We start from the raw sequence: 547,144 nt of genomic DNA, 5'->3' as shown, positions 1-547,144 counted from the left end.
TTTTCAAAACTAGATACCAGTAAGTGCAATAATAATTTAATTGTGCCATTCTTGTTTCCAGCCTCTGCAGCTGTCCCCAGTTGCTCCTCAAGAGAATCTAAGTCCTAGTCTGTTCCTCATTACAGTTGTATTCAGCTCATCAGGGGACATACAGAAGAGCATCTGACAGAAGAGTGGAATTGTTTTGGTATTTACAGGAAGCACATGAATACCATTTTGCATAATTTTTTTGTTCTCTAGTAGGCTAAAATGTGGTTGAAATAGTTTTACTGATTGCACCTTGTTGTTACAGGTAAGATTATTATTTGAACAGGCAAAAAATTATAAGTCCAAAAATCTTTTTGACAACTACTTAAGAATATGAGTTTCCTAGAAGGGAACAGGTTTATATCCAACAAAATTATTCAAAAGCTGAAAAATTCCCGTGTGCCATCCTGATAGTGCTGGTACTGTTTCTGCCTGCCAGGAAAATGCAGTTTGTTCTTTTACAAGGCCCTGATCGCAGTTCGGGCCAGTTCCATCTGTCTCTGAATTCTGAGCTTGCAAAATGAAGTGAACTGGCTGGAAGCCACATGAAAACAGCCATATGAAGTAACAATAGGCAGCCTAGCGTTTGGTCGCTCCCTCTAGACAGGGAACCCAAGAGTTAAATTGTTTGATCTGAGTTACGAAGTCTTTCTCTGACGTGTGATATAAACCACTACCGTGGTGTCAGTTCCACTTTGGAAGTTCGCAAATGTTTTGATGGGTGCCAGTGTGCCGGTTTAACATTCCCCCTATGCTGGAGCCAAGCAGTCCGGTCCTAATTGTAACAACATGTGTGCTGGTCAGAAACGCCGGGAGATGATTTTGGTGCAACAAAAGGGTTGGTTTTTTTCCTTGTTTTTCCTTTAAGAAAAAAGAACTGTTGGAATGGAGGCTCTTCAAGCAAAAGCCATTTCTGCCTTGTTGTAGTTGATGCATTTTATACTGTTTGGCTCTGCTGTCACTGGAGTGCATAGAAGGCAGGTGCACTGTTCACTCAGCTGGTGTGTTGTATCTTCAGAAAAATGGAAAAACAAATAGTTCAGCTTCAGCATAAGTCAGGAATGGGCTGAGAGGGTAGATATTTAAGTGAAGGCCTCTTGCAGGCAGAGGTAGAAGTCTGAATGTGAAACGTGCTGGGGTTGAACACCCATGGCAGGGAAAGCAGCAGTGTGTGATATCTGACAGTAACTGCAGGGCTCATCACGGGGGACTGGTGTTCTCCTATGGCAATTTACCCGTTTCTGTGTTGGGCCACCGCATTACTGTTATGAGAAGAAGTGGAAAACACCGATAAATACCACTGTGAGAATGTTACAAAGCACAATGTAATTGCCCATGTTGCAGCTTGGCCAGGATGTTGGGATTAACACTCCCCCCTCTGTCAAGAAATGTTTAAATGAGCCCAGATGGTTATGGCTCAGCCTGGGGTTCCCATGGATGTCTAGTGCGTAGTGTAAAACACTTGGACAATCCCCAATCTGATTGTATATCCAGCCAGCTGAAGTTGGGCTCTCTAGAAGTTTCAGCTCAGGGTAGTTGTCTGGGGAGAGACTCAAGTTCTCTATCAGACGTTCTTCTTCCTAAATACCTTCTGTGATTCAGTGGAGTCTTCCCTTGGAGCCTCTATCCCATCTAAACCGAATTAGGAAAAACTAGCAGGAGTAAAAAGTCATGACTGGCCTAGGGGCTGGGGGTATTGTGTTTCCTGACCAGCTGTATTAAGAACGTGCTAGAAAGGATTGCTTATGGGAAAGTTAGCCTGTTCTAGGGAAGTTCTGGAGCCAAAGAAAGGAGCAGAGCACTATCAGATTGTCTCCCATGCTAAGATTCCCTCCATTATGCATTTTCTGCTTAGGACAGCAGGATCTATGGACTTTCTGTTCCTAAACACCCTTTTGCCAAAGTTCAAACTTGGATCAAAATCCCTGTGATACAGTTTGTCCCAACCTGATGTCTGGTACCAGATGCCCCTTGTGTGGGATCTTTGACCATCTGTGGGTCCTGGACTGAGTTTGGTACTTGCCTGTGATTCTGTGTAGACACTGTGTCTTGGGTCTCTGTGCTCCACTCTTGTGTGTGCTATAGCTGTGTATAAGGGTTCATGCAGTTGCTGAGAGCTAGATAGTATTGTTCTGCAGGCCTCATCCAACCCAGAAATTGTATTTTCAACACTTTGGTATTATATCATGATCCCTTTGTGTAATTCTGTGGATATAAGCAGATGTGGCATGCAAACGACAAAGGGTTTGGCCAGTGGCAATGCGAACAGGGTGTAGGGGATGTGGGCTGGTATAATAGAAACCACATGCTTGTTAAGTGCCCTATTTAGGCTTGTCTGCATGGTCCTATTAAAGGGAGTGTTGGCTTCTTTGATGGGGCACGAGACTGGTTTCCTTCATCATTCCTCCTGATTTATGTCCTAGCAGCAAACTTGTACGTCAGTGGGGAAAGACAAGTAACAAGAGAAGTGAGCCAAGCCTCACCCCCTTAGCATGATAGGACATCAGATCGTTCAAATCCTTCCCTTTGGCAGCCTGTTAGTTACAGGGTTTAAATCATGCCTTTTAAGATGCAGGTATAGACACTAAAAAGCTTGGGCCTTTCTGAATTAGGGCCTGGATTGTGTAGTTAGAGTCATTTTCTCAATTAGCTAAACATAAATCAGTATAACGAGGCGCTTGGGAGCACTGGGCAGGTTTAGTACCTTGTCTGTCCTGCCTCTGTCCATACCACTCCCACCTGCTTGTTTGGCTGATTGGGCAGTGATTTTATTTTTCCACGCTGCTGGAGCTGAGCAGTGGGTTTTACTGTCTGAACTGGTTTTCACACCTTGCACGTGTGTGTGAGAGGTGAGAATTGGGAGAAACTGCTCTTATGCAGTAAGTAAAGCAGCCCTCAGGTGTGGCAGGGGTCTGACAGTCTTAGCACTCCATGTCACACCCTCCTTCAGAGGATGGGGACAGTGTCCGAGTGAATAGGCGATGATGGGTGGTGGCATGAGTGCAGAAAGTCTAGTAGCAGCAGGGATGCCATTCAATGTGATATCTGTGACTGGTAAGCATGTGTGGGGGCTGCGTGCTGTGGTTGTGCTCTAGAGCTGGGGAGCCAACCCATGACTCCTTTTTTCTGGGCTACACCATGTCCGGGCTGTGCTGTTTTCTGGAGACCGCTGGATAATTGATTTGGGACAGGTTGCCCTGCAAGCCCAGTTCAGCCCATTCCTCTGGTGGAGCGCTGGGAGCCATTTGAGCAGGCTGTAAGAGAAAAGTTTGGACATTCCTCACAGCAAAGAATTAAACCCTAAGAGCTGGAATAATGCATTTTGTGCATTTTGATCCCATTGGAGTGGATATAAGTCATCCAGTATGAAAGCTGCAGTGCCAGGGACACCTCTTCAATCTCCTACCTCTTGTAGAATGGGGGAGGTGTGGAAAGATGGCTAAATGAAGGAACAGAACCACTGTTCACCAAGACCATGCATGGACTGAAGCTGTGGCCTTCCCTGAGTCTGCTCTCAAGGGCTGGAGCTGAGTAAGGCAAAAACACCCAGACCAACCTTAATTGCTCTGTGGGTAATAAAAGTGAAACATGGGTCATAAATAAATCCCTGAATGATGAGCCTCTTTAACTTTCCCTATGCAGTGTTTCTTGCTTTTCTCTGAAGCAGCTGGCAGTGCTGGTGATGTATCTGAACCTATGACAATCTGGTGTGATCCTCTCATGTTCTTGTTATCAGTGCTGAATCTGACCCTTCAGACGTCTCTCTGACGTTTCTTTGCGGTGTGCGGTAATCAGTCTTTGTTGTGGACTGCAGGCAGTCTCTGATGCTGCAAGGCCACATGAGCCCAGGATCTTAGCCTGCTGGCTCCTTGGGAAGGCATTTCTCTGACCTTACTGTGGCTTGGGAACTCTCAGACAAATACTGCAATGAGTTTATAGGGAACAGCAGCATCCAGGGTCTCCCTGACACACATCAGGAGCAGCTCCAAATGCCGATCTAATGTTGCTTCTGCATTAGTAGGAGAGCCCTGGGAGTTGTTCCTCAGCAGCAGATAACAGCAACCCACTGTTGGTGTGACTCCTTCTCCGAAGGATGGAGGTGCTGTCTCAGCAAGCCATGTTATCTTGCCCCCTTCCTTTCTCTGTGTGGAAGGGTAACCCTTTCCACTACCGCAGCCTTATGAGATCATGAGCTGTCAGCCCAGCAAGGGTACCCCACTAGAAGTGTTTGCTGGCTGTGTACAGTATGGCTGAAAAGTCACGCATTAGCTATCTCTCAGATTGTTAGTTTGGGCAACAAACTCCATAAAGGCACAGGACACCCATGCTGTGAGCTTATGCTGAAATCTGAGCTGAGTATCCTCCCTGTCTTTGCAGCATGAGCTAGGTAGATTAAAGCAGCTGTGTCTTTGCAGGCTCGAGTCACTTTTCTCATTCCATGTAGACAGATCCTCCGTCCCAAGGAAGGGTTAATCCAGTTCAGACATCATCTTCTTCAAAGTTTCCCAATTTGATTCTGTATTAGGTTTCTGAATATCACCTGAAACCCTGCATCATGTTTGGAGTAGTTCTGTAACTGTTTAGGTGATGACTGTTGTTGCTGACTGTGCATATTTCAGTGTCTGTAATGCTGATGATGTCCTAGAGGTTGTGTCTCTGGCTTTGCTATCTGTGAGCTGCAGCTGCTCCCACGTTTTGGGGGTTAGCTTCATGGCAGGGAAGATGATGCTATTTGGCGCAAGGATGTGCTCATAAAGAACCAGGTCCATTCCAGCATTTTTCTAACATGTTTCTCTGATCCTCCAAGAAGAACATCTTGCAGCTGTTTTCAAAAGTCATGCCTGGTTCTCTGCTGGATTTTCTGCTTGCTTCCAGATCTTTTTTTTTTTTTTTTCTTTTTCCCCTGTCTGCTAAAATACTAATTGTTTTCTTTTCTGTGTTGGTCATATCAAAATATTTAGCGATGGACTTTTCTCCATGACATCCCACTGCATCCCCTAACTACTGTAAAGTGTCCATCAGTGACATTAACCAGTTCTGCAGGAAACCAGCAGGCAGGCTCCCACTCCTGGGCTTGCTCAGCATATGTGGTATTGTCAGTGACAGTCCCTCTGATGCTCTCACTGGCAGAACCTGAGAAGCCACTTTGCTTGTCCTGGCAGTTGCACCAGGTCATGCTTGGACACTCATGATGCTCTCTTCTGGCCTTGACATCACAAAGCTAAATCTGTGTTTCACAGGGAGGAATCACGATTCGATTTCCATCTCTGTTTCAGCTGCCCACACTGGAGTACTTCATTACTCAAACCCTCCCAAGCCACTGATACATTTTCTCCTTCTGTCCTTCAACCAGTTTTTCTTCCTCCTTCCAGCAGCTGCCAAAAAACTTCCTGGACCCATCTGTCCTGCAAGCTAACCAAATAACCAGGGCTCCTCAGAGCTGTCAGGCTGAGCACAGGGTGGGTGAGCACAGGGTGGTACTGTAAGTGCTTTGATTCACAGAATTTAAACTCAGTAGGATTAAACTTAAACGCCAGTTTCAGAAGCTCAGGTCCCTGCTGTTCTTCCCACTTCTCACAGGCTTTGGGGTTATCCATGTTCACCATTACATCCTAAATGCTTGCACTCAGAAACCTTTGTTTTCACCTACCATGTCTGTGACCCCAGAGGTGGCTGTTCTGAGTTGGTCACCACTGGAGAGGTGACAGATGGTAACCCACCTGGGCATTCCTGAAGAAAGCCAGGGGGAGACTTCCTGATGGGGGCGAGGCCTGGGGAAGGCATTTGGGATGGCTGCCATCCACAAACGCATCAAAGGTGCGAATGGCTTTTATCAAGAGGCAGTAAAACTTTAATCCAAAGCCCACTTTAATCTATTTGCCACATATTTTAAAGGGAACTGATTTCAGAAATGCTTTTGAGAGTTTTAAAAATTCTCCTGGACCTGTGTCTTACAATTCTCTCCACTCTGGAAACCTGATGCTTTTGTTTCTGGGATCCCAGATGTTTGGGACTCACGACTGAGGGGAGAATGAGAACTAAAACAATTTCTAAACCTCTTCTGAAACATGGGCACAAATAGCTTGTTTTCTACCTCTAACCTGTTAAACTGATTTTTTTTAACAGAACATGCTCACAGCACATACCACCTCCTCAGTCAGAAAGTGAGACATCTTCCCATTTAGTTGCCAAAAATCCCTCATTTCCAGCTCAGTAAGGCTGCAAGACACTGGTCTTTCGACCTGGTGGGGTGCTTGCCTCTAGTCTGGAGCTTCAGGCCAGTCCTGTTTTGCTGGAAGAAATCTACCTTTACTGTGGAAAACAGGAGCAGTTGCCTGGCAAGAGCAGAGGAACTGTAGCCTTTCTCATTTTCTTTCTTTTTTTCTTTTTCTGCGGGAGATTTTAAACATCGCTGCTTTCATTTGGAAAGGGCAAGTGACTTTCCCATGCTGTAATACCCAGCAAGTGTTGAGAGAATGTGGTTACATAAAACCATATTTTTAATACAACCGACAGACTGTCTTGAGAGCTAAGTGTTTTTTGACAGTTTTTATGCACCTGTTAATTCAAAGCTCTTAACATGTGCCAGTTAAAAAGAGCCAGGCACTAAAACATCCAGTCTGTGGACGGCAGGGGCTCAGCTGCACACCAGAGCACAGGGAATCCATGCAAGGTAGAAACTTGGCTTCTCTACCAGGACTCACTGGTACACAACTAATTCAACTCAGAGCTTTTGTTTCCCAGTCCTGCTTGGCCTTGAAGATTCCTGCCTCTGCTTTGGACCTGAAGAACAGCTGACGTTTCTCTGAGTTTCTTCTGTCTGCTTCTCCCAGGTATTGTAGTTATCAGAAAGAAAAGATGCTAAACGTCTTGTCAGGGCTATGTCCTTAAAGAGATGCACAGACAATATCTCCACAGGCTCCCCTGCTACATTTGTACCTCCTTATTTTATCGATAATGGGGTTGCTTCTCACTATGAGTACTGAGGCAAGCATTGGCAATGCCCAGATGGAAACCCACCCTCAATCCGCTGGCATGTCTGCTGAGGGATCACCTTGGCAGTCACTCCATGCTCTGGGGGGTAGATGGTCTGTTTAGGCACATCCTTGCTGTAACATAAAGTAAGGTTGGGAAGTCCTCCTCTTCTCTAAAATTTTCCTTTCTCTCCACTCCTTCAGTATTACCCAAGTTCCAATTCAGAAATTATCTCAGGGTCATTTTAAACCTCGTGCATGTAGGCATTCCTTCTTCCTTCTAGGGCTTTCTCCCCATGCCCTGTCTGCTCACATCCCACCTCCACAGAGTTTTGGCTGGCTGTTCACACTGTGGCTCACCTGGTGGCCTCATCCTGGTGGAGAAAAACTCGAAAACTCAGCACCATCTAACATAAAGGATCAAAAAACCAGAAGGCAGATACAACAAATACAATAAAGCCTGAGAATTTTAAATACTTGCAGGTGCTGACACAGGAATTTCTGTGGTAGAAATGACCAGCTACCCCTGAAACGAGAGGCCACTCATTTTTTGTGCAAGCCTTAGACATCTACCACTGTGCATTTGTTTCTGTCTCAGGTGGGGTTAACGTGCCACTGCCACTTTCCTGCTCTATAAACTTAGTCAAGCTTAGTCAAGCCCTCACTTGATAATTGCACTGCCTTCAGGAGATGTGGCGTCTGTAGACCTTTCCTTGATCTCGGGGCAAAGAGGCATGATGGCAGTCTCTAGTGTTCCATGCTACATGCCTTAGGTTAGTGTGGACCTGCCTCAAATTACAGCTCCGCCTGAAGGGTTGGCTGTGATGGGCTTTATTGCCATGAGCTGATCAAGGACGGCTTGTCTCATACACTGCTCAGAGCTGATGGCTGGGACTCTTCTGCTGGTTGGTTTTCTGTAACGGTGCTGAACATCAGTGTTCTTTCATGCATCTCTACCAAGAGGCATAAATCCCTTTCCTTACAGGCTCTGTTTGTAGGTCTGATTGCTTGAGTGTGGGAAAATTCATCATTAATAACTTGTCAGGACGGTATTAGTATCTCTGAATACTGCACGCGAGCTTGAACTGACATGAGGGTTTTTTACAGCAGGGAACACTGGATGAGGGCTTGTCAGCCAAGTGTCAAAGGGAGCAATAGATGGGTAGGATTCCATGTCATTAACACTCAGTATTGCAAAGTCACGCGGCAGGACCAATACGATCCGGATCAGGTGAGTCCACACTGTTGCTTTGTGTTGAATTGGCTAGAACACGCTATATAGTGTTTACATTGGCTTCATGTTCTACATTGGCTGCAGGAAGACATATGATACATCATCTGGCATGATTTCTCTTGGACTGAAGTTACCCCGTAACAATTCAGAGGGTAAATTCGACTAGGCAGACAGGTATACACTGCATCGGTGTTTTGCTGCATGGGGTCACAGCAGTTTTAATCCGGTTCTGGGTACCTTCAAACAAAACTTTGTCTCAGTACTGCTTAACTGCAGCTATGTGCGGTGCTCATGGGTGTCAAGAAATGTGAGCTCTGCTGTTGGTCAAAGGTTATATTAGTGTTATTTCTTAGATTGCTACTTCAGTAGCTGCTGTGTGTGGATTCGACTTGTAGACTTTCTATTTCTAGGGTGCATCTTCCAAGCAAGATTAAGGTGCAGGTAGGGTGGCCTCCTGTTCTGGAATTACAGAATTGGAAAGGATCTCAAGATGTCTTCTGACTCACAGCCACAACCAAGTCCACTCTGTCTGTCCTAACAGATAATTGTCCTATAGTTCCTGTACCCTGCAGTGATGGAGAGTCTGTCTCTTAGCAGTAGAAGTTTACCCCAAGGTCTAACTCGAAACTCCATTGCTGCAGTTTAAACCTGGATCTTCTTGCCCCATTAACTGTGTGAGGAGAACGGTTCTTCCTGAGGCACAGCCCTTTCTCTGTTACCCTTTAAAGCATTTGCGCAGCAGGCTCTGCAGTGAGACAAGAAGTGAAGTATGCGTGGTGGGAAGCATCCAAAACTTGCTCAGATCTGCACTGAGTTTCCAACACTAATCGAGCCATCTGTGACTCATCCTCATGCTTGTGCGTCAAATCATGTAGATGTCCTCCGAGCAAGCAAAGCACAGGATCGCTACATGCTCACATGGACAACAGCACCAGGTTTCGTGGTTTTTGTCCTCATGAGGAAACAGAGTTGTGATGCAAGATAAGTACATAAGAAAAGTATGGTGGTTGTTTAGTGCTATATTCAAACTCTGAAATGTGCTCAATTTGCAGTTACAAGAAAATGGTAAGAGTTGTAATCCTTGCTGAGAGCCTAACTGCTTTTGAAAACAAGTTGTCTCTCCTTCCATCTGATTTAAATTTGAGAGAACTGCTCCATGTCCCAAAGCTGAATGATTTTATCACTTCTTCACCAGCCAAAGTATGCGATGACAGATTTTTTGATCAAACTAAAGAATAACTTTGCTCAGAGATCTCCCGGTTTGCACCCATCTGAGAAGCCCTGATGTTTCTTAGCATCTGCTCGCCCTGTTGCTGCAAAGGTGGCTTGCTCTGAGCGCAAACCAGCTCCCTAGGGCTGGAGGGCAAAGGGAGGCTGCAGCACAGTCTCCAGGTCAAGCTTGGAGGTAGGAGCTTCTTTCATTATGCTCAAAAGAAGATGTTTAATTTTTCTTTTTCGACAAGTGTGCTAACTGCATTCAGTTAGAAGCACTGTTCCATGGGGTAAAATGTGTAAACCTAATTTAGGATGCTGAAACAGTTATATTAATTGTATTTCTTTAAAATGTTCAGAGCAAATTAAAATGGACATTTTTTCTGGCTTGCTCTTTGGAGAACCTCCTGAAAAGCCCTTCCCTGGATCAGTGATCGTGAACCGTCTTACAGCCAAAAAGTGCTTGGCAGAAAGGTAATGTGAATGTGACCTTAAACATCAGAAGGCAGTGAAGTACTTGAATGCTGATGGAATTTTCCCAGCTGCTGCTGACAAATTAATTTCCAGAGCAGATGCAATAGCTGATCTGTCTTGGACAAGGGCTTTCCTTTCCACATCCACGTGCAGTAATGAAAAGAGCAATTTGCAGTGATTCTTTCTGCCCAAGAGTAGATCTGTTGTGGATTTCACATCCCTTCACTTAAAATATCTCAAGAGTCCAAACCGGACAGCTTGTTTCCCTCTAAAATCAAGTGGCATGTTCAGAGTATGGCTTGTCCTAAGGATCTTGGGCTGGAATTTCTCCCCGTCGGCTGTAGAGGGAGCCTTGATGAGTAACCCCGGTCTGGAGGGGATTTCAGCACAGGAGGAATTGCCCGGTTTAAATGAAAATTGAGTAGCCAGAGCTGCAGGGAGAGCTGTACTGACCTACTCCTTAGGGTTTCTGGCCAGCCATGTCCTGGGGTGAATGACTGCGACCTGGATGAATAAAGGTTGCTTTGTACTGTGGTCAAATTCAGATACCTGGGGGAGGGGACCAGGCAATGAAGCAATTCTATTTGTTTTGAACCGAGACAGTCTTAAAGAAGAAAAACAAAACAAAACAGAAATTTTGAGTCAACCTAAGACACAGTGTTTGATTTAAACACAATGTTCCATTTTAGAGTTTAATTTAATTTTTTCTAAAGTCAGGTTTTTCAATAAAACCTCCAAAAGGCTCATTTCAGAAACACCTACATGAAGTCAACCTCTTTGCTTTGAAAACACTTTGGAATGAAATGTTTTGAAGTTTAAAAAAGAGCCTCCTGTATTAGGCTTGTTGGTTTTGTTTGTTTTTTTGGCAAAAGGAGCTTGACAAATTCAGCCCAACTTTATGAATGGTTTATGTCCCTCCGAAATTAAACTCTGGTCAAAGTTACTGTTCATTGCACAAATTCACCCGTTGTATCTATGAATCTGCCGAGGGCAAAACGGAGTCTGTGAATCAACCCAGAGCTGTTCCACCTCCTTGGAACCAGGGAGGAGAACCCAGGGCGTTTATATAAAGGAAGCGATTCAGCTCTCAGTAATCAAACCCGAGGTCCTGCCTCTTTCCAAGGGTATCTGGAGTCCTCTTGCTGCAAGTGGCCAAAATTCCCATTGTCTCCATGAGGAGTTAAAGCACAACCTGCCAGCAAATGAAGGAAATAGAAGAGCATGGGAAGAAATGGCCATTTATTTTATTTATATGTTTCCAAGAAAAAAATTATGAGCGTGAGACATAAGGTTTCTTTTCAGGCACTTTCTAATGACTTGGGTGATCCAACGAAACAAATGGGAGCAGCCAGGAGAATGCTCTGCTCTGAAAGGGCAAAGAAATATTTGCCAATGCAGCAGCTCTGCAAATGTGTGAGGCTGTTAAGCTCCTAATCCCATGTCTTATTTTTATGAATTTTCACACTAGTGGGATACAATGAACGTTGAGCCCAAAGACATTAATTACTCGGGTCCTTTTTTTGAGAGGAATTTCGATGGAGTGTAACGTTTTAAATTACAAGGTGTGAAATAAACTCTACAAAACTTACAGCTTTAGTGGAGGAACTCCAAAATCAAATAAAAATGCAAAACCGCTGATGAAGTCCAATTTACTGTAAAATGCCCTGGATCATGGTGTTCCAGTAATTTTTTTTCCCTACATACTTTGGTTAAAATAATTTATATCCGCTGCAGTGTTTATGTACCTTAAGCTTTATTTATTAAAGGATATGTGTATTTCAAGCCCGGTTTTAATGAGACATGCTGAAATCTGTAAGGTACAGTGCGACTTTTGTTCTAATCAGCACTAAATCTCTTCTCTTTACTCTTTCTGTGTTGAAAACATTCATGTTGGACGGAAAGAGCCGTGTGTGTATGTGCGTGTATATAAATTTCAGATATGTATAAATATATATGTAAAGTAATAAGCAAAATTTATTTCTCTTTTTCTGTCATCAGGGCAAATACTCCATCACTGTTCAGCCTGAGCACTTAAAATCATGGATTTTATCCTTATTCTTAAAATGGGACAATTACTTCTTTTTGGGGGCAAATTATTTATTTGCCAAAGATTGTGCTTTAGGCTGGCTGAAAATGTTCGTGAATTCACATCAGCTCGATGAACTGTTCTGGCAAAGGAAGAAAAAGAAAACCAAGCTTTCTGGCTTTGTTTTCTAATGAAATGTTTTGAGATTTCGTTTTGAAACAACACCCTTAAACTAAAGTTAACGTCAACTAAAAAATAATTTGGAAGCTTAGAAACTTCTTAAAATGGGGAATTAAATGAGGCCTTAGGGATGTTCTTTGGGTAGTTGCTTTGAAACTTTCTTCCTGTGTTTTCACTCTTGCAAGGAAATAGAAAATATTTTTGCTCAGATAGATGAATTTGAGAACTATAATGTTTATGGTCATTTCAGTATAGCATCAGGAATGAGTTCGGAGAATTCTAGTAGGTTTTAGGAACTTAATCAAACTTAAACCATATTTTCAGAGAGTGATAGAATCATATAATATTTTAAAGACACTGTAGAAAGCCTGACTGGCATTGACACCTCAGGACAAGATAAATGCTATTTCATTGCTTAACCTTCACTGATACTACTGAAATATGGGTATGAAGCTGGTCATGCAAATGTCCCTTGTAGTGCCTAAACTGCTATGGAAAATGATATATAGGTTCCTAAATCCATTTAAATGTCGTACAGAGCATAGTTATCATGGGCAGGAGAGCGACTCTATTTCCTTACAAAACAGTTCTTGATGAAAATGAAAAAGTCCACTTCTGCCAGTTTTTGCTTTGATTTAGTGAAAGAAGGAAATAGCAAAATCTTTAGTGTAAAGTTGCCTGTCACAAAGAGGGCAAAATAAAATCTCTTCTGTTTTTAGAGAAGCGGAAAATGGAAAATTTCTGGTACAAATGGGCTTTGCTAGGCTTTTGCCCAAATATCTGCGCTTCAGAGGCTATCTGTGAAGTAGAGAAGGTTTCAGGTCTGGTGAACTTAATTTCCTCCCCGTGCTTTCCTCTGCACATAGAGTCACTTATTTCTCTGGTGAAGTTAAAGACACAAGTTCCCAGCAGAGCAAAGTCAAGTCTTGGGGGCAGAGGGGAGAGACTTTTCTCTGTTTCATGGAAAATATTTGCTTTACAAGGGAATGTACTTCTCGAAAGTGAACCCCAAAGCCTAGAAATGGCTGACCAAGGAATTTAAAGGGAGAAACGCTCGGAGTCGGGGAGCAGAGTAATAAAGTACAGGTTTGTTCTGTAACAGATTCCAGCACTTGTGAGACTTTTTTAGACATATGGAAGTCCATTTAGGAGGAAAATTGGTTGCAGCCGCTGATTCAGAACCTATTGGAATCAGTGGAAACATTTCCATTGTCTTCTGTCCTGAAGAAATGCTGTTTCTGTCCTTCCTTCCATCCTTAGCCTGCGCTCGCTCTCGGGGCCATATGGATTTCATCTCCCACAAAGACATGTAAGAGAAGAGGGTTTGGCTGTTTAACGGCATGATGTAGCTATGTGGACAGGAATGGTTGATTTCTACTTGATTTGCTACAAATCAGGTAACCAACGCCTCGATTTCGAGTGGCTGGCTTCGGAGGAGTTATCTGGGTGCATCTGGCTCTCCTATCGCAAAGCCAAACGTGGCTTTAATCACATCAGCACGCTAATTGTGCCCCTCAAGAAGAGCTTGGAGGAATGAGGGTCTGTGTTTTGACAACCATCAGATTTCTTTATTGCTGACCATAATTGCTGGGCTGTCCCTGGGAAAGCGCACTGGGTAATTGCTGATCTGGATAGTAACCCCCTTCAGCTATTTCAGCTCAGAGACATTTCTAGTATTAAACTCAGAGCCGGGCTGCGTGCAGAGGGTGGGCAACCAAACCCACCAAGAACCTGATTTTAAAGGATCGACTCCCTTTTCTGCAAGGCAACCTCCCAAAAATGGGGGTATGGAAGCAGATGGATGCTCACAAGTGCTCCCTGTTCTCATGGGGTGTCGCCTCCAGATGTACTTGTGACCATCACTACGACCTGCCTCCTACCACTGAGGCTGGGGAGAGGTCCCCACAGAAGGGGTGGCAGCCTGCAGAGCAAGAAATATTGAAGCATTTCAGCCTCTAGAAGAAAGCATTGACATTTTCAGACTGGAGCTAGGTTTAAGAGAGCACATGACATCAGACGTGAGATGCAGGACAGAGGTGGTTTTCTGCCTTCAAACAACACCCATTTTACTGGAACTGGTTTGAAAGAGGCCCCTACCAGGCACGCAGAACGTGTCAGCAAGCAGCTGAGCGGGGCTTCTTGAGCAGAGCTGACACACAGACGCGACAGACTCCTTGCTGGCAGTGGAGGCAGAAACCTGGGGCTTGCTTTTTCTGGAGGAAATCGTGACGAATCCGTGAGTGCACACAGCAGGCTGAGAATGCAGGGCTGGAGCTCAGCTCCCCCTGCCAGCTCAGAACACGTCCCTTCCCTTCACTGTCCCTCGTTTCGTTCACGTCTGCTTTGTCCCTCTAATGCTCCACGTCTTTTGGGGTAAGAACTGCCCTATGCAGAGATGCCCATCTCCGCCTCCTGTTCAAAATGACAATCCCAGTGCTGTCGTCATCTCCAGTGTAAGAGGTGGTGCCAACAAGAAAATCTTCCCTGAAACCCATCCTGGGTATCAGCTGGCTCTGTTCCCCTCCTCTCTCTGCCGAACTGCCAGTTTCATGGCAATCTTCTCTGGGTATTCTGGACAATGAATGTGTTTCTTGCCATGTAATTAAATTATCCACTTTAGAAAGAAAAAGATGTGGTTTTGTTCCCATTACAAAAACAAACAAACAAGGACTGATATTTATTATAGGCCAAGGCTACTCAACAAGTGTTTTCTGAGACTCTAATAAATTGCTGAAGAAAGTTTACAGCTGAGCCCTAAAGATGGTTTAGTTTTCCAAGTGGCTGGGATGTATTTATTTCCCATTTTCTTAACCCGCAGCATGGTGAACAGCTTAACGTGCTCTTTCCAGGGTTCAGACGGTGTCAACCCAAACCCATGCTCTTCTCCCCGAAACGGTTAACCGCTTTTTAATTAAAACCATGCCAATTATTCATTTTCAAGTTTTGCATTTATTTTTCCCCATTTGTCAGACTGCTATTTGGTTTTGCTTCCATTTCATTAAAACAGCTTCCAAAAAAATAAAAATAATAATAATAAAAACTAAAAATCCCAGCCACATACCCAAACCAAAAAGCACAAGTATCCGGCAAAGAGTTTTTCAGCCAAACAGTGTTTTGGGTGCTAAGGGCATATCTGTGAAGCGAAGAGCCATGCAGGTTAGTGCTGATCTTGCTGTGTGGCACCTTGAGAAAGCCTTTTCTTTTGAACAGCAGGCAAAAAGAAGAGGTGGACTTGACTGTTAGGAAGAAAACAGTGATGCAGGAAACCCTGAGGACATCAGTCTCAAGGCTGCAGATGGAGAGGGACGACTGGTGACCGCCTGCGAGCGGGTGAGGGCACCCCTGTGCAGCAGCCGTGGGGTCTCCATCGTGTTGTGCTGCCCGTGCAATGAGCAGTTCCGTAGCTCAGCAGCCAGGCCCTGGGACTCTCATCCTGAAACCGTTTAAACATGCTCCTAATTTAAGCACATCTTTTGTGCATGAAGATGAGTGTGGACAGATGTCCCCGTGGGAGCAAAGGCACTTAAATACAAGTTGGTTGTTAAGCACGTGCTTAAGTATTTGACTGGATTAGCAGACTGACATTGAAATGTTTGCTTTTTGAGAGAGCCCCCAAAACATTAGAAAGTTGATTTTTTTTTCAGTTCATTACTGAGCCTGCCAATGACATCATTCGTTTGCAAGATGAGAAAAAGTGTTTAAACGAGATTAAAAAAAAAAAAAAAAATTAAATGACGCAGTTTTAATGACCATTTACAAAGGAGATTTATGGACATGCATAAAGCTGCTTTCCATGGGAGAGGGACTATGCTTTTAAAAAGTTACCTTCCTTTGGATTTTTTCCCCTCTTGCAATATAATACCCACAAATATTTGTGAGTTGTGCCTGTGCTCCGAAGGGTTAGTCCTCTTCCAGAAAGGGGGTGGAAGGAGAAAAGATGAAAACAGTGGTGCCAATTTGTCTGCCCAGACTCTTGATTATGGGAGGATTTTTTTTCTCTTTCCTGCAGGGGAGAGAAGTTGATGGGACGCTTTCTCTCTCAGGGGCTGGAGATATCTGATATCCAGCCCAAGAGCAGCCCAGCAGACTGAACTTTCATCTCCAGCAGTGCGGGCTTTGAAAAAAAATATAAAAGCAACCAAATCTTGTGGATAAACTTCTCAGCTAAATTTGCAGAGGATCTTGGATTTTCTGCTGGAGAAATTTGGGCCATTTGACCATCTGATTGTAAAGAGCAGAGATCTTTATAATGTGCATGGAGAAGGGGAGAGGGGAGAGGAGATAATTTGGAGGAAGGGAGGTGGTTTCAATAGGTCTATTTATTTATTTGTGTGCCCTGGGCCCTGCCCTCCTCCTGTCTCGCCTGCTATCCAGTGACCCTCAGTGCTGATTAAAGTTCCCGGGTGACCTCTGAGAGCTTGTGTTACCCCGCCTGGTAATAAAACCCCGCTTAAACGGCTGGCTTATCCAAACCCGCAGCTCCTTACGCAGCCAGCTCTGGAGCCAGGTCAAGTCTGAACCCTTGGGAACATATGGCTTAGCCCTAATTTAGCTTGGCTAGCTCTGTTTAGCTGGCCTGAGGAGGCTCCTGGTGTCCATCTCAGTGCCACAAGTAGCCGTGGTGGGTGAGTAGGCCACCTGAAAGGGCCACAGCCCAGTTTGTTCTTGGGACAGAGTCCTGGCTGCCAAGCCAGGTAACCCCACTGAAATCCTTGACAGGGATGGAGCAGGTTTAGTGTGATGAAGACAAGCGCCATCCACCTGCTGGATGGTGCCCTGTCACCCTGTGCTCACATGGCTCCTGGCCACTGGAGCAAAGCCATGGTGGGGAGATGATTGTGCTGATGCCGCTGTGGTTTCTGGTGGAATCCATGAACCTTCATCTCCCTGGCAAGAACAAAGCTGGGGAAGTGAAGAACTGAACTCTACCTCAGATCCACAGACCATCCAGGCTGCAATGAGGACATTCCCTTCCTCATAGCCCTTCTTCCACTTGATGGAAAACTTAGAGAAGAAAATAGGAAAGTAGTTCTTGCCTTCGCCAGCTGGTGAATGTGCTTGTCATCTCTGTTGAAAGTTAGGTGGCAACTGTTGAAACTCTGCCTTGAAATCCAGAAACTGGGACTTGTACAGACAAACCGATGAATAAATTTCCACTCTCCCAGCCCTCTCTTCCACTTGTGTTTTATAAATGACAAGACAAGGTGGGGGGAGGTCTGTGCAAGGCAGATTTGAAAAGGTAAGAGCCCTGTTAGTGAAAACTCCAACCCAGGTGCTGCACAGACAGCCCAGCTGCCCCTACCCTGAAAATCAAACCTCTTAGACTTAGGGGTACTCCCAAGGGCCATCCAGATGGGACTTTGCAGAAATACCATCCAGGAGATTTCCATGACTGCATTTTGCCCAGAACTCATACCTTCCCATCCTTCCTCATCCCCGCCCATGTGTGGCCAGAGGAGAGAACCCCTTAGCTGGTGTCCTGGGGCCACCTCCCTTATTACAACTGGCACCCAGCAAAAAAAATATAAGTCCGTAGCCTTGCCCCACCATCCACATGGGGTTGGAGCCCCATGCATTGTGCATGTGTGCAAGTGCTCTCCTGCCTCAGGTTCTATATCTTGTACAGTGTCAATGCTGCAATATTCCTAAATAAGTTCCCGAAGCCTGGTATTTATCACCTCCATGAACCAGTAACAAGCCACCTCACTCTGACTGGAGATGTGATAGCACTTCAGGAATGATTGTGTGTGATGTGAACTCAGCCCCTGGTTCAAAATATTATGCAAAGGAATAATAAATCTCAGTTTTAAATTGCTGCCCCATTTAAGCTTTGATTAGACTATGATGGTCTGTTCACCCTGGAGCTGCTGGTATTAATCTGCATGCTAAACCCTAATTATAAACTGCTCCTGGCATTTCCAGATGATATCAAGATGTTTGGGATTAAAAGAAACCCTGATGTTGAGTTTACAGCTTGAAATGACTGTAGACTACCTGATCCCCACAGATCTAATAACACACCTCTTTGTGGGGAAAAAATGAAGAAAAGAGGGAGATTTGAGAGAGGTCTGGCTCCAGACTTGAGTGTGTGCATACATGCTCAAACACTCACACATGTGCAAGGCGACACAGCTATATGCACATACATGTTCTTGCAGGTGCTCTCTGTGTCCAGCTCAGCACAGTACTTATCCAGTCCTGAGCAGAGTAAGTGCAAAGGGGCTTGGGACCAGACATTTGAGTGAACCTGCACAACAGGGTGATGGGAGGAAAACTTTGCAGGGCAAACGAGTTCTAGACAAGGGACAGGACAGTATGGACATGGCCTGAGAAGCAGCCAGCAGCAGAGAGATGATCTGATTTGATGTCTCTCATCAGCTTGTCCCTAATGAGCTGTGGCTGATGTTTTGGGGGTGCAAAGGGGTGGAGGTCTATCTCGAAGCTCCCTCTCCAAAGCAGCTGCTGCTATGGGCCAAGGAGAGCAGTGAGCATCATTTGTGTCTTCCTGTCCTCTGAATCACCCATCTGAACCGCTCGCACCCAGCTGAGGTTGTCAGAAGAGCAGTGTTGGAGGGCAACCAGCATGTCTTGCAGTAGCTGAGCACCTTGCATGGTTAAGGCCAAGGAGCACAGAGCGGTAATAAATTGTGTGTGCATTTTGTTCAGGTTTCCTAAAGGCACACACTTGTGTAAACTGGCTGTTATCTCCTCCGTTTCCCTGCTGCCCTCCTGCAGTATTATTTTTGAACTGCTAAGATGAAACAAATTTGGCAGATCGAAAAAGAGCTCTAAGGCATTACATCCTGGCAAGTTTCATGAAAATAAGGTAGGGAAGAGATACCCAAACTACTTTCCATCACTGAGCAAAGTGCTTCACCTGAGTGCCATGATATTAGCTGAGAATCCACACCTGTGTGTCACAGCCTCCACAGGTTCTTCAGTTTCGTTTGTGGTTTGGATTTTGGTGTTTTGTGGGTTTTTTTAACTCAGGTAGAAAATATTTAGGGCATCTGAAACAAGTGGATGCTTTATGCTGGGAAAGGCATGTGGTGCAATGGTCAGTGTAGAAGAGCTAAATGTGGGAGGAGAGCAGGCGGAGGCTTGGCTTACTCAGTGCTTGGTGCCTTCCTGCATCCCACTAATGCCAACTACAAGGAGTGCGAGCTGCCCTGAGAATGTTACTGCTGCTCAGCTGCTCTTTCTTGTTGGCTGCAAGACCCTCAGGAAGGTTGTCAGCTGCTGTTTGTTGTACCTGAAAATCATCACCAAGAATGCAGCTGTAGGTGCTTGGAAGCTGCCTGTTTGGATAGACGAGAAGGTGAGGGGAACATTTCTAAGGGCTTATAGCATACTTTGGTAGCCCATATATTGGAGCTGGGAACCCCAGGAACTTCCAAGTGCAGGATTTCATGGGAAATTGCAGGAACTGGGGCAAATACTCAAGTTGGAGATTTTCTCACTGACACTGTAGATTAAGCTTCTAATTTTCTACGGGAAAAGAAAGAAGAAACAAATGTGCTGGTCATCTGCGCAGGTGCGGACTTCTGGTTTTGAGTGGGGCTCCAACTGGTGAGTCTCACTGATGTCCTTCCAAATGATAACCAGTTTTGGGAGCAGGAAGGGCCAAACTGCAGTCACACTATTGTCTGCAGTATGAGGCTTGGCCTTTCAGCTGCGTGTGCTTCACCTAGCAAATTCCTGGCAATTTCAGGACCTTCGGGCTTTTTCCTCTCCCTACCTAGCAGCAGAGGCTCAGAGGTCCCTGCCTTGCTGGGAGTGGGAGTAGTGGGCAATTACTTACTCCCTGGACAGTGTGGGAATGTGGAGGAATGGGGCTGTGAGCAGCTGCACGTTCGAGAGGAAAGGTGGGAGGGTGGGGAAAGAGGGCTACCAGTTCAGCTTGATAGCAGGCCAGTGGTGAGGTGGGAAACAGAGGTCTAACTGACTACTTGATGGCCTGTGGGATCTTGAAATGGTACATGCATTTGCTGTCATGGGTCATCTGTGGCATGAGAGTTCTTTTTGGCCTCAGGATCATGAGAACTGGAGTATCAAATCACCTCTGCTTTGGGGTTGATGCTGAAGACAAGCTGCCTTTGCATCAGTTTCCTCATCTGAAACAGCGGGAAGTGTGTTGAGATCTTTGAATTACATCAGGCCATGGTTTGGCTCATACCTGCCCTATGGCTATTTATCCTGCAGGAACTCCTGGAAGCCCTCAAGTGAGTGCATAGGCTGGCTGTTGGATGTTCCCACAGGAAGAAACTGATGCATCTGAGAGGGCTGGCAAATGCCCCATCCTCTTCTGTCCTGATGAACACTAGAGGGGAATACACTTGAACATTCAGGTAAGGTGATAATATCTGCCTGTACTCTAACCCCAAGTTTTCTAAAACTTTGAATTAAGTTAAATGGTTAATGAAGGGATGCTTCATGCTTGTCCTGTAAAGATGGTCCTACTTCTATTTTAGTGGCAGGCTGAGATCTGCAGGTATGTAGGGCCCTGGGACCCCTTGGCTTGCTCACCCAGGAGCTCAGAGAGGATGTCCTTCATCCCCTCCCTTTCCTCATCTCTGTGATTCTTCCTGTTCTGTTTGTCTTTGGCTTATGATCTTTGTGGGCCACTTTGGTCTATCACTTCTCATGTGACTTATTCCCTGCATGTGACAAAGTCCCTTCACCCATCCCATCCATTTCCTCAAGCTTGGGCTGATCCCCAGCACAATGGGACACCCTGCTAAAAAGAGCACATTCCACTACTTTCTCCTGGTAGGATTCTTCCCTGGCACTCTTTACCTCTGCCTTCCTTAGGTTTCCCATAGGCAAACCATGCCTCCATGGAGCGGAGTATCATGGATGCTGCAGTAATTCTGCCCTCTGGCACATGCAGAACAGGCAACATTGCTTTGAAAGCCTAGCTTAGTCCTAAAGGCACTGGAGATGATCTAAGGAGAGAGGCAGTCCATTATCCAAGGTGGCACCACAGTCACCATCCCATAGCCCAAAGAGTTCCTACCACACTCATTTCCAGACTGTGGTGTGCCTTGGCCTAGGGCCTGCCTGGTGATAGCAAACTGAAAAAAGAGCCACAGCCCTGTGGTGTTTTGTGCAGTCTTGGAGGCTTCCCACTGTTCCCAACCCTCTGTCTTTCGAGACAGAGCTGGAAGAGTTTCCCTTGGGTTCATCTTTTCTCTCAGCAGAGTTCTCCTGTCTAGTCTCAGAAATCCAGTTGTGTTGCAAGGAGGCATCTGGGAAAGGAGGCATTCAGGCCATTTCCAGAATGCAAATGTGGCATCCCCTGTTGCTATTTAACTTGTGGGTGCTGTGTGTGTGGGGAGCACCCGTGTCTCACTTCAGGGTAAGTCATGAAGCTTTATTGCCTTGCAGCAGAGGCTCTCCCTTTGTAGCGCATGCACGCATGTTGATATGGTCACCCGCAGGACCAACATGCTTTCACCCACCATCTTTTCAGGGCATCTGCTGGTATTGGGCTGCATTCCCAAACCCTGACACTGGGAGGAAGGGTTGTCTGAAGCATGCACTTCGAACTAGGGAGATCTAAGAAGAAATACTGCTTACCAGGGATGTCAGTGAGAATATCAGTGGCACAGAGAGCTCTTGTTCTGGTCTCAATGCCTTCTGCTGTCATCCACATAGCAGAAGCTGCCTGGGGCTAAAAGCAGCACCTCCTGCCTTCCTCAGTGGAAAGGGATGTTTATGGCTGGGACACTGCAGCACTCACTCAGAAGAGCCAGGTCAGCTGCAACATCCATTTGAAGAAGAATAGGAGCAAAGAGGATAAAACCCAGCTCACCAAGGAAGAAGACAGCCAAAGCTTTGTGAAAGGCAGAGAAAAGGGTGTTTCATGTGCTGGGCAGACCACAGGGGTGTGTACAGAGCATGGGAGGTACATACACCCACCTAAGCTGTGTGTAAACCTGGAGACCCTGAGAGCCAGGGCACAAGTTGCCAGTGTATGAGAGCCAGCCAGATGCAGCCTCACATGCCCATGTGAAGACACAGCTCCTTCCCCATCCAGCACGTGGGCATGTACTGCAGGACACCACACTTGAATGCTCCCTCACATGCAGAAAAAGGGCCACGCCAGCACGCAGTGAGGCACACACTGCTGTTTATGTACATGCACATGCAGCATTTTGAGTGTATGTACACCCATGCATTTCTGTCCACAGGCACAACCTTGTCTCAGTGCTTTTCCTGGCCTTTCCAGACTGTACCCACCAGCTTTGCTGGCCCCCAGGCCAGGGACAGCAGAGCCCCCACAGCCCTGACATGCTCATTTGGGTCTTTGAGACTGCAAAGGGTAAACCGGGACCAGAGGGGGGGAGCTGAAAGCAAACTAATGATGAAAATGTCTCCTCCATGCCTGTGCCTTAATTAAATGCATGGAGAGGCTCGGTGAAGCACATCTGTTTTCAATCTGGAGCCCTTTGATGGCATCAAATGTTCTTTCCCCAGATCAGGGGGGATGGAAATTCTGGGCTGGCTGTGGCAGCTTGGAGCCCAGGCTCCAGCCACCGGGACACAGCAGCCTTTCCTGGCTGGCGGGACCCTGGCCCTCGCTGCCAGCCCTGCTGTCCTTGGGGACCTTCTGCAGTGAGTGAGGGCCTGGGGATACCCCCTGCATCTCTACCTGTCCTGGGCCACAGGGGCCAGCAGGGCCAGGCCAAACTACCGGGACCTCTTTGCTTACTGGCCTGCAGAGCTAGCACTGTGTCATCTTCCTCCTGTCTTTCTCTCTTTGCTGTTTCTCTTTTTGGATTTTTTTTTTTCTAGTTTCCTTTTGGTTTGCTTTCTCTTAGTTCTCTGTTGCACTTTTTCTTCCTCTTTTACTATTTTTTTCCTCTTCCTTTTTTTTTAATCCTTGTCCACACTTTCTTTTCCATTTCTCTTTCTCACCTTTTCATCTGCGTTTCTCAGTTTCACTATTTCTTCCCTGCTCCTTTGCCCTGGAATCCTACCGCGGGGCAGTGTCCACCCGCCCCTCCAGGTGCAGCTCTGGGTGACAAGAGGTGGGGTACTCTCCACACTCTCTTTGCGCCCCTCTCACCCTCTAATCGGGGATTCCCCCAGACACCTCCCACGAGGAGCTAACGAGCGCTGCGGGGCCGGCGCTGCCCAACCCCGTCCCGGGGGGACTGCGCTGGTGCCGCGTCCCGGCGGGGCCCCGCGGGCCGCCCTCCCCCGGGTGCCCGGCGCGGCCGGAGCGCCGCGGAGCCGCCTCCGCCGTTTGAAGTGCGGGGCGGAGGGGAGGGGAGGGCAGCGCAGGGGCGGAGGGAGGGGAACCGCCGGCAGCGGAGGCGGAGGGACGGGGCGCACCCGCCCCAGCAGCCCCACAGCCACCCTGCGCCTCCCGGCCGGCGGCAGCTCCCTGCGCCGCCGCCCCGGCGCCCCGAGCCGGCCGCGCCGCCTCTCCCCTCCGGCATGTTTTAAGCCCGGTCCTGCTCGCTCCCCTTAGGGCTTCCCCACTCGCTGTCGTCGGGTCCCGTTCCGTTTCCCCCGTTCGGTCCTTGCGTATCCCTCCGAGAAGGGCCGGCGGCTGAGGGGGAGCGGGGGCGGTGGGCGCCCGGGAGGGGCGAGGGCAGAAAAGCCCCGCTCGGTACCATGGCGTCTGGCTATGCCCACGCCATGGAGAGGCAGGCCCTGCTGCCCGCCCGCCTCGACGGCCCCGCTGGCCTGGACAATTTACAAGCCAAGAAGAACTTCTCCGTGAGTCACCTGCTGGACCTGGAGGAGGCGGGCGACATGGTGGCCGCGCAGGCGGAGGAGGGCAGCGGAGAGCCAGGCCGGAGCTTGTTGGAGTCCCCCGGGCTGACCAGCGGCAGCGACACCCCGCAGCAAGACAGTAAGTGCGGGGACACCCCTTCTGCCATCCCTCCTCGGGTCGAGGGACGCTGCGGCCACTCCACGTGCGCTGCGCTGCCGCTGCGGTGGCCGCCGGTGCCGGTCTCTGGGCCAGCCCACCTTTCTCCCCGAGCCGGTCCGGGGAGCCCGCGTTCCCCCAGCCCTCGGCGGAGCCGGCACCCGGCGGCGTGCGGAAACGTTTGTTTTCCTCCAGTTGCCTCCCGGGAAAAGCGGAGCGGCGGGCTGCCCGTTGCCACCGCGCCGCTCTCATTGGGTCCAGCACCGCGTTGCTCCGTCTTCTTTCGGGGGACTCGGAGGAGAACCGCCTTGGGAGCCTGGGCGGGCAGGATCGAGCCGAAAGGCTGAGCCCACTTTTCTATCCCTTGTTGTGGGGGCTCGGCTGGACGGGGCGAGGCGCGGCGGGCGGCAGAGTCGCTCTCTCTCTATCCGCCTGTCCCTCCGGCCCGTCGGGGACTGGCGCCGTGGTGTGCGGGACACCGGGAAGCTGCTCGAGGCTCTGGATGGTGACCAGACGATTGTCCGACGACCTGCCCGGAGCATCTCGGCTCGCAAAGAGCTCGAGGGTGCGTGCGCGGCTGCAAAGTGCAGCCGTCGATCCCCTCCTCCCCGAGCCTCGCTTCTCCCGGGGCGGGCCTGATCCCTTTGTAGCCCCGGCGGGCCGGGCAGGGCGCAGACCTGCCCCTGAGCATCCCGTCTTATCGGGTCTTCGTTTGGGCGCACAAGTAGTCGTAAAAGAACAACCTCGCGGCTTGAGGGCGGCGAGGACGGGCGCCAGGTTGCGCGGCATTTTCCAAGCACCGCTTGTTATTTTCCAAGGGCAGGGGTGTCGGAAAAGGCGAGCCGCGGCGGAGAGGGGTGAGGTGGGTGTGCAGGGCCCCCCTTACCCTCCTTCTGTTTTGTGTGTATATATATATATTTGTGTGTGTATATATCCCCGGGTGCAGGGACTGGCCGTGATTTTCGTTGTGGCTAAGGGCTGGCTGTGCCCGTCCCCGCCGTGTCTACCGTGGGGCGGGCAGGGACCACGGCTGCGGACACGGTAGCCCCGCATCCCGGGACGGGGGTCTGCCCTGCGGCAGCCGACGAACAGCGAACGAAACTTGCAATTGCCGAAAAGCAATTTTCGTTCGGTTTTCGGTAGTTGCAATTTTCGTTTGCTTTTCGGGATTTTTTTTTTTTTTTCCTGCCGGGAGCGGCCTCCGACCTTCTTTTCCCCGCGGATCCGACATGGCTTTCTCGGTAACCCGAAGGAAACCGGGCTAGGGAAGGGGGTAGTTTTCCGAAAAGCAACCGCTCCTTACACCATCGTCCGTAGGATCCCCGAGTTTTACCCCGGCAAGACATTTTCTCCGGGCGGGGAAGCATCATCCGTTTATTGCGCGTTTATTGCGGGACCGCGGTGGGGAAGCAGCGAGCGGAGAACCGGCCCGGGGCGCGGCTGACGGAACCACCGCCGCTGGGAGATGGCTTTGAAAAATAGCCCTTGCCAGGACCCGGAAAAATGTGGTTTTTTCTGGCCGTGAAGGTGTTTATTTTAGCGGAGAACGCACTGATCGCTGCTCACCCCGATTCAGCTCCCCGTGTCACAACACTGCAGCCAGAGGGTCGCCGAGGTACTAACCAACAAGTTACGTATACAACTATTTTTTTTTTCGTTCGATTCCGACCCCCCCCACACCTCGGTTTTGTTTATCTTATTTGGACCCGATTTACTCCTGGTGCTGCCTCTTGCGGACTGCTGAGCTCTCCAGAGCTGCCTCGGTCAGCCTGGAAAAGTGGGGCTTTGTTTTCCCAATACCCACCCTGCTCTTAGAGCACTAAAAGGACCAAAAATCCCAGTCCGAGGGTGTGATTCCCCACCAGCATTGCCAAGCAGGGACCAAACTGCAGCTTCAAACAATTTAGAAGTTTTCTGAATGCTGTAAAAGTTTCAGTGCTTTTGCAACGAATTCGAAAGTTTAAAAAGTATTCTACAGTAAGCAACAAAATGAACACCAGGGATTAATTCTCATTCTCTCTATTTTTGGGCAGAGCTGTCACCTGGGCTTTCTGGTTTTTCCACTAATGCATTTAGTAGAACCTGTGCATCTCTGTGCCTCAGTTTCCCCACCTATTGCATGTGTTTTGCAAAATGTTTCGCATCCCAGGCAGTAAAAGAACTATGCTGCAGAGGTATGAGCTTTTCTTGGTGGTTCAGTGAAACCGCTGGGGCTTGGTTATTCTCCATGTTACTAAGGGAGAGAAGGTACAAGCGATTGGAGAAATTGCAGAATGTCTGAAGAACAGTAAAAATGTTCTCCCAACCTGGGGGAAATTCAGCTAGTCTGTCATTGGTTTTTCTCCCAAACCAAAGTGAAAAGTCAAATTATTGGGACGATTTGTCGAATCCAAAACTAAGGGAAAAAGTTTGACACATAAATGACAAAAGGTTTTATTTAGACATTTGAGATTGAAGGAACTATTTCACCACTAGTTCATTTGAAAAAGATTCAGGAGGAAACGTTTTGTCTTATTAAAAAACAAAACATCTCTGGGACAACTGTCAGCCTACTAAGGACCTGATTTTCTCAGTCATGCTGCGAGGCTGTCACTCACATTGACTTTAGTTCAAACTGTAGCTCTGAAAACCATACCCTAAAAGCTGATAGAGTTCACAGTAACCTCCCTGTCTCTGCTGCTTAGCCAGGATGACACTGCAACCGGGGTTTCTCTTCATTGTGAAACCACCTGTTAAGATGCAACCAACTCTTGCTTTAGCAGCAGGGCTTTCGCTAACTCTGGCTAAAACCAGGATGAAAATGTAGGTCCCAGCTCAGCAGAGGGGATGCCCTGAGCTTCACAGCAAAGGCAATTGGCTCCTATTGCTCCTGTGCTCTTTGGGAGTGACAGAAACCTGCTGGTGGCCTATGAGTTCCCAAAACTCGTGGGTCTGAGCAGGTTAATTCTCTAATTCCAGAGCTGGTAAGCTACTAGCTCTTGGGGTGTTTTTTGATTTTTGTTTTTTGTGGTTTTTTTAATGTTTAAGATGACATTTTTGACCTCCCCCTTTTTTGGTTTGTTTGTTTCAAGTCTCACTGTTGATGGCGTATAAAATGTTGTGGCAAAAAGCATGAGCAGCAAAAGAAAAATTGTTATACTCTCATTTCTTTTGTGAGGAATGAATAAACCCCATTTCGATCCAGTGTGTGCACAAGTTCTGTGTATTGGAGTTATTACTGTCCGTTAATTTATCTTCAGTATAAAAGCGATGGCAGTTCGGGGGTTGTGCTTCTCTCCCAGGCTGGCAGATTATGTCGGGCTCTCAGGGCTCATTTGCAATTAAAGCTGGGGTGCAGCAGACCCCAAGACTACTTCTGTCTCAGTGGGAATTGTGGCCCCTCGGCACTGCCGCTGTTTCCCAAGGAAGCAGAAACCCGGGCAGGAGGAGGTGAGTTTCTTTGCTCAGGCTGGGTCAAGCAGAGCATCTGCGCTGCCTTCAGCTCCCTCTTCTCGGCCAGCGGGTTGGGAGCACAAGGAAAAGGGGTTTTTCAGCTGGCATGTTGTTGGGTGATGGATCTTCTTAGCACAGGATTTTGCAGAGATCAGAAATAGAAATTATTTCAAGAAAGGACAAGACAAATTCAGGAAGGACTGAGGATGGCTCTTCACGGCAGCAGCGTCTCGCTCAGGGAGCCATGAGTCTGGGAGACGGGAAGGATGAGCTGAGGTTGAGATGGCTCCATTGCTCCCTGGGCAAATACCCACTGACTCTGTCACTGCTGGCAGTCTGAGACAGGATCCTCGGATGAAGAACCTTTGGTGTGCTCCCGCAGGGCTGTTCTTTATGCTTTAATTGCCTCTTTTAAATCAGAACAAGTGGGACTGCTGCAGGAGTAAAAGGATTTGTGTAAATATTGAATTGTTTCTCTTTTTTTTTTGCTGATCTTGAGGTTGTCTGCGGTGCTGTGCTTCCCCACCCTTCGCAAAAAAAACCCATAGACCACCTTAGAAAGAGGTGGAAAACCTCTGCCACTGCATCCAAACGTGAAAAGCAATTCGAAATGTGAAAAGCAATTCAGTGGGCTGCTGAGTCGCATGGAGGGTGAACATGAGAGGAAGCACCAGGGACAACTGCAGGGTTTTCTTTGCAAACCTCTGCTTTATCTTGAGGTACTAAGTGGCTTTTTTGTTACTAAAACACAGCCCGTATTCCCAGAAGGTGCTGAGACTGTAGACCGGGCATGTACAAAGAATAGAAAGACGGGGAAAAAAATGCAGGGTAAATTGATTAAATCTAGCTGCTGTTTTCTTCCTCTCTTGTCCTGCATCACTGATGGACAAAGAGCTGCTGATGTCCACTGGTTACCCTGGGATGAGCGAGGGAAACCAGTGTCTGTAATCCCGCGGGCAGTGGTGAGCATCCTTACAAGGTGCTGCCAAGGAAGGCTTTCCAGAACCAGTCCTCCTCTTCCAGCCGCTGATGTGCAAAAATTGCGGATCAGATTCATATTATTTTTGAGGCACTTGTTGCTTCTGATACCTGCGTGAAAAATACAACAGCTTCATTTGTCTTGTGCGTACCAGTTGTACTGCGTGCATCCTGGAGGCCTCTTGCAGGAAGAGTGGACGGTGTTCACTAGAATAAAGGTTAAATAACAGATAAACAACACAGACCAGTTGTTAGAAGTTTTTTTCTTTCCATCAATGTTCTTTGGGCGTATCCATTTAATTACACTCTCGGGCTGGCTGGTGTGTGGTTATTCCAGCAAGTATCTCAGTGTGCTGGGTATTTTTCTTACATCCCTGAATCCTACAGTTTGACGTTGAAAAACACTTTGGGTTTTTCACATAAATTTCTAGAGCTTTTGGATGCAGACTAAAGATGGAAACGTGACTCTGTCACAAACCTGAAGTCTTAAAAAATTAAATAAAGGCACCAAAAAGCAAATAAAAATGGGCAATGTACAAATTAACAAAGAAAAAAGAGCCACGTGAATTTGAAAGAGGGAGCTAACTCAGTTTGCAGGCGCTGGCCATGCTGCCCACCTTTTGATGGGTGAAACTAGACTTTTATTTGTTTGTGAATTTCATTTTTTTGATCATAATCAGTTTTGCTTCCTGGTTCTCATGGTCTCATAATTTGCTGATGGTATTTGTGTTTTCAATCCATCCACACAAAGCTTCCAACTTTTTAATTCGAAAAAGATTTTGCTGAAGGTTTTTGCTCTTTTTCTTTTTTTCCCCTCTTAATGTAATGAAAACATTTCCATGAAAATTAGATTTTGAAATCTCTCATAAAACTTAAAGGTTTGGTCTGAACTGCAGAACACTTTTAATGAACATCAGCTTTCTGTCATCTGCCCTGAGTTTCCACTACTAGCCAGTCTATTTTCCGTCTTTTTGATGATGTATAAAGCAGTGATCGCATGGGAAAATATTATCTCAGGTTTAATTTGTGCAATCCTTGCGCACACGAGTCCTTGCATGCAATTCAATGGACTGCTTATATGTGTGCCAGTTAATGAATATTAGTGTTTAAAGACTTGACCAGGAGACTCCAGTCATGCAAAAAAAGTATGTTTTGAGGTCGGTGGAATATTTCTTCACAGCCGTGAAACAGTTTTGCTGTCTGCATTTGGGGGCATGATTCTTTTGCCTTTCGGCAGAGGTGCAATGTGCATCAAAATATATGATGTTAAGAAGCCTGGAAAGAGCGAGCAAGAGCATGGGCAGAGTATGAGCAGGAGGGGCTGGGAGGGCTGAGCGTTTAACAAGGCAGACACAGAATTACAGGGTCATAATTCCTTCGAGGATTTTTTTCTTTTTTTTTCTTCCCTTGGCAACTTTGAGTTTGCTCCCATGGTTTTTGACATCACCAGAATGGGTTGATGGGATTTAAGGTGTTTATTCCTGGTTGCAAGTTGTTTATGATATATTTAATTGTTTTTGAAACCCATATTAAGTAGCCCTGAGGGAGCTGTGCTCCTGCTGCGCCTCCATTGCGTAACGAAGTACATCACGAGTATTTATCAAGTGTCACAATATTCCGGACTTGGGCCTGTGTTTCTGGGGAGGATGAATCACTGCACTGCTGGTTCCCCACCCTACTCGCCTTTCCTAAAGGAGGTTTGGATTTCGGGGTGGATTGTGGAGATGCGGAATGAGAATCATCACAGACTGGCTGGAGGAGCTGTTGTCCAAGGCTCTGATCTGACTTGATTTGAACTGTCCCACCACTTTATGCTCAGGACACAGAAAGGTTTCAACCTGTGCTCGGGTGGTGGAGGACAGAGCATAGGTTTATAGTCTGTTTCCCCCAAGAAAAGCTGTTTGTGGGAAACAACTTCTGAGCCCACTGGCTGCTCTGGTGAGAGAGATGACAACGCAAAGGGGTGGGAGATCCCAGCAGGTTTTAGGGCAGTCCCAGGGGGTTTGGAGAAGGACCCAGCAGTGCCTCCCCTCGAGGGGGGAGATGCAGCATAAATTGAGGCTTTTACTATCCACCGGAGAGTCTCTATGAGGACTCTGTGTTACAGACTGTGTCAGTGGAAGCTCACACATGTGTAGACCTGTGTGCCACCAGCCCCTTGACATGGGTCTGTAGGGATTTGTCCTTTGTCACCATGTGTTGTGACTCTAGCTCTCTTACAGTGAGGGTCCAGCAGTTCTCCAGGGCAGTCCCACACTTCTTACTCCTAGGTTTGCTGGCCCTGCTCACGTTCGTCATTCACTCGTTGATCTGTACACGTGCAGTACAGATCTAACCTGCCATTTCTCTTCCTGTGCTCTTTCTGCGGGACTCAGCTGGTCTCTACAATGTAGCCCTGGAAGATGGTGTGAGGTGGGGATGGGAGTTCAGCAGAGGTGTGCTGCCTGTCTGCTGGTGTGATTTTTGAGAGAAGCTTCTTCCAAATACAAACTTCTGGAGGATGCTGGTTGGAAAGGGAGCAGTGGTGCTGAAGCTGAGGGCCTCCTCCTGCAATGGAAAGCTCGGCATCCCCAAGGATGAGTCTGTGAAGGCCAAAGCTTGAAAGAGAGGCCAGTGAGCATCTCTTTCAGCTTCCGTAGCTTTCTGGGTCCCTCTCTTGCCTCCAGAGGCTGAGAAAAGGTTATGCCAGTGTTTAAAGTACTGTCCCAGACAGTCTGGATTTGTTATGCCCGTGTGAAGTGACTGTTTTGCCTTGGAGTGGCAGTCCAGGACCTCCTGGTGCCTTGTGTTCCTGGAAGGGAAGGGTAGAAGAGAAGTAAAGGGAGCCAACTGTGCTGTTAAAAAGTCACTACATCCTATTGCAGCATCCAGTTCATATTCCACCCAGATTTTCCTCCATTTCTGGCTAGAGAAATTTTCCTACAGGAGAAACTCCAGCCAGTCAGCAAGACTGCTGGGCAGGGCAAACATCCAAAGAGCCACTCAGTATCTGGCTAGGACCATCTCCACGTCTTGATGTGCTGCTCAGGCAGCAGAACTGCTTTTGCACCAAGAGCTGGAATTCATCAGGAGCCTGGGGATGTTGCTTCCTGCTCTGAGCCCACCAGGGGATGAACTTCCCATGTGGCCTCCTTAACCAGGGTATAACCAAAATTAACCATGGCCCTGTGCATCTAGGGACCAGATAAAATTGCCAGCAGCAGCCTCTGAGTGGACAGGCCTGGAGAAAGAAGGTGGCATCAGCTCTGAAGGGTACCAGCAGACCCAGGGGCACTGGGAACAAAGTGGAGTGCTGGGGGGTGCTGGAGCAGAGTGGGTGGCTACAGAAGGCAGCACCCAAGTAGCTCCCAGCCCTCTCTTGTAGCCACTGTAGATGCCGGACTGGTCAAGCTTGGGTAGGTTTTGAAGCCATGGGAACCTTTAGTATTCTGCTATTTGCTCTTGGTTTTGTTGTGCTTGTGGCTGCAGAACAAATGGCAGGTGAGTTGGGCTGAGCTGCAGCCAGTGTGCTGGTGAAGCCATGAAGACCTGTTCAGTGCTGTGGAAACTGTCCTTTTTTGTGGAAGCGTCACTAATATGACCCACATTTGGAAAAACAAAAAACCAAAAACAAACAAACAAACCCAACAAAAAAACTACTTGCAGCTTTCAAAGAGCCATCACTTCTCCACATCAGCTCAGTGGAGTCTCGGCTCTGCAGGGATGGATTGGACTTTAATGGGGAAAAGTGCCTGAGCCGTAACAGTGCAAACAGAGTGTTAATGCTCTGGGCCTGGTGCTGCAGAAAGGGCTGCCCTCGCCAGTGGGTCTCCAGGCAGCTCCTCTCCCCGTGAAGTCTGGGCTGGTTTCCCATGAAGCTTTACAGCACTCTCCCCACCCTCTGGCTTGAAACACCATTTACACTTCATGCCCATTATCCTTCTGTGCGCTGCACAGCATTGCATTTCACCCTGGATGGAAGGTACGGAGCAGAGGTTTCTGAATCCAGCGCTGAAGTCTTGCTTGGGATGGATGAGTCCCATGCTGACAGTGCTGGAGACAGCTGGTGACAAGTCAGTGTCTCTTCCCGAGCGTGTTTTAGCACTGGGGAGGGTGTTTCTAGACATGAGATGGTAGTACAGCCTGTCTGGTCTTGAGTGCTTGAGGTTGTCAGAGCAAATGTATTGCTGATTTTGCAGTGAGAGAGAGAAAAAAAGCTTTTGAGACCAGTCCAGGGCCAAGCTCTGCATCCTGCTGCCTTCACTCTGAATGCTGATGGGAGCCTGCGCCTCTCCATGGATCAGGGCTGCGGTGGTGGAAACACAGGTCTGGATTTTACGTACACACACACACACACACACAAGGCAGCCTGCTGGGGAGGGCATTTGTCTGCTCCATGTGCTCCCCAGGCACTGGGGGGCCACTCTGCTTGGGGGTTCTGCAGCACAGGGTTTGTAGGGTGCAGCATTTGCTTGTGCTGGGAGCAGCCTGCCCAGAAAAGTCTCACACCGAAATCAAAATTGAAACACTGAGGCTTTTTTTTTTCTTCCAAGCGTCAGTAGAGATGGCCCAGTAGGATGACCCAGCCTGTCTTTTATTGCTCCAAAATGCCTTAGTGCCTTGACCACATAGTCTTGATGTCTTTTTCCTGTATATTTGCTGCCATAACTTGGCTGAGTTCACCTTGCCGTGCCACACTTTTCCTACTCATATAACTGAGTATGATCCCAGCTCCTAATTAGGGGCTTTGAAATCTGCTGGTTTGGGGTTATATAAGAGCTTGGCTTTAGTAGCAATTTGGGAAGATTCTCTTCCCTCTGCATTGCCCCCCAGCAAGTTGCAATTTCATCCACCTCAGTCTCTGGAATCTACTACTTTCTGTGTTATTTAACTCATTAGCATTGAGGAGATCTCCTTCCATGAACTGGAGCAATTTCCAGCAAGTTTGTTCCTGCAGGGAACCCATCTTCTGCTCAGGCACACCTGAGTGCACCCCATGCTCTCGGGACAAGCTGTGTTTGCTGTGTGAACCCATCCATGGTGTGAAACAGTTTTCGGTGGCAGATTTTTGCATGTGGACTCAGATCTCCTGAGCATCTCGAGATGCTGGGGCTCTCCACAAACCCAAAAGATGCAAAGAGGGGCACATGTCAGTCAGCAGGACGGTCCCTGGAGCATTTGGCAGCAGGCACTGGAATTCCCAGTGGCTGGTTGGGATGGTCACCCTCTTTTTCTTGGCTATAGCCTGGTCTTGAAGGTTTGGCCAAAAAGATCTTTACTTAAAATTTCTTTCATTTGGACAACTGCTGATGAGTCTCATGGAAGCTAGGGGAACTGCGTAGAAGTGAGTGCTTCTGACTCATTGCTTGTTTGTGACTTGTTTTTTGTTGTTTCTCCTTTTAAAAAAATCAGCTAATCAGTTAAAAGAAACAATCACCTGTGATTTAGGAGAGGGATCTCTCATTGTAAATAATAAATTAGCATCAGGAGACCAGGCAGACAGAATGGTTGATGAATATCCTGCAGGCTGAAAGTTGTTTATCAAGCCTGTTTGAAGACTTATGACTAACAAGCTCATTTACAAAGTTTGGAGTCTGTTCATGAACCGTTCTCCAGCTGGGAGGATGTGGGAATCATCAGAAAATGTATTCACAAGTTACTCGAATCGTTTAAAAGAGCAATCAAACAAACAAAGGCTGGTTTTTGGAAGGGAACTGTAAATTCCTTCCCCCCCACCACTGGGTTTTCTGAGGCATTCCCCTTAGGAAAATGAGAGGCCCGGAGAAGAATGAAGAACCCCACATTGTTTGCTAATGACCTGTTTTGGTGCTAACCCTTCCTGTGAATGCCCTGCCACTGGCCAAGCCCTCCAGCTGCGGCAGAGCTGGTCCTCCATGGGACGTGCTCTGCGAGGTCCGGTCACGAGCACCCAATGGGATGGGTCTGTCTCATCTCTACCAGTGATTCCCAGTGGGGAAACTAGGCTTGCAAGGGAAGTGACTGCTCACACTTCTCTGATGCACTTATGGAGCAGATCTCCATCATATCACAGCCCAGTGGGTTTCTGCGTGGTGCCCCGGCATGGGAGCCACTGCTGTCAACCTGCTGTCTATAAAGGGGATGAATTCGTCGTAAGGAGCCTATACTGGAGCTGTGTAGCTCCATGCCCTTTGCAAATCTGTTCGCCTGGCCTTAAACCAACTCTCCTACTCAATGCAGAGTGCCCAGTCTTTATGAGGAGAGGTAGATGTTTTTCACCCCCAGCATCTCCTGTATTTCTGCTTCATTTGTGGAGCATCTTCTCATGGTGCTCAGCCACAGAGGGCGCTCCAGGTGGGCTCTGCTTGAGCATGCTGCGTGTCAAGAAAGATGCAAACCGAGTCAAAAAAAGTCCAGAGGAGTAAAGCAGTAGGGAGAGCTCCAGTTTAGGAGGAAGGAAGATGTGCTTAAGCTCAGGAAGACGAGGGTGTAAACTGATCTCCAAGCCCACTTCTGTTGCAGCAAGATGTATGTGAGGCAGTAGAGAAATCCTCCTGGGTCTAGGGAGGGTAGGAAAGCCCTGGATGAGGTGTTGTGAGGATGGCTTGGAGACCACAAGCACAGATCTGATTGAGACCAACATGTAAAGGAATAAACAACGTAGAGCTGATTCTGCCTTGGAAAGGGAATAAAAGGGGTCTCTTGGACATCCTTTCCCCAAGTTTCAGTGACTGCATGACTTGAGTGGGAATGTGCCTGTGTGCTTAATCCTGTGTTTCATCTGTCCTGGGCAGCACAATGGTGCTGTCTCTAATTTCCCCCCACTTTTCAAGCAGGTTGCTGTGCTGGGTTCAACTGGGGTACCTGGCGGGGCAAGAAGGACCCAGACAGCCAAGGGAAAGCATGTGGATGGGAAAGGGACACGCTCACTGGGGTGACCTACTGCTGGGAAACCAGGCAACAGATTTCCTAGACATGCCTTTTGGCTTGGGCATTGTGGGCTGGAAGTAGGTGGTGTGATTTATGAGACAAACTAGTCTGCAGTTAGGAAGCAAAATGCCCCAAAAAGCTGCCCTTCATCAGTCTGGCCAGGCTCATGTCTGCCTTTGTGAGTGCTGAGTGCTCCTCTGCCCAGGGACAGTCTGTGGCTGGAGGAGGCTACAGTGAGCGAGTGAAGAGGACGCCTTGTTCTCGGAGGGTTGGAGCACTCTGCAGGGCTGGGTGCTGAATCCTGATTTTCCTGCCAGCAGTGGTGCTGGGCTCCCGGTTCTCTCCAGGCGTCCTTGGAAGGGCTTTGCACTCTGCTGTGCTTTCCTAGTCTCCACTTTGAGCGGGAGCCATTTTGCTGGTGTGACATATCACCGTCGTTCTCGGCCTGTGCAATGCCGAGAGTCATTCCAGACACTTGTGGTGATGGATTTGAATCCTCCTTTCTATGACTCTCTAGAAAGAGGTCTTTCTCCCTGCCTCGGTGCTTTAATCCATCAGAGAAAGATAGAACAAGAGCCAGTGGCTGGGAGCAATAGCCAGACGTGCATTCAAAGGAGGTAGAAAACATGCATTTTTTAACCGTGAGATGCTGTGTAATCACTAGAAATAACTCTGAAGGAGAGCGTTGGCTTCTCTGTCCGTGAATGTCTGGAAGCCCTTTTGGAAGAGCCGCTTTTGTCAGCTGTGACTTATTGGTCTCCCTAGCCGGGGTAACTGGGTGAAATGCTGTGACTGGGTCTCGCACAGAAACCAGAAAACCGAGCAGCTCGGCTCTAGCTGTGGGACGGACGGACACGCTGCAGCATTCCTGCGCAATTCCATGTCAGGGCTGTTCCTGCCAGGAAATTGGATCACAGGACCAGATGGAGAATGCACATCCACTCGGTGCGAGGCTATTTACAGGTTTGAACCAAAACATAGCAAGAAACACAAAAGAAAAGCAATGTCCTCATCTCTGGTCATAACTCAGGCCCTTATGTGAACCAGCTGCCACGCTCATTTATAGGACAAGCCCCTCTCCAAAATCCCGCTGTTAGGAATAGCAGAGATGGCTCTGCAGAGGTTTTCCTATGAAGGGTGAACATCAGACATGAAAATAGCCCAACTTGCTCTCGTATTTCAGGACTTCTGAGTTTATTGTAACTCTGAAGAAAACAGGCTGTTGCATGACATTTCTGGTATTTCTGGCCAGGTTGAGAGTCTATGTTAACAGTGTCTCTTGTAATCGCAAGACAGTTGGCTTTGGGTAAAATGAGGAAAACAGGGAGAGCTGCAAATCTAATCAATGGTGGGAAAGGAGGATAAACTTGCTCAGCATTCTCATAGTACGGAGGGACTCGAAATCAATAGGGTGGACCATGATGGCTAGAGCCATCTTGTGTGTCTCTGTGTCTCCACTCCATTTTGCATTCTCTTGTTGCCAGCCGGGAGGGAGCCCACTGAAACCAGGAAGGCCCAACGGACCATGAAAAGATGACTCTTCCGAGAGTGTTCATAGCACAGAGCCCTCATGGCTGGCCCGTGGGGACAGGAGCCTTCCTCCACCCCACCAGGCTGGGCATTTCCCAGGACCAGTGTTCAGTGCTCATGGCCACGTGCTTGTGCACACACACTGTTGGTCAAGGAGAATGGAAGTGCAGAGGTTTCCAAATGTGCTCCATTTCTAGAAGGGCTGTTAAGTAAAATAATGTGGCAAGAAATGGTTTGGCAAATGATTTGGAGCAATTATGCTTTGCTTTGGTATGATTGATAATGGGGATGAGGGGAAAAGATCAAAATAATTTAGCTCCTCTTAAAACTTTGCTGGGCTGAGCCATATTCAAGACTCAGTCCGGGTGTGAGAAGTCAGAAGGTCTCAGAATTTGTGTCTCAGATTGACTCCCAGCAGGATTTAAGCTTCTGAAAAAATCCTGGCACCTCCATGACAATGTTAAACCTCCCACAGCACAGCTCTTGGGCGTTCAGCATCACTGTGTTGTGCTCGGGTACCTCGTCATACTTTGCAGCTGAGCTGGGAACTGGAGAGTCCTGTCTGCACTGCAGCGAGTGTCCCTGGAGACCATCAGCATCATCGTCCAGGTCCTCCTGGAAACATGGCTATTCATTGCTGCAATCAGGAGGGACCGCAAGGCACACGTGTGAGTAGGGTCATCCTGAACTGGCTGTGACGTGGCTGGATTTTGTTGCAGGCTGTTCCCTGTCTGTTAGTCCTGCTTTAGGTCAGCCTCTCTGTTAAGATAAAAATTCTTGCTTATCTGGTGTGCAAGAGAGAGGCTGGTACCTCTGGGAGAAATGCCCACCCTGACCCGAACTGGTCCTGTTGCTTGTTTTGAGAGAGTTGAGAGGATGCTTAACCCACCAGGATCAAGGATGTTTGCTTTAGCTAACAGCAGAAGCAGCTTGGGAAGAAGTACCACATTTTCCTTTAGCAATGTTGACAGTCAAAACAGCCAAAGAGACAGGCACCTTCCTACCTAGAAATGTAGTGAGGCACTTCTTGGGTGAATTGCTTCTACATTGAGAAACAGATTCTGTTCATCTCTACAGGCAGGAAATTTCTGTGAGTTCCAGCTGAAGGGGGGATACCTCCAAATTAAATCATTTATGGAGAAAGCAGATGTTTTGGGTAAACACTTTGATTTTCTTTTGCATTTAAAAGCAGCATCTGTGTTGAGAGAGATAGGGGAAGATTTTATAAGTCTCAAAATCAAAAGAAACAACTTTGGGTTTTTTTTTTCCTTTTTTAAAGTAGAGAGCCCTTGGTTGGCACCAGTGCCTAGTTGTGTTTGAGGGGTGATGCTGCAGGAGGACTTGGGGAGCTGCAGAGGCCAGGAGTGAGGGGCATTTCTGTTCTTCTGGTGCCATCTACTGGTCCCAGCCCACAGAAAGGGCTGTGGCTGCGGAAAGGGGAGGGAAACGTGGGTGGATGAATGGTGTGGTATGGCCAGGGTCCCGCAGGAACATGGGCTGCTTGTCCTCCCTGCACAGGGCACACAGATAGAGTCGGTGCTGCGCTCCCCACCACCTTGCTCTCCACTTTCTTCTGGTTTAATAGTTATCAAGATTGACGCATCTGTACTAAAACCCGGGGCTTGCTTGCCCGTCCTGAGTGCCAGCTTCTTCCCGCTCTGGCTTTGCCGAGGATGGTGTGGGTTGTGATGTGAAGGAGGCAGCTGTTGATGATGATGCTCCTGCTGCTGTGCACCTCCAGGTTGGGATGTCCATGGAGCAATGGGGGCTGAGCTCTGCTGGGGTTTCCCTTTGCTTTGGCAGAACAGTGACCTGGTCTGGATTCTTGAGTGTCTTGTAAGAGCTTGGGCTCACCCAGCTGCTTGATCCCTCACTGCTGGCATTAATAACACCTCTTTTCTTTTACTGAGCCATCGGGTTTTCATTAAAATTCTAGGAGCTGAGTTATCTTCAGAGTTCCCGTTCATATTGTCAAATTGAGGTCGAAACTGGCGAACAACTAAAAAACTGCTAGGGGGATCAGAGGCAAAGAGCATGTCACGTTGTAAGCGATTTCTCCAGAAACCCAGCTGAAACCAGCTGGGGAAGCTGAGCTGCCCTTTTGGAAGGCACCTCCAAGGGGTTCAGTGCCCAAAGCAGCCCAGCTGAGGACACAGCCTCCTCAGCGGGTGCCCGACTCCTGCCGGAGGCTGGAGCAAGCTCTTGTCCTCAGCTTCTCCTCCGTCACTGCCTCTCTCCTGCCACACGTTGCACGGTGGCTTTGCTGTCCCGGTGGCTGGGCCAGCCCCACGTGGCACGTCCCTGGGGAGAGGATGTCCTCTCTGTTGTGGCTGCTTCAAAGGGCTGAAGCCCATCTGTGACTTGCTTCACTCCAACGTGGCAAGGGGCACTCTGAACAAGACACAGCCTGCCTTGAACTCAGCTGGCACAGGGAGCAAGGAAAAGGGAGAGCCAGGAGAGAGGAAGTGAGTTTCAATGTGGTTTTCCAACAACCTTTCCCACTTTATCTTACAGTTTAAAGGCAAGACCCACGGTGGGACACCTGATAGCTTGGGAGCAGTATCTGTGCCACGCAAATGTACTCTCTGCTCTTGCAAACACAGGAGGTATCACCCCTTTGGTTACTATCAGTAGTAACTTTTTGAAATTCTTGGGTTTCAAGCCTTGAAATTTCCCAGGCTCATTTTCTCTAATGACTTGAGAGAAGTCAAAGCCCTTTCTGTGTGAGAACTGGAGTCATGGGCAGTTTTTGGTGACAGGTTGTACCTGAGAGCTGGAAAGGCTGATGCTCAGGTACTGGGGACTGCCAGGTTGGGGAGGATACCTCTGTGCCAGGATGATAGATCCAGTAAAACTGCCAGAGCAACTGCACAGCAAATGCCTGAGCACCAGAAGAGGTTTGTGGGAGAAACCTGCATGTTGTGCGACAGCCCCAGCTCAGCAAGCAAGAGGACTTGAAATCATCTGTGTGTAAATGATAATAATTGGGAGTGCTTTTGCCTTCCCTGTTCATGTAAGGCAAGATCAGAGTGCTGTTAGCCAGAATGAAATGTAATATTTGTTTTAGTAACCCATCCATCCTTCATCAGGGATGAGGGGATGAATTCTCTAGCTTAAAAGCTTTTTGTCTCCAGCTCATGCAATCCTTCTAATGCTGAGAACAGATTCGGTCCAAACATTACTTAGGTTTAATTTATGTGAAGGCTTGGGTTTTTCTTCCTCTTGCTTTTGGTTCAGGAAAGCGTCCCTATTCATCAGGGGCACTTAAACTATCTGCAAAGTAAAAGCAGCGTCTAAGCTGGGACAGATCGCTGTGTCTGCTGTGAGTTGAGCAGGAACGAGGCGGCGGCAGCAGATGACATGCGGTTTGATATGCTTCTTCCCATCAGATGTTGGGAAATAAAACATAATTCTGATACAATCATTTGACAGTGTTGGCTTGGTCTCCCCTTGAGTCTTTGTGTAAAGAGAGTGGGGTTTAAAGGCCTTTTTATTCCCAGACAAAGAGCTAGGAGAGGACTTCAGGGTATGCCCTGTCGAAAATGCTGGCTGACTTCTGGAGCGGGAAATGGCCGAGATTTTCCTATGTGGTTGCCTCAAGTTGGGCATTTCAATCTGTACTTAGTGCCTGATAGCGAGTGGCTTGAGCATCAAAGGGCTCTGCAGATGGGTTTTGCTGTCACACTTCAGCTTTTCAAATTGGGCCAACTGGCTTAACGATAGACCTTTACTACCAGGACACCAGCTTTTGCTTGGCTCGCTAACAAAGTGCCTGAAGCCTTTATAGGAGGAATGTCCCTTGCTGCATGGATGTCACATGCCAGTACAGCGGACTGAAATCTGGTCTCAGCATTTCTGTGACTCCTTGAAGAACTGTGGCTTTTAGGTTTTTTTTTGTTTGTTTGTTTTTAAGCTTCAGATTCTGGGGTTGTGTGAATATCTGGGATAAAAAAAGTACATCTCGATGCTGCTCTCCTACAGAGGGTCCAGCTTGTGGTCCATGAACATCTAAGTTGGTCTTGTTTTAGCTGCTTTTGCTGTGCATGAACAGCACTGGGCGGCACAGCCAGAGCAAAGCCATCCATTCTCCCCCAGCCCAGTAAAGACTCACACACAATTTCAAGCCAAGTGACAATTCCTGGGCTTGCAGGAGCAGGGGTTAACTCAGAGGCTGCAGATGCCAGGCAGGCATCTGGGCTTTACAAGTGCTCAAGTGGAGTGTGCTAACACAGGGCAGGCTGCTGGCTGCAGCAATGTGCAAAAAGTCTCCTTTTCCCCCTTTGCTTTTTGTTGTTGCTGCACTACTCCTGTGAATGGTTCAATATCTTGCCAGGGCAAGGTAAACATTTGGTCTTTGCCCAATAAACCTCTGTCTCTTTAGGTCTGCTTTAGCTGTGCATCTCTGAATTGGGGTGGGGAAGGAAACTGTAAAGTTCTTGCAGAGCGTGTGGGTGGGAGCGTTTTACAGCTCGCTGAATGAGCTCCGGGTTTGTGGTAGGAAAACCCAGCTCTCTGACCTCTCTGGAACCCGCTCTGAGAGCTGAGGCAGTGATTGCTTCTGGACCAAGAATCTCTGTCACGTTTTCCAGGTTATCTCGGATAGCATGGGACCAGGTGACTGTCTTCCCCTTCCCCAAGCATACACGCTCTCTGCAGAGAGGCACTCATCCTGAGCAAACACCAGGAAGATTTCCCGACTCTGAGGTTTACCTCTCTGGAGCGCTCAGCAAGCCAGAGTGGAAAGAGGTTTGAAGGCCTGGGGAGTGTGCTTGCAGACCTCTTTCCTCCTCTCAGAGATTGGGAATAATCCCATGGGACAAGGGCAGCACAACTGTCTCTCATCCTGAGTCTCTCATCCTGGGATGTAGCTGAGCTGTGCAGGATCAGGAGGTGATGGAGCTCCCAAATCTCCACCTTGGGCATGGAGCCAGGTAACCTACCCATTGGGTTCCATGCCCTACCGAGCCATCCATACTGTTGACTTCAGTCCATCCCAGAGGAATGAGACAATTCCCTCTTATTCCTCCTTAGCACTTAGCCGTGGGGCTAACAGACTTGGGGTATTTTGCTCCAAATGGAGCAAGATACAGCAGTGTGGCTTGGAGGTTCTTTGCAGCCTGGCTAGATCCAGCACAAGTCCAGCTTTGTGAGCTGTCTGTCAGCTTTGCAAGGCTCTCGCTTGCCGTATCTCGAGCCTTGTGGCTGAACTTGGCAGGCATGTGAGCTGGAGGGCTGGGGAGGGGGTTTCACCAGTCCTAAGTCAGGCGGCAGCCTCCTGAGAAGGGGCAGAAGCGCCGAGTCCCCCGTCCCCCTGCTGAACTGGCAGCTCATGCCGAGCATTGTAGCCAAGCATGTTTGCAGTGTTTTATGGGGCATAATCTGTTGTCATCGAAGCCGATGGCAAATTCCGTACTTTCTGCAGCTGACACTAAATAGGTCTTTTGAAGGTTGTAATTTCTCGTTTAACCAATGCCAGTTGCAAATACTTTGTGCTGAGGAATAACCCCTTAGTGCCAAATAAAATACAGTGGAAGTCTGTGGCATGTTTTTCGGCGTATTGTTAGTTACAGCCCTCCTGACAGAGCACATTCTATGCTGAAGATAAATGCTTGGGAGCCTCTTGCCAATTTATGTCCGAAAGGGCTTTTCTTGGATGTCCTCTTCTCTGTGGAAAATGCTTTTCTGTTTTTCCAGCAAACATTTAATGAGCTGCGCTTAAAAGAAAAAGAGGACCTATTTCAGGGCTAAACTGTTCTGCTTTAGTTCTCTCTGAGCTGGTTTGTGGCTCTTTGAGTGCTCTGATCTTTGTTACACCATGTTGCATGGCAATGTTCTTTGCATAGCAATATGCAAAGGCTCCAGGACCTGCCTGGGAGATATTTTGGTCCACCCAGCACCACTCTGTAGCTGTACCTTGTGCCTGGGATAGAAGCTGACCCATCTCAGAAAATCCAGGCTCTGTTCAGGCTGCAGGTACAGTTGGCAGATTAGGACACTGGATTCCCGTGCTGAGCTCTCAGTCTTTCCATATAAATTCAGTTGCTGTGACCGAGGGGGAGCTTGGAGAGCTGTTGTGGGCGGGCTGGGGAAGGTTGGAGGGTGTGCCTGCAGGGTGCGGGCTGGTGGTGGCCTATGGCCAAGAGTTTTGTATCTGGCCGCTTGTGACCGCTCACCAGTCCCTGCACAGCATTACTGCCAGCACTTCCAGAGCGTGGTGGGAGCCTGGGGCTGGCAGGAGAGGACCTTCATCCTGAGCCATGGTGTCCCTCCTCAGTACCCTTTTCCAGGAGGTATATGGAGAGCTGCACAAGGAGGAGAAGGGAGGAAGCCACCTCTGACAAGGAGTCACCTGAACACTTGCTCCTGTGACCAGAGAGGTTGGCAGAGATTTCCCAAGTGATGTGGAAGGCTCTTGAGGTTTCTGTGAGCAGCCGGGAGCGGCTGAGCTTTTTCCCCTAAGGGCGAGGTGATTTCAGAAGTCCCCTCAAGGGTTGCAGTAGGTGGAGTGGAGTGGAAAGCCCATCCTGTGGTCACTTCTGCCTAAATCAGCCTAGACACCCAAACCCTGGGCTGATGGTTCGGTAGGTTGAGGCGGCTGAGGGAGCCGCTGCACTGCAGGAGTGGGTGATCCAGGGCATGGTGCCGGCTCAGCCGCTGTCACACGGCCATGGCTGTGGCTGACCCAGAGGGACCAAGCCTGAGCTTCAGGAGCCACGTGCTGGAGAAGCCCTAACACAGGGACATGACAGTGCCCAGCAGGTGTTGGGCTGCTGTTAAACCTTGCTATGAAGCCCTGCTAACCTGAAATAAGTCCATCTGCCTTCACTTATGAATCAGAACCAACAGATTTTCTGCAAAGGGTGAAGAGCAGAGCCAGTATTGATATGAAGTCTCACTGTTAGGACTGATGATGACTAGAAAATGCTGTCAGCCATACTCACAAGTATACCAGCTGGCATTTGCTTATGCAATTGAAATGCAATGGCTGCTGTATACCTTTATACGATATACTGAAAGTGCTTTAATTACTTGCTCTTAATTTATTCTTCGTGCTGTGAAACTCAACAGCATAAATGGCACAATTGTAATGTGAATGCATCCCACTTCTGGTTTATTTTGTAGTGATTTGCGTTTTGTCTGCACCCCTATAAGTATGGGACTACTAGATGTGTTATGAGCAAAGATATTGGCATAACATGTCCTCCAAGAGTGGGATGTCTAAACAGATGGGCAAGGTGAAGCGAAGAAGTAAACGGAGCCACAGAGGAGCAGGCTGGCTTCCCTCACAGTCCTTTGGAAAGCTGGAGCTGAGGACTTTCCCTGGCTGCCAAAACCCACCCTGCTCTTCTGCCTGCTGTCCCCACCTTTGCTTTCCTGCTGGTTTTGTTGCCATCTCCCAAAGCTCTTCCCCCAAATACAGCTTCACCGAGAGCTGGGAGCATGGTGGGGGCGCCAGGGACACGAGTCTGGCAGAGACATGGTGAATTCATGTTGTCAGGCCACCTTTCCCCCTGGGGTAAGATTGAATTTGCACAAGATATTCAACCTGCACCGGTCCTGACACACATTTCTCTAAATGTGGATCCTCTGATGATGAAAAAGTCTGTATAATATACGCCCGTGAGCCTGAATTTGGTGGAAGGTCTTTTATTGATTTCAGGAGGGCTTTGATCTGGGCCAAAAGCCCTCATTCTGCCGTTCATCAGGAGGGATGGTTTTAGACATACGCTGACATACTGTGTTGGATGTTGCCTGAAGCTAGGCATACTTTCTCTAAATATCCTCAAGCATAGCTGTTTTCCGAGTGAAAAACATCACCTGACTCCCACAGGTTTTGTTCAATAGTTTTTTGTTATTTAGAGAATTTTTTTTTCACTAGGTTTTCCACTGAAATTCGTATCAGTGTTTCTTGGCCTAAAAGTACTTATTTTATTTTTACTTTAATTGTTTGTAAAAACTGACATAATGAAATAACCAGAAAATTATTTTGCCAGAGGGTTGATAAAAAAAAAAATTGTAAGATGTTTTCGTAGGAAAACCAAAACAAACTGTTTAAAAATTTCTCATTAAGCATAATTGGCATTTGTGGACATGACTGACACAAGGAAGTTTGAAAAAATGCCCATGCTAACAGGCCAGGGGACAGGAATTTGGTGTATTTGACAGGCTGTATATATGACAGACTTCTTGTATAAAAAGGATGCAGCCCTGCAAACTCGGCAGTGCGGCTTTGCCAATGTGTCTAGACAGCCCATCTCCGCGGGGGAGAGAGCAACTTATTTCTTGGACCCACTCCATCCGTAGCTGCTCCGATGAGATCAGACCACTTATGGTCTCCTTTATCGATGGAGACTTTGCATCCAGGCTTTGGGGTTGTGCTGACCTTGCTCAGCCCTCATTGCGTGATGACGGGTCGTCCCCATGAACTGATTTGGGCTCCTGCAGCTGCTGGGATGCAGCAGTCAGAGGAGGGGGACGGGGTACAGCTTAGTGGTGTTTCTTGACCTCTGCCACCTCGAGATACTCCTCTGCTAGGTGAAGATGTGTTTAGTCTGGCAACGGATGTGATTCGTTAGGTAGAGCCTTTGAAAAGGCATAAATTATCTTAAATTGTGCTAGAACAGCAGCACTTGTCAGCTAGCCCTGTGCCAAACTGAAAGCAGCGCTTTGTGGCGAGATATCCTGCGTCTCGGTATGGGTGTCCTAAATTGCCGGATCCTCCAGGTTACAGTATCTGACATTTCAGCCAGATTAAGGGCAGCAATAAGCAGATATCCTGTAATATATTCATCACCTGGAGGCAAAGATTACTCTGTACTAGGGAGTGTCATTTCCAACATATCCCTTGTTTGCCCCAATTCGCAGGAGCTCTGACAATCATTATTCTGCCTCCTCTGCTGGGAGTTGTGCTTTTCAAACTTCAGTGAACTTTGTGGAAATACCGAGGTTTCCATTTTTCAGCCTTTTGATTTAAAATCTCTAGACGATTGTTTGACTCTGGCAGGGAACCATTCAAAATACATTCCAAAATATTCATCATTCCAGCAGGCAAAGAAACATAAGATGTAGCAATTTATTAGCTAATGTGAAATGCATTTGCTGGCCAGAAGAGACTAAGGTTGGAGGTGGATCTGAGCCTGATTTCCCCTTGCATCCCGCAGCGGAGCATGCTGGAGCCTGTGGTCTGTCCCATCCACCCCCCTGTTTTGCTGAATGTCCCTGTGTCCAGCAAAAAGCCTCCAGAGCCCAGCAGTAGCCTTGTCCCTCCTCCCTGTCCCCTGGCCTTAGAAGAGCAGGTTTTCACTATGGACCTGGGAAAGAGAAAGAGTTGTTTGGAAAAGGCCCTACATGTTCTAATCCCTTCCCTTCCCATAGCGATAGGCGTTGTAAAGGTACTTTATCCCCCACTTGAGGGACATGCTCCTGGTTGGGATGCTCAGCCCTTGGAAGAGGCAGGTGGGCTGGGTGCTGAGAGCTGGGCTCAAATTTTGTTATTTCTGGATCTCAGATGCCATCGTTTTTCCATTTGTGATCAAGAGGGACCCGTAAAATGCATTAACGGTCAAAATCTGGATTTCTAAGCGAGAGTCTGCAGTGGCTTCAGTCCAGTTTGCTTGATAGGGGCAATGGCAGTGATGGTCTGATTTGGTCGAAACACATTTGTTCTTGGATGCTAATGAAACAGGAGCATAGCCTTTGGAGAACTGGTTTCAATGTTCTTGCCGTCGTTTGCACTTCCCCTTCTCCCAGCCCGCGGCGCCCTGTGGTCCCAGCACAGTCGTTCTGTGCCATGCAGTTTGCAGTCCTGGATGTTTCAACAATACACAGATGAAATATCCATTGAGAACAGCATTTCTACCTACCGGTGGGGCCAGCTGGCACGCACATCCCACCGGTCATTGTCTGTCTGTCTGTCTGCTTGCGCAGGTCCCACATATAAAAAAAAAAAAGCCATCCAAGTGAGTTTCCAGATCCAGTCGGGTCGGGGCTGTTTAATGATGGCACTTCTGAGCAGCACGGGGGGCCTCGCGGGGACCTGAACAAGCAGAGACATTCATGGAGCCGGTCAGCTTGAGTCAGTCTTTCCCGGTGCGGGCAGGAGATTGCTGGGTGACGTTTGCAGACTCTTGCGGCTACCGCAACATTTGGAAATGAGCCAATTCAAAGATTTAAGTGGTTCGTCTGCAACGTATATATGGACTGAAAATTAATCCCTGCCGAAGCAGCCCTTTTCTGTCTTGGCAACCCCTTTTTTTTAAAAAAAGGGATTTTTTTCCTTTTTTTTTCTTTATACACTTATCTGATTCTCACAAAAAATCTCCAATTTTCCCTGTTAGAAAGTTTTCTAGCTAAAGTTCATGAGGATTTTTTGGACTTTTTTTTAACTACAAAGACAATTTAAAAGAAGTGGTGTTGCCCAGAGCACAGGTGGGTGTGCAGTGGGAGGGGGCTCCCGGGTCCCCACTTTGTGGCTGCTGATGCATCCTTCTGTGTGAGTACTAGCAGGGACAGTCAACCCTCTGAATCTGTGGCCATCAGAAGAGAGTGGAACTGGTTTCTGTTTTGGTCTCTGGAACTGCTCTGAGAGCTGGAGAGACCTGGAAAAGACTGAAATGTGCCATCCCAAAGGGCTGGAGCAACCATAGTATTGTTTGTGTTGTGCTCCTGACTCCAGTACACCCCATTAACACCTGGCCCAAGCACCAGTACCATATTGTTTTTGCTCTTTCCTAGGAACTCCTTCCTACGGAAGGAATCAAAATCCACCCCGTGCTTGGTCCCTACAGCGGGGGAGTCTCCCTGACTTGTTCTGTATTTTGTTGAACTCTTGTCCCAACAGCTTGGCATCAAAGGGGGTGTATTGATCCCTGAAACCTGGGGCATAGGTGACACCTGTTTAGATCCAGCTATAGGTCTGTGGGTCACCTCTGTACATAAAGAAAAAGGGACACCAGGTAAATCCAGCAAGGAAGCAGGTGAAAATAATACTGTGTGCCTTTTCTGTAACGTGAACCCTATAGAGCTCACTGCAGGGTGGAAAATAGATGAATAGCCAGCCTGTCCTTGTCTGATTGTCATGATGGTTTGTTGCCACTGTCTTTGAGGCAGCTGGTGGTATCCAGGTGGGCATGGATATGGGTGCGCCAGTCTGCTCCTGCATGGGAAATCCTTGTTAGATGGTCAAGCTAAGTGCAGTGGTGACTCTTTAAGAAGAATATTCCCAGCTGTTGCGGTGGTTTAGATATTTACCACATGCACGTTGGGGTCAACAGCATTACACAGTCTGGCTTTTCAAGCCTTTGCAGAAAGGACAAGAAAGGGTGTGGAGAGGAGAAAGAAGTTATCTGGAATGAACTGGGGCAGGGAGGGGGCCAAGAGTGTAGAGAGGCGGCTTTGGAAATGAGAAAATACTGATGGGGCAGGGTGGAGGTTAGGAAGTTTGATCTTGGCTGCGTGAATGCCGTTCCTGAGATGAAACATCAGAACACATGGCATGGGAAGGGGAGCTGATGGGAAGAGGATGTGGGTGTTGGAAATAAAACCCCTGAACTCGCAAAGCTGTGACTTCACGTATGTTTTGCGCTGCCAAGCACACCGATCCTGGGTCTTATGCAAGAAGAAGGAAGGAGCTGTGATGGCCGAGGTGCTCCAGCTCTCCAGGGAAGGTCTGGTGGTCACGCTGGCACCAGCGGCTGGACGTCATTGCAGAGGAGGCACTGCGCTGGGAGGCACAGACCGTTTTAGATACAATACCTTTGGGTATGGTGGTGGGGTTTGGCTGTGCGATTGCATTTCTGCTCCTCTGTCACAGGTCCAAGGCTTTTGCGGCATCGCGCTCCCCTAATGAGGGACTCTGCGGGGACTACAGCCCCCTTGGATCCTGTCCCCTCCCGAGCCTGGTAAATCTACCCCGCTGGATCGCTGCCACGGTCTGGTGGTTTGGTCTCTTTGTCAGTTACAAAGTGCAGTCTCACAGAATGTGATTTGCCGCTGGCAGGCTTTTAAAATATGTGTTTGCTTTTGATTATATTTTTTTTTTTAAATTAATTTTCCAAGGATCAATGTGGTAATGCATATAAAAATTACAATATGTAAAACAAAGTATAAAAGCATACAAGGAATTCCAAACACATAACATACTGTGCCTTGGAGCTTATGAGATCCATACAGTGCTTATTGTATTATGGGAACGCTCTGACCCCGAGACCTGGCGGAAAGGCTTGTTAGAAGAGCAGGACTAAGCCATGTGCCTTATGAGCTGTAGGATGCCCAGAAGGAAAACCCTAGCCAATATAAAAGCAGAGCTGTTACAGCAGAACTTGGGCTGGTCTGTGGGATCTAGGGGGACTTTCAATGGCTTTGTACTAATTTCTGGAAAAGGATGTCTATTTTTTCTCCTGCAAATATTGTTCTCCCAGTAATTAACACTTGCCATCATGTATTTCCAGCAAGACTCTCTGAATTTCCATTCCATCATGATTACTTTTTTTTAACAAGCATAATTTCTTCTGTCAACTCCAGCAAGTGGGGACGTTGACGTGGTTAGGGAGGATGCACATCTTAGCCACTGTAACTGCCCATGTGCTCTGCAGGTTCCCAGCAGATGAGAGGCCGAGCACCAGAGCTGAACCCACCCTGAAAAGAGGGTTTGTCTTACATTTGCCATAGGATAAAGCTCAGAGATGTCTATGGGCGCTCCACCAGGAAGGCAGCAACCCCAAGACCTCATTCGTGGTGGGTGAGAGTCGCCAGCTGGTGCTGTGCCTTGAAACCCACCTTGAAATGTCCCTTTTGGCCAAGGCACAGGCAGGAGGTCCATCCTGGTGCAGGACACTGAAGGCTTCACCGTCGGCCATGCAGGACCTCAGCGAGTTCCCCGGGTCTGGCAGGCAGAGCCGAGCACGACAGGAGACTGTAGGCATGCTATCCATGCAAAAGCTATTCACAGCTTGGTAATGATATGTAATTGTTTGTATGCGGTCAGCTAAAAATTATCCTGATAGGTTCCACATTGCAGACACTTCGGAGAGGAACTGCTGTAGTCCTGTGGGTGATGCTGAAAATACACATTTCCATTTAATATTAAAGCTCAGTATTGCCTTTCTGAATTCCCACTCTCTGTGCACAAAATAACTTTATGTGTGTGGAAAAATTGAACCTGATTAGTTTATGAGATGATGGAAAGTGGAGGCTTTTAGAAGAACTATTGCATCTGTTTCTTTGCCTTTTTTTTGTCCTGTGTTCTTTGTGATCTTAACAAGGCTGGAACTTCAGACACTTGTATTTTCTCTATAATTGAAATAATTTGAGGTCTTGTGCACAGATGGTGCAGAAAAAAACCCAAACAAACAGCAAAGATCAGAAAAAAGCTCAGCCGGTGTTGTGTAATAGGAGAAAAATGATAGTTCGAAATCTCCATAGTCTGACCTGTAATCGCAAACACAAACCTGCTGTTATCGTGGTTGTATGGCCGGGTTTGGTATTGCTGCTCATCAGGGCTGGCTTCAGTACGTGACTTAATAGGCAAATAGGCATCTCCCACCTTAATGTACTTAGTTTTATTTTAAGTGTCGTCTTCATGCCACGTTGCCTACGTTTGTGATGTCTGCTGTAGAGTAATCATAACTTCTCTGCGTAGCATTTGCGTACCCTGAAGTTAAACCTTATTTCCATTTGAAAATACTTTTCATGCATGGAAATACATATAAACCAGAACTCGTTCTCTCCTGGGAGGTTTTAGAAAGATATTTCAGGCAGCTCTGAGCACAAAATCTTACCCATGTGCGTCTCCTTGCCCCTTTTCTGTCCCTGCTCACGTTTGGCAAAGGTGACGGATGCTGCCGGCCGATGGGCTCTGGCTGCCCGGAGGAGCGGGGTCCTTCCACGCGATGCTCGAGAAGCTGCAAATCCAGCGATGGATCTGGCCATCCATGTGGTCGAAGACACAGAAAACAAACAGAGGGAAAATAGAGATATGAGGCTTTTTCCCATTTTATGCCAAAGTGATGTTTTCAGGCTGGAAAGTGGCTTTTCAGGTTGAGATGGTCTCAGTTAGGGAGAACCTCACCCCAGCTGGGCTCAGCACTATTTCTTGATGGGGTGCAGTCTTGTCTTTATGCGAGCAGTGGTGGTGGGACCCTCCAGCTCTGTGGCACGCTGGCTTGTCTCCAGCATCCCACACGAGTGCAAAGTCACTTGAGACCCGTCGCAAATCAGTTGGGATAGGGCTGTGTCATCAGGTGGATTTTGTATGTCCCTGTCCTGCTTCCTACTCCCCTTCCTGGTGCCTTGATTAAACATTTTTGGGGTTTTTGTTTGTTGTTTTTTCTTGTTGGTATTTTTTTGGTGGTTGTTTTGTGTTTTAGTTTTTGTTGTTTGGGGTTTTTTGTCTTTGTTTTGTTTGTTCATTGTTTTTTTATAAGTTGACAGAGCTGCCCCGCACCAAAAGTGTTGCGATATTTTGGAGGGATATAATGAACTGTAAGCAAAGCAGAGTGCGGCTAAAACTGGAACGTGAGCCTGCAAAGGGCTGTAACTATCTGGACGGCTGCTGTTGGGAAGAGGCGTCTGCACGGAGCTGGGGGGGGCCTGCAGAAATATTTCTCAGTCTTCTTTAAATTTAACTTTAAACCAAATGAAAAAAAAATCCTCTCACTTCTAGTCTTCCTTTTCCTTTCTTTCCCCATTACTCCAAATAAAACTTTCTTATTTTTTGGCTGGCAAGATTTTTTATTTTTTTTTTAATTTTGAAAGAGATTTTAGTTGTTGAGGTTTTAGTTTCTGATTTTTTTTTTTCTCTGCGAAAGAATTTGTTTTGTTTTTCTTTAATCTGTGTTCAAACTTTAGTGGTAACTTCTTATTTTGAAGGCTGTGATTATAGTGTGATTCCTTATTTTCTTTCTGGAATCCTTTCTCAGTTTATATAACTGATGTGACAGATCTTTCCTGCCTTACCATGTGTGATACTGAGGTTAAGTGTTTGTTGCTCACTTACTTAAATCCAATTGTTTACCTTCAATTGAGATCCCATTAATATGTTATAATAGCTGGTTTTGGACTTAATAGAACTGATCAAAACTTTTCAAAACTGCCCACACAATGTAATCCCATCTGGAAATTAGTTTTTGTTCTGACCTGGAATGAAAGCAAGTATGCACAAGCATTCTTGCAAACTGGAAATCCAAAATATGTTGTGGTTGCAAGTATTGGTGGAAAAGATACTGATCATGTAACTTATATGTAGGCATTTAGTTCTCTACTCTGTTTTGCTTTGTAACTCATTCCATTTTGAATGCGGCATCTCAACAGGAGCCGTCTGACGGTGCCCCAGTGACAGGCATGGACACTGGGACAGCCACTGTGCAAAAAGGAACCTGGATCAGGGAGTTTTCAAGTTTGGATCTGCCCCATTGCAAGAAGAGACATGATGAACAAGGGAAAAAGGACAGGACGCTTTGTACTGTATCATCCAGGAGCAACTGAAAATGCTATGGTGCATCCTAGAAGTGCTTTTGTGTGTGACACCAGATTTTGCATGTTGTGGGTGAATGTAGAAAAAACACAGGAAAAACATAAATGTGGAAACAGGAAACAAAATTCCCCAGCCCAACATGAGAGGTTGGGGTTTTGAAATGAATTCCCAGATTTTCCAGCATCGGGTTCCTGAGAGGAGAACGTGCGTTTCGATCTCTCTGGGGGATGCATTTGCAAGCAGCTCAGCTTTTGAGAACACTGCTTGTAATAAAATATTTCTGATTAAAAGAATGTTGATGAAAGACTTCTGACCCATCTAAAAAGCTTTAAGGCTATTTTCCTCTTCTCTCTGTTTCTGCTGACTTCAGGCATTAGTGCTGTCAACACTATTTAGGAATACCATTTTACAGTGTTCAGCATTGTTTCCTGATAAAGAAATAATGGCAGAAAAAAACAAAATACCCTGCTGACATGTTGAAGGCAGCTGGTCACTGCTGTGAGCAAGGTGACATTTGCAGATACCTGGGGTTTAGGCGTCTACAATCCCTTGTTAGCAGTTTTTCGTCAACATATGGCATGTCTGCATGGCAAAACACAAGGAGTCATCAACCCAGCAGCACTCTGAGCTAATACAACTGTTATTATTTTTTTTTCCTGCTACCGAAGCCACTCCTGTAGACATTTGGATCTAGCTGTGTTGTGCTTTCCAGAGGGGCTGTGAAAAGAGATCTCAAAATCCCAGCGCTCCTGTCACAGGTTGTGCTTCACCATTGAGCCACCTCCATCCAGCTTCGTCCTGGAAAAAAGGGGGTGACTCACGTCCCCGCTCCGTGCCAGCCCATGCTGGAGGTGCATTAGCCAGCACTGACCGACCATGAGTCACCGCAACACGGCCACTGCCTGTGACTTTCCATTCCTTGGCCCTGCTATTTTTGGGTCCAGTAATTACGAGGTGAGCTGTGAATCACCGGTGTCTCACTTTACGCCAGGAGGAAACCAGGCAAATTGTGCTAACGTGCTTGGCAGGAGGGATTCTTGTTCTCCAGTGTTTCATGGGTTTTGGCCCTTCTTGCTCCCCAGAGTGATGTGCTCACCCTTCCTCATGTGGAACTGTCACGCAGGATCTGAGCGATGGCCAGACGAACTTGGACTTGTGCTGCTTCCAGACGGGTGTCCTCTTCTGGGCAGGAACTGATGCTTCAAAGGCCTGGAGGGGATTTCCAAGGGGTCCCAAAGGCTTCTATTGATTTGTTAATCCAGTCCACATAGGCAGGGTTTAGATTAGAAAATAGCATCAAATGGAGAACTCAGAAGAAGGCCAGACACCCATGTCGACATTGGCCTCTCTGCAGCAGCTGGTCTTGCAATGTTTCTGCCCTTCAGAGGGACGATGGTGCCCTGAGGCTTGTTTTTCGCTGTTTGCTGTGATGTGTGGTACACAACTACATCTACATCAGAGCTCGCCAGTAGAGCCAGGGGGAAAGCGCTGACCCTTTTTGTAATGGCTTTGATGATGAGTCAAGAGAGGAACGTGCAGGACTTTTCTGCTTCTTTATAAGGGATGGACCCTGTGACAGCGATAAACACACCCTCAGCACCTAGAAATATGTGCCTGGTGTTCTGCAGCGGTTAAATCCCATCCCTCTGCTTCACCACTTCGCTTCCCACCACCTGAGTGGGACAGATTCTACCTGTAGCCTTGTTTTAATGCCCTGCAATTCCCATGCGCATTTGTTTCTCTTGCACATTCCTGCCTCTGCCAGTCTCTTCCCAGCTCAGCTTTACAATTCAACATGCCTGTTAAAAACTGGTCTCCAAACACTTCCTCTCAGATACAAGAAAACCAAGGGCATATTTTTTGCACCCAGGAATCCCCAGGCTGGAAAGAAGTCTGCGGGGATTGTCAGGCTGTCGGAGAAGGAGCTGTAAACCTGCAGGAATTTGAAAAACCTACTTTAATTTAAGAGGAATGTCCTTTTGTTCCCAGATGGATGGGCCTCGCTCCAAAGGCGTTCAGGTGCAGTAACTGTTACCAGATGGGCTGTGAAAAGCAACACAAACAGGTGGTGAGGACAACAACCATAGACTTTAATTTCCTTGTCAGCTTCTTCCAGTGCCTTGAGAGCAGGAGGACAAGGGGAGCTGTCATATTTGTCTATGGCAAAAGGAACAACCGTCAAGGGGATATTTGCAACTGTATATAGCAGGTCAAGCCCTGGACTCTCAGTGGTGAGTTTGTCATCTAGGCCAAGGTGCTCAGTGATTAGCTTAAAATTTAATTCACTAGCACATGCATTTTTATAGATACTACAATATGTTTTAATGCATGCTGACATGTGTATTAGCTCAGATCCTCCCAGATGTGACTACTGTCCTTCTACATAAGACAGTGGGACCACGCTGACATTGCCCACCTGGGGCTCTTCCCACTGTGCTTGGGTGCATTAAAAGCTGGGGCTGCAGGAACTTGAGGTGGTTTTGGTGGGACCCCACACACGCTGGAGCACTTGAAGAAGGACGAGTGCGTGGTGATGGTTGCACCAGTCCTGCAGCTTGCCCAGGGCTGTGTTACCCACAAGTGTCTGTGCATTGATAGCTCCATCACTGCTGCTACACTGGCATGTGCAACATCTGCTAAGAAAAGCCATTTCAGTAGTCATCTCAGCACTGATGTTGCTCCAGTGACTGCAGGCACAGGCAGTAGTGATAAGTTTGACTCCAGATGTGTAGATGTACTGATTTATTGCTGGAAGAAATACAAACCAGGCACAAAACAATACATGCTCTTAATGGGTCACACGGTTTGGTGCTCGCCACCTTGCTGGCTTGGCCAAGGCAGGGGATGCTGGAGAGTGCACAACTGTTCTTCAGTCAACAGTATCCAACGTGCTTATGCTCCGGCTTTCTCTGACTGGGTTTTTTGCTTCCCAATTACAATGCTACCTGTGTCTGTCTGACTGTATTTCCATGTCCTTGGTTTGCAAGCATACAAATGAAACTGGCTGTCGTGCTTGTCTCTTGTTCAGGCCCGTAACAGTCACACTTCATTTCCACTGTTTGACACCTCTTTGTTCACAGCTCCCCATCTCTGCCTGAATTGACGCCTCTCGGTCTGGATGCAGGGAGGATAAGAGAACTTAGTCCTCATTTAAGCCAACTGGAGCTACATACAGAGAACAGCATTACCTTGGCTCTGGTCAAGCCCAGAGTAATAGCTGTTTCCTTGCGCTTTCCTTGCTCAAGAATGGACACATCTTCTCCCAGTAAAAGCTAGTGGAGGACTTGCCTTCACCCCAGAGGGCTGTATTATGTCCCAGTGAGGTTGGTCTTTGGAAATTTGAAGCAAAGAAAACAGGAGTTCATGATTCTTCGCAGTCAGAAAAGGCTTCTAGGGTTGCCAGGAATGGGGAGATGTGTTTTGGGCCTTTTTGTTTCTTTTTAGAGATAAGGAAGCTGAGGCATGGGATAGCTTGAGAGACCTGGTACAAGTCTTATTGTAGTTGGGCTGGGAAGCCCTTTGTATCTTGAAACTGTTGAGGATTTTTGCCCCATTGCTGTGGCCTCTTAGCTTTCTAGCCTGTGACATCTCCCAATTGTATTTCCTAGATGATCAGCTGAACTCAGAAGAGAAGAAAAAAAGAAAGCAGAGAAGGAACAGGACTACCTTCAACAGCAGCCAGCTCCAGGCATTAGAGAGGGTCTTTGAGAGGACACACTACCCCGATGCCTTTGTACGGGAAGACCTTGCACGCAGAGTCAACCTCACTGAAGCCAGAGTTCAGGTAATTGCCACAGCTTGTATCCAGACATGCCTCACCTTGGGTGGTCGTGAGGCCATTCCATAACAGCAGTAGAAATTTCTGAGGTCTGTGTGTCACACTAGGGTCACCAAGCTTCTGGGTCATGCTGTATTGCAGTCCCAAGCATGCCATGCCTCGAGGAGCACTGCCAGGCCTGATCTGCCACTGTACTTACCACCTGCCCAGTCAAATGTGTTCACAGAATGGTTTGGGTTGGAAGGGATCTTAAAGATCATCTGGTTCCAACCTCTCTGCCATGGGCAGGGACACCTTCCAGTAGACGAGGTTGCTCCAAGCTCTGTCCAACCTGGCCTTGTTCATATGGTTCATTCAAGGCCAGGATGTCAGATGTTCTGTGCTCAGGCTGCTCACATTATCTTGAGCTGCTCAGCTCTTATCTTGCAAGCCTACACCCTCTGAAGGTCAAAGCAAACCATCTACACCACTCGCAGGCCTGGCCGCCTACAGCACAGGACAGACCTGATCCCTCAGGGACCTCCCTGAGCCAGTTCCTCGCATGAGGGCTTTATCAGGGTGTACTTAAGAATTGTCTTGTCATTAGAGTTTCCATTGATGGGCATGCCAAAGCAGCCTGCTTTTGCAGAGTCCTGTTGTGTCGCAGCAGAGCTGGCTGTGATAGTTGTTGGGTCTGTGCGCTTCCCACCCCAGGTATGGTTCCAGAACCGGAGAGCCAAGTTTCGCCGGAACGAGAGGGCAATGCTGGCCAGCAAGAATGCTTCTCTGCTCAAATCCTACTCAGGGGACGTGACCGCCGTGGAGCAGCCCATAGTACCTCGCCCAGCTCCGAGACCCACTGACTATCTCTCCTGGGGTACCACGTCGCCTTACAGGTGAGTGAGTAACCCCTCTGGCATAATACTGATCAGCCTGAGAGTGGTCATCAGACAGTTCTAATGGGCTGCTTATATTCATGTGGGACAACTGGAGGATACAGCAGTTTGACCACCCCACTGGTTTTCATTACCTGTTCCCATCCCATGCTACCTTGCTGCGAGACTTGCAAGGTGGGCTCTGTTCAGCATCATTCTGGCTTTCTGGCAGCCAGCTCCGTGGGAGGAAGCGACTTCTTTGGTGTTTTCTCTCAGCAGTTCAGGAAGTTTGGAAAGAGAATCAAGTAGAAATACATGGAGAGAGAAGGAGTTGCGCTTTCTTCCCTAATGCATCCAGTTTAAAGAAAGGAAACCTTTCCATGGGACACAGATCAGGAGAGGTGATGGCAGAGCACTTGGGGAGGTTCAGCCACAACACAATGGCCAGAAGAGGGAGTTCTGTGGCTGTCCTATGGCAGTTACTGGTTGGGATGCAAGGAAGGGCTGAGAATTCCCTCCCTTCATGCATGTTGCTCCCAATCCTTCCCTCAATGGTCAGCACTGAACTGGTGATCAATTTCTTTCTAGTTGCTAGAGCACAAGTGTGTGTGTGAACGAGCTGTGCCGTTGTGCTGTGGTTTGCGCCCAGCAAGTGTCCGTCTCCTGTGGCCAGCACTGCTTGAGGGGTGGCAGGAAAGAAGCGCAGATGTGGCAGTCCCAGTCTGCTCGAAGGATCTGGGATGTCCATGGATGTCACAGGCCTCCCTGTCCTCCTCTCTGCCATCCACAGCCCAGCAGGAACTGGGCGTGGACACAAGATCCACAGGATGTGTTGGTTTGTGGCTTGTAGGCAGTTAAAAATGAGGTTGGTGGGTATTTTTTAGCACAGTGGCTACATTGTTTGTCAGGACCGGGAGCCTTTGGCTCTATTTCTTCCTGTTCATCTGACTTGATCACAAGCAGCTGTCTCAGTGGCTTCTGGGAGTCACACCAGACCCAGGACCTCTCTTCCTCAGTCATGTTGACCCCCTTCTTGCACCCCAAACATTGTTTGCACAGTTAGATGTGCAAACACGTGGTTTCCCTGGTAGTTTGCTGCTTCGTTGCCATGGGCTTCTCTTCATCCACCTTGTAGCTCTACAATAAATCACAGGTTCACCTGCTCCAGCTACTGAATAGGATGGTTTTGATGACCACCAGTTTGGTCTTAGAGATGGCCCTTATCCTTTGGATTTTATCTGAGGACTGCTGTGTGGCAAAATCCCTCTTTTGAGGTTTGGGCTTTCTGACTGTGAAGTGCTTCTCGGTGATGCATCCTAGAGAGGAGTTTGGGTGAGTGAGTTTAGGGGAGAGAAGCACAGGTCCTTCTCCACCCCACTGAGTCTGCTCTGGTCACAGTACCAGATGCCTGCTTAAACGCTTGTGCCTTATTTCTGCCTCTAACACTTTTAAAAATAGGTCATCCCTCCCAAGTTGTTGTTTACATGAAAGGCTTCCTAACGGGTTCTCGGAGAAGGCCCTGCAAAGGTAACTTCCAGGGGCACACTGGGAAGGGCTATCTGGGGCAATGAGAAACCCAAGGCATCAGGGACCTGCAAATGAGGAAAGCAAGGGAGATGGTTTTCTCTTCCTGAGGTCCAGACCTGGTGAAGCCTTTCCACGGTGCGGAGATGCATTCTCACTGTGTTGATGTCTTCTCCTTGTCTTAAGCCCAGATGTTTCAGCAAAGACGTGCAGCTTACAGCCGTCACCAGTGGCTGACACACCAAACCAAGATGGACTGTCGCCCTCCCGTGGCCCTGCAGAGGAGTAGGAGGCATTGGCAGAGAAGCAGAATAGCTGGTTGCCACAGTGCGGGGCGATCAAGACCCTCAGATGCTTTATGTTTCCCAGGCTTTCTAATCCTACAGGTCATCTCTTAGCAATTGTGTTCATCTTAATGGGTACCTGGGCCAGGTTGTCACAGCCTCATTAAGGCTTGGAACTGAGTAGGGTTATTAAAGTACTGGACACTTGGTGAAAAACAGCTGTGCAGAGGGTTTGCGTGACCCTCTGCGTCCTCCCCATCCCCCTGGCGCTGCCGTACCAGCCCCTGATGGATGGCTGATCTGGGAGAGGGCTGAGAGCTGCAGGGCCAGTGCTGGTTTTACTCTTAGATGTGGGGAAAGTTTTCAATCAGTATGTTTATTCTCCAAATATATTCAGCCACAGGTCAACCAAAGCTATTTGCAAATCTGTGTCACATAAATAGCCAAGTAGATACTATTATTTTTTTGAAGTTGAAATGTTTTGCTTAGACATTTTTTAGCATAGGTTCCTAAGAAAACAAGACTCACAGTCGCGCTGTCAGCTTGCACTTCCCACTCCAACAACCTTTGACTCCACGGGCCATCGAAAACCAGATTTGAAAGAAGGATTTTAGGTCTCAGAAACATTATGGTCCTCTGTGTTTCATGAAAGCAGGCAGCTGAGCAGAGGAAGGAGGCTGTCTTTGTGCCTGAATGGGGCAGAGCGGGAGGCAGCGAGGTGACTTCAACCCTTATTAGACTCTGGAGAATCTCTGGACCGAACCCTCAAGCCTACCAGTGTTTGGAAGCAGCCTTCTTGGGTGCTGCTCATTTAGATTTTTGGTTTAGTGGAGATTTCACTGGGCAACAGAAATTTTCCCCCACACCTCTGGGCAACTGAGAGCAGGAGGCTCCCTGGAGTTTTAGACTGGACTTGGGCAGCAGTTATACATGGGTTTTGAATGGGAACAGTGTATACCTGAGACTGAAAATTCCTGGTTTATCTAATCTAGAGCATCCTTGAGGCTCTTCTTGTTTCTTCCGGCACAGAAACCTGGGAGAGATGCACGCTGTGGAAGTGGGTGGCAATGGCTGCTTGTGAAACTTTGCAATGCCTCTGCAGGCAGCACTGATCTTCTCACGTTGCTGCTGACTTACGGCAGGGGAGAGGATAATGTCACCAACCCAGGCACAGAGAGGGAACTGAGGGGATGTGTGACCGACTGGGGAAAGCCCCAGGCACACCAGTTCATCCTGTCCTGGACCCCTGTGAAATGCATCCAGTGCACCCTAAGCTGGGCAGAGTCCAACACCCCTGAACCCCAGGGAGCTCCACAGCTCTTCCTCACCAGCTCATCTGCTCGGGGCTGCCATGGCTTTCTTATCTGAAGGGCTTTGGCTTCTTCCAAAAGAATAAATTTTTAAAATGATATGTCTGTGTTTTTAAGGATATATCTGTATTTTGATGTGTATATTTTAAAGTCCATCATCCGTATCCTTCCAGTAGCTGTTAGAGACTCTCAAGGTGTCCTGAATCTTTGCTCTCCTGGGGAGAGTTTTTGGTGTTTTTCCCTGGATGGGTGTAAGCAGCCGTATATCTGTGAGTCTTACCTGTAATTTCTGTGGGTATAAGCTGCCTTATTTCCACTAGTGCTGACATTCCTTTCTGAAGAAGTTAATTTTTTTCCTGATTTTAAAGTGAGGAATAGGAGTTCTTTGGCCTTGGATGGTACCTACTAGTGTTGCCTGATCTGGATCTCGTGGATGCTGAGGATTGAGAGAGCAGTGAATTGCATTTAAATTCCTGGCAGGTCAGCTCTGCCCTGCAATGTCAGAGATGATACCACCAGTGCTTTGGGGCGAGCACGCACATCCACGGCCTGGATCTGGGCATACAGCAAACACCCACATCCCTCAAGGGAGGTTTGCTGTTGCAAAGGCTCTTCCAGTTGTGGACATCAGTGCTGGAAAATAAAAGAAAATAAAAAAGCAGAAAAAGCAAGCTATCTGCTTTCTTGGGCTATGGGTGGGGGAGAGTGTTTCCCAGAGCCTCAGGCAGATGGAAGGGGTCAGCACCAGACCTGACTTGCTTCCAGAAGAACATTCATGTTTTCGTCCTGAACATGCTGGCTGCATTAAATGGACGTCTCTAGTTCACTCCTTGTTTTTCAACTGTGTTTTATCTGTGGACCTATGTATAGGAAATGCAATACGTCAGATAGTTGGCTGGCTTTTGGAGCAGGGGGTGCTTTTCACAGAAACCTGGGATACATGCGTTAAGCAAGTTTTCAGTGGTCTGGAAAGCAGATTTGCAATTTTTTGGTAGGATAAGAAAGGACTTGGAGATCTTTGTTCAGCCTCTGTTGCCAAAAGTAGTGTTTTTCATGAATAAAGACATGATTTGAAGGGAGAAAAAAAGTATTTTTTTTCCCTTCAACCTTTAAGGCATGCTCTATATGATCAGCTGAAGTTCTGAGGTGAAAAAGTGTAGAAATTTTCATTCCAAAAGGCTGAAACCAAAAGCATCACAATTGTTGAAATGGGTTTTTCCCAGAGTCTTTCTTTAATGTAACGTGTTTCAGAAGTGACGTGAGTTCACAAGCAATAAAACCAGCAACTACTCTCATCAAAAAGACATTGCTTCCAGTGGAAATACTGTAACGGACAGTGGTTTAACTGGTAGGCTGGTCATCTGGACCTCATTGTGAACCTTTTCGGTTAGGAAATGGAAATTTTCCTATTGACTTCAACCAGCTTTGGTGTTTGCTATCCCTGGGTAAGTGAACTGCAGCGGAGAGATTTACAGAGATGTAAAATAGAGAGTGGTGATAATTCCCTGCTCACGTAAGAAATACATCCCCTGGGTATGGAAACCCCAGGGTTTAACCTCACTGCGGTGTGCGTCTGCTCTCTGCGTGGTGTGAAGACCACGTCTGACGTGATGTTTCTCTCTTTCCATCCCACAGTGCCATGGCCACCTACTCCGCCACGTGTACCAATGCCAGCCCGGCGCAGGGCATGAATATGGCCAACAGTATTGCCAACCTGAGACTGAAGGCAAAGGAATATAGTTTACAGAGGAATCAAGTGCCCACAGTCAATTAATGACTGGAGGCAGCTGCCTTGCAGAAGGAGAAAATACAACAGCACCCGTCCTGCTTTGCAACTTGTTTGTGCTGAAAGAAAGAAAAAAAAAAAAGAAAAAAAAAGAAGAAAAAAAAAAAAAGAGAGAAAAAAAGAAGAAAAAAGCCAACCCTAACCTGGAACTGAACATGGGAACCAAAGTGGGAGCAAACTGAACCGCTCGTGAGTGACAAGGTTCCTCCTTCCTTTTGGGATAATGCCACCATTTTTTTTTTCTTGTTATTGTCAGGTTTATTGCTTCTGCTCAATATACTACGAGCTTCTTCAGTAAAGGACAGTCTCACCCTTGTTGGTTTCCATTTTTATATGGGACTGCAGAAAGAAACCTCTGCTGATCTCAGCCCATGGACATGTCCCACCTGCCATCCTGCTGAGATGCAAAGCTTGCTCATCTCCCCCCCTGCCCCAGTTCGCCTTAGAAGAAGAAGTTGTTTGGTCACCGCTTTCCCTTGTATCCACCCGACCTTTCTTCCTTCTAGTCCCTCATTCCATAGAGGCAGCGCTGTGACCATTAGTCTGCGAGAAGCCCGTTAGAGTAATGAGATGGGTTCATCCTGCCTGGGTTGCCTGGACCAGTTCAAGATCTGAGGAAGACCTTGGGCTTCGCAGCACTTTAATGCTTTCTTGAGTATTCCTGGTGCTGCTGCCTCAAAAAGCCAAAGAAGAGAGAAAAGCCAGTGTGGGGGCGTGAGCAGGGCAGACACGGTGAGAGGGATCGCTCTGTAGTGTTAAGAATAGGACTGTTAGGACACTTCTTTCTATGCCTTACAGTTTGCGCCACAGGGAAAGGCATTGTCCAGATGCATTTGTTTTATATATACTGTATATATTTATATATATAAGATATACATGCAAGCTTGGTTGGTGTTTTTTATTAAACAAAATAAAATCCTTTGAAAATGTTTGGGATGTTTGTGCTACATCCAGGATCCTGGAGCCGTGCATTGAAATTCCAGCTGCAGCCTCTCTGACCCATGTCTGAAGTCTTCCCGGTGGCCTCAGGGAGCGCTGGAAAGGACCGGCTCATGTCTTCCCATGAGAAACCCCAAAGAAGGGGAGCTGGAGGGAGCCATGCTCCTTTGCAGATTTTCCCCATGGGCATTTGCATGTTCATAGAGGAAGATGAGGATCTGCTCTCCAGTCAGATAGGTTTGTGTGGGTCTTGGGAACATGCAAAGACATCCCTGTGGCAAGCGTCCACCAGCCCCTCTGAGGACAGGTGATGTCTCGTCAGGGAGCATCGCACACGAAAACTTCCCCCAATTCCCATAACATTGCCCAGTGAGATGTGTCCTGTAGCCTTAACCACTGTCCTCTGCTCTCCCTACCTGCTGTCCTCACTCCTCTGGGGTCTGGAGAGCTAATTAGGATCTAATTTCCTTCTCTACATGATGAGTAGAGGAGTTGCAACCCAGGAGAAGTTTCTTCCATGCAAGCATTCTGAAGAAATTAGGATCTTTTTTGTTGCTGGTGATGCCTGTGTCTCTCAAATTTGGGCAGAAGAGGAGGTTTATTTATGGCAAATAGCACTTATACAGGGGACCTGCCTCTAAGCAAGTGTGACTTTGCTGTGGAATAGTCCCATTGAAGGCAGCATAGCATGGTCTAGGCTGGACCATAAGGGAAGGAGAATGAAGCTCAGTCATATGGCTTAGGTTTCCATCTTCATGTCTGCTACAGACAGGCTGGGCATATGTAGGTGTCTGACAGTGGGCTTTGGTAGTCTAAAATAGGATGTTGCAGGAGATGAAAAATAAATCTCTTTAAAGTGAAGATGAAAAATAAACTGACGGAAGATGAATGGAAATCCAGCAAAAGTATTTGAGCTAACACCGGGGAAAAAAGCCCCAAATCCAAACTGGTGTTAAGTTGTGCTGGTGATTCGGTGTGTTGCTGCTGGAACTTTTTTCTCCCTGTATGAATATTTTTGAGAAAAAAATACATCTAACTGTGATCAAGACAAAAAGTTTAAAATCGTATCTTAGGCTTCCAGACAGAACACCAGCAGGAGGAGTGAGGCTGGACAACATTGCATTTTAAAAAAATCCATGATGTTCTGTTTGATCCCTTTTTCAGGCCTTATGTAATCTGGAGAAGCTAACATCTCTAAACCAAAATATTTCCACCATGAGTAGTGTTTTTCCAGATCCTAGAGCAAAGTGATCATGTTGGAAATCTCAGCCCTCACTTAGAAACTCACTCTTGGTTCCTGTGCCTACACAAACAAAGAAGGTATTGAAGAACATGTCCTGCACCATCAGAAAGGAAAAGGACCCCGTGCAATGTAATATTACTCAGAGGTTGAACCGGTTGTTAAGTGTCTGAGCCTGGTGCTCGCCTTTCTCCTTGCCTTGCTGCCTTTCTCTGCCATCCACCACCATCCCAGCAGTGACAGCAGCCTGGACCTCCTCCTCTCTGGTGAGCTGAGGCTGCCCAAGTGTCCACTTTGGAGGTTTCAGCTGTTTCCTTCAGCATCTTGGTGGCCTGTGGCTTTCCCCTACTCTTTGCTCAGCTTTTCTGCAGTAGAGAAGTCACCTTGAACAGCGTTCTTGGACATGTGTGTGCAAGCACCTGTTTCTAAAGTTAGCAAGGAGGCAGTTCAGAGAGCATGAACCTTCTGGTACCCCATTATCCATCTATGGACCATCCCCACCCCCACGCTGTGACATTTACATGAAGGGGCTCACATAGGTGCCTGTGCAAACCCTTGTTCGCCCTCCTCCCTTTATTGATGTGAGGAATTGCATTGACTTGCATAGTGGGGCTGCTCCTGCAGGAAGGTTCTCTAACCTTTTTCACTTCCAGTTTTAGTTGGGTCTTGCCTTGTGTTGGGCGGTTTGGTTGGGGATGCCATCACAGGTGACTGAGCTGTTGTGAGCCCAGGTGAGACCTTTACATCACCTTCAAGCTGGGCAACATTAAGATGTAAACCAGAGCATCCAAGATACTATTGCTTCGTTTACATGGATTCACTAAACAGAGTCCAGCTGGAGGAATGAACAGGTTTTGTTGTTTGTTTCTTGATTGCTGATGACCTCAGCCAACAGGCAGTGTCCAGTTGTCTATCCAGCCAAAGCAAAATATGATCTTGTATGTTTAATCTGTATTTTGTTGAACCATGTAAATATATTTGCAAATTAAGGGCCTTATCCTGAAAGCATGGAGTTCCGCAGGGTTTTAGTAGACTTTCAGTCGCAGCTCTTAGGAAGTTGCCATGGCTACCCCAGTCATCACTGAGTTTGGGTACCATTCAGGGGAGGAAACGATCTGTCTTGAGGCACATTCCTCTCAGCTGTTGTGTACGAACACTGTTTTCTCAGTCCTCCCCTTCCTCCATGCAGAAGTAGGTGGCTGATTCCCTCTGAGTGGGACGTTTGAGCACAACAGGGATGGATGATTGATGAGGCTGGTGGAGCTTGACACGAAGCCACGGGAGGGATTCCCAGATGGAAATGTATCCTGTAAATGGTCTCTTGCTTTGTGATGTAAAATGTACAGTGTTTGCACTAGAATAGAAATGATCATTTTCAATAAAAGGGGGAAAAGACTCCCCAGTCCTTTCTATAAGTTGCTACTTATGTGTCGTGTGTGCTGCCTTGAGGTGTTGGCTGGGGCTGGGAACACATTGGGAACATGCCTTGGGCTGGGGGACAAGGGGGCTGGGGCCAGTGGAGCAGGACTTGGGGCTGCCTGCCCAGCGGGCTTATCCTGGGGACACCATGCAGCCGATCAGGGGACCAAAGAGAGATGACAGCAGCGATGGGGACTCCTCTGCAGTGTGCACAGTGCCAGCCAGCTGGTGAGGCAGGCAAAGATGGGCACCGCGTCCAGACCCTGCCTGAACCACAGGATCCTTCTGGCAAAACAGGCAGCTGTGAATGAGTTCAGCAGGAGCGTAAGGTGGGAAGCATCCACAAAGGCTTCTCCTAAAACAGACAGTTTTCAGGAACACATGAGACACACAGCTCCCTCCACCTCACCGGGCTGGTGAGACACCATCATGGGGACTGAAAGTGGAGCAGAAGTAGTGCAGGAGGAGCTGGGCATCCCTGGGTGGGTGCTGGGGGTGGGTGACCAGGAGGGAAAGCCACAAATTAGGAGAGGAAAGGGGTTGAGTCCCACCACCTGTGCAGGGAGCAGAAAGACATGGACTCAGGAGGGAAAACACTTCCTCTGCAAAGCAAGGGAGATGGTCAGAAGGAGCTCAGAGGCTAATGAGGGCTAATTAGTGCAGTAGGCTATTAAAGGGGTGGGGTGAGTGCTGCAGGAGGGATTTTGCCAAGAGGTAACACCAGGCTGGGCTGGTGAGTTGTGCTTCAGAGAGTAGGTCTCTGCTGGGAGCTGTTGTTGGAGGTGAGGTGGGGGAGGGGGAAGGAGAAGACATGTTGGGCGGCTGGTGTCTTTCTGTGGCTTCCCTTCTTGGTCTCTAAGTGATTCATTGAGATTTGAGTCAAATGTTGGGAATCCTGAGTGTGTCTGGATTGGCCTCCTGTTTCCCCTCCTGACTTGGCTTTTGACTCTCCATGGGCAGTGTGTGTTTGGGTTGTTAACCAGGCTAATTACAAGGGGCAGATAATGTTCAGCATTGTAGCCCACAGAGAGACCCTGTTAAGGGGAGCTGGGTATCTCTGCAAAGCCCTTAGCGGTCAGACAAGCTTGCATTCCTTGCAGACCTGATTGTTCACCTCTCTGAAGCTGAAATAATAACATCAGCCTCTTACTTATTATTTCTTGGTTGCCAAAAGAAGTAGAATTGCAAATAATGTAGCTTCCAAGTTGTTTTTGAGACCAGAGTGGTTTGGACTGAGTTGAAACAAGCCTCAGATATCCATCCAGACCTGCAGCTGGCTCATCTGAGCTCCCTTTGGGCAAGTGTCTGTCTCCCCACCTGACACTGCTGTGCTGTGGCTCCTCACCTGATGGCTGCCAGTCACCAATGAACCAAGAGTTACTACCGCATGGTGCTCTAGCTCCCAGTTTGGCCTGGATTTCCCAGCAAGACCAGTAAAAGCTATGGCAGAAGCCGTGTATGGCAGCCTCTCTGTACACAGCCACCTCAGCAGAGTTCTGCTCAGCAGAATCCCCCTGAGTCAGGGGAACCCCAAGCAGGGTTGTTGCACCATCCAACAACCAGCTGTTGGTTTTTAAATGAAGTTGAAAAGTAAGGGACTGTCCTCTATCAAGGTGAGGCCAGGAGATGGCTGGGCCTTGCCCTGTACTCCCCTGCAACCTCACAGCCCATGTGCCGAGGTCCCATGGGCGATGCTGAGATGGGGCCCTGGGGTCTCCAGCTGTGAAGATGAAGCTCAAATGACTGAGGCAGGAGGGAGACACGTGGTGGGAGTTAACAGCAGGCTGAAGGATGACAAACGGCAACCAGCATCTTATAATGTCTCATCTTTTTTTTTTTTTTTTTTTTTTAATAACTCTTTTTAAGATTGGAGTTACTCTTTCCAGCATCTTGGCCAAATTCTGCTGTCTGCCTAGCTGGAGTCCCTCAGCAGCCTTGGACAGACACTGTTTTCCTTCGCTTCCTGCCTCTGCCTGACCGAACGATGCCAGATGTTGTCTCACAACTGCTGCTTTCCAGTCCAGAGGTGGTTCCAGCATGGGGCTGGGTGGAGCCCTCTCCTTCCAAATGGGAGGTGCTAAAATTAGCCACGCTATAAACACATCTTGGGATACCACAGTGTACCCCATTTTGGTAGTCAGGCTGCCCCTGAGTTGGGTGGCAAGGCTGGTCCCACCTGCCCAAAAAGCAGCTGCATGCAACGGGGATGAGCACTCCTCCATGGCCAACCTCAGTGAGCAGAGGAGGTGGTAAGGCTTCTCCAAGGTGAGTGTGGGACATGTGGGTTTCCCACAGCTCCTTCCTACCACCATAGGGCTGGCATACTGGGTGGTCCCAGTAAAGCCCACCCCTGGACAGGAAAGGTCACAGCATGCTTCTGAGGTGGGTCCTCATAATGCTGCTGAGGTAATGGGGTAGCTCTCCTTCCAGCAGATGTGCAGATTTAGGACTGAGTTGGTAACATGTGTACTATGGTCAAACTAGAGATGAAGGCAGGATTAATTTAATGGCATGTAGCTCTATGAAAAGCCTTGGCTGTTGGAAAAACAAATGCAGCTCCAGGGTATGCTTCATTCCATGTTATGAGGGTTGTTAAGACAGCTGTGTCCTCTTCCACAGGAAAGCGAGCTCAGGTGAAGAGCTATCCTGCCTGGGATGTACAGCTTGGTGTGGACCACAAAGGTGTGTGTTTGACCAGGAGGATGAACCAGGTCCGTGACACAGTGGAAGGAGGTGACTGCCATGGCAGGTGCTTTGCCTGTGTGACTTCACCCCACAAAACTGCCTGGCTGTTGCAGCGGTATAGGTAGAAACAGTTTCTGTTGGAGCTGTGCTGAGGAGTTTTCAGTGGATGTGTGGGTTGACATGGCTGAGCTGAGCCTGGTCCTGCTGTAAATCTGAGAACTGAGCTTCTTCCAAGGCAGTTCCATCATTATCTCCCCTGCTTCAGCAACAAGACTCAAGTCTTGTAGATATGGGACCCTTGGGGAATAGGGCTGTCTTGGAAGAGAGCTGACGAAGCACAAGGAGATAGCCAAGCTCTCCACTCCTCTGGCTTGGGAGGGCTGGATGGGACAAGGAGCCAGGGAGCTCTGCCATGTGCCCTCTCCTGCTATTGCCTCTCATCAGAGAAGCAGCCGCTTGTGGGAAGTTTCAGTCCATCCTCAGAGGGGTGGGACAGCAGCACTTCGCTGGGCTGGCTGAGGGACAAAGACCATATTAGGTCCTTATCTGGAAGGCAAGTGCAGATCTCCAGACTGGCAGAAGATTTATCGCTGTGGCCGAAGGCTGTATCTAAAGCCGGTTGAAAAATTGAGTTTCGTTTCCTGTGGCAGCTTCCAAGATTTTGCATATTTGACTTCATCCCAAATCAGGCTGAGTGGAAATCTCTAAAAATACTGTAAGGAAAATGCAAATATGTACAGGCATGGCAGGAGCACTGACACGATAGATTTTCCAGCCTTATTGAAGTGGAACATGTTGAGCACTTGGAAAACAAGCTCCAGGAATACTGTTGCATTTCTGCAACGTCTGTCTTTGTGACGTGAGTGAAATGTCTAAGCAGGACACTTCACATCCTGAGCTTGGCGGGACATAGGCTGTTTTCTCTAACACCTCTGCCATGGGCTAGCTCTAGATGTCTCCTCCAGCTGTCCAATGAGCCCTGTGGTCAACCTGGGTGGCTGGATCTTGTCCATCATCTCTACAATAACTTCATGCACAAACAAAACTGCATTGCAGGTTTGGAGGACAACCTGGATACCTGCTCCTTCCCTACCAGCGAGCTCATTTAAGGCTGTGAAGGTCCCATGATGCCATCCAGATTGGGACACAGGGCAGAAAGAGCAGAATCCCAGGAGAACAGGCTGCCCAAGATCACAGGGACCAGGGCTGGGAGTTATGGTGATGAACTTCTTGGTTGTTTGAGCAACGCCTGATGGTTGAATTGTTTCCCTTTGGAAGCTATTTGTCCAGGTGGGGTTTCATGGATGGAATGCAAATGTCCAGGCAGGTTTTCAGAGGTAAATAGGCAGAATCCTTCCAATACTATGACTTGCCTGTCATGTGAGACCAGAGATGAAGATCCTAGAGGTGTTGAGCACATGCAGCAGAGACTCATTCCTTGCACCTTGGGTCAGCTTCTCCCTCCTCAATGAACATCTGCAGGGTGGCAGCTGTGGCCACCCTTGCTTTACCAAGGAGAGCTTGCTGGCCAAGCATGGCAGCTTTGAATAATAAATAATAATGATAATCTGTCTCTAATTTCCTGTCCTTCTTTTTGGTGATGAATGGCTCCCATTGCAGTGTGTGGAGGCGAAGCAGCTGTTGATGGGGACCAGGGTGGCTTCTCCAAGGTTTATTGTTTTAATCATGGCCTGAGTGAAAATGACAGCCCAAAGATGAAATATCTGCTGAAAGGAAACCATAACTCTGGGTGACTCCACTTAGCTCCATGGCTATTAAGAACGTATTTTTGTTGGACACAGAGGAATGTGATTTCAGCCGACTATGTGCTTAAATGCCCCTTCTGTCTGTGTTAAAGCTGTTGGGTTTGCAACAACTCTGGTGCTCCAGTTGAGAGCTCTTAGGCTTACCTGGAGCCTCATGTTGGAGCCTTGGGCAGGTCTGATTTTTTTGGTGGAGCTGTGCTGTGCTAAGCAAGAGAAGCCAGGACACTGAATGGAGCTTTATAATCCCAAAGGAGGCAAGATGAGTAAGATGATGGGCATGGGAGAAGCTCCCTGCTCAAGGGGAAGGACCCTCCTGGTAGGGGCTGAAGGGTGCCAATGAAGAAGGGGATGCTTTGGGTGACACCCAGGCAACTTGCATCTATCCTGAACCTACCTTGCATCCTCATCAGCCACCTCTTGCTCTGCCCAGGCTCTTATGTCCCTCTCTGGATGTCTGCAGCACTCAGCACCACCAGACTCGGCTCTCACCCTGCTGCTGGCCCAGAGCCAGCACCAAAAGGTACATTTTGGGGCTGGGTGGCAGCACACAGAGCACAGTGTCATGTCCTGATGGTGATAGTCTTGGTGTTGGGTGCTGTAAAGCTGTAGATGGACAGATGGCGAAGAAACCAGCCTACAGTGAACATGGTCATCCCACTGTCCAGCCACCAGACTGGGACTCCTGCACATCTCTCCCCATGGCGTGGACAGAGTTAAATGGCACATATTGCTGCAAGTTGTTTAAACTGGTGCATCTTTCCTCCAAACACCATAAATATGGGGGAGAACAGTTAAAAATAGCATCTTCCATGTTCCTGAAAAGAATGTTCTCGTGTTCCGCTGGCTGTAGATGCTGTTATGAAACTAAATATTTCCCATCAACAGTCATTAGCCTTCTAGTCTGGGCTATGATGCCGTTTATTACAGTATGAGTAATTACAGAGAATGGAACAGGATTAGAATAGAAAAGTTAGCAAAGTTATTTTTCCTAATTAAAAAAACACATCATAGACCACTAATGGTGCCAGGATATTTGCTCTCCTTCCATTGGATGGAAGCCCTGGCAGCACCCTCACTGCTGTGGTCAACCTTTGGGCTAAGGTGGCAGGGGAAGCGTATAAGCATGAATGTGTCCATGCAATCACATGCACATGTGTGTGTACCCACCATACACACCCCAAGAAAGCTGTGCATGCAAAAGTGGGTCCCATTCAGTACCCCCCCTTTGAGGAGATGGCATTGCTGCCTTTGCGTAACCTCAAGTTAATTGTTGTATGCACTACCTTTATTGAAACCACCGGGGAGAAGCATATGCTAAGCGGCAGTTGGAAGATGCTTGTGCCCAAAAACATGAGTTTAGAGAATGTGTCTCAGAAGCTGCACACATGCAACTAATGGTTGCATGTGCTGTGTTAATGTCTGCAGATATTTACTTGAGTTACAGCTGTAGGTGCAAGAGTAAGGACAGCAGTGGTGAGATTTGATTTGTTTGCTCTGGTTTGCATATCTTCCTTCCTTCAGGCTCTCATCCTACCTGGAGACCTAGTGGGACCCTGACCAAAGACACCAGTTGGTGTGGGCATCCCTCTGCAGTGCATTTGCAGCAGGCACACCATGCTCCTCGCGTTGCTGCATGGGGGACAGTTTGGACACGGACCCGCAGTGGAGCTGTGACATTGCCTCCAACTCAGACCTCACAGTGCTGGTACACCCCTGTTTGCCCTCTGAGGGTCCAGGCTCTGCTTTCCCATCCACCCACCCTATGTGCCCCTTTCTTCATCAAACACCAACAGGTAGCACAGCTCCTCTGGAGCAGCAAAAGAAGGGGAAAGAAAGAGAAAGAGATGGAGAGGAGGTAGGTCCTGAGGAGGGGTGGAGTAACTGTGGGCAGGGCCTGAGGGAAGGGTCTGCTGCGTACCAGGGCTGAGAGCATGCAAGGGCTGGGGAACCCATTGGAGAGACCTGGGATGAGCACTTCTGTCCCTGCACTGGCTGGTACAATGGGGGCTCTTGTCCCTGTTGGTCATTTTCTGGAAGAGAGGAAGAGTGAGTTTGTGTTAATGTGGCTGAAAAGCTGCTTTCTCTCCATGGTTTGTTTTGGTTTTTGGTGGTTTTTTTTGGTCACCTTTTCTAGTATTTAAAAAAAAAAAAAAAAAAAAGAAAGTGAGAGTTGGAGAGACTTGTTTAAAAATGAAAAATAATTGTTTTTCCTGGCAAAAAATACATTGAACAAACAAATCCAAAATCTTTCAAGAGAAGACTGAAAATGTGAAAACCCCCTCCAAAACTCTTATGTACTCAGACGTCACTGTTTTAATGAAATCTAACATTCATGGTTTGTTTGACACTGGGTGACTCTGCCTCAGCTTGTTTTTCCTGGGACACCTTCAAGGTATGGGTCATTAACCAAACACTGCTTGGAGAAGCTGGTGTGTTGGCTGGGATGGCAACGCGGTCGTCCATGTCTCATTATGAATAACGAGGACACGTACACTTGGTGATTAATAGCAATCCCCATGTTAATGATAGAAGTGATGAGCTGGAAGGAGCTGCATTTCAAAGCATGGCGTTGCCGGCTTGCTAATCTGGGGAGTGCTGACTCCTGGTGCCAGAGCCTGCTCAGAGCAGTCAATCAAAACCTGGCCAGTGAGGAAGGAGATTTTTTAACTTTTTGACACTATTTCTTTTTTTCTTTCTTCTTTTTTCGTTTTTCTTTTTTTTTTTTTCAAGTCATTTCCAGGAGGTGTAAGTTGTGATGTCCAACCACAGGTTTCTTTCCTCCCAGTTGAGCTCTGGTAGCTCAGTGGAGAGTCTGGTTGAAGGATATCTGGACAATTCTGCAACTAGTAAATGCTACCCTCAAGCCAAAAGGCTGCTGAATGGAGCAGCTAAAGCATGTCCTGGTCTCCTTGTGATGAGGCTAAACAAATCATGGTGGTGCCAGACACAGCTTCTATTCAGGAAACTTATTGCTGTTGTTTGCAAAAGATCAAACTTGTCCTAATGACTGCCAGGGCTGAAACAACATTTAAAGCTGGTTTAATTCTCATCAAGCTCGACTTGTTGTATTTCTGTCACCATGAGAGCTGGTAAGCAAAGATGTTGCAGCTCCCAGCATTGTGCTCCTTCAGCTCTGCAGCTCTGATGCTCTGCTCTGGAGCCTTGTTTCTCCCTCCAGCACCTGCTGCTTGCAAAATCAATCATTTTTTTTACAGTTATTTTAATCATATGAATCTTGCTGCTGATGTATGTCTAGGCTGAGACCCAAGAGGGAGCAATTTCAACCCAAAGAAATTTGTCTTCAGAAGTACATCAGCTGCTGGGACTCAAGGAAAGGCGATGCTCCAGAGCTCATGTCTGGGAGTGAAACTGAGCCTCTCACAGGGCTATCATGCTTTGAGAAGTTTACACAGACTTTGCCAACTCTCCTAAACAAAGCAAAAAATCATTATTTTTTTTCCTCTTGTACTTTCAAGGATTTATTTGGCTTGATTTCTGGCAGGAAAGCTCTGACAGTGAAATTGCAAAGACACTGGTGAAACTTGTATCGGTCAAAAACCAGTTAAGGAGTTTGTCCCAGCGGAGAGAAGGATCTCCTAAACTTGTTGGAGATGACATTTGGTTTCCTAGCCAGTGACTCCTGTGAAAGCCCAGACACCGGAGCTCTGTGGTACTGGAACTGCTCTGGAAAGCCACCTGCAACATGGAATTTGATTGTTTGTAATGCAGCTTGTCCCTAACTCATACAGTTTATGCTTAAATGGCAGTGTTGTGAAATGCTTGGTTGAAGAGCAACTAGGAGACACAGTCCTCCATCTCTTGGAAACTGGTGTCCTGTAGCCCCATTGCTGCCTCCTGGGCTTTATCCCTGCTCCAGGTATCCTGCCGCTGTCTCAAGGCTCTTGTTGATGGCTGCTTGCGACCCTTTGAGGGACACCTCTGAAGGACAATGTGGCAGCAGTGTGGTCATCCCTGGCCTCTTTCCAGAGAGAACATGAACTCCCTTGTGGGGGCTGGGTTGCGATGGGTTCCCCACTACTCTTCCTTGCCTGTTACAGAGCTGGAAGAAGGGAAGCACATAACAAAATGCTTTCCATCACCAGGCAGCTCCCTCAGCCCTTATGTTTAGTTTTATTAATGACAAACATTAGCAGGGCAATATGTCAGCAGGCTGTACTGCTCCAGGACTTGGTCTCTCTGAGGAATCACCCTCAAGCAGTAAGACACAGGGTTCTCGGTGTCTCTCAGAGGGCGTCTCCTGTAGCCCTACCTCTGACAGCCCCTATAAATCCCTCTCAGATTGTTGATGGGACATAAATCTCCCTGAAACCGCAACGCTTACCAAATGTTATTGTTTTATTGAGACATAAATCCCGCACCAGCTCAGTGAAATATCTGTGGCTATCAAGCTAAACAAGTCAAGACAGCTACTTAACTATTCCCAAACATTACCTTATTAAAATGCAGGCAAGGAGCATATGAGGAACAGCACAGAGATGTTTTCTGAAAAGCCTTTTATCACATTTGTATAACAAGTCATAAGGAGGTCTATGTGTTTTGGCCATTCCTTGCATTTCCAGGAACGGAGATGCGTCTGGGAAGAGCAGATACAGGAGAGTCTGTTTAGATGCAGGGTGAGGAGTTTTGGCATTAGCCTAGTTGCTGCAGAAAAGACCTTTTTTCTGCTGCAGCCAGATGGTGCTATGGCATTTGCAGTTTCCATTTCTCAGGAACAAGAAGGGCAGCTTCCCAGGAGGGGAATAGAAATACAGATACACAGGAACGGCTTATGAGAACTAGGCAGCTCTAAAAACCCACAGTGAGGCACGAAGTTAAATACTATGTACTGTTGTAGCTAAGAAATAATGGAGTTTTTGACATTTTGGGTAAGAAAAACAAAAAACAAAAATCAAACAAAAAAACCACCCCAAAAATAAATAAAAGCAAATCAAAACAAAACAAAAAGGCAAATAAAAAAAGGCTTTCTGTGCTGTATTTTATCATTCCAGGCTGCAAATGAATCCCTGTCTTTAGCTAGAGCATGGTCCATAGCAGCAGTGTCCAGGCTGGACATTGTGAATTTCACCATGGAGCTGCAGTGGGTGTCTGCATAATAGGGAGGATTTACAGCATTTTGTTCCCATTACACTCTCCTTCAGCAGCAACAGCAAGGGTGCCCCTTCTCCCTCATCTTGGGAGTCCCCTTCCTTCTCACACTTTACTTTTTCTTGCAGTGGAGAATATTTTTTCCCCCCAAAGTGCAGATTGCATCAGCCTTTCAACCCACCATCACCTGTGACAGTGTTCCAGAGGCTGGGGATGCCCAGCAGACCCTAGTGGGCTGCAGCAGGGGGTCCCAGGGTCTGTTCCTTTTGCAGACACTGGAAAGTGAGCCAGGACCAAGGAGCATCTTTGTACACCCAGCCAGAGAGATCTCCTGACAGCAAAATGAATCAAACCCTCCGCCAACTGGAACAACCCAATTACGTTGTGTGCTTGATGTCAGGGGCTGGGAAAAGGAAGATTTAAAACTCTTTCTCTCCAGGACATGAAGCCCCATGATTTGGCCGCTCCAGTGACTGTTACGGTTGGTGACAGTGTGAAATGTCAGCACAGTTACTCCTCGAGGCCTGTTTGAACTGGTGACGTGGGAGCATCGCACGGGCGGGTGCCTGAGTCAGCACCCAGCGCTGGGACCGTGCCCAGCATTTATGTAAACTCTGAACTGCATACAGCCATGCAGCCGAGCTATAAATCTACCAAGAAGTAGCTCTTGCAAGGATGCTGGGCTTTCCAGGGTAAGCTGGAGTTGGAAGGAGAGGGAAAATAAATTTTCTTGCCGATTGGCACTGCATGGACCTGAATGGAGCAATCAGCTGGAGGATGCACAAGGAGATGCTGTCTTTGGACAGTCTCCAGGGCTTTCAGGACCAGTCCAAACACCCTTCAGGATGCCTTGGGTAGAAAGCAGTAATAGGAGTCAACCTATCCCATCCCCACAAGGACACAATTTCAGAATGAACACTCACACATGCAAGCCATCAAAACCAACAAATACTTCTCTTTTGTCTCCAGCAATGCTGTGCTTCTCTCAAAAGAAAAATTTGCAACAGTATTGGAAGACCTCAGGAGGTCAACCCACCAGTTAATCCATTCGGTACCATGTTCAAAATACGTAGGACCAGGTAACGGAAACATTTTGCAAGTTCTTTTGGTGCATATAGCCACTTTAAATGCTTGAAAGTGAAGAAGGACTTTTTTTCCATGGGAAAAATAAATACAAGGACTGCTGATAACTTAATTTGTTCATGGGATCCCACCCATTGCCTTACATCCTCCTTTAAAGGCTCTTTAAAAATTGTAATATAAAAGCAAAAACCTTCCAAGTGCCTCAAGAACTTTAGGGAACTGTTTTCAAAAGGAAGTTTCTCTTGGGAGACAAAGTTCCTTTGAGACAAAGTGCTCAAAAATCACTTGCTTTTGAAAGTGGAAGTTTGGCATCTGTGAAAGGCTGTCAAATAGCAGTCAGAAAACCACTCCACAACCCCCAAAAATGTGTTAAAAGGAGATTCACATCATACTGTCACTTGCTTAGACCAGATCTATAGGCCCACACTCCTGGGATGGACCATGTCATTAATGCCCAACTTGTTTGCATCCCGTGGGCAAGCAGCTCTTGTGCTTCACCTAGTAAAATCACCTGGCAGTGCTGCAGCTGGGTGGCCCATGCCCAAAATCTAAGCATCACACCCAGGCATGAGCCACTCCATGGTGTTGGCAGGAGAGGCACCACCAAGTGGGAGTGAACAAGTGGGTCCAGACCTGTAATCCCAAGTCGAGGAAAACCCAGCCAAGGAGATGTCATCAAATTAACAAACCAAGCAGTTCCTCCCTGAAAAAACTCTTCTGGCTTCTTCCCATCCAGCTGGGCTTTACTCTGTGGGCTTGACCCCTTTCCTCAGGGCTGGAGTTCAAGTGACCTAAGTGTAATTTCTCACCACCTTCTGAAGAGTGTTTTCATAAGACTTTTCTCCTCCCCAGCCTTGGAGACCTGCCAGAACTTAGCCAGAGCTGAAATCCTTCTGCTCTTTGACATCTAATTTTGTTCTCCACAGGGTATTTCCTGGAGGGCTCATAGGAGTCTTGAGAGAGTCTGCCCAGCACTATGGTGGAAGGAATCAGCACTGATGGGGATTGCAGTGATGCTTTGTGATCTTAGACGTGGTTGGCAAGTACCAGGAGTGACTCAGACTTATGACAGGGATAGTACCAAGCACATTCATCAGCTGATGGATGCCTGGCAGTGATACAGAGGAGCTGGAGGGGCTATGGGGTGAGATGGGAGGGAGGTGGGCAGGGATGAGAGAGACCAATGCATTTCCTGCCCGGCTGTGTCCTCCCCTCTTCTGCCTGTGGGTGACCCCTGAGATTTGATGCTGGATGATGAGCCAGTGCCTGTGCATGGACCTGAGGTGCTTGAGGCTGGTCCTGACAGCCCCACCTCTGCCTTCATAGAATCATAGAATAGTTTGGTTTGGAAGGGACCTTCAAAGGTCATCTAGTCCCACTCCCACTTCAACTAGATCAGGCTGCTCAGAGCCCTGTCAAGTCTTGCCTCAGAAAAGATGGTGAAAGGCTGGATGGGGGGAGTGGGAGTGGCTGGAGATGCAACAAGAGATTTGGGAGAAGAAAGGTCAAACAACAGCTCTTTGGAGAGGAGCTGAGGAGTAGGTTGAGGATGGAGATGGGGACAGAGATGAGGCCATGACCCTGCGCTCCTGGGAGGGGGCACCAGAAGTGGAAACCAGAGAGCCACCATCCGAAGCTTGGTACTGTGCTGGACACCGGCAGTCAGGAGGCATTAACAGTGCGGGGTGGCACCCAGCAGCACAGGGGGTGCAGGGGGAAAGTGTGTAGGAGGGTGCCAGCTGCCATCCTGATGTGTACCCTTCTCTGGGCTGTACTGCCTGTCAGCATGGGTGCAGGGCTGACCTGAAATCACTGCAAGTGGCATCAGGGGCTCCATGAGAAGATGCTGGATTACCTACAGGAGAACTGATTGCACTAGTCATGAAATGCACTTCGATTTTACAGAGACTGAAATACTGCACGTGGAAAGCAGGCATTTCTTCAGCTATCTACCCATGCTGCGCTTTGCATTTTCTTTCCCCATCTTTGGAGATGTGCACCTTCCTACATCTGCCATTCTCTCCCTGCCGTCTGGCTTCTGGGTGATGTTATTCTGGCAGGACTTTGTGGCTATGTTTTTGCTCTGAACTCACAGCAGAGATGCATCTCCTGGTCCCTGCTTCCCAAGGCTAGTGGCTTCCTCTCAGGTGCTTTTAGTCCAACAGCCACCCAAGACCTGCTAACAGTGAAAAATTTCCATGAGCTTGGTCTTGTTTGACCCAATCTGCTTTGGTGTGCTATTTTCCCCCTGCCACTAGTTCTTGCAGTATGTTTGGAGTCTTTTTGGCTGAGATGGAGCCCTCTGAGCCTTTGAAGCATGCAGGTCTGGAAACAGAAAGCACTTTGGGTTACCCTTTGGGTTATGTAGCTCCATTGACAAATAGGAAGCCCACACCTCTCAGCCTTTTCATTGCCCATCAGTCACTTTGTGGGACAGGGAAGCTGTCACATGTCCCCTGGACCCAGTGGACATGCATTTAGAAGTGCCTCTGGCCTGTGCACATGGAGAGGAGCTGTCTTTTAGTGCCTCTACTCATCAGACATCTCTGCAGCTGCTCTCACATGTAAGAGTCTGAGCTGGTGCCAACAGCCTCGCACTTTGACATGGAAGTGGCCAAACTCCGTTTTTGGTGTCCTTGGCTCTCTTTGATGTGTTGCCTTACTGCCTTAAGCTTACGCACCCCAACCCATGCTATTCCCCAAAGTCGAACCCCTCTTTCTCAACAGCCATGAGAAACATCCTCCTTGTGGTGTTTCCAAAAGGAAAAATATGTCCTTTGTTGCTGTAAATAGCACAGAGAAATGATTTCTCATGATCCTACTAGGACCAGTGTTTCTGTTGCTTGAGCCTCATAAGCTCCCTAGGCAAATGTCAGTAAAAAGCCCTTCTCACCACCCTGTGGCCAGGCCCTTCCCATGCTGTTGACTACACACAGGGCTTTAGGAGCCCCTGGGGAGTCAGGGGCACGACTGTTCCAGGTGCTGTGAGAAATAGCCCTTTTCTCGGAGAAGTCAAGCCCTACAAAGGGAAGATGAACATGCCCACTTTGAGCATGCCAAACAAAGCTTGGAAACTCTCAATGCACTCAAGTTGCCTGATAATTAGGTGTTGAACCTGCAAATATGAGTCTGAGATCCTTTCATATGGATAGTAACCAACTTCTGATTGACGTATGATAGGTATCTCAGAAGCTGTTGAACAAATCCTGGCACTGAAATGTCTGTGGTTGGGTGAAGTGGTCTCCATCCTATCCGGGTACATTACAGTATGCATCTTTTTACTATTGCAGTGACTGCGGCAAAACAGCATCTTCCAGGCCACCTGCATGGCCGCTGGCAGAATAGACCAGCCCAAATTCGCACCCACAGGCTCATGCTACGCAGAGACAGGGCAGCAAATCACAAGGGTCAGAGGTACAGCTGGCCTGGCCAAGGAGAGCGTCTGGATGAAGGGAGCCATCACTCCCTCCGTGGGAGGGTGTTTCTATCTGAAAGCAGCAGCAATGTGTCCCCAGAGCACTTCAGGTGCAGCCTGGTAACCAAGTAAGTCCCATGCAGTGTGTTCCTTGCATCTGAGGCTGCCCTCTGCGTCACTTTCAGGCTGCCACAGAGATAAAACTGGCCAGGGAAAAAAGAAGGCATTTCCCATGTGGAAATAGGACCATACCTAGGGAGCTCTGCTCCCATGCTGCTATGAATCATTCTCTTCCCAGCCCTTGGGGAAAGTGCCGCCAGAGGCAGACTTGGCATATGGAAATTTCAGCCCTTAAGTCAAATATTATTTCAAAGCTAATGACAAACAAAATCTATTTTTGCAGTGGTCTTGTTTGAAATATTTCCCCTTAATCCTCTCGAAATAGCAGTAATTGAAAACGGTTCTTTGAGATGCCAGTGCATACTTCTTTAATTATATGCTGCGCTGCCTGTTTCCAATGAAAGGGCTCTATCTGTTTGCAGTTACCGACCTTATGAAAACCAGGCTTGGGCCCAAGTCGGCGGGAATCTGAAATAAGAAACATTTCCCTTCAGAGGCATAATTTGAGCTAATTAACTTTAATCAGCCCAGAAACATCTCTTTGAGATTCCTTCCCCCGCCTTGGAGCTGGTGCACATCCAAGGAGCCTGCAGGGTAAGGACTGGCGGTGCAGTGCCACCCCTTTGCCCCCCTTCATCCCCAGGTGACAGGCACTGTGACAGCCCTCATTGATGCACCCAAGTGTCCTCAGGCAGAGGCTGCCAATGCAGTCAGTGGCTGACCAAGGCTGCAAAATCACAGCCCAGTGCAAGGCAATGAGAAATCCCCTTCTGGAGCAAAAATTCAGAACTTTACAGGCAGTATGAGCTGATGAGGAGCTGGATTTTTTAACTAGGGTAGGATGGAGTCACCACACAAGGACCTGCAGTTAGAAAGAGTGTTTTTACAAGACTACATCAATGATACTACAAAGAGGGAGCAATGAGCCACTGGCTAGAGTCATCGTCTTTGGAAGGTGAGGACCAGACCTCTAACAGAGGGAGTTTTCTGGGCAGGAAGCGGGTGATGTGCAGCAGAGCAGCTGCCACGGTGCACTCCCAATGCAGGAGCTGGAGCATCACCAGCATGTGTGAGTTGGTGTTTGGAGGCCCAGACTGCGAGAGGGAAGCAGGTAAAAGTGGGTGGCTGATGTGGCATCTTCCTCACCCTGGGGTTGGCACACAAGCCGGCAGTTTTGCACAGGCTGCTTTTAACAGCAGATGCAAAGCAAATCCCTGTCACTGCAACATCAGCAGTTAAAGAGCTTTGCTGTGCTTAACAGAGGCTTAATTATTAGCACTTTCACTCCTCTGTTTCTGTGGAGCTGGTGGGATCAGAGTGATGCTGTCATGCAGGGGTGATGTGGGGTTGTCCTCCCAGTTTACAAGATGATGTGTCCAGGTGCACCACCAGCGTGGGAACAGAGCAGTGCCTCATCCCAGTCCTCACCACGGCACAAGCCCGGGGACAGGAGCTGCGTGCTGGACCATGAGCAGCTTCCTTAAAAAGCCCAGCCCGGCAGTGGCGGTGCTGGAGCGGCCCCTCCGTGGTCCGCAGAGGGACCTGAGTGCCCACAGCTGTCATGATCCCCACAGGGCTCAGCCCTGGGGCGAGAGGAGGCTGAACAGCAAGAGTCGAGTTGGTACCATCAAATGTCCCAGCCTGAGCGGTGGGGGTGCTGATGTACCGGTGTGGGGCTGGTTGTGGGTGCTGCTGAAGGAGCTGGTACCTGGCCCGTGGCACCAGCTGGAGCAGGGAGCTCTGTGTCTGCAGGGGAAGGATGGATTGGAACAGCAAGTGTAGGCTCGGTGCACTTCCCACCCACCTGTGTTTGGTACTTGGGCTGTGCATGGAGTGGAGTTGATGGGTTTCCCCACAGTCTGGCCTCCACAGCTCTGGGCTTGCTCAGCATCATGGCTGTGGGCACTGGGGAGCATGGATGTGCTCTGGATCCCTGCACCTAGCAGAGAGATGGCTGCATCCACACAGAAACCAGTCTGGGGCTGTTAACCCTTCCTGCCATAAGCATCTCTTTCTGCATCTGGGCCATTTTGGACAGGAGCTGGGTTAACTTCAGCAAAATACTTCTCACCTGCTGTTTAACCTACACCATGACTAAGCCTAAGGGAGGAACTAAAGTCATTAGCCTGAGTGTCAAGGCCCTGAGGGCACTAATGGGTTTAATTGCCCCAGGCAGCCTCATCTAGGACCACCCACATACACACATCTGTTGCTGGGACCCCATTTAAGGTCAGGCTCAGACACTCCCCCTTCTGAGAATTTTTCCAAGCCTTTATCTGCATTGAGTTGTGAGTAGGGAAGGTCCAGTTTTGACACCTTTCCTGCTGAGTTGGAGTTTGTTTCTTCTCAGGGGATAGAATGCTTCCCTAAGCCAGGGGAAGTGAGCTGGGAGTTTGATGAAATTCACACTGAAAGGCACCTCAAAGGCCCCTGCTAGGATGGTCTGTGTGCTCCAGCGCTGTCCTGGCCGAGCCTGAATGCCTGCAGACCCAGCGGAGGGCTGCACTAACCTGGGAAGCAACCAGCAGACCTTGCTGATCCATTACACATCCCTGGACTGACCCAGACAGAGGCAGTGTGAGAAGACCAACCTATGAAGGGCAACTTCTGTATCACTTGTGGAGGGCTCCAGGCTCTTTCAGAGTCCAGAGACAGACTTAAAAATTCAACAGGTAAGTTAATTAATATCTTAATGCAAATGAACTTAATGCTAGAGACAACATCTTCTATCAGCTCCTTAAAACCCCTGCAGAGAACAGGGCCTTCACCTTGCAGGAGCAGATAGTGGTGTCAACATAGCCAAGCTGCATGGTTTTATAGATTATAAAAGGTCTGTGGAAATATAAAGAGATTGCTGGGAAGGGAGCAGCCTCAGGAACAGAAGATGCTGTAGCAGCCCAGTGAGTCCCAGCACAAACTGGGTTCCAGGCATGGCGTTACGTGTGCCCAGCAGGCAGGGTTTGGGCCAGGAGCAGCCTGTTTCAAGACTGAGAGCTTTTCTGCCCCAGATACCCAAGTATGTTAGGGCTGCATCTGTCAGGCTCTCAGTCTCTCAGCCTGGTGTACCAGGGAAAGCCAAGGGCCGCAGATATGCGCTAGAAAAACAGGAAAAATGTTCTTTGCAGGCTTGCTGGGACAATTGAAAGTAGTTGCAGGAGCATAAATGAGTGATTATGCGCTTTGCTGTCTGCTCCCTGTGTACTTGAGGATATTTATTGAATGGTAGCAGAAGATCAGAATCGCCCATTCCAGATTGTCTGTGTGACTGAGCACTAATTATGGTTAATGGTTGTACTGAAGTGGATGATTTTCAATTTTTTTTTCCTAGCATGACAGCAAGTATAATAAGATTTAACAATATCCCTACAGCAAAGAGGCCAGAAGCTGTTCTGAGGTTATTTCTGCAAGTTTTGGACAACAGGCAGAGCAATAGCAAGACAATGCAAAAGGGCATTGGCATGGAAGGAAATCAGTTCCACTGATCTGGGGTTTGGGATAGGCTCAGCCAACAGAATTGCTCATCTCTCTGGGTACAATGGAGCTCTTGAGGCAGCAAGCCACAGGGGAAAAGCCCCAGTGATGGTTTTTCATGCAGAGATTTATTTACTCCAGCTTCCTAGGCTGCAAGCAGCTTACTAGTGCATGGAGCAGAGGTCTGTTTGGAGGGAGGCACATAGGGAGAAGTGACAGCCATGAGTCTTTTCCACCCAAAAGCTGCCAGTTCCTACTCAGTACGTGTGCAATAGAGGAAGAAGGCAGAAATGTGTAGCTGTGTTGGAGTGCAGGTCCTGAAGAAAAAGGGGCTGTGTTGCACCCATGGCTGGTCAAAGCTTTTTAGTTTTTAACATGAGGAATTTGATGCTTTTGCTTCAAAACCAATCTGATCACTAGGACTGCCTGGGAGTAGGGCATGGGAAGTATAGATGGGTTGTGGGTGCAAAGGTGAGAAGAATAAATAATACAAGCATAAAGACATCTTAGCAGAAGAGATATTGCTTTTGAATATGTGAATCTGGGAAGTTATACAATATGTAAATACATAAAACAGCTCACAGAAACGTGGGCTACATGACCCAATATAGTGTGGAGAAAATGAAAATAAATATAAATAAAATATAGGCTAGCCAGCCAGGCTGGGCAGCTCCTTCAGGCTGCCTTCCCTGGGGCAGCAGTGATTTAGCATCCCGAAAGGGCAGAGCTAGTTGGAATGCGAGTGTGGGTATGAAAACTGGGACGTGAGGTGGGCTTTTGTGTGATGGATCTGAACGCTGATGGAAAAGGCAGCAGGGTTTCACCTGTTCATTCAGTGTTTCCCCCAGGTTGCCTGGCACAAACATCAGACAAACTGGATCGCGTGTGCAATGCTAATACCTGTTTAAGCATCTGGACGCATTTTGCTTATGTGTGTTAAGTAATTCCAGTATATGGCTGGGAGCTATAAATATTCCCATAGAGAAAGCAGGATACCCGTTAGAAAAGCTTTATCCAAGCCAGGTTTAGAGCAGGCTGTATACGAGAGCCACAGGAGGGAGCTAGAGATTAATTTTAAGGCTCTTCTTTAAGGTGTAAAAGGGAAGTTTTTCCCACATACTGCTTATGAACGTTTTCTCTCAGGGTAGTTGCCGCCTTCCTGCTCCAGGGTGATTAAACTATACACCTTCTGCAAGGTCCCTCTCTCCTGAGGACAAAAAGGAGAGCACGATGAATTAGCAGGAATGACGTGACCATAAAATCCACAAAACCTGTTCTCAGGCAGGTATGATCACAAAGCATCTGGGAGCAGTTTTGTGCTAAGACTTGAGCTGCGGTGTCCTGTTCGCAGAACAAAGGCTGTGTTTGTTCCTTCTGCAGTGGGGGTGTGCAGAAAAACCTTGCAAGCCCAGCCGGGGACCTCCCTGAGACTTGGGGCTCCAAGCAAGGCTTGTATGTTTGTGATGGAGGACAACCTTTTCCTCAGGGAGACCCCTGTCAAAATACTGGCAGCGCAGGGGTAGGAGAAGCAGCCAGGAGGATGGGGTTTTCTTGTGAGAAGAGTAACCATGGGATGATTCCCACACTTGGGAGCAGATCCCATGGGTTGTGTATGTCTGTAGAGCCTCTGGCTCCAGGCAAGCTGTGGCAAACACTCTGCAGGGCAAGGACTGTGCATGACCAGCCAGAATGGTGCTTTGCCAGGGTTGCATGAAGCTGTTTGATACACATGTCATCATGGACTGCCAGGTTGTGCAAGGCTTGGAGCAGAGCAGAAGCTGAGAACACATTTGGGTGACTTCATGCCAGGTGATTGCCCAAGGAAAGGATGATTCTGTATGATATCCTAATAGCCAGGTGCTGGAATGGGGTGTCAGTGGCTTCTGTGAGGCTTTGTCTGTTGCTCTCAGCAGTCTGAGTGCTCCAGGTATCCTGCCTGCATCAAGACAGCGCCTCTAGAAAACAGAACATGGGTAGGATTAAAAATGATGGAGGACAGAGAGAGAGAGAGACTTTGCCTAAGGATGAACCTCAGAGAAGGTGTGGAGATGAGCTGGAGGTCTGCAGGACACCAAGCTCCAAGTCTGGGTGATAGTGTTGGGTGAAAAGGGTTAGAGGAGAGATTTGAGATGGATGCAGTGAGACATGTTGTCCTGTTGCAACTGCTGTACCTAAAAAAGATTTCATGGGAGAAAGGCATGGTGAGTTTTTTGGTTGGTTTTTCCTTGTCTGGGAAGGTGGTGAGCTGTGAAACTGAGGGAGATGCTCTCAGAGCTCCCACCTCCGCTGAAAGACTGTGGATCAGAACGTCTCCCAAGGAAATGACAAAACGAACTTTCAGGGCTACAGAGGGTTAAGGAGAGCAAAGAGATGCTGTTACATTTGCTCCCCCATGGCAAGGCGTTAGCCTCCCCTGGCATGCTCCATTCATCAGCACCCAACCTGATTTGAATGGTCCTGGATTCCTTTCCCGGAAGGATTTTTCTCGCAAACAAAAATGAGGAAGAAGGGTGTGGAAAAGCAAATGAAAAATATTTTTAGCCGTATTCAAGAAAAACAAGAGCTGGCTAAGAAAGTGCTCTGACACAATTAGTGCAGAGCAAATGCGAAGCAAAGGCTCTTGTTTACTGCCTCACTTTGTTTAGCTCCAGCTGTGGATTTATTGTCCCCCATGACCGGCCCTGGCTGCTGCAGCGCTGCTGGCTGCTCTGGAGGCTCTGCCCAGCCTCCTGCATGGGGTGTTTCTCATTTCACACATCAAAGATGGTTGAACAATGTAGCTGCACACCAAAGGGCTGAGCAGGGCTGGAGGAATGCAGGAGGAGAGGATGATCACAGCACCTCTGGCAAGTTTGGTTTGTCCCTGGCTGCCAGCAGAGTCGGGCAGGAGCCCAGCTGCAGCTCTGCAGCCACGCCAGGTGATGTTATCAGAGGAGTCCCCATGTGCTCTCTGTGAGGCCAAAGGCTGCTCCTGGCTGGCACGGTGCCCAGCTGTCCCCGGGCTGATTGCTGCAGTCAAGGTGCTGCACTGGGATTTATTGCCCTTTGGTACGTTGATGGATCTTCCTCTTTTCAGCTGCTCGGACAGAAATGTTCCTTAGGGAAATACCTGGCTCTCGCTGTGGGTATTGTTTCACACACAGTGGCACAGAGCTCAGTTCAGCCGAAGCAGGAGAGGTTCAGCACATGGACAAGCCGCTGCCCAGCCTTGCAGCCAGCGTCTGTGCCAAGCATCCCTCTGGCTGCTCTGTCAGGGAGCCTTCAGGTGCAGCAAACGAGTCAAAATTTGAGGATTTTTCACCCTCTGCTTTGCTACAGCTACCAGCGGGAGGGTTGAAAGCACAGGGACTGGTTTTGGTGGCTAGTGACCCCTACCCACCATACCCAACCACCTGTATCAGCCCTTGGTTAATGAATGCCTGTGTCTCTTGTGGTGCAGCAGCCCTGATAGTAGCCAGGACAAACAGAGCTGCAATCACACAAGCTGTGCACGGGCCTGGGGGTCACAGCATGCACGGAGGCAAGCTGTGGCATCAGCCTCTCATGATCCCTGTCACTGCAGGTTGTCCTCAGTTAGATTCCTGTTGCCGTGCTGTAATCTGCTTCCAGCATCGCAGGAAGCCACTTCCAGCCTTATTCATGCTGCTGGTGTGAGGCAGCTTTGGGCTGGAAGAAGGCAGGTTTTTGTGAGACTGCTTGTTCATGACTGTTCTTGCTCTTTTGGGGTTAGGAGCCATCTTCTGCTCTCACCTTCCTGTGGCATATCATAAAAAGTCAAACAGGAGTTTGCAGATTTGGGGCAGAACTACTTCTGGTGCCATTAGAAGTGTTGAAGCTTTTGATTATTTCCTCCCTACCCCCAGGGAAAACCACTTTAACTTTTCTCCTTCTCTTCCCTTTCTTTGCCTTCTCACACCTGCAGTTCTTCTTCCCTTTGTTTTTCCTTTTTAGAGAGAAGAAATGTCCAAAATCTTTTTTTTTCTTTTGAAGAAAGAATTTTATGAAGAAGAAGAATTTTGTGAAATTGAGCCAAGAGGTCCATGACCTTTTCATTTTTCAGATGCTTGACAGCTGTGTCACTCCAGGTAAATGATTGACTCTTTCTGTACCTTTGTTCCCTTCCTCCTGCCTTGGGTTGACCTTTCCTGTCCCCATACCAGGGCCAGGAGCAGACGTGCTCTCTCTCTGTGCATCACTCCTGGGTGTCATTTTCTAAGAAATGTTTAATTCATAGAAGTTCTCCTCCTTCTGCAGGTCGTGTCCTGCAGGAGAGGATTCACACCTCCGTTAGGCTGGGAATCCATAAAGCCGGCTCGGCAGTTCATTTGTATTAAGTCAACTTAACCATGACTCTGAAGCTGATCCCTTGGAAAGCCCAAGTACGTGCACAACACCAGGCTCCACATCTGCAAGCACGCCAAGCACATCAACCTCCTCCAACACAAATGGTTCAAGGTAAAAAGCCTGGAGTGGAGAGGGGAAGAGATTTCGATGCTCCCCAGGATGTGTTCTGCCTGAGCGAAGCTGAAGGCATCTCGACTTTTCTCCTTCATACAACAATAGCTTATGGCTTTGCAGAATACTCCATGGTTTTATGAGTGGCACCACATAAATGCAAAATAATATCATTACTGTGAAATCCAGCCTTGGAAATGAGACCACAGGACACCTACCATTCCCTTTTCAGTGCCTCTGTTCATGCTCTTCTTCCTGCCAGGAGATGAAGAGGTTTACCTGCTCTTGTTTCTTCTAGTCCAAATGACATGCGTGTACCCATGGTGGGAAGAAATCCCTTCTTATGATTGTTGTCCAACTCAAAAGACCTCAGGTGCACCTCCTACCTCAAACACAATTAAAAATATAGTGGCATTGTCTGATCAGTTTTTAAAATTATTTTGCAATTAACAAGTCATGCATGGTGTATCGCTATAATTTTCTTTCTCACTAATGATGACAGCCTCGTTAACTGGCTAGGATGTGGCCCACAGGGCTGCTTCCCTTGTGCTGGGTATGTGGGGTGCTGGCAAGACCCATGCTGAATGCCATGGGGGCTGGGAGACCTTGCCTTTTGGAAGACATGGTACCAAGTTACATGAAAGAAAGAGCAGCAGGGATAAGAGGCAGCTGTTGGTGCTGGGAGCTGTAGGGTGCACTGGGGAGGTGTCAGGAGAATGAATGAAGTGGGTTTGTGGGGTGCTGGTAGGGCAGCTACCCTACCACAGGTACGGCCAAGAAATGGATGTGTGCAAGGCTGCCACAAGGGATCTCTGGAGCTGGCTTACACCTGCAAAAGAAGTTGAACGACCTCATCACAATTAGATATGAGGTCATGGCACACTGACTGCACTGCTCGTCCCTAGGCACACTACAGGATGTTACTGCTGGCCATAGTATCATGGAGAAGCTATACCCAGCTGCTATTTTTGAATTCCTCTGTTCTGCAGCTGCTCTAATGTGTGGAACTCCACCCAGAGGCCAAACCCCCCAAACCAACATCATTCCTCCAAAGGAGGGTACTGCAGGGTAGTGTTTTGCAGAGCTGAGATGTGTCCTGTGTTTACTTCTATACCAGCTACCACCTTTGACCTTCCTCTGCTATTTGAACAATTAATGATTTTTACATGTGCAGGAGCAGTAACCACCCATGATACTTTCATCCACTACCAGTTTGCTCCAAAAAGCCAGAATTTTCGCCAGCATTTCATGACATTACTACTGCTAGATGTCTTGGGGATGCCAACACCAAGGCCAGCTGCTGGGTGAATATCAAATGAACCTGCATGGTGTCCTGCAGATCAAGCACCACAGCAATTATTTTTGTTTTCCTGGAGAAAGTGCTGCACCCAGCAAGGACCAGTTTGCCCACCTAGCCTGCCTCCTGTGGCCCAAAGTTTGCTGAAATGGTGGGAGGCAACAGTATCAGTGTCAGGGGGTCCCTGCTCCCCATGTCCCATGCCACTGGGGCCAGGATCTCTGCCTCTGTATGGATCAGTAAATACTTGCTTCCTAGAAATTCCTCACTGATTAAGGACAATGAGCCAGGAGAGCCTGAGCTGACCCAGTACTCACAGCTGGCCCAGCTATTTTAGGGCAAATGAGGCTGGGAAGCACAAGTGAGCATCCAGCTCTGCCTGGTTTGCATCAGCATCACAGTGTGCAGGGACCCATAGACTGATGCATTTGCTGTGTTTTCCTTTCAGACTGCAGTCATCAGGATAAAAAAAATAAATACCAGGACTTCTCAACCACCTGCCACTGGGTTGTTCTCACTGAAACTAATGGAAAGGAGGAACTGGCCACTTTTGATGCTGTGATGGTTGGTGTCAGTCACCAGATACATCCATGTGTCCTGCTGGAGTCCATCTGAGGTAAAAGCTGTTTATGGAGTGCTGCTAGAGGCACATGTATAAAGGAAGGGTGAACAAGCTGCATGTGTACCAGATGGGGAAGTCATTTGCAGGATAATACCAGCCAAGCAGCTGTAAGGTGGGAAGCCAGGAGATGCTGGCACCTGGGACTCAGCCTGTACCTACTTCACTGGAGGGGGTGAAAGCAAAGCCTTCAGCCTGTCTTTGGCTGGAAGCAAACAGAAGTTTGTTATGAGGGTTGGAAAGGTACCATCCTGCATGGTTTGGGGAAAAGCAGAGGAACAGCCCAAATGCTCAGCCAGCACCATCCCCTTCCAACACCTGGGTGCTGCATCCATCAGCATGGGGCTACAGCCGGGCTACGGCGGCGTCCTTGGCTGTTGACACAAATGTTGCATGGCACGAGGTGGATGATTCACTGCTATTGGATTATTCCTCCTTAATGCCTCACAAAACAAGGCTTATACCTTTGAAAATATATCACAGCTGTTTTTGCTTGTGTTTCTGGTTTCATGGGTAAAACCCAGAACTGACGCTATTCCTGGAGAGCATGCTGCTGTTCCTGGGAGCCAGTGCAGGAGGCAGGTGATGCAGACTCATGGTCTGCAGGTGGGTTACCAAGCTGCTCACACGCTTCTCCGGAAAACTCCCACTAACTCCTGAAAGGGTGGCTGCAAGAAGAGGCCATGGTAGCTGCTTCCCCACTTTCTTACCAGCTCAGTCCCTACTGCAGTTGGTTGTTGGAGATGCTGGCAAAATCTGACCTGGTGTGCAGAGCAGGGGTTACCATCTAGGTTTACTGCAAAAAAAAAAGCTGTTTGTAATCCCAGCCTTTTTTCCATCTGCATCCCTGACATTTTGCAGCAACAGTGTTGCATGACTCCTATGTGTGGCATTGGGAAATAGGGTGCTGGGAGATGGTTTCTGAGCTTGGGGGTTTGAGCTGGTCCCATCACTGTGTGACACTATATTTTACAGGGAGGAGCACACGTTCCTGGCTCCACTCCTCTAGCCAGTCTTTAAATGTCTGCCAAAAAATAACATGGCTGTTTTGCAATACTTAGCACACAGCAGCTCCCATTTCTGCTGTCTCAGCAGCAAGACAATGGTCAATAGTTCTTACAGGCCGTTTACATGCTTTCCTGAAAACTTACGTTTACTGCATTCGTTCACTTCTCACAGCTGGTTTTTTTCAAGCATGGATGTGTTTCTCATGAGTCGCCTGAGCTCAGGTAATGGCAGCTCTGTAATGCGGTGGTCCTGAAGAAAGCAATGAAATGAAGCCCTCAGCTCAGCCCTGGCTTCTCCCAATACATATAATCTGCCATGTCCCCATGACCAAAGTCTGGGTCCCAGCACCCTGGGATTTTAGGTTGTACCAAAAGTTGTGCTGAATATTGCAGTTCAAGGCTCCTGCAGCCCTGGACACTCCTTCCATCTCTTCTCCTTCCAGATATTGAGAAGTTCAGGGGCCAATATTTCCATAAGACCCCTGAGGGGTGTGAAGACAATTTTGGCATTTGGTCTGGGGAATCTGTGGTTTGACATGGTGATAGGGCTCTCCCTATAGGCCAAGGAGGTGGTGGACCCTTCCAGAACCGAGGGTACGGTCCCTGCCGGATGGCCAGTCCATGCCTTTCCATATGTCCTGAGGCCACCTCCTGGAGCTAACGCCCTGTTTGGCAACACTGCGATCTTTCAAAACATCTTCAAGGAAAAAAGGCACAGCAGCCATTATCAGAATTATTGTGAAACAGAGCTTGAAAATTCTGTTTTATGTGTCCTGCAGAACAACACCACTTTGGGCCACACTTTCTCTTTAAATAAGAGGAAAATATATTTTTATTGTGTGTTTGCTATAATGAAATTTTTTGTGTTTTGTGATTGATGTGTTACAAGCAGGTCATTTCACCACGAGGGCTATGGCCCAGTCCCACACTGCATGTATTTCTGAACACAGGGGATGGAGGATCTGATGCCTGGGAAGACAGGACAGATGTCTTGTTTCCAGTCCTGACCAAGCCGTTATTACTCTCTGGATACTAATGCTTCCAGACAGAAGATGTTTTGTTGTTGTTGTATTGTGGAATTGATTACATATTTTGCCACATGATCAAAACCATGGGAGGCTTTCAGCTAAGGAGAGGACTGGGCTGTCAGGCAGAAGCACTGGAGAGCCTGTATTGCTTTAGAAAAGGCAGATACGAGGTGGTTGGTCTTAGGATTTGTCTGTCCCAGGTCTGAGTAAGATCAAGATATTAATTAGGAACAGCTATTGCCAGGTTATTCCACACATCACAGCTCCTGTTCCCAGACCCATGTTGTATGGATTAAATCAGAGGTCCCAGGCTTTTTTCTTTCCATCCCCCCAAGGTCAATGTGTCCCTTCTCCTTTCAGTCAGAGGGGATAGAAGTGGCAGAGCTTGGCTCACAAGCTCCCCAGCAACATTGTGCCTCCTTGCTGCACCTTTCTGTGTACACTGGGTTGTTGTTTCCTCTCACGCCATTAGTCCTTTCAACTATTTGCATGCTGGCTGCCTTGGCCACTGTGGTCCAACCTCCTCAACTGTGATCTTATCAGCTGGGTGAAGTTCTCAGGGAAATAATCCAAAACTAGGTCCCCTGCAGAACAATTTCCTCTTTAAAAATAATTTCCAAAATATAAATTGGAAACACCATCTGGTGGGGCTAATCTTTGGTAGTGCTGAGCAGCCCCAAGACCCCAGGACCACCTGTAAGTGCTCAGACCAAGGCATCGGCCAATCAGAGCTCCTCTTATAAATTTAATCCGGCAAGTTCCCATTTAAACTGATGGAGAGGAGATGTTGCAAATTCTCCTTTATTATCTCCAAATGTTGTCAGCTTGTCTCTGCTGTGGAGATAAAAAAAAACTTGACAGTCACTTCAAAGGCAAGTAGAAGGTTGTGTGGGAGGTGCTGGAGTCTGCATCACCACAAGTTTTTAAAACAGGTGGATGAAACAAGGTGGTAAAGGTCAGTTAGAGATGCTCTGGTGGAGAGGATGGATCAGATGTTCATGAGGTCTCTTTCCATCTTGTCTCCTAGGGTCTGGTGAAGCTGCCAGAGGCGAGAGAAGGCCTGCCAGCTGATGTGACCTAGTGCAGTTCTTCAGTGCCTGTACTGGCTCCTTGGCAAAGTACTTCTGAGTCATTTGAGAGTAACATCTTGCTTAGTGTTGGGGGGGTTTGTCCACTTAAAAAAATTCCTGCCAGGGGACAGGAATGTCAGCCATGAGCATGCCTCTGCTCAGGATGCTATTGGAGAGTTTGCAGGAATCAAAAGTATTCAAACTACCTGGTCTGGGAGCGTGGTCAATATTTACAGGAAGGAATCAATGGCGCTGACTGAATTTTTGAAAACACTTGAATGCTGATGGGTGACTTCATGTGGCAGGAAGGGGCCTTCTGGACAGGATTTGCGTGTTTTAAACATGTGCTCTCCAGGCTGCTTTTCCTTATGGTTATTTGCTTACAAGTTACCTTAACTGTCCTCCTGTTTGCTCTGACAGTCTCTTCTGTGGTTACGTTTTATTACCTGTGAAATGACAGAGACAGACCCCAAACTCCTGAGGTTTGGCTCAGAAGTGATGGGGAGGGTCTCGAGCCCTTCTTAGTGCTGCATATTATTCAGGGTGCATCTCCCATGGTGCTTGGAGTGTATATGCTGATCTGCTTTGAGTCCCAGTACAAAGACATAGTGAGCAAGGGAGGGTGTATGTGTCCATCAGGGTTGTTCTTGTGAAGATTTTTGAGTAGTTGTTTAGGAAAACTCTTAATTGTACATTTTTAAACCCTCAAACCCAAGAATTTTAAAACTGCAGCTCTGTTGGCTTAATTAATGCAATAGGAGGCAACAGATTTAACAGGCAATTATTCCTTGACAAAGTCTTCAGGTTACACGCCTGGAAAACACATTGACTTATTATTAAATCAGGTTAAACTTTGCCAAATATGTTGGAGTAAGACACTTGTGCCCTCCATGCAGAGACCTCCTTGCCTAGCAAGCAAATCCCATTTCCTATAGCACCTGCTGCAGCCCATGTCTGCTCCACCACATCCTTTGGGTCTCCTTAACAGCAATGTCTCTTCAAAGGTTTCATGAGAAGTTTAAGCTATTGAACACACCTAGCTCTGATTGAAAAAAAAAAGACAGCTCTGCCAGTGTTCATCACTGTTTGCTGCAGTGTTTCAGTCTCCTTTATGGGCTGGAGATAGTAAAATAAGTAGCAAAATAGTCCCTGGTGCTTAGGGGAGGAGTTTTGGGTTTGTTTTTTGGGGGGTGGGTTTTTTGGTGGTTGCTTTTGTTGGATTTTTTTTTAAGGAGGAAATTGACTTTTGGCCTTGGGGCCAAAGCACAAGTAATTTTTTCAGGGCCAAAAATCCAGGCTCTAAGAAATGGGGAGGAAAATACATTTTTCCCACCAGCAGCTGCTTGCAGCCTCCGTTCACCTCATGCGTTGACGTATCCTGCAGCCCCATGGGAGGCAACAGCCATCTTAGGGCTGACTCGCATCCATGTGCAGTGAAGAAACGGTGATTAAAGCCTTCTGGTCAGTAAGGGGAGGCAGTGATAATATTGGAGAGGGCAAAATCAATTGTTTCACTGACGAGCCCAGACCCCACGTTCCATCAGTTTCTGAGCACATGTGGCAGCAGCGGCTGATTGGCGGTGGTTACCCTGCTTTGCTCAGAGACTGACTTAACAAGAAAATCCACTTCTTTTATTCTTATCCCACTTCACCATGACACACACCAAAAGCTGCTGGCACAAGCCTAGAAAGAAGCAAAGTGGGCTGTGCTCAGACTTGTCTGTATGTAGTTCTGCGCCTCCTTGACTTAAAGTCTTATTTTAAACACTGATGATAAAACTGGTGCCAGAGTTTTGCAGAGAAGGTGTATTTCTCATCTGATTAAGACTGAATGGATATATTAAGTTTCTCTTTCCCTCTGCTTTAAGGATAAAGAGCCTGTTGCAGACCCCAGGCTTGCACCATGGAGTTTTGCTTCTCAAGGGAAGAAGGGACCGGCCAGTGGGCAGACACATGAACATTCTGTTCCCAGTACTTGTCCTGAGCCACCACTGGCTATTTGCTTCTTCTGACTCTTCCCATGCTCCGCTATGACTGATACACCCCCAGCATGTAATGGGGCTTGTGTCCCAGCATGTCAGGATGTGGACAAAACCACTGTTCGGTGTCCCAGGCTAGGCAGAGGGAAGGTGGTAAAACAGTCCTCCAAATTACATGCCCTCACTTGGCCTCATGCCATCCCTCAGTGAAAGCCCATATTCCCCAGCAGTTTGTCTGTGATACTGGTAGCAGGACCTCCCTTCCCCCGCAACAGGGGTGGCAGCAGATCCCACTTGCCCAGAACTAGGGACAGTGACCTCCGCAGCAGTGTCTGCTCCTGTCTTCACAATGACAGAAATTCAGGAAGACTGGCCCCAGGGTACAAAGGGATGCTCTAAAGGAATGCCAGGCCATGAAGGCTTTTTCTAGCCCTGAGAACATATGAAAACCCACGGATGTGTTGTCTGTTCTGTCTCTGCTATGCACAGACTGTCCCCGGAGAGAAACTGCAGAGGTGATTCCCTGGTGTCCTGGGATGCCATCTCCTGCAGTACCAGCAGTAGAGGTGAGTAAAGCAACCAGAATTTCCCTGTGTGTTTCCGAAGGCTTTTCAGTGCCCAGGGCATGAACACACATGTGCGTAATTACAGTAATTACCTCCTTGCTATCACAATGTCCATCTACATTAATACTTTTTTCTGCATACTTGGTTCAGACCACCTCAGGGGGTGTTTGCAGAGAGGAACAACACAGATCTGAGGCAGATCCCAGGAGAGTTTTAATCCCAGGGCACTGGGGCTTTGGAGGTGTTTCTACCCTAGACTCATGTGGTACCACTCACTGCATCTCATCCTGCACTTCCAGACTTGACTCCTCATCAGGGACGGTCAGAGCCACCACTGGTGTAAGCATCTGCAGTAAAAGTATCTGGCCTTATTTCTGTGCCAGTAGCTCATCTACACCAAAATACAACTTGTTCTTTTGGAAAACTTCCCTGAACTGCTGTCCCAAAAGCATTTCACACCACTTCTGGGAAGCTGCCAGTGTCCCTTTCACTGTGAGTCACTCGGATGCCTGCTGGGAAACTCAGAAAAGCAGGAGCGGATAAAGAACAAAATATTTGCCTTTGTGGATTTCCTAGTCTGTTGTACTGAGTGTTGGCAAGTACTTTTGCAGGTGCAAAGTTTTGTGCATCTGGAGAAGAGTCCAGTGGGAGGTAAAGCTGTAGATGTAGCTTGTGCAAACCCCAACAGCATCAAAGATATGCAAGGCTTGTTGCCCAGTAATGACATCCCACTGGCCTGGGAGAGCAAAATCCGAATGTTTCTTCACGCTGCTGATAGTGGTTTGAAACCTGAACTCGAATGAGTTTGATCTCCCAGACTCCAGCCCCTGCAAGCACATCGCTTTAGGCTGCTGCTCGTGAGCTTTGCTGGAGCATGGCTGGCACAGCCAGCTCCAGACCGGGCATGTGCTCTGGATCCAATGAGGTCAAACCAAGGAGCATCAGGCAGAAGCAGTGGGAAGTCCTGCAGTAGGGGGAACCCAAAAAGGCTGATGAATCCTCCTGGGTGATGTAGATGGGTGGCAGCCCAGGCTGCTGCACTCCCAACAGTGCCTCAGCACAGGAGTGGTGAGTTCTGCCCCTCCACAAGCAAAACACAGTTTGCCTGGGTTGCTACAAAGCTCAGCAGACTTTTCCTATGGCTGATTACATTCCTTGTTACCAATGTGCATCCTATTTCCACTTCTAGTTTCAACTCCCATCTACAGCCTCCTGTACATGTGGTTAATGGCAAAATGCAGCCTCCACATCCTGTGAGCAGTGACCAGAAAACCATCTCTCTCTTTTGGAAGGGGTCCTGGGTGCAAAGTTCTGCCAAAACCGCACTGTCCATTGGCTGATTTGTCTCCCTTTTGGAAGGCAGCCATGAGGCAAGTGAGAACATTTCCTAACTGGCGCTCCCCTCACACACACTGGTCCTCCTTGCACAACCACTGGACACATCTGGACCACTCTGGTCTCTCCCACCCCCTCGATTCACTTTAGGAATCACCAGCCAGGCTGTCCGGCTCACCTTGCGTTATAGTGTGAGAGTCCAGCAGCTCCTCCCAGTGCAAACCCAGGTTGTGCAACCACCGTGGGAGTGGGGTGGCCGTGCTAGAGCGGGGGGAGCCGCCCGCCCGCCCCTGACTGCCAAAGCCCCACGTCTCGCCTATAAATCAGGAGCAGGAGAGGTTCTCCGTGAAGCTGCAGGACAGAGCACAGACGGCCAGGGCTGGGAGGTAAGTGTCCATGGGGGTGTGAATCTTTTCCATCCCTCCTTGCTCACACGAGCACCTTGCAGCACAAGACTGTTGAGCTCAGCTGCTATGAATACTTGCAGGGATGATATGGAAAGTGTGGCAGCACCAGACTTGGGGTGGCCAAGGCAGTGCTTTTGGTATGTTATTTCTAGCTTCTCTGCAAAAGGGTAGGGGATTAAACAGCATACATAGCTGGGAGGTGTTTGTGTTAACTTCCACCCAATTGGGGAAAAAAGGAAGCAAACCAGTGAACCAATAAGCAGCTTATATTATCACATTTTTCATTTAAAAAGGAAAAAGTCCAGTTTTCATTCCAAACTTGGGAAGCAAAGTATTCTTTAGGTGTTGCCTTTTTATTGAAAGTTGAAGTTGTTCATGGGGAATTTGTTGTTTTGTAGGGAAAAAAAAAATGCATGCAACCCCATTTTCCTACAGAAAGCTTTTTTCTGGTGAATGCACCATGCCTTTTGTCTGGTAGATTCTGAAAGTGCTTCTCAGAGTGGAGCAGCTGGTGCCACCCGGCTGTTGTGCTGTCCTGTTACGTAGAGTTAATAATTCAGTGGAACAGAGGACTCCCCAGTAGTGCTGGGGTTAAACCAGGGGTTGCAACAGCCCCCCGTGGGCACCTGTGTGATGGCCCATGCATGGTCAATGTCCAGTCCGAGCTATTGCACATGGGCAACATTCCTTGTTTCATTGCCCTGCAGTAGCAAGAAGGGTCTGGGTCTGTCATTCCCCCTGCAGCTCTGGGGGCCTCAGAGGGCTGGATGTTGACCTGGGGGCTGCTGTCTTTTGAGCCCTGGGCTCAAGTTGTCTGTAGCCCTGCAAGTCTGTCTGTTTAGCCCAGACCTCCTCAGCGGGATGGCTTCGGGAGACAGACACAGAAACATCCCTAAAACCAAGGTGTGCTACATTTGCAGCCCCTGCGCTGGCCTTGGTGGCCATGTCAAAGTCACCAGTGTCATCCCTGGGGATGGGGGACTGGACTACAGTCAATGATGCAGAGGCTGAGTAGTCCTGATGCACATTTCATTTTCTTTCTTAGAAAAGGCAGAGGCAGCTCTCCAAAAATAACATACAAATGTTAGCTGTACTGATAAGGGGCCATAGTTTAAACACAACTTGTAAATAAAAACTGGCAGTGATTCATGGCTTAACTACATACTTTCAAAGCGCATTTCCACAGCAACCGCATGGTTTCGAAAGCAGCCTGGCAAGCACACTGTAAAAGTGGATGCATTTATTTTAAAAATTTAAAAAGAAAAATGGAAAATAAAAAGATTTAAAGATATTTAATCTAACTTGTAATAGCCCAGAATACTGGTAAAGGGAATGAAGGCTTGGGGGTGGCATACAGAGAAATCGCCTATAGAGGTCATGCTGGCAGCTGCTCCCTCAGAGTGTGGTGACCATCTGCAGGTTTTCCACCAGGTTCAGCTCTGTTCACAGCTCAGGATCCCAGCAGAGGCAGTGAGGATGAGAGTGGCAGTGGTGGGTGCGGGTGTCAGCGGGCTGACAGCCACCAAGTGCTGCATGGATGAGGGGCTGGAGCCCACCTGCTTCGAGCAGAGCCAGGACATTGGGGGGCTCTGGCGCTACACGGTGAGCTGGTGGCACCCATACCCCTTCCCAAGGGACCTGTAGCTTTGTGGGCTGGGAACCGGGTTGAGCTGGGCTCCAGCGGGAGGGGCAGGGGAGGTGGGGATTTGCTGGGTGTTGCCCTCTCCCAGGTGCACCCCCCGAGACCAGGGGAAGGGGAGTGGGAGGGACGGTCCCCGCCCCAGGGTGCTGGACTAATGCACCCTGGGGTGCCATGCCAGGAGCACATCGAGCCTGGCCGGCCAAGCCTCTATGCATCAGTCATCAGCAACAGCTCCAAGGAGCTGTCCGCATTCTCTGACTTCCCATACCCTGAGGACTTCCCGGTGTTCCTGCCCCATGCCAAGCTTCTGGACTACCTCCGGCGCTATGCTAGCCACTTTGGCATCATGGAGCACATCAAATTGGGGGTGAGTGATGGATGCCCCCATGCTCCACTGCTCCCTGCACATGCTGGGTGCCAGTGGTGACTCCACTTCACTTCTATGTTCCAGACCACCGTTGTAAGCATCCGGAAACGCCCCGACTTTGCCACTACGGGCCAGTGGGATGTGGTCACGGAGGCTGACGGGAAGCACACATCATACGTCTTTGATGCTGTTATGGTTTGCACTGGCAATTTCTCTAAACCAACCATCCCCCTGCACAGTTTTCCTGGTAGGCTACATGGCTGCCTGTGGTTATCTGCTTCCAGAGGCTGCGGGAAGAAAGATTAGTGGTTCCTCAGGGAACCTTTCCTTGTCTTGCTTCTGCTTTTCAAACCTCCTGGTATGGACAGCAGCTTTGCTTCAGTAGCTTTGTTTTTGCAGGCACAGGTCACTTCAGAGCAAATTTCCAAGGTAGGATGGTTTAGCCCTAGCTAAACTGTCCACACAATATGCAAGATGAGACAAGGTCCTCTCAGTAATGCTCTATCATCTTTGGCAGGGCTGTATTCATCACTGCTGTGATGAATCTCCACGGTTGTCTGTGCTGAGAAGGTTGCATTGTCATCAGTGTTATCGAGTGCTTTTGAAGGTGCTTATAGGACACCGGGTCTGCAGGCTTTTCTGAACCTCTGTGTCCCCATCTTGTAGAGGCTGAATCCCAAAATTGCACCAGCACCATTCTTGTGTAATATGTAACTGTCTTCCAAGACACACCCAGCACATTTGTCCCTGCTCGCTGCCATGCAGGGATGCACGAGACCACATTTTGGAGAGGAAGCACCTATTTTAGGGGGGGGGGGGATGGAGGGCTGGACCTCCCCTAGTAGCCGGTGGCCAGCTATTGCACCTGCACCACTTGCCATGTGGATTGCTTCTATGCCAGAGCTCGCAAAAAAACCTGCAAATGCTCAAGTAATTCAAAGCTTTACTTCTTTTTCCCCTAAGGCATCAAGAGGTTTAAAGGCCAGTACTTCCACAGCCGGCAGTACAAGCGTCCTGATGTGTTTAAGGGGAAGCGCGTCCTTGTGGTTGGCATGGGCAATTCGGGAGTAGACATCGCGGTGGAGGCCAGCCATGTAGCCACAAAGGTACCACCGCCCAGGCACCGCAGGGATGTGGGGAGGGTGATGCTGGGGGCAACACCTCAGCCTGCCGTTGCTGCAGGGAGAGCAAGCTGGGTTTATCCTGCATGGTGTCCAAACAGTATTTCTGAACCTGCATTTCTTACTCAAAAACCTACCCTGAAAGAAAGGTGGTTGTTCCCTCCTGTTTCACCTCCATCTCCAGCTGCTGGGAGGTCTTAAGGATGCTGCTGCTTTTTCATTCCGTGGCTGTCCGCACTGTGCCCTCCTGGGGTTACTTTATAAAGGCAAAGCAGCAAACTCATCCCCCAAATTGTTGATTCTCGGATCTCTCCCAGGTGATTGTTAGCACCAGACGAGGTGCCTGGGTGCTCGGCCGTGTGTTTGAACATGGCTACCCATGGGACGTGGTTTTCAACACCCGCCTTATGAGCCTGATCAGAAATAACCTCCCTGGACCTCTTGCACGGGCATTGATTGACTACAGCGTGAACAAGAGGTTCAATCACGAGAACTATGGCCTTCAACCAGAAAAGAGGTACTTCTTGGTGGCTCCCATCCCACACGGTGTCACAGGGCTAGTGCTGCACACAGGGAGATTTCCAACAGCCAACATCAAGCAATGCCCAGACTGGGGTGATATCCAGTGGGGAATTTGTAACCCAGGGGTGGAAGATAAGGGTGAAACATGTTGGTGTTTGGAGGGTGGGGAGGTAGGGCTGTTTGCTCAGACCAAGTGAGACCAAGAGGTTGTAAGGCTGGAAGGCCCAGGGGAAGGAGTGGGGGCACCACAGGGCTTGTTCATGGTCTTCAACACTCAGATCCCTTGGCTTTCTGCAGCTGCCTGGTGCATGAGCCCGTGTTGAATGACGACCTTCCAAGCTACATCCTGACAGGGAGGATCACCATCAAGCCGGGTGTCAAGGAGTTCAAGGACAACTCAGTTGTTTTTCATGATTGCCCTGAGGAGGAGCCCATCGATATTGTTGTCTTCTGCACGGGCTACGATGCTTCCTTCCCATTCCTAGAAGAAAAAATTGTCAAGGTGGAAAACAAGCATGCATGCCTCTACAAATACGTGTTTCCAACCCATCTGCAGAAGCCCACCCTGGCCGTCCTTGGGCTGATCAGGCCATTGGGAGGCATCATGCCTGTGATAGAGATGCAAGCACGCTGGGCAACCCGTGTCTTCAAAGGTAGGAGAGCAAATGTGAGCTCTCCTGTGTACCAAAATGCAGTTCAGACTGGACACGTCTTGTCTCCTTCATGCACCAAGAGGAATTACAGTCCTTGGGGACCCTGAATCTCACTTCAAAGTGGGTGATGGAGCATTCCTGGGGCTCAGACTGCCCAAGTTATTTCATTTCCGCTGAGATACAGCAACATGAGTGCATGCTTGGTCCAAGCAATGTGCAAGTTCACAACCTTTACCTGAAATCACTCTTTTTTTTTTTTTTTTTTTTTTTTTTTTTTGCCTATTAAGCTGATGCTTTTAAGCTAACGCTTTACCTGTGGCAAGCCAAGAGTGGGTGCTCCATTCCTTACTGTGACTTGGCTGATGTGCAGTCCTGCACCCAAGCCTGCAAACTATGGTTAAACTAGGTTATTCAAGACAGTATTGTCTTTCTAAAATATGTTAGAAGTCAGAGCACAGAGGTTAATACGTAAACCTGGACGCACAAGTAAGGATTGTCTTTAAGGTACTGTGGGGGATCCATCCTGGCAGAATTCACTGCTCTTTAAGGGATAGAGTGGTTTGTCTACAATGACTGGCAGAAGAGAAAAGTCCTATTGCCCCACAAGAGGATTATTTATAAATATTGGGGTGAGGAAAAACTACTTGGTGGTTGTTGTTGGGTTTTTTTGTTTGTTTTGGTGCTGTTTTGTATTGTTTGGGTTTTTTTATAAAAATAATAATAGGATCCTCTGGCTGGGCTAGCATGGAAGGCTGTATCAAGGCTCCTCCACAGAGCCAGGGGAAGCTCTGGTGTTTCTCTTTGGGATTATCCTCTCTGGGGCTTTCGTGGCCCATCTCACCTCACATCATCTGCCTGTGCCCTGACAGCACAAATCTGTGAAAGCAGGAAAAAGTGTGGGTGAACAAGAAAAAAAAGTGTGGAGGGCTGTTCTCTGGCAGAATTACCACTGTCAAGCTAAATCTGAACAATGAGGCTTTCCTGCCCTCCTGGGGAAGGGCTTCCCATGTTTTGCATCACTAAACAAATTCACAAACCCCTCCAGGAGTTAACTGCTGCGGGACACTCTTCTCTCTCTTCTAGGCTTGTGTCAGTTGCCACCTCAGTCTGTGATGGAGAAGGAAGTAAATGAGAAGAAGAAAAACCAAGTGAAATGGTAAGCCATCCTCCCAGAGCCCCAAAGGCTTTTTTGTGGATTGAAGAGCCCCTCAAGTTTGGGGGGGAACAACACACAGGCTCACACTCTGCAGCTGCTCCCTGCACATGTAGCGGAGGTGAGGGGGGGATACTGAGATCCAGCCACTCCTTCATTTACTTGCACTGAGCCAATGTATTCTTTGATTTGATGCTGATATTTTGCCTCTTCACGATGGGAATAAATTAATTCAGAGTAGTTGAGGCTAACCCTTGATTAGGAGTTGGGGAAGTGTGCCAGGGTCCCCAGGGACTGAGAGATAAAATGGCAGAGAAATTAATGGTAATAAATGCAAAGTAATTCAGCAGGGGAAAAAAAAAAAAAAAAGGCAAGCCAACCCAAGGCATACTCACAAATAGTCTCACATTTCAGCACAGAAATCTGAATTACTGTGAATAGGTGCCTCGGCACATGGCTCATGGGCAGGCAAAAGGTGGAATCAAATGCTAAGAAATATTAGGAGATGAATGAGACAAAACCAGGAAAGTGGGCAATATCTTAATCCATGATTCACCCAGATTGCTATAGTAGAAAAGGTATAGAAGACTGAAATATAGAATTGCATAGAACAATTGCAGTATAATACAAGGCTAAACAGGTGAATATGGGGCATGAAATGGTAAATTCTGCAAAGGTGAAATGGAAGCAATTCTTCAATTCACCACGCATTTATTTTTTACATACTCAATGGAAATGATTGCAAGGGAAACTAAAGGATCCTGCCTTTCTCATGCTGCACGTGAGAGTAAAGAGAAAAGTAAAAAAAAAAAAAAAGAGAGAGAGAAAGGAAAAAAAACTGATTTCACAAAGTCTTTTAGAAAAGGTCCACCAAGGTGAAGATGTGGCCCGATGCAACTTGTCAGTGATGAAGTGAAAGACCAATGTTTTCTTCTCCGATTCATTAAGGTTTGGTCTGACCTTTGATGAAGTCCTCAAAACCGAGTGGCTGGCCTACCTGGACATGCTCGCCTCCTTCATCGGTGCCAAGCCCAGCGTGCCGCGGCTGCTGTTCCGAGATCCTCGGCTGGCATTCACCATTTTCTTTGGCCCCTGCACCCCTTACCAGTACCGGCTGGGGGGCCCTGGGCGCTGGGAGGGTGCACGGCAGGCTATTCTCACCCAGTGGGACCGGATCCTGAAGCCCACCAAAACACGAGTCCCTGCCAGCACTTCCAGCCCTTACCCTCCTCTCCTGATTGTGATGGGGTTTCTCCTGCTTCTGGCTGCACTGTATTTTGGCTTGCCATAGATTTTGGAGCTTGTTTAGGTTGTTTTCTTGATGTTATCTCAGGTTAGGCAGCTCCACAGGGTTCCATGGGACATGGTGAAAGGGATTTCAGCAGCTCACAAGTTTAATACTTTAACCAGCAGCACAAACATCTCTCTGCCCCAGCTCACCACCAAGAACAGCTCTGCAGATCTGACAAGCTGGGAATGGCAGCCTCTCCCCAGCATTTATGGCCCCTCTGCTGCTCTCCTGCCATGAGCAGAGCATGGCTGTGTGGCAGGACTATGCCTGGACCAGACTGGCCAGGAAACAGCAGGACACCACCAGCAAAACTGTCTTCGGGTGTCACAACCAGAAAGAAGGATGAGTGTCCAACCCTGCCCCCAATTCAGCTGGTATTTGAGGTCTGTAGTTCAGCAAGCAGTTATCTGGGCTGGGTAATGCAGATCAGGCTGTCCCTTCTTCCAACCTTAAGCCCTATGAACCAAAAATCCCAGTTTGGGTTTAATGGGTGCATCTTTCCAGCAAAGGGGCCCTGGCTGGTACCCTGTGAGGCTGAGTGGTCCCAGCTCTGCTTCCCTGTTCTCCCCACCACCAGGCAATTATGGGGCTTTGTTTTGTGCACAGAGAGACTTTTAATCAATAAAATTTCAGAAGCATGTTGCAAACTGCTGCCTTGCTGTCTCCCTGTGTGCATGGGAAGGACTGGTGGGTCCCGTGCCTGGGCTGGGACCGTGCCAGCAGGTGCCATGGGCAACCCACAAGCCTGGGGCTGCAAGGGCTTTCATTGACCACCAAAAATCAGGCTGCACTGTGCACCATGTCCCCCCATCCATGCTATCTGCTGCAGCGTGGGCAAAGGGAGTGTGCTTTGCTGACTTCCCAGGGATGCAAAGTGAGCGCCTGCCCAGCACAGGCAGTATGTCGGGATCAGGTCAGGACAAGCCTGAACTGCTGCCAGGGCTGGGGCAGCGGCGAGCTGCAGCGTGGAAGTGCTTGTAAGCGTCGCCCCCTTGTGATTGCAGTCTGGATTTCCACTCGGCACCGCTGCGGGGAGGTTGAGAACTTTCCGCCGGCACATTTGAGCAGCGCAGGGGAGCACGAGTGTAAAGGTCAGTGGTGTAAAAGCCACGGTGAGCTGCCTGGACTTCAGTCTTTCCTTTAAATCTGCAGCTAGAGAAACTCAAAGCGAAGTTTGGCTGAAGCCTGAGCAGCGAAGACGCATCACTGCCCCAACAAGGTTTGCTCCTTGCTTCTCTCCGTCTGGGTTTTGCAGGCTTTGAAAGTGGGCAGGCAGCTCCCTGGGGTTGTGGTGTTTGCCACTAGCTTTGCTTTGCTGCTGGCAGGGAGAAAATGGGTGTCGTGGGGACAATCTGAGCAAAGCTATCTGTAGGCAGCACTGGGTAAGAGACGTGACTTTATTTCTGCAGGCACATGTCTGCTCTTTCCTAAAGCCAAGGGAGGCTTTGGAAAAAGGGGTTGGGTGAGTGTTGGTTTGTCCTGCCCTGTTCCTGCACATCGAGGAGCGGCTCAGGCTGCGAGCAACTGGCTTTTTGGATTCAGGAGGGCTGGGGTGTTGTATCCCTCCTGTATTTCACTGCATTTCTGCAGTTTCCTCCAGCTCCTCTTCAAGTTAACTTGCTCTTTTGACACAAAACCAGGTTTAAAAAAGTTACAAATGACTCTTCTTTCAGGCTTTGCCACAGGAGTGTTTGTTATCTAATCAAAGTTCATGTGGGTTCATTTTTTTCCTAGTTTCTTTGCTTTCCAGTTGGGCTCAGTGCAGCTCGGTTTACACACCCTGAGCTTTGAGTTCCGCCCATTTATAACCTGTGTTTCCTGGCTTTCCTAACTTTTGTATATGCTATAATCCCAGCTGCACTTTCACAGTGTCTGACTTCTGAATCGTTGCGCTGTGCTCCTGCTCAATCAGGCATCAGGCACACAACACAAGAACTGTTCGTTTTGAAAAAAAAAAAAAAAAAAAAAAGCCATTTAATGGGAAATTAAAAATGAAAGGGTGAAAACAAGCCAGTTTAGCTGAAAGCATTTCTTGAAAAGGTTTCAGGAGGTTCACTTTGTGCAGGCAGAAGTGGATAGCTGCAAGCCCCTTCCCCTTTTTTGCATGCCCTTGTTTGGGCCAGGAAAGGGAATAAATAGAAGCAGCAGGGTGAAGAGGTTTAAAAGTGCCTTGTTTTCCCCTGCCTGCAGGAGGGGAATTGTTGAGCCCTTGATTTAGCACAGCAGGAAGGGTAATGAGCAGCATCTGTCTGTAATGCTTGAGTCAGGAGCAGGTGATGGCTTTTTCCAAGGACAGTTCTCCTCCATGGACACCTGCAACCAGAGAAGACAAAGGATGTTTTCGCAGGGATGGGGTGAAGAGACTGGTGTTTTGCTAATCCCTGGGCTATTCTATTTCCAGGTGCTCACACACCAGCCTGTTGCCTGCTGCGGGACAGCATGGTGCGGCGCGTGGCCATCATTGGGGCTGGAGTCGGTGGGTTGGCCTCTATCAAGTGCTGCCTGGATGAGGGGCTGGAGCCCACCTGCTTCGAGAGGAGCGAGGACATTGGGGGGCTCTGGCGCTACACGGTCAGTGAGCTTTGTCTGCATGGGGAGGATTGGCCTGGGGTTTGTCCCTTCCCACAGATGCCCTGTGCCTGAAGCAAAGAAGTGGCCATGCCCCTGGGGAGCAGCCCTGTCCCAAGGCACAGGGCTCCCACCAGGTCCATGGTGCAGAAGGAGATGGAGGGAGCAGAAGCCATGGTCACGAGGAGCTAGTCCTGGTTTATTGCTTGTACTTGAAGATTAGGAAAAAAATACCTGAGGGGAGAAAGTCCTTCCCTGCACGTCTGCAAACACCACCACTGGCTTCACACAGGACTCCACAGATGGTGGCAGGGTCACTGTGTACCGTTCAGTCATCACCAACACCTCCAAGGAGATGTCCTGCTTCAGCGACTTCCCCTTCCCAGAGGATTTTCCCAATTACCTACACCACAGCCTCCTCCTGGAGTACTTTCGGATGTATGCCCAGCACTTCGACCTCTTGCGGTACATACACTTCAAGGTGAGGGGGGGCTCCAAGTGCCACAGTGAGAAAGGTTGTCAGTGGCTGCAGACACCAGGGCATTGCCCAGGTGAAATGGGAAGATGCTGGGTGTGATCCCACAAGGATGATGTGCCTTTTGCATCCCGAATGCAGCCTTTTCAACTCCATGTTTTAAACTGGGCTGCTCAAATGCAAGCTGCCTGATCCATCCCCCCTGCCAGTGCCATCACCAGGGTGGGATTTAACAGCTTCAGAGGTGATATGCAGCTCCCGAGGAACTCAGCTTGCCCCTGGCAGCCCCAGCCCTTTGCAGGTAGGTTGGCTCTGAAACATGGCACAGTCCCTGACTGCTGTTTTGTTGGGCTTTGGTGCAAGACAACAGCTGTCAGCGTGAGGAAGCACCCGGATTTCGCTGCCTCCGGCCAGTGGGAGGTGATCACCGAGACCGATGGTGTCCAGGAGTCACACGTCTTCGATGCCGTCATGGTTTGCACTGGCCATTACCAGGAGCCCTACTTACCCTTGGCTTCTTTCCCAGGTAAGCCCTGCTTCAGCAGTCAGGTGGGCTGGGGCTTCCCCCCAGGGTTTCACTCAGCACCCATGGATCCCTTGGCTGCATTTACCTTTGCGAGCCGGCCTGCTCCACAAAGCCACCATGCCGGGGCAGGTGTGACCCTCACCCTATGGGAATGGCTGTGGGCATTTTCAGAAATGGGAAAAACTCCTTGTAAAGATGCAGACAGGCTCTTGCATGAGAATTTGCAAAGCAGAACCAAGATAAGGTGGTGCAGGGAGGTGACATCATCCAGGGAGACGAGACCATGGGCTTTTCAGCTGCATGGAGGGGCAGAGGGTCTGGGTACCAGATTGGGGCAAGCAAACGTATCTGGTTGTAGGAGATGCTCCCTGTCCCCTGCCTAGGTATTGAGACCCGCTTCAAAGGCCGGTACCTTCACAGCCAGGAATACAAAGATGCGGAGGCCTTCCGGGGGAAGCGGGTGCTCGTGGTTGGCATTGGCAACACTGGTGGGGACCTCTCTGTGGAGCTGAGCCGCGTGGCTGTGAAGGTACAGTTCTGCAGTGGTGCTGAGCATGGCCAGGGTCCATGAGAGCTAGTGGCTCACAGTTATGTGGAGGAAGCTTTTCCCACTGGGTTTCTCAATATATAGATCTTCAAATTAGGGGCAGTTGAAGAAGCTCTGCAGCTCCTAGAGGGTTTCAGCCACCTCAGGAGCAGAGTGGCTCTTCAGCAGCTGTGGGAATTTTGCAGAAGCCACCGCGAGCTGTTTGGTTCATCCGTACACTGGCTTCTTCCCCCTGAGTAAACCTCAGGGCTCCTAAGTGCAGGAGATGGGATTTGCCATTTGGGGTAAAAATTGGCAATGAGATGTCTGGGCAGGGGGCTGAGACCTGCCTTCTCCCCCAGGTGTTCCTGAGTGCCAGGAGCAACACATGGCTGTTTAGTCGGGTCTCAGACCGTGGCTTCCCCTTGGACATGGTTAACAACACCCGCTTCAAACACTTTCTTGACTGGCTTCTCCCATCAACCCTCATGAAGTGGATCAAGTTTCGGAAGTTCAATTCATGGTTTAATCATGCAAACTATGGCTTGGCTTCCACCAAAAGGTGTTTTTTCTGAGTTTTATTGGTTGGCCAGGGGCTTTTAATGGCATGAAATGCTCATTTTTTTAGTTTCATGGGGTATTTGTGGAAAAGCAAAACATTGCAGGGGAACTGTGGCCACAAAAGATGTTTCAGGTTGCTCCTAGATGCTAATATTGCTGTCCTCTTTTTCTACCTGCAAGCTCCTACTTTAAGGTAATTGTCAATGAAGAGCTGCCATTTTGCCTCCTCTCTGGGGCCGTTGTATTGAAGCCAAGTGTGAAGGAGTTCACCGAGAGCTCTGCTGTTTTTGAAGACGGAACAATTGAAGAAAACATCGATGTGGTGCTCTTTGCCACAGGCTATATCTCCCCATTTCCATTCCTTGAAGAGTCAGTTCGCAGCCTCTTCAACAATAACCGTTGCCTCTATAAATGCATCTTCCCTCCCCAGCTGGAAAAGCCGACGCTGGCCATCATCGGCTTAGTCCAGCTGACCGGCTCTGTGATGGTGGGATCAGAAATGCAGGCTCGCTGGGTGACAGGGATCTTTGCAGGTGGGAGGCAAGGTGCAGGGATGGGGGCAGACCTGCTGGGGTGGGAGGTTTGGGGTAGCCTGACATGCTGTCTACAGAGCCTAGGGTGTATTACAGCTCCTGCCACAGTGTCTGTGGTGGCCAAGGACATTAGTAGCACCATAGCAACTGCCCTCCAACTGCATCCCCATATCCCTGCTGCTCAGCGCATGCTGCTGTAACCAGCAAACACAAATGCCCTTGATAAGGGGGCTGGGAGCATGGGAAGGGGGTGAGCTCTTCAGCTTAAGGTGCTGCTGGAGGTCTTTGGTTTCTCTGCTCTTCGCAGGCTGGAACAAGCTCCCTCCTGCCAGCAGGATGATGGCTGATGTTTCGAAGAAGAAGCCACCGGTCAAAAGGTGCGTGATGCTCTGGAGTTCAGGGTATGACAGACACTGTGTGTCTAGGTAACCCCAGGAAAAGGGAACCCCTACAGCAGCCATGAGACAGACCCTCTCAGGACACCCAGAACTTCTTGGATGTATTTATTCCCTCACCACCCGTAGCAAGGTGGGGAAGTGTTGTTGTGGCTCCTTCACGAATGATGGACCAAGACAGTGGCCTGGCAGTGCTCTGCAGCAGCTCATGGCAAGGCCCAGGACCTGCAGGTCCCCTCTGCTAGGCCTCCAAGTCATGTCCTCATCCCCAGCATGTCAAGATGGAGGTTTGGTTTCCTCCAGACTAAGGGTGCCATCTCGTGGCTTCTCCCTCTCAAATCCAGACAGCACAGAGGGCTGGGATCAGGGCCACACCCCATCCAGAAACCCCACTGGAGCCAAGCGATGCGGGTGGGAGACAGTTTGGTGGCAATTTTTGGCAGGTCAAACTGAGTGTTAGGCGAAGCTGGCACTCATCCTTATGTATGTGAGAACTAAAGTCCTGCCTTGTTGGCACTGGGATTACACAGGAGGTTGGGATGTGTCCTCCAGGCTGTGGGACAGGTGATGGTAGACATGCTTCCTTGCAGCAGCTTTCGGGAGCAAGGGGGGACCTCAGGCCTGGCAGGTGCAGGCTGGGTTAGGTCTGGCAGCAAGGCAGAGCTGCATCACAGAACACAGATGAAAACCTGGGACAAAACAGAGCCACGGGGATTGTCACCAGGAGCCTCAGCAGCTGCAGACGTCATGTGTTACACAGAAATATGGGAGTCCAAGGTGAAACAGAACTAACCACAAAGCTGTCCCAAATTTGCAGAAGCAGACTGAGCATACGTCCTCCCTCCTGCAAGAGAGATGAGGCCTCAAGCAGAAAAACACTGGAGGTCTTTCCCAGCATGGGAAGCTTTCTGCATCTCCCAGTTCTTCCCAGTCCCCTTGGCAGTCTTCTCTGGGAATGTCTACTCCTCTGCCTCTCATAACTGGCCAAAGCCACACCTGTGAACCTTGGTGAGGGATGTAGCATGGGTATTTCTGGCATTACAACAAATACAGTATTATGCTAGAATAATTTTTGGGGCCACAACTAGGCTGCAGAGGCAAAACAAGACTGTGCCTATTCCCTGTCCCAGGTAACTGCTGGGTAACAACCTCACAGATGCTCTATTGGTGCCTTTAGGTTAATTGTTGCCTTTAGGTTTATTGGGATTGGGGGCTGAGGGAGCTCAGCTGCAGAGACTGGGGCTCAGCTGAGTCCCCTGCAACACGGGGGCTTGTCCGAGTCCAGAGCTTTTGTGTTTTGTGGATCTGGGAACCGAGGTAGGAAGACACAATTTAATTTTGTCTATTTTGTGTCCCACTGAAGGAATCCATCCGAGAGGGAGAACTTGAAAATAAATTTTATCAGCTACACCGATGAAATTGCTTCATGTGCTGGTGTAAAGCCCAGTGTACTAAGGCTGCTCCTGACGGACCCCCGCCTGGCCCTGGCCATCTTCTTTGGCCCCTGCACACCCTACCAGTACCGACTGGTGGGACGGGGGAAGTGGAACGGGGCCAGAGAGGCCATCCTGACCCAGTGGCAGCGGACACTGAAGCCCTTGAGAACTCGAGTGGTGGATGACTCCTCCGACAGCTCCTCCGGCTGGTGCTGGAGGTGCCTCCTGGCCCTGCCAGTAGCTCTCACGGTGGGCTTTCTCTTTTCTAAATACACCCGGATGAGTTGGAGCTCCCAGGCAGGTTCCCGGTTGTAGAAGAAACAGGGTGAGACCCAGTCACAGGCTGTCTGCCTGGCCTCCTCTTGCCCATGTTTCACACCCACCAGGGGCCATATGGGTGATTTACCCCAAACTTGCCGCAATCCATGCCTGTGTTGCACCAGCACAAGGTTGGATCTCCAAAGGACTTTTGGAAAGAGCTGTTTTGGGATGGGCTGGTGTGCACGGGACAAGCCTTCCTCCCCCCCTGCTCACCCCGAGCTTCCTCCATGAAATTTCAGCAAGACCTGCAAAACTTGGTGATTTTCTGAAGTGCTAACTGTAGAGATCTTTGTATTGTTTGTATTGTTCACTTCTGGAACATCAGTAAGGTGCTAGAAATAAACCTCACAGATTTTGTCTTCTCTGATGGTTTTATAAATGGTTTCTTATCAGTGGGGGGTGTCAAGTAGACCCCGTGCTCCATGTAGTGGCAGAGGGGAGAGCTCCTTCCTAAGAAATAATATATCCAGTGACAAATCCAGGTGGATGAGCGTTCCCACCACTGCTCGAGCAGCCTGGGGCTTGCAGGGAACCCCGAAGACCACGAGCAGAAGGCAGGCCCTCCCCACGCACCGGCGGGTGCTCTCATCTGGGGATTTTCCTGCAAACCCAGCGGGTGGGCGCTGCCCGTTTGTGCTCGGGCTGCAACGCCCGCCCTCCGACAGAGCGTGTTCCCAGCCCTCTCCCGACGGCGGCAGCGGGTGCTCGGAGCTGCCGGTCCCCACGCGTGGGGCAGCACCACCCGCCACCCCGCGCCGCCAGGGGGCGCAGAGCGCGCCGCCGCGCGCCCGCCCGACTGCGGCACGGCGTGGCCACGTGAGCGGCGGCGCCGGGGCGGGGCCGGCAGGCGGGTGCGCGCGCGCGGCGCGGTGAGGTCAGACGTCGTTGGCGCCGGCTTGGCCGCCCGCCATCTTGGCCCCTGTGTGGAAGCGGCTGAGGCGGCGGCGGCGTCGCGGCGCCGGGAGCAGAGCGGCCTCGCCGAGTCCGGTGAGCCCCGGGGAGGCCGGAGCGCCGGCCCGCCGCTCTGCGCGCTAGGTAAACGGCGGCGCCTCCGCTTACCCGTGGCGCCCCGCCGGCCTGCAGCGCGGACCGGCACCGGTAGGAGCGGACGAGCGGCCTGCGCCGCATGGCCCCGGGCGGGGGCGGCTTCCGGCCGGCCTGGCGGCGGCGGGCCTGCGGCCAGCAGGGAAGGGGGTGCCCCCGGGGGCAGGCGCCCCGCTGCTCGCCGCGGCCCGGCGGAGGGAAGCGGCGCGGCGCTGGGCCTGCGGCGGGCGGGCAGGCCGGGCCTCAGCCTTACCGCGCCTCTGGGCCGCGCCGCAACGCATCCCCGCCTGGGGCCGGCCGCACCCCGCGCCGGGCACAGCGCCGGGCCTCCCACGGGGGTGGCGGGAGGGGGCTGCCGCGATGGAGGCGGCTGAGGGCCGCTCTTGCGGCTGTGCTTTCTTCCTCGGCGCTCTTTCCTGTCGTGTGTCCCCCCCATTTTTTTTAACGGTTCCAGGTCTCGGGGGAGATTACTCGGAAGACGCGCCATCCCCTTCGTGCGGTTGTGCTCGCTCTGTGGCTGTGATTCTTTCCCCAGAAACGTGGGGGGGAAGGGAGCCTTTTCTTACGGGATGCTGGAGGCACATGCAGGGCGCGGTGCTTTGGTTTTCTGATTCTGAAATGTTCATCTACAGTTCTTGAGGTGTACAGTAAAAGGCTCTTTCTGGGTTATTTGACATAGGACTGAGTGAAGCTCTGATTAAGAGGTATTGTTGTTTCTGCTCCTAGGGAAGAGATCTGTAGGGGTGGGGTGAGCAGAGTCAGAGGTGTTCTTGATAGCGCTTAGAGGATGGTGAGAGCATGGGTAGATGACATGGCTAAAATTCAGGTAGCTTGTCTGCAGTGGGCATAATGCAGTGGGTGTAATGGGAGCCATCATGGAGCAATGCAGGGACTGAAAATCTTGAGGCTGAAGATGGCCCAGAGAGCTTCTGGTTCAGGCCCTCTTTATGGGGAAGGGGACCATCCATGAGAGTGTGGCACTGAGCATTGAATGGTTTTTCTTTTTTGTGTCTTTTATATATGTTTTGTAAGCTTGTGTTCTTTGTGAAAGGTCTTGAACTCCGTATCATTGAGGAAGGACCGTTTTTCATTGAGATCAGATGGGCATGTTGGTAGAAACTAATATTATTTCCAAATGAAGGAACAGAACTCTAATTTTTAATAGCTTTATTTCTTCTGCAGTGAGGTATTGGGCCTACCCATTGTCTAGTCTTAAGAGCTCTGCTCAGAGAAGAAACTGCTTTTCAGAGTGTGGAGGAAACAGGACATGATCTCATTTGTCCATCAGTGAGAAACAAAAGGATCACCGTTTAGTACTGACTGCCAGGAGCTGAATGGCTGTCAATTTTCTTTGTATTCTATAGTCTAGAGAATTTCTCTTCAATGTTAATTTTGGGGTGATTTAGTACAACTCAGCCATAGTTGCCTTGGGACTAAGGAAGCTTGAAGTTTTGGGAGTTCTTTGAACTTGGTGAATATTCAGTGAAAAGGTAATTTGTCCTTCACAATATTGTGCTCAGTGTGTGAGGAGTATGACTGCTTTGGTGGACATGTGTGCTTAAGAGGTCACTGTTTAAAATGAGAACTTAGCTCTCTCATAGGCCAGTGCTTATATGTGGAGACTGGGATTATGGTCTCTGTGTGTCTCTGTCACCCAGAACTCTGCCTTAGTGTGTATGTTTCCTGCATAATGCATGTTGCTTTGGTAAAAAATAGCTTGCAAAATGTGTATAAATCAATACACAGTCACTTCTATGAGTCTTGCTAATATAAATTTTATATCTCTTTGCAGTTTAGTAGCAATTTAAAATTTCTTTACTCTCATTTAGACGTCGTAACAAGAACCCTAGTTTTTTGTACAGCAAAACGGTTTTAATTTGGTTGCTGGAGTCCTTGTTTGATGGTACAGATTTATGGTATGCATCTTCTGTAGGTCGTTTCCCCACATCCTGGAGTCTATTAGGGAAAGTGAAATGAGCAAGGAAAAGATGATGCAATTCAGAAGGGAGCTCTCCTGTAGGGTTTTGTTCTGTCTGAATGAATGCTGTATGTCAAGAGAAAGAATGTAAGTCAAAGCAGTGGGTATGTTGTATGGGGTTGACTTCAGCCAGGTGTCCTCTGTTACTGAAAGCACAAGTCACTTTGTTGCAGAATATTTTCCAGGCTACTGAACAGGAGTGATGTGAAAGTGGAGAGAGGATGGAAAATGTATTCTAAATACCATATAAGGGTGGTGTGGATAAGAGGCTTAGATGTGCAGATAAAAAGAAAAAGGTAGCTCTTGCAAAAGGATTAAACCCTTTCATAGTGTGCTCCATCAGAGGAATAAACCCTTTTACAGCGTATTGGAGATGTAAGCTAAAAAAAAAGGATTGAAGAAAGAGTGGGATATCTTCAGAGGCCATATACAGTAATGGAGGGTTTGAGGGGAAAAAAACCCCTCCACCCTGGAAATACACCACCTTTCCACTAGTTGGGGATGGATGTTTGGCTTGTAGTGATGGGACTGCCAGTGGTGTTTTTACTGGTAGAACCAGTTGTTCACCTTCTGTAAGAATTCTTTTTCTTCACTCAGCTTCATTCATGCCCTCATTTTTTTTGGGGGAGGGAGGGGGGGAACTTCTCATGGGTGAAAGCAGGTGTGAAAATAAAAGCTGAGATTTGTTTGAGGAAATAATACTCTGTGTGTGTTGGTGAAACAAAAATGGAGTGCACAGGAGTCTTAAAAAATGCATGAAGAGCAAAGGAAGATGAAGTCCTAATAAAAATCAGATGAAGACAGCTTTTATGTCTATGAAGAACAGTCTAGCAGAAATAGGCTGTTTTTATTACAAATACCTCAACCATTACATAACATTCTAACTAAATGCTAATGAACTGGTCTGTTACAGATTGTAAACACGTATTAAAGGGAGAAGCTGTGTATTGTTCACATTGATCATGTTTTTATGTGTCTGACACTGTCTTGATTAACGGTAAAGTTATAGTGCCGAATCAACATTATATATCTTCAATCCGAAGTATGAGGTGATAAATTTTAACTGATATGTGTTTGAAAATAAAGTGGGCTACATTTTCAGGGGATTACAGTATCAGAGACAGGAATTACTGCCATTTATTTTAATGTACATCAAATATACAAGTAGTGCCTGAAGAACTGTGGCATCACCCAGTGCCAGGTGACTGAGAAGAATCTATTAAAATATCTCTTTAAATCAATGTACAGCTGATTCTTAAGTGACTTGGCAGCTTTACTCAAATTTAGGTAGTTGGAATAGAAGATGTAGCTCATCATGCTCAGAGGTATCAAATGGTTTTTCATAGTAAACGCAGCAATGGCTGGGTTGCCCATTTTTTGCTGTACTGCTTGCTTAAGCTATCAAATCAAACTTTTTCAGTTTAGAGAAGCAAACTTTTTCAGGCTGTCCTCATTAAATCATGTAAACAGCCACAGCTTGTTTGATAATGAATATTTTGTAAGAATGTGACCGTAATATTCCTAGATTTCAGTGTTTGTAAATTTTAACTTGTACATCGAAATTGTGATGGTAGACTTAAATTGTGTTTGCAGGAGTAATAGTTCATTACTCTTGTTAAAAGAAACGTTATTTAACTGATTTGAATCTTCAACTAAGGTGAAAGTGCAGGAATATCTTCATTTTCTTTGAGAAGCCAATGATTTTCTCCCAATTTAAGACTTGATATGCTTTAGGAATGAATTATTTCTTCTATTTCAAACTAACCATATATTCCACTGAAGGACCTCACTGTCTTTAGATCAATGCATTGATGATTTCATATTGAAAAAGAAAATTATTGTATTTACAGAGCTTGCTTTTATTATAGTGTTTAGGACAGTCTGTGCTTCCTGTATCTAGGTATACATAGGTGCACAGCAGAAGTGTTCTAGTGAGGAGAAACAATAACATTTTCTTTTGCCAATGTGTATAATTAGTCTGGAGTAAAGGTGCATTCTAGTAAGAAAAATTTGCCTTTGGTTTGTGATACAGCTATTTGGTTAATTTGCTGGAGTCACCATGGTTAGGAGATATTTTTCATGCTACAAACCAAGCTACCCACATGGACAGAGTTTTGTAGTATGCACTTAGATTTGGGCAAATAAAAGTTTCTTGATACTTATTTTGATAATATATTGAGCCTTAATTATTTACCTACTGCATCTTAAAAGCAGAGTATCAGGGGACACATGGCATTGTGTTTTTCCAAGCAGAAAAAACAGAGAACCAAGAGCAGCTGAGGATGTTAAGCTTCATCTGTAGCCATTTGGCAGATGCAAGTTAACTTCCATGGAAAATGGGTTCTGTAATGCTGAAAGGCAGATGCAGAAAGCTGAGTATGCTGATAAGGCTTTCCTAATTTAGCTCTTTTTTTTTTTTTTTTTTTTTCTAACAAAACATAAATGAATCCTGTCTAAAGCAGAAGGCTGAAGTTGACCTGTACTGTAATCAGCCACTGTTGTCCAGAACTGTTGTCAGTGTGGTTTTTGCAGCTGCATCTCTTACATGCTAAGCATTCTTTCAGTGAAGAAGATGATCTCTGTTCTAAGAAAATAGTGAGTCACAGGGAAAAATATATAACCAGAGATCCAGAGGATAACAGGTAGCAGATAGAAAAGACTGTGAGCAGCCATGAGCTCTTTTCAAGCTGGACCAGACCAAGGTGCAAATTCTACCATCTTTGTATGCACAGGATTGAAGTTTTTTATTGATGCTGTCAATGGTGTGTTACGAGCTGGTACATTTGGCAACCCTGGCTCTTGCTATCACAGTGGTAGTATCTTTGATAGCCTTAAGACCAAATATGCTGTAACATCTTTTAATACAGAGAAGAAATTATTCTTTTTGATATACATGAGTGAGAATGGGAGTATGGTTGGAGTTACAGGCAACACAGAATTTGAGTACTGAGCAAGGCTGGAAGTTTTGAAGGTGGTGACGAGTAGCTCGAGTCATTAGATAACTGATTAGAGTAACTGGTTTTGAACAGTTTTTTTCATTGTGCTAAGATTGTACAGAACTCTGTTTAGTGTTCTGTAGATTCCTACTGTTGATGACTATATTGAGAAGGTGAACAGAAAAAAGTTGGAAAAAATATCTAGAGAAGAGGGAATTCATTTTGTCATAGCTGTTCTGAAGAGGAATGAAAATCTTTGAGAATGTAGCCCTGTAGCCCTGGTTCTTGCGCACTTCCAAAATACACTGAAAGAGCTCATGAACATAAGAGCTTACCTTGAACATTATTTCAGAGCAACATCTAACTGATTTCTGAAGTCAGAACCCTTAGAAATAACTATTTATGTTACTTAAGGACTGATCTATGAATAGGAGCTTTGGAAAACCAAGTTTTGCATAAAAGCCTTTGCTTACTTGCAGCTGAGGTCAGGGATACTTGAAAGGTGCAGAAGGGCATGATGTGGAGAAAAATCAACTGCTCAGAGTGAGTTGTGGTTCAATGGGAAGAATGCTGCAAGTGTCAATTCCTCTGTCAAGAAATGTTAATTACTGCAGTTGGCTTGGAAATTGTGGTGAAGAAGCAGGAAATGGAAGTTTCTAAAAAGGTTCTTTGAGTTATTCACAGTAAGGAATAGCTTTGCATTTGTCTCTTAATCTGTCCTTTCCTCTTCCACTGTCCAGTTCAACATGGGGTGAGTTGGGGAAGGCTGGAAATATGCCACTGGTTTAAACGACTTTGTTTCAGACTTTGTACTAAAGTGCAAGGGCTTTTGGAGCAAGAGTATTAAAATGAAAGGGAATAATGAAACAGTGGAGAAATGGGTGTTTTTAAATGGCTGCAACTTCTGTTCATCTGTCAGTAGTCTAGTCTATATTCATGTACCTATTGATTATCTCTCCTCAGCTTCCTAAAAATATTCTTTAACTCTAAAAAGAAGTGTTTTGCAGCAAACACTGTGACTGACTTAAGGAGTCAGCTCTTGTTCAGCTCAGCTGTTGTTTCTGGTAGCTCATCCCAGACAGTCACCTGCAGAAGAACAGACTACTCAGTCTGCAGCTGAAGTCAGATCCACTCAAGTGCAGCTGAAACTGGCTATTGCTCTGGATGTTTAGAAATAAGAGAAAATCTGGTAATATGTGAAAACTTCTTGCTCATAACTATTTTGCTGTGGGGTGCGAGGAATTCTGCTTCTTTTCTATATTCTTGCAAATAGATCCTGAAACCCACCATCACCAGTTCTGATTATTCTTTCATGCAATTAATTCTATATGTAGCAAGTGCAGAGAAGTGCCAACTGTGAATATTTTCAGCACTCCCGTTTGAACAGACATGGGAACATCTGTATGTCATCAGTTGTGTAGCTGCTTTTGCAGCCCCGCTGTGGACTTCTCTTCTGCTCCCCTGTTCTCAGATGGACAGAGTGACAGCTGCTCAGGATGTCACTAAGGAAGCTCTCTGTGTCACTTTCTGTGTGCCTGGGGACAATGGCTATGCCAGTAATTTTGCCTTTCCAGGCTTCTGCTGAATGAGGTGATGCAGTGGAGCAAGAAACAGTGTGATACTTGTGACAGCATACTAAGTGTGTTTGTAATTTTTTTTTTTTAAGGGACTGTTTGTGATCTTAAACATTAACAGATGCCATTAGAGAGAGCAGCTGTGGTCAGGATAAACTGACCTAAATTAGCTTGTAAGAGACCTAGTGAATAGCTGTAACTTTTTCAGTTAAAAAATACTTCTGATAGGTAGACGGGTCACATTAGTTTTCTGTATTCAGAGAAAAGTGCTGCCTACCAGCCTACTGTTTAAATACTATATTTTGATAGCAGGTACATGGCTTATTTCTGTCTTAATTTATTCTGTTATCATCTTAAATAGACAGCAATTCAGTTTTGAAAGCTTTGAAGTTTTCTCATTCTTCTAAATAATGGAAATTTCTTTAATAAATGCTTTTGCAAATCTTGAAAATAAAAATCTCATTTGGCATCTGCAAGTTGAAAAGCTAATTGGGTGAAAGCACTTACATTGTTCTGTTCTCAGAAGTAACGAGAACGCATCTCATTATGATGCTTATTTAATTGTATAGAAATTGTTCTTATTTTTTTTTTCTAGTTCTGGATTCCTTCCAGCACTTCAAAACTCCTGCCACACTTAAAAATCTACAGTTTTAAAAAGTTTCTTAACCAACTGCATGAAGCTGGAAAATCAAAAATCTGTCTTGCAAAAAAATAAATGCTTAGTGACAAAGACTTGCAAAGAAATTGTCAGGCTAAGAAGGAATAAAATAGCCTGCCTTTTAAAAGTGAGCTGCAAAGAAGTTTTGGATCTTGCATTTTCAGAAAAAAAAATATATTTTTAATTGAAATGTATTTCATAATCTTGCAAAACATTTAAATTTTTGTAAGTGATGTTTCAGGATTTTCAGAACATGGCAAGATAGCTGTATTGTGTTAGCACATTAGCTTTATGGTGTGCTAGTTCTGACTTATGTGTGGCACGCACTGTCAGTTTTTACTGGAGTATCTTGAAAAATCCTTTCTGGCAAAGAAGCTGCTTAAATGTACTTCGATAACTTGAAAATGGACTCGTACTGAAAGAATTACTCTAATCCAGTACACTTATTAGTAGTTGTTAGTCTGTCATTTTTACTTTAGATGTGGTGGTAGTGTTAAGTTTCTTTGTACTAGTCTGGTTTGTGTAGAACAAGTGAGTGAAGCGCTAGATGCTTGTAGTACCAATGAAGGTCGTACTGGTTTATGTGGTTACTATACCCCACTGGTAAAATTCTAGTCTAATAAGTGTGTTCTTCTCATATAATATAGATTGTAGTCTTTTCAGTCTTGCGAAGGTTTTCATTCATGTATCAGTGAGATTAGTTTTGTATTAGTGCTTTGTTGTGACTCAACCCAAACTGGGAATTGCACTAAAAAGAATTGTAAGCTCATTCCACTGTCAGTCATTACTGATTGAGCTTGCTGGCAGATGTACAGGGAGCTATTTCTTTAAGCATGAGTCCACATTTACTTTGGTCATCAGTGGAAAGCTGTCTGGGACAAATGCAACCTTCCCAAACAATGACTGTAAGGACAGAAGCAAGGTAGCCTGGATCAGTGTTACTGTTGGTGTGCCTACACCCGGATCATTCTGGTCCGTTCCAGTAGGGGTGAATGCTGAACCCAACATGCCTTTGGTCTAGTGGCACATACAAGGTTTCTGATTCCCATAATATTATGGTGCCTGTGACATGTGCAACTGTGCTGTATGAATTCAGCCTTTAAGTCCAGTGTCTTTATTATTTGACTTTATGCAAATTCCATCAGTATGTTAATCTAAAGAAGTATCCCTCATGTTGCAAAGAAGTTTGAAATGACTCAAGTAAATTTTCTAAGCTCAGAAGCCAAATTGAAATTATTTCTATCTATTTTAAACCAGTCATCAATTCTTTTGACTCTGTAGAAGAGACTTAAAGCTGAGTCTAGACATTGCGTATTTCACTTCTTGAAGGTACTTGAATGCTAGAGTAAGTATGGGAGAGGATTTCTGTAGGAGCATTGTGTGCCTAAAGGTCCTGCTGTTTGACATAGCAAATGTTAGATTTTCTGTTCAGAATTGTGATATAAATATTCTAAGCAGGATGATTTTTAGAGAGCAGCTTGTCTATGTAATTTAGTATAAGCTGTATAGTTACTCCTGAATTTATTCAACTGTACTTTAGTTGTTCAGGGGAAGAGTATGTGTGGCTTTGTGTGAGTGGTGGAACAAAGAGTTACAGTGATGAGTAAATATGTTCAAGACTTGGAAGTTGTAGGCAACAGTAGAGGCTTTTTTTTGTTAAAACTGTCTGGTGATCCCTGTACCCTCTTTCATTATCTATCTTCTGATAATTCCAAGAATTACATTCAACTACTGCTTTCTTCTGTAAATCTGAAAATAGTGTTTAATGTGACAAGCAAGAAGGGAGAGCTTTGGAGTCTTTATCATCTGTAGGTTGAAGATACAAAACACATTGAAGAGAGTTTCTTAATTTGACCTTGCTTGACACTTGACTTTGATACTTAGAATTAAAATAGATTTATTTTTTTTTTAACTTATGTTTACAAAGTTATTGTCTTTCCTTTACAGAGGATGTAAATTTACTGGAAAGCTGACTAGAAAGAGCTAAAACCTTCATGTAAAGACATAAGAGCCAGTAGTCTGATGAAATGTTTCTCCCTGCTGGAAAGAAAAGCAGGGCTGGGTTGTTAGTTGGTCCTGAGCTTCCTTTGTTCATGTGCTGCTAGCTAGCAGGTGTCTGGACTCCAGAACCCATTCACTGCTGGTTACCTGGGAGTAGCTGTTCCTTTCTTGGGTCCTCTCTTCTGTGGTTATGTTGTGCCTCCTTACAAATTTTGTTTGTTTCAGTGGGAAACCCCAATGCTACTTCTTGAGCTTGTTTGTATTTTGGTAGCTACAAAGTGAAAGTTAAATATGTTGCTGGTTCCTGGTGAGTTTCTGAATGGTAACAGTGAAACTATCTGTAGAAAGTTACCAGCCACTCTGCTAGTTTGAGTTGCAGGGTGGGAGCTTTAGCTGGTATGGTTCTGTGAAGGAGCTTAATTCCCATTGACTTTAGCAGGAGATATATACCTAAATAGATTGAGGAGATATGGCTTTGGTCAGCCTTTTCCAGTGAGAGGGGTGGTGCCAGTGCATTGTCCTTCCAGCTTTTTTCCTTAGATTTTTTTTTTTTTTTTTTTTTTTTACTTAAAACCATTTCTTAACTATTTATTCTACCTGAAATGATAAGGATTTAAAGACCTGCATTGAGTGTTATCACAGCCAAAAGAAATCTGTACAGAGGTTGGAGAGAACCTTTTATTTTCAAGAGAACTTGCTTTGCATCTCTTTATGATGACAACAAAAAAGTGTTTTAAAAAAAGGTAGTCAATTGTTTTGTCATCTTTAGGTGCCTTAACTTTTAAAACCTGCTACCTTCATTCATCGCAAAAACATGGATTTTTGTTCTTTGTTGATTTATCACATGCCTTCTGTAGACAGTCTTATACTATTTAAATGTTTCATTGATAGCACTTCGTACATTTTAGATTTGAATCACTTCTTGTGATAGAACTCAGTTTATATATCAAATTGGAAAGAATCTTCAGCTGGGAGAGTACTTTAAAAGCGTAATTATAGAGCTAAAATAGACAGAGGTATTATGTCTTCTGCATATACAATAGTTGAGAACTGAATAAAATTTTTAGGGAGGTGCATGCTAATTCCAGGATATTGTTCATAAGAATACTTGCATTTATGTTTGAGTGTCTCTTTACATTATCTCCTTCTGTCCTTCTAAAAAGCAAAAGGAAGTATAAAAAGCTGTGTTCATGAACAGCTGCTCTTCTGCACTAGAAAGTGGGACACCGATGGGGCTGCTGGTGTAAAATGTGGAAGAAAGAGACATATATAAACATTGAAAGCATTGAATCTCTGGGTAACAGTATTGCCTTAGGTAATGTTTAGATAGTATTTGTCAAAATACTAAACAGCTTCATATATTTCTCTGAATATAAACATGCAGTAAAAATAATCCTCAAACTAAGTAAGATAAACACTGTCCTTTCTTTTCCAAGAGTTCTTAACTAGCTGTACTGGCATCATTCTGTCTGTGAGGGGAGGGGACCGTAACTTCTCTGTTACCTGAGGTTACTTCAGAAGATTTCAGAAACAGTACAAGTATCAGAAATTATCTTAGCTAAAGAAAGAAGCTGTGTGATGCATGAAAATACTTAGTGCATTTTTGACAGTTTTATTGCCAGTATAAGTTTCTCCTGTCTATGGCTTTTGATTCCTTGTTATATGGGCACATTTAAAAAGACATGTCGATCATGATTGATCCTATGGATCAGGCTTCCTTTGTCAGGGCTGTTCCACAGGAATATGATTTCTGCGCACGTTAAGTGAAATATTCTTGCACATATAGTTAAATATATATTCAAACTGGTGGATAGAGACAAATTTGAGGTTTGCATGGTTGCTCTCCTTTTACCTGTGAGGTTTTTTCTTTACTCCAGCCAGCTGCTCTTAACTCGTTTTTCCTTTTGTTCTCGAGAATGCGCTGGGGAAAAAATGAATAGAACTGACAGATTACTTTAGTCTCTGCTAATATTTTTCTGCTGCAGGTTGTGTCCTAAAAGTTTGTTTTTAAAGTGTTAGTCAGTGCTATTAGTACCATGTTGGGCTTGAGGCCATATGCTTGGTGACTATTATTTCTCACAGAAAACTATTCAACAAGATGCCTTCTAGTCTTTTGAAGGCAGCAAAAGATTTGCTTGCCCTGTAGATAACATATGCTTTGTGGTAAAGTTGGTTTCTTTGTAGACTTTTTTTGTGGGTGGCTGATTTTGGTTGTTTTTCATTGCTTAGATTAGTAGCTATATTTAGGCTGTTGTGAGGTGTCTCTTAAAACTGATACAGACATGTTTGTGGATGCTCATTTCTGGCATCCGCAGACTGCATTTTTATAAGATGTGTTTGTGGGACAATGTCCTAAATTGCCTTTCTTCTGTCATGATCTGTTTTCCACCTGACATGTCTAGTTTTGGTAATGTTTTGGAAAGACTTGCTTAGGCATTAAAGGGGAGTAATTTGAAGAATAATAGAACTAGCAAAGCCTGCTTTGCTACAGCCTTTTCTCATGACAGTGTTTGGGTTGTAAGGAGCAAAGCTCATTTTGATTTTTTTTTTTTTTTTTTCTTTCCCCTTCTCCTGTTTGGTGGCCATTAATAATACTCCTCTATAGGTTGTTTAGTGCCTTGGGGATTATACTGTGCTACAGTTTTTCCTCTGAGGTGATGGGTATGAAAGAGAAGGTGATTAAAAGGGTTTTCTTTTTCTGTTCAACCACCTGCCTCCACAGAATTTATAGAAACAATGTGATCTTTGCATTGTGTACATTCTTTCAGGCTTTGCTAAAAACTGGTGAGCCCAAAATCTAGAGACAGTGAAGAAAAACAGGGAGGGAAATGCATACTAGCTTGGCTTTATAAGAAAATAAAACTTAGAAAAGATCTTGTTCAAGAATGAGTTGTAGTGGGATCTACCCAGAACTCTTTGAAGATCTGGAGAGCTTCTATTCTTGTAGGTCATAGAACCATGTCTGAGCTACATGAAATAGAAGCTCAAATGTCCCTGAAGTCTTTACTGCCATTTTCAGCCTGCTTAGCAACAACCTACTTGACAACGAACACTGCTGCAAATTGCTCTTGAGGGGAGAGGAAAATCCTGACCTTAGAAGCTTTTCTTAGGAGATACTTTGATTTGACAGAGCCTTTTTCTACTTAAGTATTAGTGGAGGTCTTTGAGGCTTGTTTTCACGTCGTATTAAGCTGACTAATGCTGAAGCTATTAAGAATTCTTAATAGTGGGACAAATACCCAAAATGGTGCTTTGTTTTGTTTGGTTTTATAAAAATTGAACCCGAAAACCTCAGTCCCAGAATGATGCTTTGGGCACTAGAAAGGTGTAAGTGTAAGATCATCATGGCAGACTTACAGTTGAAATGAAGCCTTTCCTTTTAATGCCATGTCATTTATATGGGGTTTTGCACACAAGGCTTGCTTGAGAGATCAAGAGTGCTCTTTTGAAATTAATAACACTAAACTTGGGAACATCTGCCTCTAACATGGATTTTGAGCATGAGGCAAAAAAACTTCATTTTTTTTGGTTGTATTGTTTAGTTCCAAAACTTAACAGAACCACATTATTCAGTGTGCCAGAAACAAAGCTATTCCAAGAAAAGCAGAGTTATGGCTGGATACAAATGACATTCATATATGATGTTTTTTGCGCCTTAACCACTTTCTTTACTGTGCTCAAAATAGGGTATGAAAAGTCTCTCTAGTTTTGTTTCTTGTTTTCTGTTTTGAGAGAGGTGCTAATGTGTCTCATTATGAATAAACTTTTATGTAGTGTTTTTTATGATGTTTCCCACTTCACAGATGAGCATTTGAGGTACCAAAAGCTGAAGGCCCTAGGAAATCCTCAGCAGGTTTGAGTCTGGAATGATATGCGTTGCCTTAAATAATTCCAGCTCATCCTGCAAATTTAGCCAAAATATAGCCCTTGGAGTGAAGGTGGCGGGGACTAGATATCCCAGCTGTATTGAATAGAGAATGTGAGAATTATTATAATATTTACTTAATGTTTTTAAGAGTTCAGAATCCTGTGAAGCTAATGTACAGTTTACCGGTCTTGACTTTGTGCTTTTAGGCTAAATAGGCATGGGATATGGGATTTATTGAGATGGGACTGCATAAAAGATAACTGTAATATTGCTGAAGTCTCTTGACACTTGTGCAAAAATATGGACTTCTTATGCTTAGAGGTTTAATAATACAACATATAAAATATGGATCTAGAGAGTTTGTCATGTGGTCATCTGTGCTTACATCAGCTAGGATGGTATGTCTGAAAAATACAAGGAATAGTAATATTTCTCCCAAAGGTGAGGAATGGTGTATGCTGTGCCTCAAACACGTACGCAAACATATTAATTGGAAGACAGTAACACAGAGAATACAGTTATTTCCCATTGTAATAAGAAGAGTTGATCTTTCCCTATCAAAAACTGGATAAAGAAGCTAGCTTTCTACCTAAACTTCACACAGCTCTCTTCCACTTTCTGTGTCTGTCTGTGCTTCTTCACCAAGACAACAAAATACTGTAGCTTACAGAGAATGCTGTTCTGTTTTCACATGTGTGTAAAACTGTTTTTTTTCATATGTAAAATAAAACTACAAAATACTGAAATGGACATGGTGGGAGAGAAGGAAGGAAACCAGACAAGAGTTGCTGAGTTGTTAGATGTTTTAAACTTCTCTACCACTCCAGTCCTCAAAAGCAACCTCAAAGTATGTAATACTTTCTTCCTTATTGAATCACATAAGAACTTTTTTCCAAAGTGGAGGCAAGATCTCTTCTAGTATGCAGCTGGTCCTAATGGAACACTATGCAAAGTTTACAGACATATGAACTAGTGTCATTAAATGCTAAACAAGTCTTTTTGGGAAATTCTGAAATGATCAGGAGAGCTAGGAATTTAGTGGAAAAGTTCTATGTGGTATGTATGGGGTTTTTGTTTGCTGCGTTTTTATTATTAAAATATGGTTCTGCAGTCTGGAATATACTGTGTTCTGTTTGTTTTTCTACCAACTGTAAGTATCTAAGAGGGTACAAGTAAATATTCCTTAAGAGAGACCAGGATATCTAGAATTTATGGCAGCTACTTACTGTACTAATTTCTATACACTTGCTTCTGTGTTCATTGCAGGATCTAAATAGGCCAACCATTTGCAGTCTGAAAAAAGTCTGGTTCAGAAATTACAGTAATAATTTTAACCTTAAAACATTAAGGCCACAGTGAAGGTCAGTGAATTTATGGTCATTCAAAATGAAATACTGACTTCCTTAAACTTAATAGTGCAGTGAACCCAGCCAGCTGCTGTTATTGCTTGTGCTGCTGCCTGTCCTTCTGTTCGCTATCGTGGTAGTTACTGAATTCTGGTAAGCAGTTCTCACATCTTTTACAGGTTGCTACTGTTCAGGGATGTGCAGCTGTCTCATGTTCTTACTCACGTGACAGTGAGTCTAAACCTAGTGCACAGCAGCACTTCGCATTTAGGGATTTGACTAATAGCATACAGACTAACAGCTACCTTACTGATAATAACAGAAAATATAAACAGCAGAGCAAATTGGGAATTGCTTGTGAGTCTAGTACTTGCCAACCTATTGTATGCACAAATTAAACATGTCCTAGGTTAAAATACCTTGTAGGTGGTTCTACAGAGGGAATGATTCCAATGTTTATGTGTGGGAATGTAGCATATACCACTGAAGTTTGAATGAAAAAGAAGAGGTCTTGGAGCTGGATACATTTCATGTGGCTTGAAAACATACAGTTATCTCTGTATAACTGTTGTTAGATGGCACTGGGTGCTCATTTAATGTGTGACCTGGCAGGTATGTTTACAAGGGCCAGATGGGCTCTTCAGAGGGAGGATTTGTCATCCCTGGCTTGAGTACCTGGTTTAAAAGCTAATTTTGCAAGTGTATCTTCCTTGGCAAGCAGTATCAGTTCTAAAAGAAGCTCAACATGAGCCAGCAATGTTCAGTTGCAGCCCAGAAAGCCAACTGTATCCTGAGCTGTGTCAAAAGAAGTTTGACTAGTAGGTCGAGGGCAGTGATTCTCTCCCTCTACTCCACTCCTGTGAGTTGGAACACTGTGTTCACCTCTGGGACCCATAACATAACAGGAACATGGACCTCTTGGAGCAAGTCCAGAAAAGGACCACAAAGATCATCAGAAGGCTGGAGCACCTCTCCTGTGAAGACAGCTTGAGAGAGTTGGGCTTGTTCAGCCTGGAAAAGAGAAGGCTTTGGGGAGACCTTCTAGCAGCCTTTCTGTACCTAAGGTGTACCTACAAGAAAGCTGGAGAGAGACTTTTACCAGGGGCATGTAGTGGTAGGAAAACGGGTAATGGCTTTAAATTGAAAGAAGATAGATGAGATAAAAGGAAGAAATTCTTCACAATGAGGGTTGTGAGGCACTGAGACAGGCTGCCCAGAGAAGCTGTGGGTGCTCCATCCCTGGAAGCATTCAAGGGCAGGTTGGACAGGGCTTTAAGCAACCTGGTCTGGTGAAAGGTGTCCCTGCCATTGCAGGGGAGTTGGAACAAGGTGATATTTAAGGTGCATTCCAACCCAAACTGTTCTGTGATTCTGAACTTAGTTAAATATGAATGTAATGACTGGCTTGTTTGCAGTGCTTGATTTATTTTCTGCAGGTCAGATTACTGAGAATTGTGCATTTCTAATTAATTTAAAATATTCTGTTTCTTTTCATTTGTAGAGTAACTTTGGAACAACTTGTTAAACAGTATGAATTTTAGTACTGTAAAAGGCATAGAGCTCAGCTGTAACAAACAGACCATCTTTGTAAATTTGATGTAAAAAGTCATTATTGGGGAACATAATCGCTACCTCCTATTTTTAAGCTATCAAATGTTCTAGAGAGAATAATTGTTACAATTACGATTTGTCCAAGTATTAATTATGCCTTACTCTGTAAAGAAGAGTGTTATGATTAAGTTTTTCCATGTTTGATCTCTACCAGAGGTATAGGCTTTGGAAAGTATGACTAAAACTCAACATTGTCTTAAGCCATCCTCAAACTACATTCTTTGCCTGTATCCGTTAGGGCTTCACTGCTTTGGTGAACTGGGGTACAAGAAATGACCTGAGTCATCCTTTTATTTTGTTGGGTTTTTTACCAACTAGATTACTCACCATTGCAAAGCTACTTCTTGTTTACAAAATCTGGGCCTGGGATGAGGCTTGGGCTGAAAATTAAAACTGTATGTGAGTTCTCACTTGAAAGAGCGTGTGAGCATACCCAAGCATTGTCATTATAGAGTATTACTAGATACAGCTATATGCACACCTGACACCTTGTTTGCCACCCATGCGTTCCTGGTGATCATCTGCCCAGTACCTTCTCCTCTGTTTGATGCTCCAGGATGATTGTGGTAGACTCTCTTACTATAAGTAGAAGTCTGGGACCAGCAAGTAACAGGAGAATTGAAGGAAAGGAATCTGCCAGGTTCTGTCATGGACATTTTACAGAAGAACTCATGATAAACTGCCTTTTCTCACAGAAGAAGAGGCCTAATGTCTGATTTAGACTCCAGCTTGATAAACTAGTCTGCCTGGATTCAGGTCTCCAGACAAGCTGAAAGCAGCTGTGTGGCCATGAATAATAATAATGGACAAAGCTTGACATGTTGTTGAATTGCAAATAAGTACTGGAGCAGCCTGAAGAGTGAATGGTTGCTTGAAATCTGCTTGATTGATAGCTCCATAGATAAGCTGATCTAAATTCCCATATCAGGCTATCTTTTTCTCCCTTCCTTCCCTGTGCCTATAGGGTGTTTGAGTAGTCAGCTGTGGCTTCCAGTGAAAGCTTGCAACCTCAATATGTAGTATTTTTGATAGATAAGGGATGGCCTAACAGCTTTATCTGAGGTCTGTGTTCTGGTTACATGTTCTGCTTGGTGGGCTGGGTTCACCCTGCTTCTTTCCTGTATTTCATTTTTTTGGATAGCATGAGGAATGGCTGTTGGCATAACACATACTGTTGAAATAGCCAAATGCTGACCAATCTGGCAAAAAAACCCAAAAAATCTCGGAGTTGCTTTCTCCTTGTGAGAGGGAGGATGTATTTCTTAGCCATGTGTGTGGCCCAGTATGAAGTTGAAGACTGTCTGTGTGAATTGTAATAGAATAGCGTCTGACCCAACTCTTGCTGAAGCTAGACCATCCCAAGGTTGTTTGCCACCTTCATTTATTAATCTTTTCAAGCACAGCTTGTAAATTGAGGTAGTAAACAGAGGAGGGAATGTTATCGTCCTCTATAAATGAAACTTCCCTGATCCTTTGACATTGGTTAATGTCTGCAATGACCAAATAAGTGTTTTATTCTTTGGACTGCTTGTCTGTGCAGACTCGTCTTAATACATTAGTGCCTTGCATGTGAATCAAGTTCCCTTTGAAGATCTTCTGAGGCTCTGAGTTTGACCAGGGAGTTTGTCGATCATCAAAGGGTTTGAGTAGGGTGAATTGCTTCTTGCGATTTACTTTTAGAATGAAACACAAGAGGATTTGAGCATACATAACTATTTTGGAATTCATATGGAAATGTATTTTTAAAATGTTATTGTAAAGAGGGTAGCAGGGCTTTTGAATGTTGTTAAGATAAATCAACTTTGTATTAATATTTTGTTCAAGTGGATGTTCATTTGTATTCCTGTCTGATGAGCAGCAACTCTAGCAAGTTCCTTCTAAGAAGTTCTAGTGAGGTATCACTGATAATTACTGAGTTCTTTTTCTGAAGGCCTGCTATTCTGGGGGTAGGAGGAAGGAGAGAGATGACCTGCCATTACAGCCCTGTCATTTACTGCTGCAAGAAGAATAGTCAAACGCTCAGTTTAAGAATTCTCACTCTCCCTGTCTAAGCATACTGTGTTGCCAGTTTTGATAAAGAAAACTTGGTGTATCTAATTTCTATAGTTGCTGAGTTCATGATGATTTTAATAGAAAAAAAAAAAAAATCCAGAAATATTGTACCACAGTTAATAGTATCTCAGCACTTTGCTTTGGGAGCAGGTGAAGTCATTGTTCTCCCCCAGTGGGGTGCGAGCTGCTAATGTAAACTTTGCTTGTGGGGTTCTTCTGTGAAATTGTGGACAATATTTACCACTTTTATAGGGTTTGATATTAATTAAATGCTGACCTTACTGATTTAGTGACATTCAAATTGTGGAGGTGGAAATACTTGAAAGTTACGTAGTGTTAGATAAGGCTAGGTATTTGTGGGGCTAAAGTACTCTATGGCGTCTCTAGTATGCTTAAATGAAACACTGCTAATGGTGTTAAATATGCTGTCCACATTTGTCCTGTGAACTCTGTGTTAGTATCGACTTATAGTCAAATTGGTTTACTTTTCTGTTGTTTTTCTTTTCAGGCAAATTTTGAAGGGTGAGCAGGAGGTACCAGACTCGATGATTTTCCATCGAAATGTCGGAAAAGTCAGGCCAGAGTACAAAAGCAAAGGATGGAAAAACGAAGTATGCAACACTCAGTCTGTTTAATACTTACAAGGGAAAGTCACTGGAAACTCAGAAAACCACAGGTGAGTAAGCCCAATTTAATTTTGCATTCTGTTTCATCATTACTGTAGTACTAATTAAGAGTGCAAAGTATATGAGCACTTAACCACAGCAAGTTTTTTTTTAATTCTGGAAAGCGATGTTGATTACTGTTTCTGGTTAGCTGTAAACAAGAGTATCAGTTCAGGGAGGCAGCATTTGCAGTCTTGTAGGGAGTACAGGTAAATAAAAACTGGTTTATAGCTGCAGACTCCATTTGTTATCAGTGTATGACATGCCATTCCCCAGCTGTGCCCTTTATTTCAGAAAATGTTTGCAGCACTGGAGGTGTTGGATTAACAAGAACAAAATGCTCAATTTCAGATCAGGTGCTGTGTCTGTTTTGCAGTCAAAGACTGCGTGAAACTTATACTGATGTTTCACGTAAAGCCGCTGTGGGCCTGCTTTTCCATGACTGATTGATATGAAAACTAAGGGGGGATGACACTCTGGAGGCTTTGAATTTGATCTGACATACCTGCATAAATTGAGGGGCTGAAAGAGTGCAAGTCTGTTCAAACTGTGTTAAAGTTTGCCACAATATTATTTCTAAAGGTTGAGACAGATGTTTGTAATGATAGGACATGCCTACAGTAGTGTTTTGTATTTGTTCACCTGAATTGATCAGTTGGTAGGTTGAATGTTTCCTGTAGTGTGTTAGCTTCATATTGCTTTTCCTACTTGTGATCTGGAGTAAATGCAATTTGTAGCAATGTTTTTGCAAAAGCAGCATCTGCCAGCTGAAACTGGCAGAAGAAAAAAAATGGGCTGGACCCATGTGGGTATTCTTGGACTCATTAAGGTACATTAAACTCCACAAGGAGCAAGATAATGATGCTTGAAAATGTATAAAAGAATATTAAGACATCTGCATCGTATTTTTAAATGGTTCCTCTAGCTTTCTGTTACTGATCATTGTGTATAAAGGTGGGGCTGTACATTCTTTTTAATCTCTGGAATAGGCTAACCATAGTGACTCACTGTTCAAAAAGTACTCAAGTTCTCCCAGAGCAAGTATTTCTAATTCTGTTGGGGTTTTTTTTGTTTTGATTTGGTTTTTTGATTAAACTATGAAGAATTTTGAATTTCTAATTCTTATACTTTTATTTTTTTTCTGAGTTTCTTGCAAACCATTTTATTGATTTTTGTAGCTTTGCATGAACACTACCTGCTAAACAGCATTGTTACCTTACACTTTCTATTTTGGCATGCAGTTGCCGCACGCCATGGATTACAGAGTCTTGGAAAAGTTGCTATTTCAAGGAGGATGCCTCCCCCAGCCAACCTCCCCAGTCTCAAAGCAGAGAACAAAGGCAATGACCCTAATGTGAACATTGTGCCTAAAGATGGCACAGGATGGGCTTCAAAACAGGAACAGCACGAAGAAGAAAAGTAAGTGGCTGATGAGATCTGGGTCGTTTTGCTGTGCCATTGCTCTCAAGTTTCCCCAAAAGTAGAGAGAAAAAACACCCCCCAAAAAACACCCCACCCCTAGAACTTCACACTTAAGTTGGAAGCAATATTATGAATTCCATCTGAGGTTCGCCACCTGAGGTGGCTGCCTTTGTGTAAGTTTTGAAGGCTACTTACAGGAAATGCTATAGCATGTATTTGTAAAATCAGTGTAATCACCTTAAAATGCTCTTGAAACTCTAGGTACACTTAGGTACATAGCAGATAAATTAAATCATAACTTGAAAGTTTGTGAGAGTGTGAGTTTGAGAGTTTGTGAGAGTGTGCATAAATCTGTTTAATTTAGTGTGGTTGTGCTGATGCATGGCAGAGAAAGGTAAAAAATTCTTGGTTTGTATACATTTGTTTGAATCTCTGTTTTATTTTTCCTAATGATACTTAATATTTGCACTTTGGTTAGTATGCTGTATATGCCATAAATCCTACAGACTTATAAAAAATTTGTATCTTAAACTTTACACAATTGTTTCACACTCCCTCAATATGTAATATAAACAAACTAGAAGTGATGGTGGTATTGATGCACTGCTGTATACTGTGTATAATTTTCCACGCTTAGTACAGTTTCATCTGATAAGTTTGTTTCATGCTTGTACAGAAGGTCAGCTAAATAAAATAGAAAAACTTTTCAATAAGCTAATTGGGAAGTATTTTAAAGGAAATTTTTGCCATGTAAGCTGAAAATAGAATATGATTCTCACTGCAAAAGTAGAAGTGGGCTTTAAGTGTTTGTTCTTTGACATAAATTGTTCTGAAAAACACTTGAAGATAGAGGCACTGATTGTATGTCTCTAGCACTTGTGGAAACAAAAGGTTATTAAAGATTTTCTTCCCTTCTTGCTGTCCCCTTATTTCTCCCCGTATACTTTCCTATATTTAAATGTCAATTTTTGACATCTCTCTGAAAAGCTGTTAGACTTAAGGAGTATACTGTTGTGTTTAACTTTTTATTTTAAGCTTATGAAACTACAAGTTTACAATTTTAATTCTTTTTCTCTTGTATCCCTGCGTTGGAGTTCACATGACTGAGTTACTGCTGTGGTTATGGACATTTTTTCTGCTCCTTTCCCAACGTGCCACACTTTCTGTGGGTATTGCCTTCAGTCTGTTTTTCCTGGATGGTGCAGCTTGTTGTGTATTGATTTGATGAATTCAGCTAGCACCAAGCTGAGTTATTTCCCTTATCAAATGGCACACCTATAGGATAGTGTTTGCATAACTCAAATTCTGAATGGATTTGGCTTTGAAACAGTAGAAGTGAACGTAGTAAACTTTTAACAGTCTTGTTCCTTGTTTCACTTCTGTGTGATGGAGTACAGCCATGTAAGTTCCGGCTTCCCAAGTCTGTTCAGAAAATGTGTAGCTGTAAGAAAATACAACTAAGTGGAAGCAGAAAAGATGAGGATTATTTTTCTGGTAATGTATGGAAGCAAAGTTGCATTCAGTTATCCGTATGAGAAGCCACTGTGTTTCTCTGCGGCAGTGATTCTTTTGTTGTTGTTTTTTTTGTGTGTGTGGTTTGGTTTTTGTTTGTTTGGTCTTTTTTTTTTTTTTTTTTTTTTGGTTGTGTTTCCTTCTATGTCCCTTCTGAGGCTACCAGATAGTGCTTTGGACTGATTGCTACAGGACCCAGATGGAACTGACTTCTCATTAAGTCATTCTGGGCTGCTGGATTTGCCCCGTAGTTCTTGTTATATCAAAAATGAGTACTACTGAGCTGGAGGTCTTGAATTGTAGATACTAATGCTTTGGAGTCTTAAGTTGTCTGAATATGCAGATTTCAGAAACAGCTATTCTTGAAAGAAGTTAAACATCATCACTGAAGCTGTAGACTTCAAGAATATGCCTGTTCTTATATTGAACAAAATGAGTGCTTGTGTCTGCCTCCTCATTGTTAAGATGATGAAATTGAGACTTCATTCTTAATAGACTTAAACTTCTGGGATCTGGTTCATGATAGCAATAAATTGGTTTCACAAAGTGTTTAGCTTTCCTTATCAGTTCCTTTTACTTTATAATTTCAGACATATGTTTGTCTTCTCTCAGTTTATGGTGGTCTTTAAGTGCTTTTCTCTATTAGCTTCTGAGGCAAGAGAACATTATTCCAAATTATTTGATTCCATAGTTGTAGATTGATTGTTTTTTGGTTGTCCAGTACACTGCTTCAAAAGTTATAATTCCATTCATGCCTGACTGTGTTTTCTGCCCAGCCATTTTCATTCATTCTTCTGCACTTTGGGAAGTCTACTCTTGAAAGAATTAGCTAATTTATTCCAATTTTTAACTGTTACTATAATGACTCCTTTTATATAAGAAAATATTTTTTCAGCAGAAAACTATTTATTGGTCCTTCAGCTGCATAGCTACCTCGTTTGTTTCACTTGCTTGCAGTGGTAACCCTGATGATCTTATTCTGTGCTCACCCTTTTGTATTCAGAAGTGTTTTTCTTCTCATTCCAGACAGCCAGACGTGCCGCAGACACAGCCAAAACCTGCTGTTCCTGCTCCTCCAGAAGCAGCTCCTGTTGCCAAATCATGGGCCAACACCAAACCAGGTGGACAAGATGGTAAGTGATGTTTAAGGTGGAGGGGTTCTTGACTGGCCTAGCAGGCTGTGAGTGCTGCTGTGAGACCCCAAGATTCAGCAGCTGTTTAAGTCTTGACCTGGGCCAGTTGGAACCAAAAATGTTGTGGAAGCAAATTTTGTGGCCAGAGGGTAAGCTGGTCCCTTATCACTTGGGTGAGCTCCAGCCTGATGTAGCAGCTGGTCTGACTACCTTTTAAAAGGCTGGCACAGTCACCTCTTCTGGATTGACAGGGAATTGGTGGTGACAGATCTTGAACATGGCTGTGGTAACAAAGGAAAATCTCAGTCAGTAGTTATAATGCATACAATTTTGGCATGGGAAGGAGAACCATAAACAGTTATTGGTCATTCTAGTCATAATTTTGAATCATTTTGTGCAAAATGTAGTCTTGCTTCTACTTAAATGTCTGCTACTGCTACAATAATACTTATTCCTTTATTTTAAGATTCCTTGATTATTTTGTTTTCAAAGTGATAGTGTTCAAGTAGAAGTGTTTTTCTAGGAAAAGCATTAAAGGTTTGGGTTTTTTAACATAATTGTATGAAAGGATGGAAAACTATTTCCATTAGCCTGCACCTTAGTTTGAGTGGTTTCATTACAGATGTAAGATCAGAGCTAAATCTTTAGCATTTTTTTTTAATTGCTTGTAGAGTGAGAGCTTACTCGGAATTCCTCTGTCTCCATTATGAGAAATAACCTACAACATGTTTTATTCCTTAAATTTGAGACTTGCAAGCTTTATGAGGCTATCAAATAGAGTTTTGCCTTCCAAGTTGAAGTCAGCTCTCTTCTGGATAGACCTATGAATAGTAAAATCTGAATTGCATAGAGCTAACTTCTAAGACATTATTTGGAATTTGTTAACATTGCATATCTGATTTTGCCTTTTTTTTCAGTAAGTATTAGAAGTGACAATTCCAGATTCCCCACTTCTTGCTCTCCTCTCTAACTTTTAGTGTTTCCTCCTTTGTCAAATATAGGAACTCTCTCCGCCTTTAAGCTTTTGCAGGAGTTTTGTAGAATTAAAAAAAAAGGGAATTATCACTGATGGAAAGTGATCTGCATGCCAGCCTTTCTGCATAAGCTGATAAGATCATCTCTGTGACACAGGAAATAGTGATTTGGCTCAGTAGCTTCAAAATGCATTTAGCTAATTATGTTGTAGTTACTGTGGCAGCTTGTGTGCCAAGCCCAGATGGTGCTCCCTCATTTCTTTTAATTAATGCAGTAGTGGGTTTGCTGTTTCAAGAAGAAATGCAGAATGTGAATTGGTATCAGCTGCTTGTTCTACTCCTCAGTTTGAAACCTGGGTTACACCTGTTGTGCTCGTGCTTTCCTGATCTGCAATTGGCTGGTGGAACTTGTAGTTTTTCTAGATGCCTTGAACGCTTGCCAGCCGTCATTGTGTTCAGCTGGTGCCTCATGCTCTTGTAAGACTTCAGTTGAGTGAGACAAGACTGAATTCTTCTCTGATGCTATTGATGGTCATGCAGAAAGGGAAGACTTTCAAAATGTAATGGCAGCATGCATTGGCTAAGAGTTGGAGTTAATTGCTACCATAAATAACATCTTTGAATTCTTTAACTTCTGAACTTTTGGCTGACCATCTGGTTATTTCGGGTTGATAGCTTAGGCGCTGTCAAGCTGATCACTGAGGATGCTGTTGCTTTACAATTAAAACATTATTGCTCCCTCTGTGTAGACTTAAGCAGAAAACATTTTTCAAGTTTCATAAAACTCATGAATGTTGCATGCCACAGGACCTTCAAAGAGGCTCCCTTCCCTGGCAGGCCACCTAGTTAGAGTGGCTGCGGTTTTCTGTCCCCTTAAGGTACTAGATGTAGCTGCTTGGAATCATCAAGAAACAAGTTAATGTGATCTGTAGTAGGTGAACTTGTAATAAAGATTGAAAGATTCAAAGCAGTTTGTAGGCACAGGGATAGATAGTGGTATTTGCTGTTATGCCTTTACAAAGAAAGTATAAAGATTAAAGAGTTTATTCTGATTGACTCTTAACCTTCATCAACAAAAACAAACAACAACAAAAAAATCAAAACAACAGAATCCCTGTGTTTTATTATTTCACAGATAGGAGAAAACAGAAGCTTTTCTACCTGTTAGCTAGAAAAATGTCTATCATAGAGGTTGGGGGGTTTTGGATGGCATATGCTCAGATCCTTTTTTGTGAGTTTGCCCTATAGTCCATGTAGGCTAGTATGGTGTGTCTTATAGTAGCCAGTAGTAAAGACAGGTGTCGGAACAGGGCATTATTCAGACTATTGGAATACAAGTCTTCCCTCAGTAAGATTATCAGTGATTTGGCACTGGAATGCTGTTGACCTAATAGGTTAATACCCATTATGTGTAGGGGGAGTGTGGGAAATGGATTCAAAGTAAATGCTAAAAAAAGCTGCTAAAAAGGAAGACAATCTATATATTTTACTTCCCTACCATTTGCAACAGAAGTCTTAAATTCCAATCCAGAGTTAGGATGTCAAGGATTTTAGAAATCAAAGAAAGCTACAGTTCTGATACTTTTCTCATAATGTAAATATGTGATCTCTTAAAATCCTGAAGAATTATTTGTTATTAGAACAGTAATTAATCTTAAAGGCTTTTCCAGTAACATAGCTGCCATTTCTTGGATTGACTGTAGTTGTAGAATAAAACAAACAAAATTTCTATCTGGAAGGAGGGGCAAAAAAAATGTGGTAACAGAGCTGACGAACTTCAGGTACTCCTATGTTAAGTCTTGTTCCATTGCCCATTATTGCTCTAAGGTGCTTCTGGATTTTTCTCAGCCGCAACAAGTGTGATAGTTGGCCTAGTAAATTCAACTTTGGTAGCAAATATGAATACTTTACAAGGTTTGCTCTTCACTCATTTGAGTTATGTTACCAACAAATTAATGTGGCTTTAAAGATAATTTTTTTTAAGGATGATCAATCTTTTATCTCCTTCTGAACTGTTTTGACTACAGAAAGTTGTGACTTTGTGTATATCTTACTGTGTAGGTCCAGCTATTCAAGTAAATAGTTATTTCCAGCAAGAGTTTCCCAGTCTGCCGGCAGCTGGGGATCAGGAAAAGTCAGGCAAAGAGAAAGATGCTTCTGAAGAGCTTCATGGATCAGGACCCAACTTGCGACCGCAAAGTAAGTATATGCTACAAATTTTTGTGAAATTGCATGCGTTTGTGTGGGACTCATTTATTACAAGACTACTTGCATCTCATACAAAGTAAATTGATGGATTGGTTTAATTAACACACTTCTACACTGAACAAACAGATTTTTAGGGCTTTCTTTTGCTTTATTGTGTTCCTGGTGTGTGGAAAATAGGGTATTTAATCCTATCCTGCAGTTCACTTTTGCTTTCTACCACTTAGTACTCCATTTGTGCTCTGGGGAACATTTGTTACTTGCACAGCACTGGAATTTTCTTCCAGCTGCTCGATGTCACGAAAGCTAAAATACATTCTAAAATAAATCTCCTAATATTAACTTATCATATAAATCATCATTAAGGTTGTCCACAAATGTTAGTACTCCTGAGAGAGTAGCCTGAAAAATCCTGTAATCTACAGAAAGTGCTAGACAAGATGTGTGTTGCTTTCAGAGGGCTTGGGTTCTCAGGGGATCATAAACTAGATACTGTGTTCCAGGCCTCAGTTTATCTCAGTTTTTTTGTTAGGTCCTGCAGACTGAGGCCACGTGCTTGTTCAGGTCCTCACTTGATTTTGGTGTAAAGAATAAGTTGTCAAGATATTTGAGAGATGTCCAGCATCAAATTGAGAAACTGGCTACACACGCCTGTTCAGCGTGCTTCAGACAGTTACAGTTTTGGTCAGCACTGTACATGCTATATTAAGCCCTTCTTTCAGGTCTGACAGCAGAAAGCAAAATGAGCTTGGCAAGTGCTGCCCCTTTAGCAGCTGTGCTCCCCAGCAAAGATAAGTGGAAGAACTGTAATGGATACATAGGAGCACAGTTTAGCACTGCTTAAAGAGCTTGCACTCCTAAAGGAACATTATTTATAGTGTGCGTTTGAACTTTTTTTGGTCCCCATGGATCTGAGCACTTCTGCTAAGTTTGCTCTTTTTTTTTTTTTTTTTTTTTTTCTCTAACCCATGTTTCGTAGGCAGAAACTCCTAAAGGAATGGGCTGCCTGTCACAAGTGATAGGCCATTAAAATCCTTTACTTTTCCTAGACTTTTTGCTAGATATTCATATCCAGAAGTGCAGCTCTCATTGCTTCTGTTTCATTCTTATCAGACAGAGATAAACTCTGGCTACTTGTCTTTACTTAGAAAGACAAAGGTATGTGTTATTTTAAGCTGCTTGAGGGTTCTGCGGTGGACCTTTGCTGCTTAAAAGCTTCATCTTTCCCTTAACAGCACTCTCAAATTGATTCATCAGTGGCCCTGACTTGCCACAGCTAAAGCTCTCCTCTACTATTATCTGTATCCTTCTTAAATTGCATTATGTTTTGGAAGGTAGAGTAGGACAACTAGAGCAGTCTATAAACTTTAGTCTTCAGGCGCACAGCTGGATGCAGGGCTGAAAAGAATGAGAAAACAGACCCTGTTTTCTCAAGTGGCCCTTGCTTGCTTCAGTACCACATATGAACATGTGTCTGCACAGGTCGCTGTGTCACTGAAAACTGGGTGGGAAGAATGTGTTTTTCATCATGCCTGCCAGTAAATCTGTAATATAAAGTCTGTTCTTGTTTTTTCTTGTACTGATTCTGTCCTTGTAGATGCTACTAGTTGGAGAGAAGGTGGTAATAAGAGCAACTCGCCCAGTTCTCCATCTGATCAAGAAGCTAAGGCTCTTGGACAAGAAGATGGTAACGCGACACCTGCAGAACAAAACGATGGCCAGAAGGCAGCAGAGAAGAGGGATGTGCGGTTACCACAGGTTCCTCAGCCCAAGCTGAATGGCCAGCAGCCACCACCTATCTCATCTCAGTACAGAGCAATGATGCCACCTTATGTGAGTGATGGTCACATGAAAAGTTTTTAAGAAGCAGAGATCGGTTATTTGCTTGTGTGATTTCCTAATGCCCCTTTCTCCTCCCTTCGTAGCACACTTAGTAGTTCTGCTGGAAGGGGCAGCCGATTGCAGCTGACTCCTCAAAGGATGTGGCTGTCTGTTGCTGCTCCTGCTACACTGACTTTGAACTTGCCAGGAGTTCATTTACACTCGTAATCACTCCATCTTGGTGACTTCATGTCACACACTTTGTAATATTAAGCAAACTGTAAGAGTCTTGCTGTATTTCCAGTGTGATTCCTTTGATCTCAGTATGCTTAATGCAATATTTTTAAATGAATGGCTTTTTTTTAAATCTTTCTTAGATGTTCAATCAGTATCCTAGAATGGCATATCCTCCTTCCATGCAAGGTCCAATGAGATTTCCCAATTCTGAGCCTAGCAGGTAAGAAACTTTGTGTTATTTTTGTATGAGTATGAGCTCTCTGAGTCAATGGAAACAAACAAACAAAAATAAAAGAACACTTGCACTGAGTATTTTTGGTTGAGTATGCACTGCATAAGAAATACCACTGGTCAGTCTCGTAAGTTGGGCTTCTGTGGAGCAGTGCCATTGAGTGGTTTGTGTCTGACAACTCCACTACAAAACTTGAAGGAATTCTCCACATTACAGGATTTTTGATTGGGAAGAGCAGGAGTCACCTGAGGACACTGTTCAGCCAGTATTCAGCCAGTAAAAGCATTCTTCCATTGTTATAATGAAAGGAGTTAATTCCCAGTTCTCAACTCTACTGCTCTCCAAGTAAAGTAGAACTGTAATGCATTATAAAATTAATTTTCCTCCTTTCTGTGCATTTCTCCATAGCTGAGGATGGCTATGCACATGCATGAGGAAGCAAGAGATGCTATAGTACAAACTTTAATAAGTGATCTGTGGTTGGGATCAGGAAGAGGACTGAGAGGCTGAGAAGGATGGCTGGGAGAACTTGAGTATAGTCATAGGGAAAATGTACAGAACCTTTGACAGTGGGAAAGCATGGAAAGTATAAAGAAATATCTGAGGTGGATACATTGGTAATTAGAAGGATGTCAGATCTATGCAGTATGTTGTTTGAAAGCGACAAGGCATTCTGCTGTCAGCTAATGTTTCACTTGTTTGTGAAGTGGACAAGCAAAACTATAAGCATCTAATCTTGCATAAAGAACCATCTGGTGGTGTAGCAGTGATTATTTTGACTACATGTGGATTATAATTCACATATATACTGTAGCTGAGAGAACAATATTGTATACTTCAAATAATTGTCATACAAGTTGACCCTTTATCTGGTAATTTTTTGGGTAAATAGTGACAGTGGCCTTTGTTTCTCTCTTTTCAGAGGGCCAAGGGGAAGAGGGCCACCTTCATGGTGTTCAGAACCCATTGAGCGCCCATCCATTCTTAGTGCTAGTGAACTTAAAGAACTTGATAAATTTGATAATCTAGATGCTGAGGCTGATGAAGGCTGGGCAGGTAAGAAATAAAATTAATGATTTCTGTTATTTCTACATTGAATCTTTCTGAAAGATTAATTGAATATTTGCTTATGCATTCAGGTGCTCAGAGTGAAGTGGATTACACTGAGCAGTTGAACTTCAGTGATGATGATGAACAAGGAAGTAGTCAAAAAGAGAAGGAAAGTGGGTGAGTTGGTATTGCCAATTGAGTGTGAATGCCACTTAACTAGCTTAGCTTTTGGAAAGGTTGAATGAAATGAGTGCAAGTACTCACTCCCATAACATTTATTCCAATAATTTAATACCTTATTAAATTGCATTGGCTGCCTGTAGACTCCAGTCAGCTGGGCATGTAGTAGAAATGATCCTTGCTGAAAAATGTTCCTTATACTTGGTAAAAAACATTGAGGATAGAAGATACCTGTGTGGAGTATACCTTCAATTTTTCTTATTTCTTTGCACATAGTGATGAACAAACACCATCAAAAGATTCCCAGAGTCCTGATGGCCAGAAGGAAGCAGAAGAACAGACTAAGTCTGCCACCCAGGTTTCCACAGCAGCAACCAAAGGGTCTTATAGCAAAAGCTCTCAGCCTGATCAGGTTTGTGTGTTCTTCAGCTCTTCTGGCAACAGCCTCATCAGGAGAGGTCTGACTCAGGTGTCAGGTCAATTAAGGTTATGAACATGAGTGAAAGCACTAGCTACTACTTATCTGAGCTGTGATAACTGATCAGGTGCTGCTTAGTCAACTTGGCTACTTCTGGTCGCAAAATAAAAATAGGATGTCTTTATCTAGTGTGTTCTAATCCACAGTTGTGAGGGGATGAGAACTCTTGTGTCAGTTACTGCAACTCAGCTAACAAGCTTTAACTCAATACTTGTCTGTCCATCCCTGTAATAGTGAATGAAGTCATTCTGGTGTCCGTCATGTTTCATAGTGGCACAGAGTAAATAGCACCCTTTTGGCACACTCATCTTTCCTGGGTGTGGGGTTGTTGGGTGTGTTTTGGTTTTTAATTTTTTTTGGTACCGTGACCCACTTTCTTCAGAGCAACTTAGCAGTAATGTGTCAGCTCACTTCTGACATCTCAGTCAGATTTTATACAGACTTTGGAGAATTCATCAGCTCAACTGTTTTGCTTTTGGGTTTATCCTCTAGTAGAGGAAGACTGGCAACCACCTCAGCTTGTGCTTGCTTCAGCCCCTTCTTTTTTTTTTCCCCAGACAAAGCTACTGTTGGCTTTATCTGAAAATTTCCCAGAAGTGTTTTCTCTTGATACTGGTAATAATAAAACTGGAAGATCTTGAATTGGTTTTACTTGCACTTTCTCTATATATAAATGTCCCAGTTTCTTTCAGGGTTTGATGCTACATTGAATCTGAGGAAAAACAGTGCAGTAATATAAACTCTGAAATTTGGATGTGTGAATTGTTAAAGTAATTGTGTAGCTCTCAGTACATAAAGTGGAAATGTTCTTAGCCTTGGTTTGCATGCAAATTTATATTGTATGCAGATAGTTCATTAGGTGTAGTATCTTAATGCAGTATAATGTAGTAAATCTGAAATTTATCAGCTTGACTGTTGTTAAAAGCTTGCTTAACCCTTGTACTTCATCTGATCCAACAGGATCGGGGTCCAGCACAGCCTTCTATACATGAAAGAGGTGGTCCTGCTCTTCATCCAAAATCTATTCTACCACCGGTAAGAAAGATTAGAACTTTCCTCATGTCCTTGAGTTAAATTCTTTAATGCTGTGGTGGAGGGATTTTGACTCAGAAAAGGAAAAATATGCTTTACACAGGGATAAGCCTTTTCTTTAGCAAGTGAAATGGTCATAGTGCCTGGGACCAGTAAGAGTGGGACTCCAACAGAGCTGTGCTGCTAGTTGTGTAAAGCAGCACCATCTTGTAAGTGGCATATGAAATGCATGAGAACTTCAAGAGCTTTCAGTTCTCCAGCCCCATTTGGAAAGTAGAGAGGACAGGGGCATGAGAACAGTGCTGGAGGTCTGGCTGCCAAGGCAGGTGAGGAGATGAAGTCCCAATTGAAATGTGTGTATAGTAACTTCTTACCGATTTTTCAACAGTCCTTATTAAAATCTCTGTTAACCTGAGCTACCTTGCATTTCGTTGGCTCTTTGGGGGACTTTTGTCTGAGATCTGCCCTGAGTATCTGTGATTTAGGGCAGTGTGTAACCAAATCTAAAAGGTGTTTGTCATCTTTACTGTCACTGTGCCTTAGTGATGGGGAGAAGGAGTGACGTGAGCCCAAATAAATCTTTACCTCTCCTTTTTGAGCTCAGGTTGCTTGAGTCTGAACTGGAGCAGGAAGGTGGAGGCTTGCTTTTTTTATCCAAATCTTGATTTTTAAAGGTGCCATGCAAATACATGTGTTGACAGATAGTTAAATATAGTATTTCAACTCGTTATTTATATAATACGTGCTTGACTTGACCTAACCAATGCTAATATTGCAGCACCCACCTCCACCTGATCGCCAGATAGGACCTGGAAGGCAGGGACCCTTTCCCCCTAAACCAGTACCAGATGAAGATGAAATCTGGAAACAGAGGAGACGACAGCAGTCAGAGATATCCGCTGCGGTTGAGCGAGCCCGTAAGCGACGAGAAGAAGAAGAAAGAAGAATGGAAGAACAGCGAAAAGCAGCTTGTGCTGAAAAGCTGAAACGGTTAAATGAGAAATTTGGCTGCATGACAAAACCCTCCCGGGAAGACCCTCTGAAAGAGAGGGAGAGGGAGAGAGAGAGGGAGCGGGAGAGGGAAAGAGAAAGGGAACGGGAGAGGGAAAAGGAAAGGGAGCGGGAGAGAGAACGAGAAAGAGAAAAAGAAAGGGAGAAGGAAAAAGAAAAAGAAAGGGAAAAGGAAAAAGAAGAAAAAGAAAAACTGGAGAAGGCAAAAGAACAAGAACTAGGGAAAGAAAAAGAGATAGAAAAAGAAGAGAAGGAGATTGAAAAAGAGAAAGAAGAGGAGAAGCCAGTACATGAGGTTCCTGAGCCTGTTGAACCTGTGGCAACACCTGCAGTAGAAAAACAAGAAAGTGAAACCAGGAACAACAAGGAAGAAAAAGGTATGCTTGCATGCGAGTAGGAGTTGTCTGTCTTAAAGCTGAGTCACAGAGCATAGTTGTAATCTAGGAGTCTAATTTGCATACCTAATTAACTTGGTGCATCTAGACCATTTATTTTCCTGGTACATTACAGCTGCTAACTGTCCTTTTAGCTAGACCTGTTCGACCAACTCATCAAAATGTTAAAGGAAAAACTGGGCTCTGTCATTTTGGCTGGACTTTGAAGAATACAGAAAGAAAAGCCGTTTTTCTTTTCTTGCTAAAGGAGGGTCAGCAACTCATGCTGCTAAAAAGCAATGTAAATTATTTCAGCTATTCTGTTCTTTCTGCAAGCCTAGAGAAGTAGACACAAAGAGCGCGTATTTAAGCTCGGTGCTTTTTTTTTTTATAGTGGAACTTGAATGCCACAAGATAACTGTTAGACTGTGCTTAAGAAGGTTGTGTTATCCTTTAAATGGATAAAAGTGATTGTAAAACCAAACCTTGGTTTATAAAAGATTCAAGTCAAATGTAATATGGTAGCACTGAGACAGCACTTCTTAAATCACATAGTAGCTACAACGTAAATGCCAGTGGTCAATTAGCCAGTGTATTTGAATTTAAAAGGGGCACTGAGAGATGTATTAACAACATTTGTTCTGAGGGATTGTTTTTTTTAACTATTTTTGCCTATATTGGTTTTGCAAACTAAGGCTGTGAGGTTAGAGAAGGCAGACTGTTTTCATTTTAGAACAAAATACTCTATCTGACATTGTCGTGAAATTGTTGTAGTTTTAAGATTCATTTTTGTCTCCTACATCTCTTTTCTTTTTTTTCAGAAGATCAAGCAGTCTTTACACGACAAGACAGTGGTCGGAATGAGAAAGAGATTTCACAGGTGACTCATGAGAGTGAGCCAGATTCAGGATCTCAGCCTCGTCCTGCTGTTTCCTCAGGCTATTCTAAACAGTTCCAGAAATCATTACCGCCAAGATTTCAGAGGCAGCAGGTAACTAACCAGTTCATTAAAAGAAGGAAGTTCATTAAAGGAATGATTTCTTCTGCCTCTTTCTGAATAAGAATGTGACCACAGGAGTTTCAAAAAGCTTAAGTTGTTGGTTTCCAGCTTCTATAATATGTATGGAATTGGCAGGAATTGCTCTGCATTGAAACTCTTCTTGTCACTTCTAAAGTGTGCAAGTGAGCAGAAGGCAAGAGGCTTTTAGAACTGGCCATTTTTTCATCACTTACCAAAGTGGAGCATTGCCCTGTGGAACCTGGGAGTTATGATCATTGTTTCTGCAGCTTTTCCGTAATGGACATGACACTTACAAATATTATTTGGACTTGGATCCTATGGGCTGATAGAGCACTCTGCATTAATGACATGCCTGAAGTAAAGGTTATTCTGTGTCTCTGCTGAATACCAGCAAATCAGTAGCTATTCTAAATTGTCCAGTCTGGTTTTCCCCCTTTTCTCGTAGTTCATCCTGATGCACGTTTGCGATTAATTTTCAGAATGCTTAGTGTCCTGGACATAACTGTACTTGTTGTTTCCAAAAGTTATTTAAATTCTGCTCAAGTCTTCATCTTGACAAAAGTCTTGTACTATTGTTTTCTGTTACGCAGGAGCAAATGAAACAGCAGCAGTGGCAGCAACAACAGCAAGGTGTCCTTCCACAGTCTGCTCCCTCGCAGCCGTCGAGTGGCCCTGTCCCGCCTCCCCAGCACAGACCCCTTTACCAGCCCATGCAACCACATCCTCAGCATTTAGCTTCAATGGGCTTTGATCCACGGTGGCTTATGATGCAATCTTACATGGACCCACGAATGATGTCCGGAAGACCTGCAATGGATATGCCTCCTATTCATCCAGGTAAAATTCAGCAGCACCTTCTGACCATTGAACTTTTTTGGTTTTGAAATAGAAGTCTTTTGCTGACCACACTATGTATGGTAACAGTGAATGGGTAGGGTTTTTTTAGAAAGAAAACTATATTCTTTTATTGTTTGAGACAAAATAGATTTTAGTAATACTGGAAAAATTATAGTCATGTGTCAATGTGTATCTTTGACTATAAAGTAAAATCACAGCTTTCTCCTGTAATGCAGGTATGGCAGTGTCAGTTAAGGATGTACTCAGAATGTTGGTGTAAGCCTTGCTTTGTTACAGATATTAAGGCTGGCCTGGGTTAAGTTGAACTGAGAAAAATACTGTATTTACTTTTTGTGTTTCATTACATGTTAGCACTTGATACTGCTTTGCTTATTTAAAACAAACCATGAAATTTTGTTTATTAGCACTTCTAGAGTTTTACTAAATTTGTATTTTCAGATTCTTGGCTCTAAAACATCCTTTTTAATTTGTGGAATGGCCATGTGACTTGCAGCTAGGAAAGCTATTGTGCATAAATAATACAAGTCTGGCATGCAGTATAACAGAGATACTTACCCAGCTCATGAGCAAAAGAATAGGTATCCTGAATGAGTACAAGGAATTGAATGGAAGTAATGGCAGGCTAAGCAAAGACAGTGAAAACTCTGGAATTTCTTTTAAATTTTACCCCGAAAAAGGACCCAAAGTGCTTAGTAGAGCACAAAAATCCCACCTGTGTGTACACCCATATTGCCTTTTCCCATTCAGATCTTGCATCAGAAACTTCACCCACAAGTTTACAGGTCTACAAACCTGGTTTGTCCCATTACAGTGGAAGGAGACAGGTTTTCGTTTTCTTGGTACTAGTGGGGAATATGATTTAGTCATTCTGAAGTCAGCTGGCAGTGAGTAGACATTTGATTTCAACAACAGAAGGCACAGAGGAAGGGAGATCAGAGGAGAGAGAATAGTCTTCTTCAGTACCTCCTGATATGCTTTGTTTGTCTTGAGGTGGGGTTGTTTGCTAATGTTAAACTGGTTTAAATTGTTGAACTTAAATCTGTCACAGGAATGATGCCTCCCAAACCACTGATGAGAAGAGACCAGATAGAGGGATCAGCAACTAGTTCAGATTCATTTGAACATATAGCTCGCTCAGCAAGAGAGCACACCGTTCCTCTGTCAGAGCCCCGCATGATGTGGGGGTCAGACCCGTACCCTCACGCAGAATCTCAGCAACCTAGTTCTCCTCCCAAAGTGTTAGAAGAGCCTGATGACTTGAGGTAAGCCCGAGTTACGTGCTCTTGTGTGTCTGTTCTCCAAGCCATCCGTGCTTACATGCTTGGCTGTAATTTGTGTTGTAAAACGCAGTTTAAACTGAGGCACAGCTGCTTTTCCCGCAAAACTTCAAAAGGAGTTGAGACTGGGGGATGCTTGGCGCTGTTGTATAGGACAAGAGACATGCCTGCCTCGTACAGAGTGGGATGTAGAAGGACAATTTACCCCTTGTTTAGCATCTTTAAACTAGTTTGAATGGTGATTGCAGTAATATTTTGAATTTTCGGTTTTCTAGAATACTCTAGAATAGTGCTTTCATGTTCTCCATCTGCTCTCCATACCCACATATCAGAGAACTTCTGTCTGATGTATATTAGTTTCAAAAGTGGCATGTTAAGTACAAGTGGTATAAAGCAAGAAAGTCACTTTGGACCTTGACTGCATGATGAATGGCCAGGAAGGCTTCCTCTACATCTTAAAAGTACCCAAAAATTCTTTTTGCTGTACTAATGTCTGGGTAGTAAGTGTGATATTAGCCTGCTAACTTGGAAGTTCCATTTAAAATTGCGTGTATAGCCAATAATAGATTCCTGAAGCAAATTGTATATTTGACTCAGAACTCTTAATCGGAATAAAAGAAAACTGACCTCCACAACTAGCAGCCACTGTGAAAATTAATACCTGTTATTTCCTTGATCTGATATTAATCCTTCATAGAAACAAAAAACTATTTCATTTAAGTAAACACTGATGAGTAAAATTTTCTCCCTCACCCTAACATTCTTTATTGCTTGCTGTTCAGGTCTGAGGCACACTTGGAGCAAGAACGTACTGCTGTCCCTGCTGCTGCTTATCCTGTAGAACACAACCAGTTGGACCCTCATCCAAAGACAGACTTTTTCAGAGAGTCAGGGGAGTTGGAGGTACAGAAGTTTCCAAGCAGGCCTTTGGAAGACGTGCAGCCTCTCCAAACTGACAAACCTAACACTGCTGTTAATTTTGAAGGAGTGAATGAGAAAGTTACACGTAGCTCTCCAGAAGAATTGGTGCCTGTGGCTGAAAGTCATTCTTCACTGAAGAGAAGCATTTCCCATGGTTCAAGTCACTCTCTAAAATCGGAAGACCAGAGGAATGAGACAGTAACAAATATCCCTAAATTAAGTAACAGGTCTGTTGAGACAAAAGAGACAATTGAGAGACTCGAGATTAAGCCCAAAAAAGAAATTTTGATTAGTAATAGAACATCAGAAGGACCAAAACCTGAAAAAACTTTCAAACCTAAGTCTGAAACAAGATGGGGTCCTAGGCCAGGTTATGGCAGAAGAGATGAAGGTGGTGATAGACCAGTAAGAAGATCGGGTCCTATTAAAAAGCCTGTGCTTAGAGATATGAAGGAAGAGCGTGAACAGAGAGAAGAGCGTGAACAGAGGAAGGAGAAAGAAGGAGAAAAGCCAGCTAGTGAAAAGCCTGGCAAGTCTGAAAAAAGTGACAAAAAGGAAGCACCTCAAGTGCCTCTGCCTCCGGCTGAGCCTGAGACATCCGCCTCCAGCAGCGCTGCTCTGATTAAGAAGATAACCCTGGATGCTGCTCCGACACCAGCAAGCCAGGAGAGCCGTCAAACGGAACCTGCAGCTAAAGCTGTGGTTCAGCCACCTGCGCCTGCAGTCATGCAGCAGCTACCGGCTGCTCAGCCTGCTGCTCCACAGCTTCCCCCTGCGCTACCACAGCAGCCGCCTGCTCAGCCAGCAACACAGCAGCAGCCACATGTTCAGCAGCCTGCTACTGCAGTGAAGGAAGAAAAGCAGACTGAGAAGGTTGTTAGCAAGGAGGTTGTGGAGAAACCACGCTTAGAAACCAGACCTGTGAAAAGAGAGCCTGGCTTACCACCTAGGACATACTGGAAAGAGGCTAGGGATAGAGACTGGTTCCCAGATCAGGGATACAGAGGCAGAGGTCGTGGGGAGTATTATTCTAGAGGTCGTAGCTACAGGGGTTCTTACGGAGGACGTGGTCGGGGTAGTAGAGGCCATAATAGAGAGTACCCACACTACAGAGATCCCAAGCCTAGATCAGAACACGTGCCTTCAGGGCCTGTTAGGCAAAGGGAAGAGAGTGAAACTCGTAGCGAGAGTTCTGACTTTGAAGTAATCCCAAAACGGCGGCGACAGCATGGTTCAGAGACGGATTCTGACAGTGAAGTTCACGAAAGCGCAAGTGACACACTGCTTTCAGACAAAGACAGTCTAATCAAAGGCAAGCACCCAAAAAGAGAAGAGCGAGCTGATGTCAAGAAACCTCCAAAGCCCCTGTCATTCAAACCTGAAAATGCTATCAGAGTAGACAACAGATCCCTAGAAAAAACATACGTCAGAGATGATGAGAACAAACCCAAACCAGGATTTCTTCCTAAAGGAGAGCCTTCTAGACGGGGCAGAGGCGGAATGTACAGGCGTGGTGGCAGGGATCCTGGTGGTCGTCCTCCACGTCCATCCACAATAAGGAGACCAGCCTACAGAGAGAATCAGTGGAACCCTAGGCAAACAGAGATCATTAAACCAGAAGATGGGCAGCCTCCGAGAAGAAACGAACATTATGGTCCTATACCAGTTGACAAAAGACCTCCAAAATTTGAGAGAAAATTTGATCCAAATAGAGAGAGGCCACGAAGACAGAGGCCTGCTCGACCTCCAAGGCAAGATAAGCCACCACGCTTTAGGCGCCTAAAAGAAAGAGAGGCCGCATCAAAGATAAATGAGGTGGTAACCAGCTCATCAACAAGTGCCACAGTTAGTAATGCGGTTAATGAACCCTCCAACACTGCTTTGGATGTGTCAGGAAGTAAGACACCCGACTTGTCCAACCAGAACTCATCAGACCAGGCAAATGAAGAGTGGGAAACGGCTTCAGAAAGCAGCGACTTCAATGAGAGGCGGGAGAGGGATGAGAAGAAAACAGCAGATGCAGCAGCACAGGTGGCTGCAAAAGCAGGTGAAAATGCTGGAGCTCCAAAAAGGGAAATAGCCAAGAGAAGTTTTTCTAGTCAGCGGCCTGGAATAGACCGTCAAAACCGACGTGGCAACAATGGGCCAACTAAACCAGGGAGGAACTTCTCAGGGCCTAGGGGTGAAAGGCGGAGTGGTCCTCCTCCCAGGAATGGAAAAAGAGGGTGAGTACCAGCTTCTGTTAGGAAGCACATATGGTCTTAGTCTTGTCCTCTTGTGGTTCAAAATCATGAGTAGTTAATTTAGATTTGTAATAACTGTTAGAAAAGAGAATAAGACTTAACACATGCACCTGTAGCTGTGTACTTTCTGGTTTTTTTTCTTTTATATACAGACACTTGGAACACAGGGTTAAGAGCAGAGTATTCTTAGTGTGTGCAGTGTTAAAGTCTAATTTTTAAAAAATGCAGTGCTGTTTCTCAGAGTTGAGCTGTGTTTTTCAAGATTTGGATGCAAGCTGAAATGCTAGCGTGAGCAGTTTTGCACTTTAATATACAGGTTGCTGCATCACATTTGGCTTTTTGTATTTTTAGATCAATCACCTAGCGTAGACAAGCAAGTTGAGGAATGTTTGCCCATGGGACTGTTTTGTTTCTCCATGCTAAAATCGATTGAAACATGATCATTATCTAATGTTACTATTTGCCCACTGTTTTGTAGTCACACTGCACAGTAGTCTGACAAGTGGGAGGCAGGACAAGGCATTCCTTCACTGGATGCTTACCCTGTACTCCAGGACTCTTGTGCTTGTAGGCTGTTGTATCCTAAGTTCAGGTTTTACTTGGGCTTAAAAATTTCTGATCAGTGCTCTAACCTCTGAGTGAAAACTATTAAAAGTTTCTTTGGCTAGTCACTTAAAGATGATGTTAAAGCAAAAGCTGGGTATTTCAGGTTCTGCAGCAAAGTTAGAATGCTGCAAATCTGATTTCTTATGGCTTTAGATAGCTTTTGGGAAGTGAGCCTGTGGAGCAAGTATGTTGTACCTTGTTTATATATTTGCTCACATTGCATGCTATAAGCTGCTGTTTGGGTTTTTTTTCCATGGAAGGCTTTACTGAGTTCTGAATTGCATACTTGTTGACTTTTAGTGTCCCTAGCTACATAGACCAAACCAGAGGTGACCTTAAAATTATGCATTTTTTAGTGTGATTCCTTTTGGTAGCAGGACATTTGATATGTCCCCAAAACGGCTTTGCTGTTAAGCTTCTGCTCACTGAGGAGGTGACTAAAAGTCTGTAGCTTACTAAGAAGTGGCATGTTAGACATGTGTAACCCTATAACGTGATCTGCATTCACTTGCTAGCTCCTTCCTGAGCGTTTTCTATGGCTGGTCATTAATTTTGCCTTTTTTTTCTTTTTTTTTTTTTTTTTTTATATAGGCCATTTGAAGAGCAGACAGCCATTGTCCCTAGTGTTGATCCCACCAACAGCAACTCTGTGCATCAGGAGGAAGGAGGTGTTACTGCTGCAGGACAAAAGACCACCAAGGATGCAAGTAGCAAAAAGAGAGAAGAGCCTAAGGCTGGTCCAAAGAAGCCTAAAGAAAAAGCAGATGCCTTGTCTCAATTTGATCTTAATAATTACGCAAGTATGTACCGATAAAATGCTAACAACAATTTGTAATCTTGCTAGCTTTCCTGCATATAGAGCTAGATGTTGGAAAACTTAGAAAAGAGGAAAGGTGATTGTTTTTTAAAAAACACCAGAATAATTGTGTACTTGAGGGGCGCTACCTTTTTTGTATCTAATTAACAATGTGTGCGCCTCTAAAAGGTGGCAAATCTCATTGTGGTTTTATGAATAGATAAGAACAGTCTTGTTCTATCACGTAATCTTAACTCTGTCATTCAGACAGCTTTCCACTACACACTAATAGTTTGCTTAACCTTCATAAGCAAAGGTGGATCACTGATAAGCTTACAGCTGATATTCAGGAATGCTGTTCATTATTATGTTTTAGTTCTTATTTCCTGGAGAGTCTGGTACAAGAACTTCCAGTTTTTCAGTTCTTAAAGATTAATTCCTTGTCTCCAAACTCAACAGGAAAGAACTTGTCAAGCAGAAGCTTACCTTTAATCAGGGCCACCATTTGTGTGGGGGGAGAAATTGCTTTCACTCTAAAGCAGATTTTGGCTTGGTGCACTGCATCTGAAGCTGTTAAAACAGCAGCATTTCATTTTTCTATAGGTGTTGTGATCATTGATGATCACCCTGAAGTGACAGTAGTTGAAGACTCCCAATCTAACTTGAATGATGATGGTTTCACAGAAGTGGTGTCTAAGAAGCAACAAAAACGCTTGCAAGATGAAGAGCGCAGAAAGAAGGAAGAACAAACAGTGCAGGTACAGACCAACATTTATAATAGAAACAAGTTCCTTGCAGTACTGAGAATGTTGTGAAGTGTGTAGTATCTTCATTCCCAAGAAGCCTATATTTTCACCTAATAACTAGATAGCTGTATTAATATTAAGTTGTTCAGACTTAGTAAATGAAATTCATTTTAACTTAGTCATCTTAGAATTCCATACATCCTGATTGGGCATTGTCAGGCAGGTGGAACTGGCAGACTGGAAACACCATTTTTCATACTGTGATATTTGTACTATTGCTTTTATATCAGCTAATTCCAAGAGGGAAATGGATGAGAAATATATCATTGTTCCTGTAGTTAAATACCCCTAATGAAAACTGCTTTAAGACTGGCTTCACCAATTTGGGTTTTGCTGCTACACATTGTACAACTGGTTGTTCATACAATCAGCTGTAATAATTGACTTCTGTTTACAGGTTTGGACCAAAAAAGGATCAAGCGAAAAAAATCGAGGTCAGAATTCCAAGCTCCCACCCAGATTTGCCAAAAAGCAGCAACAGGCAGCAGCTGCAGCTGCACAGCAAGCTCAGGCTCAGGCACAAGCTCAGGCTCAAGCTCAGGCACAGCCTCCGTGTACAGCGCAGACTCCAGGTCAGCCACAAGCAGCCCCTGTTCAGACACAAACCCAAGCTGCAGGAGGGACAACCGGCACGGAATACACGGTGTCAGGCAAAGTTCTGCAGAACACCCAGGCTCACAACGGTCTAGGAACTGAATTATGGGAAAACAAGGTGCCTCCTACAGCAGTTCTAAATGACATCTCCAAAAAATGTAAGTGGTGTCTTCTGGTTTTGGGGTGGGGAGCAAGTATTGTAGTTAGAGAATGCTGATTGCCAGCTCACTGTTGGTGTCTTATTTGAACCTGCAAATGAATTTTGCATAGGGAACAGAGAGTGGCATTCCCGAGTGCAGTGCTGTAACCTACAAATACCTCTGGAAAGAGATTTCTGCAGTATGATATTATTCAGTATTTTACATTGTTGTCATGTTCTTCATTCACTTTGAATGAGCAGCTGTTATTTCCTTCAGGAATCTCTGTTCTGTTGGGCTTGGTCATGTTTCCAAACGTGATGACTGCCCCACTTGAAAGCAGACAAATAGGTAGCATGTTGTTAACTGCTGAATAGGTTGACAGTTTCTTAACCAAACCTCATTTAATCAAGACTTCCATAATTTTAATTCTCAGTGTACTGATAACTTTAGTCAAATGCATTTAGCAACATGAGGTTTTTTAATAAACTCTCGTTTCTTAATTACCAGTGGGACCCATCAGCCCACCTCAGCCACCTTCAGTCAGTGCTTGGAACAAGCCTTTGACATCTTTTGGTTCAGCTACATCTCCAGAGGTAAGAATGGTGGGAAGAAGAGTAGTTGTATGTGAAGCTTACCTAAACTGTATCACATTGGGATTGTGTACAGTTTATCCATTTATTCAGGCATGCACATACTTAAACATGTGTAGAATTCCATGAAGTTAAGAGATAGAACAGGAACACAGGATACAGGCTAGTGCTTTTATGATTGCAGCGTGGAAAAACTACTCTCTTAATAAAATGTTAGCCCTTCACAGATTCTATAGATAGCTGTCACTCAGTACATTTTTTTAAGTAAAAATATTGCCTAGTTAGCATCTGTACGGTTCAGTAATGTAGGCAGAAGCAGGATATCTCCAAGGAACTAAGTGGTTTTTGTGTACCTTCTTAAATCAGAGATAATAAAAGCAGTAGATGCTGTCTGATTGTATTAGCTCAGCTTATCCTATGTAATTTGCATAGCCCTAAATTTTACATTTAAACTCCTGTGGTTTTGTTTTCTTGGGCTTTTCTGATCTTTATTGTTTCAAACTGTAAGAATATGACGTAACTTTCTCAAGAGACCGTTTTAACTGCATAACGAGATCTGGAAATAGTTTTTAATTTCTTATTGGTCTTGATTTGAATATTAATTTTTGAAATTTCAGGAAAATGTTGTGAACTTGAATCTGAATATTTTTATATTACATTTGTCTCTCTCCTCCTTCTCCACCAGTTAATCATCTTGATCTTGTTTACATATTTCTCTAGTGTTTTTTTCCTTAATCTTGAGCTTGTATAAACAATAGGGACTTGAGGAGGAGGAAGTGTACATGCATAGATTGTTTACTCTTGCAAATCTGTTGCAGTTATAAATAATGCTTTTGCTGGCAGAAGGTGAAAGTACCCTTTTAGTGGTTTTCAATCAAGCATTTTTTGTATTCTTTTCTGAACCAGTGACATTGTACTAATTTTGAAATCTGTTAAATGTTTACCTTTTAACTAGGGGACAAAGCCTGGGCAAGAAGGTGGAGTTGATCTTGGTATAGAAACTATTCAGTTTGGAGCCCCAGCTTCCAGTGGCAGTGACAATGAAGTTGGCCCCGTACTTTCTGAGAAGTCCACTGACAAGCTGCCAGAACCAAAAGAGCAAAGACAGAAGCAGCCTCGGGCTGGACCCATCAAAGCACAAAAGGTAAAAGGTCATATCGTCAGTACAGACTTTTAAACTTAAAGTTCAGCCAAAAAGAGATCACAACTGAATTCTCATTCAGTTAGGACTACGCCTATAAAAATTGTGTTCCCCTTGTATAGTTCCTAAAACAATCAACAAGTTGATTCTTGCAGAGAAGATGAGGGGATTCAGTTCAGGAAGCAAGTGTAGGAGAGCAGTGGCCCAGCCCAGCAGGGTTGATCCATTGCTTCTGTGTTTGGAACAGACGGGGCTCGAGCAGGGATGGGATTATAGTTTGCAATAGATTTGGGAGACTATGGATGTGATGGAGTGTTTTATTTTTGTTTTCTAGTTTTGGGGTTTTGGTTTTTCTCTTGAGTTTACTTTGCTCAGGCTTTGAGAGCTGTTTTGAAGCAGACATTCTGTATCTGCCCTGGCTCTATTTCCAGTTCCAGTATTTCTTCCTGCCACCGTGCCTGCCTTGTTCTCATTTAAATGATGGTGCCCTGCTTAGGTTTGTAGCCAGATTACCAAAACAAGTAATACATTAAGTTGCAGGAAAATAAGTGTTTTGAGGAAAAGAAGGAACATTAGAGCCACTGGTCTGAAGTCGCAAATTCAAATGCACAGATGTCTGGATAATTATTTGTAACTAATCTAGGAAGACTGGATAGGTAATCCAAGTTATCTCAATTTTAAAAAGGTGTTTCACTTGTCCTCTGGAGATTTAGGAGCCCCATTCAGTCATCATCCTCTTGTATTTACATTGTTACCACTCATAAAGAGTAATACGTTCTATTGTTATTTAGATTGCACTTAGTGATATTTCACATTAATGAAATCAACTTTCTTGTTATTTCCAGCTCCAATGCATACTTCTCTGTGCATTGCTAGCACTCATCACCAGCTTCTTACTCCCAGAAAGAGATGGTTATAGCAGATAAACTTGGCTGGTTATTATAGAACTAGCTGTTTCAGTCTCTCTTGATGTCTGAGATTTGGCAGCGCTTCTAATGTAATTAAAGCCCTTTTGTCTTTTTAGAAGACTGGGTGTTTTTTTGTGTTCGTTGTGTTTGGTTCTCAAAAAAAAAGCTGGAATCTGAAAGTGTGGTCCTACATAGAATTAATTTAACTTCTGCTATATGAGGCGCTCAGTGAATATGCTGCAGTTCATGTTTTTTATTGTAAAATATAAAAACCATACAGCAGAAAAATACACAGTAGTTAATATTGGTGGTGAATTGTAATAGCCCAGCACATTCAAAACCTGTATCTCAGGAATACTAGCATCATGCCTAAAACTGCCCCCATAAATCACTTAAAGATGCTGAACTTCACAAAGTTAAATATATTGAGAGTCTGCTTTACACTGTGTAGAAAGTTCCTTTTTTCTGCTTGGTTATGGCTATCAAGACTCCTTTATATTTTGTTGAAAGACAAATGTGTGACTAAACAGTAAATTCATTGCAATTGAAGGTTTTTTGTGCCCTCTTCTGAATATGAGGGCTGTAATCCTTTAACTGTCTTGATGACAAAAAAAAAAAATGCCAACAAACCAACAGTTCCTACACACCCACCACCCCCATGGTGATGATGTTTTTTATGAAGCCTAAATAGAAACTTATGGTCAGGATTGGAGGTTGGTATTGTCGTACTAATATGGGCAATGTCAGAGGACCATACTTGGAATAAAGCGATTTACCTTTCCAAGTGTGACCTTAGAGTGGCTGGAGGAATTTCTGCCTCTCTAAATTGTTAGAACAAAAAAATATTGGAGGTGAGGTGGGTTTGATGTTCCTGACTGCTGCATTGCAGAGCTCAGGCATCTGCTTCCACTGTTGTTTTCTTCCTTCCCTCTGAAAGCCAGTCTCTGTGGCCTCTCGAGGGTACCAGATACCTCTGGGAAACGCCATCCTCTCCAAAGCCCACAAGCGCTGTATTGTAGAGAGTCTTCATCTACTCCTGAAACAGCTGGTTTGTATTTATAGAGGCAATACCAGCAGCTTCTGCCTTTCTACTGTGAAAGCCTAAGGAATAGGATTTTAAGGACTCCCTTTAAGGAACTTTTATGCTGCTCTGCAGTGAAAGGAGCTGAGTTGTCTCAGACAGAAAGGATATGTCTGTTTAAACAGCAGAGCATTCGGGTTCCCTGAGGGTCTTCAGTCTGCTTTAATTCAGCTACACAAAAAGGAACTACTGAATTGCAGCAGTTATTCCAGCCATGCTGTCTGCAATATAAGGCAATGAGTGCCCACTGGTGTTTCGGGTTTTTTTTCTGGATATCCCCTTAGTGCTCAGTTCCTAGGGAAAAATGCTGCCAACATCCACACACTGACATATCTTCAAATGAAGGTAGAGTCTTCTGTTCTAGTTTCCTGGGGCCCTGTGAAATCCTGGTTCTCTGAAAATTAACCTGTTTGTGTGCTTTTCTTGTAAGGAGGGTCAAGCTGGCTTTCTTCCATAGGTTTTAACTAGATTTAGTTGAATTCTACCACTTTACTTAGAACATCTATTACTTGAAAACGGTGGTTTAGATTTCTAATGTTTAAAATGAATGCATTTAATGTACATACTGCTAACTTAGTCTCAAATGATTTATCTGTTAGAAAATGCTTACCCTTCAGGATTGGTAGATTTAAACAAAATTATTTTAAGCATGTTAGAGTATTCTTGTGGGATAAGACATGGGGGGAAGACATAACTGACAAGTTAACACTAACTTAGCTTCCAGACTTGAGTCCGGTAGAGAACAAAGAGTATAAACCTGGTCCTATTGGGAAAGAGCGTTCTTTAAAGAACAGGAAGGTGAAGGATGCCCAACAGGGAGAGCCTGAGGCACAAGAGAAGCCATCTCCCACCTCTGTCAGAAGTCCAGAACCTGTCACTACAAAGGAAACCAAAGCAGCAAGTGAACTGAGCACGGAAATAGGAACGATGATATCTGTGTCAGCTCCAGAGTTTGGAACAAACACAAAGGTAAGAAAATATTAACAAATTACTGAGCACTGTGTGTAAAAATACAATCACAATGATGTAATTGGCACTTGGTTGTCTGCTGGTTGTAGTTACCTGGACACTAGAGCCCACTAAATTAACAGATATGAAACATATTGCTACTGCTTGAATTAAACAGTTCTCCAGAAGTGGTATGGAGACATGCTGTTTGTCATAACCCTGTACAGGGATCAGCTTGGAAGGTTTTAAACTTTTTTGCTGCCTTATGAATGTGAAAACTCTGTCCTGAGCCTTACTGTGGAGTGGCACTGGAGCCTGGTGTAGGCAGATTCTGCAAGCTCAAATATATGTGAAATATTCAAGATGAGTGGTTTTCAGCAGAGAACTGGAGTGAAGTAGTGTGCACAATCATTGTTTGAGTGTGTGGATGAGCTGCAGCTGTGAATTAAGTGCTGTTCTGTGAAAAAAATAAATCTCTGTAGTAGGAATATGCTAAAGCATTGGGCACGGAAAGAGTCTGTACGTCAGCTCCTGTTAGCTTGGATATTGTCAAGATAGCCCTGGCAGAACTCCTTCAGGGTGCTGAGGACTCATAGCTGTCTGTGTGGAACTCTGCTGACTTCTCTGTAGCTGCTCAACAGTGAGATGGTGACTTGCTGTCAGGATTCGTTGTTCTACAGCTCAGTTCTTGGCTGTGGTACATTGATAGCACTGGTTGAAAAACATCCACAGAGGTGCTTTCCTTTTGGCCTGGGGACCATATTTTATATTTAATTCTCTGCAAGTTGAACCAACAATGTGCATATTTATTGGGTAAGCTTCATGTAGATTTTGCAGGAATAAACTTGCCTTGCTACTTTTTAAAGTGTCTTTTAAAATGGCTTCAAATACTGCTCCAACCCTGGAGTTCACATACTGTATCACAACTGCTTTCTTCTTGGTTTTGTACTCTTTCCATTGCTCATTAGAGAGGGGAAGAACTGATGACAACCTTCAGTCTATTTGTTTGAATGTCAGATGTTCAAGTTTTAGCAAACCTCAATGATTTCTATTTTGACACTCTAACATCCTTCTCAGAGACTACTACTCAACTTTCAGGAAAGCACACTTTCTTTAGTGTGTTTGGCGATTTAAGTGTTTGTGAAAGTCAAGCCAGCTGTCCTTTAGAAGCAGGTGGTTTGTAAGAGTACCCCATCCATCCAAAACAAACATCTTAGTAAGAGCATGTTTTACCTTAGAAACTGTGCAAATCAACTCATATTGGTGAGAAATTTAAGTTCAGAACATAAGCATGTTGCTCTGAAGCAATTGCAGATGTTTCTCTTGGGTTTTGCAGTATTTTTGGAGTAAAGACTATCTTGTGTTATAAGTCTCTGAATGGTGTAAGACATCTTACAGTTTGCTTTTCCCCACCCTGCCATCTCTAAAGTTTTGAAGCTTTCAGATCACAGGGACGATCAGTACCTGGTTGTGGACATGGCACTGAAACATTTGCACAGATAGTTGATAACAGCTACGTGTTACAGAGATTATGTCTGAAACAACACAGGCTGTACTTGTGAATAGTTTTTCAGTATCTGACAAGCTCCCTCATTTGAGTGATTTACATAAATCAGTAATGAATTGAACAGCTAATTAACACCACATATACCGTGATCCTTCATAGCAAGGTCAGCTCTGAGGTCTGCTGGGTCCTTTTGTTCATAAAGTCACTTTAGGTTTTGTGATCTCTTCTTTTTGGCAAAGTAGGTAGTTATAAAAAGTTCACCTGTTCTTCAGGTATAAATTACTTGTAGGTAACTCCAAAAAGCATGTGCAGGTTTTTGCTCTTGCTATTATTACTCTTACTCTTTTATAATAATCAGTTGCTTTTTTCAATGAAGTAGTTGTACAGGAGGATCACTTTAATTGAATTATAAAAGCTTGCGATGGTAAGCCATATCTAATGGAGATTCCTAGGCTTAATGTACCAGTAAATGAAGGGTTGTGGTTAACCTACCATTTATGGAATGGTTGTCTTATGGCTAAAACATTTTCTTACCTGCATGTTCAGCATGTAACTCATCCTTGTTCAGCATTTCACAAATACTTCTAAGGGTGCCAGACCTGATATGATGGTTTGTTATTAATTCTAGTGAAAAGCATTTTTGTGCTGTTAAGTTTCTGAAGTGAGAAAACTAGCAATTTAAGTGCTGAGACTCTGTAAAATTTGCATCGAAACCTTGAAGGAATTTTAGTAACGTTATTTTAAAAGTTTTCTCTTTCTTATGCAGTAATGCATGTTTAAAAAAAAAAAGAAAAGCCACTTATTACTTTGTTAGAAGGACCTTGTGATTAAACCTGCCTCCTGTGCTTGCTTTGTTCTACCCAAACTAAGGTTACCCGTTACAATCAAATACAAATATGCAACTTGGTAGTTTGGGTTGTGGGAAACATTCTATATCTCATATTTCACCAGTTTAATAGGCAAATGAAATAACTAAATGGAAAAAAACAGATCTCTTTGCTTCATAAATACAAAAATAAGTCTGTGCACATCGTGTTCTCTCTCACCCCATTATGGCTTAGCTTGCTGTGCTAGGCTTGAAAAACTTGATTTTGAAGCAATAAGGTCATCCTTTTAAGGAAGATTCTTTGTTATCTGGCGGTATCTTGATGCTTTAATTGCTCTTTTAGGAGACATTGCCGTAGGCTTCAGGAGTAAATTGAGTGTACACTTTTTAATAGCTTATCGTACTGGCTGGATGCAAGTAGACAAACATGTGGTTTGTGCTTTCAAAATGATTATGTGTTGGCAAGTCCAGCACTCATCGACAATTCTGCTGCTAATTTGTGTTTCAGTTCCTTGGCGTTTGGCTCTGTAAAAATGACAGCATTTTTTTGGCTTCAGACATGTAAAACTGAGGAGTCTGCAGTGCTTGCTAGAGAATTAATCTTGGCTAATCCAGGGTCACACTGTTTACCTAACAGAGTCTCTGGGTCAGGTTCTGATAACACCTGTTTGCCTGTACAGAATATGCTCAGTAGATAGCCAGTGACAAGAACTGAAAAAACTTGTTTAACGTGGCTTCACAGAAATACTTGGTGCCATTTTCATTCGTTGTAGGTCATTCTCTAGAGAGCTAACAGTGTTCACAATGATCCGCTTTAATCAGGCAGTTTGTACCTACAACTGCAGAAGTCCCTGGCTACAGCTGGGTCCATGGGACCTTGTTCATTGAGTGCATTAAGGTCCACTTAACTGTGATAAATAAGCTTCAAGGAAAGCTTCTGGGTAGACTGGAAACTTCAGCTTTTTTCTTCCTCGAAATCACTGCCCAGTGCAGAAATCTGGAGGTAGACTTCACCATCCAAAGAAATGGAGTCCTGTGGCTTTCAGAAACAAGACTTAAAGGAAAGAAAATTGTTTTGCAAATTGCAGCCATCACTGTGTGTTCCTTTTAATCTGGGGCGAGGGGGCTTGCTTGTCATATGTTTACCCAAGAAATTTCTGTATTTATTTAAAGCTACAGAAAGCTTTCAGCTAATAGATTTTACTTTTTAGATAGGGTGAAAGTGCCTACAGGTGGCTAAAGCATCTTGGGTGACAAATGCTAATTGTTCCTGCTCTGGCAGGGGGGTTGGACTAGATGATCTTTTGAGGACCCTTCCAATCCCTAACATTCTGTAGTTCTGTGGTTACACCACCACAGTTCATTATGTCTGGTGCCCAGGCAGTACATTGCTCTATATATTCTTGCTTTACGTACTGTATTTTGACTTGTCTCCAGCTGTACATAGTGAGGTCATGAGACAAGCTGTAATGTCCCAAGAATTCTTCTAACCTCAGTACAATTCAACAATTAGGATTGCTGGACATGTCTTCTAAGAAAAAACTAAAATTGGTGTGACATTCTAATCTTCTGTTGCTTGGTGAGCTCCTCCTGTAGAAAGGCTGACATCTGTCCAAGAAATTTAAATCTAATTTAGGTAAGGGAGATATTTTAATGGAATTATTTTTCTTCACAGGAGTCTGTAACAGACTACACTACACCTTCTTCTCATCCTAATACAGTGGCTACTAGCAGTACAAAAATGGAGGAGACTTTGGTGACGAACGTAAGTCTATTGCAGTGATCGTCTTGGCTTTGAAGACAAGAAAGTATTTTCACACTTCTTTAAAGCACAAAATAGTGCCTTAAGTAAGCAAGTCACTGGAGTTTCTTTCACGTTAACTAGCTCTGCATTATCCAGTAATCATACTCTGAATGACACTTGATCTGTTCTGGAATTCTTCAGGTATTTTCTTGGCTTTTGAACAACCACAATGAGCTAAAGAGCACAGAAAGTGGAGATGTGTGTAAGGACAATTGTCAAGAAGCCAAGATGGGCACAGTGAGGGTGTGCGTGCTCAGCAGCAGTTGAGGCTTGAACCTGGTACCAGCAGCAAAGCTCTGCAGGGGGATTTGCAGAATGGCTTTTACAGACGAAGCAATTTTGAACTGTAGCCTGAAATCACAGCAACTCTACATAAAGAGAGCAGCTGAATGGTTTCTGAAAGCAACCAGCAGGCTTTCTGTTGTTCAGGTGCTACGGAGATAAGATATTTGCAGTCCTTGTAAAGTTGATGATCCTGACTGTGTGAGCATGGTGGAACGATTGAGAGGAGCAGCTGGCTTGTGACTTACAGTGAAATCAAGTTTACCTTGAGTGTGCTGGCATGTCAGGGAACTTGGATCTTGTGGATTTTGTTGTTTGAGTAGCAGACATAGAATTAGCTCAGAGTTGAGTCACTTGTTGTATGGGGGAGGAAAGAATCATACAGATTTTTATGAAGCTGCCTTGTGAATTCCATCTAAGTGCTTTTCAGCTTACTGCAGCATCCTTTAATGCAGTTTTGAAGCAATATTTGTTGAATTTACTCTTCTGATGGATTTTGTGGCGGTGTTGTGGTTTGTGCGTTTGGTGGTTAGTGTTGAAGACTGAATTCTTCAGTGTTAATGGTGTTAATGTATGCTCCCCTGTGGTGTGTTGGAGTTGGATTTCCAACATAGGGGCTCCTAGCTGAAAAGGAACTGTGCTATTACCTGCTTCAAAGCTTCAGTTATCTGTGTCTTTCAGAGAAGCATCATCTCATCCAGTTGAAGTCATTTAGCTCTGCTCTGAATGGAGAAAGGAATAGAAGTAATCGACTGGCCACTGCAGTATTTTTGTTACATTTAATTTAAAACTTCCAGGAAATCCAGCAGTGTTTTCTTAAGCAAAGGTAGCAATAGCATTGTGTCAAGTTTCTTTCCTGAAGTTTCACCTTTTTCATAGTTGAAAGAGAAGGTAACTGATTGGAGGGCAAATCTGTTCTGGTTTGTTTCATGGTCCTGTGACTTTGGAGGTTTACAGCTTCCTCTTTCCAGAAACTGCATCTCAGACCTCAAGGTCATGAAGCCCCCCATGTGTACTCTATTGGTACAAAAGGGGACAAACTTGGCTTGGGAAGAATTTTTGCATATCACTAAACTGAAATGGTACTTTAAAGTAAATCCCAAAACAGAAAATTGGTATTTGTTAATGCAGAAGACATGGACATTTTAGAACCTTAGTCTTCAGCCTCTTAGAAATGAAAAGCATCTCAGCAACTGCTGGATGACCTTTCCCCACCTACCAGATTTTCACCTTATTTTATCAAAATCTCCCTGCCAAACGCTCAAGCCTTGAAGAAATTGTAGCTCACTTAATAAAGCTTGAGCTTTGCTTTTCTGGGGCTTTTGTAGTAGACATAGTTAGAATGTGATGTGTGTTGCCTGCCTTTCAGGTGCCCCTGCCCCACACCCTTCCCCTCCCTAGGAGGGAGACTCTACAACAGAGCTCCAGCCTAACTCCAGTTTCTCCCGCTACCGTCGACCTCACCCTCAAGGTATGTACCACATCCCTCTAAGGGTCGTTTTCTTGCATGCAGGGGAAAAAGTTAATGGAGAACTTGCTGGTGAACCTTTTTTTTAGAGCCTTCCTTTGTTTCCTCTGCTGAACTGCTTTCGCATATAAACGGATGGCTGAAACACAAGACTCTATCAAAGAATGCATTTAAATTATAAATCTCTAACCCCGTTTTGCATTAACACTTGGCATCTCAACCAATCTTGGCTCCCACTGCCCTGAAACAAAAATCTTAGCATTTTAGCATTGTACCATAGTGTTCATGACAAACTATAAGACTCTGAGGGTTTTTTGAGAGTTAAGCTTAAAGTAAGGTGCCTGGGCTGTTATTAAAGGCTGTAAGGAGTCACTTCATTTCTTCTTAGCTATAAGATTTTGGTGCAGTGATAATGTGGTTTTGAGTTGGATGGCTAAAGTTCTAAATAATGAAAAGTAGGTGGTGTGTTGATGTCTATGAGGGGCAGTTTGATCAGCTAGTCAGAGCGCGTTTTGTTGTGTTAAAAATGTTCTGTTGTTTTCTGCTCTTCAGTGTAGAGCAAGTGTGTAGAGTATTTTAGAATGGTGTTTTCCCGTTTTGTTGGATTTTGGACTGTGTGCATTGTATAACTCACTAACATAGAGTTGGACTCTAGCTTTTTCTAGTTTCTTTAGAAGTTTTTGGTCTTTTTTTTTTCGGTGTTGTTTGAGATCTGCTTTGTGATTGTGACTGCAGGAGAGAACCAGTGGAAATATTGTTGCTGCTGCTAGTATACAGGGAGAGTGATGTTTGAACTTTCAGTTTCTCTAAATTTTTAAAAGAGGAAATTAAACTAGGGATCGAATGCAGAAACTAACACTTTGGAGAAACTTGCTTGTCAATCCCAGTGAGGTCTGCATCTCACTGCTGTGGTTTGACAGCTGCTTACTCGTGTTCTCTACAGATGACAATTAATGATCTCTTGTTGAATCTTTGCTTTTCTTTTGTTAATGCTTTATTTTCTGAAAAAAATGTAACATCACTTTGAAACAATAGACCAAAAATGGGGAGAGGGCTGGAGAGGGACAAGTAATTTAACAAAAATCTGGTTTTCTGTGGCATTCTTGTGTAATAAAATACCATAATCTGACTTTCTGGTGCCTAAAAGCATTTTTCGAAAATAGCAGTCTCTTAACTGTTTAGCAGCTGGATATCTGGTTCACATGTAACACAGGTAGGAATGTTACTATAGCATGATGCTGCAAAGAATGTGACACCACTCAGTTCCAAAGCAAATTGCAGTGTTTGTGTCATTCATCCTGCTGTTCCGGTGTCAGTGATTTGAGTGCTTTCTCAGTGGATGATAGGTCTTGGATGTGTGCTAACAAAATATGTCGAAGATCCGTGTTTTGAGGCTGTTTTGAAGAACACTTTGACCAAAATCTGAATTGAAAGGCATTTGGAAACAGCTTTGTCTCTAATTTCTCTATTCTAGCCACTGGAGCTCTACCTCCTTTTTGCAAATGCTGAAGGCAACAAGATTCTCCTGAGGCATGCACTGAGATTATCACTTTCACAACAGGCCTTCTGGTTCAAACAGAGCAGAGCTGCTCTTTGTCATCCTCTTCAATATAATCCTTGCTTCTTTTAAAAGATACTTTTGGAGCAGCAGAGAGGAAAGCATTTCCTTAAAGAACAAAATCTCCAGGCTCTGCCTCCATAAAGAAATAATCCTTGCCCCTCCACTTTCCTTCATCCTCTGTGACAGAAAGCTGTTTGTGAGGAGAGTCAGCAGGGCAGCTGAGCCACAATTGCTCTCGCTACTTGGCATCATTCTGCCAGGGTGTGTAGGTATAAGATGCTCTTATAGGAAGGCTTGTTGAGATCTCCTTGGAGTAACTTGCTAAAGACACTTTTACTAAAGCAGACATCCTCTTAAGGACTTAGCTGGTAGGTAAGGAACTGAGTAAAAGAAAGTCAAAGCAATCTGAAACTGAGCTGATTGGACCTTTTCCATGTTCTGAGGTTCCATCAAAAATGCCTTTGTAGGCATCTGGTCCAGAATCTGACACATTTCCCCTTTTTTTCCTGATCACTTAAACTTTGTCTTACTTAAGGATATGCACACTGGTATTTTGCCTCCTGTGAAGTTTTTGGGTAACATGTACTGGACCATTATTGCGATGCGAAGGTCCAAATGTGTCACCAGTGAAGAGAAGCCTCGAGCAACCATGATCTCCAACTTGTGCTCTTCTTTTCCCATAACTAAACAAGCAGTAAAATTACAGCACTTTCCCCAGCTTCAATTTTGAGCCTCTTACTCCTTCAGGTCCGGTCTGTAGATGGTGCTGTGTAGGCACTCCTGGAGTACCAGTTGCTTTTGCCTCTTTTTTTCTGGCTTCAGAAGTCAGAGGTTGTTAAGGAGCTGTCTAAAAGCAAAGCTGCTAGGATTCTGTTTTATGCCTTTTATTGCAAATTGGAAAATAGAAGACAAAATACAATATGTAAACTCAAGCTTTTGCTATTGGTAGTTTCTCTAGAACATCAAGAATCTCTTTGAACATAGAACTTATACACCTTCTGTATTCAGACATTCACAGGTGGTACTTCACTTTCTCCTAATACCAATGCAGAACAAGACCATTACCCTGTCTTACCAGAGCCTGTGGTGTTCAGAAAGGAGACTGTAGTCTTACCTGTATTCCACCTTAAGCAAAATCCTTTCCAGCAGATTAGTAATAAATTTTATAGTTTGCCCTGTCTGCCAAAATCGGAACAATTTGGAGGAGAATGTTGTGGTGGAGAAACTGAGAATGATTGCTGGAGGAGATGGTCTCAAAAATGAAAATACGTGACTTACCTCCAAACAGCTTAATGTGTAACAAAGGTTTCCTCCTTCCCTTTTGCTCCATTGAGTAATACAGATCTCCACTTTCTGTGTGGATGTGTATTGATCACCTGTTACTCACTTCTTTCAATATTGCTTTGCTTTTTTGATCACTTCTGAAGCATCTAGACAAATAAACTTAAGTCATGTTTAGTCTGTCCGGACTGTGCCTAACTCATGTAAAACAGAGTAGGTTGAAGGTATGACTTTCAGAGACTGCAAGTTGAGTTAGGGGGCAGTGAGGTCAGATTTGTTGGTGAGCATGTATTTGCCCCTTTACATACACTGTTATAGACAGCACCTGGCTTTGAGAAGCTTACAGTCTGCAGGTGAGCGATTTCAGCCTGTGGCATCCAGCTCTCCTAGCAGAATCTTTTGTTTGAGCTGAGGACAGCTGAAGGATGTAGAGAAGTCCACAGGCTGTGTTTGAACCTTTAAATTAGTGAGTGTAGTCTGAATATTATTTCCTTTTCAGTTGTCCCTCAAAAATGTCACAACTCAGATGTGGTATTGCGTGTCTAATGTAGCAATAATTAGGTCATTATTGGCTGCAGTAAAACAATAGTTCTTTCCACTTTAAGTGGAAAATAACTGTGTATACAATATTTAAATTGAAGTTTCATCTTTCTTGCTGTGCAAGACTTAAACTTCTAATTGTTATAGAAATAGAGAGCATGAAGCATTTTTAGTGTTAATGTAAAGCAGTGTGCACAAGCTGTGCCAGCTCGTGATTGTTTCTTGAACAGCAGTTGCTTTGGAAATCTAAACTTGACTACTCTCATGTTTACTGAAGTGCACATTAGGTATTTTTGGTGGTCAAAGTGAATGATTTATCAAGTAAGCAAGGGGCTGTTCCATGTAAATGGCCCAAGTAACTTGTAAGTAAACGACTTAATGAAAATATTTAGAGGGTTTTTTACCTTTCTTTTTGCTCACTGTGTCTTTTGCTCTTCATGTCAAACAAAACCAAGCCAAATTAGTGTGAGTGAATCCTCTTTTGAGCATTGAATGTTAAGATGATGAACTGTGCACGTGTGCAGCTGGAACAGATAAGAAGCCGCAATTTAAGGCTGTATGCTTTTTGCATGAACAGAGTTGCACGATTATGGTGACTTTTAAAAGAGAGGCTCGCATGAAGCCTGAATTGCCTTTTGAACTAAAAAAAACTGTTAAAAGAGGAAGACTCTTTGACTAGTTGAAACTTCCTAATAGATGAGGGAATTTGTTTTCTTTTAAATAGATGGAGTCTGCACGCAAAGCATGGGAGAATTCCCCAAACATGGGGGAGAAGAGTTCACCAGTGACCTCGGCAGCATCTCCCATCACTGGTGGCAGTAGCAGCAGCAGCAACGCTGGGCCAAGCAGTGGTACTTACAGCTCTTTCTCTAGTGCTTCAATGCCTCCTATTCCTGTGGCCTCAGTTACACCAACAACTTCACTATCAGGTACCGGATGTCAAGGTTGTATGATCCTGTTGAATTGTTCCTTGGTTATGTTTTTCAAGAGGCCAAATTCCCTTTGGAATTATGTTTAACACAAAGTTAACAGAAGTTTTATGCTAGTATGAAATGTCAGATCTAGACAGCAGCTTCCCAAATACCTTTTAATTAACAAGGAGTTACTTTGCCTGTTTCACTTCATTCAGCTGAAAATAAGATGACATCTCTGCCTGTGCTACTTACATGGACTCGGAAGAGGAGGTAAACTTCTGTTGGTTGCCTTATTGGTTTCATTTTGTTCAGCTGAATGAAGGGAAGCAAGTAGATTTTGGAGCAAATGATAATTCTGATATCTAATTGCAGTCTTTCTTTGGTTTGTGGCCTTTCTTTTGGAGTCAGAGCATTGTTACCAAAAGCCCTTCGCAGTAAGCAGAGCAAATATCCAGCTGCTCTTCACAAACAGTGCTGGTTTCCCCCTTGATTCTTTGTAGCAAGCAAAAGGTGCTATATCTGGTTATATCTTCGGACCTTGGAATATTAGAATGCATGCCCAAATCTCAGCTGAAGTGTTTGAAAAAAGCCTTTTTTTGACACTCTGCTGTCAACCGTGAGACTCACAACCACTGTACATTGCAATATTTTGTTGCATAACTAACCAAGATGTCTACTTCAGTATTTTTATATGCTCCTATACTTGAGAAGGGAGACGTATTATGGTTGCAGCACTTCCTATAGTGAACTTAACAGAATTGTCCTCTCTGTCCATCTTACAGTGATAGAAACAGCTGCATCAGGTGTCAGTGCTCTTCACCAGTTGTGGCTGTGCTTGCATAGCTGTCCCAAAGCTTTGACCACTGAAAGATGAGGCCTTGCAATATCTTTAGCTGGTTTATGATGTATCAGTTGCTTCTCTCCTTCTAGGAGCTGGAACATACACAACCTCTTCACTGAGTACGAAGACTGCAAGCACCTCAGACCCTCCTAATATATGTAAAGTGAAGCCACAGCAGTTGCAGACCAGCAGCCTGGCTTCTGCGAGTCACTTTTCCCAGCTGAGCTGCATGCCATCCCTCATTGCCCAGCAGCAGCAAAGTCCCCAGGTCTATGTGTCTCAGTCTGCAGCAGGTAATAGTGTTTGTGGCCGAGAAGCCATGCATGTGCTTTTTATGGAGTTCTGAAGCTGAAGAGTGGAATTCAGTTCTGATTTTATCTGCAGTAAAGAGAGAATGATGGAGAACATTCTTTAAGCAAATACTCACAAATTGTGTCTTACTCTAAATATGAATGTTTCTATGAGTGTCAAGATAATACTGTTGTTAGCTTGTTGAAGAAAGTAAATTTGAATCTCTTGATGTACCATTTTTCTGTTGCAGACTTTTAGATCACTGTTTAAGACCTAGAATGACCAAGTCTTGAATTCTTTCTTAAAGTGTTACAATAGTTTAGAATCATGGCATTTTTTTAAAGAAAACCTTACACATAGTTAACTTAAATTACATTACAGTATAGTATGTTCTTCCCCACCCTTCACCAAAACTCCTGTTTTAGCCAGAATCTCTTGGTCATCCCCCAAGAATTGCATGGGACTGAAGATGTGTATGCAAGCCTGATAGATTCTGGGGTGAATTGGAAATAATACCAAAGCTGGTTAGGCACCTGCCTCTTTAGTTCTGTTTCTTTCCCAGTCTCTCTGGTAGCTGTGACACTGACAAGTACTGAGGGTGTCTGCATCTCTAACTCTTGATTAAAACCTTTCTAGCAAGGAGTTTTTTGGAATCAGATACTAATTGTATTGCTCTTCCTGAGGTACTGCAGCTCAAATCCCAGCATTTTATATGGATACAAGTCATCTGTTCAATACCCAACATGCACGTTTGGCACCACCCTCTCTGGCCCAGCAGCAAGGCTTTCAACCAGGGCTTTCTCAGGTATTTGGGGATTTCTTTTTTCTTTGCTTTTTTTTTTTTTTTTTTTTTTTTTTTCCCCCTCCCTGTCCATATTGCCTTTAAAGTTCTACTGCTGAGCTAATGGAGGCAGAGGAGAGTAGGACTCTGCAAAAATGAGCTCATGCCTGCCATTGCCATTTTATTCTGGTGCATGCAGGTGGTGTTTGATCTCTGCTGTTCCTGAGAATGAAAGCATTTGTCATGAAAGCAGAGATAATAAGCTTTCACTCACAAATATACTTTATGTAAAAGTACTTATTCACAGGAATTTTCTATGTGGCCATGTTAGTGCAGGCTTATTCAACTTTTGTAACACAAAATTATATGCCATCTTGTGCAGTTGTTTTGTACACAAATCTAAATGATACATTCAGCTTCTGCTGGCTATTTGCAAGGAAAAGTGTAATATTTAACTAGAAAGATGTTTTCTGAATGGGAGCAAGTGTGCAGCCTTGGGATTTGACATTCTTTGTTTACTTTTTATAATGTTATACAAATCCTGGCACACATTTAACCATAGCTTTTCTCTGTGACCTGTGTCCTTGAATATTTAATGGTTTCTTTTTTTACGCAGCCTGCTTCAGTTCAGCAGATCCCCATCCCCATCTATGCACCTCTGCAAGGACAGCATCAAGCTCAGCTGAGTTTAGGAGCAGCACCAGCTGTTTCACAAGCCCAGGAGTTGTTTAACTCCTCTTTACAACCCTATAGGTAGGTAGTGTATGCAGATTTCTTTGGGTTTTTTTAAGCGGTAGAAATTACAGAACTTGCTTAATTGCTGACTTGTGTTCTGTTCTCTATAGCTGCCTCATCTTTCTGTCTTCCCCAAAATCTCTTTTGTCTGGATTGTCTGGCTGGTCTGCCTGCACAGATGTAGTTGTGAAATCATGGGTTCAAAAATCCTGCATAATACTTATCTCTCTAGGAAATGAGGCTAAAAAACTGAAAACATCAGTCTTTCATATGAAGAGAAAAGCAAAAGAGGAGTCTGTCCCTTTCATTCAGTGATTTGTATTTATTTTCTAATCGGGCCAACATTGGAGCCTTTGAAAAACTTCGAAATCCTAATTTGAACCCCATAGGTGGTAGAAACTTGATTTCAAATGCATAGGGGACAGCAAGGTACATTTTAGAATAAATGTTTTTTGTTTGCTCTAAAACATAATAGGCAGACCGATATCTCTCAAATGGCATTGATAGCCAAATTTCCACTCTAAGCCTTTCCAAAGTTTTCTTGCAGTTCCTCTCAAAACTCATTCAACAATGGTATAATTCTGACCAATTTTGTTAGTTTGAGAAAGATTCTTTGGAAATTTAATTAACAGGTTTTGCGTGTGCTGTAGAAAAACCTGCTCGTTGCATTGTAGAAGGCTGAAGCCAAAGAAGGTTTAATTGACTACATGTGTATCCTGACTTTGTTCATGGCTGACTTTGTTGGACCAAATATTGCTTGTCTTGCTACAGCTGACAAAAATTGTTGTGAACAGTGGGCTAGTTGGAGAAACACAATCAGTCTGGCATGCAGTCCAGATTAAATAAATGCTACTGGCTGATCTGGTTGCGCACAAACCCAGTATTAATGGAGTTTTGGGTTGCACTGTTTATGAGTCCAAATACTTTTCCCACATCTTTAAAGGTGCAGAGGAGGATAAGATTTGAGATGTACAGGTTGCTGGTTAAAACAAAACAAACAAAAACAACAACAAAAAGCTTCTGAAAATGTTTTTGGCTACATTGAAGACAGTCCTCTGCAAACATTCTGGAAGAGTTTCTCTAGTGCTCGAAGTGCAACTATAAGAATGTTTTGTATTTAAGAAAAGGTACAGAACAAAATTAACCCAAGTGTTTTGGCCGGCAAGCACATGGCCACTATGCTAACAGATTAGCAGGACTAGTGCTATGCTGGTACATACCACCTAAGTGATAGAGTGAAAAGTGTTTTACATCAAAAACACTCTCCTCTGAGCTGAGGAGCTTTGAGAAAGGCATTTATTTAAACACTCTTGATTCTTCAGTCCAAAGGTGGCTATTCATTGGGCTCTGAATGGAAACATTTGGATGAATAAGTGTGACGGACTGAAACAACCCGTTGGTGGTGCATCGCTGTACTGTTCTTGTCTGTTAAACAGACTGCAACTTCCCTGTGCTAGTGACAATGGAATTTAATATCTAGTTAAAATTAAAGGTGGTGGTGTGTGTCTGTGTTGCTGTTTTGAAGCCAAAAAATTCATTTGGAAGCTTCGGTTGTCAGCATCTAGTGATTTAACCTGTAAGTATTCAGAATTGGACTATGGAGATCTGTGAACTCAAGGGAACAAAGCAGTTTACTTTAGGACTAGGTGGAACTACTCACATGTGGTACTTTACCACCGTTCTGCCTTATAGCACAGGAACTGAGAACCAATAGCTTTGGTATATTACAGGTAAGTTACGCAAAAACTACTATGGCTTGCACATCTGCATAGCTAAGAGTGCTTAAAGATTTAAATAAAAAGCCTAGTCATTTTTTCTTGTGACCTTAAGTAGCATCTGTTATTTTATAGTGTGCAGAGTCACTATAAACATCTACCTTTCTCATGTGAAAATCTGTTCAATAGAGCTAAGGGTTCTAATTCTGTTTGAGGAATATAACCCATGTTCTTAATTTTTGGTGGCTCGTTGTTGAGTTCTGTCTGCATTTTTATGTATAATGCTTCAATCTCTTGTAGATCCCAGCAAGCTTTTATGCAAAGCGGTTTGTCTCAGCCGTCACCAGTAGTTCTGTCTGGTACAGCCTTACACAACTTCCCAGCGGTGCAACACCAGGAGCTTGCAAAGGCACAGTCAAGCCTGGCTTTTCAACAGACTTCTAATACACAACCTATCCCTATCTTATACGAACATCAGCTTGGTCAAGCTTCAGGACTGGGAGGCTCTCAGCTTATCGATACACACATTCTTCAGGTAGGAAGTGCTCCAAAATGCAAAACTTAATGGTTTGATACAGCCAATGCAGTGATAATTCGAGTACTGCTCAAGCTTGGGATAAGCCCACCTCTGTCATAATTGTGTGATAGTCAAGGTGGCAGGAAACTTAAGACTCTTGGAAGAGAATGCTCTTTTAATTTCATAAAGGTACATTAGCATAATCTCTGAGGAATGTTCCCCAAACTACAGGGCTCCTTGCCCTTCTATTGCTAATTGGAACTTCAGGTTTAATTTCTGTTATGATAGGTGATACACAGCTATTCTGCCACTTGCAAATGAGAGCTTTATCACCACCTGAAACCTTCAGATTGTCAGCTTACTATGCTGTGATTTCTACTGTACAGGTTGAAATACAGAATAAGGTGCCATGCTGTCTCTGAACTGCTCTCTGAAGTGTTCTTAATATAATGGTGTCTTTTGCTCTTCGTAGGCCAGAGCTACACTCACCCAGGCTTCAAATCTGTATTCGGGACAAGTTCAACAGCCTGGCCAGAGCAATTTCTACAACACTGCACAGTCTCCCAGCGCTCTCCAGCAGGTAAACTATGGCATGGTAAATTTCCTAAATTGTATACTACTTAAAAGCATGTTGTCGGTGATGTTTTTTGTGGGGTGGGCATGGAGATGGGGGCTGAAATAATCCTTAATTCTTCTAAAATGCAAGAATTGAAAATTGATAGCAAAAGATAGCTACTGCAGCAGCACTGAAAAACTGAATTGCTGAGAAGTTGAATGGCCTACAAGTTCATGCTGATCACTTGTCTCTGGCATCCTTCTCTTCCTTCTCCAGTGACAGGCAAAGATTTAGTTGGAACAGTGATGCTGTTAATTGATTGCAGCATATGCAGCCTTTGTGGGGGCAGCTATGGGTTAGCGATGGTGGAGAGAGGAACAAACTCCAGGTGGTTAGTGTAGCCATAATTCTTAACACCAAGTCTCATGGAAATGAAACGTCGGAGCTGCTACATGTATCAACAATTTCAAATATGTATAAAACAAATGAGAAGTCAGCAGATAGGTGATCATATAGACAAACAGTACAACCAAGTCAGTAACCTGTGTCTGGTGGTATGTAAAATAACTCCAGCAGTTTTAAGTCTTCTGAATTCTTTTGTGAAAGACCTGTTCATTTGCTATGTGCAAGTATTCCATTGTATTCACAGGATGCTTTTTAGTTCATCTTCTGATTAATTTTTTTTTTTTTGTAAGTGGCTTTAAAAAAAAAAACAGCTTATAATGGGATGGTTTATCATAATAGGCTAATTCATGTGCATGAAAAGTTGTCAAGACCGATATCTGAAAAAGTCTTAAAAAAATTGATCTCATTTATTGAAAATCTAGAATAAAGTTTTAAGGACCTTTTATAGAAGGGTTTATGTTTTTAATGCATTCAAGCTTGGATGCTTCTATACTTTTAATCTGTTATCCTTCAGAGTAGAACCTTAGTGAATCTTTCACATCTGGAGAATATATCATTCTTCTAGTCACATTCAGAATATAATTTTTGCAGGTTGTGGATTGATAGTCAGACTAGGAAATGCAGCAGGTTCTGCCAGTCAGGTCACTCTGGTCTTTTCACGTTTATCACTACCATTCTGTGGTGCTTTCAGCTCACAGCACTCTCTGTTAATCCAAACAAGGAGCAGGGCATGGTTGGTTGATTGGTTGTTTTTAAGCTCAGAAATGCTGGCTGTTGGAACTCCCAGAAAGTAAAATCTACTTTTCATCCCAAGCACTGTCCTTATAATGACTAAAATTATTTGAAGTTCAAAAAAAATTCAAAAAAAAAAAAAAAGAAAATCACACCATAACAACTGGCTGTTTCATTCCAGTTTTGTTTTCTGAGGTTAATTAAATTTACTTCTTCATACCATGAAATCATGTTGAATGATGTTGGAATTAGTACCTTTCCATGTAACTTTGTTTCTGAAAAGCAGAGACCCAAACGCTACTAGAACAGATGATAAAGACAGGCTAAACAATAAATTATTTACTTTCAGCTCTCTGAGTAAATGTATGAACTCATTAAACAATTTACTTTGAACGTAGCTGAAATCATAGAGCAATAAAGAAAGTTAAATAATGGCCCTTGTATATGTTACTGGTGGATTTGTATTTTTTTCCAGGTGACGGTACCTTTGCCAGGATCACAGATTTCTTTGCCCAACTTTGGATCCACAGCACAGCCGCTGATCGCCCTACCCCAGTCTCTACAGCCGCCACTACAGCACACACCACCACAAGCGCAGGCTCAAAATTTAAGCAGACCTGCACAAGTAACCCAGCCTTTCAGAGGATTAATCCCAGCAGGAACTCAGCACAGCATGATTGCTGCAACTGGAAAGGTAACAGTAAATCTGCAGTACAAAAAATAGTACAAAGCACAGATATATGCTGATTTATAGCACCAGCATGGTAACCTGTTTTGATTCTTGCATCTGCATTGACCTTGAAAGGTAGGGAGGGGAAGGTAGAAAAGCCAGTGAAGTTTAATCATGGACTAGTAGGGTATTTAATGTAGAAGCTTTCTTACCAGAGTATATAGTGATTTTTGCAGCATGCAGGTTTTTTGCTGCATAGGATCTGTCCAAACCTTTTTACCTTTATAATTTTTATGAACCCATCTTGCAAGCAGCAGTGTACTTCTTGCTACAGTTAACACTGGAAAATGATTACTCATTTCAACAAGAGGAAGAGCTACAGTGGGATGGTGGCCTTAGGTGACTTTCCTGTCCTGTTTTAAGGGTTCTATCTTGTTCCTACTGAAGAAAGTCAACTTAAAGTAGCCACTGGCTTGAAACTGACCTATCGTTAGCGTTTTGTTTCATGGCTGTGTGTGGACAGATACTGTTCCAGACTAATTTATTCTGTCGAGTGGATCTGCAAAATAACATGAGGATTCATTGCTCCGTTTAGTCTGCAGATTCTTTCATGAATGGCAGCTCTGGTTTTGCTGTGCCTTTGGTTTTTTTTTAATAGAACTGGGTTATTTTACAACACTTTTCTCACTTCAGCATTTTTCAGGATTGTATCGTTATAATTTCATATGGTACCTGGGATGGAGAAGGAAATTTCATCCCCAAAACTTTTTTTTTTTTAGGGCAAAATATGTGAAATGAGTCACAAATTCCCTTTCATTATGCAGGAAAATCAAGTTAGAAATCCAGTACCATTGCTTGAAGTGCCAAATGGTGCAGGAAAATTGTACACAGAGGTTTTTATGCTGCTGGGGTTGTCTTAATTATAAGAAGCTGTTTTGCAATCTGGCTTTCACCTCCATATAACTGATCTGTTTTCATTGGGAAAAAGGTGAGGTGAGCTAACAGTTATTTAGTAAATGTAATTTTTCTTTGAATAAGAACTAACATGTCAATTGCTGTGTTTTTCAGATATCAGAAATGGACCTGAAGGCCTTTGGAGGTGGCATTGATGTTAAACCTGGAACACCACCAGTTACTGGTAGAAGTACTACTCCAACCTCCAGTCCTTTCCGGTAAATCTCTCTTAGACTCAAAATGCCTTGAAATCAGAGCTAGAAAATGTGCCTAGTCATGTGTGAGCAGCTAATTCTGAAAGGTATGAGGTGAGAGGCTACTAATGTAAAATACAGTGCTTAATCTTAGCCTAAAAGCAACATTCCAGTAGGTCATCTGATCTGCTATACTTGACTGGAAGTAAATAGCTTGGAAATACAATGTTTAAAATATTTTTAAGTGAAGCCAAACAAGTCATGTTAAAATGACCTGGGATTGTACCAGGAAAACAAAGAAGTGGCAGGGAAGCTGTACTTGGGTAAAACTCTTAAGACATTTTCTTAGCTGCGGTGCTTAAAGTAAAAACACTTAAAGGCTTGCATCTTAGTTGTGTCAACAATTCTGTTAGAGACCTAAGAATTGGTGCAAGATCTATAAGCTTCTCACAAGTGAAATTATTAGTAAGCTGCTCACAGGTTTGCTTGATTAATTGTCAGAATTAATAGAAAGTTGTTCACATGCACTTCATGGTAAACCTGTTGGGCTGCTAGTGGGTGAAGTTGTTAGTGGGCTGAAGGAACTTGGAACTTTGCTTCAAGATCGTGTTGTTCTCAAAAGCTGTGCTGCCATGCACAGAAGCTGTGTTTGGTGGCTCTCACTGTAGCAGACTGACCATGTTCAGGCTTTTCTGGTGAAGCAGAAAGAGAATTTGGCCTCCTACATGCAGTGCTGAAGTTGTGCCTCCAATACTTTACGTAAGAAAAAAGTGAAGGGATGAGGAAGAAGAAACATTTGGATTTGCAAGCTAGTCAGCATTTAGAGCAAGTGACTGGATGGTGTATCTCAGATTCTACACGAGATGGCTCTTCCAGCAACCAAAGCAGGGCTTATCATAAGCTTTTGCTCTTAAGTGTACAGGTACTGGGAAAACTAATAGGTCTCAAGGGTTCAAAGTGAAAACTGAACACAGACTGCTTTAAGCTTACAAAATGTTGTTATGCATTGAGTTTAGCTCTGGCTTCCTTACCACCAGTGCCCTGCTGCTCATGTTACTTTAAGTGAATCACCCACACAGTCTACATGAGAACTCTCTGCAAGTCAAGGTCCATTTCCCAAAGAACACTGTTCACTCTCTTTGAGGGCTGTTTGGTGCCCTTCCCCCTGATAATCTTTCAGGCTTCATTTAATTCATGGTCATTCAAGACCTCTTAAGATTTTTAATGGAGGGTTGTGTTCTTAACCAAATAAAATAGGGGGAGAGTATTTTCTGTGAATTCTTCAAATCTGTTCAAGTGCATTTTGAAACATTTGACAAGAGGTCAGAGTGGAAGCAGCTGCACATTGCAGCTTCTGCTGTGCGTGCTTAATGCCTGTTGTGACAAGCTCTGAATTTGACACTACGGAGCAAACAGTGTGGGGGAGTATGACTGGATGTAAGAGAGAAGGGAGGGGAAGGGGAACACACTTTTAACGTCAGTATTTGTCTTGTGAATACTTTAGGGAAAGGTCTCTTCCATGCAGACTACCCTGGGGTCTTTCCATAACCTAAATATTCCTGATGATAGTTTCTCTATGTATTCTTAAGTTCTGAGTTGTTTGTATTTGAAACTAACTGTAGGTACAGAAGAATATGAGACCAGGTTCTCTAAGAGATTGCCCTTCACTCCAGTGCTGAATTTCTAGTTTAGTTGTTACTAAAGGCAGAAACATTCTTTTGATGAGAGCAGTGTGATTCTAACTGGTGTTCTCTTCTTTAGGGCCAGTTCTACAAGTCCTAACAACCAGTCCAATAAAATGAACAGCATTGTCTACCAGAAGCAGTTTCAGTCAGCAGCTGCTGCTGTGAGAATGACACAGCCATTTCCTGCACAGTTTGCACCACAGGTACGTGACTGTTGGCTTCCTACAAACCGATCTGTTTGTCTGTGTAACCTGGTGACTTTAACTCGGTTGTGATTCCTCAGGTTTTATCATGGGGAGATATAAGATAGAATCCTTAAAATGAAATGGCACGAGAAAAATTATTTCAAGATGAAGGCAAAAAAAAGCCCTCTCTGATCTTGCTAACGAGTAGTGCAGATTTTGTGGTGTGTTTAATTTTGAGAGTTCTGTGCACGCTAAGGAATTTAACACAAGTTGCGAATGATGTAAAGCAGATGGTTGGTTGCTTCTGCTGACTTGCCCATGCAGCTGTAATGCACCTTGTCCTGCAAAACCTGATTATTATGTCCCGATCACCATATTATTAATTGAATCTAGCCAATTTTAGCACATACTAATACACAGTCCTGGTTTTCTGAATCTCCCTGCAAACACTGCTGAGAAGAATGTGAGTTATTCTGTCACACTTGGTTACATCTGATCAAGTCATCCAACATCCCAGCCTTAACCTCAGGGGACGGCTGAAATCAGTGCAAAAGATTTTGGGTGTCCATCTGGCTCCAGTAACATCAGACTATTGTTGCAGTCCTGCATGCCAGAGTTCATAGGTTTGTTTTTTGTTGCTGGTTGAGTTACTTCGAGCAGCTACACAGTATTAATGCCAACACCTCTTGCTACAATCTTTTGCTGGTTTAGTTTCGGGTTTGGTTTTTTGTTCCCCCTCCCCCATTTTCTGTAAAAAGCATAAATGCTTAAAGAGGTATGTGTAGGCTTAGTATCTCTATTGTGGTTGTGGTTCCTTGTATAAGAGAGACCTTTTTCATTTCAAAAGAGGTGTTTGACTGCATTGGGTTTGATCATGCTGCTTCCAAAAGGTTGAACTCTTAATGCATCTCCTGCTTTGCTTGAGTCTGGGCAGAAAAGCCAAGTGCTTGGTCTGAAGCATCTGGTTTGCACCCTGCTTCACTGCCAAATGGAAGGTCCGGTGTAGAACTGGAACATAGAAGCACAAAGGCTGAACTTAACAGGTGCAAGTCAAGGTTGCCAGTAGGATTCAGAGGAGGAATTTAAAGGAAGCCAAGCAGTAAGTTCTGCTCCCTGGAATGAGCGCCTGCTTTGATTGGGAAGTAGTTAAGGCTTCACCTTACATATAACGCAGCCTTGAACCAGGTTCAGTTGCATCCCCGTTGAGGACTCTTGACGTCTGTGTCCAGAACAACGAGGGGAAAAATGTGGGTGCTCAGATGAGATTCTGCTGCTGTGATACAGCCCTCAAGAGGTCCAGACCATGCGGCAGGAGAGACGGCAGCTGGCATGGACCTCCTGTAGGCAGCATTTATACTTTTTAAGCTTCACAATAATAGTAGCATAAAAAGATGTTAAATAATGCTTCAAACTGTTGTCCTTGATCCTCGTTTCTGGGGTGAGTATTAGGAGGAGCAAGGGAAACCTGGGCATGACATTGAACTACTGCTGAGGAGCCAAGCACCCAGATGTGGTGACAGCTAGGAAGCAACTGGATGGACCCTGCCTTTCTAAGAAAGTCTGGCCACTGTGGTCAGTCCTTCCTCTTTCGTTTAGGGAAATACTTTTGTGAAGTCACTTATTCCAATGTCCTCTCTTCAGTAAACATATTTTCTCCCTTTAAGGCAAAGCAGAGAGCAGAGGTGCTACAGTCCACCCAGAGATTCTTTTCGGAGCAGCAGCAGCAGAGCAAACCCATGGGAGGCAAAGCACAGAAAGTGGAGGAGAATGGAAGCAAACCCGCCGAGGCAATTCCTGACTCTTCAGGAGTCTGCCAGGACAAAGCGGAGGAGAAGCCTCCCCCTGCGCCTGCTGCAGCAACGAAACCTGTCAGAACTGGACCAATCAAACCTCAGGCAATCAAAACTGAAGAAACAAAATCTTAGAGGCTGTGTTTCTGTGGAGGCGGGGGAAGAGGGGAGGGCGGGTGAGGTGACAGCAGCATGAACTCGTAGCCCAAAGGATGAGACGAGTCTTCTCTCCTGCGGGGCTCTGAACAGTGTGAAGGGGCATGGAAGCTGTCAGCAGTTATGGGTGCGAACTGCTGCGTATCCAGCTGAGCTTCTGGGCTCTTCGGGCTTGTATCTTCTCTAACAGCATGAAAGCTGCTTTTGGTGTGTGCACATTCTACACGTGTGCGCGTGTTTTGACTTACACACCTGTATGCTTCCCAGAGTGGAGACAAAAAGAAAAGAGAAATGGCAACAGTGGGGAAGAAGGTGGCTGGGGTGGCATGTTCCAGGCTGACAAGATGAATACTCTCTATTTTCTTCAGGCTCTGATCTTCAGCTGCTATTTATCTTTTTATAAACCCATGAGTATGAGAAATGCAGATCTGAAGATGGTGCTGGGCCAAGTAATGTGTGTTAAGTTTTTAGCAACTTAAGAAGCTTCTGTCTTATTCTAAACAGAGGGATTCATATCGCTGGCAAAACTGCCTTTGCCACACGACATCTAACCGACCGTAACACTCAGAGTAACGCTGATGATGTTGAGTTTCCCTCTGAGGGCAGTGCTTTGCTGGCTGCTGCTTCTTGGATGACAATATACTGTATTTAGATCACCACATGAAAATGCTACTTGGCCACTTGTGTTCTTTACATCCACTTCCCCCCTCAGTCATTCACCTCTGGAGTTGGAAGGTTCATTGCATCAATAGTCGAATTTGTTCTGTTCACCTCTGTCCAGCTGTCTTTATATGATGCGAGTGATCTTTAAACGGTTTCCAGCTTATGTCTGTATACAGCAACGAGCACTGAGCAGTGCGCCACAAGAATAAAAGAAACCTTATCGGATTAAAGAGAGTTTTATCTAAAAAGGTGCATTCTTTATATCAGAGCTGCATCGCACCACCTCCTTGCCCACAGTGTGCTGGAAAGTAGAATCAAGTCAAATAAATGCCTTTTTAATTGTATCCTCTAGTATTCTAGCTGTAGGACAGTACTGTATGATACTTCTGTGAATGTAAGATATCCTGTACCTGCTTATGATATGTAGTAGTGACTGTGCTATTCTGGAGCTGTTTTTAATAATGTTATTCTAGAGGTTTTTTTTCGAGACAATGATTGAAAAAGCTAATAAAAAGCACCAGGTACCACATCAGTAGCAGAATTTGCTGTTTTTTTCTGGGATTGTTTTTTTTACTTTTTTTTTTTGGGAAGGAAGAGTGAGTTGAAAGTCTAATGTGTATAATTTTGTTCAAATGACTGCAGAAGCTGGAAAGGCTGTTGCTGCTATTGATGCCTAGTGAATCGCTATTGGTTATCTTTTTATATAAATATATATATAATTTGAATTTTTGGAAACTTTAGCTGTGATGTCAACTTTGGAAAAAAGTATCCCACTTGTAGTGTGAGTTGGCATTGTACAGAAATTAACAGCCATATTGGTCTAGAAATGTTAAACTTAATTTTTTTTTTCCATTTGTACAGGGGTAACGCACTGTATGAAATATGTACGGTCTTATTTACATGGGTTTGATTACAGAAACTAATAAAGTATTCTCTAAATAAAGTATCCGGGTAATCTCATGATTAGCACAGTGCTGCAAGATGCGAGGAGAGCACCTGAACATCGTGTGCCACGCGAAGAGTGGCTATTACACCGTGAGAAAACAGACTTCTATAGAAAAACAGTTTGAAAGAGCTTGTTTCTCTTTCCCTCAGCACTTTTGCTCTCGTCCTCCAGTGAAGGTCTCGCAGGACACGACTTCCACGTAGCTCTGGAAGGACCCACTGGTTGGGTTTGCAAGACGTTGCATGTCCAGCGTGTCGGTGAGCTGCCTGCTGCTGGAGACTCAAGTTTTCTTTCCTAGAGCAGGAACCGCTCATCAGAGGAGACCTGGATGAGCCCAGTGAGTTTCTCTGACTACGGGCTGCTAAAAGCAAGAGGTTTCCTTCCGACGATGCGGAGGTTCCCTCCTTGAGCTGCTCCTGACCCGCTCCCTTCCCACAACACACACTCGCCACCACACATTCAAATCACACCGTTACTGACTCATGTCAGCTGCCACCAGAGGGACCTCTGGGTTCGCAGCAAACACAAGAAGCCTCCTGAGAAGTCATTCCTGCCCTTGGAGGAGGTGCTGGCTGGCATTGCACCCCCAAGGGGTGCAGAGGACGGACAGCGGGTGTCAGGGTGGCTCTACAAGCGCTGCGGGGAGTCCCGGGGAGTTGCCTGCAGTCAGGGTGCTGCTGCTGGCCCTGCGGTGGTTTGGGGCACCAGAGGAGCTGGAGTTGGTTCGTTCAGGGAGTTTCTAGTCAAGCTGCAGCGAAGTGGAGTAAATAAATGTGCTGTTAATCCACAGCGGGAGTAATAAGCAGAAGTAACTGAGTAGGTAACACCTGGGGTAAATCGCTGTTTTTACAGGAACCGTACAAGCACAACTACAGCAAACACTCGGGGAAAGGAGGATGACAGTAGGAGAACTGAGGGAAGTCAGATGCTGTTTTGATCTATAAATGTGCCATAAAAGAGATGGTTTCCATGGTTATTGAGTTATGCTGATATTTTCCTGGTTTGAGGAAATTGTCCTTATTTTTTGTCTTCTGGTTCATCTTGGAAGGACCCCCTAAAAATGGGAACTGCTTCACCAGGCTATTCTGGTTTTAAGGAAATGCTGCTAGAAGGATTCATCTTAAGTTCTCTAAAAAACCACTAGGAAAGCCAGACAAATTTCTCACAGTTAGCAGTGGGAGTAGACCAAGCTTTTGGCTGTTGAGCTCGGTAGAACAAGGATAATATTTCTGCAGAAACTTAATTAAAAGCGAATGCTTGGGCATTTAATGCATCCAAATAACATGGGTTTGATGTGTGTCTCCTCAAAAGAGCCCTGAACCACCCTGGCTGCCTTGAGGCCAGGTTGAGCTTTCAGTCACTGACACTGGTTAACTGAATATTTTTATGACATTTACCCAAATAACTTGCTCCTGGCCATTTATGCTGGAATAGCTCTTGCTTTTTTTTTTAAATTTGAGTGGGATTTAGTGTGCAATCTCTGGTCATCACAAATAATTGTGCTGAACCTCCCATAAATTAAGGAACTATTTAGTTTGGGGAATTCACCTTTCTTTTTTCCTTAATAATGTTCAGTCTGTACAAAGACCGTAACTTGTCTCAAGGGCAAAAGCAGAAGGGGTTTAATGTGACTGGGACCAGAGCCAGCAGCCCCCCTCGCTGGACTGGCTTCTTGCTGGGATGTGGGAGGGGAGGGACTCACAGGCTTGTTTTGCAAACCTTGTTAAGCAAAGCTGTGTATTCAGCACTGCTCAGCTCCAGCCCAGCTTCTGGAAATCCTGTGTACATTGGCTTGTTATCGTTTATTTTTTTTAGTCAATTAAGCAGTGGATTTCCCATCCTGGAAAGACCCCGGTGCTGGCAGAGAGCAGGGAGGCTGGAATGGCCGGGGCCGTCTGCCCTTGCCCTCTGAACAAACCCTCCTGCTCGTACTGGGGCTCAGCCCATGCCCCTGGGGAGCTGTGGGGCAAAGGGGGCTCCAGCCTGCCCTCCCTTCATCTTTTGGGACAGAAATGCTGCTCTCCCATCCTCAGTACATGTTTACTGTGCATTGCGCAGGTGGCATTTGCCTTATTTCTCTGCACCAGGACCCAAACAAGCGCCCATCCCAAGTGGGTCGTTGCGGCATCACGGAGGGATGTCCCGAGGGGATGAGGCTGCTCCCCAGGACAGGGCTGTGCGCCATGGGGGGTACGGCTTGTGACACCCCGCACCCCAAGGGGGCTGGGGTGCAGCCCATGACCCGCTGCAGCGTGAAGGTGACACAGCTCTGCGTTCATGAGCTCTTGGGCAGAAGATGGCATGGCTGAAGATGCGAGGGGGACATGTCACTGACCCCCATAGCCCCCTGGCTCCACGTGGTGTTGTCCCCTCAGAGAGCAGCCAAACACCCTGGCACGGCAGCAGCAAAGCGGGGGCTGCCTCCGTTCCCCCCATCCCTCCCACCACACGCTGCCCCGCCCGCACTGGCCACCCCAACTGGCCCCCCTGCCACCTGCAGCTCTTCAGTCTTTCCATTTGGCAAATCTCCAAGGTTTAGTGCTGAGGCTTTGACTTTTATTCCCATTCAATGTTGCGGGCGTGTCGCAGCCCCTTCTTCGTGCTAAATAAAGGTGCTCCTGGGGTCAACCCTAGCAGCAGTCGCCTACGAAATATAGCATGTTCCTGGCCAAAGCTTTATAGCTCCCTGCTCAGAGCCTTCAGCCTGTCAGTGCAGCAAGGGGGTCACCAGGGCTTTAGATCCCTCCGGCCTCCAGCTGACCAAACACCCAGCAAAACCTGGGCTCAGAAAGACGAGGTGCAAAGCAGTGGCAGTGGGCAACATTTATTTGGCTGGGATCCTGCGCATCCCCTGGGGGATGCAGCCACTGTTGCCAGCACTGGAGGGGGGGCAGAAAAAGCCTTCTACAAACTTTCTACAATAAATAGTTTAAAAGGTGTGTTTTGGGCTGGCGTGGGGAGCGCTGCTGTGCTGTGACAGTGGCCGGGCATGGCTGTAAAACCAAAGCACATGACCAAGATGGGCTGGGTGCACCAAGGGGCTGCTCAGCTGCGGGATGCTCTGCCAGCACTCCTCATCACTGCTCTCTTAGCTTTTTTTTCCCAACAAAGCAAGGCTTGTGCAGTGAGTGTCCATTTTCCCCACTGCATTTGATCCTGCTGGAGGGTTTCTGGAGGCAGCTGAGCTCTGAGATGCCGCCAGGCACCAGCAGTGGGGGATGCAGTGGGGTTTGTGGGGGCTCAGCTCTGCGGGGCTGCAGTTGGGAGGTGGATGCAGCTCTCCTCCATGAGGCTGGCCCGAGCTGGGGAGACCTTCCCGAAGCTGCTGCTGCCAGGGAGTCTGGGGGGCATCAGTGATGCTTGTGCTCAGCCCAAGCCTGGAAACACAAACCCCAGTCCCACAAAGGGGATCACTGCTTGCAGGTGGGAAAGTATTTATTTTTAGGTGGGACTTTATGGGGCAGCCTCTCCCCACCTCCACCGTTTGCACTGCCTGGCCTTCACTGCACCTGAGCCCTCCCTGCTCCAAATTCGGGGTGGTCAGGCTGGGGTGTGCTCCAGGAGCTCCTGGAGGGTGCTAGAGTGGCTCAGGCCTGGGTACTGCTGTGACCCATCCAAAACCCACTGAGGCCAGGGAGAGGCGTTTTGTTGACTCAACCAAGCTCTAGAAAAGCACTTAGTTTCTCTTTGCTGCATCTGCACATGATGGATCATACTGGAGGTGCCAGCAGGGACGCTGGGGCCCAATCGCAGCACGGCTGGTCAGCATGTGGCCCCCACCATTGCCCAGGGTTGTCTGAGCTGGTGCTCCTGACCATGCCAGGAGGAGCTGGGGAGCAAAGCAGGGTGTCAAGGCATGCACGGGTGTCGCAGGGGCTGAGCCGGCGTGTCCCCGGCCCCAGCTCATGCCCGGGAGAGGCGGATGGGGTAGGTGACCATGTTGAAGCTGTCCCAGGCGAAGAGCTGCCGCTCAGTGGGGTTGTAGTCCACCATGCTGAGGTAGCGGAAGCGGTTCTCGAAGGGGATGCTGAGGGCTCGGCTGGTGCTGGTGGCCGTGTCATAGGCAAAGTTGATGGTGGCGTTTGGCGCTGAGTAGCTGCTAACGGTGTAGAGGGTGCCACAGATGACAAAGGAGTTGGCCACCCCCCGCTTGCGGATCTTGGTCTCCCAGGTCCGCTGGATCTCCAGTGTCTCGGGGTCCAGCTTGGAGAGGACAATGGCCCCCCTGGCCTTCTCGGTGCTGTAGATCACCCAGAGCCCGGTCTCATCCACCGCCAGGTCGATATCAGTGTAGCCCCCCCAGGAGTAGGGGTACTGCCCGTGGTAGCCAGCGCCGGGGATCTCCTTCTCAGCGGTCACGGTCTCTCCCCGCAGGTCGTAGCGAGCCACAGCGCGGGAGCGGCGGGGCTGGAAGAAGAGCCCGCCGCGGTAGACGACGGCCCCGGTGCTCTCCAGGGGCTGTGGCAGGATGTGCACCTTGGTGGGGTAGCCCTGGGCCAGCTGCTCAGCCGCCTCGTACTGGAAGAGCTGACGGACCTCCGTGCCCACTGTGTCCACACGCCAGGTGGTCTCCCGCGTGAAGGGGGGCACGGGCTCGGGGTCCTTCATCCACACGCCGTACTTGCCGGCGATGGAGTCTGCCCGGCCGAAGACAACGGGCTCCCCTACCCACACCAGCTCACCACAGCCTGCTCAGGGACCGGAGGGGAGAGAGAAAGGGGCTATTGCTGGGCGGTAGCCCCCAGCGAGCCCCTCTGGGGCGCCAAGCGGTGTTTGTGAGCAGCGGAGCATGAGGCCGTTCGTACCGGTGGCAGTACCCAAATCCTCGCTCCCCGGGCGGCCGAGCGCAGTCTCCTCCAGCAGCCGGGATGCGGGAATCTCTGTCCTCTCCGACTGCAGCTCCTGGTAGGCGAGGGTCTGTGGGTCCCAGCGAGGGGCTGCGGCAAGGCCAGGCACAGCGTGAGCAGGGGATGAGCCAGTCCCCCTCACCACCATGCCTGCCCTCCGGGGGCTCCGCATTGGTCCATTGTCCCCCAAAACACCAATGAAGCCCTGTTCCGCTGCAGTGGGGCACATCTGTGACCCGCTGACAGGAACCCCACTCTTCAGCTGCTGATGCTCTTGCCTCCCCGAAGTGTGGGGTTTAATGTGCCTTGGGGAAATTCCTAATTCCCTTGGATTAGCATAGTCCCCTGTGTAACCCTTCTGCAGCGGGGCAGATGATGGGATGAAGAGGGCTCTGGCTGCTAGCCCCCATTTTGGGATGGCAAGGGGATTTGGTGCAATGGGCTGTGACCCCCCTGTAGGGCTGAGCCTCGCAGGGGGTGAGGGTCCTGCCAGTGTCCAAAAGTGGGGGGCAGCGGTGGGTGTACTATAGGGGGACAGCAAAGGGATCTGACCAGTGCCCGGAGCTGCACTGGGGGGTCCCGGCCCCAGCACTTACCTTTGCCAGGGGCACGCAGGGTGTCCCGGCCGGGCCCCCCTCCGCCAGGGTGGCAGCGGGAGGCCCGCAGCCGGGCGATCTCCTGGGCGCTGCTCTCCAGCCGCCTCCCCAGCTCCTCGTTCTCCTGCTCCAGCCGCCCCTTCTCCTCCTCCAGCCGGGTTTTGGCCCGCAGCAGTTCGCTGTAGGCGGCCTCCAGGCGACCGGCCGGGACTTCGGGCTGGGGCTCCCGTGCCCCGCCCGCCTGCCCTCCCCGCGGCCCCGAGCCCCCCGCGCCCCGCTCCCGGCTCTCCAGCCGGCTCAGCCGGGCGGCGAGGGCGGCCAGCTCGGCCCGCAGCTCCGGCTCGCCACCGGCATCGGGGCAGGCAGCCTCCGCGGGGCTGGCTACCGTGAAGGTGTAGGTGCAGCGCCCGGTGCTGTCATCGGCACGCCGGAGAAAAGCCGTCTCGGCCCGGCAGCCCAGCGCCAGCCCCGCGCAGAGCAGCAGCCAGGTCCCCAGCATCGCCCCTGCCCCCGGCGCCTCCGCTCCGCCGCACGCCGGGCGCTGTCGCCCGCATTTATAAGGCGGGAGGGCGGCGGGGAGAGGGTCGGGGCGGCGGGGGGAGGACGGACAAGCTGGAACCTTCCAGATGCCTGCGGCGGCGGCGGCGGCTTTCGCCCAGCGGCAGCCGGCACACCCCCCCGCGGGGCTCGGGCAGCCTGCGGCCGCCGCCAACGGCTTTACTGCCGGGGCCGTGTGCCAGGGGCGATGCTTGGGGCCGAGCCGGCCGGGCCCCCCCGCTGCTGGCTGGGAGCGACGCGCGGGGCCGAGCCGGGAACGCCGCCAACCCCCGGGCCCCCGATCCAGCGTGCGCCCGGCCGGGACCGCCCCGAAACCCCGGTGCCCGGTCCGGGCGCGCAAACCCCGGACACGCCCCCGGGACAAGCCACACCCACCCATCGGACCCGCCCCCTGCTACGCCCTCAGCCCCGCCCCGGAATCGATAGCTCGGCGCTCGGCGCGCTGGGCGGAGCGCCGAGGCAGTCGATGGGACAGCTGACTCGCCGCCGGCGCCGCCGCACCGGCCATTTCCCGCCGGCCCGGAGCGGAGACCGGTGAGCGGGGCGGGGGGGCAGAAGTCGTTGGGTGGGTCGCATTTGTCTGGGTATCGGCTCCGCTCCCGGGGCGCCGGAGGGCTGGGCCGGAACGAACGGCGAGGCCGGGCGAAAGTACAGGTGCCGGGCACCGGCTGCTCTTGCATCCCCCTCCCCGGGGCCATTGCATCACCCGGGGCCGCTTCGTCCTCCCGCCTTTCCCCCGCTGCTCCGGGCCCGCGGGGTTGGAGGCTCCTCGGCCCCGCGGAGCTTCGCCGGGCGCTCGTCTCCGTCCGCCCGGGCCCCGGCGGGGTGACCCGGTCGGGGTGACCCGGTCGTTCCCTGCAGCTCCCTCCAGGCACCTCCTCCTGTCCCGCAGCACGGACCATGCCTCCCAAATTCAAGCGGCACCTGAACGACGACGAGGTGACGGGCTCGGTGAAGAGCGAGCGGGTGAGTGCCAGGCCCGGCCTGTCCTGCCGGTGTGGGTAATGGTGCCGCAGGGGGCTGTTACGTGGGGGTGCTGGGGTGTACAGGTGGGTGTTAACACACCTTGGGGAGCTCCAGCTGCCTTTACTTTACCTTCGGGGTCTAGTGCTGCCGCAGCCATTGCCGTGGGGCCCAGGAGCCCCGTATTGCTGCTGGCAGTGACATGTAGTTATCGAGGGGACTGTCTGTGCAGCAAATCCGACCTGTGTGTTTTAAACCAAACCCCGTTAGGAGATGCGGCTGCTTTGAGAACCTGTTTGGTTCCTTTAGGCTGCATCCATGGCCCTGAGATCCCAGTGTGCTCCAGTCTCCTGCCTCTCCATGGCTCTTCTCCCCACGTAGCTGACTGAAGGACTCTTGTGAACTTACCTGGTGCTTTACAGCTCAATTTTTCTCCTGTCACCAAGGTCTCCTGACATTTCAGGCTTTGAAATACAGGCCAAAGTAGCGCAGTTCGCTGTTTTAGATGAAGGGGATTCAACCTGATGTGTTTGTCCTGGGGTCATGCTATGCTAAAACTGAGTTTAGGCTGTAGTCAAAAATGTTACCTCAGCTCACATTAGCTGTCAGTGAGATGAGGATCCTGTGTTGTCAAGAGAGGTTCGCCCATCCCTTGCAGCAGGCGATGGCTGAAACTATTGTGTGGTTCTCATGGGTTGCTTAAGTTGATTGAGCAAATGTGACAAGGATGGAAATGTAGGTAATCTTCAAAATAAGAGCACCATGCTTGCAGGTGGGAGCTCGAATTGATGCACAGAGGAAGTAGGAGCTATTGGTACCATAAGGGCCATGCAGTGTGTTACCTGGCCCACACATTTAGAGTGCCAGTCCCCCCTCTTGATTATTTTTTACTCTAAGTAGATGTTACTGGGAGTCCTCAGCTTGACTGGAAAATTTGTGCTGCCTCGGTACAAGAAATGAACTCTAATAATGTCTTTGCCTGAAACTTTCAGGCTTTTGTAGGACTGTGGTGTTGCTCTTAAAAATCAGCCTTTGGACCATCTGATGGGGTGTAGTGGAACAGCCAGCAAGCCTGACTCAGGAGGAGACTTTGGCATGAAGCAGAGGAGCTGCCAGACCGCTTTGCTCTCCAACCTGGCCGTAGCCTTTGCCAGAATTGGGGGTTTGGAGGGGCTGATCCCTCCAGATGTGCTGTGCACAGAGCCCAGTGTGTTTCCTTGTAGTCATCCTTCTTACACCTGCTGCCATCAGACGGCTGGAGAAACCATGTGTGAAGAGCAGAGCTGTATCCACGTGGGACGTGGATGGGATACCCCAGGGTGGTTGTAGGTGACGCTGGCACTTTTTGAGGAGCTGCTGTTGACTGAGTGTGGCACTGGGGATCGTCTCTTGAGCAGAGAGGACCTTCCTTCCACTGCTGTCCTGCCCCAGGGCTCTGCCTGCTGCTTTCCAAAGCATGGCTGATGTACTGGTTGCTTCTGCATCATCAGGAGTTGTACTGATCCCTAGAGTTGGGATCTGGATGTTTGCAGGCTACTGGCCATTGGTGCAAATCCAGTTTGGCTCCATGGCAGAGGTGAGAGTTGTCCCAGGTCAGAGCTGCAGAGTTGTGCATCAGTCTGTGCTGTACAGAGCTTGCAAACACTGCTGAGGTGATAACAGCGGCACTGAGGCATCCAGCTCAGCCCTTGGTTACAAGCAGAGACAAACAGCACAACTCCAGACACTTAAAAAGTACTGCTGGTGCTCTCCAAAGGAGGGTTCACACATAACCTGCAGCTGGAGGATGCTGGCTGCATCACAAGGTCTGGAAATGTGTGGGTGAAATGGTGGCTGCTTATTGACGGGGAGGTTTGTTTTTTTTCTGTGTTTGCAGAGGAACCTTTTGGAGGAAGATTCAGATGAAGAGGAAGACTTTTTCTTGTGAGTTTGTGAATGGCAGCTGTAGGGAACGTGATGTCTTAACTGCCTCCAGCTCTGAGACAGGAGGTGTCAAACACCAAAACCTGCTCCCTGCCGCATAGGTGGGGACTTGGGAATCAAAACCTTTGATTCCTTTGGGATTGTCTCCTAGAGCCTTGGCACCAAGCGTGAATTAAGACTTAATAGGTGTGACCTTTATAAGAGTGGGGTGTCCCACATGTCCTAAGACATGGGAGGGGTTGATGGGAGGTATGATAACAGTTTTCCAACCACATGGCATTGATTCTGTCTTGCGTATCTTTTCAGTTTGGTTTAAAAACATGTTTTCCTTGTATTAATATCTTCCATCCTGATTACTCTCTTTTCTGCCTGCAGGAGAGGGCCTTCGGGACCAAGATTTGGACCCAGGAATGACAAGATCAGGCAGTAAGTTGTTGTTCCTCTGTGTCACACAGGTAATATTTTATCCTGGCACTACAAGCCCCTGCTGCTCTTTTAACAGGGTATTTCTGTGTAGTTCTGAACATGAACATGGCTTGTGTTTGCTTTCTTCTAACTGATGTTTCTTACCCAACCTGTCCATAGCTAAGGGAAATCTTAAATTTTATTCAGACTATCAAGAAATTGTGCATTGACAGAGGCAAAGGGATAGGATTGTATCGCAGTAGCTTAGCAGAGTTTCTAAAGCCCTCAGTGTATTCTGGTGATGACCTGTTCTGTGCTTTTATGGGGCTCTTTTTTTGAGCATTAAACCTGAATTTTAACCTTCACTAGCACCTTTTTAAATTGTTTTGTTGTTTTTCTTTGTCTTGTGACTTCTTGATGTTTCAAGAAAGCAAGTGGTCAGGAGCACACCAGGACTGTGGTTTTTTGGGCAGTGTCTGGTCCTCTGGCCTCTACATCAGGACTTTATCTGGAGAAGATGACCTGGAGGTCAAAGCAGCTGGTAAACAGGAAACCATTACAGCTGGAGGAGGACTAGTGACTATAACAGGGCAAGAAGGAAGGAGTGAACACTCTGGATCCTTCTCCCATTGAGTCATTTCCTGAATGGTGCTTGTTCTGGCCTCCAGTTTGCCCTGTCCTGTGAGGGGTGTGATGGTGGTACTTAGTGGAAAGTCAGGAGGATATTCCCAGATCCCTGGTTTGCATTGTGCTATTCCTTTGCTGATTGCCATGGAGCCAGAATAGAGATCTGTGTGGGACTGATGGCCAGGCATTAATCAGACTGGGTCTTCTTTTGTACATCCTGAGTATTCTTCTTCATTAGGGATTTTTTCATGCCAGGAAGAAGCCAGTGCAGCTCTGAGATGACTCATTGCCAGTGTCAGTGTTAGGCAGCGCTTGCTGTGTGCTGCTTGCCCCGTTACCTTGAGGGGTGAAGTGCACTTGAGTTACACAAGAGGCAGCAGGTTGGTCACTGCACTCTGAGTTTTCAGGGAGTCTTTGTTCCTGCCAGGGTGTGAGGATGCTGTTGGTAGAGGCACACTGCTCCTTACAGTAAACCAGTGTGGATAAAACCTGGAGTGAATGGGAAGGGTGAGAATTGTTTTATTGAATTAGGTCCCACCCCAATAAAAAGATGGAGAGGGGGCGATGTCTAACCCTTCATCCTGTGCTGGAGAGGAATTACAGAGCATCTTCTGCTGTCTCTGTGTGGTGGTGGAAAACAGGAGCTCTTTTCTTCACACTGTCTTGGCCAGGCAGAAGGGAGCAAGGGCTTAGATAGCGGATAGCACTACAGCTGTGAAGGGGAAGAAAAATGAAAGAGGAATTCACCCAGGAGTTGGTGGGTTCATAGGTGTAACGTGACTAATGCCCAACACATGTGAGGCTTGCTCATGGCCAGAGATTGCTTATCTAGTGGACCTGGTATGGGAAGTGTCCCTTGGGGTGGTGAGTGGCTATGTCTATCTAGTCTCTAGAGCATCTATTATAAAATAGTATCTGTTTTCTACCCTCATCAATGTTGATTGCTTTGCTTAATAAGCACTTACGGTATGCAGTTGTTATTTCTTGACATGGAGGTTATTATTAAGTTTCTGATCAGACCAGCCCTGTTGTTCAACGGATTGATGCCTGGTCTACTAATGATGCAGTTTTCTCTGGTTTCAACAGTAGAGGAAAAGGTGGGTTGGGTTGCTGCTGTAACACTGGAAGGAAAAGACATTTTAAGGAGGAATTTGAGTATTTGGAGAGCTGAGGCAATGAGGCTCAGCACACTGCTCTGGTGCCCCAGGACACAGGTCTCAGTCCCTGTGATTCCCCCATCGCGCTGCTGGATGTGACCAGCATCCCCAGCCGCAGGGGCTCTGTATGGCTGCAAGCCCCAAATTATGTCCTAAGGAGGGGGATGATTTGGGGAATGGTTTGAAGGCAAGAATGGACAGCAGCTTCCCAGGGTCTGGCTGTTCCTTGCAGGTGGCTCACTGTGCAGCAAACCCTCTCTGTTCCCGGCTTTCGTTTGAAGGCAGTACCAAGACTGTATCATCAGGGATTGTTGTTTGGTGTAATCTTTTCAAGGACTGAAAGACTTCAGGGAGGCCTGGGCTGCTGTCTCCCTTGCAGACACGATGAAGCAGCACCTTAAAAGCAGGGATTTGTGGCGGAATTCAGCACTGACACCCTGTTTTGAGTGCAGCAGAGCTGTCTGCTGGGCAGCTCCTCTGCAGAGCCGTGCCTCGGGGAGCGCTGTGCTGGCCTCCTGCCTCTGCACCATCTGTCCAGCTTGGCTCTCCCTCCTGTTCCTTCTTCCCTGGGTTACTGCCACAACGAGGGGTGTTTGGGTGTAATTTTCACCAAAATACACAGTGCTATTAATATCGCTGGGGTGGAAAATACAAGTGTGTCATGCTGGCTGTAAACAGCCAGATTGGAGGCAAGCAGCAGCCTTGAGCAGCACGTCCCATGGTGCGTGCGGGGGCTGTTTACGGTGTCTGAAGAATGCGGTGCTGTTGTGAGCACAACACCGTGACCAGCCCAGGGAGGTTTTCAGTAGCTAACCCAGTGTGGCCAAAATGAACTCTGGATCCAGCAAAGCACAGGAAAAGGAGTCTAAACCAAGCAAAGTGCTGTTGGGTCTCTTGTTGTTGTTTTGATAGTGTGTGCTTGCTGTCCTTGTTAAAAGCATCATATTTGTAGAAATTAGTAAGCAAGGAGGATCATGGGAGACATATTTCATGCTTTTGTCTTGCTGCTTTTCCTGGCAGGTGTTTATTCTACTGTCTCTTGGAAATCTGGCAGGAGTGAAGCACATGAAATGTATGTGTCAAAAGCCAATAGCTCCCTAACAGAAAATGTGCTTCGTATTAGAAGATTCATTCTCTCTTGCCAAATAAAACAAGAAAATATTTTCTTCTTGATGTGACTTGAGTTTCCAAGCTCAGGCGTGCCAAACTAGTGGGAATTGTTGAATTTGTTCTGAAACTGCAGGGCTAAAGCATAGGCTGGGCATCTCACAGCCCCTTCCTGGAGAGGCATCTCTTGCAGCAGTGATGGGTGGGAGAGAGCAAAAGGCAAGGGCTGGCTTAAGGTCTGGTTAAGGCACTGTGTGGAGATCAAAAGTTTCATTCCCTGGTGTGGCTTCTTCCTTCCTGTTTTGTTTTTTTTTCCTAGGGTTCTTTCTTTACATCAGATACCAAAAAGTATGCTCAAATGAGTCTGCGTTCCACGGGAGTTAAACACCTCAACGTTTCGAGAGTTTAAGCCTTGATTTCTCTGTGCCTCCATTCACGGTCCTTGAAATGTTTTGCTCTCTTTGGGGGTAGCTAACAGCGTGCCCAGGCAGTAAAGGCACACAGCGTTTTGCCAGCAGCTCCAGTGAAAAGAGGCGCAAAGCTGAAATGCAGCTTGGGCGCTGAGGGTCTGTACTCCATAGGTCTTCCCCAAATGCTGGTACGCATCAGAGCGGCTTGAATTTATGTACCTGCCTGCTTTGCCTCGAGTACTTTGGGGTGCCCCAGGACTGCAGCAGCATCTCTTCAGGCTCTGAGCTGTACTGGTGGGGTTACAGGTGGTGTTGTGTTGCACATTCCTAGATGTGCTGTAACCTTGCATGCTCCCGCTTGTTAGTTGTACCAAGATGACTGAGTTACAAATCTATTGTGGGAGGAAATATCTTTATTTTGAAGCCAGTAAATGATTTTAGAAACATTTACATTCTGCAAATGTAGTCTTCTGCCTGTGAAACTGCTGTTTAAGGCCTTAGAGTTTTTGCCAAGTTGGCTCATCTGGGATAGCAGATGTTTCTGCTTTTCCTGTCTTGCCCCAAGCTATAGGAGTGTTGCTGGTGGCTCTGAGCTGGGACTTGTCCCTTGTGTAAAGAAGCCTCCTCGCATCCTTACCTGCCACCAATGTGGAAGGCAGGAGCTGCCACCACATGGTGTAGGTGGGTTCGGAAAGATGCTGCTCCCACGGACTCAGCGATGCAGCGCTGGGAAGGCAGGTTCCTTTCTTGTGGTATCCTAAATAAAGCAAGGGTTTTTTTGTGTGTGCTGCTGGAGTCCAGCATGTGCCATACAAGGGCTGTTGAGTCAGAAATTGTGGTTGCCTGGCTGCTCCAGCTCTGGAAGCTGCAGTGCAGTTGTGCTGCAGAGCCTGATCTGAAATGCTAAGATGGGAAGCCCCTTCACATTCAAAGATCTGTAGCTCTTTCCAGAATGTTTGGGTTTTTTGAGGAAAAAAAGCCTTTAAATTCTTTTCTTTTTGGATCAATAAATGTGAGCAAGGCACGGGCTTTGCCATTGCAACCACTATTGCTTGTTGCAGCTGCTCCTCCTGTGTGTCTTGGTGGTGGCCGCTCAGTAAGCGGCACGTAGCTGGTGGGGAAACAGAGAAATAGGTCAATGTGAACCTATGTCTCTAATTAATTAATTAGAGGCATGGTGGTTAGGATGGGGCCCTGTTCCTGGTTCTGCAGTGCCCCATTGACTGGCCTTGGGCAAGCTGCTTGGGGTCTCTCTTGTCCCCAGCCTCCCAGGCCATGGTGGAGGATGGAGATCCTCATCACACCAGGTGCTCTGAGCTGAGGTGCTGGGTGAAGACTCTACAGAGCGGTGGAGCTGGGTCTGGTGCTGCTGTTAAAACTCTTGATCTGGCAAATAATGTCTTTGATAATCTGCATCTGTGAGGTGGCAGTGGGGAAGAGAAGGTTCTCCATGGCTCCAAAGAAGAAGATATTGTGACTGAGTGACTTGGGGAGCAGGAGTGTGTGGGTGCTAAGCAGGCACAAATGATGAGGTGGTGGCACTCCTGCTTCCTTTGGGGACACCAGTGGTACACAGTTAATGGGAGGTGTGTGTTTCTGATAAGGTGGAGAGCTGCTGTAGTGGCCTATTTGTGCTGCCTGTTTGGCACACACTGGATGTGTTTTGTTATGTTTAATGTGCTTAAATGTTTTTAATCAGTGCAATTTAAATCGACAAACCTTAGGCTTAGGCAGAGCAAGTGGCCTGGAGCTATTTCTGTTTTGTTGTCCTGTTTGTAGAGTCACCTCCAAGACACTGCTGTTGCCATTTACTTTCTGGGAACACTATGTCTCAAACAATGTATTGTCTCCCTAGGGCCCCAAGAAATTTCTTATTTCTATCTCCAGGAAAATACAAGTGTATTAGCTTCAAAATACAAACCAGAATGTAGCAGTATTTTTCCACCAGGAGAAGTTTTCTCTCTTACCAATGTGGCTTTTTTATGGAGTGAATAAATGCATTTATAATAACCCTGCGGGAGTGATTTAGGCTACTGTTCACTGAAGCGACTACCCACAGAGTTGCATAACCTATGTGAAGATGGATTTATAATAACTTGGTTTAGTTCATGTCAGCCATTACTTTACTGTCCTCTTGATGCCCCTGGCAGAGTGGGTTTCATTTAGCAGCTCAGTTCCCAGAGGGGGAGCACAGCTTGCTTTGATTTCACCTAAAGTTCTTTAGCAAAGGTGCAGTGCAAGGTTCTATGAAATCTGGAGCAATAAGGTGTGTGGGGGGGGGTTTGTTTTGTTTGTTTGTTTTTTTCCCTTTGTGAGCTCTTCTGCAGCAGAGGTGCCCACCAACAGCAAGTAGTGCCTTTTCTTACTGCATTTGTGTATTAAAGGTGTTGCATAGGGTGCCCCACTTCTGCTGACTTCCCAGTGCTCTCTTTTTGCCCCTTGCCTTCCCTCACCCTTTCTGGAACTGCCAGAGACCCACTCCAGGCCATATTGTGCCTCTGGCTTTTTCAGCATCCCATCAACCTCCCTCCACCATTGTCTACTTTGATTTTTGTCAGTGAGTTCCGATATCCTGCAAGCCGGGGAGACTGAGCGAGGGCTGGCGCTCGCTTCTGCTCCTCATGCTGCCTTTGCTCTGCTCTAGTGTGCAAAACCAGGTGGATGAAGTCATCGATGTTATGCAGGAGAACATCACGAAGGTGATTGAAAGAGGCGAGCGGCTGGATGACCTGCAGGATAAATCAGGTGTGTTGCTAAATGCAGCTCTGCTGGCCTTTCCCCCCACATCTCTTCCCTGTTGCTGGGCCAGGTTACCTGGTTTCAGTTCAGAAAGTGCCTAACGACAGACCTGGGTTTGTAATTCTGTGATGCTTCCCAGCCTTGGGCTGCAGATCTGACTTTCTGCCGATATTTTCCTCTCTCCACCTTTGCATTCTGCTGCTCTGCACAGAGGCGTTAGTTTGGAGGCGTTTGAGTGCTGTGATCTAGCTGTTCATTCAAGTAAAGGTGGATCAGTTTGTCTCCCAGCCACCCTGAGCACGTCAGCTGTCTGCTGGTTTGCGGAGCAAATTCCTGTCCTCAGAGGACAGCCAGCACAAAGGGGGCTCAGTGGGACTCGACAGGTCTGTGTGTGCTCTAGTGAAGGGTGCCACATTGGCATCTGCTGTGGCTTTGGTGAATCATGCTGTGGTTGGGTATTTTCCCCTAATACTGAGTTTATTGGGTAGAACTCAGTGGAGTTAGTGGAATGAGTGGATGCCCTGACTGTGTGTGTGCCGCTGAATCGCCTCTTTCTTTCAACAGAAAGTTTATCAGACAACGCAACAGCTTTTAGCAACAGAGCCAAGCAGCTTCGGAGACAGATGTGGTGGCGAGGCTGCAAGGTGAGCAGGAGCAGGCAGGGGTGGGTTTGTGGAAGGGTGTTAACTGCTCTCTTCTGCAAAGGGATGTGGAGAAGCTCTGCTTTCTAGCTGAAAAGATGCTGGAAGGCAAAGGCTTCCTTTCGGGTAGAAGCAGCCACACATGGCACCCCATGTAACACTCCTCTGTGTTCCCCTTGCAGATGAAGGCGATCATAGCACTGGTGGTGGTCATTCTTCTGCTCGTGATCATCGGTGAGTAGCTTCAGGTCACCCCAGCCATGTCTGCCATTGAAATATTTGTGGCCCTTCTCACTGTCAGTGACACCCTGGTGCTGCTATCCCTGGGGGAGAGCACTGAGCCTCTCCATCGGGTGCTTTGCCCCACTCTGCCTTATGTGGTCATAAATTGTGCCTGTAGAACACTTCGTGCTGCTCTTCTGCCAGGTTTAAATGCAGGGGAGCAGGTTCAAACCAAATCCTACTGACTGTGGCCAAAGAAAGGCAACATGGCCCTGCCTCAACAACATTGTACCGGTCCAGGGTTGGCACCAACTGATCCCAAGGCTGGTGGGAGTAGATACAAGAGTTTCAGACTGGAGCAGTGTCTCCCAAAGGCCTCTCCACATACATGAGCCATCTTGCAATGGGTTTGGTCCCTGCAAATGCTCCTCCCCAAAGCTGCCAGGCTGCTTAGTTTTCAGCAAGTAGTGTGTTTCTTCCAGGCAAAAAAAGTAATTCATCCCTCTGCCTGAAGACTGATGGGATCCAAGCAGCCCAGCATGGCAGTGGAATTCTTCTGTGCCTCTGGGTCCAGAGGGTTTTCCTCCCACCGACCCTGGCTGGGGGCAGCTCTGTAGTGGTTCCCATTAATTCATCAAAACCCTTGCAGCCTGTTGTCCTGCTGACACAGAGCCTGCAGCGGGAGAGGCAGAGCTGGCAGCAGGGTGGGAGCATTGGAGAGAGGGAGAGACTAATGGAAAATCCCATCTGGTTTAATTTTGGGAAGCTGGAAAGAGATGAAGGTGGCAGGAAATGTTGTCTAGCGTGTGTACAGGCAACAGATTGCATTAGCTTGAGCTTGGAAACACACTTTCCCTCACAGCTGCTTGGTGTTTGTCACTGCAGAAATGGGGGGGGGGCAGAGATGGGTGCTGCACGCGAAGGTGCACAGCTGAGAGCTTGTTTCTTTTGTGTTTTCCAGTACCCTTAGTCCTGAAGTACCATACCTGAGGGGCAGCTGGAGGCTTCGGTGGAGCTGGCTCTGGGATAACCAAACTGCTGTGTAATTTAAGTGAGATATCTGTATATAGCTTTGAAGTTTGTTTTTCCTCCAAGGAGTGAGGAGGCGGTGGCGGCAAGTAGCCAGTTCTAACACAGTGTTTTAAGAACTGCCAAATGACCCTTTTTTTTTTGGTCAAGTACCTGTTCCTGCTGTCAGACTTTTTTTATAACAGAAGATTCAGTTCTCAGACCGCCTGTTTTGTGAAATTCTAGGTCTCTGGTTTGGAGCTGACTACTTGCCACTACAGTTTATCTGTATATATGGTTGAGTTGTAATATTAATAATAATATTGTCTGAGCAGTTCCCCACTGCCTGTTGTGGAAGGCAGAGGGGATTCAGTCCTTTCACCAGAGCAAAGGAGGGGAAAAAGAAAATAAAAAATGGGGGGAGGGGAGAAATAATGAAGTTTTACAATCCAGAAGACTTTCTGGTCCTGCCATGGGAATGCACAAGCTCGGTGTTTTCAGTATCGCTGCTTAAAGCTGTGACTAAAGACATTCCAGTAAACCTATTTTTGACCATACATATGGATTTCCTGTAAGTCTTCATAGTGTTCTGGGGGACACTCACAGCTCTCTGCTGCTGGGATTCTTTAGGAAAGGGCTGTTTCAGTGTTTTCTTAGTATAAAGCAAGAAGTGTGTGTGAAGCCCAGCTATTAGCCCAACGACATAAAAGACACAGCAGGAGGATGGCAGCTCTCCTGAAACTGGCCCACCGTGAACAAGCCCATTTCACATTCAGAGCCGTTCACCTCGATGTGGTGGTTGTGGTCTTGAGCACCAGCCTGTTTTGTGTCCCTGTGATCCCATGGGGTGCGTGTTGTTCCCAGACAGGCCTTTTGTTTTTGGGATCCTCGTTCCTTCCAGCCCTGAGCCTGGGACTTTAGCTGAGCTGAGATCAGGCTCTCCTGGTTCTCTTTTTGCTGTTTTGTTTTGTTTGTTTGTTTGTTTTCTGATGAGAAGAGTATTGTCCTGCTTAGTGTGTGTCTGAAGTAATGTTGGAGAGGGGAAATGGTGCTCCAGAGAATTCCCAGCACCAGGTCCCAGCTTCCTCTTCTGAACCTGCCCACAGGACCTTGTATATCATTTCTACCTGAGCAGCGATGCTGCTTCATGCAGAGAAGGGGATTAAAAGTGAGCACAGCAGGCTGGAGGGTCAGATGTGATTACAAGCTGTACTTGCCCAGCTGGAGTATAAATAGGGCTTTTCACCTCTGTGGGCCCTGGTCTCTCCAGGTAGGAACCAGAATGCCAAGCTGGGTTTTTCCTTGTTGAAGCATAGCCTGGTTTTGAGATCATGCACCCAGTGAAAGGGGCAAAAATCATCCTGCCTATGCCTTTGGCTACTCTCCACCTGCCAGGGAACAAGAAGGTGGATGAAGAGGAACTGTGTCCTCTTCAGGGGGCCTGCAGGTCTCACTGAGCTATTGGCTACTTTTCCCTGCCAGCTGTGAAGTGAGTTAATGGTGCTGTGAGCCTGTGTAAGGGCTGTGCTGTGCCTGCTCTGGCCTGCCTGCTAGGCCAGGCTTTACTTCTGCTGCTAGAGAGTCCTGCTGGTACCTCTGGCTTTCTCTCCCAGCCCCATCTTGCCTTTGCTGCTGCCACCCACAGGACCTGGGTGCTGCAGCAGCACATCAGAACTTCTGCTGGCACTAGATCTAAGCAAGACAAGTCTGCAGTTGCTTGCTCCAGGCAAAGCCTGGCTTTAAAGCTGAATGCCAGGGTTGTCCTGAGCACCTCCAGGGACCAGCTCTGGTTGTGAGAGGCACCAGCAATCAACAGTCCTGGGCAGTAGCTTCACAGTAACAGAAGTTATTGAGCAAGTTTTATAGTTTTATGTTTGTTTTTAAAAGGCTGCAAAGACTGTCATGATGCCTGGTCTCAGGTACATTATAGAGCAGTCATCCTTATATTCCTTTGAGATGCCATGGTCTTTATATTGTAGCCTATGCCATCCCACTCTGGGCTGGTGGCAGGGAGAACTGTAGTGAGTGGAAGGGGTTGTTGTTTCCAGCAGTGTCTGCGTGCTTTGGGATTGGTTTTCACTCAGGAGACATTATGAAGGAGATTTCTACAACAAAAACAATTCCTTCACCCAAGCGTGGAGTCTGTTTAATCCATTCACTCCTTGTGCAGAAGACAGACCTCTTCGTTAGCTGCTGTTTTCCACATGATCACTTTTTTTACAAGGAACAGTGTGTTTTGGCCAGAGCTGTGCATTCCTGCTTCAGGGCTGGTTCCTCCCAGGCTGGACCCCAGGGTCTCGATGCCTGAGGACACAGGAGCTGCAGGGATGGATGGCTGCAGCTCTTATGCAGGTGGGGAGAAGCCTCTCCCGGCTCTGTGAGTCAGCGAGACTGGAGGGGAAGTTCTTCCCCCTGGGGACTCCCCTTGCAAAACAGGAGCTTCTGGAGCTGCTGGGTGTGAGGAGGAGGCCTGGGTACTGCAGTGGGCATGCTCCCAGGACCCTGGTGCTCTGCGGGGCACTGCTTCCCCCATCACACTCTGCGTGGGGACCACTGAGCTTCACCAACCCATCCCTCTAGGGCTCCACACTGGGAGCAGGGCCCATCTCTTGCCTGCCGCGTCCAGCTCTCCCCACCAGTGTTTTTGCTGCAGCTGCCAGCTGGTCCTGCATCTACCTACAGTGAGACGAAACTCCGTCTCTCTCACACAGGAAATCTGGTGTCAGAAAGTACGAAGACGTGCCAGGTGGCAGGAGCACAGCTCGCTGCCCGGTTTCCCCAGCTACACGTGGTTCTACTTCAGGGAAAACAGGGACAGGGATCCTCCGGCCGCGGCTGCCAGGCGCTGGGGAAGTAAACAGGGAGGCGACCGGCCCCGCCCGCTGCGGGCCGGGCCTCAGCCAGCAGGGACCAGCGGCCGTGGGGCGGTGCAGAGGGAGCGCGGGGGCGGCCTGTGGCGAGGGACAGGGCCCGGCCCCCCCGGCCGCCATGCCGACCCGCCGCTCCCGAGAGACTGCCCGGGGCGGCTCCGCGACCGGCCAGCGCCCTCCTCCGGGGCACCGGAAGCTTCTCTCTCTCTCTCTCGGGCATCGGCGGAAGCCTTCCCCATTGGCTGGGCGTCGCCGGGCGCGGTGCCGTTGGCAGCGGTGATTGGCTCCTCGGCGCGCAGGCGCCACGCGGGGCGAGGATGGCGGCGCCGGTGCGGCGGAGCGTGGTGTTCGTGACGGGCAATGCCAAGAAGCTGGAGGAGGTGGGGGGGCGGTTGCCTGGCAACGCGCGGCGGCGGCGGCCCGTCCTGGCGGGGCCGGGGCCTGACGGGCCGGTTTCCCTCCCTTTTCCCGTCCTTTTCCCTTCCTTCTCCCTCCGCAGGTCACTCAGATCCTCGGGGACTCCTCTCCCTACACGCTGGTGGCCAAGAAAATTGACCGTAAGTTGCCGGCGGGGCCTGGGGGGACGCGGCGGCTCGGCCTAGCTGTCTCTTCAGCACCGGCGTTGTGTCTCTAGTGCCGGAGTACCAGGGGGAGCCGGACGAGATCTCCGTGCAGAAGTGCCGCGAAGCCGCCCGGCAGGTCACTCGCTTCGTCCTTCCCCTTTCCCGGCGGTGGGAGCGGGGGTGTGGGGGGGACCGCGGCCCCGCGGGGGCGGGAGGCAGCCAGGGGTGCTGGGGCAGCGAACCTGTCCGGAGGGAAGCCAGGTGTGTGTCCGGACCTGTCCTGGCTGCACTCCTGTCACCAGGCTGTGCTGGTGAATTCTCGCTGGTGACTGTTCACGCAGTCCCACTGCTGCTCCTCCAGCCCCATGTGTCCCCTGAGCAGCAGGAGGACGTGACAGCTCCTTCATCCCCGGTAGATGTGGGACATGGAGTTTTTTGTCAGCTGGAGCTTCTGATGGATCCCCTTCCAGAGCTGTCTCTGGGATGGGTATCTTAAAAGAAGGAAGCGAGGACTGGGACTTAAGGAAAATGCAGGCATGCCTGTAGGACACAGGCTTGCCCTCTCCTTGTCCCACCATTCCTGCTCCCGAAGAGGGTAGAGGATGTTCAGCTCTGCTCAGTTTTTTTCATGAAAAATCTTGCCTACCATGCTTCAGCCACCCCAGCCTGGCTTTGGCTGTGTCTGTCTGGTATGCGGATTGCCTCTGAGGTGGCTGGTGGATTTTTGTGATGTTTCAGTAATCATGGAAACATAGCAATAGAATAGAGCAAGAAAATGGGGTTGGAGGCAGTACATTCCTCAAGGTCTGCCGTTTTCATCTCTTGGGCTTCTGCTGTAGGTTCGGGGACCTGTTATAGTAGAGGATACCTGCTTGTGCTTCAATGCCCTGGGGGGGCTTCCAGGACCATACATGTAAGTAAGAGGGCACTTGCTTCACCTTCTGTGTTCTAGAGTTAGTAGGGCAGGCTGGCAGGGTGTGTTTCACAGGGGATTCTCCATGCCTCAGGAACAATAGGGTCAAGGAGGTGATTGCTGGCTTGTGTCCCACACTCTGGGGCTGGACTTGAACTCCTTGAGCTCTGCTGTAAGTCACGGTGCAGGATGAGAGAGACAGACCTGAATTGTTGGCTCTGGCTCCTGATCTATGATGCCTGTTCTTGCAGCCTGGGAACCTGGCCTCACAGCGGGATCTGCACAGTAAAGGCACCATGTGTTTCTGTGGGACTCTGGGATGAATGTCTTATAGGTTCTCATAGAGACTGCCTTAATTCAGCAGATAACAAGATTATTACATTGCAGTGTAATTCCTCTAATAAAATACTGCCTTAACTCTTGGAATTAACTTTTAGTATGATTAATTCTTCCACGCTCTTCTAAGCAGAGACATAAAGGCTTTATGATGAAGTTGGCACTAGAACTGGGTATAAGATGTGAACAAGTTGAGTTGAGAAATGGAGTGAGAACTGGATTATTTACGTAGACCCCAGTGCTGTAGTAAATTAAATACCCCACTGGTGTTTTCACTGTGTCCCATTCAGTTTAAGTCCGTCATTATTTGTAAATAGTCCAGAATGAGGTGATTTAGCAGCACATTTAAAAGAGATTCAGAGGGCTATGAAAACGTAGGCAATAGTGTCTCAAGGATGCCTGTATTTCTGGAGAAATAATAGCAAAAATTAATCTTTTCTCTCTTCTTCCTCTTCAGAAAATGGTTTCTGGAAAAACTCAAACCGGAAGGTACTGCCTCCCATGTTACTGCTCTGCATGTAACTCGGTCCTTTCCAAACAAAATGCATCCCTGCCCGTGCTGGGTTCTGCTGAGCTTGCTTGCCCGCCACACTGCGTGTTTCATAGCTGGTTGCTTTCCTGTCTGTCCAGCTCTGTCCCTCTGCATTCTCTCCTTCAGCCTGTTCTGTGCCCTTCTTCTTGGGATGTTATTTCCCTCAGTAGCTCCAGCATCATCCCTGGATTCCCATACTCCTGTCTCTGCAGACTGATGGCAGGGCTTACAGGAACTTCTTGTCTGTCATCAGTGTGGCCTGGAAGACCTTCTGCTCCCTTTGGCATCTGTGCAAGCCCCTCTGCACTAACGCTTACCTCCCCGGTGTGCCATGACTGCCTTTGATCCCACGGTTAAGTGTGACTGCAAATCTGGCGTTAGCATTGGGAACATGAGTGTTAATTGTGCTAATTTATAGCAGGCTTTAGTCCTCTCTGGCACCATGCACTCGTTTAGTTTTGCTCCCAAATTAATAGTGGGACCCTGCAGTTCACGCTGTGTTAGATGCATCAGTCGTACAAGGGACTGGGCCAAGAGCATCCTTGTGCCTGAGCTTTGTCACCACCTGTAGTTCTTCCTCTGCCCTGTGGATGGGAACACAGAATGCTCCCTCTGTTTGTCTCTAGGTGGATGTGTTGTGCTCTGAGGGAAAGGCACTAATGCTGGGATCCTTTCTGTTTCACTCAGGCCTGTACAAGCTGCTGGCTGGGTTTGAAGACAAATCTGCCTATGCTCTCTGTACCTTCGCATTCAGTACTGGAAACCCAGAGGAACCTGTGAAGCTCTTCAAAGGCCAAACTCATGTAGGTGTTGTGCCTGGGGAAGGGAAGATGCTGAGGGAGAGGGCTGGAACGTGAATTTTGTAAAAGTGCTGGCTCTGTTGAGGACAACTTTAGTGGCCCCTCAGTCACTGAATGCCCTCGGAGATTCTCTGTGCTGGGAACAAGCTGAGGGAGAACACAGGTGGTGGGTTCTGCAGCATTTTCACCCAGCTGTACTCGCCGAACTCTCCATGTTACCTTGGGCTCTTCAGCCTCCTAGTCTCCCTCTGGCAGGGTTGTATTTGTTAACTGGGGTGTGAGGGGAGAGTACAAGGGCTGTCACAGTAGGGCAGCATGATGGAGCACTGACTTTGGGGCTGCTAATTTTGTTTATGTCCTGAAATTGAGGACACCACCAGGTACCAAGACTTTGGTGACCACTGTGTGAGCTGTGGCTGTGTGTAGCTCTTCCGTCTGTATTTGAAATGCAGCTGCGAGGGAATTGTTGCAAAACCACATCTTATGGGCCTCTTCTTTCTCGTGGCAGGGGCTGATAGTGGAGCCCAGAGGCCCCCGAGATTTTGGCTGGGATCCCTGCTTTCAGCCTGACGGCTACAACCAGACGTAAGTGGTGTTTTACCTGCAGCTCTAAGGCAAGCCAGGGTCAGGGTTGTGTGGAGGGGAACCTGCTTACAAGGAAAGGTGACAGGAAGAAAACTCCCTCCTGGATCTGATCATGGTGGGGTACAGGGAACCCCCGGATCAGGATGTGGGTTGTTGTCACTACAGACACCTCGTTCCAATTGAGCAGAGCAGGATCTCTGGGTGACTGGGGGAGCGCATGCTGTCACGTCTCTGCTGCTGACACTTGTGGTTTCTCTCCCCTCCAGCTATGCCGAGCTGCCCAAGGCAGTGAAGAACTCCATCTCGCACCGTTACAGAGCACTGAGCGAGCTCTCCGCCTTCTTTCGTCAGAGCAACTGCACAGAGCCCGGGCCGGGTCCCAGCTGACCCCCCGGCAGCACTCTGCCGTGTCCGTGTCCCGTTCCAGCGCAGGGGAGCTCAGCTCTGCTCAGCTCTGCTGCGGGTTGCCATTAAAGCTGCTCCTTTCAAAGACACTGATATTTTATCGCTCTTTCCGTTGCTGCAGAAGCACTGCACAGCCCGGCAGGGCTGGAGTATTTAGGCTGCGCGTTTGTGCTTTATGGGGGGCTTGCAGGGGCCGCTGTGTCTGGGAGGGCTCCGGCCCTGCCCGGGCATTTCCTGCCGCCTTTGCTGCCTGGGGAAACGGCAGACACCGGGACACCGGCTTCCCGGCAGCTGCGGCGGCACTTCTGCGCGGAGCGGATAGCCAATGGGAAGCGGCTGGAGGAAGAGACAGCCAATCGGCTGCGGGTCCGCTGTGCCCAATGGCCGTGCCGCGCAGCCGGATGCAGTCAGCACGCGGGGCGGCGGGCGTGGGCACACGTGGGGCGGCAGCGGGCCCCGGGGCTGAGCCGGGCCGGCCATGGAGCTGCTGCCCCGGAGCCCCGGGGAGTTCGGCTCAGCACGGTACTGGGAGCGGTTCTTCCGGCAGCGCGGGCAGCGGCCCTTCGAGTGGTACGGGGCCTTCCCGGAGCTCTGCCCCGTCCTGCACAAGTACGTCCGGCCCCGCGACAAGGTGAGTCCCGAGTGGAACCCAGCGCCGTGTTCCCGGGCCGAACCTCCCCCGCGATGGGCTGCGCCGCCGTGGCCCGGCTTAAATTGCCATCGTGCACCAACACAGGTGATGCGAAGCCCTAAGTGTGCAGAGACCCACGAGCTGTGCTGGGACGGGGAGCTCTGGGGGCTAAAACACCCATATTTTCCCCCAAAAGGCGCAACAGATGCATGGTTCCTGTGCCGCTGTGCCTGTCTATATGCAAATGTTATCTCAGGGCTCCGGAGAGTGGGTTTGCAGGTGCTGCGGGTGTGGTTTTCACAGAGGGCTCCTTTCCAGGGTGTTCTCACCATCACACTGTTCTTATGCTGCTCCCCAGGTGCTGGTGGTGGGCTGCGGGAACTCGGAGCTGAGTGAGCAGATGTATGACATGGGGATGTGTGAGGACATCATCAACATCGACATCAGCGATGCCGTGATCCGTCAGATGCAAGAGCGGAGTGGGAGCAAGAGGCCAAAGATGAGCTACCTGCTGATGGACATGCTTCAGATGGACTTCCCTGATGCCCACTTCCAGGTGGTCCTGGACAAAGGCACGCTGGATGCCATCCTCACCGATGAAGAGGAGGCCACTATAGCCAAGGTGGACAGGATGTTTGCTGAGATCAGCCGGGTCCTGCAGGTGGGAGGGCGCTACCTCGCTGTCTCCTTGGCTCAAGCTCATGTGCTGAAGAAAGCGGTGGAGTATTTCTCCCGGGAAGGCTGGGTTGTGCGTGTTCATCAGGTGGCCGGCAGCGGGGACAAGCAGCAGTTTGTCCTACCCGTCTTTGTCTATGTCATGACAAAGTTCAGGAAGATCCCTGGCTCAGCACCGCAGATCCTGGAGATCTGCCCCGAGGAGCAGGACAAGCCGATGCGGGTGGAGAGTGCAGAACAGCTGGTGGCAGCGGTGAAGGACAGGCAGCATTATGCGCTGCTCTGCAGCCAGCTGAGCAAAACGCCCTGTGGGGAGCAGGTTTCCCTGGATCTGTGCAACAAAGAGAGTGGACGACCTCGCTACACGCTGCACGTGGTCGACAGCCCTTCAGTGAAACCTTCCCGGGACAATCACTTCGCCATCTTCATCAGTGAGTACAGCTTCTCCTGCCAGCAATGACAGTGCTTTGGCCAGGAGCTGCAGGATGGCCAGCGGTCCTGGCCCTGCTGAATTCGGGGCTGGAGAGGGAAATAACTAACCCACCTGTGCAGGGTTTGGTTGATGTTTTAGTCTTGGCTTTGTGGTGGGACATTTGTTTGCCTGGTGGTGCAAGCAGAGATCTGGCACAGAGCTTGCTGGCTGAGCGGATGCCCATCTGGCAGCAGAGGGATGCTGCCTGCCCTGCCTCCAAGATGCTGATTCCTGCAGCTCGTGATGCTGGTGACAGCCGCAGTAGAAGTTGCTGCATAAAGCCAGAGCGCAGTGGACATAGCCAGAAAGGTGTCATTGTTCTGTGCAGGCGTCCTTGACTTCCCAGGGCCAGGCTGCTCAGGGCTGTGCTTCGCTTTTGCACCTTGCAGAGATGCAGCGGGCTCTGCCAGCGGCACCATCCCCTCTCTGCATGCCTGCAAAGCTGAGGCTTAGCACAGCCCAGAGATGGGTCATGAGGCTGTTGGATGCTCCGTTCTTATGAGACATGGCTTGTCCACCTTCATGCATGAGCCTGCCCAAAACAGGGAAGGTCCTGGCTCTCTTGATGGTTGCAGAGCATAGCTCTAGGCATCCAATGGTACCTCCTCATGTCTTGCCATTTGCTGTGGCTCTTCTCTTGGAGGCCTGGGTGGTCACTCGAGGACCAGGACTGGCCCAGGCTGATGGCAACCCCTTCTGCAGTCCCACAGGGCAGAGAAACTGAGTGGCTCTTTGGGACAGAGGAAGGGCGGAGGCAGCTGGCTGCCAGTGCGGGCTTCAGGCGCCTGGTCACCGTGGCCCTGCACAGGGAGCAGCACTACGAGGGCATGGCGGCCATCCAGGCGGAGCTGTCGGGGAAGGTGATGGAGCTGGCCCCGCCGGGCCTCCCTGCCCGGCAGCAGGTGAGCCCTGTCGCCCAGCCCCCTTGCTCAGCTTCCCTGAAACCGGGGCCAGGCTGGCTCTGCCAGCAGCGAGTCCCTCTTCTCTGAGGGGACCGAGCTGCAATGCGTTACCTGGCTGCCCTGGCAGTGAGGAGGCTGGCCTCAGGTGTAGCTCCTCTCATTTTTCCCCACTATCTGGCTGCCTTTGCTCAGAGAGAGGATTTTGGGGAATTGCATGGCAGGATTCAGTGTGAAGTCCTTGTGCTCCAAAACACAGCGTCCCAAGAAAACCAGGCATGCCAAAACCCTGAGAGCATCCAGCCCCTTCTTAATTCAGGCCATAACTTTTCCTGCCCTTTCTGCCTCTTTCCTGCCTCATCTCCTCAAACCTCGACCCTTGCAAGAAGTCTTGGGTGTTTGCTCCCTGTACCCTATCATACATGTACCAGGAATGAACTTGCTGTCCTGTGTGCTGGTCCCCAGCTGCCCTCTGTCTGCCTACAGCACATGGTCAGGGCAGCGGGAGCTCCAGGGTCTGTTCCTGTAGCCTTTCCTTCCTCACACCAGTTCCCATCTGCCCTGCAGGTGCCCTTCCTGTCCGTGGGAGGGGACATTGGGGTGCGGACGGTGCAGCACCGTGACACCAGCCCCCTGAGCGGGGAATACGTTGTAGAGGATGTGAAGGGGGACGGCACCTTCTACTTCCGACGCCTCATCTTCCTCCGCAACAGGAACGTGGTGCAGTCGGAAGCTCGGCTTCTGGCCCCTGCACCTCTCCCAGGTATGTGCAGCAGCCGGGAAGGGGCAGGGGCCACGAGTGACGTTTTGGAGTGTCAAAGAGTGAGACTGATATGGAAGGAAGATAAAAGTCCTGCTGAAACCTGCCTGCTTTGTCCTGGAGTGGCTCTGGGCACGCTCCATGCTGCCTGCTCCATGTGTGGGACAGGGGCTGGGGGTGGCAGGTCTCCAGAAAGCATCCATCTTCTGCCTTGCCTTACCAGCCAGTGCCTCCTGTCATTCAGGCCAGAGAAAACGGAGGAAGGGCAAGAAGAAACCCAGCCCTGCTGAGCCACCTGCAGCGATTGACAAGAGCTACCTGTGCTGCGAGCACCACAAGGCCATGGTTGCGGGGCTCTGCCTGCTGGGAGGCCCTGACCCCCTCCCAGGTGACTAAGCTGGTGGTGGGAGGCTGTGCTTGGGGATGGGTGATGTGAGCACAGCCGTCCTGGTGGCTCACTGGCTGCTCTCTGTTGGCAGGAACGCCACTGGCGGTGCTGGTGGTGGGGCTCGGTGGGGGCAGCCTGCCCCTCTTTGTCCACGACTACTTCTCACAGGCCCGAGTAGCCGTGGTGGAGATCGACCCCTCCATGCTGGAGGTGGCCACGTGCTGGTTCGGCTTCTCCCAGGATGACCGGATGCAGGTGCACATCTCCGATGGCCTGGACTATGTGGCCAAGCTGGCAGCTGAAGGTATCATCTCATGGAGCATCGTGGGTGCTCCATCGATCCCAGTGGGTGACATGCTGGGGACCTGAGTCCTGGGCTGCTTTCACCCTCTGCTTCCAGTCCCTGCCCATCTCCTGCCAGGTGTCATGAGCTCCAGCCTCGCCAGGTCTTGGCAGCTCACAAGCCTGTCCTTGCCAGCATGTGCAGGAGATGTTAGATTTGCTGCCTCCCCCATTGCTGAGGGCTGCTGCTGTGGGCTTCATTTGGAAAGAGAAACCCTGGGAGAGACAGTAGCATCCACAACATAGCAGAGGGGGTGTCTTGGCCACGCTGTTTGTTGCCTCACCACCATGTGTGGCTAATCTCTGTCTCCCGGGATAACGAGTCTCTGCGCTCCCTTCTGCAGCGCCAGCCCAGTACGATGCCATCATGTTTGATGTGGACAGCAAGGACCTTACGGTGGGCATGAGCTGCCCACCCCCAGCCTTTGTGGAAAAGGCTTTTCTGCAGAAAGTTAAAACCATCCTCAAGCCAGAAGGTAGGAGAAATCCAGTGTTGTCCCTGTGCCTGGGCTGGTGGGGTTTGAGTCATGGGGCCACTGTTTCCCATGCTGGAGACCTGCAGCTGCAGCCGGGGTTGCTGCATGGGATCTGCTGTTCCTAGTGGGTCCTGGATCCGGGTGTCTCAGTGGGTGTTGTGACAGGAGGGAGCAGAGTGGAGCAGGTGGCCCATGGCACTGCTGTGTCAGGCAGGCTGAGACATCCCAGGGGGCCAAGAAAGGTTGCAGGAAGGCAGAGAGTGTAGGCAGTATCTGGGAACAGATCGTGTGGCAGCAGGGACATGGAGCTGGGCCAAGGGCACCGAGGGGCTGCCAGTACTCCTTGTGCCGCTGCGGAGGAGCCGTTTGCACCAAGGTGGCACCGATTCAGTTGTGTTCCCACAGAGAGATGTGGAGCTGGGTTGCTGTGTGTGGGCTGGTCTGAACTCTCACCCCTCTCACCCTGCTGCAGGAGTCTTCGTGCTCAACTTGGTGTGCCGAGACACCCAGCTGAAGGAGTCCGTCCTGGCCACCCTCAGAGAGGTCTTCCTGCTGCTCTACACACGCCGCATTGAAGGGGAGGTCAATGAGATCCTCTTCTGTCAGCCCAACCCTGTGGGCCGGTGGGACCCCACAGAGCTGGGGGCACGTGCCCGGGCACTGGAGGGGGCCCTGCGACAGCCTGGCCGCCCCTGGGACAGCTCATATGTGCTGGCAGACATGCTGCAGGCCGTCAGGATCCTCTGACAGTGGCCTTGGTGCTGCTTGAAAGACAGGTGTCCCCATATGTGTGCTGTGGCCCCACACTAAGGGGTTCCTGTGGCTGGGATTGCCACCCCTGGGGGGCTGGTGGTAGCCTGGATCTGCCTGAAGGACATTCACTGGTGTGGAGAAGTGCTCCCCACAGCATGGTCCCCCAGGAGCAGGTCTGCAAGTGGGCAGGGCTAGGCAGCCCCAGGGGCAGTGTTGGGGTGGTGAGCGGAGGAAGGTGCTGTGGGTCTGGCAGGGCTGTGGGTTTGGCTCGGTCTCTCTTGCTCTGCTGTTGTGGGAAAAACATTGCTCCAGCCTTCCTCTCCAGCAAAGCTCTTTCCCTCTGTGCTCCCCTACCTGTGTTTCCAGTGTCCCTGGTCAGGGGTGTCTGTGCAAAGCCCTTGCCCTGAGCCTGGTTGCAGATGTGTGTGGGCTGAGCTGTGAAAATAAAGTTCTCAGGGCTGCTCTAAAGCCTACAGTGCTTCGCCAGTGTTATTTCTGGAGCACCTGACACCCCTAGAAAAGGTACAGTCACCTCTACTCCTCAGCGGCACATCCTGGGGGCAGGCAGCTGTCCCTTGTACCCACTGCCACCTTCCCCAAACTGGAGCCCTCTGCATGCCTGTTCCTCTGTGTCTCTCCAACCACTGTGAACTGGGACCTGTGACTCCTGCGGCCCCCAACCCTTTCTCCCCCCTGTACTCTGGGCCAGCCAGGACCAGCCCAGTGCTCAGGCTCTTGGCCATACTGACCTGCTCCGGTTGGCCTTTCTGCAGGATGAAGTGTCAGTATGAAAACACCCATCGAGGTGTTCCCACAGCACCCCATTCCTGCTCAGGTGGCTCGCTATTTCTCTTCTGAGTGTTTCAAAGGCTGGTTCTTCCCTGCAAGGTTTAGCTGAAGAGCTGACCCATGGGCCCTGGCTGGTTTTACAGAGCAGCTGGCCCACCAGTGCTCCCTCAGTCTTCAGAAGTCATTGGGGGGTGGGGGCTTTCCTTTCTTCTCCTGCAACAGCTGATACCAAAATAGGTTTGAGACATAGTACCAAAGTGACTGGCCTGCAGACACTGAGACATGTTGGAGTCCAAGGTGTAACCTGCTCGGGCACCGACCCCTCACTCCATGCTCCTTTTTGTTGCTGGCACCCTGAGCGAGGACATCAGTTTGTCAGCTGCTTCCTAAAGCAAACCCTCCCAGTCACCCTTCCACAGCTCAGGAGTGACAATGACTCACCAGAAGCAGCTCCAGGTGGGATCTGACCTGGCCGTCAGCGTGGAGGCAACAGTAGCCCCATCTCAGAGCTGTGCTGCTGGCTCTGCAGCTCGTGTGCCTCTCACCAGGCAGCCTCACCACCAGCTGTCCTGCTAGGGTGTTGGTGAGCTGCCCCTTGTCATCCTGTCCTTCTTCAGCAGGGTTTCACCAGCGGGTAATCCTGGTTCCTTTGGAAAGCCAAGCAAGAGGGTGTGTGAGCACAGGGATTTGCAGTTCCCCAGCCTTGTGAAGGCCATGGAAAGGGCATTGCAAGGGCTCTCAGCCCCTGAACCAGTAGGGACTGCAGCCACTGCAGAAGATGGGGCTCTTTGTGCCCAGGAGTCACTACAGCACCCCTGTGGACAGCAAGCATGTCCCTCCAATCTTCTGCTGTTGCTGTATTTTAACTTGCCAGCAGGTTCTCCTTTAGAAACTGCTCTGTTCAGATCCCTTTGATGCTCCCTGCTTTATTCCCCTTCACACAGCTGGACAAATCAGTGCCGTTTCTCCCTTGGCTGGCCCACTTTGATACAGAGGGAGCAGATACTGTTTAAAATAAGTGCTTTTGATGGTTCCCAGGCTGTGGAGAGTGTGGCTGGCCTGCTCCCTGCCTCAGATAAAGGATGGCAGTGGGGGCACGTGCTCTCTGTATGTTGCTCGCTACCCATCACTCCTCTGTAGCCTGTTAGGCATAGCATGTGGTTGCCGGTGAACAGGAGAGACAAGGCTGGAGCTCGAACTGGGTAGAAGGCTGTCTGTCCCCATACAGTTAGTTTCTAAAGCTGTTCTGTGATGAGCCATTTTTTGAAAGGTATCTTCCATCTAGCTTAGCAATAGCAAATTTCTTAAGTGGATAAGCAGTACTGCATTTAGTCTATCTGTAGTCTTTAGTTTTCAATTTTCAACATAATTCTAATTACATAGGTTTGTGAGTGTGCTCTTTATTTTATGGAAACCATCTCCTTTCTTCCCCAGGAGCTCATACAAAGGCCGCATTCATCCCTCCCTTGTCCAGTTCTGTCTTTCTGCTGTGTTTTCTAATCGCTATGTGATGCCACATCCTGGTGGAAAAACAAAAGCCATCTATTAGAAACAATGTAAGGGTGAAATCTGAGTTTGTTGCAGCTGTCCTTGCAGCTACTGACAGTCCTACAAGTTTGATCTCAAAATACATTTCAGCTGGAAAATTGGTAAATAAATGAGCACTGCATATCCCTGAAATTCTGTGGTACAGGTAGAATGTTCTGAGGCTGGAATAATTTGTGTTTAGTAAATATTTCTCTCCTGGAAGCCAAAACATGCAGCTAATGTATACGTTTGGCAACTGTGTTTCTGTTGAGTGTTTTGGCAGTCTATTCATGTTTACATCCCTTACTCCTCACTTCCTTCCTTTGCAGTGTAGGCTCACTGTAAGCTGGGGGATAGAAGCAGCACTGCTGTCACTTAGCAACCTCAGCTGGCTTTCAGACATCAACTTTATTCCTTTCTGGATTTCCCAGCACAAAAAGACACAGCCATGTAACTCATTGCATGGCTTAGGTGTGAGGCTGTAGCCAGCCAGGGATGCTTTGATCCCGTCCAGCCCAAATCTGTCTTGGAGCATCAAACTTGTTTCTCACTGCTGTTCCAGCTGACAGGTCAACACTGGGTTTTGTGATCCAGAGTGGCTGGGATGCTTTGGCTCAGGGTGACTCTGTGGCCAGGCAGCTGGCAGGACGGTGACACTATCAGGCTGGCAGCGGTGGGGTGCCATACATACACCCCGTATGGTATAACCTCCTTAGGTGTCACAGGCCACATCCCGCCTCTACAGAAGGACTGGAAGTGGCTGGGCTCTTGGAAAGACGGTGGAGGTGGATGTGGAACATACTGTCACCTGCCGAAAGCATGTCAAGCAGCTGGGAGAGATTTTGCAGTAATAAAAGCTGCAGGGAAGAGCCCTGCTGGGGTGAGCCTGGCCCTGCTGCCACCTGGGCATGGCAGGATCACAGCACAGCAAGGGCTGTGACAGCCGTGTCCTGCAGGGTGGAAGTGCCTGGGAAGTGTTTTGTCCATGAATTCTTCCCTTGGGGAAGCTCTTGGCTTGCCTGCCTTTTGTGACCAAGGCTGCAGCAAGGGAGTATGGCTTTTCCCTGTTGTGCTCAAGGCTGCAAGGAAGCGTCTCTGTGGGCTACAATGCTGCACAGTTATCTTTTGCTACCCTGCAACTGGATGCACCCAACTAAAGGATCCAGCTGGAGGTCACAGGGCAGGAGAGTGGTCACCAGGCTGTATGGGATGGGGATTGCGGTGTTACTGTCCTGCGGTCTGTGAGTCAGTTGTGCCACAGGCTGCAGGGGAAAGGTAGAAAGCACTGCCTCCTCCTTACTGGGAGAAACGTTGCAGCTATTACTTCTAATTGCAGTGCTGCAGCCTCTCTGGCTTTCTTTCACTGGCTTTAATTCTGTCTTTTGCAGTTTCAAGGTCTGGGCGTAATGCTGACCAGCACATTTATGCCAGTGTTGCGCAGCCAGGTGCTGCTGGGAATCTGGAAGCCAGAGAGCCTTGGTGCATGGGGCTCCTTGCCTACACCTCCTCCCATTTTGTGACAATCAGCTCCCCGAAAAGCTCTGCAAGACTCTGGGCTTGCATCTGGACCAAGAAGGAGGTGAGGAAGGTCTCTGGAGAAAAGATGATTGTGTGTGAAGGAGCCTGCCTGCCTCTTCTAAATGCTTCCTGGGGAGGAGGACACAGCCTTATCTGTGCTCTGCTCTCCCCCAGGGTACTGCCTGCTGCAAATCTCTATTGTAGTTTATATATAACCCATTTTTCATGAAGGGAATTGTACCAGCATGTGTTTATAAAGCAGCCTGGGGACCTGATCCAAATGTCCTCTGTTTGAATTTCACACTGCCTGATTGGGAAGAAGTGTCTGTTGGTAAGTTTGTGGGCTGAGATGCTACAGCTGTGCCCTGAAACCAGGCTATTTTTGCCATATATTTTTCTGGGAGTCAGAGCAGGACAAACTTGATCTGAAATGCATTGGAGGCTTTGGCAAGGCTGGAAGCCCCAGGCAGGCTGTGCTGGAGCTGGTGACGTCTGGAAGTGAGCAGACCACACTGATGGAGACAGCAGGGCCAGCGTGCCACCCTGGGGAGCTGGGCATCCTTGTCACTGTGCCGGGGAGATGTGGTGGGTGAAAGTCTTCTCTCCTTGCTGAGCCTGGCACGTGGCAAAAGGAAATGATAAACAGTGTGGGGCACAACTGAGCATTGGGTAAAACCAGAGTGTGTTTAGCTGGCTAACCAGTGAGCAATGCAGCTCTGTGCTCCCACTGCTCTCTCAGGGGTCACACCTGGTGCTCTGCAGGAAAATGGTTTATTGTGTGGCCTTCTGATGCTGCTTTGCGTATCTTTCCTTTTTTATTTTTTTTTCTTTCTTTATTTTTTCTAATTTTTTTTATTTTTTGGTATTATTCATTACAGGAAGCTTTGCAATGGTCTCTGCTAGTACTGTCCCAGTTTCCTTTAATTTAGCCGCTCTGAGGCTTGATAAATTCAGAAAGCTAGGCTGGGCTCAGCAGTACAGTTTGGAACAAGCTGCCTGGAAAAATCAAAAAAAGCAGAGACTTGAAGCTACATTGAGTGCCCTTCCTTTCTTCTTGCCTGCTCTCTTGGAGCTGTTGGAAAAACGAACACCCTTGTGATAACACGGACATGCATAATGAAAATGTTCCTGCTTTTTCCAGGAGGTGGGAAATCTACATTTGGCTACTTGTGGCTTTTTTTTGATGGAGAGTGGATGGATTTTTGTAAGTGATGGAGTCACAGGGTCAGTGTGGTCACTTAGCAGCTTTAACTCAGCTTCAACAAGAAAAAAAGTTTGGTTTGGAAATTTCTCAGACTTGGCGGAATAACTCAAAATTTTCCTAATCGTGTGTGTATATATATATATATATATTTTTTTTTTAATTGTGGAAGTCAGAGGTAATTTAAAGACCTAATGGAAAGAACAGTTCCTTAGGTTATCCATCTGAATGTGTGCACAATGTTGCTCCTGAAGCATTCTGGCTTTTTAATCTTCATTTGTCTCTTGTGGAGATGTGATCCTATCACCAGGCTGCTCTTCTACCACTCCTAATTATTTCACTGGGGCAGCACAAAGTGCTCTGATGCTGAGATGAGATGGATTTGGCCAGAACATGATACTGTTCTTCCTGACTTCCAGCCTCTGTAGAACTCCATGAACTGGAGGAAGGCCAGGCAGTTACTCTAGTGCCTCTTGGCATAGCCTGCTCACTCAGGAGTGGGGAAAAAAATAATCATGCTGCTAATTGGCATAATTATGATATGGTCAATAGCCCCCCCAAGCCCTATCTAGATAGAAGTGATCACAAGGATTCTCCCAGAGGCTATGATGCGGCGCGGGGTGGGGGTGGTGATCTAAACACAGCGGCAAAGCCACTGCTAGAGAAGCCATCTCGATTATAAATGTTTGAGCTTGAGCTAAAGCAATACTGGTTTGTTTCCAGGGTTAGAACTCAGTCTGTTGTAGAGAGTTACTTTTTACACTTATTGAGAGCTCTAGCCAACAAGTTTTGATAATTCTCCAGATCGTTAGTATGTCAGCCTGCGGGATATTCGCAGTTCCCTTTTGTTTTGCTTTTCACGCTGAGCGAGGCTGGTGTCTGGTTTAATGCAGAGGATAACTTCTATTGCTGCAGGACTCCAAAGCCTCTGTTTTGGATATTTTTCTGTTGTGACTGCTGCCAGTAATCACAGATAAAGCTAATCTCTGTTGTTTGCCTATGCTTTTAGCTCAACCTCAGTATGCATTTTTAATTGAACCCACTGCAATGGTGTGACTCAGACCTTGCTGTCGCTTCTCAGACTGTTCCTGAAACAGCCCCCGGCTCCCAGCCCTGCTGGACCCAGTTTCTTGGGTCTGCCCTGACCTGGTTCTGGTGGATGTGTGTCTGACCCTGGCAGTGCTCCTGCCCATGAGTGAGCCTCGGTGCTGTTTGCCAGGGCCCCTTATATGCTGTGGGGATGGATCACGGCTCCTGCTGCTCCTGTTCCCATTGCAGGCAGGAACCGAGAGGAATTTGGCCACCGGGACTGCTCTGAACTACCCTGCTCGGCAGTCTGAGAAGTGCTGAAGCCAGCTGTCTGCCAGGTCCCACAGCAGCAATCAGGTCCAGGTTCCTCCGTGTGCTCCTAGTTTGGCCCCGTTCCCGGTTTGGTGCCACAGTCCTAGAGAAAGGAATGTATGCAAAGGTGCTGGGACATGGCACAGCGCTGTGCTGGGGGCTCTCTGGGGATGCTGCAGCCCTCTCTGCCAGAGGCAGGGCATGGCCAGCTGGGGTTGGGGCTCCAGAGGCAGAGGGTTACAATGGTGGTCCACTGTGTCATGTGTGGATTTGGGTCAACCGTGGTCCTTATGCCCAAGGGTTCCAGCACGAAGGAGGCTTGTCCTCGTGTGGAGATGAGCCCACACAGCCACTCGAGCAGAGCAGGTGGGCAGTGGGAGCTCTGGGCTGCCGGCAGGACCCCACGGATGCTCCCTGCAAGCTGCTGGCCCCTGCCGGTGACCGGCAGGAGGCTCTGCCGGTGCCGGATCGCGGAGGGGCCGCTGCCACCGCAGGGAGGGCAGGGCGGACGGCTGCGCTACCGCCAACCGGGACTCGCACTGGGCGGGGGCGTGGCCGCACCGGGCATGGGCGTGGTCATTCAGCGGAGACCACGCCCCCAGGTTCGGGGGTGGGACGCATGCGCAGTGCGCCGGTCGTTACCTGTCAGCGGCGGCGGCGGGATGGAGGGGCTCATCCCGCTCGTCAACCGGCTGCAGGATGCCTTCGCGGCGCTGGGCCAGAACTGCCTGCTCGACCTGCCGCAGATCGCCGTGGTGGGCGGGCAGAGCGCCGGCAAGAGCTCCGTGCTGGAGAACTGCGTCTCTAGGTGAGGCGGCGGGCACGAGACCCCCTCGGCGCTCCCCCCGCCCCGCAGCGCTGCCTGCGCCTGCCGTGCCCAACGGTCGTTCCCTCCCTTTCCAGCGGTCGGTCCCTCATTCCCAACGGTCGCCGCGCGCGCCCCTGCAGCGCCGTTCCCCGGCTGCCGGCGGGGATGTGCGAGGCGCGGGGGGGTTCCCGGCTCCGCGCCGGCCGGGGGAGCTTGGTGCGGGTCCCGGTGCCGCGGGGGCGGCGCGGTGGGCCCTGGTACGGCAGCGACCTTGATGTGCGTGCTGCGGGGAAGGCGCCGCGACTCCGGTGTGAGCGCGTTCGTGTGCCCGGTGCGGAGGTTGAACTGTTGTCTGGAGGAAAAAAAAGGTGTTTAAAGCTTCAAATCCTAATTACTGTGGGAGTTCTGGGTCTGATCTGTTAATGGTTCTCATACCATTGCATGCAGTTCGTGCTGTCCTAGTGTGCGTATGGGTATTGGCATATTTTTAAAAAATTACTGAAAGAAGAAAGGTGAGGGCTAATGATTCAGGTGATCCTGTGAAGGTCTCTGCGGGTAAACGTGAACTTCACATGCTGTTTCATAAAGTTCCTGCTGCATTTGATGCAAATAGCGTGCAGTGTTCTGGAAGGAAGTGGTGTTTTCAGAGCATAGCTGCAATTGTTAATCTGCAAATAGGATCTAATGAACTATTGTGTGTCAGTGATTGGGGAACGTCAATAAAGGCAATATTAAATATTGTGTCTCTCTACAACCTGGCCAAGTTTCAAACCTCAGTATCTCATGACATACAGTTTGAAAATACTAAACAATTAATCTGTATCTCCACTTCCAAATTTACTCTTAATGTGTTAAATGCTAGTTGTTTCTAGTTAACTACTGATGTAGACAGTACTGCCAGTCTCCCAAGTTTAGAAAGCTCAAGTCCTCAAAAATCAGTATTTGCCATCAAATTATTGGAATTTTCTTTAAACCATTCTCTTAAAAGTATTCTTGTAACCTTTTGACTTTTTGATCTGTGTGTTCACGAAGCTATGCGAAGCACGTGTGGGGAGGAGGAAAGGCATCTTCATTTTTCTTGTCAATAAGGATATTTTGGTCCCTCTGTCAAAGCCTTGTCTGGGGTGGCACCCACCTGGGATTGGCACTGAGTGCGGTGGGCTGATGTCTTTCTCTGGATCGAGCTGTGCTGATGGTAGAGGTTACTGCTCCCACATGCTTGTTATTGCTCCCCTGCTAGAGGGATCTGCTTCATCTGATCTGCAGGTGAGGTGGTTCCTTTAAATGCAGTATACCCCTGTGCCTGCTGCCTGGATGCACCTGGCTAGAGCAAAAGGTGAAAATTAGCAGTTTGTGCTAATCTGATCCATTTGGACAAGGTGCTGGAACTGGCACAACTGAGATGTGGACATCTCTAGGAAGAATTTTGCACAAAAGCTAAGGACAATTATTTTTTTTCACCCACATAATTATGCACCATGCAGCCTGCAGACACTTCAAAGGGGTCTTCAGAGGGGAGGTTACAGACTGTTGTGAAGCAGCAGGGTGTCTCTGTCACATGGGATCTGGAGTTTGGATTCTTTCAACCCCATCTCAGAGTTCCACATAGTTGTTTTATGCAGTAAGTTCTTGAGATACAGTGTCAGCTGATCTGTAGTGCCTCCCTACTTGCAAGCTTGGAGCCTATTGTAAATGTGATGTTAAAATGCATTACTTCAAACCTATTCCACAGGATTTAAGCAACTGTGGTTTATTTGTGCCTTTCCTCCAGGCTGAATGAGTATGTGTGGTCAGCAGATGTGTACTTGCTAAGCTGTGAGAACTTGATTTTGAGCTGTTAGAACCAGATTAATAAATATCCAGGAGATCAGAAGGCATTTTCCTTATGAGATCAGCACACGAAATGGTCTGTGGCTCTTTTTAGTAAGCTATAGGACATTCTGTTTTTTACAGGATAACCAAGCTCCTCTTTGCAAATAAGAAATTTGTTACATCTGCGTCTGCCTTCATATGATTTATAGAGGTAGCACGCCTTGTTGTAGAGACATGCCATACTAACTTCTTGTTGTTACTGGTACATTGTGTGACACAGGGCGAACACTAACAGTAACATGGCTTTGAAATTCACATCAAAATAAAATACTCCCAGCATTTCTCTGAAGTTTGAGCATTAATTCTCATGGGTTTTTGTTTGGATTATTTTGTTGTTGTAGAGGTTTTTTTACCATATGAATTGCTAGTAGATTGTGAACTCTTAGCTGTCAGAGAGACATTCAAGATCTCCTCTTTTCAGGAATAGCTGTAATTGGAAAGAGGAAAGCATGCTATCCTCTATGGGGAGCACAGGCTCTTGCTACAAACATGCTGTTGGTTCATAACCTGAGTATTTGTTAGCGGAGCTCTACTGAGTTAGTGAGATTCTTCTTAATTCTAGGGTCAGATTGTTATTCTCTGCTGCCTGTAGCCACTAGACCAGTGTGCCTGCTTCAGTCCTTCCTGGAGGCTTTGGTTGTACAAGGACAGAGGACATCTATTTTCTAGCTTGCAGACAGTATCAGAGTTGGAGCTTGTTTATAGAGCCTAACCACCCAGGGAGCATGTTGGGCTATACTGCTTTACCCAGCATCTAGTTTATGTATTGCCACGATTATTCAGAAGTGTTGTAGAGGGATCTGGCTCTGGTATAGTTCTGTGGGCTGGCAGATGGTTCTGGAAGTGGGATCCAAGTCCCGTTATTTCTGAAGTTGCTGAGTGACACCCATCCATCTCTGTCCCCAGGGTAGCACCAAGCCTGCTTTAGGTGCACACAGCATCCATAATTACTAAAAGCAGTCAGTGAAAGTGTTTGGATTAGATTGCATATTTGATCTGCGTCAGTGCTGGTGTTGCATGAGGGAGAATTCTGCATGTTTGTCTGCTCTGGGAATTGTGTGACACCCAGAACTGCTTACTGCGTCATGGTAGGTTGGCTTGGAACAAGGCTGGAGTGGGGCAGGGTCAAATCTCCCAGTGCAGCCATTATTGTTACTATTTCTATTGGTATCTGCTGAGGTATTTCGAGAGTACACTCTTCACTTATCGTTTCTCTGTGTATAAGGAGACTCCTTCTTTTGGTAGTCAAGGACTGTGTTTGAAAGGTTTCCTCTCAGGATTCTGGTTAAATTTGCATGGAAACAGAGATTTCAGAGAGCATCTGAGGACAACAGTCATTTCCATTTATGGGTTAGACCTTCATGTGTTCCTAACTGGAGCTCATTGCACTTGTTTGAGGAAATGGTATTATCTGAAGAGCAACTGTTCTTCTTACCTGCTTCTCTTTGTAACAGAAGTAAATGTGCCCTTAAAATACTGAGCCAGTGTTTGAAGCAAGGGATCTAGTGCAATCTTCTGGTAGAAGCTGGCGGGAGAGAGATTCAAAAGCATAAAGGGGAGTCAGACATCTAATACCAAGAGGATGCCAGCAGCTTTGCCTGCTCTTACTCCGTTCCTACAGATGAGTACGGGACCATGACCTTGTATGTTGTTTGTGCTTTTTAAAAGTCTTGCTGTTGATAATAATAGTGTTACTTAAAAGAGAACTAATGGCAGGAAGCAATCTCTGGAACCTGTATTTGGAGAGAAAACATTTTCTACTATTTCCTATATCCAAATGGGTTTTTACCATAATGAAAGGCACAGATGGCAAGCTACCTTGTCAGGGCCTCTTTCTCCAGATTTGAATCAAAACCTTGTTTTATTCTTACAAATAGCGAGAAATTAATAATTAGATTTCAAAGCTGAAAGCTCTTTACTTCCTTCCCTGCTTAATATAATATAAACTGCATGTGGCCAAATAATTGTTTTATAAGAGATGTGAACTCTAGATTGTAAGCCTGTCAGTCACAATCAAACAAGCACTTTCATTTTAAGAGCCTGAGGTCTGGTTTTGTAATACAGCTTTACAGCTTTTTGATCTGAGACGCTTTTGATAATCTTATGACCGCTGCATGTTGTATAGCTATTTATTAGGATGTAGGTTCTTTTTTTTTTTTTTCCCCAAATTACAATTCCTTGTACATTCAGTTCATTCTTTTTGCTTGAGGTGCTGGTTGTGAAAAGACTCTGTTAAGTCATTAGGGGAAGAGAAAGGACTTTAAATCTGGCTGTTGAAACACAGAATTTCTCTATAGGAACAAGGCACATACTTAGATTGTGTGCTTCCTGGGGGAGATACAGTTAAAATTGGTGCAGATATTTTATTATTTTAGTTACTAGTCATTGACAGAAAAACCTTTTTACAGAAAATTCTCCTCTTTTGTGAAACAGGAGTGAAAATTCTAAGCAGTCGCAGATAGAAACTGAAATGTGGTGCTGTGTATTCTTTTTTTAATCTCGAGGATCTTCTGGAAATGGGAATCAGCCACTCCTTTTCCTAACTAATTAAGCCATTGTACAGCTGTATTGAGTGTATCAGTCTAGTTATCAAAATAATTTGGTGCACTGAAAGCAAGAACAACTCTTGTTTTCAGCTATTTCTGACTATTCCATTAAATAGAAACAGCAACAAATGAGACAATGTCTCATTTACATTTCCTCCCCAAATATGTTTTTACACGTAGATGTTGAAGAACAAACTTGGCCATTTATGTGGGATATAGATGGCCTAGTTTTGTCCTTAAATGTAACTCCAATGTGGATTCTAAGTTCATTTTTACATCGTCTTGAGAATCGGTACATACAAAATAAAGCAAATGTGTAGTTTAAAACAGACATGCAAACAAATATGGTGATTTTTTTTTTTTAATTTTTTTTTCTTCCCCTGCATGTCAAGTAAAAAGTTTCCTTCTAAAACTGTTTTGAGGATCTGTGTCTCTTTTGGTATTTGAACTTTACCAGTTAAAGGATTTCTTCTATTTCAAGAAAAGCTGTACTCCATAATGAGACATAGTATAGGGAGCCCTGATCTATATTATGGCATTTAAGTTCAGTATATCCAGCAGTTTACAGAGATGCTAAATCAATAAGTAATACATAACACTTCTGTAAAGAGTGCCTGTGAGAATACATATATGTATATATATATGGTCTTCAGCATTTGGCATATTATATACAGTTAGGTCCTTGTAGGGGTTTAGTGAATACAAGCTTGCTATTTGAAGTCTGAGATGTAGACTTCAGAAGAACCGCAAAACCCCCCTTGAGTGCCTTCTGAGAAATCAGCGCTACAAATTCAGTTGCAGTTGTTACTGGAATTTCAGTCCATCAAGGTACTGAAGGTGACTGCACGCTTCTGATGATTTTTGAAGGTGAATAGTCATGTAGTGAGCAGTTTCTGTGTTGTTTGGTTTTTTTTCAGACCATAGGTATCCACTTAACTCTATCTAAACTTTCCTGATTCTTAATACAGAGACACTTCTGAAAATTCAACAGATTGTGTGACTCTCTGGGCTCTTGTATAAGGTCATAAAACCTGACACTGCCTTCAGGAAGGAGCCCACACTTGGGATTTGTTAGTGTTGAAATCAACTAATAACAAACACCTTTGTCTTGCAGTTTCTTGATGGGCATTGCTTCTGCTAAGGCTTCAAGCTTATGTTATTTGCATTTGTAGATTAAATAGGAAACAAAGCTTTCCAGTTAAGATAAATAGATATTAAGAATATGATTGTTTGGACATTCATCTGTAGTCATAGGGAGTGATGCTGCTATGGAGAAGTAAGGACACTGTTCTCTGCCACTGACTTACTGTATGACGTCAAACTGTTTTTTAAACATTACCTGCATCTGTACCACATGTATATGCCTTAAGTCTTTACTGTCTTAACTGTATGAAGGATTTAGATTTTTATTCCTTTAAGTTGCTTCTGTTTCTAAAGGAAGAGGTTAGCATATAATCTTAACATCAGTGTGGGAGAACGGTGATAATAGTCTAAAACTTGCTGTTACACATTTCTCTGCTTTGTGTGATGTCTGCTTTAGATATCTACTGGATGTTTCAAAAAGATGGACACAATTTGAAATCACTATATCTTTGAAACGGCACCAAAACTGAGTATTGGATTCTGCTTTGAACAGCTGAGACAGAGCAGTGTGTCTTCCTCCTGAAAAGGGACCCTTGCGGGTGATTAGTTTGTGCCTCTAACAGCTTAGTCATTGAGAGATTGTGGTTTGCTGTCCATCAGTTAATGATACTCTTTGCAGTATTAATGAGTTTCTTAAACAATGTCTGCCTAGATTGCAAGCAAAGAGGGGCCAGAAGCCATTTCTGCCTTTTTTTTTTTTAAAAAAACAGTGCATTTAAAAATAAGGGCTTCTAGTAAATAGAAGCCTGTGAACTCCTCTTGCTTGTTGTGCTCATGTGTAATGGGTTTCTGGGATTCCTTTTAATGGTGTGTGTCTGCAGTGCAGAGCCTGTAGTGCGAATATGCTGAGAACAGGAAGCGAGCATTATTTAACTGTGACCTTGCATCTTTTTCTTCAGCAAGTTGCACTGAGATGAACAAGGCAGCATTATTGAACTAGAGAGGAGGAAAATCCCATTTAACTGCATGCTGGGCTTTGATGTACTGCCAAGTACTGTTGTCTGTGATAGCCTCTGGGATGCAAAGGAAACTGTAGCTGTAGATAAGAGAGGTTTTCAACTGAAGTGTCAAGCGACAGTGTCAGCTTTTATAATTTGTATGTAGAAGTTATGATTTTAATTCAATACCTAGCATAGTATTTCTGCATCCTAGTTCCCATGCAAAATCACCAAGATTTCATTCTTCAGATATGCAGGTGATGTACTGTTTGCTGTAATACAGCCAGGTTTCCAGCCTCATAAATGACATAATCAAATCTAGATTAATCTTTACCACTCTGTACTTTGTTTATTACGTATAGTGCAGATGCCTGAAAAGGTCCATGTGTATTCAGTAGTCCTTAACTATAAAGTATATTCTAAAATGGTCTGTGTGTAATTCAAGTGCAGAGAATAGGCAGGGCTTTGCGTGGTGAGTGGGAGAACCACTGTAAGACATCTCTAGCCTCTGCTGCACGACACCAGATGAAATGGGCTGTGTTCCAGATCTATTCAGCAGCCAAGCTGGAGGCTGCTGAAGAAATTTTAGCATAATCCATCAGAGACAGTGTTGTGTCCTTGCATGTTCACCTGTTAGTTTGTTTAGGTGCTAAACAAATGTTGACAGAAGATCCTAAGTGTCTGTCAGATCACAGAAACAGGGTGGAAAGCCTCAGGAGTTTGAGCTGAGACCTTTGGCATTATGACTTTGTTAGTGTTCTGGGAAGTAGCAGCATAAAACACTGTTTTGGTCAGACATTTCATATAACATTTTGTGATAATAATTCAGTTTCTGGTGAGAGGAGAGTTGGAAGATCATGGCAGATATTAAATTTCAGTGTTTATCTAAACAGACTTTACATTGTCATGGACTGTGTGTTCATTTGCATGTATTACCGGCTCAAAGGAGGATAAGTGGGCAGGTAAAAAAGGATAAAATGGCTAGAGAAATTGTTTGAGAAACTTGTATCACTTCTTTTGGAAACATCTCCCTTGCCTTCTTCCTTCTGTAGTTATCTTTCTTTATACTGCAGTTCCCATTGTCTATACATTCTGGAGGGAGTAGAAGAGTTGAATCCAGTTACATTCCAGCTCAGCAACATAATCTGAAATGACTCGTATTGTACCAAGAAAGGTAGTTGTACAGTTTGACAGCTTGTTCACCACAAAAGAGAAAATGATTTTTTTTACAGTGCTTCTGAAGAGGCAAAGTTTTTTGGATGTGACTAGGATGTCACAAAGCTGATTGTATGCTATACCACAGTTAAAAAGTCTGTGTTGATGTATCTGCATTCAGGACAGTGTAATTTGGGAGGAAGGGTTAGAGCTTATTTTGTCTGGGTTTTTGATGACACCACTGAAATTTGTAACATTTAAAGTTTTGTCATGACAGAGTATCCAGAGGGGAATTATTTGCAAATGCAAGTAATTATATAGTAGTTAGCTTCATGTAGCTTATATTCCTGCAGTGCTGGGGACATGTTATTTTCTTTCTGATCCTTGTAATTAGAATTTTTTTAATGTTTATATCTGGGTATGTTATAGAGGAAAACCTTTTACTTAGATATTTTCTAAAGAAACATTATTAATAGTATTTGGCAGCTGTGATTAAAAAAAACCCACACAAACAAAACAAAAACCACTCAAACTTCTATTTAGAGCACTAACAGCAACTTAAAGTGAGTAAAGAATTTTTTTTGTTCATTTTTTTCTGTTGAGATACAAAAATCTTGCTGCATTTCTATTCATCTTGAGAGTGGATGGGCTTTTATGCACCAGTGTTCTATGCAAATTAGTCCTTTCCTAAGAGTAAACATATCTGATTAAGGAGGATACAGTTGGCCTGCAAAGTCTGCTTTATTCTTTTTGACATACAAATTCTGAGAATTGTTGGTTTTGTGGTTTCTTTCCCTCCCATCCCCCACTTGGGATTGATGGAGGGCACTGTCAAGAAGGAAATAGCAGAAGCTTTTGTAAAATCTTAAAGAAGAAAGGAAAGAGGGCATTTTCACAAATAGAATTAGGATGATGCAGCAAAGTTCTGGATGCCTGCCAGGGAGGACAGATGCATGGTGCATACAGTGGCTTCCTGACGAGACTGCACGTTGGCAGCTTCCTGATCTGTTTATACAGCAAGCTTACAGCCCGAGCATAATCACTGCAAACAGAGCACTGTTCATCTTACCACTTTGGTGGTTTTGCTTGGTAAGTTCTCATAGCTATGTATGGCAAGTTTTCAGTCCTATAAACATTATTGAGACTTTAAAACTTCATATCATGTGAAATATATATATATATGTATTTAATATTAGGAAGTGCATTTTCTTTCCTTGCTTCAGTGAACAGGCTTGCCTTTTTCTGTGCAAAAATGCAATGTGAGGTGCTCTTGCTGCTGTCAAAATATTACATTAGATTTGGGGTACTGATAACGGTCTGGGCCGCCTTAGACTTCTGTTCAAATATCCCCTACTTTGGAGAACCTTTTGACTCCAGTCATGTTTGATGGAAGGCTTCACCACTGGGACAAGTGTAATTTTGGCACGGATTTTCTAATAGCCCTGTAATGTTTACTTTAATGGGAGATGTGTAGTAATTTCTTGCTTCTTGTTGAGCAGAAAAGCTGCTGCTACTTAAAGAAAGCACCTTCCAGATACAAGAGAAATACAATGACAGTGATTTCTAAGCCTGCTCTGTCTCCAGTCTTCTGCATGAAAAGCAAATCTCAAGCTTTGCTTTCTCACCTCAGTGGTGCCTAAGCGTTGTCATGGAACGTAGTTGTTCTGGAGGTGTCCAGCTAGTGTGAATGAAATACCTTGCCATCATATTTGAAGTTCCTCAAGGGCTTTTCAAAAATAACTGAGGTCTCACCTTTAGAATCAATGCTCACCATGTTCCAATGGTAAAGGTCTATTTGGGTGGATTTTTTTCTACTGTTCCCTCTGGATTTACGTATAGTTGGTCCTAACTCCATAAAGGAGTGGGGCAGACCCGAACAGACATTTTAGGCTGCTGTGTTGTTGTGCTGTGAAGAATTTCAAGGTTTTTTTTTAAACTATTATGGATTCAGCTTGTGTGCTTATCTGAAAGCGAAGGATAGAATAGATGGGGTGTCCCTGCTTTGGCTGTTCAGTTCCATTAGTTCAACAATGGTGATGAAGGACGCTGCTGGGTTGGAAAACAGCTTCTCAAAGACACCAAGTTTATCCACCCTGCTTGAAATGAAATTATAGTTAATGGCCCTAGGATGTTTGGACACTCAGTTTCTCACCTCTAAAGACATGCCCAAACTGCATGGACTGCAATATGTGTAGTTACCACTCCTGGCTATTGAACTGCATTTTGATTCAGCAGGTTAATTAAATCAGTCTCTTAGCCATTCTATCAAGGTAAATCTTCCTTCAGCTACTGCAAACTGAGATCAAACTTTATTAGAGAATTTTGTCTAATCACTAAAATGTCATGATAAGGATGCCAGCATCTGTGCTGTGAGGTTTACAAAAAACCTTGGAAAGATGGGTATTGAGCTTTACGAGCTAATATATCTGAGATCACTAAAAATCCACAGCCTCTTAATGCATTTAGCTTGTCTATTAGGCCTAATTTAGATAGGTATCATTGGTCTTCAATAAAGAGGATTAATTATTTTCTACATCTTCATGTAGGCTCTGTTTTGTCAGACTGAGATTTTGCAGCTGTTGAACAAAGCTGTGGGTCTCGCTTAATTGATGGACATTGTGCCAATACAAAAAGCATCTACTCTTCTGTAACTAGTGAAAGGAGGTGAGAGATCAAGTGGGGACTGATAATAAGCATTGGTCTCTGTACTTTGAGCTAGTGAGGAAGAGCATATGTAGCCAAATACAATATGATGTAGAAAGCGGTGTATGCAACTGTATTACTGAAAAAAAAAAAAAAAAGAATGTGGTTGAGAACATCCAAGCACCACAGAGGTAGTGCCTTAGAGCTTTTGAGACTTCTTGAAAATGTGTTCCGGGGTTACCTTTATACTGTCATTTGGAGGATAAGAGGAACTGTGATTCCAAAGGTATTAAGGAAGAATAAATACAGCAATGTCTGGCCTCAGTGGTGACAAACTTTACAAATTTAATTCGTAAGAAATCCTCTGCTTAAATGCAAAGCACATTTCCTATCACTTGGATGCTTGGATAACTTACTTCATAATTAACAAAAATGTATGAAGGATCTACTGCTGGGTCCTCTGTGGTGTTGATGAGCAGGTGAGACAGAATTTCTCTAGCCATTTTATCCTTTTTTACCTGCCCACTTATCCTCCTTTGAGCCAGTAATACGTGTAAATGAACACACGGTCCATGACAACGTAAAGTCTGTTTAGATAAATACTGAAATTTAATATCTGCCATGATCTTCCATCTCTCCTCTCACCAGAAACTGAATTATTATCACAAAATGTTATATGAAATGTCTGACCAAAACAGTGTTTTATGCTGCTACTTCCCAGAACACTAACAAAGTCATAATGCCAGAGGTCTCAGCTCAAACTCCTAAGGTTAGAAAGTTAGAAAGATGCTAAAGGCCTTCAAAAGGCCTGATACAATTTTAATACTTAACAATCCAGAGAAGCCTGTGTCTCAGTGAAGTGCCACCTACTGATATTTTCTCATAGGCAGGAGGAGAAAATTTTCATAGAAACATTCATTTTTCTGTATGCACTGAAATGACAGTAGCCCAGATTGTAGAAAACGCCTCTTGAGATGACAGTCTCCTACGTTGATTTTCAAGCATTTCAGATCTTATTTAAAATAAATAGATAAATAAATAAATTTTCCATCTAGAAGCTAAAAGGAATTTCCATTCAGGACAAACTGGTCACACAAAAGCTAAGGTCCTGTACAGCACATGAGGCAGTAAATTACTTCTTCAGGGAGTCAAAGGCTGAAAAGACTTATTGATTTTCTGCTTCAGACTAAGCACCTTCAGAGATAACGAACACTGCATTAATGCAACTCCTAGTTATACAACACTGACCTTCCCTCAATAGCAAAATTAGAAAGAAATGCATGACAACAATTTTCCTTCAGACCGTTCTCTTAGCATGTCCAAAACAGATGGCATTCAATAACCCTCTCTAACAAATAGAACTATTGTCAAAAAGCCCATCGCCTGCTCAAGCAAGCCTCAGCAGAGATTCCTGCTTGCTGAGAGGGCAAGCTGTGCTGATCACATAACCAGCTAAATAGTTTGCAGCAGAAGAACATAAGGCTTCTGCTTTAGATGCACAATTTGAAGGTGAAAAAATGGCAAAGAATGAGGATAAGAAGGGGCTCATGGGGAGAGTTCAGGAAGAAACTTCCCTCCCCAATAATTTCTGAATGTATATTTTACCTCCATGAAAGCAACATTGATCTTTATTAATAAATATGCCCTCACAGGGAATATTTCTTTTAAAACTTTTGAAATTTCAGCTTCAGCCACAAAGCAGTGGCATCAGCAGACTTTCTCTGTGCAGCCCAAATTGGGTATTACAAATAAATACCTAATCTGTACTTCTAGAAAAAGACAGCTCTTTAAACACACACAGAAGCATAAATCAAGTCTGAGACATAACTTGTACTTTTTTACAAAAAGCAACACAGCACCACATTACATTTCTATCAGCAAAGGAATCAGATCAAATACTGTACAACTGCTTTTGCAGAAATGCTTACTTTGACAACAAGACGGGATGCGGGTCTTCTCCCCCTGCCCTTGATATGGAAAGCTTTCTACACAGGGTTTGTCATCAGTGACAAAAGTAAATAATAATAATTAAAAAGGACAGCTTCAGCAGCAAGAAATATGATGGGACTGAACACATCCAAGTTACAAAGGTTCCTTCTAGCCAAAAGGATGATGGCCCTCAGTGTCCCAGTGGCACACTTAGTATTCTTTGAAGGACAGATTTGAGATAGCTGCTTTTCCAAACCTTTTGGTCAGTGTGTACAGGTATGTTTAGTGAGAGCTGGGAGAAAAATCACATCATTGTTGAAGCAGCTACAAATAAAACCATCTTGAAAAAAGGACCTGCCTGAGAATTTGTGCACAAAGACAGGGACAAGGGAGAGAAAAGGCTGTCTTGTGGGGTGGTGTAGTGAGCCTGTGAGTACTTGTGTGCACAGCTGCAAGACCACTTAACAACAACAAGGTGCAGAAAGTAAGAATGAAACACTGTGCAAGAATAAAGCTGGGAATGAAATATATGCTCCTTTAAAAGACATGCATCCTACATTAAGAATCAAACTACTTTTACATCTTTATTCTCAGAACATTTTTAGCAAAAGGTACCCTGCTGACAACAGCTATACTAGCTCAGCACCAATGCTGCTGTGACATGACAGTTTGGAGAATGGCAGCAAAGCCTGGCCAGCACTGAATATATCAAATGCAAATAAGTTGGAAGCAGCCAGGTCTTCCAGAACATCAATAACTCTTCGACCTGAGAATACACTCATCTGTTAGAATACCATTATATATTTTCAAGAGCAAATTTTTTTCACGACCAAATAGTTTTTACCCTAAAAGCTATAAAATCACTCACATCTTACTGCACAACATAAACTATGTTGTCTTTGCTCTCTAACACAGCTCACTTCCAGTGTCAGAGATCTGGACAAATAGATCTACTAAAACATTGGTTTCATGTGTAAAAGTTATAGATATTAGTTTAAATTTGACTTGCTAAAACCCAGGCCTCAAAAAATGATGTCACAGGATAGTGGAAGAAGTTATCAATGGCCACACCATCACTTTAGCAGTTTGTAATAACAAGACAGGCATCTGATCTTTGCTACAGTAGACAATTTTACTGTGAGAAGAAAAAAATAAAGTTCATGTCTCTATATGTTGTCTTTCCTTTATCACAGCACCCTCTCTGACTGACACTCAGAGAGCAAATAAGCTGAAAAAGTAATTAGATTCATTAATGGCAAGAGTCTCATGGAAGAAATGGGAACACCCTTTTGATTTTCAGGAAGGGCAGAAACCACAGTGAAATGCTGAAACACAAGCTAGACAAGGGCTCCTTCAGTGAGTTTGTCTCATAATGCAGGACTATAGCTTACAAATAAAAGAACATATATCAAACAAACAAAATATAAACATAATGTATTCCAAGGGGATTTCCAGATCAAGGAAGAGTTTTTATTTAAGGGCTCTCTAGTACACTAGCAGTACTTATTATGTTAGGAAAAAAAAAAAACCACACAACAAAAAGCAAAACCAAAACAAAACCACAAAACAGAACAATCCCCAGTTTGTATAAAGACTAATGATGCATCACTACTTAAAACTTAATCATGGTTTCAAAAAGGTGACTTATATCTGCCTTTTTTTTTTGCCAGTATAGTACCAAGAAATGTTCTACACTTTGATCAGCTACATGGTTGGTATTATACAGGATAACTGGTGATTTATTTACATTACAATATAATTAATTCATATTAAATATAGGGGGAATCCAGAAAATCAAATAATGGAGGAAAATGTCAATGATTACACAGTAGCTGCATTAATTAAAGAGCTAGGAACAAGTCAAAATGTGATACTAATGAATTGCCAAAAAAAAATCAGAAGTCCCTCCGAAGAAAAAGCTTCCACATTTTTCACAAAGAGCAGAAACAAGACAAGCTCAGGACAAGAGCCATAGTTCTCTTACAGAGGAGCACAAATGACCCATCTAAATCTATTTCATTTTCCAAACCATATTGGCAATGTTACTTATAAAAGCTTTTCCACTAACCTTCCCTCATGCAGAAAGGCCATATTCCATGAGCTGCTCACATGAACAGCACTGCTGTGCTAGCATTCCACACAGGCCTTTATTCCCAGGATTTGCCAAGGACGGCAACGCAGCTTCAATTGCAATAGGAAGCAATTATGCCAGAAGTCAACAGTTTTCCTAGGCTTTTTTCCAACAGAGTGTTTATTGTTTTATACAACTTCACCCTGGCACTCTAGGAGCACTGGTAACACTTCTGGTTTGCCCGGCTGCTGAATGGCTGTATCTTGTACAAAAGAATGCACTGTTTCACAGTGCACACCTACACATGCCTATACAGCCAAGCATCTCCCAGGTCTGTGGCAAATGTACACTGTGCGGAGTACAGATATAGTACAAAAGGCTTTCCTTTTTCTTGCATTTAGCATATTTAACCTCAAAGCAAAATGCTAAAAAAAAAAAAAAAAAAAAAAGGAATAGGCAAAAGCGTGCCCTAGTGTAAGCCTACAAAGAGAGATATTAATAATTTCTAACTTCTTTCCTGAGGTTCACCTTTTAAAATCCATAAACCAAAACCAGTTAATTTATAACTAAAGAATTCTTAATGCTAAAAATATACATCTTAACACCTATTTTAGCAGAGAAATTGTTTGAGAAACTCGTATCACTTCTTTTGGAACCATCTCCCTTGCCTTCTTCCTTCTGTAGTTATCTTTCTTTATACTGCAGTTCCCATTGTCTATACATTCTGGAGGGAGTGGAAGAGTTGAATCCAGTTACATTCCAGCTCAGCAACATGATCTGAAATGACTCGTATTTTCTCCTCCTGCCTATGAGAAAATATCAGTAGATGGCACTTCACTGAGACACAGGCTTCTCTGCATTGCTAAGTGTTGAAATTGTATCAGACCTCTTGAAGGCCTTTAGCATCTTTCTAACTAGTCCTTGTATCCTCCTGCTGTCTCAACTGTTATAAAACATGGTGGCAGATATAAATCAGTATGTGTGATGTTTTTGCGTTATCTTTGTTTTAGAGATTACTTGAATTCCTAATTAATTGCACTTTTGCCTGCAGATCTATGAGTATAGAAGTTAATGAACTAGTTTGTGTTTGAACAGCGTCTCTGTTTTTGGTGTGCTTTAGCTTTAGTTTGAAGAGTAATCATATTGTAAGCACACAAACAGGTACTGAGAAAGTGAGACTTTTATCTAGAAATTAACATTGTTTCATTCAAAATGCTGGGGAGTTCTAAAGTGGTGTGGGGCACAGCTGACAGCCAGTCTTTTTCCTCAGAGCTTTATAACTGCTTGTTTACGTGATTTCATTTATTTATTTACTTAGTTAGTTATGTCTAGATGTTAGGGTGGGAAGGAAGTTTTCAGAGCTTGTATCACAGGTAGAGTTGTCATATTTCTCTTCTGCAGGCTGCCAAATTTTCTTTTCTTGTTGATGCTTGTGGAAAGAGGTTCACTGTCATTGCATTCCTGAGCCTGTCTTGACCAGGGACTCCCCAGACCTAATGCGCTCTGATTTGCACAAATAATATCCTGAAGTCTGAATTATTTGTGTGTTTTATTTTTCATAGATGTACCCCTTTTAAGCTTGGTTTAAAACTTGTAGATTTGTGTGCTGCCTTAAAGGAACTGCTAAAATCAGGCATCCATTAAGTAGTACAAGGTCAGTATGAAGATATGCAATGACCATAGGTAACGTGTTTTTTCAGGTGGCGTGAGCAGACCCCTCTAAGCAGTCTAAAGGGCTGGCAGGGCTCTATCTTACTTCCTTTGACTCTTGTCCTTCTCCCCACCCCTCCCAAACACACAGCTCATTCCTGTCTCACTCTTTATACTGGCAGTAGCTCATGGGACAACACAGTTATCTGAAGATGCTTAGTTGAAGGCAGTACTCTTCAGAGCCCCTCACTGAACCTCATCTCAAGGTTTAGAAAGTTGAATAAGTAATAGAAACTGAGGAAGACCCTGGAAAAAAAGTCCTTCTTATTTTGCTTTGAGTTTCTGGTCATTGTTTTTGCACTAACAGTTGTTTCCAAGTTTTTTATAGGGTTTCAGTTGCATGGGGAGTCTCCCTGTCTTTGGTGGCATGGAAAGGATCATGGGGATGCATAATAATAGGAGAGAATTGCTGTCTTTGCTTCCTTGCTTGCTTTCTGGTCCAAGGACCCTCCCTCTTGCTGTCCCAGAGTACTTCTAGTGTTCAGTTTTCACTCAAAAACTTCTGAGCAGATGTCTTGCCAGAAAAGTTATTTGAGTATTTGAACTGTCAAAATTGAAGCATGGGAAAGAGTAGGTGCAGAATGCTGGTAATTTTGTTTGGCCAGAGCTTTGGTGTGGTAATGCAAGAGTGTGTGTATTCATATGTCCATATCCTCTTCAAATCAAGTATAGGATGAGGACACATTGGTTTTAGAGACCCCGATAATTGCAGGCATGGCTTCAGGTACTCGTACTATGCAAGGTGAATTTTGAGATGTTATATGTGCTGGTCGTGAAGAAAGAGAATTGGTAATGCCCTGAGACAGTAATTTTGTCTTAATACATAATTTGTCTAATGACCTGCTGCTGACTTGAACCAAAATTAACGACGCTACTTTATAGTAGTGTTTGATTTAAATCTGGCCCCACTAACTTTCCATTTTCATTGCAGCTGAAGGTATGGAGGAGGTTTGAAATTAGTCCACTATCTTATGTAACTGGACAGAGCTTTCTGGGTTGTAACTGTTTTTTTTATGTTTCTAGGGATTTCCTTCCACGAGGTTCTGGAATTGTAACGAGACGGCCATTGGTCCTGCAACTCATCACTGCCAAAACAGGTAACATCTTTCTCTTTTGGGTTCAATGCCTGGAAAAGTGCTGATGTACTTAAGCAGGAGGAAGAAACAATTCTAGGAAAACTTAAGCGCTGTGAAGTAAGGTGCAACTAGGCTGTCTGGGACAAAGACCTGATGCTTCAAAACTGTATGCTCAGGACCAACTAATTTCACTGTCCTGTCTGGGAAAACAGTAAAATCTAAATCCTAGAACACATAGTGAATTTAATCCAAGATCAAACTTGAAGCAGTGAAGAAACATTATTACAAACAAGTGTTTTAGAAATTAGCTTTGATTTATTCCTTTCTTGACGAGCTTTACAGCTGTATTAGTTAACACACCAAAATTGCTGTACTTCCACCTTTAACTCTTGCTCCAGTGCGCTCAGATTTGATTCCACACAGCTTGTTTTTGTGACTTGTCTTTTTTGGTTGGGCTCACTGCACTAAATAGAGCAGAAGGTAGACTGGGGGAGAACAAGGCTTCAGTGTATTTGTCTCGTCCAAAATAAAAATACAGTATGTGTATAACACTGAGCTATGTGACGTATTGAGACCTTTCGTCAGAATTCATCACATTATACTTTTCTAAGGGGCCCTTAATCTGCTGGTTTGTAGCTTAGTTCTCTAGCATATGTAAAAGTAACTGTGGTTTTCAGTCATTCAGTCATTTGTTGTTGCTTCTAAACTAATGTAAGCAACAAAATCACTGGTTTAATATTCATTTCCATGCAAAATAGTTAAGAGAAATGAAAAAAGTATTTCTGTATGCTCAGTTTAGAAACTTTAAGATTTTCAGGTGTGTGATATGCTTTATAGTGCTTTATATACATAATAAAAGATCAAGTTAGTTTCAGTTAGAGATATGAACACTTGCCATTTCTACATATCTGGCTTTAGATCTCTGACAGAGCATGCAGAAATCCATGAATAAAACCTAGCTATGGAGAAGCTTCATCTAATTTTCCCAGCACCATGTGAGAACAGAAGAAAGAAAAGAATTGAGTTCTGTGCTGGCATTCCTAACAAAATTACTAAACTGTGGGAACATATGAATTAGTAAGTAAACTCTTACACTCTAACTCTGAGTAGTTAAATACTTATTCCTCGACATCCATTCTAAACTTATCCTGACTGGTCTGTGTTGCCCTATTTTGCAAAAAACATCATTGTCTCATGGTTGAGGGGGCAGTGAAAGGGCTTCTCTTTCTGTTTTTTTTTCCCCATTAATGTGTTCACATAGTATTAGCTTTAGTGGTAAGTGGTATAATATTGTAGTATATTATTAGTAGTATAGTATTAGCATAGTAGCTTTAGGTAGACCTCTAGGTTTTTGTATAGGTACCTTCTCTGCTAAAAAGTAATTATTTTTTATAACTTAAATAACACAACAAAAACTTTATGAATTCTGGAGAACTGGACTTCAGCCTAATTGAGTGTTTCCTGGAAGTCAGGGCATCCCTTTGGGAAACGCTGTTTGGGATTAGATGCCAAGGCCTTTGAAAATGCAGGCTTTAATTATTTTATTACTTTCTTTAAACTTCGTTCTGTTGTTGTTTTTGATGGTGAAATTACAAATAACTTTATCTTTTAAGCCACCTTGATCTTTCTGAACTAATTTTAAAAAGAGAAAATAAAGAAAACTGCTTAAAGAAGCACAGTGTTCTTTTACAGGAAGCAGATGCTGGACTGATATATGTCAAGTCCATAATTATCCAAAACGTTATAGAAAGTAATAGGAGGTCTGTATCAGGTTCTTGCTGCTGTGGCAAACTTAACTGGTCTCTAATCCTAGGATCTTTCTTGACTCTTTTAAAAGTAACTATTCTTAATCTTATAGTATTCCTTGGGAGGGGGCACTTTCCTATATGCTGTAACATAGGCATGCAGAAATGACTGCATGATATTTTAGCAACATTTTGGAAGTGGCTGAGTATCTTTTGGAATGTGAATTTGATTGACAGAAGAGCTTAAAGCTTCATTTGACTTTGAGTTGCTGCACTAAGGGATAAAGACTGGTAGGTAAAGCTTTTGTACATACCCAAGTAAGGAAACTGTGACCACTTACTATTAAGGTTGGACATGTTGTGGAAGTGTGCATCAGGATTTGGTTGTGAGAAGATCTGACACATCTGAGTAAAGAGCTGGTCTCTTTATGTTCTTTAAAAATGCAAATATGCAAGGAGTAACATGAAACAATTAAATACAAATTAATCTCATGAGATGAGGAGAGAGTTGTTTTTTTAATAATTTTGTTTACTTCATATTTAAAAAAAAATTGTGTAATTAGTACAAAGCTATTTTGTAGTGACGTGTTGACCTTCTTTAATCACTAACATTATTTGGTGGGAACAGTATAATTCCTAAATCAATTTATGCCATTTGCACTTCCACATCCATGCAAATACTGCACTCTGCTGAAATCTTGTAGGCAAAGACAAAGGTTTTACTTAAATATGACAACTGACAAGTCAGTCTTTAGTAGTTGTGACTGTTTTCCTCTGAGTTTGATAATGTGAGAAATACCTGGTAGCGAAGAATAAATCAAAATATGGCCTTGGGCAATTCCACAGCACTGGGAATGTCTGGTGTCAAGTGAAACAAGACTCTTGGACCTTCATTGTTACTAGTCTCTGAAGGAGCGCAGAGGAAAGATTAGTTTTGGAAAAAATAGTCTCATCTGGGAAGATGCAATTCAGTGAGTTTTTTAGAAGGCACAGGTGTGGGCAGGGTGCTGTTAGCTGGCAGGCCGGCTGATGGTGAACTTCAGGTTTTACAAGGCAGGCAAGACAGCTGTGATAAATGAACTTAGCCATTCTGAGGATGCACATGGGAGGGATTCCACCTACTCTTTTCATGGGTGGAAAGTTGTATCTGAAGGCAGTTAATTTTGTGAGAGTCAGGTGTCCAAGTCAGACAACAGACATGCTGGTTCTTTCAGTATTTGACTGCTGCTGTGAAGGATACAGGAGTCTCATCCATTCTCACCAGACAGTGTTTGTTTTAAAAGCTAAACCATTGTGATATTTCATCAGATTCCAATGAGTGAAGAGTGCTGGTGTCTCACTTTCTTACTCATTATTCCTTTTCAGGAGAAGTGTGTTATGTATTCCTGTAGTTGTGCTCTTAGAAGGGTATTTCCCTGTGTGTCTTTGGGATGTAAGTGTTGACACACAGCATGTGACAAGAATTTTAAGGCTGCATGAATTTTCAGTATTCTTGGAGCAATATAACTGAATTCTACATAAAGTACATTAGTTCCACTTTAACTCTTAATCTTCTCACTGCAAGTTTTGTCAGTAAACATGCTAACCTGTACTGATTTGTCATGTGTTACCATGATTTCTTAAAAGAGGACTAGCGAGCTGATGGGTTTTTCTTTCTTTGAGTTGGTATGCCTTATTTTATATGTTCAAATTTATTTCTTAAACATTCTAAGTAAGATTAAATACTTTTTGTAGGAGTTAGTTGGTATTTTTAAATGGTGGTGCTGAGTAAGCTTTGGGAAACTGTGACTTGAAATACCTTTGAAGGTCTTGATTGGTGTGTTTTTTGTTGTTTTTATTTATTTAGAGTGTGTGTGTGTGTGTTTGTTGTTGTGTTGTGGGTTTTTTTCTTCCCCTGTTGCCACACATTCTGTATAACTTGAGACAATCTATTGTTCCTCTTACTATGCTTTCTCTTGCCTGTGGAAGTGGAATAATTATCTAGATTTCTTGAGACTAAGTAGTATATTTTTTAAACAGCAGTGACAAAAAATGTACTCAGGTTTTGGGTGAAGTGTTTGTTGTAGGTTTTCTGTTTGTTAAAAGTACATTGTTATATAAATACTGTTATTTGTTATTTACATGTTAAAATACCTTGGCTCTAGGAGGCTTATTTTCCTCATTGTGATAACTATTTTCACAGGAATTTCGGATTTGCTTCATGGTCAGTTCTTTAGTTTCTTTGCTAAAAAAGTGGCAGATTAACAGGTTTTTAAAATAATTATTCAGGTGCACATTTTTAGATGAATGAGCCATATATACAATACCCACGTTTGTTTCAGTTCTATTAATCAGAACACTAAGTGGAAAGTAAATCACCATGAAGTTCAAAAGACATTCTGACTTTCTTGTTTTCTGAAGTCTTGCAGATGCTTTCTTCTATTGAAGCTGCTGAGCTTTAATGCAAGTATCTTTTGTTGTGAGACTGCTCCTCAAGCATACCCATCTTTTGTTGCCATCTGGTGGCAAAAACTATCCTCTAACATAAAACTAAAAAAAATATAAAAATAATTTAGATTGGTTATTTCACCTAACACAAATGATCTTCCAGACTTCATCAGCAGGAAAGCATTTGGAGGCCTCGGAGGACAAAAGCTAGAAAGGCACTACAGTGCCAATAGTGGGGGAAAGACTGGGCACTTTGTAGGGAGGAAAGGAAGACAGTGGATGCCTTCTCTGGATCCCACTCTCTGGCAGCCACTCAGTCAGATGCTGGACAGGGGTGCTGTACACACCAGTAAAGAGGTGTGACATCACCATGGGGAAGAGGCTGTAGTGACTGGTGACCCCTTCCTGAGAGAGGGAAAGACCTACCACCCAAATAGGACTGGTGTGCTGGAAGAGGGATAGTGCGGCCAGTCTGAAACCTGAGTTTAAGCTGTTGGTGTAAGGTTGCAGAGACCACAAATCTTACTTTGCAACTGCAAATCATCCTTGCCACTGCTTGCCTCTGTTTGTGTACTAGTAACAGTAACCCAAGCTGATCAGCCGTGACTGCTGAAATCTGTCAGCATGAGTGTAAGGGCTCAAACAGTTCTCCCATGAGCACCTTCAGATATGGTATGGGCTTCAGCTCATGTTGGGACTAATGGATCATACCCACAAATACTTGGTTTTATTGTTGGTTTTGCTTGGAAGGTTTTATTTCCTTGATCAGGAAACATATTTTGAGCTGATGCTCAGTGACATCAGGAAAGATGGAAATCCTCTTGTTGAAAGACAGGAGAGGCTCTATATTTGGCTATCTTCAAAAAGATCATAAGGAAAAGTGAGATAAAAATCAGTTAAAGTTCACTTTTAGGAAAAAGTAGTTTGTAATTAGTTATTAAAAAGCAATCTGAAAGGTACTTGAGATGAATAGCACCTGACACAGATTCATGAAGGATAAAACCCATGTCATACAGATCTAATTAATTTTTTTATTACAGGGTAGGAGGCATGTAAATAAAGGTGTGGTAGATGTCTCTTATCTTGGGTACAGTAAGGGTTTTTAAATGATCTTGCATGTTTTCCTTTTTTTAATGTCTCAGGAAACATGGTCTAGAAAATACTCCTATAAGATAGATGCGAAGTTGTTTACCTTACAAGGTGGAAGGGACATCCCTCCAGATCCTGTTCAGTATTTTGTGTTGCTCATAGGATGACAGAACAGAGTGTGTTTATAAAGTTTGTATTTGGTAAATACAAATAAGACTGAAATCACGGAGTTATATTTCTTCTACAAGCACAGATTTTCAAGCATGCGAAAGACTTGTAATGAAAGAGTTTTCCTCTTCTTGTACAATTGTCCACCCTTATAATTAACCATTTCACAGGTTCCTAAGAGCATGACCTACTATTTAATGCTAGTTACTTTAATCTGATCTATACCATTTTTAATCTCTTCTGCTACAATGTTCTTGTTATCCTTTGTATTGGCAGGAGTTTTTGGTTTTTTTTTTCTTCAGGAAATTCCAGGGTACTTCTAGTTCTTCAAGGTGTGCTGTTTGAAGGTTAGCAGTGGAATGCTCGAATTTTGAATATTTTATCTTCAGCATGTTAACAAAGCTACAGAAATGGAGACTTAGAAGAGGGATTATAGATTGGATAAGACAATAAGGGCTTTTGATATTGCCTATCTTTTCAATTAAGATCTATTGAATGATTTGCTAAGGTTTAAACAGATTAATTTAACTGCATTTGCTTTGTTCAGAACAAACTGATCCGTCATCAAAGAAAAGGTACTTTAATTTGTGATGTGTATTTGCATGTCTTTAAATCACTTTCTTGAAATAATTCTCTTGGAAAGCATTCCAGGGCTTTGTGGAATGCTTTGTTGAAGCTAACAAGGCTTTTGTTGCTTGTGTGATATCTCCCTAGGGGACTGGAAGATAGAAGGTGCAGTAATAGAAGGTATTTCTCCTTTGCTATGTGTATTTAAGTTGTTTGCTATAGGCCTGTAATTTAATGAGCCACCTTTTTGGAAAACTCGAGGCTGGAGACATAACTTTTGAGTATGCTAGGCTGGATACTACCACATACTTGGAACAACTGCTCGAAATCAGGTGGGGAAGAATTCTGAATCCTGGTGTCTCACCTCAGTAAATTCCTGACCTCTAGTAGCAGGTTATTCTGTATAAGGTAAAGTCTGTGGGCTTTGTCAGACTTTGAAGGGTCTTGGGTTCAGCCTCATGTGGATCAAGGATGTTTTCTGAAACATCTCTCATGTATTTCTAAGGGCTGTTTCAGGTCTCATCATATAGTGTACCTAACTCCACTCTCTTTAGCTTAGAGACAGATTTATGAAAGGTTTCAAGTGTGTATGTAATTTAAATAGTTTGAAAACAGCAATGGCTGTTTATTGTTAATAACAATACAACTTTGTGCTAGATTTATTTTTTCTTTCTCTTAACATAACTTCAGTTTTATACAGACAATACCTGTCTGAAAACTAGATACTAGGCAGGATCACTTTTTCTTGTCTCGCTTCATGTCCATTCACACAAAAATGTAAATAAAATGTTTCCCTGGTATTCTTCTGTGTATGAAAGCTGCAAACTGAAGATTGCATTAAAGCGTGTGCTTATGCAGTCTGGCTGAAGGCATCGTTGCCAAGGGCAGAGTAAGGGCTGAAAGCAGTAAAACAAAGCACTGCTTGTTCATTTGAATTTTTATTCCGTAGGCTGTATGTGGCACCACAGGTTATGAACCATTGTAAAGTCTATTCCTTCAGAACTAGTGGGACCACAGATGTCACTAGGAGGAATGAGCTACTAATAAATATTAACACAGCTGAAAAGTAGCAAACATTTCCATTTGAATTACCTTGAAGCCATTTCAGTTAGGGGCTCTTTCTGTTACTGAGTGTTAAGTGGAACAAAGAGAAAAGCTTCCTTCACTATCATCTGAGTCAGTCAACTGATTACAGCTAGGCAACAAGTATTAATTACTGAATCTGGAAATATTTTTCTGACAAAACCTGATAAACCACTTGGTGGGGGGGAAAGAAAGGTAACTAAGAAGAATATGTTTTATTTTATAGCAGTGCATGAAGAACTGGGACAAAATAAGAGCCACGTGTCAGCTCTCTTTTTCAGTACCTATTTTCCAACTTTGAGTTGACAAATTTTACAAACGTAAATTCTCAAACATGCTAGAACAACTGAGATATTTTATTTTGTGTACCACATTATCTTTCACTTTGAAATATTTGAATATTCCTTGTTTTTTTTAAAATAAACAGTTGACAATGAAACATGCAAATCCCCCAGTCATTGTCATGATGCTGCTAGAGCTAAAAACCAATGTAAGATATTCTGGAATTCTTAAGTTGTCAAAAGTAAGACAGAGATTCTTGTTATGTGCTCCCTTATTTTTAGAATAAGAGATGTGCTATTTTTATGTTAACAAGGGAGGGTTTCCCTATCCCTCAAGCTTAAAATCTGAAGGGATTATGGTATTATAGTGCAGAAAAGTTGGTGTTTGTTGTTTTCCCCTCCTCTCCTTTTTTAGCTTTCCCTTTGCTTTAACTATTGTTACAGTTTCATGTGTGGTCTTGACTATTTTTTTTTTCTAACAGCTCTGTTGACAATAGTAATAAAGTGACTGTTGGGAAACTGATTTCAGTACTGATACATAAGGCCCTCTATTAGTCTGTATTCTTGGATCAGTTCTCCTGAGCTACTGTTCTTTCTTTGAGTACCAAGCAAGCTCTTAGCCCTGATGTTTGACGTCTTTTTTAGGAAAGTAACACCTAAATGAAACTTTGAGATCAGGCCTTGATTGTGGGATGAAATAAACATACACAATTCTGTCTGGCCTTTCTGCAGTCCTACTGGTTAGACCTTGAGGAGATACGATGCGAGCTTAGGTCTGTGATTACCATTTATGTCATTTATCTGATAACAGCCTTGCTATGTGAGATAAACTTTTGTGTTCTGTTTTGCCCTATTTGAAGGAAGAAGCTCCAGTTTTAAAATCTTGAGCTGTGCTTTTGGTTATGCAGCTCTAGGGAAGGAAATTCAGATGGATGTGGTAATTAGCGTCAGTATTTGGACTCAAGGGCCAAAACAGGGACCTAATGTCAGGTTTGAGTGTAACAAATTAGACTGTTATCTATCCCTGATTCCTGGTTGTTGCCATTTTAAGATAAGAGAGCGACTTGTATGATATTGAAGACTTAGGAATTCATTGTGTTCTACTGCAGCAAAATCACAGCTATATCTAGAAAAGCTTTTATAAAATTCTTAAGCATGGCTTGTATTTAGACTACAAGAAGTCATTAGGAAATAAGGAGTTGTGTTTTTAAAATTTTACAGTGTTTTTAAGTGATCTTATTTTCATGACAAACTTGTAAAAATGTACAGAATTCCTTGGTTAAAATCATATGTGACATGGGCTCTTAGATTTTTGAAAACAAGTGCTAGTAATATTTCATGATACAGAACTTGAATTACTTTTCTTACAGGCAAATGAAATCAGATGAACACTCAGAATCTGATTCACAATCTGTTCCTTATTCCATTAATGTAAACGGTACCTATTTGAATATTTCAGGTTGTTCCAGATGACATGCTAGAGATAAAAGCAGTAAATCATATCCAGTCAGCTTGACTTTTTAACTAACCCTTTCTTGTTGCAGGCTGCTTTTCATCTGTGCAATCATACTTATAGCATGTGCTCATGTATAGTGCTTTCTTGATATCCACGATGACATCCTTTTGTGCATACACGTCTGGAGAATACTAGGGGCTCAAAAGTGGGTGTCCAAGTCTGTAAGCCTGTGAAATACAGAGTTTCTATTGGTATTTTTAACAGAATATGCTGAATTTCTGCACTGCAAAGGGAGGAAATTTACTGATTTTGATGAAGTTCGTCAAGAAATTGAAGTAGAAACAGACAGAATAACAGGAGTGAACAAAGGCATTTCTTCAATTCCTATTAATTTAAGAATATATTCTCCACATGGTAGGTAAAATCATTCTGCTTTATATTTCTGTCATGTAATGCATTTTTTATGTCTGTCTGTCTCCTTTTGTACATGTTCTCATTGCTTGAACAGAAGTCTTTTGGGATGAAAAACTTCTGAGTTGAACCAAAAGTGGATATATCTCTGGAAGAATTCTCGGCTTCTCCCGTGTTAGGAAACCACTCTGTGTTGGAGAGCAGTTGCCACTAGAGCTAGGCAGAATGCAGACTCTCTGTCTCATTGAAATATCCTCATGATTTAAAAATATTCTCACTCTGAATCAGGGTGAAAACAATCTCCCCTGTATGACATATATCTTTAGTTAGTAGCTCACTATTTGTAAAGACAAATAATAGGAGGTGAAAGACTTAGTGGCAAAATTTTTTTGCCATCTTTCAGATGGATTCCCTGATCAGGGATCTAGAAAACCATTAAGTCTCCTGGCCCTATTGGATGTTTATTGTTTGCTGTCATTAGAAATGCACATAGGCAACAATGGTGTTTGAAGCTGCTTTCTGTTGTAGACCCCCAGGATAGATCAAAGTTAATTCGTCTGGTTGCCATCTGCCTATTTAATGAAGGCAATCTAGAGAAAATGTTTTGCATTGAATCTGTCCTGGATACAGGAGAAAAGTGGTATGTTTGGCTGAAGCACGTTATTTTTCCAGCCACCTCATCTGATGTTTTCATTGTGAATCAAAGGACAGAAAGATTAAAATAAGAGGAGAGGTAATTAAAGAGATGCTGAACCTCCTTTTGATATTCCAGAGCAGCCTTGGCTCTAAACATATGCCCCAGAGCCCCTCTCTGCTATACAGATGTGACATAACCAACTGAAGAGGAGCTGGACTAAATGCTCTGCCTCAGAGTTTGTTTGTTGAACGTGCTGAGTCCAAGAGAAAGTGCGAATTTCCTACTTAATGCTCTTACTGTGTTTTATTAGGATCAGTCTTCTAGTTCAGCCACTATTGTGTGAATTAGCCAGACCTAAAATATATTTCTGGTGTTTCCTTTCTCGGAATAGCATGTTTCTTATTTGTCTAAGAGATGTCCTGTTAGCCAGTACTGGCTGAGCAAGTTAAAATGCTTCTAGTTGGCATTGTGGCCTGTACTGGGGAAATTACACCAGAGGAAACAGGTTTTCTTAAGGGATAAACTCTTTCACGTTTCTTTCATTTATTAAAAAAACAAAAAAAACCCCAAAACAACGCCCAAATCAAAACAAAAGCATACCCACAAACCCCTTAACAACAATTTTACTATGTAAGTTAGGCTAGCTGTTGAGGTTTTTTGGTAATTTCTTAATTGGAGACAGAGTTGAAAGCATCGTCTGAGAAAGACTGTAGTTAAACAACAACAGCAACAACGACAGCAAGACCCAACAACAGCAACAAACAAACCTAAAACCTGTTTTGGGTTGATTTGAAAGGTGCAATGGGAATGGTGTGTTGTCTGTGCTTCTGTTTGGTGGAAAAAGCTCAGAAAGCCATATTCATTTGTCTAAGAGCCTTCAAGGATATTCAGTATAAGTATAATCCTCCTATGCCAGTTGTAATATTAAAAATATTAAATAGCACCAATAAATCCAGAGATGAAAGACCAAAAAGGAAACAAATGTACTTACCAGATTGTCAGGCATTTTGTTTGAACCATTGACAACCTTTATATACCTATAAAGGCAATTATGTGGGGGTTTATGTGACTAAAATTTGTCTGTAGCTTTAGATGTGTAGACCTCTTTAAACATGTCTGGCACGCTAAACAATTTTATGCTCCTGTGTTTTCCATATAGTATTAAGCCTGACTCTCATTGATTTGCCGGGAATCACTAAAGTGCCAGTAGGTGATCAGCCTCCAGATATCGAGCAACAGATCAGAGACATGATAATGCAGTTCATTGCCCGAGAAAACTGCCTGATACTGGCCGTGACTCCAGCTAACACTGATCTGGCCAACTCAGATGCACTGAAGTTAGCTAAGGAAGTGGACCCTCAAGGTAAGCATGAGTGAACATAACCAGTTTTTGTTTGCAAGTGCAATAACATAACTGGAAGTAATAGGCAAACTCCTGTCTGAAATACAAATTCTAATATATTTATATGTTCAGTCTCACATAGGCTTTAATATCTAAAATAACTGTTAGCTCAGTATGATCCAGGTAATGATGCTGTAAATGTATTTTTAAAATTTGGTCACTAACTCCTATAAGCAAGTGGGGTAATGCCTATCTTGAAATTTTTGTAGTACCTAGCAAAAATGGACCTTGGTGCTGATGGGATTTCGGGATACACATGATAAATTTGGTCCAGTCATATAAGAAGCATGCCGAGCCTTGTTAAAGAGATTTGAGGAATGTCTTTCTGCACTGGCAATGATGACCCCTTCGTTTCCAGATATGCCATAGCAGTTGTGGCTGGTATTGTGTGACACATGATTTGAGAATTTCACATATTTATTATAATTATTATATAATTGTAAGATGTAATTTGTTTTCCTGAATATAAATGATTCTTCACTATCTTTTTCTTCTTGTCTTCACCCTTGTCAGGCCTTAGGACCATAGGTGTGATCACAAAATTGGATCTGATGGATGAAGGAACAGATGCAAGAGAAATTCTAGAAAACAAACTACTTCCTCTTCGTAGAGGTGAGAACGTTGCTTATATTCTTTGCAATCCAGAAGGTGTTTTGGGTAAGGATGGTGACAGGGAGTTCTGAGGGTAAATCAAAAGTTGTGGGGTTATGAGGAAGACTATGAGGAAGACATTTTTTAAAGTGTGGATGATAAAACAGTAGAACAGCTTGCCCAGAGAGGTAGTAGATGCTTCATCCCTGGGAACACTCAAGGCCAGGTTGGAAGAAACTCTGAGCAACTTGTTTTGGTTGAAGGTGCAAGGCTCATTGCAGGGGGTTTGGAAGAAACTCTGAGCAACTTGTTTTGGTTGAAGGTGCAAGGCTCATTGCAGGGGGTTTGGACTCGATGAGCTTTGAAGGGTCCCTTCCAACCCAAACCATTATATGATTGTATGATGTTCAGCGAACAAAAAGGGGCTCTACTAAAAATATACTGTAAGTAATTTTTTTTTTTCCTGGACCTGGGAAATACACTGCATATTTCAGCGGAAACAAGAAATGACAGTTTAAGTTGTTGGCCAATTTTATTTTCTGTGCCAGATTGCTGTCCCTTACAACAAAGGATGTTTTTTTCTTTTTACATATGATAGAAGCAAGCACCAGAGCTTTGGTAGTCTCACTGTAAACCAAATTTTGACCCCTTTCAGAAATTTTCCATGTGATTGTTCTGGCAGCTACGATCACAGTCACTCATACTTTTAACCATATAAAGAATTTTGATTTTAGTTATAATTTACTGATGAGACCGCTATCTTCTTCCATTATATGAATGTGGAAAACAATTTAGGAGCATGTTGGTCCAGCAAATAAGACTAAATTTTCCTGTATTTTATTATATCGTTTGCCTGTGCAGACCTGTGCCTGTGATTTGATTTTGTTCTGGAGCATTTTTGTTTGTTGATTTTTGGAAGTGCTTTCTTTGGGGTACACCAAAGTTTCAGATATTTGTGTATTGGAATTAGTGATTTAAAAGGAAGTGTATATGTTATATATAAAAAGGATGAACAATTTAGACACTGTTAAGGTCATTACAGTGCTTGTAAACAATACCTGAAATGCCTAATTTGGAAAGTTTTGTTTGAACTGAGGCAGTCTATTTGTACGTAATGTGAATTCAGTAGTTCAGGCAGCAGCTCCATTGACCTACCCATTGTATTTTTGTTGTTTTAGGTTATATTGGTGTCATAAACAGAAGCCAGAAAGACATTGAGGGGAAGAAGGACATAAAGGCAGCTCTTCTAGCAGAAAGGAAATTCTTTCTTTCCCACCCTGCATATAGACACATGGCAGATCGAATGGGTACACCATATCTCCAGAAAGTTCTAAACCAGGTAAAACCTGATATCTTTGTGGTGAAAGGCAGCTTTTATAATGATAGGACCAATATAACATCTTTATTGAAATGAATGTTGGTCAGTGAACCTAATTTATTCTTTCCTGCTTTTAACCTTTTTAATATTCACAATGTAATAAACAAAGCTGGATATTACATGTAGCATACAAAAACGTACTGTGAGATATTGTTTCTGATTTTTACTGACAGTTCTGCACTCTCCTGTTCTCTTGAATACTGAATATGAACATAGAAAATAGGATTCAGTGACCTTGTTGGAAGAATACCATCCTATTCTTTAATTATCACATTTCTTCTAGTTTAAGAGGATTTTTAGAATACAAATTTAGAAATTAGAGGGAAGAAAAAGAGACATTTTGAGAAATCCTGTATACTGAGGGATCACTGTATGTCTATAATTTAATCTCAAAATCTACACTTTATTGCAGTTTTTAACAGAAACAGTGTACTGTATGCTGATGATATAAATGACAAATACAGTAATTGGAACACTTTCGTTTACACGACCTTTATTTTTGCCCCAACCTTTGGTTTGCTTCTGAGTCCATGCCAAACTGTATCAGATCACAGCTTCCTTCAGCAGGAAATAGAGGGCTGTTTCCCAGTTACCTGGAGCAGAAACCAATAGCTTGCTGTCCTAATGAAGACACTGCCTACAGGAAACTTGGAGGAGGATATAATTCTCTTTACATTTTGTGTCTTTGGGTATTACTCTTCACAGCAACATCTCTTAGCTTGAATAGCATGTGACCCTAATGATCCGGCATCTCAGCAAGTTTGAAGAGGGAAGGATCATTTCATGTCTGCCTCTCTAAAATTACTGGTGATGCCATGATTTTTTTTTTAAACTTAGTTTGTCAGCTGACCAGTGTTCTTGGCATTCCAACAAGTCAAACTGGATAGTGTTTTTTTCAGTTCACTGTCAAATTGCAGCCTTTGGTCTGGAATGGACAAAGACTAGGTCAGCCTGGCGTTGTCCATTTTGGACAGCAGATGGAAACAGCAGAAAAGTTAGTAAGGAAGGGAACAACATGGCTGGCCTGCTCAGTTTCTTGCTAAGGTGACTTTGCAGCTGTAACTAACTTGAGAGCCAGGTTTATGGCATGCTCTGGACTCGCTCAAGAAGAGCGCTAGTGCCATTTATTTGCACCTCAGAACCAAAGTCTTCAGCAGGATGCAAGAACTCGCTTGTATCCTGCAGTTTCGTCTGTGTTTAGGATGTTTTGTCTCTTTTTATGTCTTGAAAGTCTAATTCATGTGTCTTTGTTTTGAGACTGAGGCATGAGCCACATACACCTTTGTACTATCTTATCTGTTCTGACCTGCATTACTTTATGTACTATTAACTTTTTTTGTGAGCTGCTTCGTAAATTTACCTGTTTCGGTGTGACAAAGGCCTTCTGTTGCTATTACTGTGTGTAGAATATTATATATACGGGAAGATCTATTTAAGTTTCATCCCCAAGATATAAAACACCTATCAGTGTTTGTAGTTTAAGGTAGTATTTCACTTTCTCTGTATCCACACGGTGGTGCTCCAGGGAAACTCCAGCTTTTGCTTTTGTGCCTGTTGGGTCTGCTGAACAACTTTTGTGTTTACATATTTTACTATATGACTTTCTTAACTTATAGCTTGTCTGACTGGGGTTAGGAAGAGGGTTTGTAGCATAGTGCAAGAAGTCTGCTTTAGTTTTAATCAAGGAATGGGTACAATGCATGAGAGTACTTTTAGTTGTATTTTCAGAAATGAAAACTGATAGTCCTGAATCATAAAAGCTTTTTCAGCCAAAAATCAAGTGTTTAAAAAATGTGAAGTTCTATAATCATTAGTATCTCTTCCCTTTATATTATACTTTGTACAAGGGAGCAGAAATCACGTGGAGGTGACTTTTCTCAATGGTGAGGAGTGCCAAGTAGATACTCTGTATGTCTGTACTTCCCTGCATCTCTGTTCTCAATGGGCTGTGGATGCTCAGAAACTCTTCCTTGTCTCATATTGCCTTGTGGCTGTACAGTAAAGGAGTCATTGTGCTGAACAAAGTATATAGGGAATTGGTAAGCTCCCTGAGGAAAACCAGCAAAGTGGGAGTGGTGTCATGAGTGCCGAGTGATGAGAGATTGTTTCAAATCAAATATGTAATGTGTATAAGTTTTTTGTGTGTAACTAAACAAATATGTAGTAATGGGGCTCAGTGAGTCAGAGGACCAAGGAATTTTTCAAGTCTCCTTATAATGTGTATGCAAAAGACATGTTGTATTGTTCTTTAGCAGTCTCCATTGCTTCAAAGATCAAAAGGAGCTGCGCTAGTAAACTAGAACAGGTCATGGCTGATATGCTTGGCAGTCAGAAGCAAATGTTTGTGCTCTTGCTTTCATCTTTCTTAACAGTATAAGAGGACTTTTATTTGCTTTTCAGCAACTTACCAATCATATTCGGGATACCCTGCCAGCCTTCAGAAGCAAACTCCAGAGCCAGCTGCTTTCCATAGAACATGAAGTAGAGGTATACAAAAACTTCAGACCAGAAGATCCAACCAGAAAAACAAAAGCCTTGTTGCAGTGAGTGTCTAGTCTTTTGTCTACTTTTCTACTTTGTATAGGTTTGTTTTGCCCCACCTTTTTTTATTTTTTTTAATTTTTTTTTTTTTTTTTTTTTTTTAATTTCTAATGAGTTTAAATTTAAAGATTAGGATAAGGTTAAGGATTCTGTATGCAAAGTCCAAAGAATTGTGTACTTGATGTTCCAGAACACTTTATTTACTTTACAATCTCAGCAGTTTTCCCTAAATTAATTTTAGTAATCCTAGGAAAGAGAGAAAGCAGAACAGGAAAAGGTGCAAAAATGGGAAACATTGATGATCAAAGGTAAGAAACTGCTTCTGATTGTATAGAAACATTCTTCAGCCTGCCAAAAGTATGACCTCAAGCAAGGAGTATGAAAGGAGAATGCTTCTCTTTCCAATATAAAAACTTGGCTATCCAAAACAGCTCAAAGATGGCAAAATGAGAGTTAATCATAGATGGTAGGTCCTTCATGTGATGTGCACCTAAGCCACAGAGCTCTTTGCTACAGAAGCTGATACTAAAAGTTCATGTGCTTTCAGAAAGCAGCTAGGCAAATCCTTGGGGATGGGGGAAACATTTAAGGTTAGTAAGTACAAGGACAAAATCCTACTTTATAGAATCCATGAAAAGTAATTTATTGAAGGCCCAGAGAGTATTCTGGAGAAATATTACTGTATGCTTGCTCTGTTCTCCTAGGCACGTATTATTGGCCACTGTCACAATATGGCTTTTGTTCTGCTGTAGTGCAGCCATTCTTATGTTCAAGTGATTGGGATGGGTGAAAACCTCTTTCTTGTGGTTTGCCCCTCTGGGCATGAATCTGACCACTAGCAGCAAAATAGTTGATGGGAGCACCTTCATTTCCTCCTGTGCTCTTGTTAAAAGTGACCTGGCAGATGTTGACCCTTTTAGACTCAAGAAGTCATGGATTGAATTGTTGTTTCTTATCAGAGGAACTGCAATAATTTCTGGACCTACATTGTTATCACAAGTTCCAAACTAAAAGCTTTTTTTTGAACTGCTGAACTCACTGTCCAGTTTGGGTCTCATCCACAAAACAGATCTGTCTGACAAGACTTTGATAACACTATTGTAAAGTGATGGAACAGAGGTGACAGCTCATCTGACTTTGAATCAGATGAAAGTAGAATTGGAGCCTTTTCTTTATTGTGGTTTTAGCACTAAGGAAAAAGGAAAATGCTGACATTTTGATTGAAGCCCAGTTAGTACCTGCTGCTTTGCTTTATGCAGCTTCCTTACTTGGTCTGTTTCCAGGGGTGCTTGATACACTCGGTATTGCATACCTTTTCACCTGAAAGGTCTGCCATTTTATCTTGCTTTCTTGCTTTCTAATTGTAGCCCTCTGCAGCCACTTTTATGTTCATATGGGATTAAAATTTACTTCTAAGAAGAGGAAGCATCTAAAGGAAAAAAAAGAGATGTAAAATATAACTAGCTCTTCTTTTTTGTATGACTGTTGTCACATTGCTATTCAGACTGACTTCAAAGGTTTTCAGCCCTCTCTGTTATATGATACAGATAGTAATAGCACTGGATTGTGAAAATGCATATGTTTTGGGCAGGATTCATTCTCAAATTAAAAATCTAGAGTTCAGGATAGAAAATGGTCACCTGAACTAGAGAGGCTTTCTTGAGCCAGCTGAAGGCTCTAATTTATTGCTTGATTTTGTAACAACTCTGTCCAAAAGAGTTTGTCCCTCATGACTTCAGATGTTTTGGTTGCAGAAGCAGAAGGACATCACCTTGACTCTTCCATGACAATACAACATGGGTGTTTTTTTTCAGTCTGTATATTTGGTGACTTAACTGCTAGAAACACATATATGAAGTGTTGTGAATTCTTAGGTGTTGCTGGTATCTCATGCTTGTTGTGGTGTTTTAACATTTTTCTAATTACTTCATTCTAAGTAGGTGCTGTGAGATAAACTGACTACTTTTGTCAATAAAAATTCTCCTCACTTTTCCTTTTGGGATGTGGAAAGTAACATAACTAGAACCCTCTCCTCTGATTCTTGAGAACAAGTTCCATAATGCATATAAAAAAAAATCTGCCTCACCTCATCCCATGAGATAACTTTAAGTTTCTGCCATCCTCTTCAAAAATTAAGTTTGGGGCCCTACTCTTGGACTGTTTCTATAATTCTGTTAAACTGGCCATATATAGGTATCTGAGGTTTAGGTACAGTTAATATGAAATGTTACTTTTTGGCAGAATCTATCATGCAAAATTTTATGACCAAATGTTTGTACTTTCTTTAAAAAAAAAAAAGGCAGCTATCCATGAATTTTCCATAACTGGAGAAATTGTCATGTGTGTTTGTCTAAATGCTCCTGCTGCAGTAGTCTGAGCACAGCCAAGTAAGCTGGAGCTTGTGGTACTGACAGCTGCCACACTGCCATGTTAATACTGCTTTTTGGGCTAGCTTTTTCGTATGGGAAAGTCAGTTCCTTAGCAATCTATTCCCAATTTCCCAGCACTGAGTCAACACAGTGGCTTGGTTCACATATGCTATTGGACTGTATCTTTTTGAAAGATATTAGAAAGAACAAAAGGTCATTGTGGAGAAGGAAGTTCTCCACAAATGATATCTTTTGCTGTAAGATTGGAAATTTTTGCTTGTTTTGATCTGTCTCATTAAGCTCTGCAGTTTCTGTAACACCATCTAATAATGGGTGTGCTTTTCTGTTCAAATACAGTACGTATTATAACTTAAATATTCAGGAATTTTGTTTGCTTATCCTACTAAAAAGGCTGCTATAACTTTTTATTCTCTTAAAAATAGTTAAAAATTTACGTCTACAATTATTGTGATAATAGATAAAAGCATGAATGTAGCCTGGTACCATGCTGTATTTGTAGCTGACTTTAATATACAGTTTAATAAACAGTATTTTTTAAAAATACAACATTTTTTAAGAAATAAAATAATACACTGCTCTATGTCCTGTGAGAGAGAAGGGGTGTCTATAGTTACGGATTTTAGGGATTGGTAGCTTAGCTGAATGAGTTGTTATAGATACTTTTGTTGATTCCTAAACATGTTTTAATAGGTACTAGTTGTCACATAGAACTGAAGTAAGAGTTGGTTGTTGAATGTTGCTTAAATGGTTGTGTTTGTTTTTTGGGTGTTTTTCTCCCCACTTTGAAATTTAGGATGGTACAGCAGTTTTCAGTGGACTTTGAAAAAAGAATCGAAGGATCAGGAGATCAGGTTGATACACTAGAACTTTCAGGAGGTGCCAAAATCAACCGCATTTTCCATGAACGTTTTCCTTTTGAACTAGTAAAGGTATTTATCCATCTTGATTGTGTGCTTTGTGTTTTATTTATGTGTTCTTATGTTCATACTGATAGTAGTAAAGCCAAGATAAGGTCTGATTAGAAGAACATGCACTTAACTGTGGAAGAAATTACGTTAAGTGGTAATTGAGACATTTGGCTTCATTTCTGGTTTTGGATACTAAGACATGCTAAGAATTCTGAAATATAGGAATTAGAAAATAATTATATTCCTAGTTCTTAAAATTTTCCATGCTTTTTTTATTGTTTTATCAGAATGGCATCTTCCTCCTGGTTAGATGTGGCAGGCAAACAACTATAGTTGGTAAATTTAAGTTATTGTGTTCAAGTAGCTAGTAAAGTTGTGGAAAATAGCCATTTTCTGTGTTTTCTACTTCCTGTGTTCAAAGCATAAAACCAAAGCCAGCTTTCAGTCCTACATTTTCATAGTGGGAGGTGGAGCAGAAGCATATTTGGTGTTCTGAGATAATACGTCTCCTCTTGCTATATCTCTTCTTGCTTACCCATCGTTTGGGTAACAATAAACAGACGTCCAGTGGGGTGTGAACTAATGAAACCTGAATTTCTATGAATGTATGTTATATATTCATTGATATTTCTTTCACTGCAGTGACTTCAGCTTCCCCTCACCATGAACCCTACTGTTTCTCTAGCCCTCATTCTTTTACACTTTTCCTAAACCTCCTTTCTACCTGTTTTACGTTCAACTGCCTTGACATTCCCCAGCTTTCAGCTGGATAAGAACAAGACAGGGTTGTGGCTGGTTCCAGGGTTTAAATGTGGTAGGTCGTCTAGCAGTCCAACAGCACAGCTGACAGTTGAGCTTAGGTAATGACCCTTCTGTTTGTGACAACACTAACTTCTCTTCCAGCTAGCTGGCTTTCAAGAAGCTTCAAGAAAAGCTTTATAAATTCATCACTGAGACCACTACTCTCTTAAATTCCATTGAAAAACAGTAAACTGGGAAGGGGAGGATAAATGGACCATGATTACAGAAGTTGCATCACTTTAGGAAAGGGGGCTTTAAAAAAAGTTGCATCTTCCAAATGCTGTTTCTGGCTTACTCTGTCAGCTCTGCAAGATCATTCCAGCTGTTGCTATGTATGGAATGGAAGGGTGCATAATTTTCAACAATCCTTACTGCTGCCTGTAGCCTTAGTTTTGAAATATTCTAAAATACTTATGCTTTGTTTAGTGTAAATATAAATTAGTATTTTTGCCAGTTGAACTTGCCTGTCCTCCAGTTATACTGGGAGAGGTAATATTTTTTGTTTTATTTAAAAAACTAACCCTAATATGATCTCATATGCTTTTGTTCTTCTAGATGGAATTCAATGAGAAGGAACTGCGGAGGGAAATAAGTTATGCCATCAAGAACATTCATGGTATCAGGCAAGTGCTCCCATGTTTTCAAGGCCATTCACATTGTAGAGAGTGTAGTCTCTTGAACCTACAGGCTTCCTGGCTATTGACTGCTAGACTCCATTGCCAACACACTGCTCCCAGCAGCTGACCTTTATCTTCTACTCCTTCACACTTCTGTTTTTCAGGTAGCTGGTTTGGGCCAAACAACTGATTTGCCTGAAGAGGTTTAATTTACTTAGAAAGGCTAGAAAATTATTTTACAGAGGAAATCAGTTACTTTTTTATTTTCCTGGTAGAGTCTGCAGGTCTGGCGTACCTGCATTCCTGAAAAATCATAAGTTTTAGAGGGAAAACTTTTGCCTCGGTATAGGACAAAACTTTCAGCTTGTGTTGCAGCAGACTCCTTGCAGTATTTTATTCCCCTTTATTCTCAACTGTTTTTTGAAATGACTGATTTACAAGTGACTTGGCTGAGGTTGTGGGTATGTCTGCAGTATATTTTTAGGTTTGGGAAGAGGAGGTATTTGGTTTGGCATGACCCAATTATCTCCTTTTGGAACCATCAGTCTGTTTTGGAGGGACACTTTATCAGACACACACCCATTTTTTGTTCTTTCAACAACAGAAGACATTCTGAAAGGCTTGGGTTCTTCTTTTGTGGTTTTTACCTCTCCCTACCAACTTGTGATTACATAATATGTTCTGAAAGCATTGCTTATAAGCTGTGTTGTTCTTAGTTTTTTGAAAATGTTCTTCATGTTACTGGTATAATTATGTTACCAAGGTGACTTGGTGAGCATTCTGCCCTGAAACCTTGAAGCAATAGAATTCTCTGCACCAGCAAATGATGAAATGAGAATGTTATGCAAATTGTCTGTAGGCCATTTCTACCTTATTTGAATAGCATAACTTGTCAGAGAAATGAGCACAAAATAGACTACTTGAACTTTTCCAAAGGTTTGGAGAAACACATATTTTAGGCCAAGATAAAGGGCTGAGATTGGAGGACACAAACAGAAGCTATACATTAAGTTGGCTATGCCTTTACTGTCCCATGAAGAAGATAGTGAACAGACATTTATTTCCTTTTCTTGGTCAATTTAAGGAAGTACTGAGGTAGGTCTTGCTTCTTATTGCTTAGGAATCCTTATTCACAAGGAAGTTTACCTACAAGATGCACCAAAACTCCAAGGCTAAGTGGTTTCTTCTTGGGGATTGTGAAATTGAAGTCATGTGCAACTCAGCTATTAACCTGCTGGGAATTACAATATTTTGTGATCTAAGATTACATTACAGTGAACTCACAGTCTGCTTCCCCAATATATGTTTTAAAATTAGGTCTTAAAATCTCAAATGGATGACTCCATTAGCTGCCATACAGTACTGGAAATTTTCTGGACTTACTGACGGAAAGGTCTTGATGAGGAATTTGTGCTGGCAAGCTGATAGTTTTCGGCATGTTTTTATAGCCTGCTTTTTTAATGAATCTTACCATCTGCCAAGATATTATAGACCTTTGCAAGCAATGCTTGAAAGAGAAGTAAGGCTGATTTGTTTAGATCTGGTTCTGTGAGGTATCTGTTATATAGGTTTATATACTGTGCAGTGACCAACTATGAAGTTCTCCATATAAGACTCTGAGTACAGGACCATGTTTACTGTTGTGAGAGTGAAGTACAGCTATATGATTCTTACAAGTTTGCTGTGCAAGTAATTGTGTGTGGAGTGCTGCAGCTGCCATTCATCTCTTCTCTAAGGTTTGATGCACTGCTGAAGAGGCTTTATTGCATTATATTGGTACTCTTTAGAGCTCTTGCAGTCATTTTCAAGTAGTAGAGCATGTTTCTATTTTTGTATTCTTACTCACAATTACACTTTGTTTTTTCAAGGGAAAGGAGCAAATTTAGTTCTGTTGAAGGCAGTTTTTGTTAGAGATGTTATTGCTCAGCTGTAAGCCTCTGAAATTGAAGATAGGCAATTCAGTAAAAAAAAAAAAAAAGTCTTCCTTGCATGATTCTTTTTTTACCATCTTACATATTCTTTTATCTCCACAGAACAGGTTTATTTACTCCTGATATGGCATTTGAAGCCATTGTTAAAAAACAGATAGTCAAACTGAAAGGACCTTGCTTAAAAAGTGTGGATCTTGTGATGCAGGAGTTAATCAACACTGTCAAGAAGTGCACTAAAAAGGTAACTTGCAATTAAATCTAGTAACGTAAGTAGAACATAAATATATAGTAGATAATACAAAACCTGTCTTGCATTTTACATTATTTATATTATTATAAGAGATTTCTGATCTAGTATGTACAGAGTAAGACACTCTAAAGAACTGCAACTTCTGCAAAAGTCTAACCAGTGTAATGCTGAAAATGTTTATTGGTTTTGATTCCTATGTTACGAATATATATGCACCTCATGATTGGAGTTATGTTAAGAGTTGCCCCCAGTTTCCATGTTTTCATTAGTACTGGAAATGGAATATAGGCAGCAATTCTGCAGATATGTAAATCAGGAAAAAGTACTTGAAAGTTTTCTCTTGCAATGCTAGTAAGAGGAAGAAGCAGTGAAACCTTTATAGCGCAAAGGCCTCAAATGTGTTCAGAGACATCTATCTAAGAGAGAAAAATACTCTTTGTATATTGAAACTTCAAGGGGTAGCACTGCAGTTCTTTGTGATGTAATGGGATCGCAACTTCTCCTGTGCTTTTTTCATACACAACTCCGAAACTTCTGATCTCCAGCTGTCAGGAGGTGAGAAGTGGACATGTAGGAGGACTTCATCGCCCTTGTATTTGTATATCCTGACTCACTATCTTGGGAGGTGTTTAAAAGATACATAGATGAGGCTCTCACAACATGGTTTAGAAGTGGACTCGACAGTATTCAGTTAATGGTTGGATTTGGTGATCCAACCAAAATGATACTGTGATCATTGCATTAGTGTTGACAAATGAGCTTTCTGCACAAAAATGTTGAACGTTTAATGGGAAAGAAGTCCTGAGTGTAGAATCTCCTGGTGTGAAAGCTGTATGCATCAATTAAACTTTAACTCAAGATCCTGCAAATATAAAAATTAATACAGAGGTTCATAAAAACTAAATGTAGCATTATTATGAGTATTTGGGAATGGTTTTCCTGAAATGTGTGCTTTCCTACTGTGTTAGAGTGCAGAGTATGTTAATAGTAGTAAGTACAGGAGCAGTTCTGCGATGTGAGCAGAGGTATGCTGAAGTTGTTGAGAAATATCCTGTCACAAGCTTTGCATTTGTCTGAATAATGCCATTTTTTTTTAAATTTTTTTAATTTTTTTTTAAATACAAATGAGCAAGTAAAGGAGCTATTGTTTTAAAAACAGAAAGGGGTTACAGTGTTTTGACAAAGATCATCGAGAGGTGCATTCACTGCAATATTTAGAGCAGAGTTTTTGGGTTTTTTCACTTTTGTCAATGTTTGGAAGATACGTAACTTGAATTAGTTGTGCAAATTCTTTTTGCAGTGCTATTGGCAAAATTTAGTGCTGTGTTTTGCTGTTCACATTTTTAAGTATTGTTACTGAGATGTCAAGATGTTGCCACAAGGTGGAGCCTTCAAGGAACAAGAATCTTGGAAATTATTTAAAGCACCACTCTGCCATTAGGCACAGCCGAAGAGAGAGAGACAGAGAAACCTCACCTCAAGGCTGATAAGCTCTGGTTCACATGTCAGAAGTGTCTTTCCTCCATGTTCCACAGGGAACAAATCCAACAACAACACCACAGAAACAATCCAACGGTTAGGTCTCTCCAGCTTCTCTGGAAAATGACCATTAAAAGCAAGTGACATTTGCTTTGTAGTGTAGTTTACTTTTAGCCCAAGCATTCATAATAATAGCTCTCCTCCAAAGGGGAAAGCTGGAGATTCCTTTATTTTCTACTGCAGTCACTCTGCGGGTGTAAATTTCTATTTGCTTTACTTTTCAGTTGGCGACATATCCAAGGTTGTGTGAGGAAACAGAAAGAATTGTTGCCGGCTACATTCGTGAAAGAGAAGAGAAGACCAAGGATCAGGTGAGAATAAATAGGAGACCTAGCAGTCTGGAGAGATGTGTGGATGCAGAGGAGGAAAGTTCTTATGTACAAAGTATAGGAAGAAAATGAAAGATTTTTTATTATTATTATTTTATTATTTTTCAGCTGTCTGCACACTTTTAGAAGGGGAGAGAGAGAAATAATTGTTCTACCATTGAACTCTGACAAAGGAAACTGGAAGTGTTAGAGAAAATACTAATCTGGTCTCTCAAGGTTAGGATTGGTGGCTTAAAGTAGCATTGCTCCTGTACCACAACAGCTGTTTGTGAAAAATGAATTCATGATTAAACTAACAATACACACACAGAAATACCCAACCTTTTTTCTACTTTGTTTCCAGGTTTTTTTTTTAACATACCAATCCCATGTCCTAATTACAGTGAGGCCCACAAGCAGTTGTACCAGGACTCTTGCAGAAGTGACAAGCTTTGTAGTGGATGTGTGAGCTCCAGCAAGCATTGGCTGCTGAAGTTCTGTGTTGCTAAACAATAGCATCAGCACGTGGGCTGAGCCATGCAACTTGGCCCTGTCTGTCTCTGAGCATGTTAACAGACTTGCTGAGGTGTGTGGTGTAGAACCACTAGAACTGACCTGAGGGCTATTGTATGCTTTCAAAGGCAGTGTCTCAAATCTGAAAATTAATAGAAAGTAATTTCTCCTTTGGATTCTAAAGTGAGATTCCTCCTGTGGCTGTTCTTAGAAGGCAGGGACTGCTATAAAGTTAATAATTTTGGGTTGTGGTTTTTTAAACTTGGAATTTCAAGAGTTTGTTAACCAGCACCATTCCATGGATGTACTGCTTTTCTGACCCTTGCTTTCCCTGAAGTTAAAAAAAAAAAATATCTTAAGAGAAACTTACTTAGAACATACATCAACCACCTCGGCAGTTCAAATCCAGGAAATTTCAGAGCTTAGATTACATCTGAAAAAATCCACTGGAAGTGGAAACAGGAATTATTGTCTGGAGAGTGCAGAGTGTGACAACAGAAATATTTGGGAAAGGAGGGCTAGGCAGAGCTCCTTAGTTCTAGACTCCTGGCTCTCTAGTCATGTCCCTGTGTGAGCTCGGGAGCTGTGCAGCGTGTCCTGTGTCTTTTAATCTGTGCTGTGAATGTAGTCTTAAAAATAATTCTTAAAAAATTGTATTTTCTGGGCTTGTACTTGCAGAGTGTTCTAGTTAGCACACTCAGTTATTTCAAAATTTGGAAGAAGATACAAGTCACTTAAAATAGAGTCCTTTTTCTTGTTGTTCTATTCATCATTATGTGCACATAGCTGGCAATTTCTCAGAACTAAGTACAAAATACCAGCTTTCTGTAAATGCCAAGAACTGTTCAAATAGGTTATTGTCACATATTCACATAATTATTTATGCTGTTAGCAGTTATCATGAATAAACGAAAACATTAGTGAGGATATTTTCAGAGGTAAGAGCTAGACCCAAATCCTCACTATTTTTTTTCTCTGAGTGAGGCACTTAGTATCTTCTGGAAATTGTGAAGAATTTGGCAGTGATGCTGTGTTTAAGGAGCTGTACAGAAATAACTCTGTATATTTTGAGGAGATTAAGTTCTACTATTTGGTAGCAATAGGTTTCTTCCTTGCTCCCTGCTAATAATTGGAAGTCTGAGAAGATGGATGGAAAGTGCAGTGTCATATGTGTTCAAGAAGTTGTTCAAGGGTGAACATGAGCTTTCTCTAGTGTCTTAGCAAATTCTTTGCCAAGTTACATTATCAAGTTTGAATCAAGTTCCATCTCTGGGCTATTGAAGGCCTGGCAAGTGCTAAGTACAGAGACCATTCATTCTGTTATTTCATTGATTAGCTTATCTTGCAAGCCAGATGTGTGCACCAGAATGGCTGGCTAGTACCCAGACTGTACATTTTTTGGGACAGGGCTTGTTTGCCTATCACTTCTTTGTGGAGTACCTAACAAAAATTTAGGTTCCCTGATTTTAGGTTTAAGGTTTGGGTTCCTTGCTGGCTTGGCTGGAATGCTACAAATAAACAGAACTTTGCTAAAATTGCAAAATGTAGAGCTAGAATGTTATTAAATGCTCTCTGGCCATGTATGATTGAAATTAATAAAGTGGACAAGGGCCAAGATAGTGGGAAAAATGAGATCTGTCAGGAAAAAAATAGGAAAAGGTAATGGCTCTTCTGTAGTGTAGCTTATTAAACAACCACATGAACAGAAGTGGTAGGATTTAGAAAATATTCTTGCTTTTGGCTTGAGTAATTATGAAAGGAATATTCACTAATGCAGAAAACTGAAAAGTTCTGTTCTTTTCTCTCATTATTTTCCTTGGTCTTTCTCCCCTACCTTACTCACCCTGGTTTTTCTCTCCCATCTCCTTTAATAGGTGCTGCTGCTGATCGATATCCAGGTTTCATACATCAACACCAACCATGAAGACTTCATTGGTTTTGCCAAGTATGTATATAGAGACTTTGTTATAAAGATACTGTCTGGTGGTTTTGGTTTAGTTTTGGTTTTTTTTGTTTCGTTTTGTTTTTTAAATAAGTTCAAAACACAAGTCCTGAAGTGTGACAGTGAAGATGCAAGCTGCAAAGTCCCGAACATGTTGGAGAATGCTCTTGTCAATATACATGGTATTGAACTCTGTCCCACTTGTAGGGGATTCTTCACCTCAGTTCACAAGACTAGTTTCACTGAAGCTGTAGCTTATGTCTTGGTCTGGAATCACATGCAACTCAGGAAGTAGCTCTGGCAAGTTAATGCCTCCACTGGATTCATTTTAGGGCCACAGAAATGTATAATATTGGTGGTCTTTCCACATTGTTGTGAATGCATATTTTGGGAGCTGGGATTCTGTGTGAAGCAGTTTTGCTCAGAGTAATGGATGTCTCAATTATAAGTGTGCCTGCTGTTTGGCTGTAGAGAATAATAGTAGCCGAATGCCCTGCAGGGCCTGGTTTGACGTTCTCCTTGCTTAATTGAAAAGGCTGTGAGAATATTCTCCAGAATGTTCTCCCTCAGCTTCCAGCAGTTTGTGCCTCAGGGACTTCATACCAATATTTTGACACTAATAAAAACGTTAAAGATGTCTTCACTCTTTGAAGAATAAATGTTCCTTCAGTCATATTCGTGCCACGTTTGCCATAATAGTGTTTTGAGTCACAACAGGTTTCACCCATGTGGGATGCTGGCAACAAAGTCTGGCACCACAATATGTATTATACTATGGCCTATTCTAGTTAGCACTGTGAAGGAAGTTCTCCATGTTTGGCAGTATGCCTTGAAGGTTTAAAACATGGAGTTCAGTAAGCTAACAAGGGAGCAAACAATGCCAGGCACTCTTTACGTGTTTGGTCTGAACAACTTTCTATAGAGTTGTTTGCAGGTCCTAGATGTCTTTATCGGTTCTCTTGACAAATGACAGGATGTTGTAGGAATGGTAGCTGGCCTTCTAGAGGTCAAGATAATGACCTGCCTGCTGTTTACTTATCTTCATCCTTTTCTGACAGGAAAAAGCCTGCTAAAAACACTCCATATATGTTAGTGGTGTGAGTTGTGACCTTGGGAAGTCACATAGTCCAACCTCCTGCTCAGAGGAGGGTCAATGCTGAGTTGAGACCAGGTTACTCAGGGTTTTGTCCAATCAGATTCTGGAAAACTTCCAAAATCAGAGGTTCTCCAGCCTCTTTATGCAGTGTGTTCCAGTGCTTGCCTTTCTTCCTGTGAAAAGATTTTTCCTTTTTGTCAAGTTGGAACCTTCCATGTCTTATAGTTTTGGATTCTGGAATATCAGGTATATCTGGTGCTATTTCGTTGTCTCTCCCCTGGAAAAATCCCCCTCGTGGATGCTGCTGCTGGGGGGTGTAGTTCAGTCTGGAGTCCTCACTGCTGTGTCTTTTCCAAGGAATTGCAATGCTTGAGTTCAGTTTCTTGGGAAAGCTGTTTTTTCTTTTGCAAGTTGAGATCTGGAAATCCCCAGCCACTGTGTGCAGGTTATAAGCAGATAACAAATGGCTCTTCGCTTATGTTCACTGATAAGTTTAAGCAAGCATTTATATAGGTCGGAACTGGTGGGAAGAGAAGTATCTCTGTTGACTTGTGCTCAACTAAAAAACTTGGATAACTAGGAATAACTGAAAATGTAAAATGTGTTAATTTATGAGGTAAAGAGTAGAAAATACACATTTTAAACTATAATCATACTATTGTTATAGTGGAAAATGAAGTAGTTTTTGAGTACCATATAAGCTTCTGTAGTATCTAAACATCCTGGACTATAGATTCCCCAGACTGCCCATTGCATCCTTTCTTTTGCTGAGTCTTCTAGCCAGCTGTCTCATGTGATTGCAGTGTTTTGTGAACCTTGTTCATCAGAATGAGAGCAGAAGACATTTCAAACTACCTTGCAGCATTGCAGGGCCTAAAGCAGGTACAGTGCAATGTGAAATGACTTGAGAAGGATTTAAGAATGCCAGTTATTAGGACAACTTTGCAAAGTCATGAAATAGTGAAATCTTAGAATATTAATGTTTGTCTCATTTAGCAGAATGAGTAGTAAAAGGTTGGGATCAGGTTTTTTTCCAGTTGGTGTAACTCAGATAGAACTATGTGCTTCAATCTACATAAAGGCTAATTTGTATTCAGAACAATAAATAGAGGACCAATTGGTAGGCTATTACTAAAAGGTGTGGGTTTCTTAGTATGATATTAGTGGTCTAATTAGCTTTCTTAAGGTGATAAAAGAAAATAAAGAAACAAACAAACAAAACCGATGCCAAACTGAAAGAATGGCAGTTGGGTTTCCTAAAGCCGTCTCGTGTGTTTCTCAGTACATCAAAATTGGTGAGAGGTTAGTGCTGTGTTTTTTGTGTGCACATAATTTGGTAAAATTTATGCACCAAAGCTTATGCATCTCAGATGATGCACCAGAGACATGCAGTGTTATTTGTTCAGAAGGATCTAGATGATTGAGAGCTAAGGCCAGCGAATAGGCACATGGAATAAACATCCATTTGGATATTCTCATGAATAAGTATGGTCTGACAGGATGAGAATTGAGACAGGGCTGAGTCTGGTGCTTCAGCAATTCTTTGGAACAGCAGCTCTGCACAGAAGAGCTGCAGGACTTGTCCATGTGCTGTGATCCAAGCACATCTTTCTTTCTTACTCTTTCAGAGCAATGTTTGTAGCTGATCTAATGTGTATACTTCTTTTTCAGTTAATCAATGCCTGATGAAATGGTATAATCTAATCCAAACAAAACTTCCTGTCACCAGTGGCCGCTCTGGTGGTCAAGTAGCCAAAGCCTGCTGCCTGAATGCTTTTTTTTCCTCTTCCCAGCAATATTTTAATGTTGTGGCCTAACAATTACAAACCACCACATAATGCAAATGCTTTTAGAATTAATGGCAACTTGTATGTGTTTGAGACAGGAGTGTGTTTTGTTTCAGGAACTGGGATTAACAGAATTCAAGAATTGGGCAAAACATTTAAAATACATTTTAATTTCAAATATGCTCTATTCTTATAAGATTCCAGCTTCTTGAACCGGCTTTGTGACAGCATCATCCATTGGTTATATTTACACTCTCAAAATGCATATAAATATTAGAATAATTTTCAAAACAAATTGTCAAGACAAAGCTATTAAGGAGCCTCCAGCAGGGGAGAATGTTGTTGTAATGCACTAAATAACATAAATGGCTTGCTTTTAGTCTCTCTTGAATATTTATAGAGGCTAATGTTTCCAAAGTTACCCACATGAGTCATAATTTCTCTGTGCTTTTAGGAACCTTTACCAAAGCAAGTAGATCTTGTTACAAAGGAGATGATCAGTAGAAGTCATCTGCTGTGCATGTCCCTTCTGTACTAAGCAGGCATTCCTGTACTGTAAGAAAAAGTAGTTGAAATATGCACATGTACGCAATGATTTTTGCTGTGTTTCTTTATTACACTGGCTTTTTGTGCTGCAATCAGAAGTAACCTCCTGCTAAAATCTATTCCTTGGGAATGGGCTTAGTTGGAGTTTCTTCAGTATAACTCTTTATCTCTGCTTTCCTTAGTGCCCAACAAAGAAGCAGTCAGGTTAACAAAAGTGCAGTGGGAAATCAGGTAGGCACCTAACAGAGAATGGATATTGGCATGTGCAAGTTAATCCAAGCTGTTTGGTTTTCTTGGCTGTGTTTATTTGTTGCAAGTGTATCATTTACCTTTTCTGCTTCAAACATATACAAAATGCATCATCATCACCTCATATTACTGAATTTTTTTTAGAGCCACCTGACTTTCATTGTTATCATTTATTAATCTCTGCTACTGCTTGCACTGCTGGTTGGTGTCTCCCCTCCTGTGCAGTTTAGTGTGTTGAATCTTTCATGTTACACATCAATGTATTTTGTCATTAATTGTAAACTTGTGAATTGCAGAATCCAAATGCTGGTGAGTACTTATTGTGTGTGTTTTGTCATAGTTGTTTTACTAGTTCTTACGTGTTCACAGCTTAATAGCAGTGAAGGGGCAATTCAGCAAGTAAAAGTGGATTTGCCTTTCCCTCTGCTGAAAACTTTCAGTTGACTTCGCAAAGCGAACAAAGAATAACTGATTGATGGACTCATTAATTAGAATTTTCACTGAGATTCGTTAATGGAATTACTTGTTTGTTTCTTTTTACCACATAAGAATATGGGATTGATTCTACAAGATGCTAAGTGCTCCCAAGCTTTGCTTCTTTCTTTGCTTTTGTGTGGCCTAGGGGTGCTCGGTACTTTACAGGATCAGTCCTGTTCTTTATATGAGATAAAAATAATGAAAATGCTACAACTCTGTGGGTTTCTGCTCACTTTGAGGGTTTTGCAAAGTCTTACACAGAAATAAAATGCTATGGAATTAGAACGTTCTTTAAAAGTGTGTAAAAAATCCAAGTAAAAATGAGACAATGACACTTTGTATAAAATATTACCTGATTTAAACATCTTCCTAATCTGTTAATGTGTAATTTGGTCAAACAATGCTCAGGAGTGAAAGGTCAAGGTTTTCAAATGTGACCACTGAGTTTAGATCCCTCAGGTGATAAACCTTGAGATTTCAGGAAGTCTCCTATTCTGCTGTTGTAAATGAGAGTTCTAGCATTTTTTTAAAACCTAGTTGTGTTTTAGGGGATAGAAATCCAACCTCTTTCTTCCACCAAGAAATTGCTAGTTATTTTTGAGATGTTAGTTAAAATAATCCATTACTTTGTGGATATGACCGACCCACAGAGCCTTGCCAGTGTGAGTGGCATTTTTGATGTAATATATGCTTTGGACTAAAATGGAAAAAGTTGAAAGGTCTAAACACTGAAATGGCTTCAAAGATGAGTCTCTCTGCTCTGAGGAGAAAATTCCTTCTTATCTAGCTGTGCTGGAACATGTGTCAAACACAACCGCCATCATCACTTTGGAGTGTCCCATAAAAGGAAGATCGACCAATTATCTAACTCTTCAAAAATACACAAACAAAATGAATGATTTTTTTTTTTTTAATTAAGTGAATGTTCTCTCTCTAAAGAAGTGGAGAAAAAACTTGGCATTTTAAATTAAATGTTGAAACTGGATTACTTTTGGTATAAAGGACTTTGCTGAACCTTTTATTTTGAAGATAATAAACAGATGTTTGTAAGTTAATTGTATGGAGTTGAAAAGAATGAGAAAACGTTTCTGAAATAAAACTTCATTTTTGCAATTTGCTATTTCAGGGAACCAATCTACCGCCTTCAAGGCAAATTGTACGAGCTAAGTTCTGTAAGCTTTATTGTTGCTTTTTCATTTAGCTTCTCAAAGGGCAAAGTTTGTCTCTAACTCATTGGTTTGTTGAGTACTTGCTACTAAACTACTTAACGTTAAACAGTCTTGTCCGTAACAGTTCCTCCACAAAGTATAATCGCAGTTCATCATTTAACTGCTACTAACCTGCTGTTATAAGTATGAACTAGTATGACTTAATGTTATAGAAAACTTTGAATAAAATCAGTATTGCATAACTTATAGTTTCTCAAACTAAAATGACTAATTGATGTTTCTTTTATTATGTAACTGGAAAGCAGTATTTATCTGTTCTAAGTGCCTCTATTCATAGGAAACCTTTTTGAAAGGTGGGCAAATAAGTTTCTGGTAACTGAAAGGAAGCATTAGCTGTTGCTTAAATGAACATGCTCTTTTGGGGTACGGGTACTGTTACCGGTATTTTGTTTATATGATGGAATTACTTCTGCATAGAAAAAGGGAGATTTATTAATAGACTTAGAAATATTTAAGCCTTTGTAGCATTCTTTTCATAGCAGCAGGAGGATCAATACATAACGGACAGACTTCTTTCTAATCCTTCCACTTTATGAGTAAATAAATATGTGAATGCCTTTAATATCGCTAATTAGAATGAATTGTCTAAACAGCAGTTCATTTTATAACAAATTACTTCTGGTTCCATGATGGTGAGGTGTAAGAAGTAAAACTCTGTATGATGTGCATCCTTTAGTAATATCTATGATGAAAACATATACATTTGTCCAATATGTTGCCACATGATCAAATTATATTCATTTTAATTTCAGACAAACTTGAACTAATGTTCAATAAAGGAAAAAGGACTAGGCAGCACTGGTTCTAACAGCAGTTGAATTGAGTCTCTCAGAAGCTCAAGATCATTACGTTTTCCCAAAATAGTGGGATGCTCATTTGCAATCCATTGCTTTTCTTTTTTATAATTTGCTTTGAACTGGAATGATGCAGATAACTATTAACTGTGTCTGTGTATATCAGAAATAAGATGAGCACAGCAATATTGCTTTTTTTGGAAGAAGTATAATGCCAATTCCTCTTAACATGTTTTTGCTCCTCTTTCCTCTACTACTAATTTATCCTCTCACGCTTAATCTTTGGCCTTTTTTGTTTGTCTTTTCTTTGCTACCGCCTGAGGTTTTGACCTGACTCCACAAAGTTTCTTTTTAAGCCACAGGTTAGTCTGTCTTCTAATTTGCTTGAAGTAATCAATGTAATGCTTGGGTTTACACAGCACACTAGCAAGATCTGGTTCCTGAGAGCTGACTCACTCTTAACTGTGTATTTTGTGTGTTGAGATTTGTTTTGGTGACTAAAACTTAGTGTTTAAAGCTCCCCTTCATGGTAAACCTTTGAAGGTGAAGGTGTCATTGCTCCATGTGCCCAACTGATACTCCATGTGTGAGAATACAAGATAATCAAATTATAGAGGAGTATATATAACTTATATGAAATCTGTTCTGTGTTTTACTTCTGCAGCAAAATTTGCTGCTGCATTTGAAGTAGCCTCTGTAATTGGAGAAGGGGCTTAATCTGAACTACGAGATTCCAGTCACTGTCCAAGTGATCTGGAGATTTGGGTTCAAAGGCTTTGCTTGATCTGCTTCTTTTACAACATTAGGCCAATAATGTACTTCACTTGTTCCGGACACAAGTAGCATTCAGACCCCATCAGTTGGCCTGAACTATTGTGCTAATAAGTAACTTTCCCTCTAGTAACCTCCTGTAAGCACCGCCACCCCCTCCCCCCCGCCCCTTTTTTTTTTTTTAAATTCCTGCTTTGTAGCATACTCTGCTGCTTATTTTCTTCAGATATACTTAAACCTTGTCACCTTGCATGACCCAGGGAAGAAATGTGTTTGCAAGTAAGATGGAAATGGAAACTTGTGCCATGGTCAGTGAGGTTGTCATGTTAAGAAGTGTTGGTGTTTCTGTAAAGGTTGTAATGCCCATGGACAACCACATGATAAATTTTGAAATATCCTTAAGTAAGACATACTGCTGTTGAATTTTCACCTTATCAAGACTAGAGATGTATTGCTGTTCTAAATGCCCTTTAACTATACTTACTTTTCAAGTTAACATTCCTTTATGATTGATTTAATCACCTAAATCTTTAACTACCTTTGGAAGCATATTTTAGTTTTTCACTACTGAGTGCTTAGTTTTGGTAAAGACTAAATTATTCTTTCAAGTAGACATCTGTTTAGGACTTAAGCCACTGTCATTATTTTAGAGTTATGTGATATATTGTGCAGTGATTTTTAGGGAAGCGTCACAAATCTCGTTTCTGTTCAGTATCAGAACATATCAGTTTATGCTCTGACATTTGGCAAATTACAGTGAATACTGTATTAGCTTTCCCCTCTATTCTGTTGTTCTGTGTGAGAATCTTCATATTTGAACTAAAAGAGCCAGTAGCTTGTAAGGATGCCTCACGGAATAGTTTTTACAATTTTTAGTCTCTCAATGTACTTACTATTTGGTAAGACATGCTGTTATCACAATGATTAGAAGGTAGAGTAGTGCTGGGAGTTGTGCATTCAGAATTACTTAAATGGAGTTACATAATATAACTTTAATAGAGAGATATGTTGACTCAACAAATGCTGCTGCTTGTACAGTTGCGAAAGTAGCCAGTGTCATGATTTTCACACTTGCATTTGTCTGCCCAGCCAATTTCACTTCTCTCTCACTTATCTTGAAATCATCTTTAACATACTTATTTTAAAAAAATTGAACACTTCCTGATTCTCTAATGTATTTCTTTTACAAATACTTTATTTGATTAGATGGAATGAGTAAGTCATGCAGCAGTGCATAAAATGTACCTATTTTGTCAAATCCTGCTTTCCTGTTTATCCGTGAAGTGGTGAAGAATAAGAACAACTGATATCATTTGGGTTTTGTGCAGCTGAACTGTCGGAAAATGACTTCCTCTGGCTTGTTCATATGCATTTGTACCCTCTAAGTTTCATTTTTCAGACACCCAGATTAGATATCAGGACCCTGAAGGAAGGAACTGTGTCACCTCATGTTCATCCTGTACATGGAGTCCAACTACCGGTCAGAATATTGTCTTCACTAGCTTCTGGCAATGCCCAGATTTTTCACCTTCCTGAAGCTCATAAGTCATGTCACTAATATCCGGTTTGCACAGAGTAGCATTTGGAAATATGATAGAGAACACTGAAATGGATCTGCTAAATCCAAACCAACCAGAAAATGAGCTAGTGAAAACAATAATGAAACACACTAGTTTCATTTTTCAAGCTGAAGTACTATGCAACATAGCTAACACAATAGTTAAAACAAACAAACAAAAATACCACCAAAACCAAAACAAAAAACTAATCACCTCCCCATCAGGGTTTCTTTTTTTACTTCAAAATCTTTGCTGCTTGTTTCCCATGGAAGGACACTTATTTCTAAAATACAGCTTGAGGTTTGGGTGGGGTTTTTTTTTTTGAGAAATTGACTGAAGTCTAAGGTGTAATTCAGCTTCTCTGGAAAGTAAAACTATATTGATTAATCTCACTTTGTTTTGCACTTACACCTTCATCTGACATCTCCTTCCCCCCAACACTGGTACTAAGTATCTCAACAGTGTAGCTTTTTGTAGTTAACAAAATCTACCTGGAAAACAGGAGCAATTCAATGAAAAGAATGTGAAGCTTAGTACACTAAGCTTATCTCTCTCTTGATGTCCCTCGGAACTGCTTGCAAGTATTTTGGATAATTATCTTCTGTTGTAGTGTCCAGGATATTTTAGAGAACAGAGTACCCTGTTTTCCCAAAGGGGTATAGATAAACAGGTCTGGAAATCTGCACGTGAAAAGCAAGTACCCAGGATTCTGCTCTAGGTTGGTGCCCTGCTCTTCATGCAGTGTTGTGTGGAAACGACAGCTGGATCTAATCTTCAGCACGCAGGACTTTGGAGGAAACAACTAGCAAATTCCTTCCTTCACAAGACAGTGACCAGTGTTTGTATTAGCAAGTCAGCTTGTTTCTGTCCCATCCAGAGATGGTTATGCATCTATGGGGAGGTGTTTTGGACTGGAATAACATGGTCATTTGGAGCTGTACAACTAGTGTAGTTCCTATCTTAGGTGTGTTTAAAACTTCATTACTTCTTAAATGACTTGTATAGTTTAGATTTTAAAATCTTGGCTTGGTCTGTTCTGACACCTCTATCATGAATGCGTTCTTGTCATATGGGAAAATTTGATACAAAGCCTATGGTAATGATGAGGGAGAGCACTGAATGAAATAAGCAGAGAGTGCTACTTCCCTTTTCTTGAAGTGCTTGTCACTTGTAAGGTTCTTGAATGTGACACTCAGGTGTTTCTCGTAGGTTTTCTTTATCCCCACTGTGACATCTGTTTTCAAATCTTTTCCCCTTCTAAGATGTGTGTCAAAATCACTTTTTAGTAGCGTACTGGCCCAGCTGTCCATGCTTCCTGTACATGGATACGTGCTTTCTAGGGAGCAACACAGCATCTTCAGTTGCAGACAGCATGGTTCAACAGCATCTTCTCTCATAGCCTCTTATTTCGGTTTCTTTATAACACGGGAATAACAACGTTTTCACACTTGCTGTGAAGTATTAATATTTAGTCTGCTGTACACATGTAGCTCACCTTGTGGCGGAGCTAAGTTCAAGTGGTTGGGGAACGTTAATTTTCTGGATTTTTCTTAAAATTTCTTCCATTTGCATCTGTGTAGTTCAATGCAGAAAAAAATGAAATTACCTTATTTCCACACCTTGTTCTGTGGCAGCTGCCTGAAGGCCAGTACGCTGGCTATGTATGCATATTACTTGTTTCCTGTTAAAAGTTTACTTCAATAAACATCATAAAATAAAACGGAGATTTGATGGGTAGTCAAGTTTATATCAGTATGTTTCTCTTAACTTGCACTTGAACAAGCATTTACAAACAAGTGTTTGTTTGTAAACAGTAATGCTCCTCTCCACTTCTTCTTTCTTCCCCCAATGAACATGAATATTAAAAATAATTACCAACTTCTGCGGAAACCTTTGTGGTACCGGCTATTCCAGCCAGTCTGCTTGGGCCACACTCTTGAGTCTCTCTATGGGGAGACACATCCAGTTCTCTGAGAGTTTACTCAGTCTTCAAAACCAAATCAGTGCTTTCTTAGCAATTTTCTCACAGGCTGAAAACCCACGGACTGTTTTTGGATCTTGAGTGGTTTTCTTACTTCTTTGAAATGAAGTTGGTACTTTTGGATTATGTACATTACCAATACTTTTACCAGCTTTTCAGGTGTAACTTCTGATATCTTTCTTTTATTTACTTACCAAATATAAGTTCCTTGCTCTGTGCAATACCAAAGCTGGTTTCTTCAGGGAGGTTATATTAACATGCTTGCTGAATGGGAGGGAATTCTGATCCTGAAACTTCCATAGATGACAAGGAATAGATATTGAGCAATGTTTCTCTCTGATTATATTTTGATATTGGAGTTACTGGTCTTGTAAAGCACTTTGAGAGGGATGTACAATTCCCTAAAAGCAAGAGGAAACTTATGTTCAGTCACCCAAGTCTATGCTCATAGCACTTATTGAGGCAGTTCTGAAGGGCTTCTTTGGGCACTTCTTTCTATCTCAACACTTCATTGGCAAGTCAAGGGTGTTGCTGTAGGGGGAAACAGAAGGGCTGAGGTTCCCTGCATCTCTGTCATCCGGGGAGTTGTGTTGTCTTGTTCAGAATATAATAGAAAGGAAAGTTTTCTTTCTCATATATGTATTCAAGAACAATAAATGTTCCAATAAAATTGAAAGTTTTAGCTGTATGATCCATAAACCAGTTCTCATCCCCATTCTCTCTTCTTCAGCTCTGGAGTTCTCTTTCCTCTTAAGTTTTCTGTTGTTTCTCTCTGCATGATGTAGCCTCCTGGCCTTAGTGTTTATAGGTATGCTGTTCCCATCTGTTCTTTTGTCTTTGGCTTGCATTTATTTTATGAAGTTCCGCTTTACAAATTTTCCTGGATTTTTATTGCCACCTTAGGTTGTGGGTTTTTTTGTTTTGTTTTGTTTTGTTTTGTTTTTCCTTTTTTCCTCTTCTTGTACCTTATGAGAGGAAAATAGCTCTCATACACATCCCCCTGCTACTTCCTGCCTTAATTTTAAATTAACCTGTACAAGACCTGTCCACTGTGTCACTTGATTCAACCCCTTTGAAAATGCCCAGCGTGTGCCAGAAGCCACTCACTTTGCCAGAATCCAGGTGCTTTTCCTAGTATCCAACTTTACAAATGATCTTAGCCTAGAACACAGTAGGCATACATGAAGTTGTATGGACATTACAAGGTGTTACTGTACAGCAAATATCTTCAAGTTGACATGATACTTGATGTACTCATACCTGCTGTAAGTACAACATGATAACACTTAAGCTTCTCTCTTTCTCCATTTTTTTTGACTAAAAAAGACTATATTCACTTTTTTTACTTTTTGTTCCTTGAATGCTAAGTACCTGCAAAAACTCTTGAATTTGCCAGAGAATAAAAAATGCACCTGTTCTTGTTTTATTTAGCAAATCTTAATGTTTAAGAGGATGAATGCAGTAGCAGAATAATGTCAAGTGATTAATGAACTAAACTTGTGCCTGACTGCACCTCTGCACAGGTCATCCGGAAAGGCTGGCTGACCATCAACAACATTGGCATCATGAAAGGAGGATCCAAGGAATACTGGTTCGTTTTAACAGCAGAAAGCTTGTCCTGGTATAAAGATGATGAGGTAAGGAACAAAGAACTTTTTTCTAACTGTGAAAAAACACAGTACTTTTTTCAGTCTTCTAATAACAGCTTAAAATATGAAATCAGCTTATACACACTTGAAGTAAAAGAAAGTTTTAAGGTTTTACCTGTGTCCTTTAAAATTTCTGCTTTTGATTCATGGAGAATGCTGACCCTATAAGACTTCTGTTGAAATGTTGATACATAAATACAGGGTGTTCTATGGAGTGTTTTTGTTTGGGTATTTTGTTTGCATTTTTCCTCTCTTCCTGTGATTTCCATACATGGGTTAAAATGCAAACCAAAAACAAAACACAAAAAACCAGCTCCCAAACCTGGAATATTCTGGTGGTATGCTTGTTTGGACCACACTTAGACATATACTATTAGTTGATAGTGAATTGTCCAGGTAATGTTACTTCTGAAAGTAACCACAGTAATTGATTTAATGATAATAGTTGTTCTCTGGCCTCATACTCTGAGAGGATGAAAAGCCTGTCTGCCGGGTTCTGTAGCTGGTTAGTATGGATTTTCAAATTTGCTACTGGAAATCCAAAAACTGTGCCCTTGTAAGAAATGTTGCTACTGATCAGTAAATCTGAGGTGAGTAATAAGAGAACTGGAAAAAGCATTTCTGTGATAAACAGGATATTCAGGTTGCTCACTTAATTGAATATGTTGTTTAGGCAGCTTTGGGAACCAAAGTTGTGCTTGTCTGTTCCATTTCATTATTTTTCCTACAATGTTGGTAATGATATTCTCTATCCAAAACTCAAAAGCAGTTCTGTGAACTTTTGAAGGTTAAAATGGGATTATTATGTGCACCATCAGCTTTACAGTAAAGCCGCTGTGTTTTTTAAAAGTTTTGTGTTGGTTTTCATAGAAAAATTGGTCTACATTTAAAATCCAAACACCTGTTATTTTCCAATTTTTATTTTTAAATCTTTTCAGCAAAAAATTAGTGATTTTTAGGGTGAATGAGTTCACTGGATGGAACAGGCACTGGTAAAGAGAGAGTCTGAAATGAGCTCTAAAGCATCGCTCAATCTTTCTAGCTTATTCTGAGTAATAAAACACTGACTTACCGCAACAAAACAGGTAGGTAGTTACTGGGAGCTATGCAGACAACTCGTAACCTGTTTAACCAACTTAGTGTTTTACTGCAGTGGATTTTCTAGAAGCACTGGGGAGAAGTCCTGCAGTGTATGGATGTAAGGCAGAGCTCTGTCAAGTCCCGCAAATCCAGAAAGTGGTACTTACAGAGGTAGTTACTTCAGAAATACTCCCGATGGTGGAAACTGTGCTGGTCAGTAGTGGCTTTTTCATGAGTAACTAGCCATTTTGAGCTAGATTTTAAGACTGAGGGACAGATTAGGTTAATATTGAAGATTTTGCCCCTTGTCCTTTTATTTAAGTTTTAAAGGGAGTAAAATATATTTTCCTTAACAGGAAAATGAGTGCATGCCATGCGAGGGGAGGACCCAAGTGCTAGGTGTCAAGAGGGGAAGTTTTATTCTCAGATTATTGAAATATAACTTGTCTTTATGCAAAGACATAAAAATGATTTTTTTAAAAAAATGCAGATATGCCTTGATGAATTTGAAAATTTGAAGCAGTCTGTTTTTTTTTTTTTTTAATCTACCTTGAAACTACGAGGACGTACTGCCTTAGATTAGGTGCAAGTAACCATAACTAAAATAAGTGATGAGGTGAGACTAACACCCCTTGTTATGTTCCATCTCAAGCACTTGGAGGTGTGTCTAATATGTGACATGGCAATTTTGGAGGTAGTTTCCTTGTTGCTTTTTTGAGTCTGATTTTTATTTAGTGTGAAGTATAAAAATTCCTGAAAATACTTATGGAATGCCTTCTGCTATGACTCTCTCTAGAGAGAGTCACCTGGGAACCTCAGATTAGTACATGGAGAGAACTGTCTGCTTTCTGTATGCATGTTTTAAAATTGTTTCTCTATTGCCAGTTATGTTTTGAGAGTCATGAAAATATCAGTAGTTCATTCAGGCCAATATGGAAGATAACTCAGGAATTTCTTAGACTGGTAAAAGAAGATAACAGCATGGGATTCTATGCTTTGCTGATGGAAGAAGTTCCTACTTAAGTACAGATTTGCTGTATAATGGGATTTTTTTTCTTTTCCTGGGCCTTTCTCAGTAAAAAATTAGTAAAGTCTCTTTTAGATACATTCTGAAGATGGTCAAAGCCATAGCTTGACCACTTGGTTAAGCGAAAGACCAGTGACTTTCTGTTTCAGAAACAGAACTACTGGCTTCTGAAAACAGAGCAGCAAATATTTGATCTCCTGGCAGAATTCCAATTTTTATAATTACATTTTGTCTCCTTAAAACGTTCTCCTCACTTTCAGCTTGGTTTGGTAGTTGTCACATCCTGTTCTCAGATCATTGTTGCAATGGCTGCATGCTGGTGCACTTCCACCCTGGTAAGATATAATGTCTTCAGCGATGTGTGAAGTGATATGTGTTTATGTGTCTGGACGGTGCCCGGGCACAGTGCGGTTGTGCGTGCTGTGAGGTCATAGTGGGTTCAGATCCCCCGTGCCTCCTCCTTGCACGGTAGCAAGAGCTTCTCATTCGCAGCCAGGGAAGATGCAGAAGGTCAGGTCTCACCTTTATTCCCTTGCCACAGTGTTGGGTTCATTCCCCCTGTGCCTCAGCCCCTGCATAAGTGCCGTTGTAGCAGCCTGTGTACCAGTGAGCTCTGAGAATGCACTTCACAGAGCAAGAGTGTTTGCTGCGACCTCTGGCGCTGTGTACCCCCTCTAGTGTAAGCTGAGCCCATTTTCTGTAGTCTGGAATTTACCCTGAGATGAAAATCACTCTCTGAATGCAAGTGAATACTTGCTAGTTCTGTTGGAAGGTTGTAAATTATTTCCATTATTTATGAGCTGCAGCTTCTATAAGTGAAGAATCCACAGTGGAATGCATTTTGAAGCAAGTTACCTTGGCAAAAAATTTAAAAATTGGTTGTATGGTATCTGTATTACAGAAGAAAAGATTCATTTCTTGGCATGGTTTTGTTGCTTTGCAATCGTACAACAGGATTTTATTCCTGATGAGATGGGAATCAGCGCCTAAGAATACTTTTTAGGTTTGACATTTGAACAATGTGATTAAAGCAGTTATAGTATTGGTTATGTGAATACTAATCTTGATTAGTTTCTGATGCTGCATACAGTTCCTTGTGTTCATAAATTCGTTGCGCGACCAATACCATAACTGTGCTTTTCCACTTGCTTAAAATCAAGCAAATAGTGTACCGCTTTAGGGTTCTTGTAAATAAGTGCAAGGTTAGCACTTTTCATTGACCTCACAAATAATAGTTTTCTTTCATAGAGTATTCCATATTATACTAGCTAAAGTATTATAAGGCATGCTTACACAAAAAAGATTAAATCTGAGCATTTTAGCTCTCAATTGTTACTGCGCTTATGTAGCACAAGAAGCTGTAAGCTTTTGTGTTAAGGTTCATATGAGAGTCAACCTGCAAATCTGAAGTTTGTGAATTAACCACTTTTACATTAGGATAAAATGGACTTTAGGAATATGAAACACCGTCCTGGCTTGTGAATCAAAAAGCTCGTTGTTGTAAACAAAAGGAGGCTGTTTGTAAAGTGGTGTAGCATTTTTACAGGGCATGGTCAGACAGTGTAATTTTATTATTCTTTCCAAAACATCCAGAGATTTTACTGGCATAATTGATGTGCAACAATTGCCAAACTGGACTCTAGGATAAGAGCCTCTAAAAATATGAAATTTACATTTATTGGAAAAATCCCCTTTAGTTTTATTTCCAAATAAAATATTTCCATTCTGTTTCAGTAGGATAGGACAGTGCTATCAAAATTGTGTGAGAGATGCAGTGTGTATTATAATTTCACAGTTTATTTCCAATTGTAAAATTCTGTGTGATTTGGGACAGAGATATGAAAATAAGTGAAGGGGTGAGAGAGTGGAAAAGGGAGAAGTTACTCTTAAGTCTGACATTGTGTAAGTTTATAGAATTAACTTGCCACACAGTAGGCTGCTATTGGTTTCTGAGCCTAACAGGACTGTCAGTGATTTTTATACCAACAATAACAATGCAAGTTGCTCAAGTTATGCCTGAGAAGTAAATGGGAGGACAAAATGTACAATAGTGCTGCAAAGCTGCGTATAAATAAAACTTAGTGAGTTAATGAGAACAACTAGGAAAAGAGTACTATAGGAAGCACAGTAGAAATTTCAGCAGTGGGTTTTATTGTATTTTATCGGCAGTGTTGGTTTGACTCTAGGTGGGTTGCAGTACGCGGCTTGGTTACTGACCGGCCATCTGAGGTCCAGAGTGACTCTTGGCTGGAGCTGTTGGTGCAGATGCTCTGGGGTGTCAGAGCGGTTTCCCACTGGCGGCTGTCCCTCAGGCTGGGTTGTCATGCGACTGCCTGTCTGTGCCTGCTGTACAGGTGAGAGGATGTTCTGCACAGCAAGTGTAGACAGGCAGACACATGACAACTCCGTCCAGCCAGTCCCTTGGAGCCATCACCGCTGGTGTGCAACAGTTTGTACCGTTCCGGGTTGGGGGTCTTTGTTGGGAGGGGGAACACACATAACACAATTAAACTTTAAAACATTGGGAGCTGTAGAACAAGAACAGAACTTGATTTTATTCAGAAAAGAAGCATTTTGGTACATTGGGTATCATTGTGCTGACGTGTATTAGAGACGTGATTTCAACAGACCCGTTACACCAAACATTTGGAAAAAGAAAAAGCATTGAAGCCATGGTTTATTTTATATGCAATTCATACAGGATTTTGCCTGCATATTCTACTCACACTTAGTAGTTTAACCAGATGTTTTAACTCTTCTTGGAAGCACAGAAATACTGAAGTTCAAGATAAAGGATATGTTTATACAGTACATATTTTCTAGGAGCAGATAAGTACAATAATCTTGCATGTTGAAAATGAAAGTCTGTCTGCATAAATGGAGGAAACCACTTGTACATGAACCCAGTTAAAGGGAATATACTGGAAAGAGAATTGGTTGCATTTTAGAGCTATTTTGCCAATATGTTAAAGTTGTACACTTATAATGGTATTTCTTTAGTGTTTTGCCTTGCACATTATTTAAATTTAGCTTTCTCTCAAAATCTGTACTTCGTAAGAAAAAAAAAAAAGCTTTGTGGAGCTTCAGTAAGCTTTTTTCAGTTGAACATAGACTAAGCTATAGAGCAAAAGCACGAAAACAGCATCATTTCATATCACAAGACGTGCTTTGCTGAACTTTCCTGTATATAAAATACACATAATGACCGTAATCCAGTTTTGCAGTGACATTTGCAACATTACTGAGGTGTTGCTTCAAAAGGTTTAAAACACACTGGAATCTTGAAAGGGGGAAAGAGAGTTGTATTACTTTTCTATACAGATTAAATTGTTCTGTTTTGTGGTGGTGTTATTAAATCGCTTGCTCGCTAGTGCCTCCATAGGTAAGCAACAGACTTGTGCTTTCAAACCCATCTTAAACATAACCCATATAGAATAGCAGCAAAATGCTTTTACGTTCCAGCCTGAAACCTGATTATAAAAGGAATTAATTTACCAAAAGGCTAAGGGTGGGAATAGTGTTGAGTTTTAAAATTAAACTAATAATAAATGAATTTGTAATTATTCAGGTGTGCTAGCTCTAATCCTTATTTTGCCATAAAGAAAAAGATGCGTTTTAGCTAATATACAAGTTAAAGTATACAAATTAAGTGTTTCAATTGGATGAATAAAATTTTCCTTGAACCTAACAAGATAGAGTAAATGTCTTAAAAAAACAAATAAAGCACAAAACAATGACTAGCGAATTCAGGCATGAGAAATTCATTCCTAGACATAAAACATTCTTACTTGGACTTCTTCATATGCTTACTTAAATTTTTTTGTAACTCTAAGGAAAGTTTACCCGTTTGACCACTTAAAACACAAACAAAAGTGGCAAATTAGGAGTACTTCTAAAACAAATATAAAACCCTACTAGTTTTATAGGTTTAATCACATTTAATTTCTCTATTTACTTGTTAAAGAAATCAATGATCTTTAATCTAGGAGAAAATTAGGTCTCAGTTTCTATGTTGTGGATCCTTTTTGAAATAGTGAAGAATTACACAATAATATTCACTGGCAGCCTATAGTATAGAAGGATTAGAAGAACAAAAGTATGCATTTTAATTAATAGGTTTTCTATTAACAGCTATCAGGGAATTAAGGGGAGTAAAAGTTTTAAGTAGAAAGATTGTACGGTCTTTCTAACAACTGTACACGAGGAGAATTCATCAAAGAATCAGCAAAGAGCTTTACATCTTGAACTGAGGCAAAATTATTTTTGCATTCAATTAATTCATTGAGTGCTACTAACAACTGGATAGTTATCTCCACTTGATTATTACTTAAAAACTGATTTTCCTTGAAATTATAGTTGATTTGTTCAAAGGCCTTAATACTTTGTGTATTGTTCCTGGTTGATTCATTGATTCAGTGAAGGGCTCAAGAATATTTTAGAATGCTCATAACAAAGAAAAAAAATATCCTGATTGCCAATATGATATTTGCAGAAACCTGTACTAAGGATCTAACTTTAAATATTGGTAGCTTGGAAACTGAGTTGAGAATTGTATTCTCTTCAACTGTGATTTAAAGGCAGGTTGTTATTTTTAGATACTGTTTTGCACTGAACGTAAAATGCAGTACAGAAGTACAGTAACATTTTTCAGTAAAGTTTCATTATTAGCTGTGGCTTTTCCTGTCTTTTTGTAGGTTTAAACCTGATCCCTAATATTATCTCAATTAAGATGATTTTTTTTTTTCTTTCAGGAAGCAAAGCGTTTTGCAAGTAAGAGTAAAGTTATGGTTAAAATCGATTATTTTTAAAAAATACACAGTAAGATTTAGGATTTTTATCTTCCGATCTGCTTAACAGATTTTGTTTAAAAGATTATAACAATTTAACATTCTATTTAGAAGTATGGAATTTTAATGCAAGTATTTTGCTATTTTGGTTGTAATATTTTCCATATAGCAACGACACTTGGGTGGTCTGCAGAAATGTCTGTCGACGCACAGTGATAGTAAAGGAAGGGGGGCAAGGAGCACAGGGAGGACAGCAGTGACTTTTAGTCTTCCGAAAGTACAGATGTGTTACCCAGCACTGGTCACGGTAACACAGAAGATAACATACAACTTAATGACAAGGCAGAAAAATGTCAAATGACATGTTTTTTTTTTTAAACTAACTAGTTTTTTTCACATTTGGATGCTTATTTGATCTATGTTTATGTCTGTAAAGTTAAGTGACTTTCCCCCATCTCTTTTTTGATTTTTTCTTTTTTTTTTTTTTTTTTTAGCATTAAAGGAATAGATAGAAAAGGTTAGGAATATTTTCCTTCCTCTTTCCTATTTAATTTTGTTGAGTGTACTAAAAAAATTGATGCTCCTTAAAGATGAAAGAAAATCCATTATATTGAAACACTCATTTAAACGTCCATACTGGCTTTAATTAGCTTTTCCTGGTTTTGTGCATTCTATGGTAATATCAGTTGTTTCATTTAGTTCTTACAACAGGCTTAAGCGTTGAGATCATCCTGGTTTACAGAACTCTCACCATGATTTAGTATGCATTGGATCCTGCTAATTTTTTTAGTCATTGCAAAAAGGTGGTGTTGTTTGATTATTTGTTTTTTGCTTGAAATGCTTGTATACAGCTATCTTGTGTTTGCTGACATGAGTATTTAAAACCTCTTGTTTTATAACTGCAGAAATCTTTTTCTGTATGATTATGATCAACTAGAATCTGTTTCAACTAAAACAGCACTGTTTTGAGAAGCAGAGAATCAATTAATTAACTTCAAAAACATTTTGATTACTGAGCCGAAGTAGATATACTTCCTTATTCATTGCTAACAATACAGGCTTTCTTTCCCTATCTGCTGCTTTGCACACTGCATTTCCCCCCCCCCCCCGCCTCCTTCCCGAGCCCCATGCCAAGGGGGCCTCCGAGGTCTCAGCCTTCCAGTCTAAAAATGTAGCTTTGAAGAGTCATGGGTGTATGGGAGGGGAATCACTTCCTAAATCCAGAAAGGTCATTTAAAATAAAGATTAATGCAAATAGTGGACTAGAGATAAGAGCAACACTAGTTCCATATGTTTTTGTTGTCCTTGCTTATTTAGCAAAAGTTAACGCGGACTATCTGCAACAGTATTTTCACTGAGAGCCTCTTATTGGCTGGATAACAATACTTCCTTTCTTAATTTCTCGATCAGAATTTAAAAAAAATAAAAGTAGCATTGCAAGTAAGCACTAGATAGAAAAAATATTTGCAAACGATCCTATTCCCTTTGAAAGCATAACTGAGCAAGTTTCATAACAAGATTTGAAAACATTTTTCTACCGCTTAAACAAAATCTAAGTCATAAAACTTTTCAGATTTACTATGCCTAAACCAGCAGTCATACGTAAAGAGAGATTGAGAAATATTAATACAAGTTTGATTCTGGTTCCATTCCTTTAATTTCTTCCTGTCTCTTCAGATTTTCTATTAATAACTACATTTAACTGTGTGTTGTAACTCTACTTAGAAGTAGAACAAGAACTAAAGTTCAGTTTACTCTTACTACAATGGATTAAAACCCCAATAATTTAATTCTAAATATAATCTTCTGTAATATGAAGAAAGGATGTATAACCTATAAGTCTATATGTAAATTTAAAAATAATTCTTTTAGTCAAAACACATAAGCTTTGATGGGAGGCAAAGCAAAATGACAGTGCTAGTTCTTCTTTTTTGTGGGCTTTAAGACAGCCAGTATAGACACAGTCCAGCTAATGTGACCATCTCTCCTCATAGGACTTCTATTTATTATTAAAGCAGCAATGAAAAAGGTAATAATAATATACATATATATTTATTTTTTTTTTAATTGCACAGCATCAAGGCTGTCTAAAATACAACCTACATTCTGCAAAATTGACTGGTCTAATACTAGTGGCTGCATATTTATTATAATTCTTACTATAGTATAGCTATTCAAAGCCTTCCTGGCAATAAAGAGCACCATATAGATGGTTTTTTTTTCCAGTTGCAGTAATTTCTTACTAGTGTTAACTTTAGGGGAGCTGACTCTGGAGTTCAGCTGGTATCAAATTGCAGCCCAGACTTTTTGTATTACTTTGTCCATGGGGATTTCATTCAGCCTGAGGGTTTTTTTTTCCCCTACCAGGACAGCTGGAAATTCACCAAAGCAAACTTCTGCATTCGTTTACAAATTCCATTTTTATCAGTGGGATTCAGGACAAAGTAACTTATAGTTTTGAATGTTAGAAGAAATACCAGCGATTCAAAGTATACATGAGAACGGCAACAATCAATTGGTGCTGGTCACTTATAGGCAATGGCCAGTCAGGTATCAGGATGGAAAGTTGTTTGTTACATTTTATTTATTTATTGTTTTTATTTTTTCCATCACAGCCTGAACTTTCAGAGTAATTTTTCCTCACAATCAACGATTTTGTATTCTACAGGGCAGAAGCCTAGCATGGAATAGTCATAGTTTTCCTATGGTTTCCCTCCCAGTTTTCATTACCACGTACAGCATAGGTTACTTGCAAAGAAGTTTCAGCTGCATATAAAAATCTAAGTACAGTTCTTCCAAAGGCGGTATATTTTACAATAATTTAAAATAATATTCATGCATACTTTTATTTTATTACTTTAAGAGAAAATAATTTCTAAAAATTGATTTTTCAGATCATAGTTCACAACAGGAGCTACTCAGAATACATACTTCTAGCAAGTCTTTTCTGCATTAAAAAAACATAATATACTCCTTAAATATTTATACTGATTGCTACAAGTAAAAAAAAATAAATTTACCTTTTTAGTTTGTAGGGGGGAAAAAAAGCTTTATTTTTAATTTGAAAAAAAAGAGAAAAAAGAAATGACCGACTTTAACTCTGCTCTTGTACACTTCTCTAGGTAGTATATACCTCTAGGCAATATACCTCTCTCATTTCTTGCATAGGTTTGATAAACCATCAGAGCTCCATCTTTCTTGCGGTGATGACTGGAGGAAGGGGGGAGGGGAGTCACCTAGGTTCGCCAGGTCATAGGCCAGGTGTTCTTCCAAAGTAGGCCTTACCAGAATGTCTTCCCCGCTTTATTCTGAAGTCCTCCTTTTTCACAGTGTCCCTTAGCGTTTCTTATTCCCTAGTGTGCAAAACCTGTGAAGAAAAATACTGTATATGAGATCTGAAAGGAGCAATAAGTGTCTTCTCCTTGGCAAGAGCAACTTGCGTCCCCAATAGTCCATGCCGCTGCTTTCCCTTGCCCAGTCTAACCAATGTGCAGACTACTGTACAACAGCATTGTCCTGAACAGGTAGTCTGAACACTGGGGCGACGGAGCAGGATCTCCGGACGCGTCTATTTATTTATTTTAAATCCTCTTTTAGTCTCGGGGAAAAACTGCCTTCCTGCATCACGGGTTGTGCTCGGCTCTCCCTCACACTCTGCAGCACTCACTGAAACACACTGAAGTGCTGTGATTTCCAGTCTTGACGTGGCACATTTGCAGCAGACTGGGGATCTGGCAATGAATTTAGGACCAGGAAAAGGGGGAGGGCTGGGCCTGAGAGTCCATATATGGGATGATGTCACCCTGGGGAGGTTTGGGTATGCACTGTGCCGCTGGTGAGACCGCTAGAATTGCCTGCTCTCAGACATGGGTCTGTGTATAAAATGGTACCAGATGTTTTAGTGTAATGTTAAGCAGTCATTTCATCTTCAGGCCAGATTTTTTTCTTCAACTGGGCAGGAAGTGGGCCCCAGTATGGAAAAGCTGTAAAAAGTCAAGATGTACAGTTTCACTGCAGCCAACGGAGAGCGAGTTAATGTAGACGCAGAATTTGCTGTTTTGTGAAGGCTGAAAAAAATGAATTTATAAAAAGGATTCTGCTCGGGAAGCTAATGCAATAAGCCAGTGCTTGTTTTCTTTCTTTTTAATGACACTAGTTGTGTTTTTCTATTTTGGCATTTCAGACCAAGAAAAGGGCAAATAGGTTCATTTTTTCTTGGAACTGTCAGCGGCATGCAGGCTGCCGAGACTTGAACAGTAATTAGAGTTACTTCCTGAAAGTGAAGCCCCCATGAAAAGTCTGGAGAAATGTTCTTTGTCATAGCCTCTACATGAGTAATTAGTTCCACATGTGGCCTTCCTATTTCCCTTCAGCTATTTTGGCTGGCTGGTTGAATACTTTGCTATAGCTCAAGACTTAAAGAAGCTTTAAAGTTTTCATTTCAAGCATCCACTGTGAAAATAGCTATTTCTGGTGTCATAATAAATTGCTTCTGGTAGATGAGTGCTATTAGGCCTGGCATTGTTTTTCACTGGTAACCCTGCTGGTCCCATTTTTCTTTTAATGGTGCTTGGTGGAATTATCCTGCTAAATTTTATCTTTGATGTTTACCAGATCTATTGAATTTTGCCAAGTATGACTTTACCGTAGATTTTAAGATATTCTCCCCACAGGCAACCATCCTTGTTCTGCTGTAAACTTTGTTTCTTTGTTACTCATACTTTTGAATCTAAGTATTGTACCCCCTTTTTCTTTTTTTTTAATAATCTGCCTTAGCCCATGGTCTAAAACAACAGCTAACATATCAAGTTAGCTCTTCTGAAATAAGACCTGGAGGTGGTTGTGTATAGGTCTGTATATGCACTGTATGGAATTGTTGCTGGTAGCTCTTTTTCTGCCTAGAAGCCCGAGGCAAATATCAGTATTGGGAGTACATTCTGAAAGTTAGATCTCGACCAACTTCCTGGACAGGAATGCATGTAAATCTAAACGTGTGCTGTGAGCTCTGATGTCTTAAACAACTTGTGTGTGATTTGGTTCTTCTTAGGTGATGGCAGATTCTGTGAGAGCCATAACTCCTAGAGGTAGGCACAGGGCAGGTTACAGAGCTCTGACTTCAGGAAGAATGAATGCAATAAACTTCGGATGTTGGGGAAGTTGGAATTGGAGTCTTGAGCCAATGAAAAGGGAAAGTGACCTTCAGGCTGCTTTGTGGTGGTGGCAAGCCAAGCACTGCATGCCTCTTTCAGCTTGTGCATACTATTCTGCTGTTCGGATTGCAGTGGGCTAGTGTGTGTCGAAGCAGCGGTGGGGTTTCTTTTTTAATTAGCGAAGGTAGAGGTTTGAAGAAGTTATAGAAAGAGGTTTGACGTGCAGAGTGCTTGGCTTTCTTAGAAACAGCAGTACCGCATCAGTGTGTAAGAGAAAGTGAGATGGTGGGAAAAAGCTTTGGGAGACAAAGCTGTTATAATGGAGAAAGTGGAGCATGCCATGGGTAAACCAGGAGCGCTCCTTGTCTGCATATCACTGCATGTGTAGGAGCTGGCTGCTTTATTATAGTCCCACTCTGTGTTTGCGTTCTGGAAGAAGAATACAATTTTGGAAAGACTGAGTAGTGAGAGATATTTGTGAGTGGGACCCTCAGTATGGTGGGTCAGATTTTCCCTAGTGAGGAAATACCAGAGATTAATTGCTGCATGTGCCACCAAGAGCAAGAAATTATGTTGTCAAGAAAAGACAGCGTTCCCGGGATCTTCTTTCCATACCAGCAGAAGGGGAGGTAGGCTGAATGCGTTAATGAGCCAAGCAGGCTTAGGGGCTCAGGAAAGTGAAGTTCTGAATCTTGTTGCCGAGTGCAGCAGCATTAGTCTATGGATTTTTCTTGAGATGGTTAAATAGAACCAGAATAGCTCACCACATTGCAGCCTGGAATTTTGTTGCCTGTAAGTTTTGTTTCCTGGCAAAAGCGGAGCTTCAGAGGAATGGAGTACAAGAACAGGAGTTTTGGGTAGTTCTGTGTGCCCAGAAAGATGCTAAAGCCTTGTAAGGGACAACTTCTAATATAGTGCAAAGCTATTCAGATCTCTTATGCACATTTTCTTTCCTTTCTGAGGGCTGCTTAGCTACTTACACGCATCTGTGTTAGACATTTAGACCCAATCCGTCCTTTTCCACTTGATCTCTATTTGGAAAGGAATAGGCCCAAAAAAGCAATCAACATTTCCATTCCTGTGATACGAAGTTCAGACTATACTTGAAATCTTCCAACTAATAGCTCCCCAGCTATGCTGTGGAATTTAAAACTGCTTCCGATCAACTTCCGAGGCTCTCATTTAGCTGCAGTTTCTTAAATGGCAGGCTGCTTTCATAGTTGTAATAATCTTGACTCAGGGAGTTGATATCAACAATAAATTGTTATCAAGAGCTTATCCTAAGTGCCTTCCAAAGGTGGTGATAAACTGTCATTTTTCACAAGTTTATCACATTGACATTCCTGTTGTGCTTATGAACTCAGCTTAATGATTAAATTATTTTCCACAAGCCTAAAATATTATTTGATTTTTAACTTGGAGGAAAGTAAGGTTTTTGAAACGTCTAACTTCTTCGTCAACACTTATTTGGAGGGCTACCATGAAAAAGAAAACAGCTATATTTCTGCTTGATTGTTTTCTTTTCCTGGCAGATGGGAGCGTAGTGCCAGGCCATTCTTCATACTGAACGGGATGGGCGTTTTTGAAATGGTCATGAAGTGTGTGACCAGCATGGGACCTATATGCTTCTTGTTGTTTGTAAAACATTCTAAGCTGCATTTACACTAGTGAAGAGGCTGAACTGCTGCTAATGTGCGTTTTTACGTTTAAGAAAGTTATTGTAGAAAACGTCTAGACAACTGTAAATTTTGTATCTCTATTTATCAAAAGCTTTAAATATGATCTAAGGAACTACAGAACAGTAAGTGGGATGTCTGCAGCTGATAAATGAGTTGAAATAATAGCAGACAATTGAACATAGTTCTTTCTGAAATTCTGCAACAGAAAGTTGTCTGTCATGATTTGTTCTAGGTTTTTGTGCACATCCAGCAGTAAAGGTTAACTCCTGAGCATTCAATAAGCTAAGTCGTGATTTAAGAGAGCTAGAAACATGTAGGCACAGCATGCAGGGAATGGTACGGATAGGCTGTTGCTGGCATCATAGCAAAAACCCTTGCAAAAACTACCTCCAGGGTCTGATTTTGTAGCTGAGTGAACAAAATAAGTGGAGAATTAAATGCCAATGAGAGTGAACAAATGCAAAGGAGTTGTCTCAATTTTCAGGAAATCCCCCGAGTAGTACTGTGAAATTATGTTCAATTTTATTGAGAATGCTTGGGGTATGGATGCAAAAAAAAATATAAGGATCACATGGGGAGAGAAGAGGTGATGGTGGAGGAAGCACCAACATTTGAGGCAAGAGTATCTGATAACTTCCTTCTATAGAGTGTCACTTTTCTGTTTAATCAATGAATATCACAGTTGGTTGTGCAAGTTCTCATGCAGTCTTGCAATGCTCTTCTTTCTTGGCACTCCACTGCAATCTGACTGATGATTATATTTTTTTTTAAATTTGAATTTTTTTTAAAGAAAACCAAAAGTTTGCCCCGTAGCAGTTTTGTTTACGTATGGCTAATGCATGTAGGAATGATCTGTGCTTGTAAATATCTATGCCTATGGTTATGAGAACACACTAAATGTGTTCCTCATTTTCACCTTGAGCATGTACCATCATCATCGTCTATTGATCATTAATGTTATTCTTGATGTCTGAAAAAACTCTGAGGCCAGCAGCAGTTTATCAGTTCTGACTGAAGACCCACTTTGGTAGGGACCTCTGTATGAAGGCTGTATGGCTGTGAAGAGCCACATCTACAGTTTTCCAAGCCCTCTGGCCTCAATATTGCACACAGTGATTTGCTCTTCCATGAACTACTTTGTTCCAGCTCTTTATGTGCTGGATAATGTTCTAGCGTAATGCCCCTCTGCTGTGTAGTTCCTGTGAATAAAACACAATGGACAGATGAAAACTGTAGTCTCTAATACTGTGTTGCCTGTTCTCAGTCCTTTTCCCTTCGCCTACCTCTTTTTCATTTGCCCCCTCTGGCCTGCTTTCCCTCCTCATCAGACAAATAACTTGAATGCTTTAGTGTATTTACTCTTCTACCTACTCTGCAGCCTTTCTCTCCCCAATCCTACTTTCCTGCTCTGTGTATGTGTTTTGTGCCACACTTTGTAAGATTTTGCAGGTGAGATATGAATGGGGAGAAAGCAGAGCTCAAAGGGGTCAGTCCAGCTATTTTGTGCATCTGACAGTTGAAATTCATAACAACTAAGTTTAGGAGCCTGTGTTTCCTGTATCTTCAGCAAGCAGGAACTCTGCCTCTGAGGTGGATACCTGTACTTTGCCAATGTCGATATCCGTCCTTGAGTGTGTGAGGAACTGAGCAGGAGGTTCAGTACCAATGCCATGTTTTCTTACCTCATTAGCAGTCTGGTTATTTTCATCTTTTTGTGTTCTGTGTTATTCAGTATTTTTATTGCCTTTCTAGCCAGTGGTCAAAGTTTAGCAGTGCATGATCAGAAATGCTGGAAAATAACCAGAATACCATAGTGCAGGAATTTTTATATATGGGTGACTATGTGCTCACTACGTATTTTCCAGCTTAAATTTTGTGTATGCATTCACACACATATTGGAACATCTGAACTGATTTTTGGATAATGAATTGTTTTGGGGGAGCCGCGTATGCTCAGTCCAGTGGTAACAAGTGATTATAATGATTGGCAATGTTTAGATTGCATGTAGGTTATTTCATTCCTGCTAAAACAAATAGCTGCCTTGTTGAATTGTTGTGGTCTAATGGGAGGTGTTCTCTCTGCCTGTCATATTTTTCTTCAGGAAAAGAACAGGATATGAAATAGCTTTGACATTTCCTTAGTCATTGCTTACTCATACACAACACACAATTAGTGGAGATGCAAAATTAGCTGAGCTCAGTTAATTTTCAGAGTGGTGGTGAGGAGCATGATATGCCCTGGATTAACACTGTCTTCTTTCTTGACTGCTGTGATCTCCTCAGACTTTGTTTGAGCCCTGAAGCATGTTAGTGTTAAGCTTTTGGACCCTTTATAAAACCCAGATGTGCAGCTGAATTAAGTGTTCTTTTTCCCCACTCAGACTTGAATGATTCAGTCAGGTTACCACATCACAGGAACATCATTGCTTCTCTCAAGAAGATGTCACTTCTGCTACAAAGTGATGGTAGGATTCAGCAAAGTAAAATAACTGGACAAGAAAAGGGGACAAAGCATTTGAGTGAGTGTAGGGGCATACTGCTTAACCAAAGCGAAGATATATAATGGATAAGCTTGCAGTGTTTTTTACTCCTTATTTCATTCCTTTCTAGGAAAAAAACAAAACAACAACAACAACAAAAGCACAAAAAACCAAAACATCAAACAACAACTCTTTGAAAATAGAACTGACTGAGTGGCCAATAACAGTGTATACTTTGTAGATGTTTCTAGTTAAAAATCCTTTATCTTTTGGGGTTTACACTTCTGTTTTTTTTTCTAACTCAAATTTGCGGGTTGATTTACCTTTCAAATGTATTTCTGTGAATATTCTTCTGCTGAATGGAGAGACAGTTTGTTGTTACTTTTGTGGTGATTTTTTTTTTCTTTTTCTGGCAAAATTTTGTGTTGCAGCTATTTCTGTGTTTCAGTAACACGATACACTGTGGGGGCACATCTTGGAGATCTTTGATTCTAATGCATAACAGTCACGTGAGAGCAAATACATGATTTATTGAGTATATTTGCATTTTTTTTTTTTAAACTGGGGGAAGGGAGATCAAGAAGGAGAAGGAATTGAAAGAAATTAGTGGCAAAGTGATGTCAATGCTCACCTTGGTGCAAGCCTGTGGTTTGCAATACCAACATTGTGAATGATCCCAAAACAAAAACATCCATCCTTTTTCGCATTTAAGAATAATATCAAGAGAATTGTGTTGTAGAAGCAGATCTTAAAATGAACACCAGCAATATTGCTCAGGGCCTCTAAAAAACTGAAAGCCATTTCTTCTAGTATTTGTTGTCTTTGGCAGAACTATTATCCTCTTTTTATATTAAGTGCTGTATGAAGTGTCGTCTTTGTCTTGCCAAAACTTCTGTTCATAATACAGTTTTTTCCTAGGTTGACTTGCTTTTGATAAAGACTTAACAATAATGAGCCAGGTTTTAGAACGTGAAATGGAGAGTTATTTTCCTGAGGCTGAACATAGAAATCGGTCATTTGTGCTGGGCAGAGATGTATTCTCTAAGAAGATATGACTGTCAAAGAGCATTAGGGAGCCGTGTTGCTCCAGTTCCATGAAATGTACTGAGTGTACCCACATAACAGAACCATTCATTCTCTTTTATGACTGAGTTCTAAATCACGTTTCCAAAGATTAATAAGTGATATCCAGGGGTAGTCACGAGAGTAATATTTTTGTCTGGCTTTTTCTGTAGGTTCTTAAGATTTAATCACCTGTTATTATTTGAGGTGACTATGTAGGCATAAACATTTAAGTTAGAATTAAGGGCCAACTTAGAAGCAATTTGATTGCTCAGATATGTTGAGGTGTCCTGTGAGATCTGATTTCTGCAAAATTTTCATGTGAACTGGTCAATACTGATGCTCCCAGGCATAACTTACCTATTTAATTTTTTAGGGAGTTTGTTTCTTGAAAATGCGTGAAACAGAAGAGTTAATAAATAAACAGAATGTCTTTGTTTTGTTTTGGTTTTGTGGGGTTTTTTTTAATTACAGTGTTCCTGATATTTATAGTTGCTCTTTTGATCAGTGTCTCCCAGGAAGAGAGGTTTCAAAATGGCTCATTATCACTCCCCTGTGTCTTCCAATTTAAAAGAACAAGAAATTTTTACTTGTCACTTAAGCTTCCATAGCCATAAAAGAGGTTACCTCTTGCTTTCATGACAGTATATGTTGGTTGCTGTTAGTCAGTGAACCAAGGCAGGATTTACCACTTCAAAATCCTGATAAAGCTGAGGTGCTCACAGATTTTCCGTCTGTTATTTACTTCGTCTGATTACTTTACAAAGAAAGTTTTAGTGATTTCCCTTAGCTTCTGCTTTACATGCACTACAAGAAAATGTGTGTTTATTGGGGCTTACTAATGTCCTCTTAGCAGTTGAGACAAGTTGTGTTCTAGAAACCTGTGAGCCGGTGTGCTGGTCAGGTAGATATTTCTAAGCATTTGACAACACCCAACTGTCTAAATTCACTGCAGCTACCAACTAGTAGTTTAGTAAAACATACTCCATTCAGGCCTGTTATGTTTGTGGTAGAGTTTCCTTTTGTCGAATTACTAAGCATTTTCAAATGTTTATGTAAGTTTCAGGGAAACTAAACAAGTTACTGAGATAGTTTGAGAGATGACTAGTTGTTTTAAGTCCCTTTCCTTGTGGATCTTCTTCATCATAGGGGATGCTTTAAAACTGTTTGTCATGACAAACATCTCAATGGATGCATCTTGGCTCATAGTCTCCAGAGGTCAAAAAGTTCTTCGCCCTCCCCATTATTGTCTGAAATCATAGCAATAGCATATCCTTTGCAGTGTAGAACCTCAAAAAAGAATAGCGTTCCTTCTTTGAAGTCCCTCTTTCTGCTTCAGTATCTTTCTCTGCATGATCTTCGTGGCTCTTCTCTCTCCTTTCATGTTACTGCTCTGCTGAGCTATGCTCTGTCATCACTCACGGACAGGAACCTTCACTCTGTATTGATCCATTCTCTTCATGGCAGTCTCCACAGCTTCATTCCAGGCCTTCCTTTTGCTGATGGAAAGACCTTTCCTTGGGTCTATAAAATTAGCCCCTCTGCTGTCCAGTTGAGCACTTCATCCTAAGATAGCAAATACTTTGAAGTCTTTTGTGTATGGCACTTAACCGCTTGAGGATCAGATCTTGCTTTAAAAGCAAAACAAAATCCCCCAAAACAACAACTACTCACCGAGCCACCCACCCAGAGCCTTCTCTGGGTGCTACTATAATACTGTGTAATACCCAGGATCAACTCAACCATATCATTGCTCACATTTCACTTACCTGCAGTGGTTTCCTTTGTTGCTTACAGACTTGCATCTGGTATGTGAATCTTAGTATATTCTGAAGTTTGCCTAAAGTTTAGGGATGAAGTAGACAATTCTGCTCTTGATTCCCTAATGGACCTTCTGTCATCTGACCTTCTGTTGTCTTTTACTCCAGCCACAAGGTGTGTTTATTAAATGTGTCTTTTCCTAAAGCCTTACAAAAGATTTTTTTGGTTGAACACTGAACTGAAATATTGCCTTGTGTGGGGAATGCAGAAAATGCAGAAGAAACAGCAACATTTTATGGGTATTAATGTTGCTTACAGTGTTATTCACAAATGGTACGTGTGTAGGGTGAGACCTGAAAAAGTAGTTAAGTGAAGAAATTCAAGAGAGATCCAGGAAGATGATGAGTATAGATACCTGAGACATAATTAATGCATAAGTACAATTCTGAAAATTTCTGCAACCAAGCAGGTGTCACAATCCTGATTCAGCTGAACATCTTTACTGCTGAAAAAGCTCTTAACTGGTGTCTGTATTAAAAAAAAAAAAAGACTTCATAGTGCAACATTATTTTTCAGTAGATTTCTTCTCTATACTCTGTTCTGGGATATTTTAGGCAAGACTTTTAATTGTTATTAGATGCATTAGTCTTCTATATAACTTGTATATCCCATGGGTTCAATTATTTCAGCCTTTTGTGACCTGGAATGTGTTTTATCCATATGTCAGATAGTTAAATTGAGGAAATCAGAAAACACCATTGTGTCTTAACAGCACTCACCATCCAGGTTGCAACCAAAACACGTTGTGCAAGTGTAGCTTTTTGCATTTTGTTCCAAACCCCAATTTTTGCTGACCTTAGCAAAGCCAGAGTATCAAACACCTGTGTCATGTACTTGTACACAGAGGAAGGTTTTCAGACTGTGAGTCTCGTAGAACAGGACTGGCTGAGAAACATTTGGAAGATGTACTGGGTTATCCCAGAGCTTCCCTCCACAGGTGGGCCTGTATGTTTTTTGGAAGGTGGAGATCAGTGGAAAAAGAAAATATTGACAGTAGACCTAACACTAAAACTTAGCAAACTGAAGAGAGTTGTCAGGTATCTGAGAATCCCCTGAAAGCAAATTCGGAGTTTGGGAAGTTGAAAACTTAACATGATTTGAAAAAAAGTAATCAGAGAGTGGAAGAGAATAACTGATGGAAATGTTTGTTCGTGCTTTGTTTCAAGGTGAATTTAGGGTGAAGAGTCTGGGATTAGAAGGTGGTGTCCCAAGTCTTGAATACTTGCTGATTTTTCAGCAACCTGACCTGGCTGGGTTTGAGGATCAGCCCTCAAGAATGCTGAGAACTGAAGTGCCAGGTTGAACTGACCTGTAGACTTTTGTGGGGATGCCAGGTCTGTAACTAGATTTTAGAGCACGTAATGCTGTACAGATAGCTTGCCAGGTTAATAAGTACCAAAAAAAAAGTGATTACATAGATCAAATATTCATGTACTTAATATTTTTTAGTTTTCTATTCACTGCGTCTTTCCCTAGGTAACAACTTTTGCTTTCTTATGCACAAATATAAGGAGACATAGAATCAGCAAAACTTTTATTCTTCTAACATGTTAAAGAATTCTCAGTTCACAAGTCTCCATCAAGTAGAGCTGCATGACAACAGGTAACTCTTGCGCTCTTGATTTTTCTAAACAGGCATATAAATACACAGATGCTGAGTACCTTTTAAAGCAGAGGCTGTGTCTGTCAGGCAAGATGTGTTCATGCCATGCTTGTGCACTTTTTCTCAGAGACACAAGGTGCTCCAAATTTTCTTCTATTTCATTTTTGCATCCCAGTCAATGCCTCCCTTATAGCCAATCTCTGAAGGGGAGAAAATCCAAACAATTGTTAACTCATGGAAACAACAAATGCATCCAACAAATAGCAGCTCATCATCCATTTTCTCCCATTGACATGTCAATCTCCTGAGAGTGTCTAGGGAAAAGAACGAGCTTGCTGATTTGTAAACCTCCCTTGGCGTCTGATAGAAACGTGGCATATTTGCTTTGGTGTTTGTATGTCACCAGGAACTGCTAAGAATGCAGGAGAAAAAAAAATAGCATAGGCTATGAGGAATAGGAGGAAAAGATGTATTTCATGTAAACAAAGTCAGAAAGACCTTTGAAGTAATTGTTTAAATCAGCTAGGAAAGCTAGTGGAATATGACAGTTATGAAGGCGCCTTGGCAAAAACAGTATTTATAGGCTGGGTTTAGTGTAGCATGGAGCATATCAACTAGGTATGAAGTTGTTAGCGCTGGAAAACTCTGTATGCTGTGAACAGGCATAAAATGCAACGAGCTGTGTGGCATGGACTAAGCTTAGTATGCCTGAAACCAGAAAACTCTATGGTAGGTTCACACAGACACAGCCATCATTTGAGTGCGCGTATTTTATATATACTGATTTATTAGCTAGATCCAATGGTACTTTTTAGGAATGATTTACCCTAACGAGGGAGAGCACAGACGTATTGTAGCGTTTTTGTGCACAGAGGGTTGTCTCCTAACTCCTGTGCTGACAAGATTCTGAAAGTGGACTTCAGATCCGGATTTGTGGGAGGGATTTTTTCGTTGACTGTCTATGAAACATTGCATGAAGGAAAATGGAAACCATATGCAATTCACTGCACAGATCTGTTTTTCATTTAAATCTTTTCCTGTATTATATTTTCTGCTAGTAGAAGAGAGAGAAACAAACTGCTAGATGAGTAGTGTGGAGCTTAAAATAAAGGCAGTGTGGGGGTTTTTTCCTTTTTTTTTTCCTTTTTTATAAACTGGAGAAAAAATGTTATTTGATCAGTAATATAATTTCACGTAGGATTCTATAGAATAGAGGACAATTTGTATATAGTATGCTGAAACATCTGTTGTTTTAAGTCTTAGTGGATTGAACTGATATGATATCAAGGGAACTGCAAGGTTGCTGAGTTAATAGAGCTGTATCATTTTAGTAGTAGCACCACAAAGTAGAAGTTCTGATGAAATCTGCATACAAAGCTAAAATATGTAGTAGTTTCTAATACTGTTAAAAAAATTCCTTGATCTGGTGTGGAGTTGTGGAAAATTTCACCATCTCTGAAAACAGTCCAGTAGTTTTACTCAGAGTCTCAGGGTTTAGTTTTTTTCCTACTTTTGAACAGAAGTTCGGTTTTTAAAAGTTCACTGAGACTCTTTACCACTGAGGTAGTCCCTTGTTTTTTGCATGGAGCTTGGGAAAAGAAGCGCCACAGGACAAATAAAACAGAATCCAGTGCTTTTTTTAAAAAAAGCTGAGCTTTTTAATGTATTGGATATGTTATACTTTAAGTTCAGTCTCTGAATGAAGGACTTAACTGGCTCGAAAGGGAAGTAGTGAAGATCTTCTGCCTCTTGGACTTTTTGGAAGCTGTACAAAATGGAGATCTTCAGTGATAATTACCAGGTGCTCAGCAGTGTGTGTGTGCGCATGGTAAACACCTGCATTTGTCCAGTGACTTCAAGCCGTGCCACCCAGCAATGTAAACAGCGTGGTAAGGAATCTCTTTCATTTAGTCAGGGTAGTATTGAAAAGGAGCAAAGGAGACTGGTTCCTAAATCCAGTTTTCTTAGATTTCCAAGGATAACATTGTCTAAATCTGCTTGAAAAATAACAACACTATCATAAGGGAACATTGCAGGCATTCAAAAGTGTTTCTGCACCTCCTGTCAGCTGCACAGATTAAGGAAGGTTGAAGGACCAGTTTCAGTTGCTGGATCTCCTTTCAAAGAGACTTTTAGTATTTTAATGTAACTATTATAAGAATGTTAAAATATCTTCTGAGCATTAGAAATGCACAGATCACGTGGTGGTACACACTTTGTACAGTGAAGAACTGCACTAAGAGGCATGAAACTCAGGAAAGTACTTGGAGGGACTTTCAGAAAGCCTCAGCACATTGCATGCTCATGACGCTGCTGTCATGCAGTTGGTTGAAATCTGGCTTGATTTAATTAACAGCAAAGACCTGAAGGCACATAAGGACATAACCAAAAAGCAAGTCAGAGAAGCTATTGAATGTTTCTGCTGTTTTGTCACTGTCGCACAACTCAAATGTTCTCTCAGAGTATTTGAATTCCAAGCAGGAAAAGAAATTGAAATGTGATTCCATGGAATGCAATTCTGAATTCCTGCTTTTTTAATGTTAAATACTGGAGAGGATTGTTCTACTTCATTCTTTTTGAAAAGGTGTTAATGAGATATACCTGATTCCTGTATTCACTATTTTTTTTTTTTTAATGCCTTGAGATTCCTGCCCTGTGAGAGCAGCTACAGTGTAATTTGGGGTCAGTGTAGCCACAGCTTATTAGAAAACCTTGTATTGAGAGTGGGGAAAAAAAAAATACTTTTATGTAGTAGTGAAGTGCTGAGTGGACAGAAGATGTAATTATTGTATTCTTGTGTCTTATTGACAAAAAACATAAGAACCTATTTTGATTACTATAGAATAATTTGCAAACGTATTTCACTCCTCAAAAATCCCAAATTAAACAAAGAAATCCAACAATACGATGTTAATCCTTATAAAATATGTTTGCTTGATGTTCCTCATTCTAATGTAATGCTCTCTGCTTGGGTCTTTAAGCTGTAAGCCCAAATCTCAGTGTAAAAGATGTGAATCTAAGTTATGGCATTCAGATCCTGCTATAGCAAAAATATTTACTACCAATAGTAATAACATTTGGCTTGTGCTTTGTTTCACAGAATATCTTGGTTTTAGAAGTTTTCTTTTGGGTTCCTTAATTTTGGAGGGGTGGGAATTATTATGTTTTTCAGGTTGGATAACTTACAATGCTGTCTTTGGTCTGAAGTTTTCCAGTTAGCTAGAGAGAAACATGTTTTTCTGTGGAAAATTTAGCTGTTTGAATGTATTTGAATTATCTGAAATTTTATTTATATACTTTCCACCTGTTGAGAAATATTTGTGGTGTTCTTTTAGCTTTCGTTCATAATTCAAGCTCCTGTTTTGAAACTTCATATTTGGCGTACTCTGAGGTATTGACAGACTGTTGCCTTGACTAGGAAAAAAATCACGGGCATTTGAAAAAAAAAAACATTATTGAGGGTGTCTTTCCCTTCTTCACTTTGAAGATTCACCAGATGTTTAATTATGTAAAATCAATATGCTGCTATTTTGGAATTCTCAGTTATGTTTAGGGATACTGTGCATTCAATTCCAGGGCTGTTAGTGTTTTGCTCATTCATAGAAGGGCTGATAGAAAGTTTCCTGTGCAAGACAGCAAGTTTTGTATAAATCTCCATGTAATGTATTTCTTTTCATGACTACAGTTTGTCTGTTCATTGTACCATTAGCTTTCCTTTTTAACAAACTGCACATCTCTTGTAATAGAACCATAACATAGGAGTTGAAACAAGTATTTGAGTTGATCACTGATAGGAGATAGTAATGTATAAGGGCAGTATTTAATTACTTGAAAAGGGATGACCATAACAGACTGTCAGATGTCACAGGTTGCACAGCCTGCTCTGTAACTACAGCCCCCCCCCAGCAACCACGTTATCCCTGCACATCAACTTGTTCTTAGAGCAAGCAGGAAAAATCAATGAAGAAATCAGCTCTGATTGCAGATGGTGCTCCAAGGAGAGGCTGTAGCCCTATGTAAGATCTGCGTAAACCTTTTCTTCTGAGGCTGAGACTACACATGTATGTATAGGTACAGTGCTTCACTGAATGAAGAAATCAGCAGGATCTAGTTTTTTTCCAAAAGTCGTTCATTTTTTTTTACAGTATAGACTTGGGGATTTAGCTCAGGAAAGACAGAAGGAAGGAAGCTTCATCATTCACCAGTGTTGGAAATATTTAGAGGAATTAAATGTGTTTATTGATGATAACCTGTTGGGAATAAGCAGTATGATTGCAGTAAAAATGGAATCAAGATTTTTGCCTTTTTCTACATCACTTACTTGTATGACTTTGAGCAAATTCTTTCTGCTTTGGGTTCTTTCTCTTTTCTGTAAAGCCTTCAGAAGAAGACCATGTTACGATGCAATGCAAAGTACTTGTCTTGAGCTGCAGTGAAATAGTAACAAAAACAGATAATAGGGAGTGTTTGAAGTTATGCAGGATACGCTAGCTAAGTGTGCAACAGGAGATGGATTGTGTATACAGTTGTTTTATGGGCTCTGAAACTGAATTCTGTCCCACAACATCTCCCACAGTGTCCCCTTTACAATAACTCTCAGAAGTCCTGCATTTGAACAGCTAGAGGGGAAAAAAACCCTCTTTATACAATATATTGCCTCAGTCTTGGGAGAAGTTTACAGAAAGGTTATGTTTGGATACAGTCTGTCTATAGAATATAGTCAGTTAATGTTTCTGGATCCTTACACATGTAAAATTTGTCTAAGACTACTTTGGACATCAATGAGTTGGATACAGTTTAGAACTTTCTTATGTGGCCTGAAGGCCACATTTTTGAATCTGTACTCTTGAAAACGTGCTTGTGGTATCTCTGAGCCAGTCTCTTGAAGTGATTTTGCCAAGCTAACCCTTTGTTCCATCGCTCTGAACCACAGAGGTGTTTCCTTGCCCAAGAGGTGAGGAGTGGTTGCCTACAGATCCCAGTAGTTCTTTCCCATCCAGCTATCTCCATCATATTACCATCACCATTTATCAGTCCCTTACTTCAGAGACCTTAAATTCCTTTCCCCAGTGACTTTCTCTCTTCCACTGTCATATCTGCAAGCCGCAGTCCCCTGGTAACTGCCATCTAGAGATGTAACATTGCAGTTCTTTCTGCACCCAGTCCCTTTACTCGCCAGAACCACTCTAGTCCCACTTCACCATTTCTGCACTATTCTCTTCATGTCCAGTATAATTCAGTAGCATCAGAAACCATAGTGGCGTATAGCTCCTGTTGCTTTCATTGTCTTTCACCAGAACTTCCTTGCCTGTGACATTACTCCAGTTCCCAAGGATGACCTCCTCAGATTTTGTTATTCTTTTCAAATGCCTTTCTACTCTCTCCATAGATATCTCACCAATATATTTGATGAGATTAATAGTCTGTTCATTCACTGTGCATAGATAAAAAAACACAACCAGAAATATTAATGTGTTCCTGGACCTATGTCTTTCAAGGGCAAATAATTACTAATATGCCATAAAGGTGTGGATTTTTTCTTAGATGAGATGGGGTTACGAAAAGATTGTTTTCAATAAGGAATGACTGTTCTAAACAAAGAACATATCTCTCAAGGCTTTGGTCCACCAGGTGTTGTCTCTGCTTGTGATGGACTTGAGTATTCTGCTGGAGATCTGGGTTTTATATTTCCTTTTTCTTTTCTGCTGGTTTGCTGCTTGGCACTCAACTGATCATACAGAAGAAAAAGTGTTAGTTTGTGGCCAGTGTGTCATAATCAGGGACCTTCCTATACCACATGCACCTGAGTTTAGGAAGAACATCCTCTAAGAGAGGAACCTGTGGAAATCATCCCGGGTTTATTCACCCAGTTGCAGCTACAGTCTAACTTTTCACATAATTTCTTTTTACATAGAGGTTACATTTATCTTTACTATGTATCATAATTTCAGTATTTTAAAATAACTAATAAAGATGTTAAATTCCTTTTATATAAGGCATGTGCATATAACTAAATAAAAACATTCTCTAGAGCCAGGAAGTCAGAAATTAGGCCTTCTTTTATCATATTGGAAGATAACATTGGGGAGAACTATTAAATGTGTGCCAAATTTATAGTCTTCTGTGCAGAATCTGATATTTTACACTATGCTCCACTCTTCATGTTTATGAAGGTGTTGTTGATTAATTCTTTTAATGTAGCTTCATTACTATCTGTGAGTCTATATATATTATCATTGAGTCTATATTAAAACCAAAAAATACCTTTCATGATCTTAACTCCTTTGTGAGGTGAAACATAATTGTGTTGCATTTTTTCATCTGATTTGTCTGGTCTTCCCCAAGATAATTTGTGACGTGGTTTGCAATGATAGTGATATACCTGATTTGAGGTCAAAAGAAGTGAGGATCCTAAGAGGAGGCAACTAAAATTGGTTAATGTGTCTTGTGAGAGTGTTATTGAATTAGCCTCATCTTGTGAATAGTCTCCAGGTTCTTATGTCTGTGGGCCTTGAGATACATTTGTAGAGAAAGTGAAAGCAGAGCCTATGTCAGTGCAGTAAAGAAAGAACAGCAGAGAAGATGCTGAGCAAATACTATCAGGTGGAAGGAGATAGGGGAAGCGGGCCCAGCAAGCTTGGCGAGGAAGAGTTGCAGAGTGCAAATCTTGGTGTATGGTGCTATCAGACCATGAGGACCCTAAATGACGTTGGCAACCTCCCAGAAATCTTCATGTGACTATTGTAAGTTTAATGATACAAATTAAACTTGTTGATAGCAGCTAAGTTCTCCAAGGGTTCGGTGGCACAAACGCAGGCATTAGACCCCAAAAGCGCATCCAAAGGTTGGAGTAGATATGCTTGAAGACCTTGTTAGCTGATTAAGAAATAAAGACATTAGTATTTAGTTAATCCCTCAGTCTTAGCTAATTTTGTCTTACGTTTAGTTTGTCTAGTGAAAAACTTGAATTTGCTGAGGGATATCTCCTTCAGAACTCTGTCCCAGCATCTTCCCGATGTCAAAGGGAAAGTTTAAGAATTCCTGCAAGCACTGGATAGCAGGGAGAGCAACTAGGAGATAAAGGTTCAGGGAAATATCACACCTCTACTTGTATTCTTCTCAGTGCTGACTTAATTATTTGAGGTTTGGATTTTAATTTTACTGCTTGCTTCTGCTCACTGCCCTACTCGCTCGCACAGCTGAGAGAGAGTGAAGCAGAAACAGTTTGCCAAGTTCCCTTTCCTTCCCCTCAGTACAAATGCCCGAAAAGTTAAAGGATTTGACTGAGCTGAATTTAGCTGAGTACCTGCAACTGCAGGATGTGTCTGACTTTTGGATATGGCAGCAGAGATCCCTGGCTGAGTTGGCATGGTTTTCTTCCATGAGCTCTCGAAGTAGAATCAATGCGACCTGGTAACATGCGACCATCCGGTACTATTTTAATGGTTGTTTTTCAAAGTAGGGCCACATTTTACTAAGTGGTGATTTAGCTGCCTAATAAAACAACCCGGGGGCTATGGAGTAAAAGTATCATATCTGTATTAATCCAGTGCCACCTGCTGAGCCAGCAACTGCATTGTGCACTGTGTCTTTTCTGACCGCAGAGTTGTGCTGAACTGACACTCTGATAGTTGAACTTAGGTATAAAAGTTGCTGCCTTTGAAGATGTGTTTCTGGAAGTTTGTAAGAGGTACTTTCTGTTTTTCTGTCAGGTTGTGTTGGGTAAGATTTGTGCCCTCTCCTGCAGCTCAGAACTTCTGCTTTACTAGAACAGTACCACGATCTCCAGTAGCTTTAAAGGGAGAACAGGGCTTGTTTTATGTATTGCTGCTTTCCTTATATTTTTTGTAAGAGTGCAATTAAAATGCTCTTTACTATAGGTTGCCCTCCCACCCCCACCCTTCTTAATTGTTTACTTGGAGCTCAGGGAACACAGTTCATTGTTAGGAAGAAAGAGAATAATCCAGACAACTTGGTCAATCAGTGTGCAGCTTGTTTTAATTTTTACACTGCCTCTATTGTGTGGAAAATATGACTTTTATAAGCATGATAGTGCAACCATGAAATGAGAGTTTTTGAAAACGTTACATCCATAAAATGAGAGTGTTTCAGAAATTATGTACTCTTAAAAAACACTGTAATTTAAGTTGTTGCAATGTTCTTTAGGTGTATGCTGTACAAATATTACAACCAAAAATCTACATGAAAGGAACACTGTTTGCAGAGTTAAGTGCTCAGAAGCCAGGAAATACTGGATTTATGGTTGTTTGTGCAAATGTAATTCTCTTCTCTTGTATGTGCTTTCTGCACACTGAATGAGGCAGGAGTTCCAGAGAAAAATAACATGCAATCATGTAATCAGATACTTAATCACAATGCATACACATATGGAGCAGAATTAAAGTTGTATGTGCAACCATAAATTTGACATTCCCTGACTCTCAGGTACTTGATGTTGAAAGAATTTAAGTTGCAACATTTGTTGGTTTTAGGTACAGTTTTCAAACTTTAAAAAGGCTAAAATGCTTTATGGAACTGTTAAGATTGGATGTATCTCTAAGGATGAAGTTCATGGTGAGGAGCTGAACTTTATAGCCGGTCCAATTCTCAAATAACACAGCGTGAGCTACTTTAGGCTGGCACAGCTCAAGGCTGGGGCAATTAGCTGTGCCTGCCCCAGTAATTAAACACTGCAGCTGTAACGGCTCTCCCTGCCTTTTGCACCTTCTACCCTCAGCATTGCAATAGAAGTCATTGCCAGAGGAGTTGTAGCGTTTGGCTGTGGTGGCTGGTAGGGCGAGGGAATTGTCTCTGTGCATTGGGGATTAAGTGCTAGATTCAGGTATTGTGGACATGAGGAATGCCAAACTCAATCTGTTCTCCTTCTGGGTGAAGAGAAGTGGAGCTGAATTTCAGGGGTTGGAGAAAAAAGAAATCTCCTGGCTTGAGGAGGTGTTTGGTGGGTTTTTTTCTGCTATGTATTATCAAGAGGCTACTACAGACTTCACAGATTTGAGAGCTCTTCAAAGATAAATCCAGAAGGTTGATTAATAACGGGAAATGTGAGTTAAAATATTTTAGATTACTATCATCTGCTAAATTTGAGATGGTGTGCCCAGACGGACAACCTTACAGAGCATCAAGATTTTTGGAAAAGTGTAGGTGGTTGCAAGAAGGTTTCAGTTCAATTTGTCTTCCATAAATAGCCCATCAAATCTGATGGATAGTTGTTCAAAAATACAACAGCTGTCTTGCACAACACAAGCCAACCCAAAACAACCTATAGCTGTCCAACTATTCCTGCCAGCAGCTAACTGCTTTTAGGAAAGCTTTGTGTACTGGGCACAGCTCAGCTCCCTTGTCACCCTGCCTTGACAGCCACATCACAACGTAGAATTGCCCTTGCTGCTGGAGTGCAAGTGGGATTTGAACATCCAGCACCATGTTTGGATCAGAAAGCTTGCAGTGAAGTGAGCAGATTCTTGGCCTTCGACCCCTTGCTTTTTCATACATCACCTCAGTTCTGGAGCTCTCATGTGGAACTGCACTGATCAGAAGTGTAATGTGAAACTGATTTTGCAAAACAATAAATTGCAGAGAGCTTGAGGAAACAGGTGGTTTTGGTTAGTAAATTGCACGTAAAATACAAAACATCAGTAAATGGAAGTCTTGGCCCCGGGAGAGAAGTGGTGTTTAGCCCTTTTGGTTTCCCTGCTCTGGTGATTGGTTTAAGCTCACTTGCCTTTGGCCCCAAAGGGGGCTGCTCTAGCAGCCCAGAATAGCCAGAGACTGCTGAAGCCCCGGCACAACCTTCCTGTCCGTGTTTGCTGAGAGGCTTGTAGATAGCACGTTACAGCAGCAAGGAATCGGAGAATACCTTCAATATGGGAATTTCCCAAATTACCAGATTTACCAACTCTGTGAACCCCATTAGTGGCCAGAGTTGCATAATCTGCTAGATTACCTGGACCCCTTTGAGGTTTTACAGTGCTTCTCTTCTTTGTGATGGCAAGTCATTCGCAAAGACATTTCGTACTGAGAAAAACTAAAAAAAAATAAAGAAAAAAAACCCGAACCCTTAAAAAAAAATTCTTCCTTTGCAGTTTACGCTGAATAACATTCCATGAGGCTCAAATTAACTGCGGTAATAAAATGTAGTTGATATTGAATTATATCTTACCAATTTGATGCATGTGGTAAGGATGACGGTTGCTTCAATCTTTACTGTACCAAAGATGTATAAATGTAAATTGTGTTTTCTGAACTGGAGCTCTCTTTAATGTTGACTTCTAGCTGTGTTGCAGCTAAACCCATGCCCAGATCCAAGACTGCAGACGCTCACACACAATTAATCTCACAGATTTATGAATGCCAGAGCATGGAGCAAAATGAAAACAACTGGAGGAATGTATAAGGGGAATAATTGGACTGTATCCAGATGTGCATGTGTAAAACATCACTGATTGACTCCTCCCCCATATCCTGTCTGAAGAAAGGAATTTTTTCAAAAATAAACTGGGGTTATTTGAAAGAAGTTGTGGTGTCTGAATGAAATCTAATAGGCAGGATTAGTGGTAATTAGGTGCATTCTTTAGTCCTTGGGTTTTTTGGTTTTGTTTTGGTTTTTTTTTCAGCTCTGTTGGTATTGTTGAATTTAGCAGATTTGTTGCCAGTTTGTGTTACAGCTGGAGCTTTTGCTAAATGTATTTGAGCTGCAGGACAGAAGAGGAGAAATGCAAGGACTGTATGAGTGTGTGTTGTTCAGTGTAAATTTTATGAGTAGCGGCAGGCACTTCAAAGTTGTCTATCGGGATATTTTTGTAGTGAGGGCTGGTTAAGAGACTTTACCAAACTGGAGAAAAAATAAATGGCCCTTCCTCATGTCATATTTACAGATTGGAATAGCAATGAAAGGAACAGACGTGCTCTTAGTTTTGTTTTTATTTTTTTTTTTAAATCGCCAGCTTTCAGTCAAAAGGACTAGCGCAGTGTATGCAGTTAGGGCCAGTGTCTTTCCTTTCAGCCACAACTGTATACAGTCTGACAGAGCTACGACTACAATGGGGATGGGAAGGAGAAAATCTAAACTGGAAAAAAGTCAACTTCTGCTTTACTGCTCTGTTGATTAAAAAAAAAAAAGCCATCATTCCCATAGTTATTTTGATGCACTTTTAAGCTTTTTATGTTTTTCCTTTTCAATAAATTTCATTGCCCACCTTTAAATACTTGTGTGCTTTCTCAGCACAAACTTTTCCTAGACATTTTATAACACTTATTTTTCTCCCCAAATGAAAATAGCAGGAACGCTGGCTGAGTTTCACAAAACACCCTCACAGGCTTGCTCTGCTGTCTTATGTTTACTTTGGTTCTATACCCAAATAGGTTGAGAAAAAAGAACGAAATAGTACTGAATCTTCTTAAAAGCTGCAATTGATACTTACTGTGGGGAAGACTCGTTCTGATTCTTTTTCTAGTCCGTGCTCACACAGCAGTGTCCCTGAAGCCAAGGACACTGAAAATAAGAAAGTTCTTTGGGGTTTGGACCACGAGACTCTAGCCACCTCCCTCCACAAAAGCCTTTATCACAGAAGCACTCGGTGCCGATTTCTTTTCATAAAATCTTGTTTTGGATTGCAACCTTTATTTTAGCTGGGCTTAAAATGGAGTTGAAGCATTATTACAGTTTGGCTTCTATTAAATGGATGGGTTAGAACTTGGGCTTTCTGTGCCTCGAGTTAGACTTTTTATTTTTCTTCCTTTCTAATGGAAAAGGACATGCTAAACTCTCCAAGCAGGCTCGTATTGTTGCCAGAGATGTAAAATTCTTGCACTTAAACTGAATGAACACAGAGGCATGATATTTTTTTACACCAGGTATAAAATTGCCAGACACAAATCTGACTTACCAGAATATGTTTTTGAACTTAGTGTCACAGTGTTTCCATTAGAATACAGTGAAAGATATTTTTGAGAAATAGAAATAGTTCTTGGATAAAGTGCTCTGGAGGTTCATCTGAAAATGCTTTATAGTTGGAAAGACTCTTTAAAAAAAAAATTCAGAATTGCCACAGTTCTTCATGTTGATTCGCTGAAGTTGCAGCAGCTGTCGAGGTGAGATCGAGTTGCCGTGGCAACAGCACATATTGTATAACAGTACCATACTACCATCAAACCATTGAGGTGAGAAGTAGTTTAAAAGCGTTACTAAATTTTTATGATACGTCTGCTACGTTTTCAGCCTTGTGGTTGGTTGAGTTTACCCAGCTTAGCCTTCTTGGAGCCCGGAAAGCTCAGCTGCTGAATGCTGTTCGGTGAAGAAAGTGTGTGTGGGGGGAAAAATCCCTAATTTGTGTTGGTTTGTTTAAATGCTGAATTGAAGCTGTCTCTGTATGACTGTTCTTGTCAATTATGTTTGTGCTCACAATGCAGACTTACTGCTCTATCTAAATATGTTTTTCTCTCCTTTATATACCTTCTGTACAAGCAAGAGTGAGGTTTTTTTTTTCCAGTGTTTGAGGTAATAAAAGCAGGAGATATTTAGAAAAATCTATTAAAACTTGGCAGAGGAAGCCCCGAAAAACATGAAACTGGCCTGGTTTTATAGTTGCATTACAAATTTGGTCAAAATCTCTAAAACATTCAAATGGTGAGCTTTCTGTCTTTTGTGAAGACATTTAGGTACTGGGCTTTCTTTCCAATTTGCTTGCTTTCCAATCCTTTGTGCTTCCCACAGCTGTTTAATTTAATAGAATATATAATCACTTCCAACCACATTATACACAAGGGATATCTGTTTGTGTGCCCCACCCTCTGTATCGTATGTTCAGCTAGAGAACTTCAAATCTATTATTTTAACCAGTCCAGTGGCCACCAAAAGATCTTTAAGGCTCTTTTCAGCATTTCTTTACTAAAAAGCCTGTGTCTAGTGAAGTGATTGGTCATGTACATTTTTCACCTACCTGCAGCATTATTTCACTACTTTTTGGTTAATTTTAACAAAGATTCAGATCGCCTTGAGTCTTTTTTGGGCTGTGATATTTAGATGGCTTTAATGAGAAACCAGGCAAAAACCAGTGCTAGGTTAATTCATATTTTTAAACTTAAATCTGAAACCAAAACAAAACATGAACAAAAATATGGTATTAACTTTAAGCGGGGTGTCGGGGGAACAGCAAGAGGAGCAAGTGTTGTGAAAACCCTACAAATTGCAACCACCTGGTTAGAGCAGTGAGTCCCATGTAACTTAGAGAAGAACTGACTTCAGTTGTAATGTCCATAAAACAAACCTATGAGATGCTGCCCAAAGCACTAGTTAATAATTATTGCTTACAGCTTGGAGCTAGCCCAGATTCTGCTGTGCTGTTGGATCCTCTTGTGGGTTCATGCATACCACAGTGATTATTGAATGCTTTTTCAAGGTCCATTGTATGTCCTTGCTCGTGGGATTTGGTGCCTCTAGTGTTGAGCTGTGGAACTATTTAACAAAGCTGTGTCAACAACAGGTGTGGTGTGGGGTTCTAATGGTCTGTGTACGTTCAGTTGGTTTTAAGTGTGCCATCCAGATCTGAATGAAATGATTTCTTGTGCCTGGGAGCTGATCTAGCTATAGAATGTTTTGTAAAAGTTGTTTCTAGCATGCTTAAGAGTTGATGGAGTCACTGCTGCTGTTCTTAGAATCAGAGGGCATTCAAAAGGCATCTCTCCTGCTCAGCTGTATTTCTGGGGACTGGCTTGCACGTCCAGTGTCCAGGCTGGTGAAGAGAGGCTGAAGGTGAGTGCTTGGGCACAGTTTGCTCAGCTGCCACCCTTGGAGCAAGGGCAGGCTGGGTCGTGGCTGTGTCACATCACGCTGCTCATTGAGCAAACTTACAGCTGTTCTGGAACTGAGAACACTGTCATCACAGCTGCGCAGGTACCTCTGCTGATTATCTTTATGAAAAGTCAGGGCCCATTAACCTGGGTGCAGCCCCTTGAGACAGGATTGTCCTACTTCTAGGTTTGTGCTCTGTGCCTTACTTAAATGTTGCTCTGTACAGGATGATACCACGCTGACCTAAATCAATTTGGCAGGGATTCTTGTGTTTTGTTCTGTAGTGTCCTTAACACAGGTGATTCAGTATTTCCTTTTCCAGTATTGGTCAGTCTAGCGAAGGATATTTGATGTTTGTGCATTTTGAAGACTAGGATGAAGAAACTGAAGCAATAGTGAAGAGGGAGGAATCTTTCCTTAAAGTAGGATTTAAAGCCTATTAAACTATCTAGCCCCAGCACTACTTTGTTCCTAGCAGATGCAATTTTTTTGTGTAGTTGCACAGCTTGACTCCTCATACTTAATTTAAGTGAGGCTACATGGAGGCAAGTCTTAAAAAACACTTATCAGTTTGTAAATAATCCTCCTGTTCCTAACATGATATGGTTTTGCAGCCTTTGAAATACAGTCTAGCTACAACATCAGAGGAAAGAGCATGTTCCTGGAAGACTGCCAGATGACCTCCAAGCTTTTAGTTAGGGTGACAAAGATTGTTAGCTCTTGAGGCAAGAAATACTGGAAGTATTTTTACAGTGCCATTTCAAAATATTCTCTAGATGCTCCCACAGTGCAAGTGATGATAATGGTCCTGTTGCTAGTCTTGAGTTTAGCAGTAGATTGACAATATTTACATTTCTCAGACCTGCCTGCCTTCTTCTGCTTGCATTGCATCATAGACGCTCACATTTGAATGTGTATTTTTACTAGTAATTGGAATATGACTGAGTTCTACTGAGCTATCTCTCTTTATTAACCACAAGTAACAGACCTAATAACTATAGCATTTTTTTGGCTGAAACATTTTGTTAATTGCTTATTTGATTTGCTTGGGTGAGTGAGCTAGCCTGTTAAATCTTCCAGTAGTTTTAAATAATAGCTTGACTTTTTGAAGCTATTTTCTATGAGCTGAAGCAACCAAATTATTGTTTTGGCAGTCAGAGCACAGCATATGTACCAGAGCAAAAACTATTAGGAAGGGGATCAGAAAACTGATTAGTACATCAGGCTCTTAGTTGACGTGAAGGTTTCTGTGTTCTGCAAAGGAGAAGGTGTTTGTTGTCAGTTTGTGGTTTTTTGTTTGTTTGTTTTTTCCTGTACAGCTTTGAAGGCAGTGTTATCCTGGGCTACAGAGAAAAGGCATCACTATTTTTGATTTGTTGATAACCTGCCAGTGGGGAATTGTATTGTAGATGCATTCCTTTGTTCCTCTTTTCCATTCATTTGGGTTTTATCTTACTCATAGGTCAGATCCATAAATAAATGATATTTGAATTAATTCTGTCTCTTTATGATGGCAAATGAGAGAGGCTGATATTTGAACACAATTATTTTGTAAGAACTAGCATAATATAAAACTTTATTTTGCATTAATCTCCTGTCTCTGCCAGTACTGAGGGTGCAGACCACCATCCACCTGTGCAGTAGAGTTGTTGAATCATCTACTAGTGCACTTTGATTTCAAATTTTGCTGTCTGTCTATCTGTATATGTGGTCATCATCACCGTTGGAGTCAACATCCTCTCTTCTCGAGGAAGTGAATATATACCAGGTACAATCCATAGCTTGGTGAGTTTTGTTGTGATGGTCACCTTGGCTTATCTAATTGGAGTAGGATGAGAATATTCCTGAAGTCTCATGTCTCTGAAACTTGATTCCATTTTCAGCAGGAATAGCAGTTATGCTGCAGCTGTCCCCACTGAAGCTCCCATAGGTTCACGTGAGAAAAGCCAGAGAGGTAGTGAGTACACGCTCTGGGAGCACTGGTCTGATATCTCCTTAGAACACGTGTGCGGTGAAGCATTTTGTGCGCCCTGTGGATGGAGGCTGGTACGGGCACCTGTGCAATGTGTCTGCAAGAGCATTGACCAGGCTACCTGGCTTCTGGGAATCCTGAATAAGTGACCATGGCCCATCTTTTCCAGTTAGGAAAGGTTTCCATGGGGATGAGTATTTCCAGGGAAGTGTTTTCATATGGTATCTTAGCTAGAACATGCCTATTTTACTGATTGCTAGAATGTGGGGCCTCAACAAAATTAACAGCCAAAACAGGTATAGAAAGAAATCATTTAAGTATGGGCTGATGTGTGCTTGTGTTCTGTTCAAGTGAAATTTGCAACTTAGCCATCCATGGAGTCATTTAACAAGCCAGAGAGGCTAGAGATGGTAGGAGGATGGCAAAAAGCTTTGGTGTAAGAGATGACAATGACTCCAGTCTGAAAACAAGGATTGCACAAATAGGAATGTTCTTGTTTGATTTAATAGTGTGGGAGTAATCACTGCAGATGAGACAGGTTACAGGACTGGGCACAGCATCTCTTCTGTTATTTGTTTTTATATAATTTCTAGTCATTCCTTGGCTATTGATAAAGGTCATTAAAACAGTCTATAACCATCAGTGTGAGTAGCTTTTATGTGATAATATCATCTTTCACAAGACATATCCCATGTTTCTAAGCATATCTTAATGTGCTATATGTTTAAATTTTTTTCCTTTTGGTTTCCCACTTTTACACTTTAATTTTATGACCTGACTAACAGGTGAGAAGTAAAGTCTGGGTAGTGGTTTCAACATTTTGCGAGAAAGAAAAGTCTTGTAAATAAAATATAGGATGAAAAGTTAAAGGCTATGATTCAGTTCCTGTTTCTACGGTTTATCTTGTTGTTAAGTTCACTGTGAGGAGATGCTGTCAGTGTGAAATCAGACTTCAGTCTGAATTTTTGTTGTCTGTTAGATGTAAACAGAATTATCATAACGAAAAGCTAAGAAAAAAGAAGCTCTGCTTTTAACATTGTGTATTTGACAGCATTTTGAAAAGTAGCAATTCTTGTCCTGAATCAGATTAGTGTGTTTGTGAAAGCAGCAAATGCCAGATGCTAAAAAGGAACTAAATCCAATGGACTACTACAGTTCCCACAGCAGATGGTTGGGCAGCGTTTGGCTCTCTGGCTTTATGAAAATATATTTTCCTTGCATGGGTTCTTTTTTGATTTTCTAATGCAGTTAGGGGTGTCCGTAGGAATGGATTCCTGGAGTCACACTGAATTCTTGGTCTCAAGGATGCTTGGCATCAGTGGAGGTCATAGATTAAGTATGTGCTTTGTTTAAAGAAACTTCTGTTTATCAGCTTTCACAGAGGAAATGTAAAAGTCAGTCATTTGTTTGATTTCATCTTCTGTTTATGTTGGAGAAAAAAATATTCACAAACATAGAAAATTAGTTTTAAAGCTACAGAATGGCAGTTGGGTGCTTAGAGAAACAGGTAGAGCCTTACGCTACTGAATACAGTATTGTTTTTGTTTTAAATGAAAACATCAAATTCACGTGTCTCTGATTGCAAACTCACCCATAAAATATTGTGCATATTCCTTTTAAGATTTCAGTTTAATAATTAATATTTCTAGAGAGGGCTTATGAAATGCATAAAGGCAAGACATAAATGTTGCTTAGGCATTTAAATACCAGTGCACAACAATGAGTTAAAAATACTGCACATTTTTTGTAATGTTAGAAGCCCCAATGGGTGGAGTACAGCAATGGGCGTTTTAGTGTAGATGGGTTTACTAACCCTTTGCTGTAGAGCTGAAATACAAAAGATTGAAGTAACAGCCAGCAAGAAAGTGGATTCTCGGGAAGCTTTGTTTAATGAAGCCTGTTTAAAACCATTTCTGTGCAAAAGAGATTTAGTGTTTTCTGCTGCAGGAGGAGCAAGGACTTTGTTTTCTAGCTTTTTCTTGTAAATACTGTAGGAAAAGCATTGCAAGAACAGCTTTAAAGGGTTAGGAAAGCTCATTAGCAACCAGTTGCCAGAATATCTGTTCCTGTGTATTCTACCCAAGTTAGAATAATCAAATTAAATGAAAGATGATTTTTACATTTGGTTTTGAATCTGGAAATAAGTTGGTACAGACAGAGATTCACTGGACAGTTTAATTGCTGTAATAAATTTACAGTAAACCTCGTGGAAGTATTTTCTTTTTTCACTATGAAGATGGGTACATCCTTACATAAAGAGAAGCCTGCTTCCTCCTTCATCTCATTGTTGACAACTACAAATTCTCAGTTAATTTTTGTAATGGATAACTACTTATAAGAAATTCCATCCTATGAAAAACTATGGAAAGTGTAGGCATCCACAGTAAGGTCAGTAAGCTGTGCTGCTAGCAACAGAAACTCCAGGAAGAAATGCCTTTTTATTAAGCTTTTCAAAAATAGCCTCTGAAGATTCCAAACGGGTGCTTTGTGGAAGGGCATTCCGCACTGTGGGAGCAGAACAAGTGCCTTTAGGCATCTGAGGTCAAAACGTGAACAAGGACTTAAGACATTTGTGGTTGTGTTCCTCCCTGCTTATGAAAAAATTATCTCAACAGTTTAGGGATAGTTATATAGCAAGCTTAATTTGACAATAACCAACACTTTATTGGCACAAGTTACATGAAACTTAGAAGTTTAAGTTCTCTGATCTTTTCATAATGACCTTTGCTGTGTACAGTGCATATGTGCCTATAGCCTTCATGTAAGACACGTGAAATGATGCTTTTCTGCAAATTATTTGGCACTGAGATGATAGACCAACACCCTACCATACCAAATGGAAAAGATGACTGGCTGCTCCTGGGCTAGGCTGGGACCCTGCCAGGAGGGGACACAGGAAGGTGTGGTGCATTATTTCCCAGAGTCTTGACTCCTTTGTTTTTGGAGCAGAACCAGATGTTGATCTCTTCTCTGGAAGATGAAGGTGCCTCTGTGGTTTGAGTCTCCTCCTCAGCTGTACTTGCCATTGTGTGGTGGAAAGCAGATGCCCCTCTTCTCTGGGTTTGGTTTGTACTGGCAGCTTATTCTGCAGATGGGGAATTCTCATGCTGGCTAAGCATGGGGTGCTGTTGCCTTTCAGCCCCTCACTGATGAGTGGTGGCACCATTCCTAGTGAATTGAGCTCTTTAGTTCCGTTGTTAGAGCCCCTGTCTCACACCTCTGCCTTAAGCATCTCTGCCAAGCTGCATCTAACACACGTCTGAGCACCCTCCTGGGGAGCTGGGACTTGAAAAAGCAGCTCTGGAGACACGGAGCTAGCGGATGCAGGCCTAGAGTATACAAAATAGCCTGCACTGGGGTAGAGCAGAGAGGAAAAGAGAATGTGCTTAAAATAGAAACACATTTGGGAATCTCTGAGGCTGTTTTTCTGAGGAAAATTGCGTGTCGTCTCGTACAGCAAAGTTGCTAGCTGCAGTGTAAATAGCAGAATAAGAGTAGGGCTTAGTTCCAAGGGACTCTTGTACTTTTTAGGTCAGGTTTTCTTTTCTGTTCTCTCTGTGTAATTTAGATAAGAGGTTTACACACATCAGTTGCAGAGTTTTTACTCTTAAGACTTTAACCTGTCGATTCAAAACTGAGGCACTTGAGAGAACTGAAAGAAGGAGTGCTGATGGGGTTATGGAACTTAGCAGTTTGTACTAGCACATCATTTTCTTTAACTTTTTTTTCTTTTTCCTAATATCTAACCGTGGTCACTTTTACTACTTCTTAAGCTTTTTAGTGAAGAATAATGTGAAAGAAGGTTTGAATACTGGACCTTTCTCAGCTTAGGTTTCCTCCTCAACCAAGCAGTGGGGCAGCTTTTTCCATCGTTTCAAATACCCTATTAACACAAGTCCTGTACCGTGAATCATTGTAGTGAACCCTGAAAGTCCCTGTGTTGGTGATATACATGTTCTTTGTTCCATAGTTGCCTCCAAGAATGTTCAAAACCTATCTTTCCCTGTTTGGTGTCAATCCCACACCAATGCATCTGCTTTTGATATGAAAGATGACGCTTTTCCAATTATTTTCTGTCTGACTTCCTGGAGAAGAACATAAAGATATGTCAGTTTTCCAGATTATGTGAATTATCCCACTGAGTCTCAATTAAGTAATAATTTTGGTTCTGTATTGAAACATTCTAGCTTCTCTGGTTTGTGTGTGCCGTTAGTAAGTCAATCCACAGACATTTTAGATACCTGTGCAGCAGTTTATTCCATAACACTTTGTTAACCTTACTCCCACCTCTGCAGCCTCTTGTCCATGTCACTGTGTGTTACACGTATTGGTAGGTCTTTCTGCATTCTCATTTTAATCTTTGAGATACTCTGCTTTAAAGTTCTCCTCAAGAGCTTATTCTTCCCCACACCCTCACCTCCCCTTTAGGATATGTATAAATAGGGAACAAGTGTTGTGATTCTGTAATTAACAGGTTTTGTTTGGTTGTTTTTTTCTTTTTAAGCAGTGCTGTGGTTGTGTATGAGGGCAGTGAGGATTTTCTCAGGCTGCAGAGTAAGTTGAGAACTTGCAGCCTAATTCAAATTAATTAGAAGCGTGTTCTTATGAAACTCAGCACCTGACATCAGTCAATTTTTGTGCTAGATGATCCTAATACTGAATAATTAAGAGCTTTTTGTCTGTGGTGTTTAAGCTCAGAGAATTTAGAATCCAATGGTAGTTATTTTAGATTAAGGGGCATACACATGTTGTTATGTATAAGATTTTCCTCCTTTTCAGTGAGCATAAGAAAAACTCCATGATGTGCTTCTCTTTGAGATGATTTTGTGTCCTAGTGTTCTGAAAGGGTCTGTAGTTTTGTTTATGCTTGCTTAAAATGCTGGACGCTGCTGTGTTCACATCTTCACTTACCTTGAAGAAGGAGATAGTGTCTCTTTTCGAAGACTGCAACATACGGTTTCAGTTCCTTTAATGGTGACCTGCTCTGCGAAAGGTCCCTAGAAGTAATGGTCTCTGTCCTCATGCAATCTGTGGCCAAAGCCTTTGTGTTTCAGTAATTCCTGTCTTTAAAAACACTTCTTACACCAAATGTCCTCAGCAGGAGATACCAGGTGAATGGGAAACTGGAAGTGAGTGCAAGAAATGCTAAAGGAATTGGGGTTCACCTGTAAAGGGTCTGTGCAGCTGCCAAATGAATTTGATTTTTTAAATCTTAGCTTTGTTTTCTTAGACTAAAGGGTATTTTTCCCCTGTTTGAATTAGGTTTTCCCTCTCCCTGTTTCTAAAGTGCAGTTTCAGGGCAGACTGAAATGTATTTGAGGTATTCTGTTTCCATTAAGGAATGTGAATGTCTTTTAACTGTACATTTTCCAAGCTTATAATATTTGGGTTTGGTAGGGTTGCTTGGTTGGTGGGTTTTTTTGAGTAATGGCAATAGTTCTGTAATGTATTTTATTCAAATATACATGCATTTAGCCTTGTCTTTTGCCATGTATTTTTTTTCCTGGGAATTACTAGTAATTATATAGTTTGGTAATGTGCTAGTATAAAACCCTCATTATTTCAAACTATTTCAGTGTAATATATTATTAGACATTTAAAACAAATCTACACTGTTAGAAAATCTAGTTTTCATAACCTTGAGAATATTCTCAAAGGAGAACAGAATGTTATTTCAGCAAAATGAATCAATTGAGAAAATAATTAAGATATACTTTCAGTTTGGGTAATGTAAATGTAAAAAAATGGATTACAGAAGAATTGCTGAATATGGTATTTGAATTTCTTTTAGGCAGACTTGTAATATTTTTAATTAATATTTCAATATTTTTGAGGCTTTTGGAGGGCAGAGGGGGAAGTAGCTGAAATGTTTTCTTTGTTTTGCATTGTATTTCAGAAATTTTGGTGCATGGAGAACTTTGCAATAAGCTGTCCTTCCTGATTTGTATGTTTGAGTCTCTTGATAACAAAATGAGTGGAAAAAGTGTTTGTCTAAATTGTTCCTTATTACTTTGAAATATGTGAAAAGATTATATCTGTTGATATTAGGAACGACTGTGAATGAAATTGGCTCATTTACTACTAATCAGATTTATGAATGGTTTACACCAGTAAGGCGTAGTTGTATTAATTCAGTTTTTTTGATCAATGCTAGAATTAATTTATATGTGGAAAATGATAAACTTGGGAGATTTAGTACTTGATAGTATGTTTCAGTATTATAGATTCCTTACTGAAATTTGAGTTTGTGCCTGTATTTTTAAGTTAGTTATCTTCTTTTTACTTGGATTTTTGTTGTCATTGTGCTGTTTTCATGTAGAAGCAATCTCAATATGTCAGTGTTAGAAAACAGTTGTAATACATTTTTTCCAGCAGCAGTTCCTTGCTGGTTGCAGTATCTGTGAAAGCTAACAACATTAAGGACTAATGGAGTATATCTTTCAAAGCGCAAGTAAGGAGTAATAGGAGCATTTTGACATAGTGTTTTAAGAAAGAAAAAAATATCATGGAATTTGGTTTCCTGCCCAGAACTTTGACTGACTGTCTGGGAATTCAGTGCCGTATGTCAATGTTATGTAGAATTAGTGTACGTACTTTGAAGTGATCCTTCACAAATACAACAGTGTCCTGCAAGTTTAAGGCCAGTGTATTGGCAGTCTACAGTATTTCGAGTCAGCATTAATGAAGACGTATATTCGTGAGGAAGTGCTACATTTCCTAGTTTTTCACTTCCAGAGAAGCATAGGTGTTATCTTTCTCATCTGTAGTAGAACTGTATACTATAAAAATTCAATGTTTTTGCAGGCACGTTTCAATTTTGAGATTTCAATATGCCTTTTTTCTGGTCTTTTCTGTGTTTGCAACAATGTCATTACCTCTTGCATTGTCATCGGTTATAGTTCTGAAACTCCTGGAGACTTTCTCAGAATTTGTACCTTTCATAGGTTCTTTGAAACAGCTGAGGTTAAGCATGTATAGAAAACTCTTCCAGAGCTAGAACTAACATATTGTTTATTGACTCTTTAAAAACTTATTTTCATGATACCACTTCACCAATAGCTGTCCAAGCTGCATGCTGCAGATTTTTAGACCATGATGAAGATAGTTGTGTTCTTACAGCTATTTTGACCATTTTTTTTTCTTAGGAAAGAGCTCCTTCCCTAATTGTGTTCTTGGGGAGTCCAACTGACTATCTTAATAGAGGTGATTAAGTGAATGCAGGTGTTTGTCATCTTAACACAACTTCTGGTCTACACAATGGTATATTCAATTTCTATTTTCCTCCCTAAGCAAACAGCGTGGAATAAAAGTGGGTGTAGGGTATGAATCAGAATAATACTTGATTGCAGGAATCTAGGCAAGTGAGAATGGGAATTCTTAAATATGATGTTATTTTATACAGAGGAGAAATAACATTTTAAAATGTCATAGCAAGAAAAGACAAGGTAGAGAAGATAGAGAGAAAAGTAGAAAAACAATTAAAAATATTTTTAAATTATTAATAAGGATTAGTAGGGATTTTGCTATCGCAAAATAACATAACTCCAAGATTATTAATCTGGCATTTGCTGAAGAGCTCATCCACCATGCAGAAGCAAGGGAAATGCCTCCTTATCTCAAGTGCTGATGCTTTTGAGAGATACTCTCATTGCCTGCTTTTTGTGCTCATTGCTCACAACAATGATGATGGAGTCTCTGGCAGACTCCGCCTTTGTGGCTGCTTTGGTGGAAATAAATCTGGCAGCCAGAAGCATCCCAGATGTTGTCTCCTGCCTTCAGCACCCCACTTCCCTCGGCTACCCCTCTCTTGGCACAGTGGCAGTCCTGCTTTGTTCCGAGGTCTTGGTGGCGGCACTGCATGATCTGTCTCTTAGCAGAAGCCTCTGCCTCTGATGTAATGAAACTAATACCACGTGACTGAAGATTTGCTCTAAGTTTCTGCTAGCAGAGTGTTTCACTAGCCTGTTCCTTAGCTGCACGCTCTGCTCTAGCAGACTGCAAAACATAGCGTTGGGTAATCTGTTGCTGGACACGAGCATTGTCTGCCCTGCGCCTGCAGGAAACCTGTCCTTCCGCACCATGTCTTTGACAGTCTCCAAGACTTTGGTGTGTGGGTATTGTCCTGTTGCTCAGAGTCAGCAAGGACACGAAGGTGGGAATGTATGGAACTGACAGAGGTGATATCTCAAAAAATGAATAAAGTTCTGCCATCACACTAAAGGGCAGTGATGACACTTGAACTGTTGTGGTTATTTCTGTTTAGGATGTGTCTTCCCTTCCAGAGGTGTTGCTCTAAGCTTCCCCAGGCTGTGGTACCTCCTGCTGTCGTCTGTCTGAGTTCACCATCTGCTATGGTACTTAAAGGGAGCATGAAGCCAAGGCAGTAGAATTTGTCCCTCCATATTGGCTGTGTGTTGTTAAGGTGTGCTGTAAGCTTGATGTACTTGTCCCTTAGTTCAATGCTGGAACAGAAGCTCTGTTTTCTGTACACTGCCGCAAATGCACAGCTGAACGGCACAATCAAAATAGCTAGCAATGTGTCCAACGTCCTTCATGGTACACGCATTCCCATGTGAAAAAACAACCTAGCATTGTCAGGACCGATCTGATCTGCAGAATGAACACTAACCTGTTTGGCAGCTCTCCTACATGCACTTCCCTCCAAACATACACCTAGTGGTAGGAGTCAGTAGTAGACTAACACTGCCCTGGCACCTTGCAGTCACTTTTTTCCATTACAGTAGCTTTAAAGAGTGCTTTAATGATGTGTCTTTTGCTGCTGTCCTCTAGCTCTTGATTGTTCTTAAAGCTAATAGTTTCTTGATGTCTTGGATGTTCTCCTAACCTTTTTTTTTTTTCCACCTTCCTATGTCCACATTTGTCAGGTTCCTTTTTCCAAGTTCAGTTATTGTTCAGGGTTTGCTGTGGTAAAGTCTACAATCCCCACATGCATTCAAGTACCTGCTGGGGCAGATGATGTATTTTGAGAAGCAACTTCTGTCTTGAGAGGGTTACAGTCTAGAGACAACTTGAGGTCAGTTTGAGGAACAGCTTTGGCTGTGAGCTTCAGGAGTCTGCCAGTCTGGGACAGTTTCATGGAAACAATCATCCTGATGGATGTGTCTCTAAGGAGGCTTCAATCTAGTAGCTATTAATTTCTAAGGACAGAGGGTTGCGGGTTTTCCTGCACATCACTGTAATTATTTTAGGACATCTTTTGTCAAATTCTGAGGCACGTTTCAAAACCCACTCCCTTGAAGATGTGATGACATAATGTCACTTAGCATTTGAAGGTAATGTTCTTGATATCAAGTAGAAACAGGGCTTGATCATTATGGTGACTTCAATTTTCTTTGTTTATTTAATATAGGAACATCTCCAGGGCTGCTTATTTTACAAAAAACCAGAGGTCTTTTTATGATAGAATAAGCAAGTGGTTTTCTCACTCTTTTGTTATAATTCAACAGTTTTTCCTTGATGAAATGAAGAAGTCGAAGTATATTAATACATATTATGTAGAGCAAGGAATGAGATATCTTCAGACAGTTGTCTCAGAAGTTAAGGTTTTCCATGATCCAAGTATCTTGGCTTGTTTAAAAAAAAAAAAAAAGGCAAAAAAGCTGAAATGGTACCTTTCAAAAAATGCTGCCACAAAAAAAAAATAAAGGAGGGGTGGTGGGGGAGAAATCTTGACACCAGCAGCTCTGTCATAGCAGAGTATCTCTCGGATGTCTGGAAAAAGTCTTATACTTCTGGGATGCTTTCCAAAATATTTTCAGTGACCATTGCCACAGGCGTGAACTTCTTAATGCATTTTGCAGTAATCTCCACCACAGTGAAACTGGTTGCTGTCTGAAAGCTTTTAATGATAACAAGCAAGTAGGGCAGCAGAAATGCCATGAGCTCATTTGTGTGTGTGTATTCTGTTGGATCTTCGGGAGTCTTGCAGAGACAGATGTGCCGCCTCAGGAAAATCCTGCTTAATTTTTTTTACATAATTATGTATTTACATATTTATCATTTTGATTTTAGTAGCACGGAATTTCTTCTTTCACACACACGCGTGCACACACGTGCACACAAATCATCTAGAAATACAATCTTTTTCCAGATACTTCAGTTCGTACTGAAAGAAAAATATCTGGTGGCTTCCTGAGTTTCATATTTTCTAGGATTCATTTTATAGAAACTGAAATGCATTCAAAAGCTAGAAGCATTTTAAGAAATAGCTTTCCAGCAGAAAAGAAAGGGAACTGTAGCAAAGGTGTGTCATCTTCATATACCTACCAGGCAATTTTGGGAGGCTTATAAATGTGCAAGTTAAGGGAGTCCAGGAAGCTGAAAATACAGTTAAACTTAAGGGTTTTCTTTCAATCTTAACTAAGCATTCCTAATGTAAGAGGTCATTAGAACTGGAGAGGTTCATCCACCCAGACCATCACCTCCTTAGGACTGAAATCTGGGCTGCACTCCTATTCAAAGTTAATAGGTCTCAGGAGTTAATGTTTTTCCTTTTAAAAAAAATAAAAGAGAATCCCACTGTCAATGGGGGGGCAGGGAGGTGCACACACACATATATATGTAAAAAGCAAAATTGTAAACCGTATGGATGGAAATCTGCACTGAACTGAAAAAGTCAGATCCCCAGTCACTGTCACTCTGCACCCTCTGCCAGCACAGACATGTTGCACCGAAGCCCTTCATCTGCACTATTGCTCCCACAAACCAATGTGATTTTTGGCTGATCTGCAGTCGGTGAAGAGTGAAAAATAAAAACTTAAGCACCAGTAGAGAAAAACAAGCTGTCATAAGGAGGCTTCACATTACAAGGGATAAAAAGGTCAAAGGATACTTTTTTTGGTCCCCCCCTACCTTCAGAGCAGCCACTAGAAGCATCCAGCAGAATTTTTCCAGACTGTCAACTGGTTCTTCAGTTGGGGCTTTCTCTCAGTTTTAAATGCCAGCACCACTTCAGTTCAGAGGAATTGCTGGCTTCTTTCCCAGACGAGATTTCCCAAATTCAAAATGACCTTTCAAGATCCTTAACTAATAGGAACTAAACAGAGATTTCCTCTTCATCAGAGTCTTTCTCAGATTGATCCCTTTACTGACAGCTCATCCCCACAGCACAAACCAGTGAAATACCAGCCCTTCCACCTGTGAAAATAAACACCTCTTTCAGAGAGGGGTAATCTTAAATCATGTTGTATTTATTCTGTATTCCAGAAACTATTACACTTCTGTTGGATGCATTGATACTGTTAAGACACACGGAGTACTGATGAAATAACTCTGGTGTGGGTGTGGGGTTTGTTTTTGATCCATCCATCCATCTGGGATCTGTACCAATACAATGGGATGCTTGCTCAGCCACCCGTCATTATTGGAGAATGACGGGAAAGTTGTTTATCTGGGTACCGTGATGTGGGGAGATCCTATATTGACATCCTTCTGTGAAGTCTGGAAATGTAGCAGGATAGTAAACTCCTTTCAAGAAAGGTAACAGTGACCATTTCTTAAAAGGATGAAGTATTTCAAATATGGAGTTGTGAAGTCGTGTGGCTCTATTCCTAAAGAAGTTTGGGCAGAAGGAAAGTGCAGAAACAAATATAATACTTGTCCTTATGAGAGAAAAACACTGTGGGAAATGAGTAACACTGTAAAATGAAAGACAAGACTAAACTAACACCCCTGATTTTTTTTTAAACAACGTGTTGTGGGGAAAGGTACCAAAAGATTGGGAAAAACAAGCAGATGTGTAAAGAAAAGTTTAGGAAAGATTGCCTTAAAATTAAAAAAAAATAAAGTGTTGTGAATGCTCATAATTGCTTGGAAAAGAGATTACAAATGCAAAATGTAGAAAGTTACTAGCTCAAACCTGAAATAGTTTGATTCTGTTGTCAGATCTCCCTTTTCGAGCTGCAGTTTCAGGTTTGGCATTATCAGGATTGGCATTTCCGGCTTTGATTTGTATAAGGAACTCATTTTCTCTGTCATGGCAGAAGGTAAAATCTTGTAACGCTGAGGGAATACAAGATTTGGTATTTGTGGTCTTTGCTGTGTGTGCCTGTCTTCTGACTTACCACCCTCAGCTGTTGTCACCATTTTGTATTGAGATTTTCAATTTGCAGCTCACATTTAATTCTCTAGCATTTTATTAGAATTGTTTCTTTTAGACATTGCATAATGGTTCTTCTGTGTCATTGTCAATATTTAATTATATAAATAGGCCTATGCAGTGACAGTTCTCTAATATGTAATACTGGATTATTCTTGTCAATATAGATACACGTAATAAAACTGGTCTCTAGGTAATGTGCCGTCTGTTGTGGTGTAGCACAGCTACATGGTGCGAGCCAAGCAGGAAGGGGAATGGTGGTGCATCCTGGAGGGGTCCAAGGGAGTGAGATGATCAAACTGGTTTTTATTTTCTGGCTAAAGTTTTTGTCTGAAAACTTTCCCTTGAGCATGTAAGGGATCACTCGAACGTACGAGAGTGCTTCTTGATGCCCGTGTGACTGCCTTTAGTGAAGAACCAGAATCTATGGAGGTTTGAATCTGGTTTCACTGGTCAAAGAAATGAAACTCTTGGAAAGTGCTTGGCTTCAATGCTTTATTATCAAAAACTCAAATCATGTAGGAGTTGATAGTAAAAGACTGGAGGGAGAGATGCAGAGGTAGAAGAAATATGGCCATGTCATCTGCAATTTATTAAGTATTCTTTTGCTATACTTTTCATGAAAATGTTAGCATGTTTATGTATGCATTGTTTTTCTGTTAAAGCAGCTCCTTCTTCATTTTGTAGACAGTTTAGAATTATGTTTTATACAGCTGTACCCAGGAGCATGTTCAGACCTGAATCTCATATTGCTAAGTTGTCTGTAATAAAATAACTTTCCTTGTTTTTCTTCAAAAGTTTGCAGTACTAGGAAAGTATCTCATGCTTCATTTTTCAGAGTGTGCTTTAAAGCCAAGTGTGGTAAAGCAGAGACCATTGTGAAGCTGATGTGTGGCTTTCTAAACTGCAAGAGAATATTAAACTGAAGTAGAAACACAGTAAAATGCTCTTGGATATATTTAAAGTTAGAATATGTTTAACTCTTCGATATCAATTTAAATACTATTAAAGTTGCTGTGAGGCATCTCAATAGTTTGCATTGTCATCAGATGCCCTAGAGTAGGCTATTCTGCACTGGCAGTGAGAGCAGCTCCTAGGTTTAAACACATCTGAGCCTTTCCTTTTCAGGAGTAAACACATAATTTCAGCCCACCACCAGCATTTCCTTATGCTTCTTATTTTTTTCTTCTTCTTACTTTAACATGGATTGCTCTGGATCAGTGGGTTCACAGGTTTGTGCCAGCTCCTGTCTGTAAAATGGAGGTAGGGATCCAGCCATCTGTAAGAGTGTAGTACTGTAGAACATCTTCATTTTGGTATTATTTTCTGCCTCTGCTGCTAAACTGCTTTGCCAAGTAGCTGCTTGGCTTTGGTGTTCCACCTACACATTTTAGCACCCTGATTGCAGGATACCTTTGTCACACACAACCATCACTAGCTGCTCACAAAATTTAAAAAAAAAGGTCTAGTACAGTGCCTGTGAGTCAGGTAAGTATCAGCCCTGAGTTACTGACATGGAAACAACTACAGAGAGTAGTACAGTGCTGGTCTGGAAATCTGGTTCAGAGGCAGCAGTGTCAGCCTTGTTATCTGCTGTTCTCGAGCTTTAATTCAAAGCTGTCCTTCCTCAGTTTATGATTTTAAAGTAGATCGTTCTTTTGCCTCATTAATGACTAATACTTGTTCATGCCTGGACCTAATGGTAGAGGTGTTTCATAGATACCTATGTTTGCTATCAGTGTGCGGTAATTACTCTTGAGAGTTGTACTTTCAGCACAAGTGATGCACAGAATGAATCCTGCTGTAAACCAGCCTTTGTTCTAACTTCCCAGCGTAGCCTGCACTTCCAGTTGGGAGCTTGATTTCTGTGGTCTTGTGGTCTCCAGAGTTGGCATTGAGAGGGTTTAGTTGGTGTCGTGAAGTGCCTGTTGGAAATTGGTGGTGTAAAAAGCATTACAAAGTGGTGAGCAAACCATCTCAGTTCCCCGTGACATAACTGAAAGTGCCATTAGGTCGATGGTCAGGCTCAGATCTGCTTTTCAGTGTCTGAGCATCATATATTTAAATTGTTCTGCATGAATTTTGCTTCTATTCCTTGGGATACAAAATGAGGAGTGGAGTTTGCCCTGCATGCTGCTGTTCTGCAGTAGCCATCCTGAAGTGACAAATAAAAATGAGAATTGTCTTTGATATCTGGAAGAAGATGAAATAATTTAGCAATCTCTTTTATTTGAAGCAAAGGAATTCTGTTCCCCTTATAATCCAGTTAGCTGACATTGTGTCTAAGATTTCTTCTGCTGTTGTTCTAATGGAGCCTATAGAGTCCCAACAGCAGAGAATGATTTCTGCCCCTGGCTGCAAATGAAGTTCATTAGCTTGGAAGTGCTGACTGAGACCTAGCTAGTCGGGGGGAGCTGCCGTTGTATTTTTTGCATCCCTTGTGCCATTTTGGACTTCAGCAGTATTTATTTTTAGTACATTTAAACACTGTAGAAGGGGCAGTTGTAATATGGCATATTTACATCATACTGTCAGTTCCTGGCAGCGTACTTGCCTGTCAGAGAACAGAACTACTCCATTAAGGTTGTGAGTGCTACTTATGCCCAGGAGTGGTGAAACATCGTCTCAGGGGTGGGAAGACCTCCCCAGGCTAGTAGATTGGTTTGTTTTTCTAAGATGCATTATGGGGTTTTTTTCCTCCATGTCACAGAAGCAGGAATGGGCCATGCTAGCTCCCACTCTTTCCGTCTTCTCCTTTGCTCTGTGTAGGAAAAAGAGAGGCAAAGTCTCTACATGAGATCAGCATGTGCTGGTTTTTCCCCTCATGTCACGCTTCAGTTCTCTGCCCCATTATAAAAATAAAAATCTATAAATAAAAAAGAACAAATGCTGAGGGGGACAAACTGGACCCGCAGTTATGTGCATGTTGTCACTCGTAGAAGTGTGCCTAGCCCCATTCCTCCCAGGCTTTGTACATTCCCTCTTTCTTGTGCTGTGGGCCTCTCAGGGTGGGAAACATGCACAGATAGTCCTGGCTGGAGCTTTTTTTGCCTCACCATAACATAATATTAATTGCGCTGAGGCTGAAATGATGTTGGGCTCATCTGCTGTTGAATTAGCTCATGCTCCATTTATGTATATTTTTTTCTCTTTGTTTTTAAAAAAAAAAAACAACAAACCCAAAGGTTGCTATGCTTTTTGTTGCCACATTTTAATGTCACAGGAATACCTTTCTCCTGGAATTAAGCAGTATTTAGGTCTGATCTCTCAAATGTGACATACTGTCTCTGTTAGCTTCAGTCATAGGCACCCTATGATTTGCCTTTCTCGGAAACTGCTCTGTCTCAGCATGTGGGTAGGAGGCCGTGTAAATAAATACCAACCACTTCTTAGCCTTCAGTAGGCATTTCCTTTTTCCTGGTGGCTACAGAAGAAACACTCTCTCACAGTTTGGCATCAAACATTTATAAAACTTTCCTGCTTGTGGAAATTTTGTTTAGACAATCAGATTCTTAGTATAGTTTTTTCATGAGTTTCTGTCTTTACTCATTACTGTTTGCTTGATTTGTAAGTAAGTGGTGTCTGTCAGAACAAACACATCATCAGAAACTTCTAAATTTATGGTAATTGAATAGTAAATCATTAGAAGCATGTTCTGTAATAGTGAAAGATAAGTTTTAAAGAATGAAAGAGTCTTATTGGTTTTTTTTCTTAGTTGTGATATAATAAATAACATTGATTTTTCTGCCCAAAAGATTTATTTCTTTTTCAGATAACCTGTCTTAAATGTTTGAAAGAGAAAACAAAGTGTCTTACATTACCATGCAGTCTAGCTTTCAACTGAAAAAAAAAATTACTTTTAAAACAAAGTTTACTATGTGTTCTCCAGAATTTATATGCCAGGATATTTTTCAAGTGTGTGTCACTTAGTCATGGCAGCAAAGCTAACACATATATACCTTTTAAATGCTACCAAAAGCATGTAGGGTATGAATTTATAATATCAAACCAGATCATATCAATAAAAATCAATAATAGAGGACAGTGTGCTTCTAATTTTTATACATAAATATCTGATATAGAATTTCTTTATTTAGCTTCATTTACTATTGTTTATTTACTTTAAAATTGGTAAATTGTGAATTTACTTGTTTAGTTTTATTTATCTTGGTGGTAATACTTACTGAATGGATGGCAGTGTATTCTCCCTTCAGGGAGAGCCCCCAAGGTTCAGAGAGTATATATTCTCTGGAAGCAGAATATACATATGAACTGTGATAAATAGCTGTAGACTGGCACAGAACTAGAGTCCTGCATCAGAATTGCTGTTAGATGAGAAGGTAAAGAATATACATATGTATGATCTTTTGTGAGTAATAATTTCTAGGATGGCTGAGCTAGAGGCAGTTTGAAAATCCATCAGATACTTCCAATGAAACACTTCCACACTGGATTTGATAACTTTTTTGTTCAACAAGACAGCAGAAGTGCTTTTTCCTGTGTTGAGGCCTGGTATGAAGCTGTCTAGGAAAGTGACCCATTGTTGGACACATCACTGTATTTTTATAGTTTCACTCTTAGATACGTTCTCATCCAGTTTAGTTTTGCAATCTGCTGAAGCTTAGCCAAGTTGAATTGCCTCTGCCCTCACAATTCACACATCTCTGTCTAGCTAGGACTTCTTCCAGTTCTGTGCAGTGGAAGTTACTTTTGTGTATTTCTTCTGGAAATATGTATCGAGAAATGAGTCCTAGTTCGGTTTGTCCCTTTTGCCCTGTTTTATGGCAAACAGTAAACTACTGTCACATATATATTTCTTACTTGAGGCAACCACCATAAGCAATGTCCCAGTTCACAATCCTCCAGCAAGTGCAATGGGTGCTGGATTTTACAGCTAGTTCTGGTGATGGCTGGGTGGTCGGTCGTCTTGCTTCATGGTGGCAGACAAGGGACTGCGAAGGAATCTTAAGCTTTCCGCCTTTGGTGATTTAATGGACTTTGAGTCATTGGATAGCCAAATTAATGAGAACCCCATTTGCTATCTGCTGCACAAATTCCAGGGCATAAATCCTCTCCCCATTCTATTGCTGCCAAGGTGATGGTGCCAGCCTTAAAATACCTAAATGGCCTCTGAAAGCTGCTAAACTCTGTTCTGTGTTAGTGCCCTTGTCAGCAATTCTATTGTGATGTGCTAAACAGAACGGCGTTATGAGGATGCAGGTATTGCCTCTCTTGTGTTTGGATCTTTTCTGCATAGCATCAGGTGTATTTGCAAAGCAACATGGAGAGGTTTGCCCTGGTATATTCATCAGTACAAGGAATTCAAGGTGGTTTAACACAGCAAGAGCAGCTAATAATCTTAGGGCTTTTTTTTGTTCTGACACCATAAAGTAGTTTGAGAGTGTTCCTAGTCTTCATTTTGGAGTGACAGGAAGCAAGAAACCTAGAAAAGGTGAAAGTATAGTAATTGTCCTGTAAATTAGAGTTGTGATGAAAATGCAAAAGCAGTTGGCTACAGCAAGAGTGAGTAGATATTTCCTGCTGTTTGGAGAAACAAGCTGGTTAGAGCCTGGTTTTGTTTGTATGTGAAATATAGAAAACCACAATGGTGGTATGATTTTGATGGATTTGTATTATTTCTGCATTTTCCACTGGAGGAATGAAAATCTATCCCTGAGGTCATCAAATGTGACTGCTAAATAATTATTAATAGTAATTCTAGCTTGAAATAGATTTTATGTCACAGGTTACTCCAGTTGCCATGCAGACATGGTAGAAGAGTTCTGCATTGATTAGATACTTTTATTTTAGTTGTCTGACCCTTTTCTTTTTAGAATTCAGAGGAATGAAGAATAATAAATGTAGATGCTTATGTGTTGTAGATGGAATTTTTTTATTAGGAAATGTTTTAAAAGGGTCAGTGAAAAAACACAAATGGAATTGGTTTCATTTCTGTTGCAGGTATGTCTATGAATGATAATTAGACGTTTCCATTTTGGATATTCTCTTACAATAATAAGTGTACTGAAAGGCATTACCAGCTAAACAGAGCACTGAGATCAGGCTTCTTTGAGGCTTCTCACATAGTGGTCTTTTAATATGTTGGGTTTTGTTTTTGTTTTGTTTTTTTCTAGGAAAAAGAGAAGAAGTATATGCTTCCTTTGGACAACTTGAAAGTGCGAGATGTTGAAAAGAGCTTCATGTCTAGCAAACATATCTTTGCATTGTTTAACACAGAGCAGAGGTAAGAAGATGTGCTATTCTGCAGAAATTTCTATGAAACTGTATCCAGCTGAGCATTTTAATAACTGGGAGTGCAGTTCTGGTATTTCCACTGTGTTGATGAACAAAGATCTTGATACTCTGGATTTATCTGCAGCTTTGCTGTTGCATAACCATGGGGTGGAAGGTTAGTGTCCTCTCAGCCACCGTGGGGTGAAACAGCTCCATGATTACTCATCTAGTTCTTCTGTATGGCTGAATAATCATCTCCTGATCCTACTTTTGTTTTGTTTGGCAATCACCTAGGCTTACCAAAACATTTATGGCTTCTGTATCTTGTGACCAGATTCAACTGGTGTAAATCACAAAAACGTCATTGCTTTTCACTTTCTCCAGTGGAAAATCTTGCCTGTCTGTAATCTTGGGATTCATTCTATTGTTCGTTTGGGTTTAAATACTGCTGAATGGAGAAAAAAATGTGCACAAATCAGTCAAAGAATTATGGCAACACTCGAAGACATACAAGTGACCTGTAAATTTTTTTATTATTTTTATTTTATTTTTACTAAAGGGTAGAGTTGCATTTCCAGCTGTCTCAGTGGAATTGCATTCAGCAGAAAAGGTGCAATTTCTGTAAGATTTTTTATCAGGTAAATAAGTAAAATTAATTGTAGTGGCAGCATGGGTAGATGCCCTTGTTTTCCTCTTATCTTCTGCGAAGTCCCTTCACACCCACACCGCCCCCTTGGCAATACATTCAGATGTTGCTCAAGATGATGAGGGCTGAATGTGGCTCCCTGCAGAGCCAGCTGTTGTTGCTCCTGAACTGGCCAGAAATAGTCCTTTCAGAAGCAAGGAATGCGCCTCCTTCCTGCAAAGCAAAAGCAAAGCACAGGTTTTCCGGGCTGTCAAGTTTCTGCTGGCCCCAGAAACATGAGGATGCAATGTGAGTCTCACTCTGAACTACCCCATGAAGGCTTTGCCTACATCTGCTGACATCTCAGCTAGCCTACATGTGGACATTGTCTGCCAGGAGATGCCCTTTGAAAGTATGTCACACACGTACTTGCTGGGAGTAAGATTTCAAACACTTGACTACTTGAATTTCTGGAGCACAGGAAAAAAGCTTTGAAAAACTTTTCGTATTTTAAAAAACATAAATGATCTTCACATGCTGGAAACTAATGTAATTCTGATTATTCTGCTGTAGGTATGTGTGAATTGTCCCAACATTGCACGTACATCAGTCAAGAAAGATAACTTTGTCCTGGTGGCTTGATAATCAGCTGTTCATATTAAGTTCCTTCCATGAGAAATCTGTTAATTTCAGCTCATTGTTTCTCCTTTGTTTTGGCTAATGGCTTTGAATATTTTCATCATGTTAAATATTAATCACTGAAATGCTGTGGAAAATCCAAGAGAAGCCTGCATTTCCATTGGCAGCTACAGCTGCATATTTACATTTTCACTGAATCCTCATGCAAACTGGACAGCAAGGATTTCAAAATCAGATGTCTAAAATGTTTGCTGTGTCTGTAATAACCCTGCCCATTTGGGTTGTGAGTAGAGCCTCCAGCATCTGCAAGCTGCTCTAAAAACATCCTTATATCTATATCGGCATGTTAAGACATGACAGCACAGCGACGAGACAACAAAATAACTTTGCCTTGGGAGGCAGTGTTTATGAAGACAGTCTTCCAGCTTAAAAGGAGGCAGAACTACTTCAAGATAAATATTTCTTGAATTCTAATTACAACAGCAATCCCTCTGTTACTGTAAAAAAGCTGATTTTTTGATATTTCTAAAAATCTGCCTGCTGGTACAAATTGGTCAAAACAAATTTAGTGTCTTTTTCCACTGTCTCCCAAATTCATGGATTCTGTCAGCAGAAGCCAGGGATATTGGGGCTTGAGTAAAGTGATCTGGCCCTCAACTGGGTACTGTGTTCCCTTTCTCACATTCTTAGGAAACTGAAACAGGGAATCAGTAAAGATCTATTGAAATAAGGAGTCTCATTGTTGTACTTTATACTAATCTATTTCTGTGTGTGAATATGGCTTACTTTTCAAAATTATTGTTAAAAATTAACTTAATTTCTGGTTGTTTGGAATTGAGTGGATTTTTTTGGGGGGGGTGGGGTGGGTTTTTAATTAATAAAACCTTAGTAATTGAGAAATAAATTAGCTTTCTCTTTTTGAGTTTGCCTACTGAGGGTTCTGGTTATGGAACCATTTTACTATATAAGATGTAAATCATTAAAGAACAAAGGCAAAATCATCTGTTCCAGCTTCCATGATAGCACGGAGATGGTTTTGTACCTTTTTTCACCACTCCCCCCTCACCCCAGTAATCTGCAGCATTTTTTTAATCAACTATGTAAACTTTCGTAATGTTCAATTAAAGTATTTTTTAATTTTCTAGCAAAATCCATTTAGGAGAAAAATTTTAATAAACTTGTTCTCTTTTTCATTCCCAGCCCCTCACTGCATAGGTATTTGCTACAGCCATATGTTTCTGATACTGTACATTTCAATAGTTTCCTGGATTATGCAGTGCATTTTTTCCATTTATGAAAGCCTTTCCAGTTCTGAAATATAGTTACCAGGAAAATACTTATTTCACTACATAGAAGGAAAAACCATCTTGAGTTAGCTGAGGCTTGGGGATAGATGCAGAAGGAAACTCTAACAGTATCTGTCATTTTGATTTAATGCAGAAGTCAACAGTTCTCTGACAGGAATCAAATGTGACTTCGTAATGTATAGTAAATGGAGACTGTGACGATTGATTTCACAGTGAAGATAAATTCTCATGAAATGAACATAATTGTATGTTTATTAAAAGGATGCGTTGTGAAATAATTATATTTTTTTCCTGTTACTTTCCAATTAAATTTTTTTTTAAGAAGGAAAACTTTTGGTGTGAAATAGATATAGTATTGCTTAAAGAATGGGGTGTGGGGGAGAGGTTTGCTTTTCAACAAACTAATAGTATATTGACAGGTTTTGAGGCGATCCGTCTACTTAATTTATGGACACCCATAGACAGATGGATTCCTCTTGTTTACTTACCTTAGCAGTACTAGATGTTAAAGCAAAGTATATTAGAGTGAGTGCTCTTTGCTTCCCAGATTATTTTTGGCTGTGTCCATCTCTGTGAGTCTGCTTTTAAGCAGCTGAAGTTGAGCTGTAGGGTCAAGCAGCACATGTCTAAACCTAAAGCTCTCACAAAACTGAGTACTATTTTGTGTTGACTGTCCTTTTCTCCTCCATAGTAAGCTGCTCGCAAATATTTTAGAGTGGAAAATATTAAAAGTATTTGAAAATAATGATACTGTAGGAAAAAAGCCAAATGTTTGCAGTAGTGCTGTAGAATATAATGTGAAGTTGTGTAGATTTAGTTGCTGATTGACTTTCTTAGGCAGATCTATGTGCTTACCCATACTGTAGATTAATGCGTGATGTCCCCATTGATGAATGTGTAAGACTCGTGTGCAGAGTTCAAGACCAAACAAAACAAATTCTGCCCATCCCAGAAAGTTTACTTTCCTTCTGGGATTTCATTCCAAACACTTGTCTATTCCCCTGTATTTCCTGTAAAAATTATGAGTTGATTGGTGCTTTTTCTTGTAGCTAAGTACTGTAGCCTGGGACAACAACTGTAGTCTGAAATGTGCCTCTCTTTAGGATCTATGCAACAGTCCCATCTCTCCTAATTAAGAAGGGCAAGCAGTCATTATTTCTCATGAACTCGCCCCATTGAGTACAGGATCCACGTGGCACTGTTTTACTAGATTTTGTGCTGTTCAAAGTAGTCTTTGGCCTTTACAGTAGAGTAGTTGCACTTTTTTTTTGTGATTTATTGATCAATAAATTGTATTACTGTATTACAACTCCATCTAAATACTGCTTCTCTTTTACGTAAAGAAGGAATGAGGTGTAAAATCTCTCTTATTTTGCTACAAGTAGAGATAAAGCTTCCTTTCCACCTCTTTTCCAAGTCTGGAGAGGTGAATTCTTTCTCTTTTGTGGGAGAAGAGTTTCTACTAGCTAAAGATTTTGGGGGTTATAAAACACTAGTAGGCTGAAGTGTTTGAGTTGGTGAATTTTCAAGCCTTTCCTAACACTACCGGAAGCAGCAACTGCGTGATGAGGAAGAATTATCTGATGGAGAGTCCCTATCGATAGCCTTTCTTATGCGGGAAGCTCTGTTCCTCTTCAGACTCATTGCTTTCCTTGGAGCCAAAGAAGCAGAACCAGTGTGTGAATTTCTCCCTTCCTTGCAGAGCCAGATCCTACCAATTGAGTCTCCCAGTCTTTTACTTTCCTGCGCGGCTGGGATCCAGATGAAACTCAATAATGGTGTTGCTTTCCTCACCTCCGTGGTTCTGCATAATGGGGAGATGTGAGGAACAAATTCAAAGCAGAGAGCCGTTCTTGTTTGCCTTCACAAGAAAAGGTTCCTGAGAGCTAAATGCTCCTCAGTACTCATGAGGCAGTGGGACAGAACCTCCCATCCCTGCATGAGAGCTGACTGTCTGGGGCAGGCTTGTTGTAGAAACAGATCCTTAATCTGAGAAACAGATGAATGTCAAGAGGAGAGCGATCAAAAGGAAGTTTTGAGGGCACACAATAGGACTGGAAATAGAACTGCCAGATGATAAATTTTAGCTCCTGAGTACACTCTGACTGTCAGGAATCGCATTGCACAAGAAACGGTTGTCTGGTAGGACTCAGGAAAGTACTCTGTGTCTACTAAGTGAAAGGTGTGACAATATTTATTTGGGGTGCATGTTGTTGGCTGAAAGTTACTGTAGAAGGGGATGGAGCACAAGTTCTCTCTGGGACTCCAAATGCACTAGAGCTTTAAGTACTGAAATTCTTGTGGAGAGCAACTAGTTAACTGCTATCCATATATCAGGAAAATTGGGCAAGAGCCAAAATAAAGGGAACTAGTGAAAGGAGACCGGGTCAGAGGACGTGTTGGATGGAAGCCAGGCTAGAGGAGAAAGCCTAAGATGAGATGTATGTTTAGTTACTGTTTTTGAATTACTCAGAAAGTTAAGCCCCAGGAAGAGCTGGACTGTAAGCTATTCAGAGCCCTCTCTATTAGAAATGGAAGAATGAGAATCTATTTAATTAAAAAAGCCCACAAATTTAATCCAGAAAAAAGCTGCTAACCTTTGTAAACAAACTTCTAAAATCCTGGTGAGTACGATGTTTAGGAAGAGTAAAAATACACAAACCCAAGGAATAACTAACTAGCCTTTATCCCCCAAGTCCATCCCATTAAAAAAAAATAAAAGAGCTTGCTTTTTCCTCAAGTCATGATTGGTAAACTTGACACAGGCTGCAGGAACTTCATCTTGGTCACTGTGACCCAGCAGGGTCTGGGTCCCCCTGCCCCATCCAGAGGAGCAGAGGACTGGAGCAGCAGATGAGCTCCCTCTGTGCGTGATGGGGCTCTGACAGCTGTGAGCAGCTTTTGTGTCTGTGTGGCCGCAAGGCAGGTTCCAAAACAGGCTTCCATTCCTCACCAGGAAAAGGATCAAACCTTCTTCAGCAGGGAGTTATGGAATATTTTAGTGCCAGTTACTGATACTTCTGCAGATTTTGGCCTATGTGATGTTAGTTTTGGCTGTGTTTCTGTTCTGGATTACATATAGTACTCTAGATACTTCATTGTCCAGGCTTGGCTCTGTACTGATCAGCATATCTTCTGTTCATTTTCACCTGAAAATTATCTGTATTTGTCTGTGTATTTGTGTCTGTGAACTTGAAAAGATTCATATACTTCTGGGAGACCACTTACATGAGTTAGGTGATAAAATCCTTAAGTGCTATTATTTCATGACATCGTCTCAGAGTTTGTCTCTTTGGCTTTTCTGGATATTGCAAAAACATCTTTGGAGACATGTGTAATTAATTTTAATTAGCATTCACATTGGACTGATCTGAAATAGTACGCCTTGATAGAAAATGTTAGTCATTGCTGTTAACTCAGAGCAGATGGTCATTTTTGTTTCTTTAAAATATATGATTTGCAGAGATTTTAGTAGAGCTTTCTTATGTGAAAAATAGTGCGTATATTCACAGCAGCCATTGTGGAATTACAGGTGTCTAAAATGGGAGACTAAGGTTGAATAAGCAGAATGTGTACAGTGGAGTTGCAAGTTGAATAAGATGAGAACACGCAGTAGAGTTTCATCCAAGATTATCTTTCCCGATTGTGCATGTGTATTTGGAGTATGAGGATTCTGTTATTTTCTCACTTTTTTTCGTTTTGGGTGACTATTTATGAAACCCATAATTTGTATGATTTCAATTTCAATCAAGTAAGAAATATCTAAGAATTGCATCTCTTGTGTTTTTCAATTGACTCGATTTGCATTTGGTTCCAGATTTCTAATGTTCATTTTAATTCCACTTGCATCCTAATTAAGAGACCATATATTTACCAAAAAATTACTTGAGATGATAAGCACAGTTGTCTGAAATCCCTGTAAAAGAGCAACCGCTGAAGTTAAATGGCGTTTTGTGTTCTTTGGAGGATTAAAGAGGCTTATGAGCACAATTCTAAAAATGTCACTAATATTCTTGCTCTGTAATTGCTGTTCTGTCTTCTCCCATACTGGCAAGAATAAATGCCAGTTTAATCTGGGTTTATATTTTCTCTGTATATTAAAAAATTACATGCATATACAGTATATCTTTATCTACTTAAGTGTTTGAGATCCAGCTTAATCTAAAAGCTGTCTATGCATATGGTTAATATGTCGATATGTATTAGTATATATGTACACGTTAACTGAGTTTGTAATCTGTCTACAGTGGTTGCTCTTAAATTCTTTCCAGGTTTGTTGGAGATAAATAAATAATCTTTTCTTGATATTAAGAAATTGCAAGGGATACCATATATCTGGAGGCCTAGCAGTTGAGTTTGCTCAGATAACAAGCAGTTTTGATGTGCTACCGCTGTAGAGGGAAACCTACTGGTGTTGCCTCCACTGTAGCAGGCAACTAGAAAGTTATTTGTGATTTTCAGTTGTGTGTTATTCACTGTTTGGTCCTGGATTCTGTTCTGCTGTTTTATAGGCAATCAAACCTTCTCTACACAATGTTGACAGCCAAGGCTTCAGGACTAGTGGGACAGGAATCTCAGTAACTCACAGATGGGCTCAGTCTTCAAACCTATCTGACACTGTTTCCTCCTGTACGCTTTCAAATTCCTGCATTTTCATGTTAGGATTCCTCTGCAATGGGAGGGGTTAAAGAAATGCCTATGGACAATATAAAGGTCATTTCTGCATTAGAAAGTTCACTTTTGGCCCTGAAATACATTTGGGAAAGGAATCCAGTATGCTGGAGGCAAAGGTAATAATAAAGTGAAGACGTTGTTGGGTCAGCAAAGTTACAGCTGGGTGTCTGCTGGACCTTCAAGTAATGAGCCTGGCTTAGAGAACGTATGACCTGAGTGTTGAACCATTCCGGAATTGGAAATTATGCTTTTAGTCCAATTGTCTGTTCATCTCCATAAGCAATTTTCTTGTGTTTTTTTCCTGGAATGCAGTTCTTGAGGTTTATTTATCTAGAGTATAATAAAATCTGCAGTTAACAAATGTTAACCTTCTGTATTTTTCACTCTGGAAAAAAAACCAGTAGTAGTATGTTAACTTCCAGTAATGCCACTGTAGATAGATTTTCATGTACTATGCAGGTTATTAAATTACAATGGTGAGACCCTACAGGGGAAGGCAGCATAGGCAGATGTGGTATACACATATAGCTTTGCACACAGCTTCCTTGTTTACGTGTTCACATTTAAAAAATGTTAAATATTCAGGGGAAATCTTGCACCCAAATTGTGCTTCTAGACATATTCCCATTTGTTGTCTCTGGTTTGTTTCTACAGGCCCTTAGATTCCAAGATAGCTGAATTAACAACAAGATTTGTATTGTTGAGAGTTCATCTTTTTGCTTCTTGGTATCCTGCATTATATCATTCTCTTTGATGTATAACATCCCATTTAGCTGCTATAGAGATGACAATGAGAACATGACCTCACAGTATAGCATAGGGAGTAAGTAGGTGAGGATTGAGTAGTAACTCTTTCTGTGCTGATATCTTCAGTAATTTTAAAAAGGGGAAGAGAGAACTAAACAGAAAATCTGAATTGTTTTCAAGAACATTTTTACAGCTTTCCATGAGACGCCAGTGGATTCCTAATGAGTAAAACATGTTAATGTGTTTTTGTAAGATTCCACTAGTAACAGAAAAAGGGCACACTCTTTTCAGAAGTTACTATGGCTTTTCTTTTTCTTTGTAAAGTTCCCGTGCCTGTCAGCCTTTCCAGAAGAAAGGCAGGCAAAGGAAATCCAGTGGCAAGGAAGCTGATCTGGGAGGCAAGTATTTACCTGCCCTGCTGCAAGCTTCCTATGAGTTCTGGCTCAGGGCGGGTGTCCTTAATTTCCTCATTTATACTGAAACTTGTGTCTTTTGTGTTGGAGGCGGTAGGATTAGCTACACTAAAATGGTGAATCTGTTAGATACTACAGGGAGAGGGGCCTTGGAAAGCCGGAGACATCAGTTACTTGGCCATAAAGTGTCCGCAGACCTAGGAAAAGTCTTGATACAGAGACAGGAACGCAGGACTGTCCGCTCCCATCTGTTCAAAGCGGTTGGCTAAAATTCCTTCTCATACAGCTATGCTTGATGTAGCAAGTCACAAAATGCCAAGAAGTTTAATATATAACATGACAGTCCTGAAAAAATATTTTCACAAGCTGGTGTCATGTTGTTTTGCTCTTGCAGATAAGTATTTTTGGAACTTCACTATCACTGTTGTTTTACAGCCTTTATTTGCTCTATTGTTATTTTTAGTCATATTTTCTGAGAGTACTCTTTTACCATTTCAGCTTCCTATTTCTTCAAAGTTATAGCTGCTTAGTTAACTTAGCCAAAATACTTATCTCAGTAAAAATTTCTCCTACCAATAAATCAAAGCATTTTTTTCTCTGGCGATTTCATTTTGCTTCTCCTTTTATTTTTATTGAGTTATTTGTTTTTTTTCAGTAAGTGTTGACTTGGAATTCCACAATATTGCAAACTGAATAAAATTCAAGTGTTTTGTCATCAGTTCAAGATAACAGCATCTGACAAGATCATCCAGGCTACTATTTGCCTTAAGGCAGGATTAGTACCTTTGAAGTCAGGGAAGAAATAGGTTTAATTTTAAATTTCTAATTAATAAAAGAATGCATAGAGCTTTCAGTCATTTGTACTGTCGGTGTGTTTGCCTAAGCTATGGGACATGACCCTTTAGTGTCCCTTTGTCCCACATGGAGCCACTGAAATTGGTGAGAATTATGTCACCGTCATGTGGAAATCTGAGTATGTCCTTTATTTTTGCAGTTTGGAATGCAATCCATAAGCCTGATAAAAATACCTGATTTCCCTCTGTGCAGAGGTGAGGATACTCTGGTTGCCATAGTGTGGTTTCACGGCTGATAATTTAATGATTAGGTGTCATGGCTGCTTCGTATTCAGGCATGAATGCTTACCATTCAATTCCAATTTTTCTATGTGTCTGTTTCCTGGGACTGCCCCAAAAAGCAGGGCCAGGAGCTGTCTGGTGATGTGGGTGAGGGAGAAGCGCTTCTCTGAGTGGGAATTACATCAAGTTGGTTGTATTCTGGCAGTGTGACGATGAAATCCCACCAGTCCCTGAATGCTAAAGAAATTTGTCTAGGTAGTGGTAATAATAGCTTTATTTCCTGGTTCTGTAGTGTATTCAAATTTATTTTCTCCAAATACTGGGTAGAAATGACCTCTGTAGTTGCCCAGTGTAACCAAAGAATGCTTTGTTGTTGCTGTCTTAGAAAGTGATCTCCATCAACCCACTTGCCACCCATGCCCCCCCTTCTCCAGAGCTTGCTAAGGAAAGAAAACAGTCTGGTTGCGATGGAACATTGATTCTTGTGCAACAGTTAAGATCTAGCAAAATGTGGTTTCCTAACCTTTGTCAGCTACACTTATGGTCTTTCCTAAAAAGACTGTTGGCTGACAAATTTACAGTGATCTGGTCTGTATATAGAATTTGAATTGGGAAACTAATGGCTAAACCGTAAGAGGAAAATCTGTTCTGCTTATTGGAGAATTTACAAGTACCACCTTCTTACATATTATGTATTTTTCCTCGTTTCTCTTTTCTTCCATAAAGTGATTCCCTATATTTATCTAGTTCTATGAATTACCTGCAAAAGGTGTCATTTAAACGTGTCCCAGTTTTCTTGCTATGACGGCAGACATCAGAGGTTTGTTTAAAATATTTGATTCTCATGGTTTTATTTCCCTTTTTACTGGTCATGTCTAAAAGCTATAAAGCATATATAATGCACTGAAAGGACTTAACATGGGAAAAACTTGCGTCATTAATTATTTTGATAATTTTTGGTTACAGCAGCAATCAGTCACCAGGCATGCACTTTTGTTGGCATGTCTTATGTGTTTGTCCTCTGCATCACAACAGCTTTTTATTTTTCCTAAAAGAGCTCCATTTTGGCTAAAGCTGGAAAATTGATTGTAAGTAGTTTCATGGTGCTTTCAGATGATTATTATTTCCAGAGCTGTGTTGTAGCATTCTTAGATATTTTTAAGTACTCCATGTAATTATTAAACAAGCACCTGTCCCATAAACTCTGTTGTCCAAAACAATTACCAAGTAATTTCTGATCCGGAAGTATTTTTAATTTAAAATGCTGTGTGCATGATATGGAGTAGTAAAATGCTAGGTTTACAATGTGGTGCTCTTTGTTCCAGGAATGTTTACAAGGATTACCGTTTCCTTGAGCTAGCCTGTGACTCCCAAGAGGAGGTGGATAGCTGGAAGGCCTCTCTGCTACGAGCCGGTGTCTATCCTGATAAATCCTCAGTAAGTTAAACAGTTTTCCAGTAGCTGCTCTGTTTGAGTCAGAAAAAAACCAATTTGTATCATCTGGGAAAACACAATGTCTGCAGATATCACAAGAAATTGTAGCCTTTTCATTGTACTCTTCCATGGTGATTTTGAAATATTCATAACAGAATATTTTAAGATGAATTAACGCATCAAACCTCAATGTTAAAAAACCCGAACAACCAAACCTTCCAAAAAATTATTAATTGGATCTGTGTAGTAAAAGCATCGAGCAATTTTGAGGTTTCCTGGGCTTCATTGTTTCTATTAATGTCTCTGAAGGTAAAGATGTGCTTTGAAGAGTTTATTCCGTCAAGCTCTGTATTACAGAACTGACAGCGGCATTCCAGGCAATCATGTCTATTTATTTTACAGATTCACTGCATGGTTTTTGTGTATGAAACACATGCTAAACCTTTCCAAAGGCAGTTTTATTCAGCTAATTGTCATGTGGAGCAAATTGAATCGGATACTGTAAAAAAACTCTATTAATTTAACAGAAAAGACAGAAAGTCAACAAGCAGAATATGTCCAACTACCATTTTGTACTTTTTGGACTTGGCTATTTTGATATTTAATATCAAGTGAAGGTTTGAGGAGATGTATCCAGAGAGAAGGCTGACTAGCGAAAATACCCGTGATTTGAGCTTTGGAAAGTTTCTCTAATGCATACTTCACCTTTCTTCAGTAAGTCTGCTGGTCCACTATATTCCTTCAGCAGAAGATCTATTCTGAGGAATGATGCTTTGATTTTGATGGAATTTGTTCTTCTTCACACTTGCTTTCCTTGGGAAGGCCAGGTCCCTTGAGTCCAGAGGCTTGTGCTGTTTTCTGTCTCTTCATCTTTCTCTTCCTCATATTTCCCTTATGCTTCTGATACCTCCATGGCTTCCAGTATAATTCTGTCTACATCTCCTCCAGCTGCTGTTTATGCGAACAACCCTCAGCTCCCTCAGCTCCCTCTCTTCATGCCAAGTTGCAAGGCTACCGTCAAAAGATGAATCAGAGAATCCTTGATATGCTGGATTCTCCTAGTATTATAGGAGTAAACAGTGATGATGATAATGATGGTGATTTTTTAAGAATAGTTCAAATACAAATTTATCAGGAGACCTACCAGGTATCTGAGACTTTGCCTTTAAAAAAAAAATGAAAATTTGGTGATTCTTCAGTATGTTGCTTGTCTCTGTAGATCAATTCCTACCTAAGACCATCAGAAGTCATTTTATAAGGATTAGTTATGAGAGGTTACCTAAATAATTACTCGGAACCAAACACTGTATTGTTTGTTGTGGTTTCTGGTTGTTTGTTGTGTGTTTAATTTTTTTGGTTGGTTGGTTGGGTTTTTTTCATTTCTTGCTCAAGTTTTAATAATGATATAAAAAAAAGCCTGTGGCTGCCTCTGCTTTAATTTTGTGTTCTGTGGCATGTTTATCATATTTATATATCTGTTAATTTATCATTAAACAAGACAGACTAGTTGGATTTCTAAAACTTCTGTTCTGTCTTCCTGTCTCTCCCTGCCCCCTGAAAATATTTTGTATTCAAAATATGTTTATAAAGAATTATTGGTTTTGTTTAAAGTTGGTCTGTCAATGGAGTCTTAGACACAAGATGAGAGACTTCCTTGACCGAAAGAAGAGGGAAGCCAAAATTCAGTTCTCCTTTGAGCTAGAATTATCTTTGCTTTACAAAAAGAGTCAGTATCATTGTTCCAAACCCCTGTAGTTTGAAATTCACCCAGGAGTCTATCAAACTGTTCGGGAAAGATGCTTGATGCTACTGTAGTCTTGTAAAGCACATTGTTCCTACAGGGCTGGGGGTCCAAACGTGAACTGCAAGTCCGATGTTGAAGTTTTGAATTTTGTAAAGCAAAAGGTACCTGAGAAGTTTCAGTAGAACTTCAATAAAAATCAGCAGCATTTCATTAAAATCCTGTGCATACTCAAGTTTCACACCTTCCTCTGACAGTATAAAATAGTCTTAGAGACACCCTCCCAGTCTTTTATTCTCCTTCGAAGATTTAGATACCATGTTTTTATGTAAAAGAGATTGCCAGAAAGTGGCAGCAACTTGCGTTTACTTCAGTGCTTCCCCACAGCTTTGCAACCCCCGAGCTGAAAAGGCAAAGAGGTGCCCTAGCCCCTGCCCACACCCCCCTTTCTCGCTCCTTTTCATGTGCAAGTCACAGCTGGTAACTCTGAGTAGCCAAGGTTTGGCACCAGGAGTAGAAAAATGGCTGCTTAGAAATGAAAAATAGATTAATGGTGCTGTAAACCTGGAGCGCTGCAGTGGTGAAATGGCCTGCTTTCTGTAACTGCCAGAGCAGCGTGCGCAGCCTGGAATTTGAAAGCAAAGCTGTGTGCTTTCATTAAGGGCTGCTGCCTGTGTACAAGGGCGCTGATGGAAAACCCAGCGCAGTTGCCCCTAGCTGGGTTCCTTCTTCAGTGGCAGGAAAAACAGGAATTTGTCGCTGAGTTGAAGAGGTTTGTTCTGAATTCTCACCAGGGGCAAATCAAGGGAAAATCTCCCAAATAAGAATATTAATTTTTCTGTTGATTTTTTTTTTTTTAGTAGCTTTACTTAGAATTGTATGATTACAGTGGTAATGGGGCTCGATACTTATTACCCCTAATATGAACTCTCTAGTACTAACTTAATGCTGTAAGTGAAGTCCAAGGTTGTCTATTTTTTAATTATTCTTACTGCCTAAACAAGTGTCATTACTATATTAAAAATTAAGGCCAGATACCACCCTATTCCTCCATTTCCTTACCTCCTTTTGCCTGCCTTCCCTGGCCTTCTGCACATGGAGATGCACACTCACTTTCATATATTCATGCTCTTGTTAACTATCTTTAGTCACCCCTCAAAGTTGCTCTATGAGCCCCCAAATTCTTTTGCAGTTTTCCAAGTCACCTCCTTCCCCCAGGAGATTTGCTTTTGTCAGGTCATGGGCTTTGACAGCCACCCAGATAGCAATGAATCGGTGTTTTTATTTTTCCAACGCATATGCAAGTCAGCCTGCTTGATATAAATCACACTGTGGCCAGTTCACTTTGAAATGGAATATCCATTTACCAGCTGACTTTACTGCTGGGTTTCTGGACCAATGCATCCAAACCCCTCCTTTTTTAAAAAATGACAACTTTGTGACTAACCTTTCCAGACTGTATTTCTCAACTGTAGGCTGGTGTTTATTTTGGCTGACTTCCCACTGTATAATACACACTGTTCATGCCAGCTCATGGCAAAACTCACAATTAAAAAAAAAATTAAAAATAGCACAGATGATTGTTGTAACTTGCTCTGCACACTTTACCTTCCTAGCACCCTCCATTCCTTTTCCCCCTCCCCTAGTGCCATCTCGTCCTTGTTTTTATTACTAATTGAAAAGTTAAATATTTGCTTTTTAAAAAGCATTTGGATCGTGAAGCTTCCCATTCACTGGCATGTCGTCGGCAGTGGCTGTCATGCGAGGGTAAGCAGACATGTGCAGTGGGTCGCTTTGTGTACTGGAAGTTCGGTGTGACCAACACACGGAAATCCCTCTGGCTCCCCTCCCATCCCCGGATCATTTTAGGCCTCACTTTCTTCTCACTTCTGTTAGTGTCCACTGGCTTCCCAGGAGCTGCTCCTGATTTACACTGGAAGAAGCAAAAGTGGAATCAGAATGTTTGCGTAGAGAAGAAATTTTGAAAAAGAGCGTGAATTTTCAACTTTGCCGAACATTTCAAATCCTTTGTGAATGTCCTGTGCTCCCTGGCAGCCATCTCATTAAGGAATTCAGTGGCTGTTCTTTGAGTCAGTTCCTCATTTGGTTTGAGCTCCTTCCAGAACTGTACAAGTTAGACTGAATGCGTGTAAAATATATGTATCTAATATTGCCTTTTTTTTTTTTTTTTCCCCTCTTTCCTCCTTGCTGCATCCTGCAAAGGGGAACAACAGAGTAAGTTGCTTGTCCTTTTACAAAATCCTTTTGTATCCTGTCTCAAGGGTTTTGTCGGGAGTATTGGTTTCTCTTTTGGTTCACACAACTATTGCCTGCATGCTCTTAACAGCAAACTCCAATTAAAAATGTGGGCGCAAAAGTGTCTTCTAGAAAACTATTAATGGCTCTTTGTTTTAATTTTGGGGAAGAAGATGTACTAAGTGTTGCTGAGTGTTGTTTTTTAAAGCAGTTCAGTAAGAATGATACTATAAAACGGTATTGGGACCAAAGATTGTGAAGGTATAGTAATAAAGACCTTCTGAGGAAAGGTTACTACAGTCTGATGAAACTCATTACAGCTGGATTTTTTGACCATACATCAAAGCTTGTATTAATGGGCAGTTATAAAAACCCGGCACTAAAGTCTTAAATAACAGATTTGCTGGCGTTGTTGGCTAAGCTGAACTAGATCAGTATACTGGCTTTGAAGGTGCCTTAAAATGGATGGAGGAGGGTGGGGTCAACATTTGCCTTGGCTTCTAGACCCTTGATGTGTTCCAGCTGGACAGCAGCAGAAGGGTGTGGGGTGTGGAGAGGGAGACTGAAAATATGCATGGTAGGTTTTTTTCAAAGTAAGCAGCACATTAAAAGGCAGTTTTGCTGATGTTGGTCTGATAAACTAATAATCAAGCTGTTCCCAGGCTTAGTACTTTTTTTTTTTTAAATGCCGTTTTTACTGAACTTAAGAATGGAAATTGCACATCTCACACTTTGGAATACGATGCAGAGAGAGTTTGTCATACCATGGAAAGAAGTTACACAGCTTTTGTGCTTTTTTTTTCCCCCTTCCTGTTTTGGTATATTAACCCTTAGGAAGATGTATGTGGAGCATCAGAAGATGCTTCATAGCAAATGTTTAAAGTAGCCCTTGAAATATGGCCTGTAGCATCTCATTGTGAGCTTGAAGCATTTCTAGGGTATTTGGGAAAGACTCACATGGGTTTCAAATGTCCTGAAGGTTGGGGAAATTTGTCTTTTCTTAATTTTTGTAGTCTTAATCATTTTTTTGACTCCTCCTGTGTCTGTAGTAGCTGGACTCAGGAGCACCAAATATCTTCCATTTTGTTGGCCTGCCCGAGAGAAAGGGCTCTTAGTGTTGTTTGGGGGGGGGGTTAATAGAAGTGGTGTATTGATGGCATGGAGGGAGAAACTTTACATAGGAGGTGGTGTGAAATGTAAATGTTAACTGTGTATGCTTAAATGTCAAGGTAATGTTTCTAATGTTTCTTTACGATATGCTGACTTACAGCTTTGCTGCTGCACTGGATGCTGATCTGATCTCCAGAGGAGAGAGGTTGGACTGTAGATGCTCTGTCAAGGGAAATGGGGGCAGATGGGGCACCAAAGTGCTCCTGGGCCTGACAGAAACAGAGCCCGGAGGTCAGGAGTCACATGGACCAGCTCTGTTCTCCAGAGACCTGGGCTGTGGGGCACCCCAGGAGGTCAGGACCAGTAGCATCTAACATAGAGTTAATTGCTAGCACGAGGCAGGATACTTATTTATAAGTACAGAAGAAACCTTTGAGTTTTGAGGATTGGTGGAGCTGTGAGCTTTCCTTTCTCTCTGCACAAAGGGCAGTTTTTGCTGTAGGTTCAGAAGCACTCTCCATCTGGCCTGGGCTGTCAGCCAGAAGCAAACTCCAGAAGAAAGCTCTATGAAAACCATCCTGATCTTTCTCTCTTTCATTGTAAGAATTCTTGTGTCCTTCACCTGTGTACCCCCATGTCTCACACAGGTCATTTGTGCTGGATACTGGAGGTTCCATTATCCAAGTTAGATGGGTAGCGTTAACCTGCAGCTGCCTGCCAGGGCTCAAACCCCTTCTGCGCTTAGTGGCATGGGAAATGAAATGGGCAAATCTGAGAGGTGACATGGGAGTTTTTGAGAAGGGGTTGAGGGAAGAGTGGCAGATTGAGCATAATGGTGGTTTCTCAAAGCTGCATAATCCTTCCTTACTGTGCAGCTGCAGATTTAGTGGGTATCTAGCAGAGCTGTAACCCTCCTACTAGTGCTGCCTGTTGTGGCATTCGTACTGTGGATCACGTCGTACGCATGTGTGTGAAGATCCTGTACCCACCCATTCATTCAGATTGTGGCTGTGTTTATACCTCTGCCTTTAGCTTTGCGCTCTTAGATTTACAAAAGTTAAAATAAACATTGGAGTAATGAGTTCCTAAGAAAATGGGGGGGAAGGGAAGTGAAGAGAGTTTATAATTGTCAGCGGACTACTATCATTTTTATTTTTACTTGTTATTGTTGTACAATCATTAACATAAGTGAGATTTCTCACGTGGTTGAAGATAAATATATCTTCAAAAGCTTTGTTGGATAAAATCTGTAAAAGGGTTGTGCAGAGTGAGGTAATGGAGACCTACCTCATTCAACAAGCACATGTTGGCAAGCCCCATCTTACTAATATTAAAACTGAACTCTGCTCGGCAGCCTTGTCCCGAGGCAGGAGGAGTGGAGAATGCACAGAGCTGTGCGGAGCATTGTAGCTTCAGGCCAGGTGCTGAAGGCACAGGAGCTGTGCATCTTCATCAGCCTCACTTGAAAACAAACAGACCAACAAAATTCCCCCCAAACAGGCTTCCAGAGCTTGCTGTTTGAAAACAACAGCAAAACCCGTAGCATTCTCATGAAATCCATTTTCATTATGCTTCTGACATTGTTAGGTTAAAAAATTAGATAGATGCTGTGGCCTTATAAAATTTTGATTCCAAATCCTTAAGGCATTTGAGCAGCAGAGCAACAAGAAAACCCCAAATCCCAAAGTGACACTTTTTAATATAAAGAATTCACCTTTCCTTTGTCATGCTTAGCACTGAGCCAGCTAATTATTTCTGCTTAATTTGAAAGATCAAATCCTTTAATGCTGAGATCAGACTTGAGAAAATTCAACTTGGAAAAACCAAATCTGATCAAATTTATTTTTGTGGATAAAGTGACTACAAATTCCTATCTTCTAATTATTTTTCGTTACTGTGCTTACTGATACCCTTTCCAGAGCGTGTAGAACTAAGTATATAAACCATATATTTGCATCTCAGTTAATGGAGTTGTCACAGTGTGGATAATACTGCACATGTGAACATTCATTGAATATAAAGTCAGTTAGTCTAATCTAGTTCAAATTTTCTCTCAAGAAAAACAGAATTCCTTTTGAAAGGAGAAGGAAAATACTCTCCCTGCCAGGTCAGTTTGTATGTTATTTCTTAAAATACTTCTTGGTGACATATTAATTTCTTAGATTTAAGTATATATTTTTTTCCTTTATTTTTTTTCTTTCTCTGTTTCTTGGGGGAAGGAGTAGTTTTACTAAACCCAGATTCCAGATCATCTACTTCATTAAGAAGACCAGATGTCCTACTGTCTCTTGAGACAGTCCTTGAAAATGGAAACTTTGTGAAGCCAGAGTACTCATTCTACCTATATACATGACAGCAGCTCTCTCAGTTCATCTGGTTTGTGCTTGGCTGTTGACATGTCAATGCAGATACAGTGCCAGGAGCTATATGTATCTTTACATTGTAATAAGGCTCTGATCCTCTCTTTTTGAACTTGACCATGTTTCTGAAGGGGCTTCAGTTACCTCCCAGACATGGACTCTGACTCAGGCAGTTACTGGCTGTGGTGATGCTCTGTCAGTGCCCCAGCCAGATTCAAACTGAAAATGGTTCTGCTCTGGGATTGCTAAAATCCATGTTTGAGTCAAGTTCCTAAACTAGAAAAAGTTTGTGTTAAAAAGCAAACTGTGCTGATATGTCAGAGGGTAAAATGGTATAGACAGAAGTGTAAACTGTGCATTTATTGGTTTTACTTCCCTTTTCTCTTAAAAAAAAACAAAACAAACAAAAACCTAATATATTTTGGAAAAGGAAGGCATTGAATCCTAGGAAAAGAACAATCCACTCCAGTCACAACTAAAATTGGATTCAGGCCATCTAGTTTTAAAAATAACTTTTAAATGAAGAAGTATTACTTAAAAAAAAAAAAAAAAAAAGGAAAAATGCCATAATTTTATAGACAGTGTTTCAGTCCTTGCTTTGAACAGATGAATTGTATTTTATAACAAAGTCACGGTGTAAAGGAGCAGACCAAGCGAGTGAGTGTGCATGCGCACACATGCTGGGTCAAAAGCCGTCCAAAATCCAGGGAGGAAAGGAAATGGCAGGCTGGATTTCAGTCCCTTTCTTGCTGCCTCACCGTTTCAAGAATGTGAAAACACATTTCAGATTAAAAACTCTCTTCTTCTTCTCATAAATATTTACTAGTTCAAAGAACAACTAGATGCAACCTTGTTCCCTTGCTGTTCCCTGAGAAACAGAGCCGCCCTGATTTATATTCTTGTAAAAGAAAAATAATTGCTGTCACGAGAGAGTTAAAATTGTACAGGGAAAGAGAGATTCATAGTGTTGCATCAGTTGCTCTGACTGTAACAAGATGCAGGCTGACGGGCTGAGTGATTTCAAAACCAGTCCCGGCGAAGCTGCTGACTGCCTATCAGGGGTCGGGGCTTCAATAGCTGTCACAGGGTTTTACATTTCTGCTATTAAATGGGACTGCTGACATTAAGCAAACTCCAGGAAATTTAGAAACGAGCAAACATTTCTGTAGTGTATTCATGGTGGGCTTTTTACTGTGCTTTTGGTGAAGAATCTGCATATTGAAAATATTTTAAAATTCTTCATTCTTTATGGCACAGCTAATTTTTGCATGACTTCTACTCTAATGAAATATTTAATTGAAGCTCTACCGAAAGGTGAAAACTCTCTGGTTGTAACATTTCAGATCATGGCGCCTGGACATATAGTGAGCTTTGCCATGGGGAAAGCAGTGAAGGTGGCCAACCTCTAAGGATGCTTTCCCAACCCTGCTCAACGAGTGCTGAGGGTTGGCTGGCAGAGAGAAAGGTGCTTCTGGACTCTCCTGCACCAGCTTGTGCTACAAAGGTCCTTTAAAGTCCAGGCTGATATTCATACCTGCAGCTGGAGTTCCTGTGTCTCCAGGTCTCAGAATAGCTGGAGTCAAGAAGGTCTGGTTGCCCCTTTAGTACAGGGTCACCCACCACGGGGACCAAACAGAAGGCAAAACACACTCACGGGTATCATGAGACTTTGAGACAATCCTAAAATATCTTCCTGGTCTTCCAAGTCAGTAATTGCACAAAAACCTACTTGTGAGTAATAACTGGGAGTAAATAAAAATTTGAAAGATTTTTTTCCTGCCAAAAATGTCAGCAGGCTCAGCCTTCCATAGCATGTACAGTGTAACAGGAAATGTAGTCACTGGACATGAGGGTGGAGGGCAGCTGGTGAACGGCCAGATACTTCTTTTTTTTTCATTTACAAGGGAAAACAAGATGATCAGGAGAAACTGAGTACTACTTTCCCTGGCTCTGTTTTAGACAAGAACTAAGATATGCAATGTCTAGTCTGATCCATAGTTCATCCTGTATTTCTTTACCTATCCTGTATTCCTACCTATCTTATTTGTGGAAATAGGTTTACAATTACTCTTCATCTGCTGAGTCAAACTCAACTCCCATGTTCTACACATAAAATCCTCCATTCTGGAACTGCATTTTCTGGAGCTTCATGTAACTCTCCTTCTATGATGTCATAGATTCATGTTCTGTGGTCACTCCTCAGGTCCTGTTCCACTTGTTTCCCAGCTCCATTGTGGCCTTTGATTGACCGATGTCTTCCCTGTCTTTCTCTGTTTGTTGATTTTATGATGCTTGATATAATGACTATGACAATTTTGGAGAACTGGGATTTTCCACCAGGAAAAGGTGTCTGGGGTGTTTATCTGGTGGATTCTTGGGTGACTTTCCTACTCCTGTTCCTGCAGTTGAGAAACAAGTGGCCTTACTCTGTTTCCTTCACGTTCTCTCTCTTTTAAACCTAACCTCTGCTTTCCCTATTTTATATCAAATAAATTGTAATTCAATGAGAGTATTAGATATCATTGAATGTGCCACTAAGTTCAAATAACGTGTGAAATTATTTGGGTAGGTGTAAGCCCTGTGGTGGGTAGATACAAAGTTACCATGAACTGTTACACAAGGTGTCAGGCCTATATTAGACCATTTAAATAGCAGATATTCAAACTTTTTAGTCATATTTGTTGCACAGTATTATCCTGACCTGTTCAACAGTTGGGTTTCTGCACTGGGTGGCAGAATACCTAAGGGCATTGAGGGAAATCAGGTAAAGGAATGAACCTAGAGTATGGAAGATCAAGTCCATGAGAAAAATTCATCTTATGCAATGTAATTTGGCATTCAGTCATAGCTGGGTTTAAAGCTCTGCTTGGTTTGCAGACCTAGATATTTTCCAGTGGAAGCAGAAGATCCCCATGTAATGAAGAGAAGCTTTTCCAGTCACAGGCCAGTTGTCCTTAGCTGTGTTCTGCAGACACAGCATAGAAATAGTCTGTAGTTGCTCAGCACCACTACTTGGAAACAACTGCTTTACCTTAATTCTAAATTATAGTTATTAAAGTTTATCTGGCTGATTCAGATAGTGAATTCTCAGAAGCGCTGTGAGCTAGATTTTCCTTAGCTCTGCTGTGAGCCTGTTTATCCACTTTTGAAACTGCGTACAGTCAGGCATCCTCAAATAGCTCAACCTCTCTTCCAACCTCTCCTTCTGCAAACACTCAGGAGATGTGAAGTTTTCATACCAGCTCTGTGCACCAAGGAGCTCTATGGGCATAATTCCTTGCTGTCCTGAAGCTGAGGACTTTCGTGTAGGTGATGATCTGACTTCCATGAACAATGACACCAGCAGGCAGCTTTATATGTGTTGGTGTCTAGAGCTATGGGATTTTACATGAACCAAAGTTGGTATATTTGTATGTGGGCCAGTGTATATGTCTGTATGTGTGTACAAGTAACCAATGCCCTATGCAAAGGTGAATTCTTACCCTCATTAGTAGGACTTCTTTACTTGTAGAGCAATGGCTTCTGGTTAAGGGCTCACTCCTGACTGGAATGTTAAAACTAAGGCTGACAGCAAGAACAAAATACAGCATTGTCTGCAGTCCTTAACACCATCTGCGTTTCCCTTGGTATGGTGAAAATCAGAACTCTTGCCTTAGGAAGCTCATCCTTCACTTGTCTTCAATAGCTTGAAACCATCAACTCTCTCTCTATGCTCTTTCCTTTATACTGCTCTACAGGAAATCTCTATTAACCTGATGAGTGAATGTACATGCTCAGAAATCGCTTAATTGCAACCAATCGAGGTCCTGGAAAGGCTGGAATATGGGCATGCTGAAGTCCATGGCATCAACTTCCAGAGGGTTAGAATTTCACCCATTGTGAGTGGATGTGTTGTCCTTAGTATTGTATGTTTTTAGGGGACTCTTGTTTGTTTGGTTTTGGTATTTTTTTTCCCATGCTTTCTGTAATCTGATTAGAGTTATGCTAAAATAAAGTTCTCCTTTCCTAGAACCAGTCCTGGCATTGTCTGACTGGGGCTGTGATTTCTGCCCTGTGTCATATTTCTTTTATTTAGTTCCATCTTATTTGTACAGTTTCTTTTGTAAGCCACAGCATGATGCCTTTCCAGCAGCTGTTGTTAATATTATGAATAGATACTATTTGTCTAGAAGCTGCAGTTGTGGACCAGGATCCTGTTTTACAAACTTAGAGCAAAAACATGGTTCCTTGCAGTCAAAGAATGGCATGAGAGAATTGATGTGTAATTAGGGAACAGTGTCTTGTGTGTGTTTTTTGTTAAAGGCTTGTCACTAGCCATTGAATACCTCTGGAAACAGAGTCTTGAGGCAAACTACCTGTCACTGATGGGACTAGCACAGGTTATGGGATTTAGGATTATTTTGTTACTAATCAATGCTGTAAAGAAGGACCATGACTTCTTCCACAGGAGTTCTCTCTTCAAGCCTGGGGGAAGACAGTATTACCAGTGGTTTGGAGCAGGTTTGGCGAGATCTTTCATTTTTTAAGAACACCTCACTCCAACATCTCTGGAGTGTGCAGTGACTTTTTTCTTCCTTTCTTTTAAGAACAAGTGTCGATTAATCCTCCTGTTCTGCTTATTTACCAGACTCTCTTCAGTTCTTCTCTAAAATTTGACACTAGTTCGTTTGAGTGTCCTTCCTTGCCTGGTTGAAGCATCTCAGCTTAAAGTAGGTTTGGAAATTTGCTCATGTGGTTTTGTTGGGTCAGTTGTTCCAGCAATTTAAAATCAGTGATCCTTGTGAAGTAGCTTAGTTGTAAGCATACATAGGAAGCTCTCCATGCTTTTGTTGGTTTAACCAAGGAGGAGAAGAAAAACTTTGGAAAATTAAAATTATTGTTTCAGACGATTATACCCAAGACAGAATAAATATGTGTCTGTGTTTTTGCTTGGGTATGCTGAATGTTGGGTTGCCTTTAATGTACACAAGTATCAACACTTTCCCATCAAAATTTAGATATTTTCTGATGGGATCCCATTGGGGAATTGCATGTATCTCTAGGGATCTGTGCCTAGAATAATCTGTGATTGTTCCTTCCAAGTCCGGATCTAATGACTGTAGACCCCTTCAGTCTCCCTTCCTAGACAGCAGGTCCTTGGAAGCAGAGCTCAGCTGTCTTGTGTGCCAGGTTCCCAGGTAATAATCTATTAGCAACATAACAGTAAAGTAAGGATACTCAAATTTACAATGAAGTACCTAAATACACTTATCCGGTAAGACTGTGGCCATTCCACGGAAAATAAAAGGATATAGCCCTTCTCAGTATGACCTGTTCCTCTTTTGTGCATTGCTGTGTTCCAGGCAAAGTCATTCCTGCCTATGGTCTTCCTAGTTGAATCTTCCTTTTCAGGTATTGGAATGGTTTACTTGACCTGAAAGATGCTCCTGTTTTAAAGCAGTTACTTATATCTCACTTGCAGATGTTTTTTGTTCGTTTTTTTTTTTCTGTGTGAAGCCCTTGCATCTTCAGTGTTGATGACCTTTAGGCTGCTCTTTCATAGCTTTTTATGAAATATATTTCATCATATATAGAGGAGCCATTAAGCTAGCTATCAGAGTTTACAGATAATCACAAATACCTGAAAGACTGTCAAAAATAACCCGTTCCTTCCAAATTCAACCCCCAACTGACAATGGAAAATTACAGTTCAAATATCAGTGATGCTACCTCTTTTGTTGCCGAGTGTTTTGGTAAAAACACTGCTTTACTATGGTAACTCCACAATCCCTTGGGAATTACTCTTCAGTGCTTCCAACCTTCAATTTCCTTCTTGACAAGTTTCTGGCTATATCCTGAAAAACTTCTAAAGTCTACTATAGATCTACAGCAGCTGAAAATATGGCGAGCAGCACAAACTGAAACACGTTATGTTTGGTATGAAGAGGAATAACTTTGGGCAGAGGAGGTTTCCAGTGCAAATTAGAATGTTCACATCCACACGTAACAAACTGAAAACTCATTAGAGAAGTAAAATTACTAAGAACTTGGTACCAAGTTTCCACTCTGTCCTCCTGGACATCTGCAAAAACTAAGCTGCTTTGCTACAGAACGTTAAGCTCTGCTTGACACAGAATGCTTTTGTTAATATTCCTACCTGGGATCTCCAACAGTAGAGTTTTTTAGTCAGTCCAAGTTCAGGCGTCACGGTGTTCAGATCTGGTCATTTGTTTGGAAACCACTGTGGTTTCTCTTATTTTTATGAACTTTACCGAGTTTAAAGCCTCTTTGCTGGAAACACACAACATGCTTCCAATGTTGTGCTAAAAAGAAAGGAAGGAAGGAAGGAAAGAAAATTAAAATTAAAGGAAAAATCCCTCCTGGCCAAAGAAGTTATACATTACAAGTTAAATCCCTCCCTCCTCTGGACAGAGTACTGTTTCTTCCACAGCCTGCTGTGTGTCTGATAACATACTCCAGAGAGGCTGTGCATGCGGCGAGCTTTTCATTCAGATTCTTTGGGCGCAGTAGGGCAGGATATTTGAATCTGTAGCATCTAGTTATAAAAGCTGCAGACTGTATTGAAATCCAGGCATTTATATCTCTTGAGAGTATGACTGCCTGTAGTCAACAGAGTACTCCTCTTCAGTGCTGTAACAAAAAGCATTTTCTCACATGTTTTCCCAGTTTGCATTAGACGTGTCATACATGAGCTAGAATATGAGGCAGACTTTGTAAGCAGCCAGGGCAGTTCTTGCTGGGTTTTGGGTTTCCCAAAGAGAACTGTGCTCTGTAGGTTGTTCAGCTGCCAAAGGTTTTATCATGTGGACAAAGTATCGTAACGGAACAGACAACACCATCTTCATGTATTTTAGACGTGTTATTTACTGGGGTTTCCCTGAAGAAAGCTTAAGGATTCTTTCCTTGTGAGTCACTAACCAAGTGATTGTTTTTATACAAACTTTCCTTCAGCTGGTTAGTGTTGGAACACGGTGTCTTCTGCTCCTTCTGGGGTCTGACTTTTCTTTTAATTTCTTTTAATAGTTGTTCCAGCAGCCAACAGGATGATGGTTTGAACCTTGTGGCCTTCCCCCGCGCCCTCTCTGAGTTCCATGGTCTTGAAAATCGCTGGTCGAGCCAGCACAAGCGCTGGTGGCAATCGTTATTTGTGTGTAATTCCACTTTTCAGCTTCTGCCTTGTGGTGCTTTTTCAGCTCTGCACCTTACTTGCGGCTTAGGGAGAATGTGCTGTTGACATTAGCGAAACTGGAGTTTGCATTTTATGTGCTGAAATTACAACAAAAATTTGATATTTGACTTCAGTGGCATAAAGGTTAAAAGCTGTAAAGTGCTGTGTTTCCATAATGGAAATCACTGAAGCTGGAGAGACACATGCCTTCTCTTACATACCCCTGAATCCTTTCCCACCCTCTTTCGGTGGCTGCTGTGGAGTTTTCTTTTGCCAGCAGAGTGGTGCAGAGTCACTTTTAATTACCTCCTTCCACTGCTTTTGATTTCAAGCCCAACTGATGGCGCCAGGGGCTGAACTACAGGGAGGTCTCCAGGCAAGTCCTGCCGTTGTCAGGCAGCCTTGCCAGGCAGATGCTATACAGCCCGCTGCATTTCCTTGTGGTGTTTTTGTTATTACATTTTAATTTTTTAGCCTGAGACAGGAACTCTCTTAAAATCTAGTAACCATAATGTGCCTGTATGTGTGAAGTTCAAGGTTATGGTCACTAACTTCTCTTCCACTCCCTGATCTCACTTTAGTTATTTATATTCTGTGTGTACATGTATGTAATGATATGTATGTTTGACTTCACAGGTAACATATCCTATGTGTACAGATTTGTTAAAATACATGACATTATTTTAAGCCAGTAAGTATGCACAGTTCTTTGAGTCTTTTTCATAACCCAAGCTTGGATTTCTTTATTTTTACAGGAACAGGAATGGTTTAGCTGGAATGAAAATGTTCATTCCACTGCCTCATTAGCTACAGGCAATCTTCAGTTGAAGCCTAGCCCATATTCACACTAAAGCTCTAATAGTTTGACTATTAATCAACATGTAGGATGAATTTCTGGGGCTGAGAGAGCTTGTCTGCATGCCTGTAATTTAAGCTGAATGCTTTTTTTTTTTCCTTAGGAAAGGAAGGTAGCAAGAAAATAAATTATATTGGAAAGAGTTCACCTCCCTTTTCACCCCCTTATGCCATTCCTCTTCTGATAAACACCCCAAAGTTTTCACTGGACGGAGATGGAGATTTAGCTGGAGTAGCAGATCTTCAAATGTGTCATTTGATCCTCCAATAATTCTAAAGCAGCCTAATTCTAAAGCAATAATTCTAAAGCAAACCTGTTAGATGAGACTAGTCGCTGACACCGGTGATTGTCTCAGGTGTGATGCTTAGTACCGAGGGTCCAGTCCCAACTTGCTTCTGTCAATTTAAATGTTCATTTTTAGGGTCTCAGATAAAGTTTTTCCTTCCCTTCTTCATTACAAGGAAGCTGTATCCAGCAGCCCATGTGATAACAGGAGCGTTAAGATCTTTAGTCAGCTGTTTACCTGCCTTTTCAGCTGCCTGCTTTTTCCACACAAGGGTCACACGTTCTTGCCAAGTTGGATGAAAGCTTCTGGAAGGTGACAAGTGAACCCGTGACAGTTTCCGTTTGCTCCTCCTGCTGTTCAGGTCACTCACTCTTTAGGACCAGGCCCCTCTCCTCCCTGCATACAAGCTGGTAGAAGGTGAAGAGTCCCAGGACTGATCCTTCAGTACAGAAACAAGAGTGGGAAAATCACGCTTGGAAAGGCAGGAGTTATTTCCTTACACCACACCTCTACTCTAGTCTCACCACTAGATCGCTCTGCACTGACCTGTGGACCATGCAGTGCTTTTCCAGCCCCCTCTGAAGAAAGTCGTCGAACAACAGCCTCCATGCCCAGTGGCTTCTTAAGAAAAGTCTTTTTCAAAGGCCACATTCCTCTTTTCCCAGACCTAGGAAGCAGCAGGAGCAGCTTTGGGTTGATCAGTGCAGAGACCACTAACCAAATATCTTCACTCTTTCCTCCCAGATATACTCCCCAGCTTAATGGGAGAGCTGATGCTGAGCCCTTTCCAGCTTGGAGGCAGGGGACCCTGCATTGGAACATGAACAAGGGCCTTGTTGGGGAGGAAGGAAGAGAACCTTGTGGTTTATATAAGTTACGGAGCTATTTCAATTTAACTGCCTAGGGCTCTCAAAGACTGCAGTGCTCTAGCCTGTGGAGGCTGAAAAGCAGTTTCAATGCTATTGTGTTAAAATCCTCTTGTTCTGGCCATGCAGTTTCATTTGGCTCTTAAGGAAATAGTGCAGCAACCCTGGAGACAAGGGAAATGAAAAAAATGTTATTTCACCAAAAGTCATATTCCTCTTCCATCAGCAAACCTAACAAGGTTGCACCAGTACTGTACAAAAGGGTGATACCTCTACTGGACTTGCATTGCTCATAACAGAGACTACTGATGCCTTTGGTCTTTTCATGGTCACATTATACCAGTGTCTCAGAATTATCTGGTCCTTAGTTAGAGGTGTTTGAATTTTCTTTTCCTTTGTTATTGCTAGCTGATGAGCTCCTGGTCCAGCACAGCAGCTGTCATTAGCCTGTTACCATAAAACTATTATTATATCCTGTTTCTGGTTTTCCAGTCCTTGAAGTTATCTGTGTCTTCCAGGACACTGTTCAATCCCCATTGTGTTGAGAGTACCTCACAATTTTGTGTTACGGGCAGAAACAAATTTAACTAGCAAGTTCATGCTAATTTGTTTAAGTAAAACCAATCCATTGGACACTTCAGTGAAATCCTTCAAGGCTGCTTGTTCCTCTTCCCATGTTATCATTATCTGTTGTTATCATTATCTGTTAGGCAGTTTTTTTACTGTACCGTTCTTTCATTAACATCCATCTTTATAAACTTAATTGCCAGTCTCCTAAGGGTTTCACTTTGCTGAACCAAAGATCTGTCAAGTTGCTCTTAGTCAGAAAATCAGTGAACTTACTGAGTCTGGCACGCTCTGACATATTTCTTTGTTTTTTCGTTTTTCTTTTTTGTTATATTTTAATTGAAGTTTTTCTTTAGAAACACTTTCAAAAGCTTTGCAGACAGTCAGATTTCAACTAAAAAGCCTATACTTGCGTCATTTTTCTTCCCATTTTTGTTGTGTGTGGGCACTGCACTTGCTGTTCCACAGACCCAAATACTATGCTGATACCTTCATACTATGATTTTGCACCCACCCGATGGTAGCAGGAACCGTTGCATTACTGGGAGCTGTTAACTGGATATGGGTGTATGTCAGTGTTACTTTTATGATATTCTGCACAATGTGTCTGTTTTCAGAGCAGCTGTTTATTCCCTCATTGATTCCCTTCACATCTCCTATCCTGGTTAGGAAAGGATGATAGTAATACAGTAAGTTTAGTTTCACCTGAGACAGTCACTACAAAAGTACAGGAACTCTTGTCTGTGAAAACTGGGCAGCCAAAATACTTTGCTCTGAGGAACCCAATGGAAATCATCTTGTCAAACAGCAAGCTTCAGGGCTGATGACTCGGATTTTCCCCTGCTCTGGTCTGGATGTCAAGAAACTGCCTGTGACAGCCATGAGGAGCTGAAAGCAATAATTCATGCTCCTGTAACACAATGTCTTCTCCTTTGGTGTTATCAGTAAGTTGCACCCCAAAATACAGCGTATTATTCCAGACCATGGTCTTCCCTCCATGTCTCCTTTGCTTCTTGTGGGGCCACTGGCTGGTTTTCCTTTTCAGGTCTTTTCACTTTTGTATTGGTTCAGTTCCCATTCCTCTTCCAACCGCATAATCGTGTTCCCTCAGGCTAGTTGGCCTGTTAGTGCGTGTTTTGCATAAGCCTTTGCTTCCTCCAGCCATGGTCGTTCACAGTTCATGTGAACCTTGGTTCACATCATTGTACACTTTCTTGCCAATAACCACTGCCCTGCATAAATGCATGGTATCCCTGTGTGGGTGTAAAGAAGTACACATCTATTTGTACACATCCAAATTTAAATTGTGCTGGTTTATACTGAGGTTATGTTTCTGTCTAATTCTAAAGAGTATTAGGCAGAAATGAAAATTGTTTAATGTGAAATATGTAATTATCAATTGAAAAATCCGCACCATCTCAGATGCCTTGTCAACACTTTGTGTCTCAAAATGTGTAGTATCCAGACAACTCTGTTGTTAACCTTTTCCAGTCCATGTTGAACATGTGAAAAATCAGTCCTTTTTGCGTTTGCATGGGATCTTTGTTTGCTGTGATTAATGGTCCACTAACAGTCTCCAATACAAGTTCAGAGCAACGTACAAAGTGTCTTTGATGCCAGACGTTCTACAGTGCTGTGCAGAAACTAAAGTTAATAGTCATAAGCCTGAGAGGACTGGAATGTTTTCAATTTACTTTTAAACAAATGACTTTATTGTGCTATTCTCACATGGGAGTAAATTCCACAGCCTTAGTGCTGCATTAAACAAAACTTTTTTTACCTGCTTATTTCTGTTTATACTTGGAGATAAGAAATAAAGCTTGGCTAGGGATTGGAGGGAATAGGACAGGACTATTAAACTCAGTGGGAATTTTGTCAGGGGCTTTGCTGGGAGCAGAGTGGGATGGAGGAGTAAAGGATGTAGGAGAAGGATGATTTGTGGTGCAGAGCAGAGTTCAGGAATTCTTTGTGCCTGGAAAACAAACTCATGAAGGGCACCTGTAGGAAAAGCTTTAAAACTGGCTTTGCTGCCCCTGAAATGTAAGAAGCGGTTGTTGTAGTCTGAGTAAATGCTGGTGGATATTGGGAGGAAGATGCCTAGTGACTGCAGCTGGAGATGGATAAAGCCCAACTCCTGAAAGGAACAGTTCTCAAGTAAGTCATGGGTGTCTGTAGCCACATAAGAATGACATCTCTTGACCTCACCATATTGCTCTTGTAAAGGTAAAGATTTTCAGACCCAAGATGGAGAAGTTTTGAAAGAATGAGTCTTTAATGCTTATAGGGTGATCTGATACAATAGATTTACAAAAACATGAAACACTTGCAAAATGCCTAGGTAAGGAACATAGATATATTTAGTATTGCTCCAGGTGGGAGATGCTCTAATGCTAGTAAGTGCATTGTAGTCTTCTGATATGTACAATACAGAACCCATTCCAGTAAAGCCTTGTGATCAAAACATGAGTGTATGTTAATTACTAACAGAACAAAGAACAGTGAGTTTTTTTTAATTTTTAACTGCTCAACTAGGCCTTTTTTGTACTAAACCTTTTCTTACAAGGCTTTTGTTTTGTGTATGTTATGTGGTTTTATTGCCTTATAAATCTATAAGCAATCAATAAAAGGTTTGAGTTATGTTTTAATGAATGTTTTTACTTTTATTTTGGCCATCTACAATTCACGAGTATTCTATGTTACATGCCACTGCATGGAATTCCAAATGAAAAAAATATGACAAGTTTAGGTCATGCTTAGATAAATGCAATTGAAGAAAATGGACAAATAAATCCACTCACCTGAAAATGGCTTTAGAGCCTTTTGTCTTGCACTGATGTTTCTAACCACTGCCTGATCTTTTCCAAAGCAATAGCTTTCTTTTGCTCATCTCTGTGCTGTGGCTTCCCGTAAAGCCTTACCTCAGCTACAAATTGAACAATATAAGTGATGCAAATCATTTTTCAGTGGCCTCAAAGCCTTTGCTGCCACTGATCTGGCCTCCAGAGGAACAGAAGCTTAAAGAATTATAGGGAGAAGAGCCTCAGAGATATTTCCATTTTGATTTGTAAGGCAGGGAAAGTCTCTCCAGTTCATTACTCCTCACTTGGTAGTTTTCTTCCTTTTTCAAGAAAAAAAAAAAAAAAGGTGTATGTATATAATTACTGGGAAGAAACCAGTGTGTGTATGGAGGGCAGCTGTTATACAGCCAAATGCTGCCATGAATCAAAACTGAGATGAGGAGCATTACTTGGCAGGGCTGGGAAGACTGTGCCTGCTCTTTCCCAGGTGATGCCTGGATATAGTTTATTTCCATGAGCAGAACAATGATTTTGTTACAAATCTGGATTTTCTAAAAAATATTTCTAAAACATGTTTTAGGAGTCATTGTAAAGCCCCTCTCTCTGCAGTGGGGAAGAAACTGTGTAGAAGAAGGTAGGCTCATGTCTGCATAAACAGGCTGAAGGTTCCTGGGCAGCAGCAGCAATTCTCCATCCTGCTCCCCAGCAGTGATGTCCCTGGGCAGTGCCAGCAGGTGCACAGCTGCCGTCTTCAAATGGGAAACGAGACTGCAGAGAGGGAATATTGCCAGGGCCTGAGCCTGGTTTAGCTTTCCAGACTGGGTAGAGTAAGGGGCAATTATGTATATTTGTCTTAAGATTCTTCAAACTATCTCTGTAACCAGCTCACTTCCTGCCCATCTGGAAAGGCAAGTCCCTCCCTTGCTAAATGTCTTGGGGAAAGAGAGGAGGAGGGAACAGGCTGCTTCAGTGGAAGCATCTCATCCTCTTTGTCTCCCAAATGCCTGTACAGTAGGGCTATAACCTGTGCTTAAAGGTGGCTCCCTGGGGGGGCCCAGTTTGGCAGACAGACTGGTAGGGAACGCGTGCTCTGAAGCCAGAGGGTGTCTCAAATGAAATGGTATTTGAATCTCACCATGGAGGTTGTAATAACCCATGAGTCTTAATATGACCGTAAGGCTATAAATTCAGGGATTTTGACCTCAGCGTCTCTGAGCGTGTTTAAAAATAGCTCACCCATCCTCATTTTATCACTTCATATACTCTGACACAATTTTGGAACCTAACTCCATCTCATCTAGCAGGGGAACACTATAATTAAGAATCAGTTTTGAAAGGCTATTCTCCCTTAGCTTAAGGCAGAATAAGGCTTTATGTATTTTGCAGGAGATTATAAACAATTCATCTGCTAAAATTAGCAGTAAAAAGGGAGCCCCAGTTCTTTCCTGTGCTGTGGTTTGTACCACAAAGACTTAGTGTTTTTAAATCATGACAGAGCTCTCTAAAAACCTTGAAAGCATATTATGTATGTGTCACTTTGGCTCAGTTAGGGATAGTCTCACCTCTAAGCCAGAAGGCCATGGGTTCAAATTCTATGCCCGCCCTTGCATTTAGCTGTCTCACAGTAATTTTATTACAGAAAACATTTTAAAATAGAACCGTGGGGGAAGAAGAGTGAAACTTTTGTACCTGTAACTGTGCTGTGAGACATTCAGTCATTGGGATGATGCGTTAAACCACTGCTCTTACTACCTGCTTTGCTCAGCAGGCATAAACTCTCTAAAAAGAGAGGGGCTATCCCTATTGCACTGTGTCACTCTTCTCTCTGCTTCACAAAAAAAGTTCTAATCCTTGGGACTGTGTGTGCGTGTGAGTTACTGATCCCTGTCTGAAAGAAGTCTGCATTTTCATTGTGCTGCCCCAAGGACAGGGTTCCTGGGCTGTACATCGCTGTGCAAGAGCTGAGAGCTGTCAGATGTCTTGACTTTACCTTTTGCTGCTGACCAGTAACAGAAGTGTTTGGGGAATCAAACCTTTGAACTGAAAATGCCATAGATAATTTTCAAAGTTAATTTGCAAAAATATCCAACAGAAAAGCGCAAGGTTACAGTTGTTTGTAGCAACAATAAAGCCAGGTTATCTCAACTGCAAATACAAACTCGGTTGTTGTGTCTGCTGGGGGTAGAGTGCTAATTTAACTTCCCCACAGAGAGGAGATCAGAGTGATTTAAGGTTTAAACTTTCTAGTTTCATTTTGGTTTGTCCCAACAAGCATGTGGTCTTATAACATGAAGTGTTTATGTTTGTTGCTTATTAACTTAACAGAATCGCACTGTCTTTTAAATACAATTTGCTTTTATTTTAGGGAGGCAAAAGAAATATTTTATTTTCTACTGGTTTTGTAGAATACTTAGAAGGATTTTGGCATATTATGCAAAATGGAAGCCATGTTGTGAAGCAGTATCTAATTCTGTTTGGTCCAGGATTATGTGCAGCATAGTTACACCTCATTTCTTCCCCCAAAGATAATTTTACCCAATAATTTTCAATTTCTATTCTTGTGGCATGAATCCAAAATGCTCTTGGATGGGTGATTTTCTTTTATTTAGGAATATTTGTTACACTTCAGTAAAGCTTTCAAATTCCTCTTCTGATCTGTTTTGAGGCTTTTCTGCCACAGGAATGTTAAAGGTCACATTTTTACTTGCGAAGTTAAAAAAAGTTCTGAAATGGGGAATATGGATGGTGATGTTTGGTGATGCTCTATGGGGGTAAGAGCTCCTGCCAGAATTTGTAGACCACTGTCACTCTGCTTGACAGAGGGCTTATGAAAAATGCATTAATGTGTATAAGAGCTTTGAATCTTAGGACTTGAATTATCAAATGAAATGTTTTGATGAGAACTCTGGCCAAGATATGTTTGGCATATGACTAACATCTGGGAAAGGTAGATTTATCTACATAAGATGCTGGTGGTTCTTGTGTGTCCGCTTGCTAAATTAGATTAAACACATTCCTGTTATTAATTTCTTTTCAGATAAGCAGTTACTGGGGTGCTGCAGAGACTATGAGAATTGGGGCAGGAGAAGGAGGGATAATCCATCTTGTCGTGGCAGGAATGTTGGCTCATTTAGTCACATCTGGGATGCGGGTGGGGTGGTCTGTGCAAGGCTTGAGTTTGGTAATGGTCTGTCAAAAACAGGGGTAAATGGTGGGCTAGCCAGCTAGCCTGTGAGGGGGGTGTCCACAAGACAGATTTCTGTACTGAGATGTGGTCCTTGTTGGGAGAAAAAGATTGAGAATCTTTCCTGTAGAGCCTGGCTTAACAGTATTGACTAAATGCGAGGCAGAGGGGAAAGGAAATGGTGCTGCTCTGGAGCACAGGCATCTGACTGTGTGAAATCAGTGTGGGTGCTATTAAAATGCCATCTTCGTCTCCCTTCCTCTTTCCTTCCTCCCTCCCTCCCCCTCTGCTGTCAGCCTGGCTGAGGAAAAGTCAAATAACGAACGACTGTGTTCCTTGGCATCACAACTGCAATTTCCCTTTAGGGGCTTCAAACTTGAGAATGGGAGGCTTTAAATCTTGCTGATTCGTGCTATTCCAGCAAGCATATGTGTGAGGAGAAAGAACAATGCCAGTTCAAAACAGAAATCACAAGTGAGAAATCATTGCTGCTAAATCAGGTGTTGTAGGGGCCAGTGGAAAAATCAGACACTAAGAAAAGTAGGAAATTGCTTTGTTTAGAGCTGGGAAGGTTAATGAGAATGAATTAGAAACTGTTTTCTGTGTATTCAGCCCCGAAGGATTTGAGCAAAGTTAGAGGGATTTATTTACTGATTATCCAGACTATACAACTGGCAATAAGATTAAGTGAGGAATTTTGGAACATGCTGACATTTCTTATTTGCATCATTTACTATGGAGATCATTTGTCGGTACTGCACTGAGTTTGTGGTGAACCAGGGCTTAGTCTGGCCCAGCAGAGACGGATCTGGTACTTCTCATGGCTCGAGGGATGTGGGGGTGAAAACAGTTTAACGTCCTCTTCTGCGTCTCAGAGAGGAAACATCAAGTTTGTCTAGGTGCTTATCAGAGGAGAATTTCAGAGTATTTTCCTTGACATCATTAATTATGGAAAAGAGTGCAGTTATAGGTGACACATTGCATCAGATCAACTAAAATAAAAGACAAGGCTGTAATTTACAGAGCCCCTGCACTGAACGCAGTACAGAGCTCCCCCAGTACAAGGCCCCCTCCCAGTCCTTCCCTCCCAGCCCTTACACAGAGATTCACGCTGCCCTTCTCCTCCCTCTTCAAACTTCTTTAAATCAGGCTGGTGAGTATTGAAAAGTTACCATCTGAGCTGGAGGAAGTGAAGAGGGATCATGGGACAGGAGCTTAGTACAGCATCTAGAAAAACAGTTGTAATTATTATTCTTTATTCTGGGTGTCACATTTTGTGAAAAACATGCAACTCTATTTTATGTGTAGACACATGAAGTCGTAAGCTGTGGTTTAAAGGTGTAATCTTGGGTGATGTGTTTTCCAAGACTGGTCTTCACCAAGCCACTCTCTATGCACTGAACACTTACCAGCCCCATTTTAGTCCCCTAAAATGAGACAGTTCCTTGTCCCTAAAGGAGTCCTTCGGCCAAGGCTGGTGCACTGTTGCTGGAATAAGGAAAATTTTCTTAGTGGCCCTCTCTTGTATGGTAACTCCTAAATAAAAGTCCTCCGTAGTGATCAGTTCTGCCAGCATTTCAGAGAATGGTCTTTTACAAATAGTTTTGATAAGGAGGTAAACAATAGGTGAACGGCAAGGTGTTATTTCAGTCTTTATGATGACTCTTAATACTCCTCTGATCACCATCATGGATGACTAATTCTCCTGCTCTCTATTTTCATTATCTTTGCTATAAGCTGCAAGACCTCTATTTGTCTTCCTTCTTAGAGAAACTGCGTACTGCAGCCAGTAGCTTTAATCGTTTAATCCTCAAGTGTCCAGTTGATGCCTCCACCCACTGATTACCTCCTTTTGCAGCAAGTGATCCTATTCCCTTTACAATGAATGTCCAATGCTGGATCGGGCTGTTGTCTCTGGAAATGTGCTTCATGCACTTGGTAACAAATACACAATAAATTTTAACCTGAACATCCTCTGGGCTAATCATGATACTTCGAATCTTCATCATCATGACTTGAATTCCTGGGTAACTCACCACTGTTTGAGACTTCCCAAGGTCTACTGACCTCTTTCTACACTGAAATAATGCAAATAGTGCACCAATAGTGTCTCACATCCTAGATTATTTTTTTCTAATGTGCTCCTATAAATACGGGGCACTTCATGTGTTGTTATGACAAGGAAATTCTTTGACTGAAAAGTTTGCAAATTCCAAAGTAGTATTTGTTTTATAAACAAAGGTGCTGTTTTCCTTATGCCAGCCTCTTTCTGCTTTTGCTTGTCCAGCAGTCTGTTCTGAAAGGCATGAAGCAGCTGTTGGCTCCGAATCAAAACTTGCAGCACAGGGAGGGTTATGTAAAAGTCCTTTGTGTGAGAGATGTACATGGCAGCAAATGGTGAAATTGGAGCACAGATTTTTTTTGAGGGGAGATGGCTATTCATGGCAATGTTTTATTTTTTACTTGATTTTTGCATAGAACCAGAAGTAGAAGATATATTCTTTTTTTTGTATTATTAGAAATCTTTGGAGGAGATTCTGCAACTCTCCTAGTCCATCTATTTCTGTGCTTCACTGTTCTTACCATATAACACTTTCCAAATATTTGTTTGACATCCTTTCCTATCTACAGACACTCATTTCTCCCCTTTCACAGGTGGTTTCTTTTGAACTCATCAGCCCAAATTGATCTTAGCTTTTCCTTTCAGGTAATATTTTACAGAGCCCTGGACGTCATTTTCAGTGGTTTCCTCTGAACACTCTCCAAATGTGCCACGAATTTCTGTTAGTGTGATAACCAGAACTGGATGCACAATCCTTGTACTGATTTCATAATAGCAAGAGATTGTTGACTAATACTCTGTTTATATTGCACTGTGGACACAGTTCCTTTTCTGCTGAACTGCTCCTTAAGTGGCTGTTCTCATGCTGCATGTTTATAATGGATTTATTCCTGCCCAAGTCAAACATTTCCTGTTCACAATTAATTTAATCTAGATTTTTAAGCTGTTTCTCCAGTTCATTGTGAATTCTAGTTCTGTCATCTAACGTAATCATGTCCCCTTCCAGATTCTTCTTATCTGTAAATGTAATAGGCACAGGCTCTAATCCACTATCCTGAGCATTAAGGCATTAATATGCACATTAAAAATACAGCTCGGATGAGAGTCCCCTTGGTAGAGGTTTCCAGTTTGACAGTGAGCCATTGACAGCTTTTCTCTGGAAATGAGCATCAACCAGTAACTGTGGGGAGAGCACGCTTCCATTCATGAAAACGTCACTTGATATTGTGTCAAAAAGCTTTACTGAAGTCTGGACTCTGTGGCAATGAACGTTAATACCTTACTCATAAGATCTGAATCCCTGCTCTAAAAGGAGATTGGGTTGATTTGACATGATTAGTTGTCAGCCTGTTGTGAACTATAAAACAAAAGTAACTCCAAATGTGTTGAAGTTCTGGTAGTGTATCATTGCTTTCTGACTTGTAGTTCCAAATCAGCTTCTTGATTGAGGAAGGCAGGAAGAGAACCTAACACAGGTTTTGAACGTTTGGGATCATTAGAGCTCTGTAAATATCTGGGGAGTGGCCTGGGGATTCAGCAGAATGTTTTAGCTCATGGTCTGTACTATACAATGTCTGTAACCACAAAGAAGAATCTAAGTAGACAATTGTTTAAACTAATCCAGAGAGTTAAATACTTCTGAATCGAGTTGAGCTAGGTTATATCTTTCTTCTGCATGGGTATGAAGTGAGAGAGGTTGTGTGTGCAGGGAAAGCCGGATCAGAACCTCTGCGCAGAGCAGTTGGAGGCTGCTAACAAAAGCAGAGTAGCTGAAAGGGCAGCTTGTGGGTGGCTCAGCAAAGGCGACGGCAGTACAAAGTCAGGAGATGCTGAAAGCATGGAAGAGAGTGGCAAAGTCACCCTCTGTGAGGGAAAAGGACAGCTTCCAAGCTACCCGGGAAATGTTCTTTTTCTGCTGCTTGCTTTGTTGTAAATACACAAAAGTAATGTGTTGTCATTTACTTGTGGTTCCTTCCAGTAAGAAAACCTCGCTGTGTGAAGCCATCATGTGGTTTCAGCAGTGCTCTGAAGACACGCAAAGACACACTATGTACAGTTGAGAGTGTGTTAGCTAAATTATATGTACAGCATCAAACTGCAATGAAGAGAGAATATCAAGAATCAGTTGTAAAGATTTAGGAAAAAACAGGGGGGGTTAGGACAACTGCGATGTGCTGAGTGTTGGTACATTAAAGAAAAAACCTCACTTGGACATGAATAAAAAAAATAATAATTCATTTTCAGGTGGAGGTTGTTGTTATGAACTTGCATCTGTAAATGAAAGATATAAAAGCAACTTTTAAATGGTTGGTTTCTCACTGCAGCCTTGGGCTTATTTCTTAGCATACAGAGCATTGCTTTGCTGCTGCTTGGACTTTTACCCTTTCAACAGTCACCTTCCAGTTTGTTTCCTCTCAGTCATTTTTAATAGAATGCCTTTTTGATTACAGAAAATGGGTTGATACACTGGTCTAATGAAAATGCTAGACAAATGCTCCTTCTTGGAACTGACATCAGGAATGTTATACAAGACATTCTTAAATATGCTGGCAGCTGCCCTGAATGTAATGAAATCATGGAAATTAGAAGTATTGCACTCTCTGTGTGGCCAGCTCAGGACTGTTCTCAGTATGTTACCACTTTTGCTGTGAATTCAAAAGGAATCACTTTTCCTGATTTTTTTCTTGGGACATTCTTCAACATGCTTGTAATTCCCACAATCAGGAAAATTATCCTGATCTTCTGAGGTACTTTTTTTTTTTTTTTTAATTGCACACAATTCCTCATGGCTACATCCCTTTGTACCACACTAAATCATTCCCCTTCCAGCAGCGAGTTTACAGTCTTCAGAAGGCCGATAACATTTCTGGTGGAAGTGCATGTGTAGGATGAAATCCTATTCCTACTGAAGCCAGCAGTAAAATTCCCACAAACTTAAGTGGTTCGGATTTCACATGTAGTTTTTTAGTCTTCTCTTGTATGACACTTTAGTTAATCCTTAATGCATTCTTAGTACAGTAGGGATCTAAATGCAGAAAAGCAGAAGAGTAGCAATGATACATATTCTGTGGTTCACCAGCACCTTTCCATGTAAGGAGATTAAAGGAGCTTATGAAAGACAGGTGGGACCTGCTGCAGAGCACAAGGCATAGATATTATTTTAATTCTTCTAAAGTAGAAAGGAAAGATCTTTGTGGCAATGTGTATGTCTGTATGAACCGAAGGACTCTCCTGGCTTCCATGTTACCTTCTCTTCATCCGTGTTTTTATTCACCTGTTGCTTCTTTGTAGCTCTTCGGTGTATTTTCATCAGATATTCTGATTTTGAATTTTCCAAGATGAATCTAATTTTCTTTACTTGGTTTTTAGTGTAGTTTCTTTGTTGGAGGCTCACAAAAGTTCCTGAAGTAATTGTAGTTGTGTTAATTTGAAGTAATAATATTCATTAATTAATAGCAGTATTAAGCAAGAGTCAACAGAATGAAAACTTCGCCCAGATTCATATGCTGTTGCTTAACACTTGCTATTGGAAGTAGCAAATTCTGGCTCGAGGATGATGAGCACTGAAAGGGACCGGGGCTGCGTTGGCTACTGGGAAAGAAAGCACAGAAACCTGTTTCCAGCTGCTTTATTCTCCTTTTCTGTTCAGCATGAACGTTTGCTGTTCAAGAGTGGCCAGAGAGATGTAAGGGTTTTCTTACATGTTCTGGTTTGGGTTTATTCACTGCAACAGACTTGCAAAAAAAGCCTTTCTAGAATGCAGGGTGGCAGGGACTTGGGCTGAGGGCTGGCTTGTACTGGAGGAAGAGTCACGGGGGTGCTCAGTGAGCAAACCAGCTGTTTTGAAAGGATGACGTGGAGATGGCACAGGGCAGCTACATCACTTCTGTCTTGTTGTGATGCTCAGATTTGCCAGATGCTGCTGTTGGAACAACGCAGAGGTGGCTTACAAAAGAAAGCCCGATAACACTTGTAGACGTAGTGTATGGTGTAGACATGTGTTAGAAACAGATTTCCATGTGCATGATGTGATGCAAACAAGATTGTTTCTGGCATGAAAAGCCTTCAGTTGAGACATCAAATTATTAAGAATACTATGGCCAGAAGCTTTCGTAATAAATTACTGTAAACACATGAAAGATTGATTTTTTTTTTTTTTTTAATTTTAGAGAAAATAAATCAACAGTATAAATTCAGCTCTACTACAATTTCAAACAGGAGACGGGCTCCTGAAGTATTATCCACTTTCTGCAAATATCACCTATGAACCTGTATATAAAAGGTTAAATGTTTGCAGACAGTCTTTGCCTTACATTCAGACACAAATTACTATTTTTACTTTACATTCTCTTGATGAGGATAATGATAAACATCTGTCACTTTGCTGCTTAGCCAGCTAAGAATCTTATTGCAATCTGTAATTTAAACAGTGCAGGAAAAAAATACATGGACAAACTGTACTTTATATAGATAGTGAAGAAGAAAAGAAAGAGAATAGAAGTCAAATGCAGGAGAACTGAGCATTTTCGGTCTGCAGTTACTTGGCTAAAATCTGTGGATATATGATAGATGTATGATTTTTCCATTTATTTGGTATTTCACATGGAAAATTACTGTTAGTTTCTTTTCAGACATGGAGACTGAGGAAAATACTTCATTGGCATGCTGTGACTTGTTGGCATGTGCAGTTTATTAGCAAAATGATTAAGGTTTATAGGGTAGTGTGTCTATGGGTGTGTCTACTATTTTCATCAGGAGCTCTTTCAGTGTCCTCCCCAGTTCCAACATTTTTAGGAATCACTGCTAATTATTTTAAAGTCCACAGATCAGCTAGTTTTCCAGTAATTCATCTGTATTTAAAAACAATTTGAACTTTTGAAACTTCTTGTACAAACAGTTTTGTTTCTAAATGGTGCATTGGATCATATTTCTTAACAAAACTATAATTTAACAAATCACAGCCAGTTCTATTTCATTTAGACTTGACTGATCAAGCCATAGTTTACAAGGAGTGAATACGAAGTGGTCTACCTGCTAATGCTGCATGAGCAGAAGCAGACCCTGTGTTAGGAGATGAAACTGGGAATCTCTTTGTGGCCCAGCAAGGATGTGTTGCATGCAGGAAGAAGCCCTTTGGTGTCACGTTTGCATATCTAGCTCTAATGGTCTTTTGCTGATGGGTAAGCTACCAATTGCAACTGCTCAGGGAATCTGTAAAGCACTAGTGGTGTGTAAATTTTAGCTAAATGCTATTTTGGAAATGGAGTTGTGCTGACAGGGGTCTGGCTGGTATATAACTAGTTCTCGTTATTGAGTTATTCAGTTTTTGCAGGTGATTTTTGTTTCTCCATGTTATGCCTCTTAGGTACCAACAGAACAGGTTTAGATTTTATAGTTCTTGCTAATAGGGCTTTGGTGGTCATTTTCAGGGAGTATTGTATGTCAGAGTTTGGGGAAAGGATGTAGTTCTTTGTACTTTCCAGGTTGAAATTCCATTCTTTTGGCATCTTTGAGCTTCAGAAAGCAGTCTGATTTTTACCAAAAAGATGCCTTTTTTTTTTTTTTTTTTAGATTTCCTTATATTTATGCAGACCAGACCAAAGCAAAGTGCATACCTTTTAGCTTTCAGTTTAAGTTCCTGGTATTTTCTTTAATTAGGTCAGCTGTTTACATACAAAGAAGGTTTTTTTTCTGTCTAATGAAAGAGAGACCTCTAATACATAATCCAGTCTGTTATGCTGAGCCGTGAGCACTGGAACCAATGATGCTTTTGCTGTTATCCTTCATAAATCCTTTGTTTATATAGGTGCTATTCACATCTAACAAGTCTTAGGCTGAAGTGTGGAATTCGTCACAACTGAGTCAGTCTTAAATAACAGGGAGGTTTTTTACCCATAGGAGGGTAAATTTCAAAATCCAGACCTATGGTGCTGCTGTCTTGCATGCGTCAATCTGGCTGAATCTGAATGGTAAAAGATTTGATAATAAGTATTGCAGTAAGTCATCTGAGATAATTTCTTGGGTTTTCATTTACCATCACACGTCTTTGTCTAAAAACTTGCTTTAATACAAAATCACAATTTTGTGTGGAAATATATAATGTACTTTGTGAAAAAGGCCTTGCATCTCATATTGCATTAACCTCTAAAAGTCCAGATTTCATGACATTAAATCTAATAAATAAAACTAATGTTAAACAGCCCAGCACTTCATATTTTATCCACCAGACGTTCTTTGTATGAGTTACGTTGCTGGATTACTTCAGTGTAAGTCCAGGTTTTTTCACCAATATCTTTCCAATTTACTGCAGTCTGAAAGACTTTTTTTTTTTTCTTCCATGTAGACTGAAAATGATGAGAATGGCCAAGCAGACAATTTTTCAATGGACCCCCAGCTGGAGAGACAGGTGGAGACAATTCGAAATCTTGTGGACTCCTACATGTCTATTATCAACAAATGTATCCGAGACTTGATACCAAAAACAATCATGCATCTTATGATCAATAATGTAAGTAACAACCAGGTTTTAAATTATTTTAATACATCTGTAAAATCTCTTATGCTCCTACAAACACACCTCTTGAATATAGCAGCAACAACAGCATATACTAAAGAGAAGAACACATTCCTGTAAATGTGATGCTCTTAGACAAAATATTCCAATCTTTTGTAGTAGTATTAAGGTCCGCAGCCTTCTGAAAGGCTGGCATACTGCCTTGAGTGTTCACTCCAAATGCTAAATGAATTTACATCTTAATCAAAGCACAAGTTATCATTTAAAGGTAAATCAAGGATATTTTGTAATTTTTTCTGTCTTGCTTTTGGTATAACAGAAAAAGGGAGTTGGAAGCTCCATCTAGGCAGCCTGTGAGAGCAGCAGAGTAGAGCTGTGCTTCCTTGATTTTCAGTCTGTAGCCCTTTGTCATGGTTTCTTGAAGCAGCTCTTATTTTATTTGAATTTCTTTATACTTTCAAGTTACCATTTTCAAGGAATAAATCTAGAAGCCTGGGACACTGTTGTTTAGATAAGCAGATGTGGTTGGTTGATTTATTGTGTGTGTCTTTCTTAGATGTGAAGATTATTTGGTTAAATAAATGGCTTTGAGATATCAGTGTTTTTCCACCACACTAGTATCTCAGCCTCTGCTTTCTGGCAGAGTTTGGAATGGACCTTGTTGAAAATTAAGCTGAGTATTAGTGCCACTGCTGCCGTATATATTAATAACGGAGAGCACAGTTCTGTTAGTTACAGGTAGAACCTTTTCTGTGAGGTCATCCATTGCTTTTTAAAATACAATATGCTATAAGGCAAATCTGTTTAGAAAGCACCATTTACTTTTGACACAGAGCCACCTCTAGCCTTAGTCTGATGGATTTCATTAGTCCTGTGGAATTTGTGTTGCACTTAAGAGTTAAGTGCTTGGACAGGAAATTTAAATGAGATTTCCTGGTACATATAATATAAGCAGAATTTTTGCATGAGGTGAGAGATATTCCATTAACTTCTTTAGGTTTAGGGGTGTCAGGCTCCAAATAATGCTCTAATAATGGGTGAGTTTTTACAAAAGAGCACGGGAACAATGGAACTGCCTTTTTTTTTTTCTTCTGAAATCAGCCATGCTCTCGAATTTATAGGGTGAGCATGTTCCCTCTGCTCTTTCCAGATCACAGCTAGCAACTTGCTCCTTCAACTTAGCACAACTTCAGTGCCTTTTGAAAGGGCTGGAGTTTAGGTCTCATTTCATAAACTGCAGAGTTCGGTGTGTGGTTCCTTTTGAAAGTTTATATTACATTTTCTGCCACTCACCTCCTCATATGGAATAGTTTAAGGGTCTCTGAAGTGGGTGCTTTACTCAAAAGTAGAATACTTCAAGATTTTGTACTTTCAGTCTCATCGGCTGTTATGTTGGTAAAGTCTGCCATGCTGGCTGACCATGGCACACAGAAACATCATACTTAAAGTATTGTCTACCTTTCAATTGACCTCATAGTCCATAGCAGTGTTTGGGCTTGTTAGAATGAGCTAAGACCCACACCTCAATGCTAGAATTTAAATTTGTGGCAAAGAATCAAAACATTTTAAAGGACTGTGAAGAGTGAGACTAGAAACATTAATGCACTTGTTTCTGTGCAGCATAGGCAGTAAAATACCGTATTAAAAACAACAGATAAAAATAGAAATTTTTAAAAATCAGTGCTAATCAAAAGAGAAAGAAATGCTTGAGTTAAAACTGCTGAGCCGTGTCAAGAGGTCGTGTAACAATCTGGGAAGCAGCAGAGCTGTGATGGAGAGCGAGTCCTGCTAAGTAGTGTATGTGTTCCTTGGAGTCTTCAGAAATCCAACCCATCCATCAGGAGTTAAGAGAAAACACCCATCCTCCCCCTTGATGAGCATGTTCTGTACTTTCTGCTGCCCCATCATGTCGCCTCCAAAACTCTGGAAACAAATTGATCCCAAGGAGTTTGTTTCCATGACAATTGTAACCTCTCAAGTCCTCTTAGAACTTCCTTTCTGCTTTGTGGACCTATAAATGAACACTTGTAATTCAAGGCAAGTATCAGATTCTAACTCAGTGTACAGAAAATAATTAGATGCTGGGCCTAAGCCTAGATTGTTGCATTCCAAATGCATCCCTTATTTTTCCCTTAGGGTGGAGGTTGATTACCTTAAAAGAAAATGCATTTACCACACAGAACTGCATTGAGTTACCATTAGCAAATCAAACACGCACAAACAAAACACACATTTCAGAATTTATGTTTCATGGTGCCTAGGTATTGCAGATTATACAAGAGGGGTGGTCTTACACTGGGCAGTGTACACTCCATAAGCAGTGCTGATATTAATCTCAGCTGAGTAGAAAAACTCCTAAGTGCTTGTTAATACAAAACTTAAGGAATGGATTGTGTTTGTGTTTGAGGCAGTGATGTCTGTTGTAGTCTGAATGAAGTTGGGAGCCCACCTTACTTTGCTTTGGAGTGACAGGGCAGGCTTTGCGACACTGAGCTTTTGGACGTTTGCTATGGTTTGGCTTTGACCACAGGTCTGATGTCTGTGAAGGAAAATGTTTTAAACCATTCCTGTGAGTCTGTTTTCTAGAAGGAGCAAAGGCATGAGTAAGTGTCACTTTTCCTTCCTTTTCCAAGCTGGAGAAAGTGGCTATTGTGGAAGATCTTCCTCTGTCTAGTACAGTGCAGAAGGAAGGAGCTTGATCCAGGCACTGTCCTTACCACAGCAGTCTTCCCCTTCCAGAGGAGTTGAGGGAGTTACTTGAGTCTCCTGCTGGTGGCAGACAGGGATCTCTCATTATAATTGTCACAGGCTGATTTTTTCAAACAGATATTTGCGGTTTAACAATGCTTTTACAATCAGCTCTGTCCTTAATCTAATTTAAGGACTTCTTCTTCCTCTTTTTTTGAAGTGATGCCATTAAAATGCTCATTTCATCGAGCAGAATGTGATGCTGTTTAACTATGATATCTGTTTTTAATGTGGAGCTTTTGGCAATCGCAAGAAAAGTAGTGTACTCTGGCTCTTGATCAGTACCATCTACTGGAAAACAGCATGAGACTCATGGAAAATTTTTGCAGGCTTTGCTAAGAATTTGTGCCTCTCCTGTCATACGTGAATGGGAAATGACAGCCAAGCCCAAGCAGTATAGTTTGTTCCTCTGTCAATTCCGTCCTGGCCTTCTTTTCATTGCTGGGTGACCATGAAGGGTCCTGCATCCATGCAGTTCGGCTGCTCTCACTGACCCTGTCTGAGCACAAACTTTGCCTTAGTCTAGCTGTCAGGACTTAATATAGCTGAACTAGCACAAACCCATGAGCAAACTGAGCTCAGGTTTATTTAATCAGAATTGTTAGCATCTCCAGCTCAAACAAAAACATTAATAGAGCAAAAAGCCAGATGAGAAATAGATCAGAAAAGCAAAGTAAGTCTCAAATGAAAGGATTTAATAGGTCAGCAGTTGGTCTCTTTACCACAGTCTTATTTAATCAGAGTACCTTTAGCTTTTTATCTCTCCTAATGTGGTCCAGGTTTCTATAACCAGGGCAGGCATAGCAGGAAGTCAATATAGTGAATTAGATTACTTGGAGACTTTTCCCTTCAGTTTGAAAGTGTGTGAATGGGATATTTAGAATTGGACAAAGTTGATGGAGATGAAAGATGCTGTCTACAGTAGGATAAATTGTTGCTAAGAAAATAATTGACAGAGATCCCATAAAGCCTGAAAATTCTCATTCCTGGGGGAATTTAGTATCTGATGGTGTTGCTAATGGCTGCCATTTAAGCCTCAACCCTTTAGAACTGGATCAGATGGCAGCTGACTCCTGGGAGCTGTTGGGAAGCCTGTTTGAAATGAATTGTAGACCATAGGTGTCACCTTAGAGACACAGACCACTGTTAACTCCAACCATGTCCAGCGTTTCAAAGACAGACACAAAAAAAGGCCACAGTGCATTCTGAAGTGACTGCACAAAACCATCTCATCCTCACATGTGAATCGTTGTCTCAGAATGTGGCTTCATAATTGCATTAAGCCCATCAGTGTGCAGGCTGCTGCTAGGATGTCCAGTCCATCCTTTTTCCAGATGCTCTGCCCAGCTGCACGTGCCAGCCCCTCCTTGGGCCACAGCTTCACCTCAGGCTGCTGCACCATCTGCTCAATCCAAGTTCAGCATTTTTTAGTCCTTGATCTGACCAGTAGAATTGATGTAAGGTAGAAAGAGAAACAGATTAAATTGAGATAAGTCTGTTTCCTGGTTCTATGGATCTCACACTGTATTTGTTCAGTATTGTATTGTGTCTCTTTTTTTTTAATTACTTTGTTTTTTTTTTTCTTTTCTTCCTTTTTTTTTTTTTTTTGGTGTGATGAAATAGGTAAAAGAATTTATCAATGCAGAGCTCCTGGCTCACTTGTATTCTTCTGAGGACCAAAACACTCTAATGGAGGAGTCGGCTGAACAGGCACAGAGGCGAGATGAAATGCTCCGTATGTACCAAGCTCTAAAGGAAGCCCTGGCAATCATTGGAGATATTAGCACTAGCACTGTCTCAACCCCTGCACCCCCTCCTGTGGATGACTCTTGGCTTCAGCAGGCCCGCAGGTAAGGATCCCTATATCTGTTTTGCAATGAAACTGAGGACAGGCAGACATTGTCAGCATCAGCAGCCCCCTCCCTATGTGTCTCTTTGGGAAGATGCTCCTCCAGGTCTTTGACATTTGTGAGGGAAATCTGAATGTTTTCCCACATATAAATATTTTATGGACATGTACATGAACACCAGAGAGGATATTTGCCTTGTAGAAGACTATCCAGTGGAATTATAGCTTGTCCGATGCTTCAGATAGCAGCCACATGGCCTCTTCTTGCAAGCTGTTATAATAATTCAGCATCTCAGGCTCTGTGTCATAGGAAATCCACTTAACAGAACACTTGTAGAACTCCATTAAAATCTGTTACATTTACTTCTTTGCTTGTATGTTTATTTCTGGCTATTGTAAGGCATGCTGTCTGTGGGAAAGGTGATTTAAATATATGTGATGCTCTCACACTGACAACAGAGGAAAATGCCAAGAAAATGCAATTATCATAGGCATAACAAAGGGTTTAATTTCTATTTAAAAATTAAAAAATAATAAAATAAAAGCAAACCAAAACCCCAAACCCCACCTTACTGAGCTTCTTAAATCTCTTGATATTTCACTAGATCACCTCCTCCAAGTCCCTCAACTCAGAGGAGGCCCACATTAAACAATCCCCCAACCAGACCTTTATCTGGCCGAGGACCAGCTCCTGCAATCCCATCTCCAGGCCCCCAGTCAGGGGCTCCCCCGGTCCCGTTCCGTCCAGGACCACTGCCTCCATTTCCGAGTACTGGTGAAGCCCTTGGAGGACCTCCCCAGGTTCCCTCTCGGCCGAGCCGGGCTCCTCCCAGCGTCCCAAGGTAAGACGTTTAATCTTCCTAGTGATGGGCATGGTTCTCTCCCTCTAGCATAACAGACAGATTCTGCACTGTGTCAGAAAGTTGAGCACCGGTGCTGAATAAGTCTTGTAACAAAGCAAAATTGGGCATTCCCTGCAGAGAGTCAAAAGGCATTTTGAGGAACCAGTTCTCAACACAAATATGACTTTTTGAAATTATAGAAAGTTTTTTTCATGAAAGAAAACAAAAAAAAATCCAATCAGTCAATTTGAAGACACCGGATGATTTTACATTAAGAACTCCTGTTCTGGTTGTGTTGTACCCACGTAGGAGTTCACAGAGAGGTCATCTACCCCTCCACCCAAAGAGGGGCAGGGGTACGACTCCCTCCTCACTTCTGCCATTCTGAGTCCTCACCAGAGGAAGTAACGGCTCTTCTGGGAGAGAACAAGAACAATCCTCATAGAACCAGTGGAACAAACTGATAGGAGTCTGATTTTTATTCCACAAGGCAAGTAATTAACAGCCAGTTGAAAAGAGTCCACAGTTGTCTAACAGCGTAGGTCATATGGTAGAAAACAATTTGTTAAGGAACAGTATTTTCATGACTCTGTCGTTTCTTTTCCTTCCCAGGCCTTTTTATTTATCGGTACTACTTAAGGTAGCTGTGCATATTTTATAATTTTTTGTGGCATAAACTGCTTTTTTTCTATATGACTAAAATGTCCTTAATATTTTCACAATGACATAATACACGTCATCACTCATGTGTGAGTGATCCAAAGCCTATGAATCCAAGGGCTTTGGTAACTTCCTAAGTTATGTGGGAGACATAAGCAGATTAAGCAATGTTGGAACAAAGGGGTTTCTCCATTTTTAATAAATAAACTGTTATATTAAAATTAGTCCCAGTTTACCAGAAAATGCCAGTTAAATAGATTCAAAAACTGTCCAAACTTTCAGTTTTAGAAATGGTAACTGAGAAGAGAACCTTTTAAGAAAATATTTTTTTTTACATAGGTGAGATCTGTTGTAGTTGTGAGTAACTTAAATTTGAGGCTCAGTTTCTAACATAATCGCTCTTTATAATGTGAAGAATAAATAAATGAGGTATATAAAAATACTTCATTCCTTTGATATATTTGCTATGGAAAGGGTGCTGTTGCATCAGTGCCCATCCATGAAATGCACTTGTTGGATATCCCATCGTCCACAGTAGGACCCCTGGGGAGAAACCTGCAGTTTCCTTTCTGGGTACTGGACTTTGCGCTGGGAGGGCAGAGTCGCAGCAGCATCCCCTGGCTGGGAGAGCCTGGAGCTGAGCTGGAGGGCACCAGCCCCAGTGTTTCCCCTGTGCCATCAGAGGATAAATCACACACTAGATAAAGAAATTAGGTCCGGTGTTTTGTCAGTTGTACTGCTGGAGAGAACCATAGCTCCCTGGCGTCTCTCACCTCCCCTTGCACATGAGCATGTCTCTCTGTCCTGCCTGGCTGTGATTGTGCATGACCATTGCTTTCCTGAGGTGCCTTGCCAAGAGCGCGTCTGATGATAATCTTTTTGACGCTGAAGTGATAGGTGGGATGGAAACCAGAGAGGAATTTTCTAACACACAAAAGACACTGGGGTAAGCAGCCTGCAAACAGCTCAATTTGTGGCTGCCAGTGGAGGCATGCAAAGCGGTGGCTGATAAAAGAGGTCAGTGTTTTTAAAATGCTGTAGCTGGATACATAATTGAATGTAGGACTGCTTGACATTTTTGTGGAAAAATATCTGCAATACACATCTTCTGGACTGGATCCTAGATGTCTTTTTTAGAGATGTGAAAGCCTCAGACATAAAAAAATCTCAACTGCTAAAGAATGAAGGAAGGGTTTGCTGTTTTGCTTAAACTTCAGGTTTCTCCTGCTGACTAAACTCCAAGAGAGGAAATCCCAGGGCAGGGCCTGCAGGGGAAATCACCTGAGGGGGACAGTGTGGCCGGCTCCTGTGCCTATTAAACCTTTCTTTTGAGCTACGGAATTTCTGCTACACTTGGTCTGGTTTTAATAACGGCCTTCGCAGGATCATAGGAAATTGACTCAGAAAATGGGTCTGAGATATTAAAAGGGAAAAAATAGTTTTGAGGAAGAGTTCTTGTGGAAATCTGAGCTTTCTCTGTGACTTATTTTTGAACTGGGGCTCTGTGCTCTGACTGCTCAACCACCATTCTCTGCAACTATTCCTTGAAGTGTCAGGCTCTCTCATATCTAGGGAAGTAGTTTAGCTTCCTGAGGAAAAAAAGTTGTATTTTTAAAGTTCATCTGGCTTTCCAGAGGAGCTTTTTGTTCAGCCCCCATCACTGTCACTGAAGAAATACAAGCTTTCTATTTCTTACTTTCTTAAGATAAAAAGTTCATTTTCAGGGGTAAGATTTGAGTTGTCCTTTTCCAATGAGCAGCTGAGCACACATTTGATTTGGAGACCTCGCCACCTTATAGCAAGATACAAGCCCTGACTTTAAAACAATCCTTTTTTTCCCCCCCTTGATTTTATCAGCGTTTAACCAAAAGAATTGTACAGAAAATGTGAGCTCTTGGCATTTTCTCACTGTTCCTCACTTACTGTACAGGGAAAGGAAAAGGGTTAGGGGACCAGAAAATAATTTTCTTCCTTGCTTCACTCTGATTCTAAAGCTGGTTTGGGTTATGTGCGCTGAATATTTCTGTAAGGAAACAGAAACTATTTGCATGATACATGCCTCTTTTAATTAATCCCACTTGAGGTGGGTGGATCTCTCCCAGCAAAGCCTGTGAGTAAAGGCCCCCGGCTTTAAGGGCTTGATGCCAAAGCATATATGATTTGTGAAATATTCCCTGCTGCCAGAATTTAGATTATTCCCCCTCTCTCTTAAAAGGCTGCATTAGTATTTTGAAAGAAAATGCAGCTGTGAGCTCGCTTTGGTAAGATGGCTTTAAGCAGGCACTTCAGCTTACCACAATGTGTGTTTGCCTGCCTGTTTAGAAAGCCTGATCTTGACCAATTTTAGTTCTACTGTGGATGCTTTGAGTTATTGGTTTTTAAATGCCCTGAATGGGAATCTCAACTTTGCCACAAGGAAAACAATTGAATTGGAAATCTTTTTCTCCTGGCAGCAGAGCCCATGGTGTTAGTGGGGGTGGGAGGGTGCTCCCCTTTTTCTCTCTTTGTCCTGCTCTGCAATGCTGCTCTGGATTGATGAAGGCTTTCCCAACAAAGCACTGGAGATCGTTACTCACTTTGCCATGAAAACATACATGAACCTGCATGATGTGGAACCCTGGCCCCTGGTTAAACAGAAGTCTTGAAGGGCTAGACTGTCCACTCAAGCAGGCAGGAACATAAATGAACTCGAGCACGTGTGTCTCCCCCTCAGGCATGCTGGTGCTCAGTCCTTGGGGGCTGAGGACGGTCTTTACCTGTAAGACAAGCAGCAGGAAGAGAATTCACGTTGTGCTGTTCATGAACAGTCCCCCCTAACAGCTCTCCCTACCACCTCTTTCAGCTGTCTCCCTACAATTTATAATACTTCAACCCACAGCCAGCCAGCATGGAAGAGGTGAAGGCTGCTATGCAGCTACATTTCGTTATGCCACTGAGGCTAATTACATGACCTGCTGTGTTTGTAATTAATCTACATTCTAAGCCATCATTACGTATTTCTGCCAACCTGGCCCAAAAACGTAATTACACTTGACAATAATTACAGTTAGAAAATTCCAGACAAAGCCAGAAGCGCTGCAGAAAGCATCACTGCCTGATGTTTCCTGGTCCACAGGCTCTGTACTCAGCTCTTTGCCAAATATCAACCATGAAGTAAGTTTTCTGTGATGGATTTGTATGGATTAGAGTTCTTTGGAAAGATTTAATATCATGTCTAACCCTATGTATTGAATCATAAGGGTATCCTTTGAAAAAATTGCACGTGATCCTCTGATTAACATCCGTCATAGTGCACAGGCGTGTTAGACCAGAAGAGTTCTCCTGCCTTAGCCTGGGAATCTCCTCTCTTCTGAAAGTTTGACCTTGCAGCATTAAAAGCTTACTACTATATTTTTAATGGAATATAAATAATAATCAAATAGCCACCACATCAAAGTCTTCTAGGATGAGTCAGTGCCCACCTTAAAGCATATGCATGCTCAGTTGGATGATCTCTGTCTGAACAACCAAGTAGAAGAGCACAACTCTGTCCAACAGTAGCATCCACTTGTCCTCTCTGAATGGATCTTCAGTGAAGGTTGTATTCAAAAAGTATAATCAGTAATTAGGAGTGTTTTGTGCAAGCAGAGAAGCAAGAGTGATATCTGGAGAGATTTCAAAATCCTGCTGAATTTAAGGGGAAAAAGAAAGCCAAAGAAAAACTAATTTAGTTCTGCATTTCATGTCTGTGGTCAAAAGAATAGACATACATGGGTGATGCAAAGCCAGAGCCCATCACAGGAGGGGACATTGCTCTTCTGTAGTCAGTATCTTTCATGTTCTACCTGTCCAAGGACCACAAAATCACAAAACTTATGAGAATATCAGTTATTCTTTGTGTGATTTCTGCTCTGGAGAAAAACACACCTGTCTAATTTGTTACCAGTCTAATTTACGTTTCTTGTTGTAATGCACACCCAGTAATATGCTCCTTTTGCTGCTGGCTGCTTTGAGCAGGAGACTCCATTTCTTTTCCCTTATCTCTTAGAAAGGAGCACTGCTTTTTCCCCTTGTCCACTGGCTCCTTCATCACTATTTTGTTTAATCTTTTTTTCTGCCCTTCCCTTGCTGTCCCCTTCTCGCCCATGCTTTTTTACTTCCTCTTTCACCTTCTACCTTCACTTGGTTTCCTGCCCAGTACATTTGTCTCCCTCATGTAGTCCCTCCTTTCCTTCTCACCATCTTGTCTTGGTTTCTTTCCAACTCATCCCTTCCCTGGCACCTTTGTAAATCTCTCTCCCACTCCTTGCATTTCTGTCTTAATTTAAAGTTTTTATTCCAGTTTTCAAACCATAAAATGCATTATTAGGCAATCTTTCTTAGCAGCAGGCTGGTGTCAGTTGGCCAGAAAGCAGGTCACAGCAGGTTTTAAAAACATGTAAAAAATCACAATACACTTCAGTGGTTTCATTATAATTCTGTAATACCTATCTTACAAGATGTTTGGAACAGCATTTGCACAGAACTGATTCTTCAGCTACATGAATTGTAATGCCACAAGAGATACAGGAAGGTTTCTACTTCTGCTCCAGGAGCTTCACTGATTGCTGCCCCTGACAGCAGCAATCTTCTTTCTTCTAGATTAGCAGTAGGATTTTGTTCACCACCTTCCTTCATCTACCTCTTCTCCAGATGACTGTCCTGAAGATGAAGTAAAACAAAGTTGGTGGGATGTCAGACACTGCAGCCTGGGTCTGCAGGCACTGCCTCTCATCAGCATCTCCTTCCATCAGCCAGAGGCAGGCTCTCCACTTTGTATTTTCAGTGCTCTAGGAATTTTCTGATGGGCCATCCGCTACGAACAAATGTATTTGAGGAGTCACTTGTTCTATGTGGAATTTAGTTTTGTTCTTATTTATTGAATATCAGATAGTTTTGATCATCTTTAGTATTGTTCCTGAGCTACTTGCTCCTGCCTTATTCAACAAAAACTGTTTTTAAAATGAGGTGAACTAGGAGAGATCCATTTGATTGAGACTTTTAAAGATACTTTCAAAGTTCAGTAATGTGGATTAGTGTAGACTGGTCCCATGTGAGGGGGAAGGATAAGTAAAAATGATGCAAGAGGGAGGAAGACAGAAAAGGAAGAAACCTGAAAGAGTTGAAAGAAGTGACTCTGGGATAAAGATGATATTGTGAATGCATTCCTCAAACACAGCTGAAGCCTGCTTTGGGAGTATTAGCTGGTGAACTGAATGAATAAGTAATTTATTCTGTTAAGTATTTTAAGCAAAAGCTTTTTTTTTTCCTTCCTTAGCCTTTTCTCTCAAGATACTGTTAGTAGAAGGAAGTGGGGGCTTTTTTTCAGTGTGTCTCATCTTGAAAAAGGAAAGTAGAATCAAACAATAGCGAATGTTGTTTGCCAGAAATACAGGAACCTGAAGATGTGTTTTGTCCCCAGTAATTATTTAATGTTTATAAATATAAATATTCTATATTATATATAATAGTATATAAATATTTTTATAAATATAACTATTTTAATAGGTATCTAAATCTTTAATTTAATTTTTAAAAGCAGAGTATTTTGGTAACAGTTTCCATGAAGGCTCTGCAGGATTAGAGCAACAGTGTTAAGCAGGATATTTCTTGTCCTGTCTGAAGGAGTGGGCACAACAGCAGTGCATTTTTAACCTTCCCTGTGCTAGAAGAGAAAACGTGTGACATAAATAGAGAGAAGGCAGTGATGATTTAAACCTCCTGAACCTGCAGGCATCCTGAAAGGTTCTCCTTGCAACTCTCCTGTCCCCTGCAAGGTGCATTGGATCATTAGTGAATGAGGGCACTGAATGGTCTCATTAACAACAGTGACACTGATAATCATGTTAGTTGTCATCATGGACAAGAAGAGGTGCAACTCCAGCTGGAAGTGACAACCAGGATATTTGCTCCCTTTCTTGCAACGAGGTAAGTGAAGAAGATAGACACAAAAAGGCAGAGGAAGGTTAAAGGTGAGTAGGAAGGAAGAACAGAGTGGGCAGATGTAGACGTGGTGTTCAAAGACAGGGTAGATGATTCACACTTATGCTGAACAGTGCACCTAACACAGAGCAGTGCAAAAGACTTGAGCTACTATGTAAAGATGAGATCTTCCTCCTGTTGATTACGTGGCCCTCGTGTCATCTTCTGCTGTGGCATCCTGTGTCGTCTTCTGGTGTGGACACAGGAAGGTAGAGCAACATTCTGAATGTGTCACTCAACACTCCTAACTCTCTCTTCTTCCACGGGCAGTGTTGATAATCTTGACCATCCTGACCTAGGGTTTCTGAAGGGTTGGGACACTCCTCCACTAATGTGTTGCATGCTTGCTTACTTGACATGTTCCCTGCTGAAGGGCAAACAAGAACACACAGTTTGTTAAGAATAATAGTCTTTATTGCTTCATTTAATTATTTTTTTTGTTTATTCAAACTGACTTTTCCACATGAGACGCTAATTCCCTGAAATGACCAATTAAAAGATGCAACACCCACATAAGAATACACACGTATTTGTATGTGCGTATGATAGACATGAATGTATGATGGTCATACAGAAAACATGGCTTGATTTGCAAATAATAAATTAATCTAGTGGAATATCATATTTTGGACCTCTCTGCCTCTGAAAGGAGTATCTTTATTAAGTTAAATCACACACAGTGGAACCTCACTAACCCGAATGCTTTGGAACAGTATTAGCATTTGAATTCCTGGAGGTTTACATTGCCACAGTGTAGTGGTGGCTACTGGAAGGACACAGCCTTTCCATTCACTCTTACTCTTTTTTTTCTTTCTCTTAAAAGAAGTAGGCATCCGATAAAATGGCATAATCTTTAACTTGCTTACACTTAACACAAAACTTCTTCCACTGACAGAGTATTGTGCAGATGGATCATTTGAAATAGTGAGGTTCAGCTCCACGCATGGCTGTGCACGTATGTGGCAGTACAGCCACAGCACGGCCTCTGCGCCTTCGTGGAGCCTGACACACGTGTGTTCAGCTGGAGAGCTGCTTCGGAACTGCCGTGTGTCCTCAAACACTGTGCTGTGCTCCTCACTGCTTCTGTGCCCGACTTGCCCTCTGCTAGCAGTCTCGTGGGTATGCTAACTGGAGACATTTCATGTCTGGCAAAAGGACATTTTTCAGTGCAGAGACAAATCTGAGAAATTTTCACTCGGACCATCACAGTGGAGTAAAGGACCATCTCAGACAGTTATTCTCTAACTACTTTTTCTTTTCATCACTGAGTGCTGTTTCTCATTTCTTCCATAATCATCATCTCTGCCTGATTCTTGTCCATGGTTCCTGCTTTATTCCTCTTAATGTCATCATCCTTTTACTGCTTTTCCTCTTTCTTATGACCTGTGTCACTAGTATCAAGTGCCTTTCCTGCTCTTGGTTTTCCCCCTTCCATTCAAGATCCTTTCTCCTGAGTTGATGTTTGGGGGACTCTGCAGCAGCCATACCAGATCTGCAGTAGGCCAGAAGGAGTTTTAATATTCGTAGACTGTAGAATCAGGCCTGCAAAACATGTCTTGCCCATATTCTTCAAACATGATGGCTGTAGTAGTTTCACTTCTGGTTTGGATTTTCTTCTAAAAACAGAGGCTGATGGCAATTGAGAGGTACCATATACAGGCTGATAATTAGAGCTGGGAGAAGTAGAGGCTAGGCTGTGCAGCTCTTTCAGGATCTTACTGAAACAGAGAAACCGTATAAAAACAAAATGAGTCAAGGCATTATAACTGTCCCAAGAATTAGTTACTTAGTGTTTCTAATCACCCAAATGAGAAATTATATTTATCCCTTACCTGAAATAAGTCACTCTTTTATCCTCTGATTATATGCCTCACATCCAGATTTCTATTGTCACCTAAAATAAAATTTGCCTGCAGTCAGACTTAAAGCTGCTTAGAGATTTTGTTTAAATATTTTCTCACTAAATTCTGCAAAGACAATGTCATGTATCAGGGTACTCCAAGAGGGCTGGATTATAAGGAAACCAAAATCATAGTAAAAGGGAGAAAATAATGGAATTTTGTTTACAATTGCAGATCTATAGGATGTATCATAAAGTATAGTTATGTGCATGCCTTCTGCAACTGTTCTCTGGTGGTCACAAGCAAGTAAGAATGTAAAATGTAAGTGGAAACGAAAGCCTTTTATTTAGAAGTATGTTTGCTGTGCTCCAAGAAGAAAAGCCATCTTCTTCGAGCGGGGCCTCCCATGGTAATTACAGCCATGCTTTACCGAAAGCATATTTTGTGGACTCTGTGTGGGGAGCGATAGCACTTCTCAAAAGGCAAATGCCTAAAGAGCTGCCATATGTTTCTGATCGAATTTTAAGTCTAGACTTGCTTTATTTAGTTTCTTTTGCTCTGCATTTGCCTAGCTGAAGCTATTAGGAGTTCTTTTAAAACTGGAAAAATGGGGTGTGCTGCTTAGGTTAAAAATAAATGTAAAACTTTTCCTTTTTTAAAAAGTTTTTGCATCAGGGTAAGAGTTATCCTCCGTTCAAAACCCCAGCGAGCTCTTCAAAGGAGGAGTCTGTGCAGCAACATCAGGGAGTTATTAAATACATACTTAGTCCGCAGTTTTCATTGGTAAATTCTTTGTGTCTGCTTAATGTGTGCTAGTTAGAAGAACTGATTCTTTCTGCAGACTCGTTTACTCAGCCCCGGGGACACATGATCCCCTGCCCCTTTAGCACTAGCTTTTACAAACACCCTTTCCATTTTTTTAAATACAAAAAAAAATGTTTAAAACTCAAACCAAACCAAAACAACAACAACAACAAAAACAACCCACCACACAACAGACCAAGCAGCCTGTTAAAAGAGGCCAGGCAGCAGGACTCGGCCCCAGTACTTGAAAACCCAGCTGAAATGTTGGAGACAATAACCAAATTGGAATTACCGCAGCAGTGACATTTTTATAAGAAGGAGCTTTCTATGAATGGAGAGCTGCTGTTTTGGGCCTGGGAACAGCTCGGCACCACGAACGCAGCCCCAGGCTGTCAGAGTCGGTCCGATAATGCAGGGAAAACACAGTCCACGCCGTCTCTACCGCTATCATCTTCTGGGCTCAGACTAAACATTTAATTGGGCTTAGTCACTTATTTACTCACTGACATGGCAGCTAGTGTGAGCAGGGATCTGGGGGAGGTTGTTTTTGTCTGGTTTTCCTCTGCTTCTGCCCACAGGCAGGTTGGAGCTCCCTCTGCTGCTCTCTGCTTCGGGTTACTGCCATTTGCTCCGCTTTTCTCCACAGTCGGAGAGTCTGGCAGAGCCCATTTATGTAACCTTTGCTCAGAAGGCCATCGTGCTGAAATCATGCAAGGCTCCCCTCACACCTGTGTTTTTTCAGAGATCTTTAGAGCAAAGAGGAAGGTGGAACTACATTTGCAAGAAGCAGCAAATGCTGCTGGTTCTGGTATCTCAAGGTGGTGGTTTGGGTGCCTGGGTCCCTGCACCCCTCCATCCAGGGGAGCACTTGCCCTCCCAGCCACCGCCCAGGGCATAAAGACACCTCTTCTTCTGACTTTGTGGTTAAGATTCCTGTTAGGAGGGGAAAAAAAGGATGAATTCTGCTCCCAGTGTCAAAATGGTCACTTGATGACTTGTCACCTTGACAGAGGTATCTAGTGACAGGCAGCTCCTGGGCTTTTGTCCTTTCCCTCTGACTTTGAGTTGAGTTTTGGCTCATGCCGGTTGATACTGTGTGCCAGTGGCTAATGAAGGTGAGGTCTCGTCCCCGAGCTAAATCCCTGCCCTGTGCTCTGCCTGGGGATCCTCCTCCTGCATTGCCAACACAGGAAAACAGTCTTTTCCCAAGCACAGCCTTTTCCCAAACATCTGCCACTCCTCTGGAAGGCACCTCTGATTTCCAGGTGCAGGTCGCACTCCCCTGATCACAGCATGCTGGGTGAAGGAGCTGGAAGGAAGCCCCATGAAACAGCATTAGAGCAAGGCAGCACCAGCACGGGGGCAGAGGAGCTGAGGAGAGATCTGCCTGTTCCTCATGTATGTCCCTGCCTATACCTGTTGGGAAGATGCACAGAAGTGTCTGTATGCAGAGCATCCCAGATAAACACGAACATCTCTACCAGGAGGTACTCGTAGTGGGATTTGGTAGTGGAGCTTGGGCTGAGGGGTCCCCTCTCTGAGCAGAGCCGCCCGTCAGGCAGAGCTGCAGGGAGGACAAGGCTGGTGGGGCTCTGGAGTGCAAAGGAGAGATTGCTGAGGGATTTCTCTGTTCAGCTCTGGACTGGGCTTGAATGAAAACTCAAAATATAATGGTCAGAGTGCAGCTCTGGTTCAAGGAGGAAAAGAGGCTTTGGCCTGATTTTGGTTCAGGTTTGGCTAACTGAGTACATCCAGGAAATCCTCCCACTGTGCTCTCCAGTTTCTGATCCTGCTGGGCTGAACAGCAATTTGGCTAAATTACATTATTTGAATCTAGTGTGCTGCATTCAGCCTGGTATTAAAATGCATGTATCTTTTAAATTTGATATGAAGACAGCTGTATGCCTTTTCCGTTGTTTATAAATTGTATACACATGATATGAAGTTTTCAGTAAGCACTAAACAATGCAATGTGAGGCATTTCAACAAAGGAATAATTTAATGCAACCCAGCAGAAATGCAGAGCCTTAGAAGTGGTTCTTTATGAAGCTACAAATTTTGGAAACGGGTCCAGAAGACCTACATTGGAGCAGCACAAAAAACAATAGTCAACACAGTAACATTTTTTCTGTAAGAAAAATACACCATGAATAAATTATATTTTGCCTATTTTTTTAGCTTGTTGACTTACTTGAATGCTTCAGTTGGCATCTTTTGTATTCATTGCATGTTAGGGATTAAGATTCTCATTTCTTCACCAAAAGAGAATATTGTCATACAAGATGGACTTCGAGCCAATGAGACTTTTTTAGTCAAGTGTAAATTTGTCTCATATATTATGTTCCAGTTCAAAGAAGATTAACACATTGTTACATTTGTTTCATCTTCTATTTAGCTTTAACACAATGAGACACATTTCTTTTGTAATCTTCTTCAGAGACAGGAACTGTTCCTACTTTCACAGGTTGAGGACTGTGTTAGAGGGGACTGTACGATTTGTCTTGGCCATTAATGAAGTCTGCTGAAGCTGGCTGGGAACTGAAGAGCTCTCAGCTCCCCACCTTGTTCAGACCCTGAGTTCATGTGCTCTCATGGTGATCTGGGCTGGATTAAGGAATAAAAGAACACTAGTATTTCCTGTTAAAGAAAATAGGTACCAAAATCACTGTCAGAGATAGAATAACTGCAACAAAGCCTTGCTGGAGGGTGCTGGGGGAGCAGGCTGTGAGGAACAGGGTCTTGGGTATATCTTTGGTATATATAAAGCACACAGCAGTGCTGGGCAGAACTGCCTGAGCTGGTGCACGTGCTGCAGGCCAAACAGGTATTGTCATGTCTGATTCTGCACAGAATTTGCTGAGTCATGAGTGTTTTAGCCCAGGTGGATTAGAGCATTAATAAAATACTCTTTGTAACTTAATTGATGGAGTTATCTCCACAAAGCACTGGTATGAACCATGTACCCTAAATACATGCAAAAATGTAAAAGGCAATTACATACGTATCAGAGAGAACACAACTCCAGCAGAGTTGGCGTGTTGTCCTTGGACACAGTGAGGGAGGGGAATGTCTCAGCCTGGACTGTCCCCGCTCAGCCCGGCCTGCAGGTGGGACATGCTCGGGGATTGTACTGCTGCTGCCTAACTCTCGCACTGCGGTCTCTTACCAGATGACGATGCAGCCCAAATTGAAATGCAGGAGTTCGCAGCACATAGGAGCCTATGCTGAATCAGCCATTTGAAATAGGGGAATAAAGGCCCATAAGCCTTCCCAAAATAACAGGGACTCTCTTAGCAGTTACTGAAGTTGATAGAAGAACACATTAGTGGTAAATGAATGAATCCAGAAGCAATAGCCACAGCTAATGTTTCATAAGTGGCCATTGATTTAAAGCTTAAGATTTGGGCCTCTAATTCAGGCTGGGACTGACCCTGGAGAAAACAGGAATGCTGATCTCCCCGGATGGTTTCCATGGCACAAGAAGGTAACTGTGTTTGGAGAATACCCAGACTGTGGACCAGAGAGAAGAACTGTCCAATGCGTGAGAAGGCTAAGGCATGGTATGCATGTGGCAAACCATTGCCCATTGTGGATGCTGAGGGCTGTCATGCCTCTGTGTACACGGAAATAAGATTGTTGTGTTTGGGCGCATGTGCATGTTCATGTTGTGACAGCAAGAGGTGCCAGGTTGGTTCTCAGTGTTTGTGCTTATTGTTTCTTCTCTCTTTCCAGTCGAAGACCACCCCCTTCACCTACTCGGCCCACTGTAATTCGTCCGTTAGATTCATCCCTGTTAGACTAAAAGAAGTTTCTGGCATGTCATTAATTGTTAACCAAATACGTGGGAGCAAATTGCTTGATAACTGTTGCAATAACCAATGTATAGTCGCATGTATGGACATCTATAGGCAAGTAACCCATTTTAGTGATATACTCTCTGTCCATTCCACATTGTTTATGAGGTCTTAAATGTTTTGGGAAGGTCTGTGCTGCCTTGACTTCTCCTTTTGCAATAGCTGTTGTTAGCTAACTTACTGACACGTGTTCACCCAGGCAACTGTGCTCACAGTCAAAGGAGGGCTTGATTTTGTGTGTGTTTGTGCACGTGTTGATTTTATCTACTTCTTTTTTCCTCTTATCTGAAAAGAATCTTACTTTTATTTGTACCTTTCAGATTTTCTGTCCTTTGGAATTACACAGTTATGCCCATTTGTTTTTTTTTTAATGGCTAAACTGGGCAGAGAAAAACAATGTGGTTTCTTATCAAGCTCTTCTGAAGACCCCACACTTCCATGTCTTTCTTGCAAGAAGCTTGCTGGATGGCTGCTTCTCCTCTAACTTCTCCTTATCAAGTCTAGTTTTTAAGGAATGTTGTTGAACAGAAAGGGTGTGTATGGGACAATGTGTGGTTTACTTTCTTTCCACACTGGTGGCTGATGTGCAGTTGGTTGGGTGACTGGTGTAAGGACCAGACTGCAGTGCCCCAGCTTATAAGGCTCATTGTGGAGCCATCTCACCCTGCAGCAAGGATGTGAAAGAGCAGTTTGAAGAGCCAGTACGTGACAGAATGGCGTGCCCCAGCTCGCTTTGCCTTCTGCTAGTGCTTGCTCACATTCGTACTCCTACTGAACTCATGGGAAGCCCTGTGGTTATGTGAGTGCCTTTAATATGTATAAATGCACTGCACAGCAGGACCCAGAGAACTGAGCATTGCTTTTGGTCCTTTTGTGAAAATATGGATACATATAGAAATATATGTAGAGCTTTAAACGGGCTACTGCTCTTCTGCCCACAGTGTGAAGCTTTTCACAGAGCTACAGCCTAGATTTGCATCTGAGCTTTCCAAGGGTTTGGTTTGGATTTGAAGTATTTGCTCACACCAGTTGAAAAAGCTCCATTATGCCCAGTATATAAATATTTTTTCTGTGCATCTCTTCAAGTCCTGCACACCTCAGATTAGGGCGCTTTTCCAACTAGGTACTGAGAAGTGTCCAGCTGTACATCCTGGCAATGGATTATTTTAGCAGCTGTTCACTTCCAGAGGTCCTCTCTGCCTGTTGTTTTGTATGTTATATATTAATGCATTATAAAAACTTTTTTGTCTTAACTGCACTTTAAAAGCTTAGGGTGTCACCCTTATTGCTTAAAACTTACTGAGTTAACAGAATGAAACTAGAGATGAATTTGGCTTTATTTCTTCAGAAAATATTAATTACTGTTATTACAATTATGGTTACAGAACCCTAAGCAAAGAAATTGGTGGTTTCAAAGGCCCCCAGCATAATCAGCCCAATAAATTTATTCATTGAGACAGCATGTAGGGCTTCAGTATGCTGTAGCCCCATGGTTAGGAAGAATCCAATCAAAGAGCCACAACCAATGGGGATTTTGCCTATTAAGTATTCCCAGACTGCTGATTAACTAACAGTTGTGCTCACTGCTGAAGCAAAGCCTGTTTCAGTTTGCATAAGAGAGACGAGCTTGGGAAAGCATCATGATTTGTATGTTAGCTTAACTTTAATTTCCTGTCAGCCTTATACTTGTGACACACACCTGGGGAGTCTAGAGGTCAACATCTGAAACACAGTGAGGAGGGAGTTTGTCAGAGCACCGACATCTTGATGATCTCAGAAGATTGCTTAAGTGGTCGGTGTTTGTTTGGAGAACAGGCCCACATCTCCAACAATAAGTGTACAGAATCACCTTTCAAGGAAAAAAAAAATAGGTTGCAAACCCAACTACGGTTGTATTGATTGTTACTAGAAAAAAAAAAGTTCTGATGATTTTTCTTGTGTTCTACACAGTTTTCCACTGTGTAGCACTCTTTGCTGTAACATTCATCTGTCTATTAGGTGTATATTTATAAATAGCTATAGCATTCCATACTGTTGCCTAGCCAGCAAACCTGCATATAGTTTATCAGAGCCCTCTGTTACTGACTGGCAGGTGCCTGCCAGCCAAGCTCTGTACCTCTTCCACTTCAGCCACAGAAAGTTGCTTTAACCCCATATTTTGAGATTCATTGAGTGATATTGCAAGGCCGTGGTCTGGGTTTACCCGACCACGCCCCAAGCACTCAACTTTTTTGCCCAAGGTCCCCTTTGTTCAGTAGAAAGAGGCAGCACCTCCAGAAGGTGATTCAGACTGGTGTGGCTGCATGGGAGACAAGGGTGGTAATACTGGTAAGGTAGGGGCCACAATTAGATGACATATATCCTGGCCTAAAAACATTTTTAAGTCCTTTGTACTTGAGACTCCTTAATTTACTTTAATGACTGTTTCTGTCAAGCATAAAGAAGTAGGTAGCAGAATTCAGCACTGTCCTTAACTCCGCCCTCCAAGAAATGGTATTTCTCAGCAGTAAGCCTAAATTGTAAATGAAGCTCTCAAGGGTGGGTTTACCCAAAAGAGGAGGAGGAGGCAGTGAGGCGCCTGTGGCCCCAGTGTCAGAACCATCTGGTTCTGCGCTCAGTGTTGAGGCTGTGGGACACAGCTGCACAGCCCTCCCTCCCGCCCTCTGCATCCTCATTCCAATCACATAAAAATCTGGCCCTGTGCCCTAAATGCAACGCTTTTAGGTGTGCAGGTTAATAATTAACCTTGAGCACAGATCCAGAGTTTGATGATTTTACCTTGAATTTCTTGCATATATGCTTTTCAGAATACACAACATAGAATTGTTGTTTATAGGAAAAATGTTAAGTGCTTCCCAAGAAATTGCCACATCCACTTGAATAAGTACTGTCCTCCCAAATTCGGCCCATTTCTTCCTGCTGTACAGGGCCTGGAATGGGTTGGTTTGTCCTGCTTGCTCCTTGTGCTGGCAAGTTGTGTCTCTCCCATCCCTTGTTCTCCAAGGAGCAGCCTTGGCAGCAACTCATTCCATGCCTGAAGGACAGCAGGACAAGCACCCCGTGGATCTGCTGGAGGAGCTGGCCACCTCCGACAGGCCACTGTCCCCTCTGCAGACACCCTGACACAGCCTGAGCTGAGCCTGAGTTCCTGTAGCTGAGAAGCACAGGTTGCTCTCTCTGTTTCTTCAGTTCCCTCTGGCAAAACTCATAAGATTGACAGGGAGGAGTAGTGATGTCCGTTAAGCAACAGCAGGGATTCTGATCTTACGTGAGGTGCGTAATTAGCTGGGTGATGTATGTAGTTAAGTTTCAGGAGGATGCTCATCTAGTATTGCATTTAGGCTAAGCCTGAGTCTCTGCCTAGAGAATGTGTTCCTCCTCACCTCGCCATGGCTGACCAACAGCTGAAGAGCTTGTGTGTGCTGTGAATAGCTCTCAGCCTTTCATCTCAAGGGATCTTGCGTTAGGATTAGAAAGATTGTATGTTCAATGAAAAGGCTTATGTACATAGTTAACATGTGTTTATTTTATTGCTGATCTTGTTGCACTTTCTGAGTAAGCCTCATAAGAGTAGATTATTTATTATATTAAAGGAGATACATTATAGGTTATGGCATTTCATGTTAAAACATAACATGGAAAATATTATACTCTCTATCACAGACAGCTACACTAAACAACGTGTATACAGCATATTGAGATTACCAGCTAGTTCTGTCTTTCTGTCTTAAAGTAGTCCAAACCTCCTGAATTCAAAGCAGACCTGTTTTGCACCCATGACACTGGGGAGGCATCTGACCTCTTGGTGTGCATGTGGCCCAGTTGCCCCGCGGTGGCACTGAACCTCCTCCCTGGGCTCTAGCAGAACAGCTCCCTTGTGTAAATGAATGTTACTCTGCCTGTCTTTCCTCTTGCTTTGTCTGCAGGCGAGCTGATACCGATGGCTCCTCCCGTCCAGACAGTCCTCCACTCTTGCTTGATATATGATTTGTCCCGTCTTGCCAGATGTTTGCTTTACTGCCTGTCTCTTTACTTTTCCAGGACAGTGTAAATGTTGACTTCTTTTCGTAAGAAGCAAATGCTTAATTTCTTTCTGAATTTTGCTCTGTATGTTAATGCCCTACTTCATATGAGCCAAAACATCTGCCTTTGGTTTCATAATGTGTACATGGTTCCTAGTGTTGACCTTTGAGCACAGCAAGTTGATTCCCGAAACCATGGTCATTACTGAGCATCACATACACCTGCTGTAAAAATGTTACGCTGCATTTCTGAACCTGAAATAAACTGTAACTCTTGATGGGCTTTTATTATTACTTTCTGGATGCGCATGAGTGGTCTTCTGTCTCTTGCACTATCATCTCAGCACGCTGCACTCCGCCTCTGTTGAGACTGCAGTGAGGATTTATTGGAGATGCGTGTTGCATTGACATCACTGGAGATGTCATTAGAAGGAGCAAAGGGGGAGCAGTAACCCATGGGAAGCATTCAGCCTGCTGCCCTGCAAGGGGCTGGGAGTGCAGCAGAGATGTTTTGCTGGGAAGCGGATGAATGTTTTTCAAGCTGTATGTGGTATTCATTTCATTGTCGGAGAAAGCACGTTTTGGGGACAATTCAGAGCTGAGCGGAAGGCCAGAGTGAGTCCTCCAGAGCAGGAGCTGGAGTAAAACTGTGCGTGTGTTATGTCTGGAAGGGATTTCCCCCTCAAGTGGTTGTGTGCGAATATGCAGATGTCTTGATTACTCAGTTCCTTCTTTAGGTCAGTGTGAGCCAAGTAACTGGAATCAGTGCTTGGAGGAAATGGCACAACCAGCACAACAGCTGCTGACGGGAGAGGACATTTGTCACTGAGCACAAAGTCACTACATTGGTCCTTAAGTTTTGGGAAGAGGGGGAAAGATGGGATGAGCAAAGCAGCAATATCCCTGTTGTATTCACTTTCTTGCTATAACATTTGGAGAGGTTTGTTGTTTTGTTTTCTTTTTAATAACATTTAATGGCTATGCCTGAGGCCGTCTGTGCACCCCTCTCAGTGAAAAGCAGTGTCACACATGTCCCATGTGGCTGGAGTATGTTACCTGCCCCCTGCATGGTTCCTGCATGTTGGTTGGTGACACATCAGTGCTCTGTGCTGGGGAACAGGGGGAGCAGCTGCTCCTCTCAAACCCCTGCACTGGGCCACCAGCTGCCGAGGGTCTCCCCTGCTGGGGCCAGCAGTAGATTCATTGCACTGCTGTCATCCATGTTTTTAACCTTTCCCAGCAATGTCCCCTGCAGATAGGCCAATCCAGCCCACAGGCCACCTTGTTTGATCATTGCCAATTTCATCAGAATCTCACTTAAAAGAGGTCCACTCCATGAACAGTGTTTGAAGCAGGCGGTGGTGCAAATTTTAAGGCTGGCTGGGGAAACCTCTTCCAGAGGATATTTGCTGCAAGAAAATTAGGAAGCCTGTGACCAGCACCCTCCACGCTTGTGATGTGATTGTCCTCGTCCTCTGGCACCAGGGAGTCAGATGGGAAGCGGTGAGGATGAAAGCCAAGGCTGTGCCGAGAGCCAGCTGATTCTAATCATGCTCTTGCCCTTTTCCTTACTGTGCATGTTCTGTGCCTTTTCCTCGTAACCCATTTTATTAAGATAATTTTGTATATAAGTTGTTTTATTGTTTCTTGACCTTCTGTTTTAAATCTCATCTCCCTCCACTCCCTGTGAATTTTGGGTTATTTTTTGTCTTCTTCCCAGGCGACCTCCACCAGCTGTTCCAGGAAGATCATCCTAACGTACACATTTATTTTTTGTTACATGCAGTCTCTCTCTTTTTTTTGTCTAAAATTATCTTTAATTTGCACTAGCCTATTTGTAAATAAAAGATTTTATTTTCAGATGTCAATGGTAAGCCTGGATTTAAAGAAAATAAAAATTCTGACTAGAAAACAAATGTGTGCTGGTTTTCTATTGAAGGGTCTACCCACTCTTTCTCAACTGGAGCCATTAACACCCCATGGAAGCAAATGCCTGGGCTCTGTGGGGACTCCCACCCTCCGAGGTGGGAGGGACGTTCTGCTGAGATTCTACCACTGCTTTTGAATTCATTAACCACCAGGATTGTGCCGTACAAATGGCTTTGGTTTAGCATTAGCAGGAAGAAGAGCAGCCAGCTTCTTTAACAAGAGTCCTAAAAGATGTGTAATGCACCAGCAGCAATACCTGACTGTATGAAGATTTAAGCAGTCTCTCCACTGATGAATCTGCACAATTATAAATAAATCACAGCTGCTCTGACCATTTTTTTCAAGCTAAACCTCCGAATTCCTTGCAAGCCGACCTCATTGGAGCATCTGAGCTCAAATAGCTGTAAGTAGTTACTTCTGGAATTCCAAATGTCTCTGTCTCTATGGGAAAGATAAAATCTGTGCTTTAATGTTTAAAAGATGTGCTTGTTTTGGGTGCCAGAGAAGTATACAAAGGGTAAGTCTAAAAAAGGTAAAATTTGTGGGTTTATTTTTTTTTCCTCATATGAAAACAAAGAAGAGATGTCTCACAAACCATTGCAGATAAATCAGAGGAAGCTGCATAGATACAAACTGGAGGTACAACACAGCGTTGGGACTGCACCCTGTCATTTCAGGAGCACAAACAAGACACTTCTTTGTAGAAGGTAGTCAAGGGTGAGAGGGAGCTGGAGTAGAGCTGCTCAGGGGATGGGGGCAGTAGGAGGAGATCGCAATTGTGTGTGTGTGTGTGTCTAGAAGGGGCCTGACAACACATAGGCTGTGCTCGTTTTCAAGACAGGTCTGACACAGCTTTCCTGAATTTGGGCAATTCCTCCTGTTCCAGCTGGTTTGGGTCCCTGCTGGCCTCTTGTATATCTAGAGAGCTGCTGAACCACCTGGATGTGCTGGGAAATGCCAGGCACTGATTTTGCTCAAATTAAAAGCAGGTGCAAGATCAGAGCTGTAGACTCAGACAGATTTGTCTTTCTTCTCATTTAGACTTTGTGTTTTGGTAGAGGACAACTGAAGAAATGGCAATGGTACTACCAGAAAAGGTGGTGGAGGTGGAAATCTCAGGGACAGCAATTTTTAGGAGAGGGTGATAAATAATCATTCCTGTTAGACCTTTGAACTGCATGTGCTAAACTAGGAATTGCTGGAGCTGGAAAGAGCACAGTGATGGGCAAGGAGCTTCCCAGCACCCTGCAAAAAGGGAGAAATGGAGGTTCCTAACAGTCCATGAACACAAATGTCCTGGAGTAGGGGATGAGGAGGGAAGCTCAGACCAGCTGTTACATTTCATCTGTGGAACTCTCCTGTGTCAGGTACTGAGGAAAAAAAACTTCAGCAGACTTCAGGAATTGTGTATTCTCAGGACTACTACAGAAGTGACAACATTTGTACCCAGCAGGTTCTTAAGGAGGTTCCAGCTGTGATCTACCTCTCAGGTAAGAGGGAATGAGAAGAGACTGAATTTCACAAGCTGCTTTTTTTGCAGGTTGTTCAAAAAGCTGATCTGCACTGGGGGAAGCTCTCAATGCAATGGCATGATACCAACAGGTGAACCAACAGCAAACAAAAGGTGTCTGATATTTGAGTTGCATGGCTGTACCTACAGCACTCCAACCAGGAGCTGCTGCTGTCCTCCCAGCTGCCAGGCAACCTCCATGCATTAGGCTGTAAGGTACAAGCTTCTTTCTTGGGACATTTAATGTTGCTAAACCTTTCACAGAAATCCTTACCTTCTTCTGAAGTGTTTGACAAAAAATACTGTTGGAAAAAGGACTGCAAACTTCCTGGGTTTCTGGTAGCCATTTCTGAAATCTCCAAAGTAGAAAGACAAAGGTATTGGTGTGCTGGGAAACTCTGGCACATTCTTTAGTATCAACTCATGGGATGACTTTTTAAAGAGGCTGTTTAACCTTGTCTGTGCTGTTTACACCTTACAATGCTGTACATTCTCTGGGTGGGTGAAGAAGGCCAAGGGTGCTGCACCAGCTGGTGGCGTTATGTGTCCTGAGCTGCTTTGCAATGGATGGGTTAGGACCAAAATCCTGTTTCAGTTTCCTGATCATATATGTCATTGCTCTTCTCTCTCACATTGCAAAGCTGAGAAAAGCTTAGTGATTACAGTGGGAACTGAAGAGATATAAAGACTTGAATTGAAGAGATATCTTCAAAGACTAAAGCTTGCCTCTTTCCAGGATTCCCAGATCTCAGGCACCCATGTGGGGAGGGACACCGACCCCTGGCCAGCACGGTGTGGGTGGCTGACACTTGCCTTTCCCTGCAGCAGAGGCTGTAGATGGAGATTCCAGACGGCACGTGTCAGCAGCTCCCCCAGGAGTGAGGCTTATCCCCGGCCAGTTTACAATTACTCACATTTGGCCAGCTTCAAATCAAAGGAAAATGTCCCACTGAAGTACTCAGTCTCAGTGGACTTGGAAACTTAAGAGAAAGAAACTGTGCTTCCTTGTAATGCAAAATAACATTTAACTCTTTAGAGATGTTTGATGATGATTTGGTTGCATGCAAACCAAGAAGGACCTGTTTCTTTGGTCTCAGTGTGTGCTTCATCAGAGAAGCCGCAGACTGGTACACTCAGGTAGCGAACGCTCAAAGGGCATCCAGCGTGCCTGCCAAACTGAGCACAGAGTCATTGCAAAGTTTTATTCTGTAGGGGATATTCTGACCTCGGGTAAAAAGACTCATAATAGCATCATAATTCAGCATCTTAAATAACTTCAGCAGTATTGCAGAGCATGTGTCCTCAGGAGGTCAGAGTAGCCCCAGGAAAACTCTTCTGGCCTTTGTGTCTCCTCCTCCCTGGCTCTCTTTCATGTTTCCCTCCTTCAAAGTCTCTTTGTGCATCCAGGCTGTGGACTGAGCTTTGTATTTTCATCTCACAGGTTAGGAAGAGCAGGTTATCTGTGTGGGCTAAGCCTTTCCCTAAGGGATCTCTGAGCAAGGACTGAGTGTAATGAGGAGGTGAAGGGAGGAGTTGGGCTGAGACCGGGGGCTGTGGGCAGGGATGAAACTGCCTGCAAAGAGCTGCACGGGACACATCCTGCACCCTGCCTAGACAGAGCTTGCTGCATCCATCAAAGTCCCAGGACCTGTATAGGTTGATCCACTGGATACCAACTGTGGTGGAGGTGAACATGGCAGTCTGTGCCTGTCTCTACCTGGAATGATGTCTGGGTAGTTGAGGTTTGCACTTTATCTAACCCAGAGTTGGTTTTGAGAGTCTGAACTTGGGAGAGTATTTTTTCAGGAAATATTTCTCCCTGAGGGAATGGGATGCAGCAGAAATGGACAGGAGCCAGGCAGGCTAGATTTGATTTACTTTTGGTGTGGACTCAAGCCTTGCCCTACTCATGGACTCTGTGAATAGGCTTTGGATGGCAGTGTCACAATGGCATTAGCCTAGAGCGAGATGGGGTATCCTGGTCGCTGATCAGTGTTCTTGGAAACATTGTGAAGAAATACTCGTATTTCAGACAAGCTAAAAAATGTCATATTGGCTGTGAGCATCTGGCTACTCTGTGCTCCCTGTGAGACTACAGCATGTGCTCTAAACCTTTCCAGTTTTTTTTTAATTAAAACCAAAATGAGATGTAGTTGTCACCATGACAACAGCAGCAATGTTTAACACTTGGGAAGAGTCATAACAAAGCACTGGAGGTGTTGGGGACCCCATTGGGGGTTGCTCATTTCCGAGAAAGCCCAAGAAGTGTGCAGCAAACACTCAAAGGGATGGGGTAAATCAAGCAGAAAGTTTCATTTCTGCAGCACTGGCTTCCCAAAAAAGTTTCATAAAAACCCAGGTAATGCAAAATGCATCACCTCTGGTGGGTTCTGCTCCCTGGGACAGCCAGAGCAGCGCCGGGATGCAGCAGGATGATCCCAAATGGGAGCAGGGGAAGGGAAGGCACCGGGGAAGCCCTGCTGGCACATGGCCAGCTCGTCCTGGCCTCCAGCAAGACTTGTTTGCCATGAGCGCCCTCTGTTGCAGCGTGTCTGGTGCCGGACAGACGGCTGCTGGACAGACATCCACCAGACAGGACCTTAGTGTGCCCCGCCAGGGTCACCATTGCTGGGGATCTCCCCAGCGGGGGGTGTGCTCACTGGGGTCTGTGGGTCTGGCCCTGTAGCGAGGCCAGATCCACCCCTGGGAAGGGGCTGGAGAGGGGAGGAAGGTGTCTTGCCTCCTCACCCCACTTCTCCTAAAGGATTTAGGGTAACATGGTGCCTGGCAGCATCGTGAGGCTATTCTGGCATCAGCGACTGGTGGGGTGCAGGTAAGCAGGGTGAGCACCGCACCTGTCCCAGGTGCCCTCATGTTCGGTCCAGCAACACCCACTGCCCTGCACAACCACCCTGCCCGCACCCACCCCCCCACAGCCCTTGGCCCCCGCAGCCCTCCCGGGGAGATGCTGTCAGTCCCCATCGCACACATCGAGGTTCCTGGGCCTGAGGGACCTCCGTGGGCACGTGGAGTACGCCTGAGCCAGATGTGTGTTTCCAAGTAGCACTTCTGCTCAGGGGATGCACCCTCTGTACCCCACCCCCAAATGCAGGCATCGGTCTGCGTGGTCAGAGCACACACTGTCCCACTCGCCTGCACCTCGAGCTGCTGCATGGGCCGGCCACTCTGTGGGGTTCAGCTCCTTCCTTGGCCAAAACTAAGCAGGTCACGTGTGGAAATAGATGCTGAGAGTAACGCAAATGTGGTCCTTGCTGCTGTGCGAGAGGTTTTATTGGGCTGATATCCTCTCCCCAGAGCTGTCCCCCAGAAAAGACCTTTGCACTGCTTACAGCAGAACGTCCCCCCAGCCAGGCCTACATGAGGAACCTGGAGAGGTCCTCTTTGATTTCAGCCTCATCCCACGGCCCATGGATGTTGTCCTTGAGCAGCTGAAGGCGGATGAGGCAGTAAGGGCACAGGCAGGAGATGGCGAGCAGCAGCAATGTGAAGAGCACGGCACCCACGCTGGAGACGGTGGCCAGCCCCGCCAGCGCCACCAGTGCGAAGAGCAGAGTCACCCCCACATAGCATTGGGGTGTCTGGGCTTTCAGCTTCTTCTGCAGCATGGGCCAAAGAGCAAAGATCTGCATGGCAAAAGTGACCATGACGAAGGCATGGAGGGAGCGAGGCAGGCGGGAGGCCAGGCACACTGAGGCAAAAATGGCCATGTTGAGGGACAGCGTGCTGGAGACGATGGCCGCGTTGGCGCCATAGTCAAAGAAGATGAGGTGACCAAGGAGCATGAGGGATGACATGGCGTAGATGGTGTCTGTGCTGATGGACTCTGTCAGCGTCTTCAGCACCGGCGAGAAGCCATAGGTGAAGGCGGTGAACACCAGCGTGCTCTTCAGGTCAGCCCACCGCGTCCGCCCACTCTCCCGGCGCCCGGCCCCGCCGTCCACGGCGTCGAAGAGGATGTAGCCGAGCAGGGAGGTGACCAGGGCCGCCCCGAAAAGCCCCTGCGGGCTCAGCATCCCGGCGTCCATGTACCACCAGGTGACGACGAAGATGCAGACGCTGCACAGCTGCTGCACCACTGCTCCCGACTGGAAGACAACGGCCCAGTACCGGTACCGCCGGGCGTGCACGTTCTTCCGCAGCTCTTCCAGGAACCGCTGGTCCACGTAGTTATCGGGGAAGGGCTGCCGCTCGTACAGCACCTTCTGCCACCGCCGCCCGAGGACCGGCTCCATCTCCCGGGCCGGGGCTGCTCCGCCGCCGCACACGCACCCGCGGCCCCAGCGCCGCCGCCTCGGCCGGGCCCCGGTGCCGGCGCAAGGGACGCCGGGCGCTCGGGGCTGCCACCTGCCGACGATCGGCCGCTGTTCACCCCGGAACCGGCGGATGGAGAGCGGGTGTGCGCTGCAGGGGGTTCTCGCAGCAGCTCCGGGGGCCCCGCAGCGGGACGGGGGCGGGACGGAGCAGGCAGAAGCTGGTGGAAGCGAGGGGTTGAGGAGGGCAGCAGTGCTAGGCACCGTCAGACCTGCTAGGGCTGCCCCCTCCCCTGTCCCTGCGAGCAGGCTGTTCCCTGTAGCTAGCTCTTGGGGGGCTGCGGGCAGACCCCAGCTCCATGCCAGGGTCTGGCCATCCTGGGTGCCACAGCCCCTACCCTGCAGTCAGACTTGTGCACGGAGGTGCTGCTGGGGCTGCCTCGTTTCTCCCAAAAACGTCTGGGCTGGCAGCTGCAGGAGATACTGCCAGCCCCACGGGAAGGAGGGATGCTCCTGCTGTGGGATGCGGGTCCTGCCGTGGTCTGGGCAGCAGCTGTCCCCACACACCGTGGTGAAGGGTCCTCCTGGGGGACCCTCCTGCAGCCCCAATGTGCCACCCTTAAGCGGCCATCCAGAAGGGCACAGCAGGTCAGTGGGATTGGGTCTGTTCTTCTCTGTGCTTGGACATCCCTATGTGTGTCCAGCCTCGCTGCTCGGCAGGTGACCCCAGCCTGTGTCACAAGCCCCTCTCCCTGTCTTGGCCCAGTGAGGCACCTGCTTTTCTGGTCAAATCAGGCTCCAGCACCCATGTCGAGGAATGTGGGTGCGGTGCTGCAAGCACTGCTCACCTTTCAGTCATGCCCTGCTCCCTCAGCCTGCCAGCACCCTCAAGAAGCAAAGCAGGAAGAAGAAAGGGAGAAGAGACCACATCTGGAATATTGTGTCCAGTTCTGGGCCCCTCAGTTCCAGAAGGACAGGGAGCTGCTGGAGAGAGTCCAGTGCAGGGCAACAAAGATGATTAAGGGAGTGGAGCATCTCCCTTATGAGGAAAGGCTGAGGGAGCTGGGTCTCTTGACCTTGGAGAAGAGGAGACTGAGGGGTGACCTCATTAATGTGTACAAATATATAAAGAGTCAGTGTCACGAGGATGGAGCCAGGCTCTTCTCAGTGACAACCAATGGTAGGACAAGGGATAATGAGTTCAAATTGGAACACAAGAGGTTCCAGTTAAATTTGAGAAGAAACTTCTCAGTGAGGGTAACAGAGCACTGGAACAGGCTGCCCAGGGGGGTTGTGGAGTCTCCTGCTCTGGAGATGTTCAAAACCCGCCTGGACACCTTCCTGTGTGACCTCATCTAGGTGTTCCTGCTCCGGCAGGGGGATTGGACTAGATGATCTTTTGAGATCCCTTCCAATCCCAAACATTCTGTGAAGTCGTGGCGGAGCCTGGGCTGAGAAGTGCAACTCTACAGGGACACCCATCTCCTGTGCTGCCCAACCCCTCACCAAATGGAGCAAGCTAGTGTGAAGCAAGGGGACTGGGGAACAAAAAGGGATGAGGAGAGGGTTCACAGAGGCAAGAGGTGTTTTCCCTAAGTGTGTGGGTTTTTGTGCTCAGGTCAGAGCCTTCCCAGCCGCAGAGAGGTGCTTGCTGCGGAGGAGCTGCTTACTTTGGCCTCACCCGAGAGGCCTCAGGCTGGGGCAGAGCAGCCCCGAACACTGCCCTATTTGTGCTTCAGGAAGGGGCGTTTGTGGGTGTCCTGTCACGGTGGGAGCAGGCGAAAGAGTTGACAGTTGTTTCCCCACCCCAGCTCTCACATGTTTCCCTTCACATCAACAGGAAGCAGCCAGTGCCTCCAAGCAGGACCTCACCTCCTCCAGATGTGTGCAGAGCAACAGGTCTCCTCCACACTTCTAGTGTGCCTTCAGGGGACCTTGGGCTGAGACACTTCGTGGTGACATCTAAAAAGTGCCACCTCCCAGCTCCGTATCATAGCACTTGCTCTGCAGGGCGGGAATGGCTGGCCACCATGTGCAGGTGCCCCACGCCAAGGGGCAAAGCTGGCAGCCTCCATGCCAGGATGGAGCTGGGCTCAGTTTTAGCTGCTCTACCTAAGAGTCCCCATCCCCACACTTTGCACAGGGCCATGCGCGTTCCTCCGCGCACACCAGCTGCTGCCCACAGGGACAGGGAGTGCTGCCAGCTCCCGTGATTGCTGGCATTGCCTTGAAGCCCAGGGCCTGGGAACTTGAATTTGTATAATAAATGGAGTGTCAGTCTCCCAAAGTCACAGAGTGAAGCTGGGGTGCACAAGAGAAATGCTCAGAGGGCAGCACTCCCCTCCTGCTCCCCTGAGAAGTGACATGGCCATGGCAGTGGAAGGACACCATGTCCCATGGGCAGGGCAGTGCTCCGCTCTCACTACAATTGTATGTAACCATGGTGCACAATGCTGCCTTGATGTGGTCAGGTCCATATGGAAACTCCTGTGGGACACCCATCCACTGAATGAGAGGATCACCATGGCGCTGGCTCTGCACACTCAGCAGTGCGGAGACCCACAGGGCCAGGCGCCCATTTGCGGCTTGGGAGACCCAAACAGGCTTCAACATGAAGCAGCTCACACTGGGGTTGGTGCTGTGTCCCAGCAGGAGAGGACAGCGTGAGTTCCGTGAACCTACTGCCCACAGTCCAAGGGGCAGCTCAGCCCTGCGCAGCTGGCCCAGACTTTGTCTGCAGGAGAATGACTCACCTGCTTGCACTACAGTCCCAGCAGGACCTGGCATGGGACCGGCCACGTCACTGTCCATCCCTGCCAGTCAGAGGGGAACGTGTGCCATGGAGTCAACCTTCAGCCCTCCTGGGGCCACGTGGCTGGTGGGGCTCTCTTGGCGGGGATGAGCAGTAGCTAAGGTCGAGGATGCAAAAGCTCTTTGTGATTGTCTTAATTCCTGCACTGGATTCCATGGAACAATGCCTCCCTTACCTCACGATTAGGTGTCTCCAAGTGCCACTGGCCTCTGCTGAAATGCAGAAATGAGGATCTGGACCCCATGGCACTACAAATCCCATAGAGGTAGAGGACCTGTTGGCTTGGATGTCCCCTCCTGTTTGCAAAGGGACCCCACTGTGGGTTTGTTTAGTTTCTGCTGTTCTCTGAATGTTTGAATAAGCTGCTAAAGCTGTTTGGAAGGAAGGCTGGAAAAGGTGACAGGCTGGGACTGAAATAGCTTTGACTGATCTAGGCCTTCTCTAGAGATATTTGAATATCAAAATATGGAGGGCACTGCACCCCCACTGCCAGCTTGGGGCTGCCTCCAGATGTGTCTGCTTGTCCTCGGGGTGGGATCATCGCTTTTTGTCTTTGAAATAACCGAAGAGCACACCCTGCTTAGGGTTCGAGCTTGCCTAAGGCTGCATGGACAAGGGCAGATTCTGCACCTCCCCATATGTCCCTCAGCTGGGGCTTTTCCCCTGCATCCCACCCATGTCACTCCCCAGGGGACGGGGCTGCCCCAGTTGCAAGTCCACAATGGTGCCAGCAGCTTTGCAGGCTCCTCACGGTGTGGGCTCCGTCCTTCTCGCTGTGCCCCTGCAGCGAGCAGTGCCAGCACCAGCACACGGGAGGTTGTGCCGCATGTCCCAGGTCGCTGTGACAGAGCTGGGTCCCTCCAGGGGCCTGGGGCAGTGGGATGATGGGGCTGCCATCATAGCTGTGAGCACAGCTATGGATGCTCGGTCTCCGTTTCTCTGCCAAACGATCCCCCAGCCTTCCCCTTTGACCCTGGAGCTGAACCCTCCCTCCGCAGGAATGTTTTGTGAGGGGAGGTTGGCTCCGCTCCAGCTGCTGAATTTTTCCATGCCCAGAGACCATCTCCTGCCTCACACGGCCCCACAGCATGGCTGTGTCTGCTCGCCTGCAGTCACCTATTTAAGGATTGTTTGGATTCAGTCCCCAGCATGGAATGGGACACCAGCCCAGCTCCCCACCGCTGGGCTGAGTCTTGTGGGGGATGCTGGGGCACACGGAGACCCCAAGGAGGCATTCCCAGCTGAACGGTCCCTGCGCAGGTCAGGGAGGACATGAATGCTGGTGGGACACAGTTTCCCCTCATGACAGCGTCCTAGGGGCATGTAGGACAGGCTGGGCAAGACATGGAGGCTTGCAGAGGAGAACAGAGGTGGTGGGAAAGGAGCAGCCAGGGAAGGGGGAAGCTAGCACCCTCCCAGGGAACAAGCTGAGATGAGGAGGTACGGAGGCTGCTGGAGAAATGCAGTGCTGCTGCTCAGGGCTGAGGAGGGCGGTCCAGGAAACTGGGATAGAGTCTAAGGATCCCGGGCTGGACCGGCACCTGTCAGGATGAGGTTTGGGATTTGCTGAGCATGTTGCAGAGGGTGAAGGATGGGAACGCTGCTGTGAAGCTGTGAGGAGGTGCTGTGGCAGGAGAGATGAGAAGTGGAAAGGCACACGCTTGCAGGGACATGACCTCTGGCAGACGTGGCCTCTGAGGCAGCTGCCAAGCTGAGCTCCTTCGGTCCTGGCACTCCCTGGCAGTCAGCACAGACTGGTCAAGCCCCATGGCAAAACACCCTCCTCACCACCCACGTTCCTCCAGGGAGAGGGACAAGCTGGCCTGGCGGGTGCCCCTGGCCAGCTCCAGGGCAGTGGGTCAGTAGGGTCCCATTTTGTAGGGGAATAAGAAGAAGGTCAAGCTGTCACCTAGCGAAAATGGTTTTGTTTTTTAATCTGCTTAAAAAGAAAATAAATCCTCGGGTAACTGCAGCCAAAAACGACATCAACGATGTGCTCTGCAAGCTGTAGGATGGGACAAGTTCAAACTTCAGCTGCCCAGGCAAGCTCAGCTCAGTCCTTGGTCATACATGGCACATCCCTAATGCACAGACACAGGGAGGAAACCAGACCTTGGGGGTAAAAAAGTTAAACTGTCTGTGGAACCTGAGCATGGGTTGTCATGGAGGCTGGAAGGTGAGAAATGTGGAAAATTTGGGAGGAGGGTCTTCAGTTCCTGTGGGTGCTCCCAAGACCTGGCAGAGATGAATGAAGCTTCTGCTGAGCAGTTTCTGAGTCTGTTCCTCTTCGTTTAAGCCCTGAATTTGAAGCATGGGGATGGGATGCGAAGTTCTGACCCAGCTCTGCCGCAGTGGGTGAGAAAGAGTCAAGAGCTCCAGGTGGCAAAATGCTCTGAAAAAAATAATTCCCGGAGGACAAAGGCGACAGACTGTTGGGGAGAGCTGGTAACCAGGGTGGTGGTGGCTGGAACCACATGCCAGGTCTCCCATGTCAGCTTTCTGTCACCCCAAGCCTCGTCCACAGCTGCTTCCCTCCCTTTGCAGCTCTGGGGCATGGAGCGAGAGGCACGAAGGGACGCGGTGTTTCATAACGAGGTTTTTACTGTCTGCCCAGGGGATGCGTGTGTTCTGTAGCCATGCAGGTACAAAGCAAACCAGAAACAGATGGGGAGGGGAAGACTGGATGAAACGGTGCTTACAAATGTGCCGGCTGGGGGAAAATTTGGCATGTACCGATCGAAAGAGGTTGTAAATCACTGCTTTAGTGCACTACAAAAGGATCCTCCTCTGTGCTCACCTTCCCACTTGACTAGTAAAGAAGCATTTGTTCAAACACAGCGTGGCCTCGGCCTGGAAACAACGGCAGTTTTAGAGGAGGTATTCACTCAGGAGCCCTTCCTGCCCTTTTTCCATTGACGTCTACCTGGAGCCTCCAAGCAGGGGCCCCTGCTCTTGGGAACAGCGATGTGATGTTGGGGCTGAGACGTGGTTTACACATGCAGTGCTTCTCCCTGCAATACGAGCTCATCCTACCCTGAAACATGGGGAGAAGGGTCCCCTGGGCTTGGCCCTGCAGGACGTGCATGTCCCCCTCCTCGTGTGTCCCCGAGGAGTGACTCTCCCTGCTATCGGCCACCCCCTCACCCACCTCCCTATTTTTAAATATCTCCTGGGGAGAAGATGGAGCCAGGTGGGAATTTAGTTTATTTTAGCACTCGGCAAAAAGGGGAAGGGAAGCAACTGATCCTGTGGCATTCCCTGTGCATGCCTGGCCAGCCCCTCTCGTCCCTTGTCCCCACTGCTTGCGTCAGGTGGAGGGACTGCTTGCGGCACCCCCCACCGCTGCCCTGGGCCCCAGCTGCCCTCCCAGCCCCGGGGCAGCGCTCTCAGGTTTGGTTTTGTGTTGAGCAAGCCACAGACGTGCTGTCCTGCTGCATCACGTGCCCACTTTGGCTGCAATTTGCATGGGGCCGTGGAGAAAACCCAGCACCCCATTGCAATGGGTGCTTTCCCAGCCCTTGCACTTGCCCTTGGTGCTTATGGGCAGATTCAGCCCCCGCTGTCCTCCCAGAAATAAAGCTCATAAAAAGCTTTACACCTCTGTAATGAATTTTTGCCAATTCTTGGTTTCCGTAGCAAGATTTGCTTTCTCTTTTCCCAGGGGGTTCAGCCTGCAGCTGGGGGGACCAGCAGGACGCCACTGGAAGCCCTTGGCCCCACAGCACATTTCCATCGTGCGACCAAGAGTTAGTTTTGATTGTCTGTGTGTCAGCTGCCGGTGGCTGTCTGGACTTTCCCCCTGGGATGACAAGAGCAGCTCCTCAGCTGCCGATGACGTCTTCCCGGGCTGGCAGTGAGCAGTGGCCACTGCACCAGGGCACGGCATTGAGCCAAGATGCTGCTGAAGGCCGTAACTGGAACACCTGCCAGCTGGGCTGGAGAAGGTGGGTCCCTTCTCCTGGAAGCCATTTTCCATCTGTTCCCAAGCACCAGCTGTAGGAAAAGGTGTTTCCTGTTGCGCAGGGACTCTGTGGTCCCAAGGTGGGGCTGGGAGGTGCCGTGGCTTTCTGCTGCGCCTCACTGGGCATCCCTGGTGGAGCAATCGTTCTGCCTCCTGTTCTTAGCCAAAATTTTAGAATTCATACAAAGCCACATGAAATGAGCCACCCAAATACAAATGTGTTCAGAAGTGCAATTCCTATTTCAATTAATTTTAATCATCTTATTTAAAGTTTTGACTTTCAGGTTTTGCGCCACTAAAGGAGGGGCCTGAGCCTGTTACAGGAGACCCAGGACACAGCTCCATCAGCACTTTTGGGAGCCCCAGGCCCGCACCAACCCCTACTCATGCCAGACTTCAAGGCTCTTTCAGGACGGAGTGGAGCTGGCTGGCTGGAGATCAGAGCAGTTGCTCACCTGCAGCAGGTCATGCAGCCCCTGCCAAGTGTCGCCGTGTGCTGTGAGATGTGACAGGAGCAGAATCACCGGTGCAAACTCCACCATCCGTCCCTGCTGCCGCAGCCCAGGGGTGAAACCCTGCAGCAACAACCCTCCCCAAAAATCCTGTGTCCCAGAGAGACTTTATTGAGTGATGAAAGAGCAATTCTCAGCTCGGCTGGAAGCACAGTTGCTCTTGTTTGCGTTTGCAAGGAAAATTATTCCAACCCCATTTTTTTGCACAGTTTGTCCCCCTTGGTGTGAGCTGAAAAAGAAATAAAAGAAATTCAGGATTTTTGTTTTCAATTTTGCACTGGTTTGCTGGATTCTCTCCTGCAAGTGGTTAACAGTTCATCTGAAGTCTGAGGAAGCTCTCTGAAGCGATCTTGCAATTTACATCTTTTCCTTTACTAAATAAGAAACGGTCAGGAAATTAAACAGGAAATTGTGTCTGGAAGGAACAAAAGTTGTGTTGTCAGAACCTGCTTACGAAAGGTTTACTTTATTTTAACCAGTAAGGAGCCAAGATCAATAGTCAGAAGAGGAAGGAGTTTGTGTGAATTAAATCACAAATAAAAAGAAAAAAAAAACCAAACCACCAACACTTGGGAAAACAAGAAGCCTTTGTAAAGAGCAGATGGGGTGAATGGGAGAGAAGGCTCAGCATCTGTGGCAACTAAATGCTGGAAAATGCTGAAAGATGGAGGCCCGAGGTGTAGCCCGTCATCAGGCATCTCCCAAAAAGTCAAACATTGCTCTATGGCCTCAGTGCCCAAACCTCTGGGGGATTCTCCACAGCCCATACAACACGCCAGGTCTGTTAGAGTGTGATGGAGAAGTGTCGCTCCCTCCCTGCATAGGGTTTGCAGGGTTCCCACTCAGAAACTTGACAGCGAGGTGCCCCTTGGCCCGCCCAGGGGATACAGTGGCCCAAATTCAGCCCTGTGGCAGCACCAGCTCGTCTCATCCCGGGATGTGGCCAAGAGAAATTTGGCCAAGGGCAAGCCAAAACCTTGCTGCAAATGTGCGGAGTTTTTTGAGGATCCCACGCAAATATTTGCTCTCGGGTAGCGCTATAGTACATTGGTTTTGTGTTAATTATGGGCTCTAGTTGGGAGATAGGGTAATGTGTAATTATTTTTTTTAACCGCTACACTGCTCATATTATCAGGGGTAGAGAAACAAGCTTAGCAAGTGCGGGTACGTGGGTATGTCAGAGGTGATGAATCAAACCCTCTGTCTGGCTGATGGCACCAGGCAATTCTGGTGGACGCTTGTACCTGGGTGGGGACTGACTCCAAGGGGCTTTTACTCCATGATCCTGACCAGTCACTGCAGTGATTCCCCTGAAATGATCTGTCCTCTGTGACAGCTCATTAGCTGTGTTTGGGCTAAGCTGTACGTGATTAATCCCCAGCTGGTAACAGGACGGTAGCATGAGAGCTGTGCCAGCCGAGAGCAGCCACATGGGCTGAACAAGTGTGGCTTCCCAGCCGCGTCTCCTCCTGGGCAAAGCTCTTGGTGAAGAGGCTGGAGGAATCACTGTCCCCGGAGCACGGCAGAGGCTGGTCAGAGCCTCTGGTCAGAGACAGAGGCTGGTCAGAGACAGTCCCAGCCGTGCGCTGTGGCACAGCCCTGAGCAAAGCACCGCCTGCCAGCGCCCAGGCAAGAGCTCCGCTGGAAATACTCAGCAATGGGTTAACAAATGTTAACCGGCTCTTCTAGAAACCCTGGTGGCAAAGGCGCTGCCTCGCCCCGCCAGTGCCACGAAGCAGCTTCTCAGCATTTTTCAGGAATGGCCTCGCTCCCGTAACCGGTTGGGCTGCTCCTGCGCCATCCGCACTCCTGGGTGGCAGGACCTGACCCGAGCTGGGCTGCACTGGAGCAGCCGGGCTGAGCTGCCCTCCTGGCCACTTCCATCTCGGTATAATCCATACTGCAGTTCAGCGAGTCCATTTTCCTCTGCTATAGGTTCACCCTAAATCCCACGGGCTTATTGCAAAACCTTCCGGTGACTTGCACAGGATTTTTTTCTCCTGTTCAACCAAGTCCCAGGCCCGTCCGGCGGGTCCAAGCCAGGCTTCTAGCTCAGCTGCGAGGTACGGAGCAGCAGGTCCTGCTTTGCCCCCTGGCTCGCTGCCCCCTGCGCTGTTGTACCCCCGTTTTCCAAAGAGACACAGCACGGATCCGCCCCCTCCTTGCGCAGCCTGTGGTTTGCTGCCCGGGGGGTTTAAACCCCGGCTGGTGTGGAGCTGGAGCTTCTCCCCCGTGTGTCCGCTGCCTGTGGCACAGGGGCTTTCCAAGGGCGGGGGATGCCAAGTGTTAAGGAAAGCATTTGGGACCCCCCCCCGCCCGGCAGCTGCGGGGGCTGGTTCATGGGCTGCCGCGCCCCTGGGGGCGCCCGCAGCCCGGGAGCGCCAGGAGCTGTCACGGCAGGAACGGTGTCTTCACAAACGGGTGCCGGAGCACTGAGACACATCCGACTGCGGACCTTTAATGTAAAACAAAGTGTCTTCCAATTAATCCTGCATTGCAAACTGCTTCCTGTATTTACAAAGCTATGCTAGGGGGAAGGGAAGCCACAGAGCCAGGAATTCACATTTTCAATAAATCGCTAAGGGGAGAGGGTGCTGGAAGAACGGGGCGGGTGCAGTGCGGCAGGCGGGGCAGCGTGCAGGCCCTGCCGTACCAGCCAAGGGGAGCAGGGCGGAACCTGCGCCGGGGTTGGGGTGATCCCAGCCGGGGCTCTTCGCCCCGCTCCGCGTGCCTCTCATTAGCCACAGCCGCCGGCCCTGCAAAATCGTTACTCGAACTTGCTTTGGTGAGCGGTCCTGCCTAGGACTATTATACTGGCAAGGCAACAGTTTCCTACGGGAGGGCGCTGCTCCCGCGAGGTCTGCGGTGGTTCGCCCGTTGTGCCGAGACACGCGGCCCGGCGCGGCCCCGCCCCCACGGCCCCCGCGCCGCCGGCAAAATGTCGGGGTCCCCGCGCGCCCCGCCGAACTACAGCTCCCAGCAGCCCCCGCGCCCCGCCCGCCCCGCCGCGGGGTTTCTGCTGGGGGCCTCGGCCGCCACCAGTCAGCGCTCGGCTCTGTGGGGCATCCTGACATGCCTGATCAAAAAAAAAAAAAAAAGTCAGCTCGGAGGGCCGGTCCTTAAAATGTCCCTCGCAGCGGAGGTAGTGACATTCCTCGAGCGACCCTCGGCCTCGGATTTTGCTGTAGCCATTATTTATTACTATGGCGAATTCCTTTTAACGGCTTATTTCACGCGGACACCTCAAAGGGGTCCTTGGAGGGGCGGGGAAATAGAATACCGCTCTCTTGATTCGCTGTCGTCCTTGAGGGAAGGAGCCAATCTGCTCCGGCAACCGGGATTGGCGGGCGGGGCCACCCCCAGTTGCGCAGGTGATTGGTGGCGGCTGGGCGAGGGGGCGTGGCGGAGTGGTGGGAAGGGTGACGCGTATCCTTCCAGCTCAGCGCGTGAACGGATAAGGGCCGGGGGGGAGGGGCCCACTTCGGCGGGTAGTAACGGCCGCGCTCGCGCCGGCGCGTGTCGCGTTACGTCGGGGCCGCTCCAACGGTCGCTTCTCTTCAGCGGTGCGCGCCGCCGCCGCCCGCGCTTTTCCCACTGTCCCTCTGCCGGGGAGGATGCGCCGCCTCTGCCCGGCAGCGGCAGGTAGACGGGGGAGACGATGAGGGAGCGGCCCCGCCGGCTCCTGGCCCTGGGCTCCTGCCTCTTCCTCTGCGCCGTGCTCTGGTGAGTCCCGGCCGCGCCGCGGGCTCTCACGGAGGGAAAAGGCTCCTCCGAGGTCTCCCGGGAGTGCGAGCGTCCTGCTGCCCGGGGCTCTCGGGGGGAAGGGCAGCGGCGGGCCCCGCCGCCGGGCCCACCTCAGCCCCTGCGCCCCTGCTCTCCTCGGCAGCACGGGGACCTCGGCCCGGCCCTGCTGCCCCGGCTCGGGAGCTTTTTGCAGCCCGGCGGGGAGCGCCTTGGTCGGGATGCCGGGAGATGATGGTCGGGGACGCGCGGAGCGGGAGGTGGGAGTGGAGACGGTGCCCCTGGGGAAAGAAGGTGCTTCCTTTTGGCAAAACACGAATGTGTGAATGTGCTGGCAGCACCCGGGGTTCCGCGGAGAGAAAGGCAGGTAACAGCTTATGGGAGGGTAATTCCCGCTGCTGTGAGTAAGAGTCATTTGCCGCGTTCGTGACAACAAGCCGTGTTGGATGTGGAGTCAGTCCTCAAATACCAGAGGTTCCAAGTTACTCTGTAGACTTCTGTGTGTATTTAGTTGGCACTCCGTGCTTTTAACTGGACGGCTGGCTTGCTTTTTTAATTTCAGGCTGAGCTCTGCCTGTGTTTTCTGAAAGATTAGGATGCCTCATTCTTGAAACTGATTTTCTGTGGCTGGCTGGAGTTGTGATAAAGCTAATAAGCCCGTTCATTTTTGCATTGGTTATGTCTTTCAGAGTGTTTTTCATGGTGGTTACCTTACCTTTTCCCAGTATCTTCTGTTTACTTTGTTTTCAAACTTCCTTAGTATGCGACCTTTATTAAAACACAAATATTAGGAGGATATATTTCTATATGGTAAGTTATAAGCTTCTTAAACTTTGGCCTCCTTTGAAATCTATGACTCACTGTTTGAGAAGTGCTAGCCAGTTTGACCAGCAAACTGCAAATATCAGAAACTGAAACAGCAGCAGTTGTTAGAGATAATTGTGTATCTGGTGGATTATTTTAACGCATTTTCTTTAAATTGTTTAAATAGTCTGTTTAGAAAATAAAAAGATTGAAATAGTTTTGAAGTTCTGGGTTGTTTCATGGTTGATTCTAGTTGGATGGACAAGGGGAGCCCAGACATGTCTCTACAGAATCAGATGCAAATCTGCTGCTGACACTTGCATTACTGGGTTTGGGCAATCGTGGAGCAAATTTGGTTCGTGTCATCACATTCTTGTTTTGAGGAGACAATACAGTGAGTCTAAAAAGTACTTGGAAACTCTGTTGCTGTGTTTACGTTTAGCAAAACTTTAAAAGAAGCAGCTCCTAGCTATGTAAGTTAACTGTGAACTTGATGTAACTGTCCAGACAGCTTTTCTTTTACTTGTTGGAAAATTATGTTGTGTTGGGTTTTTTTTTTGTTCTTGTGGAAGGTTCTACTTGTTAGGATCCTCATTAGGAAGGCAGATTTTATTTCTTACTGTATATTGAGGCCTGATAACCTGTTTCTGCCTTGATGTAATTTGTTATCAAAGGTGTTCTTAATTTAATGATACACTGATGTAATTTTTTCTTGTTGTTTTCTTAGTTTACTGTTTTAACTGAACTGTTTAAGAAAGTTCAGTTGCCTATTCCATATTGATAAAGACATACCACGTTCAGTTAACTTTTTGAAATAATATTCCTGTTCTGTAAAGCTCAGACAGCTTCTGAGTTCATCTTGGGTAAGTTTAGGAGAAAAATTGAGCTACATTTTTCTTACTTTTTAAGAGAGACTGCTCTTCCAAGCAGTGTCTTAATGGAGCTCACAGCTTGCACTAGAGTATCCCAAATTTATTGCTGTTTAAAAAGCAGAAGTTCAGACTATGTTCACCCTGCTCACTCTAGGTGCTTTTGATTGAAGAGCCAGTAGATTAATTTAGATGTTGCGAGGGCTACAGCTCTAGTTCTCTAGTCTCTGTTGTCCAAACATAAATTCACATTAGAGAGTTTAAAATTCTGTTTGCAGGATGGCATTGCAGCTTGCTTTAATTTCAGTAGCCATGTCACATTTGTAATTGGAAAGTCTTGAAATCTATTAATTCCTGCCTTGTTGCTGGACTATGAAATGTGATAAGTTGTGATGTATGTAACATTTTCCTAAAAAGAAAATACATGACTTTGTTCACATAAGAAGTTAAGAAACTTCAAATCGTAAATCAGAAGCTTTGTGTTCTAAGTGTTGGCATGTGTGACAAATTTTGGCTTTTTCAGTTTAGTTGTTGTGAAAGGTAATCATCCAGGGATGTCATGTTAGTAGGAGAGAAGCTGTTTTCTTACAGATGAAAGTCAAAAAAGCATAGGGGGAGGGGAGAAACACAAGGCAAAGCAGAGTTGCTGAAACAACACTCTTGGGGCTACTTGAACTCCTTCCCCCCTTCCCAAACCTGAACTTTGTTTCATTCCTGGACAGACAGCTGCTTATTTCTTTGAAACTAAGCTTAAAAAAGAATTTTATTTTTTTTTTTTAAATCTCCTGTCATGCATTTTAAGGCATGCCTGAAGAAGTTGGTCCAATGGAGAAATATCAGTTGGTAAAAATCAAGTGGGTAAAAAATTGATGGGACAGTTTTCTAACTGGAAACTGTTTAAAAAGATCTTGTCCTGTAAGTTAAAAATATGTACTAGGAACAGTGCAAAAAAGCCAGAAGCCTGAGTTGAGGGATTTGTTAGCTGCTGTCTCTTAATGAGGGCAATGTGGAGTGCAGGATCAGAGAGGTACAAGCACTTGCAGTTTTCTGAAGCAAACCGCACATGGAACAAATGCAGCTTTCTGACAAAGCTGCGCCAGCAAGGTTGTTCCAAGTAGTTCAAAAGAGTGGGATGGCTGCATGGTTTTGGAGAAATATTTTTGATGGAGGTAAGGCTTAGGAATGTAGTGCTCTAAAAATAATACACGTCTGTGCAGACTGGAGCTTTGACTGTATGTGACAAATGAGTCCTGTTGTCCTGAATTTACAAAGATTTTTTTTTTATGCTTCAGTTAATTCCTTTGTGTGGATGATCATAATGTAAAAAATACTTACAGAACTTGTAACGCTTTGTAGTTTGACAATATACAGAGCTGAATAAGTAAAGTGGATTTAGAAGCTTGTGGGGGTACTGGAACTATCTGAATTGAGGCTAACTGTGACAGTTGTTTGAAGAGTAACCTTTATAAATTGTTCTGATGTCATCTTTTACCTGCCATAAGCTGTGCTTTCAAAGTATTAGCTATGAGTTTAATAAAGAAATCGTGCATACACTAACTTGTCTGTATTTCATTCTGTCCCAGACAGTGCTTTGCACATTCTGATCTACTTGGCTTTTATGAACTCTTTTGTCATTCTTGGTTTTACAACTATGAGTAAAAGGAAGATGAGGGTTAAGTGCATATGTGCATCAGGATTCTTTAGTTGTAGTTAAATTGTGAGTATGCTGCATCAGCTTGTATCAATGTGGCTGAGCAGGGACATGTGCTGTTTCTGATGGAAAACCCATGGTCTTGTAGCTCTGACTGGAATCTGTCATTAGAGCATACCCTGAAAATTGTAAAGGTCACTTTGGGTCAGTGGTATAACCAGGAATAAAACTTAGATAAAAAATACACTGGAAGTGGGTAGATTTTGATATTGCTTTGTATTCTTCCCTGTAACATTAGAGGTGAAGATTTATGTGCGTTTTAATGAAAGAAAATATTTCTAGTTTTGGTTTGCATTACAGCATTCTACCTTTTTGAAGGTGTGCTTCCTTAGAGCTTCTGTAATGCAAAAAGAGCTCTGAAAAAACAGTACTATGTTGGCAGTGTGAGAACATCGCTAGTATCCATTTAGCTCCTCCTGTCCAGTACAAGTGAAAGCTATGCTAGCCAGATTAGAGATGGCAGAACCAAGGGTTCTGCTGATTGAACAATTATTTGCCCTATTGCTGGCTTTTGGTTTAAACCTTGAGCTTATATCTGTTAATAATAGAACAGTTTCAAGTAGTAGAATTGGGGAGTGAGAAGCTCTTACCATAGAAATCCTCTTTTCAGCGGTGTGTAATGTTTACCAGAGACTGCCCTAATGCTTTTCATAGTACTGTTAGTGTAGCTTGTGTGTACTGGGGCTCAGAATTTGACCTGGTCATTCTCCCCTTAACTAGTTACTTAGATCTCTTCAGAAGGCTGATAGTAAAATATGCATTGTGTGTCTGCATTTTATGGCAGGAAGAAATGATGTGGGCGCTGTTGATAAAATCAGAATGCTTGGTCCAAGCATCAGACTTCAGAATGAAGAGTATGTTCATAGGTGTGAAGTATCTTGCTTGGAAGTGTCTTTCCTCTGTAGTTAACTTTTGGAAAAAACCTGCTTTGGAATACTTGGACTCAAACCCAAATTTGATTATGCCCAGCTTACATCCTGCTCAAGTTGAGGGTGCTGTATGCAAGCAGGGGCCTTGGATGCAAAACAAATTCTTGGCTCAATCAATTATTGAAGATTCACATTCTAAAATTATTTGAAAATCAGTGAGGTGCTTTCATGTGGTATCTTCTAAAAGCTTTGTCCTAGAAACTTCAAATTTGTTCATTTGTTATGCAAGTGGTATACTGAAGTGGCATGTACCTCCTTATGAGGTTTCTGTATTGATGTAGAAGACCCTGCCTGTTGCAATGAGATGTGCCCTAATTTAGCCCTTAATTTGAAGTTTTTCTGAAATGTCTTTCTCTAACTTCCTATTGTGACTGTTTTACAGAATACTTTTTGGATTTTTTGTTTTATTGACTTTAGATTTTATTTCAAGGGGAGGGTATACAACAAGTTTTAGTTAACACTTGAAGGTGCTAACAGCCCTTTGCTTGAGGAGGGTATTAATTCTGAGCATGAAACCTTTTGGCTGAGAACAGGCTAACATAGAACTGCAAGTCTAAAAGCTTTCTTGTAATTATTGGTGAAAATACTGAAATGGTCTAACAGGCTGATGGCAAAGCTAGTGCAAAGAACTTTTGCTTGGGCAAGGGAGAATACTGATATAGATGACTTAAACTAGTTTAGAATATCAATAAAAGGTTCCAAGAGTTCAAAATTGGCCTATGTGCTCAAAGGAAAATTCTTGGCTTGTATGAAGTTTGGAATGGCAATCAAGTTATTGTTGAAGTCCTTTAACAGTAAGAAGTCTAAAAATACATTATAAAATGTCTGGGAGTTAAGTGATAGCAGCTTTACAGTGATGTAAGGCAAAATTAATGGTAAAATAAATTTCTGCTGAAATTTCACTCTTTGGAACTATGTTAAGCTGTGTATTGCATTTGCAGTAAGTTTTAAGCATGGGAAGTTGGTACAGAGCAGCTGCTGATGATTCTGAGCCTGCCTGTAGTAGGCCTGCAATATTGTGCCTGTGTAGACAAGCTTATGAATTTAAGCAATGAGGGGAAATCTTCAAAGATGTATAAATTAGACATTGCTACAGACTCTAAGGGCCTTAAAGTTTAATTACAGTTCACGGCTATTCCACTGATTTCCTGAAGTCTTTGTGGTAGGTATCAAGTCTTACTGTATTTTTCCAGAATATGTTCATTTCCTCAAACTCTTGCATTAAACATAATAACTAGAGTTTGAAAATGTAGGAAGATTCTCTTAAGCTACAATCTTCAGTGCAGTATTAGGGAAGTCTGTTACCAATAATCACTAGGAACTGTGTGTTCCAGTTGGACACCTTTTGAGGACTGGGGTTTGTGAGTTGTCCTGATTTAAGTGCCTGAAATAGGGTACATGGATACTCCTACCAAGAAAGGAGTAAGAGATATGTTTCAGTGTCATTTTGCAGCATGCATCTAATACAGGCTGTTGCCTATTGTGGGCACTGCATCAAAACAATACACAGTTACAGTGCTGGGAAGGTGACTTATCTCAGCAGCCTTTTCTAGGCAAGGATGAGAGTCATATTGGTGGCACTGTAAGAAATAAGGGGTTTTTCACTGTTAGCCATTGGCCTTAATTTCTGTTGTTTAACTTAGGACAACAGTGGACAGTCATGGATAAATGGTATGTTCTCCCTCTCCTTGGATTTTTATATCTGAGTATACAGTAGCTCAAAGCCAACTTTCTTCCCTCCCTCAGAAGTTACTGGCATGTATCCATAATCTCAAGATCAGATCAAGGGGTGCAAATAAATGTGTGGTTGAAGGTGAGGTGCAGGACTACTCCTTCAGGCAGTAAATCAGTTGAATCTGATAAAGTATGTGGTGCCACTGTAACCTCCTTTTGCAGTCTTTGCATGATAATGCATTTAAAATGCTGAAAGCAGTACTTTAAACTGATGGTTGAAATCTCATTGTCTGAAGCTATGAAATTCGGTATTGTCAGAAGTATCTTTGTGTTGGGCTCTTCTGAATATGTGACGTAAATGTCGTTTTTGTATTGCATTCCAGTTAGGCAGTCTGGAGAGCACATTCTTTGCAAAGAGTGGGCAAGATATTAAAAACCTGGAATAACTGCAGAATACAACAGAGCTGGTAAAGGCTTTGCAAAAAAGCTCCAGTTTCAGGGTTTTGTTTTCTTTTTTTTTGTTTGTGGTGTGTGTTTTGTTTTGTTTTGTGTGGTTTTTTTTTTTTGTAGCACATGAATCAAGTTAGTGGATGGGGGAGGAAACGAGATAGTATCAGTGCCATGCTGGCAGGATCCTTGTGTTGTCTAGATCTGTAGATCTAGTCTCAGCTTTTTCCTCCCTTAAAGATCCATCAGAAATTTAAAAATCATCTTAGTAATGCATGCAGCTCTTCTGTGGTAATAAAGAGCCTTTAAATGAATGGTGTGTTGTTTTGTTTTGTCCTCTTTTTTATCAGCATTTTACAAGATTAATGGTTCTTCATTGCATTTATCAACAGTTATTTCTACTGCATATGCAGCAATGAGTGTTGTGTCTCTGGAGGTTGTGCTAAAGTAGTGCATTGCACATAGCTTTCTTCCTCTGACTGGCTGAAATAATATCATTGTTGTAGAAGCCCAGTCTTCATCTTCTGAGAGGTTTACTTTGTTATTCAGGCCCTTTTAAATGGAAGTCACTCTTCCTGGACTGTTCTGAAAGAAAGACTGATTCTGTTAAGTTACTGGGGAGAGGGTGAGGGTTCCTTTCTTTTTATAGAATCACAGAATGGTTTGGGTTGGAAGGGACCTTCAAAGCTCATCCAGTCCAACCCCTGTCATGAGCAGGGGCACCTTCACCCAGATCAGTTTGCTCAGAGCCTCATCCAGCCTCACCTTGAATGTCTCCAGGGATGGGACATCTACCACCTACCTCTCTGGGCAACCTGGGCCAGTGTTTTCCCATGTGTACCACTGCTTCCAGATGCTGGAACATGGCACTGAGAAAAGCTGGCTTTGCTCTTACCAAGCTTGTGCTTTATGCTGCATGTGGGCAGCAAGGCAGCTTTGTGACTGCATCTACTGAATATGCTGCTGATAGATACTGGTGAGCCTTCTGCCATTTTTTTTGCATTACCAGTGGCTGGAAGGTGGGTTAGTGCTGACTTGGGAGTCTGGTTGTGGATCTGCTGAGCCTCTTGTTCTTAGAGAGCCTTCTTTCTCTTTGACAGTTAGGCTATGGGTAGCAGTCACAGACCTGTATGATCTGTTCAAAGCAAAAGATATTTTTCCTGCCTTCCTTACCCTTTCACAACTTCTCTCTTTTTTTTTTTTTTGTTTTAACTGATTAACCCAGACTAAATTATTCTGTAATCAAGAAGACAAGCTTCAACCAAGCCTCATTCATAGGCCTGTTGTGCTGGCTGTTTGCTCCTTAGGTCCAAAATCTGCTCACCTTCTCCTGTACAGGTATATGCTGAACTGATCCTGTGAATATTTTCAGTAGAGAAGTGTCACACGGCAGAGACGGTGACATCTTAGTTCTCCCTCTTAGCTGCTTGGCATTGGTGCATCTGCACCTGTTGGTAATATAGCCCTTTGAGAGATGCAGAAAATGTCAGTGATCTTCCTGGAGAGACTGTTCCCTACACGTTCAAGGAGAGCTTGGTAGTTGGTACACTTGTGATAGCTTCCTTCTGTTTTCCCTTGGCTTAAAATTATTCTGTCTCACAGGTGTCAACTGTAAACTGTTTTGAACTGCTGCACTCTCCAGTGTCCAGAAATAGGTCTTGTTTGGGGAGACTTTGGATCACTTAGAGAACACGTATTTGAATTGAATCTTGTGTTGTTGTTTTTGTATAAAGTCTTCGGAAAGGTGGTTTATCTCTGGGAAGATCAAATTGTGGAAAAACTGCTCTTACCTTCATGTTTTGCTAATTTGGATTTTTTTTTTGTCAGCTGTAATGTGGATGATTATTTTTTCTTACCAGTTGTTTACTTTCTGCTTGAGTTTTGTGCTTGTCAAAGCAGTTATCAATAGTTTCACTATCTCTGATAGTCTTCTGCAGTCTCCTTCATAATTACTTATAGAGTTTGAGCTAAATTAGAACTGCATGGTCTTTCACAAGCCTAACAGCCATCAGTAGACCATAGCTAATTTGTGTAGCAGTACATGTACTGTACCACTGAGATAGGGGTGAGCAGACTTTCTGCTTCAGTAGAGAACCAGAGTATGTGCCTGCCCTGTGAAGAGTAAAGATTCCTCCCCCACTTCTTGTGTCTGGGCTTGTAAGCTTTTGCCTTTGGGTTTGTATCAAGCTGAAAAATTCATGGTGTACTAGAGACAATGGCTTTTAAACTACATTAATGATGATACTAAAATACTTACGCTTAAGTTTCTTTGTTCTTGATGAGGTTTAATAGCTGCTGCTATTTTGAGTCATACTTGAAACTTCTATATTTGAAGTATTGAAAACTTCTGCTTTCATTTAAGTCACTAAGTGTTGGTTATGTGTTTGAAACAATCTCTTGGAGTATTTCTGCACTGTTAAGTCATTTGAAGATATACCTTGTACCTGAGACCGTATATCTAGTGACTAATCAATCTCCAGTATTATTTGGACATTAGATCTCCTTGCTTTCAAGTGAGCATTAAAATGCTACTCTTTTGTCATGAGAAAGGGAAGGGTGTATTAATATATACAGATGCAGAAGCTGCTGTGTGTTCACGGGACATACTGTGCAAGTTTACTGAACTCAAGGGGAATTCTGTTCTCTGTAAATGAACACTTAAGTTTTCATGTTTGTTTGTCTTTATGCATATCGAGAAATGCTTAAGAGGTGCTATACCATTTGGCATTTTTTTTATTATGGGATGTATAATTTATCAGTTTGTGGCTAAAGAAGACTGTTCAATGAATATGCAGAATCCTGAAAGAAGAAAAAAAAAAATAGCCGTGATCTTGATAAGCTGATTAATTTGACTTCTCACAGAATGGCTGGTCTAACTTGGCTCAGGTGCTCCTGTGGGTGCATGCACCTATAGACAAATTGAATTTTCAGTCCCCTCCCTTGCTTAGAGGACTTCTGAGAGACTTGAGGCAGCATGTTTGAGTTGGAGTAGACTGAGAGGAATTTCTGAAAATAAGCAAATAGGATATTGGACAGAGATTATGTTGGAGTAGCTTAAATCTATGGGCTATCAAACAGCATTCTTTTAAAAGCTGCATTTGTGCTCTAATAAAGCACGATCTATTGCATTAGAAGTATCAGTATATTAAAGGAAGAAATATATGCTTTTTGTGCTAAGGACTTTTTTGTGACTGCAAGTGGTAAAGTAGTTCTTAATGTGGCTGTGAAAGTAGACCTTGTGTTTTAAAATGCTGATTCACAGCCAATGATATCTTTCCTTTTCTCCATTAAGGGACTTAATGTTGCTCTGTACAGCTCACTGAAGATCCCCTCTTAGTGTAAGCAAAATGGGAAATAACATATTTGTCTGCATCTATAATAAAGGGGTGGAATGAGCTACAGTATGTTCTGTATAATTTTTGGTCTTTCTGTTGTATTTTTATCAAGTCGTTGTAGCTGGAGAGACCAGAGGTACTGAAATTAAGAGCATGAGGAAATTTATCCATTAAATGATTGAAACCACTTTTCAGAAAAAATAACTCCAAGCATTTGCATAACTAATTTTTCAAAGTGAGAACTACAAAATAAGGCCATAAAAGTCTGGTGATGTTTCATTTTGTCCTTTAAATGTACATCCTGTGCTCAGGATAAGACTGGTTCAATGGAAAACTTTATACAAACAAATAACTACATGATTGGATGGGAATTTTAGGTCTGTGAGAATGCATACACCTCATTTTCAACTTAACTAAGATGTGAGACTTTGTACCCACTACAGTAGGTGGATATAAATGTTTTCATATGCATATATTCAGTGCTTAGGTTCCAGTAACTGCAGCTGCTTCTGCTTGACTTGAGGGCTTCCATGTAGTTTAGAGGAAAACTCTTGCTTCAAAGGGAAGAGAAATTACTGAGATGTAGTGGGGCTGAGACAGGCTCAGGGCACCTTATTTGCACATCTCCAGAATAGCATGTCAGACCCACAAGTTCCTTGTCTGCTGTCTTCTGCTCTTCTGGTGGTGAGACACCTGGATGTAGTGTGGGTGGTGCCTTGCTAATGCTCCCTGCTGATGTGCATGGAGAAGGAGCAATAGGTTTATACCTCTACAACAAAAGCCTGATTTTGTGATTGCCTGCTACCTGTGTGTGTATGTGTGTATATATATATGTATGTATATATATATGCATCAAAGTGTTTGTAAAATTTAGTACTTGACTGTGGTCAATTGCAGCATGGGTTGTTCCTCGATGGAAGAATCTGTGCTGCTTATACTTGCCAGTGATGGTGATCTTCAAATTTTAAAGACAAGTGTTAATTCAAATTCCAAACAGTAGATTGATCCTGGTTGTTTAAGTGAATTCTGACCTACTAACATTCTTACTATTATGACTGACTGCTAAGGCTATGTTTTAGTTTTCAAAACTTAGGCCAGAAGGTTGCTGTGTCCAGACTTCTTATCTGCTTAAAGATCTGCTATGGCCCTGTTTCCTCTTAGGAGGAGGATGAGGAGGAGGCCACCCTTTTTTGAGGATGTAGACTGACATCTGTGTGAATTCACATGGGTTCTACTGATCACCTGGCTGTCATGTAAACAGTATTTCCAGGAAAAGTATTTGGCTTTAAAGTGGCAGGTAACTCTGATGTTTGAGTATAGTTGGAAACTCCACTAAAAGCTCAATTTGCATTGCATTTTGCTGGACTTCTTCAAAGTCTGCATGAAGACCTTTCCTGGCCTTTGGGACTCCAAGTCTCATGTTTTGCTGTGCAGATGTTTTTTGGGATGTGAAGGTGCCATGCGCTATAAGCAACAAAAGATGCTGTTCTGATGCAAGTGTTTGTATAGATGTTTGGTGGTTTTCTGTGAAAATAAATCCATTTCTACTGAGAAGCAAAACTGCTTGAAACTGCAAGTACAAAACAAATCTCTATGGAGGTTGTAGCTAAAGACAGCGCTTGGTTTGCCCTTTGTCTCTACATTTTCATTGTTTTTTTTTTTTTGCATCAACCTGTTGTTCAGTATACTTATTTTCTCTAAGTCTTTGAAATGTGCTGGATGCTGCTGACCATGCAGAATTTTCTCAGGTATGATCTGTACAGGGGAATAAGAAGCTTTATTTTTTTAATATGTGGCTTTAGTTTTTGCTTAGTAATAATCATTGCTGAAGATATCCTGTTACTATATGAGGAAAGATATAATTGATTCAAATTCTTTCTAACTTGCAGTAACTTAACAAATTATTAACAGAAAACATAGTACAAATTTACTACTTCCAGAAGAGAAAAGTATTAGCAAAACAGTTATTGGGGTGATATCATGTCACAAAGTGGAAGGTGACACAAATTAGTTAAGCCCTCCAATAGTTTTGAAAAGTTATCTATGGACTATACATATTTTTTAGGCACCTCATGAGAACAGCTGAAAAAAGGTTGAGACACAACGCTAAGGGAATTCTAAAATGTTATTCATTTTAAATCAAGACTTTGACTCTTTTTATTTTATTTTTTTAATAGGCTTCCTATTTGGCATGTCTTTTGTAAAGAGAGTCTTTCATCAGCGGTGCAATATGCTTCAGGTGATGCTTGTGCTCTGGCAAATGATGATGAAAATGTCCAGGAAAAGGTATGCTGAATAAACCATGTTAATTAGCTACTCAGTCTGGTGTGATATTAAATTAAAAAAAAATGATTCATACACTTTGATTAATGGAGTCTTCTTGGCCAGAATATTTAATATACTCACTTGTTTTGTCAGCCATGAGGTTTTGTTCCCACATTTTTGTTTTCCTTTACTTCAAGTTTGTTGCAGTTATATCACAATACAGCTGGACAGTTTGTGTGTAGCGAGGAACAAATAGGAAAACTGGTAATGATGGCTCAGATATTTTTTTGAGTGCCAGATGTTAGAAGAAATGATCATCAGGGACAGTATGTGGCTCTGTAGAGACCATGATAAGAGGTGATGGGCTGGATAAGCCTGGGCCACAGTATGCCAGTTGCATCTGCGTTGCGTTAAAAACCTAATGCACAAATTATTGTTATCCTAAATAGATGCTTTAAGATTGTTTTATTAAGTCAGTAGTTATACCTTTGTTTTCCTCCTGTTTAATAACAATTAATAAAGTTAAAATACATATGTGAAATCCTAATAAACAAGGTTCTGTCCCTTTCTTATTTACATTACTCAGCACCTTAGGTTAAATTGAGTGTAATCGTCCCACCCGGATTAACTCATAACAAGTTTCTGCATATTGCAGTTTCATAGTGAGTTCTCAAGCTGTTGAGTCATGTCAGAAAGTCACGGTAATTTCACTTACCTGTTTTCACAGGTAAAGAATCGGTCCTGTGATAAGCATGGGTAGCATTGATATTATTGATCTTTCCATTTAGTAGTGCTGACCATGGTCGTCATTCTAAGAAAGCTTTTATATGCCACATCAAACCTGGACAATGTGTATTGAACATTTTAGTTGACTCAAGTGGAGAGCTGCCTGATCAGAAAAAAACCCAAACTTTAAATATTGTAGGATTGTAGGTTTCTTAAGCATTTCAACATCTAGGATAGCTGTGCTTTTTGTCAGCTTGTGTGACCAAATAAAATTCAATCCTGTTGTTCTGGTTGCCTAAAAAAAGTCCTGTTCAAGTTTAATGGCTGATTTAATAAAACTGGAAAGATCAAGTAGGCTTTGAGACTGGGAAGCCACTGGTCTATATTGTCATAATTTTTTGTAACATTCTTCCCTTCGTTCTGTTAACATGGTGCATACTTAAGCAGATTTCTCAAGTTAAACCGAAAGATTTGAAATATACTGTGCTTTATTCCTCATAAAAGAAAAAATTCTTGGGTGTATGAGAAATCTTAAGCATGTGTCTATTACTCTTCACAAGGCTACTGCAGCCGTCCTGCTCCAGAAGAGCAGTCTTGCAACCCTTTATCAGTTTTCCTTAGGTCAATTGTCTCTTTGGGGCATTGATGCTATTTAATCTTGGGGAGTAGGATGTGAGCTAATAATATTTGGGCAAAGATGTTGCTTAGCTGTTGTCTTTAAGACTTGCCTGCTCAAATTAGTACTTCCTGCTCTTCATTGTATGCCTGAACTCTCTCAAATTAATGTGATCATGTATAGTGTGACAGACCATTTTGGATCTGAACACTAGTATTTGCGGTCCTTGACCACAGGATTTTAGATGGCCCTTATAAAATGGATGGCATGTAAATTTATACCAGACTGCTTACTGCAAAGCATTGCTCAAAAATAACTTGCATTTGCTGTAGTCACAACTTAAAAAAAGTTTGAGGGGAAAGTAAATTTTTGTTAGCTCTGCAGTCTGGTGGTTTTAGAACTCTCCCCCGCCCACCTCCCCCCCCCAAGTCTCTGTTCTTTTCTACTTTGTGAATTTACTGCACTTGATTGTTAATCTTTAGTTGTAAAAAGATGAAGTTGCTTTTTAAAGGTTACACCAGACCTGTGAAATTATTCTGGTTCTGGTGATAAGGCTGCTATGACTGAAATGTGCCGAGTGTTATTTTTTAGTGATTGTCTGTTGCAAGTCATCTTAAGATCTTTTTTTTCCTCCTATTTTGGGCAGCATGGAGATAGGAAGGATTTGTTAACATGGGAAATCATAGCAAAATTATTAACTTTCCTTAGTACACAAACAACTTAAGACAGTGCTAGAGTGGTCTTTTCTGTGAGGTTTTAACTGAATCAGTTGAACTCGATGTTGTTTTTATACAGATGAAATTTTAAGTGTATGTGGGCTGTGGCTCTGGAGATTTGTGTAGCTTAACTTCTCATTGATATTTTGATTATTGTAAAGGTAGTATTCAATCTGTACCAAAAGTAACTCCTCTTACTACAAGGCCGGTGTTACTGCATACTAACTGTTATTTCACCTTTAATATACTAGGGGGAAGAGGCTGGTCCCAGACTGGAGTCTGAGCATGCAGACTCAAGTACATGGAGTTACCCTACGGAAGAGCTACTTGATGACTTTACAAAATCTGACCAGGCAAGACTTATTTCATTCACTGTCTCCATATACTCTTCAAATGCTTCTTGGATTTCAGTGTCTTTCATTTTGGTTATCTAAAGCTCATAGTAATCACATCTATCGCATTTCACTTGAGTGCAGGGTGGCTGTCAGACTCATGTTTCCTGTGGGGGAGAAAACTGCGTGAGCTAACAGATCTTGCGTTTCCCATGTGCATAAGTAATAATAAGAGTAATTTAATATTTGTAGGTACTGACTAAAGCTTTCCAAGATAAATTAAAATTGGATGTTATAGGTATGGAAGCCTCTTTAGAAACAGAACAATCTTCTCACTGAGATCTTTCATGTAGATCAGACTTGGGGATCATAGCAGTCCATTTTAGCTTTAATCCCTCATGGCTTCTCCCTGTTTCATTTCCTTTGTTAAGATGGAAAAAGGGTTGTGTTTCAGTTGAATGTGCCATTAATACCATTAAGTCAGTACTTGGCATCAGATGTTGCAAAGCCCACTGTTAAAAGTAATCTATTTGATATATTTGTTTTGTAGATTACAAGACAACATACATAGGACATACTTCTGAATATATATTGCATAGTTTAGATATGTAATTCTATAGTAAAACATTCCAGACCTCTTAATGTTTAGTCAGATGACTCGGAGTTGTCCAGCTGTTGATGCAAGACTCGTGTTTGATGGCATTTTTTATTGCTACAAGAGGTATTCTGACCTGTTTCAGTGGTTAGGTACCCTTCCAGATTTAGCCTTATTTTGATTATGCTGTGAAAGGGCTTATGAAAACTGAAGACTAGGATAAGTAAGACTCAAGACTACTAGACTCTCAGAAGTGATAAGCGATTTTTATGTTTGTTCAGTTACAACCTGAAATAGACTTAAAATAATCTTGGACCTCTGCTGGAGTATTAAGATGGAAAGCGTTCCCCAAAATTAAGCTTAGGATTAAAATAGTAAATATAAATTTTATTATAATGAAGCACACAAACAGCATCATTTCTTTCAGTTCCTGAAATATTCAAGCATGTTTTCTTCTGGCTGTCTCTTTATAGAAATGCATGGTTGACAAAGCTGTTCCATGTGCCTTCTCCAAATTTTTTACACTAATGTTGCAGACTATGGAAGACTGTTTCAACTGTTCCAAAGCAGCAATGAATACCACCTAGATTTATGAAAAAAAGAACTTCTTAACTGTTTTGCTACCTGGTTTTCAGGTTCACTGATGACAGAAGTCTGAACCACTGAACTGTTAAAACTTCATACTAGATGTTACTGTACGAACGCTTTTCCTGTTGAAGTTTTGAAAATGTATGTTCACCTGTAATGTTTTCACAGACCACAGAAATGAGTGAAGCAAGCCAACCTGAAGTTGAGACTCCACCTTCAGCAGATTTAAATGAAGCTTCATCTAGCATAGTTGCAAGCACTGAAAACATTTCCAGTTCACCTACCTCAGAGATACCTCCAGTCTCGCAGCCTGAGTAAGCTTTTTAAATTAATATTTTAGTGGTTTGATCTTTCGGAGAATATCACTTACACTGATGCATTTAAAAGGGTTACCTATTCAGGTGTAGTAGGGATAAGACTAGACTGTCCCACATGATTCTTTTGCTGTACTTTGGTTTATGGTGTCGATGTTAATAGAATATGCCATAATTTCCTCAGTGCATGGATTGAGTTGTGTACTTAAGTGTCATACTGTTGCCATTATCACTCTCTAAGGTGCTGCTTTGACACAAAAATCTGGTGTCTTCTATGTGCTAGGCAATGTGTACTATAAAAGTCATCAGGTCTTTACCATTAGGATTTCTGCCCTTCACAAATGTGCTTTCACATCTGTAATAAAAAGCATGAAGGCCACTTCAGCAATGGCCTCTGCTTTAAGTTAAGGAAGAACTTTGCAGAAATTTTTTCCAAGACTTATAACAGAGAAGTCTTAAATAAGTTCTGATATAAGAGACTTTTGATGAAATAGCAAATTTAAGTATAAGTGCAACCAAGACAGTTTGTAATTCTGGTATGTAGTAGCATATTGCAGAGCTGCCTCTGCTGCAGGCATTCTGCAAGAGTTGATGTGCTTCATTTTGTTTCCCTTCTCTTGTGGAATGTTGTGCTATCAAATGTGAACTGTAGTGTGGAAGTTCACGTGTATATAGTTCAAGGTACTTTCACAAAATTCTCCTGGGCTTTTTAATGTGTGCTAAGGGGATATATTCTTCTGATTGTCTGCTAATAAAGATCTAATATTTTGGCAGATAAAAATTCAACACATTTAAAATGAAGTAGACTTCTCTTTGTTTTGCATTTTTTAAGGGTCTTTTTTTTATTTACCCAATTTAGTTTCTTCAGCATAGAAGAGGTCTGGAAGTCTTGTCTGCTGACTTATCTTGCGTAGTCTGCTGAGGCTAACGCTTAAGCACTTTTTGGTACTTCATAAGTATCTGTAATTTGCAAGTCTTTGAAAGTCAAGCTTCCCAAATTTGTGGTTTTTATAAAGCAAAACTGGAATGTAATTTCAGCACCTTTCCTTTTGTAGCATTTATTGACTACTGATTAGTTTGTGTAATGTGTTACAAGTCTAACCTTTGTCAGGTCTTCAGGATTTTATTTTCAGCATTCAGCTTGGTTTCTTGTAACTGTTGAAAGCAATCTTTCTGTCATAGTTGGAGAATACTAGAGTGGTGAGCTCTGAAGACTTGATCTATGAAATAAATGGAAATAGAAACTTGTTTTGGAGCACCTGATATATTAGTTAATGCTTGTTGGTAGTGTTCTGACATTACCATTTACAGGAAGAAAGGCTAGAATGATCATGAGAGATGCATATTTATACATTATTTCGAACTTCAGTTTAGCTTTAAATATTCTCTTTATCCAGATTAACTCTCATATCCAAACCAGCTGTAGTCCAACTCCATAGTTAAACATGATGTTTAAAAAGACTCCATTGCTTTTGTAATTTTTAGACAGCATTTTTCCTGCTTTAAATACTCATTCCCATCAGTGTAACAAAGTCCAGCTCCCTTAGGTGTTACCGGTGTGATGTTCCAAGAGGACCTCTTTGTCAAAATATCCTGGAAGTAATGTTATTTCAAGCTATTTTTGTTTGGTAATGAGTTGTTTTTAGGACAGCACTGACTGTAGCTTCTCTATCCAAGCCTAATCTGGGGAAAACTTCTTGAAAAATAATCTGAGTTCCTCTTCTCGGTGCAAGTAAAAACAGCTGCCATGTGAAGTCAGCTTGGTAACGCACTTCAAAAGTTAAGGCAAAGCTACTTACAAATTAAAGTACCCAAAGGAGAGGGAGCACTGCAGCTTTTAGGCTTTTGTTATCTACCTTCTGCCAAAATTAGTTATTTGAGTCCAGTCAGGTACACACTGATATCGGGGTATTTATACTTCTCTCATATTTTGTTTAGTTGATAATTATTCATACTCTCATCTATCCACTGAGATCAAGAATATGTGGAGCTTCTTAAAATTAGGTGTAGTGGTCAACCTTCAGTCACTAAAGTATTACATGCATAGTTAAACTGTGTGCATCTCACATACACGCATTTTGGGGTTTTCAGAGAAACTGCTGCCTGTTTGCTAATAAATTCTTGTATTCCTAGTGTTTGTTAAATTTTGCTACATAGCAAGAAGTCTGAATACCTGTGAGTTTTGTGTTTTATACTGTGAGAACTTTATCATATGAGAGGTGCTAAAATTGGCTCTCAGGGTTTGTTGCAGCTGCTTCTGTTGATAATTGTAGTAGTCAGAGAACCAAAAAGGTGCCTTTTTAAGTTTCTGATGTGCTGTTTTGTGTTTTGGCGGCTCTGTATCATGATGTTGGATTAACCTAGTTTGCTGCCAACATCGAAGAAAGCTTATGTTGAAATTTAGGAGGCAAAATAAAGCTTTTAGATCTGGTTTATAACCTTCTAGATCAATATGAAAGTCATCCTTGTACTGGAGCAGAGAGGACAGTCACAGAAGTTAGCAACTGAAAGTTATTATTTATCCATCTTCTCCTCCCCACCAATTCTATCATTCCTAAAGAGCACACAGGGAGGTGTTCTTTTTGGTTTTTTTGCCTTAGGATTTATCTGATGCAGCATGTTCAGCCTTTCTGGGAGAGAGGGAGTAGAGCAGTGGGCAGATTAGCCAGTTCAGGCTGCTGATGCAGCTTCGTTAATGTCTACTGCACTACCTCATTTTTAATTACACTAGCAAAAAAAATTGTGGAAAGGAAGTCAGGTTAGCTCTACTATGTATCATTATGCCACCCCTTTCCTTCTCTAGTTTTAGCCAAGTTCTGTTCTGACTGCTGCCCATTGACTTGGGAGCATTAGGAGCTTTTAATGATAGACAGTCTCATGTTTGATCCTTTAAAAAGGAAAATTGCTGGCAGTCAGGTAACTCTGAAGTTGTTAATTTTTAGTGATGATGGGAAAAATGATCCATTTGCAGATGAGATGGAAGATGAGAAGCCAGCTTTGTGTTCCTTTGCTGAGACAACCAGTTTGGAAAAGGAAATTCCATTCTTGCGTGGGTACAGCTGAGAATGCAGTTCTACAAGTATAGCACACTTCATTCCTCTTTTATGAATTATTTCTGTGAGACTGTTACTTTTTAAAAACTTTCAAATATCTCTAGTTATGTGGTTGATTAGCAGGGTTACTTGTGTTATCAGAAGGGTAAAAAGCATATTATTTCTTTCCCTTCAGTGCAATAGAAAATTCCCGTGCTGATATACCTGTAGTCAGCTCTAGTGAAGCTGAGCAGTCAGAACCTGACTGTGATATTGGTGGGACACTTGAGGCTGACCCTCAGAGTGAGCCTTCCTCTTTTGTCAGCCCACCAGAAAGGTGAGTATTGAAGTAGGTTGTGTTTCTGAATAATTGAAAAGTAATCGTTCTGTTCTGCCTTGGCCTTGCAACAAACATTTGCATGTGCTTGCTTATCTACATAGTTGTGTCTGTGTTTATTGTTGCGTATGATTGAAAATGTGATCATTTTATAGGTCCTGATACTCTTAAAACTTTCAGCCTTGCAGGTCAACATATAGAGAACACATCATCTTCACATGGCAAGGGAAAGACGACAAAATCAGAGTTTGACTCAAAAGTTTCAGCAGCTGAAAAGGGAGCAGAAGAGCAAAAATCTGCTTTGAATGCTTCAGAGAACTTAAAAAAAGAGGTAAGCAGAGTTGATATCCACTCAGTACCCAGAGGAGCCTAATGTCCTCAGTTATGTTATCACCAATGTTAAAGATGAGTGATATCCATCAATTTTCTGATTGCTACTGTAGGAATGCACAGCCCTCACATTTTCAGCACTGTGTGTGATTTTGATATTGTGGTGTTAACAAGGCTATAATAAAATGGGAGAAAAGGGCAGCAGCGTTGATCCATTGACACAGAACAGTTTTTCTGAGCAAAGTCTCTTCGAATACAAGGTTTGGGGAAATCAAAACTATCTGAAGCAGGATCCAGAAGAAATGTTCTTTATGTAACAGTTAAGTTGGGACTTCCTGCAGGATGCTGATATATATATGTATTTATTTATTTACTTACTTACTTACTTACTTACCCGTCCTTCCGTCCTTCCGGGGGGAGTTTGCACAGTCCAAGTAAACTTATAGAAGTCTGAGTGTTGAATCTTGACTGAGTCTTGAAGTTCACAAATAGTAAGCAGATGGCTAGAGGCAAAGATGATGACTGGAGGAAATAAAAAGTGTGGTGTGTTTCTCTTCTTTCTTAGATATCTTATTTGTCTACTGTTAAAGTGGGATGCTTAGTCAGACTCATCTTTTATACTTAACTGTATGACTGCTTTTATGTTCTTACTGTCAGGCACTTCCTAAAGGTTATGTTTTTAAATAAGTAAAGAACGATCAAGGACGTGGCAATACCATTTTTTGCTATTTTAGGATCATATTTAAACTGTCAATAATTTTGATAGCTCTCTTTTAAAACTGAGAAGTTTTTCCCAATATTATTGAACGGAGTACAGTGTGCCTTAAAATAACTACATGCAGTTAGGAAGAGTCTTCTAAACAACTTATTACAGACAAATTGGTATAAAACAGTATTAAAAAAAATAATCCAGGGTTTTCTTTATTTAATCTTATGTTTTAAAAACTGCAAATAATTATGGTGTTGGCCTGACATCCTAGTTAAGAGCATGATTTGGCATTGCTTAGTCAAATTTTTGACTTAAACTTTTGCCATAGTCCAAGGAAGATCTTGTATCCTGAACTTTATTGGAAGAGGAAGATACACCTTTTTTAGATCCTCTCATTCCTAATTATATTGGGGATGTATTTTTAGGTATGCCACATCTAAAGTTGTGTTGCAGTGTAGTAACGTGAAGATTTGTATTGTCACTTATGTCCAAATATATGGGTTTGGCTCTCTTTTGAGGACTTTCAGCTATAGAACTGTATGTGAAAGATTTCTTGCTTTAAGTGCGGAGAAAATGTCAAACAATAAAGCAGTTGTTCTAGAAACTACCCGTAAAATGTTGTCTACAAAATAACCTCTACACTTCAAATGTTGAGCAAAAGCTTCTCACATATTTGGTGGTGTGCTGGAAAAGCGTTTTTACAAAGGAGGAGACTTGAAATGGTATAGCATATGGTTAACCTAAAAGGGTTGACGCTTTATCAGGCAAGTCCAAAGCATTATTTATTTGACAATTAAACATTAAATAGAACATTTTTAAAAAATCTTATTCTTCTGTTTCTTTGATATGTTCACAAACTCTAGTGGATCTCTAGAATTCTGATGCGACCAACATTCTTATTTGAAGATTTCTGTTACATGGAAACCTTTTCTTCTTAGGGAGGAGGAAAAACAAAAATCTTCAAGAAAAAGCAGATGTTTTATGAAACAGAATGCTTATGTTTTATTTCAGATGTATTAGTTTAGCCACAAAAATTACCAGCAGTGAAAGAATCTATAATTCTGAGGGGAAATCATCACGTGTTTTTCCTGGCTTATGAGCTTACCTTGGTACTAAGTTTTTAACACGATGCATCTGCTGTTGACTTGCTGAGCGCATGCTTTTTATTTTATTTTATTTTTTTTCAAAGCATTCAGGTTCATCATTGTTTTCATGGTTGGTACTAAAAAATATTCATGGTTGATGACTTTCTCTTGCAGAAAGACTATAAGAAAGCAGGAGAAATTGACCCTACGTCGGTGATGACTCCAAAGGACCCTGAAGACATTCCAACATTTGATGAATGGAAGAAGAAAGTTATGGAAGTAGAAAAAGAGAAGAGTAAGTTCAGGATTCATTGGTTTGGTCTAAATACAGACCACTTTCATCTTGTCTCAAATTTGAATAGTGAAACTGTTTGAATTTGGAATGCAGCCTGGAACTTTGTTTTTCTACTAGAACTGCATAATTGATAGCATTTATTATAGAAAAGCAGTGAGCAGAAGTTCCTGAAAGTGAAAATACTGTGGGTTTTTTTGTGGTTTGTTATAGTAGCAATATTTTCTTCTTCCTAGGTCAGTCAATGCACCCTTCTGCTGTTGGTGGGCAGCACTCCACAAAAAAGGTCCAGAAAAACAGAAATAACTATGCCTCTGTAGAGTGTGGTGCCAAAATTCTGGCAGCGAATCCAGAGGCAAAGGTAAACACTTGCTAATTATTAGTGTACCTTATTTCAGTTTACGCTTGCACAATAAGCAGTACAAAGTACATTTATTTAAAACTGAACACTCATTTCTGAAGTCATCTTTTATTTTTGTGTTTGGGTTAATTGTGATTTTTGATTTACAAAAAAATCAACATACTGTGATCTGTCCCTTGTTTTAAGAGGGATTGCCATAGTTTATCTCTTGGAAGGGGAGCAGAGTACAGAAATTGAACAAAGTTGTAATAAATAGTAAATAATTGCCATAGTAAATAATGTGTGATTACCCAAAAGGAGTATGGCATACTGTCTCTTGTGTATTATCTTGCTTAGAATGTTATGAAACTTGGATATTAGTTACTTAGACTAAGAGCAACTTATTTTTTGCGAGAGGGCAAAAACCCTTGCCTGCTGCATTAGGATCTACCATACAATTTAAAATACTAATTCTCTTCTTTACGCAGAGCACTTCAGCTATTTTGATGGAAAACATGGACCTTTATATGCTAAATCCTTGCAGTACTAAAATCTGGTAGGTTACTGAGGTTTATTTGTGTGCCAGGAGTGGTTATAGGTTTCCATCACAGTGGGGTACTGTATGTATCCTGTGGGACCAACATGACCTTGGTGTGTCTCCACCTGAAATGTATGTGTAAGAAACTTTCACAAATTTAGCGGTAGACACTCTGTCATGTCCCTCATAGAACTCTATCCCTTTAAACTTACTTTTTGACACCAGAGACAACTTAATTGACTTCAGTATTTATAGATTTGCATAATTATAATTTTGCAAAAGAGAAAGCACTGAATGTTCAAATAAAGATTTTGGTTTCTTTCCTCAGCTGTCAGATAACTGTAGGACACATAACTGGCACTTACCATGTACTAACTGGTATTTCAGGTGTGGTTTCAGTAATGTTTGCTATCCTTATTTTTTAGTTCTGTGACTTTTTGCCTTTAAGTATGAGATGGGTGAAGCTTTTATAGCTGCAGGTGCTAGCTAAAGTTACTAAGCTAGATATGCAGATAAATGCCACTAGTGATTTTGAAGGGAGCAACAAGTGATGCCTCCTTATTGTACAACGTTTTTATAGGCTTCTTTTATACCCAGTGAAGGATGCAGTAACAAGGTAAAGGACTGAAGATTGTAATTGTCGAAGGCAAAGTGCTGCTTTTTTTTTTTTTAATTAATTTCTTCTTTGTCTTCAAGGTTTGTTATCGAGCTCTGTGAACCAGTCCAAGTAAAGCAGCTTGACATTGCAAATCATGAATTATTCTCTTCCACTCCCAAAGACTTTCTGGTGTCTATTAGTGACAGGTATGTTATCAAACTTGCAATTCTGAATGAAAAATGAAATAGTTATTAAGTGGATGGCTTAATAAAACATGATCTCTGTATGCCTGTTATTGTGAATAGTGTAATTCATTGTGAAATGGGTTTTCTTTGTGCATATTACCAGTTACTAGCTTTTTTTTATTTCTGTGGTAAGGTAACTGTGAGGTCCTAGAAGACACGGTTTGTGTTCTTTCTATGCTTCCTATGTGTTGTTGTTTTTTTTCTTTCCTACCTCAAAAGCAAAAAGGAAAAATCTATTGAAAAGTAGAAATGAAGCGGTAGAAATTATACAGTAGATGGGTAGCAGATGGCAGGTCATAAAATGAACATTCTTTAACAGAATGCCACTGTGGTTGTGGGTTCTCCTCCCTTGTCATTCAGACCATTTTTACATGTCTTAAACTGTCTTCAGTGCTTAGCTCTGTCCAAAAAAACCCTGCAAACTATTTGGAAAAGAAAATAAAAGTACACTATTGAAAGTAGAAGTAGTAAGAGTACTACTGGTTGGCTGAATGGCTGATTAAAGGATGGCTTTTATTATGTTTTAGAGAATGTTGTGCCCCCAGTACTTTTGGGAGTGAGCAGTTTATTCTGATGTGTGAAAGAGTAGACATTTGCAGAGTGTATCAAAAACCTTTATGTTCCTCTTGAGCACTCGAAGTTTGTGGATTCTGATTTTCCACATTTGATCTGTTGCCTTTTTCAAACTCTACTTTGCTCATTGTTTTTTGTTGCTTGCTTACAATAACAATTACAACCTGTCACTTGTGCATCATGTTCTTCAGTGTTTGTCTGAGGTGACTTCTTCAGTTCCAAAAACTTTACTGTAGGCTAGCTGAATTTCAGTAATTGGATCAAGTACAGGGTTTAAACCTTCAGGGGCCTGCACACTGTTATAAGCCTGAGAGAGGTACTGCTGAGGTTTTGTGTTAGGACTGGCCTTACCTTGCAACTCTTCTTTCCATAAAATCACATTGCTACTGTCTTGCAACTAAAAAAAAAAACAAAACAAAACAAAAGGGGTATTCTGTGAAAAGGCGTTTTGGGAAACTTTGGCAAGTGTCTATAAGTGGGTTCTTGCATTTCATTAGCTGATTCTATTGTTTCTTTTCTAGGTATCCAACAAACAAATGGATTAAATTAGGTACTTTCCATGCTAGAGATGAGAGAAATGTCCAAAGCTTTCCTCTGGATGAACAGATGTATGCAAAATATGTTAAGGTAACTTCATGCTGCAAGAGCATCCACGATTCTCAGGAAAGGAGAGGTTTGCTGGGCTTACTCTGTATAACGGAGCATCTAGAGACATGTTTTCAAAGCATGATTTACCATTAATTGCACTAGTTTCATTAGTGGCCCTAGTGCGATTGGCTATGTACTAAACCCTTGTCACACAATCACACATCGCCTTCCTCATAATGGTAACTGAGGGGGTCTGGGGAAGCACCTTGTGTCCAAGTACATATTTAATTGCTAGCTGAATTAAGAAAAATCTAGACAGTGTTCTATTCTATTTGACTTAACTGTTTTCTGAAGGTAAGGTTAGAAGTATCATCCTGGTTTGTCTCTTGGCTGTACCTGCTTTGTATATATACATACAAATATATATACACGCACTCCCTGGAGCATAGATGAGAATATGGGTATTTCTTGATTTTTGTGTTGTATTCTGCTATATGGTCTTAAGGCAATCTGAAAGAGTAAGCATTTGAATTCTGCTTCTCATCAATAGACTGAAAGTGCAGTTTGGCAGCTACTCAGTCATAGCCACAAGTCATGCAAATTATTTAGGCTTACTGCTACTGGAGCACTTGCCATGATCTCTCCACCTTCAAAATAACTTGCAGCAAGCTATCTTTACTCAGGAGACTCAGAATAAAACTTCATAAATAATGTGGTCTTTGGACTGGGATAAAAGCTTTTGTGAAAATATTAGGATGTAGGGGAGGTTTAAATTCAAATAAAATACAGAGCTTCTAGGTCCTCTCCTGTGATGCGTTATCTTCCAATTATGGTGCTTGCAAAAAAAAAAAAAAGTTTGAAGTAGCTATGAATGATGGTTATCTAACTCCTCTACCCAGAAATTCTGCATGAGTCACAGGATAGAGATTTCATTTATTTTTAATTCTGCTTTCTGGCTGAATTAATGCCTTAAGGTAGCTGGCATCTTGCTTGTCACTGAAGTTCCAAAATTATGCTGGATGTTTCAGCAGTTAATCCCTTGGTGGATACAGTGTTCTGCCTTGAATACTGTAGTGTGGTAAAATTTTTCAAAGGATTGTTCTAGTGATGTTTTTACATCATAGTACAAAAAGTAGGCAAGTTCTAAGTGTGCCTAGTTTACAGAAAAGTCCAAAAATGTTTTGAAAAGTTTAATTTTTGAAGTGGCTTAATGAACTTGTATCAAAAATAATGGAATTTTTTTGTAAGAGTGCTTTTATGGGAGTAGTTACCTTGATTTTCATTGGTAGTGTCTACATAGCGTTTTAATAAATGCATTCTACACTTGCAAATTAATTTCAATTAAATAAATATCAGCGTGTAGTCAAGATCACAATAGAAATACTGATGATTACAGCTTCTAAATGTGCCATCAGATTCTCTATACATTTTCTTCCAGTAGTGGTTCTATAAATTGAAATGTATTATATTGAACTTGAAGCAGCAGCAGTCCATAGAATGCATGCTGTAAAGGGATTTTTTTCCTTTTGAGTCACTTCCTGTAATCTGTGCTCTTAAAGGAGGGCGGGGGGAAACACACTCTAGTAAATTTAACACACTTCTGTCTGCAATCATGTTGCCTAGAAAAATAGGGTAACTTGTTAAGTTCATTAATAAAACACTTGTTGCACGTTACCTTCTATCTGCAAGGTACAAGGACTAAGTGAAATCTTGCTACCTAGGGCAGATGAAGTAGTATTGCAACTTTATCTTTCTTAACTTGTCTTCTTAGGCATTTATAGTATTGAATTAAAAACAACAAAACTCTGTAGTTGCCTGCGGCATGTGTTCAGCCTTTGTACTGACATCTTTTTTTTCTCTTTTCCTTTCTCTCGCTTCAGATGTTCATCAAGTACATAAAGGTTAGCAACCTCTTCTTTTGGAATGATGAATGCATGGGGCTTGGGGTGTTCTCTACTGCAACTCAGCACTTTAATGCATGGCAAGAACAAATCTTTGAGTCTTTCCTCTTATGGGCAATCTACAAATCCCTTGAGTAAATAAAACTTGCCATTTCAAGATTGGATGTATGTGTTAAATGAACTCTTGACTGTGGGTCTTTGGAGTTTTAAGTGCCTCTTATTCTGTAGGTGGAGTTGATATCGCACTTTGGATCGGAACATTTTTGTCCTTTGAGTCTTATAAGGTAACATGTTAAAGTTTTTGCATTGTCTTTCTACTTCCTTGCAGTAAGGATCAGTGTTCTAATAATAGTCAGGCAACAAATGCTAGTCTTAAATATTCAAGCTATTTGGAAATACTGTGAATTAAATAATTACCTCACTTGTTGTGTAGCATGTTTCGCATCTGTTAAAGAAGCTTTGGATCTTCTGATTTGATTCTCCAGTATGTAAGATATAGTTTAGATTTACAGGGGTATGTGTTAGGAAACAGGAGCATGGGCGGCCTTATGGGAAAACATGAACATTTTAAGGCTGACCAAGCAAAACAAGGAACAAATGGTGAACTAAAAGGAGGAGGTGTGGTGAGTTATTTTTGGGAAACTGCTGTGTTGCCTGGCACCCCAGGTATGTAAAGTTAGTAGTGCTTGGAATACCGAAATTATAACTGTTTGTGTGTAGTTCAGAGAATAATTGGCTATACTGCTCCTAAAATAAAAACAACAGCAATAAAATGAACAAAAACCCTATTAAACAAAAACAAACCACAAACAAATATAAAGCTAAACCCAAACAAACAAAACCACAAACCCAAGCAGATTTCAATTCTCGTGCCAAAGCTATGTCAGGATTTGAACCTGGGAACTCTAGCATTATAAGCCAAACCATATTTTCAGTTGACAAGACTGCTTTAAATTGGTTTGATTGGATTTTATTTCAGCAGAACAGGAGGTCAAAGAGAATATAACATGTTAAGTGAGACAGTCATGAAGAGATAGTCTTGAAATTAGTCAAAGGTGAAGCTGAAGAGGAGGCCTTAGAGCTCTTAGAGAGCTTAAAACAAGGAAGTCTAGGTATGAGTTCAAGGTAAAAAGGAGGAAAAGTCTTTTTGGAATTACTAGAATTAAAAGCAGAATCTTGTTCTGGTGCAGCACTTGAAAACATGCAATGGGCTTTGTGGATACAAGTTTGAGAAAATAAGTATACCTGCTGCTTGATCTTGGTCAACTGAAGGCAACTATTGCTTATCTAATTTATATGCTACATATTACATAATGTTAATATTGTTTATCTAATTACTGATTATATCAAGTAATTATGTGACTAGTAGACTATTAGGTTTTTATTTTAAAACTTTGCTCATAGGGTATTTGGTACAAGCATGGTTGAAGAGTATGAAGAAATAGCTGATTCTCAGTATCAGTCTGAACGACAAGAACTCTTTGATGAAGATTATGGTAAGCAAATAATTTCTGCATTTTTAGCCATTCAGACATGTCTTGTGTGAGTCTGGTGGCTTGTCATTTCCTGCATATAATAAATTATTTGACTGCTAAATTTACTCTTAGCATTGTTGACAGGATCTCAGGATTTCTGAGCTTATCTAACATTCCTTTTAAGTTTTTAACAGCGTATTTTAACTATTTGGAGGGTTACTTTAAAATGCTAGTAATAAGTCTGTATTTCACTTGGCAGGCTGAGTAATGTCATGTGCTGGCAGTAGTAAAGGATAACTAAAGTAATCAAAGAAGCTCACATGAAACAGCTTTATTCTTAGTTGTTCATAGCCCATTTTCTGAGATTGTATGATCAATGCTGCAAGTAACTGGAAAGGTGATTATTTTGGCTTGTAGACTTTATGTTCAAAGGAAAAAAAATGAAAGCACCTACCTCCAGGCCTCATGAGGAAGAGAGGAGGGGGGAAAACCTCAGCTCAGTGAGCTGTTTGTTGCATCTGTGTCATGAATTCTGGGGAAACTGAAACCTGAACCCCCAATCTCTTCGGGTTACTCATTGCCTGGAGTTTGATATTTCAGTATGTAACCTGACCTTTAACTTCATTTCTGTAGTTTTATTTCCACACTTCAAACTGACATAGTTGAATGACATTTTAAATCTTAAGGTTCGTTTTCTTTGCCTGAGACACATTCATTTTTGAAATTCATAAGTGTTCTTCTTTATTATATAGATTATCTATTGGATTATAATACAGGAGAAGAAAAATCTTCAAAAAATCTCCTTGGTTCTGCTACAAGTGAGTATGATTTATTAGAAAAAATATTGCTGTGGTGAAACAAATTAAGCTAATTCAAAGTGGAATGACATTTTGTCATGTAACAGCTATGACTTTTTTCTACTGAAACAATCTATTGTAATTCCTATTTAAGTGCCTCAGGATAAATAGTGACAATTTGAAGATGGGATATTGGTCTTAAAGTGTTCTAAAAATAGAACATTCTAGTTCTAAGTATCTCTAGTTTTTGAAACTTTACTTTGTCTTAAGGATCCTGAGCACCTAAAATAATATGGGTGTTACATAGGGATGTAAATAACCACTACTAAAGTACTGTAGAACCTTAATAACTTGGAAATCTGTGCTTAGTTAAGGTGCCCTATTTATAGGAGGCAGTACAACTATTTACTTTGCACAGCTTGAAAGGAAGGGATGGAGGACACCCTTTCTGAGAAGGCTTTATGTAAATGTTGTAGCTTCTGTGTTCTTCATAAGACCTGTTTATTTTTGAGAGAACTAAGGGCTATTGATTGATTGTCTCTTGTCACTTTTCCATTGGAAAACCTCCAGGTGTGGGGTTTGGCTAAAGAATACTTGCATATTCTGTTTCAGTGGTATTCTTAACTGCCAAATTATTTAGGACAGTATCAGCTGCCACACAACTTCCTCTGAAAAGCTTTTACACTGTCCTGCTCTTCCTTCTGTCCCAGTTGATCAGAGCTGCAGAGTTCTTTGCTACTATTACAATATGTACTATAATGTTTCCTAGAACATAGTTGTCACTTAAGAACAAAAAAGTCATGGCTAGGAATATTTCACAGGTTAATGTGGTTTTCAAATGGGAAACATAGTGGAAAAGGCAGTTTTATTTCTAAATGTAGCCTCTTGTTGATGACAGAAAGCAGTATATTCTTCTCTGACTCTTTCAAACTTTACAAGTTCCTGTCTTCGAGCTTTCTTGTGGAGGTGAATTCACATGTTCTGTCTGCAAGTACAATATTGTGAGTTTTTGTTGTTCACTGTTTGAAAAATGCAATTACTTTTGTTTTTTTTAAGAGTACTAAAGCTAAGATTAAAAGATTTGAAACACCGGTGACTGAGATTGCTTTAGGAAGATGGCTGAGCACTGAAACATTGCAGTGATCATTATTTAATTCTGGCTGGCAAATTTTTTTATTAAGACCTTTCATCTCTGGCAGGGTAGTCAGTGTTCCTTTTTTGGAAGCAATATGGAGTTGGTGGGTGGTTGGTTTTTGGTTTTGTTTTTTTTTTGGGGGAGGGGGGTGGATTTGTTTCATTTTGGGGTTTTTTTGGTGTGTCTGTGTGTGTGGTTTGGGTTTTTTTGATGGGTTTTTTGTTTTGTTTAAATATATACATGCATGCTTAGACAAATGTGATGAACTTCCATTTTGCATCCTTTGTCTTAAGTAAACTGATAGACAGTGAGGAAGGTGATCCTCTGAGGAGATAGTGGACTTCTCAGGCATGTGATCTTGTCAGAAATGCTTTGCAGTCTGCTAGTCTGACCCATGAGGGTAGCTCACTGTTCTTTCTCCTGCCATTCCAGACTGGCAAACTTCTGTACCAACTCTCTTAATTCTATTTCTGCTCCTCCATCAATAAGAAGAAACCAGTCATACATCAAATTTAACATCTTTTGTTTATCCTGACTTTTCAATGAATATAGCCTCAGATACATATGTAATTCAAGAATGTATTTTCTGGCATGTTTTGGAGGAAAGGCAGAACCAAGGTTCTGAACACAGCTTCCTGGAGTTCGGGAAATTTGTCGTTACTACTAAAATGCCACTCTGTGAACTTAGGCATGTGACATGCAATACAAATGTATGTTCTTGGGTGCGGGAGAAATGGGCAAAATTGGACCAGCTTTTGTGTATTTACAATAAGGTGCTCTTTCCCTGGTTCTCATTTGCTAAATATGCCTGACAATGGTGTCTGTTTTCAATGCAAGACCAAAGAATTAGCTGCATCTAATATATGTGCTGATATAGAGCAGACCCTCTTTGCATTTACTTCTGCGTTTTTTGCTTTTGTTTTGTTTTTTTAAGAAAACTGTTCTACTTAACAGATCCTTTAAAAAAAAAAAAAATCTAAGCTGCATCTGTGGATATTTGTTACGGTTTTCTTCCAGTTGCCTTGAGTGATTTAGATTGCATTCAAGCAACAGATTGTAGAGAGTAGATTTTCTTCTTCAAATCTTAAAATATTTAGAATTGTTATGTTGCAGCAGTATCAGACCCTCTGGGCCCTCTGAATATGACCCCTTTGATTAGTTATTTTCTCTTTTAGATGCTATCCTAAGTATGGTGAATATTGCTGCTAATATGCTTGGAGCCAAAACCGAAGAATCCTCTGAAGCTGAAGGTATTTATATATATATAATTTTATATATATGTATATATAAAAGCATGCTGGAAAGTATAATTTTTAATTATTTTATGAGGAGTTGGATGATGTCTGTTTAAATTACTGTTTTCACCTTTTATGGCATTGTTGATTAGTGCCATGGTATTCTTATCCTACTGTGAAAAGTGAAACAAAGATGCTGAATCTACTGAGAAGGGAGCTGATACAAGGATAACATATGTTTGTTCAGCAATATTTGGAGATCTTTATTCTCTGTATTTACCCAGCTTCAGTTATGAAGTCTGACTTGCTGCTGCTTTGTGGAAATATTTTGAGACTGTCCATAACATTGTATACATAAAGTAACAGTAGCACTTCGATTCAAATAACTGAATGAGATCTGCAGTTAATTTGGTAGTACAATTAATAATCTAAAATAAAATAAAACAAAATGAAGCAACTAAAATTCATTGAAAGCGAACAAGGTTCTTGAGTTTTTATGTTCACATTTTCTCCCTTCCTGCAGCAGGCAACAAAAGTTTGTCTGAAAATGTCACTGCCACCCCTGCAACTTCAACAGCTGCACCAAGGCTGCTTGAACCAACTCCTGTTCCTTCACCAGAGTAAGTCATTGGTGTGAGGTTTGGTTTGTTTGGTTTTTTTCCCAGTGTGTTCCTAGCAGAGACTAACAAGTCTGGCATCTTAGGTAGTAGAATGCTCAGATATGGCATGCTGCCTTAAACAAATGAAAAAGCAAGTATTTGAAGTGTGTAGTGTGGTAATGTACTAACCAGGAAAGTATATTGGTTAGTTACGGTTTATAGCTATTTCCATTATGAGATGTTTGTTTTTAACAATTGACTAACTGTCAAAATGAATAGTTAACTTTCTCAATGGTTTGCATTATTTTGTTCAGAAGTAGCAGCAGCGTTTCACTCTTGTCTATTGCAGATTTACTGGGTGGAAACTGACTTAATATTCTTCCAGGTTTTGCAGGTTGTCTCCTGCAAAGGAGACTAATTATGAATGTAAGATCTGTTGCTGAAACTTCAGTTAACTTGTGTTGACGAATTCTGATTTAGAAGCTTGTATTTTTTGCTAGACTTCCCTTACTGAAAATATGTATGCAAAGGTATGGAATTAGATTGGGAAGAGAAGTTGTATGTAGAAGTTCTGTGGGTTTTTTTCAGTTGAGTGCAATTTTTTGAAATTGGTTTGGCTATTTAGAGCTGAGACTCTAGCTCTTAAATGTTAAGCTATGACTTGTGCTGTATTTAGTGGTTTTATGGTTTCCTATCATGCTGGTTGCTGAGAGACTGAAGAAGGTCAGTGGGAAGGTTGTGATTCTCGCATTTGTATTTGAAGGTTGCAACAGAAAAGTAAGATGCTTGCCATATAGAAACTTAGTGGTATTTGAACTGGTGACTTTAAAAAAGGCTGAGAGAACGGATAATATCTGATTGAGAAGGCTTGCTGTTTCAAAAGCAAGGGTCGAAATAGTTTGTTTGCAAATCAGGATTGAAAAACACCAGAGAAAATACTTACAGAATTTCTGAGTGTATCCAAACTGGCTTTTGTCATTGGAATAGGCTTCACTAATTTTCTAAAAGATCCTACTTTTGCAGTCTTCCGGAGCAGCGATATGAAACTATTGGAAGTAACATCCCATCTTTACCTCTTTTATTGTAGGCTTGTTACTACAGATATTCCACAGATAGATAAAGAGCAATTAATTGTGGATTTGACAAAAGAAAATCCTATTGTTCAACTAGTACAAGAGTATGAAGAAGATACAAGCCAGTCAACAGTAACCTTGCTGCCCAGTGATGATCAGGAAGAAGCAGCAGCATCATGGTTTGAACTTGAGACAGAAAAGTACTGCTATGACATAGCAACAGCATGTTGTATTTCCACTTTTTCAGAATATCTGTTTAAGTGGTGTTCAGTTGCAGTAGCCATGCATCGACAGCATAGTAAAACTGCAGGTAAACAAGGGCAAGATTACTCTGCTGATGTTCAGCAGCCACAGGTGGTTCTGACTGAATCTATACATATGTCAATAGATGAGCCTCTGCCTGAGGAATTAGACAGCAAAGCTGAGAGAACATCTGGATCTACTGTTGCAGTTGACTTCAGCGTTGCAGTCCATGAGGAGATCAGTAATGAGACCACAGATTCAGTTGAACTGGAACCAAGCCATCCTCAAACTGTCTCTCAATCCCTCCTCTTAGAAGTTACTACTGAAATTAAGCCATTTCCAACAACAGACACTGCACTGGAACCTGCCAAAGATGACGTAGGCCAGGTAATGCCAAGAGTGACTCTCCAGGTGGATGAAGCTGAGATCAGTGAAGAAACAGAAAAGGCTGAAAGCTCTGTTGCAGAAGAAACCCCTGTAGTTTCTGAGACTAGTGTGGCGACTGAGGTAAAGGAGATGAGCACAAGGGAGACTATTGCTACTCCGATTATTTTAAGGCCTACAGAGACCGTTCTGCAGCCTGAACATACAGTGGGCATGTTAGCTGGTGATGCTGGGGAGGGAAAGGAAAGCACTCCAGAAGTGCAGAAACCTGTTTTGCTTCCTGTTGAGTCTTCTGTGTCTGCTGAAACAAAGGAGGATGATCAGACAGCTGAAGAAGCTTTCATGGCGATTCCGGTCTCTGGAGGACTGCAGAGAACAGCTACAGATTTCTATGCCGAATTGCAGAATTCAACAGAACTAGGTTATGCAAATGGAAATCTTGTTCATGGATCTAATCAGAAGGAGTCTGTCTTCATGCGCCTTAATAATCGCATAAAAGCCCTAGAAGTAAACATGTCTCTCAGCAGCCGTTACTTAGAAGAACTTAGTCAGAGGTAAGTCTGAAGACTGGAAAGAGTCTACTGTATGTAAACATGATTTTAGCCAACTATACAAAGGAGCATACACATATGGAAAATAGTACAGTGAAAGCAGAGTATAACCTAAGTCACAGCTTAAAGCTTTATGGAAAACTGAGAAAAGTACCTAATCCTATGTAGCTACTGGAGACCTAGATGTCTGCAAGTGGCAAGGGTTCTCTTTCTGTATTGTAGTAACAATCACGTTTATTTTGTTTTGAGGAATATTGCTGTGAGTTTTTTAAAAGGATAAAGCATTGCCAGGATGTAAATGCTAATCTGGTCCGTAATCCTTTCAAAGGGGTACATCCTCCTGTTAAACTGGATGACACAGACCTGTGATGCTACCTTCACTGGGTTGATCATTTCCAATTAAACTACCATGTTGCCAGTAATAGCTTTTGTTGAAGCAGGGAACATGGAGAGGGAATCAAGAGCTTTCTGTAGGCTTGTTACTGTGAAGGATTTGTAGAGAATTCTCCATAGTGAAGGTGCTAAGGTCTAAGGTGTTGAAATAGACTTGACTTTAACCTTAGGGGTGGGGAGAGGGGGGAGTAGGAAGAGGCACATCCCTGTTTTAATGTGTGAGACTTAAAAGGAAATACCACTGGATGTGTAAATAAAACTTCTTTGGACAAAAAGAAGCTTTCCCTTTGCCTAGTGGTATTTCCTAAAGGCAGATGTAGTGCTGAGGAGTTTTATGAACTATCATTTCAGACCTTTATGCTCTTTGTTTTAGGTACCGAAAGCAAATGGAAGAAATGCAGAAGGCTTTCAATAAAACAATAATAAAACTTCAGAACACCTCAAGAATAGCAGAAGAGCAGGTACGGTTTGTTGAAGTATTTGTGTTTTCCTGCTTAGGAGAGTTTACTTTTCAGAAAGAGTCACAAGGTGCTGCAGAAATCCTCTTTTAATTGAAGAATTTCAGTAGTCACATGTCTGCCTTTTTAAAACATCCTCTCCGTGCTTTCCAGCATCAAATCAAATTTTTAGATATGTTTCCAGTTGTTCTAGAATAAAACCATTTCCAGATCCATTTCCCAATTTTTCTGTTTGAAAAAAAAAAAACAGTTGTCAGCTGGTTACAGCTAAAATTCCTAAATGTTTTTGTTGATGTAAGTGTTATCCAGGTAATTTCCAACCCTTGTTTCTTGGTTGTAGCTGCACTCAAACCCATTTTTTTAACTTGGTTTATTTTTAATCTCTGATTTAAAGTATGGATAGACAGTTGCCCTGATGTTGCTGAAGAGACCTAGACTCTGGAAAGGGAGAGGGGTACAGCAATGGCTTATGCCAGATTTGCATTTGAAAGTGTAGTATCTGTAACAAAAGCGTAGTTTATTCTTTAAAATGTGATGTAAGGAAGTGAGAGCTGACAAAGTTTTCCTACTCTGCCATCCTGGCTTTCCTGAGCAGTGCTACCTGCAGTGCTGAATAATTGCTAAAGCAACTGTGCATGTGGCATAGCAGACTTAATGCCAAACTGCCTGGAAAATTCTGGAGTGACATCCCAGGCCTGTAGTTTGCCTATCCATCAACACTGAAGAAAATCACAGCTTCCCTGAGATCATATATGTGGTCTTTCTGCCTTTTTTTTTCCCTTAGTAGTAATGCTGGTCGATCTGAGGTGTTCTTCCTTGTTAATCTCCCTAGTGTTCTGCTCACCTTTCTTAACTTCTCATAGGATTAAGAATCCTGTTAGGGCTCTTTCCAGGAAGGAGATGATAGCGGCAAAGGACTTGGGCTCCTGTCATTAAGTGGCTGACTTGCTGTGTGTCAGCTCTTAGACTTGAACTCTGCTTGGTCATCTGCATATGTATATTGCAACATGACAGTACTCAGCTTCCTTACAGTGATTGCATAGAACTGGCTACTTAATCTGCCCTTAATGAAGATAGCAGAAGTCACTGTAACGAAATGCACTTGGCATGATGTTACAAAACATGATTTGATAAGTAAAAATGTTGGTTTTTTTTTTTAAGTGTATGTGAGACTAATGCTGCTTAAGCAATTTCAAGTGTTAGATGAAAGTTTTGTTGAAAACAATGCTGAATAGATCATGTGGCTACAAAATGCCTGTGTCAGACAGAATGCTAACTTGGTACATGTGAGACTGACTGTATGATAGTGGGAACCTGATAATTAAATAGCATGGCCATAACTCTCTTTAACACAGGATCAACGGCAAACAGAAGCAATCCAGCTGTTACAGGCACAGCTCACCAACATGACACAGCTAGTTTCCAATCTGTCAACAACTGTGGCGGAGTTAAAACGTGAGGTAATTATAATTTAGAAATATGGCACGAGAATTTAAAGGAAATAGATGCATAAACATATCTCAGTTTGAAGAGGCCTGGAATCATTAGATGAAGCATTTCATTTGGGAAGTTGTCTCTAGTGTTGCTTTCAACCTACTTTAGCAGCTGACCAGGGGAGGGGAGGAAGGGTTAAGAAGCTTGATCTGCCTTCTGCACAGCAATGTTGGTAATTTCTATTACAGCCTTACTTAGCCCCATGATTATAGTCGAAGCTAACAATAAAGATAACAGAATAACTTAATATTTCAGCCTTTCTGTAGTGCACTGGAATTTATATCATTCTGTGAAATGATTCTTAATGAAATTAGAAGTCTAACTGCTGACTTTGAAATGGTAATCATAGGGTTTGTTGCACATATAGAATGTTTAACACACATCAGAGGGAATGATAAAGTTCATGCTTCAGGAACTTTTCTGGCATTTGCTCCGTTACATAAGCAGTTTGATTGCGTGGCTTTGTTACACAGCTTTAGTAAAAAGGGATGGTTTGCAGTGTCCGGCATTTATATTGTCCACTTAAATACTAACAGACTTGTGCCACAGGAGGTTTAATGTGCAAGAGTGTACTGGCCACTGTTGGAACTGGGCTGTAATAACAGATGAGTATGTGGAGGATTGCACACTTAGCTACTGAATGGGAGGTTCGTGTAGCTGAGACACCCTTTTCCTTTCCCTGCTGGCTGTTGTGATCTTTTGAGATTAGGGGAATCTTGGAAAGAATATTAGGAACATGTTCTCTAATATGTTTACATTCTCCAGCCTGAGATTTCAAGCAGTACCATAAACATGACTTTTTTTTTGGTGTATGTTGCCAAAGACATCTTGAGCTGTTTTCTGACACTTTAGTGAGGCTCCTTTGATGCCTGTCTGGCTAAGCTGCTGTTCATGAGTGCTGTGGTTTCAACCAGGAGTTGACAGTGCTGATCGTCAGGGTATGTTAGATGAGTATCCTGGGCCTAGAACACATGTCTTTCCCTGAACTCAGCTCTGGTCACCCGAGTCTGTTAGTCTGAGACATTTGCTGGTTCCAAAATGAGACGTCATGTTCCTTGTCCTCTCTAAAGTCTTTGTGTGACTTCTGAGATCTCTTACTGTGTTCAAGATAGATTTTTATAGGAAAGCAGCTGTGCAATTCGTTTGCTTTTTTAAAGCAGCTGCAAAATATCCTTGGATTTCAGGTTCCATATAATTCTAGTAAGCTTCAGAAATTAACATACTTGAAAAAATCCTTCTGTTAAGTTGTGAAATGGAAGAATAGTCAGAAAGATAAAACCCATTGAATCAAGTGACTATAACGTTATTTATTCTGTGAAGAACTGCAATCGAGGTAATGAAAAGCATTGTAAAATTGAGATAGTATTACATCAACCATAAAACAGCAAAGTTACTTTCTTAGTACCCTTTCCTATGGAAGGTATATAACTTCAGGTAGGTCTGAATGCTCTGTGTGAGGGGTGGCTGCTGCTTTAAGTTATAGTAGTACCATAGTTGGGTGAAATTTTGCCCTGTGGTTTTCAGCCTTCAGTCCTTGAATGCTGCGTAGCCAACAGACTACATCAAACCTCAAAAAATACTCCAATTTGAACAAGTGTTCAGTGATATTGAAGGAAAGTGACTTGAAAATGTCATTTCTATTCTTTTAAAGATTTTAATATTTAAAACAAGAATAATAGTATCATGAAATTATTCTTTGTGTCTAACAACTGTATCAAATTTTTCCAGGTTTCTGATCGGCAGACTTACCTTGTGATTTCTCTGGTTCTCTGTGTCATTCTGGGCTTGGTGCTATGTGTGCAGCGGTGCAGAAGCAATTCTCAGTTCTGTGAAGATTACCTCTCAAAAATTCCCAAAAGTAATCACTACCCTAGTCCCAAAAGGTAATGCATTTGTATTTGAAACTTAATTGTTCTTGCAGCTTTTATTGGTATTGCCTAAATCTGCTGCAACTGGCATGTCTACTTGAATTCTGAGTTTTCTTTCTGCAAACTCAAAATTGATAGCAAAGAACCGTTACTGCTCTGTAGTAATGCTCTCCTAAGAGCATTTTAGGGCTACTGCACTTAACATGCCATGATAGTTCATTGCAAATACAGTAAGTACTGTGTCTGTTTGCAAGGCTTTCTTGGGCACCTTGGTGAATAATTCTGTCCTTCTGCCAAAGGTGGTTTTTAATGAAATATGTGTATGACAAAGCCCTGAGAAAATTGTGTTTGTAAAAGCTTTGTGGATTTTGTGTTCTAGGTGTTTTTCCTCCTATGATGATATGAATTTGAAAAGAAGAACTTCTCTTCCACTGGTCAGATCACAGTCTTTTCAGCTAGCTGGTAAAGAAGGTATTATTCACACCTCATACATCTAGTTTCTAGTGTTACTCTGTTAGTGCTGTACAACGTGTGTGTTACTGCAAGTGTATGAAATGGAATTGAAGGTTAACATCAGAGTACATTGGACTACAGTAGTTCACTTAAACATTCTGTAGGACAAGGTGTTTCACGGCCAAGTTACCATACACTCATAGAACTGTGCTAAATTATGCTAATAGTATTTGCTATTTTTTATACTCTACAGATGTTTTCTAGGGGTTAGTAGCAATCTGTGCAGGCATTCAGGTCTACAAAGCTATGAAGCTTGCAGAAAGTGGGTTTTTATTTATGGCAGATGTGGGAAGTCTGAATGCCCTACTTCTCTGAAGTCCTAATAGCCTGTCATTGAAAACTGGCAGATAAATAGGATCTAAAATAGGATCCTAAATAGGATCCAAAATTATTTTATTAGTAAGAAAATGTAGATTATCTTGGTCTGTATGAGGAATGATCTGGTCTTTTCAGTGTTCATGTTACATTCGGGACAACTGCAGTTTGATTTCTTAGGCATCATCATCTTGCAAAACCACAAGTGTGTAGATGATAGTAACTACTAAGTGTGCAGCTCATACTGCTTTTCTGGGTGCAGCAAGCTTGCTTCACAGGTTTTTGTACTGTGAATACAACTGCGTGAAAACCTATCAGTTCAATTGGGAATATGTTCCAATAGAGACTAGCTAAGGTGTAGACTGGTGTGGCTTGGTTTTTTTGCAAAAACATCCTTTTTCCAAGTTCTCCCTTGCTTTGTCTTGGAAGAATAGTTTACAAAGCACTGATGGAAGAATGACAGACTGGCCTTGTATCAGTCTGAACATCTGTGTCCTGGATAGGCACACGTGCTTCTAGTGTCTGTCCTGTCATGGGCAGACTGCACACTAAACAATATTATATTGGTAACAGTTTGTTATTGTAGAAGCTGATTTTGGTGACTATTGTTCCTTTTCCCCAAGGGATGTTCTCTGCACCTCTGCTATGGTCTCATCTATCAGGAGGTCATGTGTATATCACTGACAGCTGGCATGGCAGCACAGGGGAATTCCTCTGTCTATTGACTTCATTTTCAGTGTTTATATGTTCTACCTCCATTAACATATAATGGGAGCAAAAATGTGTGTGATAAGTGAAATATTTTGTCATGCCATTATTATTTATTTAGAATTGTGTTGTTCTAGATCTGGCAGTGTCAGCACTGCTAAATTTATGTTCCCTCTCTTACAGTGGAAGCAGAGGACCTGTACATTGTGGAGCCCCTGAAGTTTTCCCCGGAGAAGAAGGTACGGTGGTGTGGGGAGGGCAGGCTGAGCTAAGCGTGTTTCTGCCAGCAGGTGGGGTGTGACTCAGCTTCTCACCCCTGCACTGGTTCTTAGGCTTGGTTTTTATGCTCCACTGGCCTTCCAGAACCTAACTGTTTCTCTTTTTACTTGTGGTTTCAGAAAAAGCGTTGTAAATACAAAAGTGAAAAAATAGAGACTATTAAGCCAACAACAGAGCCTCTGCATCCAATAGCCAACGGGGAAATTAAAGGAAGGAAGCCTTTTACGAACCAGAGGGACTTCTCTAACATTGGGGAAGTTTATCACTCTTCGTATAAGGGTCCTCCATCTGAAGGAAGCTCGGAAACGTCATCGCAGTCTGAGGAGTCCTACTTTTGTGGCATTTCAGCATGTACAAGTCTGTGCAATGGACAGACCCAAAAGACAAAAACTGAGAAGAGGGCTATAAAACGAAGACGGTCTAAAGTTTCAGACCAAGGGAAGCTCATAAAAACTCTAATACAGACTAAGTCAGGGTCAATGCCAAGCCTGCATGACATAATCAAAGGAAACAAAGATATAACAGTGGGAACACTTGGTGTCACGACAGTTTCTGGACACATCTAAAACTAGCTGAACTTCTCAAACAGAGTGTTTGTTCATTTGAGAACAGTCTGTGGTATTCTGTGTGAGGATGGTGGGAGATGAAGAGCTCAACTAATTGGAAAGTATTCAGAAATTTGGTTTCTATCTTTTTAAATAGATGGGATTGTGTCAATCTTGGCTATAAGCTGCAGCCTTACAAGGCTGATAATTTCCTATGAGAACAGCTTGGGGGGAGGGAGGACTGGGTTCATTTTATAAAGGTTTTTTTTCACAGTTCCTGGGGCAGAGATTTTTTGAAACCCCATTTGTTGGGTGGAATAGGGATAAAAGCCTAATCCTCTTCCTTTAGCTTTGTTCCTATTTCTTGCACCTTCCCATATTTATGTGCCTTTTGTCTATTTATAATGCCACTGGAAGAGGGGAGATACAATTGTTTGTCATTTGATTTATTTTGTAATTTCTCTAGCTTTTTTTGAAGATGCAACACTACAGTGCTGTAAAGGGACATGTGTTGGCCTTCAGCTGGACTCAGTAATGTGGACTGGATACTGTAAAAATACTAATAGATGGACTTGCCTGACTAGATGCTGGTTTTGCAAACTTGTTTGAGGAAATTATCTCACAATGGATGATAATAGCGTTAATTTCCACCTTCAGTTATGAGTCAGAGCTGTAGTCTGATGTTATAAATGGCAGTGGCTCTTTGGGATTTCCTGTGTCCAGTGGAGTCTCAGGCTGCTGAATGCGCTTATCTCAATTGTCTACGGTAGTTCGTTGAAGGAAGCAATTGGGAGAACACTCAGTGCTGCTGTGCTGAGAGCTGAGGCTCAGCTGAGGAGTGCGAGGGGTTGAGCTGGTGTAGCTGGGCCATTCCAGCCAGCTCTGGATGGGTTGAGTTTGCAAAGCCTTGAAGTCTGACCTGTCAGGCTGGTTCAAAGTGGATATTTCCATAACGTTTGCTTTTGTATTGGCTAACAAATGTGCAGTGTTTGTATGGTTGGTATTTTCATATCCAAGTGGTTTTTATTTTGACTGTGATTATATATTTGGATACTATAGGATGTGTGATTGCTAAAATGTTGTGTGTATCTGAGTGAGTGGAACAAAAGGTTATTCCTTTTGACAGGTGTTACAGGTTCACGTTGTAAAAAAATAAGTTAACTTATTGAGCACTTTTAGTGGTACCCTTTTTAACAGATCTAATGCCTTTCCTGGGTATTGTATGTAATGTGACTTATTTAAAGCTTTTGGTTTTTTTGCTGCTTTCTTGTTAGTTTATGAATACTTTAAGGTGATGTAATTTTGGAGTTGATCTGCACAATTAGCCAGTCAGAGCTCATGAACCAGACATGTTGAACATGAATTCAGAAGGGTTTCAAACCTGGATGAGGAAAATATATACCACCTGAGTGCAGCATACAATGTTGTGGAAGGAGAGTATGTAACTACAGAGCTGTAGTGCCATTAGAAACTGTGAATTTCCAAATAAATCTGAACACTTTGTCTTTAATTTACTGGCATTTTTCCTTTGAAAATGAAACTTGTGCCTTAAATTCTTTGAGAAGGTCTAGTCCTTAAACTTTAGTCCAGAGCTAGGACTGGGGTCCTTTTTGTCATAATAAGGAGTTCATAAACTTATTAGCCTAGATGTATTTGTGTATTTAAAAAAAAAAAAAAAAAAATGAAAAGGGCGGGGGGGGGTCGGGTGAGTGAAACTGAAGTTCGAGTGGTGCTTTGTCTGAAAGTTCAGGAATTGTGGCCATGTAAAACTGCTAGAAATGTTTCCAGCAGGTATCAGTTCATGTCTTGACCTGGGGGATCCCTAAAAGCTTTCTGTGAGAGCTGACTGCATGAGCTACCTGGTGGTACTCAGAGCTAAGATTTGTGAAGGGTATAAAGGACCAGTAAAATAAAATGTTAGTCATTTATCATTTCAAGACAGAATTTACCCCTGACCCCTTCCTCTAAACTTATTTCTATCAGGTGTAGCAGCACTGTATGCAGTCAAACGCCACATTCACTGGCTATCTAGCATCTGTTTCTCCTGTCAAATGAGGCCTTCCCAGCACTAATTTCTTGTCTCAAGACACTCTGCTTCATCATAGCACTATGATTTTAAAAGCAATTGAATGTGGCTTGCTGGTGGGGTGAAGTGTTTTTTGGGGGTGTGTTTTTCTGTGATGTGAGGTTTTTTTACTTACTGGCCTTCCTCTTGATACATCACTTGCAGGAAATGCACTTTCCTTTACTGCCCTGGAAATCACTGAGCTGTTATTCTCATCAGTAAGAATCAACTGAAGCTGGACATGATTGAATTCTTAGAGCAGCAAATCTTCACTACCTGGCTATAAACCAAAGACTGACAGACCTAGAACATGCTGATAGGTATAGAATGAGACCAAATGAGTCACAATGCAATATGCAGGTAATGAATATGTCTGTAACAGAGTGGGTTATTTTTGCTTCATTCTAGTCAGCCTGTCAGCATTGGATGATAGCAAATTAGTTTGTGAAACTAAAGTTAAATCAATGATGATGATGGTCATACATATTTATCAACTATGCAGTGTGAGCATATAGCTCTGGGGCAAGGAGGGTTGCCTTTCCTGCAGGCAGCAGTTCTATGGATGAACAGAAACTCTCTTCCTCATCCTTTCATTTTTTGCTGTTATGGACATTTTGTTCTCCATACATCTGCTTCCTAGACTTGGGTTACTTAGTAATTCCAGTTGAGGAATTAGCAGCTCTCCTCAGTGCTTCCTCATACAAGAGGAGTGTATTGTGATGGTTTAAAAACCTTTATGTATGCACCCCATTCTCTCTTGGAACGTGACACTTAGCCTCGGACTGAAATCCAGTTCTGCTGGTGCTCTTCTGCTGATATGATCTGTTTTATACCTTAGATGCTGGTAAGTCTGAATATGTTGTGCATGTTTAAATTCCAAACACATGTTCAAATTTCCAAGTTAACCATTTCAGATGTGAAACTTAATGCCTTCTAAAACAGTCTTTAATAAACCCTCTTCTCTATATATATCTTAAAAATTGGGCATAACTTAGATCCAAGGTGTTGCTACATTCTGTGGAAAAATATCAGTGATAAAGCTCATCATGTAATGAACATGCAGGAAACATGCCATGGGAATAATGTATATTCTAATGGACAGAGCAGAGCCCTGTGGTGAGAACAGGGCTTGAGGCCGCATGGCTTCCAGCTCACACTAGGGATGTGGCAGATGCCCTAAGAGATAGATAACACAGGGTTAGAAACTCTTCTCACGTGGTCTCTTATGTTTCAAGACTGTTTTGAGAACGCTTCACAGTATTCCCACTTCTGAAAGTGTTCCCCAGGATCAGTGTAAAGAATAAAAGATGTCATGGGCTGTGTAGGTTCACTTTCCTGAAAGCTACTTACTGTTCCTAAGAAATGCTGCCCCTGGGCTCTCAGTCAAGAGGAGCTTGTGTGAATTCAGCTGATGTGAGAGGGAACAAAGGCACAACACACAGTGTGGACTTCTCTAGTATTTTCATATCTGGTTAACAGAAACTTAGGTAATATGGTAAAAAAAATGTCAGTCTAGTTTTTTTTGTGCTGGGTCAGTGGAGATGGCTGATAGCAGGATGACTCCTGTGAATAAAGCACATTGTAGAGTCACTGCTGGTGCATGTCAGCCACGGGGTGACTATCATCATCTAAGTGTGTTACCAACCATTTCAACTATGTCTAGGTCTAAACCTTTCCAATCAAAGCAGAGGTTGTGCTTCAGCTGCTGAGAAAGCAGCATCTGAAAGAACCTGCGGAGCTGATTGTGCTATTGCACTCGAGAGTGTTTGTTCTGACAGTAGACTGGAGACTGAACCACAGCTTCCGCCTGCTGCTGCCTTGCTGCTTTTAATTATTTGAAACCATTTTTCTTTAAAAAAAAATGGCCCTTATTGTTAAGTTCTTATTGCTTAATGTTATACTTTCATGTGGGCTGTTGAGTCATTTTTTACTTCCAGTTTTATTAATGTCACACTGATTCTAGCTTACAAAACTTGATTCTTTAGTGAAATCAAGTCCCTCTTAAATTGGTCATAATCTTTATACAGAGATAATAATTTCTAATGAAGACAGCATATAAATCTTGAAAAATTCCTGTGGTGTCGGGAGATTGGAGTAGATGATCTTTTGAAGTCCCTTCCAGTCCCTAACATTCTGTGATTCCGTGAGGGCCTAGTCCATCTTGTGATATTACTTAATAAGGTTGGACAGTTGTCAGTGTAAAATACCAAGAATCCAGCATGTGTATGCAGGAGTGAGTCTTGAGTCCAAGGTCAAAAAATACTTAAGCAATATGAAGTTTTCCATGGGAGGATGGATGGTCACAAACATACGCATTGTGTAAGTGATTTACTAGCCATGTTTGCCAAAATAAGGTGTTTACGTTATATACATTAAGCATCAGAGTAGAAATCTAATATTTTTAAAATATGCAAACTCTACCAGCTGTGTGGTAAGTAGAGAACTCGTGTGGCTTCTGCTTTTGCCAAGTTAATGCAAGATTAAACAAGATGGAACAGCTTAGCACATTTCACTTAATGCGCTACAAATATGTTCCACTTCATTTGGAACAATTAAAGTGTAGAGCCCTGACCACAGAGTGTTGTGGGTAGGCCACCAAGCGGAGTGTCTCATCTCCTGGAAACCCTGAGTGTCAAACAGCATCAGGTACTGCTGAAGACATCATTGGGGTTTGCCTGAGAAGAATTAGTGTTCCAAGAGCTTGTTTAGATAAAATGCATTAGTTTAGGGAAAGATACTGAAATTCATTAATGTTTCTTATGTATTGCTTCTTTAATTTAAGAATAGTAATTTTAAAAGAAGCTACGAAGCAGCTTTCTGCCGCTGTACTGCTGTCTCTCAGATTGGACGCATGGCCTGGGAGCTGTAACTGGTCTTGCCTGTGCTGCTTTTCATTACAGTTACTAAGTCACAGATTAGAGGTATGGCTTTTGGTAGGGAATGGTGATGAAGTTAAGTCTGTGCTTGGTGGACCTACAAATGGAAAAGACTGTTTGCCATCTAGAGACTTGTTTCACTTGTTATATGTGGTGACTAGAGCCTACATCCAGCTGCTGGGTCCTCTATGAACTCACAGCAAACAAGAATCCTTATCTGTGATGTATTTTTTTTTTCTAGAAGAAATAACTTGAAGCAGCTAATTAATAACTTCTGTTAGTCACAATTTGACATAGTTACTGCTGAAATGTCAGGGTTGTGGACATTACCTGTGGAAACCATCTGTAGCTCAAAGTTATATCCCAAGAAAGTCAGCTGAAGGTCCCTCGGGGTTCTGAGAAGTCACTGACACGGGTCAGTTGTGTCAGGGTGCTCATGTAGCAAGATGGGCACATCTGGTGTTGGGGTCTCCATGTGCCAAACTAATGCCAGAAGGCCTGAATTTGCTCAGTGACACAGGGCTGAGGTGTGATCCTGGTGGAACCCAGTAAGTATCTCAAAGTAGATCTTGGAGGGTTTTGGTGTGTGGTGGTGGTTTTTTGTGTGTGTAGTAGTGGTGGTGGGATTTTTTTGTTTGTTTGTGGGTTTTGGGGGTTGGTTTGTTTGTGTTTGTTTTGGTTTGTTTTTTGGTTTTTTTCATGGCCTGAGAACAGCTGCTCCCAAGAAGGAATAAAGTTGTCAAATACTGACTGGGCCATGTTGGCCAGCGAAGGCAGACAGTGTTTTCCAGGGCCATGGCTGGCTTTGTGCTGGCAGCCTAGGGCAGGGCATGGATCCTACTGGAGGCCTTGTGAGTGAGGTTCTCAGCTGTCACTAGAGGATGGGAAATCACCACCTGCACACTTGCTGTGGTCTTCCTCGCAACCTCTCAGTGGCCACATCCCCTTGTTCCATTTCTTCCATGACTAAGCTAGCGTATTTCATGAAATGACCTGCTTCTCTTTTTCTCGGATATTCAAGCAGCAGATCCCATTACCTCATAACCACTGTGCCTCATTTCCTTGCTTTTATTACAGACACAAAAGAAATAAAATCTAATGCTTTCAATTCTGCCCATTTTTCTCAGCTGCTTTGGTTCCTTCCCTGCTTGGATTCTCTTCTGTGTCAGGTCAGAGCCCAGTACCCCTTCTGTTGAACTCAGAGCTGCTGCCTGCTTGTTGGGATCATGATGGAGAGAACAAAGTGCCTTGCTTGCTGGAAGAGGAGCGTATTAAGCACTGCAACACCATGCCAGAGCCATTAGAAATGGATTTTGAAACCTGCTCTTGAGTGTTAATATGTTAATTTCTCTCTCATGTGCTGTTGACACCAAGGATATGGCTTTGTGTGCTGCAAATCCTTCTAGTAAGGAGAGCGGTTGTTGAAGAAATGAGAAGCATCACCCTTGTCTTGGAAAATGAACTGTTAAAAAAAAGGTAATAAAGAAATTACACTAATATGTCAGTGCTAACTGCCAAGTCTGGGTGAGTTCCGGTGTCTTCAATGCCCCTTGAAGGCTTCAGTGGGTGGAGATCTGCTACCTCTGCAGGCATTTCTCACAAGCATCCATTCTGATGTTCAGTCAAAAATCCATGTCTTTTTTGCACAAACTCCTTCAGCTTTGGCTCCCGGTTAGTGGCTCCCTGGGAAGATTTTTTCATTTCTCTGTGAGATTCAAGACTGTCCTGCTGCTGGAGATCATCCTTTTTTTATACAAGTTTTTCACACAGTCTCCATCCCTCCCTGCCAATCTTTTTTGACTGGACCAAGTTGAACACCTTTGCTGTCAAGCAGTTATTGCAACTTCTTCCCAAGCCCCTCTGAAGTTGAACATAAACTTGCAATGCAGGTTGTGGGGCTGTCTGTAGCTGTCTAGTTCTATATGTGAGCTCATCCCAATGGAAGCCTGTGGGCTTTCCCTGCTGGAAGCTCATGTCCTGCTGTGTAGCCTCTTTGTCGGTTTCAGAACTGTGTTTTCTTTCTAGGGTGTTATACTCTATCTAAAGGGTTTGATCTGCAGTCTTTGAGACTTGTTTTCTTCTGATCAAATTCTCTGTCCTCATGGTTACTTAGGATCCCTTACCAGTTATTTTAATCTGCAAATATTACTTTGCTTGGTTTTCTCCAGATTGGTAGTAGAGGTGGTGGAATTAGCACTGTGGTAAGGAAAATCCTGGTGGAAAATCAGAAGCCTTGTCCTGAATGGTGCTTTCAATTATTCTTCCCACCATATGCGTCAGTGAGTGTTAATGGATGTCATCTTTTCTGCCAGCTGTGCCTGATCCTTGAGGGGTTTGCAGTAGTTACATCTGGCATAGTTTAGCCTGGGGCTCTTTCTTTTTCTGTCTGTGTAACTGTGGCTTGTCTTTTGTTGGTTTTGGCAAAGGGGATTGATTCTCCGATAAAGGATATGGAAGGTATTTCTCTTTGAGAATATTCCCTCCTGTTCAAATGACATAATGAGGCTGGTGAAAACAGAGCATGCGTCTTGTAGACTGGGTAAAGAAGGGGATAGGGAGGCAGAGAGACAAATCTGACACCCCTTTTGTCCTTTTTATGTCCTCCTTTCCTGCCCAGCTGTTCTTGCCCCATATTTTAGGAGAGCTCTAGTTCTAGGCCTTCTAGCCAAATAGGTTCACAGGACTTAAGTGTCTATCTATGGCAAATTGTCCCACTACTATTTCAAAAGCCCTGTTAATACTTTGTGTCGCTTGAGCCATGGGAAGCCAGCAGAATGCAGAGCTTACAGGCATGTTGTGCTGCACACGCAGCCCCACTTGCCACTGTGTTCCGGTGTGTGTCATCTTGGAGATCTCTGGAGGTGGTGACAGGGGAAATGGAGAGTGTGACAGCGGGGCCAGTATGGTAGAGTGTGCTGGGAAGGGAGAGGTCTCTAGAAGTGTACTGTGCACCCAAAATGATCCTCTAATGGTAAAATAGCCCCAGTCTTTGGCTTGCCACAACATGTGGTATTAGCAGGCTCTTGATCTGAGCATCTGAAAGAGAAGATGCAGCAGACATGGCTGAAATGGTTTCATTGTCTCTACCCTCTCACACACCCATAAAAAAAAGGCATCTTTGTGAAAATAGGAAGCGGTGGGTGAGAAATAAGTACGCTTCTGACATTTAAAGGAAACTGCTACTGTGCCTGCAATCCCACCAAGATGAGCTCTCTGCATTAAACACAGTGTCAGAAAAAACTTGAGTCTGGATCCTCTTCAGGCAAAGCTGTGTGCTTGATGACTTCTGATGGGCTTGTCAGCAATGCCCCCAACTTGGAGAAAGTCTGGGGATCCAGTTATGGAACTGTCAGTTATTTTACAGCAGCTAAACAGGCCAGAGAGGCCATTAAATAAATGGGAGCTCCCTGACACCCCTGTCTGTGTTCCAAAGACCCATGGGCACTCTGTGTTCATTGCTCTGAGAGCAAGGGCGTGCAGGCACTGACTGCAAGTCCCCCCACACATAGCTCAGATGCTGGTGGCAGCAGCAGGGCTGGAGTGCTGTGCCAGGGTGTGATGGAGAGTGTGCTGGCAGGAGATGCCCAACCATCCTGCTGCTGCCCTGGGCTCCCTGTGCCTTGGAGGCATATCTCTTTCTCTGTGCTCAGCATGTGGCACAGGAGCTGTGGAGCTGAGCCCAGCCCTTTGTGTGACCCTCTCTTGTGATGATTGTAGGAGCAGATGAGGACTTGTCCTCAGGCTGGCTGGGGAGCACTAGCACTGTTCTGGAACGCAGAGAGGGCAGGCATGACCAGGCTTAAACTGATGGAGCTAAATTTTATATTTCTTTTGTGTATTTTATGTTGGAAACCTAGAAGTACAAGAAAGAGCCAGGTAGCTTGCTGAAACCTCTCATGCTGCAGATCACTGCTGCAGCAAATGGCTGTGGTGAACATCTTCAAAAAGCAGTGGGGTGTCTGGCGGTGCAGGCAAGTCTTTGAGGACACATCTGACTTATTGGTGTGGTTGGCGGAAAGCTGAGCCCTTGCTTTGGAGAAATAAGTGTGTGTATGTTGCTAAATCATTCTGTTCTCAGACCCCAGTTTTGATGTTCAAGATCAAAGCCTGCATGTTGGGATTGCTTCCTTCAGCCACAGAGGAGACAAATCTCCAGTTTGTTTGTCTTATAAGTGCTAGTCCTTGCAGCATGGCCTGAATTTTGGACCCTTTCTTGGAATGTAAGAGAAATTCCACCAAGAAGAGTAGTACAGTGTCTATCCCAGGCTTTAATCACAAGTTACTCAGCCAGGTTAGGTCTTGCTGCAGTATTTAGCATTCACCTGAAGAGATAATGAAAAAGCCTTTCCCTCTCTAAAACTGCTTTGGGTTAGAAGAGGACCCTAGTACCAGACTGAGTACTTGCAAAGGCAAGAGAGGCAGCAGAAGCTGCCAGAAGAGCCTGCTCATGTACTGCGTGTTTCCCACTTTACAGCACACTGCTGGTTCAGCCTGGCCAGTGCCCCGTGGTGGTTCGGTGTGGGTGAGAGCAGCCCACTGAGCTGGCTCTACATGGGCTGCTAGTGCTGAGGCTGCTGCATTTACAATGTCTTCCACTTTTCTGGCTGTTTTTTATTCACAGTGGATTGATGTCTGTGACTGGTGTTTTGTGACTTAGGATCCATGCCCCAAAGAGCAGCCAAAGAAAAGGCGGGATGCACAACAGACAGCAGTAAGTCATCCTGTGTGAAATGAAGCAATTCCCCAGCACCCACAGCTGCTCTTGGGATCAGGTCTTCATCCTTCTGCTGAGGGGAGGAGTCCTCAGCTCTGCTTCTCCTCTTTTGAGCTGGACACCAGAGGTTTTGTCATTCCTCTTGCTCTGCTTTGGTGCAGGACATGGCAGCGGAAAAGCAGCTGCCTCTGCCTGAGTGGGCTGCTGGAAAGGGTGGTTGGCTGGTGGGTGTGTGCTGGACTGATTACTCAGCCCCTGATGGGCAGCACAGCCCTTGCGTGCCCCATGAGCACTTGGCTGCTGAGCGCACCTGCTTCCCGAGCTGCCTGCCAGTGCGGTTTTGTGTGAGCACAGTCTACCGCCAGGCTTGTCCCGCTCTCTGTGCGTGCTGCCTTGGTGTGGGAGGAGCAGGCGGGTGCCTTCAACTTGCAGCCGAAGGCGGAAGCTCTTTGGGGTTTGCTGTTGATGCTTGAGGCTTTCACAGAGTTGCAGCATCTGAGCTGAGGTGTTCGCTGCTGGACTGATGCAGGCGTATAAAGGCAGAGCTGGGTCTTCCCCCAGGGCTCAATCCGGGACAGCCCAGGCAGTTTTTGGTTGCCATATGGAAGACAATGCCAAGCACATCCAGGCCATCCCACTACCAGCCATGCAGCAGAACTTGAACTACGTGTACCCCCAGATCTTTTGGGTGGATGGCTGTGCCAACACAAGTGCTTCCTGTCCCTCAGCACCCCCCGTCGCTCCTTTTCCACCACCAGTACCTGATCGGAGGAAAAAACCAAGGAACAACAGAGAAAGGAGGAGTGTCAGCTTCCTGGTGATCTCCTTGCTGATCCTGGTGGCCCTCACTGGCGTGGGGCTGAGCATGTTTCAGATTTTCCACCTGGAGAAGGAACTGGCTGAACTCAGAGAGGTGAGGTCTGCCTGGCTGCTCACAGGGGCTCTGGGCAAAAAGGGGAAAAAATAAAAACTTAAAATTGGGTCAGAGATGCTCAGGTGGTACAAAACTCCCCAAGGGGCAGGCTGGTTAGAAGTCTGCCATGCAGTGTAAGTGGGGTTGCTTATTACCGGGGTGGGGGGGTACTGCTTTAGTGACTGTATCTGGATGTCTTTGTGTTTCTGAGTGCAGCAAGGTGTCTCTCTCTGTATGTTTCTTAGCACTTTGCAGCTTCCCATGAGCACCCAGAATTAGCTACTGTCCAAGATAGTTCTTGGCTGCTTTGGAGGTTGCCCTTATGCTCTCACTCTGCTAAGACAGCTTGTCACTCTGCTCTTTTGACAGTCTGCCAGCAGTGAACACATTCCTCCAGCTTTGGAGAAGCTCAAAGGTGAGTTGAGGAGGAACTCCTCTGTGTTAGCACGTGTGAATGATTCTGTCCAGCTCTTCCCTCTCCTCACCAGTGGGCAAAGGCAGGGTCACAGCTCAATGCTCTGAAAGCGCTGATTTCACTTGCTTGGCTGGAAAAAGGGCTTTATCTCTGGAGTGTGAAGATGAGATTCTGCACCCTGCCTGTTGGGGTGCTTAGAGGTGTCAGCCATGGGTTCCTGGGACAGTGCCCCTCTGCCTTGGACCTCCCAGGCACAGTGGGACAATGACACCGGGGGTAGTCACCTGCAAAAGTGAGTTTCTGGCTGTCCTAATGTATAGCAAGAATGTGCGTGGAAGGAGGGGAATGGAGACAGGCACCACACATTACTACTTTCTCTCCTCAGTCAATATTTTTGGGGGATGCAGAGGGCTTCATTTGTTTTGGGTGTGGGAGATTGACTCCCACCATTGAGAGTGCAATTTATTTTTTCCTAAATTCTTTTGGTGCAAAGTATCACTGCAGCCAAAGAGAGTTGAGAAGATCCTGATTATATGGGACTTTTTCTTTTAGAAATGTCATTTCAGTGAAATTGAAACTTTCCACAAGAACCTGCTGATTTTTCTGAATTTCATTTAGAAAAAAAGTTTCAATCTGAACGGAACAATTTAAAAAGCATATCCTGAACTTCCAAACTATTATTTTACTTTTACATTCTACGTTAATGCTATCAGTAAGAATTTCCCTGTTTAAAGATGGCCAAGTCAGAAAGAAATTTGCAGCTCTCTGGACAATTTTTGCTAGATCGGAACACTTTTTTTTCCCCTTGAGGATTTTGGTTAGTAGGAAAGTTAATTTCTTTTCAAGTTTGTTCTGATACTGAATGAAAACAAATTTAGAAATATCAAAATTCTCTGGAAAGGGCAGTTCCAGTACCCATCAACTCCCCTATCAATAAGTTTTGTACTCTATTGCTTAGGGGAAGGGGAGCTGTCATTTTAACTGGATGCTCAGTCCTCTGATCACAGGATACTTTAGCAGAAGCTGAACATAAGTCATGAGCAGTAACCCTGAATTTCTTGAGGAGGATGCATAAACAGAGCCAGGGAAATAGTGTAAAGGAAAAGGAGGAGAGGAAAACTTAGTTGGCTTGAGAAAAGGCTGCTTCTAAAATTTGAGAACATGGTGCTTGGAAGTAGATGCTGAGAAGGGAAGGCTGGAGTGGGATGGGATCCTAATACCAAGTCACTGTAACTGGCCCTTCCCTCTGAGGGGAACCGAGCCCTCCAGGAAAGGCAAAATTTTCCCAGCTCTGCTCTGCTTCTCTGAGGACAAGGTCTGTCTGGTCAGTGGGATAGTTTGCAGGATGTCTCAGTTGTCTTCTCTGATCCAGTTGTAAAGAGGGTTGGTACTCAGCAGACAGTCCCCTGCCATGGCTACATCTGCCTTTGGCAGTACTGGACTGGAGGGGGCAATAGAGAAGGCTCACCTGTGACAGGACATGGGCCAGAGGTGCTGGACAAAAGGCTTCTATTGTCCTTCTCCTACACCCTGAGTGAGAGGCAGCTGCTTGAGCTCACCAACTTGAGCCATTTTAAGATGAAACCTCTTCTTGTTCCTTCCTCTTGCTTTAGATCATGTTTGGAATCCTTTGCTGGAACTCTTCCTTCTTAACCTAATCTCTTGCCCTGCAGTGTTTGCCCAGCTCTGCCTCGTTGCACTAAGCCGTGGTGCTTACATGCCCTGAATCGGCTCCCTTTCAGCTGTGTGGTTGGCTCCCTTCTGCTCTCTGGGCTGGCTTCTCCATGGAGTGTATGGCTAATGTTTTCCCTATTTTTGTGCAGGGCAAAAGGAACAGTCAATGACAAAGGAAGTGAGAAAGGCAGCACACTTAACAGGTACGTGCTGAGGGGCCGGTAAGATGTGGGAGTGGGGGACAGGGCAGATGTGGCTCAGTGAGTGGGTGGCATGGTTGTAGTTATGAGGAGTCCACCTTGCACAGGCTTTCCTTTTTTTCCTTTGGTAACACATATGCTCTGACAGTGGGAAGTTACACCACAGCTAAAATCTTTCCATCACTTAGGCTTTTTAGTGAGGGCTCTGTTTTTTCATTTGGTTTTTGGTTTGCATTTGGCGTGTGCAGGGCAGAAGGCTGTCACAAGCAGCTGGCGTTGAGCGAGCAGAAGATGAGAGCTCCCACCAGCATGAGGTCGGGGCAGACTTTCCATGTTGCAGACAAGGGTTTGGACAACAGTTGACTTGTGACATAAAGTGGGACTTGAGCAAAACCCACACAACTGCATGTACTCACCACACTTGTCTTCCTGTTTTGGCTTCCAGGGAACCCAGCCCAGCGGGACCTCCCTCTAGAGTGGGAACCTATATCCGGTCATGCCTTCACCAATGGCATTGAGTACCGTGATCAGGGCCTTGTCATCAATGAGACCGGCCTGTACTTCGTGTATTCCAACGTGCTTTTCCGGGGCAGCGTCTGCAGCAGCAGCCAGATGTTAACCCATATTGTCTACAAGAAAAACCCAGCCTCACCAGGCAGCCATGTGCTGATGGAGGACAAAGGCATCAACTACTGTACAAGTCAGAAAACATGGGCCCGGAAAAGCTATCTGGGGGCTCTATTCAAGCTCAGGAAGATGGACAGTTTGCACGTCAACGTCTCCAAAATTGCTCTGGTTAATTTTGAGGAATCTAAGACATTCTTTGGCTTATTCAAACTTTAAATGGGGTTGTTGGATCATGGCCGGCAGTGCCTCACACACACTAGGACATGTGAGAGGTGAGTGCTGGCTGAGCAGCAGTGGCCAAGCCAGGGTCTTGCACCACAAAGCTCACCAAGAAACCATATTTTGCCCTTCATTGTGAGAGGGCTTAAGCAACTGGTGAAGTCTTGAAAGAAGACCTCTGGGAAGCACCAGGGCTAGACTGTGTCAACCTGAAGAGAATTACACATTATCCCCCTCTGAAGAAAAAAACAACAAACTCAAAATGCAGTGTGCTGAAGACCCTGTTGAAACTCACTACTTGCTACCTGAGAAGATGCTGGTGCCAGCGGCCTCACATGGCATCATGGCCTTGGTGAGCTTGGGCAGCTGGCAGGCATTGAGGAAGCCCCTTGAGCCTGGGCTATGGGTGCCTGGGCTGTGCTGTGCCACACCATGGGCAGTGGGGTGGGAAGGAGTTGTGTGGGGGGCCTCAACCTGCCCACCTGAGCCGTGGTTGGCCACCCTGCCTGGGCATTGGGCACTGTGACTGCTGAGCAGTAGGCACCTGCCTTCTGGCTGGCACATTACATGTGATATGTTCATTTTATGTTAAGTTATCAACCATTTCTGTCGCAGAAAATGTCCCCTAACCCATTTATTTAACTAATCCCCACTGCTTTGCAAGGAATGTGCCCAAAGCAGTGCTGCCATGAGGGAAGTCCCAGCCTTGAAGAGAATCCATGGCCATGCTGTGATGGTGGGGCTGGTGAGGAGGCCATGTGTTCTGCAGATGGGACCTGAACAACACAGCGGTGGAGGGCAGTGGGGCCTGAGATGAAAGCATTGTCTTCAACCCCCTTTCTGCTCTTTTAACACATCAAGATCCCCCGTGGAGACCAGGTCCTGCCACCCCCTGCTTTGGTGCAGGTAGGGGTGTGCTAGCCACCATCAACAGCATGGCTTTGGCTGTCCCCTTGTCACACGATATGCTGTCTTGAGCAAAACACAGATGGTAAATAAAGGTATATTTTTCTAGTAAGTGGCACTATCCTCTCTCCTCGTTTGGGGCAGCAGCTTCTGCAATGGCCAAAGCCCTGTGATCAGGGGCCAGCACCCTACTCCTTCTCCAGCAGCATAGCAGGAATCTGGCAGGGTCCCTGCCATGGAACTTTGGGGCTCCAGCACTGAAACAGCAGAATTTGTTGCTGACCAGAAGCACTGCCATCCCCAAAGGCACCATGCTCCTCCATGTATCCTCCATCTGCAGCAGCATTTCCCACATGACAGTCTGAAGGGCAAGAAAAGGAAATTTTTAAAAAGAAAAAAAATTCGCTCACTCTGTCTGGTCCATGTAGCTTTTCCTTTGCATGGGTGTCGCAGAGGCACCCCGAAGTGGGACAGCAGGGTCCAAAACAAACTTTCATTCAGTAAAAAAAAGTACAGCAGATTGGCTAGTGGAAGATGGGGTTCTAGCTCTCCAAAGTGACTTGAATACAGGTTCAAATATCAGCTGAGGTAATTATTAAAGGTGCAGCAACTGATACTACTGGAGATCTACAGTGTGCATACACGTGGCTTCACCAAAAACAATGCCAGAGCCATCCCTGAGTCTGGGAAAAGTATACACTTGCCTGAATCTGGCAAGGAATTATTAAAGAAAATACATGTGCTTATATAGAAGCATGGAGTAAATACATGTGCTTATATGGAAGCACGGAGTAAGCACTCACAATCCTGCGAGGAATTAAAGAAATACACCTGCTTATATTGAAGCACAGAGTAAGGACTCACCTACACATGGAGATGAGGCAAATGGCATCCCTGTCCCGGGAGGGCTCTTGGTGGCAGCATCTGGCTTGTGGTCCAAGAGGTCCACGCAAGCCGGGGCCTTGATGAGAATCCCATTTTATATAGCCTGATCAGATCTGACTGTAGCCACTCCAGAAGCTTCTCTGCACCCCTACTCTGGCTGTGGGGTGCCCCTGAAGCTTCCAAGCATCCCTCACACTGACTGTGGGTGCCCAGCGACTCCTTAGAGCCTCTGTGCTCCCTTCTCCTCTCTCTTAACCACCCTGGCCAGCGGGCTCTGGGGTCAAACAAAAGAAGCTGCTAGCCTCAAGCACCAGAGAGAGAGGGAGATGTGTCTATGCCTTCCATATTAAAGGAAGAGGGTGCCACAATGGGTTAACCCCAGGGCTGTCTGTCAGGTTGCTACCAGGCAGTACAGGAAGGCTGTGATGCGTCGTCATCTCTGCCTGTGGTCCAGCCTTCTCATAGCTCTCATGTGGGTCACAGTGAATAGTGGCTCTTCAGCAGCTTGCAGCATTTATTTTCTTTTCCACTGTGCTGTTCTGATCTCGGTGGTGTGTGGCCTGTGGTTTGATGTTGCTTGCTTCAGGGAAAACTGTTTCTTTGAAGCTTAGAAGCGGACTGGCTACTGGTGGGGTCACCATGAAGTAACCACTGCACTCAGATATTTCTACTGCATTTCTCAGGATGGAAAATTCCTCAAAAGGTCAAACTTTAGGGACCTTTTTACTTGATTGATGCTCTCTTGCTGTTCCCACCCCCTACTAGTATCTGAGTGACAAACCACACAGCACAAGGATGGAAGTCTTGGATCCAGACCCTGCCAGCCAAGGCATGAAGTTGCTAACCTCTTCTGATTGCTGTTTGTGCTGCATCACTTTCCTAGTGACCAGATATCTAAGTGGGCAGTGGACATCTGTATATACGCATGTCTGCAAACTTGCAGCTATTTCTGTGGCAAAACTAGCTGAGGACAGTGCATGCTTCCTTCACTGGTGAGCAGCTTGGGAGAGGTAGGTCATTTAGTTGCTGCTGTTGCTGCACATCAGCAGGGGCAAGTATCTGCTCATCTTTCTGTCTGGAATGCTAAAGGCAAGGCAGACCTGCAAATTTCAGAGACAATGGCACAGAGGGATGGACAGTCATTTTAGAACTAGTGCTGGGATCTCCTGAGGTGGACAGAGCTGGCTTATCCTCGCAGGACAAAGCCAGGTGCTGGTAGGATTACTTCTGAGTCAGGGAGCAGCTCTGACTGTGGTGAGTCAGTGGCGCGGCTGCCAGTAAGACACGTTTCTTCTTTGTGATCGTTTCCTCAAATATCACTCTAAGCTGCCCGGAGAAAATCCACTACTTAGCTTGTGGGCTCTGACTAAAAATTCAAATAAGGTCATGGCAGGATTATGCAATTTAAACTACACAGAGTCAATTCATAGACTGCCTGTGCTACAACAGCTTTATTAAAGTCATCTGTTTATTTAGCTAATGAGCTGTTCAGTTAGTGAATTATTTGCTTATTGTTAGCATTAAATACTTAATGAATATTTAATGTTGACATTATTAATAGCTCTGACACTATATTTAAAATTATTCAATAAATATCAAAATTATTTCTATTTATTTTGAAATTATCAAATATTTTGTTTTCTCCCTAGCAAAGGAAGGCTATTTGTACTGGAAAGGATATTCCAACTTCATTGGCAGGGCTGGCCATTGTGATTATTTATATATATACATACATACACACACACATATATTTTGTTTGTTTTCCTTTTTTTGTTGAGGAAAATAAGGGACTCTTCTCTGCAGGTCATGTTTCTGGATTGCAATAATCTGAGCTGAGATCCTCCTCCCAGGCAGCAGCAGCACACCTTCCTGTGGGGTCTGGCCCGAGGGACCTGGGCAGCGCTGAGCCAGCAGGCACCTTGCAGGCACTTTGCAGGCACACACACAGCTTCTGTGGTCAGCTGAACCCTTTCCAGCAGGGCCCGTGCATTTGGGGTGTGCAGCTACCCAAATCAGGGCTCTGCATGATATAGAAACACTTGTGATGCTGTGTGGCCAAGCACAGCAAACTGCTTGACAGAGATACGGACTCTTTTGTGGTTGATGTGTATCAGATGCTGCATCCTATTTACCTTTCTGGGTGGCAGAAAGGGCAGAAAGTAGCATGCTAGTGTCTTGAAAACCTTGTGTAGGCTCAGTATGTACAGCAAGCAAGGTGATAGAAGGGACTGCATTATAGAAAGGATACTATGGACAGGGTCATTGCTTCTGGTACAGCAAAAGCGCAGTGGAAGCAGAGAGACACCCAATGAGCTCTGAGAGGCAGAGAATGAGCAAAGACTGAGGCAGGATGAGCCATGAGTGGTGCTGCTGTGTGGTGTGTGCTGCTTCTCACAGATCGCTGGAGATGGGAGGTGATGTGCTGGGAACAGATCTGCCAGTGCCTGCTGCAGCTCTGCTTTCCCTGGGCAGAGGGGGAGAAACATCCCCAGACAGCTATGGCCAGCATCCGTCACATCAATACTGCATATTGCATTCTTGTGTCCTTACCTCCTTACCAGTCTGTGGCCACTCATGATGGTGAGGATGGTGACTGGTGCATAGCAAAGGCCTGGAGGGCACCTGTCATGCAAAAGCAGAAGGAGCAGTTGCTGATCTCCAGCTGATTCCCAGTATCTACTGAGGCATCAGCATCAGAGACAAGAAGCGGAGCCACAGCATGGACTAGTGTTTGGCAGACTCTGTCAGATACGCATCTTGGCTCAGAAACCTCACAGCTCAGTTGTTGTAGTTAGCTGGAACTGTCACTGTTGAGATGTGTGATATGTAACTGTTTCTGTAGCCCACCCAGGGAGAAGAAAGAGTGAGCATGAGTAAGAATGGAAGAACTGATATGTCTGAAGTCAGTCAAATCCTGTGAGTTCAGACAGCAACCTTCTATTTGATCTGACAAGTTTAATTGTTGCTTTGGTTGCTTTTTGAGGGGTCGATTATTTATTTGTTTTTCCCTATTAATTTAACAGAAGCCAGCCTTGTGTTTTTCTAAGTTTCTGTTAGAATGTCTTGTGGGGTTATTTGTTCCAGCACAAAGAGCTGTAACAACTGTCAAATTTTTACCAGGTTGGAAAGGAGCATTGTCTAGCCGTTAGAGAAAGGAGAAAAAGGGAAGGGAGGTAAACTTGAATATTGCTATTCTTTTTCTAGTAATCTGACGTGTGGGCATATTGCATCATGGCTACAGAAGTGTAATTTTAGGCATGACTAAGTGACTGAGGTTTAATGCAAAAGAGAGGATGAGGTGAGTAAAGAAAGAGGACGAATTCTGATGTAAGCTGAGGCAAGTTGCATGTGAATTTCTTGTTGACTTTAATTCAAAGAAAAAGAAGAGAAAGAGAAGAAAAGCTTGACAACTTGGTGCTGATTCATCTCTCAGGGTAACATGGAGAGTCAAATGTTCCATTCCCTGCACATGACCAAAGCCCTGACAGAGGAGACGTGGGACTGCAGGCTGTGGTGCAGGAGGCTGCTGGTGGTGCCTGCAACGATGTCTTCAATGGTGTCTTCTGCCAGACAGCGGCATGAAAAGGTGCTGAGTTCCCTGGTCCCCGCCTGTGGTAGGGTGGGTATGACTGGCAATGCCGCTTTAGGATCCAGTAGGCACTGGTTTGGCTGGTTACCCCCTGCCAACACACTGCCAGTCATGCAAATGGACACAAAGGCTTTCTGTTGTGAGGACTCAAGGGTTTTGGAAAATAAGCTGCTCTTTGCTTTGGGTGGCAAAGAGACAAAACGCTACAGGTGGAACAACAAACCCCAAGGTGCTTCCCTCTGCCTCACTTGCCTCACTGTTCCTCAGCACGCTCTGTATGACTCAGCTCTCTCTACAGAGAATCAATTTCTCTTCCTCACTTACGAACCATCACAGAGATTTTACATCTGTCTCTTTCTTTTTTTTTTTTTTTCTTTCCTGATTCCACAACCAGTTTCCTCAGCAGTTTCAACACCAGTTGAAAAAGCCTCCTTGCCCAGTTTCCTTTTGTCATTGGGGTTCTGGTTCCCCTTTGTCAGGTCATTCTTGGGGAGTGCAAGCCTGCTGGTCAGCTAATTTCCTGTGACATTCAGCTTGGAAACCCATGCTGGCCAGGGGAGCCTTTTGTGCCATCTGAGTGACTATCAAAACGGAACTGTGTGCTCTCCTGAGCCCTGTGCTAGGGACAGGCGTTTCTGCTGGTGTTACTAGTAAGGCAAGACGGATGAGGCAGAAGATTTCAGAAAAAGACATCAGAAAGGGAGATTTATCTCTCCTAATTGAAACAGTCTACAAGCTAGCTGTTTATGCTGGAGGTGTGGTGAACAGGAAATTCCCTAAGCAATGTGCAATCTGTTTATGGCTGGTGCAATTCTCAGCTATCACAGGGTCAACCAAAAACCTGGTGCAAGCTGCCCATTCTCAGCACAGGCTCTCAAAGACATGCTGACCAAGTGTCTTGCTACCATTCTCTGTGTGTGTGTTCCCTCTTAAGTTTTCTGCATCAAAAACAGGTATCTAAGAATAGGCTTTCATTAAAGTCTTGAAAGAGCACTTCAAACTGTGGAAGATCAGAGATGCTCTAGCAACAAAAAAGGATGTTATTTGCTCTAATTCCCTGCCTGGTTTCAACAGGACAGGACCAGGATAAATTCAGTACATTCAGCAGACGAATCCCATTGCTGTACTTGGTCTGAGTGAATGTGGGTTGACTAGCCAGTTTCAAATAAGCCACGGAAGTGTGCTGCTGCAGCCTTTGCAATGTTCCTTGCTGCTGTGCTCTGAAATGTGTACTGTGAGTCCTCGCCATGGAGCGGTCCTGCCATGCTGTGTGCACTTCTTTGCTGTTGAAACCTAATTTAAGGCTTTGAAGTGGCAGGAGGTTATTGTGGCTTAGCCAGCTACTGTCTGTTAGCAGAGCTGTGGCCGTAGTAAAGGTGATATTATTGTCACAGCCTTTGAAGTTTGGGGGCGAAGGGGCGTTTCTGCCTTGGCACTTGCAGCTGCACTTGCTTGTTTATCTGATCTCCAGGACTTGAGTGAGGATCTTGTTTATCTGATCTCCCCAGGGCTCGAGTGAGGATCTTTGCGAGGGCTCCTTTGCCAGCCTGGTGCATGACTTTGCAGCGAGGGCAGGGAATGACTGTTTGGAAGGTTTGCTCAGAACTCCCCATTGCATCCTGTGGAGACCCTGCTTGTGGGGCTGCAGGGTGTGACTCAGGCGAGAAGAGGATGTCAGTTTCTTGATCCAGCTCGAACCACACTTAGGTACTGCCTCCCTGCCCTTGAACTGTTTATTTTGTCACCATGTGTATTTTATTCTGCACAGAGGGGAGTTCAGTGGCAAGGCATGGTGTGATGTGTCTGTCAGTTTATGCATCCATGTAATCACTGTATCTAGTGCCCTCCCAGTCACAGAATAAAGATGTTTCAGACCTGGCTGTATCAAATACGCTGTACTAAAGGAGAAGTACTAGTGCTGTGCATTGGGCTTTTGTCTTCATGGAGACAAATTCCACAAGTAAACAAAAATCCAGCCCTGTTGTTTGGAGGAAGCTGGAATATACACTGAGGGGATGAAATAAGAGAGCATTGGGACACACCAGCAGGCTTCAAGACTGTCATGCTCAAGACTGGTGTTTGGGGCTGAATGAAGAGCACACCAAAAGCCATACAAACACTGAATTATTTGGACAAAACAAAACAAACTAACCACACAACAAAACCAAACCAACCAACCAACCAAAAGCTAAAATTGGCACTTGGCAGCAGTGCTTTAATTTCGCTGCATTTCAGCTCATTGCCTGTAAATCATGCTCGGCACCTGACATTTTGGGACACTATGAAGAAAAGCTTGCTGATTTCTCCGCAGTGCTCACATTGGGGTTATGACTAGCACCAAAAGTACGTAAGGAAATGGTGACAGTGGTGAGCCTCCCCTCTGCAGCAATCCAGAGCTAGGTCGCATCAGCATACTGAGTCTCTGGAGAGAGAGAATAAGGTTATATGAACAAGGGATACAGCTTGGAGAAAATAAACTAATGGTTACTGCCTTTAATCACTGACTTTCCAGGAATGTCACTCAGACAGCAGGTATTGCTTCTTTGTACAGCCTTCTTGGTTAGGCAGAGCTTTTGCTTGTGACCAAATTGCTCTTCATTTTTTTTGCGACTGTTTTCTAGTGTTTTCTTTTTAAGTTGGGTACCACTGCTGAACACTTTGCTTTTGCTCTTAGGGTGTGAAAACCTCTTGCAGAACCAATTACTTGCCTGTTAGAAGCATGCTTCACATAATTGGTTTGGAAAGTCAGTCTTTCATTAACCGCTTTTGCTTTTCTCATTCTTCTGATTTCCTCTGTGAGAAGAAAAAAAAAGATGCTGCCCCCCATAACCCTACTTTTTATAGGTGCTATTTCCTGTGGCCTTGAAGAGCTTGTTGAACACAGAAATGAGAACCTGAGTACCTTGGTGTTCTCTTGCTGAGTGTAAAAGGGAGCAGGTATGTGGTGCAGCCCCGTGCTGGCTTCCAGGAACCCCCAGCCTTGCCGGGAGCTGCCGGGGCTGCATGTCTGTCGGGAATCCCTCCTTCCCCACACCACTGCATGGGGCCCTGCTCTCCAAAGGTCCTGTCAGCATGGCAAATGCATCTCCACTGGAGATGCAGAAGGAAATGCTGCTCTTTTTTGGCCCTCTCAGCATCTCCATGTGCTGAACAGGGCCAGCAGATGGCTTCCCTGGCGGGGAAGCAGGGCTGAGCCACATTCAAAGCACTCAGACTCTCACCTGGAATATGCAATAGAAGTGACACATTTTAAACTTGCTGGATGAATACTCCACACACCCCTGAATGTTTCAGATTCAAATAATAGTACTTGTGGTGGGTTGACTCAGGCCAGCAGCCCAATGGCCATCCAGCTGCTCTCTTGTTCCCCCGCCTCAACAGAATGGGAGAGAAAACAAGATGTAAAGGCTCATGGTTGAGATAAAGACAGGGATATCAGTTACCGATTTCTGTAACAGGTGAAACAGACTTGCTTTGGGGAAATTATTGTTAAGTGAAAGGGATTTGGATAGTGAGAAACTAGGACAAAACACCACTTGCCCTCCCTCTCCTTATTTCCTGGGCTCAACCTCAGGCCCTCATTCCCAGCTTACCCCCCCCACCCCCCCTTAAATGGAGCAAACCCAGACATAATATAAATTGCAGTTCCCCACAGAGCAGTTAAATCTGACAGCAATTTAGGCAGGACACTTGAAGTGTTTTCAGTTTACATTTGGAAGTAAATAGAATAATATCATAATGATGACATAATACTTTTATTTCTAAAGGCAGCCAGTTCACTAATATTAACCTTAAACCAGAAGGCGTGGAAGACTTGTGTGGAGAACTTCTGTTAGTTTTGTGTTTCTGACTGAGCTGCTGCGGTCAGGCTGAAACGAGTCTTTGTGTGCACGTTGACGATGGGTCAGTCGTCTGTTAAAAATGAAATTGTGGGTGTGAACGCACAGCTAGCAGCTGGAAAGAAAAGCCTCAATAGAAACTCTTTTTAGTAAGAGAGAGCTCAGTGCAAGGAGGGAGAACAAAAGACGTAAAAAAGGTTTCCCCACAGTGCTTCCCCACGGCCACTAAGTTCTCGCAGCTGGGACCTTTCCTGTGGCCACCAGTGCACCCTTGCTGCCCCAGTGAGGTCTCTGTCACCTCTAAGGCTTGTCCCTGTGTCATAGGCTGACACCCAGCTCCCCCTGGGGCTTCTTTCCCTGCCCTCCTCACAAAAATCTCGGGGCCCTTTCCCTAGGCAGGCTCAGTACCTCCCTGAGGATGGGACAAGTTCCCACCTGACCTTCTCCTAAAAGCACATAAGAAATGGTGAACACAGTAAGTCCATGACATGAAGCTTTATGGAGAATTTAAGGAGTGGATCTATAGAAATCTAGTCTAATAGTGGAGAGCAGCCAGCAAGGAGCAGGTGAGGTCCATCCCCCCCAAGGACGCAGGGGCTTCAGACCTGCTGCCTCCCTGACAAGTGAGCAAATAACTCTGTGGCGTCTTACCGTCTTGCCCCAGAATGGTGTCGAGCCCCCTCAGCACAGAGCCATGGTGCCTGCATGCTGCATGCCCCACATGCCGGAGGCTACAGCAGCTGTGTGGGGTGTGCAGTGGGATGCTGCCTTATGGAGCCCCCCTAGAAAGTGCCCCTTTTTCTGGCTCGATGTCCTGGGAATGCTGTGTCACGTGTCCTGAGACAAAGCTCTTTCACATCAGGGACACGCAGGAGTTTGAGGCTGTGGCTATAAAAGCATGAGAGAGTGGTTCACTTGTGCTTTATTTACTGCTGGGCCTTCTTCCTCACAGTTTCTCCTCTGAAATTAAAAAACATTGGTGTCAGGAGTAGTTACTCCTTTTTCACCCAGAGCAACAAATGTGTGTTCCCGAGGCAGTGTTTTCCCACATAGCTTTTACTGGCAGCTGAAATCTGTAGCTGTGGTTTGCATTCTGTGTTGTATTGTTCTTTGCTCTTTATTTGTGGTTGCACTTTTCTGATGACTTTCCAGGTGACGTATGATTCTTATTGTTACCTGGTTTGATGATTTATATGTTTCTTGTCAGCATTTAGTGCACTTTGATGTATGGTGGCATTGTGAAGCAGGGGTGTGTGTTCACAACCAGTGTTTCCAAGGTCCTCTCAGCAATCTGTGATGACTCATGTTTTTCATGTTGTCCTTTTTTTGTTTTTCCTTTACTGTTGTTAACGCATGCATGAACTCAAGTCTAGGATGTACTCTATTTTAAACTTGCCTCCAAGGGAGTTACTCACTTTATATTAAGACATTGGAAGGAGTAGCTGGTATTGCTAAGGATGAGGGGAATATGAGCTTGACTAGAGATGTTGTGCCTGTGGTAGGCAAAAAATAGCTAAAATTATGAACACTGGCAGGTGGCAGCCAATTGTGCATGTATGCATGTGGGTGAGTGTCCAAAACAGAACTATCTTCCATCTACCACTGTGCCTGAAGCCGATACATCTCTTGAGGCAGTTTCCCTCCATGCAGCTTGTATGGCACATGGCTCTGTGCCCAGGCAGAGGAGAGTACGTGACTGGTGGTGGAGAGGGAGAAAATGATGGTGTGAGGAGCTTATGTTTCCTCCAAAAGCCTGGGACAACAGCTGTTGAAGCTGCAGGATGCAGGACAGACTGCAAGCAGCAGTGAGGAACAGTGGCTTGTGTCTGGGAGAGTCTCCTGCTAGTCCACTCCAGGCCCCCTTGCACTGGGACAGGAAGCATGTGGAAAGTTACAAATGCCCCAAAAGCAGCACCGCTGATGAAGACAATAGGAGGCAAAGTAGCTAATGCTGTTTGGGTTGTTTGTCTCACCCAGAGGTGGCTACGTTCCAGTGTTGGAAGGAGGGAAGAGGTGGTCTGTAAAAATACTTCATATACTTTTGCAAGCAAGATAATAGCATCTTTCTCTTTTGGCACAGAACTCTGCTTTGCCAGCATGAGGTGGGACCTGGAAGCTGAGAACAGGAGCACTGCATTGGCTGTGTTTGCAAGATTTCAGGACCTGGAGGAGAAGTGACTTGGGTGAGCAGCCAGGAGACGTTTGGGAGGGAGGGCAGGACACATGGGTGCCACAGCAAGTGCTGGGGAGTGGGAAATGCCCTGAACTCATTGCCTGGAGGTGGGAATTGGCTAAGAGCAGGTATGGGGGCTGACAACACAGAAGGGAGGAACTGCATTGGGGCCCCTCAGACTCTGCTTGGATGAGCAAGAGAGCTCATCCTTTCACTTCATAAGGGAATCAGATATAATCTCCTTTGTCTCAGAGCCTGGTATGCTGGAGATACCGGTCTGAATTGACTCTCAGTGTGCAGTTTGCGAGTGATGGCATGGTTACAGGGACATTTTTAGCTGAAGGGGAGAAGAGAAGAGGAAAGATGTGGTCACACTAACCCTGCAGTAAAGGAGGAAGCTGAAACAGGGGGCTGGGGCCAGGGTCTTGTGGGCAGGATCAGTGTTTGGACAGACATTGGCAGGGGTCTCCATGCTGAAAGAAGCCACAGGTCTTCCAGCCACATGAAAAAACATATTTGATGGCACAAGGAAAGCTCAATAAGAGGTCCCAGCTGTAGGCAAGGCAGCTCCCGGCTCCAGCACCATGCACCACTAATACTCAGTTAAGCCACTGTCCCTGTGTCCTGTCCATGTTCCTTGGGTCTGTTATATGATGCTGCCAGGAGGGCATGTAGTCTGTGACATTCACAGCCTCAACTGCCAGGGCAATGTGGCCTTGTGAGAGACTGGTGTGATACTTCCAAAACAGCCAGACTCACAGGTGATTCATAAGTATTTGCATTCTGAAAATGACTTCTCTGCTGGGATGGGTGAATCACATCTGGTGGTGGTGAGGGCTTGGGGGGAGATAAGGCCCTTCTTTCCACAAAGGGTGGCAAAGTCTTCCCCAGCCTGAGTGCTTTGGCACCGTGGCCTGTGCTGAGCTGAGGACCTTTGGGAAACTCCTTACTCACCACTGTTGAGCAAGGTGCACACCCGGTCCCACAGTAGCGCCCATTCCAGTTGACCATGTGGATGCTTGGGGTGGTTCCTACCTAGCATCCATGGCCTGGGCTCCCCCCATGCTGCTGCAGGCTGGCATATTGCCTGCTCTGGAGAGGTCCTGTGTCTCCTTCAGGGCCATGGTGGCTGCCTGCGCTGCCCTCTCTGCTGGGTGGGAGAGGATGCTTAAACTTTTCTGTGATGCTCGGTGTTAGCAGGGGCAGGAAGTGCTCTTGATCTAAGCTGTGAGGAGACCTTCTTCCCCAATATTGCTGGTTTTAGCCTTGAGTAGGTCGTGCGTCCCTGGAGGACTGAGCAGGGATAGCACGTGTGTGTGTGTGTGTCTGGCAGGCTTGCCATGGGTTTATCCCAGAAATGAGGTTTGCCCTGTGACTGGGAGACAGAGGTGATGGCTTGTGGCTACAGCTTGAGCATGTGTTCTCTACAAAACTTGCAGCCTCCCTTGGAGAGCCCTGGGCTCAGGGCACCCTCTAGAAAGAGAGCCTGGTTCCATGCAGGCCAGGAACCTGGAGACTGAGAACTACAGGGTGGACTGATATATGCCAGCACCCTGCCCTACTGGTTAGCCCTGCCTGCTGCAGGGGCCGGGACAGGGGCTCTCCAGAGAGCTCTTCACACCTTCTCATCCTATGTCTTGACGCCAGGTCCTGGCTCAGCTCCGAGCTAGAATTGTCCTTCCTCTGTTCAGTGTGTCTGCACTCAGGGTGGTAATGTCATGCGGGGAAATTCTCCTTCTGCAGCCAGAGAGGAGGAAAGGATGTGCAGGAGGGGCTGAACAGCTCCTCCCCATTCCAGACACCTTTAGGGTGACAGGCTTGTTCCACCCGTAGGTGCTCACAGCAGGCTGTCCCCTGTGACACCTCTCTGCCACCCGGAAAGAAGCGTAACAGTGGCGGTCATGATAAACAGCTCAGGACTTATTAGAACAGCAGATACAAACAGAAAATGTTTCCTCTTTTTTTCTGTGTAAACACAGCTACAGGAAATCAGGCTATCTTGGGCAGGAAGCAGAGGTTACCCGGGACAGGGACAGGACAGCCAGCAGGGTTTTGCATGCTTCTGATGGCAATCTTGATGCACTGCTGCTCCAAATAACTGTCACCATCTTGATTTCCTGATGGGGTCTCAGGATCCTTGGAGGGGCTTTGGTGGGGGGGATCAGGGATGTCACACCTGTAGCCTGAGAGACAGTCTGCTTTGCTGTGCATCCTGCATCTCCCAGCCATGGCTGGATGAGCACTCTCAGGAAATGCTCTACAGGGAAGGAGCTGAAGTCAGGACAGCTTATGAACTGCTGTGATGAAAGAGATGGAGGCCTTGAAGACTACAGCAGAGAGGTTTAAAAAGTGCAATTTAAACGAACACCCCGCTTTACACATGCAAATTTGCGGACTTGTTAATCTGTGACTTCTGGATGCAGATACCAAACATGACCATATCAAAGTGGGTTTTGGCAAAAACAGACCTGGATTGCTTTGAGAATGTTAAATGGGAAGCTCAGTTCAGACTAGTCTTAAAAGTAAAATCATCAGGACACTCAAAAGTAGATTAAGATCCAAATAAGCATCTGAGTCCAAAGAAGTTAGGATGGCTGTTGCCAGTATTGCATTATTGAGACTGTTTGCCAGCTAGACACAATGATGTTAGTTCCAGCTGCAGCCCTGCAGAGCTTTAGACATACAGGGTGTTATTAAAACTCTTTAGGACTGGAGCTTTCCCAGTTCTTCTGAAGATTTGCCACATAAGTCTCTTGGGACCAGTGTGGGCTGAATGTATTATGAAGTGTATCAAACTGAAAGTTTTAGGTTGGCTCACCAGCAAAGTGCTCAGTATTGATGTGAAAGCAAAGGGTCTGAGTGCACAGAAGGGGCATTCTACAATACCTCTTTGCTGGATATAGTTTGCAGCTTTTCATTGCTCTTCCTCTGCCATTGATAACCTGTTTAACTGAAATGTCCTTACCAAGAGATGGGTCACTGCTCTCTTAATTGCTAAGAATACAAAAAAAAGTCCTGAACTAAGCCAAGCATTTGTAACAAAACGATCATAGGCTTGGAGAAGACTATTATTTGGGTAAGCAGGACTTGCTCTGAGAAGTGGAAAGAAGTGAGAGGAGAACAACCCTGTCGATAATAAGAAGTTGTTTGTTGATTTCTCACTTGGCCTAGGGACTCATGTCTAAACATCTGAACAAGCTGTGTGAGAGGATGTGTGCTAACTCTGAGTCCTTGGAAGAGAGGGAAATTGCAGAGACTGGGTACATACCAGTGACATGTGACAGTAGGTGTAACAATGGCTAAAGAACTAATGACATCACACTTGAGAGAATATTGGGAAACTTAGCAGAGTCCAGTCGCAGCCCAGTCAACAGACAAGAGCTGAAGCTCACACGTGTTGTCTGGAACTGCTTTATTGTCTGCAGACTTGTTTTGCCGGTGCTTTTAATCTGAACCCTGGTTTGCAGTCCTTAAATGTTCTGGATTATTTCTAAAGGGACAACAAAAAGATATCTAAAAGCAGTTTACTTTCCATAGAGGGCCTTCTGATCACTGATGTGACTGACCAAATTCCCCTTCTGAAAATGCGGGCACAGTAAGTAAGGGCAGAACAGAGAACTAGAGGGGTCCTGGGAGGTGACCTACACCTGGGTGTGCAACTGACACTGAATCATTTGTCAGTGCAAACCCCAGCTCAAGGCTTGCAACCCTCTGGTACGAAACAAAACTGCTTTCTGGGATGGAGTGGCCCTGTAGACCCTTTAAGATTGTCCTCGGGCAAGCAACTCCCTCCGCCTTACCTGTGGCATGGAGCAGAAAAGTCTTTGAGCTGGGACAGACAGAGGAGCAGAGACCAAAGGCAGTGGGGGGTGACTTTCATTCCTCCTGCCTCTTAGTCAATTTCTGCAGTATCTACTTTGGAGTGAGATTGCTACTTAAACCATAGTGTTTAAGGAATTGCTGAGAAGAAATACAATTCTGGCTTATAATTACCATTCTTGAGGATAAATACAGAATGCTTTTTCCTTCACTGGACAAAGTCCCGAGATCCACTGGTGAAAAAATAGCTTAATCTGGGTGAAAAATAAAACACCTGTTTCTCACAGGGAGGGGTGATGAACCTGAGGAATTCTGATTTGAGTCACCCTCACACCTGTGTGGAGAACAAGGTTCAGCCAAAGCTTAATTGGCCTAATTGGCAAATTACTTAAAGCAGGTGGAGGTGGGTGGGGCCCAGTTTAGTTGTGCTGTGCTGGCTGGGAGGTAAGGTTGTGTGATCTTCTTCTACCTGCATGCTTTGAATTTTGTAGCTTAATGATCCTGTCTAGGCTTAGGGTATTACCACTGACTTGGGTTTTGCTGTGTGTGTTTGAAAGTGGCCTGGCTTTGTGCTAATTAATCCCTCATAGCTGAGAAAGTGCTTAAAAAAGAGGAGCTTGGGTCCTTAAAAATCCACTAGATATCTGTTACTGAGTAGTGCTAGAGAGTGGACGGAGGCTTAGGGGCCTTTTGTTTGACCTGGGAGCTTGTGCAGTGCTGTGTGGTTATTGTATCCTTAGTGTAACTGCTCAGAACTACTTCTCTGGTGTTTTTTTGGGGGGACAGCTGCTGATACAGAGGCTCAGCAAACTCCAAAAGCAGCAAAATCCTATTCAACAAGGATTGTTCTGGTTCTGTCCTATGTCACCAATACCTGGACAGCAGAGGGATTTGTGCACCTTGACTCTTAAATAAATCTAAAGTCTTGTACACACTGCACAGCTGTAAAAACAGTGAAAGCTGTGTCTCTGTGACCTTGGCTAATGTGCAGCTCCACATCACCCTATCTGCAGGCCTCCTCGCGTTGCCCCTCGGGAGCGGGGGCCTCTGAAGCTTTCGGGCCGGCAGTCATGAAAATATTCTTTTTGTGGTCATAAACCGGAACGTGAACCTTAAATCCTGCATGTGTTTTTCACACAGGAAAATACAGTCAAAGGAGATAGTGAGACTCCGCTAACCAGCAGCTGCACAGGGATCAAATGGTGTTTACAAGAAAGGAAACCACCTGTGAAATCAGTCTTGATGATTTTGCCTGACCAGATCTGTGCTCCCTTCATGCACCTCTGAACACTGGCTCTCCCTCAGCCTGACACATAAGAGCTGAAGTGACTAAATGGGCATGTGCAAGGCTGTCCTCTGACAAAGGCACCTCCGCCAGAGTGTTCCCAGCTCTCCTGCTGTAAACCCACTGGTGCAGACTGGGATATGCTGGACTGGAGCGGAGCAGCTGCAGACACTGGATGGAGCTGGCTGTGGACACTGCTGTGTGAGGTAAGGGAGGGAGGGCTCTGCAGCCTTATGGTGTGCGGTGGGTTCCTGCCCCAAGGTTGGGTGCTTTGCCCGGTGTGGGTTTGAGTCCAGGAGCAGTGCTGGGGAATGTCTTTAAGCAGTTCATCTGAAACTCTTCTCAGGGACTGTTTGATCAAAAGCACCATAGTACAAATGTTTTTGCTCTGAAAGCTGATCTGATGAGATAAGGTACTGTCAAGTAGGTATTTCCATTAGACATAAAAGAAAATAACTCATTTTCTTCCACCACCACCACACTATAGTTCCATATCTTGGTGGAGGGAGAGCAGCTCTACCCACTCGGCACTCCTGGATCCTCTGAAGACCAGTGCTGACCCAGGGTCTAGGCAGCAATGGGGCCGTTCACTCTAACCCAGGAATTCTCTGGGTGCTCACAGCCTGCACAGAAAATGGAGCAACAGTGTGTGTCAGAAGAAATGGGTATATACTGGTTCTCCAGAGTTAGCTGGCAGCAGCTCCTGTATAAAGGGGCCTTTTAACTCACCCTGTTGTACCTCAGCTGAGAGTACTTCTAGCCTTCTCCTCTCTGCAGTGCATTGCTTATTTTCATTTTGTCTGTAACCCTCATGTTCTTGACCCTGATTTGTTTGAATGTCAAAGGCTGAGCATCTTCCTGCAGGGACAAACCTTTGCCTAGAGTGAGGCCCTCCTGCTGTAACACCTTTGCAAACTGCACTTGTCCGGGGCTGTTGAGTGTGGCTGGAAGGTGGAAGTCCTCCCTCTCTGAGTCCCTTGGAAGGTTTTTGAGAAGTTTGAAGTGAGGAAGATTCATACCTCCTTCCTTGCAGTGTTCTGTCTGTCCTGTAATACCTCATGTTCTCATCCATGCTGAAGTGATTTATGCTGCTTCTGAGATGGTGCCAACCAGAGGGTTTTGTCTCAGAGTTGTTTTTCATGTATGAAGTGAGCTGCTTTTAATTAAGTGGGAGAAATAACATGTCTCTTTTCAAAGCCCTTTTGTCCTGCTGTTAACACCCTGCTTAGGTAAAAGCATTGCAACTGCCCAGGGTTACCGATTTAGCCTTTTGCCAAGGGATGCATGTTTGTCACCAGGTTTGGGACAGCATGATGTTTCCTATTTCCCAGCTATCCAGAGGCCGTTCATTTCATTATTTGTCTGAAAACCATGTTGGTTGTTTACTATCATATGCTGGCTGGTAAAGGGAGTTGGTTTTTCAAATCCTTCGCAAAATCAGCCCCAAAGATAAAAGAGCTTTGTGCTACCTGGAACTCTGTTGTTAGGACAAGAGTATTCCTGCAATACCTTTTCCTCTGAGGTTTTACATCATGTTTCTGATCTCAGTGTGTTTATATATAGAATGGTAATTCTGTGAGCTTTGCTTCTGGTGAAAATGCTGCTGCTCCGGCTGGGCGCGTCGGCAGTGAGTATGCAGAGGAGGGGTGAGGGTGGCTGGTGCAATGGAGCACAGCCCTTGTTACCTCTTGTGTACCTTGGGCTTTATTACCACGTGCATGATTTTGTTCTGGGTGGGATGAGAGGTGCATTGGTGTCTTGGGTAGCATAGAGGTTCGTGCTTACCAGTCACAACTACTGGGCTGTCCTGGGAAGGGTTTTTTTTTCTGGAGACAACCGTTTGGGAAACTCTCAGCCACAGAGTGAAGAGGCCCTTGTCTGTGAGTGTGTGGGGGAGTGACTGGGAGAGCTGTAACTGGAAGGAGATACAGTTCCCATATGTGGAGAGAAAAAGGTCATACCTTAGGTCCTGGGTGCAGCCCAGGAGTGAGCAAAGTGGTGCCGTGGGAGGGCACGTGCCACGTGAGGCTGGTCCCTCTGCTGTGAGTGTCGAGAGTGCGAGAGAATGGATACTGCCTTCCCAGCAAGCAGGCAGCTCATCTGGATGGCACTGTCTGCCTCCCCAGACCTTGCTGTGCCCTTGCTGCCCGAAGTAGTACCTGTTGTAAGAAATCTCCCCAGTGCCCTGGGCTGAAGGCTGCAAAAGGAGAAAGTCTGGTGTTGGGTGAAGTCTATGGAGGAATATATGGAGGGGGCTGCTGGGTGGTAGACAAAGGGTAATAAATATGTGTGGGGCAGAGCAGAAGTGCTGATGGCAAGGCAGCATAGCATGGAGCAGACAAAAGGACCCCAAACTGTGGGACATAGTCACTGTGTTTATCAGCCCTGGCACAGGGGAGGAGAGATGAGAGGTACCAGCTGGCTTTGCATGCTGATGTGATGAGTGTTAAACATACCCAAATAACTAGGAAAAATCCTGTCCTCTGGGTGATTCCACCTGCCCCCATAATCACTTAAATCTGCATTGTTTTTATCCTGCCCACGCATTTTGGCTGCTCCAATAAGCACATGAAGAAACCACCCTCCTACTGCTGAGTGACTCATACTGTCACCCCTCCAGGAAACCAAGAGATAACCTCACTACAGTTGATAACAGCAGCTCTCCTTAGCTTCACAGGTAGTGGGACAACCACTCAAATACTGCTTGCAGCAGCTTCAGGGGCATCCCCACCTCCTCAAATTCAAATGTGCTCTGGAGATCAAAGAGCTGAGCTCTTCAACTGGGTCACCTTTGCACAGAGCAGGTGGGGATTCCTCCTGGGGGTGGCTTTTCTCTTTCCTGCTTTGTGCTTTGCTGCCCTTTGAGGCTGGCTGCTTTTCTGCTCTGTTCTGTGCTCCAACCCTTTCCTCTGCAGAGCTGTGTCACATGTGGGACAGTCACAGTGTTTCTGTGCAGAGCAAGGCCGGGATGCCCTAGGAAGAGCCCGACAGAGGAAGTCCAGACCAGCCTGGGAGGAGCAGGGCCTGCAGGAATGATGGCAAGGCTGTTTCTCTCAATTTTGGGATTATGTTTGTTCAAATCAGAACTTCAGAAAGCCAAGACAGTTTGTGGGTGCAGTATCTAGCATACATGCTGCTGCCAGGGCAGTCCTGATACGTTATGACTCTCTTGCCTTTTTTCCATGGGAGATTTCTGCTTTGTTTGACAAAACAGTGGGCGTTCATGTTTTTTCTTGTCCCTCTTGGATACCTAGATGGTGACCTGCAGCTGTCTGATTGTGAACTCTGTGAACTCTCAGTCACCACCATCTGCTCTCACCACCATTGTGTGTGACTCTGAAATAAGACTGAATTTACTACTTTCAGGGTGTGCTGGGGCTGGAGACAGGCTATCCTCACCTCAAAGTAGAGGGGTAGAAACACAAATCAGTTAAGGCTGAACCTGCCTGTTTTGGGTACTACAAAGCATCTGACAGAGTTATGTGTATATTACTTTTAAGCAATATCTGTCATCATTTGGCATTCGGTCTGTTCAAAGACACCTAACTCCATGCAAATTCGGTGCTGCCTCTCCATCCCACCTGAGATGATTGCTAGAAGTCACAGAGGTGGTGATGGAGAAGTGAGGAGCAAAGTTGAGCATGCTGATGCCTGGGACATGACCTGCTGGGCCTTTCTTAGCTCGCAGTTTCTCTATGATACGAGTATTAAGCTGTGTATTGGGGATCTTTCGAGTATGCTGGGCCACAGAGGGAAATCCAAACTCATTAAAGCAGTCAGGCTCCAAGCCCATGCTCTGGTCTTCTGAGCAAGTCCCTGCAGGATGCAGCTGCCCTGGGAGAGCAGAGGCAAGGGCTCTGTGCTGGACTAGTAAGTGATTTCTTTGATTGTACCACCCAGGAGGACTGTGCTTGCTGAAATCTCCCTTTACAACACCGGGTTTTCTATCGCCCTCTAGTGCTGCTTATTTTGGATTCGGGAAGATTTCTATTGGCAAGACACTGCTTTGTGACATTGGCCTCTTGTCTTTTCTGGTGTGGAGAGATGCACAGATGTTTTACCAGATTTGCATCATACAGGTCGTGTGCTCACTTCTCATACCACAAGAACTGACCTCTCAAAAATGGCCAGAGCAGTGGATTGAACTGGAAGTATCTGATTTGTGGCATGGGCTTCCTAAGTGACCTTATTTAATTGGCAGCTCTTTAGGGTATGCTGATTGATTTTGTGTGTGCACAGCGTTTGACACAGGGGCACCTTGGTTTTACCTTGACATTGCAAATAAATCATGGTGCTGGTGCTGCTCTGTGGTGACACTGGTGGAGTTTGAGCACAGACCACTAGATGTCTATACAAACTAGGGTTTGACAAGCAGCAGTCGCAGCTGTGGTTTATGAATTTTATTGGCTTATAAACAGCAGAGATGGAGCACAGACTCAAAAACTGCAGTCTCTTACACCCATAGAAGGGTGGCAGCAAATGAGGGGATCAGAGACTGATACTGCAGCACAGAGTGGAATGGTTCATGACCAGGAGGTGGCTTGCAGGAGCCTGAGGCCACATTAATGCTACCAAGTCCCAGTGCTCTGATGGGACATGCTCTGCCATTGCAGTCAGAGATCCCCACAAGGAGCACCTGCAACCCCAGTGAAGTCTGTCCCTTGCCAGGAAAGCTTTTTTTTTTTCCTTTATGGTAGAAGAGAGGCTTTTGCTCATTGGAAGAGAGATCAAGCTCGTCAGAAGGAGCTCTACTCCCTCTTCCCTCACTGCTGGCAAAGCAACTTGTGTCTACACTCCCCAAATCCGCAAGTGTTGGTTGAACCTGTGTCCCACCCGGGAGATCTGTGTTTCCCTGCCAAAGCAGCTTGCTTTGCTTTACCTCTGCAAGACAGAGTGCTGTCAGTACCAGAGCAGCGTGCACACCTGTCTGCTGGGCAGGTGGAGGAAGAAGCAGCTCGTCAGTGCTTGTCCTCTCGCACAATTCCACTGAACCCACTAGAGGGCAGGGGAGGACTGTGAAAGAGCAGAGTGGCCTCAAGCCTGCTGGAAAGAGCTCCGCTGTCCCTGGGGTGAGATCCTGCACCTGAGGAACGGTCCTGCTCTTTGCTTCCTGAAGGGGTCCTGGGACAGGCTGAACTCGCTGCAGCCTGGCCTGGTGCAGGAGCAGTACCTTGTTCCCTCCTGCTCTGCTCTCTTGCCACCTCCCTGAATCTATATAGACACTTCCTTCTCTGCTCCACTCTGCTTCATCCCTTGTTCTAGCTATACCAGCCCACAGACTGGAGCATCACCTTAGTCTGACCGAGGTGCTCAACCCAGCTGTAGAGATTTGGGAGGCTACTCCAAGGGACAAGCAGTCTCCATGCATGGTGCATCTGGTATCTTATGTCTCTGACACATGGCGAATCAGAGGGCTCTGCGGCTGAGCCTGAGCTTAAGCCCCTGAACTGCAAAATGCATGAGGATTGTGCAAGGCAGAAATTACCTTGGTGTGGTAATGGAGGAGAAGCACATCCCCCTAGTGCTGGCTGTGTGGAGAAGTTAGAGGAAGTGGCAACATGCCTCAGCCTGTGTGACACTGGAGCTCTGGGAGCACAATGGGGCTAATGGGAAGGTGCAGCTATGGGCAAACAGCTACTGCATGTTGCGCTCCTTGTACTGCGTCACACCAGACATGTACATGAAGCCCCCGAGTTGAAGGACTTTATCAAGATGTGGCTGGAGACACTCTCTGGCTGGGAGCGTGACCTCATCAGAGCTGTGGGTGTTTCTGTAATTCCCAGGAGTGCAGATGCTGTCTCTGAAGATGCGTATCAGCCCCACATTCTGCTCCTCGCTGCACCAGCCAGCAGAGCCCAGGGTAAAGCAGGCAGAAGCAGAGAGGGCTGTGGCCGGCTGAGGAGCTGGAGGAAGCTGGGGTACTGCACAGGGACATCGGAGCCACAGCGCGGGGTGTAAATGAGGAAAGGGGGGTGATGCGGCAAAGCTGTCTCTGTCTCCTGCACTTACCTTTAAAATAACATTTGTCTCGCTTTTCTTGAAGGAAAATTGGACTTTCTGGAAGATCCTGCCTACAGATTTCTGTGTCCAAATAGGGTATTGCTCAATGTTGTTTATTCCAGGACTTGTGTTTGTAAAGTATGGAGCAGACCACATGTCCCTTGGGGATTCTCATTTTCTTTAATTCCAGTTAGCAAGACAATCTACGGAAATAAGTTTGAACAGATAGTCTCTAAATTGATTGTTTAAATCATGGTATTGGACAGGATCTGAAATACCCTTTGAGGAAACCCAAGAATTTACACTTCAGGAAAGATACCACTGCTTGCTTCTGTGTGCTCTTCACTGTTGCACCTATTTTTGAATCTAGCAGACACATTTGCCAGCTTGAGTGGGGAATGGGAAGGGGATTCTATTTTTTTCCTAGGAAAGAAGATGTGAACGTTTGCATTTCTGACACAGCTGGGAACAGAGCATGGAGCCTTGTGAAGACATGGTTCAGGTTCAGCTGGTCACCTTGCAGCTGGGCTTTGTCAGTCCAGGACTTCATATGCTGGGCAGGCAGCATGGGCACACATGCCCTCTGGCAGCATGGTCACAAAGTTGTGGTTTGGTTTTGTTTTTTTTTTTTTGTTTTTGTTTGGTTTTTTAATAACTTCAAAGCTCTGTGTATCAATGTATTATATTTGGGGCTGAGTAGTAGTGAGTCAGGCTTTTAAATCTCTAAGCTCTGGGTTTATTCCCAAGCCAAACAGATGTACTGTTAACACTGTTTGAGCTATCTGGAAGTGCAAGACCAGCTTCTGAACCCAAAACTAAGAGCAAGAAAAATGGCACCTTATCCTACAGCCTCCTAAATGACTAGAGGAAGGAACAGGTTGCAGCTGAAAGTATGTGAGCAGGGGACAGGAGAAGTTGCCTCTCAGAAGAGTGGAAACCTCCAGCTGGTACTTGATGCAGCCTTTAGAAAGGCATGAACTGAGGCTTGCTCAGCTCTGAATCTGTGCAGGACACTGCTGGCAGAACGTCACAAAAGCAGTGAGAGTCTGCAATGCAGCTGCCTTCTCTGGGAGCTGCCAGTCCAAGGTCTTCCCAGCGCAGCAGAGATAGAAACTGCTTCAGTTTTGTAGATGCTCTGGGGCAGGATGCTCTGAAGTCGCTGGGTGCCCCAGGAAGGCTGCCTGATGGGCAGGCTGGGATTTCTTGCTGAGCAGAATTGGCATAATGCCAGAGAAGTTCAGAAGCATCAGACCCTTTTACCAAGTGCCTCCTGCTTTTTCAAATTTGCATTTGTCCTTCCTTTTGAGCTTGCTTCTTTGTAAACTTGTCTCTGTCCAACGCATTAGCCTCTGTTTTGTTTGCCGTGACTCAGCTGGATGTGCTTCCAGCTTGTGAAGGAGAGGAAGACAGAACATTGAGAGGAAATAGGGGCAGCTAAGAGCACAGCAAAGAGCCAAGCGGGGGGAAGTAAGTATGCAGTGCCCTGCCAGAGAATTATTTTCTTATTCCCAACTGAGGAGATTTTTTCAGTAACTTCTGTATGAGCAAGCTGGTGCCATGGTAATCAGGCACACATTTGACAACAACAGTGCCTGTGGTTGCAATAATTGATTGGTGTTTGCAGTTACTGCTCACAGATGTGGCTTCTACTTTGTATCTTCATGACTCGTTTCCCGTCTTTGGATTGGGGGTCCCACCTCTACTTGCCCTGTTTTGTAACATTCTAATCTTTTGGCTGCTGGATTCATAGCAGAGTGTTGTGCAGCTGCCTCTGCCCTGTTTGTCCCCAACAAGCAAGTTCTTGGCAGCGTGCATGTTGCAGTCAGGTGGGACACGTTGTTCCTATGGCCTGGCCTCATCCCTGCCACAGTGACAGGCTTGTTGAAGATGTTGGGAGAGAACTCGAGGAGATCACCCAATGACTTGCTGTAAGCCCAGTCTTGTTCTGCCAGATATGAGGTGACCTCCATTTGGAGAAGATAAGGGAAAATACTTCTTGGAGAGTTAAGGTGAGATCAAGAGCTGGAGGTGGGAGAATTTGCACCCACCAACTGACCTTGTGAGGACTTTCCAACGATGTGAACACAAGTTGTAGACTTGCCCTTAAACTTGGGGTAACACCCAGAACTGACAGGACTTGTTTCACACCAGTGTGAAATTATGGGGTCAGAACCAGCCATGGAAGTGAAACTTTAACACCAGTAAAGATGAGTCAAAAAGTCAAAACCTCCAACACCCAGTGTCCTGCACTGAGGCTCTGACATTTCTGAAACACGATGCTGAGCAAGTCTGGATGTGTTCCTATCTGAAGGCAGCGGCTTATTTGGCTGACAGCTTTCTATTGACCACCTTGGAAAGTTATTTTCATCCCAGGAAATTCTTGCTATAAGGGAAAACAAGCTGAAATTCTGCATGAGCCTAACACTGTAGGGTTTTCTTTGCCGGTCTGATGGGTTCAGCCTTTTTTCTGTTCAGACAGTCCTTTCAATGCCTAAAAATGCTTTAATTCCTATAAGTATCTTTTTTTTTTTTTTTTTTTTTTAAGCAAGTTCAGAGCTGTAACTTCACCTACCATATGAGCTGGTTGACTGGCTCTGATGTGGTTTGTGGTTACATGTAACATTGCTCATGTGGCCCTCCTGTGCTTTTGATTTTCTGAATCACCAGTGAGTGTACTTTCACAAGCAAGTGTGAGTCTTGCTCAGGAGGTGTGTGTAAATACCATGGAGAGGCACCAAGAGGCTTAGGTTCTTCTACCATGACCTGTGGGCTCCTGTGCCTGTTGCAGGTGGTGGTGTGTGGTTTCCAGGTGCTGCTGCAGCAGGCAGGTGGGCACCCCACCAAGCAATCCCTGCACTGAGCTACTGTGGACTCCAACCACCCACCAGTATGGGAGGAAGCTCCCCAGAGCTAGATGGTATGCACTGGGTAGTGAGAAGTTATCAAGGGGCTCCAGTCTCCTTCCTCATTTGCCAAATTATCACCTCTCCATTGACAATTTGCTATGCTTGAATCCCAAAAGAGTCAAAAAGTCCTGGTGTTGACCTGCCACAGTATGGGGGCTTTGAAGACATTAGCTTTACTGGTGCCCATGCTGCGTGTCTTGAATAAAGAGTAGATGACGGTGTCCCAAGCTGCCAAACTGGCCACAACCTGTCGATGGCAGAGAGGCCAGACATGATGATGCCATTGGAACATGATGTTGAGTCGGTGCATTTTCTTCTAAAAGATGGCAAAGCAAATAACAGAAAGTAAAGTTTGCAGGGGCAGTGGTTTCTTGAAGTTCCAAGTCAGGCACAGATCTGTGTCAGAGCCTGGGTCCAGTGGGTGCTGCTGTAGTTTGGAGCTACCACACTGTTGCTGGTCCAAACCCTGTGGTATCTCACACAGGCACAGGATGTCCCATTATATTGGGCTGTACTAGTGCTAGATACCACAAGGAGCTGAGTTCGGTGCATCTGCGGAGAAGTACCATGAATCACACAGGCCCAGGAGTTATGTCTTTCTTAACTTAGCAGGGTGATAATGAAAGATGTGGCACAGCTGATAAACCAAGATGCTATTTAGAGAAGATACCCAAGAACAGGAACTGTTGCACAATGGGGTCCTTCCAGTACACTTACAGTAATTTGCAGATTGTCTGTATCTCCATGGTGTATGTGTGCTGCCCTAACTGCATCTTCACCTCTCTGTTTGAATGCTGCTGAGCTTATGGCAGTAAGTTAGCAAGCCAGCTAAACCACAAAGAAGAGTCTTCACCGAGGCCTGACCCCATTAATCAGCAAAGCAAAGTTCCCCCCTCCTCTGCTGAACCATTTCATAGCCAGAGATACAGCACCTTGTGTTGGTAATGGCCATAGATGTGCAGGATGTCTGAGTGGTGGTGGGAGTGTGATAGGAAAGAAGCTGCCCTAGATGAGAAGATGACAATGGCTCTGCTCAAAAATGGCACCCAAGGAAACAAAAACTGCCCGGTAAGAGGCACAAACAAAGGAATTGTGCAGCTGGAGGTGAGAAACAGAAACTGGTGGTTGAAGGCACCCAGAATTGAGACTCGATCTGAGAAGTACTATCTTATGAAAACAGGAATGCAATTAAAGCTATAGTTGGAATGTGTATGTTTTACTGCGTAAAGATCCTGAGGGATTTCCCATAAAACCTCTTGCCCGGGGGCTTTGTCTCTTTTAATGCCTTGGTGCTATTTCTGTCCCAAATGATGAGACAATCCCCTTGGAGAAAAGGTAATGCTAGCAATAAAACTTGCTTTCTGATCCTACCCTGACAGATGCAAAATAAACCAGAGGATATACTGCCAGCATCATTACAGGAGTCTCTTTAGTTCAACAGCTCTTCTGCAAAGGAAGTGACATTTTCCTATGGTGTTTTCCTCCTGTCATTGAGTTCATCATCCTTTGCTGTCTCCTTTAAAGATCAAATAAACAAAACAACAAACCAAGACAAACAACCCCCAACCCTACTATGAAAAAAGCCAAATCTTTGTAGCATATCCAGGATGGACTCCAGATAGGTGCTACTCAGCTTGCTGAGGTTTTTTGCAGTGTTTTCTTTTCTCACGCATTTTGGGTAAGTCAAGCACATATGAGGCCTTTACAAATAAAAATTTCAAGATTGTGTTTATGTTCTTGTCATATAGATAGGTACCCTAGCGTCCTACTGGCAGATTTGATTTGGAAGTGCAGAGACTTCCCATGCCTGTAGATGACATTTTGGGTCTGAGTCTTCTGGGACACAGGTCTGAACAATGTTCAGATCAGCCTCTCAGACAGGTCCTGGCTTGTTTCCTTTCATTGTATTGTACAATGATGCATTTAACTTCCAATATCAAAGACTGGTGGTGCTGTGCAGCTGTCTGAGAAAGGTCACCGAAAGCCAGAGGAGTTTCACAAAAAACATAGATGAATAGTTGACTCAGATTCACTGAAACGAGCAAACCTCTTCTCTTTTTCTTTCAGCATTATCTGTTTTTTGTGAAACTTGCTGGTTTTGCTGTGATCTTTATCTGTTACTCGTTTGCAAGAAACTTTGTTTTTTCATGCATATTGGGAAGGACTTTAATACAGACAGCGTTCACATCCTGTGCTCGATGCTGCAGGATGGATTGAGATTTCCTGTGTCAATCCTGTCACCAGTGGCTCCCATTGCCAGCCTCTGCTGTTGTTGGTGACACTGAATGGGACATTTACAGCTGTAAATGATGGGTGATGCTTCAATCTAGGATCTGACTCCAGTAGCCCGGCAATATTCCTGGCTGACTGAGTTGCCTTGGGCTGTGCTAAGACATGTGTATGCTCTGGGGGTAGTATCCAGAATCCTTTCCTTCATACATGCAGAGTGGTGGGGAGATACCTTTTCTGTGATTCGATGCCATCATGTTAAAGATCTTGTTGCCCATCATTGACCAGTAAAGATCCTAGAAAATAAAAAGAGCTGTGGCCTTTCTGTGAGTGGCAATGTCTGAGGCTGTTCATCAGCCTGGTCTGAATTTAGAGGATTTTGCTGGTATCCAGCTACAGTGCCAGGCATACATGCTGTTAGCGTGGCTCCTGAATCCTTTTCTGTGTGTAACCACCTAGGCAAAATAAATGTTTGCTACCTGATGAGGTGTCAAGAAGGTGCTGGTGTAGAACAGAGAGCGATATGTGGTTGAGATGCCCTAGATATTTCTGGGGAGGGATGATATTTGAGGTAACTTATCACAGTCTCAGGTGATTCCAGGATGCTATTAATAGCCTGTCAAGCATAACACCTTGCTTTGAAACCAGCGGCTATTGGCTGCGGCAGCTGACGGCCTCTATGTGGGCTGGCGGTTCCCACAGGCGCCACTGAGAACGGTGCTCTTGTCTTGCTGCTGCCATCTCAAGAGGGAGCTTGGGGAGCAGGATGGAGCCCCAGTGACACCATGCTGCAGAGAGGAGGGAACGATCGCTTTAGCTGGATTGTTATCTTAACACATCTGTTTTCCCTTTGAGAAATCCCACGTATACGCGAGTCATACACAACTAGGTTTGCAACAAATAAAGAAGCTTTCTCAGGGTGGAGTGCCATGGCTATTAGTGGAAAGATGTCTCACTGCTGCAGGGTGGGCGATGGTAGGGGGCCTTGTTTCTACCCAGGCAGTGTGATTTTTAAAGAAAAGTGAATTTAAGTGCTGGTTGCAGAGTCCATGGTCTTATTTCTTACTGCAAAGTGAGGGCCTCTCATTTTAGTATTTTCAGGGCTGGTGGTGACTGAAGTAGAGAGAGTTTCTCAGCTGCGCCTATCCCAGGCCAGGAGGCTTGTGCCTGCAGGGCTTGCTTGCTTGTTGACTGCATTGGGAGCCCAGAGCTCTGAAAAACTATTACAGCTCCAAGCCCAAGTGGTCTTAGTGTGCTATAACCATTCCCATCTCTCTGGGTAGATCCTGCCTTTGATCCCTCCAATGAGAAGTGGGTGGGAATCACCATGCCTCACCATAGTCATGTGAAAGGAAGGGAGCTTGTCTAACGTATGTGGGTTGCTTCATGGTCAACAGAGATGCAAAATCCCTCAGGGATGATCCTGGCATCACCACCTTGAGCATAGCCTGATCAGTTGTCATGGTGTAGTTGGGTGGATCAAGTATAAATGTGTGTGAATATCCATTTTTTTTTTTTCTGTAGTTTAGAAACTAGTCAAGAAGCTGGGAGGAGAAGGTTCATCTTGATGGAAGTGTAAGTGTGTGAGCCTCTGGTGATATTTTCAGAAGCCTGTAAAGGAAGTGTAGCTTAAATTCCCAAATAAATCCAAAGTAGTATGTTCAAATATACACCTTTTGTCTCATTTGCAGTTACAGGAATATCAGCTGGGCTCCTGCATAATTTCAAATGTCAATGGGGCCTGAGTCCTGAGTATCTGGAATGCTTATTCAGAGGTCTTCCCAGCTCTGTATTGTCTATATCATGTCTTTTCCATCTGTCAAGTCAGAGAAGTCTTTCTCAGGGCATGTTCTTATTGTAAGAATAGAACACCAACCCTTTCAGTCGATTGACTAGATGATCAGATAAGGTGGTGCAATTTCTTTGAGTTGAAAAAGGGACCGTGTGTATGTAAGCAAACAAGAAAGTTGCCTGGATTTAATTAAAGCTGTAATTAAAAGCTTTGTCCATCAAACAGGGGTAGAGCCTGCGGAGGAACCCTCAGGACTTGGGTGTGCAGTCGGTTTAAGGTGCCTTTGGGTGAAGTAGCTGCATTTGCTGAGCAACAGGAAATGTATGTGTGTCTGTTAGCCCTCCTTGATCATGAATGAAGTGCATCTGATTGCAGGCCGGCCATGCACTCTCCCTGCTGATGCATAAACATGCTCATGGCTCTGATGAGTGACAAATACTTAAAGAGGCTTGGGTGTCAGGCAGTAACTCTTGAAGTCTGCTATGAGTTGATTTCAGCCCATTAGGAGTCAGAGCTGACTGGAATAAAGCAATTCCTTAAATGAGAACAAGCATCTTGAGCATTTGCGCGTATCCAGTTCAAGGAGTTGAAGTCCACAACTTAAATCTCACTGGCATAATTTGCTCTGCCTCTTCAGTCAGCTGGATGTCATTCAATACGTAAGTCCACAGGAAATGACTCCTCCTTAGAAAAGATGGTAGTTGCTAGAAGTTAGGAGTTGCTCTATTGAGAGACAACCAGAGCAGTACCAAAATCAGAGATATTGAGATGGCTGAAGGGGAGGAATACTCATCTACTATTTTCATTAATTCCTCTAGATCAAAAACCTGGTGCTGGTTAACAAAATATTATTTGGATATTTGAACTTCAGCATGGGGAGGGGCCAGAATATTATACCAGGAATGCTGAGACCAGAGCACTAGAAATGGGCTGAAACTCAGCAGTACAGTGTGCAAGGGTGCTCAGTGACTAAGAACAAAAACCTATTCTTAAGCAGGGGCCTCATCAGTTAGAAAATACTGAGAAGAAGAAAGATGTCAGTGAATTGGCTGATCACAGGATGACTGTGAACCATCAATATGATGTTCTTGTGAAAAAGGCAAATTTAGTGTGAGGATCCGCCAGGTGAGTTGTGATGGGCCCTGGTCCACTGTGTGGTGCACTTGTGAAGGATGACAACGTAGGTGCTGAGTGTTTATTACACAAGGTCATGTTGAAAGGAAGCCTACTAGAAGGCTGAACAAATGGAAGGATTGAATATTTGGAAGGGACAGGAACCTAAACTGAAGGATAGTGCTGTCAGAAGAAGAAAACCATGAGAAATGGTGATGAACATATCTCAGCTGCAAATTAGGAGTTTTTCTAACCATCAAGGTCTAGAATATCCTCCTCCTAGAAACAGAAGTGTCAACAAATCTAGTCTTTCCCTAAAATGACATGCTACAGGGGACTAAATGACAGGCTCATAATAGCACAGGATTGGCTTTGATGGCCTGTAAGCCTTCATCCAATTCAATGGTCCCAGACAAGCTGTTGGCAAAACAGCTATGAATTTTGTAGTTTGTAAGCACAAAGTTAATCAGTGGAAGCCGGGTTGCTAAAATGTGTGGTCACAAACCCCAAGTTTGCTTAGGCAAGGTACACCAAGATAGATCAAGGTAACACTGATGTCAGGAAAGTGGCCCTGCACACATTCACCCTGATTTAAGTACGCCATTTGAAAGCTTTTTTGCTAGATGACAGAGCTGTGAATTCTCTGTGTTGGTAAGGGCTATGAAGAAGAAAGTGAGGGATGCTCAAAGAATTCGTGCCCAGGTGAGCTAGTTAAAAACTATAGAGAGATTTGGAAAGCAAAGGTGGTGCTTGATCATCCGTGTATACTTGGAGTGGTGTGTTGCTGCTGTGACCTTTCTCTGAACTGATGCACCTGCAACCATGCTCCAAAAGAAAGCCTGTGTCCTTGTCATCATAACTGCCCTTATACAAAGTAGACATCTGCTGATTCGTCAGTGCTTGAATTTCCTTTTGCTTGTATTGCTAACTCCCATTCAACAGTTGTTTCACCTCTATGCTTTAACAGGGATGCAATTTAAATAGGAAGAATCATATCTGCTGGAGTAAAAACAAAACAAAACAAACTGTTTTCCTTAGAGTCAAAAGGGGCCTGGGTGGTTTTGTTTGGGTCAGCTTGGTGAGATCAAAAAGTCAGCAGGCAGCCCTAGAAAAATTAAATTTAACAGCACTGCTGTGTGATGCATATTCTGCTGTGGTACCACGAAGGGCCTGGGGATGTCACTTCCTCCAGCTGCTGTGCTCCTCCAGGCTGAGAAGCTCCCTCTTTGATCCACTTCCCATACCACTTCATTGTTTCTTTACCTTAGATTTTGAACCTTTGTTACGTTCCACGCTGACCCAGACACAACCAAGCTAAGCATGTTCCTATTAAGGGAGTGTCTCTTCTTACCCATTTAGTAACTGATATAGTACTGATCTGAGGGTTCTATAGTTAATGATTGTTTAGAGCTCAGGTGATGGTCCAGGAGTTTGCTCTGTTTGTGCAGCACCTGAAATTTCTGCTGATGGTTGGGGTGGTTCAGAAAACCAGGTACAAATAGTGCAGTGCCAGATCACTGCTGCTTCCTGCAGCAACATTGGGAGCCCATCAGCCATGTCTCCTAACTTCTGCCGGAGCCCACCTACTGCACCTCCTCCCACAAATGGATACCAAAGGCTTAAAGTCATCCTCCACTAAGGCTCCTGATGTTGCTGGACCTGTTGCAGCTCAGATTGAATTAGAAATGCTGGGAATTTTATATTGTTTTTCTGTTACATCTTAGTAACATGGAGTTAGAGAGAGGCACTGTTAACTCCTGCTTGTAGATATTAAGATTGCGAGCCAAAGTACTTGTTTCAACATATTAACTGATGTCTAGCAGGCTGTCCCTTGGCAAACCCAGCATTGTTTTGATTTTCAGCTTTCCCTGTATTTCCAGCTTGTTCTGAGAATTGCTCTGACTCCCTGGTAGCAGCTCATTCTCGTACTGCTGATTCCTGCTGAATTTCTTTTCTATGGATGTCCTTTCCAGCCCCACATGGTTCCACTGTGGTCACTCTCTAGAAACAGTGCAGAGCTCAGATCAGAGCGCCAGAGGGGCCTGGTGAAGCAGGACTGATGTCTTCACCTTTCTGTTTGCTGGAAGTGGTTTGGGCTGCAAAAGGCAGCTGGAGAAGCTGGAAGCTCCTGGCAGCTGCCCAGAGCTGATTTCCTTGGTTTGGTTCCTCCTGCACTCATGGACCATGAGGCAAAATAAGTGGGAAGCTACTGGAAGTAGGCTGGGAGCAGTTTATCTGTGTCCTTGCTTTTAATTGAAGTGCAAGGCAGTGGGTATCTAGACCTGGCTTCTCTTTGTGTTGAAGTGGTACTGTTGTTTGAAGAGGCTGGAAACTGCTGTTCTGAATGTTGCTGGATGGAAATGAGTTGTTTTAGCAATGGGATGTTGCTTGCCTGGAGCCATACAGGCATGTGTCGGGGTTCAGTGGTTGACAGGTCACACCGAAATATCTCTTAAACAGAAATCCCCATTTGGAGAAGTTAAACTTTGTTGGCTCTATTATTTTCCCACTTGCATCCTCCTTTCTAAGATACAACTTTGCATAGTTCGTTGGAGTTATCTAACCCACCTCAATGTGACTAAAATCAGGAGGAGCTCTTGTATTGTTAAATGCAATTCTGCACATGTAGCAACTGTTAAATATCAAGCTTACTCCTAAAACTAGGGGTTTTAAAAGAACCACTGGGAAGTTTAGGATTTCACTTTGACTCACACTACTTTTCTTTTTATGGGAACATCACTAAGACTCTCCTTTCTTGATACAGTTTTGAGCTGATAGGTGCTGGGATAGCCCCTTTGATGGAGCAGTGTGTTTGAATTTCATAGGAACTTTGAATAAACTCCAAGGTAGATAATTAGCTAACTCAAGAATGTGTATGTTTTTGTCTCAGTAGTTTGTAAGCCAAAGTAAACATTAGGCCTTCTGTTTTCCTCATCCAGATACTGAAATAATCCAGACACATGACTTATAACATAAAGACTGACTTTCCAGTAAGAATTCATATGTCGTTAAAGTTTGTCTGAAAATTGAGCGCAGGAAGGACTTTTGGTCAGAAAACAGGTCAGACTTCCTCTAGTAAAAGAGTATGCATTGTTTGGGGTTTCACTTATTTAGTAAAGCAGAGGATATTTTTCTCACTGCTAGTCAAACAGCAACGAATTACAGATAAATTGGCAGTGCAATATGATAAACTCATCATGGTATGAAACCAAGGCTCTTCTCAAACAGTACCGTTAACAAATTCCTTGTGACCTGATATTAATGACGTGGTCTACCTTATTAGAGATAAAGAAATTGAAGTGTATACGGTTTTAATATTAAACCAAGAAACATACCGAAACTTGGACTTTATCAGAAGATAATTAATAGTCATCTTTATTTACTGTAAGCCTTCTCTGTTTTCTCTTCTGCCAAAGAGAAAGACTACTTGGACCTACCAGCAGTTGCTTATGTAAGTGGAAGGTAGATGGGTATCTTTTCTGGAAATGATAACTGCCAGCTTCAGCTGGGTAATTCTGATTAAGGAGGTAGTTTGGGCCAGCGATACTGAGGGTTTTGACAGATGAGCCTGTGATTAACTGCAGTACTTTCTGGAGTTGCCACTACAACCTCTCACAGCTCTCTTAGCTTGAGCTGGTACTGGAAGTCATTTTAACTTCTGTCCTCTGCTGAGAAGTGTAGCCCTGAGCTCAGGTGCATCTTTTCGTCTGCTCCTGGCGGAAGAGCAGCTCTTTCAGCTGCCCATTCATCTCCCTCTGTGTGTGAAAGCTGGCCCTTGCTACCAGTGCTCACATGAACTCTTCAGGGCTGCTGGTCTTCAGGATCGTACAAAGAGGCTGCAATGCTCATGGGAGAGAAAGCTGGCTTGGGAGCTCAGCAAATCCAGTACAAATCTAATACACTCTCCGTGCCTCAGTTTCCCAAGAGACAGAGACAGCAAAGCTTATCTTCCTGTTAACAGTTACATAAGGGTGAATTTGAAGAAAAAATAATGAATGAGAAATGTCTGTAGGTTCTACATGTCACACTTGAGGCAAATCAATGCACTGCTGCTTTGCAGTGGGTTTTGTGTCATTCCCTACTTGGAAACTTTTTCCTGAATTGATAGCCCTTGTAGATAGAGCTGTCTCTCTCTCCTTAAGGAAACTACAGGATGGGTTTCCATCAGCCCCTTCCTTGCCAGCATGTGAGCCCAGCTGAGGAGGGCTTTGCAACGGCATTTAGCAAGGCTAGCAGTTAGCATAGACTAAGAGCAGACGTACTTGGGTAACAGACCAGTGTGGTAGAAAAGCTTTTCTCTCAAACAGCACCATTCTCAGGGATTTGGTGTGAGGACCCCGGGATCATGGCTGTGCAAGAAGAGCAGGAAAGGTAGGAGAGTCCTGTTCATCATGTTCCCTGCTGCCTCCCCTGCAGCAGCCCAAGGCTGGCTGTGCTGGCAGCTGGTGCTTGGATGTTACAGGGTAGGGTGACACAGACAGCGAGTCTGTGACCATTCCTGGGCAAAGCCAGCTTTCTCTGCACTCACCAGTCTGGCAGTGAAGATGCCCCTGTCCTTAGAGGGAAGCTCCCACTAGACCAAAAACTACATTTAGGAAATCCAAAGCCAATGGTTACCACACAGCCTGGACTTGCATCCAACCCCCATGTGGAGACTGCATATGCTTATTTTGAATTAGTCATTCCAGAGTGTGCGCTGGTATTTGTTTTCCTCCCACAAGAACCAGGGGTGGTTCTAATGGATTTAATCTGTCTCTTGGGCTTTGGCTGCAGGAATAACTGCTGACAGCCAGCTCACTCAGCTCCTTGTGGTCCCACTCATAGTGTTGATGGCACCTCTTTTCCAGTGTGGTTCAAAGCTCCTGAAGTGGTGATACTGGAGCACTGACAATGGGATCTAGCGCTCTGCTTATGGCACTGAGAATAGAACACTGGAAGAAGGTGTCTGCTGGTGCCAGGAGGGACGGACCTTGCAGATGTGCTTGGGCTGCAGTCAGCCTGAGCTTGCAGTGGGTAAGATAGGCAGACTGACATTCAAGCTGCTGGTGGCAAAGCAATAAACAGAAAATAGCCTGTGGCAGCTGTACAACGGAAAGAGGATCTATGCCCAAGGAGTGCATGATTTTTAATCCCTGCAAATTACCAGTTATTGGTTAGCAAGGCCATGAAACACATGTAACATGGTTGGGATTGCTTGACTCTGGTTTCCCTGGCTGTGGGATATTTCATGGGGAAGACTTGCTTTCTGAAAGTTACTTCTGGCAGATGCACTATCTGCCTATGCACTCTCTGAGGCATGTGAGACCCAGAAGCTCTGCCTCCAGCTGGGCAGTGAGTTCAATTTATCTGTATTTTAAACTATTTTTTGTCATTTAAATATACCTGCTATCTACACAGATAGATCTTTAACTATATGTATTAACTGAGCAGCTTTTTGACATTTACATATAATGTCCTTTGTAGACACAGACCCATGGCCCTCTCTGTGCCCCTGCTACAAGGGCAGGCTGGTGTGTGTGCAGCTCCAGTGAGAGCTGAGGCTCTGGTCCACCCCTCCTCATCCCCTCAAGCCTGGGCACATCCCAGCCACCTGCTGGGGAGCTCCGGGCCGCATCTTATACCCCGTCCAGCAGAGCTGCCTCCCACCGCTGCCCTGCTTCTGGCTCCTCCTGCAAACACCAACCAGTACACAAGTCACTTTTAAACCAAAATCAGCTGCTGATTTAGATCTGTGGCAAGATAAGCCACATAACTTTCAAAGTGGACAGTTCCCTTCTGGTTATTGCCTCTGTTAAAATATTATTTATGACTGAGCATCCTTCTACAACACATCCAGTTTCCCCTTGATTTCATGTTGTCCTGGTTTTGTTAAAAACAAGTTTCTCTTTCAGTGAATTTTGCCTGTGGCTAAAGCCTTCATATTAACTGCATTTTCCTGGAGAACCAGACACATGTTTTGGTAAACGTAGCAATGGAATGCAAACTTATTGATAAGCATGAATGGACATCTCGCGAGAGGGGCAACGAGAAACAAGTGACCAAGAAACTGACCAACTGTGTATAACATTCCATTCATGTGAATACTTCACATAAAATGGGAGATCATGAGGATCTTATCCCCTTTTCCCTATGGCCAACATTAGGAGAGGACCTTGCTAGTCGTCCATGCGAACTGAGGCCTAGTGGGAGACTGAATCCAGTCCCGGTTGGCTGGAGAGTCCAGTCCAGGACTTCGGGTGCCAGCTCTGCAGTTGCTGAGACTTTCAAGATTGGTTTTGTGTATTTTGTATTATTTTCTCTATTCTTATTAGTAGCATTAGTAAAACATTGTTAATTTTTTCCAACTCTCTTCTCTCTGTCCTTCTTTCCCACCCGATTGCCTGTCCTGAGTGGAAAGGGGAGAGAAGGAGGGGCAAAAGGGGGAAGTGGGGGGGCGGAGAGGAGGTTAACAATACATCTGCCAGGATTTTATTGTCACCCCCGCAATCTAACCCTCGACACATGTTGATACTAAAAATTACTGTGATAATTACATTGTTGTTCCACTAGGATTTCTTAATTAATTCCTGAAACAATACTGATTGGAATGTAATATAGTCTTGGACTGTGTATGTGGAAAACATGAATGAAATCTAAAGCATTTCCTCCAGCTTCTCTCTATAGCATCAGGAAAAAGAATGCTGCTTTTTTTAACAACTCAGATATTGCATTCATTTCCAATATGCAATTCCCTAGGCCAGTCTGGTGGTTTTGGTTTTTTTGTGGTTTTTGTTTTGTTTTGTTTTGTTTAGATTCGCCAGAATCCTTCAGATATGTTTTAGTACAACAGTGCTGTGCTGCTTATTAGGGCTCTGGATTTGCTCTCTGTTCTTCAGCCTAAACACACATGAACTCTGCTACTTGTCAGACTTGCTACGCTGTGTTGTGCATGCTGGTCATGTGGAAATGTATGTCCAGACTCTAGCATATTGCTGGGAGCTCTACACCTTGCTGGTTTTATCTCCTGGGTTTTCTTTCTGGTGCCTCATAAGAGAACTAATTTTCCTCTCTGCGCAGAAATCTTTTTCATCTGCTATCCTATGTGCGTGAGAAAACTCTGGGTGTCTGCTTGCCACTTCTCATTTGTAGCCCAAACAATGCAGAGACCTTGGGAAGATGAGCAGCAGGTCTAGAATTTCCATGCAAAGAGGCAAACTACAACAGGTTATGAGCTTTGTCTGATTCCCTAGCTACTAGCACGTGTAATGAAGGATGCACGCTGCTGGTGGTGTTTCCCACCCCACACCATCAAGCTGGCAGTCTTTGACCACTACAAGTCACCTGCAAATTTGCTTGGAGCACACAAGGGAGCCTGTCAGTCTTGTGATGATGGCTGTGGTCAGTACTTAATAGTGTGATTTAGCTGTGAGCAGGAAGCATCACAAGTGAGCCAGGCATAATAGCTGTTTTTCCAGAAATGGGGATCCCCAGCTGCACAGGAGCTTGTAGTGGATGCTCACAGTTGGCATCACAGTACAAGCAGGAGGATGTACTCACTGCCCAGCATGTGGCTCCCTGTCTTCTTTGAGAGCAGAAGTTCACAAACACCAACAGGGAAGTGACTGAGAAAGTGCAGGATGTTGGAGTGCTAAGAGGATCTAACTGGGACAAGGTTAAATCTTGTTTCTCCTAGAACCGTTGCGACGTGTAGAGTATCTATACTATTTCCATTCTTGGGGATGGGAATCTTTCCTTCTAGATATAGCTCGAGAAGCTCTGCACGTGCTGTCAGACCACTGGCAATGGAAGACTGAATTGTGTAATTAGGAATAGTTGGAAAATAGTGACATGTATTTTGGGCCAGATATTTCCCGTCATGGTGTTTGGATGCTAGTGAGGACCTCTGATTCCTGAACCTGGTTATTAAACTTTGCAATGTTCATATGACTAATCTTTTCAGGTGGAGTAACCTCCAGAGGGTGGTACTAAAAATCCTGGGAATCTGGCTAGAAGGAACACAGGTACCATGCCCCAGTGAACAAAGGCGAGCATTTCCCAAACACATCTTGCAGTTCAGGGAAAGGTGGAAATATTTTTCAGTTAGCTCTGCGCTGTGGTTAGGATTGTAAATAAATGTGTGTGTTCATTAGCTGTTGATGTTAATTCTCTTTGGGCTTTCTGAAAGTATGAATGAAAAGAAAGTTGGTAATATGGCAATTATGAAATAATTTAAGCAAGATTTTGACTATTTAATGTTCTACGTTATCTGTTAGCATATATGTGGGAATTTTTCCTAGCAAATCACTTCCCTTAGAAATGAGTAACAAAAATCCCCAAATATTTGCAAAGCAAAGGCAGCTGCATCAGCCTGCCCATTATCAGACAGGGTGCCAGAGGATCTCACGAGTCTGTGTGACTGGATGAGAATTTGGCAAATGAAATCTGTTACTGATCACTGTAAAATGATGTTTGTGGGAAATAAGAGCTTGGTCCAGAGATATATGTTAACATTGCTAATAGCTTTTGCTTCTCTGGAAGGCTGTTGGAATCACTGTAGATGCCTGGCTGAGAACTTCACCCCAGCTCTTAGTGGGAGTAGAAAAGGCAAACAGAGTTCAGAGCAAAGTGGAACAGAAATCCATATTGCACCCACATCTGCAATGCTGGTGGCAGTTCTATCCAGTTTACCTGAGAAACTTTACAGTTGAGCTATAGAAAACAAAGACAGGGTGACGAGCTTTCATATGCAAGGTGACTATGCAAAGCTTTTTTGTTTAGAAAGAGGCAATTGTGAAGAGACCTACTGAAGATTGGTGCGTGTATCAACAGAGAAGTGAAATATGTTTCACTCATGCTTGCTTGTAGTACAAGTGCGGGGGCATACGATGAAATTGCTCAGCAGCAGGTAAGCTAAAGGAAGTGATGTTTTCACAACAGAGTCCAAGTTCAGTGAATTACTATGGGATATTTTGGAGGCGAGGAATATACCTGGTCATAGGGGTTAGATGTGTTTATTGAAAGTTAGGTCGATGACTGACTGTTAAAGACCTCAGCTCAGGAAGTCAGCCAATTTTGTTTGCTGGGAGGTGTAAAGCGGGGTCCCATACTATGCAGACACCTTTTTATATTCTTCCTGAAGAATCCACTTTTTACCCCTATCAGAAAGAGGATATCGGGCTAGATAGAATAGCTGTCCTAGATGAAGAACACTGTGAGAGTGTTTATGTAAAAATTGAGAACACTGTGTTTGACAGTGACATTGTGTGGACCGCTTTAAAGGGAAGTTTTGGTTTCTTGGGAGAAGATGTTTGACCACCATATACTGCTACCTCCTTTCCTCTGCAAGTTCTTTGTATTGTAACCTGGGAACTAGCGAAGGTTACAGAAGCTTCCCCTATAAAGATGATAAAAGATCAAGACAACAGTCTTGCACATGCATTAACGGAATGAGGCCTCCTGAGAAAAAGAGGCGGCCTCCCAACCCACTCGCTATTCTACTTCATGGCATCAAGCATGGAGCATGAGACCCAGAAACAGATGATCTCAGAGGAGAGTAGCTGAGTAGAGCTGAGTACTTGTGCAGAATAAACTACAAGACCTTTTTTTAACAGCCGCTGCCTCTTAGTAGGAATTACCTACTAATCAGTTTGCAACTTTCTTAATGTCTCAGATTTTGCAGAGATTTCTCTCTGAGAGGATCCACTGTAATGCTCAGTGTTTTCTGTTCTTCGTCTTCATGCTTGGATTTCACAGAGTGTAGAGTGTGGGCAGAATGAGAGGAGGAGGAAGGAAGGAAAAGGAAGCCTCACAAAGTTTTTGTGGTTTTACCCACAAGAGAAAACAGATTCCCCTTTTTGCATGCTGTCCTCCTCTCTTTGGGATAAGACCTAGTCTTCTCAGGAAGAGAAAGTGGGTATTCCCTGGTCCTGTGAGCTTTCCCCTCAAGCCTGTGCTGTAAATTTGCATCTGCTTTTGGAAGGTAGGGTTAGTGTGCTGTTAACTTTTCATCTATTTATGGCTTATGGACAGTGTGGGCTTGTGTCAGGTTCCTAAGAAAGAGCTGAAGATCTGTCAGGAATGTGTGATTAAACTGGGGATTTCATTGCTTCAGTATGTTGTAGAGCATTAATACATTAAGAAATGAATTTGACGCATGGGGGTTGGGAGGTTCTTAACCAAATGAATCCTGCTGTAACTTCCTGTTAGGAAAACCATGAACAATGGTTTGCTACTTGAGCTCAGAAGATGTGCAGAAGGATGACTTATACGTGTATCCTAATCCTGATATTCCTTCTAAAGCGCTTGGTGCTACCTACTGCTAGAGGCAGATTTCTCAACCACCCTTTACTCTCTGAACTTGGGCAGCCATTCTTATGCACCATATATGTACAGTGGTCAACAGTGTATAGCTGTTCACCAATATGCTTTATCTCCCCTTTCTACTAGGAGACTGTCATGCAGAAAGATGAGTGCTCTACCTAGGATGATGGCCAAGACAACAGTGTAGGTCCTCACTACAGTAAAGCAAGAGTGCAGGGGGAGGCACAGCTGCCATTCCCAGCTGTGGTTTTGCATGCCAAGGCAGTGTGCTTCCCTAAGTCCTGCACTTCAGATCAGTGCATTTGATGCTTGACTCCACTGCCATGTTTGAAGGCAGCTCAAAGTGGACTCCTGTCACTCGGACTATTCAGACTGAAGCAAAAGCGGGATGCTGGCATGTTCTGCCAGTCATGCATAAATTTACAGAGTCTACGGTTCTCACAGAGCTAGATGGAGCAGAACAGGGAGTCAAGGAAGCTACATGTGAGATGGAAAGTTACATGCCAAGCTGAAGTCTCTGTATTACAAGGACTAGAAAGTACTGTTGTGAAGGAAAGCTGTTTAGATTTTAGGCAAAGCATCAGTGTTTGCTACCTCCAAAGTGGGTGGAGGGTGGTGTGTAGTGTTGTATGCTCTCTAGAACACCATGTAGCTTTGCTGGTAGAGGATCTTTTGCCTTCTAGATGTGTATAAGAGCTTTGAATGTGGGTGATGATGTGGTTTGCATATATCTACTTGTTGCCATACAAATAATTTTTGCAGTGATATTAAAGAGTGCAGGATCAGGTCGTGACTTGTTCATCTTGCCCGTCTTTTGAAATCAGCTATCTGACATGTTTCTGTCCTTTCCAGTTTCCCCAAACATTGTGATTGCACAGGATACTTGCATTTGCAATATGAAACACAAAGTAGGCTTCTATTTTAACATCATTGCCCTTCATTTTGCTGCCTAGAATTTCCACCTAACTAAGTATGACTGTAGTTGTCAAGTTACAAGTAAAAAAAAAGGTGACAATAAAGTTGCTTTCAAAGTACATTGAACTGTGCTGATTCACCCTATAGAGAATCTGACCTTTTATTAGTGGGTTTCTGATGACTTGACCCTGTACTTGAGTGTTAGTCTGTTTCCACCCTTGCAATGTAGAAAGTATCTGTCTCAGATTCTTCTGTGATGACTTCTGCTTCCCACTCCCGCTGTAGAAATGCTACCTTATTAAGCTTGTAGGGATGAATTAAGCAATCAAGAGCTGGGAAACCTTTGTTCTGTCCACCACTGAACTAAAGGACTTGGGTTACACCACTTAGCTACATCTTTCTGAGAGCATCACATTTGTTCATTTCATGTGTACATGAGTGCTTATTTAGGTGAGCTGTATACTGCCACCAGCTCAGCTTTTTCTGTGATCAGTGACTGTCTTTTGACATTCCTCTCACATACAAGCAGATCATTTTTTGTGCAATGATTTAATGACTGGAGTGTCCCTCATCCTGCTTCTACCCTAGCATCAAACTGCAGAGTTTGGCTTTAGAAAAATAAGAGCATTATCACTCCTTTCTTCCAACCATTGTGTGAATTCCTTCAAAATGTATTTTAGAAGCGAACATCTCTAGTCTAAAGCAGAAAGTACAAGTTGGCACAGTCTATATTGGGGGAAAAAACAGATGGCATTAGACCAGAGGGGAAGAGGGTAAAAAAGCATGAGAGAAGCCACATCAACCTGATTCTTCATGCTTTTTGCTCCGATGTGAACCAGGGACATGTCCACTGGAGTTAATGAAACAACATTTTTTATGAGACAAGCATCTCTAGTATGAAATAAATTAGATCAGGTTGGCCTTGAAGCTATTCTGCAGTAAACATACATGCTAAGCCCTCATTGATACATGATCAATATCCTCCATCGAGTCCAGGATCAGCTTACTAGGACACAATGTATTCTGGCTACTTGTACAAATTGATTCCTTGAGTATTTATCTTTGAGAGAGGATTAGTGTAGCTGGGAGCAAGTTGTCCCACGAGATTGTCATTCTAGAGCTGCCAGCCAAAACTTGAACCCTTCTGTCTGTTGTCGCCTTGTGGCCTGATGCCTCTCCTCCTTTAGCTTTACAGCTTTGCAGTTTTATTTTCTATTTCAGCAGCATTGCTTCATGCTTACTGGAGGAAGTAGCTAACAGGTATTTCTTTGTTGGTTTTCTTTTCGTTGGCTTACCATCACAAATACCTACGAAGATCTATTACTGCACATGTGGTTATTGTTTGTTGAGAGTCATTCCAGTCTTTTGTCTATCATATTTTCTGCTGGTGCTAACAGGCAATCGTATGTTGATCTTGTGACAGATTTAACCTCTTGGCTCTCCATTCAGACATCTCTTGGCATTGAGGTTTGAAGCTTTGGTCTGCTGTGTTGCACGTAGACAAGTGTCTTTTGCTTCCAGGCGTGCAATCTGATCTCTGTCTGACACTACCTTGCCATGGCTGTACTTGTTCTGGTTCTTCCTTAGAGCTATGCTGCTATTTGCATTCCAGGGAAATTAAGGTTAACTATGCAACGGCTGTGATAGCATCTAAACTGTCCTGTAGTGGAACATAAAACCTACCGTATTTGTTTCAACCCTTTTATTAAATGTAGGGGTTGAAAAGAAACAGGTTTGTTCTGCTTTTCTGATGTGTCATCCACTGCTGAGGTGATGCCTGTCAGCACCTGCAGTGTGTTCCCCTGGTACCTGAATTTCTAGTGAAGTCTTTCAGAACAGCCTGTGTAAGCAAAGATTTTGAACAGTAGGAATGATTGTATTTCCTCTTTAGTGTTTTCTGGAATTCGAAGAAGTTTTGTCAGAGAAAGGCACAGTACTTTTGCAAGGCAGTTGAGATGGCACAACTCACATGGGGGAAACACACTGTGATCTCTTAGGCACACATCACTTCTGTTGTTTCCCTCTCCCAAGGTAAATCAATGCTTTCTTTTGATGAATATATCTTTGAGGACAGGCCTTGAATTGCTAAACTCTGCATTCCCAGGGGAAGACTGCTTGTTGGAGAATGCAATCTTTCACTGAACAGGGGTATGATTCATGCTGTAGACACAGAATGTATTAGAGAGGCTGCATGAAAAAAATAATCTACTGTGTTCCCGTGGAAAATTTGAATGTTTAAAGATACTATTTTTGTCCTGCACTTCAGAGCTATTTGACGAAGAAAGATATCAAGAGATACTTGAAAATTGTGTTGTTGCTTGCCTTGTCATCAAAGAAAATGTCAGCATGTTGTGATCTCCCAGCTGGACCCTTCTCTCTGAATTTCTTTCAGTATGGTCTAAGAGACATGGTGTATGGGAGTTTGCATTTGGGAGCAATTCCCGTAAAGGCTCATGCTAGTGCTACTGGAGAGGAAGCTGTGATGCACTGTGGGAGCATTGATCTGCTTATAAAAAAAAGAACAAGTAAAGCACTTGGATGACAGCTCTGGTGTTTCATCAAGCCTTTTCAAGTTAATGTATCTGTATGGGAAATTGACCTTGAATAAAAATCCTTCAAGAAACCGCCCTTTTTCTGCCTTACAGAACCTAACCAGAAATGTGGCACTTCACCTTTCTAGAAAGAAAAAATTTTGAGGAAAAAAAATTCTGAAATTTCCTAGGGAAAATAGAACATTTTACATTTTTCTTGGGGAAAAATGTTCCCCAGGGCAAAGTTTCCCAGGCCTAAGCCTGCATCACCAGGAGGAGATGGAAAAGAAAGCCCGTGAAGGAGATATTTGTATAAAATAATGTTGCCCATTCCCTTGGACTCTGGCAGAAACACTGAGTGGCTGGAAGCCACATTGACTCTAGTTAACACATGGTAGGGAAACATAAAACCTTTTCCTGCCGTAAGATGGAAGGAGGAATGTGCTGTTTGGGAAGGCTCTGGGCATGAACAGTAAGATTTGGGCTCTGTCTGCAGGTGACTGACAGAACAGCTTGTAATTCAGGCTAGTTTTGGAAGGTTGCCTTGGGATGGTTAGAGCTAGAGTTTTAGGAAGTCAGCCCATCTGAGCAGGAAGATAATGTGTCTGTCAGCCCTAGCGACACTGATAAGTTACAATAATTGTTTGTTTTTCCATGGACTCACAGTTTAGATCCTGTTGCAAGTCAGGGGCTTATGGAGCTAGAGGCCCAGTGTATGGCAGACTGATTTCTCTGCTGCAATGACACTCGAGAACCATGTTCTTTTTCTACTTCTATCTGTGCCGATGCAACTTATTGTACTTATGCAGTAGTAGATCTTAGTTTCCAATGAAGAATTAGATCAGCCACATAAGAATCACATCATGCCTTCTCAACTCAACAAACTCTCACAAAAGAGTACAGCAGAGCATGTGGCAAAGTGCTCTCTATAGTGGCTCTGGACCCTGCCCTCACACCCATCTAAGTGGGCTTAGGACCTCCATCATTAATTCTGAGCCTGCAGGTAATTGTCTTAGGTTTTGCTAGTCCTCTGATAACTATACAGGATAAATCATCTGAACAGCTGAAAAGGGAGCAATTCTTTTACACTGCCAGCTCTCTTTTCAAAACACTCTGGCTTCCATTGGCTAGGACAGTTCAAGACAAGCTTAGTTTTGTATTACGTTGGATGATAGTCAATGTGAGTGGGATTGAAGCTTTTAGAATGTATGCTTTGCTTAATCTCATCCTAAACAGCAAGTACACATCTTCTAGGAAACCATGGACTGAGCAACATTGTGGTGGTAACAAGAAAGGAATGACCCTTTGGGAAGTAAAGAGGAGCAGTGACATCCTCAAGACACGTCAGAGACCCTGTCCCACCACTCACACACCCAACATGGCCATTTCTCAGGTTGTTGTATGTGAGAGGAAGAGATGGGGATGGAGAGAACCCCCCTCTCCCTGTGGTGTGACTCAGCATTGTTTCCATGGTTGTATGAACTATACATGAACACAATGTCAGGGTAACGTGCTGCTGAGTAATATGAAGAGTGCCACTTGGGCTTCTATAGGCAAGGACCGTGGCTGGAACCGCACTACACTTATTTGTCTGAGCTTACCACAGGACTTGGAGACTGGAATTCCCCTTGTGCATTTTGCTTTGAGGGTGAGGGAACCCTGCCAGGGTTAAAGCAAGATACTCACTCCACTGCATTCTAGTGCAGGTTTTTCGTGTAAAGACACCCCTGGTGCTGCAGGTCCGCAGAATGCATCTGGGCTATGAAGTGGGTGACACTGAGATAAAAAATTCTGCTGGAGGTATTTTCTTGAGCCCTTGGCAGTGTAAACATGGATTTACTCAGCTGCACAGGGTGTCCTTCCCATCAATGCCTCAATTGTGAAAAACCCACATGTAGACATAGAAAATGGGTGATGATGTTGTTGGACCATGATGCCATGGGCTGTTAGGATATAGGCACTTGAAAACTCAGCTTCCCCTTTCTCCTTGTGGTTGAATACCTCAGCAGCAAGGTAAAGAGACACGATGTTCCTGAAAGGAAGCAGAAAAGTTGCATGGTGTTCTCTTAACTTGGCACTGGGTGTTTCTCAAGTCTTCCTTCTTTCCTCCCAGTGCTCTCTCCTACAGCTCCCTGGGCGGTAATGAGAGTGGGCAAGCCTCTGAATCAAATTTTCAGGCAAGATTAAACTGTGCATCTTTGCTGGCTTCTGTGAAGGCAGCATGAAGGAGGAAGTGATCTACTACACCATCACTTGTTGGGAGGCTGTTCTTTATAAAAATAGGAACAACATTTTTTTCACCAATGGTTTGACTTCTTGGGAAGTGGTAGAGGTACAGCTAGTTCATGTTATTATTATTAATAACAGCTGAGGCCTCAGCTGGAAAACCCTACTTTCAGTTGTTTGAAATTGGACCACCTTAACTATTTGAGCCGAAATTTAATGCTGTGAGTTGCTGAAAGTTGCAAAACTTTCCCAGGAAATTTGGACCAAACAACTACTGGTGTTCAAGTCTAGCTGAATTTTGTGGATAAAAAGTGCCAAAGCAGAACTTGTCCAGAGGCTTAAAAGGAAACCTATGGAAGGGAATCACAACTAGAGGGATCCTGAACTCTTGCATTATGACAGGATTATTTGGGATTGCATCACCTTGAGACCAGCTCAGCCTATCCATTTTGCTGTGCACTTTTGGGAGGGTGCTGCCTGCAGCCTAGTTCTTGTGGCCATCAGTGCTCAGTGCTGGTCATCAGCACTGTTCCCAGAAAAGTTTATTCTGGCTTTTTTTGGACAAGCCACCTGCGTCAGTGATGTGCTATCCGGTCTGTCCACCTCCAAACTGTCCTTTTCCTTCCCTGCTATTACATCTGTGTGCAACTCACAGAGTCATAATGTTTATAAAGTTATCTCCTGTTGTATAGTGACAATTATAGAAAATCCTCGAAAGAGAAACTACCGCTTTTGAGCAGAAGTTTTAAATACGTACATTAATAAGACCAAGGTTGTACATTAAATAATGGGAAGGAGACAAATGCCAACTAACACTCAGTAAATGATCACTTGTCTATGCTGTGTACGGTGACACGATGATACTTAGGGGAAAAGACTATTTTTAGGGGTAATTTAAAGTTATATCATGAGGACACAAAAAAAACCCCAAACTGAAGTGACGGAGGCAAACTTATTTTAGGTGTTTCCTGAATCTTGTACCATAAGTAATAATTTTTCCGTGGATTTTATTTTTGTTGTATACTTCATAAGGGGAAATAACAACTTTTTCCATAGTCATTCTTTATAAAAGATAAGCTTGTGAGAAACCTGTTCTAGTTCCAAGAACATTTCCTCTGCTTTGTGCTATTTTATCCAGTTGATTGGAAAAGCAGTTGATGTTCTAAATAAGGATCAGGGTTCTGGTATGAGGCTTTTCCTGGTCTGAACCAACAAGAAAAAAAGGCTTTTAGGACCTGGCTTGATTGAACAAGATGCCCAACACTCTTCCCACTCCTACTTTCAGATTTTCCCATCACCTCTGTGCTCTCTGCCCAGCAGCACAGGATTCCTCCAAGTGAGAGATCAGGAGCTTTTCATCTTGGGCCAGTGCTCAGCCCATGCTGCCTGAATCTCTGAAAAGCACTGCCACTTTAATAAGCAGTGGTGACAACAGGAGTGTCTTTTCTGGAAGGTCCTTCTTTCCAATTTAGTGATATCAAGCAATTTGAATTCCCTACTGAGGTTGGATAATTGGGGGTTGAGGTTGGGGTTGCCACTTTCTCCAGCTTTCCCATGCTGCCTAGAGTTGGTCAGCTCAGATCTGTGGTTCACTATGCAAAAAGTCACAATTGCTGAATAAAGGTTTGTACCAAAACCTTCAGTAAACACTTGCAGGAGAGGTAAGTGTTGAGATACGTCCGTAGTCTGTCTTGTTCCCCTCACAACAGGGGATGTTTTGGTAGATAAAAGATGCATTGACTTGTTAGCAGTGAGCTGTCATTTTGAGGCTGTGCTACCCGAGCCCTGAAAAGCCACATGTTTCATGCTCCCATGAGTAAGCTCTGTCCAAAGCACTAGTCCCTGGACTTGTAAGTACTGTGGATCACGTCTGTGAACAACCTGGTGCTTCCCTCAAAGGCAGTCACTGTGGGCAGTTTTCAGGAGGAGAGATCAGCCTCTGTAAGGTAATTCTGCCTGTCACTTGTGTTACAGCCAAGTCACCTCTTGCTGCACTAGCTGCTGTCTCCTGGCAGTCTGCTTTTGTCCTCGTCTCCCCTTGCTAATGTATGCAACTGCAAATTCAGTCACATTCAAATATTATATTAAAAAAAAAAATCAACTGTTGCTCTGAAAAGCTTTTATTTCTTTGACTGTCTTGTCACACCAGAGCCAAATCCTCCATGCACAAGGGCAAGATAAAAAAAGAAACTCAGTGAGAAGAATCTACTCTGGCATTTATACACTCTTTACACGTCTTTTACCCCAAATCACAGTCCCCTGTCTAAAAGCTGTACATTCTTGGGATGTGCATAGGAATGTCCTGTGACTCCAAGGATGAGGCCTCTCTCATTCTGCATGCTTTAGTTAAAGAATTTCAAAACTGCTTTACAAGTTAGCCTAGATAATTGCAAGGAGCAGGGGAGCTGTTCCCTCTTGCACTTCAGGACTGAGATCAGGTTCACTCACACCTCTAGGGATGAAGTTTAGAAAGCCACAGCAGTCACGCAATTTCCTCTGGTTCAGGAGTGATGAGCAATTTTTATTCAGAACTAATAACTGTTATGATGACTGGCCACTATAGTAGATTCTGAATAATGCTACTTGTTATAACAATCCAGATGAAGTACTTTGGCTGTCATATATGTGGAAATTATTGCAGCTCTATGTTGTGGTTATTTTTGATACTGAGCCATTTTGGCAGTTCTAAACATGTTGTATTCTAAATATAAAACCAAACATATGGCAGTGGCTTTCTTGTGATAAAGCTACAGGGGTGAGGACGTCTTAAGAGAGATGAATTAATTGCCTTGGATGAAATTGTCCATGGAACTGAGCCTTTTTCTAAGTCTCAAAAAGTTTTATTTTTTTGGCTTCATGTTGGCCTTCATGTTTGGCCAGAAAACAAACAGAAAACCAGTCTTTACTCCTTTCTGGTCTGCCTATCAAAAACTATGCAAATATTTGAGAACTAGCTAGCCCCATCAGGTGTTGGGCTAGCATGTGTCGTGCCTGTCTTAGGGGTATGGCCTCCCATTTCGCTTTTAACCAGTTTTCATCTTGTAGCCCGTTGCTAAAAGAGTGAAGTGCAGTATTCTGGCACTTTTTTAGTCTTTTATATTCTGGTAAACTTTATTTTAGTCATGTACTTTTGATGTAGCTTCTTCAATGATATGTTAGTGGAAGCAGATTTCTCTCACATTTTAATTAGGACACTGTGTATCAGCATATACTTGGAGTATATGCTATCAGGAGGAGAATTTCATTCTGTAATGAGCTCAGTGAGCCTCTGAATGCACCCTGGTGTAAGGAAAGACAGATGAGAAGTGGTAACATGCAAGAAATATTAGGAGACCTCAGATATTACTTTCCTTTATGGTTTTATGCTGTTTGATGACTGGTTTGCACAGAGGGAATTATAGTACGTGGGAGGGAAAAAAAAATGGAAAATATCCAGATTGCACTTGTTTAGTAAAGCTCCAAAGGATGTGGTCTCAGTGGGATGAGCTTTCTGTAAGTCTTCCAGCCTTTCCAAGTGCAGATTTTGAACGTTTATAATTCTTCCAAGAAAATAATTTAGCAGCTTAAAGATCAAAAGATAAAACAAAACGATAATTTGTTTGGAGATTAGGCAAATTTTGTCTGGAATTAAGACACTTCTGTCAGAGAGCAGCTGATCATGGAGGCAAATTGGATAGGCGTAATCTGACTTTTTTGTCTTTTTAAGACTTTAAATCAAAGTGTATCATATTCTAGAGGAAAAGCTTTGATTAAACCATAAAACTAGAGCTTAATGAAGGAATTAGCCAGCCTGTGGTTATATAATGCAGATTGAAATAATGTCTTTTGAGGTCTTTGAATGTGGCCTGACTGTAAGTTAAAAAAAATTCTCATAAAGCACTTATGCAACCATATTTCCCAACCTTAATGGTTTGGTAGCATCATCTACAGTAATCTGTGAATTCTTGCTGACTGCCTGAACTCATTTATGGGTGACTTCCAAGATGAAGCGACAGAAAGCAGTGCACTCAGACATTGGCAGGCATCCTTCTGATTTAGCAGTGTTCAGGAGATAGGACAGTTGTAGTAATTTGAAGTCTAAGCGGGTTTTTCATGGATCACCTACTATGGCATGTGGGTAGCCTGCCAAGCCCAACATGGAGAGATACATCTGGTGTGGGGTTGATCTGGCTGAGTGCTCTGTGTTTACATTTCAGAATTCCTTGCCTTCGCCACAGTATTTGTTGCTCCTTGGTTCAGCTCAGAGATTTCCCCAGCAATACTACTAGTGGTGAAACATAAAGAGAAGCAGTTATACAGTTTTCAGCAGTCGCCACAGCACTGGTCTTTAACAAGGCCATAGGAAAGAGATCATTTTAGCCTTATATATATTATAGCATTCCATCAGATGCTTTTCTGCGTGGTCAATTTTAATCTTGATCCTTCTCTAAGCTTATTGGCTTATTAGCTTCTTCTCGTGTCTCAACTGAGCAGTGCTTACAAATTGAAACAGAGAGAGATCTTTTCTATGGCGATCTCTCAACTAAACTGCCAACTTCTCAAGCTGAGCCACCACCTCCTTTTATTTTCGCATATTACTTTAACATCCCAGCCACATCATCCCTGCTTACCCCTTGAACTGGTGCTTCTTTCAGTTTTAGCAGTCACAAGTTTGATGCAGAATCTGTCACTGCCATCTACTAATGCAGATAGCAACAAATACGCATTTTTAATCTGCCTATTACCTGGACTTGTGTTAGCTGGGGTGATACATGGGGCGGAGAGGAAGGAAGTGGGTCGGGGGAGTGGAGGGGTGGGGAAAAATAGGTGAGGTAGTAATATTTGACCTTTGTCATGGTAATTTTCCTTTTAATTGAACGGTTCATTTACCGAACTTACTTTCTTCTTTGTGGCCGTGTAAAATCCCCGTTCTGTGCCCCAATGGTAGCACTCACCCTTCAGCTGCATCTGTGATACCAAGAGGCACATATGCTGCTCCAACTGTGGGGATTCTTCCCACTGCAATGTGAGATGCAGTGATTCAGCAGGGAAATCAGCGTAGCTACATCGACTCTGCAGTATGACAAGTCTGGCAATGTAAAGAATACCTTGGTGTCAGCAGCCTTTTTGGAGAGCAGCATCACCTGGTAGTGTCACCATACAACATGATGCACTGTATGTGGCAGCCTGCTGTACCTGGTCATTTAAACCCTGTCCTTTTCATTTAGATGCCATGTCTGGTCCCTGAGGAAAGTGCCTGTACCTCTTTGGAAACTGGGCTTTGCACCTTGTCAGGATCAAGTGGTGTGTGTGGAGTGCAGGTGTCCAGCACCAGGTGATGGGAACACTCACACCTCGGATTTGCAGGGATTGGTATGGCCTGTGGGTTACAGCCTATTGTCAAGTCAAATCCTCCAGCGGTGAATGTGGCCATGTGTGCTGCCTGCTGTTCCAACGATCTTAGGCTGCTGGACTTAAAACAAATGAAACTGCATTTATTACTTGTTGCCCTGTAGTTTTACTAATGTGCCTGGTCCAAGTAATTTTTTTTTCTCTCTTTCAGTTTCTAGGGTGCTAAAATCTGTTCATCCTACTGGATAGGGGTTTTGGGAGGTTATTAAAAGTTTCTAATGTGGTTTTAGATTATTGGCTGGAAGATGCAAAGGCAATGGAAAAGATTTTGGCAATTGTTTCTCTGTGAGAGCAGAAGAACTAGGTGAACAGACCGGTATGTGTATCCAAATATATGTGTCTCTGGACTGAATCAAGCACATGCTTCATCTACCCCAGATTATGATCTTCATCACTGACCACTACAAATTGCCTAACCTTACGGAAACTGCTGAGTTCTTCTGCAGGGAGATTGTTTTTTGTTGTTCTCAACCTTAAGTTAATGTTTATCTTGCAGAAGGAGGATCTTAGATCTCTTGCAGAGTTTCAGTTTAAAATCCTTGATATAGCAGCCTTGATATAGATCCTCATTCTGCAGTAAATCTTGCATCATTCCTTTCACTATGCCAAGACCTTGTCCTCTGATGCTGATGGTGGTGTGTCTGCAGGGAACTCAGCAGCAGGTAGACAGGAGCTGTGGGACTTCAGCCTGCTTTGTAAATCTGTGTCTAAGTGCTGCTGTTTAGCTAGAAATCTTCTTGCTTTGCAGAGGACGCTTTGTGCTTTTTTTAACAGGTGGTGCTCATACCTTACCTGAATTTCTTAGGCTGCACTTAATAAAGCAAAACTAACCCCATAACAAGAGAACACAAAACCCCCACAACCAAACAAAAAACCCAACCAAACAAAAAGCCCCAAACTGGAGTATTTAAAATAAATCAGTGGTCAACAGGAAGGACTCTGGGAAGTGCTGTGCTGCCTCACTGTTCCATAATGAGGGCTTCCTTGAGCAACTGCACAGTCTTGTGATCTAGGTAGAAATAAATGAACTGAGAGCCGAGCTCAAGTTTCAGAAACACAGGGCTTTTTGTCCTTCCTAGACATTCAAGCAGAAATGACAGCTTCATTCTGTGTAATCTTGATTTTTGTGAACAGGCTGACATGGGATGAAGGAGCTCCAGGAACTTGTAGAATCCAGCCCTGTGCTCAATTAACCACAGACATGCAGACCCTCACTGCCAGACAGATATCTTGATTGCCTGGATTTCCACTCACCTCTTTTTTTACAGCTCAAGACCCTACTTCTCTGGCATCTCATGTCTGCTATTATCACTCACACCAATGCAAAATGGATTTTTCTGGGCCTTTTGGGATGCTCTTCAGGTTAGGTCCCTGTAATGGGGCCTGGGTCAGAATTACCTGTCTGTTTATTGGCAGCACTATTGCGTGATTTTTTCCTGTAGTCTTCTCATGGGTAGAAGTCTAAAACTGTTATCAGCCCCCCTTGCTAGGTTCTTTTCAATTAGAATAAAATTTTCAGGAACACAGGAATGGCTCAGGAGTGCTGTGAAGTCAGTAAAAGTGAAGTCAGTACAGGCTGCCTTCTCTCTTTCAGCAACTGTGCCATGAGCCTCGCTTTCCACCCTGATCAGACACAAGAAACAACTTTGGATAAGGGAGTTGACACCTGTAAGGCAGGCTGAGAAGGGTGGCCTGGGGAGTTGATACGTGAAAAGGAGCATCTATAAGGTTTTATGCTTGCAAGGTAACCTTGTAACTAACATGCTCAACAACTCACTGTGGATTTCCTACTGAAACAGCCTATGCAAGCCTACACAGTCACAGGGAACTTCCCTGGGGCTTGCCATACATGTGCTGGTACAGTCCTGGCTTCGGTGGATGCCGGTCTCCAGGGTATAATAAGAAACTTCCCCAGATCGCACTACTGATGCAGCAGCAGCTTTTAAGCAGTTATCCTTCAAGCATCTAGAAGTGAGTAAGGAAAACACCCAAAAAGAAAGTGATAGCTGCTGTGGTACTGACACTTGAGGACAACCTTCTGTTGACATTTTTGTAAAGCATGCATCAGGAAATTTGACCTTCTTCCCCTGCACACATTTCTCATGGTATATACTTCTGTGTGATCTTTACTTCCTGTGACCCAGATAAGACCATGGTACACCTAAATTTAGCATTTATTATGCTCTTCTCGCCAGCTGGACTTATTGTGAACCAGACCTCACTGGCACAGATGCCGTGTCCATTTGATGTAAAGTAGCTGGGGATCCAGCCTGTCACTCCCATGTGTTTGAGTTGGCTTTGTGTAGAAATGTTACAGGTTACCCCTAATCTTGGTGTGTAACTTGGCGCTTTCTAAACAAGACCAGGTTTGCCTTGGAGGAACATGGTGAGTGAAATAAGCATCAGAGTTGCAGGGAGTTTGCTAAGCAGACAGGTGACAAGGGAAAAATCAGGGAGAGCCTTCTAAATGCTGGGGATAGAGAGAGGCAGGAATAGATTATCTGGCATGTGATATAAAATAATTTTTTCATTTGCCTCCCTCCCCCCTCTTTTTTTTTTTTCTTTGTTTTGAGGGTGAAGAGATGAGGCAGGGATGACACACCTCTGAGAGCCAGGAGATTAGGGCATGGGGGCTGAGGTGGGCCTGAGAAGGGTCTATAGAGATAGATATGCCTGTTACTTGAGAGGGGTAACAAGGGAGCAGTAAGGAGGACTAACACTGATGCACAGGGGAAAACACAGAGCCCAGTGCTGCTCTGAAAGCTATTCTTTTAGGCTATGTGTTTCAACTTATTAAGAGAGCTGCCCAACCTGTGCTGTTCAGATGTCAGAATTTGGCTACAGTTTGGAAAGAGAAGGAATGGGAAAGGGGATGGTAATGACTAGAAAGAAAACATAGCAGGAGAAAAGGCAGTTCAATTCCACTGCATTCTAGAAAGCCAGTTTGGTCTCTGAGTAGTGCCTTTCTGTGAGGTTCTCTGAAAGAGGTGTAATGGTTATTTCCTGGCTCTTCCATGACGCAGGGGATGCTGAGCCATTCCTTTTCCTGCCATCAGGTTAGGAAATAGGGCAACTCCAGCCCCAGCATATTGAGGATGCTGCAGATGTGTGTGATGTGCATGTGTCTAATCTATTAACTGTGGAAAGGGAAGAGCATGTTCCTAATTCCTTCCTGTGTCACTGCACCAGCCTGATGTTCTGGTTACTGCCTCGATGCAGTCCTGCTGATATTAACAGGAGTTTTGTCATGTGTGGCAAATCTTCGTTGAAGTATTTTCACTGCTAAGCAACAGGATTTCATTTCTTCTGTGCATTTTTATCCTGCAGACGGATGAAAAGAATGTAGGGATTTTCTCCTCTTAATGCTGGTATCATTTTGTGGAATTAAAAATCAGATAGAATGAATCAATAGCAAATAGGAGAAGGAATTCCTGTGTGGAAAGTGTAAATAAAGGGAACACTTGGTAAAATTCTCTGGTTGTGTTAAGCGGAGTACAAGACTAAGACATTATAATGATGACTTTTGAGCATATTCTTTATTGCATTGAGCCATAATGCACCAGTTCAGCAAAACACTTTTGTCTGTGCTTAACTGCAAATGTGCAAAAATTTCCTTTCAATTTAGTGAGTGTTTAGGACTGTCCTACTTGTAGTTGGTTTTCCCTGGATCTAATCTTTATGGCAGTGATAGAGCAACGGCTTTTTACTCATGTCTAATAATGGGTGCCCAAGTGAGAACACTTGAAAAGGAGTTCATTTCCAAACAGTGCTGAGTGGTGTACCTTTAGGAAATCAGCTTCACTGTGGTGTCTCCAGCAGAGACAAGGAGAAAGTGAAATATTCAAATGCACTAATGACTTTTGGAAATGCTGCTGACAATATTTGTAGTACCCAAGGGTAGTTCTAAGGGAAATCCCAGAAAAATTGACATGTCCCTCCCAGAAGGATTGAGAGGCAGTGGTGTTTGCACTGTTAGATGGTTCACTTTGAAGGCGGATGTGTAACTGCTGTATCTTAAAGCTGCATGGACTGTTGGCTGGTGACATGTAATCCAAATTGGTACAAGCTGTTTTATAACAAATCCCTCCTTCCCCTAAATAGCAACATTTATTTTTGTGACCTGCAGAGTGGTAATTGTTTTATTTTTGATGAATCTGACAGCTTTCACACAGCCACATGACTCCAAAGCAGAATATCATTGTAGCTTCAGGTTTCGGGCAAGATTTCATGGTTACTGGCGCTACCAAACTTTCCTGTTTGGGGTGTTCTTACTTTTGGAAGCTGGCTGGGAAGATGAGGGAGGATCTGGCTGTTGGGATGTGTTGCAGGAGCAGATAGGGATGCATCACTCTTCTTCTTTTCCTGTGTCAGGTGATAAATGGTTCATCTTCCTTCCTCTTCCTTGACAGTCAGGGAATGCTTTGAGCAGGTTGCTTTAAGGGAGAGCCACACCTCTGCTGATGAGTTATTAATTGCACGCTGTCACAAGTGGTTAGTATGGTTTAGGTAAGGGAGTCCTCCCATCCTTGCCACAGCTCTTTCTCCTCATATGGATTCTCAGAAAGAAGAAGAAGAAAAGAAAAGAAAAAATCCCCCTAACCTTGGAAACTCCCGTTACTGAACCTCTCTTCTCCCTCTCAGGACCTGTACCAGTTCTGTGAACTAATGAAACTATCCACCTGAGAGTTGCACATCCCTTAGTCAGACTGCAAGATCTCCTGAGTTTTGCAGAACTACTCCAAATGAGCAAATACTTGTTTTTGAAACCAACTTCAAGACCATGAAAAAACCCTCCATTGCTCTGTCAGACCTTTTACAGAAGATACACTTAATGGGGAGAGCAAAATGATATTTTCTTCACCTCCCTTATTCCTGCAGTTTCAGAGTTTACATGCCCTCACTGAAACTACACTTTTGCTTGACAAAAATTACTACTGTGTAGCAGTTCGCTGAGCAACATGCTTAGCTTGACTTGTGCATTTTTACTCCCAGTTACTACATCCTCTTACTTATGCTGCTCCTTGCTTGGCCAGTGTATGTGTTTGCTGTCATTTGTGTGGCAATATCTTTGGTTAAGTGCTGGTATCTCTGCTTGCTGGTTTTGTGCTCATACCTTGCTGTGTCTGACCTGCTGCTCGCTCTCCCTATCAGTTGACATTGGTGACATGGAATCGTTTGACAGTCAGTGCTTTACTGCTGGTGGTAGCACTTCTTGTTGCTTCTGCCCTTTTGCTAAAAGGAAAGGTGAAAGAAATGCCCTCGTCCATCACATTTCTCTGCTGGGGGGACAGGGGTCAGAGAGCTGGGGAGGGGAGCTCCTTGCTTTGGTGTGGATTTTCAAGGGTGCCAGCAGGAAAAGCACCAATAGGAGGCTGACTTGCAACTCATCAGGTTCTGGATGAAAGTGGGTTTGTAACTACATTTTGCTGTTGCTTAACATCATCCTTTCTGCCCAGCCATACAATGTGATTAAAATCCCAGGGAGGACAAGGGAATCTCTCTTTTAAAGCAGGCCTCTGTCTTCTCAGTGTGTTTTCACTATATGCTGTCCCACTTCTGGACCAGGCACTTGAGGGGATTTCCAGTCCATTTGGTAGCTGCTCTTCCAGTCTTCCCTGCCCTCCCTTCAGATACAGCTTTCAGAGAGAGGACGATGTTTGCTTTTGTGTGTCTGAGTCTTACTGGTACTGGCTGTTCCCCACACACAATCTTCACCATTGTGGTATTTCTGGCCTGCCACATGTAGATATTACAGGGAGAAGCTAAGCAATAAAGGCAAGCTTGATGTGCAGTGGTGATCCCCAAACCAGTGAACACTAATATGTAAAGAATACAGCACCTTGCTCTGATAGGGTAGGGCAAGCCACTCTGCCAACACAGAGGAGTTTCCCACTGTGGTACAGGAGAGTTTCAAAATGACTTAGAGCTGGGTGCTGGAGTCACAATGAAGTCTGTGTTTTCTATTTTCTTCTACTCCATCACTCATTTGGTTGCATCCCCTAGTGTCTATGTTGTCCTAGGTCCCTTGGCACATGCTGCATTTGGGGAAGGGGGAAAAACAGCTGCTGCCATTAGGTCCAGAAGGGTTTTGGTGAATCCTTATGAGCACTTGGTGCTTTCTCTCCCATCCCTCTCCTGTGCAGACATGTTGGAGGGGGACAGTGGGCTTGGTGGGGTCGATGGGAGCTCACGTAGGGTATCTGCTAAGTGAAGAACTGCTGGTAACACCTCCTCAGTGCAGTGAATAGATTTGGTCTGGTTTATTTAGTAACTAAGTATGCATTTCAGTTGAGATGTGTTAACTGTATTGAATGCTTCTAGGTCATAGTTTGAGACAAACAGCTATCACCTTGGCAAAGCAAAATTCTCTAATAAGAAATAATATGTCAGATCAGTCTGTCTTCGTTGTTGGAGAAAGGATACTGTATTCTGAAATCTTTGTCTTTGAAAGCATACTGTTCCCTTGTGGATCAGGCAACTATTTCTGCAATTAAATTTTAAATGTATATGAGAGTAAAACCTGAAATATCTTAGTCCAAACTTTATTGTAAAATTACAAATGTGGAGACAAAGCCGGAAGCAAAGTTTAAACTTCAGCTTTTCCTTCTTCATTATCAGTGTAATTTTGAAGCTGGTAATAGAAGACTAAAGTCTGAGCTGAGGAAAAAGTGGACGCTTTAGTTTGCACATCTTCCATTGTGCAAGTTTTTTCCCTTTGTAGAACTTCTGCATGCTACAGTACTGGAGAGCAGAAGCTGCTCTTAAGAGCACAAGGTAGGCAGGGAAGTACTTGCAGAGACCTTATGGATCTCCTCTGGTGTCACTGAAAAACAGTTGTTTCACATGCATGGGAAAAATAAATGCTCAAATAAGAAAAGGCTGTTGACTTTGCAATATAACCCTGTGAAACTGGCAATTTCTACAGCTGTAGCTGGTAGCCTAAGGCAAAGTAGCTTTGGATTTGAATGCCTGAATTGTCATGTGTAGTGTGGCCATATCAGATTTTGAATTATTTTGGAGGCCAGTTCTAGGTTTCTCCCAAAAGGACTCTCAATGTCATCAGGATCAAAGGAAACCACAACTTGAAAAAGTAAACCTAACAATTTAAAAATATGTGTTCAACTGATACCACTTTGTGAATATTTGTTACTATGGTGGCATACTGAGGTGATAGAGCTGAAGCTCCAAAGACAAAAAATGAAAAATTGTCCAAGTCAGTGAGTTAAGCATTTTCTGTTCTAAGATTAATGCTAACAGTCCATGCCCCCCCTACCATCTTCACAAGTAAGGAATTACTGGCACAACCTGCAGATATGTTTCTGGAAGTAGAAGAGAGAAAATTTTTATAAACTTAGAGGGGAAAAAAAGGCAAGCAGAAAGCCTTGAGTTAGCCTGCAGAATACCGAATTCAACTGCAAGGTTCAGTCAGTATGAAACCAGTCCTTCTGTAGGTGCTTTCCTTCACTAGCTATTTTAGTTTAAGGTGAGAGCTTATATGTGCAAGCCTTTTAGCAGAATCATATGTACTGTTCCCAGGCTTTTTGTAGAAAGGGAGGAATGCTGTTCTGGATGACATTACAGATCCACATCTTGCTTATGGGAAAGAGTTGTGGTGGGTTTTTGTCTGGCCTTAATGCTCTATAAACAAACCATGGGTAGGAGGTGGTCCTGCTCAGGAATCAAATTCTGTCAGAAAGCCTGTGAATCTGTGTGGTGTCTTGGCCAAAGCCTATAGATCCTGTGGGGTGGAAATAATAAGCAGGGTCCAAGCTGGGATCATCATCCAGGGGTGAAAGATCAGCAAATACTGCCCTGTTGGTGCTCTGGGCCAGGGAGAGAGGTTTCTTGGGGATGTCTGAAGGACCAGGGCACATGGGGCCCTGGTGGTCTGAGCTCACTTTGCTGTACAGGCAGATGGGACCAGAGTGGATGGTGTCACATTATTGTAGTGGTTATATTTAAATGTGAGGTCAGAGTTTCAATACAGCAACTAATGGCAGCAGGAACATTACTGGGCTGACTTATGTTGCCAAGAATATACTCTAATTTCTGCATGCATCCCTGCACAGGGGGAGAGGAACGGATGCTGCAATCTCACGTTATACCAGTGCAACCCAGTTTTAGACCCTGCACCTATTTCATCCCTTCTTTTGTCTCTACCTTGGCTGGATGTGGTTTTGGTGGAATAGGGTTAATTGAAGTGTTGGACAGCAGAGGTTGCTGAAGGGATGTGAATGACCTTGTGTAGAGCATGTTTGACAGACCCTACTGCAAGGGCTCAAGGTCTCCATCTTCCTACCCTGGGCCCCTGCGACAAACTCGCATGTCACAATGTGGTTGTGCTGCAGGCACAGGGAGTGGATATGAACACATTAGCATTTGCAAGGTGCAGCTGTGAGATGTGGCCATGAGAGCACAGTACAGCTTGTTTTGTACCATGTGTGAGAGCGTGGTGATTGAGCCTTTCTCTGTGGGTACAGGCAACACTTTAGGGGAAGCTGTGTGTTGCATCTCTAAATCTGTGGCAAGAAAGAGTGCAAGGAGAGCTGTCTCTTCTTGCAGAGAAAGTAAACAAGTATGTAAAGGGCAGTGAGGTATTAAAGCTTTTCTTATTTCAGTATGGTGGAGAGACATGAGGGTCCTGACTACATTGAGTAATTAGTGCTAAAAATAACTAACTTTTTTTGGAAAGAGACAGGCAATGAGCCCTGCAAGGAGATGGTATGATTGGTGAAAACAAGGGCTGCAATTCTATGGCAGCTCTAACAGCTTTGTCTGTGGCTGTAGGAAAGGCTGGGTGGGACTGTTGGAGAGCGACCAGCTGGTTAATCTCTGGAGTCATTTGGCTAAAAGCAGAGCTGGGGACCCTGAGAAGGTCACAGCAGTGAGGGCAATGGAGCTAATAACTGAGTTTCCTGGAGGACAAAACCATGGAAAATGCCTTGAGTGTGAGGTTTTCTCAATGGAAAGCCAGGTGTAATCTGAGCACATTTCTTCCATGGACTAAAGAGGACCGCCGTGTTTCTCCATGTGTCTGGCCTTCACATCGGAGTATGAAGTAGGAGGAGTGAGTTGGATACAGCTGGAAAGCGTGTGAACCCGTGGGTATGTGGCTTCAGGGGTGGAGGGAAGTTGATTTGAGCATGTGTCATGAATCTGGCCTGACAGACAGCATTTCTGGGCAGAAAAAAAAGGTTGTAACCTTGGAAAAACAGTGCATAGTCACCCCAAAATTCAGCATTTTTGCCTTGAAAATTAAAGATGGGTAAGGTACATTTGGAAGTAGGAGGCTGATGTAATAACCATTGCACAATCAGTTCCTGTGCTGTAATTTCTCTATTCCTGTTTACAGCCTTTCTGTAATGAGTTTTCACAGTTGAGAGAGTTATCTGGATTTAATTTTCTTTTGATAAGGAGCATTGTTTTCTCCTTCTTATAGACCTCCTGAAGCCTCCCTGTCACGTAATTCCTCTAGTAAAGGAGATGCTGGGCACACATCTCCATCCTTAGATCAAGCCCGACCCCGCTGTGCTGCAAAAAGGGGTAACACCATGAAGATCTTTAAGGTGCTGGACTGCCTAGTGCATGTGGCAGGAGAAGAGTGGGGCTTGTGGGTGTACTTGACTCTTTGGTACAGCATGATGGCATCTCTGTGGATGGGGAGCTGGGAAGACTTCTTGGTCTCTAGGGCTTCAGCTTTCACTGTTGCTGTGCATTTAGCCCTGATGCTGGCCAAGCGCGAGCATCATGTGTATGACAGGCTTTTGAATAATGCTAAGTTGTCTGCCAGTGGTATTTACCCATCTTTTTTCAGTTTGCTCCCATTAAGTCTTTTTTCCCTAATGGACAGGTGGTGCCAGCTGACAGTGGATGTCCTCAGCAGGCTCCAGTGAATGGCAGTATTGGAAGGAGCTGGCTGAGAAAGCCCAAGTGGAGTTATCTCTGGTGACACTGGCGTGGCTGTACTGGGAATGCAGCAGGCGGCCCCTCAGAGGCTGCAGCCTCAGCCAAGCCAGATGCATGAACAGTTTAGTAGGATGAAACTGCTATCTGATCCAGCAGCCCCTGAGGCTCAGAGATGTGCCATGAAGCCCCCAAATCCTCCTCTGTACATTGGCTGCAGATGCGATTGGGGCTTTCCCACTAGAGGGCAGTTTTATCATGCCTGCATTTTCATAGGTTGCTGATTTCATTTAACAGAGTTTCTCCTTAAGACCAACAGAAATTCAGGTGAAAGCCATGTTCAGCATTTAATTATTTCATCAGCTGCCAAGGGCCTATGTTGAATGGTAAAACCATTTATTTGGAAATTAACTACTCAACGTAAAGCAGGTATTGAGGAACAATATTTTGAATGCGTCATGTGTCTTTGGGAACAAGCACGCCCCAGATGCTCACAGTTGTGTGGAAATGAGCGAGTGTGACTGGTGCACGTATTCTGCACTGAGAGCAGGCACACAGCTTCTGGATGCTTCTGCTGGTAAAAGCAGAGAGATAGCAGGTTTGTATCATGGAAGTTTTTTAATGTATTCTGAAGCTTTACAAAGAAAACCCAAAGAATCCCCAGAGACCCTAATTCTCAATGGAAAATGCAAGTGCTCTCTACTAGGACACTAACAGTCTTAGAGGTTTTGTTTCTGAGATGAATAGCGATATACTAATAAGCATTAATATTTCAGAAAGCTGAGTGAGTAAGAACCATGATTTCAGGCTCACTTAATAATCTAGACCTGAGATGCAGCTTGGGCAGCTTTCTGCATTGTGAGGCACGGTTGTGTTGGGAATATCACACTCAGTTCTGCTGATGATACGTGAGAAGATGTGAGCTATCCATGCGTGACATGGAGACATGCTCCTCAGTTCCCTCTAGGTGCCTGGAAATATCCAGGGTTTTGCCTTCCTGAGATCTGAGCTAATGTTGGAAGAAATGAGAGATGGTAACCTTGCTGGGAAGCTTAGCCAGACAACATTTATTTCTTATTCTTTTTATAGTTATACTTGCCTGGGCCGTTTGTCCCTGAGCCAGGCACAGTGTCTGGGAAGAGTGTCTGAAGGCATGCCTCATGTCTCCTTTTCCCTGGGTTTAGGAACCTCTAGGGCTTCTTCTTGGAAACCTTGCCAGAAAAGCTGAACTCTGATTTAGCCATTGTGATAGTGATTACTTCGTAAGTCTGTTCTGCCCTTTCCCTGGCCTTGTGGGAAGTGGGTGCCCCAGCAGACAAATTCAATATGGGCTACATTCTCTTCAGTGCCTGGTCTAGCTCTGCTCCCTCACTTCTCATTTTGAGGAGAGCATAGCAGGTCACAAATTCCTTTTCAGCCTTTGCGGAAGCTGTTTGCTCCCACCCTGAAAGCAATAGTGCTTGGTCATGGCACCAGGCTCATGCTCTAGAGGCAGGACTGCATAGCTAGGAGCACTGTACTAAACAGGTGGAACAGAAATGCTTTTGTTTCCCGCATGGCTGCCTGGTCCATCGAACATAAAAAGCTATGCAAATTCAATTAGAGCATTCACAGCACACCTGAGAAGTTATGCTAGAGAGTCTTTCCAGATGGATGCTCTTGCTAGACAGCCTGTAAGGCAATGTCATCTCTTATTTGCCAGAATCTTGCTTGCTTGTATTGGGAACTCTGACTGTGATGGTTCTTCCTCATGTTGCTTGCCAGAGTTTCTCTCCGCATGATTCATCCCTCTGAGACAGTATGAACAAGTTTTCAGTTGTCTGCAGCAGAAGCACAATGGTTTCCTTGTGCAGGCTGTGTGGGGGCTTAACCCATGAAGTGCTGAGTGAAGCTCTTGTCCCCAGACTGTCTGACAAGGACAGACTCCACTTTCATCTATTGCTTCCTCAGTGCTACCCCTTCCTACTGGTGTGGGTGCAATTCCTCCAATGGTAAACTCTGGAAGTCATAGGAGAGCAGAGAAGAACAGGCTGGTGCTACAGGCTCTCAGAGTGTGCCCAAGCCACATCCTTGATGGGTCTCCTTCCTCTGATCAAGGGACATGTCCAAAGAAGCTGTCTTTTCTTGTTCAGAAAGACCTCTGTCCCCACGAGGGAACATGGCTCTGTCTTCATCCTTTCCACCCTTGTGTGTTTGATCTTGCATGGTCAATGAGGCTTCTGTGTTGGGCTTAGCACATTGTTTTGGATCTTGTGCTGCTTGTTTGTTTTTCTGATTGTCTTATTTTCTAAGTGTTTCCAGACAAACTGTAGGGTGGTTCCTGTTAGCTTGTCTGCCCTCTGTTCCACCTTCTCTCATCTGTCTTTCTCTTTTCTCAAGTTTCCCACAAGAAACTATATTGCTGTTAGGGTCTTTGTTCTTCTTTGCTCTCTTTGTCCAAGCCTCTGTCCACAGTCCTTTCATTCTCTGAAGTTGTAAAGCTGCTCTAACCCAGGCCCGAGAGAAGTATATTAGCAGCTCTTTGCTTTCTTCAACAATTAGGAACAAAGTCTCTGTTTTAAGTTTTCTACAGGGTGTGAATAGAAACGTATGGGCAAAATCATATTTAAATACCATTGTATGGAGTCCAAAGCAAAGGGATTTTCTTAAAGTATACTTTTTTTTTTTCTTTTTAGTAATTCATTTGGAATTTTTTATTTTGTTTTCATGTCTGGTCTTCTAGTTTGTACTTGCTTCACCCTGTTTTCTAGAGTTTTGCTGTATCATTACAGCATCTCTGATTCTTGCAGCTGGAACTTAAAATATGTATTTATTTCAGACATAGTAAAATTTGTGATCAGTTCACTGGAGTTGGTAACACAGATTCTTACCTACTTGTTCAGCAAAAACACGTTAGAAATAAACTTTACAGTCTTGTATCACTTCCTACCCCACTTAATGTAGCATTTTGTTCATGTTTTGCTGAAATTCCCTACCTGTCATCCCTAGAGGTCTTAGGTCATCCTCTCCTTAGCATTTCTGTTATCCGTGGCAGGTGCTGGCTGCTTAGGACCTTGTATTTTCTCCCTCTTCAGTTTTCTTCTCAAATGTTGCAGATGTTTAGATTTTGTTTTCTGGTTGCTCTGGTCAGCAGTGGTTTATAATGATGATCCTTCTTGATGACTTACTTTCTGGGTCCTAACTCTATCTATTTCTGCCAACCATCAGTCTTAAAGACAGTGGTAGAAAACAGACTGTTCAGTTAATTCTGCTTGTCTGTAAAGCTTGTTGTGATATTGTCCATTTCTGCGATGGTCTGGTCAATTAAATCCAGCTCTTGCTACCTGAAAATACTACTGCTTATCTTGTCAGAGATAGAGGATAGTTAAAACCACATCACTTTGATTCTTTAGGGCTGCCACTGTGTGGTAATGATTTGAGATTTTTTTCTTGGGCAGAATAGTTTCTTTAGGAGTATTGTCAGTCTGTCCTTATATGGGTTACAGACTGTCCAAAATAGAGCTGGAGCCCAGCAGTCAGGCCAGCAATGGCAGAAGGATCCCTGTTGGGTTGTACAACCTGCTCTTCACCTGTATGGTCTTATTCCAGCCTTGTTCTTATTCCAGCATTCAGAGTCTATTGCTAGTTGATGCTTTTCATTTTGTTCCTTAGAACCTGAAACTATTGCACTATACTTAATCTCTACAGAGAACACAATAATATCTGTTCTTTTTGTTCTTCTTCTTTTTTTTTTTTCTTAACATATGAGTGGGCAGCGGCACAATGATTCATTCTGACTCAACTGAGGTTTTTCAGAAGGGGTAAGGCAGAATGAGGGTTGAAACCTGTTTCACCTTCTTATTGGTTTGTGTGGAAGTCAAAAAAAGACTGTATTGACATGTTTTGAGAACTCTCTGTGTGAAGCCCAGCATTCCAAAACATCGAGGATAGCCTCAAACTCCCTTCTCAGGCTGCTCTTGTTTCCTACTAGTCTGGTTTTCTGGAGCAAGTAGGTGCAGTGAGCCATGTCACCTTGTGCTCTTGTGGCAGGAGCAGGAGCTCCCTGTGGTAACTAGTGCAGCTGCTGGGACCGTGTCCTAGCTGGATAATTCTGTCTTTGGTTGGAAGTTGGTTTTGGGACATCAGAATGTATTTCATTTTTCTCTACCCACCTTGTACCCTTGTTGAGTTGTTGTCCTTTCCAAGGTGATCTAGGACTTTGCCACCCACCACCTCCTGGTTCTGGGAGAGTGGCGGTGTTGGGAGGACACATCTTCTTTCATCACAGTTTGTTACTTAGCTCCTGTGTTCAGCCTCATCTTGAACATCACCACCATGGAAAATGACATGGGTGGTATGGGGAAAGAGACTTTGTCTTCCAGTTTGCACAACAAGAAGTTCTGGGGATAGCCTGGAAGGTTTCAGTCACTGTGATTGTGGTTAATCTTCCTAATGACTGTAGGTACAGGCTATCCTTTGATTTAACTGTTACCCATCACATCTGAAAGTTTTTAACTAGATTGAAATTATTTAATTCTTCTGACTCAAGGTTTTTCTTTTGAAAGGAGACTATTTCCAGTGGTGTCTCCACTCAACTGGAAGAAGTGAGGGACTAAGCAAAATAACTTATGACTAATATAACTTATTGGCTCTTCTCTTACCACACATTCCTCTTACCTCTTGAGCACTGGGACTGAGGGGCTTTCTCTGGGCTTAGAACCGAGACCTTTGTCATTTCCCCAGGAGAGGGTGGATTGCCTGTGCCTGCTCCCCAGTGTGCCTGTCTCTTGCTAGCAAACCGAATCACGGGCACTTGTGTCCTCCTGTTTCAGCTCTATGTTTGCAGCAATCTCATTTGCTTGAATGGGACAATCTGGCAGGCCTGTTGGTTTTAACATTTGGTTTGACTGTAAATGCAGGTATTGCTTTAGCCAGTTGTATGTCCTGAGATGGATACGCCATGTTCTCAGCTTGCTGTAATTAGTGTGGTTTGAATTCACAGTTGTAAGGTTAGAATCCAAACATCTGTAAACATGTAAAAGTACCTCCACTGATTTTTCAGGCTCAGGCACATTTAGAGATCTGGTCTTTGTCAGCAGGTGGTCTAGCTGCCAAGTTGTCACAGAGAAGATGGGCACCACTGCTGTTCTGCTTTCCCTTTAGTTTTAGATTATGCCTCTGTCCAGAGCAAACCCGCTGACAGGTGAGTGTTTGCTTTAAAGTCTCCATTATTTTTGTGAAGGAAGAAAATGAAGAAGCATTGACAGTCTTTAACAATGTAGCCCAGCAGTCCTGTAGATTTTAGTCCAAATAAGGCTGCAAGGCTGTCCTAATTGGATAAAGCTGCCTGAGATTTCTCAGAAGAGTTGCACAGTCAGGTGAATTGGCAGTGCAGAAGGTTTTGTCTGCTTCTGAGCCATCATCACGAGTAGCTACTCTTAGGCACAGCGCTATGGTCTAGACAGGGAAGCGTTTCACTTTTTTCTGTAACTGGAATAAATACATCCCGGAAGTGCTTCTATTAAAAACCAAAATCACTTGATTGCCTTGAATTAGTGAATATGTTAATCCCAGGAGAGACTTCTTATCCTTTTCCCAAGAGACAGGTTGGAGAGGTTTAGGCGGATTCGAAGAGGTCATGTGTTCTTGTTTAGTCTCTGCCCATCGCAATGACTTGCAAAATCACAGAATAAGCTGAGCAAAATTCTGAATTTCCAAATCAAGACAAAACTTGGAAATGTTATTGTTAGACTGAAATGTGTCAGGAAAAAGTGTATTTCAAAACATTGATATATTTTTGATATTTTCCCAGGTCAAAATAGTTTGGTTTAAAAAACTGAGTTACAGACTTCTGGTTTTCCTTCTAGTTCACTATTAAGTGCAATTTTCCCAAAAGCCTATTAGCTCATGAGTCTTACAGCTTCTGAGCATGCTGCTGGCATTTTAACCTTTGATACAGTCTGTCTCAGGGGCTGATCTTCCAGCTGAGTACTCTGTACTCATTTTGGCTCCTGCAGCGTTATACAGGACTTGATTTAATCAGAAATTCATTTAACATTACGAAGACATACATTCCTCCAAAGAGCCTAGTAAGAGTAACTTTTTCCAGACAATGAGGGAAGTGTAGCTCTGCATTATCTGATATTGCCTTGAAGTGAAACAGCTGCATTACAGTTCAAGAAAGTGGAATACCCAGTTAGAAATGAGTGACCTGACCAAAACTTTGCTTCATAATTTTCTTCACAGAAAGTTAAAATAAACAAAAGCGGGGGGGGGGGGGGGAGGCAGGGGAGGGAGAGAGTAGCATTTGATTATTTGGTTTTGTGGAAACTTCAGTTCCTGTATGAAAATTACCTTGCCATTATGTCCTATCCAAACATAAACACAACAAGGAACGCGTATTTTCTCCTTTAAAGACAGCAAAACAAAACAAAATTTAATTCTCGGTACTGTGCTAAACCACTGCAACTAATGCATCACCTCTGAACGTCATCTGCGACTTGCCTGCTTTTCTGCATCTTTCTCTGTGCCTCTCATCGTAAGGATTGAAATCCAGACCCTGTTCAAGTGCTAAAACTTCCACTGATTTCCTTTCACAGAAGAGATTTCAACCATTCTTTGTTTTGGTAGTGACCAGTATGATGAAATATATCTTAGCTGTCATAAAACTACTATGCAGGGCTTCTAAGTTCCTGTGTAACTCTAGTTTCAATCCTCCTATGTTTCACTGGTTCTGAGACAGAAAGTCTAGATGCCTAGAGAGTCCTAAAAATAAATCTGAGACTTGTTTTGTATTTTATACTGTAAATTCTGAATATTTGTATTGAAGCTGTGTTAAGGAACTGCATCTCTCATGCCCTAGTAACATAAAAAAATCTGTTGTGTTTTAGCTTTGCTGGTAGGTGTCATGGAGATTTGGTGTTTAAGAATTGGTGTGTGGTTATATCAATTTGATTTCAGGATTGTCTGTGAAAGGGGCATTTCTGCTTTCCCTGCTTGTCTGTTTATCACCAGTGGGTGAATGTAATCAAATAAATTACTGTGGTGGGCAGAGTGAATTGGAAAAGGAGGGGAGACTGGCCCTGTTCTCCTGGGGCAACAAGAGGCAGCGTACACAAAATGAGCCATTTGAATTCTCCCCCTTTCCACTGCTCTTTACCACCTGTCCTAAAGTCAGACAGATCTGCACTTGCATAAACAAAGCTTAACCTGCTCATAGACCTGGCAGTGGGAACTTGATACCCCCTATTATAAAGGGAAGACCTAGGTGAGATTTCTAGTATTTCACTCACGTGCTTTACACACCTACAGTTTTCTGGCATCTTCCTCCCACATGTAAGAAACTTCATTCTGTGGTCTGAGATTTTGTTCAAAACTTTGCAGCTGCAAAATGCAGTTTGCGTGTGCATCAGTGTCACAGCAGCCCCTGGGACCTGGGCTGCTGGAGTGAGGTGGTCCACCTTACTTTGAAGAATTTCTTCTGCCATCGAACAACTCATATTAATCCCTCTGTCTCCAAATCAGAAACATCTCCATGTTGTGAAGAGAACACAAATAACGAAGGGCTGCCAAATGTTCTGGGCTCCTTAGACGTCAGGAGTAGCCAAGACACAAAGTCTTGCCTTCAGAAGCTCCCAGTGTGACTATTGAAATTGAGGTAGCCTGAGGAACAACCCAGCCCCTGCAAAGTGGGCAGCAAGGCCTGAGTTGTTAGCCCAGCTTCTCAGTTGTTGAAGTTTCCCCCAAGTTTCTGTTGCTTGGGCAGATATTTCCAGGCTGAACTGCTGCTTGAGATGAAAAATATTTTGGCTTGACTCACAGAAAATTGGCTTTTTCATGCTGTATTCTCATGACTGTTCAGCTCCTGGTATTAACCTCTCTGCAAACAGCTGAGTTGGCACCATGCACAATACAATGAGCTTCTCAAGAGCTCCTGCTGTATTTTTCTGTGGTCTCTTGTACTTACTCTTTCATCTCTCCTTGTTTTCTCTGTTTCAGACCTGTTGGCCTTTCTGAAATACAGCCTGCTGAACACTCGACAGTCCATGCTCTCCTCCCAGGTAAGATACCAGATGGTGTTAACTCTCCAGTAGGAACAGAGAAAATTGTTGTTCAGGTATCAGCTAGATCGTTCAAAAAAATCTCAAAAGTGTTTTGTACTGAAAGTGGCTGTTTTCAGGAGAACAGGTTTGCGTCTGTGTGTGTATAAGAGAAACCTCCCTTCTCTAGGAGGTAGATAGTTTTGCTTGCCGTAATAAGGGCTCTTCTGTAAGCATCAAAGCCAATCCTACCTGGCCCCTGATTCTAGCCCTGAGAAGAGCTGATGGGGAATGCTTTCAGAAGACAGCAGCATCTGCACTGTTTTACTTTCAGGAATCTCTGATTTACAGTGGTTGTGTCATGTTTATGGGCTTAATGTTTACAGATTTTGGAAGACTGCATTTTGTTGTCCAATGATTTTTCAAATCTGCTTGTATTTTTGGCCTTTGTAGTTTTCCATCGGAGCTTGCACAGTCGGTGTAGTAGTATGCAGTAGGGCAAAACATTTCTTTTTGTTTCTTATAAATCTGCTGCCTGAAAATGTCTTCGGTTGCCCCTAGATTTTGTGCAATGAGAAATAAATAATCTCTGGTTTTTTATCTTCTTTTCACTTACAGCTGTATGTCTGCCTGCTGCCTGCTCCTCCTGTTGTAAAGTTTTCCAAACTGAAAAATCCTTCTTTACCTAATCTCAAGCTTCTAAGCTTTTGCTTTTTCACCTTGCCCCTCTCTTTGCCTTTCTAATTGTAGTGTATCTTCCCCTAATGCTCTGTCATATCTCATGAGTGCTGAGTTTGTGTCTTCAGTGTTCTGCACAAGAACATTGGGTTCTCCTTCCCAATTAATTTAGTAACTATTAACATATGTGTATGTTGGCAGGTTTTCTTCCCAAGTTGTATTAGATAGCACTTACTGATTTTGAAATTAATTTGCTGATTTTCTCTTGACTTACCCTGGACCACAAGAAGTCTCTGTGACTCTTCGCAGTCACCTTCAGATTTCACTATCGTGAATATTTGAGCAAATTTATCATCTCACCCTTCACCCTGAATTTCATTTATCTGTAATGTGAGGAGCACACATTTCACTTTTTGAAGTTAGAACAACAATATATCTTTAAACTATCTGAAAATGTGTGGGGAAACACGGACATTTTTAAACTTCAGCGACTGATGTTTTGGGTTTTTTTGACAGTGTCTTTTCGGAACTACCCACAATGAAATCTCAAACTAAGTTTTTGGTGTGAGTGAGCATATCTCGAGCATTCACAAACGCTTTGGCTTATTTGTCAGTTGTAAAGACTTTGAGAGTTTTTCTTATTTCTGAAACACACACAAATTCCCAGTATTAGGTGATTGGCAATTACTGTGCTCTTTCCTGGTCTTTCCTCTTTTACCGGGGAATGATGTGAAATGCGAATACCTCCTGTTTAAATGCTGTTTTCAGTTAGCTGTCAGTTTGCCAGACTCATTCACACTAGCTGCAACTGCTCAGTTCAGCTCCTGTTTGGAGCTGCAGGCAGCGTTCCTTGCTGATCCGATCAACCCCTCTGCAGCTCCTATACTGATCAGGGTTTTCTGCCTGGAGTGCCCATTTGAATTTGGCTGAGAAACCACACAGTTTACAGGAAAGTACACTTTTGCAATTAAAGCAAAAATTAATCCAAAGCCAAACAAATTACGAGGATCTGTCTGTGTCTCCTTGGCAGAAACGCGTTCCTGTTTAGCAGCCAAGTGCTGTGACTGTGTCTGTGTCTTAAGTGAGTCCGTCTCTATCCATGTCTGGACTGTGGGTTTGCCATGTAATTTCTCCTTTGCACCCAAACAGTTTTACTGTTAACAGAATCAAGCAGCAAGGAGTTGCCTTGGACTCTGAATGCTGCTAGTTTCTAAGTTTAAAAAAAAAAAAAAAAGAAAATCACAAAGAGGCAAGTAGGTTAAAATGCACAGCAGAGGGGCAGCGTATTGATGTGGAAGAGCTGGTGTGTCTGTGGGTCTGGGAGGGGTAGCTGGTGTTGACAAGCGAGGTTGTTTGGGAGCCATGGGTCAGGCTGTGGGGAGTTGTGGGAGAGTTGGAGCTGGGCAGGAGCCGGGAGCAAGCTGACCAGGAGGTGCAGTGGTGGAGTGCTGTGCAGCCTTCCGGATACATGAGCAATGTAATGAGAGCATTGTCTGATTTCTCTGTGACCTCTCTCTGCTTACAGCTGCCTCCTGAGCAGCTGTTTTATTTGAACTGTGGCAGTCCACCTACATCCATTCAGGACCCAGAAACAGTTGCAGGAAGCATAATTTATTTCCTCCTAATGGCTCATTTTGGATATGTCAACAACACACTTCCTTTACATCTGCCTAATGTAGACCCTGCAGAGAGGAATGAGTCTGGATTTCCATGTTTGGTCTGTCTTTAACTTCAGATCAAAGAAATGTTTAACTTTAGGGTAAGAGCTTCTTGACTACTGGTTTCATTCTAAGATCTGGAGCCTGAGCTATCACAGCTTATGTCATCACCAGAAGTAAAGACTGTGCCCTAGGAACTCCACTTGACAACTTTTGTTTCTGAAGTGGAATAGGAACTTGCTTTTTCTTCCAGGGGGGTATTAAATATATGCTTTCATCGATCAAATTAACTGGGTCTATTCCACGTAAGAAGAGAAGGCTCATTAGGGTCACAACAGTGTGCAAATAAGGACATGCAGGAAGGAAGATAAATTGTTCTCCAGATCCATGGTGGAGAGGGCAAAAAGTCATGAACTGTTGTAGTGGAGGAATATTCAAATTGGACCTAAGAGATATCTTTTAATGGAAAGGATAGGGAGGCACTGTCATCAGTCATCCATGGCAGTTGCGGAATCTCCCCTGTCAGAGCTTTCCTGGACAAGTGCAGCAGGTGTTGGAGGTGAGTTAGGCACAGTGGCAGGGTCCAGGGCGCTTCCAGGTGAGCCCATGGGAGAGCCAGGCTACTCAGACTGCCGTGACTCATATACAGGGCAGATGTTCTCAGTAACAAATATTGTTCATAAGAATGCAGATGCAGTCTCATCCCTTTCACTCTGTCAAAGGTAGAGTGCTGTTCCTGCACTGATTTCACATCATGAGGAAGTTCTGAGTTGCTTGGCTTTTCTTATGCAAGAATTTCTCCTTTGTCACAAACCCCGCTGTATTCTTCATGTTCTTGTATCTAAGTGCATGCCTATGTGAAACAGCATGGTGTCATTTTCTTGCTATTTCATTTTCTTTAGAAAACAGACACTGTACCAACAGAATCCATCTCCTCCAATGCTGGGCTAAGTCAAGGCACTCATAGACTGTACTTGTGTTGGACAATTTCCAAAGAAATCAAGCAGTGAAGTGGTGCAGGAGGCAGCAATAAAAGATCCTGGTGTGAATGTGAGAGTGTCGAAATAGCTAGTATGACCTTTGGTAGTCTAGCCTGCTTTTCTTATCTCTTTGTATTGCGGTCAAATATTTCATCATGCGTAAAAAACAAGAGTGTGGAAGGGAAGGAGGTAACGAAAATGTGTTACGCATGGGAAGTGGCACTGCCACAATGCAAGCTAGCAGTGACCTGGAAGAGATACCAGAGATAGGTGCTCAGCCTCTTTTAAAAGAAAATAATTTATCTGCAGTACACATGAGACTCTGTGTGGTGCTGCTTGTGTACATAGGCTGCATGATGAAATGAGCACAAAAACCCCTGTGTGTGTGTGAGTTCAGAATTCCTCAAGGGCTTTGACAGCAGTGCCAAAAGAAAAGTCTGAGAGGCAGAGGGAAAGGCTCACTGTCATCTTTACATCTAATCGTTCACCATCTCCTGCAACCGAAGCTGCAACACAGACCACAAGTACGTCATTAATTACCATGGCTCCTGGGCAGTCTTGAATGACTGGCTGTCAGTATTGCTCTTAACACTTACACCATGTAACAAATAATCTCAGACTTCTGCTCATCAAATGCTTAATGTTTCCATGTCATGCATTGGGTAATGCTCCAATTGTTAAACAAGGAATAAATTCGGAGGCTTGCCCATCACTGAGTTTATCTGATTGCAAGCTTAGCTTGGTAACTGGTCTTTGGACAATTTATCACGCATAACCACAATGCAGCCAATGCATCTCAACTTCAAGGATAAAGTACCTGGTAATTTTCTGGGTTTTAATAGTATAGATGAGGCTGTATTTGACACACAATGATAAGGACTATAATCCTGAATGTGGATCCAGTTTTCCCAGGAGATCAGTGTTCAAATTCTGCCCTGGTGTTTTAAGCAAGATAGACCCTTGTCTGTGAATGGCATGTGGTTGAGATGTGCTTTGGAGGTCACAAACCTGAAGTGTAGACACAACCACTAAGACAGTAAAGCATTAAACTGTTTGGAAATACTTCTGAGGAAGGCCTGTTCTTTACAGACATATGGCCAAAGTGGTTCAGACATCAAAAGTATTAGCAAACTACCTACTAGTGTGCTCAGCTAAAGAAGCTAAGAGTGTGTGTCATTTTTTTCCTGTTTTTATTTATAGAAGGCTTTTTATTATCCAGTTAATGTACTGCTCTGCTACTATCAAAGCACCTTCTAACATCTGCGAAAAGAGAGTTATTTTCTGGCTTCAAACCTGCAATTGAAATGAATGGGGCAGGTTTCCTGTCTTGCCGCTCTTGCTGGCTGCAATGCTTTCCCGACAGACAACTCAGCAGCACTTGAGGGGTCAGTACTGAGTGTCTGTGGGTGCTTAGGCATTTTTTGGCTTTTCAGTCTTCCTCCTCATAGATGACAAACATAGAATGGGAAGAAACTCTGCAGAATGAGAGAAGGCAGGAAGCTTTCAACACAGCCTTTTGACTTTGCTTCCCGTCTTTTGAACTGTCTCTTCGAGGGTTCCCAATCCCAAATGCTGTTCAGTAAAAGAGCAGGAGAGGGGCCTTGAGTGGAGGAGTGTAGGTGCTGGGGAGGGAGGCTGTCCTGGAGGGACATTTATCCAGAAGGAACTATTATCCAGATAGGACCAAGTCAGGCAGGAGGAAAGGGATATTAATAAGCTGGAGACATTCAAAACCCGCCTGGACACATTCCTGCGTAGCCTCATCTAGGTGTTCCTGCTCCAGCAGGGGGATTGGACTAGATGGTCTTTGGAGGTCCCTTCGAATCCCTAACATTCTGTGATTCTGGGGGGAGGACAGGGGATGGGTATGGCATAGAGCCCTTCCAGCACACTCCTGAGACCAAATGCACCACTCTCTCTCCACACCTGGCCCTTTACATGGCACTTCTGAGATCAAGGGCTCTGTGATCGATTCTGCACTGTGTGATGGAGCATTTCCTTTTACTAGTTTTGCATATGCCATCTTTTTTTTTTTTTTTTTTTTAATATATAGCTCATTCTACTTGCAAGAGAGGATAACACAGCTTCCCAGTCTGCTTTCTCTCGTTATTGTTGTCTCTCTTGGCCACCTCTTTTCCTGTGTAAGCAGTCCCACTTTATTCAGACTCTAAGTCCTTCTATTAATTGGTTGTTCTGGTTACCTGTTTTTATTTCTGTCTATTTTAATAACAATTCTGCTGCTGACAGCATACTCATGTCTTTGATCTTTTTAATAACATTGCCACTTTCTAGTCAACAGCATGCAATTCATTATGGATCCTTCCTCCTGACTTTTTTTGGATGGGGCTTGGGGATGGATGGTCTATAGCTGCAGGCAGATCTGAGATCATTGGGAGATTGAGGCTGTTTGCCTTGTTCTCATTGCAGCAGTGTTCAGACAGGCAGAACCTCTGCCATAGGGAAGGATGCATGGGACTTGAGGCAAAGCAGCGGGTTTCCCCACGTAGAGCACTGAAAGAAGAAGAGACAGAGCTGCACAGCACTGTGGGAATTGCTAAGTCAAGTGTTACTGTGTAGGGATAAGCTACAGAGCACAAATCTGATTTCCAGCACTGGACAAGAACCCTTTGTTTTACTCAGTGTAATTGTATTGATTCAAAATGAGTTGCAACACACTCATGTTAAAATCAGCCATCCTCTTTCATATCCTGATGCCTACCCATACTATTGTAAAGTACTTCTGCTGCCAACTTATCCTGCTTAAATTTCCTTCTGGTATCAGTTGTTTGTGTATGAAGGGGCACTCTGAAGCTTCTCTTATTTGACACAGACAGAATCTGTTTCCGTTTCTCCTGTGCCAGTAACAATAATTACATAATAGGCCATCTTTGAGTTTCTACATACTTAGTGTCTCAGTTTCTATTTTCAATTTGTTTCTGGGTTTGATGTATCTCGTAACTTTCTGCAGTGACTGCAGAAAGGAGGGTGGCAAATAGGAAGTGTCTGTGCCGGAATCCATCCTCAAGCTTTAGTGAAGTTCTTGTATTGTTCTTTGCAGTTGAGACCAGCGTCTTTGTCTCTGGCTTTCAGCACTGTATTTAAAAAATGGATCTGAATAAGTCTTGTTACTTTTAGTATAATCAGCTGTTTACTCCACAACAGCTTGAGTGGGGATTTTGAAACACCCTGTGTGACAAAATATTGCCTGGCCAGAGAGGTGGCTAGTTATGAAAAGCAGAGTCTTTTGGTATTAAAAGGCATTGCTACAAACCCACACTTTATGCTTATACTAATTGGGTATTTGTTGAGTATGCAAGTCTTGGATGCAAAAGTACCAGATGGACCATTCTTCACCTTTTCTAATAATTTGTTCCAGGATTTAACAATTTACTCTGAAGTACATCAATGTCGTGATTGCCACCAAAGGGCCCAGTAACTGGTAAGAAACTGATTGAAAATCATCCCAGTTCCATGCAGTGACCCCTTGACTAGGCCATGAAGAAAATGTCATCTCCAGAGGATTCTTTCTCTCACCCTAAATTAGATGAATGGGTTTCAGAGATAAACAATTTTCTTTGCATACTTATCTCTCCCCGTTGTTTAGTGATAACATAGATGATCAGTTAGACTGAGCAGCTATCAGGTACCAAATGCTAGAGGAGACTAATCCTACCTTAAATATTTTTGTGTTATTGCCTGTGAATCATGGAAATAATCACTTGAATGCCATCTCCTTTCCCTTGTGAAGGTCACTACTGACAGCCATGTATGAAGGTGGCATGTGGTTTAACACAATGATTTGCTGTTTCCTTTGGTGGAACAAGTACTAGCAGCCTCACTCCAGGATTGCTGCTGGAACCAGGTCACAATGCAGGTCTGAATTAAAACAGATGGTCCTCTATTAAATAGCAGTCCTTAGAGAATAAATGTGTCCAACTGGCTTTTGAGAGAAGTGATGGTAGAAAACTGTTGAAATCAGAGTGGAGATAGGTTTTTTTTCTGTTGGTGGCAAAACTACATCAGAATACATGTGGGTGGTTCATCCCATGTCTGTGGTTCTCCAGATGTCCACTTTCCAGTGCAGGCATTCCTGTTCTTGGTTGATAAGGAGGTCTGGCAGTGGGAAGTGGGAAACACTCTTCTGCTTTCTGCCACTTCTTCATAGCTGTGGCTTGGCTGTTAAGCAGAGCCTGGCAGCAGCTCTATACTGCCACATTTGGAGGACGGATCACACTCTCTGCGTACAACTCTGGGCAGAAACAAAGGGGAATGGGGGCAATGTCCCCAGGGATACCAGTCCTGCCCTAAACTTGAAAACAGCCAAACATCTACTTGTACTGTCTAAACAGGATAGCTAAGGTTTGTCCTGGGGCTGAGTTGCAAATACCAGGTGTGGGAAATGAAGAGATGGGGCTGCTCTACCTAACCCTTCTTTCTGTCTGTCCATCTATCTCTGCTGGGCTCAAAAAGAGTCTGCTGCCAAAGACGGCTGGTGGTTAGCAGTCACACCATCTTGATTCAAATCCAGGGGTGAAGAGGATTGGTATTTAGAACTTCAGTCACAAAGACTGAGTCAAACTGATGGTGCCAAGCATCAGGAGTCTGATACCTGCCAAGATCATCTTACTACAGCTAGTAGAGTATTTATGTTCTACATTCCTAGTGCTTGGATGCTTTATTTCTTTTGTCTACCTTTAATTGTTTCAAAATGACCTGTTCAGGTTCTGCTCCATTCAGGAGTTGTGTTAGTTCAACCTTTTGCTGTTCTGCTGTATTGCAGTTGGCTTCTGGGCCTTTCCGCCCTTTTGGTCATTTTGGTCTCCTGCCGGGATTGGGTGTTTGGGACCAGAGTGCTCTCTTACTGGGACGGGCTGTTTGGTGCAGATGGAGTCCATGAGGAATTGCGTTGACTATTTTATTGAGATTTATGTTTTATATATTATTAGTAGTGTATTAGTATTATTTTGTTAGTTTATTAAACTTTTTATCTCAGTTCACTAGATTCCCTTTCAATTATCTCCCACAGCTATTGTGGTTTTGATTGCTATCTGGGGTTAAACCACGACACTAGGTAAACTTGCTGACTCAGTCTCCCTTTGTCCTGAGAGGTTTCCCAGACCTGAATAATAGCAGAAACCTGTAGTATTGGGTTAGGAACAAGGGTCTTCTGCTCCCTCATCAATGCTGTGAGTGCAGCCTGGAGTGACAAAGCACATCTGTGCTGGCATTAGGGACATCGCTTGCTAGAGGAGGACTCTCAAATTTCCAAAGGGATATGGCTATTTTTAGCTCCTCTGTGCTACCTGCATCCATGTGCTCAGATTTTCTTCCACCATCCTGGCTTGAATGGGAGCATTTATCTGTGGTTAGACCAGTGAATCTGGAGATGTCACAGTTGCCCTTTGAAAAGAGGGAGGCAGGAGTACGAGAATGAGTTGATGGTTTCCATAGGGCTTTGGAAAATGTTCTGTGGGGATCAGAAGGAATGGAAAGGAGGAGACAAGTGAAATGGCAAGCGTGAATATCTGGAAGGCGGTAAGAGAAGCCAGGCAAGTCAGACAGCAGCTGCAGTCCAAGGAAGAGGTGCAGTGAAAGTGATATGCAATACAGCAGATGTGAAACTAGATCTGAGCTGTTGGA

The 547,144-nt window shown here is 43.5% G+C and overlaps 11 protein-coding genes across 22 annotated transcripts; 9 read left to right on the top strand and 2 right to left on the bottom strand.

Moving 5' to 3' along the window:
• Positions 1-23,632: 23,632 nt before the first annotated feature.
• Positions 23,633-62,309, top strand: PRRX1 (paired related homeobox 1). The gene is made up of 4 exons (XM_080348845.1): positions 23,633-23,993; positions 55,920-56,095; positions 56,783-56,964; positions 61,697-62,309. The coding sequence occupies exons 1-4, from the start codon at positions 23,753-23,755 to the stop codon at positions 61,833-61,835; spliced, it is 738 nt and encodes a 245-aa protein (XP_080204971.1). The 5' UTR covers positions 23,633-23,752; the 3' UTR covers positions 61,836-62,309.
• A 36,021-nt stretch (positions 62,310-98,330) lies between these two features.
• Positions 98,331-112,362, top strand: LOC308043158 (uncharacterized protein; the record flags this gene model as incomplete). Its single annotated transcript, XM_080349078.1, has 17 exons — positions 98,331-98,456; positions 98,675-98,863; positions 98,948-99,110; positions 99,827-99,969; positions 100,302-100,501; positions 100,804-101,159; positions 102,243-102,315; positions 103,261-103,584; positions 105,964-106,174; positions 106,464-106,652; positions 107,010-107,172; positions 107,556-107,701; positions 108,061-108,260; positions 108,440-108,792; positions 109,100-109,169; positions 110,551-110,906; positions 111,473-112,362. The coding sequence occupies 17 exons, from the start codon at positions 98,331-98,333 to the stop codon at positions 112,360-112,362; spliced, it is 4,152 nt and encodes a 1,383-aa protein (XP_080205204.1).
• Positions 111,836-182,235, top strand: PRRC2C (proline rich coiled-coil 2C). 3 transcript variants are annotated; one of them, XM_080348873.1, is made up of 34 exons: positions 111,842-111,979; positions 130,521-130,688; positions 131,919-132,096; positions 134,638-134,744; positions 137,780-137,917; positions 139,521-139,756; positions 140,122-140,201; positions 141,136-141,269; positions 141,353-141,440; positions 141,720-141,855; positions 142,882-142,956; positions 143,732-144,341; positions 145,160-145,329; positions 145,950-146,196; positions 147,266-147,479; positions 148,277-150,640; positions 151,856-152,064; positions 152,664-152,818; positions 153,264-153,618; positions 154,108-154,193; positions 155,146-155,334; positions 158,038-158,289; positions 162,277-162,366; positions 164,057-164,158; positions 168,262-168,466; positions 169,382-169,585; positions 170,276-170,388; positions 170,981-171,117; positions 173,115-173,349; positions 173,804-173,926; positions 175,500-175,718; positions 176,763-176,866; positions 178,604-178,730; positions 180,377-182,235. In XM_080348873.1, the coding sequence occupies exons 2-34, from the start codon at positions 130,574-130,576 to the stop codon at positions 180,635-180,637; spliced, it is 8,058 nt and encodes a 2,685-aa protein (XP_080204999.1). In that variant the 5' UTR covers positions 111,842-111,979; positions 130,521-130,573; the 3' UTR covers positions 180,638-182,235. The 3 variants fall into 3 exon arrangements, with proteins under 3 accessions (XP_080205001.1, XP_080204999.1, XP_080205000.1); XM_080348875.1 differs by lacking the exons at positions 162,277-162,366; positions 164,057-164,158 and having other exon boundaries at positions 111,836-111,931; XM_080348874.1 differs by lacking the exons at positions 111,842-111,979; positions 130,521-130,688; positions 131,919-132,096; positions 134,638-134,744; positions 137,780-137,917 and adding an exon at positions 138,499-138,607.
• Positions 182,236-186,170: 3,935 nt separating this feature from the next.
• MYOC (myocilin) lies at positions 186,171-188,209 on the bottom strand (the record flags this gene model as incomplete). The annotated part of the gene is made up of 3 exons (XM_080348792.1): positions 186,171-186,955; positions 187,085-187,204; positions 187,711-188,209. The coding sequence occupies 3 exons, from the start codon at positions 188,207-188,209 to the stop codon at positions 186,171-186,173; spliced, it is 1,404 nt and encodes a 467-aa protein (XP_080204918.1).
• Positions 188,210-188,712: 503 nt separating this feature from the next.
• Positions 188,713-203,041, top strand: VAMP4 (vesicle associated membrane protein 4). 3 transcript variants are annotated; one of them, XR_013922433.1, is made up of 10 exons: positions 188,723-188,802; positions 189,130-189,234; positions 191,108-191,154; positions 191,530-191,580; positions 197,505-197,605; positions 198,164-198,243; positions 198,423-198,474; positions 199,424-199,513; positions 202,840-202,897; positions 202,975-203,041. XR_013922433.1 is itself a non-coding variant. In XM_080348742.1 (8 exons), exons 2-8 carry the CDS (start codon positions 189,169-189,171, stop codon positions 199,450-199,452), a joined length of 426 nt encoding a protein of 141 aa, XP_080204868.1. In that variant the 5' UTR covers positions 188,713-188,802; positions 189,161-189,168; the 3' UTR covers positions 199,453-199,997. The 3 variants fall into 3 exon arrangements, 2 of the variants coding, with proteins under 2 accessions (XP_080204868.1, XP_080204867.1); XM_080348742.1 differs by lacking the exons at positions 202,840-202,897; positions 202,975-203,041 and having other exon boundaries at positions 188,713-188,802; positions 189,161-189,234; positions 199,424-199,997; XM_080348741.1 differs by lacking the exons at positions 202,840-202,897; positions 202,975-203,041 and having other exon boundaries at positions 199,424-199,997.
• On the top strand, positions 199,498-206,578 carry ITPA (inosine triphosphatase). Its single transcript, XM_080348740.1, has 9 exons — positions 199,498-199,513; positions 202,182-202,720; positions 202,840-202,897; positions 202,975-203,039; positions 203,743-203,816; positions 204,610-204,641; positions 205,372-205,487; positions 205,993-206,069; positions 206,336-206,578. The coding sequence occupies exons 2-9, from the start codon at positions 202,658-202,660 to the stop codon at positions 206,454-206,456; spliced, it is 606 nt and encodes a 201-aa protein (XP_080204866.1). The 5' UTR covers positions 199,498-199,513; positions 202,182-202,657; the 3' UTR covers positions 206,457-206,578.
• A 168-nt stretch (positions 206,579-206,746) lies between these two features.
• On the top strand, positions 206,747-212,434 carry METTL13 (methyltransferase 13, eEF1A N-terminus and K55). 2 transcript variants are annotated; one of them, XM_080348739.1, is made up of 8 exons: positions 206,747-207,105; positions 207,464-208,211; positions 208,955-209,154; positions 209,719-209,914; positions 210,156-210,299; positions 210,391-210,603; positions 210,986-211,117; positions 211,590-212,434. In XM_080348739.1, exons 1-8 carry the CDS (start codon positions 206,953-206,955, stop codon positions 211,862-211,864), a joined length of 2,061 nt encoding a protein of 686 aa, XP_080204865.1. In that variant the 5' UTR covers positions 206,747-206,952; the 3' UTR covers positions 211,865-212,434. The 2 variants fall into 2 exon arrangements, with proteins under 2 accessions (XP_080204865.1, XP_080204864.1); XM_080348738.1 differs by having other exon boundaries at positions 210,135-210,299.
• A 6,474-nt stretch (positions 212,435-218,908) lies between these two features.
• DNM3 (dynamin 3) lies at positions 218,909-397,133 on the top strand (the record flags this gene model as incomplete). Of its 4 annotated transcripts, XM_080348896.1 has the most annotated exons (22): positions 218,909-219,054; positions 236,085-236,158; positions 245,218-245,367; positions 247,161-247,364; positions 247,917-248,015; positions 249,173-249,333; positions 251,773-251,915; positions 255,097-255,232; positions 256,568-256,635; positions 258,663-258,801; positions 260,574-260,660; positions 263,045-263,115; positions 266,724-266,772; positions 268,394-268,423; positions 275,125-275,238; positions 329,974-330,083; positions 340,880-340,991; positions 344,953-344,964; positions 372,586-372,750; positions 377,128-377,354; positions 377,959-378,195; positions 391,233-391,302. In XM_080348896.1, 22 exons carry the CDS (start codon positions 218,909-218,911, stop codon positions 391,300-391,302), a joined length of 2,604 nt encoding a protein of 867 aa, XP_080205022.1. The 4 variants fall into 4 exon arrangements, with proteins under 4 accessions (XP_080205022.1, XP_080205025.1, XP_080205023.1 ...); XM_080348899.1 differs by lacking the exons at positions 344,953-344,964; positions 391,233-391,302 and adding an exon at positions 397,097-397,133; XM_080348897.1 differs by lacking the exon at positions 344,953-344,964.
• A 5,056-nt stretch (positions 397,134-402,189) lies between these two features.
• On the bottom strand, positions 402,190-403,068 carry PIGC (phosphatidylinositol glycan anchor biosynthesis class C; the record flags this gene model as incomplete). The annotated part of the gene is made up of 1 exon (XM_080349155.1): positions 402,190-403,068. One exon carries the CDS (start codon positions 403,066-403,068, stop codon positions 402,190-402,192), a length of 879 nt encoding a protein of 292 aa, XP_080205281.1.
• A 10,800-nt stretch (positions 403,069-413,868) lies between these two features.
• On the top strand, positions 413,869-456,683 carry SUCO (SUN domain containing ossification factor). Of its 4 annotated transcripts, none has more exons than XM_080348471.1 (24): positions 413,869-414,094; positions 426,059-426,167; positions 428,456-428,557; positions 429,888-430,033; positions 433,262-433,402; positions 433,583-433,733; positions 435,701-435,821; positions 436,055-436,179; positions 436,647-436,714; positions 437,393-437,500; positions 438,634-438,739; positions 440,581-440,601; positions 440,830-440,885; positions 442,006-442,097; positions 442,829-442,894; positions 445,184-445,258; positions 445,767-445,863; positions 446,930-448,096; positions 448,860-448,947; positions 450,300-450,404; positions 452,167-452,321; positions 452,686-452,777; positions 454,026-454,081; positions 454,241-456,683. In XM_080348471.1, exons 1-24 carry the CDS (start codon positions 414,030-414,032, stop codon positions 454,685-454,687), a joined length of 3,759 nt encoding a protein of 1,252 aa, XP_080204597.1. In that variant the 5' UTR covers positions 413,869-414,029; the 3' UTR covers positions 454,688-456,683. The 4 variants fall into 4 exon arrangements, with proteins under 4 accessions (XP_080204597.1, XP_080204599.1, XP_080204598.1 ...); XM_080348472.1 differs by lacking the exon at positions 413,869-414,094 and adding an exon at positions 425,266-425,629; XM_080348473.1 differs by lacking the exon at positions 433,262-433,402.
• An 8,161-nt stretch (positions 456,684-464,844) lies between these two features.
• On the top strand, positions 464,845-468,981 carry FASLG (Fas ligand; the record flags this gene model as incomplete). Its single annotated transcript, XM_080348791.1, has 4 exons — positions 464,845-465,234; positions 465,604-465,649; positions 467,473-467,526; positions 467,969-468,981. The coding sequence occupies 4 exons, from the start codon at positions 464,845-464,847 to the stop codon at positions 468,364-468,366; spliced, it is 888 nt and encodes a 295-aa protein (XP_080204917.1). The 3' UTR covers positions 468,367-468,981.
• Between the last annotated feature and the right edge of the window lie 78,163 nt (positions 468,982-547,144).

This window comes from Nesoenas mayeri, assembly GCF_963082525.1.
Source record: "Nesoenas mayeri genome assembly, chromosome: 8".
In the NCBI taxonomy this organism is placed as follows: Eukaryota; Metazoa; Chordata; class Aves; order Columbiformes; family Columbidae; genus Nesoenas; species Nesoenas mayeri.
This window is presented reverse-complemented; position numbering and strand designations above follow the sequence as displayed.

What these genes read in the sequence shown, in the direction of transcription:
- PRRX1 (XM_080348845.1), top strand. Translation starts at nt 23,753, where the DNA reads ATGGCGTCTGGCTATGCCCACGCCATGGAGAGGCAGGCCCTGCTGCCC. An exon ending in TCACTGAAGCCAGAGTTCAG is followed by an intron (nt 56,096 to 56,782) that starts GTAATTGCCACA and finishes TTCCCACCCCAG; the next exon opens with GTATGGTTCCAGAACCGGAG. An exon ending in GGTACCACGTCGCCTTACAG is followed by an intron (nt 56,965 to 61,696) that starts GTGAGTGAGTAA and finishes TCCATCCCACAG; the next exon opens with TGCCATGGCCACCTACTCCG.
- PRRC2C (XM_080348873.1), top strand. Translation starts at nt 130,574, where the DNA reads ATGTCGGAAAAGTCAGGCCAGAGTACAAAAGCAAAGGATGGAAAAACG. An exon ending in GTTCAGCTACATCTCCAGAG is followed by an intron (nt 154,194 to 155,145) that starts GTAAGAATGGTG and finishes CCTTTTAACTAG; the next exon opens with GGGACAAAGCCTGGGCAAGA. An exon ending in TCCTCTTTACAACCCTATAG is followed by an intron (nt 171,118 to 173,114) that starts GTAGGTAGTGTA and finishes AATCTCTTGTAG; the next exon opens with ATCCCAGCAAGCTTTTATGC.
- VAMP4 (XM_080348742.1), top strand. Translation starts at nt 189,169, where the DNA reads ATGCCTCCCAAATTCAAGCGGCACCTGAACGACGACGAGGTGACGGGC. An exon ending in GCTCGGTGAAGAGCGAGCGG is followed by an intron (nt 189,235 to 191,107) that starts GTGAGTGCCAGG and finishes CTGTGTTTGCAG; the next exon opens with AGGAACCTTTTGGAGGAAGA. An exon ending in TCTTCTGCTCGTGATCATCG is followed by an intron (nt 198,475 to 199,423) that starts GTGAGTAGCTTC and finishes TGTGTTTTCCAG; the next exon opens with TACCCTTAGTCCTGAAGTAC.
- ITPA (XM_080348740.1), top strand. Translation starts at nt 202,658, where the DNA reads ATGGCGGCGCCGGTGCGGCGGAGCGTGGTGTTCGTGACGGGCAATGCC. An exon ending in GGTGGCCAAGAAAATTGACC is followed by an intron (nt 202,898 to 202,974) that starts GTAAGTTGCCGG and finishes TTGTGTCTCTAG; the next exon opens with TGCCGGAGTACCAGGGGGAG. An exon ending in GCCGCGAAGCCGCCCGGCAG is followed by an intron (nt 203,040 to 203,742) that starts GTCACTCGCTTC and finishes CTTCTGCTGTAG; the next exon opens with GTTCGGGGACCTGTTATAGT.
- METTL13 (XM_080348738.1), top strand. Translation starts at nt 206,953, where the DNA reads ATGGAGCTGCTGCCCCGGAGCCCCGGGGAGTTCGGCTCAGCACGGTAC. An exon ending in AGGCCCTGACCCCCTCCCAG is followed by an intron (nt 210,300 to 210,390) that starts GTGACTAAGCTG and finishes CTCTGTTGGCAG; the next exon opens with GAACGCCACTGGCGGTGCTG. An exon ending in AACCATCCTCAAGCCAGAAG is followed by an intron (nt 211,118 to 211,589) that starts GTAGGAGAAATC and finishes ACCCTGCTGCAG; the next exon opens with GAGTCTTCGTGCTCAACTTG.
- SUCO (XM_080348471.1), top strand. Translation starts at nt 414,030, where the DNA reads ATGAGGGAGCGGCCCCGCCGGCTCCTGGCCCTGGGCTCCTGCCTCTTC. An exon ending in CAGCGAATCCAGAGGCAAAG is followed by an intron (nt 436,180 to 436,646) that starts GTAAACACTTGC and finishes TTCTTTACGCAG; the next exon opens with AGCACTTCAGCTATTTTGAT. An exon ending in CACTACCCTAGTCCCAAAAG is followed by an intron (nt 452,322 to 452,685) that starts GTAATGCATTTG and finishes TTTGTGTTCTAG; the next exon opens with GTGTTTTTCCTCCTATGATG.